The sequence below is a fragment of the Pleurodeles waltl genome, chromosome 4_2 (assembly GCF_031143425.1).
Source record: "Pleurodeles waltl isolate 20211129_DDA chromosome 4_2, aPleWal1.hap1.20221129, whole genome shotgun sequence".
NCBI lineage: Eukaryota > Metazoa > Chordata > Amphibia > Caudata > Salamandridae > Pleurodeles > Pleurodeles waltl.
The window spans coordinates 622,292,831-622,869,546 of NC_090443.1; the positions used below are offsets into that span (position 1 = coordinate 622,292,831).

The following is a 576,716-nucleotide window of genomic DNA, read 5'->3' on the forward strand; positions in this document are numbered from 1 at the left end:
CAGCGCCCACCAGAAGAAAGATATTTGGCGTGCCATCGCCAAGGACGTCCGGACCCTGGGGGTCTACCACTGACGGAGCACCCACTGCCGGAAGAGAACATTCGCCGCTGGAGCAAGAAGACGGCGAAGGTTCAGCTAGGGATGGCCTCCCAACGTGGGAGGGGTGCCCGTCGAACCATGACCCCCCTGATGTTCACGATCCTGGCGGTGGCCTACCCGGAGTTGGATGGGCGCTTGAGGGCATCACAGCAGACACAAGGGGGTTAGTACACTCTCATTCAGCTGACTTTGCGCACAGTGGAGTTGTCTGGGTGGGGGAGGAGGGCTGTGGGTTTCCCTAGGCCAGGGCGAGTTCCGTAGGCTAGGCCCCTCCGTAAGGCCTGGCCCTGTGGCCCCCCACCCCACCTCTGTGGAGTGTTAAGTACAGCTATTCATGCCCCTGTGTCATCTATGTGTGCAGATGTCGTCCATAGCCTTGTAGGCCATTTCCCAGGAATTGCACTGTAGAGCCCAAGAGCGCGGCGTAGTGCAGGGGGCTTCTGTGTCTGTCTTGTCCGCCAACGGTAGCGGTAATCCATGCACTCAACATGTCTTTATTCTGTTTCCCCCCCAATTTTTGTGGTTTCCCTGTTCTTGTGTGCATTAGCATCATCAGGCGGAGGAGCAGTGGCACCGGAGCACGAGGGAGCTGCATCCCACATGGCCATGGAGGGCCACACTACGGACTCAGAATTCACCAGTGGGACGGAGGGCGAGGGGAGCTCCACGGCAGGGACAGGAGCTGACACCAGCGACACGGACTCGTCCTCTGATGGAAGCTCCCTTGCGGTGGCGGCCACATCTGTGCCCCCCGCATCTACAGGTACAGCCGCCACCCCCCCCACCAGCACCGCCCTCCCAGCAGCCCCTCAGCCTTCGCCCCGTGCCCGCTCACCCAGGAGGCTCCACCTCAGGCCCTGCCACAGGCCCTGCCCCAGTAAACCCTGCTGCCCTCAGTGAGGAGGCCATTGACCTCCTCAGGTCACTCACTGTTGGGCAGTCTACCATTTTGAATGCCATTCAGGGTGTAGAAAGGCAGTTGCAACAAACAAATGCATTACTGGAGGGCATTCATTCTGGTCAGGCAGCCCTTCACCGAGCCTTTCAAACTCTGGCCTCAGCACTGATGGCAGCCATTGTCCCTGTGTCTAGCCTCCCCCCTCCAACTTACTCCACCCAGACCCAATCCCCTGTACCTCTGCCTATCCCAAGCACACCATCAGACCAGCCTGAACACACCTCACCACACAAGGGAAGCTCAGGCAAACATAAGCACCACACATCCCACAGGCACTCACGCAAGCATCACACACATGCAGACACACCAACATCCACTGCCTCCACTGTGTCCCCCTCCTCGTCTTCTCCCTCCTCCCTCCCAGTCTCGTCTACACACACACCTGCATGCACTACCTCTACAGCCACTACGTCCCTCACCAGCACACCCACCAGCACACCCCGCTCACTTGCAGTCACCACCCCCACTACCATTCACACGTCCCCTGTGTCCTCTCCCAATGTGTCTGTGACGCCCCCTCCCAACATACACAAACGCAGGCACACACCCACCCAACAGCCATCCACCTCACGACAGCTTCCTGTGCATGCACCTGCACCCAAAGTCACCAAACCTACACCTCCTACTACCACCACCTCTTCCTCCACTCCCAAACCCCCTCCAGCTACTCGTCCCAGTGTGTCAAAAAAACTTTTCCTGTCCAGCTTTGACCTTTTTCCCACACCTCCCCCAACCCATCCATCTCATAGGTCCCGAACTAGCACCTCAGCCACAACATCTCCAGAACCAGTGGTGCTTGTAGTCACAGGTATGTGGAGTGCACCGGCCACCAGGACAGCCAGTGTGGCATGGAGCCACAACACAGCCAGTCCCCCCCGTGAAGAATCAGAAGTTGGCCAGTGCCCGGCGGGAGAGGGGGAAGACTCCAGCCACCAAAGCCGCTCCCAGGGGTCCCGGTGGGAGTGTGGACTCAGCTGTGACACCTCCCAAGGTGGGGAAGGGCCACAAGAAACCCGGCAAGTATGGGAAGAGCAGCACGGTGGAGAAGACCGCCATCATCCCCGCTGCCCAGGAGGCCACCGACAGCCCCATCCCAGCTGCCCAGGAGGGCCCCGCCAGCCCAATCCCCGCTGCCCAGGAGGCCACCACCAGCCCCATCCCAGCTGCCCAGGAGGCCACTGCCATCCCCAACCCAGCTGCCCAGGAGGCCACTGCCAGCCCCAGCCCAGCTGCCCAGGACGGCCCCGCCAGCCCCAGCCCAGCTGCCCGGGAGGGCCCCGCAAGCCCCATCCCAGCTGCCCAGGAGGGCCCGCCAACCCCAGCCCAGCTGCCCAGAAGGGCCCCGCCAGCCCCAGCCCAGCTGCCCAATAGGGCCCCGCCAGCCCCATCCCAGCTGGGCCATTAAGGACCACCAACTCAAGCACCGCTGGGCCATGAAGGACCGCCAACTCAAGCACCGCTGAACAGGGCACCGCCAAATCAAGCACCGCTGGGCCATGAAGGACCGCCAACTCAAGCACCGCTGAACAGGGCACCGCCAACTCAAGCACCGCTGAACAGGGCATTGCCAAATCAAGCACCGCTGAACAGGGCACCGCCAACTCAAGCACCGCTGAACAGGGCACTGCCAAATCAAGCACCGCTGGGCCATGAAGGACCGCCAACTCAAGCACCGCTGGGACATGAAGGGCCGCCAACTCAAGCACCGCTGAACAGGGCACCGCCAACTCAAGCACCGCTGAACAGGGCACCGCCAAATCAAGCACAGCTGGGCCATGAAGGACCGCCAACTCAAGCACTGCTGGGCCATGAAGGACCACCAACTCAAGCACCGCTGAACAGGGCACCGCCAACTCAAGCACCGCTGAACAGGGCACCGCCAAATCAAGCACCGCTGAACAGGGCACCGCCAAATCAAGCACCGCTGAACAGGGCACCGCCAACTCAAGCACCGCTATCCCATGAGTGGTAGGGGCACTGAAGCAACTGGGACCGTCACGGGGTAAGTGATGCACTCTGGGCACCAGTCCCCCTCCAGAACCAGTGGAGACATGCATCCACTACCTCTGTCCTTCACAGGATGAAGCACTCTGGGCACCAGTACCCCTCCAGGACCAGCGGAAAGATCCATCCACTACCTCTGTCCTTCACAGGATGAAGCACTCTGGGCACCAGTCCCCCTCCAGAACCAGTGGAGACATGCATCCACTACCTCTGTCCTTCACAGGATGAAGCAGTCTGGGCACCAGTCCCCCTCCAGAACCAGTGAAGAGATCCATCCACTACCTCTGTCCTTCACAGGATGAAGCACTCTGGGCACCAGTCCCCCTCCAGAACCAGTGGAGAGATCCATCCACTACCTCTGACATTCACAGGATGAAGCACTCTGGGCACCAGTCCCCCTCCAGAACCAGTGGAGACTGTTATCCACTTGAGAGACTGTGGCTTTGCACTCTCCAGGATAATGCAGTGGGCACACCACCCACTAGAGACACTTGAGAGACTGTGGCTTGGCACTCCCCAGGATAATGCAGTGGGCAAACCACCCACTTGAGAGACTTGAGAGACTGTGGCATTGCACTCCCCAGGATAATGCAGTAGGCAAACCACCCACTGGAGACACTTGAGAGACTGTGGCTTTGCACTCTCCAGGACTGAACAGTGGGCAAGCCACCCACTGTAGAAACTTGAGAGACTGTGGCTTTGCACTCCCCAGGATTGAACAGTGGGCAAGCCACCCACTGTAGAGACTTGAGAGACTGTGGCTTTGCACTCCCCAGGATTGAACAGTGGGCAAGCCACCCACTGTAGAGACTTGAGAGACTGTGGCTTTGCACTCCCCAGGTTTGAACAGTGGGCAAGCCACCCACTGTAGAGACTTGAGAGACTGTGGCTTTGCACTCCCCAGGACTGAACAGTGGGCATTGAGCCCCCTTGTGGATCTGGCGTCGTGCACTCATCCGGCTGAGGTGCACCCCCTTCCCTTCCCCCTGAGGTGCCTGTTGTATTTCTATCTGATGCCCCTGCAGTATTCTCTCTGTTTTGATCTGGTATCGAGTGTCCACGGACTATAAATGGTGCAATACCTGGATTACTATTCTTGGTGTATATTTTGTTAATAGTGTATATATGTATATTTTTGCGTACTGGATTTTAATAGATTACAATAGTTACACTCATTTCCTTCTGTCTTTGCATTCTTCCGGGGGGGGTTGGGGGTGTAACTATAATGTATAGATATGTATTAGTGTGTGTGTTGTAGTGGGTGAGGGTGGGGGTGTTGCGTGTGTGTGTCCCTGTTTTTTGCCTCCCCCCTCCCCTGTGTCGTAGGTGCAGTACTCACCGTGGTCTTCGCCGCCGGCATTCGTGCTCCTGGTACAGGAGCAGGAAGACTATCGCAGGTAGGATTTGGAGTTCCGGTCCATGGTGTCCTCGGTCCTCGTGGAGTGTGTAAAGGTGAGCGTTTTTCCTTCGAAATTCCTGTTTCCACCGTGTTTTTATCCGCAGTGAATCCAACCCTGAAAAGGTGGCGGATTGGCCTGTCATAATAGTGTGGGCGGTACATTGTCTTCCGCCTGTCTGTTGGCGGTGACCGCCGCGCTGTTTGTTTGTACCGCCGTGGCAGTCGTAGTGTTAAAGTGGCTGTCTTTGTTGGCGGTTTCCGCCACGGTCGTAATTGCAAGTTTTTTTCCGCCGACCTGTTGGCAGTCTTACCGCCGCTTTAACACCATCCGCCAGGGTTGTAATGACCACCTCTGTGTCTTACTTGTGGGGCCAAACGTGAATCACATTATCGAAATGTATTATATTAGTTGTCAGTCGGAACTACAGGTTCACCAGAAGATGATTAAAAAAGGTCAAATTGCTAGGACACACATCAGACAGGATACCCTAAAATCGGCCTATTAATTAAATATAAGCCATTGTGACTAGCACAAAATTCAATTTGTTAGTGGGGAGTATGACATTAAGCATGATCTTTCCAGTCTAATAAAAGTTCAACTATATTTTCAATACATACAACTGAAGATTGTAAAGATCGAAATCTGCAGTTATATTTATTATAGAAAGATTCAAACAATGGCACGGTGAAAATGACAAAAAAGTATTGTTCATCATATATATTAAAGCCACTCAAATAGCGATTATAAGGTAGCAATAACACTGATCTATATCACACCAAACACATGTTTTACAGCCCTACACGGCCACTTCTTCGGGGTTGTACATAGAATAAAAGGTGGAAAAAATTTACATTTTATAACAAACAATGCCTTTCCATTAACAATGTGTACAGTTAAAAGCATTGGCTGCTGGTGTCAAGTGCAGGTATTCGGGCAGCTGGAAGGAAATGTATTCGTTTGAGGCCCAGAAAATACCTGTGGCTCGGAGAAGAGTGTTCATACTCCAGGTTAATGTGTAACTATAAATTAGTACACTCAAAAGAGTCAAGTTAAATACTCCAGTCCTCAGTTGAAAAAAACGGAATTATCAGATAACGACAACCCCTATAGTTATAGCTATTAGTTGCCTATATGCTTAGATATAACTAAGCCTACTGATATAGTCAAGGTAATAAAGTTCCAACTAAATATCGAATTTAAGTATTTTACACAAAAATCTAGCTGGGCCTCACAAACATTAGTTATGAATAGTGCTAGACAGTACACCTTTTTAAGATGGACCATCATATTTTACTAAGGCTGCAATCTACTTGGTAATCTGAAGGCACAGCATCACGCATTATCGCGGATGAGGCAAAGCGTTCAAACCACAGCAGCCAAACCAAGTCATAGAAATACGAATAGTTTGCAAACTATGAAAAATATAACTTGAAAATCAGCTCTAGCCCTGTCAGTCACATTCATTATAAATCTGATTTGTGACTCCAAGTTTATTGACGGCTCTCAACCTTAACAGCTGCCACTATTTATAGTACAATGATAATGAAACCTATTGAAACCAAAAAAGACCTATTTTTACCTGCACGGTGCATCTCTGCCTTTTCCCTGTGGGCCTGGGCAGCGCAGTGAGGTCACTTGTTGCACTGCCCTGCACCATCAGGCTTGTAAATAAGCCCTTTAATGTTTTGGGCCTTGTCACTGTAGGAACATGGTAATAATATTTATTTTACCTGTTCCACTTTTAAATACCATGCATCCTCCCTTGTGGGCTATAAAGAACATAGGGGTGACTTACTAATATATATTTTTTTTAAGTACTTACCTATCGAAAAACGTTATTTTGGATGTTGTGGGACTGTGTACTTTGGAAATATTTAATAAGAGCACCTTACAAAAAATGATTACGCTGCAGGTTTTATACTGTAACAGTCACATGATAGGCCTGTAGCCATGTTTGCACTGCCACTGCTATGGATGGCACAGTAGGTGCTGCAGTCCAGAAGTTGCATTTGACTTCCATGCCCTGGGAACACTTTCTACACCATATACTTGGGACTTACATGCAAGTAAAATATGCAAATCAGAAATAAGCTAATTTAACCATATTTGAAGAGGGAGAGCAGGCACTTTACTGCTGTTAGCAGGGGTAAATTGCACAGAGTTCTAAAGCCAGCAAAAGTAGGGTCCCGGAAAAGGCAAAATGTCTTGGGTAATCATGCAGAAAAGGTGGATTCCTAGAGGTTTGTTATGTTATGGTTCAGAGAGGACCTGGCTTGGCAGTTCAGGCTGGACTGTGCCTGGGTCTATTCTAAGGTTTCATAGTGGAAAACTATAGTACACTGGAATGCTACCCTGAGTGATTGCCAGTAGTTAGACTATTTGCAAGTATTCCTCCCATCCCTTTCTGTGTGTTTGAAATTATGCCCTAAGTGGCCAACGGTAGGTCTAGACATGGGCCTTGTGATAAATGTGACACTGGACTCAAGCTGCACCCAAATGAAAAGGCCACATAGGCCAAAACAGGTCTTGATTGGATTGTTTCCTGATTTGGATAGAATCTGGCTGGGTCAAATCTGAGGTAGCAAAAAAATACAATGGGTGAAAACGCCACCCAAGGGATTGTGCTTGTGATACTATTTGCAAGCATTATTCCCATTACAGTGTGTGTGTTTGATATCAATAAACTGAGATACATCTACATTATGATCAGCTATCTCCATGGAAGCAGAGGAAGGGGGCACTCCTTGCCATTTAAGGTTATGACCAATGGATTTAAATATCAAGGAGTTTATGTAACCACGTGCGAAAGAGATTTTTAGAAGCGTAATCTGTACAGAGCACTAAAGAACCTCCAAAGCGATGAGAAGCACTGGAAATCCCTGCTGTTGTCCCTGCTAGTGAGTATGACTCTTTAAAAATGATGGCACTCCCAATCTCTATTGCAAAATGCACCACATTGGTCATCAGAGACATTTGTTAGGAAAAATACTGAAACACTAAGAATATTGTTGCGGGATGGGGAAGTCCTAAGCATGGCGCTGTCAACACATACCAGCATTCTGCAGACACTTAAAAAGCAGAAAAGGCCTCTAAGGATTGTTTTTTGTGCAGGAATGTACATCTTTCTGTACAAAAACAATCCTACCTGCAATGCAGGCACCCTTGCACGGTGGTGCAAGGGTACATGTGCTGGTGCCAGGCAACTTACTGTGCGTCACACTGTGCACAAGGAAAGGACAGTAATGCTCAATATAATGTTAAATGTGGTGCATTCCTGCCCTCTCCCTTTTCCTCAGTGCACAGCAGCAAGGTGTCTTACTGCGTAGTAATGCATGAAGAAATGATAAATATGGCCCTTGGGTCTTTAATTTTGGATAGGAAAGTGCTAAAATTCTGCTCTGAATTCACAAGTTCTACATATCGCTGGGATGGAGGGTCAGACCCAGTAAAATTATGACAGTTCCTACAAGCCCCAATGAATTCCTACACAGAAGCGTAGCAGTTCCATCCCATTCACAGACTACCAACACTCAACTTCATATACTGCTGATGAGGCATCAGCTGCTAGTGGAGTAAGTTAGGAAAAGGAACTTATTTACTCGTCCATACACTTACTCATTCCTCCATTTATCCATCCCATAACTCGTATTCATCCGGGCATTCGTCCACTAAAACATGCCTTTATGAACTAACATTAGCTTTTCATTCACGCATTGATACAGCAAAGCACTCACTCAGCCATCCAAGTGTTTAGGCATCCTCCCACTCACCTACTTATCAATAAAATCACAGTTACAAAATTGCTGATCAGTGAAGAAGCATCTTCGCTTAACAAATTGCCAGACCTATTGCTTTTATGAATGCACTTTTTGATGTGCAAAATACTTCAATCTGTTTCCCAGGTGATGAGGATATTCAAAACATCTGCGAAGTATGCAGGAGTACTAAATATTTGTAATTCTTCTTCCCATGTAAGATATCTTCTTGAACTGAATAAATATATACTGGTACCTGTCCCTTGAACCAGAATCCATTTATCTTTAACAGCTCACATTTCAATATGTTTTACCATAAAATACCTTTGATGCTTTAGCTGTTATTACTTACGTATTCCCATGCTGTCTTTAGTAACACAATAAAACTAGACTAGACACAACAGTTTAGAATATTTCTTTTAAGCATGTCGCCTATGGAATAAACATCTCCTCAAAAAGACACCGCCAGCGGGGCGGTCATTACTACCATGTTTGTAATAAGGGCCATTGTGTGCAAAATAATATAAATAGTAACTTTAAAAAACGAAATTCCAAATGTATTGGAAGGAGGATTTCTACGCAAATTGCACAAATCTAGAACTTTTAAGGTTACCCAAATCGGCAAGATGTACCCACATTATCTGCTAGCTCTCTTTCACTTTATGTCAATTCTTACTGTACTCCTGTATTAGGATTGAAAGGGATTCAAAATAATAAATTCACACTGTGGAAATGAGAGACCATAACTTCTAATTATATAAACGATAGTACTACTTTTTATCTCAACCATGATATAACAAAAAATAAATATATCTATATGGATGCTCGACATCACATAATAACAGATTAGTTTGATACAGTGTTCCGTAGAGTGTACAGAAAAGTCAGGGGGTCTTCTCCAGAAGCAATATATGATACTAAAATAGTAGACCCAAACCAAGTATGAACCTTTAGGGGTTCACTCAATCCTGAGAGAAATGTAATAATTGCAATACAGGCACAGTTGTAAACTCACATTTTGTTTGGGCACTCAGGGGTAGCCTTCTAGACCCTGGAACAACCTCCTCCAGCATATCAGAGCTTCCTCCTCACTTCTTGAATTCCGCAAGAAGCTGTAGATGTGGCTATTCAAGTAGTCTTCTTGAAGGACGATTGAGACTGCCCGTATTCTGGCTCAGTCTCACCACAGGTCTATAATTACCCACCTGCATACCCTCATAGGTGACAAACAGCGCTCTACAAATTTACCTTACATTTCATTACATGACATTAAGGCCCTCATTACAACCCTGGCGGTAAATGACGCTTACCGCCATGCAGAAGACCGCCAACATACCGCTGCGGCCGCGGAATTCTGCTACAGCTATTACGACCCACAGCTCGGAATCCGCCATAATACAGACACCCACACAAGTCCGCCACACCAAAGGTCAGTGATAAACTGGCGATAAAAAAACCTCCACCGTCACGGCATCAGGAATACATCCACACTATCACGACCCACGAATCCACGCGGCGGTCTTTCAACCCCGATATTCCATTGGCAGTACACACCGCCGCGCTCAAAATGCACACACATTTACAAAACACAACCACATTGGACAATTTGAAATACACACACCACACCCACACACCCAATCCAATATAAAACACACACCCACATCACCCACAAACCCTTACTACCAGAATTCTGATACCACACCAGAGAGAGACACCACATAAACAACACCGGCATCCACAGACACACAACACCATCACTTACACATCACAACACACACCACCTCACACATCACCCACACCACATCAAGGCCCCTCAACGACACCCCAGGTTCTCTGAGGAGGAGGTCAGGGTCATGGTGGAGGAAATCATCTGGGTAGAGCCACAGCTATTCGGATCACAGGTGCAGCAGACCTCCATTGCAAGGAAGATGGAGCTATGGTGCAGAATCGTCGACAGGGTCAACGCAGTGGGACAGCACCCCAGAACACGGGATGACATCAGGAAGAGGTGGAATGACCTATGGGGGAAGGTGCGTTTGTGGTCTCCAGACTCCAGATTGCTGTACAGAGGACTGGCGGTGGACCCCCACCTCCTCCCCAACAACTAACAACATGGGAGGTGCAAGTCTTGGCAATACTGCATCTGGAGTGCCTCGCAGGAGTAGCAGGAGGACTGGACTCTGGTAAGTCAAAGCTTTACTATTATATCCCCCACCCTACCTGCATGCCATCACATACTCCCACCCTCACCCCCATCACTCCAACACCTCACATATGCCCCACTATCACAACCGACCCATCCCAACACCAAGCCCTGCATGCAACACCAAAGCATGTCCACTAAAGATACCCACACAGACCCCAAACCAATTATCACACAAGGACCAAGACAAGTATGCAAACACTGGAGTACAGGGTCACTCACCCATTGCATACGATGGCACACACAGATGCAATAATCATGCCTTTACACCCCTGCAGGACCCCAACTCAACGTCACCGGACAAGAGGTACCAGACATATCCAGTCCCCCCACAGAAGAGACCCACAGTGATGACAGCAGCTCTGCACAACTGGTTCAAGATGACCAGCCCGGCCCATCAGGGACCTTAGGAAAGTTGGTCCCCTGACACTAGCACAAGCCACCACAGACACTCCCCCCTCAGGAAACACCAGCACAGCACCCACCCAGCGGGCCCATCCCTCTGTCCCCAGGACATGTCAATCAGCAGTGTGTCCACCACTAGAGGAAACCCAGGCAGTGGCAGTGGGCACACAGTTCAGGGGACAGAGGCTCAGGAAAACAGGGAAACTGGGAGGACTGCAGTGCGACAGGGGGAGGACAGGTCCAGGGAACCCACTCTCCAAGACGCCCTCTCCAACATCATGGGAGCTTACCATCATTCCCAGGAGACGATGGCAACGGTACTGGCCAAGTTTCAGGAGACCCCGCGGCTACAGGAGGAACACTATCTGGGGATCAGGGAGGACCTGAAGTCCATTAACAACACCCTGGTCACCATTGCAGGGGTGCTGCAAGACCTTGTCAACACCAGGAGGGACACTGTGGCACAACAAGGGGCCCCTGACACTAGCCTGAACAATGAACATCCCTCCACCTCCGCCGGTGCTAATGGACAGGAGGCACCGCCACAGGAACACGACACCAGTACCCCACCCCCTGCAGATGGAGAACCACCCCGCAAACGGTCCCTGAGATCCAGGAACAAGACAGAGAACATTGCAGAGACCCCCGCCAGGAAATGAGACCCCCCCTCAATGTCACCCTTCTGTCCCACTTTGTCACCCTGTCCATCCTTCAACTGCCATTGCTCTACTTCCTATGCCCCTTTGGACAATGCACCTGTGAAACAAGTAGACTGGACTCTGCCATGGACATTCCTCCACCATCACCCCTGCCCATTTTACAACCCCCTCCACTTATTTGCACAGAAATAAACACACTTCAATCACAAAACAATCTGGAGTCAGTCTGTGCTTTCACAAACGTGTAATTGCAATAACCATGGAATATAGCAATGTCAATTTAATTGTTCACATACCGATGTAACACAGCTGTAGGGCTGGAGGAAATATTGCAGAGGGCACAAAGTGGGACCCACATCTGTGAAATGGAAGGGCAAAGTGACAAGTCAGGGTCCATACACTGAGTGAAAATGACAGACTTATGCTAGCTCCAATAATAGTATGAGAGGTGGGAGGCAGTGACATCTTCTTACCTGTGTCTCACTGGAAGTATTGTATGATTATGTTGTTTCTGTTGTCGATATCCTCTTCTTCTGCCTCCTCTTCTTCACTGTCCACAGGCTCCACAGCTGCCACAAGACCACCAGCTGGACCATCCTCCTGCAGAAAAGGAACCTGCCGTCGCAAAGCCAGGTTGTGCAGCATACAGCAGGCCACGATGATCTGGCACACCTTCTTTGGTGAGCAGTAGAAAGAACCACCTGTCCTATGGAGGCACCGGAACCTGGCCTTCAGGAGGCCAAAGGTGCGTTCAATCACCCTCCTAGTTCGCCCATGTGCCTCTTTGTAGTGTTCCTCTGCCCTTGTCCTGGGATTTCTCACTGGGGTCAGTAGCCATGACAGGTTGGGTTAACCAGAGTCACCTGCAAATGTCGAGGGACAACTGTTAGACACACACTAACCCATAGGGACAACCCCATACCCAGACAACTATTCACACTGTATAGGGTCCCTGTCCTCACCTATTAGCCACACACGGTGCCTCTGGAGTTGCCCCATCACATACGGGATGCTGCTATTCCTCAGAATGTAAGCGTCATGCACGGAGCCAGGAAATTTGGCATTCACATGGTAGATGTACTGGTCGTCGAAACACACCATCTACACATTCATAGAATTGTAGCTCTTCTGGTTTCTGTACACCTGTTCACTCCTGCGGGGGGTACCAAGGCCACATGTGTCCCATCAATGGCACCTATGATGTTGGGGATATGTCCCAGGGCATAGAAGTCATCTTTCACTGTGGGCAAATCCTCCACCTGAGGGAACACAATGTAGCTGTGCATGTGTTTCAGCAAGGCAAACAACAATCTGGACGACACGTTAGAGAACATTGGCTGGGACATCCCTGATGATATGGCCACTGCTGTTTGAAAGGAACCACTTGCCAGGAAATGGAGTACTGACAGGACCTGCACTAGAGGGGGGATTCCTGTGGGATGGCGAATTGCTGACATCAGATCTGGCTCCAACTGGGCACACAGTTCATGGATTGTTGCACGATCAAGTCTGTAGGTGACTATTACGTGTCTATCTTCCATTGTCGACAGGTCCACCAGCGGTCTGTATACTGGAGGATGCCGTCATCTCATCACCTGCCCTAGCAGACGTGCCCTATGGACGAGAACAGCAAGCAGAGTCAGCCAACACTGAGGTATCACAAAATGTCATTTGCACACATTTATTAATCCGCAATGTGCCTGTTAATGTGTGCATTCAAGTCCTACATTGGTGTGACGCAGTTATAATTAATGCCATGTGGCCCAATGAAATGGCGGCTGCCTGACCTGTAAGGTGGGGCAAGGGGATATGAGGTAACTGCGCTGGCATTGTACACCGTCGCGGTAGGCGGTCAAAGACCACGGAGCAATCCTGCATTGGTTAACATTGGACCCTATGGGTCTGAGGAGCCAATGACGATGTACGTCGGCGGTGACAGTACGCACCACCGCAGACGTGACCGCCATTTTCTGTCTGTTCACTCACTTGATACCTGACCTTCAACAGGAGAGGACCTACACTGCAAGTGCTGCTGTGACCTCAGTCTGGAAGCGACGATGGCTCATGTGTCTGGGGAAAGGGCCCCTGCGTTCACTTCGGAGGAGTTGGAGAAACTAGTGGATGGGGTCATCCCCCAGTAAACACAACTGTACGGTCCTCCAGACAAACAGGTGAGCACACTGTGAGCATGCTGCATGGGCAATGCCTGTTTGGAGTGGTGTGGATGGAAGATAAATGGGGTGGGGGGTCTGAGGCCTGCATGTGTGGATGGTGAGTGTATGTGCGTCAGGGCAAGGGTGAGAATGTGGGCCAATGAGTATGACGGTCCGGACGGGTAAAGATTTTCCTTTTCCCCTGTACTATTCCTCTAGGTCAGCATCCACCAGAAGAAAGCTATTTGGCATGCAATCGCCAAGGACGTCCGGACCCTGGGGGTCCACCACAGACGGAACACCCACTGCCGTAAAAGATGGGAGGACCTTCGCCGCTGGAGCAAGAAGATGGCGGAGGCCCAGCTGGGGATGGCCTCCCAACGTGAGAGGGGTGCCCGTCGCACCATGACCCCCTGATGTTCCCGATCCTGGCAGTGGTGTATCCGGAGTTGGATGGGAGCTTGAGGGCATCACAGCAGCCACAAGGGGATGAGTACTCTCTCACTCAGCTGACTCAGCGCGCATTACGAGATGTCTGGGTGGGGGAGGTGGGCAGTGGGTTCCCCTAGGCCAGGGCAATCTTGGTAGGCAAGGTCCCTTGTGAGGCAGGCTCAGTGGCACCCCAACCCCACTAGTGGTTAGTGCCATCTACACCTAGTCAGGCTCCTGTGACTTCCATGTGTGCAGCAATCGGGCTTAGGCCTTGTACCCCATGGGCATGTGATTAATCTAGGAACCATAAGTGCATGGCGTAGTGCAGGGGGCTGCTGTGTCTGTAGTGTCCGCTAACGGTAGAGATGTTGCATGCACTGAACATGTCTTTCTTCTGTCTCCCCCCCCCTTTTTGTAGTCTCCCTGTTCTTTTGTGCAATAGCATCATCAGGCGGAGGAGCACTGGCACCGGAACAGGAGGGAGCTGCATCCCACTTGGCCCTGGAGGGCGAAACAACGGAGTCTGAAGCCACCAGTGGGATGGAGGGCGAGGGGAGCTCCACGGCGGGGACAGGAGCAGACAGCAATGACAGCGACTCCTCCTCTGATGGAGGGCGAGGGCAGCTCCACGGCGGGGACAGGAGCAGACAGCAGTGACAGCGACTCCTCCTCTGATGGGAGCTCCCTTGCGGTGGCAGGCCCCTCTGTGCCCCCCGCATCAACAGGTACAGCCGCCACACCCCCACCAGCACTGCCCTCCCAGCAGCCCCTCAGAGTGTGTCCTGTGCCCGCTCACCTAGGAATAGTGGGCATCTCCTTCACCCCAATCACCTCAGTCCCTGCCCCTGTCAGCCCTGCTGCCCTCAGTGAGGAGGCTATTGACCTCCTGAGATCCCTCACTGTTGGGAAGTCTACCATTTTGAATGCCATCCAGGGTGTTGAGAGGCATTTGCAACAAACAAATTCATACCTGAAGGGCATTCATTCTGGCTAGGCAGCCCAACAGAGAGCATTTCAGGCTCCGGCCTCAGCAATGATGGCAGCCATTGTCCCTGTGTGCAGCCTCCCCCTTCCAAATTCCTCCACCCAGACCCAATCCCCTGTACCTCAGCCTATCCCAAGCACACCATCATACCAGCATGCACACACATCAACACACAAGGGTGGCTCAGGCAAACATAAGCACCACACATCCCACAGGCACTCACACAAGCATCATACCCATGCACACATACCAATATCCACTGCCTCCACTGTGTCCCCCTCCTCCACGTCTCCCTCCTCCCTCCCAGTCTCATCTCCACTCACACCTGCATGCAATACATCCTCAGCTACTACCTCCATCACCAGCACGCCCATCACCACACACCGCTCACGTGCACTCACCACCCCCACTACCATTCACACATGCCCAGTGTCCTCTCCCAGTGTGTCTGTGAGCCCTCCTCCCAAAGTACACAAACGCAGGCACACACCCACCCAACAGCCATCCACCTCACAACAGCCTCCAGCCCAGGCACCTTCCCCCAAATTCAGCAGACGTACACCTCCTACAACCACTACCTCTACCTCCACTCCCAAACCTCCTCCATCTACCCGTCCAAGTGTGTCCAAGAAACTTTTCCTGGCTAATATTGACCTCTTCCCTACACCTCCACCCCGTCCTTCCCCTAGGGCCAGGCTTTCCAAGTCCCAGCCCAGCAACTCAGCCACCACATCCCCAAGCACAGTGGTGCCAGCAACTGCAGGGTCATGGAGTGCGCCAACCATCAGGGCTGCCAGTGTGCCACATAGCGAGGACAAAGACATTCCACCACCTGCCAAGGTGAAAAAGGTGCCCACATCCCGGAGGGAGAAGCCGAAAACACCTGCCACCAAGGGGTCAGGGAAAACGAAAGGGGATAGTGGCAAGACAGCTGCGCCACCATCAAAGGTGGGGAAGGGCCAAAACATGAAGGGCAGGTCTGGAGAGGGCATGGTGGCACCAACTGAGGGACCAATGTCACACCTTCTGTCCACGTCAACCTGTACGGCGGAGAACACCGCCACCTGCACCACCAGCAGCCAGCACCGCCACCACAGACCCCGCAGCCACTACCGCTGCCACACACCCCGCAGCCAGCACCGCCGCCACAGACCCCGCAGCCAGCACCGCCATGACTGACACCGCTGCAAGCACCGCCACCACAGACCCCGCGCCAGCATCACCGCCACAGACCCCTCACCCAGCACCGCTGCGACTGACACCGCCGCAAGCACCGCCAGCGGCCCCATGACATCCTCAGACAGTGGCACCACTGCAGACATGGCTACCATCCCCAGTGGTCAGTCGTCCGAGGCTGGTGGTGAATTCTAGGACCCTGGGCAGCTTCCATGAAGCATCACTGTCATCACAGTTGTCACCTGCATATGGAATGCGAAGCCGCAGCAGTGTGGGGTATGTCTCTGCCTCCATGGCGTATCATCCTACCTGTACCTCGGCAATCTCGTGGCACACACACACAGTTGAGTGTATTGTTCCGGCCACAATGCATGTGGAGCACTCTGGCCACCAGGCCCACTCCAGAACCAGTGGAGAAAGGCATCCACTACCTTAGTCCTTGGCAGGATGAAGCACTCTGGGCACAAAGCCCCCTCCAGAAACAGTGGAGTATCTCATCCACTACCTCAGTCCTTGGCAGGATGAAGCACTCTGGGCACAAAGCCCCCTCCAGAACCAGTGGAGAAAGGCATCCACTACCTCAGTCCTTGGCAGGTTGAAGCACTCTGGGCACAAAGCCCCCTCCAGAACCAGTGGAGAAAGGCACCCACTACCTCAGTCCTTGGCAGGATGAAGCACTCTGGGCACAAAGCCCTCTCCAGAACCAGTGGAGAAAGGCATCCACTACCTCAGTCCTTGGCAGGATGAAGCACTCTGGGCACAAAGCCCCCTCAAGAACAAGTGGAGTATCTCATCCACCACCTCAATCCTTGGCAGGATGAAGCACTCTGGGCACCAAGCCCCCTCCAGAACCAGTGGAGAAAGGCATCCACTACTTCAGTCCTTGGCAGGATGAAGCACTCTGGGCACAAAGCCCCCTCCAGAACCAGTGGAGTATCTCATCCACTACCTCAGTCTTTGGCAGGATGAAGCACTCTGAGCACAAAGCCCCTTCCAGAACCAGTGGAGAAAGGCAACCACTACCCCAGTCCTTGGCAGGATGAAGCACTCTGGGTACAAAGCCCCCGCCAGAACTAGTAGAGTATCTCATCCACTACCTCAGTCCTTGGCAGGATGAAGCACTCTGGGCACAAAGCCCCCTCCAGAACCAGTGGAGAAAGGCATCCACTGCCTCAGTCCTTGGCAGGATGAAGCACTCTGGGCACAAAGCCCCCTCCAGAACCGGTGGAGACTGTTATCCGCTTGAGAGACTGTGGCTTTGCACTCCCCAGGATAAAGCAGTGGGCAAATCACCCACTGAAAAGACTTGAGAGACTGTGGCTTTGCACTCCCCAGGATAAAGCAGTGGGCAAACTACCAACTGAAAAGACTTGAGAGACTGTGGCTTTGCACGCCCCAGGACAAAGCAGTGGGCAACCCACCCACTGAAAAGACTTGAGAGACCGTGGCTTTGCACTCCCCAGGATAAAGCAGTGGGCTAACCACCCACTGAAAGGACTTGAGAGACTGTGGCTTTGCACTCCCCAGGATACATCAATGGGCATGGAACCCCCTCGTGGAGCAGTGGCGTTGTGCGTTCATCAGGCTGAGGTCCTCCCCTCCCCCTGAGGTGCCTGAATATTTTCTATGTGATGCCCCTCCAGTGGTCTCTCCGTTTGGGGTCAGGTATAATGTGTGGGCCTCACCCATGCATTTTGGGCCCAGTGGTCCACGGACAATGATTGGTGCACTATCTGGACTTGTGTAGTTGATGTACATAATTGTATATACTGGATTTTGACTAATGGATTTTTATTGATTACAATCGTTACAATCATTTCCTTTTGTCCTTGCATTCTTCCGGGGGGGGGTGGACGGGTGTATATGTAATGTTGCAGCATGTATTTGTATGTATGGTGTTGTGGGTGAGGGTGGGGGTGGGGGTGTTGCGTGTGTGTGTCACTCTCTTTTCCCTCCCCCCTCCCCTGTTTTGTAGGTACAGTACTCACTGTGGTCGTCGCCGCCGTCGTTAGAGCTCCTGATAGAGGACCAGAAAGACCATCGCCGGAAGTATTGGCAATTCGGGCTCCATGGCATCCTGGTTCCTCTTGGGGTGTGGAGAGGTGAGTGTTTTCCCTTCTGTGTACTGTTTCCGCAGTGTTTTTATTTGCGTTGGTTCCGCCCCGGAAAAGGTGGCGGATAGGCATGTTGTGATACATTGTCTCCCGTCTGTCTGTTGGCGGTGTCCGCCGCGCTGTTTGTTTGTACCGCCGTGGCGGTCGGAGTGTTAAAGTGGCTGGCTATGTTGGCAGTTTCCGCCAAGGTCGTGATCTCAGTTTTTTTTCTGCCGGCCTGTTGGCAGTATTACTGCTGCTTTAACACTTAACACCGACCGCCAGGGTTGTAATAAGGCCATAAATTACTAGAGGACCAGATATGTGGATACTTAGCCTAGATAGTCCACTGTATGGAACGTTAATTTGGTTTTAAAGTTTTTTCCAATCATGAAAAAATAATAAACTTTCTTTAAATCTATTGTTCTCCAAGTTAGTTATGCTATTATGCTTAGTGTCTTTTAGAAGAGTATCAGATGCCAGAGCTCTGGATATTTCTTCAATGCCATTTCCCCAGTAGCTGTCAATTTTACCATTACAGGTTACCATTACCATTATGAATTCACCCACCTTGTTAGTGTTTCTTTCATTTTCCTTACATCCTAAGTTGGGTGTGCAATATATGGAGGTAACAGAGACCCTAAGAACATCTGCCCGCAGCCTAAATTTCATTGAATAAGCCATTTACTCAGGTAACCACATCTCTTATAAGTAAATGTGTTAAGCAGGTGATGGCCTTTAACAGATGATGGTCTGATGCACCAAGTGGCAACATGTCTGAAGAGAAGCTATCCTTCAGGGTGGAGGACATGTTTCACATGGTGGGTCATTAAGGAAAAGAAGAAGTTATTTGGTTTCTGGGATTTCTATTACTTAATGTGCTGTTATGGGTCTTTCATGGATGGTGAACTTAATTCATCAAGAAAAGAGAATGTGGGCTGTGGACTGCCCCAATTACAGCGTGTAGTGTATTTTCTCTGTATTGTTACTTCTCGTCCAGGGAAGCAGGATTGTGGGAAATTTAGTGAAAGTTAAAAGTGCTACATAATAAACAACAAGAAGGGGGACATGAGCTTCCTGTCTTGCAACAAAATGTCATCCCTTTCGAACTCTCTGAGCCTAGCCCTACAAACTGTGATGAAGGCTGAAATTGCCATCACTGAAAGGAGTGTATCCATTAGACTAAATGCTATCTGTTAGAAATGGGGTCTTTGGTTGACAGTCAGGTTACCCCCTGTTCAAGCAAGGACCCTCACTCTAGTCAGGGTAAAAGAGAATCACCCTCAGCTAACCCCTGCTTACCCCCTTGGTAGCTTGGCAGAGCAGTAGGCTTAACTTCAGAGTGCTAGGTGTAAAGTTTGTAGCAACACACATAGTAGCTTAATGAAAACACTACAAAATGACAAAACCAGTTTAGAAAAATAGGAAATATTTATCTAAACAAAACAAGACCAAAACGACAAACCTCCGACATACACAAGTCAAGTTATAAATTTTTAAAGATTAAACTCAAAAATAGCGCTTAGAAACACAAAATGCTTTGATGAGGTGTTAACACGGCGTCGTGACGGAGTCGTTGCGAACAAGCCGACACCAGCGGCGCTGGACACAGAGTTGCGGAGACCCCCAAGGACAGTACCTTTGGTGAAGAGTGAAGACAAGTCAATGTGCGGAGTCAGGGATCGCGGCGTCTGTGCGAAAAGTTGAGTCCGCGCACTTCGAGCGGCTTCGGTCACAACGTGGTGCCGCGACTTCCAGCGGGGCTGCAGCAGCATTGGGCCTGCGAAGGTCGTCGCGTTCCAGCGAAGATCACGGAGTCGGTTGCAGGCGGCGTCACCGGATTCAGCAGCGGCGTCGGTCCGAAGTTGTCCGAAATCGATTTCCTTGAAATTTCCACCAGCTTTCCTTTCAAGGGCCCAGGGACTGGATAGGGCACCACTTGTCAGAGCAGGAGTCTCTCCAGAGACTCCAGGTGCTGGCAGAGAGAAGGCTTTGCTGTCCCTGAGACTTCAAACAACAGGAGGCAAGCTCTGAATCAAGCCCTTGGAGATTTCTTCACAAGATGGAAGGCACACAAAGTCCAGTCTTTGCCCTCTTGCTCTGGCAGAAGCAGCAACTGCAGGATAGCTCCACAAAGCACAGTCACAGGCAGGGTAGCACTTCTCCTCAGCTCTTCAGCTCTTCTCCAGGCAGAGGCTCCTCTTGTTTCCAGAAGTGTTCTAAAGTCTGTGGTTTTGGGTGCCCTTCTTATGCCCAATTTCTCCTTTGAAGTAGGCCTACTTCAAAGTAAAGTCTCTTGTGAAAGTGAAATCCTGCCTTGCCCAGGCCAGGCCCCAGACACTCACCAGGGGGTCGGAGACTGCATTGTGTGAGGACTGGCAAAGCCCTTTCAGGTGTAAGTGACCACTCCTCCCCTCCCTCCTAGCACAGATGGCTCATCAGGATATGCAGGCTACACCCCAGCTCCCTTTGTGTCACTGTCTAGTGTGAGGTGCAACCAGCCCAACTGTCAAACTGACCCAGACAGGGAATCCACAAACAGGCAGAGTCACAGAAATGGTATAAGCAAGAAAATGCTCACTTTCTAAAAGTGGCATTTTCAAACACACAATCTTAAAATCAACTTTACTAAAAGATGTATTTTTAAATTGTGAGCTCAGAGACCCCAAACTCCACATGTCCATCCGCTCCCAAAGGGAATCTACACTTTAATCAGATTTAAAGGTAGCCCCCATGTTAACCTATGAGAGGGACAGGCCTTGCAACAGTGAAAAACGAGCTTGGCAATATTTCACTGTCAGGACATATAAAACACATTACTATATGTCCTGCCTTAACCATTCACTGCACCCTGCCCTTGGGGCTACCTTAGGGGTGTCTGACATGTAAGAAAAGGGAAGGTTTAGGTACACTTGCCAAGTCGAATTTACAGTTAAAACTGCATACACAGACAATGCAGTGGCAGGTCTGAGACATGATTACAGAGCTACTTATGTAGGTGGCACAACCAGTGCTGCAGGCCCAATAGTAGCATTTGATTTACAGGCCCTGGGCACCTCTAGTGCACTGTACTAGGGACTTACTAATATATCAAATATGCCAATCATAGATAAGCCAATTACCAATACAATTTACACAGAGAGCATATGCACTTTATCAATGGATAGCAGTGGTAAAGTGCTAATAGTTAAAAAAAAAACAACAGCAACAGGTCAGAAAAAATAGGAGGCAGGAGGCAAAAAGATTGGGGATGACCCTGCATAAGCAAAAAAGTCCAACACTATCCATGTGGACAATTATTTCTTATGATAGCAGTTAAACACATTTGCCATTTTATGGGAGGGGCTGCTTTTCCTATTATTGTTCTGTAGGTGAACCAGATGCCTTCTTATTTCCGTATAACTCTAAAACCCTCCTTATGAAGGGGTGGGTCTTCCGCCTAGAACTGTAACACTGAGTGGAATACCACCACACAAAATTCCAGTAGACTGATGCCTTCAGGTTTGAAATTACTGGTCAGAAATTTCAAGACCTGGTAATCATAAGACTGAAAATTACAGAACCAAGAATTCTAGGCCCAGAAATACCAGACCTGATTTCAACAGGTGCAGATGTTCACCTGTTGAAACCATTTCAGTAGCAGTGCATGGGCTTTGCCAGGGGCATAACCTGAACACTGCTCAAACCCTACAGGACCATGGAAGTAGCATACAATGCTCCTCTCAGTGAGGGTTTGAACCCCCACCCCACTTAATTCACCCCCCTCCTACAAAGCAAGGCTGATGCAAGGAAACATGCAACCATATGCAGAGCACTGGGCCACTGGCTGTGGCCCAGGGCACATAGGCCTCACATCCGGTTTCTTCTCCTCCACACCCCTGTACAGAACAGAGAGTTAGGTCAATAGGTCAATAGCTGTGCCTTGGGCTGCGTGTCACCTTTCTCACGGCACCAGGGATCTCGGACAGCCCCAGGCTGGTGGCATTTCCCAACTGCCCTCCCAGAGGCAAGCACTGCCCCGGGTCAATGGCAGTGCCTGGGGCAGTGTGCCCGGGTTCTCCCTATAGAACACAACAGAGGGGGGACATACAGCCCTTCAAGTGCAGATATGCTCTAGCAGCACCTCCATCTAAAGAAACACAGCAGGATGTTCAAAGTAAGGGAAAGGAGAGCAGAGAGAAGATGAATCTGCACTACCGGGATGTGTTCGGGCGAAACGGCGATAAAAACAACTCACCAATTAGTGGTAAAAGTCTGCTTTAGTAGCATAGGTCTGGAACAATAACCTTGGCATTATGCCTTACAAAATTAAACCTCCTAACTAATACATGTAACATCCTAAACCCCACCCTGTAATGAACTTCCCTGTCATTAATACCCCCTTACCATTCCCACCTTGACCTGCCCAATCCAGTATCCATCTGTCCTGCTGTCCACCTTCTGTAGTTACCTTTGTCTTTTCCTCCCTTTGGGCTAGTTGTACGAAAAAATGGGTTTGCGACTCACAAAATGCCAGTCGCAAACCCGGATGCTGGATGGTGTCCCTGACACCATCTGCGAATCGGAAGGGGGTCGCAAAGACCCACCTCATTAATATTAATGAGGTGGGTCACAATTTGCCACCCCCTTCCGATTCGAAGCACTCACAGGGATGGTGGCCTGCTGGAGACAGCAGACCACCATGTCTGTGACTGCTTGTTAATAAAGCAGTTTTTTTTTGTATTGCAGCCTGTTTTCCTTAAAGGAAAACGAGTTGCAATACACACAAAAAAATGAAACATTTTTGTTTAATTTTTTCAGAGCCTTTCACAAAGGGGAAGGGGTCCCATGGGGACCCCTTCCTTTTTGCGAATGGGTTAGCACCCTTTTGAAATGGGTGCTAACTGCGAATTGCTTTGCGACCGCGTTTGCAGTCACAAAGCAGTTCTACATCGTGATGTGAATCGCAAATAGGAAGGGGAACACCCCTTCCTATTTGCGAGTCGCATTCCCATTTTGTGAGTCAGTAACCAGGTTACCGACTCGCAAAATGGGAATGGGCATCGCGATGTGCGTTTTGCATGGTGCAAACAGCGAAATTCGCTGTTTGCACCATGCAAAACGCTTTCTACATCTGGCCCCATGTTCCTTCTCCAAAATCCCTGACTTGTCATCTTTGTAATCCGTACCCTTTCCCCAAACCATGTGTGTAAAAACCTGCCTAACCAGACCTGTCTACCAGCGGCAAGTTCACAAAACAATCACTATAAATAACCATTGACCTGTCCTATTGAAGTGTCTGAAAACATAATCACAATGGAATATTCTACATACCTAATAAGATTAAAATGAGAAAATTGGGGAACCCAAAAAGACTCAAAAACCTTAACACTTACCAGGGATAAGTAATAAAAAATAAAATAACAAATAAAAGAAAAAAAAACACCCATAATAAAAGGAAGTACCCATCTGTCCTGCTGTCCACCTTTAGTAGTTATCTTTGCCTTTTCCTCCCTTTGTTCCTTCTCCAAAATCCCTGACCTGTCATCTTTGTAATCTGTACCTTCCCCCCCAAAGCATGTCTGTTAAAACCTGCCACACAGGAAAACCCGCCAGGTGTTTTCCTGCCCCACCATCAGAATTTATCTCAATCCTTATCCCACAAATTTTCACCCAGGAGAAATGCAAATCGCATCCTAAGATCCAAAAAATAATGTTCATTACCTAAAAAAGATATGTCCTGATAGCCAGTCTCCTCATGGTGTAATACTGAAATGCCTTGCGAGTAACAAATACCTTTAATTTCCCTGTTCACCTTTTTCCACTGTTTCTCAATTCCCATGAAAGATCTAGCACCACCCCAAACCCGCCTGGGTACCAGCTCAGGTCCTCATTGCAACCCTGGCGGTCTGGAGTTTGTACCGCAAACAGGCTGGCGGTACAAACTCGGGCATTACGACTGCGGTGGAAGTGTAGCGGTCTCATCGCCGGGACCGGCGGTTTCCCGACACTTTTGTCCCTGCAGATTTATTCCTCCAGGGCAGCGCTGCCCAGGGGATTACGAGTCCCCCTCCCGCCAGCCTTTTCATGGCAGTATGAACCGCCACGAAAAGGCTGGCGGAAAGGGGAGTCGCGGCCCCCTGGGTCCCCTGCACTGCCCATGCCACCGGCATGGGCAGTGCAGGGGCCCCCTGCCACGGCCCCATGGAGCTTTTCACTGTCTGCATAGCAGACAGTGAAAAGCACGACGGGTGCAACTGCACCCGTCGCACTGCCGGCTCCATTTGGAGCTGGCTCCCGTGTTGCGGCCGAGATCCCCGCTGGGCCGGTGGGTGGAAACCAGGTTTCCTCCCGCCGGCCCAGCAGGGATCTCCAAATAGACACAGCGGGAGTGCGGCCGCATTGGCAGCCGCGCAGCGGTTTCAACTTGGCGGGCAGTGCTTGCCACCCGCCAAAGTTTAAATGAGGGCCTAAATCCAGAGAATGTGTGCCCATGCCCATTCTTGCTTAATCCTCAGAAGATCCATTTTCATTGCCTTTAAGAGACCCACACCTGACAAAGCCACTAAGTCATTTTCTCCCAAATGCACCAATAGTAAATCTGGACAAAACCCTTAAGCTAATTTTTTAGAAAGAACATATATCAATTCCCCCCATCTCATGCCACTTTTCCCCACCCAGTAAACTTTTATTCTTGCCCCGTCCAATCCCAATTGCCGACCAAAATGTATGAGTACTGTAAAATTGTTGTCGCAAACCCAATTTCTTAATTGCCATCTTTAAAACTGACAATAACTGGTGTGACTGCAGATGTGAACCATTTTGATGAACAAATACAAACATGGAGTAATTCGGTAAAGTCCTGGAAAAAGAAGACCAATAATACACTGGACCCGATGGGGGGTCATCACCGTGCAAAACCACTTCATGTCCTTTATCTTGCTGATCCGTTTTGGAAGTCCGTAACCACAGATAAATGACCTCAGCCCTTAAACACACATCAGAATGCCTAAAACCCGTCTTACCTTTGACACCGAACAGTTCTGAGACTCTGAAGGCCCCATGGAAAAGCCATGACATGCGAAGTGGCATTAAAACCACTTTCCAAGATAAAAAACGAATTTCCTCTGAAACTAAAATGATATCCCTAAGCAAATGCATTGTTATCTGGCATCTCTGATCACACCTTGCACCCAACGCCTCGCCCAACCTGCCTATATCCTTCAACAAATCTCCCCTTCCATTGGATCATAACCCCCAAAACACTTACCATTGAAGGAAATACCGGAGAACTTACCTGATATGCTAACCGCAGTGAAGCCCAACTCAATTTGCTGCGCAATAAAACGGACTGCATCTTCCAATCTTTCTCTAAAAACAAAGGGCCTGCCCGAACTCTGAACTGCACCTGACTTTAAAAATTCTGCCTAAGCCTGATCATAACTTTTTTGTGTAGACAAAGCTATGGACTGCTGAATCAGCTCTAACATCCTCATATTCCAATCTCCCATAATGAACAAGGAAATGCTGTATTCTGTGCATTTGCTCCCGGTGCAAGACCACTGAATCTCTGCCACTGCGAACGAGATAGTGCATCAGCAATGTCATTATTAACATGTGGGACATACTAAGCCTTAAGCAGTAATTTAAATTTCAGAAAATTCAACAGAACCACCCTTAACAATTGCAGCACTTTCTAATCTTTAGCTTTTTGAGAAATCACTAAGTTCACCACTGCCTTATTGTCAACATTGAAAACAACAGTCCTATTGGCTAGTGTTTGTCCCCATAATGACAGAGCCACCACCAAGGGAAAGAACTCCAAAAATACAATACTATGCCTACCCTTTTTCCATGAATTTGGCCAACTCTCCACAGTCTAATGACTATACCAAAAATAAAACAAAACCATGTGAACCAGAAGCAGCTGAAAAAATTTGAACCTGCCAGAGACAATCTTCATCATTAAAAAACATAGATATACCATTAAAATCCATATCTTCAAATCCGCCTTAACACTGGCCCGAATTCGAACATGATGATTAGGTAATACTGCTTCACTAAGTGCAAAACCCAACCTCCTGCAAAAAGCCCTTCCACCTCTCACCACCCTTCAGGCACATTTTAAGTGCCCAAGTAAAATTTGCACCTGTCTCAATTCCAACTTAGGTTTCTGTACTGATTCACTTAATAATGCAATACGAGTATGCCCTTCGCCTTTGGCAAATGCACCTCCATTTTTACAGAATCCAACTCAATATCAAAAAACTCAAACAAGTTTTCAGACCTTCCGTTTTCTCTGGATCCAAAGAGACCCCCATTTCAATCATAGCATCTTGAAAAGCCTACAAAGCTCTCTGACAATTACCTGATCCAGCCGTATCCACCAGAAAGAAATCATGCAAATAGTGGGTAACATACTTGTACCCACTCCGAGACTGATAAAAGCAGTGCAAAAATGAACTGAATGCTTCAAACAATGAACATGATACTGAACAACGCATAGGCAACATCCTATCAACATAAATGGTGTTCTCAAACTGAATGCCTAACAAGGAGCTCATCCGGGTGTACTGACTGAATAACAGATTTTGCCATTTCAGCACCCTTGCCACAGCTTCTTACCAAAGCAAGTGCCTCGTCAACTGACGCATAATGAACAACAGAGTCTTCCTGAGCAATTAAATCATTAATGGAGGCCCCAAGAGGCCATGACCAATGGTGTATCAACCTAAATTCACTCTGCTGCTTCTTCAGAACCACCCGAGTGGTGAAATTGTCAAATTTGGCAATGGCCAACAATCAAATGGGCCTACAATCCTCCCCAAATCCAACTCCTCATGAAACTTAGCCCTAACCACTCCTGGTTTTTCCATAGCTGATCACAGATTTCTTGCCCATCTCCGTATTGTTGGTCCCTCATAACATAACCGAAAACCTTCCACAAAACCCCAAAACAAAGTCTTAACTTCAAATTCCTTAGGATAAAACTGCAGCCAATAATTCAATATCTGCAATCTAATAGGAGTAGGGCCCTTTACCTGCCACATGGTACATGGCACCCCTACCTCTCTCACCACCTCTGCCTTGCTTTCCTTGCCATCCCCATTGCATTCCACCTAAACATTGGTAAACGGGGTGCTTATCCCCACAACTGGAACAATAATGCCCAAACTTGCATTGCTGCCTTGTGTACATTCCATGGCTGAATGACCAGCATGCCCCGTTCTGAGGCAACTGCAATTTTGCACATTCCCCACCCCATATTGGGTGGGACAACCTTGAAGGGCATATACTGTAGAGGCAAACCACTAGTGTTATGCATAACTGACGCATTCCTAGCAGTACTGCATCCATAATTCATTATCTATCTCTCCCCATTAATTGACAGGATAAATGGCCACCCTTGCTTTAAACTCTTCATCGTACCTAAACCAACTGAAACCACCATAATCCATTTGAGCTCTTCTCACAATATCCATATACTTAAACAAAGCTATGCACCCTTCAGGAAAGCACTCACAATAAACGCTTGTATATATCAAAAAGGCCGAAGTCCAATTTTCTATGGTGGCAGGTATCTTGGGCCTACCCGCTAATTCCCATTCTTCTTCTTTTGAACTATCCTTTGCCTTCATTTCCCTATGATGTAGTTCGTAAACGTCAATAAATTCTCCTTCACAAATTCTTTCCTTCATATTTTGAGTGAGATGCGCCCCCAACGGCATCGACACTCCCATGTAAGGTAGTTTTTTGTTTTTCACACTTCCAACATTATCCTCATTGTCCGACTTGACATCTTGGACCAGACTTTTGCCTTATTGAAGCGAGGCCAACTTACCTTCATTCCCTATAATACCTAATCCTTGTTGTATTGAACTGTCCTTAACCATATTACCTTCTTCCGCCATGATCACTTGAATTCCCATGTCTTCCCTGCAGCTTTTGAACCCATTTCAGCCCGTAGCCTTTGAACCATCCCCTATTTTTCTAATCCTACCCTTCTGTTCTTACCTCTAGGTGGTGTACAGCCACGACCGTCTTCTTCATCGCCTGTCTCGGCGATTCCTCCGGACCGCCTTTTCCACAGATTCCTCAAAACACCAAAATTCCAAACCCCATTAGAGCCAAACCTTTTACAACCATCATTCTGTTCCTCCCCATACTGAACAATCGCCCCTTCTTCCGGTTCATCCTTCTCATAATCCAAAACTTCATCCTGTAATTGATAATTCCCTGCGATGAAACCAGCGCCCTGGCTGGTAGATGGCTCCTCCAATGTCATATGACACTCTGATCCAAGTGGCGCCCTCGATGTCAGGTGAGTCACTCCAGATCTCACACTCTCATCATACCGTTGTCCAAAGGGTGTCCTGACCCCCACCGTCACTGTTTGATGGCCTGCCGACTGCCCGAGCTGCAGCGATGAAGTCTGCTCCTCATACATGTCCTGTGTAAGAGCACTACCCCATTCAGACTGTGGAACATTTGCACCTGGCTGCCAAAATTCCAACCTTACTTGCACCCTACCTGCCTCTCCACCAACATATGTTTTACCATACAATATGCCTCTCATCTCTAAACCACTCTTATCATTAGAAACAATATGCTGCCCTGATCTATATAATGTTTGATTGTCAACATTCCATTGCTGTACATTGTGCAACATGGGGCTAACTAATCTTGGAATAACCAGCAGCATTCTACCTTCCTGCACCATAAAAGGCTATTTTGACAGCTGAATCTTGGAATTGGAACCTTGTTGAACAATTTGCCCTTCTTCTTCATCATCAAACACGATAATATCCGTGTCTCAATCAATCAATCAAATAATTTCTTAAGCGCACTACTCACCCAGTAGGGTCTCAAGGCGCTGGGAGGGGGGGTGCCGGTTACTGCTTGAAAAGCCATCTTTTAAGGTGCTTTCTGAAGGTTAGGAGGTCCTGGGTTTTGCGTAGGTTGGTAGGGAGGGAGTTCCTGGTCTTGGAGGTGAGGTGGGAGAAGGATCTGCTGCCGGAGGTGGTGCATTGGATGCGGGGGAGTGTAGCGAAGGCGAGGTCAGTGGAGCGGAGCAAAGCTGTAGAGTTGGTATGTGGAAGTTTACTCGTTCGTTGAGATAGGCCGGTCCAGTGTCGTGGAGGGCTTTGTGAGCGTGGAAGAGGACTTTAAAAATGATCCGTTTGTTGATGGGCAACTAGTTTAGGGATCTGAGGTGGGTAGATATGTGTTTGTGGCGAGGGAGGTCTAGGATGAGACATGCAGCTGCGTTCTGGATTCGCTGGAGTTTTCTTTGAAGCTTGGCTGTGGTCCCTGCATAGAGGGTGTTGACGTAGTCCAGTCTGCTGCTAATGAGGGCATAGGTGACTGTTCTTCTTGTTTCTAAAGGAATCCATTTGAAAGTCTTGCGTAGCATCCAAAGGGTGTTGAAGCAGGAGGATGATATGGCGTTGATTTGCTGGGTCAAGGAGAGAGATGAATCCAGTACGATGCCAAGATTGCGTGCGTGCGTGGGTGGTGGGTGTTGGGGGTGGTCCGAGGGTGGTGGGCCACCAGGAGTCATTCCATGCTGTCTTGTTGGGGACGAAGATGATGATCTCTGTTTTGTTTGAGTTCAATTTGAGGGGGCTTGCAGTCATCCATTTGGCGATGTCGAGGAGCCTGGCGTGCAGGTTAATCTTGGCGGTGGCTGTGTTCCTGGTGAGGGAGATGATGAGCTGGGTGTCGTTGACGTATGAAATGATGGTGATGCCGTGGGGGCGGAGGATGTTGGCGAGAGGAGCCATGTAGATGTTGAAGAGGGTGGGGCTGAGGAAGGAACCTTGGGGGACCCCACAGATGATCTTGGTGGCTGTAGACCAGAAAGGACGGAGGTGAACTCTTTGGGTTCTTTCGGAGAGGAAGGAGGTGAGCCAGTCCAGGCCCTTGTGGCAAATTCTGGCATCAAAAAGGCGTGCACGGAGGGTTTGGTGGCATACAGTGTCAAAATCTGCAGAGAGGTCTAGGAGGATGAGGACAACGGTCTCGCCCTTTCCGCTGTGGTCCTGATGTCGTCTGTGCAGGTGATGAGGGCGTTCTCAGTGCTGTGGTTCTTGCAGAATCCAGACTGGAAGGCGTTGAGTATGTTGTTTCCTTCTAAGAAGCGAGACAGTTGTGCGTTTACTATCTTCTCAGCGATCTTTGCTGGGAAGGGGAGAAGAGAAATGGGTCTGTAGTTTGTGAGGTCTTCTGGGTCTGCTTTGTTTTTTTTTAGAAGAGCGTTGACTTCGGCGTGCTTCCAAATGTCTGGGAAGGTTGCGGTGTTGAAGGAACTGTTGATGATGGCACGGAGCTGGGGAGCGATGATTTGGCTGGCCTTGTTGAAAATGTGATGGGGGCAAGGGTCTGTTGGGGAGCCTGAGTGAATGGAGTTCATGGTTTTGCCGATTTCTTCGTTGTTGGTGGGGGTACAGGTGTTTAGTCGGTTGGTGAGGAAGGGTGTTGTGCTGTTAGTTGTGTCGGTGGTGGTGATGGTGGGTGCTGATGATGTGAAGCTCTCGTGTATGTCTGCAATTTTGCGATGGAAGTGGTTGGAGAGGGAGTTGCAGAGGTCTTGGGAATGTGGAGGGTCGATGGTGCTGGATTTGGGTTTGGTGAGTTCTTTGACGAATGCAAAGAGTTCCTTGCTGTTGTGTGTGTTGTTCTCTATGCGTTCTTTGTAGAAGGACTATTTGGTGGTCCGAGTGAGTTGGTGGTGTTTGCGCATGGCTGTTTTGAGGGCGGAAAAGTTGCTCATTGAGGGTTCTTGCTGCCAGCCTTTCTCCATTTTTCGCCATTCTCGTTTAGAAGACTGCAGTTCTGTGGTGAACCAGGGGGCGGTCTTGACGGTGAGGGTGTTGTAGTTTGTTTTCAAAGGGGCGAGGGAGTCTGCACAGGTTTCTAGCCATTGTGTGAGGTTGTAGGCGGCAGTGTTGGGGTCGTTGGTGATGGGAGGTGGAGCTTGTGTGAGGTTGGAGATCAGGTGTTCTTTGGAGATCTTGTTCCACTTGCGGTAGGGTGTAGTGTGTTGTTGGTGGTGGGTTTCATGAAGGAGAAGTGGACGCAGTGGTGGTCAGTCCAGTGGAGTTCGGTGGTGTGAGTGAAGGTGATGTGGCTGCTGGAGGTTAAGATGGTGTCTAGTGTGTGTCCCGCTGAGTGGGTGGGTCAGGTGACCAGTTGCTTGAGGCCGAGGTTCGTGAGGTTGTCCAACAAGGCTGTGGAGTTGCAGTTGTGGGTACTTTCCGGGTGAAAGTTGAGGTCACCAAGGAGTATGTAGTCTGTGAAGGTGAGGGCTTGGGAGCTGATGGTATCGGCGATGGTGTCACAGAATGGGGGGCAGGGTCCTGGTGGTCTGTAGATGAGGGTTCCTCTAAGGGTGGTGTTGAGGTTGATGTGTATTGGAAAGTGTAGGTGTTCTGCGTTGTCTAGGGTATCATTGGTGTTGGTGGACATTTTTATGGTGTTTTCGTGTATTATGGCGATACCTCCTCCTGGTTTGTTGGTGCGATCTCTACGGGTGATTTTGTAACCTTCTGGGATGGCTATGGTGATGTTGGGTTCTGATGAGGGGTTCATCCATGTTTCAGTGAGGAAGGCGATGTCAGGAGAGTTTATGGTGAGCAGGTATCAAAGCTTGTTGGAGTGCTTGTGGACGGAGCGGGTGTTAAGGAGGATGCAGTTAAGGTGACTGCAGGGTTTGGTGTTGTTGCAGTGCTTGTTGGTGTTGCTGGTGTTGGTGTGAGTGCAGGAGAAATGGCATGAGTGGCATGTGAAAGGTCCGTGTGTGTATTTGGGGTTGGCCTGGGCGTAAGCGGGGTGCTGGCCTGGGTTGAGGGCAAGGAGTTCTGTGGAGGAGTAGTGGTGCTTTGGGGGATTGGAGAAGCGTGCGCCAGGGGGACAAGCGCTGGGCATGGTCCAGGCACGGGCGGGCGCAGATGGGCTTGCCTCTGGCGCACCTCCGGCGCGCCAATGGCGTGGCCTGGCAGCTGCCGCCATTAAGAAGGGGCGGTGGGAGGGAGGAGCAGCTGGGAGGCGGGAGGCGGGAAAGGAGAGTCCAATGGGGGCAGGAGGGGTGGGGCGGAAGGGGACACAGCGGCAGGGATTAAGGAACCGGTGAGAGCCGGGATGCAAAACGGGCACAATTGAAGCGCAAAATACGAAGCGGAGCACAGAATGGGCACAGTTAAGGTCAAAAACAGTTCTAAAAATGAAAAACTAAATACAGAAAACGAAATACAAGCTATGGAACGAAATACTAGACATGCCTACCACTAGGCACCATGGATGAGGTGCAGGCGGGTGCCTGCGGGTGGTGAAGGGCCTTAAACTTCTCTTGCAGCAGCAAACGGCGGGGTCAAGGGCACGGAGGCAGGCTTGTGGAGCCGAAGTGTACTCCTGGCCTAAAGCAGGTCAGAGGCTCACACTAGGCTACGCAGCAGCTGCCATTAAGAAGGGGAGGTGGGAGGGAGGAGCAGCTGGGAGGTGGGAGAGGAGAGTCCAATGGGGGCACGAGGGGGGCGGGGCTGCAGGGGACGCATAGGCAGGGATTAAGGAACCGGCGAGAGCCGGGAAGAAAAACAGCACATTTGAAGCACAAAAATCAAAGCGGAGCATACAATGGGCACAGTTAAGGACAAAAACTGTTCTAAAAACAAAAAACAAAATATGAAAAACTAAATACAAGCTATGGAACGAAATACTAGACACGTCTACCACTAGGCACCAGGGATGAGGCGCAGGTGGGTGCCTGCAGGTGGTGGAGGGCCTCGAATTTCTCTTGCAGCAGCAAACAGCGGGGTTAGGGGCTCAGAGGTATTCAGTGGGCGGCACCATTGAATTCAGAGGGCGGCACCATCTTGGAGGCCGGCCCTAAAGCCCTTACCTCTAACAGAGCCTTTCCGTGCTCCAAGTTTGTCTCATAGGGGAGTAGTGCTTATTTTGCTCTTCCCATTGTGATGCGCTGCGAATCATCCCTCTTGGTAACATAAACCGGTAAGCCAATATCATGCTGTATCACTTCAACAACCTCGTGCTCCGGTGATGTAATGACCTTTTGCCCCTAATGCTTTTTTGCTTACATTTCTTAGACCTAAGCTGTGGCGATGCACACACTAAAACAGCTGCAGCCACCCCTTCAGACAATGCTCTCTTTGGCCTCTTCAGACCTACCCACACCTGTTCCAGCACTACCTCCAGTAATAAATTTTACCTACCTTCATCCTGTAACATTTTTAAAGCCTGCAGAACTCTACTTTTACCTTTTACTTTTACTTACCTTTATAAGTAAACGTAGCTACATTGATCTGGGCCTACCTCCCCTCCAAATCTCTAACCATCTCTGGGTGTGGCAAAACAGCTAAAGAGGCCGCCCACACCTTGACCCTTATATATAAACTCCGATCTAACATCGACCCCTGCTGACCTTAACGATTTTCTTGATGGGGTGGATTCTACCACCAACGACTGATCAGCCCGGGGGAAGCCCTAAGTCCCCCAAAGCCCCCTTACTGAGACATAAGCCCAAAGAAATCTGGCAGAATAGGTTTAAATTGCCTACTCCATGTCAGGACTCACCAATGTTGCTGATCTGTTGCACTGTCGGGATCTTCAAAAGCACAGTATATTTGTTAAGTTGTTCACTGCAGGACGTCACAACTTTATGACAACTTAATTTCACTACTATCACAACTTTAGGATAATCGACTTTCCAATCAGTCAGTGTAAGAGCTAATCTTCACCCTGTGACTGGTAACACTACAAGTGACATGGTGTTTCCTCAGTTGTGTATTTCACTCCAAGCTTTTACTCTTTTACATTTGTAATCCTGTTTGGTTTGTCATGTTTTTATTTGACTTTCTACTCGGACCTCTTGACTCGGACCCAAAAGCCTTCAAAGTGAAAATCCCTTGCTATCTGCTAACCTGCATGGCTGATGGTATTAAACTGAAAATAGAAGAGAAGGTGTGAACAAAACCAGAACCAACAGCCTTAAAAAAGTGGGTGATTCTGTCAACATCTGGGCAGTGCGCGCTCTACGGGCGACAGGAATGCAAAAACTCAGCACTCTCAAGATAACGTAATTTATGCATTGTGCTGATATACTATTGTTTGACCTTTTGCATTGCAGAGTTTAATCCTGAAGACTTACGTTCAAGGCGCATATAAATACTGTTCATTTGCAATGTTCTGCTGCAGGCTTTCAGAGTATGTCAGGGTGTGGTCCTTTTCCAGGGCTTTCTAGAAGCTTTCCCTGCAGCATGCCTGGGTGTGGTTTGTGGGCTGAGCCAAGACTCTATATAAGGGAGCCAGCCCAGCTCCACATGCTCACTATTCAGAGGTCCCGGTGCAGAGCAGCAGCAACTTCCTGAGCTCCTGTTCCGGAGGCCTACTTTGATCTTCCAGGCCTTGCCCTTTCACTTTGTTTAGTGATCCTTGATCAGGGCGGTAAGACGGAGGACAGGCTGGGCCCCCGATCCCGTTCTCGAAAGTCTTCGAGTTCTTGGGCCTAATTTGCATGCTAATTCAATTTGGCTTTTGTGCGTCTGAATGTGCGCTTGGTGTTTCATGGCATTCATGCGGTGGCATTCGAATCGGCAAGACGTGCAATTCATTTCTTGTTCTTAATTCATGTTATTCATTGTTCGCTACAATTTCATGGCATTTACAAGGTGGCATTCGAATCGGCAAGACACACGATTTATTTCTTGTGCTTAATTCATGTTATTCATTGTTCGCTACCATTTCATGGCATTTACAAGGTGGCATTCAAATCGGCAAGACGCACAATTCATTTCTTGTGCTTAATCCATGTTATTCATCGTTCACTACCATTTCATGGCATTCACGTGGTGACATTCGAATCGGCAAGACATGTGATTCATTTGTTTTGCTTAATTCATGTTATTCATTGTCAACTACCATTTCAGGGCATTTACAAGGCGGCATTCGAATCGGCAAGACGCACGATTAATTTATTGTGCTTAATTCATGTTATTCATTGTCCGCTACCATTTCATGGCATTTACAAGGCGGCATTCGAATCGGCAAGACGTGCAATTCATTTCTTGTTCTTAATTCATGTTATTCATTGTTCGCTACAATTTCATGGCATTTACAAGGTGGCATTCGAATCGGCAAGACACACGATTTATTTCTTGTGCTTAATTCATGTTATTCATTGTTCGCTACCATTTCATGGCATTTACAAGGTGGCATTCAACTCGGCAAGATGCACAATTCATTTCTTGTGCTTAATCCATGTTATTCATTGTTCACTACCATTTCATGGCATTCACGTGGTGACATTCGAATCGGCAAGACGTGCGATTCATTTATTTTGCTTAATTCATGTTATTCATTGTCCGCTACCATTTCAGGGCATTTACAAGGCAGCATTCCAATCGGCAAGACGCACGATTAATTTCTTGTGCTTAATTCATGGTATTCATTGTCCGCTACCATTTCATAGCATTTACAAGGTGGCATTCGAATCGGCAAGACGCGCGATTCGTTTCTTGTGCTTAATCCATGCTATTCATTGTTCGCTACCATTTCATGGCATTTACAAGGCGGCATTCGAATCGACAAGACGCACAATTCATTTCTTGTGCTTAATTCATGTTATTCATAGTCCGCTACCATTTCATGGCATTTACAAGGCGGCATTCGAATCGGCAAGACGCGCAATTCATTTCTTGTGCTTAATCCCTGCTATTCATTGTTCGCTACCATTTCATGGCATTTACAAGGCGGCATTCAAATCGGCAAGATGGACGATTCATTTCTTGTGCTTAATCCCTGCTATTCATTGTTCGCTACCATTTCATGCCATTTACAAGGTGGCATTCGAATCGGCAAGACGCACAATTAATTTCTTGTGCTTAATTCATGTTATTCATTGAGCGCTACCATTTCATGGCATTCACATGGTGGCATTCGAATCGGCAAGACGCCTGATTCATTTCTTGTGCTGAATTCATGTTATTCATTGTGCAAAACTATTTCATGGCATTTACAAACTCTTGTGGGAATCCGCAATGTGCGCAATTCATGTTCCTGTATTCTAAGAAACTAAAGTGCTAGAATTCTGGATGTTATATTATATGTGCATGTTAAGGCTTTAGTAAATTTCCTACTGTTTTCCAAGGAATGTTTGGATGGCCTTTATCCTCATGTAATGAGGCAGTGTTTGTTCTGGGACATTGTTCTGGAAGATTCTTGTATTCCTAAAACAGTATGTTTCAATTCATGAAAATTCCATATGAAACATTGTACTAACCATTCTTGATTCTTTTCCAGGTACCTAGATTTATTGAGGCCTAATTAGAGTCTAGTTCTAGGCCATTCATGTTTCCTCAGTCTAGGTATTATTTCATGTTCCGAGTATCACAGAACTCTAGACTCAACAGAGTGTTATTTCATGTTCCGAGTATCACTGAACTCTAGATTCAACAGAGTGTTATTTCATGTTCTGAGTATCACTCAACTCTAGACTCAACAGTGTGTTATTTCATGTTCCGAGTATCACTGAACTCCAGACTCAACAGAGTGTTATTTCATGTTCCGAGTATCACTGAACTCCAGATTCAACAGAGTGTTATTTCATGTTCTGAGTGTCAAAGAACTCTGGACTCAATAGAGTTTTATTTCATGTTCCAAGTATCATTGAACCCTAGGTTCAGCAGAGAGTTTTTATGAATCTAAATGTTGTTTTGAATCTGATGTTGTGTTGTTTAATCTTTTGCTTCCCACAGGTTTCCTTCCCCGCTGTTCCCTTCCTAATCCCCTTTTCCCCACTTGGACTCTCTTAGACTCTGTGACATTCTAATCAGAGTATTGGAGCTGTCTTGTGGTGGACGTGTTGGGAACGTGTGCAGATCCCGAGGATCTGGAGACTCTGACAGAATAGTGAGCCCACAAATTATTATCCTCCTGGTTTGCGTGTGTTCTCAACATGGCAACACTGGACGAGCTAGTCAAGGTTATTACGCAGCTCCAAGCAAAGGTAGTGTCATCAAGGGATATAACAGCCAACTTAGCTGAGAGATTGAGTCAGTTGCAGGAAATAGTGGGAAATATTGAGCAGGGTCCTTTGGGTGCAGGTTGGCCTGGTCCTCCTCCTCAAGGTACAAGAGGTCACCCTCCAACTAACATTTCTCTCAACGTTCCCTCAGCCATTCCTCTGGCTCCTCCAGAACGGTTCTCAGGTGATCCTTTGAAAGCGCAATCCTTTCTGATGCAAGTAGAATTGCACTTTACCTGTCGACCAAGTGTTTTTTCCCTGATGCCCAATCCAGGGTGGCCTTCTTGTTATCATACCTGAATGGGGACGCAGCCACCTGGGCATTTCCTCTTATGAGTAAAGAAGGTTCCCTGCTTTACAATTGGAGACATTTTGTTTGTGAGTTTGAACGAGTATTTGATCGTAGAACTGTGACATTGTTGGCAGATCGTGAATTATTAGACTTGCGACAAGGTAACCAGGATTTAGTGTCATATTTAGCCAACTTTAATCGGCTGGTAGCCGAGACATCCTGGCCTGAAGAAAAGCAAGCGGCCTTGTTCTACAAGGGACTCAAAGAGGAGTTAAAAGATATTCTAGCTCAAATAGACCCGCAGCCTACAGACTGTCAAGACCTGATGAACCTTGTTTTGAGACTGGATCATCGTTTAGCAGAACGAAGGGGAACACTCATAAAAACTGAGAAATATTCCTGGCGTGTTCATGCTAACAGAGACTCACAAGTTCAAGAAGAGAACAATAAGAAAACAATGGAAATTGGAACCATCAGACGGTCCTTAACGACTGCAGAGAAAGACCTACGTCGGAAAAGGAGACAATGTTTGTATTGTGGCCAGGAAGGTCATTTTGTTAAAGAGTGTCCAGTAAAACCAAAGAGCAGATTGGCTGTTGCCAAAAAGGTTGAGACAAAACTAAAATCCCCAGAGTGCAAAGAAGGTTTAGTTTTGGGAGTGACCTCAGACCTTTCTCAGAAAGAGACACCACCGTTAAGAAAATCACGGTATTTGAAATTGGATCTAGAAATTCAAGTAGAAGGACACACCTACCTAAGAGAAGCTTTAGTGGCCTCAGGTGCTACTGAGAATTTCATAGACACTCAATTGGTGGAAGCATGGGGGATCCCGTGTGAGAAAAAGAAAACACCGGGGTTAGTGGAAACAGCAGATGGCAAACTCCTGACTGGAAGTCCAGTGACTCTACAGACCCTGCTCTTGTCAATAATTTGTGATGGACAAACTTATGATACTAAACGCGTCGAGTTAGCAACCTTTGATGTTATTCATGCTCCTCAGTATGGAATCATCCTTGGAATGCCCTGGTTGAGTCACCATAATCCTCAGATAGACTGGGAGGAGAGAAAAATAATATTCCAGTCATCCCTTTGTAAAAAAGATGTCTTAAAACTTTGAATGTTCTCAATCTGAAGGAATCTCCATTAGCTATAGTCGCTACCAAGGAAATGACATTGTCTTCACAAGGAGTATCATGTACTGGTGTGGAGGGGGCAAGGAAGAACGGAGAGCCCTTCTTGCGGTCCCCAGAAGCCAATAAAGCCTTTTTGATTTCAAAGGAAGTCTTTTCCAGTACTCCTATCCTGACTAATTCAGGGGCTGAAAGTTTAATTGTCACAGAAAACTGTCTCCAGACATCCACTGGTACAGATCCTCAACAAGCCCACGCAACCAAGGATGCTGAGAAAAAAGACTTCTCCACCGTCCCAGTCTTGACTCATCCTGATCTTGACCATCCAGTTACAGTAGAAACAGCTGCTCCGTATGGAACAAGTGGTGGCGTGTTATCGCACCGCAATAAAGACAGACAAAAGCATGCAGAGCATCACAGCAAGAAACACTGTGAGGGACCTCAATATAAAACAGATGATAGAATGAGGCTTTCTACACGACATATTGACTTCAAGGAAAGACATGTGTTTAGTCCCAAGTTCACCGGTCCTTACACAGTCTTTCAACAAGGCAATCCAATAACCTATGAAATGCAGCTCTCTCTGAAAAATAATGTTCCTAAGAGAGACTCGTAGGACTCCGCTTTTGACATTCATGCTCTACGATTAGTGAGGCGTTTTCATCGCCTAAAACCAGACAAACCAGGCCCTAGAGCGCGCTTGGGAGAGGGGAGTACTGTCAACATCTGGGCAATGCGCGCTCTACGGGCGACTGGAATGCAAAAACTCAGCACTCTCAAGATAACGTAATTAATGCATTGTGCTGATACACTGTTGTTTGACCTTTTGCATTGCAGAGTTTAATCCTGAAGACTTACGTTCAAGGTGCATATAAATACTGTTCATTTGCAATGTACTGCTGCAGGCTTTCAGAGTGTGTCAGGGTGTGGTCCCTTTCCAGGGCTTTCTAGAAGCTTTCCCTGCAGCATGCCTGGGTGTGGTTTGTGGGCTGGGCCAAGACTCTATATAAGGGAGCCAGCCCAGCTCCACGTGCTCACTATTCAGAGGTCCCGGTGCAGAGCAGCAGCAACTTCCTGAACTCCTGTTCCGGAGGCCTACTTTGATCTTCCAGGCCTTGCCCTTTCACTTTGTTTGGTGATCCTTGATCAGGGCGGTAAGACAGAGGTCCGGCTGGGCCCCCGATCCCGTTCTAGAAAGTCTTCGAGTTCTTGGGCCTAATTTGCATGCTAATTCAATTTTGCATTGTGAATGTGCGCTTGGTGTTTCATGGCATTCACGCTGTGGCATTCGAATCGGCAAGACGCGCAATTCATTTCTTGTGCTTAATTCATGTTATTCATTGTTCGCTACCATTTCATGGCATTTACAAGGTGGCATTCGAATCGGCAAGACACACGATTCATTTCTCGTGCTTAATTCATTCATGTTATTCATTGTTCACTACCATTTTATAGCATTTACAAGGTGGCATTCGAATCGGCAAGACGCACGATTAATTTCTTGTGCTTAATCCATGTTATTCATCGTTCGCTACCATTTCATGGCATTCACGTGGTGACATTCGAATCGGCAAGACGCACGGTTCATTTCTTGTGCTTAATTCATGTTATTCATTGTCCGCTACCATTTCATGGCATTCACGTGATGACATTCGAATAGGCAAGACGCGCGGTTCATTTCTTGTGCTTAATTCATGTTATTCATTGTCCGCTACCATTTCATGGCATTTACAAGGCGGCATTCGAATCAGCAAGACGCACAATTCATTTCTTGTGCTGAATTCATGTTATTCATTGTGCGCAACTATTTCATGGCATCTACAAACTCTTGTGGAAATCTGCAATGTGCGCAATTCATGTTCTTGTATTCTAAGAAACTAAAGTGCTAGAATTCTGGATGTTATATTCTATGTCCATGTTAAGGCTTTAGTACATTTCCTATTGTTTTCCAAAGAATGTTTGGATGGCCTTTATCCTCATGTGAAGAGGCAGTGTTTGTTCTGGGACATTGTTCTGGAAGGTTCTTGTATTCCTAGAACAGTATGTTTCAATTCATGAAAATTCCATATGAAACATTGTACTAACCATTCTTGATTCTTGTCCAGGTACCTAGATTTATTGAGGCCTAATTAGAGTCTAGTTCTAGGCCATTCATGTTTCCTCAGTCTAGGTTTATTTCACGTTCCGCGTATCACAGAACTCTAGACTCAACAGAGTGTTATTTCATGTTCCGAGTAACACTGAACTCTAGACTCAACAGTGTGTTATTTCATGTTCCGAGTATCACTGAACTCTAGATTCAACAGAGTGTTATTTCACGTTCTGAGTATCACTGAACTCTAGACTCAACAGAGTGTTATTTCACTTTCCGAGTGTCATAGAACTCCGGACTCAATAGAGTGTTATTTCATGTTCCAAGTATCATTGAACCCTAGATTCAGCAGAGAGTTTTTATGAATCTAAATGTGGTTTTGAATCTGATGTTGTGTTGTTTAATCTTTTGCTTCCCACAGGTCTCCTTCCCCGCTGATCCCTTCCTAATCCCCTTTTCCCCACTTGGACTCTCTTAGACTCTATGACATTCTAATCAGAGTATTGGAGCTGTCTTGTGGTGGACGTGTTGGGAACGTTGCCAGACCCCGAGGATCTGGAGACTCTGACAGATTCCAGTAGTGCTCTACGCATTAAGGGCCTCATTATGAACATGGTGGTCCATACCGCCATGCCGGCTGTGGCGGAAATTACCGCCACCGGCTTGGCAGTCTGGAACACCATATTATGAACAAGGGAAGACCGCCACAGGTGGCCCTCCACCACTGCCAAGCTACCGCCAACAGGCAGCCTGACAATGGCGGATTTCTTTATCAGAAATGGCCGCGCTGCCCTCCTGATAAAGAACCCTTGTTCCTCAAGCCTTACCCTGGTGGGTCCCCCACACCATGCAAAAGGCTTGCAGAAGGGGTGCTCCGGGGCCCCCCCTGGCATGGGCAGTGCAGGGGCCCCCGTGCACAGCCTTGTTGATCAGGTCACTGCCCGTTTTACGGGCAGTGATCGCATGACGGGTGCTGCTGCACCCGCCGCACTGTGGCATTGACGACGGCTCCATGTGGAGCCTTCGGCAATGTCCAGGCCCAGCATTCCGCTGGGCCGGCATGCCGAAACACTGTTTCCGCCCGCCGGCCCTGAGGAATGTTCGTTATTGGGCCGGCAGAGTCCTCAACAGGCTGTCGGTCTGTGATCAGACCCCCAGCATGAAGACGGTGGGAATTTCGTCTGTGTTCATAATGAGAGCCTAAATATTCGTCCCACGAGTTCACCAAAGTGACGAGGAAAATTTGTAGTTAAAAGGGACTGAATCTCCGCCGACGACCTTGCAACCTGAAGTGTATAGTTCTTGCGTGCAGATGTAAGCGCCACTTGTTTTTGAAACAATAAAGCCTTTAGTCTGCTCAACTTGTCAAAATTTACAACAGAAGTAGCAATATGAGGCCAAAGATCTGCTACTCGTTGAAACTGTGTTGGGGGAAAAAGGACAATCCCGCAGCACGTAACAATTTGGGAGACCGAAGCGACATAAGCTATTCCGGCTCGCATCCCACAACAGCTCTCACTGTTAAGGAGCACATAGCTGCCATTGGAGAGCACCTGGAACACAGGTCTAATCAAGAGGACTGGGACTCCCTTCAGATAACAAGCCAAATTTGCTGCAGACACATTACACGCCACGTGCAAGCACAGCTGTTTACAAACCATTGAATGACTCACAGAAGTCTCGCAATCAAGAAGGACCTCTTTCATGTCATTGAAACATTTGTACGAGAAAGGAAGCTCCCACAATTTGTGTATGTAACTATTTCCCAGCCTTTCATATCTGCCCACTGAAATGTGTTTCAAACAGGGTGTAAATTGAAGTGTTGAAATGGGCAGATTTATAACCCCATGTATTAGCCATTCAGCAGATGGTATTTCAGCCACAGTAAAAGGCAACCTTTTTTAACTTTTCAATAGTCAACATGACATATGTTGCTTCTTTTTTGCCATTATTTGTTGTTGTAGAGTTAAATTAAATGTGGAAAAAACCTTCCTTGCGCTCACGTGTTGCCAGGGAACACAACCTGCTTTCACTGTTTGTAGTGTCCAACCTAACTGCATAATGGATCTTAGCTGACTTTGTCGATGTTGCAAAAATTATACAACACTCTGTACTATATCTATTGCAGAGGATACAATATTATTTAAGGTGCAAATTCAGTTGGGCAAGGTGTTAACCCCATTATCTACAACGGCTAATGCTTTCTGTAAGTTTTCCTGATCTATTTGCCTCCATATTTCATTATATGCAGCATTTAAGAAGCATTTTCTGCGTTGTCTTCTGTGGCCTAAAAGAAAATCCTGAAATCTGTGTTATTGGACAGGAGACTTAGGTGTTCTTTGACAGCATCCAGTGAGGAGACCTTCATCCATTGCTGGTATAGTTTCCCTACACTATATGTTGTCACTATACCCGAGTGTTCTGAGGACACATAGCAAGGGTCCGGCCTATTCATTCTAAAACCCCCGGAGGAGTTAACAAAACACGTATGACACCCATTGATGTCTACAGGTCACAATAACCACCAACCAGGATGTGAAAATGATGCATTAAATGTACCATTCTGGACCCATTCATGGAATTGATTTTTGGATGCATTGACATATTTTTGCCATTTGTAAAATTTAGCAGGGGTGGGAATGCTGGGTGCATTCAGTTCTTTAATGTGTGTTTCATTTAAAAATATAATTTGAACAGGATTCATACATGCTCTAAAGCTTATCTGCCTCTTATTTGCTATGTATTTGTTCCCCACACGCTCTTTAAGTCAATTGACTTCAACCAGTACTCCTGGCCTTCTGTAGCCAATTGGGAAACAAATGAATCAGAGAAAGTTTATTTTGTATTTGTCAATAAAACATGTTGACTTTCAATTTCAGGTGATATAAAATAATATGACTTGGCATTCCTGACATTATGCCCAGAAAAATATGCAAATTTCTCAGTATACGTTTTAGAAATGCCTACTGGTGGAGTCGGGCAGTGTTCCCATTGTGTACATTTAAAAATAGTCTTTGGGGTACTTGCTCTGTGAATGAAGTAATGCCCATAGTAATTATAACAGGACATATCACCATAATTTCCTTTAAACTGGTACACATCTACATTTTCACATACTGTATAATCCTTAACATCAGACATCATAGCATCAACACTTTTCACATCCCAATCATCAGAAACTACTCCAGGTGTGACTACATCTGTCAATGAAAGTTTAAATACATATGGTATTTTAATGACCTCAGTAGGCCCGTACATATTGAATAATACTTTGTCCCAAACAATCCCATCAGGAATTGGTATGGATGTAATGTTCACTAGAGACAAGTCTCTGCAAATTTTGTGTGATGAAAAATGTGATTTAAGAACCTCATCCACCAGTTCAACTGTTGAGCGTTCAGGAAGAAAATGACCCCGCATCAGAAGAAAGAAAACTATAACAAACTCAATCCAAAGGAGAAAGGTGAGAAAGGTCAATAAGACCCATAGATAAATCCATAGACTAATTAAATAGCTAACTTGAAGTCAATGTACCAGCTTACATGCTCTTTAAAGTTCTGTTGCAGTAGAGGCAGATGAGTCAGAAGAAAAGTCATCAGCATCAATGAAGTAACCATCATCTGTACAAACAAATGCTGGATGTGTATTTTGCTCCTTATTAGCAGAAATCAATATGGAAGTGGTTGTCTTTGGAACCAATGAAAGCTCATTTTCCACCCACCCCAAGCTCGGAGAGGTATCAGCATTGCTGTTGAAGACTTGTAGGGGAACATCCTGGTCTGTAGTGGGAGGGATTTGGGCACTACTCAGTAGTCCTCTAGGTCTGCTGTGCAGGAACGGCCACATGGTGTAATTTCACATTGTCAATGGAGACAGTGCGATTTCTTTAAAGCCAGGCAGCGGTAGCAGAATCACAGTTCTGGTACCGTGTATTCCCAGGACTGGAACCGGTGCACGGTATGAAGGACTGAATTCCTTTTTCACAGCAATCTTTCCTGCACTAGATCCTCAAGTTTATGAATCCAGCCAGTGGATGTTACTGGTACATCCCTGATTCCAAGGGAGGCAGCATTGGCAGATGCATTGTCATCACGGAACTGTTATAAGTCCTGCAAGACAGCGACACGTTCATTTATGTCATAGGGTGTATCCGCCGCCTTCATGCCAGGACCATCAAGATTTGGAACATATTTTTGAGTTCCATATAGGCATTCGTATCATGTATGCCCCCTAGGGACCTTCTAGGCAGATTGTTAAGTGCTCTCTGGACTCCATATATGTGTGTGTGTAAGCCAGCTACAACCCGTGCTTAATACTCTAGCTGTTAAATGTTAAATCCCAGTTTTGCCGCTCGACGACACTATTTCCCTCGGGATGAAATGGAGACGAGTGATGCAGTTGGACTCCTAATGAAGCCATGGTGTCCCTGTAATCCCTAAAGGCAAAAGCAGGGCCCCGGTCTGAATGGGAAGCCGCAACAGCGTATGTACCGATAAAGACTCACAAATCTTTAATAACAGTTCAAGCGTCAGCCAAGTGTTGTGGCCAAACCCACAGAAATCTGGAGCATGAGTCAACAGCGACTAAAATATATTTGATTGCTCTATCTGGTGTCAGGGGACCACAATGGTCCAAGTACACATATTGTAATGGTTTGTTAGAAATTAGGAGGGGTGTCTGCGATCAGAGATTCACGGTGGACCCTTTTGTTTGCTGACAGATGTCGCAACAAAGGGCATACTGCTTGTTCTCTTTGTATAAACCTGGCTACCAATATCGTGATTGTAATATTGAAATTGTAGGGGGCAGACGCAACACCCTCATGCGCTGCTTTTACTAACGCAGGTCATAGTTCTTTATTGGGAATTATCCAAACTCCCACACCTACTATCGTTACTTGTGCATCAAACAAGCCTGCCATCCGGCAGGAATACTTAGCAGGATATGCTTTAGGAAAAGGTATGCCGTCAGCCGAAACTGCTACGGCTGCCTGTGTTTCATCATCCACTTTTAGCTTAGAACGATTTACTGCAGCAACAGAAGCCATAGCTACTGCTGATTTGGCTGCTTCATCAGCCAAAGTATTGTCTTCAACGTGTATTCCAACACGCTGATGTCCTAGTTTATGAACAACATGGATGTTAGGTAGCGTTTCCTTCAGATCCAATACTTTCCCCCTACAGAAGTCTGTGTTTGACGGTGTTTCCTTTTGAGTCTCAGAACCCATTTTGGCGCCAGTGAAGCAGATATTCATTGAACGACTGGACACAATAGCACGAATCACAGACAATCAACGTTATCTGCTCAGAATCCGTATGTTCCAGTGCCATCACCAGAGCCTTGAGCTCTGCAAGTTGTGCAGTGCAATCTTCTAGAGTCTGCTTGTAAGTATTTTGTGGATGGAACTTGCCATCATTTATGTAACCACTCACGACTGCGCAAGCAGCAGAGTATTGATGTTTTGTTCCTATTACTGGTTGGGCTGAACCATCATTATACAATATTTTAGGATATTGTTCGATAGGCAATGTGTTTGCTGGAACTGGATACTGAAGTTCATGTTGTAAGAATTGTTGGCTCTGTAATTTGGAGTCAAAAACGTAATCAACATCAGTAGCTGTCAGAAACGTTGCCCATTGGATCCAACGTGGATGTAGTGCTTTAGCGTTAGGAACGCTTGCTTTGGTAACAGCCTCTAGGGCTGGAACAGGGAGACAACAATAATGCACTTACCCTGGGCCAGAGGTCTCTCTTTAAGGACGGCCATCTGGACAATAGTGAGAATTTTCTCAGTAGGAGCAAAGGGTTGTTCAGCTGTGGAATATAAGTGTGATTTATATGCAATTGGGACGTGTCACCCTCATTGAATGTCACATAGGTGAAACCAATGGCACCAGCAATTACTCTGATGACCAAATGTTTTTTTTTTGTCCCTTGTATGCAAGTGTTTTTCTAAAGCTTTCAAAATGCGTGTGTTTGACTATCCAAAATTTACCAGTAAAATCAGGACGTATCAAGTAGTGCAATGGTTTGCTGCGTTGTGCAAAATCTGGAATGTATGTTCTGCCAAAGTTTAAAAAGCCCAACACTTACTGGAGCTTTTTTATTGCGTTTAGAGGTTGTAGTTGTGCGCATTTTTCTAAAAATTGGGGCACCAGGCTCCTCCCTCCATCCGACAATTCGTATCCTAGAAACAGGTCACTAAGGAAAGCTATTTTCATTTTTGTTAAGTTGAATTTGTAGCCGATTTCAGCAAATCCTAGAACAATGCAGGCTACCTGTTTTAAATGTTGTATGAGATTGTCGTCTGTGAGATAAATGTTATCCACATATGGCAACGCCTCAGGGTCACTGTCGTGTAAAATAGATGTTACACGAGCTGAGAACAGTCCTGGGCTGTTCTTGTACCCCTCCACTCCTGTGGGAGTCAGCAGAATATTTTCTAAGAGCCAAGGGCGCTAAAACTTGTTAGGTCCCTACTTTCTGGCGCCATGTTTTGGCAGAAAAACCCATTGGATATATCTAGGGTCTTGTATTTTCTGCACTATATTGTTCATAAGTGCTGTGCTATGTGCATTTTGAATACCAAATGTTTAGTGTGACTATTAAAATGTCTGTAGTCTAAGACTATTCTATATGAATGGTCGGGTTTAGTGATTGGAAATAATGGATTATTCATGGATGAGTCTGAGGGTTCAATAACACCCTGGTACTTGAATTGGTTGAAGATTTCCCTCACGGATGTTTTAGCATCATATTTTATAGGATATTGAGGTTGGGGTATTAAATGGTAGGAGGGACCTTTGTCACATCTTACATGATTGCAATATAACGCAGGTGCCTGTGCCAATACCCAATCAACGGCATGCATTTCAACAAGCTTTGTGGGAACAAGGGGCGAGAAAGATTTTTCAATCACATCCTCTCCATAACGGAGACTGCAGATGAATTCTGGCGGCTAATCTTTTTCACCCAGTAAAATATCGTAAATAGAGACTACGCGGTCCCAAAAGATAGCGTCAATTATACGTTCAATGTCCCCTTCTTATTGAATAGTTACTCTGTACACCCTATCAGGTTTGGAGACATTGATGCCCGCAGTCTCAGCTTGTAAGAAGTCATCAGTTGCTTTCACCTGTAGATGCTCTTGAAGATCCTGGAGACCTATTGTGACCTCTGCTGCACTGTCGAGCAGTGCCACTGCCCACTTCTTGTTCTTCAGTAAAGCCCTCTTCTAGAGTGACATGTCGAATTGTAACTGCTGCCACCTTTTTCTTTTTAAATTGGGGTTTTTGTACAGGAAGTTTCTCTTATTTTTTAACTGAAACTTCAGACGAGCGTTGTGAGTCCTTTCTCGGTTTTATGTACTCAGTTCACTGTTCTGACCGCCTACCTCTCTCACGGCGTTTTTCCGGTGAGTCCTGAAAGGAACGAGATTGGCTTGTGTCAGTATACTGATTATTAGATTATCTCTATTTCTAAAGTTATACTATTTTGTGGGGGGTACTCGTATGAGGAGATTCTCCCCTTTCTTTTTTAGGTGTTTGTTGTTTCTTATCCCAGCATTTTTTGGAACCTTCAGGCACTTGCTTGGTATTCTCTTTATTAGATCTGCCTTGAAATTGTGGTTTAATCGGTCTGGCCCCCAGACTATCTTGACCAATACTAGAATAGGTCTCTGCGATAATCTTTGGTAGCTCCCGTTCTTGATCCTGTGGAGGAACATCCGGAGCTGCATGGGCACTGCTAGTGCAACTGCTTCCCCTTCAGATTGCTTAATATGATTGAAGATACCGCAACAAAATTGGCCATTAATTTGCATCCCCAAATCCCAGGCCGGGGCAGCCCCGTATTCATCTTGAATTTGTTTTAACACCTCCGGAAGATTCGCAAGTGTTGGTGTACCGTGTGCGTTAGTATAGAGCGTGGCAAATACCATGCCCCCTGTATTACAGTTATCAACTGTGGGAACCATCCCAAATGGCAAGCACATAGTGAGAATTCTATGTTTATCCTGAGGCCCTGTATGAGGAAAAACTGCTTCCAGTGCATTTATTTTTTGAGCTAACCAAAACTGAATTTCCTCCCGCTTGGTGGGTACTTTACCCATGATCAAAGGTACAGTCGCCAGGGTTAATGCCTGGCGTGACTGCATGTTGTTGCACTGGGACAGCACGTGCTGGGTTAGTTTTTAATGTTTGCATGACAAACTGTAGCAATAATCTGTATATTGTCGTGAGCTCTGTAAGTAAGTGGCGAACCTCAGCTACCGCTAAAGTTGCTGGATCAGGGTGTGGTGTATATGTGGCCAATAAAGTCCAGGTCGGGCCATCATTGCTAGGAGGACATAACCTAACATGTAATATTGAATGTGATAGGACGCCATCAAGCCAATTGTTATGGTCTTGATAAGATAAGGGTATTTCTAAATATGAATACGCTCTGCATTGTGCAGATATGTTTGCAGGTGTATAGTGATGAAATGTATTTATGTTCCCATCTACTGCAGGAAAGGTGACCCAAGAATAAAACAAATTCTGTTCTATTGGCTGGATGTGGCTCAACAACAAATGTAACTGGACCCCCCTAGGCCGTTAGGCCATTTGTCAATAAATGTGCAGTAAGGGATGGTCGCATATTTACTGCAATTGCTACCCGTTGAGGGATCGCCATTTTAATGGTAGATGTATGTTCAGTGATAAGGACGCCTATTGGGGATAGGTCTTTTTAAGGTTCAAGCTTGAAAAACCTACAGCTCAAGACAGGTACTACCTATGTAGCTGAGGAGGAAATCCTCAATACCACAGACGTCTCCATGGATGGTATTGCGGTGTCTTTAGCCTTAAATGAGACAGAGATACTTAGGAGGATCCCAATATTAGTGCCTGACCAAACGTTGGTGGCGCCATGTCACGTAGGTTCTCATTATGCTAATGAGGTTACTGGATTTGGGAAACAGGATCACATGGATTGTGGCTACTAAGTAAAATTTCACACCACATGACACCTGTCGGCCGAATCCAGTTATAGGCTAACTAGCAGCACCTCATCTCTGACCGAGATGATTGTGGCATCCGGGCGCATGATAAGATGACTCCTCAGGGGAATCGTGGTCGATCAGATCCCATCCCTTTCTCCCAGTTAATAAAAAGTCTCATGCAGGCAAAGACAACAGAGGCAGAAACTAGTTCAATAATGATTTATTGAAGTAACCGAATCTTTAGATAAAAAGGCATGTATTGCATGACTAGGATGATAAAACACAATAAAAGCAAACGGGTGACTAAGAGTAAAACACAAGAATAATCCTACCATACTGTCACTAGGAGTGATGCATGTATTTCTCCTACCTACACTATATCTGAGCACTGCATAATAAGCCTAATCTGCCCTTCGGGTTTCCCCCTGGGGCACACCATCCCTCATACCTGGAGGAAGAAGCTTGTAGTAAAGAGAGATACCGTCCCCGTGTGGATCAGGGGTCCAGCTGTCTAGGCAAGTAGCTGCAGCAATGCAATCAGCATACAGTCGTGGTCATCTGGCTGGAATCTCCCTCTACCGTGCCTGGGGCAAGGGAGTGTTTTTGTAATAAAAATAGCTGACATTCTAAGGAAAGGTCCCCACGTATGAGTGTGTGTTTTCTGTAAATGTTGGAGACACCGCATACCACGTTTGTCAGCAACCCTATCTCACTGTAGCCTTTAAGAAAGCACAAAGTGAAATACATGTCCTATGAAGAACGTAATGCTTTCCTGGGTAAAAGTACAATGAGAGAAAGAAAATAAAACAGCACCACAAAATTGCTATCGCTTGAAAAATAAAGCAATGCTGAATAAAATGTATTAGGGTTAAAGTTCACAGGGCCACCAACGTCTTAAACATGGCTAAAATAGCTATACAACAGACTGTTATTAATTTGAATATCTAGGACTTTTAATTAATACCAGACTTAAAAGAATAAACGATGACCTAAAATCTCAACATGTTTAATGCTGCCCAACCATCATTAAAAAGTGTTGTTACCGTATAAATGTACATACATAAAATACTTTATTTGGATGTTATCACAGAACGTATGACATGCAATATAGGAATAGTGGCCACTGTTCACTACAGAATTGCCCGAATAAGTTTGGCTGTATTATTGGAACAAAACATGTTGGCTGTTTTGCTTTTGCTATTTGTTTATGGAAAATAAAGGAAAACTTTAACTGGACTCGTGTATATGACATTACTTCTACGGTGTGTTCTTCGCAATATGGGTTGATTAACTTTTCTGCATAGCTTTTCAGATGTACTAGTTATAGCTGAGTACCGGAAGGAGAAGCACTCATAAACTTCTAAAGATCTGATATGGGGTGTACTGTGCTTTGTGATGGATGTGAGTATGCATTTTGCACCAAGAAACAGAGCTAAATTCTAATGAACACAAATAGTGAGCGTGAGATCACACTTGCTAAATGTGCTTTGGGGTAAGATTTCTCCCTAACCTATTACAGGCATTTAGCGCTATGATCTCAGCACACAATGCAACCTTCCATCCAAAATGGATATAAGAATGCATTTTTGTGCTAAGAAATAGCACTAAATGCAACAGAAAGCCGCTCTCCCTCGTTAAATGTGCTCTTGGGGTAGGACTTTTTCCCATTTTAACACAGGCATTTAGCACTATTTTCTTAGCTCCAAAATGCACCCTTATGTCCAAAATGGACACAAGGATGCATTTTACACTACGAAACAGCGCTAAATGCAGCAGAACATGAATGGTGAGGGCGAGCAGCCGCATGCACTTGTTAAATGTGTTCTCACTGTAGGATTTTAACTCCAAATTACTTCTAATTACATGAGAAGTAATAGCATAGTTATCTATAATTCCGCGTCAAAGATTAACATGGAATTACTGAAATTACTCCAATTACTATTGCGTAATTAAAATGCTGTCCGCCAATAAAATTCCCACAGGCACCCCCTACCACTCTGACACCTCTTCCTTGGGGTTCCGCACTAAACAATTCCACAGCGCATAGTAATTTTAAATCCAACTTTACCTTCAATTTGGATTTTAAATTACTATTAATTTGGGTGGTTGAACCATTTTTTTAGCAATTCCCAAAGTGAACTTATACATTATAAAGTGTTAGGCTACAGTGGTAGCTAGGGTCATGCTTTCACTTTGTCGCTGTAGTGGTGGCACAATCAGTGCAGCAGCCCACTAGTGACATTTAACTTACAGACCCTGGGCACACAGAGTACCAAAGATTAAGGGTTTCTGGAGAAGTTAAATATGTCAATCGGGTACTGCCAATTGCAGATATACTTTAGGGGTCAAAACACACATACTGGGAGCTGGACATCAGCACCCCGTTGTTCATAATCAGTTTATCAGAAATAAATCTAGCAAAATGTGGGGGCAACAAATCAGGATGATCCTGCAAAAATGGTCTTTCCTCACATTACTCCAGTGCACACTTTCCTTTCAGTTCTGTGACTTGGAATCCTGGTTGTATATTGGGATAAACAAGACAGCCAATCTCAAACAAATCAAACAAAAAAGCCGATCAAGAGCAGCTCACATAACCTGGCAAAGCTGAATACTGTAATAGGTTGTGTTCCTTAAGGATTGACAATGATTTCTTCTAATCTGTGTCTTATTCAGGTTCATTCCTTTGACTTATAAAATATACGGAACGAAATCAACTCATGTGCTTAAATGCCCAAGCTCAAGCATTTATATATGGTTTTTGTGAATGTTATTTCCTCTCGCAACTGTGTGTGTGATGTGATGTGAGTCCTCTAGTTTAGTTTTTTCAGCCAGTGACTCGAGCTAAAAACGCCCCAAGCTACATGGAACAATCACTTGTACACAGTGGCTTTTTTCCAACTAATATTAGGTTTTCCTTGGTGATGTTGTGGACCATCCTATAATGTTTCTTTTTGGTACTCTGGTATTTGTAGTTCTGCTTACAAATGTGGGATGACTCAAGTAACAGAATAAAAGGACATATAAACAGGAATTAGTAAAATAATCGCACTTCTGGTGGGACACACACAAATCTCAGTTTTATCCTAAAAACAAAAGTGGAGTCTACTGCACAATTATTTCCTGGCTACTCATTGTGAGCATCTCCCATTCACTATAGATTACTTATGCTACCAATGGGCCCCATTCAACCTCTCTTGAATTTTACCCAGAGAAGGCTGGATTTTAGGACTTACAGTTCTTGCTTTTCCCATCATGAGGCTGTGCCAAAGGTGTGACTTCAGTGACCCATTGACTCTAAGTTTATGTATCAAAACCTGAGATATAGCACTAGTGCAGCTGTCAAACAACACAGTTTTGGATGTGCAGTGCACATTGATTTGATGTTTTGTGAAACCACTGGCAAAACCAATAGGCCAGCCTCCCCCATTCACCAAACATATGAACTCTGCCAATGACTGCTATCATTTCTTTCCACCAAAGGAGACTGTAAGAAATTGGGTTATTGGTTTACTGGGGTGTGAGCCCTGGTAAAGCAGCAACCACAATCCTTGTCAGAATAAGACACAAACAAAACCTAAAGTTACCTGCGCTCAACCCCGACAGCTTGGCACAGAGCAGTCAGGCTTAACTTAGAGGGAATGCTGAAAGTATCTGTGCAACACTTCAAGCAGTAACAGAGTAACAACACACCACAAAAGAAGTCCACAGCAGAGTTAGAAATATAGAGAACATTTTAATAAATAAAACAAGACCAAAACAGCATAAATCCAATTAGTAGAACTGAAGATGTTGAATTTGAAACTTTAAAGTAAAAATACTGCCAAAAACCACAAAGTGCTATCGGGGATATCTGTATGCACCAAACTGGGACAAAGTGTAGGAGGTTGGCCTGGCTTGTAGTGGGTACCAGAGATACTTACACCTTGTGCCAGGTCCAGTTATAGAAGAGGTGTTTCTAGCAGCTTAGGCTGATAGAAGGTAGCTATGGCAAAGCAGCTTAGGCTGAACTAGGAGACATGTAAAGCTCCTACTATACCACTGGTGTCATATGCACAATATCATAAGAAAACACAATACACAGAAGTACTAAAAATAAAGGTACTTTATTTTTATGACAATATGCCAAAAGTATCTCAGTGAGAACCCTCAGTATGAGGATAAGATATATACACAAGATATATGTACACAAACCAAAATTATGCAGGTAATAGCAAGAAAAGAAATGCAAGCAGTGTAAAGTTACAACAGATGGCAGGCAATAGGAGCACATAGGTATAGGGGCAACACATACTCCAAAAGTGGAATGCGAACCACGAATGGACCCCAAACCTATGTGAGCTTGTAGAGGGTCGCTGGGACTGTAAGGAAACAGTGAGGGTTAGAAAAATATCACACCCCAAGACCCTGAAAGGTAGGTGTAAAGCGCACCTACTACCCCCAGAGAGCACAGAAGTCGTGATAGGGGGATTCTGCAGGAAGAACAAACACCAGCAATGCAACAACAGTGGATTTCCGGACCTGAGTACCTGTAAGACAAGGGGACCAAGTCCAATAGTCGCGACAGTGTCAAGAGTGGGCAGGAGCCCAGGAAATGCCAGCTGAGGGTGCAAGGAAGCTGCCACCTGTTGGAAGAAGCTTGGAGTTCTGCAAGAAAGAAGAGGACTAGGAACTTCCCCTTTGGAGGATGGATGTCCCACGTCGCGATGAAGGTTGCAGAGGTGTTCCCACACAGAATGACTACAAACAAGCCTTGCTAGCTGCAAGGGTCGCGATTAGGGTTTTTGGATGCTGCTGTGGCCCAGGAGGGACCAGGATGTTGCCACTTGGATGAGGAGACAGAGGGGGCGCCCAGCAATGTAGGGAGCCCTCACAGAAGCAGGCAGCAGCCGCAGAAGTACCTGAACAGGCACTTAGAAGAAAAGTGAACCGGAGTCCACCTGAAGTCACAAAAGGGAGTCCCACGACGCCGGAGGACAACTCAGAAGGTTGTGCACTGCAGGTTAGAGTGTCGGGGACCCAGGCTTGGCTGTGCATGAAGGAAATCCTGGAAGAGTGCACAGGAGCCGGAGCAGCTGCAAATCACGCAGTACCCAGCAATGCAGTCTAGCGTGGGGAGGCAAGGACTTACCTCCACCAAACTTGGACTGAAGAGTCACTGGACTGTGGGAGCACTTGGACAGAGTTGCTGAGTTCCAGGTACCACGCTCGTCGTGCTCAGAGGGGACCCAGAGGACCGGTGATGCAGTCTTTTGTTGCCTGCGGTTGCAGGGGGAAGATTCAGTCGACCCACAGGAGATTTCTTCAGAGCTCCTGGTGCAGAGAGGAGGCAGGCTACCCCCAGAGCATGCACCACCTGGAAACAGTTGAGAAAGCCGGCAGGATGAAGCGATACAAGGTTGCTAGTAGTCGTCTTGCTACCTTGTTGCGGTTTTGCAGGCGCCCTGAGCAGTCAGCGGTCGATCCTTTGGCAGAAGGTGAAGAGGGAGATGCAGAGGAACAGTGATGAGCTCTTGCATTCGTTATCTGGTGAGATCCCCACATCAGAGACCCTAAATAGCCAGAAAAGGAGGTTTGGCTACCTAGGAAGGAGGATTGGCTACCAAGAGAGGTAAGAGCCTATCAGAAGGAGCCTCTGACGTCACCTGCTGGCACTGGCCACTCAGAGCAGTCCAGTGTGCCACAGACACCTCTGTTTCCAAGATGGCAGAGGTCTGGGACACACTGGAGGAGCTCTGGGCACCTCCCCTGGGAGGTGCAGGTCAGGGGAGTGGTCACTCCCCTTTCCTTTGTCCAGTTTTGCGCCAGAGCAGGGCTGGGGGATCCCTAAACCGGTGTAGACCGGCTTATGCAGAGGTGGGCACCATCTGTGCCCATGAAAGCATTTCCAGAGGCTGGGGGAGGCTACTCCTCCCCAGCCTTCACACCTATTTCCAAAGGTAGAGGGTGTTACACCCTCTCTCAGAGGAAATCGTTTGTTCTGCCTTCCTGGGCTAGGGCTGGAGGGCAGAAACCTGTCTGAGGGGTTGGCAGCAGCTGCAGTGGAGACCCCGAAAGGCAGTTTGTCAGTACCCGGGTTCTGTGCTAGAGACCCGGGGGATCATGGAATTGTCCCCCCAATGCCAGATGGCATTGGGGTGACAATTCCATGATCTTAGACATGTTACATGGCCATGTTCGGAGTTACCATTGTGACGCTATACATAGGTATTGACCTATGTATAGTGCACACGTGTAATGGTGTCCCCGCACTCACAAAGTCCGGGGAATTTGCCCTGAACGATGTGGGGGCACCTTGGCTAGTGCCAAGGTGCCCACACACTAAGTAACTTTGCACCCAACCTTCACCAGGTGAAGGTTAGACATATAGGTAACTTATAAGTTACTTAAGTGCAGTGGTAAATGGCTGTGAAATAACGTGGACGTTATTTCACTCAGGCTGCACTGGCATGCCTGTGTAAGAATTGTCAGAGCTCCCTATGGGTGGCAAAAGAAATGCTGCAGCCCATAGGGATCTCCTGGAACCCCAATACCCTGGGTACCTCAGTACCATATACTAGGGAACTATATGGGTGTACCAGTATGCCAATGTGAATTGGTAAATTTAGTCACTAGCCTGTTAGTGACAAATTTGGAAAGCAGACAGAGCATAACCACTGAGGTTCTGGTAAGCAGAGCCTCAGTGAGACAGTTAGGCATTACACAGGGAACACATACATATAGGCCACAAACTCATGAGCACTGGGGTCCTGGCTAGCAGGGTCCCAGTGCCACATAACAAACATACTGACAACATAGGGTTTTCACTATGAGCACTGGGCCCTGGCTAGCAGGATCCCAGGGAGACAGTGAAAACACCCTGACATTTACTCACAAACAGGCCAAAAGTGGGGGTAGCAAGGCTAGAAAGAGGCTACTTTCTCACACAAAGTCACAAGTTCAGGCCTACCACAAGCGCAGGGAGGGCACAGGGACCCAGTTAGGCCTGCTGAATCAAGTACCTTAAATCCTGGTTTTCAGAGCATCGAATGGATCTGTGCTGAAGATGCATCATGCAGCTGAGACAATGCGGCAGTTCTGAGATGCTATGAGGCTGCAATGTGAGGTCCTGTTCTGCCACTGTCGTGAAACCAATTGACAAGGCTTGCAATGTGAAGGCCGTGTCTAGTATGCTTGCACAGTTGAGGCAATGCATCGGTTCCGATGAGAAGTGAAAGCTGTGATGCAGAGTTTTGGCATCATCAACGTTGCCTTTGACAAGGGATGCGAGGAGCTGCTCCGGGGAGAGCGTTGTGCAGTGGCAGTTTCAGAGGTGTTGCATCAGTCCCAACATGCAGGTTGCTGCGGTGATGCAAATCTTTTGCAGCAGGTCCGATACACACAGTAGTGACGATGCACTGGTTCTGCTCGGGATGCACCAATCTGTAGAGGAAATATGTTGGTTCTGCTCAAGGATGTGTCGCTCAGTAGAAGAGATGCATGAGTTCCGCTGGTAATTACCATAGGCTTCCTTTCAACAGTCCAGAAATGTGGTGGCACTACTTGGCAGGGTAGACACATAGACAGCAGAGTCCAAGTGCAGAGGCAGGATGGTTAGAAGACTTATGTCCCTGAGACTTCACATCAGGAGGCCACTTTACTAGCCCTTGGAGTCACTATGGGTTCTGGATTCAAGTGATGCAAACCCAGTCCTTCTCACTGAGGCAGAGGGCAGCAGGTCAGCACACCAATACAGCAAGGTGCAGGCCAGCACACCAGCTGTCCTTTAGTGGGACAGCAATCCTTCTTCCTGGCAGAGTATCCACAGGTTCAGAAGAGTACTGAAGTGGGGGTGTTTGAAGTCCAGTTCTTGTACACAGTGGTGCCTTTGCGGTGGGGAGAGAGGTGGGGAGAGTTCAAAGGCATGCCTTTGAAGTTCATGGATGTCTTGTCCTGGCTTTAGGCTGACTACAGGGAATATACAGCCCCTTTGTGGGGGACAGGATACAGCCTAGTCAGGTGCAAGCCAGGCTGGGTCGAGCTCCCCCATATCATCCTGCCCAGGATGGTCCATCAAGAAACACCTAAGCTTCCAGTGTGTGTGGCTGTTGAACGGGAACACACGAAGTCCAGAATTTGGGGGAAAAGACTACCCTAAGGCTTGCAAGTCCAACAGAGACATTCAAGGATATTCAAGTTTATCATAATTCTCTAGTGTCCTGAGAATGAAGGGCAGTGGTGTTTGCCTGTGGCACCTCTAGAAATCACCTAGAACAGAAAAGCTTTGGCTGACTCAAGAGACCTCTAATAAAGGCCTATGCTACTGCAGGACCTTTGTCTGACTTAGGCAACAGAAAATGATGATGAATGGAATGCTGAACATTGTCAAACATTCACCCCAGTCACAGATCTGGGTTTAATCCATCTTTTTTTGCTCACCACGCCACCCCAGTTTGGACCCAGCGATATGCAAATCAATCTAGACCCTACTCCCCTTGGGAACAGTCCAGCCCAAACTGCCAGGCCAGGTTCTCCCTGGACCGGAAACAAGCGTCCTGGGCCAGTTTCGGTGTATCATCCCTCATCGGTCAGGCTGCCTTGAATCCATTGGCACAGTGAGCTTGGCACCCATGTCTAGGGACACCCTTCGCACTGAGGGCAACTATAACACAAAAGGATGTAGAACTGAATACTGAATAGTTGTTAAACATTCACCCCCAGTCACAGATATTGGTTTAATCCATCATTCTTTTGCTCATCACACCACCCTAGTTTGGACCCAACAATATGCAAATCAGTGTTGACCCTGCTCCTAGTGGGAACCGTCCAGCCTGCACTGCCAGGTCCTCCAAGGACAAAACACAAGCATCTTGTGAGTGGTTTCGGGGTATCACCTCTTATCAGCCAGGCTAGCTTGAATCCAGTGGCACAGTGAGCATGGGACCAACATCTAGGCATACCCTTTCCACTCAGGGCAACTACAGCAACACAAAAAGATCATGGATGGAATGCTGAACATTGTCAAACATTCACCCCAGTCACAAATCTGAGTTTAATCAATTGTTTAATTTGTTTGATCACCACACCACCCCAGTTTGGACCCAGCCATATGCAAATCAGTCTTGACCCTGCTCCCAGGGAACCAGTCCAGACGAGCTGCCAGGCCAGGTCCCTCCTGGACCAGAAACAAGTATCCTGGAAACAGTTTTGGGATATCACCCATCATTAGCCAGTCTAGCTTGAACCCAGTGCTACAGTGAGCATGGGACCCATATCTGCGCATCCCCTTTTTACTTAAGGCACCTATAGAAGCACAAAAAGATGAAGGACGGAATGCTGAACATTGTCAAATTATAAGCCCCAGTCACAGATCTGGGTTTAACCCATTGTCTTTCTGCCAACCCACTTTGTCTAACTTAAAGCATTTCCATTAAAGAGGTACGTGAATACAGTTGGCATTACAAAAGTGCGATGGAAGTGTTTGAAAACCCTGCGGACAATTAAATACTAAATCTAGCTGAAGGGTTTTTTGAATATTCAGTTTATATAAATCTAATTTTTTTGGCATGTGCGGAGTACAAAAACAATAATTAATGACAATGATTGTTCAATTTGAACGAGCATTGGCAAAGTCAATAAGTTTGCTTGCATTTTGAGTTATAAGCCACAACTACTTGACTAAAAAAGGCGCGACCCAATGGCTTTGCCAACGCTTGCTAAGTTTTACAGTACGATCTACAGGAGCAGGGCAGTCAGTGGGCTAATGTTAATGTAAATTACAATTGGTGGGATGATGCGGCAATATTAGCTTGGTTGTTGAACCCACCAATTACAGACTTCCCACCTCCCTTTGCAATATTCTGAGCAGGCAGCATGATATGAGCAGGATACCTGGAAGAAAGAATGTTCAGCTAAGTTACTTGGCATGTCAGGAAGCGTATGGTTGCACCCATTCCCCACTTGCATCCCTGGAATCCTTTTGACTCTCTACAGTGTTGGTGGTGACATATCTTTGATTCTGTCTTAGGATCAGTGAAGAGTGAGTCCAGTTTGCCCCATTGGACTTCCCCCTGAATGAGTGGTCACTGTGGCCTACAAGTAAAGGGTATGCGCCTGGGTGAGTGTTGAGGTTTCGCAAAGTTAGTGGAATGCTACTGAGGACATAAGGGGTGCTGCTGTGGAACTAAAACTACCTGGGTCAAGAGTCTGCCAGGGTTGGCCAAGAGGGCATGCCCACAGCCCATACAGAGAAGTTACCATTGCCAAGAGGAGGGAATAATAGTGCAGAAGTCATGCTCAAACATGCCCAATGGAGGGGAAGGAGCACTACTTGCCCTAAGATTTGGTAAGCCACCATTGCTCCTCGCATAATTGGCCGCTGGCTATCCTCCACTGTGACTAGAGGAGAGTTCATACAGTAGAATAATTAAATCAATGTGATACGGGGGTAAGGTACTATAGTTTGATGATACTGGGGTTGGCTCATGGCAATGTCTTTAACACAGGTGAATAAAATTTCCCTTCTGGGGTCAATGATTACATTTCTGGTAAATTGTTACTCAAGTGTCACACAGCAGACCTCAAAACATCACTCAATACCACGATGAAAATATGGCAATGTCATGAATGCGAAGACAGGACAATTAGCAGCCCTGGCAGTCTAAATGGCTCATAAGGGTTCTTTACACGATTACTGTTTGTTCATTTAACGTGATGATCTATACAATAAAAGTAATCCCATACGAGTATAAAACAAGAAGCAAATCGCATTTCTAGATCATGAATCCATTTACTGAATAGTTAACCCCCCTTGTACAAGTGGTGCATTATGGGGTTGAGAAATTTATGGGGTGGATAAATGCAGACATCCCAGAGTCAAATATTGAATGTGTCTGGTAAATATCTCTGATTCCAAGTTTGCACTCGCACATGGTCCATAACATGCAGAATTTGGGGCCTACCCCACCCAATTCCTCATATCTCTAATTCCGTCCATTTTCCCCAGCTAAAGAGCAAAAGGTTCAGCCTGCGTAAACGGAGCAGGAATATATGATGCACATGCAAATATTTATTGCCCCCAATATTTTCTGATATCACCCTAGATTAATGTATGTACTCTGTCTGGTTAATAGCTCCTGATCCAAGTTTTCATTCGGACAGACTACATAACATGCAGAAATGGGGCCTATCGTACCGAATTCCTCACTATCAGTAGATGCTGGGAGTAGTTTGGGGAAAATCCTTCTCCAAGTGCACATTTAGCGGCCCGAGTGGATTCTTGCATTCGCTATTCTGTTTCTGTTGCAGTTAGTGCTATTTCTTGGCACATAATAAATACAACCTGCTATTTTGGACATGAGGCACTTTGTTGCACTAAAAAACATATGCTCTAAATGCAGAAATACGGCAATTGCGTAATTCCACGTAATCTCACTGACATTTAGGTAATTTTGTATGATTACATTAAACGGAATTATGCCCATCGCTAATTATATCCCATCCGGATATTTTAACAGGACTTGAAATTCCGATCCCTACACAAAGAGATTATATGCACTGATCAGAATTTTGACTCATTTTCGAAATTGGAGCCTAAATAAACTATTTACCTGGAGCTGACAATAGCACAGTTAAAAAAGTATAGTGCACTTGTTTATTATATAACATTGGCAACATGTTGTTGTCTCAGCTGCAACATAAAATTGAAGACAGTGAAACGCGATTTAGGCACATAAACTGTAGGATAAATGACAGCCATCTTGCAGGATGTGGCAAGCCCGCAGTTTATTCAAGTATTTTACATAATTAAACATAACATCAAAAAGCATTTAGAACAACACAAGGAGACGGCAATAAAAAAAATCAGATCCAAAAATCAGTATTTGTAGCACTTTCACAATTTTTACAGGAAAAACTATAAATATAAACAAGACAATAAAAACTCATCTCAAAACCGAAAGCAGCCATCTTTAGGTAGGTCTACTGTTAAAACTTGAATGCAGCAGCCATGGTGATACTAGGGATTTGGTCTTGAGCAGTGTCTCCAGCTCAATAAAAATATTAACGTATCAAACTATCACATATTGTGATATGCTCAAATCTACTTTAATCATACAAAATGAATTACACAGAAACAAATATTAAGCAATATACCACTTTGTTCAGTAGAAACATTAGCAGAAGCTTAATGTGCTTATCATTTCTGGAAACAAATGTAAAAAGTGAAAAAAGAGTCAGAAGTCTAGTCGGTGGACTTCTTTCCCAGGCTTTCAGTAAGCCGCTATCTAAAACCATCCTTTTCAGTTGAAAACATTCCAATCCGATGCTTCTTCATTTTAGACATCAATTTTCTTGATTAAACGATGGAAGCCCAGAGAGGTAACGCCTCATGTCCAGAAAGTGCGTGAAAACGTCCCACAGATCATTTCAAGCATATTGCCTAATCTATCCAATAGGATATAAATGCTAATTTGGTTTCAGCGCGCTATACAGATATGTGCTCTATTGTAAGTTGTTGTTCCATCGTTAAGAAACCAAATCACTTCTGTATCACATCAAGACCTCGATGGGTCTGTGCATTAAGGCGAAGTGTTCTTCAAATGTTGTATCTGCAGAGGTTTCACGTGATATTCGTAGATTTTGAGAGCCGGGCCAAGTTTTAACGAAAGTCCAGTCAAGACATCATTTCTCGTCATGAGGAGCAGAGACTTACCATCGATTTCCTACAAAAGAAGGAAAGAGGCAACGTTTATTTCCACAGCAGACTGAGTCAAATATTTAGCGATCACGACAAACTGCCAACAGAGGCGCCTATTTTAACTCAAAGCACGCTTAAGTAAGGGGTAAAAATATATCCAGATTTTTCAATACAAAATGTCAGTTATGTGTGAGAGAAGAGTCAATCCTCTGTCTCGTAAGCGTGCTTTTATATTTCTTTCATATTACAAACTGTAAATGCATAATAATTCCACGTGCGAACAAAGAAACATGAATGACCAAATAACATGAAACTATATCCACACGCTACTATGTTTTATTCTTTTGGCATCAATGTATTCAGCAGTAAAAGCTATTATTTGTGGAGGCCTTAACGTTTTACCAAATTCGTGTTATCTAAATAGTTGGATTGTGCGAATAACTGCATATATATTCCACCTTGTATCTTGCTATAGTAACTAACATACCGATTAAAACAACCTGGCAACGTTTAAAGTGCCTTTTTACCTAAAGAGGAGCAGCTTTATAAACAGCTGCAACAGTTGGGTCCGAGGCTTTACATGCTACCAATGACCCTCGGGGCAGCCAGAGCAGGTGCTGAAGGACTGGGGTAATGTGCACCAGAAGAACAAGTTATTTTCGGTAAAACTCTTTCTCGTCGATACTCCCATCTAACCTCAGATTCCAAAGCTTTTGAATATTCCCTCAAGTGTCAGACTGGTTCCGGAAAAACCTTGAGCAGTACACCCATTTGCCTATAGGTGGTATCATGTGGCTCGGTAGTGATGTCGCTATGCTCTGGAGGTGAAGCACAGGCCTCCGTACAGGGGCGCTGAAGTCAGCTGCTTTCTGTGGAGCCCAGTGTCAAATTGGTTATGACCCATGTGCGGATCTGCAATTTGGAATCTTTTCAGGTGAAAGAGTCCAGGCCACAGAACAAGCAGGCATGACAGGTTGGTGAGGAATTTGCAGTTACAGAGTGTCTCTGCCAAAAAACAGTGTTTCAAAAGGTAGGTAACGCGTTGCTCTGACAGAGACGTCTAACTGCAGATACCTCACCTTTTTAAGATATTCAAGCAACAGCTTCCAGGAGGTGGGTTTGTGCCCTGGTTCAAACCAAAAAGTCCTTCACGTCTGAGCGGGCAAAGCACTCTTCTCTGCGGACCAGGCCAGGCTTTCCACACAGTAGTGGTTTCTGAATGTAAGTAGGGACGCCCACATATAAGCCTGAAAAATGTTCAGACCAGACACCTTGAAAGCCAAAGCAGTGGCAGAAGTCTCTGCTATGATAAAACAAGCCCACAAACCTTCAGGAGGCTGATTTTAAGTCAGAGTGTAGCAGATCTCAACACAGAATATGATCCTTTTCTGCACAGCTTTACATTTCTTGGATCCAGTGAATCCAACGATCATTGTAGACGTTGGCAGCCTTTTTTGATCCAGCCAGTGGATGTGAAAACTGTCGATGGTTATAGTTACCTTGGGGCACGAGTTACAGTTTCTTGATATAAGTGTAACTATAACTGCTGAATTGCTATGGTTTTGAGAGTGCAAAATCTGAACCCAACTATACCGTCCCTGTAACTTTTGTTTTTTACGTGAATTTCTGAGGGTTTTTTAGTTCTATTTCCTAACTATAATGTCCCTGTAACCTTTGTTTTTTCAGTATATATATATATATATATATATATATATATATATATACATATATATATACACACACACACACACACGCACACGCAATATATAGTTCCACTGAAATAACCAAAGGTTAAAGTAATGTTAAAGAAATTCACCAGTTACAGATATAGTTATCTCAAGTAACCATGACTCGTGCCCTAGGGTAACCATAACTCCCGCCCCCACCAAGCAGTTTTCTCATCAATAATTTCACTGCAAATGTTGCAGTGATATTATCAATGATGTCAAAGATGATCTCATAAATTATGTAATGCGTGGTAATTAGCAGTGCATGGGAAGGGCGCGAGTTATAGCTACCTTAGGGAATGAGCCATAGTTACTTGAGACAACTATAATTACAACTGATTAATTTCTGAGATTTTAAGAGTTTAAAATGTTACGTTGTTAACTGAACATTTCACCTAACTATAACTTTATTTTAACCAGTGATTTTTTCAGTGAACGTAAAATAATAATTTATTGGCATACATAAATATTACCCCCCCTCCACCCCAAACGATGTGGCCAACCTCCCTAAAGGCAGCCAACCCAATGCTGCGCAGGGCCTTCGGTCTTGCACAGCGGAAGGTTAGCCACAGGGCCAGGGTCCGCATACAGCCAACACCATGCAGCGCACAGCAGGGATTTGCTGCAACCCCCTCAAATACTGTGACCAAACCCATGCTATACAGGGCCTTCGGTCATGCATGCCAGGGGGATGGCCAAAGGCCTGGCAGTGGCTACCCCCAAAGACAGTCAACTACAATCTGCCCTGTTTAAAGGGGAGGGGGCCACCTGGTCCTAATCCCCAAGCCTTATTAGGCCCTGGGGACCCCAATCCCCAGCAACTTTTTTTTCAAAGGGGAGGGTGAGCAGCTTGGTTCCTCTCTCTGAGCCTGATCAGATCCTGCGGACCTTAATTCTCCAGGGCTGTATCTATTTTAAAGGGGAGGGGGCCATGTGGCCCCTCTCTCCTAGCCTTATGAAGCCCTGGGTACTTCATCTCCTGGGGTCTTATCTTTATTTGATCAAGGGGAGGGTGCGCACATGCCTCCCCAACCCAAGTCTCTTTAGGCCCTGGGGGCCCCAACCCTGAAACTCTTTATTTTATTTTAAAAGGAAAGGGGGCCATGCTGCCCCCTCCTCAAGCCTATTCGGCCTGGCGACCCCATCCCCCGGGACCCGCATTATTTTAAGGTGGATGTCCTGAGGCCAATCTAGGGCACCCACAATACACACATTTGGGCTGTGGGGAGGAGTCGTCGGCCCCTGTGGTCCCAGTCATCTCCCTGCATGCTGGAGGTGTCAGCATCGTTCACGCCCACAGTATGCAACATCTTTATCTGGGAAACAGATCAAAAGTCTGCTCTCAGCAGGCAGGAGCATTTTTAAAGCTCCTGCCTGCTGGGAGGCAACTTTGTATCTGCTTCTGTTTGGTGGAGCAAACACAAGTTTCCCTGTCCGTGCTGGTGCAGGCAGGGAAACTGCTGTGTCCCGGGGTTGGGCTCCCTAGGGTATAGCATGTTAGCCCGCCCAGAGGGATGGGTCCCTGGTGCCTTTACAGGCTCGGGGGGGGGGAGGTGGAATACATAGACCAATCCTATTAAAAAATACAGTATTCTGGGGTGGATGAAGCCAATGAAAATGGCCTATAGAAGTAGGCGTGCACCTCCTTCCCTGGAGGGGAGGGGGGGGCACGCGCCTCCCTCTTCGTTAAAAATAAAAGTGCATCATCCTCCCGGGCCTTGGCCCCCTTATGTCTTTTTTTTTCTTTTTTTTAGGACTCTGGACTGAGTCCTGAGTCCTAAGATCGCTGCCACCACTTTCTTCTTGATGGGGTGACAGCCAATCGGATCTCAGCAGGAGATCTGTTGGATCCGATGAGGCTCCATTTCCCTAGATCTACAGATTTTGCGCATTAATTGCTCAAAAACGACTGAATGGATTTACACCAAATTACAAGCATTGGCAAAACCATGATGTATATCAGTGTCGTAGACTGGATTTGTTGGAGTAGAGTGTCGTAGAGTGGAGCAGGGGGAGTAGAGGGTTGGAGAGTTGAGTGGAGTGGAGTAGAGTACAGTGGTTCAGTAACATAATGTCTTGAGTGCAGTGTTGTAGAGTTCAGTGTCAGAATGGAGTGTTGTAGAGTGGAATTGGGTGGAGGAGACTGAGGTAGTGGGGTGGATTGTAGTAGATTGGGGGTGGGTTGGATTGAGGGGAGTTAGGTGGATTGGAGTGGGTGGATTGGATTGGGGTGGATTAGACTGGTTTGTGGTGGGTGGATTGGATTGATAGGACTGGAGTGGGGTGGACTGGATTTGGTTGGGGTGAATTGGATTAGAGTAGGATGGTTTGGTTTGGAGTGAGGTGGATTGGACTGGAGTTGTGGTCTAATGGGGTGGGAAGGACTGGACTGGAGTGGGGTAGGATGTACTGGACTATATAGTGGGGTGGGATGAGTGGACTGGAGTGGGGCGGACTGGACAGGAATGGACTGGAGTGGGGTGAATTGGACTGGGGTGAATGGAAGGGGTGGACTGAATGGGGTGAGGTGGTATGAATTGGATTGGGGTAGAGTGGACTGGATTGGGGTGAGGTGGGGTGGTTTGGGTTTGGGTGGAGTGGATTGGAAGGGGTGGATTGTACTGAGGTGAGGTAAACTGGAGTGGGGTGAAATGGATTGGGTAGAGAGGAGTGGGGTTGAAGTGAGTGGGGTGAATTTGATTGGGGTGGATTTAATTACAGAGGGGTGGATTAGACTGGAGTGAGGTGGATTGGATTGCAGGAGGTGGATTGGATTAAGTGAGGTGGACTGGGGTGAACTCGATTGGGATGGGGTAGAGTGGGGTGGTTTGGATTAGATCAGAGTGGTGTGGATTGGATTGGATTGGATTAGAGTGGGGTTGGGTGGATTGGTCTGGGGTGAGGTAGACTAGATTAGAGTGAGGCGGAATAGAGTGGGCAGCTTGTTTTGGACTGGAGCGTTGCATATTGAAGTGGGGAAGATTGTTTTAGATTGTAGTGAGGCAGATTGTTCTGGACTGGAGTGGGGCTGGTTACAGTGGGACAGATTGTTTTGGGTTGGAGTAGGACAGATTGTTTTGGTTTGGAGTTGGGCAGATTAGTGTGGGGCAGACACTTGTAGATTGGAGTGGGGTGTATTTTGGTTGATTCAATTGGAGTGGGGGAACTTTGGAGGGGTGGAGTGGACTGGAGTGGGGTAGATTGGATTGGGGTAGATTGGACTGATGATGGGTTGATTGGACTTGAGTGGGGAGACTGTGGTGGACTGGAATGGGGGAATTGGGATGGAGTGGGTGGATTGGACTGGGGTGAATTGGATTAGGTAAGTCTGGAGTGGGGCAGACTGTTTTGGACTGGAGTGGATTGTTTTAGATTGAAGTGGGGCAGATTGTTTTGGATTGGAGAAGATTGGAGCGGGGCAGATTGTTTTAGATTGGAGAAGATTGGAGCGGGATGGACTGGACTGCAGCAGATTGTTTGGCATGAAGTGGGGAAGATTGTTTTAGACTGGAAAGGGGCAGCTTGGAGTGTGGCAGATTGATTTTTATTGGAATGGGGCAGATTGTTTTGGACTGGAGCAGATTGGAATGGGGCAGATTGTTCTGGGCTGGAGTTGGGCAGAAGAATGTGGATGATTGGAGTGGGGAAGATTGTTTTGGATTGAAGTGGGGTAGATTATTTTGGAGTGGGCAATTTGAAGTGGGGCAGACTGGAGTGGGGTTGGTTGGGAGGATTGGAGTGTGGTGGATTTGAGTGGATTGTATTGGGGTGAGTAGTGTTGATTAGGGTGGGGTGGATTGGATTATTCTGGGGTTGACTGGACTGACTCGACGGTATTGGTATGGATTGAGTGGGGAGGAGTGGAGTGGGGTGGACGGGGGAGTACTGCACGCTTATGTCTTAAGGCATTGTTTCAGAAACTACATATAAGAAAGAAACAATGTTGCTTTACAATATTTAGAACAAGAATCATCTTTTGAGAACAGCGCCCACGAGTAAAAGCAAAAGAAAACGTGAGTGCAAACTGAGAAAAGAAGGCTTGGCAATATTAAAGAAAGTTAACAATAGAGAATAAATATTTGCAATTGTGTTTGTTCTGCTGAGCATGTTTTTGCCAGCCACACGCCTTCTGTTTGCATGGCACTAAAGGTTAAAAAGAACTAAATAGTACCGCAATCCCACAGGGAGCACTGGATGGGCACTGATTACGTTTAATCAATCGGTGCTTAGTCCCTGCTACCCAGAGAGGAATGGAGGCCTACAGTGACCAATTACAAGACTGTAAAGAAGGGTGCCAGCCAAGCCAACAAATGGTAAACAAAAGGCAGGCTCCAAGCCCTAATAGTTAACTACAGTGTCTTGCAGGAGAGATGCATGCACTAGCGCATGCTCTTGCAGACTCGATCCTAAAAAGCACTTTTTCTGGACCAACATTTAGCTTTCTGCCAAATTTGGTGTGAGCATGTGTAGCAGTTTGGGCTGTAGAGGTGTCTAAAGTTTCAATGAAAAAATGAATGGGGAAAACTTGCTTTAGGACGTCCCCTTTTTCTCAGCTCCTGCTAGATGGCTCACTCTGAAACTTTGCTTGTGCAATCTAGTCCAAAAAAAGCACCTTTTTGGGGCGTTTTCTGGAGGTTCATCAAAAGAGGCCAAAGTTATAGCAACACAAAAAATGCACTTCCTATGGAAACATGATCCTAACTGTAACTACCCAGTGGTGACACTGGCACCCTCATCAAGCATTGCTAATTAGCCCACATATTATTTCAGTCCTGACATTTTCTATGACATCATTGATATCACTGCAACATTTGTAATAACATTATTTATGAGAAAACTGTGCATTGTGGGGGTCACGAGTTATAGTTACTTATTTGTGCATGTAAAATCTGAGCCTATTATGTCCCTGTAACTTTTTTTAGTGTGTATATATGGAAAATGTCACTTACCCAGTGTACATCTGTTCGTGGCATTAGTCGCTGCAGATTCACATGCTGTGCACAGTCCGTCATCTGGTGTTGGGCTCGGAGTGTTACAAGTTGTTTTTCTTCGAAGAGGTCTTTTCGAGTCACGAGACCGAGGGACTCCTCCCATTTCGACTCCATTGCGCATGGGCGTCGACTCCATCTTAGATTGTTTTGCCCGCAGAGGGTGAGGTAGGAGTTGTGTATGCTAGTAATAGTGCCCATGCAATGGAGTGAATGCGTATGTACATAATAAAGTTTTAAGTAATATATTTACAAATGTACAAATGTTTGAGATCTACTTCTAAACGGCTACAGGCTCCCGGGGAGGCGGGTGGGCGCATGTGAATCTGCAGCGACTAATGCCACGAACAGATGTACACTGGGTAAGTGACATTTTCCGTTCAATGGCATGTGTAGCTGCAGATACACATGCTGTGCATAGACTAGTAAAGCAGTTATCTCCCCAAAAGCGGTGGTTCAGCCTGTAGGAGTTGAAGTAGTTTGAAATAATGTTCTTAATTCAGCTTGACCTACTGTTGCTTGTTGTGCAGTTAGCACATCTACACAGTAATGCTTGGTAAATGTATGAGGCATAGACCATGTTGCTGCCTTACATATTTCGTTCATTGGAATATTTCCTAGAAAGGCCATGGTAGCACCTTTCTTTCTGGTTGAGTGTGCCTTTGGTGTAATAGGCAGTTCTCTTTTAGCGTTAAGATAGCAGGTTTGAATGCACTTAACTATCCATCTAGCAATGCCTTGTTTTGAAATTGGATTTCCTGTATGAGGTTTTTGAAAGGCGATAAATAGTTGTTTTGTCTTTCGAATTAGTTTTGTTCTGTCAATGTAGTACATTAGTGCTCTTTTGATGTCTAATGTATGTAGTGCTCTTTCGGCTACAGAATCTGGCTGTGGGAAGAGCACTGGTAATTCTACCGTTTGATTTAAGTGGAACGGTGAGATTACTTTTGGTAAAAATTTAGGATTGGCCCGTAGAACAACTTTATTTTTGTGTATTTGAATAAATGGTTCTTGAATGGTAAATGCTTGAATTTCACTCACTCTTCTTAGAGATGTGATGGCAATTAAAAATGCAACTTTCCACGTTAAGTATTGCATTTCACAAGAGTGCATGGGCTCAAAAGGTGGACCCATGAGTCGTGTTAGGACAATGTTGAGGTTCCATGAAGGAACTGGTGGTGTTCTTGGTGGTATAATTCTCTTTAGGCCTTCCATAAACGCCTTTATGACTGGTATCCTAAACAATGAAATTGAGTGCGTAATTTGTAGGTAAGCAGAAATTGCCGTAGGATGTATTTTAATGGAAGAGAAAGCTAGGTTAGATTTTTGCTAATGTAGTAAGTATCCTACTATTTCTTTTGCAGATGCGTGTAAAGGTTGAATTTGATTATTATGGCAGTAATAAACAAATCTTTTCCACTTATTTGCATAGCAGTGTCTAGTGGTAGGTTTTCTAGCTTGTTTTATGACCTCCATGCATTCCTGTGTGAGGTCTAAGTGCCCGAATTCTAGGATTTCAGGAGCCAAATTGCTAGATTCAACTATGCTGGATTTGGATGTCTGATCTGTTGTTTGTGTTGTGTTAACAGATCTGGTCTGTTGGGTAGTTTGACATGAGGTACTACTGAAAGGTCTAGTAGTGTTGTGTACCAAGGTTGCCTTGCCCATGTTGGTGCTATCAGTATGAGTTTGAGTTTGTTTTGACTCACCCTGTTTACTAGATATGGAAGGAGAGGGAGAGGGGGAAAAGCGTACGCAAATATCCCTGACCAGTTCATCCATAGAGCATTGCCTTGGGATTGATCTTGTGGGTACCTGGATGCGAAGTTTTGGCATTTTGAGTTTTCCTTTGTTGCAAATAGATCTATTTGAGGTGTTCCCCAAATGTTAAAGTAATTGTTTAGTATTTGGGGGTGAATTTCCCATTCGTGGGTTTGTTGGTGATCTCGAGAGAGATTGTCTGCCAACTGGTTCTGAATCCCTGGAATAAATTGTGCTATTAGGCGAATGTGGTTGTGAATCGCCCAATGCCATATTTTTTGTGTTAGGAGGCACAACTGTGTCGAGTGTGTCCCTCCTTGTTTGTTTAGATAATACATTGTTGTCATGTTGTCTGTTTTGACAAGAATGTATTTGTGGGTTATTATGGGTTGAAATGCTTTCAGCGCTACAAATACTGCTAACAGTTCTAAGTGATTTATGTGAAACTGCCTCTGATGTATGTCCCATTGTCCTTGGATGCTGTGTTGATTGAGGTGTGCTCCCCACCCTGTCATGGAAGCATCCGTCGTTATGACGTATTGTGGCACTGGGTCTTGGAAAGGCCGCCCTCGGTTTAAATTTGTACTGTTCCACCATAGAAGCGAGATGTATGTTTGGCGGTCTATCAACACCAGATCTAGAAGTTGACCCTGTGCTTGTGACCATTGTGATGCTAGGCACTGTTGTAAGGGCCGCATGTGCAATCTTGCGTTTGGGACAATGGCTATGCATGAAGACATCATGCCTAGGAGTTTCATTACCATTTTGACTTGCATCTTTTGTGTTGGATACATGGCCTGTATTACCTTGTGAAATGTTTGAACCCTTTGTGGACTTGGAGTGGCAATCCCTTTTGCTGTGTTGATTGTCGCTCCTAAGTATTGCTGTGTTTGACACAGCAAAAGGTGTGACTTCGCGTAGTTGATGGAGAAACCTAGCCTGTGAAGGGTCTGTATGACATAGTTTGTGTTCTGTGAACACTGTCTTAGAGTGTTGGTTTTGATTAACCAGTCGTCTAAGTACGGGAACACATGTATTTGCTGCCTTCTGATATGTGCAGCTACTACTGCCAGGCATTTTGTAAAAACTCTTGGCGCAGTTGTTATTCCGAATGGCAACACTTTGAATTGGCAATGTATTCCTTGGAATACGAACCTTAGGTATTTCCTGTGTGAAGGATGTATTGGTATATGGAAATACGCATCTTTTAGGTCTAATGTTGTCATGTAATCTTGCTGTTTGAGCAGTGGGATTACGTCTTGTAACGTGACCATGTGAAAGTGGTCTGATTTGATGTAGGTATTTAGTGTTCTGAGATCTAGTATTGGTCTCAGAGTTTTGTCCTTTTTGGGTATTAGAAAGTACAGTGAGTAAACTCCTGTGTTTTTTTGTAGATTTGGTACTAATTCTATTGCGTCCTTTTGTAGCAATGCTTGAACTTCTAGTCCTAGCAGATCTATATGTTGTTTTGACATATTGTGTGTTTTCGGTGGGACGTTTGGAGGGAATTGGAGAAATTCTATGCAATAACCATGCTGGATAATTGCTAAGACCCAAGTGTCTGTTGTTATTTCCTCCCAAAGTTTGTAAAATTGGCTTAGTCTTCCCCCCACAGGTTTTATGTGATGGGGTTGTGTGACTTGTGAGTCACTGTCTATTTTGAGGAGTTTTGGGGCCTTGGAATTTTCCTCGATTTCTTGGGAATTGGCCCCCTCTATATTGCCCCCGAAAACCTCCCCTTTGATATTGACCCTGGTAAGTAGGCCTTGTTTGTGAGGTTGTGGTTTCTGTGGGTTGACCTCGAAACCCTCCCCTAAAAGGTGTTTTTCGAAATGTGCCTCTGCTCTGCGGGGAGTAGAGTGCGCCCATGGCATTGGCTGTATCGGTGTCTTTTTTGAGTTTCTCAATGGCAGTGTCTACCTCCGGCCCAAACAATTGCTGTTCATTAAATGGCATATTGAGCACAGCTTGTTGGATTTCCGGCTTGAACCCTGAAGTGCGCAGCCATACGTGCCTTCGTATCGTGATTGCAGTGTTTATTGTCCTTGCAGCTGTATCTGCTGCATCCATGGAAGACCGTATCTGATTATTTGAGATACTTTGTCCCTCTTCTACCACCTGTTGCGCTCTTTTTTGGAACTCCTTGGGTAAGTGTTCGATGAAATGTTGCATTTCATCCCAATGAGCTCTGTCGTATCTTGCCAAAAGTGCTTGTGAATTGGCAATACGCCATTGATTTGCTGCTTGTGCTGCAACCCTTTTTCCCGCAGCATCAAATTTGCGGCTCTCTTTGTCTGGAGGTGGTGATTCTCCTGAGGTATGAGAGTTGGCTCTCTTACGAGCTGCCCCGACAACTACTGAGTCTGGTGTTAGTTGTGTTGTAATATAGATTGGATCTGTTGGCGGTGGCTTGTACTTTTTCTCCACCCTTGGAGTTATGGCTCTGCCTTTAACTGGATCCTGAAATATTTGTTTTGAATGTCTTAGCATTCCTGGGAGCATGGGAAGGCTTTGGTACTGGCTATGGGTGGAGGATAGGGTGTTAAACAGAAAGTCATCCTCAATTGGTTCAGAATGTAAGGTGACGTTGTGAAATTCGGCTGCCCTTGCGACCACCTGTGTGTAGGATGTACTGTCCTCAGGTGGTGACGGTTTTGTGGGATAGGAGTCTGGGCTGTTGTCAGACACTGGAGCATCGTAAAGGTCCCATGCATCGGGATCATCCTGACTCATTGTAGTATGAGCTGGTGAGTGCATCAGTGGTGGAGTTGTTGCTGGTGATGCATGTATTGATGGTGGTGGAGACGGTGGTGGGGTTGTTTTCCTTGCCACTTTTGCCTGTGGTTGCTTGTCCTTTTGTTGAAAGGCAAGTTTCCTTTTTATTTTGATTGGGGGAAGAGTGGTTATCTTCCCTGTGTCCTCATGAATATGAAGCCTTCTTTGCGTGTAGTTAGGCTCCACAGCTTGAAGCTCCTCTCCAAATCTGTGTAATTGGGAGGTTAATCATTGTTCCTCTGTATAGGAACTAGTTTTCGGCTCCGAGGCTGGATGTTTCGGAACCGAAACCTTTTCGGAAGTCTTTTTAGGCTCCGAAGAAACCTTCTTTGTTTTCGGCGTGGTGTCTCGGTGCCGAAATTCTTCGTGCCGCTGTCTCTGTGCCGAAGTTTCTCGGAGCCGCTGTCTCGGCTCCGAGGTTGCTGTGTGGCGGTATCTCGACCAGAGTCGGATGACTTCAACACCAGCATGCCCTTTTTCGGTGCCTTGGATCGGTCGCCTGGTTTTCGGGTTAAGCCATGGCCTGTTGGCGGTGGCGTCCCCTGGGCTTTTGTGGACTTCTCGTGAGTCTTGATTTTCGACGTCTTACTCACGGTTTGGGGTGTTTCTTCGGCGTCGAGTTCTTCAGAATCCGACTCGTGGATGGAGAAAGCCTCTTCTTCCTCCTCGAAACTTTCTTGACCTGTCGGCGTGGACGCCATTTGTAGTCTCCTGGCTCTTCGGTCTCTCAGCGTCTTCCTCGACCGAAACGCTCGACAGGCTTCACAAGTATCCTCCTTGTGCTCGGGGGACAAGCACAAGTTACAGACCAGATGCTGATCCGTATACGGATACTTGTTATAGCATTTTGGGCAGAAGTGGAATGGGGTCCGTTCCATCAGCCTTGAAGTCGCACGTGGCCGGGCCGACCAGGCCCCGACGGGGGATCAAAAAAACCCCGAAGGGCCACCGGAGCTCTTCAAAATTCGGTGTCGATTTGTTCTAACTAACCCAATACCGAACGCAAACAATACCGACGATTTTTTCTGAGATTCTAACTAACTTTCCGACCCGAAACACGGAGCGAAAAGGAACACGTCCGAACCCGATGGCGGAAAAAAAACAATCTAAGATGGAGTCGACGCCCATGCGCAATGGAGTCGAAATGGGAGGAGTCCCTCGGTCTCGTGACTCGAAAAGACTTCTTCGAAGAAAAACAACTTGTAACACTCTAAGCCCAACACCAGATGGCGGACTGTGCACAGCATGTGTATCTGCAGCTACACATGCCATCGAACATATATATATATATATATAGAGAGAGAGAGAGATTTGGATTAAAGGAACCAAATGATGGTCTGAATTTGGTTAAATAAATAGATTAATATAGACTAATTAAATTGAGAAGTGATATGCCTGACTATGCAAATTCAAACAAATGCTTAAACTCTCTAAATGAACATTGGTAATATTACCTATTACCTTTAATTTTCCACTAAGTTCTGTAAACTCACAGTAGCCTTTTACATGTTTCTAAAAGCAAAACAGGGCATATGTATCTATTTGTAATAATGTTTGTTTCCAAATTGGCTCTGTGTCTCTGCAACACTTCTCTTTAAATGGTGCCTCACATTACAGGAAAACCAGTCAGATAACTATGGAATCACATCTCCACAATTCATCTAGGCCTACTGAGAGCAACACTACATGCTGCAACACACTTAGTCTTAGGTCTCTAGAAATTTGGCCACATTTCCCCTGCCCTGCTAACCCTCCAATGGCTTCCCATTGAAGGGTGGGCCCAATTCAAAATCGCATGCATTCCTTCTCAGTCTCCTATCTAAAAGAGAACCTGAAAATCTCTCTAGCAAATAAGGGTTCCAGAGATGCCCATTCCCTGCGCCTGAAACACCCCCCACCCAACCACCTTCAGGCAAGAATACAACCAGTCCCTTCTCTGGCAGTGCCAATAGAATCTGCAGGGATGGGGAACTCCTTGAGGTGAACGGCAACAGGTTTTCATGTTTATTTTGTCCTTGGTACAAGTAGGCCTAACCCCCTGCAGAACAAACCCTTTGGCTGTCAGTTTACAAAAAGGAGAGCTGTCTGCAGTGGAGGTAATGTTTGTATCCATATGTTTGTGCTGTTCGAATTTGTATTTATGGGTTATTATTGCAAAGCCTTCATTATTAGGGTAAGTGCTGAAAATACATGTTTTAAGGTCACACTGCACTACTGACAGAGGTTTCAGTAAAAAACAAACAAAAAAAAGTGTGCTCGCATGCTTGAAAAGTTTAACAATATGAGGCTAAGTATAATTCTCTCAGAATGCTCTGATTAGATGTAAATGTTTGCAGAAGCTTGTAAGCAAGAGTGATGAGTCGTTGCTTTCAAAATAAAATGTTCAGAAAAAAGTGTAGAAAAAAAATGCTTTGCAACAATGACATTTTCGGGGGCCATTATGAACATGGCGGAAACAACTGCTGTGTTCATGCTGGCGGTCAAGACACTGACCGCCAGCGACTCCGGAACCCCGCCGGCCACATTATGAACATTTCTGAGAGCCAGCGGGCGGAAACATTGTTTCTGCCCACCGGCTCTCAGAAAGGCTCGGCCGGGACATGCAAAATGCATGGGCAGTGCAGGGGCCCCAAGAGGTGACCTGAGGCACCCCCTCTGCCAGCCTTTTCCTGGTGGGATATCCCGCCAGGAAAAGGTTGGCGGCAAAGACACATTATCCGCAGGGTAGCGCCGCTACCCTGGCGGATGGTGTTTCATCCCGCCGCCAGGCTGTCTGACGGTGGGAGCCTGGCAGTGGGTGACGGCTGCCGCTAGCAACCGTCACCCTGTTCATTATATGGTGGTTCGGCCTGCCATGCCGGCTGGCGGCTTCAGCCGCCACTGCCGGCATGGCGGGCCGAACCGCCAAGTTCATGTTGAGGGCCTTTAGGTGCTATTTCTTGAAGTGTCATTTAGTAAAATGTGTTGATGCATGCTAGTATTTTAAAACAAATATTCCTAATGGAAAATCAGTGTAACTATTTTCAGCAAGATTATGGGAAGCATGAAAATAAACAAGCCCTAGCAAAGCCAACCAATCGGAAATTTTTCCGAGTATTCTGGTTTCGTCAATGCGTGCCTTGTTTTGATATGGCTTTTGTAACACTTTATTGTTATGGGCAAAAAGAAACCAAAAATGGTCTCCAAAGCACACATTGCCATCAGTGGCGTAACAATGGCCCCGCAGCCCCCCTTCCAGTGGGCCCCCTCACCACAGCACTTGCCCTGAGTGAGTCTGGAAGGAGGTGGCCCTCCTTGTTCTTTGCAGAGGGGGCCCCCTCCATGCCACTGATTGCCACAGTAGTTCCTGGCACTAAACAAAACTACTTTGTGTGCCAATTTGCTCCTTGTGGAAGCAGTCACTCACAGCAAAGCCAGCAGATAGAGAGAAAAATAGAAGTTTAATGAAAAATTTAGAGGGTCATTACAACCCTGGCGGTACAAGACCGCCAGGGCTGTAATGACGGAAGCACCGCCAACAGGCTGGCGGTGCTTCACAGGTCATTACGACCGTGGCGGAAGCGCTGCGGTCGCACCACCGGGGCCGGCGGTTTCACGCCACAATGGCCTCGGCGGTAGTAATCCGCCAGGGCAGCGCTGCTAGCAGTGCTGCCCAGGGGATTACGAGTCCCCGTACCGCCAGCCTTTTCCAGGTGGTTTGAACTGTCAGGAAAAGGCTGGCAGTACGGGGAGTCGTGTGGCCCCTGGGGGCCCCTTACAGGGCCCCGTGCAGCTCTTCACTGTCTGCATAGCAGACAGTGAAAAGTGCGACGGGTGCAACTGCACCCGTCGTACGGCCGCAACACCACCGGCTCCATTTGGAGCCGGCTCCTGTGTTGCGGCCCAGCGGGGATCTCCAAATGGCCACGGCGGGGGTGCGGCTGCATTGGCGGCCGCCCGGCGGTCCGATCTTGGCAGGCGGCTGGTCGTAATGAGGGCCAAAATGTCTTTGTTAACGCCAGACCTAATTAGGGACCCAATTCTTTAAGAAAGTCACAAAAGTGCACCCATGGTATACATAGTAGATTTCATGAATTCACAAGACCTTACAGAAGTAGACCAGGAAATCGTACTCCTAGAAAATATCTGTAAACTGTATTTTGGCACGAACAAATATATATGTGTAGTTGTGCTCATGTGAAAATCTATTGAGCGTTTACAAGTTAACTTTCTCTCAAACCACTTTTTTTTTTCCAACTCTGGAAGAACTTCTAATTCTGCCACTGTCAGGGTTACATTTCCAACCTTTCTCATTATGGGAAAAGATTAGAGAAGAGCTGGTGAAAATCCTTCAAACATGCAAGTTAGTGGGTTCGCAGACTCAAAGGCATTCCAGCCCTGGAACTATTGATTACTGCGTCCTCCAGCCCCACTATGCATATCTGCAGAAAGGTAGCAAAATACGGAAACTGCTGTAGTAGGGATTGAAATTGCAAGTATTCAAGCTCTACTATAGTAGTAGCCCTGGCATAATTTGATAAGCTATTATCAGAGCTTTTACATAATGAGATTGCTGCCATAATTTGACACTGTGCTACAAGGCACCAAAGGGACAAGTAGATTTTTTTTACAGGACAAGTACATTTAAGAAGCAACCTGTCCCATGGACAAGTAGATATTTTATTAAATTCCACACCTCTGAATCTGTGACTCTCTGCCTCCCTTACTCCGCCTAGCAACCTTTAAAAAGGACCTCAAGCTCCTCCTATTTGACAGACATCCTGGTTAATTCACCCTTAACCAAACTTATTTACTTTCTCTACTGCATCCTGAGCTGCATTTAACTGTTCATGGCTTCTGCCCTATTGCTGTAATTGTGTCTTGTGATAACTTCTGTATACATACACTGATGTAAAAATCTGAGATCAACTACTATCATTGTAACCCACTATAACCCCATATATGTTTTGTGTTGTAAAGTGCTCCGATGCCTTCGGAACATTTCCAGACTAAATAAACTTGCAAAAAAAGCCAAAAATAAATAAATGCCCAAAAAAGGTGACACTTCGGGTCGTGACTTTTGTGATTAATTTTATTATAAATGTAGGAGGGTGATAAGACTAACAGCGCGTTTCGACTGGGGCCTTCATCACATTATATAACAGTCATCTATTTTGCTTGATTCTCTACAGTCTTTCGTCACAGTTTCACTCCATTACACTGTAACAAATGTATGTTATTCATCAAGTGGGTTATTGCAATAAATTCAGATCCATGAACTGAGCTAAGAATTTAACCACGGAACGCAATCTTACTCTCGAACTATGCTTAGATTTATAAATAATGCCATTTGGTGAAAACAGTTCTAATAGAATATCACACACTAAGTCATACTAATATCACATTATGTTAATTATATTGCCAATGTGCAATGACAGTACAGTCCTCAATAGTCTTATTTTTAGGCATTGGAAATAATTCATAAAAGACCCATAAGAAGACATGTATGTATGCTGTGCTTCACTAATGCCCTCTAGAGGAGTGTGAGGCTGGCACACCAAACACTGAACAATAAAAAAAAAAAAACAATGACCCTCAGGTGCACATGTAACTCATTAGTTAATTGGAAATTTCGATTTCAGCATGATGATGTACTTAGACTGCACCGGTCTTAATTTTTTTACTCTGTCTCCTGCTTGAATAGTTTATTCTGCTAAGTCAATACCCAAAAAGGTAAGCAATATGGAATTCTCTTGACACTATTTTTGGTTATGCCTAGTCATCAGATAATTCATACTCATACCGAAATTTCCAATTAACCAACTGGATATTCAGGACACAGAATAACATATGTAGTTATATTTTCTACATATTTATTAAAAATACGACTTTCCCAGTGGATTGATAAATATTAGAAATAGTGGATGAATCCTCTCTGTAGCATATCCCAAACCAAATATAGAAGAATTTCCAACTTTACACTACAATTTGCACCACCAATGAGTTCCAATATTAATGATGATGTCTGATGAACAAAATAAAACGATGGACGGAGTATTGAAAATTGTACATCTATTTTGCTTAAATATATACAGCCTTTCTTCAATGTCTCATTCCACGTTAGCTTGGTTAATGTAATTTGTTGTTCATCAGACATAAGCACCACAAAAAGATGATGGACAGAGTACTGAAACTTTTCAAACACTCACCCCCAGTCAGAGGTCTGGTTTAAACATCCATATATTCCGCCCTTTCACACTCTTGTGCTGTTCCCAAAGCTCTACCTTAGCGAGTACCTCATATCGCTTACACATGCACTAAATGGGGTCACTGAATAGCTTCAGACAAAATATCTCTGGACTTTCCTGAAAATTTGTCTCCAGTATACATTTTAGTTCTAAAATCATTCCTGGATTTCTCAAACACTGGATGGCTCATATTCTCCAAAATTAAATCATTTAAAACAGAGCTTAGTGTTTCAAGCCTTGAATTTCTGTTTGCTTCCATCAAACCTCTTGGAATCATCCTTTGACTGCCAAAGCTGTAAAAATGTTTTGTAATGCACTTTTGCAAATTATTTCACCGTCCAACCTCCCATTCTTAAATTCAAACATTTTGCAATCTAGCGTCTTCACTTAATGTGAAAATCCAAACTGCCCAATCTCTAGACTTCAGGGCTGATGTCTTATATTAGGAATCACCCCCATCAATAGATGCAGTGTTCTTCTCTCTGATTTGCTTAACTCTTCCCAATCTGTCCTTCCTGCTGAAGTCCATCTTAACAGAGTAAAAGCAAAAATCACACCACAATATTCACATTCTTATCTCTTCCTTCAATCTTAGTCTTCCCTGCCGCCGGTAGATGGATTCCCGCCCCAGCAAGCACCTGACCCCACCCCCCCTACAGTCACTGCACCCCCATACTCACATTGCACCCCCCACCCCGCATACATGCACACAGACACCCACATGCACCACGCATACACCCACTAACCTACACTTCCAGACGTGCATCCACTAACACGCATACAACCAAGTATACACAACACACACAGTCGCATTCTCACATGAGCATACACATGCATACACACACGCAGACACCACACATGACAACCCCGCCCCCTCCCCTGTCAGATGCCCAACTTACCTTGTCCAGCGTGGAGGTCGTCCGGCAGGGAATGGGAAGGGGAGCTGCTATCGCCAGCAGCACCCCGCCATCAGGACAAGCTAGGTCGTATTAATGGTCTTAATGCGGCTGGTGGGGTCCTTCAGGCAGGGCGGTGCAGATGGTAGCAATGCCAGTGCGCCACCGTCCGCCAGCATGGCTACTGCCGGATATCCACCCAAAGTGTTGCGGAAAACCAGTAGTGCCCGTGGCTTTGGCGGTCTCGCTTAGAGACCGCCAAAGTCATAATGAGGGCTATTATATCTAGCATTTAAACAAACATTACGGTCTAATATACATTTCAGATGATGCGGAACGGCAGAAAGTGGATATGCATTACATATATGAGACAGTAGCAGTGTCCGTTCAGTGTTATGTCATAGGCTGAGGTGGTTGTGTCCTGTGACCTTGCACGTCAACTCTTTGTACCCATGTTAACCAACATATAAAAAAATTTAAACAATGGTGTGTGAACGTCAGTCTATGTGTAGCGGCTAGCAGATTATAAGCTTTGGCGTGGTATGCTGATGCTGAGGGGGAGTCAGCACTCCAGAGTTCCATCACCAAGCTCTACTTTATGTGTGAGGGTTGTAAGGGTGGTGCAGTAATTCTGGTTTGCGATGCTCCTGATGGTTCTGTTGTGATCGAGGGAAGGGGCTGCCTGGCCATGAGTGTGTGGTGTGTCTGGCCAATGTGAATCATGGGAAGGCATGGTGGGGGTAATCATATAGCAGATTGTTTCTCTACCCTGGCCAGAAATGTGCCACAAGTGCTGGTAGTGAGTGCTGCATGTTGCTCAGCTAGTATTCCTGTACGCAGGTCAAATATCCAAAGCAAGGGGTGGAGCTATAGTGGATTTCCAGCACATTGCCAGTCGGCGCTTCTCTAAGAATAGTGTCATGTTAATGAGTTTATTGGTAGGCTTATGTTGTGTAGTACGGGAAGTGACTCCTAGTATGTAATGTACTTGTTCTCTGTGGAGTTGATATCCTTTTGTTGTGGAGAGGATCTCATTAATAGTCTACCAGTAGGGGATTATGTGAGGGTATATCCAAACCATGTGTATGAAATCGGCTAGAGCGACTGGCATGTCGGCCACGTGTCTGTTGCCCCCGGATATATGCGTGCCAGTTTCTTAGGAGTTAGGTAGGGTTGGTGTAGGTATTTGAATTGAGAGTATTTGAGTCTGACATTAGTGGAGACGACTTTCGGCCCAGCGAGACCTGTGTAGGGACTGTGTATCCATTGTTTGTAAGTGTTATGCTGAGGGCAGAATCCCAAAAACTCTAAGCATTTGTAGAGGTTGTTACCTGTCCATTCATAAGGAGCTGCAGATGTTGGAGACGGGCCTACGTGCACCTCCATGAGTCAGGAGCACCTGAAGCAATGCCAATGATTCTAGTTCATTGTGTTTTTTTGCCCTAAAACTGTTTCAAATAGCACATAAGTGTGGCATAAGTCAGGAAGATGCCCGATGGTATGCCGTAATCATCCACCAGGCTATCAAATGTGGTTAGTACCTGGTCTGTAAAGAGGTCCCCCTATTCTGTGAGTGTGGCCCTCTCCCAGGCAGCTGCATTCAGGCAAGTGTGCAGTTCTGAGCAACCAAGCATTGTCCACAGGGATAATCCTGGTGCATATGAGGGCAAGAGTGTTTCATGAGCGTATATGTGTGCCTGCTTTTCTTGGCGACCAGCATTAACATATTAATGTCCTCCCCAGGCAACTCTGGGCCGGTCCTTAGTAGCCATTGCAACACTCGGGTTGATGTATGTCCCCTGGGTCCACACCCTATTTCATTTCAGTTATGTGAAGCCAACCAGTGTATGGGCTATTAGAGCTGGGTGGCCGCATAACAGTATTCGTAGTTTGGAGTGCCCAGTCCCCGGACCACTCCAGTGGGGCATATAATTTGTCCCGGGCCACCTGTCATCTACCCTTTTCCCAAATGAATGCTGATAAGCAGAGATCGCATGTCAGCAAACAACTTGCGTGACAGCAGGGCTCGGATGGCCGAGAAGACTTATAACAACCCAGGAAGTACCAACATTTTGGAGATGGCGATGTTTCCCATCAACGAGAAAGGGAGGGAGGTCCAAAACTGGCGGGATGAATGCATTCCTGTCAGTGCCCTGTCATTGTTCCCTTCTTTTAGGTGCTTCTCAGACTGATAAATTCTGACGCCCAAGTACTTAATAAGAGTCAAGTGCCCATGTCAGAGGGGTGATTGGGAGCCGCTCTTGTTGTTCCTCTGACAGGGATGTGAGAAGAAATAAACAGGTTTTATCCTAATTCACCCTCAGCCCAAACGCCTTTCCAAACTGTTGCAGGAGAGCCATCAATAGGCTCAGTACCTCTGCCTTGTCGCACAAGTATATCAAGGTGTCATCGGCATATAATGATATTACATGCCATCTGCTCCCAGCCAGAATACCCCACTCTGGTGCACGTGCGTGAAGGGCACACACCAGGAGTTCCATAGCCTGTGCGAATATCAATGCCAGGTGCCCTGTTCAATGTGAAAGGGGTCTGAGATCAGATTACCTGTTTTCACTCGTGCTAAAGGAGTGTTGTAAAGCAGCGTGATCCATTTAAGAAAGTGGTAGCCTATGCCCATTTTTTTCAGTGCCTTCAGCAGGTAGTCCCCAAACTAGGGTGTTGAACGCCTTTTCTAGGTCTAGCGAAGTGACCCAGGGGTTTCCTCTGTGGTTCATGAACATGAATAAGTGTCTGAGATTCATAGAGGTATTCTTGCCTGGGTTCAACCCATTTTGGTTGGGGTGGATTATACTTTCGACTGTGGGGGTCAGTCTGTTTGTCAGTGCCCTATCTATAGCTTATAGTCTGCATTTAGCAGGAAAAGCAGGCAGTAGGACTCCATCAGTAAGGAATCTCTATCCAGTTTAAGTAGCACCACTAGCGCCTCTTCCCGCATAGAGGCAGGCAAGATCTCCCTGGCATAAGCGGAGTTGTATACCTTCAACATTTGAGGGACAAGTTGTGTTTGGTAAGTGGCATAGAAGCCGATCGGCCAGACGTCCATCTCAGGCATTTTACCACAGAGGCCAGTTGGGATGCCTCCAAGTTTGTGCACATGGCTGGATGTAAATGTGGCCAGGGGCATTATCCAAGAATGCCTCTATATGTTCGCCCTCAGTGTGTTCCGGGGTGGAGTACAGCTTGGAATAATATAAGTGAAAGGCAGAGTTCATAGACTTCCATGTGTTGAGTAGTTGCCCCATCACGGATAGCCGTGATTGGAACTCATGAAGAGTCAGAACGCAAGAGCCAGGCTAAAAGCTTACCGGCTTTATCGCCCTCCTTATGTTTCTTTGCCTGGTATTCCCCATAGTCTAATTTGCATAGCCTGTCCAATGTCGCTTTATAGTTGACATATACTTGTGCTACTGGGATGGCCACTGTCCTATTGTTTAGTAATATCTGTTCATATCGTCGCATGTCGGTCTCCAATGTCTGCAGCTGTCAGCGTAGTGATAGCCTTGTGCCATAAAATGTCTTAATCACGTGGCCACTGAGGACTATTTTGAATGCATCTCATTCTACCCCTGTGTCAGAAACCATACCCACATTGGTCTTAAAGTATGTGGTGATATGGCAAAGTATGTTATCTCGGAATACCTGATCTTGTAGGGCTGCCGCAGAAAGTCTCCATGTGGGTATACTCAGGTGCCCACAGCCCCATGTTAACCAAATTTGCAAGGGACAATGGTCAGATAGTGCACATCCAAGGTATTCTATGCCACCAAGCTTTGTTAGAGCTTCTGGGTTACAGAAGAAGAGCTCTGTTCTAGTGTGTAGGTTGTGTAGCCCGGAGTGAAAGGAGTATTTCCTAGTACTGGGATGCAGTTTAAGCCAGATGTCAGAGCTGAACATGGGTTGCCCATTGTCTCAGGTGTTGCATGAGGACTGTGGATTGGGCTCCAGCCGCCGGTGGGCATGAGAGACCTTGTTCTAAATCTGGGACACAAATGAAATCCCCTCCCAAGTAGCATGGTGCTAGTACATTTTGCAGGAGTGCCGGTGTAAGTGATTGGAAGAATGTGGCCTGGTTATAATTGGGGGCGTATAGAGAGACTACCGAGATGGGCGAGCCATCCTGGTTTCCTTCTAGCACCTCATATCTCCCTTCCAGGTCAATCCTGGAGTGCAGCACTTAAAGTGGCACTCCTGGGGCCACCCCTAGCAGAACCCCACTGATATATCTGGAGTATATATTCCCTACCAATGTGCCCTGCCAGCGACTGCACACACTTTCAAGATATGGCGGTGTAAGCTGGGCTTTCTGGAGCAATGCAACATGTATTTTATGTCTACATAACAACTGGTGAACCTAGGATTGTTTAACAAACCCTGCCAGTCCCCTAACATTCCAGGAGTATTGTGTCACTTGCATATATGAACGGTAAATCTGTGATTAGCGTGGAGCATCATGATGTGTAGGTATGGTGCTTCCACCCCGTGTCCATCTGTTCCTCTGCCCAACCCCTTCTGGTTCCCTAACGGCCACACACCTAAGCAAATACATACAATTTAAAATACTATTTGTTACATATACAACCCCCAAGTTATACCTTAGGCACAACAACAAACTCCCCTTACCAGGCTGGTGTGCCAACGGGCGTCCAGCCAATGGTACTAAATAATAAGATTATGAACCGTTCAACTTTGATTACACCAAACGTTTTAGGGAGGCGTGGCTGGGAGGCAGAAAAAGCACCTAGGGATTAATGACTTATTAACTTAGCTCTTGAGATGTTAACGTAGCCTCCACCTCCAACCACCTGCAAGACTTGGTAGAATACCTTGTGAAGTGTTCTGGAGTCCCAGGTCATAGAGGCAGCTATACACGGGTTGGGTTGCTGGAGTCACTTGAGGGCCACGGCCCAGCACCGTGTATGCCTTCGCTTGAATAGTCCCTGAGCCTTTGTCATCTATATTCTCCTGGTTGGAAAGAGGCAGGGATGGGGCTGCTACTCTCTCTTCCACTTCCGCAACCACCACGGCCTTCTCCCTCGCCGCCTGCTCTTGTGATGAGCCAATCTGCGGGTGACATCGGCAAGCTCCCTGGGGGTGCAATGGTTATGCCTCTCTCTTCTAACCATGTCCATGCCTCCTCCGGGGTACTACAAAAGGTGGTATTGTCTCCATGCATGATTTGGAGTGTAGCGAGGAACTGCAATGCATATTTGATGTTGTCATCTCTGAGGCTCCGTTTCACTGGCAAGAAGAATGACCGTTTGCATTGTACCTCTAAGAAAGAGTCAGGATAAATGTTTACCTGGGAGTTCTCCACTCACCATGGGCCCTTTGCACGAGAAACTTGTAGGATGTGTTCCCCGTCCTGGCACCATATGTGCATGTTCAATTGAAAAGTAGGTTGAATGCTTACCCTGGAGCACTGTTTCTGAGAGCGATCCTTCGAGGTATAGTTCCATGCTGGAGCCTTCAATTCGTTCTGGAAGGCTCAATATGCGCATATTATTGCAGGAGGATCTGACCTCTCAGTCATCTGCTCGTTGACTGAGGTATGTCACCTCTTTCTGTATCCCTGATGTGTGTGGTGAGGTCTGACACCAACAGCCTGAGGGATGCCAAGGTGGATTCTGTGGCTTTGACTCGTACTTTCAGTTTCTTGTGGTCTTCCCCATGTGGCCCATATTTATCTGCAGTGCATCAATCTTGGGTTCTAGTGTGGTTATGATATCCAACTGTGACTAGGATTTACTTGAACCTGCTTGAGTGCGCTGCCAATGTGGCACTCAGGGGCTCAACCTGGGTGTGCTGGTGTTCTCCCTCAGTGTTGCTTCCATGGCCCCAGGTGCTCCCATAAGTGTTCTGTCCTGTTTAATGCGACCCATCACAACAATAATCGCACAAGAGCAGGACAGAACACTGATGGGAGCACCTGGGGCCATGGAGATATGACCAGTGTAATACTGAAAGCATGAGGCACAACAATGCTGTCACAGTTATGAGAAGTGGGAGCTCTACTGTTACCAATGTCTTATTGGATGGTGCGTAGTTATTTCTATCTCTTGACTAATCAATTCCCTGCACTGTCAAAGGTTGCTCTGCAGGGGGCAAGGATAGCGAGGGGTTTGCATGTGTTATTGGGAGGGACAGGCAGCATGGGTGTTAGCTCCCCCTCACCAGCAGAGGGCTAAGTATGGTGCACCAGAGCTCCCTTTCAGGAGGCAATGAATACTTCGTAGTTCTGTAGCAGGGGTAGATCCACCTGCCCCTTCATTCCCCTTCACTGTAGGAGCGACATTAGTGAGTTAATTAGTGGGGGACATTGATTCCAGGATTCCTCTGCCTCACGCAGCTGTACACCACCACAACTGGGAGGGGTTGGGAGTCGGTGGGATGCACCAGTGCAGCGGTATTCCTTAAGTGCGGCACTCCCCTGTGTTCCAAAGGGACCTCACAAGAAGCTGTGCACACCTTTTGTTACCATGGGCTGGGTTGGACCCACGTGCCCCAGCTTTCCCCTCCACCAGGGCCTGCAATGGGATAATTGGTGCAAGGGCATCTGGCACCAATTTACCCCCAGCTACACGTGACCTAGTGTGCCCTGCTGCGGGGCAGAAGGAAGTGCGAAACGTCACTGCAGGGTTATTCTCCAAGTATGCTGTTCCCTGTGTTCCAAAGAGCCCTCATCAGAGGCGGTGTGCACTTTCTGTATCCATGGTGTGGGGGTTTGAGGGGATGGGGGTAAATTCACCTGTCTCAGCAGGCACCTTTAAAGCAGCCCCTCCAATAGTTGGTTGAATGCTGGGGTGAGCCAGTGAGAGGCATCGGTGCAGGGTATTACTTAAATATTCCTACCCCGATTTACAGCAGCAGGCATGAATCTGGTGTAGGTCTCCCGCGGCCTGTGTCAGCACATCAAGCTACCTTGTCTCCTCTGCGCCCACCTCCAACCGACACACTTGCTGGAGCAGCAGAATCGAGGCCGGTCCCCACGTGGCGAGGACGGCCCGCACCACTGCCCAATGACAAACCAGGCACCAACGGAACGCAGGACCCCACAGAGTTTCAGATGTCCTGCACAGCGGTGGGACCGTCATGCAAAGGCTGATGGAAAGAGGACTCGTAATCTTCAGGGCAGTGCTGCTTGCAGCGCTGCCCTGGTGGATTACAACCGCTGACACCGCCAGGTTGCCGACAGGTGACAACCTGGCGGTGCCTGCAGCCGGCCCGTGGCACATCTGCCACAGTCATAATAGGGTGGTCGGACCACCCTGTCTGTGGCGGTCCGACTGCCATCATCAGTGTGGCGGTTTTGAGACCGCCACACTTGTAAGGAGGGCCTTAGCTGTTTTGTTCTAGCCATGTGAGGTCATTGTGTAATCAGATGTGTAGAAAAGGAGGAAAGAGCACAGGAAGGAGTGGAGGGTGGAAATAGTTTCTGTAGGTATGCTGGACTTTTTCTAGATAATGACATGTTTTCCATTAAGCAATGTGTTTTTTAAGACTGACTTGGATTCAGTCCTGCATCTTTTAGTACTATAATTGGAGTGTGTCCGTGGCTGCTTGACATGATCAAAATTCATCATATTCAGTCACATCTTGGCAGCATGTTCACTACTTGACGGTCTTCAGAGCTGCCTTAAAATTATCTGATTTGAGACCTTTCATATGGGGCACGGTTAGTTATTTTCTAATGGTGTACTGTTTTTCCTTTAACTTCTGCTGTAGAACAACAAAGGCAAATTGCATTTTTATGTTATACATACAAGGAAAACTGTGGTGGGGCGAACAAGAGCTTTCGTCTCTTAATAACCTTATTTCCTAGGGGAAAACCGTCCTTTTAGATGTTTGTATGTCAGCTTCAAAGTCAAATAAGAATAGAGTAGTGCATTGATTGTCACTGGTATAAATGTAAACAGATAAGAATGCCACTCCATGAAGATAACAATTGTATTATATGCACCCAGATACAGGCCAAGCCAAAAACAAATGGTAGTTTTGTAGAGGTTGAAATAAGACTCAAACTATATAAACATAATTTGTAACTATAAACATATTACAAAATTTCACATTCTACCCTTGAAGTCTGCAAGCAGAGATATATATATTCAAGAATGGTACCATTTACCGGACAAATCTCCCTGCAGATTAGTCACCTTAAGCATACTCCTTTCAGGCTTCAGACTGAATTGTAAACTCTTTCTGAGCAATGAAGATCCAGCACTTATGGGAGGCGCAACACCAATCCAGGGGAGAGTCCATTCCCCAAAATGATATCACAAGGGTATATTAGAGACGCAATCATTAATTCCTATTCAATATTCAGCACCTCATTGAGGTGTGCGGCGTAGAACAGAAAGAGCTGTGACAGAGATACATACTGAATATAACGTATACATACCTTGTGATCTTATTAATCCCGGCACTAGCTCTTTGGGAAGAAGGAATGGTGGCGAGGAATCTGAAAAAAGGTTATGCATCAGCCAGAAATATAAATATCAAAGGTAGGCAACTTTCTCTTCTGATAGCTACATCTTCCTAAAGATTCCTCACATTATCAGCAAGTCCCAAATCAATACTTCCCAAGGAGGTGGTATTAAGGAGTGCAAGTTCACGAACCAAACAGAAGAGCACGGGCAAAGTTCCTATTACTGCATTTGTGAGACATGAGGCATTACTGCTTTGCAAACGTACAATGAGAACAGTGTAACTGCCTGGAAGATATCAGCAACAGGTGTGTTGCAAGAGTATGCAGAGACAACAAAGTAGCTGCCCAAAAGAAGATTGTAACAGGGATGCTTCCAGAAGGAGCAGTGGAAGAATCCATGCCCCTAGTGGAATAAGCATGAATGTTCTCTGAGGATCTTTTCTGGCATAAAAAATATTGACACAAAGATGACCTATTGCAAAACAGTGCATTTAGTCTGCCTTGCCCCCGTTAGGTCCATCAAGGCCTACAAAAAGCTCATCATCAAATCTATCCTGTTGTGTGTGTGGTTGATGCAACTATGCCAAACGCCTGTGGTCCATCTTGAGCAGAACTTCCTCTTTCTTGGTAGGTTGAAATGTAGGGAAGAAAGATGGAATAGTCTAAGCCATGTGGAATGCAGACTACTTTGGGTAAGAAGGATGTGCAGGAATGAAGAACAAACATATCTGGGTAGAAAATTGTGCATGAACCAACAGGTCTTGTACTTCTCCAACCCTGTAAACAGAGGTAATCACCACAAATAGAGCTCTTTTCAAAATAGGATTTAGAATGGAGGAACTGTGCATTGGCTAGCGATGCCAGTCAGAAATTCAGAACAAAGTTTTAATCCCACTGAAGAACAATAAATAGAGTGGAGGTGAAAGGGGTGGCAAGTAAAGCAGACCTTTCAGAAAATGTGCCATTCAAGGTGATCTATAATTGGAACAGACAGGGTCACTAAATACCCCTTTTAGGAAACTGGCTCTTTATATAATGGACCAAAATGAGGTACACTGTACAAAAGAGTCCAAGCAAACCCTAGAGGAATCACAGAGGCACAAATGACAACATAAATGCTCTCCCTTGGGGTAGGGTAGTCGAGCAGCTAGGCATATCAGAGGATTGTGCTAAGCATGTAAAGCACAAATACACAGGCAGTAAGTACGTGAGACACACACTCAATAACAAAATCAAACACTGATTTATAAAAATAACACATACTTTTATGTACATTTAGATACCAAGATCACCAGAATCAGGTGAGTACTTTTTGAGATAGGCATTTTTAGAGTTTACAAAAGTTGACAGTGCATTTGTTACTCTATGGGAGAGAAAACATACTCTGCAAACAGGTAATTCACAGCAACGTTCAGGACCAATCATCTGGACTTAAGGTGAGTACAGGGCAGGGCCCTAAGCCACACCAACAGGTCACCTCGGGCGGCACTAGGGTGACTAGGTGCAGTTCAGTGTTGGGTGCCTTGTGTAAGTATATGGGGATCGGTCCGGTCACAAAGATGCTGAAAGGGTGGACTGAGAGTCCAGTCGGGGGAACCACAGAGTGGGTTCAGTTCTTGCCATGCTCGGTGACGTAGGCATACCTGTGGTCCTGATCTCCTAGGTCTGGGGGGTCTGACTGCAGAGGTCGATCGACCGTCTGGTTTACCGTCACCGGACAGTGGAGGGGCACACAGAAACAGGCTGCAGGTGTGGACTGGGGGACCAGTCTGGCCTAACCAACAAGTGGGCCTGGGTCTCATGAGTCTGGAGGGGACACCAGTGGTTCTTTTCTCCTTGGTCCAGGGTGTCCGGGTGCAGAGGTGCAGTTGACCATCGGGTTTCCGTCACCAGAAACAGTCGCAGTGAAGGGGGGCCTGCAGAAACAGACTGCAGACACCATTGAGAAGTCCACAGAGGTCAAGGTGGGCTTCGTCTCTGGAGGCCTGGAAACCATACTGGCAACACTGGCCCACTTCAGCTTAGGCTAGGCGGCTCAGGTGCAGTGGTGCTGTCCAGGTCGGGTTTATGGTTTCTTGGGTTGCCTGCAGATGCTGGGAAGTAGCTCCTCTGCTCCAAGGGAATTCTTCTTGGAGTTTTGCAAAGCACTGGCAGCTCTCCTGGTTTCTTGGATGCTGTAGTGGCAATACAGGTCAGTTGCTCTTCAAGGGAAGGGTGCAACAGGTAGGATAGCAGGGTTGGGACCAAGTCAGTCTTGCTCCTCTGTTCTCAGATGAGCAGGCTTCTTCCACTCCTTTTTGGGTCTAGCAAAGATCTGAGGTACTTGTATCGTGGGTCCCTAAATACTCAATTTAGGGGGCTTTAAGGGGAGTGAAGTGAAGTAGCCAATGGGCTACTAACCACTTCCTTTGGGGAGTGGGCATCAACCTGTCTCAGAGTTCCTAATTCCACCACACACAAGATGGCGGAATTTCTAAGGATGTGTTCATTTCAGGCTGGTCACCCTAGAGGTTGTCTGGCAGGGGTGTTCAGCATATTCATCGGAGAAAGGCCATATATCTGCATATCAAAGGTGTTGGACATCTTTGAAGTCTCCTGCCTTGAAATGTAGATTTGCAGGTCATCCTGTTGGAGGGGTGTCTTAACAACCCTGCCAGAGCAGGCTTTGTTTCTGACCTCGAGAGGGCAGAGGCTCTCACCCTTGGGGTTCACAATCTTGTTGGTTGGTGGCAGGCTGACCAGCACTAGTCAGTGAGCCCACAAACTGTTGGTAGGCTTTTAGGGGGCATCTCTAAGGTTCCCTCTGGGTGCATATATTAATAAATCCTTTACTGGAATCAGTGAGAGTTTAGAAATAGGAGATGTTTGATACCAAACACCCCTATTTTTAGTGAAGCCATCATGTAGCTGGGGAACTCGTATTAATCAGTACATGTATTTAAAATGACTTCCCTGTTCACTTACTATGTCTAAGAATTAATAAAGACATAGCCAGGGCATATTTGCTCTTGCAGATATGTCCTCACAGGTAATATTATGCACCCTGCCTTAGGGTTGTACGGCCTGCTATAGGAGTGACTTACGGATATTACATGCAGTGTTTAGGGGACATGGCACATAGGCTGTGTGCCATGTCATGTTTTCACTATTGGAAGCACATTGTAACGCAGCCTGCAATGGCATTCTGCATGAAGTTGGTGCTGGGTTACTTAGAATGGCACAAGTTGTGCTGCAGTTCTTCAGAACCCTTTTCAGTACCCATGCCCTATGTACCAGAAGTACCATTTACTAGGGAGTTACAGAGGTGCTAAAGGGGTCTGGCCACTCAGGGATCAAGTGAACAGGTGTATTGTTTTGGGGAGGAAACACTGGCACTGGGACCTGGTTAGCAGGAACCCAGTACACTTCAAAGTTGCATCCAAAACCAGGCAGAAAGTGGGGGGTACTGCAACCAGAACCCAGCTTTCTACAGCCCTTTTCTCTAGACACCACAATGCCTTGCAGAGTGAGGTACAAAGCAAATCATAAGACAGAAAGGCAATATTTGAAGGGAGTGGTTCCTCCCAACTTGCACCACTAAATGAGCTTAGTTCAGCAGCCTGTGTAAGCAGATTTACTAGCACGTATCCTGGCTGTCAAAGATGTTCACAACCTCATCAGAAAGGAAAAGTTACTCCAATTGATACAGTTGAATCTCCCCATGTACAGCCACAGAGTCTGGGGACTGCGATGGATGACCTGACCAACCTGGTGCATGAGCAACTCTGGCCATACAAGGAAAAGAAATGGTAATGAATGCTGTCAACACTTCAGTGTGTCAGATCCTCCTCGCCCAGTCTGGGGTGATCAGAAACAGCTATGCTTGATACTCCCATACTGTCAGCATGCCTTTTGACAGAGGTGGGGCTGGCCAATTGAGTACAAAGGCCCTGAGAGCAATCAGGCTTGAATTAATCCCTCAGGAAGCCATTCAGAAAACAATATACACAAGACTAAGGACTCTTCCTATCCAGATCCATGCTAAAGAGATCCACAAATAATGGAAGCCCAACCTGGAGAAGATCACTTCCATCATTTCGGGGTGTAGCTCCCACTTGTGGTACTCCATTAAAGGTGATTTAGAGCATCCACAGTAATGTTGAGAGAGCCAGCAATGTGAGCCACTAGCTGAAAGAATCCTCATAGCTCATGCTACTTCCACAGGTGAGTAACTTCCCAACATAAGGTCCCCGACCACACACCATCCTATATTTTCATAAAAAGGACAATAGTGGTGCTGTCCTACAGAATCTGGAAGTTGCTCTCAAAGACGGAAGAAAGAAAAGCCTACAGGGCCAGGTGGACTGCCACTGCCACTCAATCACATTTATCTGCAAGTGCTGCTCCAACATTGACCAACAGTCCCAAGCAGGATAACTCACTCAGATGTGCCACCAAACCCACTGACAATGTTTCTTATCATGGTAGCCTAAGCCTGCAGATGGCTGAATGGGCAAGCCCTTAGGAGGCTGGAGGTGTTCATCCTTCAGCAGAGATGTAGATACACCAACTGGAAAATCTGAACTTGAGCCAAGGGGCTGGCTTGGTGGTGCAGCCACTGCTTCCTCAGACACCAATGCAGGGCTTTTACCCTCCACGAACAGGATGCATGAGGTTATGAAGAATAACAAGCTCAAGAGCACTGCTATTAAAATTCAAGCTTTAATCAAACACATCAGCATCATCACCTGCATGTACGTTTATTCCTCCTCTGAGGAGTGAAGGCTTTCAGAAGGGCTGCTAAGATACTGTATGATTCTGCAAAGGCGCACATTGTTTGCATATTTTTGTTGCAAAAAAGGAGTCGAGCACATGCGGCCTCTTTTTTCCATTAGGTAGCATTGGTGATAAATATATTTAAGGTAGCAATGCAGGGGCTGGGTTAGACAAATGGACTGACTGCTTAGGAAAGCTGATTAAGGGCTGATTCTGACTGCTAACCCAGTGGCAGCATAAGGCATGTGGGAAAATTGATACATGACTTGGCATATTTTAGGTTTAGTAAAATAATACAGCCATATAAGTTGTATGGCGTAAACTAATACAGCCATATAAGTTGTATGGCTGACAAGACATGGACACTTTGGCTATAAAATAGAATAACAGGTTAGGGATGTGTGATGAAATAGGACTGGGGTTTGCCTAACATTTGCTCTGATCTGCACATTATTTGCTGAGTTGTTTATAATTATGATCATTCTGAGAAACATGATTTGCAGACGAACCCTGTAAAATAAGTGGTCACATGATAGAAAAAAATCGACCACTATGGATGCATAGTGATTTAGGGTACGGGGTCAGGGCCCCATTCGTCCTCACCTGCCAGATTACCGATTCTCTTATCAGTTGTCTGACCTCTAAATTCCCTATCAAATAGATCATAATGAAACACACCTGTCAGTTCTCGAAAAATATGTATTTTCTTTTGGAACTATTTGGTGTGACCGTAATAATATTTGGGTGCATCCAACAAGGGCCAGAGGGGTAGCAAATGTGCCCTTTTGGTGAGATATCTAGTCCATTGGGCATTTGGAAAATGTAAGTATTTGTCCGTATCAGAATTGTTGACGTGAGGTGATCAGCTTATAAGTCACAGCCTCTGTGTGACCATAGTCCTTATTCTCCACAAGCAAGGCATCCAAATCAAAACAAAAAATCTCCCCAACAGGCAAATCCTTAAGCTCTGGGGAGATGCTCACAATACGGTTCATCATTAAAATATGACTGGACTTCTCTCATGCCTCACAGATGACATTCTCACATATCCACTCCTTTACCCATGCCAGTGTTCGCTCTGTGGCCAGTGTTGTTATTGACTTCAAAATTAGTACAGAAGAAGGGTCCAAACGACCAAGAGAGGGTTCCCATGACTTATTCGGCCTAAAACTGTGGGTTCACATTGTTGTCGAGCTCTTTCTCTGATACAGTCGGCTGCCTGGCCCTGCTGAAAACTTTGAACCTCCACAAAGGTTTCTAAGTGAGAATGCATCTTCGTCACCGGTATGAACCTTGCCCTTATATCTGACCTTGTCAGGTCAGGCCAGACCAAGCTGCCAACACTCCAAAGCATCTGAGCAACAGCTCCAGCTCCAAGAGTACTTTAAACAGTGGTAAAACTCTCATAGGGTCACTAATTTATCAAAAACTATAGCGGGGTTCCTTTGTGGGCTGACCCTCGCTTCGCTTAGCAGCTCTATATCCCAACTCCAGTACCATTGGTGGTGCCCCTGCCCACCCAGGGACAGCACAGGAAGAAATAAGCAAATTATTGAAGCCCAAAGTTGATCACAACCCACGACAACCCTTTGATACCGCTGCCGTGGGGAAACTGCTTTTTTGTGTAAGGGAGCCCCAGTCTCAGTCGAGATACCCATAATATTCATTTTCATTGGGGGCTGTGGGAGGAGCAGTGGTTAGGTCAGGCAGGAGACACTGCGGGCTTGTGTCTGGCGCGGGCAGAGAGGATCGGCATACTCTGAAACAGAAATCTATAGTGTAATGAAACTCTTTATGTTGGGTACTCGGGTTGAGGACTACTCGCACACCAGTGTAACATTCTATTCCTATGTGTATGCCCAAGAACTTGTGCTGCCATTCCACGTGCACACAGAGTGTACCATATGTATGGTGCGTGAGTGAACCTGATTAATGGAGACCAGTGGGGTGCATTTTGGATGCCCCAGCCTAGCCTAGCACAAGATGGATGATGACAACTGCTCACAGGTAGCAGGAGTGTATTGCCTGTATTCCTGTAGCTAGACTGACAAGGACTATGTTAATATTTGATATGTTCTTTCTCACAATTACTCTTATACACACCAGAAAAATAAATGGCTCACACACTTCCTCCACATGCCATGCACGCCATTCTGGGTATCCTTTTCTACCACATCTCAATCTTATGCCTTTCACATGCTTACCTGCGAGTTACTTAAGATGCACCATGTCTTGTTTTTAGCCAGGTTCAATTGACATGCATCTCCCTTTCCTTCAGTTGACAGCATCGACCTAAACTATGCTCTTCTGAAACACTTTTTTTTTTCTTTCTACCATTTGCCTAAATGACCATACTGGTCATGCGCCAGACGTGAAACCATGAGGAGCGCACACTACCGTTTGCCGTTACTGTTACCTATTAAAAGTTTAAAGTGGTTTTCAATTTCCACATTCCACACAGTTCAGTGAACACTGCTAAACTGATGTGCTTGCCCCTTTATGGTCTGTTTGAATACATAATAATAAGGGCTTTGTTCTAAGGCTTTGCCATTTGCTCAACAGCTTGCTTTCATAGTTGTGATTAAATATGTCGTGACCCAACCCTGGCCCACAAATACTTACTTTTAGGATTCTGTCAACTATATGTACGATATTTGCTTCATTCTAAACACCACTTTTAAAATGTAATGCTCCCAATTTTATATTTGATTTACCCGGCCATTTCTTCTAGGGCTACGTGCGCATTTACATTGACCTTATTTCTATAGTCATCATTGATTAACACATTCAGGGGGTCATTACGACCCCGGCGGTCGGTGCAATAGTGGAGGTATTACCGCCAACAGGCTGGTGGTACATACCTTTACTATGTTCTTTGAAGTGACCGTCCCTCTGCTAGAACTCTACTGGACTTTGCTGGACTCCTGCTTTGCTGTACCTGCCCTGCTGCCCTGCTTGCCTGGGGAGAGTGAGAAGGACTGGACCTGCATCTCTGCAACCCCAGAACCAAAGTGACCTCAAAGGCTTGCTGTGTTGCCTCCTGCTCTGAAGCCTCAGTGACATCAAAGACTTCACTCCATTCCACTCTGCAACAGCTTCTGAACCTACTCTTGCCAAGTGGGTCAATCCAGTCCTGGTCCCTTGGAAGTAGGTTCTGCAGCTGTTTTATATATTAATCCATGCATCACTGTCAGTGTGCTGATCACAATTGCCACATCTCTCCTCGACATCACAGCACCAACTGTGAAGCTTGGTGCTAGCACATCACCCTCAGTCCCTAAACATCACCAGCTGTGAGTCTCAATGAATATGCATACCATTCATCACAAAGGGTTCAACGCCGCATTTCTGCTCGAGGACATCACATCGACGACTGCATGGCTCGATGACAACACATCCTAGATTGTGTGGATCGGAAGCGACTCATCGCCTTCACATTATCCCCTTGGCAAAGGGTGGGTCGAAAATATGGTTTAGGTCGTGGTTGAATTTTGGCATTTATTACAAGTACATATGTGTTCACTGCAACAATAACAATGCTTCTCTTGTGTTTTTTCCTTTATTAGGGATTGTCCTGTGTATGTGGTTCAACTGTGACAAGGGAGTGACGGTTTTCTCTTGTTCTCTTTCCTTCTTTTAGAATTCTTGCCGATCTCCCACCATCATCCTCGGGGAAAGAAGAGACACTGCAGCAAGTTGTAATCCTTTATAGTAGGTACCACCACTGATACACCCATATGGTGTCACTAATCTGAGGAACAGAGTGTGAGGGTTATGCCAGTGGGAGGGGTGGATAAGCTCTCAGACACTGGGATAGTATAGTATTCATGCACAAGAACACTGTCTTCAGCAGAACACTCCCCTCTCCCCGATCTGAATGGTGTGGAGAAGAAAGAAGTAGTCTCAGACACAAGCCAGAGAAAAAACTAAAAGCTTGGAAGAAAAGGAAAAAAAAAAAAAAAAAAAACTCACGGCAGAACATAAATAAGGAAAACTGTAAGTATATCACAAAATAAACCCTCCCCGTAATATTCACTGCCAGCCCTGGTTCACTCATTTCGCGGGCCACAACTTTCCCTGAGTTGTGGCGGGGTCAGCATGTAGTCAGTAGGCAATGGTGAGGAGGGGTTTGGGACGAAAGCACCTTCACACCCCTCCGCTCCTCGCATCATTTCTTCAATGTCGGCACAACCCTACACACAAGGTACAGCAACAGTGGGACAAGGTTGGTCACCGGAGCCCTCTCGTGCTTCATTGCGGTCGGCCTGACCCTTTGGAATTACCCTAGTCTAGTACGACCAGATAGCCCTGGTTGGCACTTCAAGCTTCTAAGCACTACATATGAAGATATTCCCTAAAAGTTAATATCTTGACTTCTATCTATTGCATTTTTGTTGGTTTGATTTTGTTTTGTTCATTAAATTAAGATTTACATTTCTAACTTGGTGGATTATATTTGTTGGTGTGCTTTCATTGTTTTTCTGTTTTAAGTGTCGTACGAATACTTTACAGTTTGCCTCTTAGGTTAAGCCTGCCTTCTCTGTGCCAAGCTACCAGCGGGAGAGCACGGGTTAAGTTATAGTGTGTCTGAATTACCCTGACTAGGATTGTGGTTCCTGCTTAGTCAGGGATGCTCTGACAAACCAAAAACCAAGTTTCTAACAATACTCATCAAAAGATTTCACATGATCAACATCCAAGGACATGGGCTCAGGTCGATCTGCTCCTTCATTAAGGGAAGAACTCAAAAAGTCATACTGCCACTCTTCACATCACAGTCCAAGAACCTGATAAGCAGAGTCCCCCCAGGGATTGTTACTCAGCCTACTCTGTTCAATGGCTACATGACACCATTTGCCAATACCATCCAATCCCAATGCATCAAGATAATCTCCAATGCCGCCAACACCCAGCTCATCCTCTCCCTGACAGACAACACTAACATCACCAGAACCAACATCACCAACTGCAGGACCACGGTAGCAGAAAGGATGAGATGCAACTGCCTGAAGGTTAACTTTGACAAGATGGAAGTACTAGTCTAGTCTTCCACTTGGGACTCCACATGGTGACCAATTTCACTAGGACCAACACCTATACCCACTGACTGTGCCAGAAATCTGGGGATCACCCTGGACGACATGCTCAACATGACAGCAGAAGCCAAAGCAGTGAGCTCATCCACATCCTACTCACACTCTCAAAGATCTTTAAACGGCTGCCACAGAACACCAGACAAACTGTCATGCAGGCACTCATCATGAACAAACTTGACTAAGGCAACACACTGTATGCTGGAATCTCCAAGTAGCTCACACACTGTGCAGACCATCCAGAATGCTGCCACAAGAGTCGCCCTCAACCTTCCATGGCACTCCCACATCTCCCTTCACCTCAGATAGCTCCACGAGCTCCCCATTACCAAATGCTGCCAATTCAAACTCTTCACGCACACATACAAGACCTTGTACAACACTGGACCTACACTTCCACCAGTCAACTAGACACCTATGCTCAACCTCACTCTTGCATTTCCCAGCATTCACAAAAACAGAGCAGGAGAGCGCTCATTCTCCTTCTTTGCACCGAAAACCTGGAACAAACTCCCACAGCCCATCAGAGCCTCATCCTCACTTCTTGAGTTCGGCAAGAAGCTAGACCTGACTATTCAAATAACTATTTGGGGAATATGCGTCTACATGCCTGTTCAAGCTCCTGGATACACATAGGGGTGATCAGCAAGCTCTACAAATTGACAGAGCATTCTGGATGTCTTATCAGAAAAGCATGGCATAACAATTTCAGTTTCTGAGCCAAGCAAACCATTTGTGACTCCTTGTTCACTTAGGATAATAGCAACAATTGAGGATTTAGTGTTATGGCCACTGGCTAAGGTGAACTCTGACCCTTCAGACCTTGGTCACAGGGAGCATCTGAATAATTAGAGACACTTAATAAGTACAGATCTTGTCCTACTTCAGCTTCTGCAAAATATCCTCAATTCACCAGGTACAAGATCAGGTAATTGAGCAGGAAATTGAGAGTTCTGAAACAGATCTGTTGATAGCTTATGCGCAGATCAGTTTAACCTAAAAGTGTTTGAGACAATGCAGACAATGCATCTTAACAACTAGTGATATCACAACACTACTCACTGTGGAAACAGAAGAGGGTTGCAACTCTCTGACAACACACTGGGCTTCTAGGTCACTAGCTGTGTCCCCACTTACAGGAAAGAGAAAACGCACTATAGAAACACTTTCACAAACCATGCAAGCTGTTCAGGAGACAAAGCAGGAATCCACAGCACTTATATTCCAACGTAATATCTTCAACAGAACTAAGATTACCAAACAACCTCTGACTGTGTACCTAACCAGGAAGTCGTATAACAAAGGTGGGAGCCCAGTCACATAACGACTCATCCTTAAACCCCAACAGTTTGTTCCTTCTAAACATTTGTCTTGCTGTTGAGGTCCACCTCAAATATAATCTTTTTCACACACAGGCAAGATGGAGCTTGGAGGATGACTAATTGCAAATACAACAACATACATTTCTGCTTCCTTCAGATGTAGACACACACAGCACTTTCACTGATCCTGTGCTAAATTGTTATGAAATAAAACAGTTGTATAATTCAATCAACTGCTGGTGCAAGGCCCTCAAATATTTTTGAATTCAGTGCTTCTATAACAAGTCTTCTGAGCTACGGATCCACTTCACTGATGCCAACTGTGAGTCACAGGAGGTTCAGGAAAGGTACTGACAACACTGTCTAAAGAAATATTAGCTGCATTCTTAGCGTACAACTGTAGGAGGCTGGCTCTCTATATAGTGAACAAAAAAGATGTGCACTGTGCAGGGAGTCCACCCAACACCACTTTGGTAACCAGAGGTGAAAAGCAGACCGCCTAATGCTTTTTTTTTTTGTGGCAGTGTGGGCAGTTAGGCTTATCGTAGAGATGTGCTAAGCGTTTATCGTGCTCACAGTATCAATAAATGTAGACACATTCAAAAGAATAACTTGAGACTAGCTGGCAAAAATACTTCAGATTTTGATAACATTTTCAAGACCAAGGTCATCAAAATTGGGTAAGTACTTTTAAAGTTATGATTTTTCAAAGTTTAGTAAAAATAGTCTTTTTGTGTGTAATTACGCAGCATAGGAATCAATGCAAGTAAACTTACATATAAAATCAGGCAATAATCTCACAAGTGTCACCTTCTGTTTTTAGGTCGAGGTCACTAAGAAGTCCTGTGGGCTAGCCGCAGAAGTTCGGGTGGTTCCCGATTCAAGACGGAGGAGTGACTGAAAGTCTTGGACCTGGTGCAGAACAGAGAAAGGGACCACTTGGAAACACACTGCACAGGTGTACTTAAAGGTAAGTCAGGTTGGTCCCCTTTGAGTGTAGAGGTCACAAGGAATTAGGGACCCCAATAGCACAGGTGGTTTTAAGATGCAGGGGCCAGGGAGGGTGGGTGCAGTGCAGATAGGTCAGCAAAGGGTTGTGCATCCAGGGGTCTTTGGAACCAGGTGCAGATCACTTTGAGAGTGGATTGCAAATCAGCAAGGCCACTGCAGGGGTTGGTTCTTGAGGGTCCTGATGTCCCTCGACTGGTGCTTGCTTCTGGTCCTTGGAAAATCCGGAGTGGTGCTTTCTTCTGGGTGTCCGACGTTGGGGGTCCAATAGCCCAGGCTACTGCACGTCTCAGCCACTGTTGGTCGCAGTACCACCAAACTTTGCAGACTGGCAAGGTTTGTCCTCCAGCTCCGTTGGGTGACATTTGGAGTGCTGTGTCCGGTTCATTGGTCAGCAGGCGGTCAGTGAACTGGACTTCGCTGGTTCTTCTCTAATGGATGCAGGGAGTGATGCCTTCACTCTGGAGGCAGGTTCTTGGCAATGTTCAGAAGGTTGGAGGTCCTCTAGGGTTTCTTTGAATCTGTCCGATGTCCAGTCAACCCCTCAGGATGCAGGGAGTGATGCCTTCACTCTGGAGGCAGGTTCTTGGCAATGTTCAGAAGGTTGGAGGTCCTCTAGGGTTTCTTTGAATCTGTCCGATGTCCAGTCAACCCCTCAGCGGTGATTGTACAGTCCAGGGTGCAGCGTGTAGGGTTTGGCACCTTTTTCTTCTTGCAGCAGGACTTCTGTTCTTGAGCCTTGGGTCTTTTTTGTAGCTGGTCTTCTTGTGCCCGTCAATCTGCAGGTCTAGGGATGCCCACTAGATACTGAATTTAGTGGGTGTTTAGGGGATTACCTGGTAGTGGCCAAGGGGACACATACCTTAAGGTGGAGAAAAATGAAATGGAGTGGTCTCCTCGCCTGCCACACCTGGGTGGTGATGGGGGCTGACGGGGTACACTCCTCCTACTCTAAGTTTTTCAGCTCAAGTTGAGGGAATGACCATTTGGCGGCCATCTGCTGCTAGCAGAAGAGTCAGAGGTCAGATTTCAAAGGCAGTAAAGCCTTTAAAGCTGACCGCTGGACCTGAGTGTCTGCCTGGGGGAGAAGGTGTAACTCCTCCAACCAGGAAAAGCTTAGTTTTCTGGCTCCTGAGAGCAAAGGCTCTCACCCCAGGAATCTAGAATTGTGTCTGGTGGTGGCAAGCCAATAAAAAGCAGTCAGTAACCATACCAGGGCTGTTAGGTTTTGCAGGGGGCACCGCTAAGGTGCCCTCTGGGTAAACGTTATAATAAATTCAACACTAGCATCACTGTGGGTTTATTATTCTGGGTTGTTTGATACCAAACATACCAGTATTCAGAGAGGCCATCATGTAGCTGGGGAACTTGTAATGACCAGTGTCCAGCATGTGTACTTGCTATGGCTTCCCTGTACATTTACTATGCCTTAAGGTTTTGTAAAGACACAGTAGGGGCATATTTGCTCATGCAAACATATGCACTCACATGCATTGAAGTGCACTCTGCCTTAGGGCTTTAGGCCTGCCAGAGAGGTGACTTACCTATAGTGCATGAAGCATAAGTGGGAAAGGCACTCTTGGTGAGTGCCATTTCAAGTTTGCTGTTTTTAAATACAACTTGTCTTGCACTTGCAATGGCAGTCTGCATGAGGCTGGTGTGGGGCCTCTCAGAGTGGCACAATGGGTGCTGCAGCTCTGGGGGGGCATCTTCAGTACCCATGCCCTAGGTACCAGGGATATCATTTACTAGGACCTTACACGGGTGGGTGAAGTGCCAACACATACTACAGTGTTGATCAAAGAAATCTGGAACCTGTTTAGCAAACATCATTTTCCAGGCAATAAGCGGGAGGCTACCATGTCAAAAGAGCCCCTTTCTCACAACAACAAAGCCACTAGTCACAAAACAGTGCTATCAACTTTTGTGTTTCCAATAAGAAAAACAATTGTCTGATTGCATGTCTCCACTGACGAGATGCCATGGTGAAGAAACTGTAATATGCAAAGATGACGCTGATCAAAAGATTTCCTCAGAAAGATTTCCTGTCAGCTCCATGTCAAGACAAAAAGCCATTTATCCTCCCTAAGGGCTGATCACTAGACCAGTAATTAGTCAGAACTGACCATTCTTTATAAACGTCTATCTTAAATCAGCAAAGTTCTCTGCACACTGAAATACCAGAGGCAGTGGGGACGGATGAACTATCTTGCTTTTGGGAGTATCTCAAGGAGAGTCAATGTCAGCAAGTAGCATACAGCATATTTTGACAAGCAATCACTTGTAGTATTGTCTGATGCAAAAGTGTGCACATGTGCCTAACATGTTGCCTCAAACCTAAAGGGACACACTCTTGCCTCAGATTCACTGCACATTTTATGGTTATTGAGGCGACTTTGCTATTTGCTGTGGTCATCATTACACGTACGAAGGGCAGGTGGGGAAAAAAAAAAACCATCAGACCCATAATGTTCATAAGTTCCACAAGCCAGTCCATAAATTGGAATGATACACTTGTATGGAGAAAATCCAGCATAATGATAGTGGCTAAATAGAATAATTGTGAAAAATAATCTTAAATGCAGTGGTCGTGGTGGATGAGATTGGAGGGGCACTATGTGCCCCAACTTTTCTGATTTATGAAAAAGCGTTCCACAACTTTTTGTAAAAAGACAACTGTCCAGGGACTGTTAATTACGATATTTTATGTGCAATATTATAACCTTAGAGCCTGCCATAGTGGGCTATACCGGCCATTTAAGGCCTGCTCCAGCATTAAAGGCGTGAGCCAAAGGCGAGGGCTTTTAACAAGGGAGCGGGAGTTTAATTGCCGGTATAGCCCAGCTATGAAGGGCTCTAAGGCCATTAGGACATTCCGCCACTAGAGGGCAGAATATTCTGATAAAGCCTTAGAATCCGCCATAGCAGGCTCTACTGGCCATTAAAGGCCCGCTTCTGCGTTAACAAGGGAGATGGCCTGGAGAGCCCTCTATGGTGGGTTCTAAGGCTATTAGAGCACTGGTCCCTTTCACAACAAAAAGCCTCAACCACTTAACACGTGTGACGAGAGCAGCACGGACAGGCATAAATTGACCCACATTTCTCTGACCCAGAGCCATTCATTCTTTTTCTTTTATTATTTTTACGTGAGTTCTGTCTTTTTTTCAACTTCGAAGATTTTGTTTATTTTCCTGAAATGTAACACTGCTGTCCGCAGTGCTTTCCGTTTCAGGAAAATAAACAAAATCCTCGAAGTTGGAAAAAAAAGACAGAACTCACTATAAAATAATTAAAGAAAAAGAATGAATGACCCTGGGACAGAGAAATGTGGGTCAATCTATGCTGCAAACATACGTCAATTGCTTTGTGTTTGGAAACGGCACCAAGGCTTTTAAAAATATATAATAAAGAATACCGTTGCAGCTCAGGCTGCACACGTTGCACAACCAGTACATGCGCAACACAATATAACTGGACATGTTTCTGGCTCACTAATTTACTTTTTTGTAAAGTGAACACGCATTTTAAAAACCTTGGAAGATACATTTCTGAAATAAACATTTTCATACACATACCTTAATCTCTTGCAGACAACAGCGGCTCTTTTCACGCACTCTAACTTTAATGTGAAGAGGTGTTGCAGAGGGTATATTTCCAGGGTTCACCTGACCTTACTGGGATGACAAGCATGTGTTTTACATTGCAGCAAAGAGATTGGGTAATTTTTCAGGGCATGCGCTTCTACGAAGGGAACTGTAGGTTTTGTAAATAAAGAGACCACCCACTATGTTGATTACCGAAACAAGCTAGAAAGAGTAACGTTTTTAACAGAAATTAGGTAGGCGAGGCATGCTTCGCCGAAGAATAACGAGGCTTGTAAAGTGTCAGTTTCATTTTGAAAACATGACTAAATGACTGGAAAAATCGAAAGAAGCACGGGTAAAAGGTCTGCCTTTTTAACACATTTTAAATTTCAGCAACCAACTGGAAACATAAATTAAATGGAAATTAAATTAACATTGTAAGAATGTATTTTAATTTTGCCTTTTCTGTCCTTGTTTTCTTAAATTAGCAGTGGTACTAAAGGGGAATTAAAGCAGCTGTGGATAAGATAGCTATTTGTAATCCTGAACAATTTTTACAACACAGATCATGACAGGAAAATGTACACATACACAGACAATAAAATCAGAAACAAAAGGCAAGTATGTGCATGGCAAAACATTATTTATTATATTACTAACACCACCAGGAGCTTTATTCTACAATTAAAGTACTAAATTCATGAAACAAAAAGTTTTACATTTACACATTAAACATGCACACTAATGTGTTTGAGGAAAAACAAGCATTGCAATGCATTAAAACCATTAAAAAACATCTGAACAGTAAGTTTTCATCTCAGTAAAAATTGTACATTGCTGTTAAACGTGATGTTACAGTGTGAGAAAATATCGGAATCAATTATTATCATATTGTGATATGTGCTGCTCCCTGGTATCCTAAAGGAAGAATTGTCTTCTATTTTTACACAAGTTTGTGCTCCATTTACGTATTTGTCAGATCCACCTCTCTTGATACTGTCACCAGCATTTGCTAGTACAGTGGACCAAACAGTTCTATCTTCAGATGATGCTTTCCAGTAACTTTGCACACTGATTTTGCTTTTGTGGCCAGTGACGACCATTATCTGATGTGTTTCAAAACCATTATCTGCAAGCAATTGCACAGCTGTAGCATGCAGACAATGGTTTGTGTAAACGTGGCTTAATCCTGTTTTCCTGCTGATTTCTTTCATTAGTCCTCCAATTGTATTTTTCTCAAGAGGCTTACTGAAATACCACACAGAAGCACTTGCAGCAACCGCCACAGTAAGTTTCCTTGGTTGTGCACAAAAGCAACTGCATTCTCTGGACAATTTGGAAATATACATTTTCAAAGATTTCACAGGAGACATTGCACTGTCTGGTTGGGCATACATGTGCCCTCTGTTTTTATATCTAAGTTTCTCATTTACTTTCTTATGACCTTGTGATTTTTATTTGTTCATTAAGGGTTAACATTACATACTCTCAGTTGTTTTCATCTACTAGGAATGTGTAAGCATTTTTAGGCAACTCTCGTAATCCTCCCGGGCCACATCTTGCAAGGTGAAGATGGGTATCAAAAAAACCTTTGTACTGCAGTGAAATAGGTTTATCACAGTTCAATATACCACAGAGTTTTATCAATAACAAGTCTTCTGCTGATATAAATTATTTTCTAATACCGACGTCTTTGCCTTCTCCAAGTTTAAAAAAAAATTTAAATTGCTACTAACACATTGTTAGCGGGTGCAAACACAGCATCATGCATGATATTAACAGCTCTGCTAAAGGAAGGATTATTAATTTTTCAATTTAGTCAAGCCCTTATTTATATAAGGCTTTGATCATTATAACATTCCCCTTTAGCATTTCTTACCTCTGCATACAAATGTCTCAGAAGGCTGCAAAGTTCAGGCAGTGGTAGCATCTCAAAATCAGGTAAGTGGCAATTTTCTACCAACCAGTCTCTGAATATTTGAGTTGCCCATTTTGTTGCTGTTCTAGTCTTGGTTTCAGCCCTCTGCTTTTCAAGTATATCCAGTTCATGTGCAACAAGGTTTTGGTGGCGTTTTTTCAGACATCTCTTTTTGTACTCCAGTGATTTATTTACCCATTCATCAATGGAAATGTGTCCAAAATAAATTGAAAGAAATTTGTTGAGGCTTTTCCAAAAACTGAACATTCCATGGAGGATTTGTCATATCTACTGCTCAGCTCTTCACCTGGTTCTGACTGTTGGGTTAACTGCACTTTAAACATGACAATGGATTGCTAGTGTTAGCTTGTGGAGTTTAGAACACTCAGCTGAGAGGGCATTACCAGTAAATACAGATATCTTGAGCTTCATTGTCTTCAATGGAGCACTCAACATTCCAATGATCTAATAAATAAAACAAAGGCCTCACAGAGCCTGAGGGGATTGAAATCCCTTGGGGTCTGTGAGGCCTTTGTTCACAGCCATTGCTGTGAACAAAGAACAATGGAATGTTGGCGCTCTGGGCTTTTACCAGCCAGTAAAATCCCAGAGCACTCCATTATCTCCAATGGAGCTTGCAACATTCCAATGTTCTAATATAGCCTTAGAACCCACCGTAGCGGGCTCTACCGGCTATTAAAGGCCCACTCCCGCGTTAAAGGCCCGAGCCAAAGGCGAATGTTCTATTAAATAAAACAAATTCCTCACGGAGCCAGAGGGGATTAAAATCCCGTCGGGCGCTGTGAGGCTTTGTTCACAGCTGTTGCTGTGAACAAAGCGAACATTGGAATGTTGGCGCTGCGGGCTTTTACCGGCCAGTAAAAGCCTGCAGCACTCCATTGTTTTTAATGAAGCTGCCAACGTTCCAATGTTCTAATTTATCTTAGACCTCTTTGTGAATTTTGTAGCAGTCTATCTTATACTGTGTGTAATGCAAGTTTATGTTAATGAATTACATATTCACACAGGCTCTGACCTCGTAGCACTAAAAAACGACACAAGTCACTATTCTCCACTGCACCAACCAAGATTTAATTCTGTAGCTCTCCGGTCACACACAGGCCTCTGCAGTGCATTAATTAATAGAGGTTTCATAATGTACTATAGTGCATTTCCCACCGAGTTGCAACTATTTAAAAATGTATTTTTCAGTTAAGCTGCATGCTGTTTTATATATAGGTAGCCGACTTTGAAAGACAAAAAAACCTACAGAATATATATTTTTTTTCCCAACACCTTTGACCCCACCACACTGCATGCAGCATCACAGTTTTCGTTCTTTTTTTAATGCACTTCGGCCACTGCTTAAATGTACAGGTACCAGGAGACAGTAGATAAAAACGGAAGCAGGGTGTTGTTCACGTATTTGAATCAATACCTCTCATCGATAGTTAAACGTTTAGAACCTCATTTAGACCTTGGGGCTTGGCAAAAACAGCAGCACTCAGCCCAGTGCATATGTAGAGCTGAGTGAAAGTTGTGCAAACCTCGGCTTTGCGCTTACTTTTATCACTAGCTTCGGTCTAGTGGTAAAAGCGAGGATAAGCGTTGCAGTTGTTATACAGGTAAATATGTACTTATACCCTTTGTGATATTCACCAATCTTTTTTTTGCAGATGCAATTTCTCGTAGGGGGAAGGCAAAGTCTATGATTGAATCTCCGTCTTTTTGCGCACAATTTGAAAGATGCAAAATATCTCTGCAGTGTAACCGATAAGAATTTAAGATGTTGACATTAATATTTCAGAAGCAACATAACTGTTTGTCACTAAACACTCTGGCTCTCATTACAACCCTGGTGGTAAATGCCACTTACCGCCGTGCAGAAGACCGCCAACATACTGCTGCGGCCGCAGAATTCTGCTACAGCTATTACGACCGACAGCTCGGAATCCGCCATAATACAGACACCCGCACAAGTCCGCCACACCAAGGTCAGGGATAAACTGGCGATAAAAAAAACGCCACTGTCACACCAACAGGAATATGCCCACACTATCACGACCCACGAATCCACGCGGCGGTCTTTCAACCGCGGTATTCCATTGGCGGTACACACCACTGCGCTCAAAATACACACACATTTACAAAACACATCCACATTGGACAATTCGAAATACACACACCTGATACACATACACACACCACACCCACACACACACACCACTATAAAACACACACCCACATACCCTTACTACCAGAATTCTGATACCATGCCAGAGAGAGACACCACCATAAACAACACCAGCATCCACAGACACACAACACCATCACTTACACAACATCCATGCAACTCAAACAACACACAACACATCCCCTTACACATCACAACACACACCACCTCACACATCACCCACACCACATCATGGCACCTCAACAACACCCCAGGTTCTCTGAGGAGGAGCTCAGGGTCATGGTGGAGGAAATCGTCCGGGTAGAGCCACAGCTATTCGGATCACAGGTGCAGTACACCTCCCTTGCAAGGAAGATTGAGCTATGGCGCAGAATCGGCGACAGGGTCAACACAGTGGGACAGCACCCCAGAACACGGGATGACATCAGGAAGAGGTGGAACGACCTATGGGGGAAGGTGTGTTCCGTGGTCTCCAGACACCAGATTGCTGTACAGAGGACTGGCGGGGGACGCCCACCTTCTCCCCCACAACTAACAACATGGGAGGAGCAGGTCTTGGCAATACTGCTTCGTGAGGGCCTCGCAGGAGTAGCAGGACTGGACTCTGTTAAGTCAAAGCTTTACTATTATATCCCCCACCCTACCTGCATGCCATCACATTCTCCCACCCTCACCCCATCACTCCAACACCTCACATATGCCCCACTATCACAACCCACCCATCCCAACACCAAGCCCTGCATGCAACACCAAAGCATGGACACCCATCACCAAAGCATGCCACTACAGATGTCCACACAGACCCCAAACCAAATATCACACAAGGACAAGACAAGAATGCAAGCACTGGAGTACAGGGTCACTCACCCACTGCGCATGATGGCACACACAGATGCAATAATCATGCCTTTACACCCCTGCAGGACCCCAACCCAACATCACCGGACAGGAGGTACCAGACATATCCAGTCCCCCCACAGAAGAGACCCACAGTGATGACAGCAGCTCTGCACAACTGGATCAAGATGACCAGCCCGGCCCATCAGGGACCTCGGGACAGTCGGTTCCCCTGACACTGGCACAAGCCACCACAGACCCTCCCCCCTCAGGAAAAACCAGCACAGCACCCACCCAGTGGGCCCATCCCTCTGTACCCAGGACACGTCAATCAGCAGTGTGTCCACCACTACAGGGAACCCAGGCAAACCCACCAACCCAAGAAAATCAGGGACCTGGGGGCAGTGGCAGTGGGCACATGGTTCAGGGGACAGAGGCTCAGGAAAACAGGGAAACTGGGAGGACTGTTGTGCAACAGGTGGAGGACAGGCCCAGGGAACTCACTCTCCACGAGGCCCTCTCCAACATCATGGGAGCTTACCATCATTCACAGGAGACAATGGCAACGGTACTGGCCAAGTTTCAGGAGACCCAGCGGCTGCAGGAGGAACACTATCTGGGGATCAGGGAGGACCTGAAGTCCATTAACAACACCCTGGTCACCATTGCAGGGGTCCTACAAGACCTTGTCAGCACCAGGAGGGACACTGTGGCACAACAAGGGGCCCCTGACACTAGCCTGGACGATGAACAGCCCTCCACCTCCGCCGGCGCTAGTGGACAGGAGGCACTGCCACAGGAACACGACACTAGCACCCCACCCCCTGCAGATGAAGAACCACCCCGCAGATGGTCCCTGAGATCCAGAAAGAAGACAGAAAACATTGCCAAGACCCCAGCCAGGAAATGAGACCCCCCTGAATGTCAACCTTCTGTCCCACTTTGTCACCCTGTCCATCCTTCAACTGCCATTACTCCACTTCCTATGCCCCTTTGGACAATACACCTGTGAAACAAATAGACTGGACTCTGCCATGGACATTCCTCCACCATCACCCCTGCCCATTTTACAACCCCCTCCACTTATCTGCACAGAAATAAACATACTTTAATCACAAAACAATCTGGAGTCAGTCTGTGCTTTCACAAACGTGTAATTGCAATAACCATGGAATACAGCAATGTCAATTTAATTGTTCACATACCGATGTAACACAGCTGTAGGGCTGGAGGAAAATATAGCAGAGGGCACAAAGTGGGACCCACATCTGTGAAATGGAAAGGTGTGATGCTATTAATTGTGTTTGACCAATGACTTTGTGTTTCACCACTGCGCATATTAGTTGCTCAATGTTCACCAGTAGCACATTATATGTTTTGTTCAGTTTAGCCGCCTATTGGCTTTGGCATGGCATTAGCCATTACATTCTGTATTCTGCCTATTGGCTTTGACATTTTGTATTCAGCTCAGCTGCCTATTGGCTTTGACATGATATTAGACATTACATTTGATATTTAGGTTAGCTGCCTATTGGCTTTGACATGACATTAGACATTACATTTGATATTTAGGTTAGCTGCCTATTGGCTTTAACGTGGAGTTAGACATTGCAGTTGAGACATTAGATGTCTGTGTTTTTCCAAGCTGTGTTTTTCCACAAGATGGACCAAGCTGTTTTCTTCACACCAGACTAGACCTGATAAGAGAGAGTACATTTGGTGTTTTCCTTTCTGCTCAGCCTGGGGAATAGGAGGTCTAGGAGATCTGGCCAGTCTCCAAAGGCTTGTGTAGTTTTCCCGAGTCTGAGAGGAGGGGGCACGCTTTTGTAAGGATGACTCTGGGCTACAGTGAGTTAGATTTGAATCTGTTGACTTCAGGCTGGAGCTAGACGTCAGTTGCCAGTCTCCCGTGTGGGTAGATAATCTCTTTCTCGCAGTTGACCGGAGTCATCAACTTGCAGACCCCAGAAAGATGAAGCTGAAGATAGGTCCTACTTGCTCATCCGGTGATGAATTTTGTCTTTTATGCTTTGCTTTGAATATATTATATATTTGCTCTGTACATTGCAACTGAGAAGTACTCTGATATATTTTGTTTTCTTGCTGCGACTACTTTGTGCTTGAAATCTACTAATTTGTCTCTCAAGAACTTGTGGGTGGGGAAGAATTAACAACAATAAAGGTCTTCTTTGAACTCAGAAGTGCATTCCAGAGAGGTTCTGTAAGCTCTGATATGATATATGTAGGAAAGCAGAACAAAAGGCAAAGTGACAAGTCAGGGTCCGTACACTGAGTGAAAATGACAGACTTATGCTAGCTCCAACAATAGTATGAGATGTGGGAGGCAGTGAAATCTTCTTACCTGTGTCTCACTGGAAGTATTGCATGATTATGTTGTTTCTGTTGTCGATATCCTCTTCTTCTGCCTCCTCTTCTTCACTGTCCACAGGCTCCACAGCTGCCACAAGCCCACCAGCTGGACCATCCTCCTGCAGAAAAGGCACCTGCCGTCGCAAAGCCAGGTTGTGCAGCATACAGCAGGCCACGATGATCTGGCACACCTTCTTTGGTGAGTAGTAGAGAGAACCACCTGTCATATGGAGGCACCGGAACCTGGCCTTCAGGAGGCCGAGGGTGCGTTCAATCACCCTCCTAGTTCGCCCATGTGCCTCATTGGAGAGTTCCTCTGCCCTTGTCCTGGGATTTCTCACTGGGGTCAGTAGCCATGACAGGTTGGGGTAACCAGAGTCACCTGCAAATGTTGAGGGACAACTGTTAGACACACACTAACCCTTACGGACAACCCCAACAACTATTCACACTGTATAGGGTCCTTGTCCTCACATATTAGCCACACACGGTGCCTCTGGAGTTGCCCCATCATATAATGGATGCTGCTATTCCTCAGAATGTAAGCGTCATGCACTGAGCCAGGAAATTTGGCATTCACATGCGAGATGTACTGGTCGGCCAAACACACCATCTGCACATTCATAGAATGGTAGCTCTTCCGGTTTCTGTACACCTGTTCACTCCTGCGGGGGGTACCAAGGCCACATGTGTCCCATTAATGGCACCTATGATGTTGGGGATATGTCCCAGGGCATAGAAGTCACCTTTCACTGTGGGCAAATCCTCCACCTGAGGGAACACGATGTAGCTGCACATGTGTTTCAGCAGGGCAGACAACACTCTGGACAACACGTTAGAGAACATTGTCTGGGACATCCCTATTGCAATGGTCACTGTTGTTTGAAAGGATCCACTTGCCAGGAAATGGAGTACTGACAGGACCTGCACTAGAGGGGGGGATTCCTGTGGGATGGCGGATAGCTGACATCAGGTCTGGCTCCAACTGGGCACACAGTTACAGGATTGTTGCACGATCAAGTCTGTAGGTGACTATTGCGTGTCTCTCTTCCATTGTCGACAGGTCCACCAGCGGTCTGTACACCGGAGGATGCCGCCATCTCATCACCTGCCCCACCAGACGTGCCCTATGGACGAGAACAGCGAGCAGAGAGTCAGCCAACACTGAGGTATCACAAAATGTCATTTGCATTCATTTATTAATCCGCAATGTGCCTGTTACTGTGTGTATGCAAGGCCTACATTGGTGTGACACAGTTAAAATTAATGCCATGTGGCCCGCTGAAATGGCTGCTGCTTGACCTGTAAGGTGGGACAAGGGGATATGAGGTAACTGCGCTGGCGTTGTACACCGTCGCGGTAGGCTGTCGAAGACTGCGGCGCAATCCTGCATTGGTTAACATTGGACGCTATGGGTCCGAGGAGCCAATGACGATGTACGCCGGCGGTGACGGTACGCACCGCCGCGGATGTGACCGCCATTTTCTGTTTGTTCACTCACTTGATACCTGACCTTCAACAGGAGAGGACCTACACTGCAAGTGCTGCTGTGACCTCAGTCTGGAAGCAACGATGGCTCATGTGTCTGGGGAAAGGGCCCCTGCCTTCACTTCAGAGGAGTTGGAGAAACTAGTGGATGGGGTTCTCCCCCAGTACACACAACTATATGGTCCTCCAGACAAACAGGTGAGTACACTGTGAGCATGCTGCATGGGCAATGCTGGTTTGTAGTAGTGTGGATGGAAGATAAATGGGGGGGAAGGGACTGAGGCCTGCATGTGCGGACGATGAGTGTATGTGCGTCAGGGTAAGGGTGGTAATGTGGGCCAATGAGCATGATGATCCAGATGGGTAAAGATTTTTCTTTTCCTCTGTACTAGTCCTCTAGGTCAGCGCCCACCAGAAGAAGGCTATTTGGTGTGCCATCGCCAAGGACATCCGGACCGTGTGGGTCCACCACAGACGGAGCACCCACTGCCGTAAAAGATGGAAGGACCTTTGCCGCTGGAGCAAGAAGATGGCGGAGGCCCAGCTGGGGATGGCCTCCCAACGTGGGAGGGGTGCCCATCGCACCATGACCCCCTGATGTTCCGGATCCTGGCGGTGGCAAATCCGGAGTTGGATGGGCGCTTGAGGGCATCACAGCAGCCACAAGGGGGTGAGTGCACTCTCATTCAGCTGACTCTGCGCACGTTACGAGGTTTCTGGGTGGGGGAGGTGGGCAGTGGGTTCCCCTAGGCCCCTTGTGAGGCAGGCTCAGTGACACCCCAACCCCACTAGTGGTTAGTGTCACCTACACCTAGTCATGCTCCTATGACTTCCATGTGTGCAGCAATCGGGCTTAGGCCTTGTACCCCATGGGCATGTGATTAATCTAGGAACTATAAGTGCATGGCGTAGTGCAGAGGGCTGCTGTGTCTGTAGTGTCCGCCAACGGTAGTGGTGTTGCATTCACTGAACATGCCTTTCTACTGTCTCCCCCCACCCCCCATTTTGTGGTCTCCCTTTTCTTGTGTGCAATAGCATCATCAGGAGGGAGCTGCATCCCACTTGGCCCTGGAGGGTGAAACAACGGAGTCTGAAGCCACCAGTGGGACGAAGGGCGAGGGGAGCTCCACGGCAGGGACAGGAGCAGACAGCAGTGACAGCGACTCCTCCTCTGATGGGAGCTCCCTTGCGGTGGCAGGCCCCCCTTCTGTGCGCCCTGCATCAACAGGTACAGCCGCCACCCCCGTACCAGCACCGCCCTCCCAGCAGCCCCTCACCCAAGAGTGTGGGCATCTCCTTCGCCCCAGGCACCTCAGGCCCTGCCCCAGTCAGCCCCGCTGCCCTCAGTGAGGAGGCTATTGACCTCCGGAGATCCCTCACTGTTGGGCAGTCTACCATTCTGAATGCCATCCAGGGTGTTGAGAGGCATTTGCAACAAACAAAAGCAAACCAGAAGGACATTCATTCTGTGCAGACAGCACAACAGAGAGCATTTCAGGCTCTGGCCTCAGCACTGATGGCAGCCATTGTCCCTGTGTCTAGCCTCCCCCCTCCAACTTCCTCCACCCAGACCCAATCCCCTGTACCTCAGTCTATCCCAAGCACCCCGTCAGACTAGCATGCACACACATCAACACACAAGGGTGGCTCAGGCAAACATAAGCACCACACATCCCACAGGCACTCACACAAGCATCATACCCATGCACACATACCAACACCCACTGCCTCCACTGTGTCCCTCTCCTCCACATCTCCCTCCTCCCTCCCAGTCTCGTCTCCACTCACACCTGCATGCACTACATCCTCAGCCACTATCTCCATCACCAGCATGCCCATCACCACACACAGCTTAGGTGCACTGACCACCCCCACTACCATTCACACATCCCCAGTGTCCTCTCCCAGTGTGCCTGTGAGCCCTCCTCCCGAAGTACACAAACGCAGGCACACACCCACCCAACAGCCATCCACCTCACAACAGCCTCCAGCCCATGCAACTTCACTCAAATTCAGCATACACCTCCTAGATCCACTACCTCTACCTCCACTCCCAAACCCCATCCAGTGCGTCTAAAAAAACTTTTCCTGGCTAATATTGACCTCTTCCCTACACCCCCCCGTCCTTCCCCTAGGGCCAGGCTTTCCAGATCCCAGCCCAGCACCTCAACCACCACATCCCCAGGCACAGTGGTGCCAGCAACTGCGGGGTCATGGAGTGCGCCAACCATCAGGGCTGCCAGTGTGCCACGTAGCGAGGTCAAGGACATTCCGCCAACTGCCAAGGTGAAAAAGGTGCCCACATCCCAGAGGGAGAAGCCAAAAACACCTGCCACCAAGGGGTCAGGGAAAACGAAAGGGGATAGTGGCAAGACAGCTGCGCCACAATCAAAGGTGGGGAAGGGCCAAAAACTGAAGGGCAGGTCAGGAGAGGGCATGGTGGCACCACTGTCACACCTTCTGTCCACGTCGACTCCAACCTGTACGGCGGAGAACACCGCCACCTGTACCGCCACAGACCCCGCCGCCAGCACCGCCGCCACAGACCCCGCAGCCAGCACTGCCGCCATAGCCCCCGCCGCCACAGCCCCCGCAGCCAGCACCGCAGCCAGCACTGCCACGACTGACACCACCGCTAGCGCCGCCAGAGGCCCCTCGACATCCGCAGACAGTGGCACCACCGCAGACATGGCTACCATCCCCAGTGGTGAGTCGTCCGAGGCTGGTGGTGAGTTCCAGGACCCTGGGCAGCTTCCATGAAGCATCACTGTCATCAGAGTTGTCACCTGCATATTGAATGCGAAGCCGCAGCAGTGTGGGGGTATGTCTCTGTCTCCGTGGCGTATCATCCTACCTGTATCTCGGCAATCTCGTGGCACACACACACCCAGGCAAGTGTATTGTTCCGGCCACAATGCACGTGGAGCACTCTGGGCACAAAGCCCCCTCCAGAACCAGTGGAGAAAGGCATCCACTACCTCAGTCCTTGGCAGGATGAAGCACTCTGGGCACAAATCCCCCTCCAGAATCAGTGAAGAAAGGTATCCACTATCTCAGCCCTTGGCAGGATGAAGCACTCTGGGCACCAAGCCCCCTCCAGAACCAGTGGAGAAAGGCATCCACTACCTCAGTCCTTGGTAGGATGAAGCACTCTGGGCACAAAGCCCCCTCCAGAACCAGTGGAGTATCTCATCCACTACCTCAGTCCTTGGCAGGATGAAGTATTCTGGGCACAAAGCCCCCTCCAGAACCAGTGGAGTATCTCATCCACTACCTCGGTCCTTGGCAGGATGAAGCACTCTGGGCACAAAGCCACCTCCAGAACCAGTGGAGAAAGACATCCACTAACTCAGTCCTTGGCAGGATGAAGCACTCTGGGCACAAAGCCCCCATCAGAGCCAGTGCAGAAAGGCATCCACTACCTCAGTCCTTGGCAGGATGAAGCACTCTGGGCACACAGCCCCCTCCAGAACCAGTGGAGACTGTTATCCACTTGATAGAGTGTGGCTTTGCACTCCCCAGGATAAAGCAGTGGGCAAACCACCCACTGAAAAGACTTGAGAGACTGTGGCGTTACACTCCCCAGGATAAAGCAGTGGGCAAAACACCCACTGAGAAGACTTGAGAGACTGTGGCTTTGCACTCCCCAGGATAAAGCAGTGGGCAAACCACCCTCTGAAAAGACTTGAGACTGTGGCTTTGCACCCCCAGGATAAAGCAGTGGGCAAACCACCCACTGAAAAGACTTGAGAGACTGTGGCTTTGCACTCCCCAAGATAGATCAATGGGCATGGAGCCCCTTCGTGGAGCAGTGGCTTTGTGCGTTCATCAGCCTGAGGTGCCCCCCTCCCCCTGAGGTGCCTGTATATTTTCTATGTGATGCCCCTCCAGTGTTCTCTCCGTTTGGAGTCAGGTATCATGTGTGGGCCTCGCCCATGCATTTTGGGCCCAGTGGTCCAGGGACAATGATTGGTGCACTATCCGGACTTGTGTAGTTGGTGTACATAATTGTATATACTGGATTTTGACTTTTGACTAATGGATTTTTATTCATTACAATCATTACAATCATTTCCTTTTGTCCTTGCGTTCTTCCAGGGGAGTGGGGGCGGGGTGTATATGTATTGTTGCAGCATGTATTTGTGTGTATGTTGTTGTGGGTGGGGGTGTTGCGTGTATGTGTCACTCTCTTTTCCCTCCCCCTCCCGTGTTGTAGGTGCAGTACTCACCGTGGTCGTCGCCGCCGTCATTGGAGCTCCTGATAGAGGAGCAGGAAGACCATCTCCGGCAGTATCTGCAATTCGGGCTCCATGGCGTCCTGGTTCCTCGTGGGGTGTGGAGAGGTGAGTATTTTCCCTTCTGTGTACTGTTTACGCTGTGTTTTTATTCGCGTTGGTTCCGTACGGAAAAGGTGGCGGATCGGCGTGTTGTGATAGGGTGGGAGGTACATTGTCTCCTGCCTGTCTGTTGGCGGTGTCCGCCGCGCTGTTTGTGTGTAACACCGTGGCGGTCCGAGTGTTAAAGTGACTGACTATGTTGGCGGCTTTAACACCGACCGCCAGGGTTGTAATGAGGGCCTATGTGTTAACAGCTACAGTGCAAGTCCAATCTATACGCGTAAAAAATGAGCCAAAGCTGCTGAGTCGTTAAAAGAAATGATTTTGAAAAAATATATGGTTTCCATGACAACATTCTTGGATTTCACGCACTGATTTTTCCCTCCCAGGTAAAGACTTGTTCGGCAGCCACTCAAAGTATAATTTTTGTCATAACTTTCCATCAGATTCGGAATTGATAAATTATTTTTTTGCAAATTATATTCTATAGCATAAAAGGTTTACTAAAGCACACAAAGCATGCATGAAAAAGTGAAAGGATATGATAAAATTCTAATCATGGTCTAAATTCTCTTTGGGATGCACATTCTGCAGAATAAAGCGGCATGAATAATGCTCTGTGACATACATGTGCAGGGTGTAGTCTAAATCTGATAACTGGCACAACTATGCACTGCTGAAGTACCATGTAACTCTATTACTATATAAAATTAAACACCATGTGCACATATGTGAAAAGCCCTTTATGCCAGGCTGGAAAACACTTCTACAGTCCATTATCTCAGCTGTAAGAATGGACAGCTGAAGGGGATTGCATGTACATGTTTTATTGGCCCGATTAGGCCAACTGGTTGGTTTGCATGCCCTTGCAGGGAGGACACGCCTTAGCAGTTTGGACTACACTGGTTTTCAAAGGTTGGCGTCTTTCTGTCATGGCACACACCAGCTAAAATGATGGAATGGATTGCTATAAAGAGGATTTCCCACTGATTATGAAGTGATATCTCAAGTATACCAATCAATCACACTTTAGCTGTCTCTCTAACAGACGCAGAACACTGTCATCTCCTGGGGTGCTGTGGGCCAACAGCTGCACTGTATTGAATAAAGAATGAAACTTAGCCTAGTGCAAATGAGCAGCACCCCCCAAAAGTGACGGTTTCACAAAATGGGAAGGCATTTTTGGTATTACAGAGCAGCATGTGACATTTTCTGCAACTAGTATGCACCAGCTGCAATAAATCAATCTGAGCCAGCTGGACATTTCATATGTACTGTGTCAAATAATGTAGGCAGAAACTTGGTCTGTTCCAACAGTGGCACGCTTGAGTGCCTTGATTCTATACTGTCTTGTGAAGATCACTTCACCTTTCTCTCATTGTGTTTGGTCGCCCGTCCCTTCTAGTTTGTCCTTTGTTTCCATTAGGAGTTACATCTTTTTGCAGGCCTGAGGAAGGGCATCTATTTGCAATATCCAGGTACACCCAGGGCTTTGGGCGGGACCTGAGGACTTATAAACCAACCTAAACCGTAGCCAATGCTCTTTGTTTCCACTTCTTGTCGTTCACCCTTTCTAACAGGGACTTTTTAGTAAAGCTTCAAGTTTGATTTAAAAAAAATCCAGTTTCTTGCTTTGTAGCAGTCTATTCCAAATAAGATAGAGGGCATGCTGTTGCTTACAGTAGGTAGATACCGTGTTCGACCCGTCAGCCCTAGGGTGGTCTTTCCCCCAACATTTTGCCTTCCTTCTCCATTTTTCTGACCTCGTTTTTGCTGATATTATGATAATTTACTTATAAGTTCCTAGTAAAGCACACTAAATGTGCCAGGCCTGTAAACTGAATACTACTAATGGGCCTGCAGCACTGATTGTGCCACCCACTTAAGTAGCCTTTTAAACATGTCTCAGACCTGCCACTGCAGAACCTGTGTGTGCGGTGTAAACTGCCACTTCGACCTGCCAAAATAAACCTGTTGCCAGGCTCAAACCTTCCTTTTTCACACATATAAACCACCCCTGGTGGAGGCCCTGGAAAGCTGAGAGGGCAGAGTGCAATGTATTTAAAAAGTAGGACACTCACTTTTAAGTTTTACCCATCAAGTTCCAGTAGTGAAAAACTCTTACATTTGTTTTTCACTACTGCAATGCCTATCTCTCTCTTAGGACATCACTGCAGGTGCCTTATTACATTTTATCAGTGTAATTTCCAAATAGGAAGAAATAACTTTAAGTTTGGTGTCACTGGAATCACAATTTAAAGTTTTAACAAAGTCAGATTTCAAATTGCAATTCTGAAAATGACACTTTTAGAAAGTTGCCATTTTCCAGTCTTAGCCATTTTGTGCCTGTACCCTCTATCAACACAAAGAGATGATGGACGGAGTGCTGAAACTTTTCAACCTCTCACCCCCAGTCACAGATCAGGGTTTAATCCCTCATTCTTTTGCTCACCATGCCACCCCATGCAAAATAATTGATGGATTAAACCCAGATCTGTGACTGGAGGAGAATGTTTGATTTGGTCTACATTCCGTCCATCAACTGTTCTTTTTGCATTTGTTGCCCCAAGTGGGAAGGGTATGCCCAGACGTGGGTCCCGTGCTCACTATCCCACCAGATTCAAACTAGCCTGGCTGAAGAGGGGCGATACCCTGAAACAGGTCCCAGGAAGCTTGTTCCTGGTAGAGGGAGTACCTGGCCTGGCAGTTGGGGCTGGACTGCTCCTAGTGGGAACAGGGTCAAGACTGATTTGCATATGGCTGGGTCCAAACTGGAATGGCATGGTGAGCAAAATAATTGATGGATTAAACCCAGATCTGTGACTGAGGGAGAATGTTTGATTTGGTCTACATTCCGCACATCAACTGTTCTTTTTGCATTTGTTGCCCCAAGTGGGAAAGGTATGCCCAGACGTGGGTCCTGTGCTCACTACGCCACCAGATTCAAACTAGCCTGGCTGAAAAGGGGTGATACCCTGAAACCGGTTCCAGGATGCTTGTTCCTGGTCCAGGGAGTACCTGGCCTGGCAGTTCGGACTGGACTGTTCCTAAGGGGAACAGGGTCAAGACTGATTTGCATATGGCTGGGTCCAAACTGGAATGGCATGGTGAGCAAAATAATTGATGGATTAAAACCAGATCTGTGACTGGGGGAGAATGTTTGATTTGGTCTACATTCCGTCCATCAACTGTTCTTTTTGCATTTGTTGCCCCAAGTGGGAAAGGTATGCCCAGATTTGGCTCCCATGCTCACTATGCCACCAGATTCAAGCTAGCCTGGCTGACGAGGGGTGATACCCTGAAACCGGTCCCAGGATGCTTGTTTCTGGTCAGGGAGGAGCTGGACTGACAGGTCGGGCTGGACTGTTCCTAAGGGGAACAAGGTCAAGAGTGATTGCATATGGCTGGGTCCAAACTGGAATGACATGGTGAGCAAAGAAACTGATGGATTAAACTCAGATTTGTGACTGGGGAGAATGTTTGATTTGGTCTACAATCCGTCCATCAACTGTTCTTTTTGCATTTGTACCCTGTATCTAGTCATATGACTGGGTGAAGTTGGCAGTTGGGCTTTGTGTATTCCTCGAAGACAGGCACACACAACGGAAGCCTAGGTGTGACCTGATGGGTCATCTTGGGCAGGATCAGAGGGAGAAGCTTAACACAGCTTCACACCAAAATAGGCTGTGCGCTGTCCACACACTAAGGGCCTACCAACCCTGTACTGGCACTACAACCAGCTTAGAGCTAGGGCAGGGAATGCAAGGAATCCCTTGCACTTCAAAGCCACTCTCAGAATGTTTTCCCACCTTCCAGAACCAAGGCACCAGGGAATACACATTGGCCCTCAGAAACCACCACTTCAGTACACTTCTGCTAGGAAGAAGGACTGCTGTGCTGGTGAAAAGACTGCCACTCTGATGGACTGCTACTCTGAAGGAGCTGCTGCCTTGCTATGCAGACCTGTGGCAGGACCAGAATGTGACTCAACGGGCTATTCTGCTGACCTTATCTGAGCCTCAGGGACATAACAGACTGCCCACAGATTCTGGACCCATCCTCAACATGTTTCTGTCCCCCAGGAGGCACCTCTCAGGTCCTGGGCTCTTGGTGTGGCTCTTGAGCTCTTACATTCAAGCTTGCTTTTGGACTCTGCTTTACACATTGCCTCCAAGTTGAGCCTGACTGCTCTAAGGTAAGCTATCAGGGGTTGAGTACAGGTTTATTTGGGGTTGCTTGTGCCTTAAACTGACTAGGATTGTGGCTGCTGCTTGACTAGGGCTCACACCCCAATCAACCAGTAATCCGATTTCGAACACACCTATTTCACACACAATCCACCGCCCTAAAATGGAAACCTTAAAAGATAGTCTGAACTTCTCATGATAATGCACATTGTGAAGATCCACAAAGCAACTTTTACTGCTGCAGTAGCCAATGTTGCCAATTTGGCTTTGTTCTATAGTACTACCTTTAAGCATTGTGGTCATTCGCCAGGGGTAGTGGAAGTGATATCACATACTGTTAGAAATCGGGTTTCTGGTTGGCAGAGGTATGTCCCCTGTCCAAGCAGGAAACACAACCCTAAACAGGGTAACTCAGATAAACAACATAAATTAACCTGTGGCCACACTCTGGAAGCTTGGCAGAGCAGACAGGCTTAACTTAAGAGGAAACGTGTAAAGTATTGGTGCAACACTTCAAACAGAAACAAAGTGAAAACACCACAAAAGACCCCCACACCAGGTTAAAAAAATAGATTATATGTTTATGAATAAAACAAGACCAAAACAACAAACATCCAATAAGCAGAAGTTGAGTTATGAATTTGTGAAAGAACAGATTGAACGGTAGTGCTTAAAAGCACAAAGCGGTAACTAGGGCTATTTGGTTGTGTTAGACCAGGTCAAATCTAAAGCATGTTGGCTGCGATGGAGCAAAGGTTGGATACAGGGACCAGCCTCGGTCTGCTGAAACAGTAACTTAGTTCAGAGTTGTGTTGACATTGAAAACAAGATGCTAGGAGCAAAAGAGGAGATGCGTTGGAGTCAATTCAGAGAATGTAGACGATGCGTAGGCTCTGAGCTATGCAAAGTTGAAGATGCGCTGGAATGGAGATGATGCGTTGTGCAGTCGGTATGTGGTGCTCCCAATATTCACAGTACCAGTGATGTGCCAGCGTCGACAACGATGTAGTGTCCTCGATCTTCGCAGCAGCGTCGATGAAGATGCACCCGTTCTGATCACCGCAACAGTGTCCATGCACAGGTTATGGCAGTTGCAGCACTTAATACCCTCTTCCAGGGGTCCAGGACTAGATTGGCACCACTTGCCAGGGCAAGGCTTGCAGCAAGCAAAGTCCAGGTGCTATAGGTAATGAGTTGGAAGTCTTCTGTGTCCCTGAGACTTTATAAGAATATAAGGCAAGACAATTTGTCTTTGGAGTCACTCTGGGTTCAAGTGAGATGAGTCCAGTGCTTGCTCAGCAGGACAGAGGGCAGAAGGCAGGTGGGCAATACAGCGTAAAGCAGTTCTTCCAGAGCGACAGTCCAGAGTGGCAGGCCGTAAAGCAGCACAGCAGTCCTACCTCCTGGCAGAGAACTTCACAGGTCCAGTAGTATACTGATTTGGTAGGCTCAGAGGTCCAGTATTTACATCCAGATGTGGCTTTGAATTTGGGATGACTTCAAAGAAGGCTCTTTGAGGTACGCAGAGGTCCTTTCTTCCTGCCCTGGCTTCATGCTCACTGTGGGGGGGGGGGAGGTATACCACCCTTTGTGTGGGGCGGGAAGGACACTGCCTATTCAGGTGCAAGTGTCAGCTCCTCCCTCCCATCCTGCACAGATGAGCCATCAGGATATTGATGGCCCATAAGTCACACCAAAGCTCCTTTTCTGTGTGGGCCATCTAGAGGGAATACACAAAGCCAAGCTGTCACCCAGACCAGATGTGTATTGGAGACAGGCTGCAGGCACATGGGGCTAAGAGTAGGAAAATGTCAACTTCTAAAAGTAGCATTTTCATAATTGTAACAATAAATCCAACCTTACCATTAAAGAGGGTTTATCATTACAATTCCATAGGTAACAAACATGATAAATCCATTCCTTCTCTATTAGGGATTCCAGCTTGTTAAATGTAATAAGGAATCCCCAATGGTAACTTATAAGAGAGGTGGGCCTCAAAGTAGTGAGAGATAAATGTGGGAGTTTTTCACTACCAGGACATGTAAAACTTAAATGTATATGCCCTGCCTTCTAATTACATAGCTCCCTGCTCAATGGGGGTACCTAGGGCCTACCTTAGGGGTGACTTATGTAATGAGAAGGGAGTTTAAGGTTTGGCAAGAGGTTTTAAAACCTAAGTGGACATGGCAGTGTAACTGCACATATAGGCTATGCAATGGCAGGCCTGAGACATGTTTAAGGATTACTTGAGTGAGTGGCACAAGCAGTACTGCAGCCCCATTAGAAGCATTTAATTTACAGACCCTGGCCATATGGAGTGCACTTTACTAGGGACTTTAAGCAAATTTAATATGCCAATCGGAAATGCACCATCCAAACCATGTTTGAAGGAGAAAGCACATGCACTTTAGCACTGTTTATCAGTGGTAAAGTGCTCAAAGTTGTAAAGTCAACGAAAAGGTGGTCAGAAAAAAGAGGACGAGGAAGGCAAAAAGTTTGCGGACACCATGCAGAAAGGGCCATTTGCAACACATACCGCTTGACCTTCACTTTCACTCATCCTTCCACATATGCACATTCACACTTACATACACTCTTTCACACAAACACACTCACACACAACATGCATTTCAAAGCACTTTTCAATTGCCTCAGCTGCTTCAACTAATTGTACTCCATTTTTTATTACACTAATAGTGCCTAACATCATAATATTCACTATTAGTATAATAAAAAATTGACAAGAAACTGAGAGTGGAGTCCCAACTTATGTCCAACATGAGGATCTGCCACTGTGTTCTTGGCACGGATTTTGACACCTTTGAAGCCAGGGATAGCAAAGGCAGTAGGGGCAAGCCAGTGGTCGCGCCTGTGATCCCTGGCTACCCCTTAATGACGTCCATGACTGTTATCATTGTGTTTAAAATTGTAGTCAACAAATAGTGCATGGATGAGAACTTGAAACAGAGGCTATAAAGCATGGTTAGGGATAGTTGTTAGTGATAGTATTTATGGTCCAAAACAAAACAAGCTTCGAATAAGCTGCATTTCTCAGTATGAAACCGAATCCTGAGCCTTATGGAGACTTTCTGGAAAGGAACACATGGTTGCCTTACACACTAAAAAACAATCAAACAGACACCTTGATACACGCTGACTCAATGTGAGCAAAACAAAATAAACTCTCACTAACCATCAGTTGAAAAAAATGATTTGAAACAAACTGCAACTAATGGCTGAAATATCAGCAAATTTGCCACTAGACTTTCTTAAGTTGAGCAATTTATTAACATTAGTAGACCCAACCAGGTCAGCACAGAACATTGTTTTATTCAAGTGTAAAATATGTACTTTGGATGCAGGTTTTTATTTTCTCAAAAGGATTGCATTAAACCAGGAGAGATGGTTTATCAAATAACCTGCCCACCACAGGAATCTATTTGGCACCATTTTCAAATTCTGGCTGTTCAATCTTTTATGAATCTGAATTTGAGGAAAATAGCACACCTATTTTGTGTAACACAAAACAGTGCAAAAATCGTCAAGTGATCCCTCAGGTTTATGAACACTATAGTCATGCACCAGTTATGTGATTTTATGTTTTACCTAATTTTCATCATGTGATACAGCAAAACTGAGGAACAGTTGGTCAGTTACTTTGGGGAATAATGGATGCGATTAAGTCTGCTCTAACATAATCAATGATCATTGCACAACCGGTATACATCTCGTTCTCCAAAGCCCAGACTACCTTTCAGAGGTTAACTGTCACATGACTAACACTGCACATCTCCATTAATCTATCACTAACATGTGAATGAGTCTGAACCAGCTCTACAAACCTTTTAACAGAAAATCTCTCATATGAATGACCATACCCACAACTACTGACCTCTCAAAGGAGATCCTTTCCACAACTATTCCTCAGTCCTGCTAAGAGTACTGCAGACTTGTGAGAAACTCAGCTCTAGGTTTATGCGCCTTTCCTGATCCTGAGTACAAGATACTTATCTTTGAGTACCCCTCATGCTGAAAGATACTCTGTCTAACCACAGATTCCTCACTTTTAGAATATCCCGTCACCGGAAAGCATTCACAACACACCAATCCGAGGTGCCAGTATGCAGGTCTCTAAGTTGGGGCCTTTTAGATGGAAAAGAGACCATTACGTAGTACTAGCAGACAGGAGGGCGAGGGGGAATCTACAGTTAGAGTACCCACAAGGAAGAGTGTGACCAAAAGTAAGTGACTTCTTTTTATGACTGATACTTTATGGCTGAGTCTTTACCTTCAAGAATGGATACCAAAGCAGTATGTCCCAAGGTAGAGGGTCTATGGAATTCGATCAGGCCAAAAACTCCTGAAGGACCAAAAAGGCAAAATGCCCTTCCTGACTGACCTGGCCATTCCCACGTCATCAGCCTGACAAATATCAAGTACAGGCCAAAGCAGTGGTAGCAGCCTTGGTCCTAGTGGAATAAGCCCTCAGCCTGTGCTGCTTCTGTGTAGCAAGTCTCAATACAGAGAACTATCCACAAAGACAAAGTACTTTTCTGCACCGCCTTGTAATCTTTGCACCAGAGAACCTCACAAAAAGCTGATTGTCTACCTGACAATCTGGTGTAATCAATGTAAAAACATAAGGCTTACTTGGGGTCCAGCACTGCAAGTGGTGACTCAAAGCAAAAGACCGTTGGGAGGTGGTGGTTTTCCCAATAAAAAATGATTCATGACTTTTGGTACAAAGGAGGCTCTGGTCCTCAACACCAGCTCCTCTGGGAAAAGGGTAGTGTAAGGCAGATACACAGAGAGAGCTTGGCGTTCACTCACACGATGAAATGAAATGCATGTTTTTATAAAGCACTACTGTCATTCCAGAGGAGCATCCTGGCTATGAGCTGATGTAATCATGAAGTGGAAGTCTGTCTTTAGAGTCAGAAGGTGTAGCAAGCAGTTATAAATTGGAGTAGGCATCAGGAAAGTCAGGACCAAATTGTGATGCCACAGTGGAATGTCAAATGGTTTTGGAGGAAACACATGTGTAAAACATTTTAGAAAGCTTATCACAACAAGTGATTGTTAGAAATGGGGTCTCTAGTTGGCAGAGGTATACACCCTTGTCCAAGTAGGGACCACATTCCTATTCAGTGTAAGTCACACACAATCCAAATTATCCTGTGCCTACCCTCTGGTAGTTTGGCACCAAGCAGTCAGGCTTAACTTAGGGGGCAATGCGCAAAGTATTTGTGCAATAAATCATACAGTAACATAGTGAAAACACCGCAAAAATACAGCACACAGGTTTAGAAAAATATAAGATATTTATCTGGTTAAATTAAAGTCAAAACAATAAAGATTCAATAAGCACAAGTTGAAATATCACTTTTGCAATGTTAAGAAGAGTCTTATGTCTTAAAAATCAACAGTTCTCTGGTGTGCACAAAGTACCTGGTTTCCGTCAAAATTACACGCACGGAGACTGCAGAGGAGGAGATGCCTGGAAAAGAAGAAGGTGTGCGTCGGATTTCCCAATGCGGCACAAATGGTGTGTCGCTTCTTCCCACTTTTGCAAGGACTTTGAGTCGATTTCTGGCGTGCAGTCTTGGGTCCCCACTGCGATGCGGGGTTCCCGTGACGCCCAGGGATGATGCCTGGAAATGCTGGCCATGCGGGACGAAGTCACAGGCGTAGTGTCGATCCAGTAGATGATGAGTCAAATTTTCTGTCGCATGGCAGGCGCTGCGTCGATTCTTCACTCAGGACTTTGGGCTACGTCGTTTGGCTCGGCTGTGCGTTGATCCGGTAGGGCAGTGCGTCGAATTTCCAGCTGCAAAGCAGGTGCTGTGTCGATTTTCGCTCTTGAAGTCAGGCTGTGTCATTCCGGTTCAGCTGTGCGGCGATTTTCTTGTCACAGGGAAGCCTGTGAGACGTTCCGGCAGGGTGTGCATCGATTTTCTGTGCACAAGCAGTTTACTTCAAGAGATTAAGTCTTTTTGGCCCGAGACTTCAGAACACAGGCGGCAAGCTCAATCCAAACCCTTGGAGAGCACTTCTCAGCAAATTCAGAGGCCAGCAAGGCAGCAGGGCAACAGCAAGGCAGCAGCCCTTCTCAGCAAAGCAGTCCAGGTGAGTCATTTGGGCAACCAGACAGTTCGTCTAGACAGGTTGCAGGATCTGGTCCGGAAGTGTCTGAATTGGTAGGGTCAGGGACCCATTTTATATACCCAAAAATGCATTTGAAGTGGGGGAGACTTCAAAAAGTGGATTTGAAGTGCACAAGGTCCCCTTTCAGTACAGGTCTGTCTACCAGGGTCCCAGTAGGGGGTTAGGCAGTCCATTGTGTGAGAGCAGGCCACTAGCCTTTGAAATGTAAGTGTCAGGCCCTCCACCCTTCCAGCCAAGGAAGACCCATTCAGTATGCAGATGAGTGCATGTGTGACTGAATATCTTGTGTTTGTGGTTGTCTGGGTAAAATGCACAAGGGAGCTGACAACCAGCCCCCACAGGCGTAGATTGGAGACAGGCTGTAAGACACAGATGGATTTCAAGTGCAGAGAAATGTTCACTTTCTAAAAGTGACATTTCTATAATAGTAATATAAAATCCGACTTCACCAATAAGCAGGATTTTGTATTACCATTCTGGCCATACTAAATATGACTTGGTTACCCCTTTCTTTTCAGAATCTACCACTCAAACAGTGTATGAGGGTAGCTCTAATGTTATCCTATGAAAGTAGCAGACCTCACAGTAGTGGAAAATGAATTTAAGAGTTTTCTACTATGACATATAAAGCACACATGTACATGTCCTGCCTTTTACCTACATAGCACCCTACCCTATTGGTTACCTAGGCCTACTTTAGGGGTGACTAATATGTAGAAAAATGGGAGATTGAGGCTTGGCATGTACTTTTAAAGGCCAAGTCGAAGTGCCAGGGACTCTGCACACACAGGCCTTGCAATGGCAGGCCTGAGACATGGTTAAAAGGCTACTTACGTTGGTGACACAACCAGTGCTGCAGGCCCACTAGTAGCATTCAATCTATAGGCCCTGGGCACATGTAGTGCACTTTACTAGGGACTTACAAGTAGATCAAATATGCCAGTTGGGTATGAACCAATGTTACCATGTTTAAGGGAGAGAGCATATGCACTTTAGCACTGATAAGCAGTGCTAAATTGTGCAGAGTACTAAAATCAGCAAACAGTGTCAGAAAAGTGGAGGGAGGCAGGCAAAACGTTGGGGGACTGCCACCCTAAGGCTGTCCGGTCAAACAGTAATTTTAACGAGGACATCTGGTCCAGCAAACGCAAAAAGGGCTAACAAATAACCCCTAAAGACATCCACAACAAGTTTTTGCTGGATCAGATACAAATAAAACAATAAAATATTCAACAGTTTGGCCTGCAACAGGTATGATTGTGAGCTGCACACCAGGCCATAAAAGTTGTGCTGCCTACTCTGTGTGTTCCTTGAATTGGACACATAAGGGCCTACTCACAAAGGTAAACTTACACAAGAATAGATCCACAAATGTAAGCTTACTCTTACAGTCTGTAGTAAAGGTATTAGTTTTGGCTATTCAGTATTTGTAACTGTATATTTACTACAAAGTGTATGCTTGCGTGCCTCCACCGCCTGAAACCAAGAGATAAAGAATAATTTTCCAGTGTAAAGTTACTACTTGTACCTTTATACCTGTAGTTGAAGATGTCTGCCTTCAAGGCAGGGATCTTCCTATGGCAATTTAAAGGAAAAAGTTAAAAAAGTTTATTAAACTTTTCCAAAAATGTAATTGTAGTTTTATTTTGAACGTTAATGTAAATGAATGTAACATATTTGTTTAAAATATTGAAATAATTCTATAGCAGTATTTAATTTAAATTAAGTATATAATTAAGTTAAATATATTAAATTATTTTTTAAAGATTTAAAGAAAAAACACCTAAATGAAAATTATGTTTTATTTATTCTGTATTATACATTACTAAAAGTTATATATGGAATTAATTTAAATTAGTTTAATTATTTTTGGAAAAACGTTATATTTATACATAAATAAATAAAACCTATTAAAATAATGTAAAATAAATGACTTTTTTATTCATAGGTATGTTTTAACATTAAAATAAAAGTTTATATACATTTGAAAAGGAAAAATAAATTAATTTACTTTACCATTATTTCTTATAGGCAGTGCTTAACTTGAGCCGGTGGTTTAAAGTGCTCAGCACAGGCGGTTAATTATCAACACCGGCAATTATGACATCGCGCCATATGGTGGCACTGTTTGTGTAATTGAGAGATGGGCATAATAACAGTTATTTATTAGTTCAATGTACATTAAAACAGTTAATACATGGCACCAAACCATTCTTATAGCTTTGGGGGCCTGGAATAACTTGAATTGTCGCACTGGTAGGAAACGTGATGTGTAATAGTTGTGTTGTTACTGGTACTGACTGTACTGGCAGGGGCAATGGGTGGTGTAAGCTGCAGTGACCTCCTGGTGGGGGCCCTGGCACTTATTCTTTTACAAATTAAGCACTGCCTATAGGGTTCTATTTCAAGTCCCTGCTTCCCTTTGGGAGAGCGTTACAGTACCAATAGTTTGCCTTGTGTGGTGCTAGACTTACTCCAAGCCTGAACTGGTGTACATCTGCAACTATTTTAGAGTCTATTTTGGCTGTGGTAACAAAAGAATGGCAGTTTGTTAACAGGCACGGGCTTAGTCTTTTGTGGGTAGGTGCATATCCCTCACTATACCTCTCCCTAGTCCTCCCTTAACCCCCTTCTTACTCCTCCCTACACCCATCTCGCTTAGTTCTAAATGTTCCCTGTTTTTTAGTCGCCCCTCCCACGTTTACTACTAAAACATACCTACTTATGCAGAGATCTCCTCACATAAAAGATAGGCAGAGATCTCTGAATATAGGTCTGCGACCAGTATTTTGAAGTACTATTGTAGTAACGCTAAATGTCTTTTTAAACTCACCCTAACCAACTCTCTTACAACCCATGATGCCCTCTGATTAGACACTAGTATGATTGTGTGGCAGAGTCGGACAGAGATGTTGAAAAGTACACTAATGGTTTCCAGATATGTATTTCCACGCAACTTGCCTGCTAGTGTAACAGGGTGTTTTCTATCCACGAGTGTTTGAGAGGTAGCGCAGGACTGAAATCCACTCTGGCAATTCAATAACCAACAGCAACAATAAAAATGGTGCACAGCAGATCGATCAAAAGGGACTGGGAGGGTCCCACTAAAATAACAAAAAAATCTAACACAACAATTATTCTGTACTCGTATCACAGCAGCCTCATGGTCCTGCATAACTTAATCTTTATTTGGCCTGGCCGAAACTTAAATTATGCTGGGGTAATTTGGGTAACTTCGCAAATTTGCATTATGTGTAATCATGCCATGTTTGTAGCATAATAACATAATTAGAGAGCCGAAAGAACGAAAATGACAAGAAGGTGATCAGCTGCTCGCAACATTTGTTTTATTAGCACTAAAAGCATTATCACATCTAAAATGCCAGATGTGAGGACGCAACTCATACACAAATGCAGCGGTAAGTGCCAGATTTACATTTGATGTAATTACACATAACTCTGCATTATTTTCCTGAAATTTCATATAATTACGCGAAAGCTAATTACGCAAATTTCGTACACCCTTTACCTGTTACCAGAAGTGTTATGTCATTCAGAATGGTAGCAGATTCTATTCATGACATCGGAAAACTATTGTCAATCAATACTTCCAATGACACTAGTTAGCCAACCTTCTTAGAACAAGTTTTCCCTCAGTACTGAAACTACTTCACTTACTGTGAATGCCGATGGGCTATTGAAGTTGCACAAGATGTTCTCATGTGGTTATTCAACCAGGAAAAAAACTTAAGCGTTGCATGCAAAGCTTTGACTCGTCAAGTATGTAAATATAGGATCTCAATTTAACAACCCTCTGACTTCATGCGGCTGTCTGCATTTTTTAGCTGTTTTCGTGAGATTCAGGCGCCATCATGAAAACTGAGTAGATGGCACCAGTTTTTGCATAGTGTTAACTTTTAGGGATAATTTAAGGTTTGTTAGCACATGCTCTAATTCCATACATTTTGTTTGCCAGTATGTTATATGTTTTTTTTTTTAGTAGTAAAACAAGTTTATTAGTTAATTAAAACCATAAAACTTTTCCTTCCACGTAAACATTTAACAGAACAATTTTAGTGCAAAAAGACAATTACAGTTCTTTGGCTTAGGGTGAAATGGTAAGTAAAATTTCCTTCCACGTAAAAATTTTAAGAAAAAAACATACTAGTGCTATAAGGCATTAATAATAGGGCAACAGAACAAACTTATTGAAGGTAAGAAAAATACAACGCAAAATAAAATCTTGTGTTAAAAATGAAATGGTATATAACGTTTCCTTCCACAAAGAAATATAAAGAAAACAGTGACAGCCCAATGAGGTATTGGTAAAAATGGGACAAAGTTGGAGGAGGCCTTCTATCGATTTTATTTACCCCTACTTAAGTCTGGTTGTTGGTACCAGACTTTATTATGACTCAAGCTAAACAACCCAATGGACTACCTAGGAGCCTTCCCTTCTTTAAGATGTTCAAAGTGGGTTATAGGGATTTCGCTATCGTTTCCGCCCTCCCTGTGAGTTGGTTATTTTGAGAGGCTGTGGTTTTTAGAGTGAAAATTTCCAAAAATTGAACCAGCCTAATGTTCAATATTGTATTTCGAGGGTTAAAGGCTGCAATTAATGCTTGTCTGCATGATCTAATTGTTAAACCGTTAAATTATTTTTTTAGTAGGAGTCTCCTTTCGGCCGCCAGGGCTGGGCAAATGCAGACCACATGCATCAAGTTTTCATCTGCTAGATGACAGAGACGGCACTCCCGAGAGCCTACTTGCCGCTCCTTCTTCCATTTTGGCATGAGGTCTAAAGTAGGGACTTCACCCAGCCTAAGTCTGAGAAAGGATTGCTTTATTTTCCGTGAGTAGGAGCCAGCCATCAGTGGTGATTCTTTAAATGTTTTGTAGGAGTTAAGGATCAACCAACTATGCTCCCTTTTGGCCAATGAGATCTTATCTTCTAACAAGCTCTGTAATTTACTTGCTTTATTCACTGCTTTATTGAAAGCGGAGATGGGTAGAGACCGGTTCCATACCTCCTCTAAGCTCAAAAGATTCTTACTTTTTTCTAGATACCTTATGTAGTTGGGGTTCCCTCTTTCTAGGATAATTTCCTGCCAGACTAGATTGGCTAAAGACCCTTTTGATGCGTGGCTCAGTTTGTAGCAGCATTTAATGTATGCTAACGACTGTTTGACCAGCATAAATTCCAGTCTGACCTGGGCTGGCGATGCACGTCTGGGCAGCCGAAAAACGCGCTTATATGTTTTTATCAGAAGCTTATCCAGAAGACCTACTTCCATCCCCCTCATTATTTCGGTCCCATAGTTGATAGTTGGAAGTAGCTTTGCTCTCATTACTGCTGTTAATGGGTTCAGAGCATGACCACAGATTGAATTTGCTAGCTTGCAAAAGGCGTAAGTAAGGGCCTGCGTCTTGTTTTTTATAGCCTCTTTTTGTGGCATGTAATTACCTCTAGCATCCACCACCAATCCTAGGTATCTGTATGATGTTACTTCCTCTAGGGTTTTCCCATTCATATGCCATTTACCTTGGGTGGTTGGCCTGCGGTTTAAGGTAATTGTAGGAAGTTGGCTCTGTATGCACTATTTCAAAGTAAGGAATAGTATGCACAGAGTCCAAGGGTTCCCCTTAGAGGTAAGATAGTGGCAAAAAGAGATAATACTAATGCTCTATTTTGTGGTAGTGTGTTCGAGCAGTAGGCTTATCCAAGGAGTAGTGTTAAGCATTTGTTGTACATACACACAGGCAATAAATGAGGAACACACACTCAGAGACAAATCCAGGCCAATAGGTTTTGTTATAGAAAAATATCTTTTCTTAGTTTATTTTAAGAACCACAGGTTCAAATTCTACATGTAATATCTCATTTGAAAGGTATTGCAGGTAAGTACTTTAGGAACTTTGAATAATCACAGTAGCATATATACTTTTCACATAAAACACAAATAGCTGTTTTAAAAGTGGACACAGTGCAATTTTCACAGTTCCTGGGGGAGGTAAAGTATTGTTAGTTTTAGCAGGTAAGTAAACCACCTACGGGGTTAAGATTGGGGTCCAAGGTAGCCCACCGTTGGGGGTTCAGAGCAACCCCAAAGTCACCACACCAGCAGCTCAGGGCCGGTCAGGTGCAGAGTTCAAAGTGGTGCCCAAAACACATAGGCTTCAATGGAGAGAAGGAGGTGCCCCGGTTCCAGTCTGCCAGCAGGTAAGTACCCGCGTCTTCGGAGGGCAGACCATGGGGGTTTTGTAGGGCACCGGGGGGGACACAAGTCCACACAGAAAGTACACCCTCAGCAGCGCGGGGCGGCCGGGTGCAGTGTGCAAACACGCGTCGGGTTTGAAATGGTTTTCAATGAGAGACCAAGGGATCTCTTCAGCGGTGCAGGCAGGCAGGGGGGGGGCTCCTCGGGGTAGCCACCACCTGGGCAAGGGAGAGGGCCTCCTGGGGGTCACTCCTGCACTGAAGTTCCGATCCTTCAGGTGCTGGGGGCTGCGGGTGCAGGGTCTTTTCCAGCCGTCGGGATTTTAGAGTCAGGCAGTCGCGGTCAGGGGGAGCCTGGGGATTCCCTCTGCAGGCGTCGCTGTGGGGGTTCAGGGGGGACAACTTTGGTTACTCACAGTCTCGGAGTCGCCGGAGGGTCCTCCCTGAGGTGTTGGTTCTACACCAGTCGAGTCGGGGTCGCCGGGTGCAGTGTTGCAAGTCTCACGCTTCTTGCGGGGAGTTGCAGGGGTCTTTAAATCTGCTCCTTCGAAACAAAGTTGCAGTCTTTTTGGAGTAGGGCCGCTGTCCTCTGGAGTTTCTTGTCTTTCTTGAAGTAGGGCAGTCCTCTGAGGATTCAGAGGTCGCTGGTCCTTTGGAAAGCGTCGCTGGAGCAGGTTTCTTTGGAAGGCAGGAGACAGGCCGGTAGGACTGGGGCCAAAGCAGTTGGTGTCTTCTGTTATTCTTCTGCAGGGGTTTTTCAGCTCAGCAGTCCTCTTCTTCTTGTAGTTTCAGGAATCTAAATTCTTAGGTTCAGGGAAGCCCTTAAATACTAAATTTAAGGGTGTGTTTAGGTCTGGGGGGTTAGTAGCCAATGGCTACTAGCCCTGAGGGTGGGTACACCCTCTTTGTGCCTCCTCCCACAGGGAGGGGGTCACATTCCTATCCCTATTGGGGGAATCCTCCATCTGCAAGATGGAGGATTGCTAAAAGTTAGAGTCACTTCAGCTCAGGACACCTTAGGGGCTGTCCTGACTGGCCAGTGACTCCTCCTTGTTATTCTCATTATCTCCTCCGGCCTTGCCCCCAAAAGTGGGGCCGTGACCGGAGGGGGCGGGCAACTCCACTAGCTGGAGTGCCCTGTGGTGCTGGAACAAAGGGGGTAAGCCTTTGAGGCTCACCGCCAGGTGTTACAGCTCCTGCCTGGGGGAGGTGATAGCATCTCCACCCAGTGCAGGCTTTGTTACTGGCCTCAGAGTGACAAAGGCACTCTCCCCATGGGGCCAGCAACATGTCTCGGTTGTGGCAGGCTGCTGGAACCAGTCAGCCTACACAGATAGTCGGTTAAGGTTTCAGGGGGCACCTCTAAGGTGCCCTCTGGGGTGTATTTCACAATAAAATGTACACTGGCATCAGTGTGCATTTATTGTGCTGAGAAGTTTGATACCAAACTTCCCATTTTTCAGTGTAGCCATTATGGGGCTGTGGAGTCCGTGTTTGACAGACTAACCAGACCATATACTCGTATGGCTACCCTGCACTTACAATGTCTAAGGTTTGGCTTAGACACTGTAGGGGCACAGTACTCATGCACTGGTGCCCTCACCTATGGTATAGTGCACCCTGCCTTAGGGCTGTAAGGCCTACTAGAGGGGTGACTTATCTAAACTGCATAGGCAGTGTGAGGTTGGCATGGCACCCTGAGGGGAGTGCCATGTCGACTTACTCGTTTTGTTCTCACCAGCACACACAAGCTGGCAAGCAGTGTGTCTGTGCTGAGTGAGGGGTCCCCAGGGTGGCATAAGATATGCTGCAGCCCTTAGAGACCTTCCCTGGCATCAGGGCCCTTGGTACCAGGGGTACCAGTTACAAGGGACTTATCTGGATGCCAGGGTGTGCCAATTGTGGAATCAAAAGTACAGGTTAGGGAAAGAACACTGGTGCTGGGGCCTGGTTAGCAGGCCTCAGCACACTTTCAATTCAAAACATAGCATCAGCAAAGGCAAAAAGTCAGGGGGCAACCATGCCAAGGAGGCATTTCCTTACACAACCCCCCCCCCCCCAAACGAAAGAGGATGAGACCAACCTTTCCCAAGAGAGTCTTCATTTTCTAAGTGGAAGAACCTGGAAAGGCTATCTGCATTGGCATGGGCAGTCCCAGGTCTGTGTTCCACTATAAAGTCCATTCCCTGTAGGGAGATGGACCACCTCAACAGTTTTGGATTTTCATCTTTCATTTGCATCAGCCATCTGAGAGGTCTGTGGTCAGTCTGAACTAGGAAGTGAGTACCAAAGAGATATGGTCTCAGCTTCTTCAGGGACCAAACCACAGCAAAGGCCTCCCTCTCAATGGCACTCCAACGCTGCTCCCTGGGGAGTAACCTCCTGCTAATGAAAGCAACAGGCTGGTTAAGGCCATCATCATTTGTTTGGGACAAAACTGCCCCTATCCCATGTTCAGAGGCATCTGTCTGCACAATGAACTGCTTGGAGTAATCTGGAGCTTTTAGAACTGGTGCTGTGCACATTGCTTGTTTCAGGGTGTCAAAGGCCTGTTGGCATTCTACAGTCCAGTTTACTTTCTTGGGCATTTTCTTGGAGCTGAGTTCTGTGAGGGCTGTCACAATGGATCCATATCCCTTCACAAACCTCCTATAGTACCCAGTCAAGCCAAGGAATGCCCGGACTTGAGTCTGGGTTTTTGGAGCTGCCCAGTCCAGAATAGTCTGGATCTTAGGCTGGAGTGGCTGAACTTGGCCTCCACCTACAAGGTGTCCCAAGTAAACCACAGTTCCCTGCCCTATCTGGCATTTGGATGCCTTGATAGAGAGGCCTGCTGATTGCAGAGCCTTCAAAACCTTCTTCAGGTGGACCAGGTGATCCTGCCAGTTGGAGCTAAAGACAGCAATGTCGTCAAGATAAGCTACACTGAAGGACTCCAAGCCAGCAAGGACTTTATTCACCAACCTTTGGAAGGTGGCAGGGACATTCTTTAAACCAAAGGGCATAACAGTGAACTGATAGTGCCCATCAGGTGTGGAGAATGCTGTCTTTTCTTTTGCTCCAGGGGCCATTTTGATTTGCCAGTACCCTGCTGTTAAGTCAAAGGTACTTAAGAATTTGGTAGCCCCTAATATATCAATCAGCTCATCAGCTCTAGGAATGGGATGGGCATCTGTCTTGGTGACAGAATTAAGTCCTCTGTAGTCCACACAAAACCTTATCTCTCTCTTTCCATCTTTGGTGTGAGGTTTGGGGACTAAGACCACTGGGCTGGCCCAGGGGCTGTCAGAGTGCTCAATTACTCCCAATTCCAGCATCTTGTGGACTTCCACCTTGATGCTTTCCTTAACTTGATCAGACTGTCTGAATATTTTGTTTTTGACAGGCATGCTGTCTCCTGTGTCCGCATCATGGGTACACAGGTGTGTCTGACCAGGGGTTAGGGAAAAGAGCTCAGCAAACTGCTGCAGGACTTTCCTACAGTTAGATTGCTGTTGGCCAGAGAGGGTGTCTGAATAGATCACTCCATCTACTGAGCCATCATTAGGGTTTGATGACAGAAGATCAGGGAGAGGTTCACTCTCAGCTTCCTGATCCTCATCTGTTACCATTAACAGATTTACATCAGCCCTGTCATGGAAGAGCTTAAGGCGGTTCACATGGATCACCCTCTTGGGGCTCCTGCTTGTGCCCAGGTCCACCAGGTAGGTGACCTGACTCTTCCTCTCTACCACTGGGTAAGGGCCACTCCATTTGTCCTGAAGTGCCCTGGGAGCCACAGGCTCCAAAACCCAGACTTTCTGCCCTGGTTGAAATTCAATCAGTGCAGCCTTTTGGTCATACCAAAACTCTAGGAGCTGTTGGCTGGCCTCAAGGTTTTTACTTGCCTTTTCCATGTACTCTGCCATCCTTGAGCGAAGGCCAAGTACATAGTCCACTATGTCTTGTTTAGGCTCATGAAGAGGTCTCTCCCAGCCTTCTTTCACAAGAGCTAGTGGTCCCCTTGCAGGGTGGCCAAACAGAAGTTCAAAGGGTGAGAATCCTACTCCCTTCTGAGGCACCTCTCTGTAAGCGAAGAGCAGACATGGCAAGAGGACATCCCATCTCCTTTTGAGTTTTTCTGGGAGCCCCATGATCATGCCCTTTAATGTCTTGTTGAATCTCTCAACCAGGCCATTAGTTTGTGGATGATAGGGTGTAGTGAATTTATAAGTCACTCCACACTCATTCCACATGTGTTTCAGGTATGCTGACATGAAGTTGGTACCTCTGTCAGACACCACCTCCTTAGGGAAGCCCACTCTGGTAAAGATACCAATGAGGGCCTTGGCTACTGCAGGGGCAGTAGTCGACCTAAGGGGAATAGCTTCAGGATACCTAGTAGCATGATCCACTACTACTAGGATGTACATATTTCCTGAGGCTGTGGGAGGTTCAAGTGGACCCACTATGTCCACACCCACTCTTTCAAAGGGGACCCCCACCACTGGAAGTGGAATGAGGGGGGCCTTTGGATGTCCACCTGTCTTACCACTGGCTTGACAAGTGGTACTGGAGACACAAAACTCCTTAACTTTCTGGGACATGTTGGGCCAGTAGAAGTGGTTGACTAACCTCTCCCACGTCTTGGTTTGTCCCAAATGCCCAGCAAGGGGAATATCATGGGCTAAGGTCAGAATAAACTCTCTGAACCCCTGAGGCACTACCACTCTCCTAGTGGCACCAGGTTTGGGATCTCTTGCCTCAGTGTACAGGAATCCATCTTCCCAATAGACCCTATGTGTTCCAGTTTTCTTGCCATTGGACTCTTCAGCAGCTTGCTGCCTAAGGCCTTCAAGAGAGGGACAGGTTTCTTGTCCCTTACACAACTCTTCCCTTGAGGGTCCCCCTGGGCCCAAGAGCTCAACCTGATAAGGTTCCAGCTCCATAGGCTCAGTTCCCTCAGAGGGCAGAACTTCTTCCTGAGAAGAGAGGTTCTCTTTTTGGTGTTGTGTTGCAGTTGGTTTCCCAGCTGACTTTCCTTTTCTCTTGGTAGCCTGGGCCTTTTTTCCAGACTCCAGCTCTACTTTTTCACCCTGAGCCTTGCACTGTGCCCTCGTCTTGACACACACCAGTTCAGGGATACCCAGCATGGCTGCATGGGTTTTCAGTTCTACCTCAGCCCATGCTGAGGACTCCAGGTCATTTCCAAGCAAACAGTCTACTGGGATATTTGAGGAGACCACCACCTGTTTCAGGCCATTGACCCCTCCCCACTCTAAAGTTACCATAGCCATGGGATGTACTTTAGTCTGATTGTCAGCGTTGGTGACTGGATAAGTTTGTCCAGCCAGGTATTGACCAGGGGAAACAAGTTTCTCTGTCACCATGGTGACACTGGCACCTGTATCCCTCAGGCCTTCTACACTTGTCCCATTAATTAAGAGCTGCTGCCTGTATTTTTGCATGTTAGGAGGCCAGGCAGCCAGTGTGGCTAAATCCACCCCACCCTCAGAGACTAAGGTAGCTTCAGTGTGACACCTGATTTGCTCTGGGCACACTGTTGATCCCACTTGGAGACTGGCCATTCCAGTTTTAGCTGGAGTGGAGTTAGAAGTGGTATTTTTCTGGGGACAGGCCTTGTCTCCAGTTTGGTGTCCAGGCTGATTACAGCTACGACACCAGGCCTTTTTGGGATCAAAGTTCTTACCCTTGTACCCAAAATTGTTTTGTGAAGAGGCTCGGGCCCAACCTCCTGTGCAGGTTTTTGGGGGCCTGTAGAAGACTCTTTACTATTTTTGTTTTTGGCTGTCTCACCACCCTTCCCCTGGGGAGGTTTTGTGACCCCTTTCTTTTGGTCACCCCCTGAGGAAGTGTTGGACACCCTAGTCTTGACCCAATGGTCCGCCTTCTTTCCCAATTCTTGGGGAGAAATTGGTCCTAGGTCTACCAGATGCTGATGCAGTTTATCATTGAAACAATTACTTAATAGGTGTTCCTTCACAAATAAATTGTACAGCCCATCATAATTACTTACACCACTGCCTTGAATCCAACCATCTAGTGTTTTTACTGAGTAGTCTACAAAGTCAACCCAGGTCTGGCTCGAGGATTTTTTAGCCCCCCTGAATCTAATCCTATACTCCTCAGTGGGGAATCCAAAGCCCTCAATCAGGGTACCCTTCATGAGGTCATAAGATTCTGCATCTTTTCCAGAGAGTGTGAGGAGTCTATCCCTACACTTTCCTGTGAACATTTCCCAAAGGAGAGCACCCCAGTGAGATTTGTTCACTTTGCTGGTTACACAAGCCCTCTCAAAAGCTGTGAACCATTTGGTGATGTCATCACCATCTTCATATTTAGTTACAATCCCTTTAGGGATTTTCAACATGTCAGGAGAATCTCTGACCCTATTTAAGTTGCTGCCACCATTGATGGGTCCTAGGCCCATCTCTTGTCTTTCCCTTTCTATGGCTAGGATCTGTCTTTCCAAAGCCAATCTTTTGGCCATCCTGGCTAACTGGATGTCCTCTTCACTGGAGTTATCCTCAGTGATTTCAGAGATGTTGGTCCCTCCTGTGAGGGAAGCAGCATCTCTGACTATTATGTTTGGAGTCAGGGCTTGAGAGGCCCTGTTCTCCCTAAATAGGACTGGTAGGGGGGAATTTTCCTCCAAGTCACTATCTTCATCCTCTGTGTTGCCATCCTCAGAGGGGTTGGCCTTTTCAAACTCTGCTAAGAGCTCCTGGAGCTGTAGTTTGGAAGGTCTGGGGCCCATTGCTATTTTCTTTATCTTACAGAGTGACCTTAGCTCCCTCATCTTAAGATGGAGGTAAGGTGTGGTGTCGAGTTCCACCACATTCACATCTGTACTAGACATTATGCTTCTAAAAGTTGGAATACTTTTTAAGAATCTAAAATCTAGTTCTAGTATCTAATTCAAACTTTTACCAAACTTTTAAACTCTAAAAGAAATGCTAAACAGGATCTAACACAAGGCCCTAGCAGGTCTTTTAAGAATTTAGAAAAATAGTTCAAATTGCAAAAATCAATTTCTAATGACAATTTTTGGAATTTGTCGTGTGATCAGGTATTGGCTGAGTAGTCCAGCAAATGCAAAGTCTTGTACCCCACCGCTGATCCACCAATGTAGGAAGTTTGCTCTGTATGCACTATTTCAAAGTAAGGAATAGTATGCACAGAGTCCAAGGGTTCCCCTTAGAGGTAAGATAGTGGCAAAAAGTGATAATACTAATGCTCTATTTTGTGGTAGTGTGGTCGAGCAGTAGGCTTATCCAAGGAGTAGTGTTAAGCATTTGTTGTACATACACACAGGCAATAAATGAGGAACACACACTCAGAGACAAATCCAGGCCAATAGGTTTTGTTATAGAAAAATATATTTTCTTAGTTTATTTTAAGAACCACAGGTTCAAATTCTACATGTAATATCTCATTTGAAAGGTATTGAAGGTAAGTACTTTAGGAACTTTGAATAATCACAGTAGCATATATACTTTTCACATAAAACACAAATAGCTGTTTTAAAAGTGGACACAGTGCAATTTTCACAGTTCCTGGGGGAGGTAAAGTATTGTTAGTTTTAGCAGGTAAGTAAACCACCTACGGGGTTAAGATTGGGGTCCAAGGTAGCCCACCGTTGGGGGTTCAGAGCAACCCCAAAGTCACTACACCAGCAGCTCAGGGCCGGTCAGGTGCAGAGTTCAAAGTGGTGCCCAAAACACATAGGCTTCAATGGAGAGAAGGGGGTGCCCCGGTTCCAGTCTGCCAGCAGGTAAGTACCCGCGTCTTCGAGGGTAGACCAGGGGGGTTTTGTAGGGCACCGGGGGGGGGGACAAGTCCACACAGAAAGTACACCCTCAGCAGCGCGGGGGCGGCCGGGTGCAGTGTGCAAACATGCGTCGGGTTTTCAATGGTTTTCAATGAGAGACCAAGGGATCTCTTCAGCGGTGCAGGCAGGCAAGGGGGGGGCTCCTCGGGGTAGCCACCACCTGGGCAAGGGAGAGGGCCTCCTGGGGGTCACTCCTGCACTGAAGTTCCGATTCTTCAGGTGCTGGGGGCTGCGGGTGCAGGGTCTTTTCCAGCCGTCGGGATTTTAGAGTCAGGCAGTCGCGTCAGGGGGAGCCTGGGGATTCCCTCTGCAGGCGTTGCTGTGGGGGTTCAGGGGGGACAACTTTGGTTACTCACAGTCTCGGAGTCGCCGGACGGTCCTCCCTGAGGTGTTGGTTCTCCACCAGTCGAGTCGGGGTCGCCGGGTGCAGTGTTGCAAGTCTCACGCTTCTTGCGGGGAGTTGCAGGGGTCTTTAAATCTGCTCCTTCGAAACAAAGTTGCAGTCTTTTTGGAGCAGGGCCGCTGTCCTCGGGAGTTTCTTGTCTTTCTTGAAGTAGGGCAGTCCTCTGAGGATTCGGAGGTCGCTGGTCCTTTGGAAAGCGTCGCTGGAGCAGGTTTCTTTGGAAGGCAGGAGACAGGCCGGTAGGACTGGGGCCAAAGCAGTTGGTGTCTTCTGTTCTTCTTCTGCAGGGGTTTTTCAGCTCAGCAGTCCTCTTCTTCTTGTAGTTTCAGGAATCTAAATTCTTAGGTTCAGGGAAGCCCTTAAATACTAAATTTAAGGGCGTGTTTAGGTCTGGGGGGTTAGTAGCCAATGGCTACTAGCCCTGACGGTGGGTACACCCTCTTTGTGCCTCCTCCCACGGGGAGGGGGTCACATTCCTATCCCTATTGGGGGAATCCTCCATCTGCAAGATGGAGGATTGCTAAAAGTTAGAGTCACTTCAGCTCAGGACACCTTAGGGGCTGTCCTGACTGGCCAGTGACTCCTCCTTGTTATTCTCATTATCTCCTCCGGCCTTGCTGCCAAAAGTGGGGCCGTGACCGGAGGGGGCGGGCAACTCCACTAGCTGGAGTGCCCTGTGGTGCTGGAACAAAGGGGGTAAGCCTTTGAGGCTCACCGCCAGGTGTTACAGCTCCTGCCTGGGGGAGGTGATAGCATCTCCACCCAGTGCAGGCTTTGTTACTGGCCTCAGAGTGACAAAGGCACTCTCCCCATGGGGCCAGCAACATGTCTCGGTTGTGGCAGGCTGCTGGAACCAGTCAGCCTACACAGATAGTCGGTTAAGGTTTCAGAGGGCACCTCTAAGGTGCCCTCTGGGGTGTATTTCACAATAAAATGTACACTGGCATCAGTGTGCATTTATTGTGCTGAGAAGTTTGATACCAAACTTCCCATTTTTCCGTGTAGCCATTATGGTGCTGTGGAGTCCGTGTTTGACAGACTCCCAGACCATATACTTTTATGGCTACTCTGCACTTACAATGTCTAAGGTTTGGTTTAGACACTGTAGGGGCACAGTACTCATGCACTGGTGCCCTCACCTATGGTATAGTGCACCCTGCCTTAGGGCTGTAAGGCCTACTAGAGGGGTGACTTATCTATACTGCATAGGCAGTGTGAGGTTGGCATGGCACCCTGAGGGGAGTGCCATGTCGACTTACTCGTTTTGTTCTCACCAGCACACACAAGCTGGCAAGCAGTGTGTCTGTGCTGAGTGAGGGGTCCCCAGGGTGGCATAAGATATGCTGCAGCCCTTAGAGACCTTCCCTGGCATCAGGGCCCTTGGTACCAGGGGTACCAGTTACAAGGGACTTATCTGGATGCCAGGGTGTGCCAATTGTGGAATCAAAAGTACAGGTTAGGGAAAGAACACTGGTGCTGGGGCCTGGTTAGCAGGCCTCAGCACACTTTCAATTCAAAACATAGCATCAGCAAAGGCAAAAAGTCAGGGGGCAACCATGCCAAGGAGGCATTTCCTTACAGTAATCATTTTAGATTTTTTATGATTAATTTCTAAATCATTAGAACCTGAGTATTCTTCTAATGCCTTTAACAATTTCTGCATGCCTATTCTGGTATTACTGATTAGTAGTAGGTCATCTGCATATAGTAGGTTGGATACTTGTTGACCGCCCAGTGATGGAGAGTGGGATGAGTGACCATTTAACTTGGCGGGGAGATCTGCTATGTACAGGTTGAAGAGTGTTGGAGCCAATACACAGCCTTGCTTCACCCCGACTGTTGTTTTGACTGCCCTGGCGGTACGGAGGGGAGGGCGGCTTCTCCACAGAGGATCCTCGGGCTAGCACGCTCTTCGCGAGCCCAGTACGCATCCCTCCCCGTGCCTCACAGACTAGGGCCTTGTAAGCAGACTGGACCCCAAACATGTTATATGCAGGGCTACTGGAATCATGTGATTAGGCTGCTGCAGCATTATTTGCAGTTATGGATCTGCCCTTTTCCTTCCTATATCATCATCTGCTGCATAATCTGTAGATTTTTACCAAAAAAATGCTCAAGCTCAAATGCTTCAAAAGTTACTAAAAACGAAACAACACGTGTTGCTGCACGATGGTAGGCCCTTTGCCAAGGTTGACTGGTCACCTTATTATTGCGTATTGCTATATTTGGATGTTGAACTGGTACTAGCGAGTTGCAACCTATGCCCAGACCGTGTTGACAAGTGTAGAACAAGCATTTTCAATGCAACGGGTCTCGCATTTGTTCGAGTTAGAGCTATTAGCGTTGTAAAGCAAAAACAAACGCAGCGCGATCACGCTATGTAAAATGCAGCGCAATCGCGCTGTGTGGAAAATAAACAGATAAAGTAGTCTTCTGGACTCTAGGCTGAAAACATCGAGCCTCGCATGTTTTTAGTAGTTTACTGGTGCTGTGTAGGTGGGCTAAACACTGGAAAAGGCATGACGTATGATGCCTTTCACAAATGAAAGCAAGTGGATTTTAAAAGGCAAGCCCACGAACCAATGTAAGTGACTGACGTAGCATGGGCGTGGTTTCAAGCCCAAAGAGAGATTACAGAATGGACAGAGCACTTTGTGCTCGCCCATAAAAAAATGACAAAGTAATGAAGTGATTTTTATCATCAAACGTCCTGCGTTACGCCGCTTAACGTGTCTTTTCTTGACGCGTAATATAGTCAACGCTGCCGCATGATTTGGCCTTCCCTTTCGCATAAATGTAGACGCCTTGGTATCTGGTCACCCTGCACTAAGAGTACCTTTAACTTTAAATGCACCAGTCCTTTTTATCATGCTACATGTTATCACTGCATTTCGGGAATAATTCACATTTTTAAAAGAGAATGTAAGCGGGAAGGGCCTTAAAATGAAGAAAGATTTTAAAATAATGAAGAGTACAGGAAAAGGAGGCAACTTCTTGGAGGCTGCGGCATAACGTAAGCAATTAAAAAAACAAATGTATAGGAGTACAACGCTTACGTGAAATGATCTAAAATGCTGGATTATTACTACAAAAAATGTGAGTGGCATAATATGTCATAAATACAAAAAAAGAATCCCGTCCTTTTCCCAATTAAAAGTTATCCTTTAAACTTTAAAGGATAACTTTTAATTACTTTGCCAAAAGGGAGAAAATCCTAATGGGCGGAGAGTGACATCATGTGGCCATCCAGAAAGATTGCACATTCCTCTACCGTGGATTTCCAAAGTGGTTTATTTTAAGTACAGTGCAGCGTTTAGATGTCGCTTACTGACGATACTCTTTCAATTCAGAAATACTCCACACACAAATAAGAATGACTACATTTTTTCGCAACATATTTACCTGCTCTTGAAAAGCGCGAGCTTGTTCCTCGAATCCTGCTGCTCTGAAGTAACTGTGAACATCTGCAACTGCCCAGTCAGCCAGGTCAGGCGGCCTCCCGTTCTCTACAGAACTACAAGATACAACCCCAAAATAACATCACTTAAACGTGCACAGTCCGATCTTTATCAGCAGCGACAAAAGTTAGACCAGGATACTAATTTACACACACTGCACAACCTGCTGCCTTTTATAACAAACGTCATAACCAATCTACTACTGTGTTCGTTTACTTATTTTTCCACGAACTCACTTAAATGCTCTATAAATCCGACGTGGGGTTCGTTTTATGTTTGCGGTCAAAATTCAAGGTAAAAAGAATGGAGGTCACAGTGGTGTCCCCCTCCGGGGATCTTCGGGAATGTGACGCGTCCTGGACCGGTGGGGTCCCTATTGTTTAGTTAAGGTTTGAGGACGGGGTTGTGGTGACAGCTGGGTCCCTTGTCACCTATTTAACGTCCAATTTCGTCCAAATGTGGTCCTGGAGGTAGGCTGCAGAAATTACGCCCAAGCGCTAGGCTCAATCTTTTTGATCATCTGTTTTTTCTCTGAAATAGGCTGTTGGTATTATTAAGATATCTTTTTGTTTTGTGGAGTATAACATTTGTACCGAATTTCACTTTTTTGAGACATGAGCGCAGGCCTGCGCGAGGCCCTGAGATTATTATGCGAGGCGGGGAGGATCTCATAATGCCCAGCGTGCTTTCCCAAGCCTGGGTGGGACGGCTCGGCCAAGAAGGTCGGCTGTGAATGGAGTAGCTACTCCTGCATCGGCCTGCTCTAGGAAGCGGCAATGAATACTTACCTTGGAGCACGTCAGTCAATCTCAGGCGGGCAGAGGCAGAGCACGTATGCCCGGCCCGAGTGGATAGCGCACGGCGGCAAGGAAAGGAGGCGGACCCCGACGCGGTGATGTCGCGTGCAGCATCAACCCCCCACTTGCACAGGATGCGGTGAAGTGCACCAGGGGGCATTAGAGTGCTCATGGGGGAGGATGGAAAACACAGGTGGACTTTCCCATCGGGGACAGAAGCCTGCAAAAAACTAGAGCAACGACCCTGGCTGGGTATGAGGGTCAAACAAAGGAGGAATTGGAGGAGAGGGAGATACTGCATTGGTTGGCCCAGCAGGGTGCCAAAAAAAGACAGAGGGTGGGGGAGCAAACTAATGTTGTTCGTCCGAGTAATATATTGCAGGACAAAGTGCAAGAAAAGGTGGGGCCAGCAGTTGAGAAGGAATCAAGGACTCATTTGAGGACGACAGTGGAGAGAGACAAAAAGAAAGCTTCAGCATCGGAGAGACATGATTTACAGCCAGGTGAGAAAAAATTGTGTCATGGTTGGAGCATACAAAAAACATTAGAGTCGATTAGCGTGGATGTGGGGGTGGGGACGTCGATGGAAAAAGGAGTGGGTATGGATTCTGGTTGAGCAAAGGTAAACGGAAAAATGGGGGAAAAGACAGGAGCAAAAGATGCAAACAACAAAAAAATCGGGCCAGAGAGAAGAAAAAGGGGAAATGGGCAAAGAAAAAGGAAAGAGTACGGGGGACGATGGGGAAACATGCACAAAAGAAGGTTTAAAGAGGTTACCATAAATGAGGCTTTCAGTGCCACTGGGAGCGCATTTGTCTACAGCGACAAAAGAAAGAATTTGAAAGGGAAAGTTCATCGACGTTTAGAAATTATTACATAGAGAGCTGCAGTCCAAAGAGGGTTCCAGAGAGGAGGCATGGCAATTGGCAAAAAGACCTAGAGTACCCACAACCACTGATACCTGAACATGTGCATTTTTAGGGTCGAGCCTGCAGCATGCGCTTGCGTTTCACTAAGCGAGATGCTTTAGTTATTAAAAAGGTCTCGGAGCCCGGTCCACTTCACGTCAGTGTCTGTCATAGGTTTGTGGCCTTGCCTGTTAGAATCTGCTTGATTTCATTAGTGGAAGGCATGCATACGTCATGCCTTTTCCGGTGGATAGCCCACCTCGAGCGCATCGACCAAGTACAGAAAACATGCGAGGCTCGCTGTTTTCCGTCTGGCTCGTGGACTACTTTTTCTCTATTTTCCCAGCGCGATCTCGCTTGGCAGAAGTCGAGCGCTTTACATAATATTGACCCTGTTACACAGTTAATTGCACTTTTTCCGGTTAGTACATAAATGCACTTTTGCCGATAGGTTTCATTACCAGTGAAAAGTCGGGTTAGGAGTTTACAACGCTATCAGCTCTAACACGAACAAACGCGAGACCTGTTGCATTACAAATGCTTGTTTATGTATGTTAGTGTCTATTGCGAAAAGATTCCAGAAAGATCTGTATCCATATATAAATGCATGGATACCATGAGGTTCCCAACTTTTTGACTTCTGTGGACCCCCACATTATCATTACTGGAACCCGGGGACCCCCACTGAATCATTATTTAAATCACAGGGACCCCCCCACGGAGTCATTACTGGAAGTCAGGCACCCCGGCCTAAACATTAATGATTTGAAACACAAGACAATACACACAAAAAACAAACACAAGCATTCATCGGCACATGCACACATTTTATTTAATTTGCAAACAAATATAAATAAAAAAATAGAAAAAATGTTAATAGGAAGGATGAAAGTTTTCTTAATTCAATTGAAGCCACACATCATCCATACTATATTCTGTCTGATGCACCTGCACTGCTCTCACAAAGTAATCTGAGGATACTAATTACATTTTTAGGCTCCACTTGCAAATTTCTTGACATTTACTGTACATTTTAAAATGTTCAATTGTACATTTAGCCACTTTATTTATATACACTTTATTATTCTGTTTATATTATTTAATTTTCTAAGCAGTCACGGACCCCCTAAGGATGCTATGCGAACCCCCCCAATGTCCCCGGACCACAGGTTGGGAACCACTGCCATAAGGAAAGCACCCATGAAATCTGGGGGGATTGCATGGCTCCATTAGGATGACGAATTTAGGGCAGGGATTGTATTAAAGCCAGACAAACCTTGGTGAGAGGAAGATAATGAGCGATGGGTACAATGGATGTACCCCCAATGTCCCTGCCCACTATGCATATTGCTAGCGGGTTGGGAGTCCAAAATCAGCCCTTTCAGGCACGGACCACCCTGGGTGTGCGGGGTGCGGGGTGTGAAGAGGGGTAGGGATATCCCTCAAATCCGATGGCCTGCTGGAGTGTTAACAGGGAGTTTTGTTCCTGAAATCCCTGTAAATACAAATGTGAATGCTCCAAGTGTGGAGGGAGACATGCAGTCTTACGGAGTTTCGGGAAGCAGGCAGGTTTCAATGGCATTGGATGCAGTTGGGGAAGGGGAGCACATGTGTCTGGAAACAAGGGCTTCTACTCCAGTTAAACTGGAAGTGCTATAGCACCGGCTGTCATTTTATCCCACAGAGAGGAAGCGCTACTTTTACAATGGGGTTTTGAGACATGTTTTAGGCTTGGGTATCGAAGACCACGGGCAAGAGATTTGCGGACAATTTTAAATCGGCACAGGATCATCCGAAGGTGGTAAGACATTGGACAAAGAAGTGAACAAAGGGAGAATGGCGGGCCTTTTCACTACTGGCCATTTCTAGACTTGATGGTGTTTCCACTTGGGGTGGTCCCAAAAAAGCAGGCAGGTAAATTTAGATTGATCCATCAACTTTCTTGTCAGAAAAGCTCCTCAGTTAATGATTTCATTGCTCTGGAGGATTCCACGGTTCTGTTCGCGAGCTCAGATGTGGCGATCCGACTGATCAGGAAGGTAAGTGTGGGTGCCAAACTGGCAAAATGTGATATTAAATCTGCCGGACTTCAAGCTTCTTCCTGTCCATCCCAGTGATTTGTACGTAGACAAGGTTCTTCCCAAGGGTTGTGCCATATCTTACAGATTATTTGAGACATTCAGCTCTTTTTTAATGGTGTTTTGCATTCAGAGCAGGCCAGGAACTAGTTAGCCATTACTTGGATGACTTCTTGTTCCCTTGGGGTAAAGACGTTGAGGTGTGTTTGCAAGCATTAAACAAGTTCAAAGCCCTGGCAGAAGAGATCGGTGTACCATTAGCTCCTGACAAAACTGAGGGGCCGGATACAAGTTTGGTCTCCTGACTTCTACTTTTAGTAGTGCCTTTTCGACCTGTGGTCATCCCTTTGGAACAGTGCAGCTTATTTATTTGTATTCTAACTTTGGGAGGATGTGCACTGGACCATTTGAAACCTCCCTGTCCCTCCATTGTACTTGGGCCTTGAAGGGTAGGCAGGGCACAGGGATACAGGGGAGAGATGGTGGGGTTGAGTGTGAAGGACAGTGAATGGAAGCAAGGGTATGGTGAGGAATGAATGGGTTGATGATGGATTGGGCAACTGTTTTTATTGCTGGGAGGGAGGCTTAAGGGGGAGTTAGGATTGTTCTCTGTCTTAATGAGGCGGGGTTTTTGATTAATGTTAAATGTAAATATAGTTTAATAGTCCGCTTACTTGTCCTAATAAAGCAGACTTTTACTCTCTAACTGGTCTGGTTAATCGCACCTTTGCGACCTATGGTTACTACCTACATTAAAGATTAATGTAATTGAAGGCGTTCTGAGGGAAAGAGTGCTAAACAGAAGCAAAATGCACAAGGAGGAACAGGTACAAAAAATGTAGCGGTCCCTCTGACAGGAAGTATGAAGGAAGCCCAGAAAAGAATTAAGACTCAAACTGGCACCACACGGCTGTAGCATGCGCACCACACCCTTGGTAAAAAATAAATAAATACATAAATAAATAAAACCGCTAATGCCGGGGTCAGGCAAATGCCTCGTTGACAAAAGCTAAGACAGCAGGCGGAGTTAATGGCAGAAAACCCAGTGGTGTAAAGTTCCTGCAATGTGCGAAAGAAACCCTAGGAATGTAATGTTCTTAGTTCTAAGGGGACGGAGGAGAGGGGAGCAGGTACAAGAAGGAATCCCAAGCAGACACTGGGTTAGAGCAACTCACTTGTCCTTAGCTCAAAGACCAGTGTAGATGGCGAGTGAAGGGTAAATAAAATGATAGTCTACCTTGTGGCACACTCGTGAGAAAGTCGAAAAGCTGTGAGAGCAAATGACGGCAAAGAAAATTAACAGGACCTTTGTGCACCTGCGTGCACATGACAAGCAATGAACAATTCCCCAAAACAATTGATTTTGAAAGCGCCTAGGCACAAAGATTACTTAAAAGACAAGACCAAAACATATTGCATCATCATACAAAACAGCAGTCCCATCAGCCAGCCACAGAAAGGAGATCTGGGGAACAGTCAACCGTTGAGCAGTCTGGTGTGCCCTCCAACCTCTCCCCCAGGAGGGTGGCCATGAGCTGCCATTTTGTAGTTAGGCTATGTTTGTAGCCCAAGACAGCCCAGCATATATATGTAGATTGTTGGGCTATTGGGCAGGAAGATAGTTGGCGTTTTTCCCATTTGGTGCATCACAGATTCAGTGGTTAGGCAATAATTATAGTTGGAGGATTACTTACAGTACTGGTGGTAACGTTCGTTAGGAAGATGACTGCAGTTGACAGAAAGGTGGCCGAAGCTATGACTGCTGCACAAGGCCAGGTGCCTCAACCTTGTGAGCAATGGTATGGCGGTAGACATTGCGACCCACCGGGCAGGTCATGCATCGGTGGCCACTGTGGTGACTGCATGCTCCCCTCCGCAAAAATGTAGGACAGCGTCATCCCCTCTATATGTAAGTGTGAGGGGCCGCTCCGTGTCCAGGAGAGCGGCCCCTCAGGGCTTAGGCAGGAGCAGAGTGTCTCCATGGGGGGCAGGCCGAGCTGTCTTGCCCAAGCACGGGCCTATGGTGTGGGAGCGGTACAAGGGAGGGGCATGGCCCGGAGGGGGGCTGGAGGGGCTGTGCTAGCTCTGGCTCGTGGGCCGATCTCATGAAAGGAGAGGCTGCAATGGCTGCACAATCTCAGCACCCGCTACGTGTGCATGGGGCGGCGAGGTGGACCTATTTGAGGAGGCGTGCGGCGTCAGCAGAGCCACACGCAAGCCTACAACAGTCGGGGGAAAATATTAGCTGGGAAGCTAGCAGCGTCTCCTGCGCAGCTCCCAGCAGCTTTGAGCCCTTATGATGGGACACAGCGAGGGGAGGGGAGGAAGGTGGTTTTATTATCAGATGCAGTTGAAGGCTTTGTGGGGTGGGGGGCATTTTTGGTTTTCCACAACAAGGGGAAGAGCAGATGAACATCACATATGATTACCCCATGATAGAAAAAGAAGGGGTATGGATAGTACTTTATTTGAAACTTTTGATACTAATAGGGTCCGCGTGGAGGGATTGACGGAAAGGTCATGCAGGGATCCTTCTGACTTGGCAAGGTGATCCTGGGATGAGTTGTGGAAAGTGGTCAGGAATATGGTCTCACAGCTGGATGAATATCGGGGGGAGTCGCAGCAGAGAGGCAAGGGCATAGGTAGTTCCTGCGAGGAAGGTGAATAGGGGAAAGGGAGTGACTACGGTTTTGGAGGAGACAGGGCACAGGTTAGAAGATACAGCGCAGCTGGGGTCGGGACAGGGACAGTCAAGGGCCCCATGTCCGCGTTTTGAGGTGGCCATGTTGGAATGGTGTGGGGAGCTGGACATATGGGATTTGGAGGTCCCAGGGGAGGCGGACTGGGGCAGTGGTCACACAGCAGAGTGGGGAGTGGATGGAAATATGGCAGGGACAGCAGAAGTGGGTTCAGAAGCCTCTCTATGGCAGGGATCCATCATACCAGTCCTGTCCTCTTTCTTACAGGCACAGGTGCGGCGCAGATTTCTGGACTCTGTACAGCTGGTAGCAGCTGGTGGCCACGAGAGGATAGATCCCTGTGCGGTTCACCTGACGTCATTGTGGGATCTCTCCGAGGTAGACATAGAAGGCCCAGTACAAACTTGTCTGCACCACCAAACCGTAGGTGCCCAACGGCCTCGAGTGCTCTCATTTTGGCAGACAACCAGGAATGGTCGGCGGAACGGCCTAGTGAGGTTACTTCAGCACCCCCTGGGTGCCGCACGTCAACCTATCACTTACAGACCAAGAGCGGTTTCCAGCAGGATGCAGGTGTGGGCCATAGTTGAGCGATGTGGTGGACTCGCTAGGGGTCACAATGTTAGACGATGAAGGTCAGGTGCATGATAAGGAGACAGAAAATGATGGGGAAGGGGTCCAACTAATGTTCTGTCCAGTGTATTGCATGCAAGCATGGAGGGCCAAGTAGGATGACGGAGGCACACAGGCCACTGGCGAGGCAGCAAGCAACAGTACGGGCACCGTCCTTGGAGCCAGGTAAAGCTCAGGCTGTTGCGTTGGGTCCGGCAAGGTGTCCACAAGCGTGGACGTGAGGTGTTCCTGGGGAGAGAGGGGTGTGGCTGCATAAAGGGAAAAATGTCACTGATGTGGGAGTGGGTGCAGAAGGAACACATAAAAACAGCCGGGGAGACCAAAGTGGAGATGTGGTTAAAGGGGTAGGTAGCGGTGAAGGCATAGGTGGTACTGAATCATTTTATTTCTTATTAGGACTCAAAAGTTTAGCTTAGCCTTTGGCATGCAGGCCTGTGCCCCGTCACCTAGTGACTTTTACCCTACTTGGCTTGCTCTGTTTTATTTCATTTATTTTATTATTTCTTCTAAAGATGCCTGCCATTGTTTATAGTTTGTAAAGATGTTTTGATTTGCATTATCAGTACCATTCTGAGAAGGTGTCATTATCAGTGTCATGATCAGTGATGTGCGTAGGTATTGTTATCATGTCCCTTTCTCACTTACGTGTGATAGGAACATAATGTACACTTGTTGGGGATTGTTTATGTAATTGCTGCCACAAGTGTGCCTCCTTACCAGTTCTTTAGGAACATACCTGCTTCAGGGATCCTACATGATCTGTATAAGTACATCTCACACGGACAAGGTCATTAGAGGGGTTCCTTCCAGATGCTATCTATGCTGCACGTCACCTTGCTACGGAACTCGGCCTGACATAAAGACCTCATTTCATGGTAACAAGGGTTGGGGGCTGTAAGAAGTTGGCCTGGTGTGTGGTGGGTACCCAAGGTTTACACCTTTTACCAGCTCCAGGTATCCCCTCTTACTAAAGTGTAGGCAGTGTCTAGAAGCCAGGCTCTCTAGAGGTAGCTGTGGATGAGCAGCCAAGGCTTATCCAGGAGACATGCAAAGCTCATGCAGTACCACTGTAGTCACACAGCACTTACACACATGAAAGAAAACACTCAGTTGTACAAAAATAAACGTACTTTATTTTTGGAACACAATACCACAAAATACTAAAAGGGCAACCCTCCAATAGGAGTTAAGTAATACACTAAATATATACACTAGTAATCAGAAATGGGCATAGAAAAGGTTAGAAAAAGATGCAAATAGCAATAATCAATAGTGACCTTAGGGGGAGCACAAACCATACACTAAAAAAATGGAATGCGAACACAGGACCCCCACCTAGGTAAGTGGAATGTGTAGGGGGGAGCTGGGAGTACCAGAAGACCACAGAGGCAAGTAACACAGTACCCCCCAGCAACCAGGAAAGCAGGAGTAAATCACTGGAATTTCCACAAACCACCCAAACGGAGGAAAAAGAAGAAAAGAAGACACCCAGACAAGACTGCAAAAAAACAGTGGTGGATTCCTGAAGAAGAAGACCTGTGGAGAGAGGGGACCAAGTCCAAGAGTCACAGTGGAGTCCAGGAGGAGTAGGAGCTACTACCCACCCAGCTGTACATGCAGGAGTTGGTCGATGGTGGTGAAGAACGGATCAGCACTGCAGCCCTGGAGCCGGAGAAGAATTCCTGATGGATGCAGAAGATGTCTCACGCTAGAGTGAAGATAGCAGATGGGTGTCGGTGCAGGAATTCCACCAACAAGCCTTGGCAAAGGCAAACTTGTGGTTAGTGGAAAAGTGGTGCTGTCAGGGACCAGCAAGGCCCAGGAGGACTCCACCCAGGAGGGGGAGTCACAGGGGACCCTCCGCATCGTAGAGAGTCCACAGGAGCAGAGGCAGCACCCACAAGAGTCCCACAGGACGGGAACACAAAAGTCGTTAAAGGAGCCCACGCAGCACAACAGGAAAGGATCCCATGCCGCAGGAGAATCACGTAGAGGGCTGTGCGTCGCAGGAACGAGTGCTGGGGACTGGAGCTACATGTCGCCTGAAGATCCCTTGAAGGAGATGCAAACAAGCCTTGGCAGCTGCAAGAGATGCAGTGCACGGGAAGGCAAGGGCTTACGTTCACCAAAGCTGGACAGCTGGCAGAGAGGACCAAGAGGACTCCTCCGAACCCCCACCCCCACCCGTGATGCTGGATCCACGTAGCTCAGAATGAGAGGAGATCCACACAGCCGTTCATTGTTGCAGCAGGTGCCTGCAGATGCAGGGGTGGACTCCCTCATTCCAAGGGAGATTCCCTCTTCTTCTTGTGCAGGATGAAGAGTTGCTGTCTTCTGAGGATGCACGGCTAGGGAAATGTTGCAAACCTGGCAGGAGGTGTGGAAACAAAGTTGCAGAAGAGTATTCTTCATTGATTGCAGCGTGGTTGGTTCCTGGAGTGTCCAGACACAGGTCCAGTGGCCAGAAGTCAAAGTGGAGGTTGCAGAGGAATCCTGTTGGAGCCTTGCAAGCCCAATCTGAGGACCCTCCCAAGAGAGAGAGACCGTGAATAGCCCTGAAAGGGAGATTGGTCACCTAAACAGGTAAGCACCTATCAGAAGGGGTCTCTGAAATAGATCTGCCTGGCCTGGCCACTCATAAGCTCCCAGAGTTCCCTGCCAACCTTGGAAACAAGATGGCAGAACCAAAGGACCCTCTGGAGGAGCTCTGGAAACCATCTCTGGGGTGGTGATGGGCAGGGGAATGGTCACTCCCCTTTCCATTGTCCAGTTTCGTGCCAGAGCAGGGATTGGGGGTCCTTGAACCTTGACTGGTTTATGCACAGAGCGCACCAAATGTGCCCTTCAAAGCATACCAGTGGCTTGGGGAGGCTACCCCTCCCAAGTCAGTCACACCTATTTCCAAAGAGAGAGGGTGTTACCTCCCTCTCCCAAAGGAAATCCTTTGTTCTGCCTTCCTGGGCTTGATCAGATCAAGCAGCAGGAGGGCAGACGCCTATCTGAGGGGTGGCAGCAGCTTGGGCTGCCCGGAAAAATCTGTAAGACTGGTGGTAGCAATGCTCGGGGTCATCTAAGGAGCCCCCACAGTGCATGGAATCATACATCCAATACTTGCAATAGCATTGGGGTATGATTCTTACATGTTTGATACCAAACATGCATAGGTTTGGAGTTACCATTATGCAGCTGGACATAGGTAGTGACCTACGTCCAGTACACACGTAAAACGGCATCCCCGCACTCACAAAGTCCAGAAAAATGGGCCTGGAGTTTGTGGTGGCACCTCTGCTAATGCAGGGGTGCCCTCACACACAGGTACCTGCACCCTTCCCTCTGGGCTTAGAGGGCCTACCATAGGGGTGACTTAAAGTGATCTGGTGCAGTGACCTGTAGTGAAAATGGGTGCATGCACCTGTTTCACGGAGACTGCAATGGCAGACCCGCAGAACCCTTTGCATGGGCTCCCTATGGGTGGCAGAATAGCTGCTGTAGCCCATAGGGATCTCCTGGTACCCCAATGCCCTAGACACCTAGGTACCATATACTAGGGACTTACATGGGAGGACCCGTAAGCCAATTGTGGGCTGAAAAAGGTACAGTTACCAATTTAGAAGGGAGTCACTTGGGTCCTGGTTAGCAGAATCCCAGTGAACACAGTCAAACACACTGACAACAGGCAGAAAATGGGGGAAACCATGCCAAGAAAGAGGGTACAGTTACCTACGGGGGCACTTATCATGTACATGGTACTGGCAGCTTAGGTTTATAATAACTAGCTCTTAGAGATCAGGTTCTCTTTGCTAGGAGTTTTATATCTAATGTTTATTGTAGGATGGTGGTGGTGGGGGTTATATTCACAACTCTCATCTTCATGATTCTGCTGCTTTTACTGTTCATTATCCTAATCATTGCAGCTCATGTATTTTATTGCAGATTGCAGTCTTTTCAATAAACACATGAAAACTTTCCAGCATCTTCTTCATTGCCTGTGTGTGACTGAGCCTTGTTGCTAATGTGCGAAAAGGATAACTTTCGTTCCACCACGACTTCTCTGAGAGGAATTATCTAGAATCTGCGCGTAAGGCTGCCAGAAATCAACTTTTCCTTCTGAGTTTTGGTGAGGTACTGCTTGTGAGCTGGGAAGGTTTGGTTGACAGTTACGACTTGTTGTAGGAGTGGCTTAGTTGCCCACAAACTAAAGTGCTGTCTACCCTAAATCAGCAGTCTTGCCTCTGAGCCAGAGTCCAACTATGACATGGCGTCACCAACAATGGTGTTTTAGCACTAATTTAGGGATATCCTGAGTATCTCTGTCTCACACACAGTAGGTATCCTAAGTAAGATTATACTGAGACATCCGTGGTCTTAAGGATAATCCTCCTCAGCTGAATAAGGAGCACTTAACGAGGCTGTCGGTTGATCAAGCTTGAACCCCTAAAAGGATTTCTCACCACTTGATGTTCCATCTCTGCAACAATTATTCAACATGGCTAACGCCATAGATATTTGAGAAAATGTCAGACACGCATTAAAACAACATTTAGAAGCCCATGGCTTAACAAATGAGGGCGGGAAGTCACATTTATCATGGAAGCTCATGATGCTTACCAAATGGAAACATTCTATTCCTGGGTCATCTTTCCAGAGGAAGATGACACAACAAATACATTTCACACACATAAAATAGTGAGCATACTGCAGCTGTACCAAGCTTACCGGTAACTAGAGATGCTGCTTTCCTATCAAAAACATAAAAATTGATTCAATGGCAACCTACCACATGTAATGCAACCCGTGAGATTAAGGCCCTCATTACAACCGTGGCGGTCAGTGTTAAAGCGGCAGTCATACCGTCAACAGGCCGGCGTTAAAAAAAAAAAAGGGATCACGACCACGGCGGAAACCGCCAACACAGACAGGCACTTTAACACTCCGACCGCCATGGCGGTAGCAACAAACACCGCAACGGTCACCACCAACAGACAGGTGGAACAGAATGTACCGCCCACCCCATCACAACCCGGCAATCCGCCAGCCAGCTAGTACCAACGCCATCAAAAGAACGCCGGAAACAGTGTTTGGAAGGGAAACCACTCACCTCTTGACAGTCAACGAAGAACCAAAATGCCATGGAGACCAGTTACAGGTCCTGCCCATTCTGGTCTACCTCCTCATCTACCAGGAATACCAAAAACGGCAACGACCACAGTGAGTACTGCACCTAGTACACAGGGGGAGGGGAAAAGAGTGCACACACACGCAACACCCCCACCCCCAACACCACACACACACAAACACATGCAGCAACATTACATTTACACCCCGCAACCCACTGGAAAAGCGCAAGGACAAAAGGAATAAAGTCAAATCTGTGATATATTAGAAATAGGCAGAAATACGTAACAATTATAAAAACAGTATTTACAAAAATATACAATATGTACAGAAGGTCGTACATTGTCCTTTCCAAATGTCCATGGGCCACTGGGCCAAAAATCATGGGCCAAGCCTACACTTGACTCCTGCCTCAATACAGGTGAGTGGATGCATATCTCCACTGGTTCTGGAGGGGGCCTTGCGCCCAGTGATGCAGCACTTGGGGTGTGGCAGTTCACATTCCCTCACCTGGGTGTCTGAGGCACGAGATTTGCAGGGAACAGGTTGCATGATAGTTCATGGAGGCAGGGCTAGACTCCATCCTGTGGTGCCTAAGGCTGCAAACTGGTGGTAGTGCCGGTGCTGGTAGGGGTGCTGCCAGTGGTGGTGGTAGGCTCCAGCCCGTCTCCTGCAGCCTTGGACGGCCACCCACTGGGGCTGCTGGTAGTGGTCCTACTGTCAGAGGTGTTTGCGGCGGGGCTGCTGGCGATGCTGGCCATGGTGCAGGTGCCAGTGCTGCAGGTGGTGGAGGTAGGCTCCAGCCTTTCTCCTGCAACCTCGGACGGCTGCCCACTGGGGATGCTGCTACTGACAGTAGTAGTGGCAGCAGCGGTGCAGGTGGTGGGGCTTGCGGTGGGGCTGCTGGCGGTGCTGCCCGCGGTGCAGGTGGCGGGGCTGGCGGTTGTGCTGGTGGGCACCAGGCCTTCACCTGCAGCCTCCAACGGCTGAAGTGCCTTCCCTTGGGTTTTCTGCCCCTTCATCACATTGGCAGATGCTGTTATGACCTTGGCTCTGGCAGTCGGAGTTTTGGAGGAGGGCTTGCAGGGTGGGTCGTGCTCCTTGCCCTTGCTGCATGCTGTCCCCTTCTTTACCTTGGCAGGTGGCGGAATGGTTTGGTCCTTTGCAGGGGTTGGTGGCACACTGGTTGGCCTGACAGTTGCCCTCTTTGTGCCTATGGGAGTTGCAGGTACCACAGCGGACGCCGACTTGATGGCTGAGGTGCTGGCCTGGGTTCTAGACACCCTGGCCCGAGGGGAAGGACGGGGTGAGGTGTAGGGAACAGATCAATGTTTGCCAGGAAAATCTTTTTTGTCACACTGGGGCACGAAGAGGGAGAGGGTTTGGGAGTGGTGGAAGAGGGGGTGGTTGTAGGAGGTGTCTGTCTGCTGAGTTTGGGTGAAGGTGCATGTGCTGGATGCTGTTGTGAGGTGGATGGCTGCTGGGTGGGTGGGTGCTTGCGTCTGTGTACTTTGGGAGGAGGGGCCACAGACACACTGGGAAAGGACACCGGGGACGTGTGCATGGATGTGGGGGTGGTGACAGCCAGTGAGGGGTGAGTAGTGATGGGCGTGCTGGTGATGGAGGTAGTGGATGAGGATGTAGTGCATGCAGGTGTGAGTGGAGACGATATTGGGAGGGAGGTGGCCAACAAGGAGGAGGGGGACACAGTGGAGGCAGTGGATGTTGGTGTGTCTGCATGGGTATGGCGCTTGTATGAGTGCCTGCGGGATGGTGTGTGGTGCTTGCGTTTGCCTGAGCCACTTCTGGGTGTTGATTTGGGTGAATGCTGGTTGAAGGTGTGCTTGGGATAGGCTGGGGCTGAGGGAATTGGGAATGGGTAGAGGAAGTTGGAGGGGGGAGGCTAGAGACGGGGACAAGGGCTGCCATCAGTGCTGAGGCCAGAGCCTGAAATGCTCTCTGTTGGGCCGCCATGCCAGAGTGAATGCCCTCCAGGTATGCATTTGTTTGTTGCAAATGCCTCTCGACACCATGGATGGCATTCAGAATGGTTGGCTGCCCAACAGTGAGGGATCTCAGGAGGTCAATAGCCTCCTCACTGAGGGCAGCAGGGCTGACTGGGGTAGGGCCTGAGATGCCTGGGGCGAAGCAGATGTCCACCCTCCTGGGTGAGCGGGCATGGGAAACACGCTGAGGGGCTGTAGGGAGGGCAGTGCTGGTAGGGGGGGTGGCAGCTGTACCTGTTGTTGGGGTAGGCACAGAGGTGTCCACCACTGCCAGGGAGCTTCCATCGGAGGAGGAGTCGCTGTCTTTGGTCTCCCCTCCTGTCCCTGTCATGGTGCTCCCCTCGCCCTCAGTCCCACTCGTGCCCTCACCGTCGGTGGATTCGGCCTCCAGGCCCATGTGGGATGCAGCTCCCCCCATCGCCGGTGCCTCTGCTCCTCTGCCAGATGATGCTAATGCACATAAGGACAGGGTGACAAAACAAAAAGGGGGGAGAGACAGAGGATACACTTGGTCAATGCCAGCAACACCACTACTGTTGGCGTACACAAACAGGGAAAAGCCCTATGCACTAGGCCATGCCCAACCAGTTACTAAGAGAGTCACCAGCCCATGGGGTACATTGCCTAATTCCATCAGCTGCACACCAGAAACCCACAGGACCCTGCCCAGTAGTAGATGCTCACTAACACTATTGGGGTAGGAGTGCTTCAGAGCCTGCCCAACAAGGGACCTACCCTGCCATCTTCGCCCTGGCCTAGGGGCACCCATAGGTAACTCCTAACATGCGCAAAGTCAGGAGTCAGATTCTGTACTCACCCCTTGTAGCTACTGTGATGCCAACTCCGGATAGGCCACCGCCAGGATGCGGAACATCAGGGGGGTCATGGTGCGACAGGCATCCCTTCCTCATTGGGAGGCCAGCCCCAGTTGGGCCTCCGCCGTCTTCCTTGCCCAGCGGCGCAGGTCCTCCCACCTCTTGCGGCAGTGGGTGCTCCGTCTGTCAAAGACCCCCAGGGTATGCATCACCTTGGCGATGGCATGCCAAACACCCTTTTTCTGGTGGGCGCTGACCTGCAGGGAAAAGACAGCAGAAAAGTGAAAAAGTCAACTGTCCGGACCGTCAGACTCATGGCCCACCAGATCCCTCCCATCCCCTGACGCACATACATTGACCACCTTACATGCTGCACTCTGGCCAGGATGCCTCTGCCCCCACACCCCACATGTGGCTTACATAAACAGCACTCCATACATTCATGGCCCACGCATCATGCTCACAGTGTACTCACCTGTTTGTCTGGAGGACCGTAGAGTAACGTGTACTGGGGTAGGACCCCATTCACCAGTTTCTCCAACTCCTCCGCAGCGAGGGTATGGGCCCTTCCCCAGACACATGAGCCATAACCGGTTCCAGACACAGGTCACAGCAGCACTTGCAGTGTAGGTCCTCTCCTGTTGAAGGTCAGGTAGCAAGTGAGCCGATAGATAGAAAATGGCGGTGACATCCGTTGCGGTGCGTACTGTAACCGCCAGCGAACATCGCCATTAGCTCCTGGAACCCATAGGGCCCAATGATAACCAATGCGAAGTTGTGCGGCGGTCATCGACCGCCTACAACGACGGCGCACAACGCCAGCGCAATTACCTCATTTCCACTTGTCCCTCCTCAGAGGTCAGGCATCTGCCATTTCAGGGGGGCCCAGGGCATGGCACCTAACTGCGTCACAGCAGACATTGGCACAGAAACTGATCGTCGGATTCACATTTTGTTTCTGTAAACTAAACAAATCATCATTAGTGCAATAGATGTGGGAATATGACCCTCTGCTCACCGTTCTCTTCCATAGGCTTCAACCGCTGAGACTGAATATGAGATGGCGGCATCCTACAGTGTACAGACCCTTGGTGGACCTTGAGACAATGGAGGACAGACACATTATCATTACATACAGACTTGATCGTGCCACAATCCAAGAACTGTGTGCCCAATTGGAGCCATACCTGATGTCAGCTATCCGCCAGCCCACAGGTATCCCCACTCTAGTGCAGGTCCTGTCAGTGCTCCATTTCCTGGCAAGTGGTTCCTTCCAAACAACAGTGGCCATGGCATCAGAGATGTCTCAGCCAATGTTCTCCAACGTGCTGACCAGAGTGTTGTCTGCCCTGCTGAAACACATGCGCAGCTACATCCTGTTACCCCAGGTGGAGGATTTGGCCACAGTGAAAGATGACTTTTATGCCCTGGGTCATATCCCCAACATCATTGGTGCCACTGATGGTACACACGTGGCATTTGTCCCCCCCTTGGAGAAATGAACGCGTTTTCAGGAATAGAAAAAGCTATCACTCTATGAATGTGCAGATGGTGTGTTTGGCGGGCCAGTACATCTCCCATGTGAATGCCAAATATCCTGGCTCTGTGTATGACGCCTTTATCTTGAGGAATAGCAGCATCCCATATGTGATGGGCCAACTCCAGGGGCACCGGGTGTGGCTAATAGGTGAGTCTAAGGTCCCCACACACTATGAGTAGGTGTCTGGGTATGGGGTTGCCCCTAGGGGTTAGTGTGTGTCCAACAGTTGCCCCTCGGTATTTGCAGGTGGCTCTGGTTACCCCAGCCTCTCATGGCTACTGACCCCAGTGAGAAATGCCAGGATAAGGGCAGAGGAACGTTACAATGAGGCACATGGGTGAACAAAGAGGATTATTGAAAGGACCTTCGGCCTCCTGAAGGCCAGGTTCCGGTGCTTCCATCTGACAGGTGGCTCCCTGTACTACTCACCCAAGAAGGTGTGCCAGATCATCGTTGCATGTTGCACAACCTGGCCTTGAGACGCCAGGTGCCTTTTCTGCAGGAGGATGTGCCTGGAGATGGTCTGGTGGCAGCAGGGGAGCCTGTGGACAGTGAGGAAGAGGAGACAGAGGAAGAAGATGTTGACAACAGAAGCAATATAATTCAGCAGTACTGCCAGTGACACACAGGTAACACATTGTATGTTCACTTTACATTTCAGTTATCTGTTGGACATTGTACAAGGCAGCCTCTTACCCTATTGTCTATGGCCACTGACTGTACCCTTTGGCATCTCTATTTAAGATCTCTGTGCCCCACTCTGGCTCCTGCTATGTGTACTGCTGCCCACCAAAGGTCATTCCAAAGTATATTTCACTGTACATTTGAGTTGCAATGGTTTGATAAAGTTGTACTAATACATTTGTGAATCATCTGACAGACTCCAGATTAGTATTTGTTCCAAGGGTGTTTATTTAGGTGCTCATAAGTAGAGGGGGATGTGCAATGGGCTGGGCAGATGGTGGAGGAAAGTCCAGGGTAGAGTCCAGTCTCTTGGTATCACAGGTGCATTGTCCAATGGGGCACAGGAAGGGGAGTAATGGCAGTTCAAGGTGGACAGGGTGACAGAGTGGGACAGAAGGGTGACAATCAGGAGAGTCTTATTTCCTGGCGGGGGTCTTGGCAATGTTCTCTGGCTTCTGCCTGGATCGCAGGGACCATTTGTGGGGTGGTTCTCCTTCTGCAGGGGGTGGGTGCTGGTGGCCTGTTGTTCCTGTGGCAGGCCCTCTTGTCCACTAACGCCGGCAGAGGTGGAGGGCTGTTCTTCGGTGTGGCTAGTGTCAGGGGCCCGTTGGTGTGACACTGCCTCCCTCATGGTCTTGGCCATGTCTGCCAGCACCCCTGAAATGGTGACGAGGATGGTGTAGATGTTTGTTAGGTCATCCCTGATACCCAGGTACTGTCACTCCAGCAGCCGCTGGGTCTCCTGCAGCTTGGCCAGTATCTGGCCCATGGTCTCCTGGTAATCCTGGTAATGGTGGTATGCTCCCAGGATGTTGGAGAGTCCCTCGTGGAGAGTGGGTTCCCTGTGCCTGTCCTCCCCTTGTCGCACAGCAGTTCTCTCAGCTTCCCTGTTGTCCTGTGGTTCTGTCCCCTGAACCGTGTGCCCACTGCCACTGACCTCAGGTCTCTGATCGTCCTGTGTTTGTGGGGTTGTCTGGGGTCCCTGTAGTGATGGACATACTACTGATTGACGTGTCTTGGGGACAGAGGGATGGGCCCGCTGGGTAGGTGCTGTGCGGGTGTTTCCTGAGGCGGGAGACACTGTGGGTGTGTTTCCCTGTATGGTTGTGATTTCCCTTTCAGCTTGGCCTTGTGTGCGTGGTGATTTTGTGGGCTGGATGAGTCTCTCTAGTGGGCATGCTGTGGTGACGGGTGTCCATTCAGGTCTGTGCTGGGGGTCCATGCTTTGGTGTTGCATGCGGGGCCTGGTATTGGGAGGGGTGGGTTGTAATAGTGGGGTATATGTGAGGTGTTGGAGTGATGGGTGTGAGGGTAGGGCTAGGAGTTTGTGATGGCATGCAGGTTTGGGGTAAAGTAGTAAAGATTTGACTTACCAGAGTCCAGACCTCCTGCTACTCCTGCAAGGCCCTCAGGATGCATAACTGCCAAGACTTGCTCCTCCCATGTTGTTAGTTGTGGGGGAGGAGGTGGGGGTCCACCGCCAGTCCTATATACGGCTACCTGGTTTCTTGCAACGACAGAACGCACCTACCCCCATAGGTTGTTCTACCTCTTCCTGATGTCATCCTTAGTTCTTGGGTGCTGTCCCACGGAGTTGACCCTGTCCACGATTCTCCGCCATAGCTCCATCTTCCTAGCAATGGACGTCTGCTGCACCTGCGATCCGAATAGCTGTGGCTCTACCCGGATGATTTCCTCCACCATGACCCTTAGTAGCTCCTCTGAAAACATGGGGTGCCTTTGGGGTGCCATGGATGTGGTGTGAGTAATATGTGTGAGGATGTGTGGGGTGATGTGTGGAGTGATGTGTTGGGGTGTATCCTGTGATGTGTAAGGATTGTGTATGGGTGATGGTGTTCTGTGCTTTTGAGTGGGTGCTCCTGGCTTGTGTCTCTCTGTGTTGGCAATCTTTTTTTTTCCGTTGAAAGGGTTGTGGGTAATGTGGGTGTGTGTTTTATAGTGGTGTGGGTGTGGTGTCTGTATGTGTGTAGTTTGAATTGTCCAATGTGGTGGTGTTTTGTAAATGTGTGTGTATTTTGAGCGCAGCGGTGTGTGCCGCCAATGGTTTACCGCGATTGAAAGAAGACCGCAGTGATTTGTGGGTAATAATACTGTGGGCGCATTCCTGTTGGCGTAACGGTGTGGGTTTGGATATCGCCAGTTTATCACTGACCTTTTGGCTGGCGGACTTGTGTGGGTGTCTGTATTGTGGCAGAATTCTCAGTGTGGGTCATAATACCCGCAGCGGAATACCGCAGCGGCCACGGTATGTTGTCGGCCATCAGCATGGCAGTAGGTAGAATTTACCGCCAGGGTTGTAATGAGGGCCTAAGTCCCTTAAGCAATGATGGACCAACGTGAACTATGTTTGCCACATACACACCACATCCTCCCGTACAGGGAATGCAAATAGCTGTCGTACACGCACTTTATAATGAGCTAATACAACTTTAGAGACGACTGGGACAATCGATATGCGAACTTTGAATACTGCAACACCACGGGCTGCACCAGCTGGTCACCACTTGGCCTTTACTGATTAACCCACAAACAGTACATTCTATCATGTGCAAAGCGCCCAGGGAACGTGAGAAGATTCCGTTCTGGATAGCACAACAAACTAACCAGTCAGAAGCTGCGTTTCCCCAAACGGAAGTCCAACATATACATTGAATTCACACAATGTGCTTGCCATTCGGAATGGCTCCCTCAATGGACGTTTGCACCACACGGGGTACAGACTTTGCTGTAATTTACACTATCACACATGGTGCCCCAACAATTGTAAACTTACCGGAAGTGCTAAAACAAATAAAAAATGAACACTTGGCTGCTCCAGCTCTGGATTTGGGGATGAAACTGATGCATAACTTCTACACAGTCTCCTCAATAATACTCAGTAACATTAAAGGGGAAGCGGTAGCGTCAGCTGTACACCAGTGGCTCCGGGAGATTCCACAGTTGGAACAGGAGCATTAACTACTGAAAAGTATTTCCAAAACCTATACTAGTATAAGATGGGGGATTTTGGGAGTCAAGCCTAAAAAGCCTGCAATTCAGAGTACCACCCTTAAGGACGGTACTAAAAAAGCACAAGATAGTTCAAAAAACACTGGGATAAACAAAAAAAAAATAAGGACAGAAGAAGTCAGAGAACAGACTCTCTGCATCCGGAGAGCTCCGAAAGGAGAAATAATCTCAGAAATAGAGAAACTTTAAAGACTCCTGACATATATACTGATTCACATCCCTCACATTACTTTTAGGACACATCGGATAGATGGAGTAAGAGAGTGGGCCGGTCAGAGCAACGCACTGACTATGTGAAACAGAAAAAAAACTTACAGCCGTCTTCAGACAAACAAGAAGACAAATCCCCACAACAAAACTCACAAGTTAAAAAGAAAAAGGTGGCATCAATTTCAATAAAACATGCCAGCAAACTTTAGGACATTGTTGAGGAACCTGCTGGACCATGTGGCAGAAGTCACGATATGTCGTCAGAGTCTGAAAAGATCATCTGGATACAACAGAAACTAACAACTTACTTGTAGTCAAGTCCGCAGATGGGCGAGTTCTCTCACCCAACATGGTTTATGATTTAAATATCCAAATTGAGGGAGACATAGAGCGCACTATTAGTGTAATATGGGAAGAACTTAATTGTGATATCCTATTGGCAGAAAGAGACTGGCCACCCAAGTACGCCCATAAGCTGAAGATGTAATTTTGCCTTCTCAGATTTTGCTCCGCATGTGGTAAAAGAAGCCTATGCTGTTGACTGGGCTTTGGCGCAGGCCCCTGCGCTATAACACAACCACGTAGGGTGGGATAAGGATTCCCCCCTACCATATAATACAGATTAGGTCTACACTTCAGCCTCAGCCCCAGTATCCTGTTAAACATGAGGCTAAAGCTCCAGTGAGAGAGATTCTTACTCAACTTGAGTACCAGGGAGTAATAGAGCCATGTGTCTCTGCAATGAATAACCCGTTATTCCCTGTTGCAAAACCAGACCACTCATATAGAATAGTCTTAGATTACAGACACTTAAACAATTACACAACCACATAAGCAGTACAAAATGCACACAGCACCACACAAATTAACAACATAGTGCTTAAAAAATGCAAAACAACCGTCGATATTTCCAATTGTTTTTTTAATGCCAAAACTTAGCGCATGAATGTCGGGACCTAAGTGCATTCTCATTTGGCTCACAAAAACGTTTTTACCATTTGCCACAGGGTTATAAGAACAGCACAGGGTTGTTTTCTGCCCATGTAACATCAATATTTCACGATATTGATCCTGAGGCATTGTCCTATGTGGATGACATCTACCTCACAGATGGCAACCTCACCATGCATCTTGCAAGGGTCGATCGGATCTTTTAAGGGTTTGCAGCCCTTGGCTACAAATTACATTTTTAGAAAAGTGAAATGGACTTTCTCAGTGTTTTGTTCCTGGGATACGAGCTATCAGATGAGGGCAAGAGCCTGGCCCGCACTTTAAAAAAAAAAAAAAAGCTCAACTTCTACCACCTAATACCATTAAGTAACTTCAGTCATTACTTGGTTTCTTTAACTTTGGCAGAACTTATATTCCATATTATGCACAGCGCATCAAACCACTTTATGATTTAATTTGTCCAGAATTCTCAAGCAGGCGCTGAACAGTTGAACACACGTGCATCCTTAGGAGATTGCAGCAAGACAAGAGCAAAACACTTACACTTGTGACAACAAAACAAACTTGGTCATCAGAATAATTGCTGGTGCCATTGAGTTTACCAATGTCACCTTTATTTGGAGCGGCACAGTGCCCATAGCATACAAATCACATTTGTACTCCAATTCAGAACAAGGCTTCGCACCTACAGAAAAGATTCTGACTACTGTACAGGTGAGCGTCATTAAGGAGAGGCCACTTGCCCAAGGGAAATGCATTATTGTTGTTACCGCAGTGCCAGCCTTAGTGGCTGACACCAAAGGAAGCATTCCTAACGCTAAAGCATCACATCCACGGTGGATTCAATGAGCAACCTCCCTGACTCCTACTGATGTTGACTACATTGTTGATCAAAAACTTCAAACACAAGAGTTTCTCCAGTATGAACAGGAGTACCCCGCACCTACTAACATCTTGTCACGTGACAGATATCAAACTGTCATTTACACTGATGGTTCAGCACAACCAGCTTTAGGTACAAAACATCATCAGCTGCTTTGCGCAGCTGTGAGTGGAGTGATGAAAGATGGGGTATTCCATCCTCAACATAATGCTTTAGCGTTGTCACAACATCACCCTGATTGTGACCATCTTTTTAAGATTTAGCCTGTCCTTGATCACTTTGTAGATCAGTTTTCAGAGATCTATGTTGCAGGGAAAGAAATAGTTGTAGAGGAGTCTTTGGTCCAGTTCAAGGTCCATTTGTTAGCGAGAGGGCACGTTATGGAATTAAGATGTATATGCTGTCTGAGAGTAGTAGAGGACATGTCTATAATTTCCGTGTCTACACTGGTAGGGATTCCAGTATTCACCCCCCTGGTTGTCCGTCCACTTTTGAAGTTAGTGAGAAAATTGTGTGGGAACTTGGTAGATGACTATTTAACAAAGGTCACCATTTGTACTGGTGTGCAATTGTTCAGGGAATTGTTCAAATTGGAAACTGTTGCTTGTGGCACAGTCTGCTTCAAACCGTAAAGGCTATCCTTTTTACACTTGTGTGTAAAAAGCTTGAGAGGTGACAGTGCAGTGCCTTACATTATGATGAGATGCTAGCTGTGGAATCTGCAGACAAGAGGGATGTCTACATGCGGACTACCATCCTTGATGAGCATACCTCACCTGTGACTGTTTGGGGTCAGGTGCCTGAAGTGCATTTTAGACAACAATAAGCACATGAGTGGTGGTGACAGAGTAGATCAAAGGTTGGAACCTTACACTGCTGTTCTTAAGGCTTACGTTTGGTATAAGAAGTTGGCTATTCATGTCTTCCATTTAACAATGTTTAATGCTTTTGTGTTGTTCAAGGATTGTTCTCCTGAGTCAAAGATGGCATTTGTTAAGTTTCGGGAGTCTGTGATAGAGAGCTTTGTTGTAGTGGAACAGGCAAGAGTTCCTAAAGAAGCAGTGGGGGAGGATGTGGCTAGATTGAAAGATCACCACTTTCCAGATCACATTCTTCCCATGCCCAAAAATGACTTTCCCGCCAAGAAATGTAGGTTCTGTGCCCAAAGAGGTATCCAGAGGGAGACTCGTATGTATTGCCCCGATTGTCCTTCGAAGCCTGGGCTGTGTATGGGCGGCAAAATAATTAGTGGTAAATAACGTAAAAGTGAACTGCCTGTTCTGTATTGGTTTATATTTTTTGTTCAGTTTCACAGTTGGCATTACTGTCATGTAATTAGTTAGAGCTTTTGTGTTTGTAGTTTTGTACTTACTTATAATCAGTAAGTGTTTACTTTTTTGTTTAAAAAAAAGTGATGGCGGTGTGCACGGAGTGGCGTTAGGTTGGAGGTATGCGTGGAGTGAGTGGCGCTTGGCTGGCGGTGTAAATAGTGACTTGCTGTTGGTCACAACTACGCACTGCTAGCCAGTCCACAGACTCCTGTCAGCTGGTGTGATTGCTGTGTCAGGCATGTGGGCATATGAAAATGATGGGCCCTTGAATGGAGCTGTCTCTTGATGTGAGAGTTGTAATGTGCTGGGCCCACGGCTGGCGGCGTGAATGGTCTTGTGCATGTCACGTATGAAAGGTGTGTGAATGGCCTGTAAAGCGGTTGGTGGCTTATCGTGGTTTTACAGCTCACGAGCTGTGTCATTGGTTCTGTTTTTTGGCCTTTGTTATTAGCAGTGCATTTCATTTTTTGAAATCTCTTGTTAACAAAATTTGATCAATTTAGCCATCCCTCGCACCAAATCCAACCAGTATGTGGGTGCACTTGATGAATATATGGGTATGCAGGAATAATTGTCTTTTCTGTATTTCTCTGCCAAGGTGTACATTGTCTCAACATTGTCTCTTGCCATGAAAATTATAATGTGATGGGTCCTTGGCTAGTGATGTGAATGATCCTGTGTGTGCCATGTATGAATGGAGTGTGAACAGGGGCGGGTCCTATGTTAGAGCGGAGGAGCGTCACCCCCGCCCCCGCCAGCAGCAGAAGCTTTTAAACTTTCACAACAAGGGGATAATAAACAATGTTTATTATCCCCTCGTTGTGAATCGGGCGGGGCATCTGGGGTGAGGAGTTGTGAGGGGGAGTGCTCAGCACTCCCCCTCACTGCACGTGTATGTTTGGCCGGCCGTCTTGGGCTGGCCAAACACACATGCACGGTAGGCTCTCTCTGGTCCGCAACACAGTTGCCAGGCTGGAGAGAGCCTGCACAGACTCACAGTCTGCCTGGGAGTGCCCTGCCAGGGCGCTCCCAGCCAATCAAGACCCTGCTTTAAGCAGTATGCGAATTGGCTGCAGGGCAGGCTGGGAGCCTGTGCCTGGGTGCAGTCAGCAGGAAAGAGGAGCATTGCGTGGGACCGTGCCGAAAAGGTGTCTTTTAAACAAAACAAAAAATTTGGCTTGTTAACCCCCCACCCCCTCCTCACGTGCCGCAGCTGCCCCGCTCCTTTTGAGCGAAGCAAGCAGCGACTGAGTGTGAATAGCCTGTAAAGCAGTAGGTGCCTTGTCGTGGCTTTACAGCTCACAAGCTGTGAGTCATTGGTTCAGTTTTTGGCCTTTCAGTTATTAACAGTGCCTTTCATTTTTGTGAAATCTTTTGTTAATAAAATTTGATCTATTAAACTATCACTCACTCTCATGCCAAATCCAACCAGTATTTGCGAGGTAAAATAAAAAACAAAAAAAAAACTCTCCACTGTTATCAGGTGTCGAAGCACACTCGGGACATGCTAGGTGTCTCCGGTGGGACCCCAATGATGAAGCATGCCACCAACTAGGTTGGCGGGTGAGGGTTCTTTTTAACAAAATCTAAGGGGTTTCTTTTCACAATTTGAGTGTTTTGAACATCACAGAAATAAGAGTTGTGGTAGCGTGCTCACTTCTTGTGGATCCCCAGCCTTCCCCTCAGTCTCTCAAGTAAAATGATACCTCACTTGTGTGGGTGCACAAAGCAGAGTCAGCCTAAAAACATATTAAAATAAATTGTGCTTATCAACTGGCTGTGATAGACCCTCAACATCAACACATTCTTGGCCCTTCCCTGTCGCAGGCACTTGGGCTACCCACACAAGTGAGATCATTTTTATCAGGGGACCGAGGAGAACTCTGAGTGGTAGGAAATTTGTGCAGGAGCAGTGATCCTACACAGAAATGTGAGGAAAATTTGCTTTTTTTTCTTAGTTAAATTTAAGGTTTGCTTGGGATTCTGGGTAAAAAAAAAACGTTGGGGATCCACACAAGCCACACCTTCCTAGACTCCCCCAGGTGTCTAGTTTTCAAACATGTCTGGGTTTGGTAGGTTTCCCTAGATGACTGCCGTGCCTGTAACCAGAAATGCAGTTGCTCCCCCCCATGTAAAAACAGAGTGTTTTATAATAGATCATTTTGATGAGTCCACGTTGCGTTTTGGGGCATTTTCTATCACGGGCACTAGGCATACCCACACAAGTGAGGTACTATTTTTATCGGGGGACTTATGGGAATGCTGGGTGAAAGAAAGTTTTTGGCTACCCTCTGATTCCAGCACTTTGCAGTACCGAAATGTGAGGAAAGAATGTTTTGTTAGCCAAATGTTGAGGTTTGCAAAGGATTTCTGGTAACAGAACACAGTGAGAGCCCCACAACTCACCCCATCCAGGATTCCCTTAGGTGTCTGGTTTCCAAAAATGCATAGGTTTGGTAGGTTTCCCTAAGTGCCGGATGAGCCAGAGGCCAAAATCCACTGCTAGGCACTTTGCAAAAAACACGTCCGTTTTCATTGGAAAAATGTGATGTTGCCATATTGTGTTTTGGGGCATTTCCTGTCCCGGGAACTAGGCCTACCCACACAAGTGAGGTATCATTTTTATCGTGAGACTTGAGGGAATTCTGGGTGGAAGGAAGTTTGTGGCTCCCCTCAGATTCCAGAAATTTCCATCACCAAAATGTGAGGAAAAAGTGTTTTTTATCCACATTTTGAGGTTTGCAAAGGATTCTGGGTGACAGAACCTAGTGAGAGCCCTACTGGTCACCCCATCATGGATTCCTCTATGTGTCTAGTTTTGAAAAATGTGTGGGTTTGGTAGGTTTCCCTAAGTGCCGGCTGAGCAACAGCCTAAATCCACAGCTAGGCACTTTGAAAAAACATCAGTTTTAAATGCAAAAATATGATGTATCCATGTTGCGTTTAGGGGTGTTTCTTGTCGCAGGCACTAGGCCTACCCACACAAATGAGGTAACATTTTTATTGGGAGACTTGGGGGAACACAGAATAGAAGAACAAGTGTTATTGCCAATTGTCTTTCTCTACATTTCTGCCTTCCAAATGTAAGACAGTGTGTAAAAAATAAGCCATTTGGAGAAATGCCCTGTAATTCTCATGATAGTCTGGGGACCCCATAATTCAGAGATGTGCAAATGACCACTGCATCTAAACTCCTTATCTTGTGCCCATTCTGGAAATACATAGGTTTCCTTCTTAACTATTTTTCACTCTTTATATTTTACCAAATGAATTGTACCAGGTATACAATGAAAACCAACTTGTAAGGTGTAGCTCATTTATTGTCTCTGGGTACCTTGGGTTCTTGATGAACCTACAAGCCCTATATATCCCCGCAACCAGAAGAGTCCAGCATATGTAACAGTATTTAGTTTTCAAAAATCTGCCATACCTGGAAAAAGTTACAGTAGAAAACGTAGACTGAATTAGCTGTTTTTTTCAACTCAATTTTGATATTTTTTTATTTCAACTGCTATTTTAGCTGTTCGGGATCCACCACGGTTTCACACCCATTTCTGTCACTAACTGGACGAGGCTGAACGCACAAAAAATAGAAAAAACGAGGTATGTCCCAGTAAAATGCCTAAACTGTGTTGAAAATTTTGTTTTTCGGATTCAAGTCTGGCTGTTCCTGAAAGCTGGAGAACATGGTGATTTTAGCAAACCCTTTGTTGATGTCATTTGCAAAGGAAAAAACAGATGCTTTCTTCTGCAGCACTTTTTTCAATTTTTCCCAAAAATCCATTTTAGCTGTATTTTGGCAAATTTCTTGGTCTCCTCCAGGGGAAAATTCTGAGTACCTTTAGAATCCTCAGGAAATATGGAGAAAAGGACACAGATTTGGCATGGATAGCTTATGTGGATGAAAAGTTATGGGGGCCTAAGCGCGAACTACCCCAGATAGCCAAAAAAGGCTTGGCACAGGAGGGGGAAAAGGCTTGGCAGTGAAGGGGTTAATATTGTTGGGTCTAGATGTGTTTCTGAGTCATTCCTTCAGCTATCCACTTACTCTTTTTGAGTGTGTTTGGTGGATTTCCAGTAACTTTGGCACTGATCGGTGGAATACAGCTACTGCCATTCCTAATATGAAGTGGTTGTGCTTTCTCAGCTAAGTGGAGTGATGGAGCTACCACCAGCTCAGCTGTGTCATGATCGCATGGTACAGTTCTTTGGTGCTCCATTGCTGGAAGAAAATGTGTAAGGCTGCACGAAATCACTTTTGCTTTCTGAGTTTTGGTGAGGTACTGCTTGTGAGCTGGGAGGGTTGGGTCGACAACTGCGACTTGTAGGACTGGCTTAGTCGCCTACAAACAAAAGTTCTGTCTCCCTTAAACCAGCAGTTTCGCCTAGGAGCAAGAGTCCAACTACGACAAGGTGGGAAGTCAGAAGAAAAGGGAGAAAATAAGCGAATGAAGAGCAAAGACCACAAGATAAAGACGTTACTCTACATTTTTTAATTTTTTTATTGTAGTTTTAAACTTATCAGTAACTTTGGTATAGTGAATTCTCCAACTGTACGCCCAAACCCCCCTCCCTCCCCACATGCATTTACATTTGTATGATATGGTCCTCAGTTGACAATTCTCATTAAGTCAATCCTTAAGTTATCTCTCCGCAAAGCATTACGTTTCTGGTGTAGTGGCTGGCTCCGCTTCAGAGTCCAAGGCGGATGTGGGCGCTTCTGCAGCGGGGTTTTTTGGTGATTTCAGCTTCTCAAGTATTGAGTTCCATTGTGTGGCATTGTTTCTGGGTCTTTGCTCTTTTAGCGCTTCCTGCAACAATATTACTCCTTCTATGTCTGCCCATTTCACTAATGCATTTTGCCATCTGTTCACTTGTGGTCCTGCCGGGGTCTTCCAATTTGAGGTGATTACTCTTCTAGCAAGAATCAGGGCTAGGTCTATGAACTTGTTAGATATTTTAAGAGCTGCAGGGCGTGGAAAGTCCCCCAGCAGGGCCTTTGTCGGAATAAACCGGACGGGAGATCATATTGAGTTTGTAGTTCAGTGTAGGTGTAAAGTTTGCCTCCGCTGTCTACATCTCCCAGTTTTGTGATATTGAGAGTTATCAGTTTATTGATACCGGGAAGTGTTTGATTCCCTGAGATATGTTTCAGACAGGACAGAGGTGCCTCTGGTGCATATGGAGTTTTAGTGAGAGAGCGTTTTAAGTATTGTTCCCAGCAGTGTCTGGTCGATTCCCATTCTATTGGTAACTGTTGTTTAGGTTTCCGGGGATTCAGTAATATATCCATTATTCTATCCGTTGGGCAATTTAAGGGGAGACGTAGTTCAGCTGCGACTGGAGGATTGCTAATTAATTTTGCAATCCATTGCAGTTGCCCTGCCCAGTAATACATTTCCATGTCTGGGGCAGCTAGGCCTCCCTCAGTCGTGGGTATTTGAAGGGAGCGTAGTGCTATTCTGTGTCTGCTCGATCCCCATATGAAATTCGTAGACATGGACTCTATCTCTTTGAACATTATTTTCGGGATTATTAGTGGGATGGTTGAGAAATAGTATAGCATTCTGGGCAGTACTATCATTTTAAGTAGGGCAATTCGTCCTGTAACCGTCAGGGGTAAAGTCACCCAAAAGCCCATTTTAGCTCTAATCGCTCTGAGTGCTCCTTGTATATTCCCTTCTAGTAAGTCATCCATTTTGTGGTATATTTTTACTCCCAAGTATTTAAACGTACTTGGGGACCAGGGCAGACCCCTTGTGTTATTAGGCTCAGGGGTGTCTTTACGCATCGGGAAAATGGAGGATTTCCTCTAGTTGATCTGGAGTCTGGAGGCTGCCCCGTAATTCTCCAGCATTTTCATGGCCCCCGGTAGGTCTGTCTCTAGATTTTGTAGGAAGAGCAGCATGTCATCTGCGTATAAAGCGATGTGGTGGGTCCAATTGTTGAGTGAAATACCCTTAAAGTGCAGACTGGTTCTAGCCATTTGGTTCTACTGCTATTGCAAAAAGAAGGGGGGATAGCGAGCATCCTTGTCTGGTGCCCCTTCCAACCTGGAACGGGGCAGATATAGTATTGCCTGTCCTTACTCTTGCAGTGGGGTTGGCATAAAGTAATTTAGTCCATCTCACAAACCCCTCCCCCAATCCCAGTTTCTGCATGGTCTGATCTAGGTAGTCCCACCTTAGGCTGTCGAAGGCCTTCTCTATGTCTACCGAGATGATCGCCGCCTGTGGCAGAGTCGGGGGCAGGGAGTGGAGTATTGATATTCTGAGATGTGGTACGTTTAGGTATGAAGCCTGATTGATCTTGGTGAATCAATGATGGCATATGGGGAAGTAGTCTATTGGCAAGGATCCGGCTCAGTATTTTGTAGTCAATATTGAGCATGGAAAGAGCGCAATGTGAGCGAACATCTGTAGAGGGCCTATCAGGCTTCAGTAGGGGGATCATAATAGCTATGTTGGTTGTGACGTTACTCTACATGGGGGTCACAAAGCAGTTGGGGGCGCACTTAATGCTAGCCACAAAGGAGAGGATATGGAAAGGGGAGTACACTGAAATGCTCAAGTTCTTACATCAAGAAGTGTGCTCCAAAGAGGGGACAAAGGAGGAGGAGTACGAGCTGGTGAACCGGCCAAAAGTATCCCTAACAATAGAAAACTCAACGTCGGCATTCTTAATCTCCACCAGCGTTTACTACAAAAAATATCTGGAGTGCTGTGTAGCCATGTTTAAATATATGGATGTTATTTGGAATGCCCAACTTACAGGGGGAGGTCACGCATGGGTCAGTATGACGAGGAATTTTGAGCATGATTGGCATGGGATCCTGAGGCGTAGTGGGGGGGGAGTTAGATTCAGACAGTGGCAGCACACCATGGGGGCAGCAAAGATGAGCAAAACCATCTTCACAGCAAGCAGTTTATTAATAGTCTATCGCCTCTTTCAGGTGCGAACCACCTGGGGTGGGGGTGGATTTCAAGGCAAAAATCTAGACTGGGACAGGCAGCACTTGCTGGGACTTTAATAAAGGGATGTGCACTCAGGAATACTGTAAATTCCACCACAAGTGCTCTAAATGTGTGGGTAGGCATCCCCTTATAAACTGTTTCAGGGCTTGCCGGGGACACCTTGGACAGGAGACAAGTCAACAGCAGCAGTATGCAGCCGGACAGGGGATACATCAGCAGCAATAGTTTCCTGGCAACTGGGGGGGTGGGGGGCCAGTGATCTGGTGCAAAAGGCTCATACTCCGGTTAACCTTGATAGGTCGGAGTACTGGCTGGGTTTTTATGGGCATCAGAAGGAAGCAAAGATTCTCTGTGAAGGGTTCAGATGGGGTTTTCATTTGGGTTGCGGGTGTGGAGGTGGGCAGATAACTTGAAGTCTGCAAAAGAACACAAGTGGGTTGTTGAGGACAAACTAGGGAAGGAAACTGCTGAGAGCAGGATGGTGGGCCCCTTTCACAGTTGGCCGATGGAGGTATTGATTGTTTCTCCAATCAGGGTGATGCCCTAGTAGGAGCAGGGTCAATATCGCTTGATTCAGCACTTGTCATGGCTAGAGGTGGGGTCCGTGAATGATTTTATTGCAGAAAAGGTGGCCTCTGTATCATATTCTTCCATTGGTGTGGCCATGCCACTGATAGTGATGGCGGGCCCAGGGGCACTAATGGCAAAGTGTGATGTGGAGTCAGCTTTTCGGCTGCTTCCAGTGCATCCTGATGACTTTTAGCTCTTGGTTATACAATCTGAAGGATGCTGGTACATGGATAAGGCCTTACCTATGGGTTGCTCTATACTATGTGCCTTGTTTGAATACTTTAGTTCCTTTTTGCAGTGGCTCTTTACATGGAGGCTAGGTGGCCACAGGAGAAAAAAGAAAATATGTTAAGGCTGTTGGAATGCATGCTTGCACGTGAGAAAGTGAAAGTGAGGGCGGTACAAATACTATTAGGATATTAGGGCACCTGAACTTTGCATGTAGGGTGGTGAGGGCAGGCAGGATCTATTGCAGAAGGCAGGTGCTGGCCCTATTGGGCCTCTCATTACCTCATCATCACATACGGCTCTCGGCAGGGGTCAGGGAGGACCTTTCGATTTGATGTTTTTTCTTGCATTCCTGTAACGGGATCCCACTGGCACGGCGGGATGATTTGCACTGGTCTGTACAGATATTTTCCAATGTGGAGGGGGGGCTGGGTTTTGGCCTTTTTTGGCAAGGCAAGTGGTGAGCGGAGCCATGGCCAGAGCAGTGGGCCAACAAAGGCAGAAGTATTGCTGTCCCTTGTCGTAGCAGTGACCTTTTGGGGTGCAGATTTGGCGCACAGGAAGGTGCTATTCAGGATTGATAACATGTCCGTAGTGGAGGTGGTTAACAGGCAGTCAGCCAGGGATGCGCAGGTTCAAAAATGACTGCGCGTATTTGTTCTGGGTTGTTTGCGTCATGATACTTCTTTTAGAGCACAGCATGTGCCGGGTGTGGACAATGACACTGATGATGCTCTGTCTCGTTCACAATGTGGGAGATTCCATGGGTTGGCCAAGGATGTTGCTAAACTCCAGAGGCCCATGCCAGATTCATTATGGTTGATAGGCAGCACGGTACAACTGGTGGTAGGGTCCCTTTAAGAGTCCACATGGAGAGCATACGGTCAGTCATGGTTGGAGTTCTTGGCTTCAGGAGCGCAACGTAGGGGGGAAGGTTGGTTGCGGGCAGAGGACGTGATTTAGTTTATACTGGATTTAATTGATAAAGGCATATCTTGGGTCACAATCACAGGCAAATTGGCAGAAGTGGGGTTAATGGGAAAATTGTTGTGGGGATATGCTCCTTCCGCGGGTGAGCTGGGACGCAGGATGCTGGAAGGGTTGGCAAGAGAACTGGGGAGCCGAGGGCAGTCTAGAAAACCTTTCATGTGGCAGTTATTGTGCAGCATCTTGAGGTAGTAGCGGGGATTTGGAATTTTGCTTATTCTCGGCTTTTATGTCGTGGATGTTCTTTGGCGCTTTCCGGGTTTGGGAGTTGTTGGGAGGCAGGAGTCAAGGGGGGTGCTGTGGGAGGATGTCTCTACCTGGATGGGAGCTCCAAACAGACCAAAGAGCGCAGGGAAAGCGCAAAGTTTTGCACAGAATAGGTTACCTGGGGCAATATCCAGTGGCTTAGGGGTGCATTGGGCATCATGCAGTGAATCTAGCACTAGTTTTGTTTTCAAACACAGTTCTGGTAATAGGGTCTCCACTTTTCAGGTGCTAGCGCTATTCCGATATAATCTCTGTCCAATTGGCTTTGCATCCTGCGGATTTTGGAACGCACTCCTTCCGCACTGGTGCAGCAACAGAAGCAGGTGGATTAGGCTCGTCGCGAGAGGACATTATTCGCTTGGGATGTTGGTCCTCGGATTGCTATAGGTGCTATGTGAGGGTAATGGGGGAGGAAAGGAAAGTGTGGGCGGTCAGTCGCTTTGAAGCCCTTACTGCTGTTTTGTTTCTTTCCAGGTGTTCCGTGGCAGGTCTGTTGGTGGAAGAGGTGGCCATTTGGGTTTTGGACCATTCGTTGATCAAGTGGGTAGAAGTCCAAGATCATCAGAGAGCATTTGGGAAAAAATTGGGTCTGAATAAAAATTTGTTTCCCATCACATGGAAAGGAAAAGGGGAATTGCTTTGCAGAGACTTGGTTCAGTGCATAAATAGTATGATGGTGGGTGAGGGGCAGAAAAACCTAGCGGGCTCTCTTTTTTTGGGTGGCGGGGTTCTGAAATGTTTTTCAGGACTTCTCAGAAGTTTGGTTGATGTTGGAAATTTGTGACCAGGTCCAAAGGAGGGTAGGCAGTTACTTCAAGATTAATTTTAGGACGTTTGGTTGCTTAGGGGTTCATACATGCAGTCACAGCCTGTAGGGGTCATATTAAATTAAAATGTTGAAATGCACTACAGTTAAATGAGATAGCTGTGTGGTGGGTTTGTGGGGAGGAACCACAGCAGTGGAAGTGTCGGACATTGGTTAGTTGCTTTTCATGTTTAGCAAGGTTTAGTTTTGTAGGGTGGTTTGCCAGGAAAAAGTTTGTGATTTGCACCTGTTTCTCTTTCCCAAACAGATGTTGCTCTTCTCAACTAATATGAGAAATAAGGTAAAATGGTGCCAACGATAAGTGGATTGGTGAGCTACAGTAGCTTAGCAAGTACAGTGCTACTGGGTCTCCGGAGTGTGAGGAGTACGCTGCAGCCAAGTGCAAACGTGGCCTATTTTTCTTGCGTACATTAGGTGCCGTGCCACTGAGAACTAACCACCACCAAAAGCTAGTGACAACCAGTAAAGGACATAAGTAAGCAGAAAACACATCAGAGATATAAGGCAGTGAGCAGCTAAGAAAAAAACAAAGGTGCTTGGGCCCTCCAGCGAACAACAAACATAAAACAACCAAACAAACACAACCTGGATTTAGAAAGAGGAAGATGAACACCCAGAAGAGAAAAGATAAATCCACAGAAGAGATTTACTACGAAGATACTAAAGGAACAAAGGACTGGCAAAGAAAAGAAGGGTGGATGACACACTGTAGGAAGTTGGCTCCGTATGCACTGTTTCAAAGTAAAGAATAGTATGCACAGAGTCCAAGGGTTCCCCTTAGAGGTAAGATAGTGGCAAAAAGAGATAATACTAATGCTCTATTTTGTGGTAGTGTGGTCGAGCAGTAGGCTTATCAAAGGAGTAGTGTTAAGCATTTGTTGTACACACACAGGCAATAAATGAGGAACACACACTCAGAGACATTTCCAGGCCAATAGGTTTTTGTATAGAAAAATATTTTTTCTTAGTTTATTTTAAGAACCACAGGTTCAAGATTTACATGTAATACTTCAAATGAAAGGTATTGCAGGTAGGTACTTTAGGAACTTTGAATTAGCAAAATAGCATATACAGTTTTCACATAAATCACATATAGCTATTTTAAAACTAGACACTGTGCAATTTTCAACAGTTCCTGGGGGGAGTAAGAGTTTGTTAGTTTTTGCAGGTAAGTAAACCACCTACGGGGTTCAAGTTTGGGTCCAAGGTAGCCCACCGTTGGGGATTCAGAGCAACCCCAAAGTTACCACACCAGCCACTCAGGGCCGGTCAGGTGCAGAGGTCAAAGTGGTGCCCAAAACGCATAGGCTTCAATGGAGAAGGGGTGCCCCGGTTCCAGTCTGCCAGCAGGTAAGTACCCGTGTCTTCGGAGGGCAGACCAGGGGGGTTTTGTAGGGCACCGGGGGGGGGGCACAAGTCCACACAGAAAGTACACCCTCAGCAGCGCGAGGGGCAGCCAGGTGCAGTGTGCAAACACGAGTCGGGTTTTCAATAGGTTTCAATGGGAGACCAAGGGGTCTCTTCAGCGATGCAGGCAGGCAAGGGGGGGGCTCCTCGGGGTAGCCACCACCTGGGCAAGGGAGAGGGCCTCCTGGGGGTCACTCCTGCACTGGAGTTCGGATCCTTCAGGTCCTGGGGGCTACGGGTACAGAGTCTTTACCAGGCGTCGGGATCTGAGAAGCAGGCAGTCGCGGTCAGGGGGAGCCTCGGGATTCCCTCTGCAGGCGTCGCTGTGGGGGCTCAGGGGGGGCAACTCTGGCTACTCACGGTCTCGCAGTCGCCGGGGAGTCCTCCCTGAAGTGTTTGTTCTCCACAAGTCGAGCCGGAGGCGTCGGGTGCAGAGTGGCAAGTCTCACGCTTCCGGCGGGAAACGCACGTTGTTTTAAAGTTGCTCCTTTGTTACAAAGTTGCAGTCTTTGGTGAACAGGGCCGCTGTCCTCGGGAGTTCTTGGTCCTTCTAGATGCAGGGCAGTCCTCTGAGGCTTCAGAGGTTGCTGGTCCCTGGGGAGAGCGTCGCTGGAGCAGTGAATTTAGAAGTGGGGAGACAGGCCGGTAGAGCTGGGGCCAAAGCAGTTGGTGTCTCCATCTTCTCTGCAGGGTTTTTCAGCTTAGCAGTCCTCTTCTTCTTAGGATGCAGGAATCTGAGTTCCTTGGTTCTGGGGAGCCCCTAAATACTCAATTTAGGGGTGTGTTTAGGTCTGGGGCGTTAGTAGCCAATGGCTACTAGCCCTGAGGGTGGGTACACCCTCTTTGTGCCTCCTCCCGAGGGGAGGCGGGCACATTCCTATCCCTATTGGGGGAATCCTCCATCTGCAACATGGAGGATTTCTAAAAGTCAGAGTCACCTCAGCTCAGGACACCTTAGGGGCTGTCCTGACTGGCCAGTGACTCCTCCTTGTTTTTCTCATTATCTCCTCCGGTCTTGCCGCCAAAAGTGGGGCCGTGGCCGGAGGGGGCGGGCAACTCCACTAGCTGGAGTGTCCTGTGGTGCTGTAACAAAGGGGGTGAGCCTTTGAGGCTCACCGCCAGGTGTCACAGTTCCTGCAGGGGGAGGTGTGAAGCACCTCCACCCAGTACAGGCTTTGTAACTAGCCACAGAGTGACAAAGGCACTCTCCCCATGTGGCCAGCAACATGTCTGGTGTGTGGCAGGCTGCTAAAACCAGTGAGCCTACACGGATAGTCGGTTAAGGTTTCAGGGGGCACCTCTAAGATGCCCTCTGGGGTGTATGTTACAATAAAATGTACACTGGCATCAGTGTGCATTTATTGTGCTGAGAAGTTTGATACCAAACTTCACAGTTTTCAGTGTAGCCATTATGGTGCTGTGGAGTTTGTGCATGACAGACTCCCAGACCATATACTCTTATGGCTATCCTGCACTTACAATGTCTAAGGTTTTGCTTAGACACTGTAGGGGCACAGTGCTCATGCACTGGTGCCCTCACCTATGGTATAGTGCACCCTGCCTTAGGGCTGTAAGGCCTGTAAGGCCTGCTAGAGAGGTGACTTATCTATACTGCATAGGCAGTGTGAGGTTGGCATGGCACCCTGAGGGGAGTGCCATGTCGACTTACTCGTTTTGTCCTCACTAGCACACACAAGCTGGCAAGCAGTGTGTCTGTGCTGAGTGAGGGGTCCCCAGGGTGGCATAAGACATGCTGCAGCCCTTAGAGACCTTTCCTGGCATCAGGATCCTAGGTACAAGGGGTACCAGTTACAAGGGACTTACCTGGATGCCAGGGTGTGCCAATTGTGGAAACAAAAGTACATGTTAGGGAAAGAACACTGGTGCTGGGGCCTGGTTAGCAGGCCTCAGCACACTTTCAAATCAAAACTTAGCATCAGCAAAGGCAAAAAGTCAGGGGGTAACCATGCCAAGGAGGCATTTCCTTACACACACCCACAGAACAAAAAGCATTAACCAATGCCATTTGTCTGGCTTTTTATTAGGGGAAGTATGTAAGGAGTGTGTTAGAATGTGCATACGAGTGTGCGTGGGCATGTGTGATGCCCACAGCTGTCCTAGAAAGAAAATTATATAATGAAGAAACATTTCAATCTACAACAAGGTGAATCTCGTAGAAGGGCTCCTTCGCTAAACGCAGTGAATTAACAGAGGTAAGCTGTACCCTCACAGAAGTGTGTTGAAAAAGAGAAACCGAGACCTTTTGTTTGTATTGTAAGTACTAAAGGCTTTAGGCACACATTACGAGGGCCCAAACATTTCAATTTTCTCTGTAATGAGAGTTACCAAGCCCACTGTAATTATATATTTATAACGAACACCACTGGTGAATGGTATTCTAATTAGTGATTTCACTTGTTGCAAGCAGGGAAAGTCTCCCAATGGGAGCAATTTCCACGTTATTCCCCGAAAAGGTATAATCCCGCCCCTCTATCAGATAACAAAGAACCCCAGTAACGATAACTCCAGTATAGGGGCATTCCAATATTTATAATGAATCACTGTTACTAAGGGTTATTCAAAGTAAATTATATTATAGTGGATAATTCAGTTCAAACTTCCATCCTGTGCAACCCTCACCTCAGATAACGTGTAGTAGACATGCAAATAATTTCGTATAGTTGATGAAACACTGTGGTGAACACCTGGTACATCAAAAGAATGAATGTAATAGTATAGTAATTCAGTGCTATGGGCAGGATTGTGGAAATTAGACCACTGCCGGGTGTCATGTGCCTTACATTATTATTTCTGCTCAAAGCATACTTTTGTCTGTGTTTTTATTATACTTTACATATATTTTATAATGCACTAGTTTATTTCATTCATGCATGCTCACAGTATAACAATGCTTTCTTAAAGGGTGATAGTATCAAGTATATGTTATATATAATGATACATTTAGAGAGAAACAAAGTAGACTCAAACAAATGTGGAAGGGACTACACACATTTCTATTCACATTTCTATTCACAAATTACTTCACAAATAACAAGTCTAATTTTTTTTCATAATAATGTTGAGGTATAGTCCAAGTGAGAGCCTCTTGAGGAGAGTGAAGCTTCAGGCATTCCAGACAGAGCATCTATCTCATAACTGTGTGCAAAGTCACACACTGGGACATTTTGCTGGTGCTAGGTATATCTGCCATGTTTTGAAGGAGTACCTTGTCCACCGAACACTAAATCAAGGCCACATTCTTTTTTTTTAATTCTCAGACTTCTCAAGCGTGGCAGGAGGCTTTAGCAGACGATAGTTCCACAGGGAGGAATACATCTTTTCAGCAGCTGCGAGGTGGCACTGAACAACACTAGCAAAACGGCAAAACTAGCAAATGAGGAACTGCCTTTCTCAGGGAGTCGTGGTGCATTAAAAAATGACTAAATCCCAGTTCTTGGAGATGCTGGAAACATAACTCCTGGGCTCAGCTACAGCTCAAATTCTTCAATCTAATGATCCTAGGGTTCTGGTCTCTTGATAGCCAGGGCTCCCACAGAGTTCACTACATGCCACACCTGACTGGATAACCAGTTCTTTCTCAAAGGCAGGGTGGAGCCCTTCTACAGCCTTTAGTGTCCCTGAGACAGAATAAGGGCCACCCAACTGACCCTTGAAGAGAAATTCCAGTCCCTGAGTTCAAGTGGGTAGCAGGAGACACTTCTGGCCGTTTCAAAAATAGGATATGCAGAATTCTACCTCTTTTTGATATTTTTCCAAGTCGAGGAATGTTATTAAGTGCTTGTAGATTGGTTTCAATTTTATCCAGTGCACTCAATAATAATTTGTTACTTTCCTATGACCAATCCCTGCAGAATTGGCACTAAAACTCTTTACACGTTTTCATCGCTTCGTGTCTCAATTGTCTCTTAAATTTCCCAGAAATGTCAGTTCATAATGGATGTGGTGAGGCTCCTCGCACAGGAACTTCATGTCCCCTCCCAGTTCCAGCCATACAAAAATGAGAATACACTCCATATGCCTAATCTGAGAATAGGTTTCCCCTTACTGAGAGCAGAGACAAATGTCTAAAACAGCTTCTCTCGTGAAAGGTTTCTTCCACATAAGGCCATGAAGGGCATTTTCCCGTCAGAAAGCAAGTCTTTCCTCTGGCCCTTTGTGATACTATCTTCTCCTGTCCATTCCCAAATGGCACATCCTACGTAACTGTCCAGCAATGGCCTGTGTTCTGCCTTCCTGCCTTTAGATGTTTGTCTACGGAGTCCTGGCACAGCACGTTTTCACACCTCCTCAGTATGCTAATGACTGCCACAGAAAGAAGGGGAACCATGTCAGTATTTTAGTACTGACATGAGAAGGGGTCAACTAAGGCATATGCTCAATTTGGGATCAGTTCAGATCATTAATTAATTTACAGGCCCTGGGTACATGTAATACTATTTACTAGGGCCTTACAAGTTAATTAAATGTGGCAATTAAGTATAAGACACTTTTACCAAGTTGGATAAGTTTTCAGTATTCTGTTCAGTTATTACTGTTACCTGAGGTGAAACTCACTCTGTATCTCCAAAATTGGGTGTGTAGTCTTCAAACACACACTCTGAGCAATTGCTGACGCTGGGGCTCGTCTGGGTGTCCCTGCCCCCTTCTCTTCATGTCCCTGCTCACGGGGGAAGGCATGATGATCCAACAGGTCCAGTACTCCTGGCCTGGGGGAGTTTTTCCCATTTTCTTTTGTGTTGATTGCAGTACTCCTGCAGTACAAGTTGCTCCTTATTCCCTTTTAGGATACAAGCAGACAGGAAGGCTGCCATGACTTAGACAGACCATCAGCTTTCCAGTACAACACTGCACACCTGAGGTGATATCTGATCACCCTGAGGACACTGGCTATCAGTGAAACCAGCCCGGGATCATTCTGTAGAATAACTCAGTCCCTGGCCACTGTTGAAACTTGGAATGTGAATGAAGAAGGCAAGTATGGGTTCAACTTTTTTTTCGCGATTTCCAGAATAGGGATGTGGATCCACTATCTGAAGCCGTGAAACCCATTTGATATGGTTCCTTTTGTAATTTCCTTTTCTCACTGCAGTGCTGATAAAGTCTTTGTGTAAGGCAATGGCTTTTCCAGCAAGTATTTTAAGACCGGCTTCAAGTAGAAGTACCCATAACATGAGTATAATAAGTGTGAAGCTCTGCATCGTACTCTCATCAGCTTCATTGATGACACACTCAAAGAAAAGTCAAAAGAACCAGACCCTGGCCAGAATCATCTCTCCTTCCCTCTAATAACCGAATCTGCTGGCTCACCCACATTCCAACACCATCGAGTAAATGTCAGTGCTTGACAAGAACTAACCAGCAATTCTCTGCTTAAAAGGTTACCACTGAATTTCTCAAGGCAATCCTGTCTCCACCTCTCCGCCGTTCAGTGGCTGCCTCTGCAGCTTAGAAGTGCAGGCAATACACTTCGACAGTCTTCAACTTGTGTCATGTCAAGCCAGGATAAGTTAAAAAATAATCCTACTCGAACAGCCTCTTGCAAAAGTGCATGGAGGGCTGCTAGTATTAACCATACATACACACATACTCAATACATACACACAGGGATGAAAGCACATGGCCTGGGCATGGCACATAAGCTGAACTTCACATGTGCAGACTCTCAGTCTGAACACATAAAAAGATGTGTTGGGTACTTTGGATTTAAGAACAGTATGCGGGTCTCTCTCGTACTGTAACAATTCTGCCACTGAGTTTCTTTCAGTTGATCTGAAATGTTTGATCAGCGATATCTAACCTACCATAAGATTATGGCAAGGGGCATTAAAAAGTACCAACATCTGTTTATTTGTAGGTATTCTGGGCCAATCAGCCAATAGGCTTTGTAACTGGCACAGCAATTTTAATTTGTTTCTCTCCTCCTCTGGGGATGGTGCTGCTATTTAAAAGTCAAGGCAATCTGGTCCAGTTTGTTGAAGTTTGGGCAGCGTCAGGCTGCTTTTACCTGTAACCTCTGAAACTTGATCTGTTTGACACTCTGGGTTATCTGAAGGAATGGGAAGAACATTAATACACCCTGCGTTGGTGGAAGTTCTTTCTCATGAGGCAGCTATATTGTAGGAGGCTGGCTTGGTTTGTGGTGGGTACTTATGGTAGTTACACCTTACACCAAGTCCAGGTATCCCTTATTAGTGTAGTGTAGTCAGTGTCTAGAAGCCAGGCTCTCTAGAGGTAGCCGTAGATGAGCAGCCAAGGCTTATCTAGGAGACATGCAAAGCTCATGCAATACCACTGTAGTCACACTTAGTAATTAAACACTCAGTGTTTCAAAAATAAAGGTATTTTATTTTGATGACACAAATACCAAAAATACCAGAGGCTATACTCCCTTAGGAGGTAAGTAATACAAAAATTATATACACTAGTATGCATAAATAGGCATAAAAACTGTTAGAAAACAGTGCAATTAGTGATAATCAAAATAGAGAGAAATAGCCCTAGGGGGAGCACAAACCATATACTAAAAAAAATGGAATGGGAGAGTCGGTCCCCCACCACGGTCCCCCACGTAGGTAAGTGGGGTGTGTAGAGGGGAGCTGGGAGTACTAGGAAAGCCAAAAGGTAAGTGCCTCAACCCACCCCAGCGACCAGGAAAGCAGGAGTAAATCACTGTAAATTCCCCAGAACACCCACTTGGAAGAAAAGAAGAATAATGTAAAACCTAGAAGAGACTGCAAGACACCAACAGTGGATTTCTGGACAAGAGGACCTGTGGAAGGAGTGCAAGAAGCACAGCAGAGTCCAGGAAGGGCAGGAGCTCTTACCCAACGGTTTGAAGGTGCAAGAGGTGAGTCGACGATGAAGAAGGAGAGCCAGCACTGCAACCAAGAAGACGAACCTGAGTTCCTGGAGGGTGCAGGTGATGTCCCATGATGGAAGGAGGATTGCTGCCAGGTTTGCATCTTTGGATTCTGCCAACAAGCCTTGGCACACGCAAAACTTCCAATTGGCGGAAAGTGGAGCTGCCGGGGACCAGGTGGACTCTACCTAGAAGGGTAAATCCGAGGGGTCCTCAGCAAAACAGAGAGCCCACAGAAGCCCAGGCAGTACCCAGAGGACAGGGACATGAAAGTCACAGAAGAGGCCCACTCAGCAGTATGAAAAGGACTCCCACGCCGCTGGAGGAGCACTCAGGGAGCTGTGCATCACAGGATGGACCGCTGGGGGCTGCAGTTTCAAGATTGCTGAAGGTCTTGTGGAAAAGATGCCAACAAACTTTGGCAGCTGAAAATGATGCGGTAAATGGGGGTACTGTCCTGCGTGGGCAGGCAAGGGCATATCTCCACCCAAGTTGGACAGCTGGAAGAGAGGACCGTCGGGACCACTTCAGTGCACCATCTGTGATGCAGGATCCATGCAGCTCAGCAGGTGAGGGGATCCAAGCAGCCAGTCGTTGTTGCAGTCTGTGCCTGCAGAAGCAGGGGAGTGACTCCTCCTCTCCAAGGGAGATTCCTTCTTCCTTCTGATGCAGGCTGAAGATGGGCTGTCCCCAGAGGATGCACGACCGGGGAAATGTTGCAGTTGCTGGAAGGAGCAATGAAAACAATGTTGCAGGAAGAGCCTTGCTTCTTTGTTGCAGCTGTGAGGGTGCAGAGGAATGCTACTGATGTCTTCCAATCCGAATCTGAGGAACTACCCAAGAGAGAGGCCCTAAATAGCCCTGAAAGGGGGATTGGTCACCTAGCTGGGTGACTACCTATCAGGAGGAGGCTCAGACGTCACCTGCTGGCACTGGCCCATCAGATGCTCCCAGAGCTCCCTGCCAACCTTGAATTCAAGATGGCAAAACCCAGGGACCCTCTGGAGGAGCTCTGAGCACCACCCCTGCGGTGGTGATGGACAGGGGAGTGGTCACTCCCATTTCCTTTGTCCAGTTTCGCGCCCGAGCAGGGACTAGGGTTCCCTGAACCTGTATAGGCTGGTTTATGCACGGAGGGCAACAAATGTGCCTTTCAAAGCATTGCCAGTGGCTTAGGGAGGCTACCCCTCCCAAGCCTGTAACACCTATTTCCAAAGGGAGAGGGTGTAACACCCCTCTCCCAAATGAAATCCTTTGTTCTGCCTTCCTTGGCTTGAGCTTCTCAAGCAACAGGAGGGCAGAAACCTGTCTGGGAGGTGGCAGCAGCTTGGGCTGCCTGAAAACCCTCAGAAAGCTGTAATGGCAATACTGGGGGTCATCTAAGGAGCCCTCAGAGTGCATGGAATCATGCACTTTTTGAAGCATTGGGGTATAATTCCAACATGTTTGATACCAAACATGCCTATGTTCGGAGTTACCATTATGTAGCTGGACATAGGTATTGACCTATGTCCAGTAAACGCATAAAATGGCGTCCCTGCACTCACAAAGCCCGGGAAAATGGGCATGGAGTTCATGGGGGCACCTCTGCTAGTGCAGGGGTACCATTACACACAGGTGCTTTGCACCCTGCCCTCTGGGCTAGAAGGCTTGCCATAAGGGTGACTTATAAGTGACCAGGTGCAGTGAAAAGTGGCAGTGAAAAGGTGCTTGCATCTTTTCACGCAGGCTGCAATGGCAGTCCTACAGAACACTTTGTTTGGGCTCCCTATGGGTGGCAAAATATATGCTGTAGCCGATAGAGATCCCCAAGGCCCTGGGTACCTAGGTACCAAATACTAGGGACTTATCATGGGGCACCAGAGTGCCAATTGTGGGATGAAAATAGTTCCAGCAACCAAGTTTAAAGGAGAAAGCATAATCACTGGGGTCCTGGTTAGCAGGATCCAAGTGAACACAGTCCAACACACTGACAAACAGGCCAAAACTGGGGGCAACCAAGCTAGAAAGAGGCTACTTTCCTGCATATACTCACAGAGTGAACAGATGCTGAATAAAAGCATTGTGCATTTTGCCTTTATGTGCTCGACAGGGTTTCACTCTTGTCACTCGACACAATGATGGAATAAATGCATGAGTCATAGGAGATCAAGTTACTAAACTCTTTTGAGTATATATGTTTAGTTTGGAGATAAATTGTTGTGGTTTATTTACAAATGAAATATTTTAATTCTAGGGACTTTTTGAAATCACACCACTATTTCAAGAGGAACATTTAGACGATTGTCTATTACTTGGACAGCTCCATGCAGCATTCATTTTTCTTTGCTGTGTGGTTCAACAGTGTTAGACAGTAACTAACATCATTTTTTGGACGTTTTATGTTGCAACTATAAAAAGTGTATATTATTGCTCATTATATGCATAGGATATGTCTCATATAGTTTTCACTGTATGCAAGTCCATATTTTGTCTTAAGCATGGTATTCCCTCAAAGAAAAAAACAGAAATATTTGCCCTATATGTTCATTGCACCTCTCTCGTCTTACGGATTGCAGGCTTAAAATAGCAAAACAACTCAATGACATATCTAGGCATATGGTTCAGTAAAGAACTGAGACTCTCTCTCTGAAGGCGAACAAAACCATTAACAAGATCAGAGAATAATATCATGGTCTCTGAAACAATCAAAAATCAAAAAGAGATCACCCCAATCATTGACTTCCCAACCAGCACGCACCTTCAAGCATTCTCCCTATATCTCCCACTATGATAGGGTGGCTCATATTCTTAGATAAGATGCATTTTACTTACATCGTGCTGAAACCAGTGGAGAGTTATTCTGCTTTGGATGATCAGCTTTTAAACCTAATGTTAATTATTCCATCCAAAGGAAATGTGCACCAGCCACAAAACAGTATACTTGAACAATGGTAAAGATGTTGGTGCAGCACATTGGTACTCTGAGGACAGTCCCTTCTTGGGGAAGAAATAATAAGCAATTCTCCAATTGAAGGCGAGAGAGCACAACCCCGTTACCACTGGTTAGCAGGGAAAAGTGCACAGAGTCCTAATGCTAGCAAAAAAGGGGATCAGGAACAGAAGCCAAAAATCTGGGGGAAACACTGCAAAAGGGCCAGGGCCAGCCGTGACACTGAATAGTAGTGTCATAGTGCATTGTCCAGATTTCCAGTAAAAAAGTGATCTATAATCCAAAAAGGTGGTGGGCAACTCAAAGAGATGGCCTTTCTTAAAATAATCTTTGATGAAAAGACACACCCCAAAGGTTCAACATCACAAATGACAGTTTTTCCTGAAATGTACTCATAAAAACGTGTAGGTTTTGAGTTCCTGGCTATAGTCATCACATCAACACTGAAACATTTGAGCCATAAGAGTGGAATGGTGTTGTATTTAACTTAAAAAACTCTTTTGATGAATGGTTCCAACGGAACTCTCCCCAGGGTGACAGAAGCAGTGAGCTTAGAAAGCAGAGACCTTTTAGTTGATTGCACAAATCACAGCAAAGCTAAAATATATAATTTATATTAAATATAGAAACATTACTCCTAATCCTGAACAAAATGTTGTATATGGTAAAACTGTGTAAAACAGAATATATGTATGTATATTTTTTCAACCAAGAGGCAAGTGCTTTGAAACACACCATCTCTGTTAAGAGCCGGTCAGGTGAAAGGCCGGAAATACATCCTCTCCTATTTTTCCCAGATTACCATCCCCACACAAAGGAACAGCACCTACGCGAGCCAGTGGAGGGAACCGAATACACAACTACTTCCCAGGTGAGGGGCAGAGCACAACAGAATAAAGGAATGCTGGATATCTTCCCTCAGAAATAAGCACAGACTACCTGCAAACCAGCCCCTACAGGTACTGGTCAAAGGCTGCTACCACTTAAGGGCTAAATGAAGGAAAAATATTTGCAGCTCTGGCAGAAAATGGATTCATAGTTACATGCTGTAACAAATATCCAAATCTGAACAAAGTTCGAATCGTTAAATGGGTTAAATAAACATTAAGGAATCACTATTTCAAAGGGGCCTGATAAGGACATACCTTCCAAACATTAATTCCTGTAGATACATATTAATGTTTTACAACTGCAAAACGGTCACAAAACATTAATATTTTACCACCAATTCAAAATTGATGGTAGGCCATCGCCAAACAGGAAGGGAAAAACAGGGGACCTTTACCCATTGAGAATGCTGACAAAAACATTTTTTGGAGTAGGTAGTAGTCCACAGCCTACCCCTAAAAAAGGTTTGTTTAACTTTTCATTTTATCAAACGCTTCCTGTTTTCCTTTTTTGGGTTATGTAAAACAAAAGATTGTTTTATTTAAAATCAATCACAGACATGGCGGTCTGCTGATCCCAGCAGGCCACCACGCTTGTGACTCTAGCCAATCATACTGTGTGGCAATTTGCAACCTGCCTGTGGGAAACTGGCCCTTTGTTGCAGTGCCCAACCACTCTTTGCCTGGTTTCTGAATGCAACTTGCACTGGAGTGCACTAGGTACCAGCTACCCGGGTCCCCAGTGCCAGTGTTCTTCTCCTAAAATGGATAAAAATACTGTCACAATTGGCAGCACCTTTAGCTGCCAATATAAGTCCCTGGTAAATGGTACGTTATTACTAAGGGCATGGGGTACTAAGGGTAGGCCCCTAAGGGCAGCAGCACAGATTGTGCCACCCTCAGGGACCATGCATCCTAGTGCACACAGCACTGCCATTGCAGGCTGAGTGTCTTGGTGCAGCGCCAACATGCAAAACTGACATGGCACACAGCCTGTGTGACCTGACCACTACAAACTGCATACAAGATATGTATGCCACCCCTCTGGCAGGCCTTCCATCCCAAAGGCAGGGTGCACTATAATGCATGTGTAATCATAAGTGCATGAGCAATATGACCCTACTGAGTCTTTGCCAAACCTGGGTCATGGTAAGTGAACAGAGCAGCCATTTTAAATGTATTTGCTGGACACTGGTCAGTACGAGTTTCACAGCAACATGATGGCCACTCTGAACCCTGGGTTGTTTGGTAGCTAACAACTCGGAACAACAAACCCAAACTGATACGGTATTGGATTTATTGCAAACTGTATCCAGGGGCCACCTTAGAGGTGACCCCTGCAAAGCTAACTAACACTGGTATGGTTGCTGGTCGGTCGCAACCAGCCTGCCACCACCAGACAAGATTCTGGAACCACGGGGTGAGAGACCTTGCTCTCTGGGATCAGAAAACAAAGCCCTTCCTAGGCAGAGGTGTAACACCTCCTCCCCCAGGAATGTACACTGCCCTGCGAGCGAGCTTTGAAACTCAAATCCCAGCCCTGCTGCTAGCAGCAGATTGCTGCACCCGTTGCAAACCCCCACTTTTGATGGGAGCAACGGCGGGAAAATGCACAAAGGACAGGAGGAGCGGCCACCCCTAGCCTGCACCACCCCTATGGTGTTGCATGCGAGGTGACCCCTCCATTTCATTTTCCTTCATCTTGCATGGTAGGAAACAAGCCAATCAGAAATGGGGAAGTGACCTTTGCCCACATGGAAGTGGTCAGATAGTGGGTGTAGCAACCTTAAGGCAGATGACCCATTGGTCACTAACAGGAACTCCCCTAAACACCCATTAAATGCAGTAATTTGAGGACACCCCGAAACCTGCAGATCAGATTCCAAGAACACACGAAGGACTGCAACAAAGAAGACCCAGGGCTCAAGAACTGTATTCCTGCTGCACAAAGAAAAAGGCGCCAAACCATGCCTGCTGCACCACGGACTCGACAATCACCATTGAGCAGTTGCATGGCATGCACACCAGACAGACACTACAGAGCCCCAGAGGACCTCCACTCCTCTGAAAATCGCCAAAGATCTCCCTCCAGAGTGAAGGCATCACTCCCTGAAAGAAAGAAGCAAAAGACCAGTGAAGTCCAGTTCACTGACCGACTGCTTACCTAGGAACTGGATAAAGCACCGGATCAAATTCCACCTGACTGACCCAAAGGGCAAACCCTGCAAGTGTGCCAAGAGTGGTAGCACTGCGACCTCCAGTGGCAGTACTGGAAACGTCGGACACCCAGAAGAAAAGTCCACTCTGCACTCCCAACGGACCAGGAGCAAGGCCCAGTCGAGAGACTTCAGGACTTGTAAGACCCACCCCCCAGAGTGGCCCTGCTCACCTGCAATCCACCCTAAAAGTGACCTGTCTCCTGCTTCCAAGGGCACCTGTGCGCACATATCTTGGCTTACCTATCTGACTGGAAAACCAGCTGTGCTCTACCCCCACTCCTTGAGACCTCTACACACCAAAGGGACCCACCGGACTCACCTTGAAGTCCGCCTGTGCATTGCTTTTCCAAGTGGTCCCCCGCACTGATCCTTCACTAGCTTCAAGGGCTTTTCAGCAGCAGCTGCCGCCAAAACTTGGAGCTGGCCTAACTTCCCAGGCTGGTCCACAGGACATCTCGACAACCTCGACCTATAAACAAAAGGAGATATTGGTAAACACATTGCCTGATTTTAATGCATTTTTTTAAAGTTTTCTCCCAGTGATTCCTATGGTCATAATTACGCAAAAAAAGACTATTTTTGCTAAACTTTGAAAAATCATAAATGAAAAAGTACTGACCCGATTTTGATGATGTTAGTCTTAAGAATTTTTTAAGAATCTGAAGTATTTTTGTAAATTGGCCTCAAGTTATTCTTTTGAGTGTGTGTTCACATTTATTGATACTGTGATTACAACAAACGCTTAGCACTTCTCCAAGACTGGCCTAACTGCTCGACCAACTTACCATAAATATTAGAGCATTAGGTGGTTTAGTTTTTACCGCAGTAAACAAAGGTGGTGTTGCTTGGACTCTCTGCACGGCGCACTTCATTTTTGTACACCATATAAAGAGTCAGCCTCGTACACTGCCCCATGCAAATTAATGAAGTAGGCCGAATTGAGATCTACTATGATTCGGAATTTTGTGAAAGGGCATATCCGTACATAGGTCAATTCACAAAATTCCTTTCCATTTGCAAAAAGTCGGTGCACAATTTACCACCTCTTTTTGGGAATGGAAAATTCATACATCAGGTCCACAGTCACATGTGAGTACATCAGGTACCTTCGGCTGTTCCCTGAGCAATGTCATATTATAATTAAAATGTAATGTGCTATGAAGAAAAACATAGTAAAAGGTTGCATGAGGTAGAGTTTATGATGAACACTTATCCACCATCGTGGCATTTTATTCAAATTTTGAATAGATAAAATCATGTCCCCAAAATGAACCAAACACGTTATAGGTAGGATGAACATTTAAAGAGAAAAAGGAGAGAACAGAGTAAAAGTACCATAATAAAAATTGGTTGGGTAACTCGAAATGGGAAACTGCTGTGATGGTCTTAAGGATACAATGAGTGATGTAATAGGCAGACTGTGGATAAATGTAGGTATAGTACGAGATAATCAAAAGCATAAAATAATGATGGAAGATTATCACTGTATAGCTAGAAAGAACACTGAAGGTCTAGACGTATATTTTCCATAGAATTACTCACAAAGAGTTATATTTTCGAATGCATCTAAACTAATCCCTTTAAATATGGTACACAGATTCATATTTACTGAAAATAAAATAATAAACTTAACATTAAAAGCCAGTAACTTACATAAAACTGGAATTGCAAATAATGATTCTTTGAAAAATTGCTTTTGTTTTCCATATTAATATGTTTCAATATCTGTGGAAAACATATACCTGCAGACGAATTGGGGGAGGAGTCTGTCCATTCACTCTATGATCGCACTTACCCTCATAAAAATACACAAATAAAAATGCAATTTCATTTGTTATAAAAGAGAGGCCAATTCACAAAGGTTTTGCTATAAGTAAGCATGAGTGTCTTACTCGTAACTTCTAGGAGTGGGCTAGGTGTACTCCTGGCTTACTCCTGAAATTCAAAAGTACGTCAGGAGTAGTTCAAAAGTAAATTACAGCACAATCTTTGAGATTTGGACCTAAAGAATTTAGCTATTTATGGTCAGTGAAGGACTGGCCATTCTGCCACTCTGGAATTCGTCAAGTAGGCTACGAGCTAATAGTCTGCTTTTAGACCTGAATGTGCCTCAAGATCCAACAATGAAATCTCTAAAGGACCCCTCTATCTTCGGCCTCTTTTAAAGTGAGTGTAGGGCTGGTGTGAACTTTTTTGCCAGGGCTGATTTTGGTTTCTAGTTCAGCCTTGATTACCGTCTCCGGATTTGGCCTGCTGAGGGGAGTGAAGAGTGCTTTGTGGGAGCCTGGCAAGAGAGGAGATGGCTGCCTTGGCCCCACAGGCTTCATCACAACCTTTCTATGCCTTTAAAAAACACAAAATAACCTGTTGACTGAATGAATGTAGGCTTCTTGCATTTTAGAAATGCACGCTAGTGCTAGCAACTACAGCTCCCATCCCAGCCCCAAAAGCTTTAATGAGGACTCTCCACGAAGGAGAATAATCCTACACTCAACAGGCAACGGCTTCATCGGCCTTCTCAAAGTCCACACATTCATGCACAGTCTCATTTTAGGTAAGCTGCACTATTAAACAATGTAACAAATGTAAATCATAGATGGACAAGTTACTTACCTTCGGTAACACCATTTCTGGTAGAGTCTCTATTTAACTGCAGATTCTGCACCTTCGAAAATTTCCCAGGCGTTGGACTGGATCTGGAAAATCTTGAGCAGTACCTCTGCGTGGCGGTATATGGCATCGATAGGATCCACGTCAGTGGTGTCCATTTCAGAAGTGACATCGCAGAGGCCATCAAAGTGCCAACCCATTAGTTTCTTTCATGAACGTTTCCACGCTAGGAATAAAGCTGAGCCACGTGAAAACCAATGTACATATGTTGATCAATGTGCAGGTTGCATAATCAGAGGGCAAGTAAGGAATCTGTGGTTAGATAGAGTCTATACCAGACTTGGCATTATTGAAGGTAAGTAACTTGTCCATCTGATAAAGACTTTTAACCACAGATTCCTCAAACTAAAATAGATACCCCAGTAATATCTTTCCAGAAGTGGGTCTGCAAACTGACTAGACCAGAAAATCCTAGAGGACCAGATGGGCATAATGCATAATGCATGTCATGCTAGACCTCACTGGCAAGTTAGTACAGTTTGGGAAAGGTGTGCTTAGACACCCAGTTGCTTAACAAATGTCCAGGACACGAACCCCATGTGGTAACCCAGTAGTGGCAGCTTTGGCCCTGGTGGAATGGCACAAAGCCCTTCAGGCAGTTGGCTTTTATACCAGTGCATAGCATATTTTGATACATAGCACAATCAATCTGGAGATGGTGCTCTTTTGGTCAGCCTCACCCTTCTTTGCTCCGGCAAACCCAATTAAGAGTTGATTGTCCACCTGGTGGTCTTTAGTGCGATCAAAGTAAAAAATAAATAGCTTTTTTGGGGTCAAAGCGATGGAGCCTTCTCTCGTCCTTGGAGGGGTAAGGCAGAACATAGAAAGTAGATGGAGTGCTACTCTGGACAGCATGGAAGAGGATGACCACTTTCGGAAAGAAAGAGGCAACACATCCTGAGAACCAGCCTGTTTGAATAAAAGGTGGTCTACAGAGGGTTCACAGAAAGAGATTAAAGCTTGCTAGCCCTCCTGGTCAAGAGCATATTATTTTTTTTTTACTTTTCTTTTGTCCTCATTCACCTGGTTCAACTCCAGCTGCCAACACCGGGTCCGCCAACCCCCAGTTGTTCCGCATTCTTAACCTTTCAGGGAAGCTGTGAGTTTATTGAGCCTGGAAAGATTACAGTGACTCTTTGGCTCTAACCCGTTCCAACTCAGGTTTCCAAGACCCAGGTCTGGTGTAATCAAAGAACATTTAGGCCACTGTTTCTCTGTGGCTCTTTGGCTTGTCCGAATTCACTTCCCCTTGTATTCTACCCCTTTCCATGTGATCAAACACTACCATATACTAAATCTTCTGCAGAAGTAGCATGTGTCCATTTTTAAAATGTGCATTGTAGAATGCACTCAGATTTGGTAGGTGGTGCCTTAGATAACCATTTTCATCCATGCTCTCAAAAATAATTAATCCAAGGCTTACCTTGATATCTAACTCTGAGGATGTTGATTATTCCTAATATTGCTGTATGCTGGGGCACTCCATAAATATATGATATATCATCAGCCTTTTCCAAGCTCCACTTCATACAGGGTACAGAATCCTTTTTCTCCAGCTCTGAAATCTCTTCGGGTGTCCAAAACACTCTGTGAAGGGAGAAAAGTTGGTTCCTTCTTAAGTAGGCAGGTTTTGCCATGCTGTGAAGCGTATGCATTGATACTTGCCACAAATATTTGTTCTGTAGCCTCGTCAAGTTTCTTCCCCATATCTCCTCAGACAGTTCAATGTCACCATTCCATAATATCCAGTATCAGCTAGTACCACGGGAAGACCTCTTTCTTCCTTGAGTTTATTTGTAATAGTTGTTCTTCCAGATCGTTATTGTTTCCATCCTTAGCAGTCAGGGCTCGGGACCAGCTTTTCAATTAGAGAAACTTACAGCGGGAGATGTTGCCCCAGGCCAATCTCTGTAAGTAATCCCAGGGGAGAAGCTTGCCATCCTGTAGTAACTGGCTCCAGCTTTGTATGCCCGTCTCTCTAATCGGAGTTGCTAACTTATCCCCCGAACACTGTGGAATACCCAGAAATTCCCAAACAGGTGCAAATCCACTATAACACAGGAGTTTCATAGCCCGTCTTATCTGAGGCCAGAGAAAGGCCATCACCTGCAATCTCACTTTCTTGTAAAAGTTCATACCTCAAAACTAATACAAGAACAGAGTGTCACCCCTCCTACATTGCCAACACTTCCTTGAACAGACAGCCAATTCCGAGACATTTGTTGAGTAAACTCTTTTCTTAGCTGAAACGGACATGTATAAAGCTGAAAGTCTGTCAATGAAACCCCTCCCTTTTCATGTCTCCTACTAAGCTTCTTCCAGGAGATCTTTGCTCCCTTTGACGTCCAAATAAAAGTACTAACTTCTCCTTGCAGTTTTTCTAAACACTTTTTCTTAAAATTCTGGGAGATTGTGTTGAAAATAAAAATGAATTTTGGCAAGATACTACAGTTTTATTAAATTAGTTTACTTGTCTCTGCGAAAACCTTTTTAAAATTGGATTCTGCAATCTTGTCTAGATCCTGTGTGACTTTATTCCCAAGATATTTCATGTCCCTTTTTATTTGTAGATTCTCCACCTCTACATTCCACACCAATATTTCAGTTTTTGGAGGGTTAGCTACATAACGCGAGACATCAACAAAATCTGCTATCAAATGCTCAATGGATCACCAAAATCTGCTGACAACTGTTTAATGGCTAGGAGGGCTGTTTGTACATCAGTAGCATAGATCATCAACTCGTCAGCATAGAGACATTTTCCCCAAATGTCATATCTAAAAGGACTTATATCACTCTCCTTCCTAAGCTTACTTGCCAATAGTTCAAGTTAACTAATAGAGGGGATGTGGGACAACCTTGCCTCCTGCCCTTTGTTATTTTAAACTCTGGAGTTAGCCTGCCAATTAAATTAATTCTGGCTAACGGGTTAATTCAGATCAACTGAACTACCCTACAGAATTCATCAGGCAAGTTATAGTGTTTCAAGACTGTATTCAAGTAGGACCAGTTAACCCTGTCAAAGGCTTTAGTAGCATCCAACGTCAAGACAGCACATGGAACTTTAGGAACAGTGTCTAGATGAACTGAACCGATTAACCCATGAGTTAACTCATGTAAATATCTTTCCCTCATGAAACGTTTTTGATCCTCATCTATTAGATCTTTTGCCACCTTACTCAGCCTCTTAGCTAAAATATTAGCAAAGATTTTGCAATCATTACTCAACAGTGATATAGGTCTCTATGACTCACACAAAGTAGGATTTTTATCTGGTTTCAAGAATAGACAAACTGTAGCTTTCCCCCATCAGCATGGCAAAGGGGCCCAACTCTCTAAAATGTCCCCAAACAGCCTAGTCATAAATGGTGTAATTTATCCTTCAAACACCTTATAAAGTTAGTATCAAAGGCAGACCGGGCCTGCTGCTTTCTCTCCCTTGTTAGATTTGACTGCCTGCCACACTTCACTTTGCACAATATTCTGATCCAAGCATGCCTTCTGAGCATTCGAAAATCTATTGTCTAGCTCAACCCCTAATAATCCATTGACCTTGTAGGAAAGTGGAGTATTATGTAGTGTGAGGGTTAGTCCTGTGAGCACGTCTGGCCTTATTTGGTCTTTTATAATTTATTTATAAGGGGACATGTTAGAGGTTCGATAGACCTTTTGGCCATGCTTAGAGGAATCTCACCATAATTACCCTCAATTACTTCTGATCAAACAATTTAGGGCTCGCAAAATATAAACAATCGATTAGTCAAAATCTTAAGTCATTAAACGTCACGTACCATGACCCATGTGGACATGAATAACCACACCTTTAGTAAAAGTTTAGAAAATGTATTTCCCACCATTCTGGAATTCTGCACCAACAGTAAACTCTGTCTAGGAATTTGAAGCAAAATAAAAATTGGATATCCTCATGAAGTGGTACAGAAAAAAATGCTTGTGACAGGTCCACACTCAGCATTGCATGGGATCTAAACAGTATCTGCTGGATTTGGCACCATGGGACAACATTTAATCACAACATCATTTACTTTCCTCAGATCCTGAACAATCTGACATTTCTCACAGGGTTTCCGTTATTGCTTACACCGGGCACTTGCTATAATGTTATACTCTGGGTCTCTGGTGTCACCATGCTTCGATTGGAACCTATGTCGAATTTCCCTTGATTACTAGGAGGAGTTCTATAAGAACTCAAATCTATTAATGGACCTGTTCCATCAAATGTCGGTCTCATGGGGGTCATCATTCTTGCGTTTTCATTAAACCTATCCCTTTCTATGCTTGGGTTCAATACTTTCTGTTCGCTGCTCTCATTCTTTCTCTGGGCAAACAAGGGTATAACTGGACCTTTGGTAACCAGTACGGTCACAGCATCTGGACTTGGTTGGACATTTTGATCTCTGGGGAACATTCTTCCTGTATTCTGACTTGTCAGTGCAGACATTTATGTCTGTGATCCCGTTATGGGGCTGTATCTCGGGATCGTCTGTGTTTGTCCTGGTGACATAAAATTTGGGGTAGACTCTATCTGGATTAATGTTGGCTTCTAATAAATCTGTCTAGTGTGGGAAATCTGTTCTGTCGGCACTACAAAATTCTGGGTAAATTCTTGGTATCACAATCTGCGGCATAGGCACTTGAATAGCAGAAGTGGTAGGGACATTATGGCTAACCTGTATCTGTTTTTGCATATTTTCAGTAGACATCGGAGCTATAGGGTCTGTACTGGCCCTTGAACATGACTCATGCGCTGCATACTTTGGGAGGGGATTTCTTAATAATTGTAAAATAAACTTGTCATCATCTGAGTCCTCATCAAAGGTCAAATTCTTCCTAGACTCTGTCGATCTTTGCTCTTTGTCATCAGAAGGATAGGAATCCCTCTTCTTGGTACTTTTTCTAGCCTCGCTCTCATTCTCTTGTGTAATTGCAGGAAAGAACTTAATTCGCTGTAAAGTCTCAGTTGTACAAAACTTATTTTCACTATCCTATCTGGCCTCAGCTAAAGCATTCTCAGCCTTTCTCATTCTCCTCTCAAATTTCTGTTGCTGTTGCTGTCTGGCCACTAATGCCCAAACAGCTAATGCTTTAAACTGTGCAGGTCTTGGAGGAGGTTTCGAGTCATACAGTACTCTCCTGAAATTCTCTAAAATTCTCAAATTAAATTTCCATGGACAGGGGATGCTAAGCTCCCATCTCTCTCGGTTTCTCTGCACCACTGCTTCAGCCAAAGACATGGCGCAGCACCTTCTTCTTCGAAAACAATATAGGCAGGTGTACCTTCTGGCGGTGTAATTTCTCCTATTCAAGTTGGAATTAACGCATCTCCGCTTAGGGCACTCTTTAAAGCTTTGAAAATTTGTATCTTCTGTAATTTATGCTACTTCAATTGGATCAGGAAGTATATCTCAATCCCAAAATCCTCTTCCCCTGCCTTCTCAACCAATTACTCTTCACGGGTGTCTACCAATCCGTTTGTGACCCTTCTCACTAACCGACCTATCCCAGAGTGCCTCTAGTGACGTCACTCTCACACATACAGCAGCTGACAAAGCCTTTCTGCTTGCCCTCCTAAACTCAGATCCTCACAAAACTAAATGCAAATATTGCAAGCACTAAATAAAATCCAACACACAACTTGTCTGTTTACTACAGGTAGGTAACACTCGCTTCAGAAACCTTACTGAATTTCTACCATGGCATTTCACACTAACAGATACTCCTCCCATTTCAGTTTCCCTGATTCGCAAACAAAATTCAACCCGCAAATTCTACTCTCAACTGATCATTGGATCCTCCTGACGCACATAGGACTCACCAAATCTCAGTCGAAAACCTGTCACTCACTTTAATACACACTCTGAGTCTGTCAACCACGCCTGATTGTCCTATTAAACAGACAAATTACAACATAAACCAAGTGTCTCATACACTTTTACAATACTCCGGAGTCTTAGACCATGCAGGATCCGTATACCAACAACCATGTGGGCAATCTTTGAGTACAAAGCCCCACACACATGTGAAGTTCGACGACTTCCCTACTCACACACTTTTGGAATACACACACTCACTAAACAACTTCATTTGGAGTACGCAGACTCCCTGTCCACTCACAAACATCACAATTCACCTGCAATTTGCTTGAGCTGTGAAATCTCAAAACCTATTTCATTCAGTCTCTCAGTAGAGCACCAAGAAAATCTTCAAACAAGCATTGGCAAACTCCAAGGTTTTGGGAAAATCACGCTAGGCTCTTAGGGAGACAATCTTAATTTCTTATACCACAGCGCAAATCATCCAACTCTTTTATCAAAGCTAGATAATACCTTTCCCCTTGAGGAGATGAACCATTTGACTGTCCTACCAAATCCAGTCAAATGACAAACTGAAAAATGATGGTGTCCTCTTAAGGAGGCAAACCATCCGACTCTGCTACCAAAAACTTTGAGCGTGTCTGGCCTTATCTGGTCTTTTATAATTTACTTGTAAAGGGGCACGTTAGAGGTTCGATAGACCTTTTGACTACGCTTAGAGGAATCTCACCATCATTACCCTCAATTACTTCTGATCAAACAATTTAGGACTCGCAACATATAAACAATCCATTTGTCAAAATCTTGAGTCATTAAACGTCACGCACAATGACCCATGTGGCCATGAATAACCACACCTTTAGTAAAAGTTTAGAAAATGTATTTCCCTATATTAACAATGCTAACATCAGGTATATTTTTCTCAATACCAAATGATAAACATAAATGAATAACACTTGCTGACCAAACCTTCTAAAGAATCTTAATTTAACCAACGCATTCACAATCAAGCCTTCAAGAGTTACAGTACAAATCAATAGTAACAATTACTGCGCAATAGAAATAACATACATCTGGTCTTAGCAGGCGAACAAGGAAAACTCTCAATTAATATTATTAATCGGCATTATGACTTCTCATTAACCCTCTAATTAGAATAGCATGTTTGGACTTCATGTAAAACAATTTAGTCAAAAGTAAATGTGGAAAACATCTAGCTGTGGCCCTATCAAAACAGTGGTTGCTACCTAGGAGCAAAAGAACAAAATCTACAACCAACAACAGCATTTTGTTACACCTTTCCTCAATGGGTCGGCAAGCTGCGATTCTCTTCGTCAGTTGGACATCCGTCTGGTCAGCTTCGGTAACGGGGCAGTGAAAGGGAATGGCTCAGACACAGTGGGCTCTAAGCTATCTGAGCCATATAAATTTAGGAAGCTAAAGAATCAGTATTAGCACGGATTTACTCCACGAGAATGGTTATAAACAAAATCATCAAGAACTACTCCGCTCCTTGAACAGAATATGACAGTGCTCAAAGAATGAGAAAGATAATGCTGCACGGAACTCTCTGTAGTCAGGCTAAGTTAGAATTTCCTAAAGCATCTTCCCACCTCGTCATTGGTCAGAAACGCGTACGTTTACAGTTAATCCAAATGAAACTAACACCCAAATATAAAATATAACTAAACTGTCTTTCACACACCAATGATTGGCTCCTCTTGTCCTGTTCCCATCGTCAGGATTATCAGGTATCTTCTTTGTTGCAATCCGTACTCTAGTCAGTGCATCCATTGTTGATTCCTGAGAACAGTTCAGTTTCATGCATGAAGTTAACATTTGTATCTTTTCTAGTACAAAATGATTCTACAAGCAGTTCTCATGAGAAAGTTAAAGACATCTGCACTTTATTTGGTCAGCACAATGTGAACAATGAAGCATTCATTTTCCAGTCTAGTAATACCTTTCCCATAATTCATTAAACTCTTGCTTGACATGAGGATTTGCAACTAGGCCCAAATTTCGCCAACTTATGGCCTACACTTAATACATCAAATACATAATGTAAATCCATTTATGTGATATACTAGTACATTTTTGTCACAATAACTATTAATAATATGCATTCTCTAAAAACATCTACGTATTTTATGGCAACAACTCAAGTGGGCACATTTTCCAAGTCGCACATTATTTTTCTACGTTAGCCTAATTTTATGAAAATTCTTACTTATTAATAATCAAACTCATTAATAATTCATTCAGCTTTCACAGTCCTCACCATGTAGTACTCTCACAATACCTCAGAGCTGGTCCTTGGATTAATACTAGTAAATCCTTAGCTCAGTGCTGGTTGTGTGGCAAAGAGCTTTCAGGCTTTACTTAGAAGAACGTGTTAAGCAATTCACAACACAAACATGGGCAATAAGCAATTGACATGACTCAAAATAAATCCCACACCAATTTATAAAAATAGAGCTTATTTTTATATAAATTTAGAAATCAAAACAAACTGACCACAAAGGAGGGTGGCAGACAGGTGGGCAAACACTAGTGCACCACCTGGCTGCATGCCAGCTGTTCCTCGACAGAAGATTTGTGTTGGAGGATAGAAGGCATGTTTTTTTACACCAAACTCAACATATCTAGGCAGTACCATAATGGAGCTAGCAGCCCTGGTCAACCGGGGCTTACGTCCCATGTTATCCTAAGGATTGGCCTGCATTTATAGTGTACTTTAATGGAAAGGAAATTATAGAGACATATAAGCTTGTTCTTACATGCTTGCACCTCAAATATAATGCACCCTGCCTCCTGGGCTGTAGAGGTCTTCCTTAGGGGTATCTGACATATTCGTAAGGCAGTGCATGGGACTGTGTCACTCATGGTGAGGGTACAGTTGAACTCGAGCAGTATGCACAGCTCTGGCAGTCTGCAATTGCAGGCCTGCCATCAGTAGTTTGCCTGGGTCGTCCAGGGTTGTGCTGCCCTGGGGACCCCTTTACCACTTATGCCCTGGGTACCATTTACTAGGGGCTTACAAAAAGGTAAAGTTTTGCCAATCAGGAATTCACCCATGTTGACATGAAAATGTAGAGAGTGAACACATGCACTGGGACCTGGTTAGCAGGTCTCAGTGCACTATCAGGGTCGAATAAACAGCATCTAGGGGTTCAAATTGGGGCAAAAAGTGGGGGAAATCTGTAAACAACAGAGTTGTCTTACATACCTTGTCATCAGTGGTTACCAAGTTCTCTGTATATTGAAGTTAGAAGCTTTAAAAATGTCCAAGTGGTTTGTTAGGTGGAGTCCCATCCCCTCACTCTTTACCTCTCTCACAACATTCCTGGCTTGGTCTGTTTTAATTTTCCATGTCAGCAGTTTACCGGCATTCTACCCATATTCAAAGTGGGCTATCTTACTCGACTCCCACCTTGCTCGTATCTAGCCTCCATTAACAAAATAAGGCAGTCCCTCTGCTCTTGTAATTCTCCCTCAAGTAATACTTTCTTATTAGCAGATCAGTGCTAATCCAATAATTGTCTCGCCAGGCATTCAATTTCAGACTCTAGCCCCTCAATCTCCCTTCTTTTTGTTCTAGTCTTCAGAGATTATATACTACGTAACTTCCCCCCATTAAAAGCCTTCAAGGCACCCCAAACCACTTAAAGGAGCTCAGCCTACATTTAACTTTATAAATTCCTCCTTCTCTACCCTGAAAATGTCAGCCTTCTGATCTAACAGAAGGGTATGATCTATGGTCCACCTCCTTGACTCAAACCTGTCAGTAAATTTAATTTCTAAAATTGCAGCTACATGGTCCTACAAGTGAATTATTACATGCTTAATTTCCTGGATGCCCTCACTTATAGCCTGGTTGACTACAAAATAGTCGATCCTGGATATACTCCTATAATTTTTTTAATGGAATGTATACTCTCCATCCTTCCCGGCCATTTTTCTTCATATAGCACAGTCCCAGATGTCTCATCATGTTTATAATATATATGATTGCATTATGGGAAACGTAATAGCCCTGCTTTTGACAAACCTGTCCAGGTTATTATCCGTAATGTCATTAAAATTTCCCACCATGATGATAGGAGAGGAACGTTCTAACATATTGAAAAAGAACTTCTTTAGGAGTTCAATGTCCTCCACATTAGGGCCAGATACCCCACTAAGGTAAGCCTTCTGTCAGGCAGGTATAAGTTTGCAATTACCCATCTACCCATCTTATCTGTCACACTCTCTTTTGTAGTAGCCTCCACCAGTTTTTAAATCAGGATAGCCACCCTCTAGTGTCACAGTTTTGATCTGTACTGATCACCTACTGAACCCACTTTTGGGTACTAAACAAATCCATTATTTTCTAGTTACAGTTGTTTCCCTGTAAAATAACAATCTGAGCTGTTGAGTTCTTTAAGTATCGTATTGTTCTTGTTCATCACATTTTTGTGTGGAGCCCATTTACATTCCAGCAGAGAATTTAATTGGTACTACCTTGCCCTAACTCTAAAACCCATGTGCAACCTATTATACAATTAGACAGAACAGAACAGTGTTCTGGTAAACCATTGGTATTGGCTGAGACTCCTAAGGACTTTTTTCAATTTTTCCCTTAATGCTTCCCACCCAGTGCTCCCCACACTTTCACCCTTAGTTTTTCCTCCTCTGGAGACACCTCCCAAGCTTCCTCAGCTCCTTGAGTGCTCACTGGGATGCAACCAAAATGAAGAGAAAAAAAACAAAGCAGGTACGGACAGACTTCGGCCCAAATTATAACATAGATGGTATATAGCGCCTACCGCTGCTGTGACGCTGCCAACATACCACCACTGAAGCTACCATCCGTCCGCCATATTATGAGCACTGCATGACATCAGCCACAATAAGGGTGGAAATCCAACAGTGCTCATGGCGGTGGACGGTGGTAAGCTGGCGCTGCTACCACCAGCACCGCCACGCCAGTAGAATGCCACCAGCCGTATTATGACCAGTAATACAGCCTGGCGGTGTTCTGCTGGTGGGGCGCTGCTGCCGGAAGCAGTCCCCCTTCCAGTTCCCTGCCGGAAGACTTCCTTGACAAAGGTAAGTCGGGCTTCCGACAGGGGAGGGGGGTGTTTTGTGTGTGTGTGAGTGTGTGCATGAATGTCCGAGTGTGTGTGTGAATGCGTCTGTGTGTGTTGTGTTGTTTGTGTGGGTGTATGCGTGTGAGTGAATGCGTGTAAGAATGGTGAAGTGAGTGTGTGTCTGCATGTCAGTGTGATTGTATGTAAGAATGTGTGTGAGTATGTCTGGAAGTATGTGTGAATAAATGCATGTATGTCAGTGTGTGAATGAATGCGTGTATGTCAGTGTGTGAATGAATGTGTGTATTTTGAAATGAATGGCTGTATGCCAGGTGCATGTATGTATCTGTATGCAGGGAGGGGGGTGTGGGGCACTGTGACTTTAGTGGCGGTGGGGGGAATGTGTGCGTGTGTGGCTGTGGGGGTGGGGTCAGTTGTGTGGTGTGTGCGTGTAGGGGTGGTGAGTGAGTGGATCGGAGGGGTGTGAGTTTGGATGGAGAGGGTGGGGGGCATCAGGTGAGTGTTGGAGGCGTAGGGGAGCCGCCTACCTGTGACAAGGGAGGAATTTCCTGTCACTGGTAGGGCCTACCGCCATGGTGGGAAATCTCAACTGAGCAGTGTCACCTAGCTTGCTAAATTCTTCTGTTTCTCAAGCTCCCACTGCCTATTCAAAGTAGCTTGAGAAGCATTAGACCTGATCTGGAAAATAAACCCACTTGCTTTCAGGAACTTCTCTTTCAATGCCCTAACTAGGATCCGCTCTCTCTCATTTGCTTTGGAGGCGGACAACCAGTTTTTAATCTCAGACAAAAGAATATGCAGAATAAAATCAACTGTGTTAACAGAAGCAGTGCTGGTGGAATAGCTAGGTGAAGGGGAAGACTGTCATAACTTGTCAACACGGGCGAGCACACCAATGATTGACGATCATCACCTAACACTGATGTTGCCCAATCTACTTCCCCTACTTCCTTTGCGGGCCACCCTTCATCCCTGCCCTCTTCCATCCCCACTAAGGCCTGGTACCTGTTAGCATCAACTGGTCTTAATCTACAGTAATTTACAAATTCACCGAAGTTGGGGGATGTCTTTCGCCATCCTCTTATGTGCAGAGCCTGTCCCTTAAAAGTCTTTTCATTGAGTTCCTTAGGCTCCCCACAATCCATGGCTCCTGGGTTTACCACCAACCCCCGGAGATTGTAGATTTGGGAAGGACCTTAAAGAAAGTTCTAAGAGAGGGTGTTAATTTATTTGGTTGTCTTTTTCACGAGCCCCCCCCCCCACCCTTGGTCTTTTTAGCTCCCGGAACGTCCTTGGGCGTTGGAAATGGTGTTTAAACATTAAATTTCTGCATAGGCAGGAGAGAACCATAAGGAGTTGTCACATTTACTCACTTTCCCCTTTGCTTTTTTCCTTAATTTTGACAGGCTCCAGAAGTTTTTTCATTGTGCCTGAGGGAGGGGTTTTGTACAACTCTTTTACCATACTCCTCAAGGACTACCTATTCCTTTTAATCTGCCCTCTGCCTTCAATCAGCCCTTCAGTGTGCACCTGTGTGAGCATACCTTTATTCCTGAATAGCTCAGATGTTCCCAAGGGGTTCTAGTTCTAACTTCCTCTGCCGCCGAGTCTTCCTTGTAATTAAATATGCAGATACCAAACTCTAGGTCTTGATTGTAGAAATGTCACGCTGTGTGCGCCATCCCTCCTTTCTCTATTCTGAATGCTTGGCAGTCAGCATGCATGTGCTGCTGCTGCCTTTCCCCTAGAGGAGAATCCTTGCTGCTGCCCTACAGCCTTTCCTCATCTACATCACAGCTCTCTCCCAGCGATTGGCATCAGCTGCACCTGCCATGATTAACGGGGGAAGGAGAAGGAGACTAAACACACAACCCCCCCATTCAATACTCTAAAAACGGGGGCCCAAACACGAGTATCAGTAAGTCTGCAAGGCTATCCATTTTACTTTTGCACTGGCATCCCAATATCAAGCAATCTCGTGATCTGCTTCCTAGATGGCCACAGTTTTCTCACAGCTCCCACACCCTTACTTGGACAGTCCTGCCTGAAAAGATGTCCTGATTGTGAGGAGCTGTATAAGACAAGAATGGAGCAGCTCGAAAGGAGTATACATGACAAATGTAAGAACAAAGTTCAGAACCCATTGCAGCAGAAAGGACAAGATGGCTAACATAAAACCTTTAACAGTGTCAAAGGCTAGGCCTGGCCGGCCAAGGGAAATGAGAAGAACAAAAAGAAAACCCTCAGCTAGAGGTGCAGAAAGGGGTTCACTTGGTGTGAGGACCACAACAAACATCTACCAGAGGCAGGCATTTGGAAGATGGACATCTGGCTGCCAGAATACCATCATAGACTTCAGGAGGAAGATCGAACATTCAACTGTCTCCTTGCACAGGTTTTGGTGTAGCACCCTGCCTTGTTCCTGAGACAGTAAGTCCTTCCGAATGCACAGCCTTTGCGGAGGATCAACACTCATACAGAAGAGCTCTAGAAACAACACTCTCCAAACTCAATTCAGGGCCGCAAGGATGACTTGGGCCCCACTGATCTGAACCGTCTTGAGAACTCCGGGCATTAATGGTATCGGCAGAAAAATGCACAGGAGTCCTGAACTCAACTCGAGATGAAAGGTGTCTCCTAGCGAGAGACACCTTGGAAACTCCAAAGCACAGTAGTGATGACATTGCGAATTTTGGAAGGTACGGAATAGATTGAGTCAAGGCTTGCCCCCTTCTAGAGAAAGAGTGCATGCCACCTCTGGGTGCAAATGCTAATTGTGGTCCGCCAGGCACCACCAGCTGAGCTTGTCCCCCTCGCCATTCAAAGAGCCCACCAGGTGCTGAACAACCACAAAGATGTCCGGGCGCTCCAGCCAGGTGCAGAGGTGCAAAGCCTCTTTGTAGAGGGTCCATAAACCCTCCCCTCCCTGTTTGCTGCAATACCAATTGTGGTGGTGTTGTCCGTGTACACCTGAACCAGCCTCCCCCTGATGGATGGTAGGAAGGTTTTCAGTGCCAGGCGGATGGCTGTCAGCTTCAACAAAATGCTCTGGAGCAGAGATTCTGCTACAGGTCAATGTCCTCTGATCGATACCTCTAGCAGATGGCCAGCCCAACCCAGAAGTAAAGCATGAGTCACCACTATGCGACCTTGTTGGGGAAGGGAGAAGGGTCCGCCAATGACCCAATTGAGGTCTGTCACAGGGGCGGCTCCTCCACTAGGGCGCAAGGAGCTGCAAACCTTTTATAGAAACAACATAATAAACTCTATTTAATATGTTGTTTCTATCAAAGTGGGTGGAGCCACAGGCGTGATGTGGACGGAAGGGGGAGTGCACTGCACTCCATCCTCAGTGCGTAAGTATGTCTGTCCGGCCGTCTCGGGCCGGCCAAACATACATGCGCACAGGGCACATGCGCACTGTGTTGCCGGGCTAGAGAGAGCCTGCCCAGGCTCCCAGTCTGCCTGGGAGTGCCCTGGCTGGGCATTCCCAGCTGATCCTGACACAACTTTGAGCAGCGCCAGTATTGGCCGCAGGGCAGGCTGGGAGACTGTGCCTGCAGCTGCGACGGAGGAGCAGAGAGGATGGAGCTGCACGGCGCAGGGAAAAAGTTACATTTAATTTAATAACATTTTTTTTGTGTTCTAAGCACCCTCCCCGCCACGGGCCGCCCGACCCCTTTTCCCTCTTGCGAGCCGCAACTAGTCTGTCAGTCACAACTGCATATCTTTGCAATTTCCTCTGATATCTGTAACAGGACAGAGAGATTCTCCTGACGGTGTGCCCACTGGGACTTCAGGCCCCTCTGCAGAGCCCACATATGCCTGCGAGCATGTTTTACCAGCTGGACGCTATGAGGCTCTGCACCCTCAGAATCAGTCTCACAGTGTCATCCAGGATAGAGGCTGAAATATCAGTAGCATAGCATGAATATCCTGGACTCGCCACTCTGGAGGATAGGTCAAAAACTACACTATATCTAGAACTGTTCAGGTGAAAGGAAGCTGCTGAGAGGGAGTCAGGTGTGACTTTAACATGTTGATGGGAAATCCTAGCGAATGCTGGGGGTTTGCCGCACTCTGGAGGTGCAAGGCGACTGCCTGCTGCTTGTGCCAAGCCCACCTACAACAGCCAATCATCGATGTAGGGGAAGAGTGAAACCCCTGATGTCTGCAGATGCACTGCCACCACCACCATCATCTTGGTAAACACCCGAGGGACGCTAGTGTGACCAAGAGAGAGCACAGAAGTGTTTGTGGCTCACCGTGAGCCGCCGGTAATGTCTGTGGGCAGGCAGAACGGGGATAGGCAAATAGAGGTCCTATAAGTCCAACACTTCCAACCAGTCTCTGGGATTTATGGCAGACAGAACCTGAGTCAACATAAGCATTCTGGCCTTCTCTTTCCTCAGGAGTAATTGAGATAGCGCAGGTCTATGATAGGGTAGAGGTCTCTTTCATTCTTTGGTACCAGAAAGTAGCAGAAATAGCACCACGCTCTCTCTCTGGCACGGGCATTCTCTTGATGGCCCCCTTACCCACAAGAGCCTGCACTTCCAAGCGCAGCAGAGTGAGACGGACCTCAGTCAGCCATCCTTGAGTCGGAGGCCAAGGTTGATGGGTGTCCACGAATGGTAGGGTGTACCCCTTCTGCACAATCTGGAGCACCCACCGGTCCGATGTATTGGTGGACCACTGGGACAGGTGATGCCTGATTCTGCTGCCCACAGGGTATGTGTGTGTGTGTGCCGGACAGAGAAAGAGGCTTTGCAGCTGCAGCAGCTGGGGGTTGGGGGACTAAGCAGCTCAATGGGCATGGGTACATCATCCTCTTTGGGCTCCACAGCGTCTTCCCCGAAAGGACTGGTCTGGTTGTTGCACATGTGGGGCTGGTACTGTGTATGCCCAAAACTGTCCCTTACACACAGCAGAACGGATGAAAGGACTGTTGATGCTGTCAGATCGAAAGAGAATGATCCTAAGATGGAGCAGTGACCCGCTGTTGCGAACACTTCTTATACCAGTTTTCCTCATCGGCAGGGTCCTCCTTCAAAGTACCATACACCTCCTCCTCATTGCCCCCATAGGGGTCACAGGGTGACTCTAATGGGAGAAAGTCCAGACGTTGGAAAATCATAAAAAGTTGAAAAAAAGTTGGTCTAAAAGTAGCTGAGGTAGCTTTCAAGATCCCTGCTCTTGACGCAGAAATAAAGGAACTTATGTCAGCATACTGGGGTGGCGCTTGTATGGGCACTGCTGCATCTTTTCTGACACAGACAATGCCAACATGGAGCCGACTGATGCCACCAACCAGCGTGCAGAGGCACTGCTCAAGATTTTTCAGATCCAGTCTGAAGGCTGCGGAATATTCTTAGCTGAGGAATCTGCGGTTAGAAGTTTCCATCAGATGTACTCATTTCAAATAGTAGGGTTTAGGTCTGGTTAGAGACTGCTTTAGGTGTTGGAAGCTCATGCAATCACAAAAAAGAGTACAATAGAGCAGGATAGAGTCAGGGACTTTGGCTACTCCTCTCTTCTTATCTGCATTTTCACAGCATCTCAGCATTTAATTGGCCAGCTATGTAACTTTGCACAGGGACAAGTGCACTGTTGTATGTCAGCCTTTGTTTTGTTTTGGCTTAAAAAGTGTCTGCCCTACAAGGAATAGTGGTTAGGAAGCGTGGGACTGCTCCAGAGACCAGGAAATAGAGAGACTCTCTGGCATGACAACACAATGGTGTTAAGGGGAATATATTCAAAAGAGTTACCCCTATTGGTTTAATGAGGTATTTCTCTCTTCCAAGATGTATGCCTCATTCACTGTGATGATGTGTGGAAAACAAAATACCACAACTGTGATGAAGAACAAAGGTGTATCAAGCCATGCGTGCCAGCAGCAGAGAGGGTACAATATGTCATGATGTGCTGTTTGGTTCCTGTATCTATGATGGCTACCTGTGACACAAAGGTGCTGTGACAGTATATGATACAGAGGCTGTGAGTGGAAACTCCAGATACAGTTTCCCCAATTATTTTCTTCCATGCTCAATGTAATGGCTAGTAACATTCTTCTATGCTATCCTTTTTCATCTTATTTGCAATTATGCTAGCAGTTGGAAGCCAGGCCAGGATTGGTATGGCATTATTAATAGAAGCAGAATATGCTTCATCTTATAAAGGGAGTCCATAAATCTTATTTGTCAACAACACTCTGTAGGCACCAGCACAAAGCCATACCATGGAGCTGCCAAATCCTGGGAAGGTGGCAGTGAACTTCGTGGAGACAGGAAAAGGCATATTCCATAGTAGAATTCCATAATGGAACTTGTAATTCGTCACATTTGGGATGGAGTAATCCCCTCTGCCAAGGTCGTAATCAGGCCCTTAGTCTTTACGCTAGTTTGCTTTCATAGCAGTCTCTGCCGCAAAGGAGGCATGACTGGGACTGTCATCCTGCTAGACCCATTCCTGAGGTTCTAGCGTTCAGATCAGGTCCCAAAGCCACACATTCTCTCAAGGAGCTGGTGCTCTTCTTCTTAAACCCCCACCTTATGCGAGAGGGAAGGGAGGAACCAGCTCTAGACAGCAACAAAATGAAGCATTGTTCATCTACCCAAGAAGGGGATTAGCAGCCAGCTCATCAACAATAACGCCGTCTACAGCCCCAATTGTGGGTTCAACACAATCGAAACTGAACAGGACACTTCGCTTTTGTCACAACAGCTGGGCAACTGACGGTAGGGATTCTCATCTCGTGAGCTGGTCGACCTTTGTCCTCTCACTCTCTCAAACAATCTAGGACTCACGAAAGCATTCAAAAATAAAAAAAACAGTCTAATGTCGTGACCTACATGTGCAGAGGTCTGCTTGTAAACCTACGTACAGAAATGCCAGTGAACCACGCTCTCAATGCATACATCTGCTTCTAAGGTTTCATGTGCAGGAGCTAAAGCCAGGGGTGCTGTGCGCAACACTGCCAGTGTTCAGGGCTGCCAGTATCCAAAACAATTACAACATGCACCCAAATAAGCACATTTTGGATTTGTCAATGCTTATTTAGACTACCATTATTTTTCACTTTACTATTTAAAGCAGATATTTTACTGTATACACATTTTCCTTATGTAATTTAACATCCGCCGGTCTTAAACATGCAGGAAGTATGGCCTAGCATTTCTCTCTGGCGGTCCCTTCGGCTTGGCGTAAGATAGCTGGCTGGCCAAGGCCTGGGAAAAAATTCAGCTGGAAGTCGACGTATTAGAGGGTAAACCCTAGGGAGATATTAAAGTAACGCTGTCAGAGGACACTGCTGTTGCCTCTGCAGTTGTTCAACTGTTCAGAGAGCTGCAATGCAAAACAGAGGCCAACAAATTCAAAACTTAAATCTGCCACCTCTGAAGTCCGCAAACATTCACACTGAACAATTGAACATAAGGGATGGTACAAATAGGAACATTTGACGCTCGGTTTACTCTGATAATACACATTTATACGGCAGCAATTACATTCTAGGAAGAGTAACTATCTTCTTTTATAGCAACAGGGAGGTGAGTGGGATGGATTCAATGGTTTACTTATCTGATGTAAGTTGTGACAGACGCGCAAGTGTCAATATATTTATTTGTAAGGAAATACATCTTCTTGCATGTCACTTTCTGGGACTCGTGCTGCTGTTTTTTTGACTTTGAGAGTGCACCGGGGCCTGCAACCAGATCCCAGTGCCAGTGTTTTAACCCTTTATAAAAGTATGTTTAGATGATTATCCCCAATTGGCAAGCCCTATCTTACTTATATGTCCCTAGTATATGGTACTCAGGTATATAAGGCAGAGTGTCCACACAGGACGACAGCACTGTTTGTGCCATCCTGCACGTGCAAAGCGTGAAAGACACATCAGCCTGCCACTGCAGATTGAAAGACCAGTGTGGTACACTACTAACTCGACTTTGCCATCAACCCTAATGGCAGAGGGACCATTTCCCTTCAGTATATATATATATCAGACTCCCCTAAGGCAGGCTACCCAAGTCCTATGGCAGGGAGCAATGTACTCATAAGATAGACATATGTTTTAATATTTCTCTCCAGCTACACTTCCAAATTATTGTTTTTGCTTGGGAAGGTTATGAGTCCTATTGGCTAACACAGGGTTAAAAGGTATACACTAAAACACATCTTACTTTTGAATGGGACCACCTAACCAGACCAAGTAAGGTATCAAATTGATGGGAAAGAGGCACCTGACCTGATGGTCAGATCGGACTTAATGCCCCCTCTTAATTTTAAGCAACTTTTAGAAAGTTGCTACACTGCACTCCAGCTAGTACAGTGGCCTCACAAAGGCCATTCATTCACACTTAGACAGGTTTCTGACCACCTGGGGAGACATGTGAATGACTCAGAGGCCAGCATTAACCCGGGAATGAGGTATGACCTCTTCCCCCAGAAAGGCTGCAAAGGGTGTTGGCCCAAAAGGTGAGCTTCAAAGGTGAAGCTGTCTTCGAAGGGCTGCTGACCACAACACGCCTAAGCAGGATGCCTTTTGTTCATGCAGACATCTAGGAGACAGGGCCAAGAGGGGGGGACCCAGTGTTAGAACCAGTTTTCCCATGGGTGTGTAGCCCACTGATAGCCGCACCGGTGGGACAAAGGAAAGGTTGTGCCATCTTTGAAGGGGCAAGAATGGGACACTCTGGGATAGCCAGGTGCCACACATCACAGGAACTTCATCACTAGGTAGGTGGGGACAAGGTACCCTAGTGGCTAGTGACTGTTGGTCCTCTCGTGGCATGTTTCTGGGATAAAATGGGCACCCACCGCACCCACAACTCAGCTTACGTTTGGAGAAGAAGAAGGACTAAAGAAAGCTTGTCCTGATGACCTTTGCCTGTGCAAGGAGAGGCTGCACTGCCAAGAGGCCAGCACCTGGTTAACTTTTGGGCTAGTAAGCTGGGACCCTACCTATGGCTCCTGACTGAGAAAACTTGATTTCCCTACTTCACCAACTCCAGTGACTCAAAGGATTAGGTGGCTGTTCCCCTGGAACCTGCTACAGGGACACAAGAGCAGAAAGCGCCCAAGTTTCCCTGCCACCTGTCGCCGTGCGCCCCAACAAAGGAATCCGAGATAGCCAAAGTCTGCACCTGAGTCTTCCAGATCCAGGAGAGCTGTCAGAGACCAGATTCATTGGACTACAAGGGCAAAGCCCCCACCAAATGTTTTGCCTCCAACCTCGGTGTATCGTGTCAGTGGCACAGCCGCAGCTGTGCAACCACTGCAACAAAGAGGACTTCTTGGGTCATCAATCCCAATGACCATGTTTGCCCCACATCACCCATAGACCGAAGAACCACTACAGAGACACCTCCATCGACTATCCCACAACCAGAGCATCCTTGTAAGCATCTTTGCCTGAACCCTCTGCATCATGACCACTCCATTGTTTCCTATGGCAGTCAGATGTTAAAGTTGGAAACTTGCTTTAAAATCGCTCTCGTGGGCAAGTAACTGCGCAAAGTATCCTTTCTGGTCCCCTAGGCCTCATCATACCTGTTGGATGTAGTTGCCCAAGCCGGGACGGAATACTCCAACTAACATTTACAAATATTTCAAGAGTATTCAAACTTTGTGTTTACCACTGCTTGTTTGCGGTTCCAAAGGTATTTAAAAGTTCTAAAGTCTGTAACTTTGGAACTCTCCGGCCGATCCGTGTTGTGTCTTTTCTTTGGTGTGTGATTTTCTTAATCTGCTATATGGTGCTGTTAAATGCTTTACACTAACTTTCTTTACTGAGCCTTACTGCTCACAACCACAGCTACCAAGGGTTGAGCTAGAGGTTTAGTAAACAAGAGTTTTCTTTCCCACAGGGGTCTCTGTGAGTGTGCTCCACAATAAAACTACCAATCATGCTCATCAGTGAAACACCTACAGTCATAGGAGTAGTTGTGTTCAAAGGGAGCACAGAGAAATCTCCGCAGTCATCCAAATATCGCTACACCTTGAACGGACAGTCTGTTGAGATAGCATGAGGTCCCATTCAAGAAGCACAACTACAAATAATTATTTTATAATACAGAGGAGCCTACAATCACTGTATAAAAACCCGTCTATGTTGTCCTTTTTATAGGTCACTTGTGATGTCTCCAGTCTCCTGTAATAAAGAAATTAGTAGCTGCTCAACTGTTATAACTTATTATAGTTGAGTTCTGACATCGGAGTGCCCGTTCCCACAGCCAGTAGCCAAGGGTAAAGGCATAAATGAAGCTTCAGGGAGAGGTTATTTTTTGCAGGGAGGACAGGGAAGGGGGCGTGGATGTTGCTGCAACCAAAGCCTCATGTGGTATTACTTTGTGGAATTACTGCAGGCTAAAATCGGGTCTGGTTCTTCCAAATCCAGAAAAAAACGTGTGCTGAAAACCAACCCACTTGGTATCAGACGTAGTGGCATTCCATGAGGTAATTCTGCTCACCCAGACTTGCGGTGAGGTCCAGTGTGTGTTAATTTGCTCTATTCTTCTACATGGAACATTCTCATACATTTCTTGATACTCCATACCAGTACAGTTTGCAGAGACAAAGAAATGACAAAATGTTGTAATATTATGTAGTAAACAACTCAACTAATTTATTGGAACTTTCAGAAGATGCAGTAAGAGGCCTTTGACGATTTACTACTACTATTATTGGACAGCACTGCCAATTGGTCACATTCAGGGAGCAAAAAAGCGATGATGTAGAGGGTTGAGGAGAGATGACAGTCCACAATATATAACAACTAAAGTAGAGTATTGGGAGTTTTGAAGTGGTGTTCATGAGGGAGGCATTTCCAAAAAGATGGGTAATTTGCCGAATTTGTCAAGGGTCTTTTTGGGATGAAAATCTGGGGAAGTTTGTTACACAGGGAAAACGTGTGAGCCTGTTGGATTATATAACCACATTTTTAATGTCTAATGAGAGCATGTGTCTGCTAGGAGGAGCAAAACTAATGTCTCTTGTAGGCTGCAACAGCACCATCCCGTTATTACAACTTTAGGGTACCCAGCTTGGCAGGTCATTGTGCAGTAGGTAGGAAGTATTGAATTCAGCCTGTTACTTGATGGAAATTCCAAATAGGGTCACCAGGACAGTAGACATACAATCTGTGCACTAGAAACCTGAGACAATTCATGAAGCTTGCATCCCTGGGTGTGAAAATCTCACATTTGCAACCAAACTCTCCTATTCATATACTCTTGGCAGGATACTAAAATACTGCCCTCCAGGAGCATCTCCTCAATATTAACAGACACCGCCCAATATTGTAGCAGATCAAAGTATGTCAAGGGGAGGTTTAAATCTACAATTAGAAAATACGAAGTGCACCAATGTTTATACCTTTATTCAGGACCTCAAGGCTATTCAGCTCACCCAAAAAGTGATGTTGCCTACACACAAAAAAGGGCAATTACTCAGTCCTATCTTCTCCAACATACCGGCGCTAAGACCAGAATCTCCTCTTCCCTTGTACTGGTCGGACCACCACTTGATTCTTTTCCATCTCAAACAAGATGATGGAGCATCTGGGAGGAGTTTTGGAAAGACTTTAATTGGTATGCCATATCCTCCCTGGTGTTTGCCGTCTTTTATCATAGGCCGGCAAGATGTACTCACCTCACTGATTCTGGGCTTCAGGGTCTTTTCCTGTCTAAACAGAGCCAGCACCACTTGACGGCAACTGAGGAAAATGACTCTGATGTTGGCAGTGATAAAAAGAGAACAGAAACTGTGTGTGAATACATTTTGCTTAGCTACATACTTTGAGACCTAAGCCCCAGTTTGGTGGTCAGGGTAGAGGGGTTGGAGAAAGTGGGGTGGTGATATTTTAGGTGATAGAAAGAAGAAATGAGTAGGCAGTGTGCTACTCCTCCTACATCCTTTTTAAAATCCCTTTAACCAGTGGAACCACCACTGAAGTGTAACAAATGGAGAAAAAAAAAACTCTTTTACAATTATTCCATAGTTTGTGGGCCCAATGTGGGTAGAGAGGAAAAGTGCACTACTGCAACATTGTGTAGGAGCAGAGGGACAAGAAATCCTAGAGCATCTACCTGATCTGAGTGCTGATGAATTGAGGGGGCTAAATGAACAGGAAATAAGCATAAAGAAATTAGATAATCATATCCTTCCTCACATCAGTACAATCAGGGAGCTTTATCATTTTGAGAAGCGCTCGCAAAAGGAAGGAGGAACAGTAGAGGAATTTCCGCCTGAGTTGCGCAATTTGGCAGTCTTGTGTAAGTTTCAAGCAAAAAATGATGAATTTATCAAGGATCAATTTTAGTTGAGTTGTAGAATTGAAAGGGTATGGGAGGCACTTTGGCTAAAAGATGTGCTGACTCCGGCACAACAAGTAGAGCACATGATGAAATGTATGAGAGAAATTGAGCAAGACACCAATAGTAAGGAGAGTGTACAAATATTGGGGGATGAGAAAAATGAAATACAAATAGTTAAGGTTACTCCTACGACAAAGGACAGAAGCAGTGTATGCACTTTTGAGGGGCAATGCTACAGATGTTGGAGGTTTGGCCACATGGCGAACAGTAAGGAATGCCTGGAAATAAAAGCTGTACGCAATAAATGTGTGAGGAAAGGGCATTTCATGGCGTGTTGTAGATGTAATTGTGGTAGCAACAAACCTGAGAAACAAGGTGTGTCTGAGGGGTGCGAAGAAATTATATTGAAGATGACTGATGTAGGGTCTAGAAACCCCAAAGATGTGGTAAAGATAGAAGACCTCAAGGTTGAGGTCATGTTTGATTCATGCCCTTGACTAACAATGAGGTATTTAATAAACTGTACAAGAAACAGGTGAAGCTAAACAAATTAATATATCCCCGGGAGGGTATGGTGGTTAGTCAATAAAGATGATAGGATACTTTGTCAGATAGATCAAGTACAAAAACAGATATGCAGTATGCAAAGTTTATGTTTTATATAAAGGAGATAACATATTAGGATGGCCAGCCCCAAAAGACATAGGAGTTTATCTGAATCCTAATGCTGAACCTCAAATACTGAATGTTAACAATGATGTAGAGTCTGAAACAGATTTTAAGAAAGATTATTCTGAGGTATTCGTGGAAAAGTTAGATTGTCTCAAACAATATGTACACAAGATAAAATTGAAAGAGAAAGCAATCCCAGTGTCCGCTAAGATACGCAGTTTTCCCTTGAGTGTACAGAGCACAGTGAGAGAAGAGAAGAGTTAGAAATGTTGTGCAAGAAAGAAATAATAGAACCTGTGGAAGCAACTGAATGGTTAGCACCCACTATTGTGGCAAGAAAAGCAAATAGCAAGATCCGCCAGTATGTTGACGTTAGGGCCATCGACAAAGAGGTAGTTGTTGAGTAGTTCTCTTTGCCAAACATAACAGAGATGATGACGGCTGTAGCTGAAGCAGAATGCTTCTCAATATTAGATCTAGCATTCGCCTATTCCGGGATTCGCCTACACTCTGAGCTCATTGCTTTCATCATGCGCATGTGGGCATACAAATTTAAATGCATGCTGTTCGGTCTGGTAATGGCGGCGGAGATCTTTCAGGAAGCCATGTTTAATATACTGTCTGGAATTCCGGAGGTGTTCTGTTATCAGGATGATGTGCTGATGTTTGTGAACTCTCAGACACAACATAATTAAATACTTAGACAAGTTTTGGATAGATTCAAAGAGTATGGCCTTACGGGTAAGGAAAAACAAATGCACACTTCAATGTACTGAAATAAACTATCTTGAGCATAAGTTCACTTCTGTAACCCAAAACAGATCTGGTTAGTATCATAATGAGATTAGTGCCACCCAAAGCCAAAGATGAACTAAGATCCTTTTTGGGAATGATAAAACTTTATAGTAAATTCATAACAAACTTTGCCACTTGAATGTGGCATATGCAAAAATTCTTGACAAACAGGGTAACCTTTGAGTGGGGTGGGAAATGTGAGAGTGAATTTAAAGTTATTAATAATGCCTTGACTACTGCACCAGACTTGAAAGCGTTTGCTCCAGGAAAATAAATTATCATTACAACAGATGCCAGTTCAAAAAGGCTAGGGGCTTTACTTGTACAAGAAAGTAGAAAAGGTGAGGAAACCATAGCACATGCCTCAAGAACACTCAGGCAATTTGAGGTCACCTATTCTGTAATTGAAAGAAGATGCACTGGCAGTGTACTGGGTGCTAAACAAGTTCAAGAACTTTATTTGGGGGACTGTGTTCAAGTTAAGAACGGACCACAAGCCACTTAAGGAGGTATTTACAAAACAAGGACTGGGAGCAATTTCTAGTACAATTAAAATATGGATCATTAATCTACAAGAATACACATTTGATGTAGAATACATCCCTGGTACACCTAATGTTGCAGCAGATTGTTTGTCCCGATTGGTAGATGGCACAGAAAAGGAAGAGAAAGCCTAGTAGCCAAAGTGAAGATATAGAATTGCACAAAGAAAATGTGTATGTGATCACCAAAGGGGTAGCTGAGGAAGAAAACTGGGCAAAAAAAGTTAGAAACAGATCGCAATCCAAGTAAAGTACTAGAATTGTTAATCCAGGGGTGGGATAGTATAGAAAAGCGTGAACAGCGACTGAGGAAGTATTGGATGGATGTAGCTAGGCCCACTGACGGAAGAAAGGAATTCCCCATATATTCTATTCAAGATGGCTAGAAATCAAATTAGTCTCTGACATCAGCTGGACCTCAGTTCTAAATGTCATGGAAGGTTTTTTTACGATAGGGACTGCCCAACAACCTTTTAACTGACAATGGTGTTCAATTAAGCTCTAAAGGAAAGTTTTTCCAATGTAATGGAACATCGCACAAATGTAGTGCTCGGTATCACCCAGAAACCAATGGGATAATAGAAAGAATTAACAAACACCCATCAAGGGCTTTCGGCTGGTAAAATCAAGTGTGTTGAAAGATGAGGTTTGGAGGCAAACAAAGGTGTATCGCTAAACTCCTCATCAGTCAACAGGTATGACTTTGAGTTGTTAAAGAGCAGGAAGCCCAATTCTAGACTGATACCTCGGCGGGTGAAGTAGCACAAAGACTGGGTGAGGGCTGATGCAAGCCAACAGTGGAAGAAAAAGGATTTGGAGTTGCAGGCAACCCGCAAAGAGAGGTTTGACAAATAGCATAAGACCAAAGTTATTAAGTTTAACGTGGTGACTGTGTAAGAGTGAAAGCTGCAACTGGCAACAAACAATGGTCCAAATTTACTGAACCCATGAAAATCATAAAGCTCCTTCGCCGTGCGCATTGCATAAGAGGGAAACGACTGCAGTTCAAGTCATATCTAGTGGACGAGTGACTAGCCCCCTGAGTTTCTTAAAAGATTACCTAGTCAAATAATTCATCAAAAGTTATTACATTTTTAACTTCTCCTTGTGATTGGCAGTGTAATGTGGTACTCGTGTCTTATTTTAACTCTGTGAAGCCATGAATGGAATCCCTTACTTTACATACTTGTTTAATTTGCTTGTCTTTCTTCAAATACTTTATTCACTGTTATGTGTTTCTATGCTTTCTGGGGCGGGAATCTGGGAAAAATAACTTCTGTGAAAAAGGGAGATGTGTGGTATCCGTCCGTTACCTATGTCACATCGACAGTAATGGTTACTGGAACATTGTAGAATAGACTAGAAAAGTTGAATCTTGGGGTCAGGCAGTTCTAGAATTTTGCGTGAGGAGCCTGTGGCTCCTGAATTAACAGTTGACATGCTGTGGCTGGGGTGTATGGAATAAACCTGATGCTTCTCTTAACACTCTGGTCCACTTATGGTGTAATCCTCATATCCTGCATTGGACAGCTGTCAGAGAAGTGTGTAATCCTGGGTGGTCTGACAACTGTCCAGTGATGGACATGTACATGAACAGATCCATTAGGAACAGCTGAGAGTCTTGCTACCTATATTTTTTTGTAGTTTATTGTGCTTATATCTTGCTCTCTTGTGAGTGTGTTGTGCAGGGTGAAGGGTGCGTGGACGGTTTGTATGCCATTTCAAGTGGTGTGGTGTGTTATGTCCTGTCTGTGGTAAGCCTAACCCAGTTTTGTATCATTCATGGAACGCCACTGCGGGCCTAATACAAGTTCAGGACTACATTCTGATCCCTGTGCAACTGGTTTTTTCACAAGGATTGGATTATGGGTTTTGTGATGATTATCACAGCCTTGCAGTTATTCCCTGAAGATCTGGTTGGGCAAACTGGCCGAAATATATCAGGAAAAGGGTAAAAAAAAGGTGAAAAATGCAGAATTGTATATGTTAAATACTGATTCTCATTCTCAAGTTAAAAACTCAGAATAGGAGGTGTTTACCAGACCTGGCAAATACATCATGCCACGTTAAATACCCAACTCTCTTCTAGCCAATTTGTAATGAGGGCATATGTATGTTAGAGAATTCTTGGTGTCTATAGGTAAGTCATTCAGAGAACATCTATGGAGACGTTCTGCTGTGGTGTGTGTATCTTTGGATTTTTTATAATTATTGCTGCGTAATTCTGATGAAAATAATTCTTCCCTTGATGCCACAACTTGTTTTACAATACCAAGCTGAATTTGTCCCAGCCAGACCTACAACATACATTCTTGATAGAAAGATGCCTGTTTTCCATCAGGTTAAACCAGAATTATCATTAATAGCACTTCTGCAAGATGCTGAGAAGATATTCGTGATTAGCTTTTCCAAATAATAAAATATATGAGGTTTGTGAATTATTTGATCTCCCTTTTATACAATGCTCCAGGGCCCCATTATATTTATGAATAATTTTATTTTTTTGTAAAGTGCTTCATACTATCCAGAGTAGTCTCAGATCTCAAGGAGAGGATACAAGCAGGGAGATGACAATAGTAACACTCCAGATGATCAAGTCAGTTAACAGATCAAACTGCCTGCTGGTTGACCCTGCTTATGAAAGCTATCAGAATATATAAAGTCATGTCATTGCTCTTCAATGATGAAACAAGCAGCCGGACTAAGGCACCCGATCTGTTAAGAGCATGAGCAAGATCGCAATGTCAAACATAGTCAAGTTGCCCCATGGCTAATGAGGGGTAATAAATAAAGGGTTAATTAAAGGCGTGGATGGAGAGGTAGGTGTTCAGGGATTTCAAGAATTTCAAGAATTTAAGGAAATAGTTTCCAAGTTTCCAGAGCACAGACAGAGCATTTGACAGGGAGAATCCTTGAACATGGAGAGATCTTCCATCAAATTTCTTATTTCTGGACCCATTAAATGTTAGGTTTCTCTTTGATTGCTAAATGCCTTCATGAGAAAGCTTGAGCAAAGACAATATTGTCTTTCTCAAAAAACAAAAGGGGGATGCACTGGTATCAACTTATGACAGAGGTGATGTGGCAGCTCAAGTACTTGTGCGATATTACCCAGCTGCTCAAACACACGATTCTGCATACTGGTACATGCCATTAAGTAAGCTGCTTCATAGACAAACTGAATGTTTACAGGCAGAACCAATGTCACTGGAATCAAGCAACCCTGGAAGTCTTTTGTCTCAGGACTGTAGGAGGCTGGCCTGGTGTGGGGTGGTGTAGGAGGCTGGCCTGGCTTATAGTGGGTACCTGATGGTACTTACACCTTGTGCCAGGTCCAGTTATCCCTTATAAGTAGATTAGTAGAGTTCTAGCAGCTTAGGCTGATAAAGGTAGCTATAGCAGAGCAGTTTAGGTTGAACTAGGAGACATGCAAAGCTCCTACTATACCACTTTTGTCATATAGCACTGTATCACAAGAATCACAATACTCAGAGTTCATAAAAATAAAGGTACTTTATTTTAGTGACAATGTGCCAAAAGTATCTCAGAGGATATACTCCCTTAGGAGGTAAGTAAAATACACAAAATACACACACAAACCAAAATCAGGTAAGTAAACAGTTAGAAAAGTAGTGCCAACACTGTAGAATACAATAGGATGCAATAGGCCTAGGGGTAACACAAACCATATACTAAGAAAGTGGAATGCGAACCACTTAGGGACCCCAGGCCTAGTGTAGTGTGTAGAGGGTCACTGGGAGTGTAAGAAAACACTAAGGGTGTCCAAGATACACCACCATAAGACCCTGAAAAGTAGGAGTAAAGTTACCCTACTTCCCCAGAAACACACTAAAGTGATGATAGGAGATTCTGCAAAGACCACAACTGACTGCAAAGCACTGAAGACGGATTCCTGGACCTGAGGACCTGTAAAGGAAGTGGACCAAGTCCAAGAGTCATGAAAGTGTCCGGGGGGGGTAGGAACCGACTAACCCCCGGATAAAGGTGCAAAATGGCTGCCTCCGGGTGGAAGAAGCTGAAGATGCCAGGAACTTCTCCTTTGCACAGAAGATGTCCCACAGCATGCTGGAAGATGCAGAGCTGTTTCCACGCAGAAACACAGCAAACAAGCCTTGCTATCTGCAAAAGGTTGAAGTTGAAGAAAAAGGGTGCTGCCCGGGCCTAGGAAGTACCAGGAGGTCGCCACTTGCAAGAGGAGACAAAGGGGGCACTCAGCAACACAGGGAGCCCACGCAGAAGCAGGCAGCACCCGCAGAAGTACTTGAACACAGGTTGAAGAAAACTGAGCACATTGGTCGTCTCAACATTACAAAAGAGGGTCCCAAGAAGCCGGTGGTCAACTCAGCGAGTTGAGCAATGCAGGACGGAGTGCTGGGGACCTGGGCTGTGCTGTGCACGAAGGATTCCTTGCAAAAGTGCACAGAAGCCCTAGCAGCTGCAGTTCACGCAGTACATAGGATTACTGTCTGGAGTGGGGAGGCAAGGACTTACCTCCACCAAATTTGGACAAATAGACTGTCGGGGTCACTTGGATCCAGCGGTTGTGTTCCAGGGACCATGCTCGTCACGATGAGAGGGGACCCAGAGGACCAGTGAAGCAGAAGTTTGGTGCCTGGGTTAGCAGGGGGAAGATTCAGTCGAGCCACAGGAGATTTCTTCTTGGCTTCCAGTGCAGGGGGAAGGCAGACAGCCCCCAGAGCATGCACCACCAGGAAATAGTTGAGAAAGCTGGCAGGATTAGGCCTTACAATGCCGCTGGTAGTCTTCTTGCTACTTCGTTGCAGTTTTGCAGGTGTCCTGGAGAAGTCAGCAGTTGATCCTTGGCAAAAGTCGAAATGGGAGATGCAGAGGAACTCTGGTGAGCTCTTGCATTCGTTATCTGAAGAGAAGTCCACAGGAGGGACCTTAAATAGCCCTCAGATGAGGATTGGCCATCTAGTCAGGTAAGCACCTATCAGGACGGGTCTCTGACGTCACTTGCTGGCACTGGCCACTCAGAGGCCTCCATTGTGCCCTCACACCTCTGTATTCAAGATGGCAGAGGTATGGGACACACTGGAGGAGCTCTGGTCACCACCCCTGGGGTGGTGATGGACAGGGGAGTAGTCACTACCCTTTCCTTTGTCCAGTTTTGCGCCAGAGCAGGGGCTGGGGGATCCCTGAACCGGTGTAGACTGGCTTATGCAAGGAGGGCACCATCTGTGCACTTCAAAGCATTTCCTTAGGCTGGGGGAGGCTACTCCTCCCCAGCCCTTAACACCTATTTCTAAAGGGAGAGGGTGTAACACCCTCTCTCAGAGGAAATTCTTTGGTCTGCCTTCCTGGGACTGGGCTGCCCAGACCCCAGGAGGGCAGAAGCCTGTCTGTGGGTTGGCAGCAGCAGTAGCTGAATGAAAACCCCAGAGAGCTGGTTTGGCAGTACCCGGGGTCCATGCTGGAGCTCCGGGGATGCATGGGATTTGCACCCCAATACCAGATTTGGCATGGGGGGGGACAATTTCATGATCTTAGACATGTTACATGACCATATTCGGAGTTACCATTGTAAAGCTACATATAGGTATTGACCTATATGTAGTGCACGCGTATAATGGTTTCCACGCACTCACAAAGTCTGGGGAAATTGCCATGAACTCTGTGGGGGCACCTTGGCTAGTGCCAGGATGCCCTCACACTTAGTAACCCTGCACCTAACCTTAACCAAGTGAGAGTTAGACATATAGGTAACTTATAAGTTACTTAAGTGCAGTGTAAAATGGCTGTGAAATACCGTGGACGTTATTTCACTCAGGCTGCAGTGGCAGTCCTATGTAAGAATTGTCTGAGCTCCCTATGGGTGGCAAAAGAAATGCTGCAGCCCATAGGGATCTCCTGGAACCCCAATAGCCTGGGTAACTAGGTACCATATACTAGGGAATTATAAGGGTGTTCCAGTGTGCCAATCAGAATTGGTAAAAATGGTCACTAGCCTGCAGTGACAATTTTGAAGGCAGAGAGAGCATAAGCACAGAGGTTCTGATTAGCAGAGCCTCAGTGACACAGTTAGGCACTACACAGGGAACACACAATCAGGTCACAGCTATGAGCACTGGGGTCCTGGCTAGCAGGATCCCAGTAAGACAGGCAAAAACAAACTCACACACAAGTAAAAATGGGGATAACATGCCAGGCAAGATGGTACTTTCCTACAAGTGGACACTTACGGTGTTGGCACTTTATACCGGGTCCAGACAACCCTTATTAGTAAGTGTTACAGTGTCTAAGAAGCCAGAGCTCTCTAGTGGTAGCTGTGGTGAGCAGCCAAGACTTATCTAGGAGTGTGAAATACTTGCAATACCACAATAGTCACACAGTAACTTATCACATATGAAAGGAACCACAAAGTGTTGAAAAAATAAATATACTTTAAAGTAAGATCCATGAACTAGAATACTGTAGGCAATCTCCCCTTTCTGGAGGTAAGTACACACAAAATATGCACAGGTAAGAACTAGGAATTGGCATAAAACCATTAGAAATAGCAAGGGTGTTAGACCTGGCATTCTTGGCGTGGTCTCACCTAACGTTTTGCCTCTACTTCCCAGGTCGTTGCTTAGTGCTGGACTTTGTTTTTGCTATTTTTGTTACTCTGGGCATTTTACCATGGCTGACCAGTGCTAAAATGCAAGTGCTCCCTACATATGTGTAATTGGCTTTTCCATAATTTGGATATCTTAATTATTAGTAAGTCCCTAGTAAAGTGCACTAGAGGTGCCCAGGGCCTGTAAATTAAATGCTACTACCTGGCCTACTGGGCCTGCAGCACTGGTTGTGCCCCCCACATGAGTAGCCATGTAAACATGGCTCACACCTGCTACTGCAGTGTCAGTGTGTGCAGTTTTAAACTGCCAATGGACCGGGCATGTGTACCCACTCGCCAGACCCAAACCTACCCTTTTTATATATGTAAGGCACCCCTAAGGTAGGCCCTGGGTAGCCCCATGGGCAGGGTGCAGTGTATGTTAAAGGTGGGACATGTACTCATGTGTTTTACATGTCCTAACAGTAAAATACTGCCAAATTTGGTTTTCATTGTTGAAAGGCCTATCTCTCTCATATATGTTAACATGAGGTTTGCCTTTAAATATTCTTAAAGTGCAGTTTTGTGTTTAGAGCAGATAGAGATCTGAAGTTTGAGGTCTCTATCCTCACAATTAAAAATTACATATTTTAGTAAAGTTGGTTTTTAGATAGCTAGTTTGAAAATGCCACTTTTAGAAAGTAGGATGTTCGAGGATTCCCTGTTTAGGTCAGACTGAGAGTTGAGCTGTTTGTGCATCTCCTCTAGACAGTGACACAAAGAGAGCTGGGGTGTAGCCTGAATATCCTGACGATCCATCTGGGCTGGAGTGGAGGGAGGAGTGGTCACTTACACCTGAATGGGCTATATCTGCCCTCACACAATGCAGTCTCCAACCCCCTGGTCTGTATCTCGGGCCTGGCCTGGGCAAGGCAGGGTCCTGTAAACAATAGAGACTTTTCTTTGAAGTTGGGCAACTTCAAAGGCAGAAAGGGGTATAAGTATTGGACCCAAAACCCCAGATTTTAGATTTCATCAAGATGTGCTTCTGAAACCAAGAGGAATCTCTGCCAAGGAGAAGAACTGAAGAGAGGTGCTGCCCCTGCCTGTGACTGTGCTTTCCTGGGCTATCCTGCAGTTGCTGATTCTGCCTGTGAAAGGGGACAAAGACTGGACTTTGTGGTTGGTATATTCCTGCTTGAGAAGAATCCCCAAGGGCTTGGACTGAGCTTGCCCCCTGTTCTGGAGTCTCAGGGCCATCAAAGAATTCCTCTGCCAGCACCTGGACTCTCTGCTGAGACTCCTGCCATGCCAAGTGATGCCTAGTCGAGTCCCTGGGCCCTTGAAAGGAGAAGCTGGTGGAAAATCAAGAAGATCCAAAGAAACCGACTTTGGACGACTCCGGACTGACGCCGCTACTGAATCCCGTGACACCACCTGCAACCGAAGCCGTGGTCCTTGCTGGAATGCGACGACCCCGCAGGCCCGACGACGCTGCAACCTCGCTGAAGTCCACGACTTTGTGGGAGTTGCCACACCACGTCGAGACCGCCAGATATTGACTCTGCCGGAAGTATGTGGATCCAACCCTTCGCACTGACGCAGCCCCACCTCCACTGCTCTGCAGCAAGGACCAGATGCCTCTTCATGACACCTCCGCTCCTTTGCTCCGTAGCACCGGAACCGCTGCCGCCTTGGATCCAGTGATGCCGCGATCCCCGACCCCGTGAAGTGGCTTGTTTCCTTATTTTCACAAGGTGCTGTACCTGGGTGCCTGTGTGACTCCCTGACCAGCGCCATTTGCGTCAGATTGTTGGGTACAACTCCGTCACAACACTGTGATATCACCTAAGCAAAGCATTTGTGTTTCTAAGTGCTATTTTTGTGTTTAATATTAAAAAATTCATAACTTGACTTATGAATGTTGGATTTCCGTCGTTTGGTCTTGTTTTGTTTAGATAAATATTGGCTAGTTTACTAGATCTGTGTGGTGTCCATTTTGTAGTATTTCACTGTATTACTGTGCGTGTTGGTACAAATACTTTACACATTCTCTCTGGGTTAAGCCTTTCTGCTCGAGTCAAGCTACCAGGGGTGTTAGCGGGGTTAACCGGATGTGTATCCCCTTTGCCCTGACTAGAGTGAGAGTCCTTGCTTGGACAGGGAATAACCTGACTTCCAACCAAAGAGCCCATTTCTAACAAAGGGCCCTATGGAGGGAGCAAACCATATACTAAAATAGTGGAATGCGAGAATGGGTCCCCCACCAGATGATATGGAGTAGTTAGCCAAGGGCTGGGAGTGTATGGCACTCAAAGAGGCGAATATCTAGAAGACCCCCAGCGGCCAGGAGACCAGAGGTAGATTACCTGGTCATTCCATTGGCAAACTTGGGGACTTGGAATTCGAACAATGTAAGGACAGGACCAGGCCAGTAGAACCCAATGGTGGATTCCGGATGGAGAGAACCTGTAAAAGACAGGGACAGAGTCCAGTCCACGAGGAGTGTCCACGTGGGGCAGAACTCATTACCCAACCTTCTGTGATGAAGATCTGGGCCAACTGCAGAGTCTGGGAGCTGCAGAGGAGTCCCTGAAGTCATCCACGAGCTATCCCTTGACGGTCGCCAGAATGCAGACGGGTCAGCACCAACAAGCACAAACACATGCAAGTTGGAGCTGATGAAGATTCACAGGGCTGGAGAGGACCAGCAAGGTCCTGGGGACTCGGCCCTTGGAGGGAAGTCTGGGCTGACCCTAGGAAGACAGGAGAGCCAGCAAAATCAGGAAATCCTTTGTTTTGCCTTCCCCTGCTTGAGCTGGTCAAGCATCAGGAGGGCAGAATCCTGTCTAAAGGGCTGCAGCAGCATGGGTTGCGCGCAGACCTTGGAAGACTAGTAGGAGCAATACTTGGGGGTTCTCTAAGGAGCCCCTAGAGTCTATGGACCTATGCCACCAATACTGGCATCAGTAGTGGGGTATGATTCCGACATGTTTGATACCAAACATGCCTGGGTTCAGAGTATTATGCAGCCGGACATTAGGTAGTGACCTATGGCCAGTACATAGCTAAAATGGCTTTACCGCACTTACGAAGACCAGGGAATTGGTACCAGAATTTGTAGTGGCACCTCTGCTCTTGCAGGGGTGCCCACACACACAGGGACCTGCACATGCCCTTAGAGCTGGAAGGGCCTACCAGAGGGGTGACTTACAGTGACCTGGTGTAGTGACAGGTAGTGAATGGAAATATGCGCCTTTTCACACAGGTTGGAAACAGCAGGTCTGCAGACATAGTAGCCATGGGTGGCATAATACATGCTGCAGCCCAGGGGGGACCCTTGGTGTACCAATCCCCTGGGTACCTAAGTATCATATACTAGGGGCTTATGCCAATTGTGATGTGTGAAGAGTACCAAGGCAACCAAATTCAGAGAAGAGAGTACAATCACTGGGGTCCTGGTTAGCAGGACACCAGTGAAAACAGTCTAAGCACACTGATAACAGGCAAAAGGTGGGGGTCACCTTGGAAAAAAGAGGGACTTTCCTACAAGGGCCAAGGGCCTGATTTAGATGTTGGCGGTAAATGGTCCACCTCCACTTGTTCGACAGAAACCCCATCCTCCTGCTTGACGGTCCGCCCACCTAATTTAGATGTTAGCGGTCCCATAGACTATAACCCGCCTGAGTCCTGCAGACTCTGCCAATGATTCCCACCCGCCACAATGGCACCATAGGAAATAGTGGCTGCCGGTGGGACTCCTGCCACACTCACCACTGTGCAGATTTGGATGTGTCTTACAGTCAAATCACCCTTTTTCCCCCATTCCACTTCTGTTTTGAGCTGAACATGACTGGACAACACTCTCCATTGCTGCTGCCTCTGGACCACAGAGAAAACATGACCCCCCATAACTTGACACACAGGTACGGAACCCAAATTGACTGTGTACGTTGGGGGGTCACTGTACATTAGCTCAGACCACTGCAGACATATACATGTAACAGTAACTTTTTTAAATTACTGTGACATGTGTGTGTCGGGGACAATTATGTCAACCCGCATGGGGACACACTGGAACACAACACATAAAGCACACATACACAAATGTCATTTTGATATCAGTATTCATTGCCAAATGAACACAGGCACCACAATGACAGTACAAACACACCTGTCGAATTTGCCCATGAGTGCATATTGCAAGGAGACCTGTAACTGTCATGTCGTGCTTCAAGTTGTATGTATGAGTCAGTATGAGTATGTGTGTGTGCGCAATGCAATTGGCTGTGTGAGGTGGAGGGAACTGGAGTGGGTGATGTGGTTATGTCACAATGTGTGCCCCTTGCATATGACACTGATGTTGGTGTGTATGTTGTGTTGTGTGTTGTGCTTCTGCCTGCAACATTCAGGTTAGGGTTGCTGTATGGCAGTCATTGTTGTGATGTGTGTAGTTGTGATGTTGTGGAAGTGTGTGTGGATGAGTGTGTAGTTGTGTTGGTTGTTGTGGTTGTGTCATGTGTCGGTGCAGTGTCAATAGTGTGTGTATGTTGTGTCGATCGATGTACATCAATGTATGTTTGCGAGATGCAACTGTGTTGGAATCGCAATGGATAATAGTGTGTATGTGGTGTGTTGTGTCGTGTGATGCAGGGACACACACATGGCAAAGGTACAATGTATCCGATGCACATTGGGTCCAGCAACGGCATCCCTCAGTCAGCAAATCTCTGCCAGTACACAGTGAGCAGGACTGTAACATCTAAACACGCGGGTGGAACACCGTCGACTTGATGGTATTCTTGGGTCCGCCACTGCATCAGTTTGGTGGTGACACCGCCAAGGTCTAAATCAGGCTCTGAGTCCTTCCGTGAGATTTCTCTATGGTGGCCATCTGAACTGGGTGTTGCCCTACCCCCAACTCAGATGGAGAGGAATCCTTGGAGTATAATTTGATGCAAGTCTCTCTTTTGAGCCCCAAATTGAGGCCCTATCCCCTACTTGTTTTGCTACTCTCAGATCACTCAAGGACTCCAGAGAAACAGTCATCCACACTCTGGTTACAGTAAAACTGTATTACAGTTTATATCTAGGCCTATCGGCTTTTCTAATCCAACAGTTCCAAGTTATCCAGAATTCCACTGCACACCTCATCTTGAAAATCCCTCTGCGTGCACCAGTATCTCATAATCCTTGGCATCTTCACTGGCTCCCGATCCTTACGAGGATCTAGTTTAAAGCACTCACTTCAGTCTTTAGAGCCTTCACTCATAAAGGCCCTCTTTACCTGACGAGAAGATTTAAGTCTTACCGGCATTCCAGAGCTCGGAGATCTAGCAAAATCATGTTGCTCCAAGTTCCCCACATACATGAAGCTAGAAGCAGTGGGTCATCCTTCATTTATCTGGCCTTCAAACTGTGGAATGCATTGCTACTCAGTTTGTACTGCAGTCCCTCAGAATCAGTCTTCAGACTTAGGCCCTAATTCAAAGTTTGGCGATGATCTTACCACCACGCCGGCGGCGGTGTTTTGACCGCCGTCAGGGTGGCGGTGCAGACCGCCATATAATAAGTAAGGTGGTGAACCCAATGCAACACAGACAACTCACCGCCACCGCAGGCGAGCAGCATCCAGCGGCGGAAGCCAACTTCTGGCTGGCGGAAGCCAATGTACCGCACATCCATATTCCAAGCTACTACACTGGCAGGATATTTGGGGCGGGCTGGCCGCGACAAAAAAACTGGCGGAAAGAGAAAGTACAAAGGAGACACCCACCTCTGGGCACAGAGACACGTCCGCCATGGCAAACAAACTGCTAGTCCTCCCAGCATTGTATCTCACCATACACCTTCAGGGCCACTGACAACGACGAAGACGACAACCATAAGTACGCCTAGCACAGAATGGAGGAAATGGCAGTGATACACTCCCACACATAACACACATTCCCTGCACAGACAGCGAAGGCACACACAAAATACGTCAATGCCAAGTACCCAATACACACACAAAGCCAAGCAGATAGGTGCCAAACACACAACGCACACCAACAACACCACCAACACACCCCATAACCACATAACGACAACCAGACCACAAACACCTCAACGCAGGCATAGACATGCACATTGTGCAACACCACACATACCCACACACCATGAGCTGCCTGTAGCAATGACACACAATCAATTGCAGTGAACGCACACCCAAACAATGGCACAGGTGACATATCACATACAACCCTCAAACAAGGAAATCCATGCATGCAGTACCATACACACAGATGCACACTACACCCTATACAATCCCACAAGCAAGCAGTCAGACACATTACAACATGCCCATGGCACAACCCATCTACCCAGCACATGCAACAACACAGACACAACCCATACACAGACCTCACACTCCGTTGCACACAGATGTCACACCACCATGTAGAAGGAAACCAGGACAAGCATCTCAACTTGCCAACCACAGCAATGTGGGCCGTTGTACTGTACAACAACATATAAAAATAAACTATATACAATATGTGCCAAATGGCAAGTCCAATGTCCAGAAATGCAGTACTAATTGTCTATATATCATGGCCCCAACTTGACTCCTGACAGCAAATAGGCCTCCACTTCATAGGGGCATCAATGGGACAGGCAGGCACCTGAGGGGTGTGGTGGTGGTGGCTAGGATTTGGAAGGGGCATGTTTCAGTTTGGGTTTGGGAGGAGTGACTTTGGCACTGCGAGAGGTGGAATGTTTGCTGGGTGGAGCAGGGAAAACTCCAGAGGGGACACCCAGGGAATGGGAAGTGGAAGGGCCTGGGAGGGGCAAGGTAGCACACCCTTTACGGGGAACACAGGGTGGTGGAGGATAGGGAAGAGGTCAAGGGTGGCAAGGAAAAATTTCTTAGATACACAGGGCAGTCACTTGATTCAGGGTTGGGAGTGGAGGTGTGCATGTGTGTGGTGGGTGAATGGTGGGTGGGTGAGTGGGTGAATGTTGGGTGGGTGAGTGGGTGCATGTGCATTCATTGGGAGGAGGGGGTAGAGATGCAGGGAGATGGAATGGGAGATGTGTGAGTGAATGTTGCGGGGGTGTGTGCAAGTGAGGTGGCTGTGCTGCAGGTGGCAGAGACGGTAGTCGTGGTGAGTGCGGATGTGGTGTGTGTCTGTGATTCTGCTGTTGTGGTGATTGAGGGTATGACAGGAATGCTAGCAGGACCAGTGTGTGATAATGCAGTGCTTGCAGGTGTAAGTGGAGATGTGACTGTCAGTGAGGAGGTGGAGGGGGAAGTGTCTGTTGTTGTGTATGCAGATGTGTGTGTGTGTGTGCATGCCTGTGGGAACGTTTGTGATGCCTATGTCTGTCTTTGCACACCTTGTCAGTTGTAGTGGGTGTATGCGGGTCTGTAGGTTTGCTTCGGATGGGTGTAGGGAGAGGAGTTGTGGATTAGGAACAGGTAGCTGGAGTGGGGATGGAAGATGAAGGGACACTGGCTGCTGTTAACGAGGAGGCCAGAGCCTGAAATGATCTCTGTAATCCAGACAAGGCACAGTAAATGCCTTCCAGGAATGCACTGGACTGCTGCATCTGGGATACCAGTCCCTGGTTGGCATTTACGATGGTTGTCTGCCCTACAGAGATGGACCTCAGGAGGTCAATAGCCTCCTCACTGAGGGCAGCAGGGCTGACTGGGGCAGGGGCAGAGGTGCCTGTGGTGAAGGAGATACCGACCCTCCTGGGTGAGCGGGCACGGGCAACTGGGTAGGGTGCTACAGGGAGGGCGGTGCTGGTAAGGTTGGTGTCGGACAAGGATGGTGCTGGTGTGGTCCCAGTTGGGTCCGCCACTGTCAGGGAGTCACCACTGGAGGAGGAATCTGTATCAGATGTGGTGGTTGCTCCAGTCTCCCCCTGTGGTGCTCCCCTCACCCTCTATCCCAATGGTCCCCTCGGCTTTGCTGGTGCCAGCCTCCTGGGTCCCGTGGGCTGCTGCATCCCCACTCGCCGGTGCCCTTCGTCCTTCGCCAGATGATGCTAATGCACACATAGACAGAGGTGGAGAGAAAAGAAGGGTGGGAGAAACAGAAAGGGAGGAAATCAATCAATCAATCAATCAAATCATTTGTAAAGCGTACTACTCACCCGTGAGGGTCTCAAGGCACTGATGGGGGGCTGGTACTGATCGAACAGCATGGTCTTGACTTGTCTCCTGAAGGTAAGTAAGTCCTGTGTCTGATGTGGGTGGGTGGTAAGAGTGTTCCACGTCTTGGTGGAGAGGTGGGAGAACCATCTGCCACCAGCAGTCATTCTGTGGATGCGTGGGACGGTGACGAAGGCAAGGTCAGCTGAGCAAAGCTGTTGGGTCGAGGTGTAGAAGGAAAGCCGTCTGTTCAGGTATTCTGGACCGGTGTTGTGTAGTGCCTTGTGAGCCTGGATGAGGAGTTTGAACGTGATTCTCTTGTTGATGGGGAGCCAGTGCAGGTCTCTGAGGTGGGCTGTGATGTGGCTGTGTCGGGGAATGTCCAGGATGAGGCATGCAGAGGCGTTCTATATGCGTTGCAGTCCTTTCTGGAGCTTGACTGTGGTTCCTGCGTAGAGGGCGTTGCCGTAGTCCAGTTTGCTGCTTACGAGGGCTTGGGTCACCATCCTTCTGGTTTTAGTGGGGATCCATTTGTAAATCTTCCGAAGCATGGGGAGGGTGTTGAAGCAGGAGGAGCTGACTTGCTGGGTCATTGATAGCGATGAGTCCAGGATAAATCCTAGGTTGCGTGCATGGTCGGTGGGTGTCGGTGCAGTTCGCAGTGTGGCATGCCACCAGGAGTCATCCCATGCAGAGGGGGTGGAGGCGAGGATGAGGACCTCAGTTTTGTTAGAATTTATTTTCAGGCAGCTGTTCTTCATCCATTCGGCGATGGCCTTCATTTCTGGTGATAACACACACATTCACTTCACATACAAACAATACATAATTCAGCCCCTGCCGGGTAAACAAGGGACCATTTTGCCATCAATTACAATTGAGTCATGCAAGCGATACCCAAACTCATTAGAGATCACCTCAACCCTGCAGCTTATACACCTAAATGAAGACCACTACATGTCTATCAACTAGCTATATGACTGATCCAACCATCCAGCCCAGGAACATACGCAAACACGTCACCCATTACAGGATGAGACAAATCTGAGTTCAGAGGAACTGAGCACACAAACTAACTGACTGTATTACATGTACTCCACGCATTCCTGAGGTTCATTGATGTAGCAATCGAAGCAATTGCAATGTTCACAAAACATGCCTGTCATTACCCAAATACAGTGCCAATAGATCATCTTGTACTACTACAGTACACTGAGAGATGGAGAATGCAGCCAGTGACATTATAGCATACTTGAGTGACCCATACGTACAGGTGAATGTGTGTCACAGTACCACCACTTCTTTTCCTGCATGACTCAACATAGCTAATGTGTCACACTCCTACATGATTGGTGTGACAACCAGGACTGTACATTCCCTAAATCTCATCTGACCACATAAATCCTAAGTCCAGTGAGGGTCACAGTACACAACCATGCAGAAGTTACCTAACAGTCAACACTTAACTCCTTGTGGCGACTGTGCTGCCCTCAAGCTCCCATCCAACTCTGGGTAGGCCACCGCCAGTATGCGGGCCATTAGGGGGGTGAGGGTCCGACGGGCACCCCTCCCACGTTGGGAGGCTGTCCCCAGCTGGGCCTCTGCGGTCTTCTGGACTCAGCGTCTCAGGTCCTCCCACTGCTTCCTGCAGTGGATGCTCTGCTGGCTACGGACCCCCAGGGTCTGCACTTCCTTGGCAATGGCTCTCCATAACCATTTTTTTCTGGTGGGCGCTGACCTGCATGGGAAACATTCAGAAAATGGGGGACATGATGTAATTAATACCAATACAGCTGAAACCTTTGGTGACACACAACAAACACAGACCATGCACACTGCCAATGTACCACACATCATGTGCATGCAAAACACCTAATCAGTCATGACATGTAAAATGTGCACACATACATCATCAACCACCACCCGACATGTGGAACAAAGGATGCTGTACTGACCTGTTGCCCTAGAGCAGCGTACAACAGCCCATACAGGGGTAGGACCCCTTCCACCAGTTTATGCAGTTCTTCTGCAGTGAAGGCTGGGGCCCTATGCCCAGCAGTGCATGCTATTTTTGCTCCAAGATGCAGAACACAGCAGCACACAATGTGGAGGTCTGTCTTCCCTGAATGCCAGGAGTCAAGTGAGCTAACCTATACAAAGTGGCAGTTTCGAACGCAGCGGTCATGACCGTCACCACCCGCGGTGATCGTCATTGGTCCCAGTCTCCCATAAACATCAATGTTAACAAATGAGGTGTTGCACGGCGGTTCAGACCGACTTCCGCCGGTGTAACAACGTCATGTCCAGCTGTCCAATGGATGCCGGACAGGCAGATGCCATATTAGTCTGTAACATGACTGTCCTGGGTTCACACTGCATAATTACCTGCATGTCGTCACAAACTGATACATTATGTCACACATTGTGTATAATGACATGTAGTAAGTGTCTGGTGACATCACCACACTTGTCACTACAGTTGTCAGTATATATAACACGTGGAACACATGGAAGGTGTATGTTTACATGTCCTATACACGTCCATTGTCACAGGGATTATGTGCCATTGTCTGGTTAGGAATGGAGTGTGGAGTAATGTGTCTTCCCACAGCATGACAGCCAATTTGCATGAACAAAACTTCATGACTGTTGTATGTCATACTTAGTGCACTACATTGTGAGAGGTTCCCAGATTGTTGTTTGTGTCCCCACCCAGATAGCGCTACAATGGAGTGATGTGGAATGCATAGCTTTACCGGCCACTCGCAGATCTTGATACCATGGAAGAGTGTCACATCATCCTGACCTATCAACTGAACCGTTTATGCATCAGGGAACTGGTCGCCCAGTTGAAGCCAGACCTCCTGCCGGGTTTGAGAAACCCCCATGCCATACCTTCAACAGTGCAGGTGTTGTCAGTCCTGCATTTTCTGGCGAGTGGCTATTTTCAGGTTACAGGGGGACTGGCTGCAGGCTTGTCACAGCCCCATTTCAGTAAAGTGTTGCAGGATGTGCTGCATGCCCTAATCAAGCATGTGCACAGGTACATTAGGTTCTCACAATGTCCTGAATTGCCCCCTACAACATATTGAATGTCCAACATGTAATTGGGGCCATTGATGGGACTCACATCGCCGTAATACTTCTGAGGTCACATCTCTGTCTGCAAGCGGATTCCTATATTGCCTGCTGCCATCGTTGACACTGGATATCATTACAATTTGAATGTACTTACACACCTGCTGGAGTGTCCCACTACATCTGTCACTTCAACATTATTGTGTTGCCGACATGTGTATATATTTGCTGCTTGGAAACAGTATTGCCACTACATACAATGAAGAGACGTGCACCATGACTTATGTTAATTTGTGTTTATTAAGTGTATGCCATCACAGTCCATAAGAGTGGGACAATGGTCTAGGTGCTGATCAGAGTTGGTGGTACAGCTGTTTGTCTCATAGGTCCTGTATCCATTTGCCCGGTATGCTGTGGACTTGGATTTGCACAGCCAACAGGGTGTAACAGTGGCACTCAAGGGTGAGAGTTCAGAAGAGGGATCACTTCCTGGTGGGGGGATTGGTCCTGGCCTCAGGTCCTGCAGGATGTCTGGCTGGGCGACCTCTTTTACGGGGGGGGTCCCTCAGCTGCAGGGGTGAGGGTACTCGTGGCCTGTGGGTCCTCCTGCTGGGCTTCCATTCCAGTAACATGTGCTGATGTTGATGGCAGTGGTGTTGGCTGACGACTGGGTGGGGCCTGCTGTTGGGTGGAGGATGTCCGCAGGATATTGTTCAATTCCTTGTACTCCCCTAATATGGAGACCATGGTGGCACTGAGTGCCTGACACTGCTGCATGGCCTCCTGGTGGTATTCCCCCTGCAGCCTTTTGGGTCCTACAAGGTGGTGAATATCTGGCCCATCTTGTCCTGGGTTTGCTGGTAGGATCCGAGTACACTGGAGATGGCCTCCTGGCCAGTCGTGTCCTGTACCTGCCTCGTCCCTTGACCCACGATTGCTCTCCCACTGGCCCTTGCCCCGTGCCTGTGCCCCTGGTGCAGTGTGCCCCCTCCCACTGAAACCAGGACCGTCATTGTCTTTTGTTTGCACCACTGACTCTTGCCCCTCTCCTGTGGGCACACTGATATTTGATGTGACCTTGGGACACTGGCATGGGAAGGTGGGCTCTGCTGTGCTTTGGCTGCCACAGGGGAGGTGGTTTCCGTTGTGGGTAGGGTGAGGGTGGTGAGGGTGGACTGACCACTTATGCCTGATGAGCCACCTTCGTCGTCCATATCCAGACTTCCAGGGGAGTCCACCCCTATTGGAACTGCTTCCAGGCCTGGGCTTTCTGTCACTGGCCTCTTCTGTTGTTTTGACAGTACTTGTGAGACCTGTGGAATGAAAGGTACTGTGTCTGATGATGGTATTGTAGCAGTGACCCACATGGTTGTATGCCATCACTGACTGGATTTGCAGGGCTGTAATTGCATTGACAGTTACTAGTCCACTACTTGTGTTACCATCAGTGGAATGTTGCAATGAGCCTATTTTGGAGAACAGTTAATGTTTGTCTTGCTACTGTCATTGCCACGCACTGATGTTCATTCCTTATAATTATTGGTGATGGGGAGTGACATGGTTTAACGTGCAATTGCAGAGATGTGAAGTGGATGTAGCAGTCATGCAACGGTAGGGAGTGTTGCATTGTGGTAGTTGTGGTACTTGCTGCAGTGCACTAGGTGGGCCTGTGAGGAAATGGCCTCAGGATGGGGCTGTGGCATGCAAGGGTGGGTACTGGGTCCATGGTGGGCTTGTGCACATTAGGGGGGGGTGAGAGGGTAGTGGGGGTACATGCTATGCACGGGTACATGTTGGAAGGGGAGTGCAGTTGACTTACCAGTATCCAGTCCACTAGGTATTCCCGTCAGCCCTTATGGATGTAGAATGGCCAGGACCTTCTCCTCCCACAATGACAATTCTGGGGGAGGCGGTGGGGGCCCACCACCAGCCCTCATGATGGGGATTTGGCGCCTGGAAGCCATAGATTGTACTTTTCCCCGTAGGTCGTTCCACCTCTTCTTAATGTTCTCCTTTGTGCGTTGGTGGTTCCCCACTGCATTCACCCTGATGACTATCCTCTGGCATAAGTCGTTCTTGTCGGCTATGGATGTCTGCTGGACCTGTGCTCCAAACAGTTGCAGCTCCACAGTGACGATTTCGTCAGCCATTACCCTCAGCTCCTCGTCTGTGAATCGTGCTTTTTTTGTGGTGCCATGGTGGTTGGGTTGTGGGTGGGGGTGTATGTTGTGCAGGGATGCTTAGTGTGCTGTTTATTGGTGTGAGTTTGGGTAGTGGTATGTGCATGAGCTCTGTGGTATTTGTGTGCAGTGGTGTGTTGTGTGATGCGTGTTCAATATGATGGTGCCTGTGATATCTAGGTGCAGTGCCTCCTTTCAGTGTGCTCTTGCCTCATTCTGTCAAAGTTTCTGGTTGTAAAGGGCTCTGTGTGTGAGGGGGTGTTTTGTAGTGCTGTGGACAGGTGTGTGTATGTGTCTCAGGTGTTGGGTAAGGGTATTGTCCAATGTGGTGCAGTGTTCTGGTGATGGTGCCTTTTTTCCCCGCGGTGGCTTGGACCGCAATGGATTGCTGCCGTGTTGGGACTGCAGTGCTGATTTGTGAATCATTATTTGGCAGGGAAGTTCTCGATGTAGCGGTGCTGGTGGTTCAGCCGCCTCCTTCACGCAGTCGTTTCGGCCAATGGTGTCGTTTTTGGGGTGTATTTTGGGTGGTGTTGTGTGGGTGACTCGTAATGTCTTCACACCGCCATCACTGGCGGTCTTTCGGTGGCTGCTTGCACAGCAGTCTTCGGTAAAGACTGCCAAACTCGGAATGACCACCATTATCTCGAAACACATCTCCTCGATACCTGTCTTACGGGTGCCCAGTCTTATAGTTCCTTCCCTCACTCATGAGATTTCCACTAGCACCAGGACACCTCCTTCAAGGTAGCAGTGCGCTCTATAAATGTCATAAATTTAATTGAATGTACAAGATATGGTATGCCAGCCATATGATATGCCATTTATAGTAATCCATAAATTATAGGAGGTCCCTTAGCCCCGGATCTGATGACTGTTCTATTCAATGATACATGTTAGATCTCAAGAAGCTCCATATTCTCCTCATAGCCCTAAGAAAGTCATGTTGCTGCATCATGGTTCAATATCTCATTCCTCTTGAAATACAAGCTGCTTTTCGTCAAGGACAGCAAGCTGAAATGCATCTTCTTCGTATCCTGAATAAGGAATACTGCTGCATTCGTGTAGCTCTGTTCTGAGCAAGAGTCTTCAAGTTTCAAATTTGTCTGGTTAGATGTACAGTATGTATGTGTGTGTGTGTGTGTGTGTGTGTGTGTGTGTGTGTATATATATATATATATATATATATATATATATATATATATATATATTATTATTATTATTTTCACTTAAAAAAAAACAAAGGGTACAGGAACTTTTATAGTTAGGCTCACATTTTAAACATACCAAACCATAAAAATTCACCTGTTATAGACAGACTTATCTAAAGTAACTCATGCCCTAAAGGAAATAATAACTCGCATACCCGCCATGCACAGCTATCTGATCAATAATATTACTGCAGATGTTACAGTGTAATTATCAATGATATTATCAAAGATGTCATGAGTTCTGTAATTTGTGGGGTAATTAGCAGTGCATGGCGAGGGCACAAGTTATAGTTACTTTAGATAACTCCATAACAGGTGAATTTCTATTGTTTCGTATGTTTAAAATGTTAGCCTAACTATAACGTCCCTGTAACCTTTGTTTTTTTTGGTGAGTTTCTATGTTTATTTAATTCTATTTACTAACTATAATGCCCCTGTAACATTTGTTTTTTTTCAGTGAATTTCTATGTTTTTTTTTAACATGAAGTAATTTTCATTACTATACGTTAATCCAACCACTCTCACGCACGGCCTTCGGCTGTGCATGGCGGCAATTGGCTGCAGAGCCTAGCTTGCGGCCAGCCTTTTCGGCCAAACCCCCAACCACCCAACCCAACGCTGTGCATGGCCCTTTGGCTATGGACAGCAGGAGTTAGCCGTGGCCTGTCTTCCTTGGTGTGAGAATAGGTGTGAGAGGGTGCATCTAAGGGTGAGAGTGTCTGTCTGGGTGTGAGAGTGGGTGCATCAGTGTCTTAGTGGGTACGCCAGTTTCTGTGTGGGTCTGTGAGTGGCTGTGTGAGGGTTTCAGTGGGTCGTGAGTGGGTCTGTGAGAGTCTGTCTGGTTGTGTGAGAGTGTGTGTGTGTGTGAGTGGGCCTTTGAGTGAGTGCATAAGGGTCTGAGTGGGGCTGTGAGTGGGTGCGTAAGGTCTGAGTGGGTGTGTGAGTGAGTGAAAGAGATTGGAAAAGAGAAATTGAGAGACAGTGAGAAAGAGAGTGAGAGGGAGAGGGAGAGAGTTAGAGAGTGTTTTAGGCTTTGGTGAACGATATACTAAAAATGACATATTTCTGGACAAATTAAAAAGAAAAATGTATTTGTCAATTATAAAGAGTGAGATCACCTTTCATTATAAACCTTAAACTTTTGAAGTTGGAAACAAATTAAAGTAGGGAAATGACCACAGACACACTTGAACTAGAACACTCAACTTTCAGTGTGAGTGTCTGTGCTTTTAACCGTTACACCACAGGTGACTCCTTAGCCTCATGTTTCCAGACATACCTATGACATTCAACCACACATGTGTGAAAAAAAAGAAATGTGAATGTTCCACCACTAGGAAGGTTTATCAGTCAAAACACTAGTGAAGTAACAAACACCCTGACCCTTCAGCCTCCTGAGTGACAGCACAAGACTTTGAATATTAAGCCAGAAGGGACTATGCTCTGCTTTGCATCCAAACGTAAGTATAACATTTGTCCCAACAGTCTTGCTACTCCTATTCTCTGAAGTCATTGCATTGAGAGACCATTGCAATGACAATCTCTCTTTCTCTTTCTCTCTCTCTCCATGTTCTATCCCATTATGAGATGGAAGAGAGATGGTAACGCACACCCATTATCAGAGAAAGGGATGTTAGCAGGGAGGACAGTCCCTGGACAGAGCACACTATGTACACCCTGACAAGCGATACTAGGATTTGACCCTTCAGCCTCCTGAGTGACAGTCCCTGGACAGAGCACACTATGTACAACTGTAATACAAGATGGAGATCTCAGCGGAGAGGCCAGTCTCTTTCCACACACCCTACTACACACACCCTTCATTTGAGACAGATTTATGAGAGACGAGGCCAGTCCATGTGCACAGCCTAATACGCATACCTGTCATCTGAGAGAGCAGTCTGACAGGATAAGGTACATACCCTACTATGAGCACCCGTCATCTGAGACACAGGTCTCGCTGAAGAGGCCAGTCTCTCTCCACAGACTCTACTATACACACCCCTCATCTTCGACAGAGGTCTGGAAGGAGAGGCTAGTCCATGTACACACCTTACTACGTACACCCATTATCTGAGAGAGAGGTCTGACAGAAGAGACTAGTCCACTGTAATTAACGTAATTCTAAATATACGATCTTGCAAGTGGGTCACAAGAATCAAACCGGAAGTACAGCCTCTTCAGAGTCCACACAGAGGATTGTGTGTCCGGTTCCTGCAAACGTCTCATCAGAGCCATCATTTTTAAAAGAAAACAAATAAAGGATTACACAACCACCTTTTATTAATTACACTATCATACATTAGCATCAAATAGTAACTAAAAACATGACAACCATTTAGAATAGATGACAAGAACATTTAGAAGTTTACACAAGCTTCTTGCGTTCCTCTCACAAGAGTATTTACACCTGAAAAAAGAGATATCTGAGGGCATCTCTCGTTATCAGAGTTAGAAAAACTGAGCAAATAAATATTTTACACATTTTATAAAGAATTTTGCACTGTCAACCATGTGCTATTTTGTTATAATACAAAAATATGTTTTACTAAAATAATGACTAAACATAGCAGATATTATTATACAATCATTCTGTACACTCACAAAAATAATTAGTTTACCTAAAATAAAACCTATAAATTCATTGAAAAGTACAAAGGTTAAATTAACATTATTGTTAGTTGTAATAAAAATATCTGTTTTCATTTTTTTTTTAACGTATAAATTCAGTGAAAAAAAACAGATGGTAAAGTAACGTTATAATTAGGTGAATTTCTCAGTGACAACATTAATGTTTTGAACTACAAAAAAAACACAGAAATTCATCAGTTATTGTTAGCAGCACTAACTATAACGTGCGCCCCCACCACGCACTCTTATGATCACACTCACTGGATGATGTCATCAGTGATGTAATCAATTATGTCATCTGAGAAGTAATCAGTGATGTCATAAATGAGGTCATATAATATGTCATGAGTGATGTCAAAAGCAGTTACTATAGTATAACCTTTGTTTTTTTCAGTGAATTTCTAAGGGTTATTTTTTTTGTTTTTAATACGAAAACAGATATTTTTATTACACCTAACTATAACATTACTTTAACATTTGGTTTCCATAGTGAATATATATTTATATTAACTTTTGGTGGTTGTGACTAGGTAGTTATAGTTAGGACCTAGTTTGTATAGAAAAAGCATTTTTTATTTTGATAACTTTGGTGAAGTTTGATGGATCTTCCATAACATTTTCCAAAAAATACAACGCTCACTTCAGCATCTCACTGGAAAGTTTTGGGTGATCTGTCAAGGGGAGGAGGTAGGGGAGAGTGAAAGAAAAAAAAAGGGGGGGGGGGGGGGGCAAAACGCTTTTCCCCATGCATTTTTCCATAGGGATATTAAACAGAAATAGCAACCTGAACGGATTACACCAAATTTGGCAGAAAGGTAGCTCTTGGTCCGACAAGCAACCTTTTGTAAGTAGTTTTTGAGAAATTAAAGAAAATCCAAATTTATATATATATATAGGGACGTGAAGTCTCTGCGAACCCTCCCAGTATCGAGCTGAGACCTGATTGGCTATCAACACTTCAACAAGGAAGTGTTGGCAGCCATTATGGGACTCGGCTTCAGCAAAAATAGATTTGAAAAAAAGCTAAGGGACCAGGGTAGGGAAACCATGACCCCTTAATTCTGGTGCTGTGGGTCCAAGAGGGACCCCCCCCAGATCAAAAAAGCATTTTTACTTTTTGTAATTTTCAGGGGGAGTTGCAGCGGATCTGCTGAAAACAAAAAAAAAACATAAAACAAAAACAAAACCCAAGCACAGGCTCTCGAGATTGTTTAACTGAACTCCCCCGGGTGGGCCAGGACCCAAAGGCACTGCAATTGTGAACGCAGGGGGTCGCCCACAGCCCCGGGGATTGCCAACTCCACGGGCTAATATCTAATGAAATGCAGGGGGCCATCTGCCCCCCTGCAGCCCCTGGGACCGCCACCTCCCTGGGGCAGAATTTGTAATGAAATGCAGGGGGACGCCCAGCCCCTCACAGCCCCAGGGACCAACACCTCCTCAGGGCTACAAAAAAAGAATGAAGGGTGTCTGTTGTAGACCCCCCTGCCCCAGGGACCACCACATCCCCAGCACAAGGACCAAATGATGGCCCTAGGGACTGCCACCCACCAGGGCCGGGTCCTGCTGTGTCCCGGGGTACTCTCCTCTGGGACTTAGCTGTTTACTCTCACTTGGCAAGAGATTTGACAGCTTGTACAGGTCAGAGTAAACATTCTCCTTTCCGCAAGACACAGCTGTCAAAAATCTCCCACCTACATGTTAATATACGTGCATCGAAACAGATGAAAACATTGCTTCCACAAGCAGGGAGCTGCTATTTCAAGCAGCTCTCAGCTTGTGGAAGCAATGCCAGCTTCAGCAGGGAGTGGGGAGCCGGCTAGGACCACAGGAGCCTTCAGGCTCCCCTGCAGTCCTGTAACTCTCTCTCTCACTTCCATCCCATAACGGGATGGAAGAAAGAGAGACAGAGAGATTGTTACTGAAATGGTCACTCCATGCAATTACTTCAAAGCGACACTCTAGCAAGATGTTTGGCTAGAATGTTATACTTATGTTTTGAGGCATGACAGAACAGAGTCACTTCTGGCCTAGTTGGAAAGCTCTTGGACTATCAGTAGACTGAAGGTTCAAATCCTTTTATTTCATGGCACTGTGTCTGTTTTATTTTCCAGTGTTTTGCCTGTTAAACATTCGTAAAGATGGAACACTGAAGTCTTTTTCCACTCAAAATATTTGGGTTCAATGCCATGGCTAAGTCCGGACACCACATGATAAGGAGTCACTTTTGGCCTAGTGATTAAGGTGATTAAGGTCTCAAACCGGTACAATGAAGGAGGGGGCTACACAGACATGCGGCCAACTCCAGCTGCTCATGGCTAAAAGCCATGAGCAGCGTGGGGTTGGGGTGGTTAGGGGGGTTGGCAGCACGGTCTAGCCACAGGCTGTGCACGGCACAAAGTTGGGTGGTTATAGGGGATTGGCCAGGCCCCTGGTGATGGGGTCCACGGGGCTGAAATTGGTCCTCCCCACACTGCACATTTACTCATCGAGGTAGCACTTACTAACTAATCAATAGAAAGCGCTCCAGTTGGGTGGATATTTTGTGCAAACAATGGATTCTTTTTGGAAAAAGGAGCAGGTGAGCTTCCATTTTGGTCAGGAGGCTCATTTCACAGAAATTAAATCTCAACAGAAAGCACTTACAAATATAAACATAGCAGGTGCCCTAGTTGAAGCTCCACTTCTGGAAAAGGACAAATGATCCTAACTCCTGAGCGGGGCGAAAGTAAAGCAAGTGTGTTTACTTAACAATTCCGTACTGAAAAACTGAAATCCTTTGTGGAGGTGAATGCATCTTTCATCTACTGGAGTGCAAACAGATACTCTCACTCCCACAAAGACCCTCTCACACCCACGCTCACAACCAGACAGACACTCTCACAGCCACTCTCACACCCCGAGACACCCTCTCACGCCTATTCTCACACTCAGAGAGAGAGCCCTGTAGCCAACTCCTGCTACGCATGGCCAAAGGCTGTGCACACTGGGTTTGGGTGATCAGGGGGGTTGTTTGCAGGGACTGGTTGCAGGCCAGGCCCTGCAGCCAACCCGGCACTAGTTGGATTAACATGTAGTAATGAAAATTACTTTCCGTTAAAAAAAAAGTCCTATAAATTCACTGAAAAAAACAAAGGATACAGAGACGTTATAGTTAGGAAATAACGCGTTGGTTTGGACAAAGGAGGACTGCTGCCGGATCCCGGAATCCTGGGGGCGGGGCTGTGAGCCCTTTAAATCTGCAAGAGCGCGCCCGCTTCGCGGGTCGCGTGTTGGTTTGGACAAAGGAGGACTGCTGCCGGGTCCCGGAATCCTGGGGGCGGGGCTGTGAGCCCTTTAAATCTGAAAGAGCGCGCCCGCTTCGCGGGACGCGCCCGGGCGAAGCCCGGGTCAAGGGCAGGCCCGTCCTTTGCCCGTCAGTGTCCGGAAGAGGCTGGGCTGGGCCACCCCCCTTGGTTTTTTTATTTCTTTTCGTGTGCCTTACAAGAGTGTAGTGAGTGCCTCTTGTCTTCCCTTATTTCCTTTTCCAAGTATGGGGAAGCGTAAGGCGCGCACCAGTCCTGATTCTGCAGTAGTTAAATCTAAAAACCTAAAACTCAATAGAGTAGCACAAGTCCACTCAAACTGCGTCACAAGAGAAATCGACAACTTAATTGAGGAGGTGGAATCTATTCTTAAGGAAAAGGAGGGCAAAGCCTGCAAGAGACTGAAATCTGGGACTCTACTTCCGTTCTTAACAGCAGGCTCTAACCTTTCTATTGATGCCCAGCCTTTGAAATCTCCTGTGCATGTTTCTGCCTTATCTAGCCAGCTGGGTTTGTCTAAATCTTCATCTCCCCCTGGTTTAGTGGATAATTTGGATGCTACTTCTCTCGATCCTATTCTTAGTGGCATCCCTTGTGCCAATCGGTTTTCCATTTTGGACCAGTCTGATTTGGTGGGTGACAAACAACCTTCGATTTCCCCACCCGCTACCACTTCCTGTGACCCTCCAGGAGAAGACGTGCTAACAATAGTCTCTAGTTTAAAACGTGAAGTCGGGGAGTTAAAGGGTCTACTGTTTGAGGTTCTTAAACTTCTTTAAAAAATTGACTCATCTCCTCAGCGTACTTTGATTCCTGTGCCAACACAATCTTCTTGTCCTCTGGGCCCGGTTGCACTGCCAGTTATTTCTTCATCAATTGGGGATCTTAATAAGGGCCCCTCCAATAAGCCAACCTATGGGAAACAACTGGCTACTTCGACAGCACATTCAGCATCTTCCCTTTTTGACTTTAGACAAGTTGTGGCCCCTTCCACTCATATGTCTAATTCAAATTGTATTTATTTGTGCAATGGCCCCCCTCTTACGTCTCATATCAGAGAAGATACTTCCTCTCTTGTTAACAAGGTGTCATATTGGATCCGTTACACCAGGGGCTGTGCTTCTATTATTCATTCTGATATTGTTTTTGCTTCTCGGGTGCGTGGCTGTCCCGGTGGACGAGACACCATTAAAATTAATCTCGTTAATTCTGAACTAGTTAGGGGGCTTTTGCAGATGGAAGCCCGCAACATGTTAAGAACTGACCTTGATATACATCTTAGCGAATGTCTGCCTGCTACTGGTCATAAGATCCTGCCCGCGCATTTTTCTAGGCCCAAGGAAATTCCTTGCAATGCTCCAGTTCCTGTTGCTAAGCCTGGTTTGTTGCCTTTCCCTGTTGATGGGGCTGCTTTGGTTTACAATCCTAAATATATTGGTACTCAAGACCCTGCTTCTTTAGGGTATACATCTGATGTGGATTGACTACGCTCTTCTAATTCTTGCATACCCAGTGGTCCACTTGTATTACCTCAAAGATCTTTAATCAGTCTAGGTGATCCTATTTCAAGTGCTTCACTCTGTATCCCGATAGTAAATCCTAATTTAGTTATGGACACTGATTCTGGCACGCTTACTTATAACACTCCATCTTCTGCAGGGAATTTGTTGTCCTGGAATGTGGCAGGTATTAAGAGCAAACTGCTTGATTTGGAGTGGGGGGCTTTTGTGGAATCTTATTCTATCTGCATGTTTCAGGAAACCTGGGCAACGGATGGTGTGTATAGGCAAGGTTATCGTTCTTTTATAAAAAAGGCAATTCAATCCCCTAGAGGAAGGGCGGTCGGGGGTCTATGTATCTGGGTCAAGCTGTCTGAGATGGGTAGGGTAAAGGAAATTGCTGTTGATTCCTGTGATATTTTAGCCATAGTAATACAGCCAAGATCTGGTACCCCTGTGCTGTGTACTAATATCTATAATCGACCAGGCCCTTCTAATCAACAGTCTGATACTATCCATCGCTTGCATAATGTTTTATCAGAACTCCACTCTAAATATCGAGTCATCATTGCTGGTGATTTTAACGCCCAAATTGAACTTGGCTCAGCTTTTGCTGAATCCACTCAGGATGAGGACGTAGTGTGGAATGTTCCCCCGCTTCAATTTCATTCTACGCCACTTATTCCTTCCCCTAGGGTGTCCCAGATAACAGACCTTGCACTTACATACGGCCTCCGTTTTGGAAATGGTCGATTTCCAAACAATAACCCTGCTAGGCCCACTTTTTTTAGAGGAAACTATAGCAGTTGTTTGGATTATGTTATCTTGGATCTACGAGTTTGGCATCTCATAACTAATGTAGAGGTGGGTCTCCTCCGTACTAGCGACCATGCCCCCTTGCAAATTGCATATAACACAGCCCTGTTTGATCTACCCACTGGTTTGGTTGATCAAAATGATCTGCTGAAACTTTCCACTAATAGGCGGGTAGTAAAGTGGCCCTCGTTTTTGAAATCCAACTTATTGAATCACAAGCTTGGCGTCATGGTGTCCTGTCACCCACTTTTTGAGGACTCCATCGTATTGTCTTCCTCAGAAATTATGTCCGCCCATGCAGGTTTTTTTGCGGAACTCAAGGAGCTTTTCACTAAACCTTTTAAAACCAAATTAAAATCCTCTGCTCCTAGGTGCAAATGGTTTGACAAAGAGTGCCGGGTGGCTAAGCATCTTTTATCTGAAGCCTTAAAGTCAAAGAACCGGGATGACATTATATATGCGAGAAGGAATTATGTGTCTACTCGCACGCTATCGAAACTCAAATATGAGGAGCATTTATGGGAGTGTCTGGCGGAGGCGGCTGGTTCTCGAGATGCCAAGCTCTTTTGGACTTTGGTTTCGCGTAGTGATCTAGCCCTGTCATCTACTCCTGAATGTCATATCGATTCAGGAACTTGGTTCTCTTATTTCTGGGAATTGTATGGCTCTCGGTCGGATTTTGATGATACTCTTACAGACTACGCACTGTGCCAGCCCGAAATGCCGCCCTTTACCTTGAAAGAAACAGAGCTGGCAATTTGCGCTCAAAGATCTGGTAGGGCCCCTGGCCAAGATGGTATTCCCTCGGATCTGTACAAATCAGACCTACCTGTATGGACCCGGTACATCAATAAGGTATCGAACACTGCCATGGCAACTCAATCCTATCCGTTTTCGTGGAAGATGGCGATTATTGTTCCCGTTCATAAAAAAGGAGACAAGAGCTCCCCTGGGAATTATAGACCTATTAGTCTATTAGACAACTTGCAGATTTTTTTTTCGTACCAGTTGCTAACTAGATTAAAACACTGGATAATGAAAAATCAGGTCTTAAGCCATCTTCAGGCAGGATTTAGGGACAAGATCAGCACCATCGATCAGATCTTCCGATTTACCACCATCAAGTGGAAGACCGTAGATGCAGATAAAGGCCACTTATTTGTGGCCTTTGTTGATTGGAAATCTGCGTTTGACCTTGTCCCGCGTGCCAAGCTTTGGGAGGTCCTTAGTACCATCGGTGTTCCGGGTTCTATGATTAACATCATTAAGGATCTTTATTCTGATAACTGTGCTAAAGTTCGCTGGGGTGCTACTGGCGATCTGACTCCTGCTTTTCCAACTGCACGGGGTGTGAGGCAAGGATGCGTCTTGGCGCCCACCTTGTTTCTTTTGTTTATCAATGCTTGTTTGCCATACCTTTTAGACTGCCAAAGTGATGCCCCTAGTTTGGGCGGGCAGAAGTTTCCTTGTCTTCTGTTTGCAGATGATACTCTACTGTTATCACGTACTGCCATGGGCCTTTCAAGACTGCTATCCAGATTTCTGGAGTTTTGCACTGACCATGGGCTATCGATTAATTCAGCAAAAACAAAATACATGGTTTTTGGCGATATTAGGCACAAAATGAAGAGGCCTGTATATTTAGAAGGTGTTCCCTTGGAAAGGGTGGGTACCTTTGATTACCTAGGCATTAAAGTGGAAGATTCACATCTTTGGCATGCTCAACGCCAAAAATCTTTATCATGCCTGAAGCAGAGGGCGGGTGGCATTGTCAGATTTGCCTCTAGTTCTCCCAAATTTGCAATGTTCCCTGCCCTGGAAATATACAAAGCTCAAGCTAGGGGGGCCGCCTTATATGGAGCTGATCTCTGGGGCCACTGTAATTTGGCGAACTTGGCAAGGGCGGAAAATCAGTTTTTAAAAATGATGCTAAAGGTTCCATCGAGTACTCCATCCTTGCCCATTCGCCTGGATCTAAATCTCTTCTCAATTTCACAGATTGCTACCTTAAGGCCCCTGCTGTTTTGGATTCCGTTGTGGACAACAGATGCTCTAACCCCTTTTCGTTGTGGCATTCTTAATTTGGTGGGCCGCGATTCCACTATTAAAACTAAATGGTGTTTCTTTGTTGAACAATCTTTCTCTCAGCTTGGCTTAGGGTCCTATTGGCAGGATCCTATTTCTATTCCTAAAAATGCTGTACAGCTGTTAAAGGATGCTTTCTGGCATAACGTTCAGGTTGGCCAATTTGTTAGTTCCATCCCATTGTCTATGTCCGGCAATTTCTTACTTGTTAAATGTCATTATGAATTTGAGCCTTTTATGGACGCAAAGTTATCTCCATTTGCTCGTGCCCTTTTTATTAGGTTCAGGATCGGGTCTCTTCCTTTGTGCTGTTTAACGTACACATGGTCCAGCTCAATTAATAGATCTAAATATTGCCCGATGGGTTGTAAAAGTGAAGAAACCGTTTCACATGTTTTCTTCCACTGTCAAGCGTATCATAAACAAAGAGCACTTTGGCTCATCCCGCTTTGCAAACAATTAGGGGTTAGATCCTGTCTTCACGTTGAGAGAATTTTAAAATGCGACCCGTCCGTCCAGATAGTTTTACCAGTGGCAAGATTTCTCGAGTCAATCTGGCGGTTGAGATTAGCAATTTTAAGGAATAAAACTGTGTAGTTAATGCTTAGTTCTATCTATGTATATTTATTAAACTTGGATGTATGATTGTAGTTTTTTGTTGTATAGGATAATAGATATTGGCCCAGTTTATTATTGATTATTTATAGATCTATAGAACTGATCCCTCATTTTATGTTGTGAGAATTTTAAAATGTGATTTATCCACCCAGATAGTTCTATTAGTGGTAAAATCTTTTGTATTATTCTGACATTTGAGATTAGCAATTTTAAGGAGTAAGCCTGGGGAATTAATTTTTAGACTTATTTATATATATTTATCGAACTGGACGCGTGATTTTGGTCATTACTCTTCAGGATATAGATATTGGTGTATTATATTTTTAACCATCACTGATTCATGAAACCAGTTTCCTTGTTGAGTAGACCTTTTTTTATACTAAGTGATGCTCATCTGGCTGTTTATTCTGTTTGTTTTTTAAATTTGTCTTGTCCCTTTCAACTGTGTTTTTATTTTATTTTTTTAGTATCCTCTTGCACTTAAAAAGCTCTTTTTCTCTTTGTTGTGTATTGTACTTTAATGGTATGTTTTTTACTTACCGAAATAAAGTCAAATGATGATGATGATGAATTTAAAATAACTCAGAAATTCACTTAAAAAAACAAACGTTACAGGGAAGTTACAGTGAGGTTCACATTTTAAATGGACAAAACCATAGAAATTCAGCAGTTATATTTGGAGTTATCTCAAATAACTATAACTTGTGCCCTAAAGTAACTATAGCTTGCGCCCTCAAGATGCACTGCTAATTACCCTACTTATGACAGAACTCATGACAACTTCTATAACATCAATAAAAATATCAATGAAACACAGAAAAAAAAAATGTGCATGGGGGGGCGCGAGTTATAGTTACCTTAGGGCACGAGTTATAGTTACTTGAGGTATCGCTAACAGGGGGGTGGAATTTAATAGATCTACTTGTCCATGGGACAGGTTGCTTCATAAATCTACTTGTCCTTCTGATAACATCCTCTCTGATTATGCCAGGGCAAACACTATGGTATAGTTGAATACCATCAATTTCCTTATTTTGCTACCCTTTTGCAGATCTACATACTGGAGCTGGAGGAAGCAGTACGCAATAGTTCCAGAGTTGGAATGCCTTTGAGTCTGTGCAAAGATACTAACTTGCATGTTCTAAGGATTTTCACCACCTCTTCCCTAATCTATTCCCATACAGAGAAAGGTTGAACATTTACTCCTGAGAATGGCAGAATTAGAAGTTATTCCAGAGTTGGGGAAAACGTGGTTGGAGGGAAAGTGAACTTGTAAACGCTTAATAGACTTCACATGCGAAAATCTACACATGCATATTTGCTCATGCTAAAATACAGTTCACAAATATTTTCTAGGAGTACGATTTCCAGATCTACTTCTGTAAGTTCTTGTGAATCCATGAAAGCCATAATTCTGCACTAATGCAAAGACATATACCATGGGTGTTCTTTTGTGAGTTTAAGGTTTGGGCCCCTAATTAAGTTGGTGTTAACCAAGGCCTTTTACCTTTATTAAACATCTGTATCTATCTATCTATCTATCTATCTATCTATCTATCTATCAATCTATCTATCTATCAATCTATCTGCTTTACTGTGAGTGATAGCATTATGCTCTTTCACAAGGAGCATATTGGCAAACAAAGTAGTTTTGTTCAGTGCCAGGAACTACTGTGGCAATGTGCACTTTTAGAAACCCCAAATTGCTTTTTGCCAGTGTTTGCTACATTGGTGAGGGAATGGCAGTTCCCATAAAAATAAAGTTTTACAAAAGCTATATCAAAACACAACACGCATTGACAAAACCAAATGAATGACCACCAATATTGGATCCGTTGGCTTTGCCAATGCTTACTTATTTTCATGTTTCCCATAATCTTGGGAGGCCAGGGAGGCCAAGGCAGTGGCGGCACAAGGCGGTCTATTTGGCGTCCCTTTCATCGAGAAGTTATCCAAGATTGTGGCCACTTTCACGTCCCTTGATGAAGCCCAGTGCTCAATTAAAAAGGTCTTCCAACCATTACTTTTTGTTAGGGTCGGGCGTGGTAGAAGGAGCTCGTAGGGGGCCACCTGGCACAATTTCTCCACAACTGGGAGACCCTTACCTCGGACACTTGTGTTCTCCAAACAGTCTGTGGTTTTCAACTAGAGTTCTACGGATCTCCGGTCCAACTTTCTCGGTCATGTCCCCTAAAATTTTCACAAGAGCAGCTGCCTTGGCGGATGAGGAGGTTGAAGACTTACTCAACAAGGAGGCTACCACCCTGTCCACATTGTATCCTCAGGGCTTCCTGAACAACTTCTTTGTAGTGGACAAACAGGATGGCAGATAACGTCCGGTCATCAATCTAAAGTAATTCAATGGCTGGTTGGTCTATTGCCATTTCAAGATGGAGGGAATGTATCTGCTTCTCAACTTTCTGAGTCCAGACAAATAGATGGTGCATCTCGACCTCCAAGACTTGACAATCCTGATTTTCCACCTTATCTGAGCTTTTTACAGTTCCAGTGGAGGGGTTTAGTTTAGGAATTCAAATCCCTAGCATTCGGTCTTTCCTGGGCCCCTTGGTGCTTCACCAAGGTTCTGAAACCGGTGGTGGAGAACCCAAGGGCGAGGGGATGAGGTTTAATCATTGATCTCGACTATCTCCTCCAGATGGATCAATGCCCGTTCAGTTTGCGAGATCAACAGCAATATGCGATTTCCCTCCTGGAGAACCTAGGCTTCCTCATCAATGCCAAATTATTTCTGTTGATGCCATCCAAACAAACCACCTTCTTGCGTTTTATTATTAACTAGGTGGGAGTTTAGCTTCCCGAAAAATCAGGAAGATTTGCAGAAAACTGAAAAAGATGATCTCCAAACAATTGACTTCTTTACGCTAGGTGGCTTGGATACTGGGACTCCTACTATCCTCTATTCAGGAATTATTTCCAGCCCCTCTGCACTACAGGGCGCTGCAATGGCTCAAGGCTTTGCATTCATGCAATGGCCTTCAGTAGTCAGAGCGAGTTCCCATGACGGAGGAGGTGAAGACCAAAAGGCTTTGGTGGCTGTCCCAGATGGAGGCAGTGAATGGTTGTGCCAAATTTGGTGCTTACAGGGACCTTATCATAGAGCTGGACGCCAGTGGATCCGGTTGGGGAGCGCGCTGCAGTGACTCCTTCACTGGTGGGAAGTGGCCTGCAGATGAACAGTCCCTCCACATCAATTGCCTAGAGCTGATGGCTGGGTCATTTGGGGTTTAATGTTGGACCCAGGACAAAGTGAATTGCTGTGTATTATTGAAGATGGACAACGTGTCAGCAGTTAGCTACATAAATCATTTTTGGTGCCCCAGATCCAAAGTCCTGGCGGATCCGGCCAAGAAGTCTTGGTCTTCTTGTCTGACCAACAATACATTGTGGAGTATCTCCCGGGGACCTCCAATCAAATAGTTGACTGGTGCTCGAGGGACTGGCCTGACAAGAGCTTGTGGCAGTTAGATCCTCAAATGTTCTCCAAGTGTAATGCTCGTTGGGGCCATTCACGGTGGACCTGTTTGCCTCTTGATTAGATCACCAGACCACTCTGTACTTCAGCTGGAAGCCAGATCTACTAGCTTCAGTGACAGACGCTTTGCTACAGGATTGGTCTAAGGAGAAGGGTTATGCCTTCCCTCCATTCACCATGGTCATGAGGTTGGAGGCACAAGTATGGAGAGAGGGGGCGCAGGTAGTCATGATCAAGGTCTCAAGCATGGTTTCCAGTTCTTATGGAACTTTCTTGTGATTCTCCAATCCCTCTTGCCCACATTCCAGACATTCTCTGGAATCCCCTGGGGCGGAGTCACCCACTAGCCCTCCAAGGCCGCCTACCTCTAATGGCTTGGAGAGTTACCGGGAGAAAAAGAGAGCCCTGGGAGTTTCACAAGATGCTGAAAGATTATTGGCCCTGGCCTGGCCTGACAGGACCTCTAAGCAGTACAAATCTACATGGTCCAAGTGGGTGCATTGGTGTATTCATCATGAAGATCCTATGGGGTGCATCGTTGTCCACATCCTGGATTTTCTGGCATCCTTGGCATTTAAAAGCATGGCTTATTGCACATTGCATTTAACTCTTACCGGTCAGCTATCTCCACAGGTCGTTTCACGATTCAGGGTCTTTCGGTGGGAGAACACTCACCGGTATGCAAACATCTGAAGGGTATCTGCCTTGCTTTGCCACCAGCACCTAAATATTCCAACTTGTGGGATGTGAATGTGAATCTCTTTCAATCAATGCGGAGGAATGAATATCTTTCACGTACGTTGTCAGCAAAACTGGCAAAGCTGTTGCGCCTAATTTCTTGTCATAGGGTCTCGGCTGAATATTTCAAGATGTGTCCTTACTCCTCACGGAGCAACCTTTTATGTTTCCAGAAGAACCAAAACGGACTCCAGAGTGATATTTTAGCAGGCCTTTGATAAGGCTATGTGTAGTTCACTTCCTTAAAGTGTATGAGACTTTGACAGTGGACGTGTGTCCCCCACCACTGCTCGCTGGGTCCACTGGGTTATGCAAGAAGAAGGTACCAATATAGCGCTCTTCAGAACCCATTCAGTGAGAGGAGCTATGGCCTCAAAAGCTTTTTCTCTAGGGGATAGGCTAGAGGATCTTATTAATGCAGTCGACTGGTCCTAAGACTCTATGTTTAAGAGATATTACTTTGAACCAGTGATGGATATGGTGTCTTTGGTGGTGGATAAGCTTTAAACAAGCATAATCCTCACCTCTGGTCCTGACATAGAATGTAAAATTTCCTAGCTAACGTAACAGAAAGTTTTAATTCTATAAAGGACACGTGGCTGAGGATTATTCCAGCCTATTCATTTCATGTTTTCTCCATTCCCCACGTGAGGAAATCTTCTCTTTTACATGGTTAAGAGTGAGTATTCTGGTTTCTCTTAGGGGGTCATTCTGACCCTGGCGGTCCAGGACCGCCAGGGCCAACGACCGCGGAAGCACCGCCAACAGGCTGGTGGTGCTTCTGGGGCCATTCTGACCGTGGCGGTAAAGCCGTGGTCAGAAAAGGGAAACCGGCGGTTTCCCGCTGCCCAGGGGAATCCTCCATGGCGGCGCTGCAAGCAGCGCCGCCATGGGGATTCCGACCCCCTTCCCGCCATCCTGTTTCTGGCGGTTTTCACCGCCAGAAACAGGATGACGGGAACGGGTGTCATGGGGCACCCTAACAGGGCCCCATTAGGATTTTCAGTGTCTGCTTGGCAGACACTGAAAATCGCGACGGGTGCAACTGCACCCGTCGCACACCAGCAACTCCGCCGGCTCCATTCGGAGCCGGCTTCCTCGTTGCTGGGGCTTTCCCGCTGGGCGGGCGGGCGGCCTTTTGGCGGTCGTCCGCCAGTCCAGCGAAAAAGTCAGAATGACCGCCGCGGTCTTTTGACCGCGGTACGGTCTTCTGCCGGTTCCAGACAACAGAATGACCCCCTTAGTGTTTTATTGCACTGTGTTGTTATTGCCTTATGATTGATGATGCTTTTTTAATGGTCGTCCTCTTGTTTTTGTTGTATTGGATCGCTTTTGGAGAGAATTTATGCTGAATAAGTCCCTGTTGAATGATTTATTTAATTCTGTTTTGTTCTTCTTTTCTCCTCAGTTAACGATTCCACAAAGGGTGAGTAATGAGGATGGTGTTTTTCTGTCGCGACAAGAAAGAGGAAGTGCACAAGGAAGCGTTCATTGGTTGTTGTAGACCTTTCCCATGGAGTTATGGGAAAGGTGTTTTTTTATTTTATTTAAACACTACTGGAAATAGCAAAAATGAAAGAAATATGAGTATAACCCTCATCTTTGTATCCTTAATAGAACTGAAACTTTCTGTTACGTTATCTAGGAAATTTTACATCCCTCAGTGCATTAAGATGCAGTGTCAGGATATGAAGAAAGGGCAAAAGGGCACTTGGTGGTGGAGTAACGGCCATAAGAGACTCCCATAGCAGGTAAACCAGCGCCATGCTGTGGCCACATCTACTTTTTACCTTTTTACTCCCCAATGTATGATGATGTTGTTTTGTAGAAACTGCTGACACAGTACCATTGGTTCCTAGTATTGAGTAATATACTAATGAGTCCTTCTGTGATGTGATTATTTACAGAATATATGAAACAAAAAAACATATGTATTTGACTACTTAAAAAAAGAATAGCCATTTTACTGATTTCAATCCTGTACAGGACGTTTCATAGAGTAAGGAATGTGGCAGATCTGTTCACTAGCTACTGGAAAAGGTTTTTTACTCCTGATGTAATAGGCCCTAACCTACTATGGATTCTGAGAAACTGGACCCCCTTCTGCACTTGACTCTCAGTTGTTGCTATGGTCAGGCAGTCCAAAGCTCCCTCGCCGGGGAAGTGTGAATACAGTTCAGTGAACACAACTCATTACTCAAAGAGCGCACAGCACTGTTAATAAATCAAATTAACTACGTATTTATAATAAAAAGAGGTATTTTGTTTATAACACTACACATTCAAAGTAATGTTAAGACACACACAAACAATAACAGATTTCCTTTTGAGGATAGGCATCTCGTATTTCATTATTTCATTAGTAAATCCCTGTCCACCCACTCTTCATAATGGGGTAGAGGTTATTACCCATTCACTGGTGGCTGCATCGAGGGAATGCTCATTAGTAGGCCTTAACTCAATAGTATAGTCATAAGTGATTTGACATTGCAGTGCCCTTCGTAGTAAGTTTCCCTGGGGTCTGATAGACCCGTATCAGGTCTTACCTCCTCCAGCTTAGAGGCAGCTTGCAGAGTCTCAGCTACTGCATGACCTGCTACCATTCATACTGCTCCGGTCCTGGTGGAGGAGGTGGCTGCATTCAGGAGGCATGCAGCACCCTGCACGTGGGCTCTCTACTCTGAGCTAAAGCAGCTAGCTGCCTCATTGATTTGAGGTGCTCAGGTGCTCCTCCTGCATGATAGCTCTGTTGCTCCCGAATTAGAGGGGGTGGGTTGAACTGAATACTGATGCTCCCAGAAGGGGTTCCGGTGAAATGGCGATGCACTCACGGCATCCTCCTTTGGTCGCGGGGGCACTCTAGCACAATCCTTAATGCTTGATGGTTGATCCCTGGGTCACGCGAACCTCAGTGCTCGAGCAACAGCCCAATCTTCAGCAATCCTTAATACCATCAACCCCCTCTGGCAAACAGAATTGCCATACTGCCACCAGTCAAGACGCCAGCCTTCACCACATGGCAGTCCATACCACATCAGCCTCTACTAGGCTCTGCACAGGCCTCAGCAGTTGCACTCTGGCAATACTTTCATGGCAGCCTCTCTTAGCATATGGGGTCTGTTGGACTTTTTTTTACTTATGCAAAGTCATCCCCAATCTTTATGCCTCCTGCCTCCTATTTCTTTTTACCTTTTGCTGTTGACTTTTGAACTCTGAGCACTTTACCACTGCTAACCAGTGCTAAAGTGCATATGCTGTCTGTGTAAATTGGATTGTTGATTGGTTTATCCATGATTGGCATATTTGACTTACTAGTAAGTCCGTAGTAAAGTGCACTGGAGGTGCCAGGGCCTTAAATCAAATGCTACTAGTGGACCTGCAGCACTGGTTGTGCCACCCACATACGTAGCTCTGTAATCATGTCTCAGACCTGCCAATGCAGTGTCTGTGTGTGCAGTTTTTAACTGTAAATTCGACTTGGCAAGTGTACCCACTTGCCAGGCCTAAACCTTCCCTTTCCTTACATGTCAGACACCCCTAAGGTAGGCCCTAAGTAGCCCCCAGGGCAGGGTGCAGTGTATAGTTAAGGTAGGACATATATTAATGTGTTTTATATGTCCTGACAGTGAAATATTACTAAATTAGTTTTTCACTGTTGCAAGGCCTGTCCCTCTCAAAGGTTAACATGGGGGCTACCTTTAAATCTGATTAAAGTGTAGATTCCCTTTGGAAGCAGATGCACATGTTGAGTTTGGGGGTCTCTGAGCTCACAATTTAAAAATACATCTGGTTAGTAAAGTTGATTTTAAGATTGTCTGTTTGAAAATGCCACTTTTAGAAAGTGAGCATTTTCTTGCTTATACCATTTCTGTGACTCTGCCAGTTTTTGGATTCCCTGTCTGGGACAGTTTGGCAGTTGGGCTGGTTGCACCTCACACTAGACAGTAACACAAAGGGAGCTGGGGTGTAGTCTGCATTTCCTGATGAGCCATCTGTGCTAGGAGGGAGGGGAGGAGTGGTCACTCACACCTGAAAGGGCTGTGTCTGCCCTCACACAATGCAGTCTCCAACCCCCTGGTGAGGGTCTGGGGTCTGGTCTGGGCAAGGCAGGATTTCACATTCAAAAGAGACTTTACTATGAAGTAGACCTACTTCAAAGGAGAAATTGGGTATAAGAAGGGCATCCAAAACCACAGACTTTAGAAACCCTTCTGGAAACAAGAGGAACCTCTGCCTGGAGAAGAGCTGAGGAAGAAGAGCCGCCCTGCCTGTGACTGTGCTTTGTGGAGCTATCCTGCAGTTGCTGCTTCTGCCAGAGTAAGAGGGCAAAGACTCGACTTTGTGTGCCTTCCATCTTGAGAAGACATCTGCAAGGGCTTGATTTAGAGCATGCCTCCTGTTGTTTAAGTCTCAGGGACAGCAAAGACTTCTCTCTGCCAGCAACGGGAGTCTCTGGAGAGACTCCTACTCTGCCATGTGGTGCCCATCCAGTTCCTGGGACCCTGAAAGGAGAAGCTGCCAGCCTTAGAGAAAGAAATCCACACACAGAGCGCCGTGCGGGAAAAAGATCGACGCAACTCCGATCTGCGGCTGAAGAAACGACGCTCGCAGGAAACGCGACCGATGAATTGGCGCACTGAGCAGGAGAAATGATGTGCAGCATTGCTGACGGAGGCTGGGAGATCACAACCTGCGCTGCGGGGTTTTCGGATCCTCATGCGGCTGGATTTCCGACTCAAGTACCGATGTGTGTGGAAAAACAACGCAAGGCCTGCCCAGACCCGAGAGTGCTGACTGGATCGACATATCGCTCTCCTGCGGAGAGAAGAAACAACGCTTCCCAAACCGGCGAAAGGAGAAACGATGTACGGTCCCGCTCGCGAGTGGAATCAACGCATCGCAAGCCCTTTTTGACACGCACTCGCCCGTGCGGGGTTATTTTTGATGCGCTCAAGGTACTTTTTTCACGCTGACAGTGTTAGTGTGTGTTTGAAACTACTTAAAGACTCTTTTTGATTTTTAATGGATAACTTGACTTGTGTATTGTGGATTTTTGTTGTTTTGTTTAGATAAATATTTCCTATTTTTCTAAACTGGTGTTGTGTCATTTTGTAGTGTTTTTTTATGAAGTGACTGTGTGTGTTGGTACAAATACTTTACGCCTAGAACTCTGAGGTTAAGCCTACTGCTCTGCCAAGCTACCAAGGGGGTAAGCAGGGGTTAGCCGAGGGTGATTCTCTTTTACCCTGACTAGAGTGAGGGCCCTTGCTTGAACAGGGGTTAACCTGACTGTCAACCAAAGAACCCATTTCTAACAGGGTCATAGCAACAGGCGACATGCAGGCTCCTCTCTCCCTGCATCGCTCTCCACTCATGGCTATCTTCACAAGGGCCATCTCCTGGCATACAGTGGTCGCCAACTAGAAATTGCGCATGGGCAACAACACCATCGGTGCAGCAACTGTCCCCTCCCACCGGGAACCTACTTGGTTGGGCTCTCCACTGGACCCCACTCGCTCCTATGCCTTCCTCTCCCTCACAGGGCACAATGGTCTTGGCTAGCAGGCAGGCGCTGATAATTCAGGCTCCATGGAAGGTGGACTTGGTTTCCCTGGGTGAAGTCCCCACATGCAGCAGGGAGACTAGCAGGCCTTGGCCCCCAGTCCTGGTCACAGGCAAAAGTCTTGCAGAGCTTCCGCTCCTCACAAAGCCTATTTGGCTGCTTGGCAGATGACAATTTTTGGGGACTCAATCTTCCTCTTTATATTCCATTTACAGACAGCAAATGTGGTTTAGGGTCTGGATCTTTGACATTTTCTGTGGAGGTTTAGCTTCTTTTGAAGTGTACACTTTTCTCTCTCATGCTTCCTCAGGAAAGGCTGTCTGTCACAGCAGGAAAGACTCCAAAGCTGATAGTCGCACAACACAGGCCATGGGAATGACTAGATTTCACACCTAGATGTCAGCAATAGTGATATGTGCATCAAAAGATTAATCTCGGCTCCCACCCATACTCTTTATGATTAATTTATCAGCCATATCTCCTTCCTGAAATGTCTCAAGGCCCCTTCTTTGTGATCTATCACTGAATCAAAGAGCACTCTTTGAAGTGTATGGGGGGTGTCTCTATCTCCCTTTTCTAGTGTGTCCCACCCAGCTCACAAGAATGCAGCAATACACAAATCTTTCTGGGGGAATTCCTCTACTCCTCATGTCTTCAACTGGAGCCTGGGCTTCCTAAAATAAAAAACAGTGTCCTCCATGTAATGTACCATTACAGGCACACTTGCTCTCTGTGTATGTACATAGCACACACTGCCAGCACTGTTACCTTTATTGTATTAAGGCATCACAGATACACTTACATTCGGAACACAAATTCACTCTGTGTGCACTGTTCGGTACTGTAGGTCTTTTGTATTGTGCCTCTTGCAGGCACACATAGTGCCAGCTTCTCCAAGCATGTGCTGCAGAATACTACACCCTTCGTGTATTGTACTTCTTGCAAGCACACATACACCCAAGCACATGCTTTCACTAGCATGCACTGCACACCACTGCTCTATCCGTGTACTGTACCCTCCCCAGGCCCACATACTTTGTTCTCAGAATCATCATTTTTGTGCTGCGCATTACTCTAACTGATGTAGGCCAAGAGTAATTAGTGGAATAAAAAAAAAAATGATTGAGCCTGTGGGCCTCACTCCAGTGACACAGGTTAAAAGGGATCTGTTCCCTAATACTGACCATTCTACAGTATCCTGTCACCACCATGCTCATGCTGCTTAACTCCTGTTGAATGTGGTAACCTTCCACCACTATGAGAGTAGTCCTTTGGGCTACCCTCCTGGTCCAACAAGACTGCAAACCACGAGACAGGCCTATATCATGTCCCACACGCATGATCCGTGTTTGCCTGTGACAACAAAAATCAGCAATAGTGACCCAGCCAACAGCAGAGTTTGGCACTCAGGGTAGGGGCACACGCTCAATACCATACAGAGGACTTTTCTGTCCCAACACATGCTGAGAGCTGTTATGAATCAATAAAATCCATTATTTCTCTAAAGGAAAGAAATTTAGAGTACGGTAATTTTACCATTTCTGCATGCATCGTAATCACGTGTTGGCTATGCCTTACACGAAATAACAGAATTAACAAGTCCTAAGATACGTGATGGTTATTTGAATTGACTGTGAGTACCTAGTGGGTCTTCTGATAATGTGGAAGAAAGATATTGTTTTACAACACTAGTGATTCACTTAACAGCTGATAGAATGGCAGAATGAATTATTGTGTCAAATGAAGATAGGACCGGGTGAATAGTAGGTTAAAGATTAGAAACCCAAGGAGATAAACTCATTATTCTACTGTCCCAAGGTTGGTAAAATAAGTACCATATTGTTGAGTTAAAGTACTAATTCCCTCATTACAACCCTGGCGGTCAAAGACTGCCAAGGCTGTTTTGGAGGTTGTACCGCCAACAGGCTGGCGGTACAAACTCGTGGATTACGACCGCCGCGAAAGCGCCGTGGTTTTAATCTGCCAGGGCAGCGCTGCTTGCAGTGCTGCCCAGGGGATTACGAGTCCCCTTCCCGCCAGCCTTTTCATGGCAGTAGGAACTGCCATGGAAAGGCTGGCGGGAAGGGGAGTCGGGGGCCCCTGGGGGCCCCTGCACTGCCCATGCACTTGGCATGGGCAGTGCAGGGGACCCCAGGCACAGCCGCACACTGCTTTTCACTGTCTGCACAGGAGACAGTAAAAAAGCGCAAAGGGTGCAGCTGCACCCGTCACACAGCCGCAACACCGCCAGCTCCCATGTTGCGGCCCACATCCCCACTGGGCAGGCGGGCGGATACTCTGTTTCTGCCCGCCGGCCCAGCGGGGATGTCAGAATGGGCACGGCGGGAGTGTGGCCGCATTGGCGGCCGCACAGCGGTTACAACTTCGCCACCTGCCAATGTTGTAATGAGGGCCTATATTTCACTGCAAAATAGAAGAAAGTCAAACTGCTGTTGCTATAATTATTATTAAATCTGAAGAGTAGGATACAGTTTGGAATTCCATGGAGGTTAACTTATTATTATATCTTTCCATAGTTGTTCGAAAAAATCAATATATTGTTATTCCAAAATATAAAAAAGTATTATTTTTTGTTATAATTATGATTAAAACATTCAAAAACTAGTCCAATTAGGATTTTAAACTTTGACTCTGATTAAACTAGTATGATTGACTGTATAAATAGGGGAATACAACCTCCTTTTTGGCATATCAGTATACTTTGTCAAAATGTGCGCCTTGTTTGTGCGGAGTTTACCACCTAAATTCAAGACGAAAATGCATCGTTTAACAAGGTATTATTATAATTATATGTTACACAGCAAGTAACTGGTGCACTCTCTTTAACTTGCGAAGATTTTACTCCATTCTATAAACAGCTTATTTTAGCGTTTCTACAAACTGCTGTTTACCAAAAGCTGCTTATGTCATAACTGAATTTCCCAATAAATAAAATGATTTAATATAACATAAAGGAGAAATGCTTATTATTTCTTCCCAGAGAAGGGATTGTCCTCAGAGTACTAATGTGCTGCAGCGACATCTTTACCATTGTTCTAGTATACTGTTCTGTGGCTGGTGCACATTTCTTTTGGATGGAAAAATTAACATTACGTTTAAAAGCTGATCATCCAAAGTGGAATAACTTTCCATTGGTTCCAGCACGATGCAAGTAAAATGCCTCTTTTCTAAGAATAAGAGTGCCACCCTATTACATAAGGAGATATAGGGAGAATGTTTGAAGGAGCGTGCTGGTTGGAAGTCAATGAGTTGGCTGATCATCATTTTGATTGTTTCAGAGAACATGGTGTTAGTCAGTCTCTGATCTTGTTAATGGTTTTGCTCGCCTTGAGGGAGAGGGTCTCAGTTAGTTCTTTACCGCACCATATGCATACATATTGTATTGAGTTATTTTGCTATTTCAAGCCTGCAATCTGTAAGGTGAAAGGGGTGCAATCACACAAAGGGCAAATACTTCTGTTTTTATTTGAGGGTGTACCATATTTGAGACAAATTATGGACTCACATACAGTGAAAACTATATACGAGTCATATCCAGGCATATCAGGGCAATAATATACACTTTTTAAAGTTGCAGTAGAAAACTTCGAAACAATTATGTTAGTTACTGATCCCTGTTGGACTGCACAGCAAAGAAAAAATAATGCTGTATAGAGCTGTCCATGTAATGAACAATCTTCTGAAAGTTACGTCTGCATTCAGATTTGAAATCACACCACTCTTGAAATAGTGGTGTGATTTCAAAAAGTCCCTAGAATTAAAATATTTAATTTGTAAATCAAACACAACAAATTATCTCCACACTTTACATGTATTTTCACCGGAGTTTAGTAACTTGATCTCCTGTGACTCATGCATTTATTACATCAGTGTGTGGAGTGGCCAGAGTGAAACCCTAATGCAGCACATACAGGCAAAATGCACAATGCTTTATTTCATTGAGTTCTTATCATCTGTTCACTCCATGAGTACAGCTGTTGCATAAGAAGGAACTTCCACAAATGTAGGGTGCATTAATGGTATTCCCATTCCTTCAGGTGGCCCAGGGTATCAACCCGAACAAGTTTCAGACGTTACAGATAAAAGCAGCCAGACGCTGCTCAAGTTCAACACACTGGACCAAATCGCCCTGACAGCAGCACCATCTCCAGGGGAGAAAAGAAACAAATATAAATTGCTGTGCCACTTACAAAGCCTATTGGCTGATTGGCTCAGAATACCTACAAACCAACAGAAGTTGGTACTTTTTTTAATGCCTCTTGCCAGAACCTCAGGGCAGGTTATATATCTCTGATCAAACATTTCAGATCAACTGAAAGAAACTCAGCGGCAGAATTGTTACAGTACGAGAGAGACCGCATACTGTTCTTGAATCCAAAGTACCCAACACATCTTTTTACCTGTTCAGACTTAGAGTCCGCACATGTTAAGTTCAGCTTATGTGCCATGCCCAGACCATGTGTTTACATCCCTGTGTGTATGTATTGAGTACGTGTGTGTGTGCATGGTTAATACTAGCAGCCCTCAATGTACTTTTGCAAGTGGCTGTTCCACTACGATTAGTTTTGGATTTGTCCTGACTTGACATGACACAAGTTGAAGACTGTCGAAGTGTGTTGCCTGCACTTCTAAGCTGCAGCGGCAACCACTGAACTGCGGAGAGGTGGAGACAGGATTGCCTTGAGAAATTCAGGGGTAACCTTTTAAGCAGAGAATTGCTGGTTAGTTCTTGCCAAGCGCTGACATTCACTCAATGGTAGTGGAATGGGGTTGAGCCAGGAGATTCAGTTGTTGGAGGGAAGGAAAGATGTTTCGGGCAGGGTCTGTTTTTTTTTTTTTTTACTTCTCTGAGTAACTCATCAATGAAGGCTGATGAAAGTACGGTCCAGGGCTTCACGCTTTTTATACTCATGTTATGAGTACTTCTACTTAAAGCCGATCTAAAAATTCTTGCTGGGAAAGTCATTGACTTACACAAAGACTGTATCAGCAATGCAGTGAGAAAATGAAATTTCAAAAGGGACCATATAAAAAAGGTTCCACGACTTTTGTCAGTTTGTGTCTTCAGTCTTCTCTGCTGGGTGAATTCTGTTTTGTCCTACTCTTCTTAGGTCGACAGGAATCTGATTCTAGGGTTCAGGGGTGGCACCTATGTACCGAATTTAGGGGTGTTACAAGGAGTGCCAGGTGGTAGCCAAAGGGCTACTCACCTTTAGGGTGACTACACCCTTCCTTTGACCACTTCCTTTAGGAAGTGGCATAGCCCTCACCCTATTGGCCTAATTCCTTCTAAGATGGAGGAATTTAAAAAGTAGTGTTCACTTCAGCTTGTCCACCCTAGGGGTGAAATTGGAATGAAGTGGGCACTCCTAATTTACCTAACTTTCCTGCCAGTCCTGACGCCAAAAGTGGGCTCAGGAACTGGGGGTCTGCCTCCTCTGCCATTTTGAGAGACCCAGGTCGTATTTCAAAGGCGGCAAGTCCTTTGAAGCTCCCTGTCCTGGAATGTCCTTCGTGCGTGGGAGAGGACGTCACACATCTGCCCAGAGAAGGCCTTTGTTCTGAACCCTCAAGAGTAATGGCTCTCACTTCAGGGGACCAGAGCTCTGTCTAAAGTGACCTCACTGGTTCCGACCAGTCAGTGCCCACTCTAGAAGGTTGGTTGGTTTCAAGGGGGCATCTCTAAGGTGCGCTATGATTGCATGTATTAATAAATCCATCACTGAATTCAGCGATGGTTTCTTAATACGAGATGTTTGATACCAAACATCCCTACTGTTAGTGAAGCTATCATGTAGCTGGGGAACTCGTAATGACCAGTGTCCAGCACATGTACTTAAAATGGCTGCACTGCTCACTTACTATGCCTGAGAATCAACAAAGATGTAGCAGGGGCATATCTGCTCACACAGGTATGCCCTCACATGTAATATAACGCACCCTGCCTTTAGGGCTGGAAGGCCTGCCAGAGGGGTCATGTACATATATTGCACATAGTGTGCAGGGGACAGGGCACACAGGTTGTGTGAGAGAGAGATGTTAAGAGAACCAAGGATGTGGGGGGCGGGGCTGAGTTTTCAGGGCCTCTTCACATTTTTGTTTGTTCACATTTATTATGTAACTACAGGGAGGTGCTCCCACCGAACTCCAGTCTGGGAGGTATACAATGATCACTCCGTAAGTGAAAATATTGACGCAAATCGTAAAGCTTGCTTCCTGGGTCAATGCTTGGGGTAATGAGTGCTCTAAAAGGATGTCTTTGCATTGAGCTTGCACTAATTCCCGATTTGAGAATAGACTTTGGTCCATATTTATACTTTTTTAGCGCTGCAGTAGCGTAACTTTTTGACTCAAAAGACACACAAACTTACAAAATCTAATTATAATTTTGTAAGTTTGAGCCATTTTTGCATCAAAAAATTATGCAAATGCAGCGCTAAATAAGTATAAATATGGGCCTTTGTATGTAGTTCACGGTACTACAATGGGGCGAAGGGTACATGGGTGTAAGCAAAGGGAATAGAAACATGAGGGAGCAGGAGGCAATATATGGATGAAGTAGCCTTCACACATTTTTACATGTCTGTCTTTGTATTCACAAGTAGGTAATTCTGATTGTGTGTACTAAAAGGGGACAATTGAGCCCAAGCTCATCTGTTGATCAAAAATTAGTTGACAACAGGTAGGAAATTTCATGTTGAGGGGATCGATGGTCCTGATGAAGGCCGAATTACTCATATGGATGAAGGCAAACGGCCGAAACATGTTGACCCTAGAACAGATAATTGGGGTGAAGGGGTGATTATATCCCTATATCATCACCATTTTTCTAATCCTATTAATCCTATCCGGTGAATCCCAGAATAAAGATTAACTATGGATTCACTTGAGATAGTTTTAACAATCTTGTGTGGTGTTCTGTATGTCTGATCCCTGTTTGTCTTTTTATGTTTTTTTGTTCCCCCTCCCTTTTGGTCCATTCCTTACGTTGATCAGCGTGGGAATGTGTCAACATAGCCCTATGATGAAGCATGCCATGATTAGTGGGTGACGGCAGTTTTTCTAACATATATGCTGTGTCTCTTGTTGGTGGGGCCCATCCTTTTGGGTTTCCACTTTAATTTCTTGTCCTTCGTGTGTTGCTGCACACAAGTTGTGTGCCATGTCATGTTTTCATTTTAGATCTGTACCACGAAACGCAGCCTGCAAAGGCAGCACTGTGTGCACTTAGGTGAGAGGTTCCCTGAGGGTGGCACAATCTGTGCTGCAGCCCTCAGGTATCTTCCTTTAGTACCCCATGCCCTAGTTACCGGGGGTACCATTTACTAGGGACTTACAGTGACAACTAAAGGTTTGCCAATTGGGACACACAACTGTGCAGTTTTAGGGAAAGAGATCTAGCACTAGGGACCTTTTTAGCAGGGACCCAGGACACTTTCAGTTGAAACCAGGGAAAAGGTGGTGGGGTGACCACGTCAAAAAAGGCACTTTCCTACACATGGGTACTGCTTCTTCACCGGCAGTGGAATAGGAAGGGTTTAAGGAGGAAATAAGAACAGTGTTGTCCACTGCTACCGGGGCACGTCAAATGATCTTACGAGCATAACGAAGGCTGAGAACAGATTACAGATGTTAGATCAGGACGTAACACATAATGATGCACGGATAAAAAACAGCAAGACTGCCGCACCCAATATCCAGAGCACTTAGAATGCCTTAGATTACTGGATTATCGCGCCTACACAATAAAATGTACTCCAAGGGTGATAAAACAGGCACCTTATTGGCCTGTCAGGTAAGACCTCCATTGTCCCCAAAACCAATGTTATCGATAAATACACCAGGGCTCACAGTTAAGACACACAAATCCACTGACACATCCTATCGAGAATATTACGCACAATTATATGGACCCCCCCAGGGCCCAGTGCTCATGCCCTCTCAACAACTTTCTGGACAATATGGCACTGCCGCAAATCCGTGTGGCACAAAAGCATGCACTGAGTGACCCCCTAAAACAAGAAGAGATCCATAGTGCAATAAATGAACTCCCATGAAATAAGACTCCAAGTCTAGAGGGCCTGTCTGTTGAATTTTATGCCACATATGCCACTCGCATACTCCCACACTTAGAAACGTTGTACAATACATCATTGAGGGCTGGATCCCTCCCACCCACCGTTTCCCAAGCCCTAGTGGCCTCCCTGCTAAAACCTGGTAGGGATCCCTCAGACATGTAATCCTACAGACCGGTCTTCCTACTTTCTACTGAATACAAAATATTCCACAAGGTACTGGCTACCAGACTACTAGTCCTACTACCACATCTAATCCATACAGATCAAAACTGGTTCATACCCTGTCATAGAACATCATTAAATATTGGGCAACTATAACAGGTGATGGAGATACCCAAGCCCGCCCATCCAAATGCTGGATGTCTTTCTCTTGCTCCCCAACAAGTATTCAACCCTCTACGCAGGGACTATACGTGTGCAACACTAGAGACATTTGGCATTCCACAATCATACAAGGCGACCCTTGATCCTGCTTCAGGCAGGTCGCTCCCCTGCACCGCATGCCAGTGTTGCTGCTGCTCCAGGTTCCCTTTTGTTTTCTCTGCCCCACCGCTGCGTCCCTGCGGCCCATCCCCCCTCCCTCCACTTCAATTTCCCTTTTTCCCCCTGCTGTCCCTGCGGCCCCGCCCCCCCTCCCTCCACTTCAATTTCCCTTTTTCACGCCGCTGCGTCCCTGCGGCCCGCCCCCTGCTTGCCCATTAGCTGCCCCATCCCTCCTCCCTGATGCCCCTCCCTCCCACCTCCCCTTATATGGCAGCCACTGACACGCGCAGTGGGCGTGCTGCTGGCACGTCAAAGGCGCGCCTAAGGCAAGCCTGTCTGCGCCCATCAGCGTCCAGACCGCGCCCAGTGTCAGGACCCCTGGTCCCCACAACCACCACGGCCAGCAACGCCATTACACCGCCAGCACCCTCCGCGCACTCAACACCGGAAAAGCACACGCCTGCTCCCTGGCCTCCCCTAAGCACACCCAGGGACCCTTCACCTGCCGGAACTGCAGCCTCACCAGCCTCCAAACCGCCAAACCTCCTGCCAAGCCTGACCGCAACTACCTCCAATGCATCCTACTTAACAGCCGCTCCGCACGAAAACATGCCGTAGAACTCTAGGACCTGCTCGACACCTCCACCCCAGACGTCGCTTTCCTGACGGAGACCCGGATGAATGCCTCCTCGGCCCCAGACATCGCTATAGCCTTTCCGGATGGCTACAAGATCACCAGCAGGGATCGCACCAACGGAGTCGGAGGCGGAATTGCCATCGTCCACAAGAACACCATCAGGGTCACGACCTCTACCGACAACACCCTCAGCACTGCCGAACACCTGCACTTCCCTAACCCCAACACCACCCTCAGAGGAACCCTCATCTTCAGCCCCCCTGACCACGGCCTCAGTTTTGCGACTCCATCGCCGACCTTGTCAGCAGGCACACCCTAGCTTCCGTCGACTACGTCCTCCTCGGCGACCTGAACTTTCATCTGGAGAATAACAACGACCCCAACTCCACCACCCTAATAGACAACCTCGCCACCCTCGGACTCAGACAACTCGTCACTACCCTAACACACTCCACTGGCCACACTCTGGACCCCGTCTTCTCCGCTAGCCCCCACATCACCTTCAGCCACACCACCGAACTCCCATGGACTGACCACCGCGGCATCCACTTCACCTTCCAGAAACCCACCACGCACCACCGCACCCAACAGATCCCCCGCCGCAACTGGAGCAAAATCAGCCAAGACCAGCTGAACACCGGCCTTGCCCGAAAACCACCCACCGAACCCACCAATCCCGACCTCACAGCCTGCAACCTCTGGTGCTGGATCGCCGACTGCGCCAACTCTCTCATCCCGCTCAATAAACCTTCCAACAGAGGTGCCAACAAGAGAGCCAGCAGGTTCACCTCGGACCTTCGAGCCTCAAAGCAAACCTGCCGGAAACTGGAGAGAAAGTGGCTCCTCGAACAGACACCGAACAACCATGGCGCCTTCAAGAACGCCATCTGCAATCACCATCACCTCATCAGATCTGCCAAGAAAATCTCCTTCAAAGACCACCTGGACAGCAACGCACACAACAGCAAGGAGCTCTTCAGCATCATGAATGAACTCTCCAACCCCAGCTCCAGCACAAACGACATCCCACCTTCACAAGGCCTGTGCAACCCCCTCGCCGCCTTCTTCCACCACAAGATCACAGACATCCATGACAGCTTCAACAGCCAGACCACCCCGCCAATCACCGACTCCTCAGACTCTCCACCCACTTTCAACTACGAACCCCTGCTCAACTGGGCCAACGTGAACGAAGACGACACAATCAAAACCAGAGGCACCATCCACTCTGGATCTCCGTCAGACCCATGCCCGCACCACATCTTTAACAAAGCAAGCACCACCATCGCACCCCACCTCCGCAAAGTCATCAACATCTCCTTTGAGACTATGACCTACCCCGAGAGCTGGAAGCATGCTGAGATCAAACCCCTACTCAAGTAACCCATGTCGGACCCGATAGACCTCAAGAACGTCCATCCCATCTCCCTGCTCCCATTCCCGGCCAAGGTCATCGAAAAGATCGTCAACAGACAACTGACCCACTACTTCGAAGAAAACAACATCCTGGACCCGTCCCAGTCAGGGTTCCGCAGCAACCACAGTACTGAAACCGCCCTCATCGCCGCCACTGACGACATCAGGGCACTGCTTGATAACGGCAAAACCGCGGCCCTCATCCTCCTGGACCTCTCGGCTGCCTTCAACACCGTCTGCCACCGCATCCTACGCACACGCCTCCACAACGCAGGGATCCGGGACAAAGCTCTGGAGTGGACCACCTCCTTCCTCTCCGGCAGAACCCAGAGCGTCTGCCTCCCCCCTTTCCGCTCCGAAGCCTCCAAGATCATCTGCGGCATTTCCCCAAGGTTCGTCCCTCAGCCCTACGTCTACAACGTCTACATGGCCCCGCGGGCCTGCGTCGCCCGCCACACAACCTCAACATCATCTCCTACGCTGTCAACACCAAACTGATCCTCTCCCCCACCAAGGACCCCCTCACCCCCAAATCCAACCTCCACGAAGGAATGAAGGCCATCGCCGAAGGGATGAGGAACAGCAAACTGAAGTTGAACTCAGATAAGACGGAGGTCCTCATCCTCGGTGCCAACCCCTCAGCCTGGGACGACTCCTGGTGGCTGACTGCTCTGGGAGCAGCCCCAACACCCACTAACCACGCCCGCAACCTGGGCATCATCCTCAACTCAACACTCTCCATGACCAAGCAAGTCAGCGCCGTCTCCTCATCCTGCTTCAACACCCTCCGCATGCTCCGCAAGATCTATGGATGGATCCCCACAGATACAAGAAGAACAGTCACCCAAGCCCTCATCAGCAGCAAACTTGACTACGGAAACACCCTCTACGCAGGAGCCCCGGCCAAACTCCTCAAATGACTTGCAACGCATACAAAACACCTCCACACGCCTGATCCTCGATGCCCACTGCCACAGCCATATCACTCCCCTTCTGAGAGACCCACACTGGCTCCTCGTCAACAAAAGGATAACCTTCAAGCTCCTTACCCACGCACACAAGGCGCTCCACAACACCGGTCCAGCCTACCTCAACAGACGACTCACCTTCTACACCCCGTCCTGCCAACTCCACTCAGCCGACCTCGCCCTTGCCACCGTCCCTCGCATCTGAAGAGCGACTACCAGAGGCAGATCCTTCTCCCACCTCGCCGCCAAGACTTGGAACACCCTTCCCTTGCCCCTACAACAGACCAAAGACCTGCTGACTTTCAGGAAGCGGCTCAAAACCTAAAACCTGGCTATTTGAGCAGTAGCAGCACCCCCCCCCCGCGCCTTGAGACCCTCACGGGTGGTAGTGCGCTCTACAAATACACTGATTGATTGATAAAATGGGTGAAACTATTATACACCAATCCAACAGCGTGAACCCATACAGGCTCCTACATAGCCTCAGACTATTTGATTTACAGGGCACTAGATAGGGATGCCCTCTGTCACCACTATTCCGTGTGCTGGCAATGGAACCACTAGCAAATATGTTAGAGGGCGGAGGCCTTGGGAATCTCTCAGGGACAAAATCATCATGCAATCTATCTATATGTAGACAACCTAATAATATAGTTATGTGATCTGACGATGGATATTCTCGCACTCAAAGCTATCCTTACCCAATTTGCAGAACTCTCAGGGCTCCAAGTTAACCACAACAAATTATATATTTTTGCCATATAGGAGGACACACTGGTTGAACACCTAGACCTGGGGACGGGGACTATTTCGGTTTCTCCACATACATTTTGTTACTTAGGAGTCCAAATCTACTGATCTACTTCCGATCCCATAGAGGGTAGCTTAAACAAAACGATTGCTTTCCTCTGCTCCCAGATTCCGTTCTGGGTCACACTGCCTTTGTCGGTGGCCGGACAGATAGCGCTATCGAAGATGGCAATGCTGCCCCGTTTGTTATATCACTTTGTCAATCTCCCGGTAGTGATCCCAATGACGCATTAAAAGCAACCTAATACATTATTGATAGACCTAGTCTGGGGCACAGGTCGACGCAGGGTGAGCCTCCCCAAATTACAACTTCTCACAGATAGAGGTAGACTGGGTGCTCCAGACTTCAGGGGGTACTGTTAAGCAGGCCAATTGCAATGGCGGGCATACTGGATGGCCAGCCTTCACCTGACGGAAATAAACTACACACAGCAAGATTTGCAACTAGGTAGGATACACACACGTTTATTGCAAGAGGCGTGTCATACCCCCGACCTTCCCCTGCTTTTAAATAATTCTTTACAATATTGGAAACAAGCCTTGAAATATACGAAGGACTCATTACCTTATGCACCCAATAAACATTTATTAGGCATTCTGGATCCTCTAGGCCCGCTCACACTGACTCATATCCGACCATGGGATGCAGTAGGTATACATGTACTCGGTGACTTGTTCACAGAGAGAGTTTTGATGTCTCACCAGGACTTTACTCAAACACATGAACTACCAACATCCATCTTTCTTCTGCATGCTGGAATATCCTGATATAGTCGTAAAACCTAAGCACGTGCTGGAGATTAAGCAAAAATAAATTTGCTAGTTCAGGCAATATATGAGATGGAAACGGACAGACACCTGGCCAGGTGGTTATACAAGGGAATTAGACAGAATTCATATAAATCACTTAGGACTCTACGGACCAGGTGGAAGGAGGACATAGCCAGGGCCCTAAATGACACTGAGTGGCGTCTTATGCTACAATATTCCAGCAAAATACCATGCAACTCTTGCTTTAAATTCATACAGTTATCCTTACTGCTCAGGGCATACTATATAAACAAAACAAAACTACATAACATATTCATCACAGCATCCCCAGACTGTCCCAGATGCTGTGGCAGTACAGCAGACCTAGTACATATGCTGTGTTCTTGCCCTGCAGACTTACTCAATGGGAATTCCTACTACCCTATCTGAACTGGTGGAAGTCCCACACTGGCACACGCTCGAACATTGTATAGTAGGCTTATACCCCCACCCAAAATCTTCAAAAGCATTGTCACGCTTTGTAGATGTGGCTCTATTGTAGGCCAAGAGACAAATAACAAGACAATGGAAATCATCCATGGCGCCCACGGTAGACAACTGGCACAGGGAGGTGGATCACTGGGGACAGGTGGAGTACTTAGCACTCTACAGAGAAGGATATCAGGGACTCCACAAAAACCATATCTCTCTGCAATGGGATACCTTGCTCGCATTGTTTAAATCACAAATTGCAGAGAATACTACGGGGGGACCACGAGATAGTCTTGATGGAACAACAATCTAGAACACTGCACTATCAAAGATGCAGACTCTTCTCGGGGTTTATACACACCTGTACCTGTACAATTCACAATTTCCCCCAACACCTATAGAGTAAATCTGAAGTGGCCTGGTGGGTTCCCCCTCTTCCTTCAGTCATCCATACTTTTATATCAACATTTAGACAGGACCCCTACCCCACCCATGCTATTTGTTCCTTACTAGGACTATACGATTGGAGCAGCAAAGTTAGGGTTAGGAAGGGGGGAAGTTTAGGGGTAATCAGTATTACTACTGAATTTATTCCTGTCCGAACTGATAGGGAATTATAAGTCAATAATATTGTAACTGCTATATTGCATGTGGCTTGTAACCAAGGACAAAATGCGAATTACTCTGTTGCAAAATGTATACAAAAATATATAATGACAGTGTCATTTATATCTGTTTCATGAACACAATCTAATAAAATATGTTTAAAAAACATACATGCTGATTTACAGGTCACAAAAATCAAGAAAGCTGCTCCCTTCCCTCACAGTGAGCCTGTGCCCATGTTTAAATCTAAATATTGTGTTTGTCTGTGTAGTAACTTCTGTAGCATCTACAGAATACCTTTCCTATAGTTATTCATATTCCTCATGAGTAAAAGTGAGTGAAGTAGTGATTAAAGAACTTATTGTTTCTTAAAAGAAAACCACTGGGCTGGACATTCACTTACAGGATCTAGTATTTGACTGTTTGAGTTCAGAGTATCTACCCCCTACAATACCTTCCTCTTTGGATTAATCAACCATGCTAGTCTGGGAGTCAAGTGTGGTAGAGGCATACTTGGGTGAGTTTGCAGAACCATAATAGGGTGCAACCTACAGTACAAGATGCAAAAGTCACTACAGTTAAATCCGAAAATCCCCTTCCTGCCTCAACCATGCTAGTCTGGGAGTCAAGTGTGGTAGACGCATACTTGGTTAAGTTTGCAGAGCCATAATTAAATCCGAAAAGCCCCTTTCCGCCCTTAACCCCTTAAATCCCCTGAGTGAGCTCTGACAACTTATTTATAACAGGCCGGACTTGGTATAATCAATAATCACATCACTAATATTTTTGTAATAGGCGATCGGTGCGTGACGGGAACATGGCGGCCAGCTAGTTTCGCTGGCCGCGAGTCCCCGCCCATCTGCAGCCCACATCAAAAGCCCTCTCACCTATCCTGCACAGCTCCTCGTGGTCTCTCACGTCTTTGAAGGCCCGTCCAAGAACGCACTGGAAACGCCGGATGGGTGCCCCGTGGCCAGGGGATCCCTCTGGGTGGGTTGAAGCAGCGCAATGCCTCTTCCCCTCATCTCCACCACACTGCTTGCTGGAAGCCAGGACTATCCACCGATGCACAGGGGCGGTGGCCAGGCTACATTACCAGGGCGGCTGGGGCAGAGCCAGCACAGGTTCTCCACTGGCATTTCCCCGGCTGAAGCAGGAGCTGGGCAGAGGGCTAGAGCCCTTTACCATTAAGGATTCCTTCAGGATAAGCCAGGCCCCCGCGCGGGACAAATCTGTATGACCTCCACATGCTCATCACGGCAGCAGGGGCAGAAATTACCCTTCTCCAGGCCCAGATTTGATAAGTTGGGCCCCCTGCCAGCCACATCTAACTCTCAGGCAGACATTGGGCTTAAGAGCAGTGCGCTAATTAAGGTAAGCCCCCAATTTATTATCAATTTCTGCATCTTGTGAGGCGGGGGCACCTTTTCAAAGTAATAAACCTTACCTGTTTGAAATAATAAAGAGACTGGTGGTACTGCGAAAACTACCATTAAGAAAACTAAAATTACTCCTTCACTCAGGTCCCTCTTTAAGGTGCAAGAGCAGATTGATACCCCTACGCAACCGAGTATGTCCACCCCCCTAGCAAATATGGACACCGATACTCCGTTAGACGCACCACAGAGTTCAGCCACTTTAGAGATAAGGCAAACTATGCCAAGGGGGGACTCCACAGTATTACAGGAGGTGGAGGCAGCACGGAACAGTATAACCTATATAGACTCTTTACTCCAATCTATTTTGCAAGAGGAGAGACAGGTTTGCTTTATCTGAGGCTATTCAGGTTAAAATTCAAGGAGTCTGTGATAGTCTTGATGCTAAAATTACCAATCTGACGGAGAGATTAGGGGCTATGGAGTCCACTATTGGGGGCTTACAGACTGAGGTGGAGGCTAATAGGCAGGAGCTTTACGCTTTAAAACAAAATGAGAAAGACCTGAGAGATAAAGTAGAATCCTTGGAGAACCACTGCAGACGGACAGCCTTAGGTTCTTGAATATTCTGGAGGGAATGGAAGGAAATAATATTAAAGGCTTTATTATAGCCTTAATTAAAGAACATATTCCAATGGTTGCTGCTATTGATTTGGATTTGGAAATACAGAGGGTCCATTGGGATCCCTTTAGGAGGAACCCCAACAGAGATAAACCCAGGAAACTTTTGGTTAATTTTGCCTCTTATCGAGTGAAGGAGAAGATTCTTACAGAGGCTCTCAAAGTACAGGGCTTTAAACATAATGGTTGGTCTTTCTCAGTAAGGTCCGAACATGTCTAGGGCAACGCAAGATCGACGATGGGAGCTAGGGAAGCATGTGCAGGAGCTTAAAACCTTAGGTGCCACTTCACAACTGAGGTTTCCGGCCACCTTAAGGGTAATGTGGAGGAATAAAATGCACACCTTGAGAGATCCTCAAGCAGTTATGGCACTAATTGAACAAATAAGGAAGGAGGGTTAGCAGGCGCTAGAGTGACGGGGCTCAGGGGCAGGATGATCCACCCATTATGGATTACAGGAGGGTTCCCAAGGGGATGGCAAGGGAAAGGTAGTGTTGGGGTGTCATGCATGATTTGGTTAAATGTTCACCGGGTGGGGAGCAGATGGAAGAAAAGAGGAGAAAAGAGAAAAAAAGAGTCCTCATACTGTGATATAATTTTTGAGTTAGACAGGAGACAGCTGCCTGTATCAGGACAGGATTATGGAGTCCAATATTATATTTAATCTTAGGGTTCTAACTTGGAATGTGAATGGTCTCAGAGCGAGTGACAGGAGAAAGAGAATTTTTGAATTTTTAAGACTATCTGACAACCCGATTTTTCTCCTGCAGGAGACGCATTTAAGACATGAGGAATGGATGAATATTCTTAAGACACAAAAATGGATTTCTCAGTTTGCCTGCCCTCAACAATCTTGTAATGTGAAAGGAGCAGCAATCATTGTGAAAAATGGGACTCAAGGTAATTTGACAGATGTGAGTGCTGACCTTAGGGGGAGATGGGGGTTGGCGAATATTAAGATAGAAGGGGTTGTGTATACTTTGGTTTCCTATTATGGACCCAATGTGGATGACCCTGGTCTACTTATGGATTTATTTGCCCAATTGTCAGATAGAGCAATTAACCTGATAATAGTTGGAGGGGAGTTTAATGTTTTGCTCAATCCTACTCTAGACAGATCTACCGCTAGACCAACTGTCAACACAGTTAAAATAAGGAACTATCTCCACAATATAATTAAGAATGTTGGCTTGGTTGACCTCTGGTGAATCAGAATGGGGCAGACTAAGGAGTTTACGTTTTAGAACAAAAAATATGGCCACGCCTCCAGAATTTATTTTTTCCTGACAGATATGAGAATTCAGAATAAATTAGTAGACATTTCCCACCAGCCAGCTCACCTCTCAGATCACTCGGCAGTTCAGTTGGTCATATCCCTTACAGGTCCACGTGCATACCACATGGACATTAGATAGATCCCTTTTGGGGGAGGATAAGATCATACAATGGCTGAAAAGAGATTCTAAGGACTTCTTTAATACTAATTTAGGTTTGGCATCGATAACTACTGTATGGGAGACATATAAGGCTTTTATTCATGGGAAATTGATTAGTTATGCAGCCTATAAGACCAAGAGAATTAAAGCTATAATAGAGTCTTTAGAGGGTAACCTCAGTGAATTGCAAGCTCAGATAGATACAGCCAGGGATGCAATGACACAGGCTGACTTACCGCATCGCATTCTGAGAGCAAAAAACTCACTTGAGACCTTTTTGGAATCAATTGTGAGAAGTAAATGGGAAGTTAGTAAACTGGCGCAGTTTGAGTGCGGAGAAGGATGCTGGAGACTATTCGCTTTGAAAAACAGGTCTGATAATACCAGAAATATTATTAAAAGTATAATAATGGATGGGTCGGGTAGGCTGAGGTAAGAGCATGATATTGCAGGAGCATTTGTTAAATTATTTTCAGAACTATATAAGGAAGATACTGTGGCTCCGGTTGATGTGATCGAAAACTGGCTCAGGGAGGACACCCTCCCTAGGTTATATTCAGACAAGATTCAGGCCCTTAATCAATGTATCAAATGCGAAGAGATAGAAAATGTTATTGCTGATTTGAAAAAAGGGAATGCCTCGGGCCCAGATGGGATCCCGGCCGAATCATATAAACTTCTAAAAAAAGAGCTAGTCCCAGTTTTACCACAACTGATGAACTCGATATTTATAGAGTCTACTTCGGTTCCGCTCTCATGGAACGAAGCCATCATAACCTTGAGATTAAAACTGCAGAAAGATGCTAGGAGATGTGAGTCGTATCGGCCCATCTCATTATTAAATACTGATTATACATTTTTTTACACAAGTACTTGCCAGGAGACTAGATAAGGTGATTGGTGATCTGGTTCATAACAACCAGAAAGGTTTTGTGAAAGATCTTTATCTAAATGATTTGGTTCATGATTTGATCTCTGCAATCAACATTTCTACAGCCACTAACAAGCCCTCACCATTTTAACAATTGATGCTGCAAAAGCCTTCGACCGGGTGGGTTGGCGCTTCTTGCAGGTAGTGATGGAACATAATAACTTAGGAGACAACTTTCCTAAAACAATTAAAACCATTTATAAAACACCTCTGGCTAGGGTCCTGATTAACGTCTCCTTATCCTCTCAGTTTAAAATTGAACGAGGAACACAACAGGGATACCCCCTCTGCCCCTTCTTTTCAAGCTATATATTGAACCGTTGGCTAGGAGAATCAGATTAGACCATAGAATAATACTCTTTCAGTATCAAGGATGGATTCGGAAGGAAGCCCTGTATGCAGATGACCTATTGGTTTATACGCAGGAACCTCAGAGTTCATTCCCTGTACTTTTCGAAATGATAGCAAGGTTTGGGGAAATCTCTGGTTACCTAGTCAATACCGATAAATCTGAAGTGATGACTGGGAATGGCCCACAGGACAGTAGATTAGAGAAAAATGAAATTCGCTATCTTGGGGTAAAAGTGGTCAAAAACCTGGCAGAGATGGCCCATGTTAATTTTTAAAATCTCTTTAGGGAAACTAAAAGGCTTCTTACCAGATGGTCGCATCTTCAACTTTCGATTTTAGGTAGAACAAATTTAATAAAAATGGCGATACTCCCAAAATTTACATTAATGTTCAACACCCTCCCACTGTTTTTTAAAGCTGATTGGCTACAAAAGTTACGGGGGGAAGTAGTTAGTTTTATCTGGTCATATAAAAATCCAAGAATAGCCTGGAAAAAATTGAGGAAAAAGAAGCTGGAGGCTTCCAAAGAGTGTTCCCAAAAGCCTCAAATTTGACTTTTTACTTTAGGTCTAACTGCTTATAAAATCACGCTTGCTATGAATAATGTACTTCATTTCCATGTTCCATTTTTCAACATTAGGAACTTTGTGTATTTTCGTAACAGGGCTATGGAATATCTTGCAACCAGGGACCCTAAAAAAACATCTAAACTGTATACTTCCCACAGGAACTGCCAAAAATGTGCCTCAAAAATTCACCTTAACATAGGCAATTCAACAACAATTATGTCCCAGAGTCCAGTCATATTCTGCACAGTCAAAGGAGATCTGTATTGGACTCTTTTGAAATCTGCAGTAATAGATTTATTTTGCATGTCGAAGATTGCAGGGAACCACTCCTCCTCAGTACTCCTAATTATGTCTCTCTCCTCTCATTTATGTATAACATCCATACAATCTTCATTTAAAATATGAGTTTTAGCACCTATAATTCTCAGAGATATTGCCTTTCCTAAACACTATGCAAAAAGGCAGAAAACGTTGACATTGTCCCTCATCACATTGTTCAAGCCAAAATGACTTTGTATGTATTTAAAAAAATGAACTTACACCTCAATCCCTTACCACTCTTGAATAGTGGAAAATTACATTATGCTCCTACTTTTCTATATTTGCCTAAGTTCTAAAACCCCACACATAACCACAATCTTTAAGCCAGTTTTAGTTATATCCTCTGAGGCACCTCGAGCTTTCCACAACGTGACTTGGCCCGCTTGTTTTTAAACTTACGTTTTATGCCTTGTCGAGCTGAATCTGCCAAAAGTGTGTTGGCAGTAGAAATTTGATGTCTTTTAAAAATGTAAGGGTCCCGAACTTAGCCAAAAACCCAGAGGGTTCCTTTTACTGTGCCATATGATTGATTATCACACAACTGAATAGTTCCTCAATGATATAAGCATTTTTATGAGACTGGGACAGTTAACCAAAGATGTATTGAACACCAGGTTACTAATTCCTTTTGTATTTTTCTAAGGCATTATATTTTAACTTATGCAGGCCCTGCAACCAACTATAGATTTTACACTCAAGAACATTCTAGCAGCATATCGTCATGGTAAATTAGACGTATCACTTCAGTTTTTGATGTGTGGATGCTATAGCCATACACTTGAGTGTGCATCAATTATACTAAATATCTAGTACAATTTTTCAGTCTCTGTATACTAATATACTACATCATCACACAGGGTTGATATTGAAAATCCATTCAGTTCAGGCACTCCGCAAACTGAGGGGTCTCTCCCAATTTTCCTGACAATAGACTTTATGTAAAGAGTGAGAAGAAAGGAAATAATAAGCATCACCTGCCTGGTGCCTCACTGTACTCTATTACAGCAACAGGCCTTGCCTTTCGAAACCAGGCTTAAAGCTACTCCCTTCCTTCAAAGAATTAGGCGATCAGAAGAACTGGAATGAAACAGAATCCCAGTTCACCAGTTTAAAAGCCTGCTCTGTGTATAGCAATGAAAGAGTCATGGGGGTTGGTTATTTCGGCATAGTCAATAACCGCAATCATTCATGATACAGTTTCTGGAATCTCTCTAGAATATGGTTCAAGATTTGGATTCTCTAAACCTTCTGTCAGCAAAGAGTTAGTCAACATACTATCATGAAACAGAAAAGAGAAACGAGTGGATAGTAACCCATGCAACCCACTACATATTATGTGAGGAAGGGGCATATTCGGCAACTAACAGTCTGGCAAGACTTACACTCCAAACATCATTTTACCATCAACAGACACACTTGAGAATTTACACTAGGAGTGTATGTTATGATTTTATAATTATCAAAAACCTGTCCTAGTGCACACAATATGAATAGGGGTCATAACAAAGACTAACATGACAGTGAGAATGATAGTGGCAAACATACAGAAAAGTATAAGATTGCAATAGTATAAAGGGAATACTCTGCATGGCTCTCCAAACCCTCCCTTTCTCTCTCTAAGCTCCTCTTAGCACCAAAAGGATCCTGTGCAAGTTTCTTAGATGTCCTTGATCCCACCCACATACCTCAGTGGAACAACAGCAGCTATGGAAGGACAATTAGCCCATTTGGAGCTGGATGTGCCTTCCTTTCCTATCCTTTGGAGGAAAAGATTGCTCTCTTGCCCAATGATATTCTAAATTAGTTTATATATTTTACTTAGACTTTGTGGAGTATTATTGAAACAATCAACAAAGAAACCTGTATTCCTATTGACATACTTATGTTCTCATGAAAACATTTTTACTGTTAAGAAAAATAACTTGGAAACCAATATATTAGATTATATTGAAATGGACATTAAACAAAGTATTAAAGCAAGCTGAATTAACACAGTGCAATGAAACAATCATTAAACAATGACTACAGTGCACTTATAATGAAAAGCTAATGTATTTGAATATAAGAAATGCAATGGCCAGTGCCTAAATAGGAAAAATACACATTTCCTCCTCTGCGGTCCCTTGCGGACAATTTAGACACAAACCAGGGACTTTGTGCTTGCAAGAGACACTTATTGCTTTTAAGAACTTAAGACTCTTTTTTATCATTTTCTAAAGTGATATTTCAACGTGTACTTGATCGTTTTGACCTTATTTTATCCAGATAAATATTCTATATTTTTCTAAGCCTGTGTGGTGTATTTTTGTGGTGTTTATACTGTGTTAACGCATGATTTATTGCACAATATACTTTACACATTGCCTTCTAAGTTAACCCTAACTGCTTAGTGCCAAGCTACCAGAAAGTAGACTTTCCTTGACCAGAAAGAGAGTCCTTGCTTGGAAAGGGGGTACCCTGACTGCTAACCAAAGACCCCATTTCTAACATTGGTGATCAGCGGTGAGGATAGAACTTCTATTTATGCAGTGTACACTACCTGGCCACAGTTGAAGGTCTACTTGATTTTTATCTTTATCTGCAATTTCGTTTTCTACCTGACATTTTTAACATAATCCTCATTCAACATGTCTCTGGCTGGGTCTCAAGCAGGAGCTGAAGATTTTGACCTAGCCAAGCTGGAGACATACACTGTAACCAGCTGAAGAGGTTCTGCAAGGGGATGGGAGTACCTACCCGGGGCGCCTCCAGAAAAGAGGAATACCAAAAGGCGCTGAGGGCCTGGGCATAAGCCCATTCAGATGAGAATGGTGAGGCGGAGGAGCAAGAGGATGGCCCCTCGGAAGGCTTTTTTTGCCAGCAGTGGGGGTTGTTAACCATGGAATTGTGTCCCCTAGCAAACCAGGGAGCAGTGTCTTTAGCCATGGTCTGACCACAGAGAAAAGGAGGGAAGAAAGAGAGTTTCAACTGCAAATGGCAAAGTAAAAAATTTAAGCTGAGAGAGCTGAGGCTACATCTGGGAGAGCCTTGGCTGAAAATAAACTTTTGTTGGCTCATGAACTGAGTCTCAAGGAGCTGGATATCCCGGCTTTGCAGTCTGAGTCCAGCAGTGATGGTGGCAGTATATATGCAGGACCTGCTAGGGAAAGGAAGGTTCATATACCCAAAAATCAAGTTATGTAGTGGGAGATGACACTGATAAGTGGTTGGCTGCTTATGAAGTTGCACTAAGGGCTCATGGGGTTTCTGAAGACCAATGGGGGGCGGCCTTGTTGTGGTATGTACCAGTAGTGGGGAGGGACAAACTCCTTGCATTGGATGCGAAGGATCAAAACACATACACACCCACGGAAATTGCTTTACTTGCCAAATTTGGGCTGACACCTGAGAAATACCATCAGAGGTTCAGGGACAGCACCAAACTCTCCAAACAGAACTGGGTAGACGTTTTTGATTTCTTCAGTAAGGCACTGAATGGATGGGTGCAGGCAGTAAATTAGATGACTATTTGGGGTTATAAAAGGTGATCCTGAAAGAGCATATGTTCAGTGTTTGCTTTACAGAGTTGCACCAGCACATAGTTGACAGTAAGCTGACTGATCATAGAAAGCTTGCTGAGGAGGCGGACCGCTGAGTTAGCATCAGAGTGTCTAAGAAGGTACCTGGGGGGACACCCACAAAGGTGGTCAGGGTTCCCACCAGAAGAAAGAGGGGGAGACAAACTTAAAAATATGGATTTCTCAAAAGGCCCCTAAAACAATTCCCGGGTGGGGTGGTAACCAGTCCCCACCTGAATTTAGGAAGAAGCCAGGGTTCTTTGACAAAAAGAACGGAAATTTATCCCCAAATGCTTATAGTGCTTCAAGCATGGACACTCTAAGGGTGACTCTCAGTGTCCCAGGAGGGCACAACCCCACACTAGAGGGCATACACCTGGGTTGGCTAGTGTAGCTCTCGGGGGGAGACAGTCCCAGTTAGCTTTGGGGAGCAGATAAAGATGTCCCTAGTATCCCTGGGAGATAAGGAAATGGTGCCAAAAGCCCACATGCCGGCCAATACTTCCAAGTATAGGCAGTGGGTCACCATTGCTGGGCAAAGGGTGGAGGCTCTGCAAGACACGGGAGCCAGTATGACTACTGTCAGGGGTCAGCTGGTGTCAGCAGAGCAAGTCATCCCTAATACATTCCACCAGGTCATAGTCCCCGACAATCGTGAGAGCCACCTACCGGTAGCTCTGGTTCCCTTTGAGTGGGGGGGCGGGGTCTCTGGTACTCTAAAAGTAGTTGTGAGTCCTGCCATGCCTGTAGATTGTCTGTTAGTCAATGATCTTGAGCACACTGCCTGGAAGGAGGTAGAGCTCATATCCCACCTGGAGATGTTAGGTTTGCCTGAATGGGTCTGCATGACCACACGGTCCATGGCTGCCCGGGAAGGGAGTCACAGGCGCCTGGAGCCTGGAGCCTGGAACAATGGCCCAGACCACTGCACAGAGGAATGGCAAGGGGTATGAGAAACCGGCCCCCAGATATTCCTGCGGTGGTTGACGGAGTCCAAGAAGAGGAGGCCCTGAGCCAACTGGGGTGGATTTGACCATCCTGGGTAACCTGCCTGAGTTTGCTGGCTGGCAAGTGAAGGATGGGCCAACCAGGGAAGAATTCCACAAAGCGCAAGAGTGCCCCACTCTTGAGGGTCTGAGGCAATATGGGGGATGAAACCTTGATAAGCCTGTACAAGGCTGAGAATGTCTATGGCAGAGAAGGGTACAGCTCGTTCTTGGAAATACACCTTGTGATTTGGCCAGTCTCTAGCACGTTTTTTCAACACTGATCTAGTACAGACAGTGCTTGAATTTCACAACTTAATCGATGGGAGGGGGTTTCTAGGACTCTCCTCTTAAGTTTGTTTAAAGTATATACAGTGGGGAAGCTTTACACTGAGAGAGAAGGAACTGATCTCCGAGTGTGGACGCATTGCTCAGGGTAATCCTATTAGGTTTGTTTTCTTTTCTCTCAGTTGTCACAGGTTCCACAGCTCGACGTTGGCAGACAAAGGATGATGTTGGATTCGAGCCCCATGGTGATGCATTTTTAATTCGTAATATCTAGCTTTACAGTGTGCATGCATAAATATATGTAGTCACTATATATATGTGTATATATATATATATATATATATATATATATATATATATATATATATTCATTGCTGATGTATTGCATTTTCTTTGATTATTATTATTCCACTGCTGTGATTATTTTAAGAGTTGCACGTGTGTTGCTGCATTCACATTAAGTGCTCACGCTATTATCTTTGTGTAACCTGGGAAGTGCCTTAATAAATGCATTACTCAGTCTGAGAGTGCTGCATTCTTTGCATTCCTTTTGCTTCGTTCCCTCTCAGTCTGAAGCAAAGCAGAACACATATCTGAGGGTTTCTGAACAGGTTTCTTAGCTGACTGGCGCGGCCTCAGGAACTCCTGAGGTTTTGTGGGCGATTCTGACTGGTAGGCAGCGCCATCTTACAGGGGAAGGTCCTCTAGGTCAAGTAGCACGCAAGCCTCCTCCAATGTGCAGATACTCCTAGTTTCTTTATTCTAGACAAAGGCTAGGCAAAATGGGTGGCCCCATTCATAGCGAACCCCCTTCTCCCTGATGAATTCCATGAGGAGTCGAAGCACTCTGCGATGCTGGAGGGTGATAGCGGACAGGTCCTGGAACAGGATCCCTGCAGCTTTATCCCTGACCACCACGATTGCTTCCTTTTGCCGATATGAATGTAGGCAGGTGAGAACAACATGTGGCATTCCTGGTGACTTACAGTGGCGCCCTGCCCTGTGAGTGCGATCCAGCACTACATCCTCCTCGGCCAGTCCAGGGGATACATGCCGAAAAAGGCATTGAACGTAGCACTTCAGAATGCAAGAGTCAGCCTGCAACAGCACCCTCTTTACTCAGATATTGGAACGCCGGGACCGATTCTCCAGGTTTAGGCGTCAGGAGTTCCCTTCCATGCGCCAACCAATTCTTTTTCCCAGGAGTCTCCAGCTTGTTCCATGTCGTTGATTCTCTGGCCCAGCTCAGTGCAGTCTTTCTTTAGATCTTTTATCCCTGCTGCTATGTCCCGCTTGAAGGTGGCCAAGTCCTCCCTGCGAGTGCCCGACAGCTGTTCAAGGAAGGACCTGGTAACTGGTGCGTCATCTGATGTTCGCGGCCTGGCATCGCCTGACACAGTAGCTTCCTCTGGTGTGGGCGCCGTGACTTGGTCAGTTTTCCTAGCTGGAGGCTTCAGGAGCATGTCTTTGAGAGTGTTGTCCTTTTTGTTGCTACGGTTAGATGACATTCTGGCATGAGGGGGGGAGCCTCCACCCCCTAAAAGCCTGGCCCATGATCTGTAGTTGCGCACCTGTGTAAGCAGTGCTTCCAGAGCGCTGGCCGTTGAGTTTTCCTGGCCAGGAATTGTTTCTATAATTGCCACCCAAAGCATGCCTTTTTATCTATTGTTTGGGAACATACCTGTGTCAGGGGTCCTACAAGATCTGTATAAACACATCTCACACAGACAAGATTATCAGAGGGATTCCTACCAGATGCCATCAACGCTATCTCTGCTACAAGTCGCCTTGATGCAGACCCATCCTTGGTGTCACCACGTAGTCTGATCAAGAGACCTCATGCCAAGGTAAAGGTTAGGGGCTCGTCTCATGGACATCGTACTGGCAGATTAGGTTTAATACACCTAGCTCTCTTTAGGTTAGAGATAAGGTTCATCATGCTAGGGAATTAGGGCCTATTACACATCTATTTCGCAGCTTATGTTATTGTCCTGCTCTGCGGACCCCCTCACCCTCCCAAACAGTACGACAAGACCATCCCTCCTCCATCGCCCGCAACGCCACTGGATCAGGCTCCTCCCAAAGCGGAGACCAGACCAACCGGCCGGCATGCTTCTACTCACGGCAGGCTGAGCTCGCGAATGCCATTTTGGCTGCCGCTGTGTCCGTGCTTCGTCCTCTGGCTGCCAGGACCCTGCCCCTCAGGGTAAGATTCTCCAATAGCGGACCCTGGCTGATGCCCTCGGGCCCCGCTGTGTCAGGATGTCAGCATAGGGGCTCCCTATGTGCGACCTCCGCTCCAGATATAACTTGGGCAGTAGAGCTCCAGCAGATCGCACCTACATGGGCGCCATGTTGGATGCCCCCCGCCCCAAAACACAATTGTTTAGACTGTACAACCCCCTTATGTAAATTCAGAACCTACTTTAGGGCATGTTTTATGGGGTAATGGGACTGTTCTGGACCCAGTGATTGTTGAAAGCTGCCAAGACAATGGCTTGGAAAGAAAATGAACCACAATTTATTAGTAATAAGGTTTGGTTGCAATGGTCATACAGATCTATTTATGGTCATTTACAATATATTGACTCTAAGAGCCTTGTACAGAAGAAGGAGTTAGTGGTGAATTTTATTTTCACTCCTCTGACAGACATATATAGCCAGGTCTCTGGAAAATGGCTAAGTGAGGAGAAGATAACGCTGACTAAAGGTATCTAGTAAAGAACAAATTAATTGAATTTTAAACTATTGAGTGGTGCAAATTTTCGTAAAAAGTAATTTTATTCAAAATAGCTTCTCTACAAGGACTTCACGATTTTTTAATTAAGTATGCGTGGATCATCAAAATCAATGCTTTAGGTGCAGTATTTTAGCGAGCAGAGATTGGTGCCATATTATCTGGCACTGAACCAAATTAAGTGATTTTTGAGGGAATATGTTTACATTATTAGAAAATCAGTTGCATATTGAGAATCCTTAAAACCCATTGCTAGGGCTATTGGGCCATTGTCATTTGCCGGATTATAGGGACGATCTATTGGAAGGTGATATTCATCTCCATGTTAGTGACATGACTACTACTTCTACAAAACTGGAGCTCTAAATCTGCCCCCTGTTTTGCCGATTGGTTAAATAAAATCTGAAGAGTAAAGGAGAGAGAGAGTGGGGGTGTATTTAGCACGGGGGCAGTTTAAAGAGATTTGGTAAAATATGATGTCATGATTCAGTACAATGAATTTGCTATTTTTTCATGCTCATACTGAAAGTACTAGAATATTGAATAAGTGTGTTTTTTCTGCTTTCTGATGGAATGCCTTTTTAATTACAGTTTTTCAGCTATTATTCCTGTGCTATTAATGGACTATGAGAAGCTCTATTAATGAACTATGCGAAGCTGCTGGTGAAGGTTATGCGTGATCACTCAACTTTCCCAAAAAGATGACACCTTTTCTCTCAACAAGCCATCTGAGAACAGCAATCCAGGGGCTGGATACTGCTATTTGGCAATGGCTTACTTGTGGGTGCAGAACTAAATGTGCTTGCCCCTTTTGCAGTCATCTCACTCAGCAGCAAGAATTACGTATTGCACAAACAAATTGATTACCTTTCATTCATCCCAAAAGAAATGTTTTTGTTTCCACTGGACCACTAAATCAATTTCAAGGTTTTATGTTTTCCTATTCAGCTTACAAAGAAATTCATTAGAACAAACAACTTAACCGGCCAACTTAATTGCCATTCTAGGAGGCTTGATGGTATTCTTAGCAAGAATTCCCTCTTGTTAAAATACCAAGGCTGAAAAATGTCTGAAACACTAACACGGTATTTTTGTGTTGTTACAACTGCTACTGGAGCTATCTAAACACCTGATTCTAAAATTAAAATAATTTAATCACATGTATGCCTCTATTTGGAGATACTTTCATCTTGTTTTGTTATGCAGGAATTTAAGAAAGATAGCAGGAGTCCCCGTGGGAAGCTGTGGCACAGGTTCACAGGTATAGTCCCATGACCAAGCATTTAGAGAAATCGAAATAAAGGAGGTTACATGTCAGGATGTGTAAATGTTTAGCAAAAGTCCATTTGCATTTTAAAATTATTTTCTACATGGAAAAAATATTTCCTCCATTGGGGGGGCTTCTTAAACCCCAACCAATTCTGGGATTATTACCTTCTATTCCACCCCAGGACCACAACTTTCTAGTGCCCCTGACAGAAGTCAAATAGGACATTTGAGGTCCTAGGTGGTATCCTGGAAATAAAAAAATCAATAAAAGAAAAATAATTGGCCCTTTTTGCTGATCTCTGAATGAAACCCATTCTGCTGGCCTTCAGAAGGGTTAAAAACAAATGTATTCAACCTATTTCTAAACTTAAGGAAATATGCTGCTTTCCAGACAATTTTGATTCCATCATTACACTGATGTATCTCATAATGTACTAACTCTTTCACATCCATCATGTTCTTTCATTTTTACTGTTTATGTTTGATCCTAGTTACTTGTCAAGTGCCTTAAGTCCCTCTGCTGTATGGCACAGCTTTATAGAACTGTTAAATCAATCAATCAATCAGGATTTATATATCGTGATAATCACACGTGAGCGTATCCAGGCACTGGGTCCAACTGCTTGGTGATTCAGTCAAAGAGCCAGGTCTTGAGCCCCCTTCTGAATTACTGGAGGGAGGGTGCTGTTCTGAGGTGGATGGGGGGAAGCTGTTCCAGGATTTTGTGGTGAGGTAGGAGAAATAGTGGCTTCCACTACTGCAGCGGCGGGTGAGGGAGAGGGAGGAGGAGCACATGGGTCTGGAGGGGAGAAGGAAGATGAGGCGGTGGTTGAGGTATACTTGTCCTTGGTTGTGAAGGGCTTAGGGTTGTAGGAGTGGATCACCATTTTGAAATGGCATCTTTGTGTACGAGGAGCCAGAGGAGTTTTAAACAGATGAACAAAAATATATATATATGTAAAGATCTTCAGTTAAGAGTGAAATAAACACTAGCAAGCTTCTATGCACTGACCATTGTGCGAAGAATTGTAGGCGGCCCACAAGCCAAGAAGGCTGTGACAAGATATATTACAGATGTAGCAAGGTGAAAGATCAGTGAACACTGAACTCATCAAAGGTCATAATCCACAGCACAGATTTTAGTGCAAAACAACCAAATCAATGATTGGGGGAAGAAAAGCGTGTGATAACATTTCCAAATGGGGCACTCTGACCACGGCCTGCAAGATGCTTAGGTAAGAATACTATTGCATCGGTGTTTCTTTTCTCCTCAACATGAAAATCTTCCTACCAGTTTATGGAAGAGTGACGTTGACAGCTGTCATCCATAAGCCTGCTCATGCCTAGTGTTCAGTACCTGCCTAGATCTTGCAGCAGCAAATTAGATTATTATTGCATCTTTTACAAGTACCATTGATGCTTACCATGCTCATTCTTGTTGCTAACCTAAAGATCTTCTAATCATTTCAAAGTACCTCTTATGATGGCCCTTGTAACACGTCTGCTCCCGCCCCATGTCCTCACTCCTCTCTGTTATTCCAGTTGGTTGACATAGTTCCTAGAAATTGATCTAAAATTGTTTTTCCATTTTACACATAATTTCATAAACACAGACCGCAGAAATGATTCCCCTACAGTTTTGGTTCTAACAGATGCCTTAAACACCCATGTGTTTTGCTGTTTAGCAGGTTGTATATCAGAATATTGTTGGCGAAAATATTGATATACAAAAATATTGTGGCCAAAATATAAAGTACCAGAATATCATGAAGGTAAGTATTTAAAGGTAAGAATAGGTAACTATTCTCAGCTGCAAATCCACTGGGGCGGACTGGTATTTAAAGAGACTAATCAGGTGCCTGCAATTAGACAAGCTGAAGCCATGCCGGTCTTTTCAACAAGAAAGAAATGCCTGGAACACTTCCAGCACTGGCTGCACCTACGAGGGTGAAACACTTCTATATTTTTCTCTGCTGAAGAAAGGATTGACCTAGAAACAAGTGTCCAGAGATGATTTTATAACCAAAGGCCTGGAATAATGAAACTGCTTAAAGAAATTCACTGTGAGTTGCTGGCTTTGCTTTTTCTTCCCGTTTATATAACCTGTTGGGAGTGCGCTTTCACATGAGGACAACTTCGTTTTTGATATATATATATATATATATATATGTGTATATATATATATATATTTTTTCTCTTTAAAAACAAACGTTACAGGGACGTTATAGCTATGCTCACAATATAAACGTACAAAACCATAGCAATTCACCTGTTATAGTTACAGTTATATCAAGTAACTATAGCATGTGCCCTAAGGTGCCCTATGCAAAAATAAATGGGGAAAACATGTTTTGGGGCCCCCCTTTTTCTCGGCACCCATTTGACAGATCACCCCAAAACTTTCAATACAGAAGCTCAACTGAGCAAAGTATAAGTTTTGAAAATTTCATGAACATTAAACAAGCAGCGCCAAAGTTATAGGCAAAACAAAAAACACTCTTCCTATGGAAACTAGGTCCTAACTATAACTACCTAGTGGCGACTGCCACTAGGTAATTAATATGTATGATATATAGATATATATATATATATTATTTTTTTATATATGTATATATAGAAAGAAAAACAGCTAGATATATTCATTGGACACATATGCGGTGTTCAGTATATTTTTGTAGTCACTATTTAGGCCACAATGTTTTTTCCGCATCAATATTTTCCCCATGATATTCTTGCAATACATACCTTGTTAGCTCCCAACTTAGTTTCGCTTTCACAGTTGGGTTTTTATTAACACAACTGAGGCATGACAGCCAACAAATTCAAACACCATGAATGTAACATATGTGTGCTTAGATCCATATTTTTAAACATCCTACCTTTTTACATCCACTGGGCCGTTCTGCTTGTGGTCCATCTCCACCGAAAACATAGGGGTGGGTGACGCTTTCACCTCTGTAACTCAGCAGAAAGGAAAAAAAGAGAAAGTCAGGATATATACTTGTAAGCCCTGAGAGACAACTTTAGACCTTAGTGAAACATCATGAACAGAAATCAAGCTGCCGAGACACCGCCTGTAAGCAACACACACACACCAAATGTCTACAAAAAGGAGCATTCTTTGTACTCAAGGATACAAGTTTAAATTAAATGAAGTAAACTCGACATTCATTCTGGAAAGCTGTGCTTGCCCACAATTCCAGGTAGACTAATGTTTCCACACACTTCCTGGTACTATATTAAAGATATAAAAATAATGTCACCATCAAAGGTGTGCCGATGAGCAATCAGTTTACATAACTTTAGCTGTACACGTTTTGGAGAAAAAGTCAGCACTGCACACCAAGTATTATGGACAGCAACCAACGTGTAGTACAGTAATATTGGTGGGAGGCATAGTGTTTGTGTACTCAACTGAAAGCATAAGGTTGATTTATAACTCTGAACATACACCACTCATGAGACAGGTTATAATCTACATTTTTTATTTAAAAAGTGGAATTATTTTCTGTGACAATAAAATAAACAGTCCAACCGAAATTATTTGCGTGACTTTATTTCAATTTCGTACATAAAAGTAGAAAGAAATCAGATAACGACTACTAAACAAAATACTTCATCTTAAACTGCAAGATTGTGTCTCTATTAACATACATTGGTAGATTCGAGTTAAACAGGAACAGTCATTCAAATAAATCACTAGGCAATAACGTTTAATTTCCTACAGTTCCTAAATTGACCAGGCCACTTAACCACTCTTTTATTCTTCTAGCATAAAAACGGACCTTCAAGTCGGGATTGCGAAACTAAAAAGCATATTTTACAAAAATGCAAACAATACCCAGGGCACTGTCGGCTGTGTCAGCCTTCCCCTCCGATGTGCAAGAACGACATAAAATTAATGTGTATTTCTTACCATGAGGAACAACCAGAGAAACTGGTTCGATACTTGCAAGATGTTCTCCTTGATAAAATGCAACAGCGTTAAGAAAAGTTTGCGCATTTTATTTGGAGAACATTACAAGCAAGAACATATGCAAACACGTACAAACAACTTGTACACTTCAAACCAGCAACAGACAGCAGCTGTTTGGAACACAGTTCCCCACTTAAACGTGGACAAAATCTTCGAGTTTTGCGAAGAACTACAAATCCAAACACACACCACCATTTTATCAACATCTGACAATATTCGGAGAAAATCACATACAATGCTATCCTACTCAGTAACATTACAGTCATTTTGTCAGGCACACTACAGAGGAAAAGAAGAAAAAAACATACCTACAAAGGAACTAACACAGTGGAATGATATAAGCTTATTAAGAGCAGCAAAAAAGAAAAAGCCCCAATGTTTTCTTTGATAAAGTGGGCTGGCAGTGGAATTCAGTAAAAGAAGGTACAGTTTGACACAGTGAAATGGGATCGGGCTGGCGAGCTGCCAGGGTGACGAGGGGAACCACATCCACGCTGCACCAACAGCCTTCTGTTTCATGGCTGCCTTTTTAAAGGGCCAGCGCTGCGCTGTTGCTTTAGTTAACTACTGTGTCTCCATGACAGTGACTTGAGCCACCCATAATAGGGTTTTTATTGTGGCACGATCCGTACGGTGGCATTCTTCACTAAAAACAGGTATTCGGTAGTTTTGTGGAGCCTTCGCAAACTGCTTTCATTTTCACGGCAAGAGAGTATCCCTCGCCTACCTGTGAGAAGGGCTATATTTTAACAGTGTTGAAAAAAGAATACTTTTTGCGTGGTGCACCACCAAAGACAAATACGCCAGCAGCCCGTGCATTTAGTGGCCGTACATGTATCTTAAGTTGTTACATTGCTGAAATAAATATTATTTAAAAAGTAGTGTATTAATGAATTACATACGAAAACTAGCGAATTTTACAGCGTATAATCAATCATATCCTTAATAAATGGAGATATTTCGTCACGTGTTTTTCATTTGTACGACCACGTCTTGAGCAGTTAGCATGGATCGTGCTAATTAGAGCACAGTGGTTATATTGATTTTTCACAATGCCAAACAGTTTATGTTATGAAACCAAGGATCGCAGACGAGACATTTATTTAATCAGGTCGTTGAGTCGCCCTCAGGACGCATCATTACAGCACCGCTTGCCCCCCGGCGCAGACATCATTAGTGGGATTTCACTGAGCTGAAATGCGGGATGCTTTGACTTCTCGCACTCTCAGCTCATCACACCATCCTTGACAACAGGGAAGCCTGAAAATGGGGGCACTCGAACACGATGCAGAATAGGCGCCCAAAATATGCACATAAATGCTGTCAGACCCCAACCACAGCAAATGATGGGGCAATTCGTTCTGCACGAATACCAATTTGTAAATTCATAAAAATATATACTTGTCCTAGCTTCCACTCCAAATGAAGAGGCAAACTGCACTTACTGCATCTAGTTGCGCCATTTGAGTATTTGGACACAGACTGTACAACAACAAAAGATGTAATCGTTCAATTAAAAACAACCTACCAATTACATTCAACAACCACCAAGCTCCAGTAATCAGTTTAGAGTCAAATGGAATTAGCTTTGTAGCTGTACATTAATGCCTAAAACACACGTGTGAGCACATAATTTAGCACTAATAATTACTTAGCATTTGTTCTGAACATATAAGATGTATTAAGGTTGAAATAACAAACTAAAATGTGTTTTTCTTTTTGGCCACCATGGAGTGTGAAAACGTACGTTTGTGCTTTGAAAATAATGTACTAATGCTGTATTAAGCAGACTGTCCCTTTAAATGGTAAAATGAATGGTTGAAATAATATGAGTATTCCTTGTTTTCTGCTGGGCCTCAAGCAGATGAGGTTTCGGTGAGAAGCTGTTTATCTAACAATGTACCCACAAAAGAAACATTTAGATGTTTTTACGCCTGAGGTATAACAAACTTCTTTTGTTTAAGTCACCAGTTTGTTCTGTGCATGTATTAATGAAATGTATTCCTCTCGAGGAAATGGGGTGATACGAGAATATTTCCACATCTTTGTAACTATCGTCCGGCAACAGTGTATTTTGGAATGGGTCGAACAAAAGGGTCTACTGACAGCAGTCGCAAGCAAGTCTAAAAAGCTACAATTAGTATTGTTTGGAGTTATGTAAATGAAGAAGCATCAAATCAACGTTTTGCCAATCCTTATTGTGTCTTTTCTAATGCAGTTCCAATATCTAATGTTTTTGTGATTGGATGTTCTTTCTTCGCCTGATGCTTTTGACCAATAGAAAATATGCATGTATTTAAATACAGTGATCTGTTCACTGAGATTAGTTGGAATTACTTTACTTTCTCTATGATGCAAGCTGACCTATTCTCATGGTGAATAGTCACTTTGACATGTCATGCTTTATCAATCAGTCTACTGATGTTCTGGTACTTTATTATTTTCTGAGTTTATTATGCCTGTTCAATTACTGAACTAATGCACTGATGGTTTAGTTATCTTATAGTCCAAATGCTAAACAGTTTCCCTTACCCTGCTCTACCCTGAAGGTGACACTGCTGTCCCCCTGATGAAGATGTAGTCGCACTGCTGAAATTCTTTATGGATAGGTAATTATGTTTGATGTGCATTGTTATTTGTCTTTTGTTTTTCAGGTACCAACTGCTACTGTTTTAATACTGCTGATGGTTTTGATAGTGCCATAGTTAGATGTTTTCCAAATTAGTGTTACTAAAACCACTGCATGAATCCCAACATGCTAATGCTAATCTGAGGTTAGTGAGGGGTTTCTTTATGCCTATGAACTGATGTTAATTTGCTTGGTGAGCAAAAGTATTATATATCTCTTTCTCAAATATTGCCGCTATTAATGAGTGTTTTCCCTGTTGAGATTATCGCTCTTGTTGCCTTGTTCAAGTTAAGATTCTTTAGGCGATCTAGACGGCCTGTAATGTTTCTTTATCTTTATAATTCGATGTTGAGACTCATTTTCGTGAACTTAGCATTGTTAATATAGGGAAATAAACTTTCTAATTGACACCAATGGTGTGGTTATTCGTGGCCAAATTGGTCATGGTGTGTTCTTTACTGACTATTATTATTGAATTGTTTATTATTGATGTGTGTTACAAAACATTATAATATTAATTTAAATGAGTCAAAAGGTTCATCGACCTTAAGCAAGGCCGAATGCTTACTATTTTAACACAAAATAGGCCAAGGCCGCGCTAACAGTTTTGCTAGCAGATTTTGATGGTTAGGTCTCTTTAAATTATATCATAGGGTGTTTTGAATTGAGATTTATTGATTTTAGATTGATGCAGAACATGGGTAATATGTGTCCCTAAACACCCAAGGTGACTTTCCCCGTCCTTGGAACTTGCCTATTTTGTTAAGGAGAATTCTCAGCATTCTATTGTTGGGTTGAATGAAGTAGATTATGCGCTTGCACAGCTTTAGTTAATCGCAGGTGAACTGAGTTGTTTGTGAGGATCTAGGGAGTTTGCATACTCCAAAAAGATGTTGTAGAAGGGGTTTGCATACTCCGAAGTGTGAGATTAGGGATGTCGGCGAACCTCACATTTGTGTGGTGCTTGGTGTTCAAAAATTGTCCACGTGGATGTTGTTATACGGACCTTGTAGGTAGCTCTAAGACTCCAGAGTATATTAAAGGGGTATTGAGACACTTGGTTTCTGTTGTAATTTGTCTGTTTAGTAGGTCATCTGGGCGTGGTTGGCAAATCAAGTTTCTAAGTTGACCCAAGTATAAGGTCTTTTCGAATGAGATTTGGTGAGTCCTATGTGCATCAGGACAGACCCATTGATCAGTTGAGAGTAAAGTTTGTGGGTCGAATTTTGCTTGCTAATCTGGGGAACTGAGAACGATAGAGTAGCTGCTAGAGCAAAAGCCGTCAGTGAAAATTCATAAGGTTCCTGAAGCGATTGTGGTTTCCCTACCTGTAGAAAACAGACAAATAGTTTTTTTGGTTTTGTTAAAGTGCTTCACATAATTTCGCATTAGTTTTGAGTGTTTTTGAGTTTAGGAGGATAAGCCCCAAGACTTTGTCAGCTGCTGTGTAAGTGTGATGTCATTTTTGTGCAGCAATGGGATCGGTTGGTTAGTGAGAAGCGTCGCGCATGGATTGATGGAAAACCGTGAAGCACAATTGGTTGAGAAGGTAGGCAAAGAGGATTGTGGGATTAAAAGTCACTTCCTGATTATTGGTTTTTAAAATAAAATTGGAAAAGTTAAGTTTTTCAAAGCTTTAAAAAGTGCTTTTAGGGGAGATGAATATATTCCAGCTAGAGTAGGGGAAATTTGTCCATCAGAAGGTACTTCGGCATATATCGTAATTGAAGAGAAAGGTACTGGAGCATGCCATTGCTTAAGACATTGGTGCAGAATCACAAGAAAAGAAGGGAGCTTAGCGTTTCCTGAAAACAGAACATTTAATTACAGAGTTTTAGAGAATTTGAGACAAGTAATGTATAGTCTAAGACTTCCACCAAGACCAGCTCCAAAGCATTTGCGATCCTGGAGTTAGTGGCCAGACAACAGCAAATGTTGAAGTTTGAAAGAAAAATGAGAAAAGCAGAGAAGACACTAGTAGATGCTAGATGGGACAATGACCAGAGACAGTGGAGATTAGATACCTTACACGGTATTTGGATGTTTCCTGCAACTTCAGAAGAAAAGGAGAAGGAAGCAAAGAAAGCTTCAAGTAAATCAAAAGGGAGTTCAACTTCGGATGAAGAGCAGAATCAAAGTAGGCTAAGAGGTCTCTAATGCCTGATGAGGAATTGGACAATGATGAGTTTATTTTACAGTTGTTGAGAAATCGTCTGCCACCGTATCTGACACAAGTAGGTCCAAGTACTAGTGTAAACCCCACTGCACCGACACCAGTTGAGATGCAACAGAGTCCAGTACAGTGTAACCCTAACATAACTGAGACCTCAGTACAGGTTAATCCTAATGTGTGCCAGACCTCAGTACAGGCTAGTCCTCTAGCAAAAGTACCAATTCAGGGCAGCTTAAATCTGTCGACTGATTCTGTATAGTTGACACAACACAGTGTTCTGAGGATTTACCCCGATGTGCCTACTGTAGATGCAACAGCCAATCTAATAGTGCCAGTAGGACAGGTTTACCAGAAACCAATGTTGGTCCAGATGGAACCAACTCCATTATTAGTGTCAAATGCAGCCACAAGCCATTCTGAAATATACTCCTTTGACTACTACACAGTCAGAGATGTCTGACTACTACACAGTCAGAGATGTCTGTATAATACTCCTTTGACTACTACACAGTCAGAGATGTCTGTATTAATGAAGCAGAATACAGGGGTAGTGCAGTCTCAAAACGCAACTGCCAGACCAAATCCAGATGCTCTATCTGTACCTGTCACTATTGGTCCAATCATACCATTGTATGCACAGGTAAATGATGACACAAATGGTCAGGGAAACTTGAGCAAGAATAAAGTTGGAGGAGAACTTAATGTTAATAACAAAATTGTCTGTCCTACTCTGACTTATAATGGAACAGGGTTAGACCTGAGTCCCATTAGAGCACCTCTGAATGTTGAATCAGGGTCGCACATTGACACCAACAGAAGAGTAATGACACCCCAACTTCCGAATTTAACTGTACAACAGTTGCCGGGTACTTAGCCTAATAAGATTTCGTTACAGGGTTTGACAGCTCAGCAATTAACCAAGTGGTTAGAAAAGCTGAATTCTTCACAAGATGTCCCTAATGGAGGGAACGACAAACTGTACTAGGCTTTCATTGGAAGCAAGTGAACTTGTGAGGGAACCATGGGCGTAAATAGGTTAGAATCCTACACTGAAGCAGAGATGCGATACTTGTGTCCGAGAATCACCAAGGAGGCAGATGAAGTACACAAGCGGTTAGCATAGATAGCGGATGAACACGGGACAGACCATTAAAAATGAAACACTTAAAAAGAAGTTACAGGTTAGATTATGGGGCACAAGAAATCGAACACATAAGATCTGCAGGGATGAAAACACACCGTAGAGAGTTACTTCAGAGCATCCTGATATGGAGAGGATTAGACAAATGGGAAGACAGATGGGTGAAGAAACGAGACAAGCCAAAAGAGGTCCTGATACTTCTCCTGCAGAAGCACAGCAGAATAAGGAAGCAGTAAAAGTCTTACCAATGAGGGAGATTCCAGGAGGGAATTCTGTACATGTCCCTTGGAGCAGATGTGACATTTTGTCATTTACAAATGATTACCCCAGGTTCAGGGAGAAACCAGTAGAATAGTACCAGCAGACAGATAGGTTTGTGAAACTTGCAAAATGCCCGACGGAGGATTTAAAGACTCTTTTGGAGATAGTTGTTCCAGCAGACTTATGGATTGAATGCAAGAGGAGTGCAGATTGGCCAACAAGTGAGCCACCGAGAGATCCAGCAACAGGTGCACCGTCTCCTGAAGTTATGAAATGTTACTATGAAGACTTTGAGTTTCTGAAAGTGAAAATTTCGCCCAAAAACACTGATTGGCAGCATATAGATAGGACAGCTCAGGATTGAAATAATCAATTCATGCATACTATGAGAGGTTGCTAATAGCATTTAAACAATACAGTGGCAGAGAAACAATTGAGCCGAAAGGCATGATTCACTTTGTGTCCAGATTTGTTGAAGGACTCAGACCAGAAATTAGTTAGATGATTAAGAGCCATATGATTTGTTGGCGAGCCAAGCCGATTGGTGAAGTGCTGCAGTACACAAAATATTCTAATGAGGTGATTGAACTGAAACAGACAAAGTTGAAAGAAAAAGCAATGGTGATGCAGATAAAAGCTGCACAGAGGGATTCAAGGAAGTTTTCAGCCTCAGCAGTAGCAGGGAAACTGCATGTTTCAGAATCAAGGCAGAAGTAGAGGTCATGGTGGAATGGGAAGTATTAATCATGGTCCAGATTTGAATACAGTCATGATACAAGGAGAGCCACAAGGAAATAGATTGTTCCCTTGTCACATCTCGGGGGGAATCGGGCATTGGAAACAGGAGTGTCTGATGGTAAATCAGGGAGGTGTTGTTTAGCAAACAAATTATGTCAATTATTTTCAAAATATGAGAAGCCCAAGAATGAGCGGTCAAAATCAACATTTTCAGAATAATGTAAATCCAATGCAGGGTTTCCAACCTCTACAGCCTATGCAAAATGTCCAACCATTACAAGTACAAATGCCTTTGTTACAGCAGATGCAGCTCCAGGTGCAGATGGTGCCTGGACAACAAATTCAAATACCTAGATCCAGATACCTCAAGCCCCTATGAATCAGCAGCAGGTGATGCTTTCTCAGACGGTCACAGGTCAAGGTGTAATTTAGAGTAACAATGGTGTACAACAATTTTCATTATACAGTGAGGATGGAATAAACGATGCTTGGGTGTCTGAGAGTTCGGATGAAGAAGAATGCATGATGCAGCTTCATTAGAAGTGGATCAGAAAGGTCCTTATGTCAAGGGAAAAGTGAATGGTCACAAAGTCTCATTTTTGTTTGACACTGGAGCTACACACTTGACAGTGAGATCTGCAGATGTTCCAGACCTGCCCTTATCAGGGAAACAGGTCAGATTGTAGGAGTTGAAAATCAATATCTTACAAACCGAATGGCAGGACCAGTTTTGGTTAAAATGGTCAATTTTAAAGGTTACACAAATTTGTGGTTTGTGATTCAAGTCCTGTGTCCTTACTACGGAGGGATTTATTGTGTAAAACAAGATGTTCAATTCATGTTTAGACAAGGGCATCGAAATTCAAACAAACAGTGATGATGAGGAAGACTCATCACTTACTGTTAGCAATGAGTCAGTGTCTGAAGAATTTCCTTTGATCAGTTTTGATGAGCCAGTGAATGAGGAAGCTTCTTTGATTAGTTTCTTTCCAGTGTGAAGTGAAAGATCTCCCTGAAGATTTACAGAAAAGTGTCATGACTAAAGTTTGGGATCTTTCAGGAAAGAATATTGGGTTGATAAAAAGAGCAGAACCAGTTAGAGTCACAATCAAGTCCAATGTGGTTTTTCCTCAGACGCCACAATACCCAATGGTAAAAGATGCAATCGAGGGTGTGAAACCATTAAAAGGAGAGTTTGTGGTGATAGGTATTCTAAAAGAAGTGTTGAGCAGTCCATGTAATTCACCAATAATTGGATTGGGAAAACCTTGTCGGGAAATCCGACTTGAACAGGTTTTGAGAAAACAAAATGACATAGTAGTTAAGTGTTGCCCAGTTTTGCTAAATCCAGCTGTGATTATGTTTCAGATTGTCAATGGGTAATACATATGCAGATCAAGTCGCAAAGTTTTGTGCCTTGAATGGCATATCCTACAGAGGAGAATGGGAACTGTTACCTGAAAATAATAGAATGTATGCAAACTATGTGATGCATGTTATTGACAATTTAGAAAAATTAAAAGCTTGTGAGGATAAAGTGCCAAAAGAAGAGCAGAGGGAATGGGTCAAATTAAAATACGTCCAAAGGGCTGATGACATTTGGGTCACAGGAGAATGGAAAGCAGTGTTGCCCAACAGTCTATTGACTCAGATGGCCAGATACTATCTTGGTCTGGTCCATCTAGGAAGAGATGCAATGGTCAAGTTATTTAAACAGTTTTGGTTCACAATTTAGAAAAGTTGCTGAAACAGTTTGCCACAGAGGCGTCAGCAGATGAATGTGGGCAACGGAACAGTCGTCAATATTGGACATAATGGCATGGCTGGAGGACCATTCAGCAGAATGCAAATGGATTTCATTGAGATGCCTGTGTGTGGGATTGAAATATGTCTTGGTGATTGTATGCATTTTCAGCCAGTGAACTGAGGCTTACCCTACAAGGAGAAATGACAGTCTCACAGTACCAAAGTTACTGCTCAGGGAGTTAATTCCATGTTTTGGTTTTCCGGTCACTTTAGCATCAGATAGAGAAAGCCACTTCAACAATAGAATGATTAAATTGCTATGTTCAGCCTTAAACATTCAGCAGAAGCTTCATTGTAGCTACCACCCAGAAGCCTTAGGTCTTGTAGAACAAAAGAATGGTACTCTGAAGTCAAGATTTGCGAAAATGTGTGCATCCACAAATCTGAAATGGCAGATGCTTCTAATGTCAATGTCAATGACAAGTACCCCTGACAAGAAAACAGGATTGTCGTCCCATGAAATCCCCATGGGAAGGGCAATGAGGTTGCAGGTTGTACCTGCAAATGCTCTTGTGAACATTACAGATGATATGGTGTTAGACTACTGCAAGGGTCTAGCTGATGTGGTTCGCTCTTTCTCTCATCAGGTGGAAGCTATCACACTGCCATAGCCTAAAGATCAAGGGCACAACCTGAAGGAAGGTGATTGGGTTGTGATTCGAACGCATGTGATAAAGGTGTGCTTGGAGCCTCGGTGGAAAGGACCCTAACATGTTGTATTAATTGCTACAACAGCTGTGAGATGTGCAGGACTTCCTAATTGGATTCTTGCAATCCACACTCTGAAAGTCAATAGTCCAACGGAACAAGAAGAAAAGGTGTTGAGATTACCTCCATCTAGACGCATTCCAGGGCAAGACCGAAGAAGCAGTGAGCTGAAGACAGAACCTGAACATACTCCAGTTGACATGCCTACTCCTGTAATAGACGTGGTGGAAGAAATCCTGGAAAACGAGGATGAGACATCCTCAACACCTACAAATGAAGCAGTAAAGGAACCGGTACATAGAAAACAGGAGGAAGAACCTGTTCAGAGAACACCTGCTCAGAGGAGGGTGACCTCAGAAGCAGATGGTGTGAGAAACTAGACTGAGCAAGTGACTAACCCCAGCGAGAAAGGAGTAGAGGCGGATCCAAGCCAAACGCTTGCAGGAACATCAATGGAGAATAATTTTTGTCCAGTTCTGAAAAGAGCATTAATAGGATGATCCCTGGAAGGTGACAACTGGCCAGAAACAAAATCAAAGTCGTCTAAGAAGACAAATATGATACCAACAATTCAAGAAGAAGCTGATACCATCAGAAATGAAGATTTGAGTGATGGTGAATCGAAAGAAGGTCGAAAATTGAAAAGAAAGAGAGTTGCCAATCGAAGATACTCAGGCCCTGATTGGGCATATGTAGCTACCAAAGATTGGCAAGAAGGGTTTTTGAATTTTTGTTTTGACAGAGACATTCTGGGTCTATATTTTGGCACATGAAGAGAAATTGATGAACATTTTTTGTAAAAAGATTGCAAATTTGAAAGATAAATGAAGAGACTTTGTTGAAAATATTTTTCATAGAATTAGATAAACTGATTTTGACAAGCTGCTAAACTGATTTTTGACAAGTTGCTAAACTAAATTTGACAACTCTACAGATTTTGACAAAAAGAGTCCGGTGTGAATGAAGCTGTGAAAGTTATTTTGAAAAAAAAAAAACAAAAAAAAAAAGGAGGGATTGAAGACTGAAGATTGAAGAATTTAAATTTTTTATTTTTGTTTAGTTTTCAAGCTTTTTTTTTGCTGCATAGCTATATATATATTTTTTTGTTTTTGTTTCCACGTCTGACTTTTTACAGACTACCGGTAACCAAAACCAGAAGAACACTAGGAGCAGTTGCTATACATAAATGAGTATTAGTTTGGTGATTGTTTGTGCAGTTGTATGTTTGATATTGAAAGTAGGTGTAATTGTTTTTCATAAGAATGGAACCAACCATACCGTACCTATAGAAACTACATCTTCAGAACTAGTACCTACTTTTTCACCAAAAGAGAGAAAGGGAGAACTTTCTTCTAAGGTCTTCTAACGCTTATTGCGTGAGTATGTTGATATAATGGATGAAAGAGACTGTTATGTTTGCACACAGATTCCAGCATCTGTTGAGGAGGGAATTGCCTATCACAGTCTGCCATTAACATATGGCATAAGTTGTAGTCTTTACTACCACGGTTCTTTAACCAGGAGTAAATCCAATACTTCTATTCTAACTTCAACGTTGGGTTTTCTTTTGTACCTATCATTAGAGATCTTAATAAGACAGCTAAGGACAATAATATAGTAATAATGAAGAATTTCTTTGAACCTACTTTAACCTTCGGGACTGTATTCACCCATTGGAATATCTTAGCCTGTTTACTTTCACCCTTAGAAAAGAGTTTCTTAGATTACACAGAAGATAGAAGAAGAGCAATTAAGGCAAAGATAGATAAGGGATTAGTTTCACTTAGTCCTGGGGATGACTATGCATATACTGACATTACTAAACAAAGGAGACTAACTTTAGATGCACCACACGTAGGAAAACTTGTACATATAGGCGACAATCTAGAGATTATAAAATATTTGTGGGAACGGGTGAATGTAGGCATGTGTTTTTGTTTGAGCCTAAGTGGACATTTATGTTGAATGGTCAGGATCCATCAGTGCCTGGAATATACTATATCTGTGGGAAAAACAGATATTACCATCTTCCTAGAGGATGGTGTGGCAGATGGTATTTGGGAATAGTTTTCCCGAAAATTTACCAACTTGATGACTTGAGTAAATTTCCTGAAATGACTTAATTACAAACAAAGAGACAAAAAGGAGAATCAGGTTCTAGCGTTGTTGCTGACATATTGGGAGCAATAAATCCTTTAGTGGGAGTTGTTCTGATTTCTATCAACATTTGACAGTTGTCTACAGTTGTGGATAACATGCTGACAAGTTATTCAGGAGACATTATCCTTTTGGATGAGATGGCTGCAGTAAGAGCTATGACTCGTCAGAACTGCCTTGCTTAAGATATTCTCGTGGCAAAACAGGGCGGAGTTTGTAAATTGCTAACTCTGCGTCATTGTTGTTCCTACATACGAGACAACAGTAAAGCCACTAGAAGCTTAACAATCTAACAAAAAATTAAACTGAATTAAATGAACTAACTGAGCCCACTGTTTGGGAAAAGCTGGCAAAGAGATGACTGATGTGGAAAACTGGATTGGCAATTTGGGAAAAGGGATAATAATGAAAATTATACAAGGAGTTTCAATTATTGTGATTTGTCTAATTGGAATATGGGGAATATGCAAACTGTACAAAGTGATCAAAAGGAGAAAATTAGAGAAGAAACAGAGGAGGGCAGAACTGCAATTAGAAAGATTATATGGGAAAACTCAAAGAAGAAGAAAAATTATAAAAATGTGAGAGAAACGAAATTTTAAAATCTGTGCAAATAAATAAATAAATGTATTTGAGATGTAGGTTTGATTACATATATAGTCATCAGGGGAGGGATTGTGAGCGCAGAATTTAGCACTAATAATTATTTAGCATTTGCTTTGACCATATAAGATGTATTAACGTTGAAATAACAAATAACATAAAATGTGTTTTCCCTATTGGCCACCACCGAATGAGAAAACATGCATTTGTGCTTTGAAAAAAAATGTACTAATGCTGTATTAAGCAGCAGACTGTCCCTTTAAATGGTAAAATTAATGGTTGAAATAATATGAGTATTTCTTATTTTCTGCAGAGCCTCAAGCAGATGAGGTTTCAGTGAGAAGTGTTTATCTAACAATGTACCTACAAAAGATGTTCTCATGCCCGCTGTATAATACACTTCTTTTGTTTAAGTAACAAGTTTATTCTGTGCATGTATTAATGAAATTTATTTCTCTCGAGGAAATTGGATGATACGAAAATGTTTCCACATCTTTGTAACTATCGTCTGGCAACAGCGTATTTTGGAATTGGTCGAAAAAAAGGGTCTACTGACAGCAGACAAAAGCAAGTCTAAGAACCTACAATTCGTATCGTTTGGAGTTATGTAAATGAAGAAGCATCAAATCAATGTTTTGCCAATTCTTATTGTGTTTTTTATTAATGGATTTCTGATATCTAATGTTTCTGTGATTGGATGTTATTTCTTCAACTGATGCTTTTGACCAATAGAAAATATGCATGTATTTTAATATAATGATCTGTTCACTGAGGTTAGTTGGAATTACATTACTTTCTCTTTGATGTAAGCTGACCGATTCTCATGGTGATTTTTCACTTTGACATTTCATGCTTTACCAGTCAGTCTACTGACATCCTGGTACTTTATTATTTTCTGAGTTTATTATGCCTGTTCATATAATTAATTAATGCACTGATAGTTTTGTGATCTTATAATCCAACTTCTAAACTGTTCCCCTTACCCTTCTCTATCCTGAAGCTGACACTGCTATCCCCCTGATGAAGCTGTAGCCGCACTGCTGACATTCCTTAGAGATTGGTAATTATGTTTGATCTGTGCATTGTTATTTGTCTTTTGTTTTTCAGGTACCCACTGCTACTGTTTGAATACTACTGATTGTTTTGATAGCGTCAGAGTTAGATGTTTTCCAAATTAGTGTTAGTAAACCTTCTGCATGAATCTCAACATGCTAATGCTAATCTGAGGTTAGTGAGGCGTTTCTTTATGCCTATCAATGATGTTAATTTTCTTGCTGAGCAAATGTATTATATATCTCTTTCTCAAATATTGCTGCTATTAATGAGTGTTTTCGCTGTTGAGATTATCGTTATTTTTGCCTTGTTCAAGTTAAGATTCTTTAGGTGATACAGACATCCTGTGCTGTTTCTTTATCTTCATCATTTAATGTTGAGACTAATTTTCGTGACCTTAGCGCTGTTAATATAGGGAAATAAACCTTCTAATTGATAGCAATTGTATGGTTATTTGTGACCAAATTGGTTATGGTGCGTACTTTACTGACTCTCTATTGCTATTGATTTGTTTATTATTGATATCTGTTACAAAACCTTATAATATTAATTTAAACGAGTCAAAAGGTTCATCGACCTTAAGCAAGGCCGAGTGCTAACTATTTTCACACAAAATAGATAGGGAAAGGCCGCGCTAACATATGCCCATAACTAGGTCAAATACAAATAATATGTAACTGGTGAAATGGGATTTTCAAAGAGTCAACATGTTAAGATACACATTGAATGGACTCTGCCAAACCCTGCTGTCACTGTACTTTTTCATTCCAGGAGTAGCATCAGGGAGTTAGATCCTTGGTCCTGAAAAAAGCAAAGAGGAAGAGAGGCTTGAAACATGTTGACCTAACGGAAACAGGGGTCACTGGAACCACTAGTTTACTATGTATCTTCCTGTTTTTTTTTACCATATCACCGGAAGACGTTAATAAACCTAAAGGTGTCTTAAGTATTTTTAGACTTGCCCAAAACCCCTCCAGCTCCTATAAAGATTACTGTATGATAATAACCACCAACTACTCCAATGTCTTCCAATGGTAGTAGCATGCCCCGTTCCAGAACTTAACGCAAAGGACCCAATGTTGAAACATGTCACCAATGGGTAACCCGGGTGGGTGAGGGTTACACATTAAAAAAGTCATGTGCTTTCTTTAGCTGTAGTAGATGCGATACTTTTTCATGGAGTAGGGCTCACATTTGTTCTTTCATAAGTCAAGCAAGTAGGAGAACGGCCTCACATCACAACACTCTTACCTCCCTCCTGGTTTTTTGCGTACACCTCTGGGTAGCCACACAGGATGTGCACAAGTGATGAAGGACTTCTCCATCTAGAGATTTAGAAGCAAGGTGCAGTAAGGGATTGTTTGCAGTAGGGAAAACAGGAACTACTGCAAAAGTGGGAACTTCTACCTCATTGTTCAGAGAGGAGCCAGGATTACACCGCCCACAGGCTGATGCCAATTCTAAATGTGGAACCACATGGAACGCTCCTTAGAACACTTCCTGGACCTACTGAAGAACAAAAAAGGCCTGGAGGACTGGACTTATTTGTTGTGACCTGAGACACGCCTTAAAGGACTGAACCTGCTTCCTTTTATACCTAGGACAAAGAAGCAGACTCAAAGGTCAGTTTGCTAACCCTCTGTGGGCCATAGGGACACACACATTTGAATGAACACTTTTTCCTGAAGTGACTAGTTATCCAGTATCAACTGGTCTTCAACTGGACCATGAGGATGGCCTCTACTGGAGTCATTCCTGGTCCTTAAGTGTTGTCCCTGAGGCCCTGGTAACCTTCAAAGTGATACAGAGGATCTGTTCTAGAAAAGGTAGGAATTAAAAAAAAAATTGGACTTCCAAAACCTCCAAAGCCACTTGGGTGGAGGGGGCTATTTTTTTAGGGTGGTGGATAGGGCGTGCCTGACAACAAGGATGTAAGAATTTGTTGCACCTTCCTCAGATACAGCTTCAGGCAAGCAGATGAACCCGCTTTGTGTATCTGGCCTACACTATTTGGTCTGAAATTGTGCCTACATCCTGGTCTATTCCTGCCACAGACTATCACTGGTGCTCAGTGCTTTTTGGCACTATTTGAACCTAAAACTTTAAAAATCCATACAGTTGGTTTCCCGTATTGGATTTTTGTTGTTTTGGGTGTACTTTTGTTTATTACATTTTACTAAAATTTTCTAATTCGGTTTTGGATTTTTCTTCTTTGGTGTTTTGACTTTATTGCTGTATTTGGTACTGCATAAATGCTTTACATATCACTCTAAGTTAAGCCTATCTACTCTATGCCATAGCTATCAGGGTGCTGAGTTCCGGTTAATTTTGTGACTTTAAGACCACAGTAACAAGTTAGTGTTATTATTACTTGAGGTAGGTGAATGCCCACCTCAAGTAATCTACCTTCATATACTATGGAGTTAACTTGTTTAATCATATAAGAAAAATTGACCTTAGTGAAATGTCACACTTGTTTATTTAGTGCATGTCCTTTTCAGCATGCACATTTTTCAGAGTTGATTTATTCAGCCATTATAAAATATTAGTGTTCAGAGACATCTGCCATGTTCAAATAGAAGGCAGGCGGCACCAACTCCTATGAATTTACACGTCAAAATCATTTAGTGTAAGGTGTTTGCTGGCAAGTCTGTAGAGGCATTTATCAGAATAACAATTAAAAATTATATCTGCACACACAAAACCTCAAGATTTTGACCACGGCTGGAGTCTGAGGGTTGCCAAACAGACTTCAGCCACCATTTGCTCCATTTAATATGGCATGTCTTTTTCATTCAACAAAGCCCCTTGTTTCAGTCCAAGGCCACTGACAGTGTATGGGCAAAACGTTCAAGCTGTATTCATAAAACAAAGATCCTGATTTACAGAAACAGGATTAGCAGATTTTCCTAAAGGAAAGTCCACATAACCATCTTGACAAAATATCGCTACATAGACGACTTTCTACATGAACAAGAGGGCATAAAGGGAGGGACTAGAAATCTGTTGTTCATTGGTAAAGGGAATGGGGGCAGTCGTCACCATCCTTCTGAAATCTGAATAATAGGCTTAGGAAAGTCATCCTTTTTTTGCCCTGATCACCCTCCTTTCTTGAATGATGCTGGTGGTTACTGACTCTGAAAATGCCCTGGGCTCTGCTACCCAGGCCCAGTGCCAGAGGTCTGTCCTTAAAAGTTTGTAGTGTTTAGCATAATTTAGTTGGTCAAGACAGGTTACCTGTAAGTCCCAATAAGTCCCTAGTATATGGTAGGGCATATAGGTTTCAAGACCCCAGTGGACTTAATGAACTTAAGTGTGCACTGCTGTGGTGTCTGGTGTCATTTTTAGGCCTGTCTGGCGGGCTGGTTTTGAAATAAAACTTTAAAATCGACTTTGGAATTAAAAGTATTTCTAAAGTCTAAAATTACCATTTTATTACATATAAGTCAACCCTAAGGTTGGCTCTAGGTGCCCCAAGTGTAGGGTGATTGTTATAAAAAGTAGGGACAATATAAAATATATTTTATATGCCCTGGAAGGGAAAAACAGCCAAAGTCGTTTTTCCCGATTGTAGTGCCACTAGCTAAAATATGAAGGTTTTATTAATAAAGTCTAACTTTTGAATGGAGTTAGCTAGCAATATGATTCAAAGTATCAAACTAATAGTTACCAAAAACCCAACAACTTGCCAATGTCCAATTTATTGCAATTATTACAGAAAAGTAGTTTTAGAACTTACTATCCTGAAGTTACCTAAAACAGCCTGTTGCAGCCTCTTCCGATTGGTCAGCCATTTTACAGCCTGAGCCAAGCTGCTTCCTGAGTAGGTGTGAAGAGGCCTGGGGCTGAATACTGACATTTGGTGGGGGGTGATCACTTTCCTAGAGAAGCCAGGACAGGAAGGTGGCTGGGGAGTTGAACTGGACTTCAAATGTAGAAATAAATGTCATCGGGTTCAGGCCAGCCCTCTTTTCTTTGACCCCCAGCCAGTTGGGAGCCCCCTAATTAGATTAGGGGAGGGGCTGGAAGGGGAGTGTAGAGAAAAGTTATCCACACCTGTGGGTTGGGTTAGCAAGACTTCCACTCCAAGGAGAAATGTTCTCCATTTTGATTTTTGGATAATAACAAATTCTGGGTCAAAATTATGCCACACTTTGCAGGAAATGGTCATAACAGACGGAGGCTTCTTGGACCCCATTGGTTGAGGTGTAGCCCCTCTTGCCAGCCCAGAATAGGGAATACATATGGAAGATCTGTAGGATCTCCTCAGACCCCTGCCTGAAACATCTGGAAAGATGGACGGAGCCTAATGCAATGTCAAGGCTCTACTCTATAAAGGACTGTGCCCGTCTTAAAGACTAGGGAGTTGATTCCCTGAGCAGCAACAGGAAGAAAAGTGATGGAAGAAGCCACCTGCAACATCCACTGAAACAACCCCTTCAGCTGACTTGCTTCACCTGGATTTTCCTTGACTGACAAGGTGCATTGTGGGAGATTGAGTCCCAGACCCCAAGAGGCCAACCAGAGCTATCAAACCCTGGCCTGCTGATCTTGGACACTTTCTGACCCTCAGGAAACCTTTCAGAATAAGATCTGAAAGTTTGGGAACTTTTTGAAAAATTTTGGTAAAAAGCTTTAGAAGACCGGCATCGATGATGAGAATAAAGCTGCCGTTGTCAAACTATAAGTCAGTCTGACTGCACTGCTTTGTCCCGCTGAAAGCTCCAGAGCTTCTTTATGTCAACAATGAGGACAAAATCCTCCCAGACTCACTGAGGCATCGCATTGCAGCATCATCAAAGCTAACTCCAGATTTAAGGACTCAATCGCTCGATGTCGAGAAAAAAAGCTCCAAAAAAGGGACTAAGTGTGAAGGTAAAATCCAGACTTGGACCTATCTCTTAACCTATTCGACGCTCAATGGCGGTTGGCCTAAAACTTTGGCTTTGGCCCGGTTCACTGCGACCAGATAGTTGCAGTTGGCACTTTATGCTTTTTGGTGCTAGAATGCACATTCTTTAATGTAATCTTTGAAAATTCGTGTCTCCGGTTCCCTACACTGGAGTTTTGTCATTTTGGTATCAATTTAAAGATAACAATATGTTCTATTTTTATAAATTAGTGTTGGATTTTTATTGTGTTGTGACTTGTACTTATTAACTGTTTTGGTGATATTAAATGCTTTACACTTACCTATCTAAGCTAAGCTTTACTGCTTGTAGCCAAGCTACCAAGGGTTAAGCAAAGATTGATTTATTGAGACTTGACTGGACCTTATTAGTGGCTGTGGTACTATAACTAGCTGAAGGTGCATACCTCCACTTTCTAATAACCTATTTTCCTTCAGTGGGTGACATGCAAACTAGACAGCAACTCACAAGTGGAGACGTTGCTTGCAGAAAAAGGATGATGCAGCTACACACAGTTTTTACAGTTTTTACTTCAGGCTTTCATCATGGTGTGTGGTCCTTAAACGTACAGCTGCAACACACAGATGTATTTGGGCACTTGTCAATGAAAGTGGGAGCTGCATACAAATGAGCATACAGCAATCACTCCCCTCATCTGCTGAGATTTAATTAAAGCTAACATAATTTTGATTACAGCTACCGAGGAAAATAATGTAAAAGTTTGAGTGCTTAAAGCATAATAAATAGAACAGCCAAAATGCAATGCAAGACTACATTGATAAGGTCATTAAAGAGTTGCTTAACGGAGACTGACAACCTTAAAACAAAAAGAAAGCTAACTGGAGGCTACCTCTGAAAAATAATATTTGTTCACTACTGTAAGTCCTCCCCAGCCTGGGTACTTGTAAATGAATACACCACACAGGGAGCTTGATCTTACACATGTTTACTGCTCTTCTTGTAACCACGAACTGAACATTCTAAACATGAAGTGTAGTCACTAAACCTGAACACTTACATCACAATCTTTTGGAGTCTATCAAGAACCAGAAGGGTGCTGTCATTGCTAACTCACAAGACATTACATCTCACCCCTTGTTAAATAAAAAAATACATTACAGATATATATATATATATCCTTACATATACACACATTACAACTCCCTGCATGTCGTTGTAGAGCTCTGAGCATACGCCTAGACTATGCACTCTGACGCTGTGAAGACAGAAGAGAAGCGTCCATGACTGGCACTGGGGATGTAGGGGCATATGCAGTCAGGGGGCTCTGTACAGTCTAAATTGAACCAGTCTCACCTCTGACATCAGGAACTGCAGAATGATGAGGCAAACACCTGAAGTGCGAAGAAGCGCGCTTAATGGATTTTTCAAGACAGTGATCTGTCACTATGTGTCATTTGCTGGTCACAACTTCGAAGGGTTCAGCAACGAAGGAAGCATGGAGTCTGTATTTGCTTTGTTGTCACACCAATTCTCAACCTCCTTCATTAAAACTAATATTCTTGGCACAACGACTCTTGTCGCCATATACTTTTATCTTTTCTTTATGGCACAAGTCTGTTCAACGAAGTTCCCCATATGCTGTAGATCTGCAGTTGGTCCATTGTGGTAACTTGGTTGTCATGGCTCTCCCAGCGTGGCAGGACTTTCACCTGTCGGTGAATGAGGATTTGACCGATAAGCTCTAAGAGTAGCATGGAAAACTGACTTCAGATTAAGATTACCATGCACAAAAACAGGAAGAGGAGGTGAAATTTAAAACGAAATACCCACCCTCTGTGAAAAACCCTAAGTAGTTTTACAATTGACCTCACCCACTAAATAGTGGGATGCTTCATCATTGAGTGTGCTACAACACTCCTGCGCAGACCAGCCCTCGGAGTGGAGCATTGTATTTTGTTAGGAGTTAATACACAGATACTACAAGGGATCCTCTGTGCAGAATATCATTAAAACTACCTTAAGGTATTCATTCTCTGTTTTATTATGGCCCCAGTAGGCAGAGTTAAAAACATAACCTGGGATAAACCAGGGCGATTATTGCCCTGTCATCTGCTCCGCTGACAACATGTTTTGGCCTGTCTACCACCACTCTGGGTTGTTGGCCTTTGTCAGGACTAAGATCCCTCTACTCACACATATTGTACATCCTTAGCAATGATTCTAGTGATGTGTGGAGGTAGATTCTCATGCAGATGCAGTGACCTTACTTGACACTTTAGGTAACATAATCAGGGATTGCATGTAAAATAAATGTTACAACATCAATCAACTTCCACATGAGGGTGAAAACATTCATATTTATAACATCAAAAAACTTTAAAATTCTGGTCCCGTGCCTAATCTGTGAAGTGTCAAGATCTTGACTCTTTGTGTTGAAATACCAATATGGGGTTAAGCATCCATCACCACACGTGCAAAAAACAAAGATGGATAAAGTGGAACAAAATCCAATGGATTAAAAAGAACTCTGGAGTATCTGATCCTGGTACCTGAAGCTACTTTCTAAAACAGGGGTAGGAGCTCGGACATCGCCCTGTAGCCAAATACTGGGTAGGAACAATATACTTCAGTCACATCCCCTGTCTTTACATCTATAAATGCAAGACTGTTGATGTCAAATGATGTTCTATAGTAAACAGGCCAATTTTTGTAGGCAGATGAGGGAAGGTATGTGTATCAATTGCCCTTATGTGTAGTTAAGGTTGTGTTGTTAGCTACAAGTAGTAAATACAGCCCACTGACCCACTTAATGGGTCACTATATCAGCTTGCACAGAGTGTGGTCTCTTAAAGCAGTGTACCTAACTCAGCCTAGTAGTGCCATGAGGGGTAAATCATAACATATGAAAAACACCCGGTGTCCTCACGGACATAGTTTAGTAAAGGTGGAATAAACTGACCAAGCCATTAATGCTCAGTCACATTCTTATTTTTAAATTTCATAGAGTTTGATAGACCAAATAATAAATGTCAGATATAAGAACCTATGGCCTAACCCTACAAATATTTATGTGAATTGTAAACAAGCTGCTCCTATTTTGACTCACGAACACTAAGTGGTTTCATATCAATTATGTTTTATGTCTGCCTTCATCTGGGTATTAAGTCTCAGATCTGTTGACTGTATTGTACTGCGTTTGTTGATTCTTGTTGCTTCTAGCACTTCAGTCTCTGAGCTCAATATATAGGGAAAAGTGAGAGCGGACAGGTGAATAACTGCAAGTTGTTCTTGTTGTGAAAACAGGTTAGAGCATATGAAGTGTCATGGGAAAAGGCTATTTCTAACATGGTAATTGTGAGGTAAATGTAATAGAGTGTGTGGCACCCATGCCAGCCTAAAATGCAGCCTTGCTTGTTTTCTAACAGTCTTGTTTCAATGGTGAAGCTAATATAAAGAGTGATCAGTTGACATGTTTTTCTGAGATTCAAGGTAACAGGAAAGAGAAGATCAATTGCAATTTTCTGATGCTCTGTCAAAGGCATGGCAGCTAAAGAATTACCTTGTGACTATGAAGGGGGTAAAAGAATGGTAAACGTTCATATACTTCCCATATTTTGAAGAAATATTGTTCCCTGGCATGTGTAACAAAACAGGAGGAAACCATGAGCCAACTCCTCCTAGCTCCATAGAGAACCATGTAGAAGGTATATGAGATACTAAAGAAGAGGCGGGGTAAGACACATGGACCATTTACCAGAAGGATGCTGAAATACATACATTATTACACCTTCAGGCCTGATGACTCAACAGGGTAAGCAGAGAGATTTACATGACTTGGAATGTTAGGATAAACTTATAAAACCAAGCTGTTAAACTGTTTGATATATAATTTTGGGTCACTAGGGTAACGGGCTAGCTTTTAATAATATTTTGAATCATTCTAATGTGCATGATCTGATGACTAAAAATAATTATATAGTGTAAAACACCAACTACTGTGTGAGTGCAGTGATTAAATATTAAATAACAAACAGTTAAATTATCATTAAAATATGGATAAAACTCCAATTACTAAAAGGGAATAAAATTCCGATAGCAGATAAATACATCCTCTCCCTCACAAAACAGCATTGGGGCACACATCGATAAAACCTAAACAGCTAAGATATCAAAGCAGCCATTTATGGCCACACCCTCATTCTGGCCCTCCACATAGCTATCGGAAAGCGTGATACAGCAAAGACCAACATTGCCTAGTATCAGTCTTTAAAATACGCAGGGCAACTTGGTATTCCCCGACACCTAACAGCCACCAAACAGGGATTATTCACATTTTGCTTATCTTTAGGTATGCCTGGAAATAAAACAAGACATGCTTTTCTGTCTCCCTCTCCGCTCCACAAATGGGACACCCAACGGAACCCATTTTGGTAGCCCATTTCTCAGTAAAGGAGGCAATCTGTAATGCCTGTATATAAACTGGAAATACAGTTTTCAAGCTAAGGGTGGTTCAATTGCTCCAAGTTATAAACTTAATCTGGAGAAAATAGGTAGTTAAGCATGCCATATGAGGAAACTGCCAACATGTGGCCCTGCTTATACTGCCAAACACTTTCTTTTTAGCAAAGTCTGCCAGTTACAGGAGCTGCCTCCGGCTCAGTCCACTAGTCACCACATCCCACCTTTACTAGAGTGTCTTTAACATATCTAATCAAGGGAATACTTCCTGAATCAGGGATTCCTAAGACTTCTTTAAGGCCCTTTCAATATGAATGTACCTCAGGTGTGGCCCAAATTTGTCTCCAGTAGAGAATAGGCCTAATCCCCACCCCTCTGTGATTGGTTTAAGGCCCAGGTCAAGCCAAGGTGGCAGTAAAGGTGTGCTATCAGGGAGCCCCAGTAACTGGTGTAGGAAGTGGGTCTTAGTGACTAACAGTTTTGACATATCCTTAAACCCCCAAAGCTCAGCCCCATGAAGGGCAGCTCCCAGAGCCTGCTATTTATAAATTTGGATCACAGGAGTAATTTGGTTGGAATTAGGAGTTTTGCTGGGTTCTTAGTTCACCCCAGTGTGTTGCATCAATTTTAACCTACATTTTTCAATATGGCATTACCAATCTAAATCTTCCGTAAGGGTCAGCCCAAGATAGTAAAAAACATGCACACGATGTAAGGAGACCCCAATTAGTTTAGGATTTGGTCTAGCAAGGTGGCCTAGATTTATAACCATAAATTTAGCTTTTTTCTATGTTTATTTCTAGTCCCCTCCAACTAAAAAAAAACTCTCAAAACAATATGCAATTTTTTGTAACCATATAGGCGTTTTTGATATTAAAGAGGGTATCATCCACAAACATTAATGTAAGAATCTTGGTGATGGCAAACCAGGAAGCATCCCCATCGCAAAGATTAAAAAAATATATCAAATCAATAACCTAAAGTGAAATAAGGGTTGGGGCAAGGAAACAGCCTTGCCTTACCCTTCAATCCACAGAAAAGGGGTCTGCCAGCTAAACGGAGGGTCCACAGCACACTTGTGTAAAATTGTGGCTATGGAGTCTGATCATGAATCCAAAAGGTCAGTAGACACCCCCATAGCTGCCAAAACCTGCAATCATTTGAGTCGGGCACTAAATCAAATGCCGATCGCAGATCAGCAAAAGAAAGGTATAGGCGACCACCACCAAAGACCACCTTTTTCCAAAAGATTAACTGAAAACAGAAGACCTGCCCCTCTGTGCTGATACCCTCCATGAATCCCACCTGTAGGAGTGTCAAAATGTAATTCTCACCCATACAGGCTTACAACCGGTCAAGGAGTATGGTGTGAAGGAGTTTCATTAAGGCTTACTAGCCTGTAGTTGCATGGATCAACTGGGGAACCCTTCTTGTAGATGGGCATAATCACTGCCCGTGCCCACGTTGAAGGGGATGGTGCCCCTTCCATAACAGTATTAAATAATAACGTAAACTAGGGGCCCCAAACATCTGGCTTATTCAAATATAGATCCCCTGAGACTCCAATCAAGGTGCTTTGTTAGGAGCTAGCTTGGCAATTGCCAACTTTACTGCTTCTAATGAAACTGGTTTAGGGTTCTTTATAATAGTAGGACCAATCCATTCTTCCACAGGTTTCCCAACCAACAGGGATTGTGGTGGGGTGATGGCTTGCATCTCCTTTGAATGAGTAAAGGGAGGAAAAATGGGTAATCCAGTCTGCTGCTGGAACATCTGTTGCCACGGGGTGGGTGCTCCCCTTACATCCCGTTGAGGCTAGGTTCCAGAAAGTACACTGATCCCCATTCCTGGCTGCAGCTAGCAAATCCTCCCACCTCACTCTTTCCCAATCTTGTTTAGCTGTTTTAATGGTCATTTTGTAGAGGTTTCTCTGGGCTTTAATTTCCCCCTATTCTGCTCTTTGATTGCAAAAAAAGGAGCAAACCTAACTTCTGTGCATGCTTTATTATACCAGGAATGTGAAGCCCTCATTCCAAAAGACCTATTAGTAGCCACAAAGAATCATTCCTTTAGCCCAGTAAACAAATTATTCTGGATGGAGCAAATCTTATCACAGCCACCTCCTGATTGTGATCCCATCCTTCAATCAGGAGGTCTCAATACTGCTTGCTACTAGGGTATACATTTTCTCCAGCAGTTCCCGCCATAGTAGCCCATTTCACTCTACGCATATTGCTGGTCACTTGCAGTTTACGATCAAATTGTTCACCAGTACTAGCCTTCATGGATAGGGCAGGGAGGTCAACCTCAAGAACCAAAGCATAATGGTCAGTGTCTTGTTGTGTCACAGCGGTTAAATCAATCAAACCGGGCCAAACTCTTACATCCACTAGAATGTAATAGTTAATGTTTGTACCAGGGACACGATTGAAAGTATGCTTCCCCTCTCTATCAGACATCGTTCTTTCGTTCACAGATCGAAGGCCCTGGTTCAGAGAGTGGGCATTATTTGTAATTCCAGGGGTGTCCATTTATTTATAGGTACTAAAAGCAGCTTAGGAGTGCACCAAACATTTTCTTTTTCAATTGGGATTGCTACGGCACTGTCATCTAGAGGCTCAAACTTACAATTAAAGTCGCCACCCACAAACTTCAGGAGTCCCCCCCAGGGCTTATGTCACATGTGAATTTAGCAATTCAATAATAGGGGACTCATAATAAGCTCCACCTGGTCTAAGGCACACATTGCAAAAGTAAGCTGTTTGGCATAGGGTAGTCAATAAGACACAAAGGATATCAGGAGAGAGTACCAGAATTTCTTTGACCCCCACATGTTAACACAGTATTGACCCAGGTTGTCCATCCCCCTGAAGGTCTACCTATGCCGTTAAAAACAGCATCTTTGCAAAAATTGGCATAGCCTACATGATAATGGTCTAATAGACCAAGTTTCCTGAAATAGGCAGATAGAATAAGAGTCTATAAACTTGGCCTATTCAGGGTTATCAAGTTTAGATGCTAATCCCGCTATATTCTAAGACAAAATTTGGGCAGCAGTGATAGGATATTCTGATTGTAATTCAGCATAATTGCGCAATCCAAGATGCTCATCCCTACTAACCAAAGGGGGTGATTGAACCAAAGGTATGGGCAGAGCACAGTAATCCACCCGCCTACTCCTTTGGGTTTGGCAAAGTGACTGTCTAGTCTCATATTGAGATGACCAAGTATCAGAAAGGACGGACTCTCGTGGAGCTGGTTCCTCAAATGAACTGCCAGTAGCATTTCGTATGGCCCCCTTGCCACTTCAGTGACCTGGGGCCCCTTGCCAGGGTACCGCTTGCTACTATATCTTGTAGCTAGAGAGACCCTGGCAGACTTCACCCTTCCATCACTGGGATCTCTACCACTCTTTATGGCCTCCCTATCCCACCCGTTAGAGTCACAGGGGGTGAAAGTGCAATACATTGAGGATTATTAAATGAGTCACAATTATATTCATGACTAAAGGGATGGGTCAGATAAGGCTCCCTATTGGAGGACATAACAGATGGTTCCACCTGTGCACTTAAAGATTCTGATACCTCAGCAGCAACTGACATGTTATAATTGCGTCAGTGAATGTCTTCTGTTGTGGTTAAGGGGTCAAAGGCATTCCAAGGGGGGATGTTAAACCTTAAGGTGGAACGGAGGGTATATAGCCCCCTGTTAGACTGGGAGGGAATAGATGTAATTGATTTGTAATAAAGAGCAGAAGTGACTTTAAAAAAAAAATCTTTTTATTGCATTTTAAACAGACCAGAGGTATACAGAAGACAACAATCTTGCATTACAATGGTGATAAAGGTACATGGTTCAGTATATGGTTATTATCACACAATCCCCCTTTGTTTCTTAGTGCCAGGACCCAACCAACCAGGGGGCTCTTTTGACCACCAATATTTCTGCAGGTAGATCGTAACACCAGCCAGCCTGATTTTAGATCCAAAATGTCACTTTAATCTTTAGGATGTAAAAGTTCTTGTGGCTTCAACGGAAGACTGTCTGTACATTTTTCAAGACTAGGGTATAAGGGATACATTCCGGAGGGACTTGTGGATAAGAACTAGCAAGACGTAACACCCGGCTTTAAGAAGTCACTCTTCGGGGCTTTTGGGCCGCGTACCACATAGCTGGCCTTCGGTTGTTGCTCTTTTTCCCACTGAAGTGCAATTGAGGTGCTTTAATTTTTCCCAGTTGGACATAAATAGGATCAAGTTTACTAGTTAATAGATCTATCAGAAAAACTTTTAGATCGCCCAAGGGGTAACTGAGGCAACTCGAGTAAAAGTCAGATTCTGACAGGTCAGTTCCCAAGGTCTGTTTCAAGGAAGTAGTAGTGATGCGTGGCCTTTTTGGACTCATGCTGGCTGCCTTTTCTTTTCACTGCCTTGCTTCTAGTAAGGGTGGATGGTTCCCCTTGGTGCATAGCAGGTGAAGTCTTCAGTGGCATAGCAACGTTTGGGGCAGTGATCAAATGTGTGGCCACAGGGGTCATACCGTCGTCTATTGGATCAAGAGAAGACTTCTCTGACTGGGGCAAGAAAAGACCGTGGTAGATAGTGGGGGGAGAAGAAAGTGATAGGCGAAGTTCAGCCAGCTTAATTTCTTTAGAAATAACCCCAACAGCCATTTCAAAAACCCATCTATGTTAGTCCCGGTGCTTCCTGGGGTGGCAGTAGTGTCCCTGCATTTCCCCATGTTGATTAGAGCAGACTGGAATTAGAACTGGGCAGGGAAATCCCCTTCTCCTGCTCCTTCGTAGATGTGTTCGTAAAAAGCGAGGGAAATTTGGAAAAACAGCGATCCTAGACGAAGACAAGCAACACAAAGCAACTCCAGTGTCTCCAGTCAGCAATTACAGTATGCCTTACGCTTTACTAGTAGATGGGAACCAAGAACTGGTTAGACTGGACAAGTCCCAAGATACTAAATACTGTACACAATGGGGCATATTTACTAGGAACTGCTGCACCGGCTCCAATGCGCCAGTTTCCTTGTGTCACCCTGCACTCCATAATGTCACCATGGTAGTGCTGTATTTACAATACAGCGCACTAGGGTGCAAGTTAGGACAATAGCATCAACGTTTTTGATGCTATTGTGGCGCTTTGCTGGACTAGAGCCAAAAATGTGGGTACTAGTCCAGCACTGTACAGGGAGGCCCAAAGGCTATTGTGCTGCCCTGGTCAGGCGTTAACAAAATGACACTAGAATGGAGCAGTGAAATCTTGTAGATTTCCCAGGGCCATTTTTTGGGCCTTCCTGTAGGGGAAACACCCCCTCTTGCATACATTATACCTGGCACAGGTGTTTACAAAAATATGGTGCAGGGTGGGGGATTGGTTAGCACCAACTTAGAATAAAGAGAAATGATGCAAAGGTGGCACTAGGGGCTTGTATATATGCCCCTTTAGACCAAAGTGTTGCCATAACGCTATATGTATAACAATAAGTTAGCCACTTACCCCCATTCCCTCGCCTGTTGGCAGTGCTTCCGATGGAACAGCCCTGGCAGTCTTTGACCGCCAGGGTTGCAATGAGGGCCTATGTACTTGCAAACGGTGCAAATCACAAAAATAGGCCGCTTGCGAATGCAAAGTCCCCATTCACAATCTATGAAAGGCATGCGCAGGTCAATTTTAAGGAATCAAAAAATTAGCAATTCCCTAAAATTGTGACTCCATTTTGCAAATCGCAAATTGCGATTCGCAAATAGGTAATTGCAAAATCAATGTATGAATCAGTGGTAGTAAAACGGGGATTTTGCATGTGCAATTTACCACCAACGCAAATCAGGTTGTAATCAGGTGTAACCTATATAAAGAGGCCCAGAGTGCATCAGTCCTTGTCAACAATGACTGCACTTAACGTCATGGCAAAAAGCATGAGTATCCTGGCAGGGTTGAGGAGAGGGAGTAGGAGACAGGAACACATTTTCAGAGTGCGCATAACATTGTTTGACCAAACAGAGGAGGAGATTTATGAGAAGTATAGGCTGAATTCTGCCCTGACATTAGACCTAAAGCAGATTTGAAAAAACAATTGCAGCAACACACACACACAGAACCAATGCATTACCCACTCATGTGCAATTTTCTCTGCAGATATGGTAATTCAAATAATTGTTGTCTTTACCTTTGCTAGGGCCTGGTGTGGCTGAGGTGTCTATGTCAGTGACCCAAACAATGGCTTCAGGCTGCATAGTTGCCTCCACTATGTCCTCCAAGGGGATGGATGGTCCTCCACCAGTGCTCCTTGCCTCCATAAGCCTGGTTGCTACCCTCTTCTTTCCACATATATGTAAATTGTACCAGCGCTTGCGTATCTCCTCAATGGAACAATGTGCCACACCCACCGTGCTGATCTTTGCCTGGATGTCCATATTTTTTGCTTCTCACACTCTGGTACATGGAGTGAGTTTTTCCCAAAGATCTTGCCATGGCTCTTTACCACCTCTTCAGTGAGCACTTCCAGTTCCTGCTCACTGAACTTCAGCTCCATCTTTCTGCCTCCAGCACCCTTTGCATTCCCCTCAGTGGCCATGGTGTGTTTTGGTCCTGAGTAACTCTCCTAACTGGCTCCCTGATGCTCAGCTCAATGAGTCTGCCTTCTCCTGTGGCTCAGGCTTCTGGAAACACTATGGACTGACCCACTTCCTGGTTGTGAAGTCATCAAGCTGCTCCAAAATGCTAAAATCGCAAATTGCGATTACCAAATAGCGAATCGCTATTTTACTGAAGCGCTATTTGGTAATCGCTATTTGTGATAGCAAATTTTAGGTAATCGCAAAACATTTAACGAATCCTCTGTTACATCGCATTTAGCGATTTCCAAATAACCATTCAGTAAAAATCGCCATTTGGTAAAAGCTAATGTAGTGCTTCATACACATGGCCCTAAGCCTCTTCTAATGAGTTCAAGTATTGGCTAATTTGTTACTTATGCGCCATCGCTGAAAGGTTTTAAGCTGCTGATAATATTTATGTTTTTACTCGGCAAAGGTTTTAATTAATCATGCAGTAATAGGTAAACTTAAACTAAACTTATTACAAAATAATGTTAGTTAAAATGACCATACTTTAATCTTTATTAGAACACTGGAATGCTGAGAGCTCTATTGAAGACAATAGAGCGGTAGCAGCCTATGTAAACTGGTATACGCCAGCTGCTCTCAACATTTCAACTTTCTAGTAAATATCCTTTGCTTTTCTTTTTCCCCTGCCTTTCCAAAATACATGGAGTGGACAGGGGAAGGCACAAGGAAGAGGCTGTGCTGCTGGGAACGCCGGAACCTTCCCCCTTCCTCCTCTTGTAGCTCACAGAGTCACTGAGCCTTGGAAGGAGGGAAGGGGAATCATGCTCAGCTCCTGGTTCACCATGGTTCAGCTGAACAGAAAAAATCAGTTTAGACAAGCCCATGAAGAACCAGGGGCTGACTTCAACCTCCTTTCACAGGTAGTGCTGTGAATGTTCAACAGCTAACAGCTGATCGTCCTGCGCTGTTGAACGAAGACAGCAACAGCTGTGAAACAAAGGCTTCGGAGCCCGGGATTTCAACCCCCTCAGTCTCTGATGTCTTTGTTTTCCTAATTAGGACATTCTGTCCTCTAGGAACGGAATGTTCTAATATCCATGATCTCCTAGTAGGTGAGCAACAAGACTGCTTTTCTGATGCCCACGGCAACCTTCCAAGTCAGGAATTCAAACAAAACAGGAGACACCTCTTCATAGACTTTTGGCAGGTAAACTGTCATTCTTCCAGTGTACATATGCATCTTCAATCTTCTGCTCTAGGTAACAGTGTCTCAGCAGAACTGACCTTGGATTAAAAGTTCCATCTTTTCTAACTCTTCCCAAACCCAACAAGATCTAGCCTTCAGAGGATCAAAGTTGGACAATTGGTACCATCTGCCAGTCAGCTATGAACGAAACAGCTTTGCTCAGAGAAGGTTTTCATCAGTGTAATTTGGCTTCCTCACTTCCTGGAGGTGGTGGCATAAATGGCTGCAATTAACAATAACTTTCATGGGGCTCTTCCAAAGGCAAGGCTGCATGCACAAACTCTTTAGTTTAAAGACTTTTGACAACTTTATAAAGGTCACTTCAGCAGCATTTAAGATAAAAACACACTGCCTAATAACTTTATGTTTCTTAATTAGTTATGTGTACTACACAACTGACTTGCCTATTATTTTTATGTTTCTTAATTAGTCATACTGTGGTGGCGACTTGCACAAAAGAATAAGGAGCCGGAGAGAAGCTTTGAATTCCACTTGTTAATTTGGAAATGGAGCCGCAACATATTCAGCCTCTTGATGAATCTCGCTGGGCCCAACTGCCACTCCAGCTGAATCCAACGAACCCCTCAGGAGACCACGGCATTCCATGGAATGCACTGTCCCACATTCCATTGAATGTCACGTTCACCCACTACTACATTACTACACATACTTACTGCAAGACTGACTTTTCCACCTGTCTCCAAACTGGATTTATCCCAAATAGGTTTTAGTATAGGAAACAGTTGAAAAGGTTGTAGCCTTGTTGCAGTCTCTCATTCGTAACTTAACATGAAAGCTCATATTACCATGTTTATATTGAAGTGTGAGCACACCTTACAATTCAGATTTAAGATCTATGAAGGTGGACCTTACTTTTGCAGGCACAAGTACAGCTGACTTATATGGTGTCATTATAAATGTAAAAACTGGTTATATTCTATTTCTATCATTCCTGCCGCACCTGGAGGTCTACACATCTGTCTTTGAGCTCATGTCACAGAATTTACTTCATAAGTGATAGGGAAAAACTACCCTAGCAGACTCACATTTGGACTTTGACATTTAGGCAGCCTGGACCATTTGTGCACATTTTACAGTCTACATATTGAAATGTCTGACTTGCCAACTGAATAGCAAAATGGTTTCTATATTTCAAAAAATGGCATATGCAGTGTAGTGCTACTGTTTTGCGAATGAAATCCAGTCACAAACATTACTATTTTACCAACTACAAACATGTAGTGGTAAGCCATTCAGAAACAGGATTCCCCTTTGAGAGTGATGAAAAACAATATTTCTGTGAGTAGGCAGTGGTCTTTGGACCACTGCCAACCCTTAAAAAATGTTTGCATTATTTTTTAACTCATCCCATTTTCCTCAGCAGGCTGTGATCCCTGTGATAGCAGCAATTCCTAGTAGGTAGCAAATTGTGACCTACCATATTAATATTCATGAGGTAGCTCAATTTATGACCCACTTGGATTTCGGAACCCTCACACCAGCTAACACACAGAAGTACTTATAAAAGATATTGTTCATAAATGGACACCAGGTAACTACATTAAGTATTACTAGAGCTAGCAGCACCAAGGAAGATACTGAATGGTTTTGTACCAGCAAATGTTAAAATTCTCCCAAATTAACTAATCTAGGTTCAAATAACACGAGATAAGGTAGAGAAGTCTAGACTATACAAAGGAAAGATTTGCAACCAAAATAAAGGTAATATGAATAACTTAGAGTTCTATGTCCGAATAGTGACAGAACTAAATAAGAATTAAACCTATTATGCTCAAGATAACTATAATTAGTGGAGGTTTTTTGTTTGAAGTGTTGCGTTTTGACTGATATTTTCACATAGCTCTGTCACTTTGGCCTTTGTTTTTTACTATATATATATATATATATGGAGCATGTATATTTAGACGTGGAAAAATATGCATGTCAGGGTATGAAGACTCTCGTTATACATGTGTCCATGTACATGGAACTATGCTTCAAATTTTAGGAAAAAACCTTAATATAAGGAAAGGGGAAACATTATTAAATATAAGCTTTGTATACTTAGCCGCAACATACATGTGTATATCACACCATGTGAATAATTCTGCTTCTATGTACATATCGGTGTATGTGTAGCAGGGCTTAAGCTTGGTACTAAAACTTCACTAAGTGTCATGTGTACATATGTATATGTATGCATGCATATAAGTACATATTTAGAAGTGTATGTTTCTATACATGTATATGTCAATTTTAGTTCGTTTTAGTTATTTATTATTAAATAAATAAATATTTAAATTCCTTCAACCTTTATCCCATTCCTCAGCTTTCTGACACATCCCAAACATTTCTGACTACTATTAACTTCCTAACATTCTTTTCAAACTTACCCTTTCTTTTTATACAACTAAGAGGTGCACATGTCCACTATTCCCAATAACAACTGACAACTTGCCTTTTCTAATACACTTCCGTTGTCCTATTTTGACTTAAAACACCACTACACAGGTGAGAACTCAAGAGCGCAAAGTGCACAAACTTACTACAGCTAATCCACAAGGAAAAAAGGCAGCACATATTACTAATTTACTAACTAACTAACTTTAATCTTGGGATCGGGGGTAGCATGGAACACGCCGAAAAGCACCTCAGCGACACGTCAGGGCTAGTAAGCAGTATAAAAAATACAATATATAATACAATACATTGTAATATTGTGTTTGAAGAATACTGTAGCACATACTTCAATAATTATTTTGGTAGGTTTATGTAGTTTAGTACAGATTTAATGTTCTTAACTCCACCACTAAGTAGCTTAAAGGTATCTAGACATAACATGTTAGTGTGCTTTTATTTCACAAAATGCAGTGGCATATAAACCCAAATTTCACAGGGAACCATTAAATATGGAAAATATTTCGTGCTTCCCTGTTTGAAATTTGACTATCGTCATCTTAAAAACGACCCCTAATCCACTTTGCAATGCTTTACCATTGTTGGGTCGGTAGGATTATACTACAAATTGATCTAAATTATGAAGCAAAGTGATCTAAATTACATTGCAAACAAAGTCAAATTATGAGGCAGATTGTTTCGCATAATTATTTTCATTCATTTGAAATAGAAAACTTTTTTGGGGGAACTCTGCTAACTATGTTGCAAATGCAGTCAATCTACCACTGGACCGCCCAATTGTCCATTGTTTTATCAGAAATGTATTCATGAAAGGTGAATAAAACCTAAACATTTTAATTCCAATCAGTGACCATTCTTGGGGTCTTTTTATGGGGTCCCTGAGCATTAGTGTTTACTGGGCTGGGATAGTATTAATCAAAGCCATTTAATACTAGTGGCCAGGGGGTTAGGTTTACTGTTTGACCCAAACTTTATCACCAAAGTTTAGTCAGGGTGGTGGTGTTGGAATAAAGACTCATCACGCACCAGACATCACGTGACAACTGATAATTCACTGTCAAACCTGTACTGTAGTTTTAGGCAAAAAGAAAAGTAATTAACTTTTATGTCATACAGTAATTGACCACTGTACATAATTAAAAAAAGGGCAATTATAAAGGCACTAATGTAGAACCTTCAATATTTACAGGACAGGACAGTCTGTGGGAATGTAGGAATGGAATGGTGCTGTGGGGTAGAATGTGGGCATAGAACATCAGCAGGACCAACAGCTGGCCAGGAGCAGCAGTTGTTCAGGGAGCTAGCTGTCCCCACATCTGACAGCCTAAACTAAATTTATGGTAAGCAGAAAAGAGTTCCCCATTACACACCCACTGTGTGTGTTTCTTTTTTAACAATGGCGACAAGGATGGGATGTAGAGCGGTGTCGGCATAAGAGGTGGTCGTCGTTAATTCCGACGAAGTACAGTTACTGGTCCCCACTTCATATTGGCCGCTGCTGCAGACAGGGTTCCGCTAGTACCATTATTCTAGGTATTGTGTGCCAGTGTAGAGAATGTGCAAGGGTCAGCAGCAATTTCAAGCTTAATCGTTGCTTATAGTAATTCACCGGTGGTTTGCCTCGCGGATTCAAATTGAATATTGATTTTATTCATATGCACAAGACATCCATAAGGGTAGCATATTATACAATAAAATAACGTAATAAAAAAAAAAGAATTAACATATAAACCTTGAAAAAGAGCAGGAGAAACAATAAAACAGATCAAACATGTCAATATTAGCAGCAAACATAGGGCAACGTGGTTCTACGAGCTCTTACAGCGTGCTTTAAAAACTCCCCAATGTGCAAAAAAACGTCATCATCAGATAGCTGCAATAAAAATCTAAAAGCTAGCCTACATAATCTAACATTAAAATACTTCTTTTTTAAGAGCAGGATTAAAAACAATTTGGTGTATCTTGCATTGAACTTACAAAAGAATATGGAGTGCAACATTGATTGACGTGATATGTCATCGCAGAGGCAAGGCCTCTCATCAAGATTCTTGTTGAAGCCCAATGGGAAGCATAACAAATATTTTATTCTGTCAGATCTAAAACAAAATAATGGGGAACACACCCAGCAGCACTGTGTACACCAAAGATAGTCTATCAGGCATTGAAATTCAGTCAGATTCAAATATGCAGCAACATTAGTTTTCCCTTCCACTTCTCTTAGTTGTCTGGAGAGCTCAAAGTCACAAAGTGCTTGTTCTACCTTCTTTTTACTTAAACTGCTATAAGATGTGGGGTCTATAAAGGCAGACTGTTTTCCAATCTTACAATCAAGTCCTCCATCAAGAGAAAGGCAATCCAATATTATACTTTTGTAAAAGAAGCCTCCTCAGTCCTCCAAATTGCAAGTCACAGTAATGCAGGCAGGGCTTTTATCCGATCATCTACGTAAGAAAGCCTAAAATCTCTGTGACAAATAGGGTGTGATGAAAATATAGGGACAGAGAGGAGTTTCCTGCAAAACCTATTCTCTTCAAGCTGGATGGCCTTACATTGAATAATGCCCCACACCTCAGTCCCATACATAGCAATAGGAACACTGACACTTATTTATTTGTAACAGCAGGACAAAGGAACCACCCCCTGCTGGTAGCGGAAGGCTACACAGTGAACCTATAGCCTTGTACAATTTGGTTTTGTAATGCAGAATGTTAGGTGCCTATGGCCGTCGAGCGGAGAAGGTTACACGAAGGTACAGGAAAGTACTAGTGCTAATTAGGCAGTTAGACCCAATCGAAAGGAGTGGGAGTTGTTTACACCTAGGGCTGCATGCCATGATATGCAACTATGTAAATATGCAACTATGTAAAATCCACAAAGGCAAACACCAACTGTAGCAGTGCCGGGGGGGGGGGGTGCATGCCACGAGCACTGCGCCATCTGCATAAAAAATGAGTCTGTTGCAGTTTGCCTCAAATTTTTTATACATCGGGGATAATAGGGATGAGGATAGGGTAAAGCTCATTGATGTATAAAATAAATAATAAGGGAGCCAGCACACATTGCTGTCCCAACCCCCAATGAATCTCAATATCTCCAGAGACCTCTCCGTGTGTGTTGATGCGGACCTTCATATCTTTATGCATGAATGCAAGAAAATGCACTAAAGGTGTGTCCAATCCACATGTAATTAACATATTCCATAACTTCGACCCATTCAGACAATCGAATGCCAATGACAAATCCATAAATGTAAGATAAAGAAGACATTGTTTGGCTCCTGTGTGTTTGCCCAGAACCAAATTTAGACTAAAGCACTGTACAACCATCCACACTTTATACCTCAACCCATATTGGCATGGGTATAGAAATTACTTGGCCAAAATCCATTCTTTAATTCTATTATAAATTATTCTCCTGAGGATTTTAGCTGTTGTATCAATTATTAAAATGCGCCTATAACATCTCGGGAGTCAGCAATTCCTTTTTTTAAATATGGGAACAACATGGGAACAATTATGGAGATACTTCAGGAGTCAGGTATCCTAGTACAAGCAAGATTATTAAAAACATTAGTAAGGAGAGGTGCCCAAAAATGACAGCACTTTTTATTCAATCAATTGGGACACCATCCACGCCTGGTGCCTTACCTGCAACACTTTGGTCAGTGGCATTCTTAACTCCAGCAAGGGTCATTTGGAAACCTAACAGTTGGTTGTTATCTAGAACACAGATTTCATCCGACACAGGGGCAGCATATATTTTACCAAAAAGGCTTACTGGTAATATGACAAGTGATGGAATTCACAGACTGATTTTTACATTTCAACTCTGGACAGTAACCCAGAAACATTTGCTTTTTTTCAAATGGGAAGCCAGCACTAGTGAATCCCACTGTGACTTAATTACCTCCTGTGGGAGTTTTGCTGTAAATTTTTTGTATTGCTTGCACAAAATAGCCCCTGACACAGGATCCCTAGGTTTAGCGGCCAAGGTCAGGCACAGCGTACGGTTCCCCATTAAACTTCCAAAGGATTGGCTAGATCAAAGGGGGCAAGAAAAGAAATAAGCTCCTTACTTCTTGGGTCAGTATTAGGAAGCAGGCACAACACAACATTCAGGGCACTGGGTCTGGGCGAAAGACTCAAGTTAAAATCACCAGCCAAGCACAAATAAGCTGGATGCCCTTTCAACACTATACCATCTACCAGCTTGGTGATGTAATTAAACAGTATGGGGAACTTAGTATTCGGAATATTGGTAAAGTCATTATTATAAAAGTTCACAAGATACAAATTCAGATCATTCTTTACCATTACGGTTTGAAAACTACTATGCAGGGTCTCTAGAGAGTTAACAAATCCCCCAATTGTTGTTTTTACCCAAATGGCTAGCCCTCTGGAAACACACCCACGGCAAGAGGGAAGGGCAGGGACATTGTAGCACTGATATCTATCAACTATTGAAGGAAGTGTTTACCACATTTCCTGGAATAAGACAATATTGTAACCCCTAATACATTTCAACCTGTCAGGTATGTTAATCTTTGACTGGAGGCCGAACACATTCCAGCTAAGTATTTTCAGTGGCTCAGTCCCCAACTCTGCACAAAAAGTCTCAGGGTTAGCAGTGGGGCGACAGGGTTAGCAGTGGGACCCAAGGGTTGGCAGTGGGACCCAAGGGTTGGCAGTGGGACCCCAGGGTTAGCAGTAAACCCCTAGGGTTAGCAGTGGCCTCCCGGATTCATTGGTATGCCTTGCGCAAATGTTCAGAGGCCCTAAGAAGGAGTCGAACGTGGCCTTGTAATGAGGCAGCATGCGGCTTTGTGAGATGTGCCCTTTGAGAGGAGCTACTCGGAGTTCAGCGAGGCTGCTTTCACTGTTGCTGGGAAACAGGAGAGGAGTTGCTGTTGCCGAAGTTCAGCTCTGCGTTTATTGTTGCTGAGCAACTGAAAGTCAGGACGCGGACTAGAGGTGGCGAAAGCTATTTCTGGCATAATTGTGAAGCTGTTAGTCATGTACAACCAGTACTTAATGCATAGACACTGCAACATGTGCTCTTTTATTTGTTGCTTGGCAAGCAACAGTTAACATCAGCGCGCAGCAGTTCAGCGAGATGTGGGATGTCACGCTGCAATCAGAGCTGCTTCAAGGAAAGGCACTGCATGGCTGGTTTTCTTAAAATCAGTGCTATTTCAGTGATCAGCACATCATACTTGCATTACTTAATAGTACATTTCTTCAACTTGTGGTCAGTGCTCTTCTAGTGATTAGCACACTGTTGTTTTTTTATAATTAACGTATTCTACTGTTGATCGGAAAACCCTTGTTATCCAGTGATCAGCACACCATATTCACAATACTTAATTGTACATTTCTTCAACATTTACCCATGGCTATTCGAGTGATCAGCACACTGTCTAATTAATAGCAATTTATCTACTGTACTGGGAGCAGCCTTTTCCTGTTCATGTATAAAAATTGTTCCGGTAATCGGCACACCATGTTGTTAAGAACTTTATTTAGGAAATGTTGTAATGCTTAATGTTACATGTTGAACTAGATTTTCTGAAATTTGAACAGAATTTTCTTCAGGAAATTATAATTAACTCTTGTTTGTATTTTAGTCCCTAAACACTTTGAGTGAGTTCTTTGGGGAATAAAGCTAACATACAACCAACAGCATTTTTTCATGTGGAGCTTGGGGAACCGCCTATATAGTGGGAGTTGTGGCATGATTTATTCAAAGTTTATGTTGAAGTTTTGGAGGATGATGAATGCAAGCCTGAAAGATGGTTCTCTTTGCTAAAGCACAGATTCAGTTCTATGGGATTAGGGGAGTTTAAGAATTTACCTCTTTTAGAGGTTTTTTGGTGGATGTCTACCAATGTGAAGTTAAGCAATTGCATGAGAGGTTTGGTAAGAAGATTAATGTAAGAATGGAATTATTTAAATTGTATTCTAGAGAACAGACGGAGGAGGAAAACACTGATCAGTACATGGCTGCGTTGATGGGGTTAGCTGTGATATGCATTTGAGAGACCAATTACTGATGAAGACTGAGTCTAAGAAAACAGAGGAGAAACTATGGTCATCCGGGGAATTACCATTGAAGGCGGCAGTTGATGTTTCAAAAAGTATTAGGGTGACAGAAAAATGCATACAGGTGGTGAAGAAAGAGAACCAGAGTGATGGAGTTGTATGTATTGTTGGTAGTGAAAAAATAGTAAGGAGAAAGGAAAAAAATGGTGGTGTGATGCATGCAAGTGGACTGAATAACAAGGGTGGACTGAATAACAATCCTAAAGGGATGTTATGCTACAGCTGAAGATCCATTAATCATCTGTCTAATTCTAAAACATGTCCAACTCTAAGCAAGGTATGCACAAAGAAAGAAAAAAAGGGCATTTCAGTCTGGTATGTAAGAGTATTGAGAAGAAAGTTAATTATGTTGCTGAAGATGAGGGGGATGTTGAGTACAGTATGCAAGGTGTGGTTTGAGCATCCAGAATGAGGGTGAATGGTGAGAAGAAAGAAGTAATATTGCCCAGTTGTCTGCTGAATATTGATGGTGTGCAGGTAGAAGCTACGGTGGACCCATGTGCATGGTACACCATAATGAGTACAAAACTGTTTGAGCAGTTGTGGCCAAGAAGGGAACTGGATGCTACCAGAGTAAAACCCAGTAGTTATTTTGCCCACAGAATTCTGATGGTTTGGTGTGTTTGGGAACCAGGTAGGCAAAATGATTTTTTTAGCATAGTATACTCTTGCATGAGAAAGTTGAGCCTGTGAGTCAGAAACTGAGAGTGTGCCTTTGAATTATAGAATAAAATTGAAGGGAATTCTGTTTGATTTATACCAGAGAGATATTATTGAACGTATCAAGAGCTCGGATTGGGTATCACTGGTCGTGATTGCATTCAAATCCAATGGGGATTTAACACTGTGTGTCCACCAAAGATGTCCTAGTGAGGCCATTGGGGTGGGTACATTTTCACTACCCAATATGCAGGAATTAGTGCCATCCATTTGAGAGGCTACGGTATTTCAACTATTGATTTGGCCAACACGTGTCACCCAATGTAAACGGATTGTGGCTCAAGGCATTGCACAGCATTTATAACACCCGAAGGAATGTTTCTATACAAGAGAATGTAATTTGGTTTGGCAAGCATTTCTGCTGTCTTACAAAGGGAAATGTCTAGGATCCTATGAGGGATAGCAGGAGCGAAGGTATTTCAGGATGACATCTTGATATTTGGAAAAGACAAAAAAAGGCATGATGGGAACTTGAGAAAAGTATTACACGCCCTTATGCAAAATGTTCTAAATGTAAAAGAAAAGAAGTGTGATTTTGGGAAACAGCAAGTGGAATACCTGGGGCATGTTATATCAGAGAAAGGTTTACTTCCTAATATCAGCCATGTAGAAGCCACTGTTGAGGCTCCAGAACCCAAATTTAAGGAACAGTTGATGCCCTTTCCAGGGCTGATGGACTTTTATTCTCGATTCATGGAAAATTACGTTACCAAGGTAGAAAATCTATGATAATTATTAAAGAAAAATGTGGCATTTTGTTGGGGTCATAAACAAAGTGTCAACATCAGGACAGTGTGCGCTCTACGGGCGACGAAAATGCCAAAACCCAGCCTTTATGCAAGAGTATAATTCATGCATTGTATTTATATGCAGTATATTAACCTTTTGCATTGCAGACTTTAACCTTGAAAAACACTATTGATGATGTTTGCAATAACTGTTCATTTGCAATGTATTTCTGCAGGCTTATTGAATGTGTTAGGGTGTGGTCCCTTTATAGGCCCTTCTAGAAGCTTTCCCTGCAGCATGACTGGGTGTGGTTTGTGGGCTGGGCCAGACTCTTATATATAAGGGAGCCAGCCCAGCTCCACGTGCTCACTATTCAGAGGTCCCAGTACAGAGCAGCAGCAATTTCCTGAGCTCCTGTTCCGGAGGCCTACTTTGAAGTTCCAGGCCTGCACGGCATTATCTTGGTGATCCTAGAGCAGGGTGGTAATACGGTGGTCGGGCTGGGCCCCCGACCCCGCTCTAAAAAGACTCTTGAATTCATGGGCCTATTCTTGCTTTGACGTTAATCTTGGTGTTCAGATCTGCAAAGGTTTTGCGCAATCATTTCATGGCATTTGCATACTTTGTTCGAATCGGCTGAGCGCGCAATTCATTTCTTGCATGACAACCCTGGTGCACGGATCGGCAAAGGCTTGCGTGATCATTTCATGGCATTTACATATCCTGGTTAAAATCGGCAGTGTGCGCAATTCATTTCTTGCATGACAACCTTGGTGTTCGGATCGGCAAAGGCTTGCGCGATCATTTCATGGCATTTACATATCCTGGTTAAAATCGGCAGTGTGCGCATTTCATTTCTTCCATGACAACCTTGGTGTTCGGATCGGCAAAGGCTTGCGCGATCATTTCATGGCATTTACATATCCTGGTTAAAATCGGCAGTGTGCGCATTTCATTTCTTCCATGACAACCTTGGTGTTCGGATTGGCAAAGGCTTGCATGATCATTTCATTGCATTTACATATCCTGGTAAGAATCTGCAGTGTGGGCGATTAATTTCTTGCATGACAAACTTGGTGTTCAGATCGGCAAATGGTTGCACGATCATTTCAAGACATTTACATATTCCTGTTGGAATGGGCAGAGTGCACGATTCATTTCCCTCATGTAAAACTTGATTCCCAGATCGGAAACAGTATGTACAATCAGTTCATGGCCATACAACAAAAGAACTTTGAAGTGTAATGTTATTTATTGTGCACACATTTCTTTTTGCGAAAATGACAAAACCTAAATGTGACGTTCTAGTGCATATTAAGTTCCTAGCATTATTCCAATTGTTTCCCAGAGATGGTTTTCAGACAGCCTTTAGTCCTCATGTTAAAAAAGGCAGTGTTTGTTCTGAAGCTAAATTCTAGAAGGTTCCTGTATTTCTAGACATTTTGTGACATGTTATGAAAAGCGTTTATGAAACATTACATTAATCATCTTTGATTTTATTCCAGGTATCCAGAGTTCTTTAGGCCTAGTTAAAAATCACTCCTTAGAGTATTCATGGTTACAGTAAGACAATACTAAGAATCATAATCTAGTGACAGTCAATGTGATTTTATTCTGATGTTGTGTTGTTTAACCTTCTGCTTCCTACAGGTCTCCTGCCCAGCTGTTCCCTACCTAATCCCCTTTTCCCCACTTGGACTCTCTTAGACTCTGTGACATTCTAATCAGAGTATTGGAGCTGTCTTGTGGTGGACATGTTGGGAACGTGCGCAGACCCCGAGGAGCTGGTGACTCTGACACAAAGTGAGGAGTTTAATGCAATCAAGGACGAGGTATTTTGTGCACCACTTTTGAAATCGTATGTGATGGGGCAGATTGTATAATATCAGTGGATGTTAGTGGATACAGTGTAGGTGCAGTACCACAAAGAAAGGATGGCACTGAGTGGGTGGTTGCATATCCATCTTGTACCTTGACATAAGTAGAAATGTAATCCTCTGTAGTAGAAAAGGTTATTAGCTGCCACATGGGCTGTTGAATGGTTCAGGAAGTATGTGTGGGAGAGAAAATTTAAAATTTGTATGAACCATAAGCCTCTGGTAAACATTTTAAAGCCAGGAGGTGGACAATCCTCATGCGATGGTTAGCACGCTTAGGGTCAAAACTGAAAACGTGCTATCATGATATTGTATATTTTCAAGGCAAGGATAATTGTGTTGCTGATGGGTTGTCACGGTTACCAGTGGAAACAATCAAAGGCTATGAAATGGATAAGAGTGGACGTGATGTAGCATTCACTTATGAAGATGTAATGTGCGGCAGGGGTATAGAGGCGGAAAATGGTCTGGAATTGTCTGAAGTGAAATGGATGAGGAGAAGAAAAAAGATGTGGTATTGTTAGCTGTAAAGAATTACATTTCTAAAGGATAGTCATTGGAGTATCAATTGCAAGGCGGGGTAACTTGAAAGAAAGCTCTTCAAAGTATGTTGTTATTGTACAGGATTACCCCCATTCCGTGACTGGTAGAGTACTGTTTGGAGTGTTAAGGAGAAGAAAACCTTCTTCAAAATTAACTTGTTCTATTGTGGTTGAGGAACAAAAACGAAATAAGGCGGAGGTTGATCTCCAGATGAGGCAAAAATTGGAAAGTTATCAGATGCAGCTGAGGGAGAAGTGTAACAGCAGTAGGATGATGCCTGGTATATCTGTTGGTCAGTATATGCGTGTGAGGAAACCGGGATTCGTGAAGAATGGTGCATCTCATTGGTCTGATCCATTGAGGATTGTGAAGGTTTCTGGAGGTGCTGTCAAACGTGAGGATGGAAGAGTGTGGAATTTGCATCATTTGAGTTTGTCGAGTGGTGGTGTTACTAGGAGTGAAAAAAAATGTGGTGCGCATGATGATGTAAGTGGGTACTTGATGGAAAGAGAAAAAGCTGTATTTCAAGGATTGAACCAAGTTCCAGAGTGAGTGAAATGATGGGTTGTGGACTTCAAGAAGACTTAGAAGTACATGTGTGTCAGAGTGCGAGGGAGAAACAATTCATCTGAAGGATTTTATGATGGGATAAAGTGTTTCTTTTTTTTCATATTTACTTTGACTTTGAGAATACTCATATTAATGTTTGTTACTATAACATTTTATCATATCTACTTTGGACTCTTAGAATATTCTTATTCATACGTTTTATTGTAACATTTGTTCTCATATAATTTTATGTCTTTTCCTAAGGGGGTTATAATCATGTAAATGTATCTATGGTATTTTGGGTGGGTTTTTGTTATTTTGTTATTGGGGCGAAGGTGTGTGCAAGTGTAGGAATGGAATGGTGCTGTAAGGTAGAATGTGGGTATAACATGGGGGATTCTGGACAACGGTTAGCCAGAAGCAGTGGTTTTTCAGGGAGCTAGCTGGCACCACTCCTGACCACTTGAAGTAGCTTCATGGTAAATAAAAAGAGTTTACCGCTACACAACTGCTGTGTGCTTCTCTTTTTTAACACAGTCTTTAAGGGTACCAGAGCAAATAATTGTATTGTGCCTCGTGGTGATCATGTATTTTGTTCTGGTCACAAGAAAAATAACTAAACAGATCCCACTAGAATGCACTCACTCATCCCCTCACAATTTCAAAGTATTTTTTTTCTGCCTGGATGTTACAGTTTGCAAAGTCCTTTCACAGGTACTGCCTGTGAGCATCACTTTCAGCAGGGCTGCCTCTGACACAGTGGGGTGCGCCCTGAATGGCCCATCACTGAAGATGCCCAGCTCTAGCCAATGGAGCTCATGCTTCATGTTGGCACACCATTCGTACCTAAGTGAAAGGACCACAGAACCAGCAAAAGTTAGTCAGAGATGCGCAGATAGTTGCACAGCTTGTGGCTGCAAAGATCTTGCCACCTGGGCCTTCCTCAGGTGCAATCTCACACGCCCTGTGTTGCCTCAGTCAGCTGGTTTCTCCTACCTTTCTACCTGTCTTCTGGAATACTCTGATGTCACTGTATACCTGACTATTTCTAAAGACTTCCATCTTGTACCTCTCCAGTCTTGGGCCCTTTAAATGTCACACCAGTGATGAGATGTGTCTCTTGGGTACCCTTCAACCTCAACACGACATGTGAAAATGAGGTTTGCTTTGTTGACATGGGCTTTGAAGGGAATGCTCTATGATCAACTGAATTGGCCAGTGGGAAGACTACAGACTTAAGTGGTGTTCTCCTTGTTGCGTGTTTGGTGTAAACATTTTCCTGTTTTGAATTTACATTTTACCAATCTTTGTAAGGGAGGTCAGCAGTGTTGGAATACAGAGATTGTGATTTCCAAATTCAAGCAGTACAAAAGAGGATGTAGTAGTTCTGGAACGTAGCAATTGAGCGTTCCAAGAATACTGGAGAAGTAAGGCATTATTGTGTCCTGCAGCATTTGCCTCAATGGTTCTTATGCTGAGAGGGGGCAGTCGCATACCAACTAACATGGAAGGCATTGAGGCACAGTGCTGATCTTCATCACCCTGGGAGCCGGAAAAGGTGCACTTGTTTCTCATTCTTGGACATTTGTTATGGTACCTGCTTCTTTGTGCTCTGTGTAGTGCCATAGCCGTCTCACTCTCTCACCGCTCAGCACAGTGCTGCAGCGGGTTCACCCTTTGGCTGGACAACCGTTTGTCACAACTACTGGACAAATGCTTGGAGTGCTGGAGAATGCCCAAGCAGGAACTGTTTTTTTGTTTTGGAGCAACATTCATCAATCATTACCATAACTACTTTGTTAGACCTGACATGCCTTAGGGTGGTCACCCCTAACTTTTTGCCTGCCTCCCTCCACTTTTTGGACCCTGTTTTGCTGGCTTTTAGACTCTGCGCACTTTACCACTGCTAACCAGTGCTAAAGTGCATATGCTCTCTCCCTTTTTAAACATGGTAACTTTGGATCATACCTGATTGGACTATTTAATTTACTCATAAGTCCCTAGTAATGTGCACTATATGTGCCTAGGGCCTGTAGATTAAATGCTACTTGTGGGCCTGCAGCACCGGTTGTGCCACCCACTTAAGTAGCCTCTTTAACCTTGTCTCAGGCTTGCCATTGCAAGGCCTGTGTGTGCAGTTTCACTGCCACTTCGACTTGGCATTTAAAAGTACTTGCCAAGCCTAGAACTCCCCTTTTTCTACATATAAGTCACCCCTAATGTGTTCCCTAGGTAAACCCTAGAGCAGGGTGCTGTGTAGGTAAAAGGCAGGACATGTACCTGTGTAGTTATATGTACTGGTAGTGTAAAACTCCTAAATTCGTTTTTACACTACTGTGAGGCCTGCTCCCTTCATAGGCTAACATTGGGGCTGCCCTCATACATTGTTGAAGTGGCAGCTGCTGATCTGAAAGGAGCAGGAAGGTCATATTTAGTATGGCCAGAATGGTAATACAAAATCCTGCTGACTGGTGAAGTCGGATTTAATATTACTATTCTAGAAATGCCACTTTTAGAAAGTGAGCATTTCTTTGCACTTAAATCTTTCTGTGCCTTACAATCCACGTCTGGCTGGGCTTGGTTGACAGCTCCTTGTGCATTCACTCAGACACACCCCAAACACAGGGTACTCAGCTTCACTTGCATACATCTGCATTTTGAATGGGTCTTCCTGGGCTGGGAGGGTGGAGGGACTGCTCTCACACAAAGGACTGCCACACCCCCTACTGGGACGCTGGCAGACAGGATTGAACTGAAAGGGGACCTGGTGCACTTCTTAGCCACTCTTTGAAGTCTCCCCCACTTCAAAGGCACATTTGGGTATAAAACAGGGCCTCTGCCCTACCTCATCAGACACTTGCTGGAGAAGAAACCTGAACCAGAAACTACATCCTGCCAAGAAGAACTGCCTGGCTGCTCAAAGGACTCACCTGTCTGCTTTCTACAAAGGACTGCTGCCTTGCTGTTGGCCTGCCGCCTTGATGAACTCTTGTCTGGCTGTGAAAGTGCTCTCCAAGGGCTTGGGTAGAGCTTGCCTCCTGTTCCCTGAAGTCTCAGGACCAAAAAGACTTCTCTTTTTCACTTGGACACTTCATGCGCCAAAATTTTTGACGCACAGCTTGTTCCGCGGCGAGAAAAACGCTGCACACCGATGCTGATCGACGCAACGCCTTCGAGGCGACCGGAACTTCAACGCACGGCCTCGCAAGGACAACGCCGCCCGACTTTCAAAGGAGAAATCAACGCGACGCCTGCCGTGAGAGTGAAACTTCGACGCACAGCCCCGCAGAACGACGCGCAGACGGAAAACAAGCAGGAGAATCCACGCACAGACCCGGGACATCTGGTAATCACCGCGACCCATAGAAAGAGACTGTCCACACGCCGGAAAACGACACACGACTTCCCCGCATGAAAAATAACTACGCAAGTCCGTGTGTGCTGGGGAGAAATAGAAGCACACACTATTTTTCCACGTATCTCTTCTTCTGTGGCCCCTTTGCGGAGATTTTCCACTACAAAACAAGTACTTTGAGCTTGAAAGAGACTTTGTTTGCTTTTTAAAGACTTAAGACACTTTGGCCCTCATTCTGACCTTGGCGGTCTTTTCGCAAGACCGCTGAGTTACCGCCGCGGTGAAGACCGCCGACCGCGGCGGTGTGCCGCTGTGCGCATTCTGACCGCTGGGAGCGTTCCGCCGGAAAACCGCCAGCAGCCACACTGGCGGTCGGCGGGAAAGTGGAGACTGGTCAACCTCCACCGCCACGCCAGCAGAACACCGCCCACAGAATTACGACCCACATTTCCGTGTGGCGGTCTTCTGTTGGCGGTCTTCTGTTGGCGGTCACGTCCCTATGGCTCCCGTCGCCTCCCGGAGGACCAACGCACAAGGTAAGTTGATCGTCCGTGAGGGGAGGGGGTGGGGGGGTGTTGTGTGATGTGGGCGTGCATGGGGGTGTGCGTGTGAGTGTGTAGAGGGGGTGTGTGAGTGCGTGTATGCGGGCGGGGGGTGCTGCTGTGTCTATGGGTAATGTGTGCTGTTCGGCAGGTGCGCATGTCGGCATGTATGTGTGCGGGTATGTGTCCCCGTTGTGTATGTGTGTGTAGGGGGTGTGTATATGTGCATGTTGGGGGTGTGTGCATGTCGGGGTACATGTATGTGCATGTCGGGGTGGGGGTGGGGAGGGGGTTCGTACCACCTCTGGGGAGTGGCAGGGGGGTGGAGGGTGTGGGGGGAGGACTCGGGTGGGTAGTGGGGGGTGGGGGAGACCCCTATCAGTGCCAGGGAAGGAATTCCCTGGCCCCGATAGTGCTTACCGCCATGGTTCGCACGGCGGTTCCCGCCCGCAAGAAACCGCGGCGGTAGGCAGGGTCATAATACCCTTGGCGGTCTTGGGACGACCGCCGGGCCGGAGTGCGCAAACTCCAGCCCTGCGGTCATGACCGCCGTGGCGGTCGGAGTGGAGAAGTAGCGGTCGGTCGCGGCGGGGACCGCCGCGGTCAGAATGCCATTTTTAATACCGCCGGTCTGTTCGCGGTCCGACCGCCGTCTCTCCGCCGACCGCCAGGGTCAGAATGAGGGCCTTTATATCACTTTTCAGTGTTATCTTTACAAATTCACATTGCAACTTTATTCGTTTTGACCTACAAGTATCCTGATAAATATTATATATTTTTCTAAACACTGTGTGGTGTATTTTTGTGGTGCTATATGGTGGTATTGTATGATTTATTGCACAAATACCTTACACATTGCCTTCTAAGTTAAGCCTGACTGCTCATGCCAAGCTACCAGAGGGTGGGCACACGCTGATTTTGGATTGTGTGTGACTTACCCTGACTAGAGTGAGGGTTCTTGCTTGGACAGAGGGTAACCTGACTGCCAACCAAAAACCCAATTTCTAACATACTTTTATTCAGTTTTTCACAACGAATCCTTCTGTGCTCTGGATTCATTGCTGATTGGGCTCACTGTTTAGGTGCTGAGTGGCAGGAAATATTGGAGGACTTACCATATCTTGACTAAGGGGAAAGGCACTTGATGCCTACTAAGTTCTACAGTTTAGCACCATTCTGGAAAGATTCAATTATCGAAGGAGAACTCAGACAATGAGACTGTGGAGGAGTACATAATGGCACTTAGGAAGCTTGCTGCAACATGAAAATGTAGTGTTTTATTTGAAGTACATATTGGGGACAAATTTGTGTTGCACTGTGTAGGAGGCTGGCCTGGCTTGTAGTGGGTACCAGAGGTACTTACACCTTGTGCCAGGTCCAGTTATCCCTTATTAGTGTAGAAGAGGTGTTTCTAGCAGCTTAGGCTGATAGAAGGTAGCTATGGCAAAGCAGCTTAGGCTGAACTAGGAGACATGTAAAGCTCCTACTATACTTCTGGTGTCATATGCACAATATCATAAGAAAACACAATACACAGAAGTACTAAAAATAAAGGTACTTTATTTTTATGCAATATGCCAAACGTATCTCAGTGAGTACCCTCAGTATGAGGATAATATATATATGCACAAGATATATGTACACAAACCGAAATTATGCAGGTAATAGCAAAAAGAAGTAATGCAAGCAATGTAAAGTTACAGTAGGTTGCAATAGGAGCACATAGGTATAGGGGCTACACAAACCATATACTCCAAAAGTGGAATGCGAACCAAGAATGGACCCCAAACCTATGTGAGCTTGTAGAGGGTCGCTGGGACTGTAAAAAAACAGTGAGGGTTAGAAAAATAGCCCACCCCAAGACCCTGAAAGGTAGGTGTAAAGTGCACCTACTACCCCCAGAGAGCACAGAAGTCCTGATAGGGGGATTCTGCAGGAAGAACAAACACCAGCAATGCAACAACAGTAGATTTCCGGACCTGAGTACCTGTAAGACAAGGGGATCAAGTCCAATAGTCGCAACAGTGTCGAGAGTGGGCAGGAGCCCAGGAAATGCCAGCTGAGGGTGCAAGGAAGCTGCCACCAGTTGGAAGAAGCTTGGAGTTCTGCAAGAAAGAAGAGGACTAGGAACTTCCCCTTTGGAGGATGGATGTCCCACGTCGTGAAGAAGCTTGCAGAGGTGTTCCTATGCAGAAAGACCGCAAACAAGCCTTGCTAGCTGCAAGGGTCGCAGTTAGGGTTTTTGGATGCTGCTGTGGCCCAGGAGGGACCAGGATGTCGCCACTTGGATGAGTAGACAGTGGGGGCGTCCAGCAAGTCAGGGAGCCCTCACAGAAGCAGGCAGCACCCGCAGAAGTACCTGAACAGGCACTTAGAAGAAAAGTGAACCGGAGTCCACCCAAAGTCACAAAAGGGAGTCCCACGACGCCGGAGGACAACTCAGAAGGTTGTGCACTGCAGGTTAGAGTGTCGGGGACCCAGGCTTGGCTGTGCACGAAGGAAATCCTGGAAGAGTGCACAGGAGCCGGAGCAGCTGCAAATCACATGGTACCCAGCAATGCAGTCTAGCGTGATGAGGCAAGGACTTACCTCCACCAAACTTGCACTGAAGAGTCACTGGATTGTGGGAGTCACTTGCACAGAGTTGCTGAGTTCCAGGGACCACGCTCGTCGTGCTGAGAGGGGACCCAGAGGACCGGTGATGCAGTCTTTTGTTGCCTGCGGTTGCAGGGGGAAGATTCCGTCGACCCACAGGAGATTTCTTCAGAGCTCCTGGTGCAGAGAGCAGGCAGGCTACCCCCAGAGCATGCACCACCTGGAAACAGTCGAGAAAGCTGGCAGGATGAAGCGATACAAGGTTGCTAGTAGTCGTCTTGCTACTTTGTTGCAGTTTTGCAGGCGTCCTGAGCAGTCAGCGGTCGATCCTTTGGCAGAAGGTGAAGAGGGAGATGCAGAGGAACTCTGGGGAGCTCTTGCATTCGTTATCTGGTGAGATCATCAAAGCAGAGACCCTAAATAGCCAGAAAAGGAGGTTTGACTACCTAGGAAGAAGGATGGGCTACCAAGAGAGGTAAGAGCCTATCAGAAGGAGCCTCTGACGTCACCTGCTGGCACTGGCCACTCAGAGCAGTCCAGTGTGCCACAGACACCTCTGTTTCCAAGATGGCAGAGGTCTGGGACACACTGGAGGAGCTCTGCGCACCTCCCCTGGGAGGTGCAGGTCAGGGGAGTGGTCACTCCCCTTTCCTTTGTCCAGTTTCGTGCCAGAGCACGGCTGGGGGATCCCTGAACCGGTGTAGACTGGCTTATGCAGAGATGGGCACCATCTGTGCCCTTCAAAGCATTTCCAGAGGCTGGGGGAGGCTACCCCTCCCCAGCCTTCACACCTATTTCCAAAGGGAGAGGGTGTTACAACCTCGCTCAGAGGAAATCCTTTGTTCTGCCTTCCTGGGCCAGGGCTGCCTGGACCCCAGGAGGGCAGAAACCTGTCTGAGGGGTTGGCAGCAGCAGCAGCTGCAGTGGAGACGCCGGAAAGGCAGTTTGGCAGTACCCGGGTTCTGTGCTAGAGACCAGGGGGATCATGGAATTGTCCCCCCAATGCCAGAATGGCATTGTGGTGACAATTCCATGATCTTAGACATGTTACATGGCCATGTTCGGAGTTACCATTGTGACGCTGTACATAGGTAGTGACCTATGTACAGTGCACGTGTGTAATGGTGTCCCCGCACTCCCAAAGTCCGGGGAATTTGCCCTGAACGATGTAGGGGCACCTTGGCTAGTGCCAGGGTGCCCACACACTAAGTAACTTTGCACCCAACCTTCACCAGGTGAAGGTTAGACATATAGGTGACTTATAAGTTACTTAAGTGCAGTGGTAAATGACTGTGAAACAACGTGGACGTTATTTCACTCAGGCTGCACTGGCAGGCCTGTGTAAGAATTGTCAGAGCTCCCTATGGGTGGCAAAAGAAATGCTGCAGCCCATAAGGATCTCCTGGAACCCTAATACCCTGGGTACCTCAGTACCATATACTAGGGAATTATATGGGTGTACCAGTATGCCAATGTGAATTGGTATATTTAGTCACTAGCCTGTTAGTGACAAATTTGAAAAGCAGAGAGAGCATAACCACTGAGGTTCTGGTTAGCAGAGCCTCAGTGAGACAGTTAGGCATCACACAGCGAACACATACAGGGCACATACTTATGAGCACTGGGGCCCTGTCTGGCAGGGTCCCAGTGACACATAGACTAAAACAACATATATACAGTGAAATATGGAGGTAACATGCCAGGCAAGATGGTACTTTCCTATACACTGCAAATCAGATAAAGTCAAAGAGTGTTGGCTTTAAAATGAGCCTCCATTAAGTGATGTTACAGGCACTGCTAAACGAGGAGAACACATAATAAATTGCGTGGAGAAATTGAGAAACAAGCTGGAAAAGAAAGTTGGTGTGTGTGTAGTGGATAAAACTACTGGGGAACAGTGCTTAATTTGTAAATAAGAACGTACCGGTGCCCAAAGCCCTCCTCTTAACCACATGGCTGCTGCAATTAAATGTGGGAACAAGGTATTCTGAGGCGGCGTAATCCTGAAGCCACCTCAGGCCTCTTCAATCCATTTAAAACCACTCCCTGTTCGTTCAGCTCACTCTTGCAGCGTTCTGCTTTCTCCCATTGTGAGGCTTCTTCACTTTTCTCTTCCTTCGTCTTTCCCATGTGTGTCTTTCGCTCGCAGTACATGCTTGAGACACAAAAATAAGTGCTGGCCCTCAAAAATAAGTGCCAGTGTTCCCCACCGAAAACAACAAGCACAAATTAAGCACTGCTGGGGAAGCAACTTTACAGCTTAAAGGAAGTTGCTTCCATTGTGGCTTGTCTAGTCCAATAGCAAACTCTAAGGATTGTCTGGCTCTAAAAGCTGAGTGTAACAAGTGGGGAAAAGAGGGCATTTTTATAATGCCACATAAATAATGGTAAATTGAGGGACAGTGTTAAAGGAATGTGCAAGATGGTTATGCTACAGAAAGGTGAGAGAGACAAAGATAATCTCTCTGATTTGGTGCAGACTGAGAGAGTTCCAGTGGAAGTAACGTGAAGGCAAGGTGTATGTTTCCATTAAAGGTGACAATATTCTCTTTTAGCCCCATCAAAAGGGCTGGATTAGTCTATCTTCACCCCAGTGCGGACCAACAGATGTGTGCATGTATGAATCCAGTGGACGTTGGGTGTGATGATTTTTTAAAATATTTCTGTGTGTCTTTAATGCAAAATGGTTGTCTCAAAAGATACTTCCACGAAATCAAACTGAGACAGGGTGTAACTGCCGTAGTATTCAAGGTGAGGAGAATACTTTTAAATTTTAAAGAGACAATGAAAGATGAGCGGGAAAAACTGAGCGATAAAACAATTGTTGTACCGGCTGAAGTGGCTGGATAGCTTGTTCCCAGTGGCAACATAAGGCTTCGTTTCACTCTCAGGCAGCTCAACTGTGGAGTGCTTGTGATAAATTTCGCCTTCTAAACCTGACTGAAATTCTGTTGACTGTAGCGGATGCACGGTTGTGTACCACCTTGGACATTACATCTGCATACCATTAAAACAAAATGTAGGAAAACGTACAGCTTTTATTACCGCTATGAGTTGCTATCCGTTTCTCAGACTGCCGTAAGTGAGAAACTAAAGGATGAAGTCTGGCTGAAAACCCCTTTAACTAAGTTATACACATAGGTTTTGCAATATCAAAAGGCCTTGACTAACAAGAGACTTAAAAAACAGCCAATCCATCTGGTTCTGGCTGCTAGTCGCTTGCCTTTCCTATTGCTTGTTTTGAAATGTTTTAGTATATCTTTACTACATTTAAGACTTTTGGAAAGATACATAAAAAGAGCGGCTTGGAGAGACAGTTGGGTGGAAGGTAGTTTTAGCTGGTGTTAACGCAAATGACTTAATTAGAAATATTAATGAATGTTTATGTATTTTGAATAAACTAAATTAGAAGAAAATGATTAACGTAGAAACAATAATGTGCACATTTGAAATTGTGACCTCGAAGAATGGCCACCAGGATTCACGAATTGTACTAAATGAGTAGTTAATATACATGAAATATTGAAAACGTATTAGATTTATGTAGTGATATGTCATATTGAGAGTTATAACCTATGTCTTGCAATAATTGTAGCCCTTAACTTAGCAAGTGTCTTGGCCTAGTCTTGAAGGCCTCATGCAGAAAGCTGAATTTCTTCCCATCTGATGGAAAATGCTGACAAAATGAACTGACCATGAACTGCTCATTGTTTTAATAAAATGCTTAACAGGAGCTTCTATGAGAACTGACGGACAGGAGATAATGTCTCTAGTAATGTAACTAATAATGTGTAATGTGCATGAGATGTACTTTCCCAGGACTCGAACAATGAAGACACTGACTGGAGAAAAAGATGCAACATTTTTTATACCTGATGAGCCGGATGATGAGAATATCATAAAGCGGACCAATCAACGACATGTGAACTGTGAACTATTAGAATACATAGATTTGGAATAGTACAAGTATTGGTTAGAGTCATAACTTGTGATTAGTTGACCAATTGGAAATTGGGGGCTAGTCTGGGTCACTTCAATATAACAATGTGGCAGAGAGAAGAGAGTTCAGAGGATGCTAAGGGAGCGAGACTGCCAGATCGTAGAGGTGATTTGAGTTTCTGTCATTGGGCTCACACTCTCTGAGGGCCTTACGTGATGCTGATCGACTGATGACCTGAGGACGAAGACTGACTCTGTTGCTGGCCCATATTGAGGATAGGTAAATATGACAATGTGACTGAATTATATTTTGTGCATTTTCTTTCTAGGTACCAACTGCGCTGTCTAAATTTCTGAACTCCATGACACAATTTGACTTATTGCCTATGAATTATTTGTTGACTTATGCTAATGCTTTAGACTGTACCCTGATGCACATTTTGATTAGGTTATGTTTTTGGTGCCTTCAAATAAATTAATGCCGGATTTTGACTGAATAGAATTGAGTTGAATTAATCTCATGACTTAGTATTGTAACCAATAGGGAAATATAATTACTATAACGTATACTGAGTTGTGTTTATTCATGACTGAAAGGTCATGGTGTAATATTTATCGATTATTGATTAATGAATTGTCTAAAGGTTATTGAATTTTGTGTACTGAATATTGGGGAACATCGGCCATCTCATAGCTAGGATACTCTATGCGAATCAAAAGGTTCATCGACCTATGCGCGTCCCCTTGTGAGATTACTTAAGGACCAGGCGCGCTAACAGTTTTTGTTAGCAACTTGATGGTTAGTTTCCGTGGAGAACTAGTTATGTGGTGACTGATGGTTTTAGAGGTAGCTTGAGATAAGTCAGATATTCAGCATTATTGAGATTTGGACTTTATTTTTCGACATGGCAATTGTAGCAGAAATAACTTTCCCAGATCCTGGATCCTGCATGTAGAGTTGGGTATGTTCTCGGTGTTCTGGTGATAGTGTGATAGGTTGCGCTTGCACAGCTTATGCAAATCGCAGGTGAATTGTGACATATGTGAGGGAAAATAGGGAGTCTGCGTACTCCAGATGAAGTTTTAGTAAGAGTGTGCGTACTCCGCAGTATGAGAGTAGGGAAGTCGTCGAACTTCACATGTGTGTGGCGCTTTGTGCTCAAAAATTGTCCATGTGGTTGTTGATGTACTGACCCTGCGTGGTCTAAGACTCCAGAGTATATTGACAAATGTAGGAGACACTTGGTTATACGTTGTAATCTGTCTGGTTTAGTAGGTTGATCAGGCGTGGTCAACAAGTCGGTGTGTGAGTTAAAGTGAGTGAGAGTAATTTTCGACTGAGATTTGACGAGTCCTATGTGCACCAGGACTGACCCATCGATCAGTTAAGAGTAAAATTTGCGGGTTGAATTTTGCTTGCAAATCTGGGAGACTGAGATAGAGGAATAGCTGCATGAGCGAAAGGGCCATCAGTGAAAATCGTTGAGGGCTCTGAAGCAATTGTGTAACCTCCCTGTAGTAAACCAGCGGATTTGTTTTTGGTTATTGGATTTTGATAGTGCTCACAATAATTTGTATTAGTTTGTGTGAATTTGAGTTTAGGAGGACGAGCCGCAAGACTCTGTCAGCCGCAGTACGCACGAGTGTGATGTCATTGGAGCCGCGCTGGGATAGGTTGGTTAGTGAGAAGGGTCGCGCACGGATTGGCTGCCGTCAGTGAGAGGCAACTGGTTGAGAATGTGGGTGAAAGGAATCTTGCGAGTAAAAGTCAGAGATACATACATTAAGGTGACTGTGGGGGAGCCTACCCCACCGGAAAATTCTCCGGCTTATATTGTGATGGAGGAGCGAGGTGTTGCACCGTGTCTTTGGTTAAAGCATTGGTGCAAACTGACAGAGAAACAAGGAGCTTTAGCGTTTCCTGAGCATTGAACGTTTAATTTCAGAATTTTTGATCAGTTACAGATGGTGTTGTATGAAACAAGGCCCCTTCCGAAACTGGCACAGTTTGAGGCGTTAGCAGTTTGGGAGCTGATACCAAGAAAGCAGCAAGAAATAAAGTTCCAAAAGAGAGTCAGAAAAGTAGAAAAGTCTCTAGCAGAAGCGAGATGGGATTGGGAACAGAAGAAGTCGAGAACAGTGGCATTGCAGGATGTTAAGTTGTTTCCTGCTATCACAGAGGAAGATGAAACGGAAGGGAAAAAGGAGACTAGCAAAAGTGATAAGAGTTTGTCTGGGAGTAAGGAGGCAAAGAAGGCTTCCATAGTAGAGGAAGACTCAGATGATGAGGATCTTATTACTCAGATACTGAGGGACTGACCTCCACCATATGCGGTGCATGAGGGGGGTCCAAGTACTAGTTCTGCTCCAACTGCCCCAGCACAGGCAATGAGGACAGTGAGTACAGTACAGGTTGATAATGGACAGGTACAAGGTGCGGTGCAGAGTACTCCTAATGTGTTGACTGCTTTGGTAGTCCAGCCACAGATGCATCAACCACCGATACAGAGAATTTATCCTGAAGTGCCGATTCTTGAGACAACTTCAAACTTAGTGCTGCCTACGGAACAAGTAGTTCCAAGACCATTGTTGGTCCAGACTGAGCCGACTCCGATATTGATGCCCCAGGCACAGCCACAGGGTATGCCGAGGTTTGCACCATTGACAGGGACATTATCAGATTTGACTCCGGTAATGCATCAGAGTATGGGAGTAACTCCTTCACAGAATGCAGGAGCTAGAGCAGCCCCAGATGCAATATCGCTGCTGATTACTGTTGGTCCAGCTGTACCATTGTTTGCGCAGAAGAAAGCAATCACAGGAGAACAGGGTGAGATGTCACAGAGCCTCGTGAGGAGGGGGTGAGAGAACATGTGCAGGTAGTCTGTTCCATGGGCCAGACCTTTGATGGATCGAGGTCACTAATGGATCTCAGTCCACTAGTCACACTTCCTGATGCTGTAAATGGCCTGAGAGTAAGTCAGAGCTTAAAGCTCCTGACACCGCAACCTCCAGGTGCAGTGGTGCAGCAGGTGACATCACCAAATGCGAGTAACATTACGTTACAGGGACTGACAGCACAGCAGCTGAATGAGTGGTTAGATAGTCTGAACACTCCACAGAATATGTCTAAAAGTGAGGAGCTGATTGATCGTGTTAGGTTGAGTACAGAAATAACTGAATTAGTTTAAGGATCAATGGGGGTGAATAGGTTAGAATCCTATACGGAAGAAAGGCTGAGATACTAATGTCCGAGAATCACAAAAGAGGTGGGTAAGATACATCAGAGATTGGCAGACTTAGCAGAAAACATGATACAGAAATCGGGAAAACAAAACATTTTAAAAGGAGCTACAGGTAAGATTTTGAGGCAAAAGATTTTGAACACATGAGGTCAGCTGGAATGAAAGTGCATCTTAGAGAATTATTGCAGAGTGCTCAGATTTGGGGAGCGTTAGAAAAGTGGGAAGGCAGATAGGCAAAGAAGGAGGATAAGAGAAAATGAGATTCACAAGAAGGGTCTGAAAGTGTACAGAAAGATAAGGATCCAGTAAAAACGTTACCAATGAGGGAGATTCCAGGAGGGCAATTTGTTCATGTTCCTTTGGACAGGAGTGATATTCTGTCATTCACAAATGATTATCTACAATTGAGGGAGAAACCGGTCGAATGGTACCAGAAGACAGATAGGTTTGTGAAGCTTTCGAAATGTCTGTGGGAAGACCTGAATACTTTATTGGAGATAGTGGTTCCAGCTGATTTGTGGGTTGAATGCAAAAGAGCTGTAGACTGGCCGACAAGTGAACCAGAAAGGGATAGAACTACAGGTGCACTATCACCTAAAGTAATGAAGCATTATTATAAGGTGATTGAGTTGCTGAAGATGATAATTTACGCCTAAAAATATTGATTGGCAAAGGACTGACAGGACAGTGCAGGACGTAAAGGAGTCGATACATGCATACTATGAGAGATTGTTGAAGGCGTTCAAGGAGTACAGTGGCAAGGAAGCGATCGAGCCAAAAAGACATGTTGCATTTTGTGTTAAGGTATGTGGAAGGACTGAGACCTAAAATAGGCCAGATGATTAAGAGTCACTTGATTTGTTGGCAAGCGAAGCCGATTGATGAGGTGTTGCAGTATGCGAAATACTGAAGTGATGAAAGTTAAAGCAGAAAAAGCTGAAGGAAAAAGCGAGGTGATGCAGATTAAGGCAGCTCAAACAGGAGTACAGGGGACTTTTGTTCAACAGATATCACAGCAGCAGGGAACTGTCATGTTCCAACCTCAGAGGAGAGGTGAGGGTCGTGGAGTCAATATATATCGTGGTCCGGATCTGAGTACTGTAGTGGTTCAGAATGATGTGCAAGAGATGAAGAAGATGTTACCTGGTCACATTGGAAACGGGAGTGCGACAATGGTGCAGGAAGGTGTTGTTCAGCAAAGTGGTGATGTCAATACATTTAAAAGTGCAAGAGTACCAAAAATGAGAGGTCCTTAATCCTAATTTTCAGAATAACATGAATCAGATACAGAATTTCCAACCCACGCAGGAGGTGCAAATTCCTTGTGCACAAATGACACAGTTACAACCAGTGCAGCAGCAGGTTCCTATGGTACCTAGACAGCAAATGCAGATACCTCAAGCCCCGATGGAGCAGTAACAGATGATGCTTACTCAACAGGTTACTGGTCAGACACAAGACAGAAGTAGTGACACAGTGCACCAATTCCCATTACACAGTGAGAATGAAATAAATGGTGAATGGATGAGTGATAGCTCGGATGAGGAGCCATGTATGCTTGCGGCCTCCTTAGAGGTAGATCAGAGAGGACCCTTTGTGAAAGGGAAGGTGATGGGTCACAAGGTCTCATTTTTGGTGGACTTAGTTTCTACAGTGAGAAGTGCAGAAGTTCTGAATTTACCTCTTTCAGGAAGAAAGGTTCAGGTTGTGGGGGTAGCGAATAAGCATTTGACAAATCTGATCACAGATCCAGTACAAGTCGAGATTGGAAACTTCCAGGGGCTGCATAAGTTTGTAGTCTGTGATTCAAGTCCAGTAGCCCTACTGGGAGGAGACTTATTGTGCAAGACCAAATGTTCAGTTACTTGTTCAACTGCTGGAATAGAAAGTCAGACAAATAGTGACGATGAAGAAGAACTAACTCTAGAAACCGAGAGTGAAACTACCAATGAAGAGTACCCATTGATTGATTTTGTCCAGATGTTTACAGTAAAAGAGCTTCATTCAGATTTGCAGGGAACAAGAAGTCTCGATGAAAGTAGCACAGATAATTGGATATTTTGTGAAGCAGGGAGTCTTGAAAGAAGTGCTGAGCAGCCCATGTAATTCACTGATAATGCGTTTGAAGGAGCCTTGTGGGAAGGTGCAAATTGTACAGGATTTGAGAAAAGTAAATGACATGGTGGTCAAATGTTGTCCCATGGTGCCAAATCCAGCAGTAATAATGTTCCAGATTCCATGTGATGCAGAATGGTTCACAGTGGTTGATTTGTCACAAACTCTCTTTTCTGTGCCTCTTCATGAGGATAGTCAGTTTCTCTTTAGTTTCAAGTTCTTTGCCTTAGTCTACAGTTGGGGTAGACTCCTCAGGGGTACACAGAGTCACCATCCTTGTTTAACCAGATCCTGAAAACCTGAGTCATTGGAATTGCCGTTTCAATCGACTCTGGTACAATACATTGATGATTTGCTGATTGCATCCAAAACAAGGGACGAGTGTAAATATGACTTGATCGCCCTATTGAATAATTTGGGAAAATTTGGTCATAAAGTGTCACACCTAAAATTGCAGTACTGCCAGAAGATAGTGAAATATTTGGGTCACCAAACTGAGAAAGGGTCAAGGAGAATTTCCAGAGAAAAGATTACAATGATATTGCAGAGAAGTCCCCCGACTTCACAGAGGGATGTCAGGATGTTCATGGGAATGGTGGGTTATTGTCGTCAGTGGGTTCCAAATTTTGCTGAGATCTTAAAGCCATTGCAGAAACTGATACATAAGGATGTCACTGATCCCATAACATTAGAGTAGGAACAGATAAAAGCGTTCACTGAGTTGAGAGGGAGTTTGTGAAGAGCTCCAGCATTGGGTATGCCTGATTACACGAAACCATTCACATTGTTTTGTCATGAACGTGATGCATGTTCTTTGTCTGTTTTGACACAGGTCCATGGAGGTGCTTATTGCCTAGTAGCTTACTTTTCAGCTACCTTGGACCTAGTTGCAGCAGCCTTTACCAGGTTATTTGCGTGCAGTTGCCGCAGTTGGTCAAAGTCTTTCACAATGTGAGGGAGTAGTGATGGGATATCCCCTGACGGTAATGGTCCCTCACTCAGTTGAGATTTTACTGACAAGGACAAAAAAACTCAGTGTTTGACTGGTGCCAGACTGACAAGGTATGAGACGAGCATTTTAGGTGCTCCAAATGTAACACTGAATAGATGTACAGTGCTGAACATAGCAACTGTACTTCCAAGCAATACTATTGAAACTGAAAAAGAGGAAGACATTGAGCATGATTTTCTCGAGGTAACTGAGTTGAGTACAAAAACGAGACCTGACATCAGAGATACTCGATTGGAAGAAAATGACAATGTTCTTTGTTGATGGTTCATGTCTCAGAGGTGGTACAGGAACATAGAGAGCAGGCTATGCTGTGTGCCCAATTACAGGTACTTTAGAAGCTTCTTGGCTTTGAGAAGTAGATTCTGCACCTGTAGCAGAATTGGTTGCTCTTACTAGAGCGTGCCATGTTTCTGCTAGACCGACATTCACTATCTATACAGATCGCCAATACGGATTTGGAATTGTTCATGATTTTGGTCAATTGTGATCTCAAAGAGGTTTCCTGACCTCTACTGGTTCACTAGTGAGAAATGGCGAAAGAATAAAAGAGGTGCTCAATGCAATACAATTGCCTGAAGAAACTGCTGTGGTGAAATGTATTGCACACCTAAAGTCACAGGACTACGTGTCACTGGGAAATGGATATGCGGATCAAGTCGCAAGGTTTTACACATTGAACTGTATATCGTTCAAAGACAAGTGGGGATTGATGTCTGAAGAAGACAGTACATGTAAAAGTTTTGCATTAAAAGTAATTGACACAATGGAAGAACTGAATACTTTGCAAATCAATGTTGACAAGGAGGAAAAAAGGTCATGGCTTACGATGAAGTGTGACCAGAGACAGGATGAGTTATGGGTATCAGAAGAGGGCCAAATGGTTTTGCCTAATAGTTTGCTGTCACAAATGACAAGATACTATCATGGTCTGGCACACATTGGGAGGGATGCCATGGTTCGTTTGTTTAAAATTGATTGGTTTAACTTGAGCCACATTGGAAGAGCAGGAGGTCCATTCTGCAGAATGCAATTGGATTTTATTGAAATGCCTGCGTTTGGAGGTTTGAAATACGTGTTTGTGATTGTGTGCAGTTTTAGTCACTGGATTGAAGCATACCCTACCAGAAGGAATGATAGCCTCACAGTAGCAAAGCTGTTGCTTAGGCAGTTGATACCACGTTTCGGATTTCCGATATCTTTAAAATCAGACATGGGAACACACTTCAGTAACGAGGTGATTAAACTTTTGTGTGCAGCATTAAACATTGAGCAGAAGTTGCATTGTAGCTACCGCCCTGAACCATCAGGTCTAGTGGAGCAAAGGAATGGTACTTTGAAATCAAGAATTGCCAAGATGTGTGTAGCTACGAATCTGAGATGGCCAGATGCATTGCCTTTGGTGTTGATGTCAATGAGATATACACCTGACAGGAAGACAGGACTGTCACCCCACGAGATTCTTATGGGCAGAGCAATGAGGTTGCCAGCTGTTCCAGCCAATGCACTTGTCAATATTACAGATTATATGGTGTTGAACTACTTTAAGGGTCTGGCTGATGTGGTTCGCTCTTTCTCTCAGCAGGTGGAGGCCACCACACTTCCACCAATTCACAATCCTGGGCCTAACCTGAGAGCCGGCGACTGGGTTGCTGTCCGAAAACATGTTAAGACTTGTTTGGAGCCACGTTGGAGGGGACCTTACAAGGTGATCTTGACGACGTCAACGACAGCTGTGAAGTGTGCAGGAATCCCGAACTGGATTCAGGTGAGTCACACGAAGAAAGTGGCATGTCCACTGGATCATGAAGAAGCGTTGTTGAGAGCACCAACAACTGTGAAGCAAGTTGCTGCACCTGAACCAGAAAAGGAACAAAGAGAACTTGAAATCGAACAAGAGCTTGTGGAAGATGGTTCTATCACCTCTGTAAGAGACAAAAGTGAAGAATTACAGGAGGGTGCTGGAGAATCAATCTCGACGGATGCAGTAGGAGAGCCTAGCACAGCAGGGATTCTCCCGGAAGCAGATGATTCTGAGAAGCAAACAGAGCAAGTGCCAGACCAAGAAGGGGAAGGAATAGAGCTGGATCAAAAGTCAAGGTGATCTGACTCCTCCTGAGCCTGCTGCAGGTCTATCAAGAGAAAAACACCATAGAAAAGGAGAAAGAGACGAGTCCAATCCTGAAGAAAATATTGACAGAAGGATAAGGAAAAGGAGATAATTGGCCTGAGTCACAAGTAGAGAAAAGGAAGGAAGTGGTTGTCGACCAAACGATAGAGGAAGAAGTAGATACTGCGAGAAACGAAGAATTAAGAGAAGGAGAGTTGAGTAGTGATCGAAAGTTGAAGAGAAAGAGAACAGCAAGTCGAAGATACGCAGGTCCTGAATGGGCATACGCAACTACAAACGAATGACAACACAAGTTTATGTCTTTTTGTTTTGATAGGGAAGTTCTGAGTCAATATTTTGATGTAACCTGAAGATGATCAAGGAGCTGAACTGTTGAAACAGATTTGAAAATATCTTGACAAAAGAGACTGTCGAAAATAAATTGGAAAATACATTGACAGTCTGATTTGACCTCAAAAACAGGATGTGACAACCTGCTGATCGATTTTGACAAGGGAATAGGGTTCCTTGATGTGAAATGTCTATTTTTGATTTTTTCTGCACTTTTCTGAGTTACTTCTACTTTCTGATTCTTTACAGATCATGGCTGAGTTCAATAACCAGGTTAGAGATACTAAGCACTGTAAATATATGAGCATTGGGTTGGCAATTATGTGTGGGATTTTGTTTAGAGTGGTGATTGTGGGAATGTCTGTTCTTGATGCGAAAGGAGCCAACCATACTTCTGCTTCTGAGACTATTACACTAACGGCTTTGGAGAAGTTTAAGTTAGATGAGAAATATTTGCATGATTATACTAATGCTCAAGGAGAATTTCTTCTAACGTCTTCTATCGCTTGTTGAGTGAGTATGTTGAGACGATGGATGCAAGGGACTGTCTTGTGTGTACGCAAATTCCTTCGACAGTCGAGGAAGGAGTTACGTACCATAGTCTTCCATTAACTTACGGGATAAGTTGTAGTCTGCTACTAACAAGGTTTTATGACCAGGAATATATTCAATATCTTTACTCAAATCACGATGCAGTGTTTTGTTTGTTCCTATTATTAGGTATTTGCGTAGAGTAGCTAAGGATCATGACATAGTATTGGTTAGAGGATTCTTTGAAACTACACTAACGTTTGGGACGGCTTATGCTCATAAAAACAATCTAACATGCTTGCTTACTCCTTTAGAAAAGAGCTTCTTAGGTCATACGGATGATAGGAGAAAAGCACTAAAAGAGAAATTAGAAAAAGGCTTAGAGAAAAGTACTACAAGAAGGATTATGCTTACACTGCAATTAAAACACAAAGGAAACTAGCTTTAGATGCATTACACATATGGAAGCTTTGTATATATAGGCCAAAATCACGCACTGACCCTTTATTTGTGGGTACGAGTGAATGTAGACATGTATTTCTGTTTCAGAGTAAATGCACTTTTATGCTGAATGGTCAGGACCCTGCGATTCCAGGTGTCTACTATATTTGTGGACTTAATGCTTATTACTGTCTTCCAAGAGGATGGTATGGGACATGTTACTTGGAAATAGTGTTCCCAAAGATTTACCAGATAGAGGACTTTAAAAAGTTTCTGAAATTGACTGAATTACATTATAAGCGACAGAGGAGAGAATCCTATTCTGTGATAGTGGGAGATATATTTGGTGCGGTGATTCCTTCACTGGGGGTCATCCTGAACTCGATCAAGATACGAAAGTTGTCTACTATTGTGGATAACATGCTGACAAATTTTACAGGGACAATACTCCTGATAGATACTGAATTGGCTACGGACAGAGCTATGACCCTTCAAAATCGTCATGCTTTAGACTTCCTTCTAGCGAAAGACGGCGGAGTCTGTAAAATGATTAACTCTAGGCATTGCTGTTCGTACAATCCTAATAACAGTATGGAGATATGAGACTTAGGGCCAGATGTAGGAAGCATTTTGCATCGTGCAAACTGCGAAAATCGCAGTTTGCGCCATGCAAAATGCACATCGCGATGCTCATTCACATTTTGCGAGTCGGTACCGACTCGCAAAATGTGAATGCGACTCGCAAATAGGAAGGGGTGTCCCCTTCCTATTTGCGACTCGCACCGCGATACTAAATTGCTTTGTGACCGCGGACGCACCATTCGCGAAAGGGAAGGGGTGCCCAGGGGACCCCCTCCCCTTTGTGAATGTTGCCAGAAATGTTTTTTCAGAGCAGGCAGTGGTCCAATGGACCACTGCCTGCTCTAAAAAAACGAAACCTAATGGTTTCTTTAAGGAAAACAGGCTGCAATGCAAAAAAAAAAAAACTGCTTTATTTAAAAAGCAGTCACAGACATGGAGGTCTGCTGTCTCCAGCAGGCCACCATCCCTGTGAGTGCAGGGAATCGCTATGGGGTCGCAAAATGCGCCCCACCTCATTAATATTAATGAGGTTGGTCTTTGCGACCCCATAGCAATTCGCAGACGGTGTCTGAGACACCGTTCTGCATCCGATTTTGCGACTCGGAAATTAAATTTCTGATTCGCAAAATCGGACATCGCTACATCTGGCCCTTACTTACTAACCTGACTAACTCAAGTAGTGATTTGAAGGAATTGAAAGAACCAGGTGTTTGGGAAAAAGTTGGAAAAGGATTTGGTTCAGTGGGGAATTGGCTTAGTAATATTTGGAATGAGGTACTACTAAAAATCATACAGGGAATATTGATTGTAATTGATTGCATATTAGGAATATGGGGATTATGTAAATTGTGTCAAAAGATTAAATTGAAAAGGTCTAAAAATAATCAGAGGAGGGAAGAACGAAACAGGAAAATAATCTATAGGGAAGATTTGAGAAGAAGACAAAATGCTGAGGAAATCGAATTATGAAATGGTAGAGGGGGAAAAGTAGTGTGATGACATATTTAGTCATCAGAGGAGGGATTGTTAACGCAAACGACTTAATTAGAAATATTAAAGAATGTTTATGTATTCTGAATAAACGAAATTAGTAGAAAATGATTAATGTAAAAAAAAACATTTTTAAAAATGCGCACATTTGAAATTGTGACCCCGAAGAATGGCCACCAGGATTCACGAATTGTACTAAATGAGTGATTAATATACATGAAATATTGAAAACTTATTAGATTTATGTAGTAATATGTCATATTGAGAGTTATAACCTATGTCTTGCAATAATTGTAGGCCTTAACTTAGCGAGTGTCTTGGCCTAGTCTTGCCAGGCCTCATACAGAAAGCTGAATTTCTTAACGACTAATGGAAAATGCTGACAAAATGAACTGACCATGAACTGCTCATTGTTTCAATAAAATGCTTAACAGGAGCTTCTGTGAGAATTGACGGACATGAGATGATGTCTTCAGTAATGTAACTAATAATGTGTAACGTGCATGAGATGTACTTTTCCAGGACTCGAACAATGAAGACACTGACTGGAGAAGAAGATGCAACATTTTTGATACCTGATGAGCCAGATGATGAGAACATCGTAAAGCAGACCAATCAACGACATGTGAACTGTGAAATATTAGAATACATAGATTTGGAATAGTACAACTATTGGGTAGAGTCATAACTTGACCAAATGGAAATTGGAGGATAGTCTGGGTAACTTCAATGTAACAACATGACAGAGAGAAGAGAGTTCAGAGGATGCTAGGGGAGCGAGACTGCAAGATCGTAGAGGTGATTTGAGTTTCTGTCATTGGGCTCACACTCTCTGAGGGCCTGATGTGATTCTGATCAACTGATGACCTGAGGATGAAGACTGACTCTGTTGCTGACCCATACCGAGGATAGGTAGATATGACAATGTGACTGAATTATATTTTGTGCCTTTTCTTTCTAGGTACCAACTGCGCTGTCTAAATAGTCTTTTTAGCTAGATGTTTTTCTAAATTCTTGTTTCTAAATTGTTTTGCATGAAGCCCCACATGCTGATGCTAATCTGGGTAAGGTGAGGGTTTTTCTTTCCATGACGGTTGACAGATTACAGAGGCAAATGGATGACTGATTAAATTGCTGAACTCCATGACACAATTTGACTTATTGCCTTTGATTTATTTGTTAACTTATGCTAATGCTTTAGAATGTACTCTGATGCAAGTTTTTATAAGGTTATGTTTTTGGCACCTTCTAATAAATTAATGCCGGATTTTGATTGAATAGTATTGAGTTGAATTAGTCTCATGACTTAGTATTGTAACCAATAGGGAAATAAAATTACTAAAACGTACACTGAGTTGTGGTTATTCATGACTGAAAGGTCATTATGTGATGTTTATTGATTAATGAATTGTCTAAAGGTTATTGAATTTTGTGTATTGATTATTGGGGAACATCGGCCATACCATAGCTAGAATACTCCATGCGAATCAAAAGGTTCATCGACCTATGCGCGTCCCCTTGTAAGATTATTTATTAAAGGACTAGGCGCGCTAACACTGGTGGAGACTTTATATTTTGCCCTAGAATATGTACCTGAGTGAGAGCGAGTAGAAGGTTCTGGAAAGAAGAACTCCTGAGCAGACTTGGTCTAACCTTGGGTGCCCACAGTCAGTTTTGAAAGCCCATACAAAGTATGAGACTTTGAAATCTACAAGGGAAGATAGTGTGCATTACAGTAAAATCCAAGGGCTTTGACAAAGTTTACGAGGCAAATAGCTGTACTTCATTGAAGCAGTAAGTTTCTAAATAGATGACATATCAGAGTCTTACTGCTAAATATTTGTGAATTTAAAACATAGTGTTGAGAGTGACAGCTTACCTTTGTTGGACTCACATGATCATTAGTGAATTAATTTTGCCACAACAACTTAAAATAACGAGTAGCGGGAAATCAGATGGAAAGATGTAATTGCCCCTGGTATACCACTGGGGGAATGCTACTTTAGAGAGCAAGGATTAACTTTTTCGTCCTCTTCACACACCTACTGTTCCTTGGGAATCAATTTACAGGGCGAAAGTACCTGTAAGTGGGGACTGCCCCTATATTACAGCCTTAACTTGGAACGTCTTATAGATAAGGTACTCAAGATGAATAGTATCTTACAGTGAGACGGACCTCATGTCTACGTAGATTAAGAGAATGAAGATGATTGTACAGTACCTATAGGCTTCTAGTCTCTATATTTTTACAAGAAAATTGTGGTTTAATGTGTGGTTCAACAAAACCTTGAAGGCTATCCCAAGACCCCCATTAAGAATATGACAAGCACTGGCAAAGCCAATAAGCGTATGCCTAAAGTGCTAATGAGTGTTAATGCATACAGCATTAGAACATTAGAGTGGCACATGGCAAGGAGTCAGCACAAGCAGACCAAAAGGGCTATAGTTGCAAAGTAATCCCTTCTGCAGTTCAATGCAGGCATTTGAGGGGACGGGGAGGGATACACTCAAACAGTCAAATGCAATAGGTGAGATGAATACTCCACATGGTTGAGCCAAGACATTACAGACAAAGTCTCAGCCAATGCCTAAGAGAGGCTGGTCAACAAAAAACAACGGTGGAAAAAGATTGACCCATATCCCACTGATTAAATATGGTCAGCAATAGGTCTATTTGACAGATGTTCTGTGAAAGCCCACTCCTAAAAATAAAATGGCTACCAATGGGGGGTTGAATTCTCTTGACCTCAGGGCCTCCATGGCAACAGGCGGTTTTCATGGAGCGATATATCTGGGCGCCTTCAGCCTGTCTTGCTCATTGGCCCAGGGAGCACTGGCTCACTGGACCTGTAAGTATTTTATGAACTGACTTTTTATCTTTATTATTACTTTCTTCTTGAAACCAATCATAAGTAATATTAAAAACCTGAAGTGACTGCATTGTAACTATTCACATCAAAATCACTCAGTCATCCCTTCAGGTGAAATAATAATAAAGATATAACGAATGATGTGCTGGCCTAAAGCAAAATATAGGTGAGTATATAATGGATGGAGTACTACAATGACAAATCTAATGCAAGTGAGGCCTTGGTAAAACAGTGACATGGCAGAAAGTTACCTTCGCTGATTGCAACTCAGGTCAATCACAATACAGATGAGAACAGGGAGACAAGCTCTTATATTGTGTCCAAGAAAATCAGGAATGTTAATGGTCTAACTGGTCTGGTGACACCATGGCATTCTTACAGTGTGCTTAACAAGAACTGCTGTCCCCCACTTTAAGCATGCCACTGTGGTACTGTTCTTTTTAGCTACATAAAAAAATGGGAGTTGCTTGTGACAATCATTGCCTGCTAGCAGAAGAAGAGAAATATGGAGCTTTGGAAATGGGGGCTTGCTTTCAAACTCAACTTGAGCATCACCGTGCCTCCTAGTAACTGCTACACCAGTTTGTTGGACTGACTGGTCTGAAGAAGAATACATAAGTAAGGCATCAATAGTGTAAAAGCTAATAAGAAGGACCTGTGTGTTATGTTCTCCTAGACCCTGTGGAGCAGTCTTGTAGTCCTTGCACCCAGAACTACTGGTAAACATGTTTGTGTGGCATATTAGTTTCCTAGTGGAGGCTTTAGCATGCATACTCCAAAGTCCTCCCTTATGGCTTAATTGCCTTCGTTTCACATGCTTTCGTGTTCCTTGCCTTGCTGCATCGATTCCATGAGAACCTACCCTTTTAACTACCTTTTGTGGTGTCATGTGCCCCTGAGATGGTGCTGCCAGTTGCTGCAGGAATGTAAATTCTCTTTAGAGCATATAAATGGTGTTTGGCTGGGAGGCAACACAAAAGGATGATGGACAGAGCGCTGAAACTTTTCAAACATTCACCCCCGTCAAAGATCTGGGTTTAATCCATTGTTCTTTTGCTCACCATGCCACCCCAGTTTGGATACAGCCATATGTAAATCAGTCTTGACCCTGTTCCTAATGAGAACAGTCCAGTTTGAACTCCCAGGCCAGGTCCTCACTGGACCAAAAACATGCATCCTGGGATCAGTTTAAGGATATTACCATTCATCATCCAGGCTATCTTCATTAGCTAGCTTTATTCCAGTGAGCACAGGATCCACGCCTAGGCATACCCTTTCCACTTAGGGCGACTTAGCAACACAAAAGGATGATGGACTGAGTGCTGAAACTTTTCAAACACTCACCCCCAGTCAAGGATAATTTTATTTTGTTTTGTGATGTTGCCTTTTGCGCCCTAAGTTGCTAGGTGTTAGGCCTGACAGCCTTAGGATGATCATCCCCAACTTTTTGCCTTCCTCCCTCCACTTTTCTGACACTGTTTTTGCTGGTTTTAGGACTCTGCATACTTTACCACTGCTAATCAGTGTTAAAGTGCATATGCTTTCTCCCTTAAACATGGAACATTGGTTCTCCCCAACTGGCATATTTGATTTACTTATACGTTCCTGGTAAAGTGCACTACATGTGCCCAGGGCCTGTAAATTAAATGCTACTAGGGGGCCTCTAGCACTGATTGTGCCACCCACCTAAGTAGCCCCCTTAACATTTCCCAGGCCTGCAATTGCATCGCCACTTCGACTTGCCATTTAAAAGTACTTGCCAAGCCTTAAACTCCCCTTTTCCTAAATATAGGTCACCTCTAAGGTAGGCCCTAGGTAACCCATAAGGCAAGGTGCTATGTAGATAGAAGGCAGGACATGTAGATATTCGTTTTAAATGTGCTGGTACTGAAAAACTCCTACATTTATTATCCACTACTGTGAGACCTGCTCCGTTCAAAGACTAGCATTAGGACTGCCCTCATATTTTGTGAGTGGTAGATTCTCATCTGAAAGGGGTAAACAGGGTATATTTTGATTGGCCAGAATGGTAATGGAAAATCCTGCTTGTTGGATTTATATTACTATTTTAGAAATGCCACTTTTAGAAAGTGAGCATTTCTCTGCACTTAAAACCATCTGTGCCTTACAGCCTGTCTCCAATCAACATCTGGTCCGTGCTGGTTGACAGCTCCCTTGTGCATTTCACCCAGACAACCACAAACACAGGACACTCAGTCACACCTGCATTCATCTGCATATTGAATGGGTCCTCCTGGGCTGGAAGGATGGAGGGATGACATATTTCACATGCCAGTGGCCTGCCCTCACACAATGGACTGCTAAACCCCCTACTGGGACCCTGGCAGACAGGGCTGAACTGAAAGTGGAACTTGTGCATGCACTTCAAAACCACTCTTTGAAGTCTCCCCCACTTCGAATGCATTTTGGGTATATAAACTGGGTCTCTGACCCCACCAAACCAGACACTTCTGGACCTACACCTGCACCCTGTCTGGACTGCTTTGCTGAGAAAGACTGCTGCCCTGCTTGCCTCTGACCTTGCTGAGAAGGACTCTGCCTTCCCCAAAAGTGCTCTCCAAGGGCTTGGATTGAGCATTCCTCCTGTTTTCTGAAGTCTCAGTGCCAAAAGACTTTATCTCTTCAGGAAACTCCTTGTGTGTTCATAATCGATGCACCGCCTGCCGAGATCAACGCAAAGCCTGCACTGCAACTGAGAAATTTCAACCAGTATATCAAAACAGGAACTATGCCTGCAGCACATATTTGAATGGTTTGTTTGCATTTTTCTTGTTGAGTAGAACATGCTTAAGGAACTGGTCCCATTTTCAAATTCGAGCCGAATCAAGGGCAAAATGTTCAATATCTGATAGGCTGAAGTTTCAACATAACACGAAGGTTCCAGAGTTGGGTAGCTCTTTCAAAGCCTGCTCTCTTGCAAAGGAAATGATCTTCCAGTAACTTACAATTTTTTGTTGATTGATCCTTTCACCCACAAAGAGTCTCTACATTTCAATCAGGATACTTTAGCAACATACGCTCTAAGGAGAAGGTCTAAAGAACAGTGTCCACAAATATGCTTCTCCCTCTCACAGCCTTAATATTAGAAAATTGTGCAGCCTTATGTATGCGCCAGGTTTGCGCATTTCAAACGTAACTTCTTAAACGATCCCAATCTATCCAATTTCAGAAATATATTTTGCATAATGGCACACAAGGTGTTCATCTAGACTGATGTATAATGAGAACATTCAACACAAAAATGTATTTAAAAAAAGAACTGTTTTAACTAATTAGCAATGAATTTCACATTCAGGTAAACACTGGATAACAAATGAAAAATATGATAAAATAAATGCCCAGAGTCAGTCAATTTTAAAATATATCGCATGTTAACAACAAATTAATCACAACCTTTAACGCAAAAATGCATGTTCAGCAAAGCACCAGGAAAAGATCATCTTGGATGTTATGTAATAAGCGCAACAAAAGGAGATGTTGAGTCAGAAGTGAATACTTAAGCAACAGGTAAGGACGCAAACATCAAGTTTGAGTCAAAGTGATCAGAGCGACAGGTAAGTATTCAACAAAAAAGGCTTATAAATGGGGTAGGGACTGAAGGAGAGACATGGGCGGGCATGAGTGAAAAAGAGGCATGGTGGTGGAGGAGGGCTTCTGTTTATCTGTGGTCCTTTGGATACTATAATGTGAAATTTAACTCTGGATTATCTAAATCACTCTTAAGGCCAGGATCAGTTAATCAGCTAATGAAAATCACGGCTATTTCTTCTGCAGCTGAATTCCACTAATCAAAAGTAGCTCATGTCAATGAAAGCTGGAAAACAAAAGGTTTTCCGAGTGGTCATCGAGAGTGCTAACAATGTATCAACAGATGGTTTGAGGAGCTGCCCAAATGGTTTTCAGCCGATGACCCAGTCACATCAGCAAAGCAGCAGTCGTCTCTGCTGGCAGCACTAACATAAAGAACTGCAATCATGTGCGTGATGGGTGCAACCAGCAAGGTATTAACATTTATACCTACATGGGAAGTCATCACATCAGACAAAAACTGGGCCTTTGTGATCACAGACGCTGCAGATGGTCCACTGATCCTGGACAGTGAGTCAGGTTTAGTCACCAAAAGCCCATCTTTCTTCAATAGGAACTTAGGTGAAAATGGCTTGTGCTTCAAGGAATGGCTAGTCAACTATTATGCAAAATTCTCTGAAGAAAGTTATCAACTCACATGGAACAGAGAATGTGACAAAAAAGGAAAAAGGTGGGCTTCTGAGTACAGCAACCAAGCAGGAATACAATAAACCGTAGCCCTTCTCTGTGTCTAGCCGTAAACAAAATCAACCTATATTCTCCGGCAGAGCTCCTGCCTCAGACACGCACCAGGCTGGGAAGCAAAAGCACCAACATCAAACCATTACAAAACCCCTTAGGGTTAATGGACCTCATAGCAAACGACAACACTTTCATAAAAGTGAGTAGCTAGTTTGAGCAAAAGAGAAGATAACTAATGCACACTACTTAACGTTTTGACACCACTTTAGACTCAATTACAGAATTAAAACATTAACTAATAATTCATGGAAGTCAATTCACCCAAAGCGGTGTTAGTATCAGCCGTCCTTTTTCTATGGATGACATCACAGCCATTTGCCCATCAAAAGCCTCTTGCTACTGGGGTGCCGAGCGAAGGCCTAGTGCGCAATCTAAACACAGTAAACATGGCTCATGATGTTCCCTCTCTTTATTTTCTTGCCTCTGCCTCCAGGTTCCCTGAGATCATGAGTAACAAGGAAAGATACATAGCAAATTTGGGGCAGCAGCTGCTACCCAATTTGACGTCCATGACACCCATCTGCTTCCAGTACAGTGAGAAATCTTACATTATGTCAGTGGCTTCATGTTTGGCAAATAGTGTAGTCAATTGAACACGTTATTGCTGTACTAAAATATTTCATAACCAAAGTCAGGTGAAACTAAAAACGAAAATGAACGCAGGCTGCGGAAAAATGCTCGGATTAAAGTTTACTTGGAAAAAACCCACAGCCTCGCTCTTCCCACAAAGCTCAGGAGAGTGTCCTGTTTACACGGGCGCCTTGGAACAATCAGTTAGGTCTCTTTTCACACAACCAAAGCAGGCAGCTGTCTTTTTCAAGTAAGGGAAACGTCGTTTTTTTAAATCATGAATGTGCAGGCCCAGTGGCTGTGTGGTCACGTTATAACGAACAATTCGCAACTCTCTTCCGTACTAGCTCCAACTAGCATACAGGGGAAGGCACACGTACCGCCAGGCTTTCAGTGCACAGGAATCGCTCGGCGAGCCTCTTTAAATTCTCACCACTTGTGGTTAAAATAAAAGACGAGTGCTTCCTGTCAAGTTTATGCCTTGCAGCTTAAAAAAAGTGGAAGGACACCGTCAGCATATTTATATCGTGAATGTACGCGTAAATCGGCAACGTGTATCCAGCGTAAAGAGCTTACTTATCTGGCTATGTATAGTTGTAAGATTTGAACACGGAGAAAAATAATAAGGAAAAAAGAAAGCCGAAAAAGGCTGCTTTGCGTTTTTATTTATGTTTTTTTCTTGCAAAGCTCAGGATATAGCAGAGAGCAAAGCTAAAATAATTTTTAATAATTATCTTAATTCCACTGCAGGTCTGTGAGCAGACTGGGTGCATTTTTACACCACAGAAACGAGTGTAACCCCTCGAATGCTATCAATCTCATGTTTTTAAAAAATTCATGTAGCCTAAGTGCCATCGGTGACAGAATATGCAATGCTCCGTTAGTACCCGGAACACAGCAAGCAAACATTTGGAGAGAAAGTATTTATGAACTGCAATCGGAAACACCCATTAAAATGCTGCGCTTACTGTAGCCAGGGAACTTCACAAACAAAGGTGAAGGTTTGCTTGGGGTTTTGCATTTCTGCTTTCGATTATCTGCTGCACAGCCAGTGTAACCAACAGTCAGCCGTACATTCTATCATTACACATTTTCTCAGCTATTCGCCACCAGGAAATCGCTTTTAGGAGGGGTCCATATAAAGGCACAGACCCCTTCGCTGCAGTATTATGCAAGTCCTTAGCTTTTTATACTGTTCGTTCTATAAACATATTTCACACAAATTAAACAAAACGTTTAGGGGCTGGAACTGTAACGGCATTACGTGGGAGTATCCGATCAAACACATAATGTGTGTTGATATTTTCTCCAATCCCTGGATTCTTTTGTATTTCAATTCACTTACCTTTTTTCATGCCAGCTTTCGCTGTGAAAGGCTTTCTTCCACCCCACATGCAGAGTTCCAAATAGAATCAGGCAACTAGCCAATCAGAAAGGCAGTTGATCTCCAGGCATGCTGGGAGCTGTAGTTTATATGGAATGGGTTGACATTTATTTGATGACTATTCCTAGCAAATACGTTTTGGCTTTGTTTTCATTCTCATTCATATCTGGAAACCATCTGTTTTGTCTGTTTTAAACCAGTATTTACAAAATAATAATATCACGTAATACAAAATCAGATGCAAACCACAAAGTATTACCTTTGTTTAAAAATTAGCTACTAGTTCACCTCTTAAATTATGCGTTCAAGGTTACCCCAGCTCCAGGAGCCTAAAATCGGGTGTCTATAGTTATCTTTAAATTAAGCTATTGGGAAACAGTACCTTCTAATAATTAGGGTGTTAAATCTATTCATTTGCTTGTCCAAGTGTTAACCTATTTCAAGCCAATCTTTCGTTTAAAAAAATAAGATAACGGAAGCACGGGAGGTAAATGATATGCCCCATATCATACGATTTAAGAAGCAAGTAAGCCAAGCACATAAGCCAGGGTCTGTGGTTGCAGTTGATAACAATGCTGGTTTAGACCACATGATCTATTCACATGCGTCCGATTCTGATTGCCCCTCCCCTTTTGAGAACATACATGAAGGAGCAGTAAATGAGATTTAGAAAAGAGCTCGTTAGCCTATAAAATACATATACACCCGCAAAGTAATAATAGCCCCAGTCAGTAACACAATAGCCCTTACCTCAGTAACCAACGAACTGGCTGTTCCAATATTTGAGTAGCATGCTGATTACAAGTTTGCATCCTAGCAGGGCTCACTGAAACGTTCATCCTTCAGAGCTCAATGACACATGTGTCTGTAAATTGTTAATAAGAACACCTGTTGTCAACAGTTCTACGAATTCGCAAAAGTGAGGTAGCATGCCCCTTATGGACATACGTTAGTATTTATTGCTATTTATGGCTGCATTTGAGTTTCTTACAGTATTCCGGTCACTTTGGTGTACATATATTGTATTTGTAGACCTTGTGTACGATTAAATATTTTATATCTGTTATACAGTCATCACTTATACATCTATTTAGCAGGTTTCACCATTACTTTATTGTCACGTCCTGTGGTGTTATTAGCGTCAAAAGCTGGTTGTCATTACGTCTTTTGACACCACCGCACATGCTAGTTAATACTCACTTCTAAGAATTTTGAAAGCTCGAAAGCACTGCAGATGCGAATCCAGAGAGGTGCCCCTAGCCACTTCTTTCCAGCTCCGATTCTGATCAGTTGTCTGCTGAATATTATCCCGACGTGTTTGACTGACGTCCATCACCCCATCTAATTGGACGGTGGAAAAATATAACAAGCCTCCTCTGCCAATGTTGTGTGCCCATTTTATTTTCTTATTTGCCAAATGTGTTGCTTTTTACTGTAATTAGAGGCAGTCTTTTACCTTGTCTGTCCTCAACCTTTAACTACTACTGTTTTATATTACCATTTTTGGTGTCCTATCCGAGAGTACAGCGTTCACAAAATACCTATTACTAACAAGATAATTTAAGTGGGCTTTGGGTCAGCGTTTCAACCACTAGCTATTTTGTATCTACTCTTTCAGCCTCTTTCAGCAATTGGCTTGAGACTTGGTCAAAGTCTTATTGGCACAGACCAGTGGTGTAGTAATTTCTCTTTCAATGCTACTGATGTAGCAGAAATTTGAATACTGTCTCTCATGTCACAGTGATCATCTATACGTGACAGATTATGCATTGTGTTAAACAAAGTACTAACAGTTTGTATGTAAAGTGAAGCACTGAGATGCCATATTACTGTGCAATTCTCATAGAATATTCGATGAACCCTACGTGGTATCCAGATTAAATTACATGTTTGAAGAATTAATCCGTCATTGTATTATAGTTAGAGTCTAACTTAGTCTGCATTAAAACGATATTGAATTTCTAATGAAAAGTGTTTGAAATACATGTGGAAAAATGAAGAAATGTAGTTCTGTGCACATCAATGGAAATGTATTAACAGAGTAATTTTGTTTTATATTCTGGAAACAGTAATATTTGTGAAGATTTAATAATACTGAAATTATAGTTTGCATATTGTGTATTATTTGACTGTAGTAATGTGCTGTTTTAACTAGTTTGCATTAGCTTAAGTTAGGTCTGCTAGGCCCTGTATTCGTGATTGTGCAGAACATTTCAAGTCATCTTGCTAAAGTGTATTTTCTTCCACATTTCATTCCCATGAGAAGGTTAGGTTGGTAATAGATGCCTATTATTTTACACGCAGAGAGTAGGAGAAGATGTCCTTGAGGATGAAACATCCTGGACTGACAGTTTAAACATTTGTTGCAATCTTGCGTGGAAGAGTACAGATGGACACTGTTCTCATGACAAACCTGGGGAACCATATTGGGGTTCTGAGTTGCAGTCTCTTGATCAGGGGCAGCTCATTCGCAATGGCAAAGGAGCGTCACCCCACTGGCTAAAAGACAGCTGCTGAAAAATAAAACACTATTTTACTATTGTTTTATTATTCAGCTGCTGGGTCAGCAAGCAGGTGCAGGGTGGGATGGGGCTGGACTATGGGAGGGGGTAGGAGGAGTGGAGAAGTGCACTAGGTGATCATGTCATTTGGCCGGCCGTCTTAGGCTGGCCAAACCGACATGTGCACTTAGGTTTCTCTAACTCGGCTATGTTGCGTAGCCGGGTTGGAGAAACTGCACAGACTCCCATGCAGTTTCTGAGAGGAAGCTCAAGCCGCTCAGACCAATCCCAGTGCTGCTCTCCTGCTAGGTGATAGACCTGGCCCATTTTCTTGCATCATCCTCAAACTTTTTACCTCCTTCCTCCTATTTTTCTGACCAATTTTTTTTGGCTTTGGGACTCTGGGCACCTTACCACTGCTAACCAGTGCTAAAGTGCATACGCTGTCTGTCTGAATTGTACTGGTGATTGGTTTATCCATGAGTGGCATATTTGATTTACTAGTAAGTCTGTAGTAAAGTGCACTAGAGGTACCCAGTGCCTGTAAATCAAATGCTACTATTGGACCTGCAGCACTGATGGTGCCACCCACATGAGTAGCCGTGTAAACATGTCTCAGACCTGCCACTGCAGTGTCTGTGTGTGCAGTGTTTCACTGGCAAGTGTTTACACTTTCCAGGCCCAAACCTTTGCTTTTACTACATGTAAGGCACTCCTAAGGTAGGCCTTAAGTATCCCCATGGGCAGTGTGCAGTGTATTTAAGAGGTAGGACATGTACTGGTGTTTTACATGGCCTCATATGGAAATACTGCCAAATTTGTTTTTCACTATTGCAAGGCTTATCTCTCCCACAGGTTAACATGGGGACTGCATTTAAATGTCCTTTACGTGCAGTTTCCCATTGGGAGCAGCTAGAGATTGGAATGTTGAGGTCTCTGAACTCACAATATAAAAATACATTTTGGTAGAGTTGTTTTTTAGATTGTATGTTTAAAAATGCCACATTTAGAAAGTGGGCACTTTCTTGCTTAGCCATTCTGTGCCTCTGCCTGCCTGTGGAATCCATGTCTGGGTCAGACTGACAGTTAGGCTGTTTGTGAATTCCCTCTATACAGGACCACAACAAAGGGAGATGAGGTGTGTCCTGCATATCTTGATGAGTCTTCCTGAGCTAGGGTGGGGATGGAGAAGCTAACACCTGCACCTGAAAGGGCTGTGCCTGTCCTCACACAATGCAGTCTTCAACCCCATGGAGTGTGTAGGAGCCAGGCCTGGGAAAGACAGGATCTTGTGAACAACAGAGACTTCCCTTTGAAGTTTGCCAACTTCAAAGGCAGACATGAGTATAAGTAGTGAGCCCCAAACCCCAGATTTGTAGAACACTTCTGGATCAAGAGGAACCCCTGCCAAGGAGAAAAGCTGAAGAGCTGGAGGAGGAGTACTGCCCCCTTGATGTGTATGCTTTGCAGGTTTAAAGAAGACAAAGACTGGACTTTGCTGTGTATCCTGCTTGTGAACATTCTCCAACGGCTCAGTCTGAGCTTGCCTCCTGTTAAGAAGTCTTGGGAACATCAAAGACTTCATCTGCCAGCACCTGGGCTCTCTTGCTGAGACCCCCTGACTTGCCAAGTGGTGCCACATCCAGTCCCTAAACCCCTGGAAGGACAAGCTGGCAGAACCAGAGAGAAAATTCATGCACCGGAGCCAGGCGGCAGAAAAATCAAAGCAGTGCCTGCACCGCAGCTTAAAAATTAACGCAGCACCGGTGAAATCGCCGTATCGCCAGCTCAGCGCGGATTCATTGCTGCTGTGCTTCCAGATTTTCCATGCATTGTCCCTGGGCATCACAATCTTCAATATCACCACATGGTCCTGAGGCTGCTGGTCCGGACACCAACGCAACGCTTATGTGGCGGAGAAAGAAACAAAGTACAGCCTCACTCACAATAAGGAATCAACGCATCGCTTTTGTGTTGTTGGAGTTTTGTTGTTTTGGCCTTGTTTGATTTAGATAAATATTGGCTATTTTTCTAAACTGGTGCAGAGTCCTTTTGTGGCGTTTTCACTGTGTTACTGTGTGTGTTGGTGCAAATACTTTACACATTGCCTCTGAGATAAGTCTGACTGCTGTGCCAAGCTACCAAGGGGGTGAGCAAGGGCTATCTGAGCTGTGTATCTCCCTTACCCTGACTAGAGTGAGGGTCCCTACTTGGACAGGGTGCAAACTGACTGCCAGCTAGAGAACCCATTTCTAACTGTAGGTGTAGCATGAGAGCAGCACCAGGATTGCATGGGGAGCCTCTGCTGGTGTCCCAGGGACTGCTGGGACACCAACACTATCAGGAGAGGAACAAGGGGGTCGGTGGCAACGGCAGGAACAGGTACGTTTTTTTGAATTCTTTATTTTATCTCCCCCGTCCCCATTCCCCCCCACCCCTCCCTTTAAGATTTGAGGCAGCTGCGCATGATTGATTTCTCTTAGATGTTACCCCTTCAACATAAGGTAGACTGATGTACTGACAAATCATTTTGCCCTATGAAAAATCAATGGGCATCTGGATTTTGTTCAGAATCAAGAGGGGAATAGTCTGGAGCTGCACTTCCCAATGCGGGATCCTTTTGTCTCATCCCATATTACATGCTGAACCCCTTGGACTCCGAGAGGTAGTGTCCACTCTGCCTTTGCCCCTTTGAAATGTCTTGCTGAGACTTAGAGATTTCTCCCTAACCCACAAAAGAAGATTTGTGACCGAGCTTCTGAAAAGCTGACGGTTTCCCCTTTTTACTTTACTTTTTGCCCATCTTAGTTAGTGACGTTTTGCCCAAAATTATATTTTTCGAGGTTCCTTTTGCCCTCTTTTCTTTTTGTCTTTTTGCCCGCATGTGTTCCGCCCAACACATGTTATCTCCTAATTGGCTAATCTGCAGGGTTTTCTCTGGCCCAAACTAAGCGGAACCTTAGTGATTTGAATTACCTTAATGCTTATTAAAACTGAGCAATATGTGTTTTCTATCCATCAGATAATTTTACTGATGATCTGTATTGCCTTTGTTGAGTGTTTAGTTCTCTTAATATTAGTTTGCCTGATCTTATTTCATTGCCTTGGTCAACCCTTGGTGATACTGTACCACATTGGTCATTCTGTATAACTGAATTGGTTTGTACTGAAATTTGTTGTATGGTTTTCCACACCCTTATGCTGGGTCCAAAGATCCATTGACCTCATCTGGCATTGATTCCTGCACAGGAATAAAATGCTCCAGTAAACCTGGTAGCAGAGGAATGGCTAGCCCCACGAGGGGGGAGAACCATTTAAGTATAGTGTTAGGGGGCTAGAATTGGTCCCAAATGATTGCACAGTCAAATGATTGCCCACCCTGAATTATGTCCTATGTTCTGTTCCAAAGACTGATGAAGTTCCAGCATCTTTCCTGCGAGAGACAAATGTGTGAGTATTAATAGAGTTTCGTGCTTGCATTGCTGTTGGCTTAAAGATTGCTGTAAAGTGTGATATTGTGAAGTGTTTTGTGGAGTCGTCATACTTGAGTGATTGTGGCACTTGTTGTTTTAGTTGTTGATGGGTCTGTCATGGTCCAAGATCCTGGGATAACACACAAGTGTAGAAGACACTTGGTTGATTTATTGTCTGCAGTGAGGTGCTTGTCTTGACAGTGCCAATAGTTTCCCTTGAGTGAGTGTGGGTTGTGGTTGGTATTTAGTGAATTGTGAGGACCTTTGGAGGATCCGTATCAACTGGAGTGAGGTTTGCTGGTCAGTTTCACTCATTAGCTATTTGTGAAAGCTATAGTCGGAAGGCGTATCTCTGTACAACTTTGAAGTGTTTGAGTGCCTTTCCTGGAGTGTGCAGACAGGTTTGCATTAGGTATGTGTGAGCCATTGTGTGAGAGACAATTGCGAAGTGACTGCATTGCTGAAAGGAGTTAGTGTGACATCACTGTGTGCAGCCCTAGTATAGGTCGGTTGATGTGAAGCCGCACTGGTATTTTTGGAGAGTGCCGTGTTGCTATTGGTTGAGAACGTTGAGAGAAAAGGATTGTGGGATTGAAGCTACTTCCTGATTTAAATGAAAAGTTATTGTGATTCATTGAGTTTGATCGAAAATGAAATGAAGTACTTTAAAGTGCTAAAGAGTGCGTTAAAGGGAGATGTGTTCATACCATTCATGGTATAGAGACCCCATCCAGAGGTAATCCAGGTCATTATGTATTGTCCGAAAAAGGTTTTCATGAATGTGTGTGCCTTGAACAATGGTGCAGGATTTCTGAGAAAGAAGGTGCATTAGCATTTCCCCATTATGGAACGTTAAACCTAAGAATTCAAGACATTCTGAGGCGAGTGCTTTGTGAGATGAAACCACCGCCAAGACCGGCACAGTTTGATGCACTTAGTATTTGGAACATATAGCGTGTCAAAAAATGACAACTAAATATCTGAACAGAATGTAGAAAGCATTAAAGACAATTGCCGAGGTAAGATGGGATGAAGAGCAGAAAGGTTGGAAAGCAGACATAATGTAAGGAGTTAGAATGTGTCCAACTATTCCTAGTGAAGATAGAGAAAGCACTAAACCCAAGATTAAGAAAAACACAGAAAAAGCATAATAATGAGGATAAGAAGACAGTGACATACGAAAGTGACTAAGATGATAAGCTTATAAATCAGACGTTGTTAAATCATCCACCTCCATACCATTCAATTGAGGTAGGAGCAAGAAGTGAAGCTGCACAAAATGTAACCCCGAGTGTGCTTTCTGCTCAAGTTGCACAAACTCTGAATCAGATAATAGCAGGTACACCTGGAAATTCTGTGACACAAATTCCAAAAGCAAACCAACCAGTTCGGAGCTTTAATGCAGTTCAGCCTATACTGAGTCCTATTAGAATTAGATTGTGCCAAATTGTAATGTGAACCAGTCGTTGAAGACACCTTATGTGAATACACCTGTGCAAATTTTTATTCCAAATCAACCTGTGCAAATGTTCAGTCCATGTCAGTTAATACCAAATGTTTCGCCGTCCTAAAAAGGATAATGTTTCAGTACTGTCTTAACAGGACAGAGTGTAGGAATGACAATTCCTCAGAATCAGACAACTCATATTGGTCCAGTGGCATTGACAGTTCCGGTACCATAGGTCCCTTTGTTGATTTGAATGCTTCAGGTACGTCTGGAATCAATGTGCATTCATTAAATGGCCTGATTGTTCCTGATACCCCAGTTACATCCACTGGGGTGTCACCAATTGGTAAGCAAAGATCAGTACATTATAACATCTCAGCGATGGAGAGAACAGGCTCTCTATTAAGACTGCTAACCCCTACACAAATTGCAGACCCAACTCCAATGACAAGTCAGACAAGATTTACCCCTGATGTGAGCCTTACCTTATTTTGTGCCCAGACCAGAGGGGATCCCAAATGTTAACTGCAGTACTCCACAAGGAGGAATACCTTTTATGACGCCAGAGAATATGTCTATTTTTAATACCCGATTCAGCAGACTGTAGGTCCTTTAAGAGCAGAAGTAGCGCTGAATAATCCAGTAATATTACAAGGTTTCACTGTGTAACAATTGAGTGAATGGCTAAATAATTTGAGTCCTGAAGGTGCAACAGGTGCAACAAACTGCTATGTGAGAACACAAGAGACCCCAGAGAGAGCTACAACCTTGAATGTGCCTAAACTGAAACTGGAATTAAATGAAATGATATTAGGAACGCTTGACACAGCCCAATTGGAAACTTACACAGAAGACGAACTGCGGTTCATGTACAAAGACATTACACAATGTGCAGGACAGGCTTATGAAAGACTAGCTAAAGTAGCTGAGAAATTTGATGTGGATTTCGAGAACTCAAAGCCATTAAAGAGAAGTTACAGATTGGAGTTTAGTGCCAAAGATATTGTCAACATGAGATCCCTTGGAATGAAAACACACTTTAAGGAATTAATCACGTACATTCAGAAATAGGGTGCTTTAGATAAGTGGGAAGGTAGGTGAGCAAAGAAAAGAGATCAGAGGAAAGCAAAGCCAGATGTGGCTCTGGCAGGAGCCTATCAAGCTGAGGCAAATGTAAAAATGTTGCCCATGAGAGAAATACCAGGTGGAGGTTATGTTCATGTACCTTGGAGTATAGGAGAGAGATTCTTTCTGTCACCAATGATTACCTGAGATTGAAACAGAACCCATTGAAATTGCATAAGCAGACAGAAAGGTTTGTTAAGCTTTCAAAATGCCTATGGGAGGATTTGAATACATTGTTTGACATTGTGGTTCCAAGAGATTTGTGGACTCAATGTAAAGAAAATGTTGATTGGCCTGACCGTCAACCCCCAAGAGACCTAGTAATGGGTGGCCATCGGAAAATGTGATGAAAAAGTGTTACAAAGTGACTGATTTTTGAAAAACAAGGTGCCTCCGAAAGACACTGACTGTCAGAGGATTGACAGGATGACACAGGAATTGAAGAAGTCGATTCATGACTATTATGAGAGATTGTTGCAGGCTTTCAAACATTTCTGTGGTACAGACACAATAGAAGCTAAAGATATGGGTCATTTTATGTACAGATTTGTGCAGGGGGTGAAACCAGACATAAGTGAGCTGATTCAGCAGCATTTGGTTTGTTGACAGAACAAACTGATTGATGAGATCCTGTGGTGTGCCAAATAGTACAGCGATGAATTAAAATTGAAGCAGAAAAAGTTGAAAGAGCAGGTTATGTCATGCAATTGAAAGCTGCACTGAAAGTTAGTCAAAGCCCACAGGTAATGGTGAACACTGGTGGTATGCAAGAAGTACAACAACAGGGAAATAATGTCTTTCAACCTAAAGGTAGAGGACATGGTGTTCAGGTATATCAGACTTGTGTTGTTGATGTCCAGACTTTGAAGAGAACTAATCTGTGTCATGCGTGCAGACATTTGGGCCATTGACAAAGGCAGTGTCCCCGTAATACTGTGAATAGCCAGGTACAGAATAATGGAGTTGCTCAAGAACAAGACAATAATCATGTTAAAATTCAGAGAGTTCAAAGACCCCAAATGCAGAATGTAAATGTGTCCCAGGGACAAGAGATGCAAATACCTTAAGCCCCAATGACTCAACAGCAAATGATTGTTCAACAGCAGAATCTAAACCAAATTGCAAATTGCAAATGCAAATGTGAATCAGTTAACATCACAGTTTCCCTTAATGAATCTGAGTGATGAGGATTTTTCAAAAAATCTTCAAGCAGACAGTTCAGACGATGAGGACTGCAAGCTAGGGATATCTTTTAAGGTAAATCAACATGGTTTTATGTAAATGCTGATGTAATGGGTCTCTATGTGTCATTTCTGGTTGACACTTGGGCTAAACGCTCCAATGTCAGAACAGGAGAAGTACCGATTTTGTCCCTTTCAAGAAAGAGAATCCAAGTTGTAGGAGTTGCAAATAAATAATTGGCTAACCTTGTGGCAGAATCTATCCCTGTGAAAACAGGTTAATTTGAAGATGAGCACCAATTTATGGTCTGTAATTCAAGCCCTGTAAGTTTGCTTGGAGGCGGCATACTGTGTCTGCTAAATTGTTCCATTAGTACACATAGTACACGTCGAGGAATTGCCATACAAATAAATGACAAAGATGTGCCATGTCAAATTGTGAAGCAGTACCAGAGTGTCACATTGTACCCAACGCTAACATGTAATAATTTGCCCAAAGATTTAAAAGACACAGTGACACCTGAGGTTTGGGATTTTTCAGGAAAAGAGGTAAGAGTTATTAAAGGAGTTGAGCCTACAAAAATAACAGTGAAGCCAAATGCAAAGCCAAAAAATCCCCCCATATAACATGACACCCGAGACAATTACTGGAATTACTCCCTTGATTGATTGCCTGATTGAACTAGGTATTCTGAAGGAGATAATGGGAAGTCCATATAACTCTCCGATTCTAGGACTGCAAAAGCCCAATGGAAGTAGTGCATAGTCCAGGACCGGAGAAAAATCAATGAGATTGTTGTTTCATGCTGTCCCATGGTACTGAACTGTGCAGTGATTATATTTCAAACTGAATGGTTCACCATGATTAATTTGTGCCAAACCTTTTTTACATACCGTTGCATGGTGAAAGCTAATTCCTCTTCACTTTTAAATTCTGCAGTTTTGGCATAGTGGAGAGTTCTACAGGGGGATGCAGAGAGGCCATCCATTTTTAATCAGATCTTGAAAAAGAATCCACTTAAAATGCCCTATCGTTCAGTCTTAGTGCAGTATAATGATGACCTATTTGTGGCATCAAACATGCGAGAAGCATGCAGGAGAAACACAATTGCTCTCTTGGAACATTTTAGAGAAAATGGACATAAAGTTTCCCCAGCAAAACTGCAGTATTTCAAGAAGTAAACAAATTATTTTGGTTACCACATTGGGAAAGGTGTGCGGAAGGTGATGAAAGAAAAAGTGTCAGCACTAATGAAAATTAATCTCCCTGCCACTCAGAAAGAAGTTTAAATGTTTTTGGGAATGGTTGGCTATGGTCACTAGTGGATTCCAAACATTTCCCTATTGGCCAAGCCTTTACAGAGGATGACACACAAAGATGTGTTTGGCCCTGTACCATTGGTTGACAACTGCATACGTGCTTTCACAGAGCTGAGAAAAAGCCTATGCTGTGCCCCCGCTCTTGGAATGCATCATTATAACAACTGTTTGTCTTTGTTTTGTTGTGAGAGTGATGTATGTGCTCTCTCAGTTTTTACTCAGTTGCATGGAAATGCGAACAAGCCAGTCACATATTTTTCAACCACACTTGATCCTGTGGCCTCTGTGCTGCCTGGTTGTCTGAAGACAGTCAACACTCTGAGCATCAGCATGGAACAGTGGAAACACATTGTTATGGGTCACCCTCTGAATGTTTTTGTTCCCCACTCTGTGGAAACTTTGTTAACCCGGACCAAGACATAGTATCTCACCACTGCACGTTTGACCTGTTATGAGCAGGTCATCCTCACAGCGTCCAATGTTAATTTAAAGAGATGTACAGTTGTCAACCCTGCTACTCTGTCACCTTCCCCTGTTGAAAATGCCGGCAAATGTATGGATGAGGTTAAGCATGACTTTCTTGTTGTGACTGAATTGTGCACCAAACCAGGACCTGACATTCAAGACATTCCCCTAACTGAAAATGACTATGGGGGTCATTCTGACCCTGGCGGTCACCGACCGCCAGGGCCAAAGACCGCGGAAGCACCGCCAACAGGCTGGCGGTGCTTCCATGGGCATTCTGACCGCGGCGGTACAGCCGCAGTCAGAAACGGGAAACCGGCGGTGTACCGCCGGGTCCCGCTGTCCCAGGGAATCCTCCACGGCGGCGCTGCTTGCAGCGCCGCCATGGGGATTCCGACCCCCTTACCTCCATCCTGTTCCTGGCGGTTTTCACCGCCAGGAACAGGATGGCGGTAACGGGTGTCGTGGGGCCCCCTAACAGGGCCCCACATTGATTTTCAGTGTCTGCCAAGCAGACACTGAAAATCGCGACAGGTGCCACTGCACCCGTCGCACGCCTTCAACTCCGCCGGCTCCATTCGGAGCCGGCTTCCTCGTTGAAGGCGCTTTCCTGCTGGGCCAGCGGGCGGCCTTCCGGCGGTTGCCCGCCAGCCCAGCGGGAAAGCCAGAATGGCCGGCGCGGTCATTTGACCGCGGTGCGGTCATTCGGCGGCTCCCGCCGGGCGTGCGGTTACCGCCGCCGGCGGGAGTCGGAATGACCCCCTATGTCATGTTTGTTGATGGCTCCTGTTTAAGAGATAAAGATGGTAGGATGAGAGTTGGTAATGCAGTTTGCACAGTCTCAGGTGTGATTGTAGCCTCCTGGCTTTCAGGAGTCTTTTCTGCGTAAGTAGCTGAACTGGTTGCTTCTACTAGAGCATACTGGGGGTCATTATGACCCTGGCGGAAGGCGGAGAACCGGCGGTAAGACCGCCAACAGGCTGGCGGTCTTACTTGGTTGAATTATGACTATGGTGGTTACCGCCATGGTCATCCGCCGGTTCTCCGTTCCGCCCGCCAGGGCGGAGATGACCGCTGGGCTGGAAACCTGGGTCTCCAGCCCGGCGGCCGTCACTATACCGCCGGCGGTATTTTGACCCTGCTTACCGCCGTGGATTTCCAGAGGTTTGAATCGCCATGAAATCCATGGCGGTAAGCACTATCAGTGCCAGGGAATTACTTCCCTGGCACTGATAGGGGTCTCCTCCACCCCCCACCCCTACCCCGACTTCCTCCCCTACCCCCTCACCACCCCTGCTATCCCCCAAAGGTGGCAGGGCCCCCCTCCCCACCCCGACCCCCAACAGCACATCAACCATACCCACACGACACGCACGCAGGCACCACCTACACACTTATACTTACACACACACACGTCGACATACATGCCTACATCCACACACACAGTCAGACACGCACACCCACATTCAAACATACACGCACACATCCATACAGACATACCCACAGACATACACGCACTCATCCCCATACACTCAACACCCCGCAAGCATACACGCACTCACACACCCCCTCTACATACACACACGCACACCCCCATGCACCCACACAACACCCCCCACCCCCTCCCCTCACGGACGATCGATTTACCTGGTCCGACGATCTTCCGGGAGGGGACGGGAGCCATGGAGGCAGCTCCGCCGACACCACACCGCCAACAGAACACCGCCACGACGAATCACAGGACGTGATTCGCTGGGCGGTGTTCTGTTGGCGTGGCGGTGGAGAGCTGCCAACGGTCATAATAGGCCGAGCGGCAAACCGCCAACTCTGGCGGTCTTCCACACGGAGCTCCCTCAGCGGTCTTCAAAAAAGACCGCCGAGGTCAAAATGACCCCCACTGTGTTTCTAAACAGCTGAAAGTGACATTCTTCACTGATAGTCAGTATGGTTTTGGTGTTGTTCATGATTTTGGACAGTTGTGGTCCCGGAGAGGGTTTATGACCTTCTCTGGATCCCCTATCCACAATGGAGACAAGATTTCGAAACTGCTGAATGCATTACAGTTGCCTGCAAAAATTGCTGCTGTCAAGTGTGCCGGTCATAAAGAGTCTACTAACTATGTGATTTTCGGTAGTACATACGCTGATGAGGTGGCGAGTTATTGTCCTCTAAGCTGTACCTCCTTTAATGGAGAATGGAACAATGAAACAAATGACGAGACAAGTCAAAATTTCATGTTAACTACTGTTGATACATGGAAGGAAGCTAAGAAATTGCAGGACGAAGTGACAAAGAGGAACATCAAAGTTTGGTCAGAGCAGGATGTGTCAAGAGAAATGAGAATTATATTTGGCTTTCAAGTGATGGAAGAGCAGTATTGCCAAACAGCATGTTGTCACTCATGACTAAACACTATCATGGACAGGCACATATAAGGGGGCGTGGCCAGCGACCGATGCAGTGAGACGAGTCTCTCTGGGCACCCGCCCGGTGATCCTGCATACCTGGCAATCCTGATATGACAGAAGCCCTGCCAGCACCTGGACCCTCCCCGCTTTATGCAAGGTAGACACAAGATTGAGGCGACCTGGTGGCTGAGGGAGGGAACGAGCTCCAGGGGACATATCTGCAAGCACTGAAGCAGTTCTGGAGCTGTAAGGACGACTGGCCTTATAGCTCCAGGGGAGCATGCACCTGTGGAGCCTAAGGTCCAGGGCCCATAAGTACAAAGTTAGTGCATAGAGAAACAGCACAGACTTGCAGCAGGCACATTCCATTACATGAGGAGCATAGAAGGAGGCCTGCATGTCTATGCGCCACACTGAGCAATGAATGGGCTCCCTGGAGGGCCAAGCTAGCCTTTGCGAGGCAGACTAAGATCACAGTGGTGCACTGGAGAATCCAAGACAGGGAAGAATACTGAGGTGCGGCCTAGCAGAAGAAGGATCCATATACGGAGATGGTGAGATTTGCTATGTACACAGAAGGGCTCATGAAGCTGAGTCACCTGTGGTGCGCACAAAGGGAGGTTTAAACCAGAGTGCTCTGGTAGAACCCCACCTGAGCATAGCAATGCTCGAGATGGGGTAACTTGGAGTTTGGACCTCCTAGCTGCCATTAAAACTGTATAATAGCACCAGTCATTAGGAAAGACTGTCCCAGATGGGTTAATAATATATATAGTTGGCCAAGTAAATATGACCAAGAGCTTAGGGTGGGGCCCCTGCAGAACTTTGTGAAATTAGCTATGGTTCCCCCACCTTGGGAGACGGCGGAAAAGGAGTTGGAGACCTCAATGAGGCTGGTGGATCACAAGCAGACCATAGGAGCAGAGCTGACCAGTTGGGAGCGCGCCTGGAGAGATTTGTAAAGCCCCTAGTAAATTACCTGCTCTTCGTCGAGATCCTTCCGCCAACAGAGGGAAAGTATCGAAGAAAAACATAGAGCAGCAGGAGCAGCCGAGAGCAGTAAGGTGAACTCAGACAGGATGACGCACCAGCGAGAGAGCTCCAGCAGGACCCCATGCTGAAGGACATCCTTCAAGCTATCACAACCACTAGGGAGACGCTTGAAACTAAGATTGACGCACTGTGCGCAGACTTCAGTATTCTCAAGGACGACCATCGGCGGCTGGCCGAGAGCATAACCACGATGAAAAAGACACTGATAGAGCTCCAGCCGATGTAACATCATTGCAGGACAGATTGAGTACGATGGAGGTGAAGGTGCGCACCCTGGACCTTCATGAGGAGGACAGTGAGAATAAGTCCCGAAGGATCAATAGCCACGTCGTAGGCATGCCGGAAAGAGCAGAGGGGGAAATGAGCTATGTTACATGGAGAGATGGCTGTGAGAGGAGATAGCACCAGAGGGACTCTCCCCGTTCTACGCTTTGGAGCGGGCTTATAAGATCCCTGCTAACCAGCCACAGCCTGGGATGCCCCGAGGCCTATTGTAGCTCACTTCTTACACTTCATATATTGGCAAGGGCACAAGCAAATAATGAAATAATAGTGGACAATCATAGGGTGATGATCTTTCCAGACTTTACTAAAGCCATACAAAAGCAGAGGGCTTTGCTGAGGCAAAGGCGAGGCTGCGGCAGCTGAATATGATATTTGCTATGATATTTCCTGCCCGCCTACGGCTCTCCACATCTGAAGGGACATATATTTTTCAGATACGCCGGGAGGTATGGGACTGGCTGGATCAACCTAGGCAAGCTGGACCTGGCTGTGAACCTCCCCAGGAAGCAAGCAGAAGAAGAAGAAAAACAGAAAGGAGCGGAGCCCTAGAGGAGGCACAGCAACTGAGATGGAGGCCCAGTGGGGTCAGCAGAGGGCGGTAGATACAGTAGCAGCGAGGAGTAAGAGGAGGGGAGAAGAAACCAGCCCAACGATGAAGAAGGCAGCTAGCGAGACCACCCTATCTAGTGGGGCTAGTTCCTCAACCCACTCAGATGACGAATTAGTCAAAGTCACCCACAGAAGCGCAGATGACTTATTTTGAGGACAGCAGAGAAAGTGATGGGGGTAGTATGTTGTTTAGCATTTTTTCAGCAAAGCACCCACTATCTATAAATCTGAAGGGGGGATATCACGAAATCCCTGGCTGCTCAGCAGCAGGGTATGGCTTGTGGTTTATGCTTTGCACTGACCAGCTGTTGAGATATAAGATTTGCATGGATGAGCTAAATTGAAGGCGGATCATAGAGCAGGACTGGAGCGGGACTAATGCCAGTGGGTGGGGGAGGAGCCGGGCGGGGCACAACTTGCTGTCTGCGACTACCCTCCAAAGTTAGTTGGTGGGCACTTCCACTAATATTAAAGTAAGTCTTAGTGTTTGGATGAGGGGGCAAACTTACTTGTCCTGGGAAGGGCGGGTTATGGGGTTAGTTCTCAGTTAGGGAGTTTTGGGGAGATGGCTGTCCTAGGTTACATTACTGTAAGCATAGTAATTGAGACATGCAAATACCCTGAATTGAGCTGGGCACAACTCAATAAGAAGGGGATAGGGAGGGATAAGACTATGCATGGCAGACACCACAGCATATAAGATAGTTACTTGGAATATCAAGAGGATGCATAACATGGCTAAGAGATATAAGCTCCACTCTTATCTTCAACGAAAAGGGGTACAGATTTCCATCCTGCAGGGAACGCACCTGACAGCCAAGGAAGGGTTAGCATTGCAGTGCAGATGGCAAGGCAAACTATACACTACATACTCTGCGTACACGCAGGGACTTCTGATCTGGATCCGGGAAGGGTACCTTTTGAACATACAGGCCATGTGATAGATCCACAGGGTCGATATGTGGTTGTGACGGGCAGACTGGATGGCCGGGTATAGTACTGGGTAGTATATACGCCCCAAATGCAGATCAAATGCAATTCTTTACAGACCTATCCCGAGAACTGGCGCCCCATCTAATAGGTTCTGTGGTATCGGGGAGAGACTATAATTGTGCAGCGGACCTCACGCTGGACAAAACACACCAACCCTTTCCAGGCACCCAGACCAAGCGAGTAGCCCATTTCTCTTCCAGTTGGCAGACTGAATGGGGGATTATACTATAATGCGTACTATATCGGATCATAATCCTCTGTTGCTGTACCTTAAAAGGGGTTATCAACATCCCAAAATACTGACGTGGCAGTTGTGGCCGGAGACCCTAAAGATCTGGTATTCTGAGATGCAATTGGCTCTGCATAACCCAGTACTTTGCAGATAACATGGAAATGGCTGAATGTCCATTATCAGAATAGGATGTATTAGAAATGGTAGTAAGGGGGAGGTGCATCCCGGAAATGGTGGGAATTAGAAGGACTTTGCTTCAGGAGGTCATAGCGGCTGAGGATCTACTCTGTGAGAGTGACAGATGACACCCTGGCCACCTGGAGCTGCAACAGGGGCTCTGAACTGCAAAAGAGTCAGTGGCAGTTAAAATTGACAGGTTACATTGTTTTGATCACCGAAACTATATGATAGGGGCCCATGCTGAGAGAGACCATAGGGGCCCGCTATTGGTGTGGTTGCCAAACCCTACCAAGCAAGGATTGGTTGTAGTAGAGATTGAGGCCGAGGATGGATCGAAAAAGTACCAACTGAAAGATATAAATGCAGTATTCTATGAGTACTATGCGCAGCTCTACAAGAGGCAGATGGACCTTCCACAGACAGCAATAGGGGATTTTTTGGCTACTCTGCGACCACCACAATGGTCACCAGAGCAAGCAGAGGTCCTGGCGGCTGAAATCTCAGTATCAGAAATTAGGGCAGCAATTAAAATCATGGCCCAAAATAAGACGCCAGAAACAGATGATCTTTATGCCACATATACAGAAACCCTGGCCCCTAAGCTGGCAGATATGTTTAATAAAGCTAAGGGCATCGGCCTACTGCCACAATCTACCCGGGATGCCCTGATTGTTCCCTTGCTGAAAGCAGACAAAGTTACCAGCGATAAATGTGCTCATCGTCTGCTATCAACGTTAAATACAGACTACAAAATACTAAGCAGGGTCCTACCAACAAATGCTTCTCCTGGTCCACGCAGATCAAGTGGAATTCATTCCAGGGAGAGGCACAGCCCATAATACCCGGTGCCTCTGCACAATATTGAGGACCAGTACTTTTGATAGAGAGGCAGCTACAGTTCTAGCGGTGGACACAGAAAAAGCCTTTGACAGCCTAGAATGGCCCTTTCTATATGGCGTAATGGAGCGCTTGGGTCTTGGTGAGGCATTTATTTCCTGGACACACTTTCTCTATACAGAACTGAATGCTATAGTTTGAATGGGGAGGCAGAAATCTGCGGATTATAGAGTGGAGAGGGGCACTAGACAGGGGTGCCCCCTCTCGCCCCTATTGTTTCCCCTGGCCAGGGAGACATTAGCGTGCTGGGCCCAAATTGGAACGGCGTAACGGGGTCTAGGGGTGGCAGTATATTGCACTCTATGCAGATGAGATGCTCCTCTTCCTCTGAATTGCCCAGGTTGATTTGTTCAGGGCGAGATATGTTGGAGTAATCGGGTCACTCTCAGGACTCCAGGTTAATTGGAGCAAGTCATGTTTGTTCCTGGTGCAGGCAGGCAGGGTACCCCTGGATGAACTGGGGACTTTAATTTGGCAATCCAGATCCCTTCCATATTTGGGGGTCAGTATATACCATCAGACAGAAGATCTACTGGATGGTCATTTGAGAAAGGCCATCAGAGCCCTGAGGGCGAGCGCATCATTCTGGTCCACTCTGCTGATATCACTAGCGGGGAGAGTGACTCTTTTAAAATGGTGACGCTCCCCAGGTTGTTATATTATTTTACGACGCTACCCCTCTGGGTCCTTAAGGCATACTTTAGAGACATTGATAGAATAGTCACAAGCTTCATATGGGTTCCGGGTTGGCAGCAGGTGGCCCTGGCTACACCACAGAGACTGACAACGGAGCGAGGCCTAGCAGTCCCTGAGTTTGAAGCTTACTACTTAGCAGCTCAGTTGCAATGGTTCACACAATGGGAGGCTGGAAGGCTGGCCCCGGGCAGACCGAGCCCCCTCTTGGTTCCTGACCTCACACAATGATCAGGGCAGTACTCTGGCTCCCAGCTGCTGGTAGTACGGACGACCCTGTATTCCAAGTTCTGCAGCAGTGTTGGACGCGACACCTCTAGAAGATGCAAATGAAGACCCGAATTCTCCAGACATCCCGCTGGGATTCTTGGAGGAGCTTCCTCATTGAGGGTCTTGAAGAAATCAAGCAACATGGTGGGATGTGAGGGGCTAACACAGTGGGAACACTCTATGACAATGGGCTGCTCCTTCTGTTCAAGGAATTTAGTGCCAGATATGATTTGTCTCAAGGTCACTTTCTTCTGCATGGCGCAGTTACAGCAGCTATTAGACAACATTGGGGAGCTGACCTAGTGGAGCCCTGCCAGTCGCCTAGTTGTCAATACTTAGTAGTGGTATCGGGGACAGTTAAGGCAGTGACCTGCCTATATAGGAGATTACGAGGGGAAGAAATAGGACCTCTGGCTGGCCTAGGGGTCAGATGGGAGGCAGACTTTGGTAAACCAATCGAGGACAAGGATTGGGATAACATTCAGTACAATACAGCGAAGGCCACTAGAAATGCTTGGTTCAAGTTAATTAATTTCTACGTTTTGCATAGGGCATACCTTACATCAGGGAAATTAAACAGGATGTATCAGATAAACATGGTTAAATGCCCTCATTGTAACGTAGAAAGTGCACATTCTTTCACATGTTCTGGGAGTGCCCCAGGCTATCTGGCTTCTGGAGGGGAATTACGGAGGTGGTAAAAGAAAGGTCCAGTGTTTGGCGGACCACTGTCTGCTGAGCTGGTTCCCCCACACACCTAAGAATAAGATTACCAGCCGGTTTCAGGATTTAGCATATGTCTTTGGAAAAAGAGAAATAGCCTGAAACTGGAAGAGTCAGAGAGGTCCTTGCACAGCCACTTGGAGGACAGAATTAAATAAATGGGCGGGCTATGAATCAGAGGTTAGGCTCTGAGAGTCTAAAAGGGGGTGGAGCTTGATTGATGGGACACTAGCATGGAAGGCCTTAGCAGATGCATTAAGAGGTCCGGAGGACTGAGGAATGGAATCCCCCCTGAGTGTACTGATGCTTAAGCCCGACATTAGAATGTTTCAGGCCCCACCCAAGAATGACTTAGGGGGCCCAGTAAGGGCTTGTGGATCAAGTCTACCATCAGACATGGATTTCAAGCTGAGTGGACACCATATCCTAATAACTAGTGTCACCTAGTATGGTTACTGTAAGTAGTGATACACTTAGGACACTCAGGAGGAATGAGGTGGGGGAGTTATGAGGTTTGAATGTTGCGAAGGTTTTGAAGGGCATGACACAAAATGCTGGCTGATATTGGTTAAGGAGAACCTAGAATACTTGTACGAAACTGAGAACTGTTGGACAATTAGGGAATGTTAAGGTGCGCTAGTTATCAGACTTGGATTCTAAAAGAAAATGCAGATGGCTCTTCGGTAATGGATTAAAGATGTATCATGCATGAATGTGGTTATAAGAAAAACAAAAAAAAATGTTTAAAGAAAACGGACAGTCACATGAACAGAACCTTCAGACACACATGATTTAACCCCAGATTCAGAGTGATTGCAGAAGCTGTGTGCTACAGGTGTGACACATGCCAGCAGATGAATGTAGGAAAACATACAATAGTTACACTGAGTCACATAGGTAGGTCAGGATGACCGTTCAACAGGATGCAGCTGGATTTCATTGAACTACTAGTGTGCAATAGACTGAGATACATTTTAGACATTGTATGCATTGTTTCTCGTTGGGGTGAAGCCTTCCCGACCAGGCAAAATTACAGTCTCACAATAGCAAAGCTGTTACTTAGGGAGTTGATACCTAGGTTTGGATTCCTGACATCTCTAGATTCGGACCAAAGAACCCACTTTAAGAATGAGGTCCTGAAATAATTATGTGCATCTTTGCAAGTTAAGAAAACATTACATTGCAGCTACAGACCTGAGGCTTCTGGACTTGTCAAGCAAGTTCATGATACTCTGAAGTCTAGACTGGTGAAGGTATGTTCATCCACCACTTGAAATAGGCAGACACATTGGCTCTTGTCTTGATGAGTACACACAGTACACCCAACAGAAAGACTGGTTTGTCCCAACATGAAATCATCAAGAGGAGAGCCATGAGACTGCCAGCTGTGCCTACAAATGACAAAGGACATTACAGATGACTTGGTGCTGTATTATTGCAAAAGACAGACTGGTGTAGTGTAGTTTGTTCCTTGTCTCATTAGGTTGGGGAAGTTACAGTACAGCCTCAACAGGAGCTTTGTCATGACCTATGTCCGGGCGAATGGATAATGGTGAAGAAGCATTTGAGGAAATCCTGCTTGGAACTACATTGGGAAGGTCCCCACTAAGTGGTTTAGATAACTACCACAGCTGCGAAGTGTGCTAGTCTCCCTAACTGGATACATGCAAGTCACTTTCGCAAAGTTCCAGGTCACCCAGGTGATACAGCATCTGTTCCAAAAGGGGTCGGTTGCTGTGAGTGAGAGGGATCAGGTTAGTCAAGCTGTTGAGGCTAGACAAGTGGCTGCTACAACACAAGTACGGTCTGAGGGGGAGTCTGAGCGAGTCAACATCAATTGAATCATGCAGGCTCGGTTGCTGACGAAAGACCAGTTGCTGTAGATAAAAGAGCTGTACCAAGATACAATTGGCCAAGTGAACAAACAGTGCCAGTTGTACAAGTGCCTCCAACAATTGCTGAGGGGACTGAAGAGTCAAGTCAAAGTGAAAGTGATGCTGAGTGTCGAGTGAACAGAAGATCAAAGAGAAAAAGAGTACCAAGCTAAAAATACTCAGCACCTAAATGGACATACTTTGCCGCCAATGGCTGGGAGAAAGAGTTTACAACCTTTTGCTTTAACAATTCGAATCGAGTTCAATATTCTTGTGTTTGGGATTATGGTGGAGCTAAATTTTAAAATCTCATTGCCACTTGATGAACAAAGACATTACGTTTTGGAAGTGATTATGAGCTGTGCCTTTATTAGAGACATTTGAACTTTTATTTGAAGCCTTTCGAAAATTGGATGAACTTTCTAGAAGATCAAGGGACTTTTTGTGAATAATTTGAAATTTTGATGAGACTATGTTTGATTTGCTTTGCTCACAAATGAAAAGAACTGAAAATAGACAGTGATACACTGAAGCTGAAAAAAAAATAGCAGTGGTAGTAATAGTAACGTAGAAGCACTTCCCATAAGTCTCCAATAGTCAAGGTAAGAAAGTATGCTGTGATGCTACATGGTCAACGATGTCCTACTACCTCAAGACAACATAGTATGTATCACAAAGAATACACAACATAGAATTTACTTAAGACCACAGCACTCCAGCACAAGAATACAGAATATACTTAATAGTTTTCCAAAAGTCCAACAGTTTTTAGATCAATCTTTGAAGAAACTCCAATGAAAATCCTCTTTAGTAGTAAACTCGTGGTTTATTTACATCAATAAAAAGTCCTCCTTGACTTTGTTTATTCACATAACGTCATAGGCAAAGCTTTGCGTAGTCAATCCATACGGTAACTTGTAATCAATCCATGCAATAACAGCCAACATGTGTTTCGTCACACAGTGACTTTTTCAAGGCTGCGAAGAGATGAATGTACATACTTATTAAAGTGCAAGGTTAAAAAAGTGTAAGGACATGGCATAGCCAAAAAAGCTCTGTTGCCAAACATGAAAGGATGTCCAACACAGTGCATAGGTCAGAAAAAATGCCATATTTTCATTATTCCCGAGAAGCTAAAAACACCGCCAGGGTGAATCCCATAAATGAGTACTAAGACATACTACTTGGTAAACATGCAGTAAGTGTATGTGAGTATAGAAATAAACATAACCAAGGTGTAGACCGAAGACCCTGTGTCCAAGAAGACCCTGTGTTTGCTTTGGTGATGTAGGAGAAATGGTGGTCTGGGATTCTCTATAGGTGTTATCAGATTTAGGGGGTCATTCTGACTCCCGCGGGCGGCGGAAACCGTACCGCGGTCAAATGACCGCGGCGGTCATTCTGACTTTCCCGCTGGGCCGGCGGGCGACCGCCAGAAGGCCGCCCGCCGGCCCAGCGGGAAAGCCCCTTCAACAATGAAGCCGGCTCCGAATGGAGCCGGCGGAGTTGAAGGGGTGCGACGGGTGCAGTGGCACCCGTCGCGATTTTCAGTGTCTGCAAAGCAGACACTGAAAATCTTTATGGGGCCCTGTTAGGGGGCCCCTGCACTGCCCATGCCAGTGGCATGGGCAGTGCAGGGGCCCCCAGGGGCCCCACAACACCCGTTCCCGCCATCCTGTTCCTGGCGGTAAGAACCGCCAGGAACAGGATGGCGGGAAGGGGGTCGGAATCCCCATGGCGGCGCTGCTTGCAGCGCCGCCATGGAGGATTCCTATGGCCAGGGGAAAACCGGCGGAAAACCGCCGGTTTCCCTTTTCTGACCGCGGCTTTACCGCCGCAGTCAGAATTGGCCAGGAAGCACCGCCAGCCTGTTGGCGGTGCTTCCGCGGTCGTTGGCCCTGGCGGTCCATGACCGCCAGGGTCAGAATGACCCCCTTAGTCTCTACATTGACAATAACATCTGATAAACGTTGAGTCACCTGCTTGAAGTGCGAGGAATAATTTGCTGTTGTGGACTCTGCGGAATGACAGTTTGTGAACTCCTCAGGATTATTCCTTCTTGTGTTACTCATTCTTGACATTTTTGTATTTCTGATACTCACTGTCACTGGTAAGAGGTTGAGTATGTTGATTCCATACTGATGTGTAATAATGTCTTTTAACTTCAACATGTCACTATCTTGACTCATGGAAGTGACAATTTGTTCCAACAAAATAGCAGCTGGCGTGTTTTTTTAAATTTCATTATGAAATTTATGTAGGCTTTAGCAGTCTTACGTGGGGGTTCTATGACACTGTATGGCCACTCTTGAGAAGTAGTTGGCAGGGTTTTGATCTTTCCCTGGCTGATGCACAATTGTGTAGTTGCACACTTGTAATCGTAGACCCCATCATTCAATTCGTGGAGGCATCTTGGCTTTTAGGTTGCCAAATATAGTCAGTAATGCTTGATGATATGTAACAAGTGTGAAAGGTTTTCCGTACATGGAAATGTTCAAAAGCCCACACCACTACTAAACTTTCTTTTTCTGGTTGAGAGTATGCACGTTCAGTCTAAGACAACGTTTACTTGCATAATGCCACAATATCTCTTCGAGCATTTGGTAGTTCACTACATTGGGCAAGAATAGCACCTAACTAGACTGTGCTAACATCGACAACTTAGCTTTGGATCAAAATATGCCCTTTCAGTAGCATTTTCAATAGCTTGTTTAATTCTCTTAAAACTCTGCTTGCATTCATGTGATCAGTAAAATGGAACATTCTTTTTCATCATTTCTCTCAGTGGAGCACTCACAGTAGCAAAGTCTTGTTTATACAGTGAGCATTACCTGGCCATGCCAAGGAATGAATGCACCATGAAACCATTTTGTAGGGGATTGGTAGCTGACATCGGTTGTACCTTACCTGTGTTGGGTGTCATGCTCCCATCAGAAAAGATATGTCCAAAGAACTTTAACATTGTCTTATTGAATTCGCATTTCTCAGCATTTAGCGTTAAGTCGGCATCAACAAGTAAACGTCACACTCGCCATAAAGCTTTGTCATGTTCCTTTTGTGTAGCTTCAAAAAACAATATATCATTGATATAGTTAAAAGCATTTACAACAGGTTGTTTGATACATCTAATAACATCTTGAAAAATCTCTGCAGCTGATGACACACAAAACTTCAGTCTTTTGTATCAAAACAGACCAATGTGTGTACATATGGTTGTAATGTAACTACAATTCTCCTTTAATTCCAACTGATGATGTCTTTTGTTTAAATCAAGTGTTCGCTTGATGCATATCCATGAAGATGCGTACAGCTCCTTCACTGTCCTTTCTGAGTACTTCCGCAATGGGAGAAACCCGTGGCATGGGAACTGTAGAATATTCTATGATATCATGCTTAAGAAATTATTTAAGTTCCTTTTTAACAGCTTCTTGTGAATGAAATGCAATTCTTCTGCATCTATGAGCAACAGGTCGAACATCTTCACTGATATGCAATTGTACTTTCATAGTCTTAAGTTTTCCTAATCCATGAAATAATGAAGGAAACTGGCTCACTATTTTGTCATGAGCATTCATATTGTAATTCACTGATATCAGTCCAATATCAGCATCCGTACTGAAACTAAGTAAACAGTTACTTGATGCTGTACCTTGAAGTACATGAATGGGCACATGCACTTTTGATTTCTTGTGTTTCATCATCGCTACATATGAGCCTTTACTTTTCAGAGGTGTTGATGCAGCCCATGGGTACACTTTTTTCCTGATTGCATCAGTTGCGGTGATAAAAACAGTATATTGTATTTCTCCTCAGGCATAATATTTATTGACACACCACTGTTGATGATAAGAGGTATTGCACAACAAGTTATTCTAAGTGTAATCTTTGGACAATGTTTGAATGACTTGGGTGCTTTCACATGTCCACTTTTCTTTGACTGCTATTTCTCTTCATATGCAGCCAGTCCAACATGTGCACTTTTCTCTGACGTAAACATTGACTTGGCACAATTTCACTTGATACTAAAGAACATTTCAACAATGATTTAGATGACGAGTGACTTCGTTTGGTGTTGATTTCTCTCAACTGGTGTGGTCGCCATGCCTTGTGGGCGCGCGCCAAATATCACTTGTTGAATGTTCTGTTGGCCATTTTGTTTTCTTGCCATGAAGCACTTACTTTTTACTTTGCCTTGCAGACTATTACAAAATGGTTCTCTATACCACAGTCTTTGGTATATCTGTCCAATAGCGGGACTTTTATCTATATGAGGAAACGACAATCCACATCTGAAACATAACTTTTGTTCTTAGGAGACATCACCTTGTGTCCTTCAACTTTCGGCTTACTTTTCATGTTTATGACTGATTCACTTTGGGCACTGTGGGAAAACTGGGTTGATTGCAAAAGCCGCCTAACCTTTTGCCCCCATTTTTCACTCATGCTGGTGTTTTTCTGACTCTGATGGTGCCCTGGGCACTGCTAACCAGTTCCAGGGCCTGTGCTCTGATTAAAATGATTATGCAAATTAGGCTAATTATAATTGGCTGTGTCAACCTACCTCTAAATCCCTTGTATATGGCAGGGCATGTAGGTTTAGGGAAGCCATCATGGGTAGTGCACCCATAGATATAGGTGCACTGCTGTGGTGTCCAGTCTCATTTTAAAAGCAGGCCTGCCTTGCTTGCTAATTTTAAGTTAAAATTAACCCCAAATTCGACTTTGGAATTAAAAGTACTTCCAAAGTCCTAAACTAACTTATTTGTACATATAAGTCACCCCTAGGGTGTACCGTAGGTGCCCCCCGGGTTGGGTGCAGTGTAACAATAAGCAGGGACTTTAGAAAAGATCTTTTATAAGCCCTGGTGAGTGAAAAATAGCTAAATTTGTTTTCCCCCATTTGTAGTGAATGGGGTCCACAGGCTAAAATGGTGACTCTTTATTTTTAATTATTAAAGTTTCAAAAGGAGCTAACTATTTCAAGTTTGGTGTCAAACATATTGTTTTAATAAATTCAACAACTTGCCATTGTTGAATTTAATATAACTAACTAAGGGAAAGAGTTTTAGAACTCTACCTGAAAGTTGCCAACTTCAGCCCTGTAGTGCCTTCTCTGATTGGCCAGCCTCTGATGAGGTGTGAAGTGGTCTGAGTTGAGGACAAAGGAAGTGCCTACGGTAGGAGAAATGCCTCAGCAAGTGGTGAAACAGGATGGGGGAGAGCAGCCAAACTGTACTTCAAAGGAAGGAAGGACATTTGGTCCAGCAAGTGGACCTCCCCATGTCCTGCAAAACCAGACAGACAGATTCCCCTTGATTAGATTAGGAGAGGGCTGGAAAGGGGTTTGTTAAGGAAAACGTAGCCACACCAGTGGGTGGCTCAGCCAGACCAAACCTCTGAGATTAAATTTCTGCCATTTTGGATTTTTGAGGAATGTTGCTCCCTGGGATTGATGTTTGCCACATGTCCCAGGAAGTGGTCATCCAACAGGGTGGTGGCCTGCCTGTGATTGGACAGTTGCCCCATCCCCCCAGGAGCAAGGATAAATATGGCAGAGCTGCAGCCACACTTCAGATCCCTCCGTTCCTTACAAGGAAGAAGATGAAGAGACGAAGGACTTCCCTGCTGGACCCCTGACCTGCGCCTGGAACCTACACTCTGGAGGACTGCTCCAGCTGAACACTTGGGCTTCATCACTAAAAGGACTTTGCCTATATTCAGCTGCTTCAAGAAGGAACTCCCTATTTTCTACAGGTAGAGAATATCTGGTCAGTGTCCCCTGCATCAAGCCCTGAAGAAACTGACCCGCTGACCAGTGGCTAGTGGTCATTTTTGGATTTGAACCAGGTGCATTCTGGGAGTTGGAGTTCTAACCCTCAAGAAGCAACTGAGAGCTTCTGGACCCTTGGGGTGAGTTGTGGACTCTTAAAGGACCTTCAAAGACCTTTTGGATGAAGATCGAGAATTTTGGAGAAGTTTAGAGCAACTTTGTAAAAAACTTCCACAAGTGGACCGACCCAACGTCTTGAGTCAAGTCGGCCTACTTCGACCGTGACCCATGCTGACTTGCAGGTTCGTCCCACTGAAAAGCTCCAGAGCCCCAGACTTCCAGGATTTCACAGGGGGCTCATGGAGAGGCAATCCAACCACATTGACTCGAAACCGGCTTGCTGTGGAGGGTTATCCAAAGTCAGAGAGAAAAAGCTCCAAAAAAGTGACAAAGTCCAAACGTAAAAAGTTGACCGAGGCTTCCCGCAGTGTATCCGAAGAGGGCTCCAGAGAGGACGAATTCAATTTCAAGTTTGTCTCGGACAAAGATTTTCATCCCAAAAGAATTGTTTAAGTCCGAAGGTAAAATTCTTCACCAAGGTTTCCTGGCACACGTATCCGAAGGGGGATCCAGGGAGGTCAGATCCGACTTGCAACTTCATCCCGGTAAACAAAATCTTCAACAAAAAGATTAAGGCCCTCATTACAACATTGGCGGTAAAAGCCGCTTACTGCTGTGCAGAAGACTGCCAACACACCGCCGTGGCCGCGGAATTCCGCCACAGCTATTATGACCGACAGCACGGAATCCGCCAAAATCCAGACACCCACACAAGTCCGCCACACCAAAGGTCAATGATAAACAGGCGATAACAAAACCTCCACCGTCACGCCAACAGAAATACGCCCACACTATCACGACCCACGAATCCACGCGGCGGTCTTTCAACCGCGGTATTCCATTGGCGGTACACACCGCCTCACTCAAAATACACACACACATACAAAACACAGCCACATTGGACAATTCGAAATACACACACCTGATACACATACACACACCACTCCCACACACCCATTACAATATAAAACACACACCCACATCACCCACAAACCACTACTACCAAAAATTCCGAAAGAAGGCCAGAGAGAGACACCACCAGCAAGAACAACAGCATCCACAGGCACACACACCATCACCCACAGAACTTCCACGCACCTCACACAACACACCACTACATATCAGCACACTTATCACCACACACTCCACCCCACACATCACCTACACCACCCCATGGCACGGCAAAGACACCCCAGGTTCTTGGAGGAGGAGCTCAGGGTCATGGTGGAGGAAATCGTCCGGGTAGAGCCACAGCTATTTGGAGCACAGGTGCAGCACACTTCAATTGCAAGGAAGATGGAGCTATGGCGAAGAATAGTGGACAGGGTCAATGCAGTGGGACAGCACCAAAGAAATCGGGATGACATCAGGAAGAGGTGGAATGACTTACGGGGGAAGGTGCATTCCGCGGTCTCAAGACACCACCTGGCGGTTCAGCGGACTGGCGGCGGACCCCCACCTCCTCACCCACAACTAACAACATGGGAGAAGCAGGTCTTGCCGAGTCTGCTTCCTGAGAGCCTCGCAGGAGTAGGTGGAGGAATGGACTCTGGTAAGACAAATCTTAACTATTGCATCCCCCACCCTACCTGCATGCCAGCACATACCCCCACCTTCACCCTCACCCCCAGCACTCTAACTCCTCACAAATGTCCCAGCATCACAAACCACACATCCTAACACCAAGCCCTGCATGCAACAACAAAGCATGGACACCCATCACTAAAGCATGCCCACTGCACATACCCATACAACCCCCTAAACCATCATCACACAAGGTCCCACACAGGAATGCAAGCACTGGGGTACACGGTCACCCACCCATTGCACACCATGACACACACAGATGTAATAACCATCCTTTTATACCCCTGCAGGACCCCTACCCAACATCACCGGACAGGAGGGTCCACACATGTCCACACCACCAACAGAAGAGGCCCACAGTGATGACAGCAGCTCTGTCCAACTGGATCTAGATGACCAGCCCGGCCCATTGGGCACCTCTGGACAGTCGGTTGCCCTCACCCAGTCACAGGCCACCACAGACCTTCCCCCCTCTGGAAACACCAGCACAGCTCCCACCCAGCGGGCCCATACCTCCGTACCCAGGACACGTCAATCAGCTGTGTGTCCACCACAACAGGGAACCCAGGCTAACCCACCACCCCAACAACAACAGGGACCTGGGGCAGTGGTAGTGGGCACACGGTCCAGGGGACGGAGACCCAGGAACACAGGGGAACTGGGAGGGCTGTTGTGCGACAGGGGGTGGACAGGCCAAGGGAACCCACTCTCCACGAGGCCCTCTCCTCCATCATGGGAGCCTACCACCACTCCCAGGAGACAATGGCAACGGTACTGGCCAAGTTTCAGGAGACCCAGCGCCTGCAGGAGGAACAGTATATGGGCTTCAGGGAGGAACTCAGAACCATCAGCTCCACCCTGGGCACCATCGTAGGGGTGCTGAAGGAACTCGTCAACACCAGGAGGGACACTGTGGCACTACAAAGGGCTCCTGACACTAGGATGGACGATGAACTGCCCACCACCTCTGCCGGCGCTAGTGGACAGGACGCCCTGCTACAGGACCACCACACCAGCACCCCACCCCCTGCAGAGGGAGAACCACCCCGCAAACGGTCCCTGAGATCCAGGAACAAGACAGAGCACAATGCCAAGACCCCGCCAAGAAATGAGACCACTCTGATTGTCATCCTACTGTCCCACTTTGTCACCCTGTCCATACTTAAACTGCCCCAGCTCCACTTCCTATGCCCATATGGGCAATGCACCTGTGAGACTTATAGACTGGACTCTGCCATGGACATTCCTCCGCCATCACCCCTCACCATTTCACTACCCCCTCCAATATTGAGCACTTAAATAAACACACTTAAATCACAAAAACAATCTGGAGTCTGTCTGTGATTTCGAAATAGTGTATTAGCAATTACAGTGACAAAATGCTCTTTCAATTGTAATGTCAACATACCTATGTCACACAGCTGTAGTCCATGAGGAATCTAAGCAGATGTCACACAGTGGGACCCACATCTGTGAAATCGTAAGGGAAAGTGACAACTCAGTGACCATACACTGGGTGAAAACGACAGACAGTAGAGAGGTAGTAGTGTTAAAGAACATGTAGTAGGCAGGTCTGTACTCTTACCTGTGTCTCACTGGAAATATTGCTGGATCACTGAGTCCCTGTTGTTCATGTCTTCTTCCTCTGCTTCCTCGTCTTCACTGTCCGCAGGCTCCACAGCTGCAACAACACCGCCATCTGGACCATCCTCCTGCAGAAAAGGCACCTGTCGTCGCAAAGCCAAGTTGTGAAGCATACAGCAGGCCACGATGATCTGGCACACCTTCTTTGGTAAGTAGAATAGGGATCCACCTGTCATATGGAGGCACCAGAACCTGGCCTTCAGGAGGCTGAAGGTCCGCTCGATCACCCTCCTAGTTCGCCCATGGGCCTCATTGTAGCGTTCCTCTCCCCTTGTCCTGGGATTCCTCACTGGGGTCAGTAGCCATGACAGGTTGGGGTAACCAGAGTACCTGCAAATGGCGAGGGACAACTGTTAGACACAGACTAACCTGGAGGGATATCCCCAGACCCAGACAAACATTCCTTCTGACCAGCTTCCAGGTGCTCACCTAATAGCCACACACGGTGCCTCTGGAGTTGACCCATCACATAAGGGATGCTGCTATTCCGCAGGATGTAGGCGTCATGCACTGAGCCAGGGAACATGGCATTCACATGGGAGATGTACTGATCTGCCAAACATACCATCTGTACATTCATCGAATGATAACTCTTCCAGTTTCTGTACACCTGTTCACTCCTGTGGGGGGGGACCAAAGCCACATGTGTCCCATCAATGCCACCTATGATGTTGGGGATGTGTCCCAGGGCATACCTTTCACTGTAGGCAAATCCTCCACCTGAGGAAAAACGATGTAGCTCCGCTTGTGTTTCAGAAGGGCAGACAACACTCTTGACAATATGTTGGAAAACATAGGCTGGGACATCCCTGATGTTATGGCCACTGTTGTTTGAAATGACCCACTTGCAAGGAAATGGAGCACTGACAGCACCTGCACTTGAGGGGGGATTCCTGTGGGATGGCGGATTGCTGACATCAGGTCTGGCTCCAACTGGGTACACAGTTCCTGGCTTGTGGCACGGTCAAGCCTGTATGTGATAATCACATGTCGCTCCTCCATTGTTGACAGGTCCACCAACGGTCGGTACACCGGAGGATGCCGCCATCTTCTCACATGTCCCAGCGGACGGTGCCTATGAAGGACAACAGCGAGCACAGAGTCAAAAAACTCAGAGGTACGTACCCACAGTTTACCCAGAACACCATTCATACACAAAAGGTGGCCTGTATGTGATGTTGAGTCTAGGCCTAGGTATGTGTGACGCAGTTGAAAATGAAGCCATGTGGGCCCCTGAAATGGTGGCTGCCTGACCTGTAAAGTGGGACAATGGGATGTGAGGTAACTGTGCTGGTGTTGTACACCATCGCGGTAGGCGGTCGAAGACCACGGCACAATGCTGCATTGGTTAACATGGGACCCTATGGGTCCCAGGAGCCAATGACGATGTACGCCGGCAGTGACGGTACGCACCGCCGCGGACATGACCGCCATGGACATGACCGCCATTTTCTATCTGTTCAATCACTCGATACCTGATCTTCGACAGGAGAGGACCTACACTGCAAGTGCTGCTGTGACCTCGGTCTGGAAGAGACAATGGCTCAAGTGTTTGGGGAAAGGGCCCCTGCCTTCACATCGGAGGAGATGGAGAAACTCGTGGATGGGGTCCTCCCCCAGTACACTCTACTCTACGGTCCTCCAGACAAACAGGTAACTACACAGAGAGCATGTTGTATGGGCTATGCCTGTGTGGAGAGGGCTGTATGTAAGAAGGAAGGGGGGAGAGTGCTGCGTGCATGAAAGACGGTGAATGCATGTGCCACATGGCAAGGGTAGGGATGGGGGCCAATCAGTTTGACGGTGCAGTTGGTAATAACTTCTCTTTCTCCCCTGTACATTTCATGTAGGTCAGCGCCCACCAGAAAAAAGATATTTGGCGTGCCATCGCCAAGGACGTCCGGACCCTGGGGGTCTACCACAGACGGAGCACCCACTGCCGGAAAAGATGGGAGGACATTCGCCGCTGCAGCAAGAAGATGACAGAGGCTCAGCTCGGGGATGGCCTCCCAACGTGGGAGGGGTGCCCGTTGCACCATGACCCCCCTGATGTTCAGGATCCTGGCGTTGGCCTACCCGGAGTTGGATGGGCGCTTGAGGGCATCACAGCAGCCACAAGGGGGTGAGTACAGTCTCATTCTGCTGACTTTGCACGCATTGGAGGTGTCTGGGTGGGGGAGGTGGGCTGTAGGTTTCCCTAGGCCAGGGCGAGTTCCGTAGGCAAGGCCCCTCCGTAAGGCAGGCCATGTGTCACCCCACCCCACCTCTGTAGAGTGACAACTACACCTAGTCATGCCCCTGTGACATCTATGTGTGCAGATGGCGTCCATAGCGTTGTAGGCCATTTGCCAGGAATTGAACAGTGGAGCCCAAGAGCGCGGCGTAGTGCAGGGGGCTTCTGTGTCTGTCGTGTCCGCCAATGGTAGTGGTAATGCATGCACTGAACATGTCTTTCTTCGGTCCCCCCCCCCTTTTTGTGGTCTCCCTGTTCTTGTGTGCATTAGCATCATTGGGCGGAGGAGCAGTGGCACCGGCGCAAGAGGGAGCTGCATCCCACATGGCCCTGGAGGGCGAAACTACGGACTCGGAGTTCACCAGTGGGACGGAGGGCGAGGGGAGCTCCACGGCGGGGACAGGAGCTGACACCAGCGTCACGGACTCGTCCTCTGATGGGAGCTCCCTTGTGGTGGCGGTAACATCTGTGCCCCCTGCATCTACAGGTACAGCCGCCACCCCCCTACCAGCACCACCCTCCCAGCAGCCCCTCAGCCTTTGCCCCGTGCCCGCTCACCCAGGAGGGTGGGCATCACCTTCGCCCCAGCCACCTCAGGCCCTGCCCCAGTCACCCCTGCTGCCCTCAGTGAGGAGGCCATTTACCTCCTCAGGTCCCTCACTGTTGGGCAGTCTACCATTTTGAATGTCATCCAGGGTGTAGAAAGGCAGTTGCAACAAACAAATGCATTCCTGGAGGGCATTCATTCTGGTCAGGCGGCCCTTCAGCAAGCTTTTCAGACTCTGGCCTCAGACTGTAGGCAGCCATTGTCCCTGTGTCAAGCCTCCCCCCTCCAACTTCCTCCACTCCGACCCAATCCCCTGTACCTCAGCCTATCCCAAGCACACCTACAGACCAGCATGCAGACACGTCAACACACAAGGGAAGCTCAGGCAAACATAAACACCACACATCCCACAGGCACTCACGCAAGCATCACACACATGCAGACACACCAATATCCACTGCCTCCACTGTGTCCCCCTCCTCCTCGTCTCCCTCCTCCCTCCCAGTCTCGTCTATACTAACACCTGCATGCACTACCTCTACAGCCACTACGTCCCTCTCCAGCACACCCACCACCACACCCCGCTCTCTAGTGTGTGGTTTTCCCACTGCTTGGTCCTGGGGAGTGCAAGGCCACAGTCTCTCAAGTGGATGGCTTCCTCCACTAGTTCTGGAGAGGGCATTGTGCCTAGTGTGCTTCTTTCTGTGGAGGATGGGGTGAGTGGATGGCTTCTCCACTGCTTCTGGAGGGGGCATTGTGCCCAGTGAACTTCGTCCTGTGGAGGATGGGGTGAGTGCATGGCTTCTCCACTGCTTCTGGAGGGGGCATTGTGCCCAGTGTGCTTCTTGCTGTGGAGGATGGGGTGAGTGGATGGCTTCCCCACTGATTCTGGAAGGGGCATTGTGCTCAGTGAGCTTCTTCCTGTGGAGGATGGGGTGAGTGGAGGGCTTCTCCACTGCTGCTGGAGGGGGCATTGTGCCCAGTGAGCTTTATCCTGTGGAGGATGGAGTGAGAGGATGGCTTCTTCCACTGGTTCTGGAGGGGACATTGTGCTCAGTGAGCTTCATTCTGTGGAGGATGGGGTGAGTGGATGGCTTCTCCACTGGTTCTGGAGGGGGGCATTGTGCCCAGTGAGCTTTATCCTGTGGAGGATGGGGTGAGTGGATGGCTTCTTCCAGTAGTTCTTGAGGGGGCATTGGGCCCCCTGATGCAGATCTTGGGGCGTGCAAGGTCACAGTCTCTCACCTGGGTGTCAGACCCACAGGATTTGCAGGGGCCAGGCCGCACAACAGCCCATGGATGCAGGACTACACACTGTCTGCCGGTGGTGACGGCTGCTCAGTGGTGACAGTGGTGCTGGTGGCGGTGCTGGCAGTGGTCGGGGGAAGCTCCAGCCCTTCCCCTGCAGCCTTGGACGGCTGCCCACTGGAGCTGCTGCTGCTGGCAGTGGTGCTGGTGGCGGTGCTGGCAGTGGTGGGGGAAGACTCCAGCCCTTCCCCAGCAGCCTCGGATGGCTGAACCACCATGGTTGGTGGGGGGAGGCTCCAGCTCTTCCCCAGCAGCCTTGGACGGCTGAACCACTATGTTTGGTGGTGGGGACTCCGAGTGAGTCCCACCACCAGGCCTCCTGTCCTTCCTGCCTGCTGGTGCAGGCCCCTTGCCCTTCCTGTCAGCAGCCGGGGATTGCTCCTTGCCCTTCCCTATAGCAGCTGGGTGTGCCTCCTTGCCCTTCCTTGAAGCAGCTGGGGGTGCCTCCTTGCCCTTCCTTGTTACAGCTGGTGGTGCCTCCTTAGCCTTCCTAGCAGCACCTGGTGCAGGCACCCTTTCAGTGTGGCTGCCTGGTGCCCGGTATCCTCTCCCACCTGGAGTAGCTGTCGACACTACTGTGGCCGTGGACTGGGTGGCTGAGGTGCTCGCCTGGGTTCTGACCAGTCTGGCCCGACGTGAAGGACTGGAGGGTAGTGGTAGGAAAGAGGTCAATGGTGGAGAGGAAAAGCTTCTTATGGGCACTGGGGCGGGAAGAGGGTGAAGGTTTGGGAGTGGAGGAAGAGGAAGTCATTGCAGAAGGTGTCAGTCTGCTATGTTTGGGTGCAGGTGCATGGGCTGGATGCTGTTGTGAGGTGGATGGCTGTTGGGTGTCTGAGTGCTTGCGTTTGTGTGCTTTGGGAGGAGGGGGCACAGACACAGTGGGAGAGGACACAGGGGACATGTGCATGGATGTGGGGGTGGTGACTGCCAGTGGGGGGCGTGTAGTGATAGGCGTGATGGTGATGGTGGGAGTGTGTCAACATCAGGACAGTGCATGCTCTACTGGCGACTAAAATGCAAAAACCCAGCCTTTATGCAAGAGCATAATTCATGCATTGTGTTTATATGAAGTTTGGCAACCTTTTGCATTGCAGACTTTAACCTTGAAAAACACTATTAATGATGTTTGCAATAACTGTTCAATTGCAAGTTATTGCTGCAGACTTATTGAGTGTGTTAGGGTGTGGTTCCTTTCTAGGACCTTCTAGAATTTTCTCTGGAGCATGACTGGGTGTGGTCTGTGGGCTGGGCCAGACTCTATGTAAGGGAGGCAGCCCAGTCCACGTGCTCACTATTCAGAGGTCCCGGTACAGAGCAACAGCAATTTCCTGAGCTCCTGTTCGGAGTCCTATCTTGAAGTTCCAGGCCTGCATGGCATTATCTTGGTGATCCTAGAGCAGGGTGGTAAGACGGTGGTCGGGCTCGGTGATCATTTCATGGCATTTACATATTCATGTCGGAATCGTCTGTGTGCGCAATTCATTTCCTGCATGACAATCTTGGTGTTCGGATCGGAAAAGGTTTGCGCAATCGTTTCATGGCATTTGCATACTTTTGTTAGAATCGGCTGTGCACGCGATTCATTTCTTGCATGACAACCCTGGTGTTCGGATCGGCAAAGGCTTGCGCGATCATTTCATGGCATTTACATATTCCTGTTGGAATCGGCAGTGTGCGCGATTCATTTCTTGCATGACAACCTTGGTGTTCGGATCGGCAAAGGCTTGTGCGATCATTTCATGGCATTTACATATTCCTGTTGGAATTGGCCGTGTGCGCGATTCATTTCCTGCATGACAAACTTGGTTATTCAGATCAGCAAAGGTTTGCGCAATCATTTCATGTCATTTACATATTCCTTTTGGAATTGATAGTGTGCGTGATTCATTTGCCACATGTTAGACTTGGTGTTCAGTTCGGCAAAGGCTTGCGTAATCATTTCAAGATATTTACATATTCCTGTTGGAATCGGCAGAGTGCACGATTCATTTCCCTCATGTAAAACTTGATTCCCAGATCGGAAACAGTGTGTGCAATCATTTCATGGCCATACAAAAAACTCTGAAGTGTAATGTTATTTAATGTGCACACATTTCTTTTGTGAAGATGCCAAATCCTAAATGTGACGTTCTTGTGCATATTAAGTTCCTAGCATAATTATAATTGTTTTCCAGGGATGATTTTCAGACAGCCTTTAGTCCTCATGTTAAATAAGGCAGTGTTTGCTCTGAAGCTATATTCTAGAAGGTTCTTGTATTTCTAGACATTATGTGACATGTTATGAAAAGCTCATATGAATCATTGCATTAACCATTCTTGATTCCTTTCCGGGTACCTAGATTTCTTGAGGCCTAGTTAAAGTCTAGTGCCAGGCCATTCATGTTCTTTCAGTCTAAGTGTTATTTCATGTTCCGAGTATCACAGAACTCTAGATTCAACAGAGTGTTATTTCATGTTCCGAGTATCATAGAACTCTAGATTCAACAGAGTGTTACTTCATGTTCCAAGTATCATTGAACTCTAGACTCAACAGAGTGTTATTTCATGTTCCGAGTATCATTGAACTCTAGACTCAACAGAGTGTTATTTCATGTTCCGAGTATCATTGAACTCTAGACTCAACAGAGTGTTATTTCATGTTCCGAGTATCACTGAACTCTAGAATCAGCAGAGTGTTATTTCATGTTCGGAGTATCATTGAACCCTAGATTCAACAGAGAGTTTTTATGAACCTAAATGTGATTTTATTCTGATGTTGTGTTGTTTAACCTTTTGCTTCCTACAGGTCTCCTTCCCAGCTGTTCCCTACCTAATCCCCTTTTCCCCACTTGGACTTTCTTAGACTCTGTGACATTCTAATCAGAGTATTGGAGCTGTCTTGTGGTGGACATGTTGGGAACATGCGCAGACCCCGAGGATCAGGTAACTCTGACAGTGTGGATGCGGATGTAATGCATGCAGGTGTTAGTGTAGACATAACTGGGAGGGAGGTGGATGATGAGGGGGAGGGAGACACAGTGGAGGCAGTGGACGTTGGTATGTCTGCATCTGGATGGTGTTTGTGTGAGTGCCTGTGGGATGATGTGTGGTGCTTGTATTTGCCTGAACCATTCCTGTGTGTTGTCTTCTGTGCATGCTGGTCTGCCTGTGTGCTTGGGATAGGTTGGGGTTGAGGGGAATGGGATTGGGTAGAGGAAGTTGGAAGCGGAGGCTAGAAACAGGGACAATGGCTGCCATCAGAGAGGAGGCCAGAGCCTAAATTGATCTCTGTTGGGCCGCCATGCCAGTGTGAATGCCCTCTAGGAATGCTTTGGTCTGTTGCATTTGGGCTGCCAGCTCCTGGATGGCATTCACAATGGTTGACTGCCCAACAGAGATGGAGCGCAGGAGTTCAATAGTCTTCTCACTCAGGGCAGCAGGGCTCACTGGGCCAGGGCCTGAGGTGCCTGGGGTGAAGGAGATGCCCACTCTCCTGGGTCAGCGGGCATGGGAAACTCGCTGAGGGGCTCCTGGCAGGGCAGTGCTGGTAAGGGGGTGGCGGCTGTACCTGTACTTGGGGTGGGCACAGAGGTGTCCGCCACCACCAGGGAGCTTCCATCAGAGGAGGTATCACTGTCCGAACTGTCCACTTGAGTCTCTGCCGTGGTGCTCCCCTCGCCCTCCATCCCACTGGTGCCCTCACCGTCGGTGGATTCGCCCTCCTGGGATGCAGCTCCCTCCGTCGCCGGTGTCTCTGCTCCTTCGCCAGATGATGCTAATGCACATAAGGACATGGTGACAAAACAAAAAGGGGGGGAAGAGACAAAGGGTACACTTGGTCAATGGCGCCAACAACACCACCGTTGGTGTACACCACACACACACACAGGGAACAGTCCTACGCACTAGGCAATGCACTACCAGTCACAGTGCTAGACCCCAGCCCATGGACATGGACACCTAACAACAATTGCAGCACACCTGAGACCCACAGACCTCTGTCCAGTAGTGGATGCCTAAAAGCTGGGTTGGAGGAAGTTTACATCAGACCCTGCCCAACATGGGACCTACCCTGCAATGTCTGACCTGGCCTGGGGGAACCCACAGGCCCACATCCCCGACCTAGATACCACCCCACCAGGCGCAAGTAGTATATTGGGGTACTGTACTCACCCCCTTGTGGCTGCTGTGATGCCCCCAAGCACCCATCCAGCACCCGCTAGGCCACCGCAAGTATCCGGGCCATCAGGGGGTTCAGGGTTCGACAGGCACCCCTTCCTCGTTGGGAAACCATCCTCAGCTGGGCCTCTGCCGTCTTTCGTGCCCAGCGTCTCAGGTCCTCCCACTGTTTCCGACAGTGGGTGTTCCGCCTGCCGTAGACACCCAGGGTCCGCACATCCTTGGCGATGGCACGCCATATACCCTTTTTCTGATGGGCGATGACCTGCAGGGAAATGGACACAGGGAAAGCTATTAGTCCTACCGTCCTGCCTGTTACACTCATGGCCCACCATAGCCCTTCACATCCCCTTACACACAGACATGCCCACACATACATGCAGCATGCTGCCCAGGGCCCTTTCACCAACCCCTCCCCTACATGAGGCCTTCAAAATAGTACTCCATGCATTCATGCCCCATGCATCGTGCTCACAGTGTACTCACCTGTTGGTCTGGAGGCCCATACAGCATTCAGTACTGGGGTAGGACCCCATCCACCAGTCTCTCCAACTTCACCTTCCCCAGTGACATGAGCCATGGTCGATTCCAGACACAGGTCACAGCAGCACATGCAGTGTAGGTCCTCTCCTGTTGAAGGTCAGGTAGCAAGTGAGTGAACAGATAGAAAATGGTGGTCACGTCCGCGGGGATGCGTACCCTCACCACCGGCATACATCACCATTGGTTACTGTAACCCATAGGGCCCAATGATAACCAATGAAGAGTTGCACGGCGGTTCTCGACCGCCTCCCGCAACGACGTACAACGTCAGCAAATTTACCTCATTTCCATATGTCCCTCCATACAGGACAGGTGGACGCCATTTCAGTGGGGGGCAGGCCATGGCACCTAACCGCGTCACAGTAAACATAAGCCCCATTTGGACCTATCCAACAATATTCTGTTACAATCACAACATGTTGTGAAGTGTAGTGCTAGGAAATATGAGATACTGACCAGCTGCTCACCGTTTTGCCCCATAGATTGCAACCGCTGTGGATGAATAGGAGATGAAGACACCCCCCTGTGTAAAGACCCATGGTGGACTTGGCAACAATGGAGGACAGGCACATTATCCTCACCTATAGACTGGACAGGGCCACAATCACAGAGCTGTGTGCCCAATTGGAGCCTAACTTGATATCTGCCATCCGTCACCTCACCGGGATCCCTTCTCTTGTGCAAGTGCTATCAGTGCTCCATTTCCTGCCAACTGCCTCCTTCCAAGTGACAGTGGGCTAGGCAGCAGGAATGTCACAGTCAATGTTCTCCATAGTGCTGACCAGAGTGTTGTCTGCCCTGATTAAACACGTGCGCAGCTATATCGTTTTCCCCTAGGGGGAGGATTTGGCCACAGCGAACGCTGATTTCTATGCAATGGGACATATCCCCAACATTATTGGGGCAACTGATGGTACACATATTGCATTTGTACCCCCGTCCCCTGGAGAAATGAACAGGTGTTCCGAAATCAAAAGAGCTTTCACTCAATGAATGTGCAGATAGTGTGCCTGACGGACCAGTACATCTCCCATGTCAATGCAAAGTATCCTGGGTCTTTGCATGATGCCTTTATCTTGAGGAATAGCAGCATCCCATATGTGATGGCTCAACTCCAGAGGCACAGGGTGTGGCTAATAGGTGAGCCCTGGTTCTTAGCCAGTGTATGTTGTGGTATGGGTATGGTGTGGGCCCTAAGGGTTAGAGTGTGGCTAACAGTTGTCCCTCGATATTTGCAGGTGACTCTGGTTACCCCAACCTCTCATGACTCCTGACACCAGTGAGGAATCCCAGGATAAGGGCAGAGGAACGTTACAATGAGGCACATGGGTGAACAAGAAGAATTATAGAGAGGACATTCGGCCTCCTGAAGGCTAGGTTTCGTTGCCTCCATCTCACAGGTGGTTCCCTGTGCTACTCTCCCAAGAAGGTCTGCCAGATCATTGTGGCATGCTGTATGTTGCACAACCTTACCTTACGTCACCAGGTGCCTTTTCTGTAGGAGGATGAGGCTGGAGATGGGCGTGTGGCAGCAGTGGACCCTGAGGACAGTGAAGATGAGGAGGCAGAGGATGAGGACAACAGAAGTGCAATATTTGTCAGTACTTCCAATGACACACAGGTAAGACAGTGTTACTTGACAGTTTTGTGTTTGACATTGTCACTGGCAGGCTGATTTTCCCACATCTATGCCCACTCACTGTACCCTTTGGCATCTTTATTTGCAGATATTTGTGCCCCACTAGTGCTCTTGGGCCCATATTTATACTTTTTTAGCACTGTATTTGTGTCATTTTTCGGCGCAAAATCGGCGCAAACTAACAAAATATCATTATATATTGTAAGTTTGTGACACTTTTGCATCAAAAAATGAAGCAAATGTGGCACTAAAAAAGTATAAATATGGGCCTCGGTGTGTTGACTGCAGCCAACTACAGGTCATTCCTATGTATACATTACTGTACATTTGTATTGCAGTGTTTATACATTGTTAAACGAATACATAGTTAAATCATTTGACATACTCCATACTTGTATTTTTTTCAAAGGAAGTTTATTTAAGTGCTAATAAGTAGAGGGGGATGTGCAATGGGCTGGGTTGATGATGGAGGAAAGTCCATGATAGGGTCAAGTCTATGTGGATCACTGGTGCATTGTTCAAGGGGGCATAGGAAGGGGAGCAATGGCAATTCAAGGTGGACAGGGTGGGACACGAGGGTGACATTCAGGAGAGTCTTATTTCCTGGCAGGGGTCTTGGCAATAGTCTCAGGCTTCTGCCTGGATAAAAGGGACTATTTGCGGAATGGTTCTCCTTCTGCAGGGGGAGGGGTGCTGGTGGCCTGTTGGTCCTGTGTCAGTGGGAAGGCTCTGTGGTGGTGTGGGACTGTGCCTGGTTAACCGACTGTCCATAGGTCCCTGATGGGCCAGGTTGGTCATCCAGATGACCAGAGCTGCTGTCATCACTGTGGGCCTCTTCTGTGGGGGGACTGGAAATTGCTGGCACCTCTTCCCCGCTGACATTGGCTGGGATACCTGTGAGGATATAAATGCAGTGTTATTGTTTCTGTGTGTGACATATTGTGCATGGGTGGGTTGCCCTGTTTGTTTGTGTTTGCCCTGGCAGCTTTCACTTGTGTAATATGGTATGTGGTGGGCTAGCTGATTCTCTCTAGTGTGCATTCTTTAGTGATAGGTGTCCATGCAGGTCTGTGAGTGGAGTCCATGCATTGGTATGGAATGCAGAGCTTGGCATTGGGATGAGTGAGATGTGATAGTGGAGTGTGTGGGAAGTGGTGGAGTGATGGGAGTGAGGGTGGGTGTAAAGAAATGGCTCCCTGTTGCAGTTACCCCCCACTTTTTTCCTGATACTGATGCTGACTTGACTGAGAAGTGTGCTGGGACCCTGCTAACCAGGCCCCAGCACCAGTGTTCTTTCACCTAAAATGTACCATTGTCTCCACAATTGGCACAACCCTGGCATCCAGGTAAGTCCCTTGTAACTGGTACCCCTGGTACCAAGGGCCCTGATGCCAGGGAAGGTCTCTAAGGGCTGCAGCATGTCTTATGCCACCCTAGGGACCCCTCACTCAGCACAGACACACTGCTTGCCAGCTTGTGTGTGCTGGTGGGGAGAAAATGACTAAGTTGACATGGCACTCCCCTCAGGGTGCAATGCCAACCTCACACTGCCTGTGGCATAGGTAAGTCACCTCTCTAGCAGGCCTTACAGCCCTAAGGCAGGGTGCACTATACCACAGGTGAGGGCATAGGTGCATGAGCACTATGCCCCTACAGTGTCTAAGCAAACCCTTAGACATTGTAAGTGCAGGGTAGCCATAAGAGTATATGGTCTGGGAGTCTGTCAAAAACGAACTCCACAGCTCCATAATGGCTACACTGAATACTGGGAAGTTTGGTATCAAACTTCTCAGAATAATAAACCCACACTGATACCAGTGTTGGATTTATAAAAAAATGCACACAGAGGGCATCTTAGAGATGCCCCCTGTATTTTACCCAATTGTTCAGTGCAGGACTGACTGGTCTGTGCCAGCCTGCTGCTGAGAGACGAGTTTCTGACCCCATGTGGTGAGGGCCTTTGTGCTCTCTGAGGACAGAAACAAAAGCCTGCTCTGGGTGGAGGTGCTTCACACCTCCCCCCTGCAGGAACTGTAACACCTAGCAGTGAGCTTCAAAGGCTCAGGCTTTGTGTTACAATGTCCCAGGGCACTCCAGCTAGTGGAGATGCCCGCCCCCTGGACACAGCCCCCACTTTTGGCGGCAAGTCCAGGAGAGATAATGAGAAAAACAAGGAGGAGTCACTGGCCAGTCAGGACAGCCCCTAAGGTGTCATGAGTTGAGGTGACTCTGACTTTTAGAAATCCTCCATCTTACAGATGGAGGATTCCTCCAATAGGATTAGGGATGTGCCACCCTCCACTCAGGGAGGAGGCACAAAGAGGGTGTAGCCACCCTCAGGGCTAGTAGCCATTGGCTACTAACCCCCCAGACCTAAACACACCCCTAAATTCAGTATTTAGGGGCTCCCCAGAACCTAGGAACTCAGATTCCTGCAACCTAAGAAGAAGATGACTGCTAAGCTGAAAAACCCTGCAGAGAAGACGGAGACACCAACTGCTTTGGCCCCAGCTCTACCGGCCTGTCTCCCCACTTCTAAAGACACTGCTCCAGCGACACGTTCCCCAGGGACCAGCGACCTCTGAATCCTCAGAGGACTGCCCTGCTCTAGAAGGACCAAGAACTCCCGAGGACAGCGGCCCTGTTCACCAAAGACTGCAACTTTGAAACAAAGCAGCAACTTTGAAACAACTAGCGTTTCCCGCCGGAAGCGTGAGACTTGACACTCTTCACCCGACGCCCCCGGCTCGACTTGTGGAGAACAAACACTTCAGGGAGGACTCCCCAGCGACTGCGAGATCGTGAGTAGCCAGAGTTGCCCCCCCTTGAGCCCCCACAGCGACGCCTGCAGAGGGAATCCCGAGGCTCCCCCTGACCGCGACTGCCTGCTCCTCAGATCCCGACGCCTGGTAAAGACTCTGCACCCGCAGCCCCCAGGACCTGAAGGATCCAAACTCCAGTGCAGGAGTGACCCCCAGGAGGCCCTCTCCCTTGCCCAGGTGGTGGCTACCCTGAGGAGCCCCCCCCTTGCCTGCCTGCATCGCTGAAGAGACCCCTTGGTCTCCCATTGATTTCAATTACAAACCCGACGCTTGTTTGCACACTGCACCCGGCCGCTCCCGTGCCACTGAGGGTGTACTTTCTGTGTGGACTTGTGCCCCTCCCCGGTGCCCTACAAAACCCTCCTGGTCTGCCCTCCGAAGACGCGGGTACTTACCTGCTGGCAGACTGGAACCGGGGCACCCCCTTCTCCATTGAAGCCTATGCGTTTTGGGCACCACTTTGACCTCTGCACCTGACAGGCCCTGAGCTGCTGGTGTGGTAACTTTGGGGTTGCTCTGAACCCCCAACTGTGGGCTACCTTGGACCCAAACTTGAACCCCGTAGGTGGTTTACTTACCTGCAAAAACTAACAAACTCTTACTCCCCCTAGGAACTGTTGAAAATTGCACTGTGTCTAGTTTTAAAATAGCTATATATGATTTATGTGAAAACTGTATATGCTATTTTGCTAATTCAAAGTTCCTAAAGTACCTACCTGCAATACCTTTCATTTGAAGTATTACATGTAAATCTTAAACCTGTGGTTCTTAAAATAAACTAAGAAAATATATTTTTCTATACAAAAACCTATTGGCCTGGAATTGTGTCTGAGTGTGTGTTCCTCATTTATTGCTTGTGTATGTACAACAAATGCTTAACACTACTCCTTTGATAAGCCTACTGCTCGACCACACTACCACAAAATAGAGCATTAGTATTATCTCTTTTTGCCACTATCTTACCTCTAAGGGGAACCCTTGGACTCTGTGCATACTATTCCTTACTTTGAAATAGTGCATACAGAGCCAACTTCCCACAGTGGGGGTATGTGATGGCATGCAGGTAGGGGGGGTGAAAGTAGTAAAGAGTTGACTTACCAGAGTTCAGTCCTCCTCCTACTCCGGCCAGGCCCTCAGGATGCATGATTGCTAAGACTTGCTCCTCCCATGTTGTTAGTTGTGGGGGAGGAGGTGGGAGTCCACCGCCAGTCCTCTGTACAGCGAGCTAGTGTTTTGCTGCAATGGAACGTACCTTCCCCCGTAGGTCGTTCCAACTCTTGCTGATGTCATCCCTAGTTCTTGGGTGCTGTCCCATGGCATTGACCCTGTCCACGATCTTCCGCCATAGCTCCATCTTCCTTGCTATTGATATCTGCTGAACCTGTGCTCCAAATAGCTGTGGCTCTACCCGGATGATTTCCTCCACCATGACCCTTAGCTCCTTCTCAGAGAATCTGGGGTGTCGTTGTGGTGCATTGGGTGTTGTGTGAGTGGTGTGGGTGAGGGTGTGTAGGGTGATGTATTGGGGTGTGTGTTGTGAGGTGCGTGGGTGGTGTATAGGTGATGGTGGTGTGTGGCTCTGGTCTTGTCTGTGGTCGTGGTGTCTTCGTAGCAATTGTTTGTAGTCGTAAAGGGTTGTGGGTAGTGTGGGTGTGTGTTTTATAGTGGTGTGGGTATGGGTGCCAGGTGTGTGTTGTTTAAATTGACCATTGTAGTGTTGTTTTGTATGCATGTGTGTACTTTGATCGTGGCGGTATGTACCGTCAATGGTTTACCACCGTTGAATGTCCACTGTGGTGATTCGTGGGTCAAAATGTGGTGGATGTTGTTCTGTTGTCATAACGGTGTGGGTTTTGGGACTGCCAGTTTATCAATGACCTTTGGTGTGGCAGAGTTGTGTCTGAGGCTGAATATTGACAGATTGGTGTGTGTGTGTGTGTCATAATATGGTGAACTGATATTCGCTGTGGCGGCGGTTGTTGGCGGCAGTCAGCGTGGTGGTAAATGGGATTTACCGCCATTGTCATAATGAGTGCTATAATCTGCATCTGTCTGGGCCTGTAAAATCGCCAAAAGAGATTTCTTAAGAGGTTGTTCACCAACAGAGTCATTAGGACCTGCAGGGGAGCCATAGTAGCCTGCTTCAACCCACACGAACCCTAGCTAAACTGTAAGTTAATCATGTTCTCGAAATACGCTATGTAAAAAAACAATGTTCAGGTTTTTAGCTCCAGTGGGTCTACCAGTCACACACCATGAAAGTCTCATAAGTAGTAATGGCACTTCTCAAGTCCAGGACAGTAATAAACTTATCTCTCCCATCTAATGACATCTTGAATCCCCGGCCTGCACATCTTTTATCCCCCACTATAGCTGAGTCATTTTTTTAAATGATTTATTTATTTTTACTCTTAAATCCTCAATCTTCATTTAATTTCTCTGTATTACAATCTTAATTCTCCTTCTTTGCATCAGAATGTTTTTACCATGTAATTCAGCAAAATTGTTATGGTTTTAATCAAATGAAACAATAAATAAATATTTTACATTTAGTCTGCGGCTCGTGGCTTTCCTCTCTCTTACCATTGGTTCCTCTTCTTGGTCTACATTCTTCCTCTCCAAAGTGGGCGTTCTCTTTCACCTCGGGGCATGCCCCCTTTTGGTCCAGTGTCCTTTTTATCTCTTATCCTCCTTTCTCTCAGTCCTGTAACAAAGAGCCCCTCCTTACTGTCGGCGAACTGGTTGATGACATCACTCCTGCCCCCATCCTGATGCTCTCTTTCTCTTCAGCTTTTACTAGTGAGGATCGGGATTGCCGATGGAGCTGCACACACATTTCTAGGTAAGTGGTGGTTTATGGGCCCTCTTTACGCCTACTTATACTCACAATCATAGGACACCGCAACCATACCAGGATCACTGAAACACTGTCAATACTCCAAATGGGAATATGGAAACTCAAGAATGTGGACTGGGTCAGGGCAGATTTTAACTATCTTTGGAGCACATTTTGCCGCCCTTAGCCTCAGTAGAAACCATTCTTTTGGCCACCAATTTTGATGAAAGCAAAACAAACAGATGATGGCCGGAATGCTGAACAATGAAAACATTCACGCCCAGTCACAAAGATATGGGTTTAATCAATCTTTGTTTTACCCACCACGCCACCCCAGTTTGGACCCAACCATGTGCAAATCAGTCTTGACTATGTTTCCCATGGGAACAGTCCAGCCCGAACTGCCAGCCCAGGTTCTCCCAGGATGGGAAACAAGCATACTGGGACTGTTTTTGGGGTAACAGCCCTCATCAACCAGGCTAGCTTGAACCTAGGGGCCCAGTGAGCACGGGACCCACATCACGGCATACCCTTCCCACCTAGGGTGACAAAGGTGAAAAGAACAGATGGTAAATGGAATGCTGAACAATGCAAACATTCACCCCCACTCACAAAGATCTGGGTTTAATCCATCTTGTTTTTTGCCCACCATGCCACCCCAGTTTGGACCCAGCCATATGCAAATCAGTCTTTACTCTGCTCTCCATGGGAACAGTTCAGCCAGAACTGCCAGCCAACTTTCTCCCGGGATGGGAAACAGGCATGCTGGGATTGCTTTTGGGGTATCAGCCCTCATCAGCCAGGCTAGCTTAAACCCAATGGCGCAGTGAGCACAAGACCCACCATAAGCACTGCTTGTGACACCCACTTGTGTAGAACTTTAAACATGTCCCAGGCCTACCATTGCAGCCTGAATGCAGTGTTACACCCCTTTCCAAGCCTTAAACTCCTCTTTTATTACATATATCACCTCTACAGTAGGCTCTAGGTAGCCAATAGGGCAGGGTGCTTTGTAATTAAAAGGAGGGACATGCACTTTTAAGTTTTACATGTCTTGGAAGTAAAAAACTCCCAAATGCATTGGTCACTACTGTGAGGCCTACCCCTCTCATGGGGTATGATTGGGGATTAATTATTACATTTAATAAGCTGTCATTTCTGATTGGGATGGGTTAGATCCCTCGTGCTTAGTATGTATGGAATTGTAATGATAAATCCTATTTAATGGTAAAGACAGATTTATTGTTACAATTTTGAAAACGCCACTTTTAGAAAGTTTGCATTTTCCTGCTCTTAGCCCTGTGTGCCTGCAACCTGTCTCCAGTACATGTCTGGGGTGGGGTGACAGCTGGGCATTGTGCATTTCCCCTAGATAGCAGTATAGTATATTGCTATGAAATCAGAAAAGGGTGAGATATCAGGAAGTTATCCGTAACTGGTCTAATTTCTTAGAGACACTGGTTTAGTTGATAACATTGTTTGCAGAGTGGTTGCTTTCGCGCTTGAGCGAAGTACAGTTCAGAAAGGTTAATATTCACAATAAGCAAGTTTAAAAAGCATCCAAACCCTGTTCATGCTAGAGCGTGCCTCCTTGTTATAACATCTAATTGAGAAGGGATCCACATAGACATCCATTTTGTTTGGCACGCTATAAAATGTTTTCTCATATAATGTCATACAAACCAATTCCATCAGCTTTAGCTACACTGTAGAGTGTGACAGTGCCATTGAATTCCAGTGCAAAAGACTACATACTTTTGCAACTGTCAAAAGGATTTAGCTCCCTCTATGCCAGTATGAAGAACATCTAGTGATGCAATTGTAATTGAGGGTTGAATGGAGGGAAATAAGCTAGAGTCTTTGAAAGAATGAGATATCTCTGACCAGTAATTTGACAGAGCAATGTATGGCCATAGGATGAGTGAAATGTTCACTTAAGTCTGAGGACATCTCAAGCAAAAAAGTTCTCTGCTCATGACTGCCCTAAAGAGCGTTATTGGCATTTAATAACAAATATGAATTATTTTGTAATATCTGAATTTCAGGATTGTTTTCCATTTGTACCTTGTATTGTAAATGTTAATCTAGAAGAACAAGTCCTTAATGATGGTATAGCAATGGACAGATGCAACTACTTTTTGTGTTCCCCATTTCTGGAAATATCTGAGAATAGGTGATTCAGAAAGTGTTGTTGGGGTTGTGCCCATTTTTCTCTTTAAGCAATTTTTGAGTTGTAGGTATCTCCACTCCCAGGCCTCCCCTAGTCTTCATTCTGTGTGGAATTCCTGAAATGGACCAACCATACCGTTTGAAATAAAATGGTCTATTAAGTGTAATCCTGTAGAGGATCATGCTGCGCAACATACTCTTCTACCTCCTATTCCCAGGACTGAATTGCTCTAAAGCAGTGCTGAGGAATGTATCAGAGGAATCTATCACCATCTTCCTATATCTGTATAATGCCCCTCCATGTGTCTCGAGCTAACCATTTAATCTAATAAAGGGGCCTGAGATTACTTAACCTCAAAGGTGGTTGTTGCACCAGATGTGTCTCAGAACTATGTTTGCTATACGTTTGCCCATAAGGAATAAGGTTATACCATTTGATTTAAAAAGATTAACTGGGAAATCTACTGGACCAAGTAGTTGGACTTGATTTATGGAAGCCTGAGACTTCTTAAGTGTGGGTGGGCATATAATTAAAAGGACCTCATTTGAGTGCTATCTGCGTTCCATGTAAATGTTTTTATGGTACTATCTATACGTTGTAGTAAATGGCAAGGAATTGTCGAGGGTAGCATTCTTATGACGTAACTAAAATGAGGAGCTGTGACCATATTGATGACTTGCATTCAGCACCAAAAAAGAGTTGAAGATCTGATTATCTAAGAAAATCATTATGCACCTTCTGCATTAGTGGATTGAAGTTGGCAGATGTCATATCGGCAAACCATGTAGTATTCAAGATTCTAAAATCTTTAACATTACCTTTTAGCCACTTGAAGACACATCAGGTCACAGTACTCAGGCGGTTGTCTGAAACAGTGAAGAGCCCGTGACATTTACTGCAATGCATTTTATAAGCAGGCAATTCTGAGATGTTGTCAATCAGTGTTACTATTGATGGGCAGATGTTGCTACCTGAATAAGATGAGCAAGATATCATCGACATAAATCAGTGCTTTAGAGTGAATTTCCCTGGTGTAGGTACTCTGAATCTCCTCTGAGCATTATATGGCAATATATAGTGTTACCAATGCCAGCAAGAAAAGCAACGGGGGCAGTAGCCAGCTCTTTCGTTTTCCTCTTTAGTTGCTAAAGAGTCCTGATAGGAATCTACCACAATTCACTCGGGGTTGTGGGGATTCATATACTCACCAGATCTTGTCTATCAAAATGTTGCCCATGCAAAATTGCTCGAGTACCATGAAGAGGTACCTGCCCATGACACAGGCAAAAGCCTTCTCACTTTGAATGTAGGGGTGGGAGAGCCACTGAATTCTCGAACCAGGCTCGAGCCTGAATTATTTGTGGGAACCTCAAGCCCATAATGAGCTGAGCCTTCATGTGGCTTCTGCATGCCTGCTCCCTGTAGCCTGGAAATGGTATTACGGCCAAAGCTGACCTCTTTGCCAATGGGGAACCAGGTTTGTCTCTCAGCATCAGCTTAACATAATGTGTTTCTGGACACATCACTTATTTTCCCCGTGCCTATATGCACTACTCGTGTAATATTTGTGCTCACCTAAAGCGCTCAGCTTTGAGTCGTGGTTGTACTGTATTTAAAAAGTGCAAAAACTGAACTAAGTAGCAAAAACACACCTTAACATAAGGAAAGACAGAGACCCGTTTCCTGGCTGGTTTGTACGAAGTGAAACTAGAAAACCTGGATAAATCACTGTTTCCCAGCTTACATTGTGTGATACGAAGCAAATATTTTATTTCACAAAAACTCTTTTTTCTTTATTATCGTGTTTGAAAGCTCTTTCCAACATGCGAATTCGGAATACCTGTTGTACAAAACTATTACTTTTTTAAAGTACTTCTCAGTGCAGTGCTATAATGTGCTTGATTAATGTTAAAACTTCCACATGTTAAAGAAACACACTTTTTTGGATTTGATGACACTTTACCATATTTTATATGATGTATTTTGTATGATATACAGGGCAAATACTTTCAGGGCTCGCCCGCGCACGGGCTCTAAGATCCGAGTTAGACCCTTAGCTCGGCTGTGGCTCGTCTTTCCCTTTCAGTTTGCGGCTTGTCCACCTCTAATTGAGAGAAAGAATTATCCCCTCCTCACCAAGACCAAGTATTGCCACAGGTGATGAAAAAGCACCTTTAAAGAGTATCCCTGGGACAAAACCTAATTGTGAGTCATGAATGAGAAACGCGATTATTTTGCAATTGCTAATATTTTCGCTAGGCTCCTCATGATAACACTGCTAAAGACATCATGGGACCTCAGTCTTTTTGGGGACAAAAATCAAAGCATAATTAGTGAATGCATGAAAAGAAGCCTTGGCTTCAAATTCTTGGACGGCCACATGGAGGGTTTTATTTATCAATGGCTTATCTTTTCTAAAGAATTTACAGGGGAAGCTATCTTCTACTGAGACATATTCTTGGGGTGGTCGACACTTTTTCGACTTTGATGATAGTGCCCTCAAACAGTGCTCTTCTTTTATGTGTGAATTTAGAACAGGAAATCTCTTCTCAATCGTGTTAGTGTGTGGATATTCAGAACAATTGAATTCCCTGAAGAAGGAGGCAAATGTCTCCACTATTTCAATAGAGTTCATGTATAAGTGACCCTGATCATCCAAAATGGCTGAAATGTTCTGTGTGTGTCTCTGTTGTAAATGGACAGCAAGAAGTCATCATTTTTTCCCCCTTTGCTCATAATGTCAGCATTTTAGATGGGTTAGCACTCGATCTCAAAAAGAGTGCTTATTGCAAATTTCAATTTTTCAGATTTCCTGAGTAGGTGTTTGGAGGATTTTATAGTAACGTGAAATAAGGTCCTTTGTTCTTAGTCAAAGCGGATTCTCTTATTAGCAGGTCCTTCCACGTAGCCTTACCCGCCACCCAGAGATTGTGCAGATGATACAGAGCTGTCGTTCTCTTTCAAGAATGTTTGATATGGGATCTAAGGGCAGTCTTTTTGTCCAGCAACCTAAGGTTGGAGATGTTCAGACACCACATTTTAAGAGGTGGTATCATTCTTCCCAATTCAAAGTATAACTACCAGGGGCCTGATAGGAGATACTGCTTCCAACAATTTCACAAGTGGTTCCCATTTGGAGTATTGCACCTGAAACTAAGTAAAAGGCAATTCAAGAACAAGAACTATGGGCACAAGAAAGGAACTAATATTCCTTACTAGTGGGATGAGTCAATTTTCATATGTCGAGCAAGCTCCTGTTTAGTTCAATGTTAGTCAGAATCCCCCTTTCAATATTATTTGCCCTTAATAGTGTTCCGAATTTATCAATCACTGGGTGCTCGGCCAGATGATTAATCGGGTATGGCCAAATTCTAAAGGAAACTTTCTAATGATGTCAAGGAAAGTGATATTCTAGTAGTTAGGGGCATAAACTGGACACACTATCAGAACTTCTCTCTCTAGCTTCAATTTGATAAAGACGTATTGGTCATTGTTGTCTGTCCATATTTGAAAACTTCTGTATTCTTCTCTTGATTAAAATGGCTATTCCCCATTTTTTTGAGATGTTACAGGAGCCAGTTAATTGTCCATTTTCACTTCCAGGCGTCTGCTACCTATGAACTTACCCATCCAATCTCACTTCAGTTTGTCCATCTTGGATAGCAAGAGGTGCGACTCCTGTAATGCTTCAATGTCTGTATGCTTCGAGGATAAATATCTAAGTATCTCTTATCTTTCAATGTATTACAATAATCGATATACTTGTAAGGGTATGACCCTTTTATGTCATGTAAGGGATAGAGAGGTCATAATAATATCTTATGATTCTTGTTCAACAGGAAAGGACTGGATGCCAGGTCGGTACTAAAGAGATTCTGTTCTGATAATGAGTAAGTCTTGCAATTCTAAATGAAGAAATATAAATGGGGTCATTAAAATTTCAAGACTATTACATCAGGGAGAAGAAGTCTGCAGTGGTGTAACATGGATGTCATAGGAGAGGATGAGAAAGAAAGCTGTGCATTATATGTTATTTGTCGGTTGTCAGTGTGATAGTATACTGTATATTCACTGAACTGAAATGGGCTAGAGAGTAAGGGTTCAACAAAGCTGATATTTCTTCATCTAAGTGAGTTAATGTTCACCAGTTCTAGGAGTTGGATAAGCTGGGAAAATGAACCAAGAGTATCTGTCCAGTCTTTGGTGCAAACCTGTTTAGTGCTTGATTTTGTGAAAGCAAACTGGATCAATGAAATACTGGCTGCCAGTTCTACTCTAGGTCGACTGGTTCCAGTTCCCTTTTTAGAAATAGGTAGAAATCACAGGCGACCGAGCAGGAAAAGGGGAATGAAATGAGAGTGAAATAGGGAAGTTCATAGTCACTCTCTGGTTCAAATCATTGACGGCCTGGTGCACAGGCAGCCTAACTGTTAGTAAAAAGCAAATACTAATAACTGCAGCTCTTTGTGTTCCCTGCAATATTTAGTCTCCCTCACAAACATTATTTTCTTTACCTTTGATTCCCTCTTTCATCCTTTTAAACTTGTGAGGTTGGAATGATTGATATCGATCGTTGCGAGTCTTTTGAAAAAGAAAAATTCAAGCAAATAGTACTTTTTAAAAAGATAAGCTTTGATCATGTCAGCCGTTAACAATATTATTTTATAAAATGCTAATTGCATACCTTTCAGTTTGGCTAAATGTGGAAAAACAAATGTAATATCCTATGAACAAAAGTTTGATCACAAAGTACATTCAGTCTTCTCTATCTTCTCTATAAGAAGCCATGAAATAATTTAGTCTCCTTTGCCTGTTTTGTAGACTTAGGCTCTAAGTATTTTATTTAATCAGGTAAGTTTAACGTTTAAAGTTTGTTCAACATTTTTGGTCATATTCAGTATTTTCAGGAAAGTAAAATGCTTTCTGTGGTCTTTTTAGGGTCGAGTGCACATGCTGTCCCTGTTGTAATGGATGGGCCCGCGGAGAGGAGACTCGCTCTAGTCTCCGCGGGTACATTCGGGAGAAGGGAAGTGACGCTAGAGGACAGGATAGGCCAAAAGGTAGGTGGGGGTGGGTCTAAGGGTGGGGAAATAAAAGGCTTGTGGGGGTGGGATCAGCCTCTTTCCGCGCCGACCATCAATCGGAACGGAATTTGGCCGAGGGAGGTTTTTTCTGGGCGTGTATGTAGGGGGTAAAGGTATTTGTTACCGGCTCAGTGGGGCCATGCCGGAATATTTTCTTTTGGCGGAATTACGCTGCTATCGCTACAGCGCCATGGCAACAAGCCACGACGCTGAAGCTGTAAGGGCTGCGCATCGCATTCTTGGCGAAGCTGGCCATGCCGATCTCCTCAGGCCTGGTGTACTCAACCAGGCCTGGGTCGGCATGGTGCAGCCGAGGCACATTGCGTCGAGCCTGGTAGCGGCAGCAGTAGCCGCATGTACTTCATTGGAAGGGGGGGTGCCTAAAATAATGAAAAAATCTACGGGAGGGCGGGCGCGAGGCACGTACAGCCCTATCCATGATAATGAGGAGCTGGGGACTGGGCAGGCAGGGGAGGGTGCTTTAGAGGATGCAGAAGCAGAGAGTATGGGGGAAGAGGCCCCTGGGGACCCCCAGGAACTGTTGAATGTGGATGGGCCTAAATTGGCCATAGACCTAGGGTACCACATATTGCCTGGGCCCAGTAATGAGTGGGCCCCTTTAGACCTTTCTTGCCCCAGAGGGGGTGCAGCACAGGTTAAGGGCCCGGGCTCCCAATTAAAAGAAGGGGCAAGTGTACTGGCAAAGCGAAGGGTGGGCCCGCTAAGGCCAAGACAGGGAATGGGCAGGCCAAAAAAGTCAAAGTAGGGGTCAGGCAGGGGCTGGCAGGGCCAGGGCAAGGGGGTGGGAGCAGGCAGGGCAGTTGGGACCCGGCCGAAGCTGGGGATTTAGAGGCCAGGATCAAGGAACAGTGCCGCATTGTGGCGGAGACTGAGGAAAGGTGGGCCCAGCTGTGCAGAGACAGGGACGAGCTAGGGACATGAGGCAGGCAGTTTAAAAGGGCAGCTGAGGGTATTGAGGGGATGGGACCCCCACCTACTGGAATGGGGTCTGGTAGTTGGGTCTGGGTGCCTCAGGTAGAGGAGGGGAGGGGTCAGGAGGCTTGTGCGGCTGGAGGTCGGTTCGGCGCGGAGAGTTCCTGTGGCGCATACGGCACATTGTGCAAGGACATACAATGCCAGTGGCTGAGGCTGCCAGAAAGAAGGTGATGCCAACGGGGCGCAACACGTCCCCTGCACATTGGTATGAAGCGCTAGAGGGGTGTTCGACAGCCTTCTCTACTTTGCTGGATCGAGGTGCACGCAGAGATGGTGTGCACCATGAGAGCCAGGAAGAAGTCTCGGTGAGTACTTTACGAATGAGGGGCAGTGCTCGCAACAAGGGTGAGATGGATGAAGAGGATGTGTTTGACCTCGATCATGAGGAGGATGTGGATGAATGGGAGGACGGAGAGATTCATGAAGCGGAGGTGAGCAGTGTAAAAGGGAGGGGGCGAGGGCACAAGTGCGGTGCAACCCCTTCTTCTGCTTCTATTTTGCAGGATCCCATATCTGTTGGCAGGCCACTGGAGGTGCGGCATGGGCCGGCACGTGGTCGAGGGGCAAGGAAGGTTGCACAGCCTCTGGGGGAACAAGGCAGAGGTAAGGTGCAATGGTGGTCAGTTTGGGGGGACAGTTCTGGTTTCAGTGGGTTATGCATGCATAAGTCCATTGGGGTAGGTGATTTCTTGGTTCATGAAACAGCTACAGAAGGAGTAATGCAGGGTGGTGACACGGGGAAAGCGAAGGAGGCTCTTATAACAACAGCGACTGAAACAGGTAATCAGACGACTGGGGAGGTCACTGGGTCCGAGGACAAAGAAGGGGGACACACAAGAAGCGGCTTCCGTACATGGGTGTTTCCATGCCTTTGGGCTCACACGTAGTGGAAAAAACAAAAGTAGGATTTGGAAGCATGAATATGTGGACGTTTTTAAGCTCCTACATAGAGACATACAGGCCAGAGAGGGATCCAAGGAGGTGGAATGGGAGTTAGCGCACAGGCCGAGAGTGCCGATCACGATGGATAACTGGACGTCAGCCTTTTTGATTTTTGCCAGCATATCTTGCGAGAAGTTCCCGGACAGGGCCATAGCGCTTTTTAAGTATATGGATATTATAAGGAAAGCCCAGAAGCATTTTGGGGGTTTCGCTTGGCTGAACTATGAGGAACAATTCAGGGCTAGGGTGAGCGTCAATCCTGATAATCCCTGGGGTGACTTAGACCCAGAATTGTGGATGCAAGTGGTTTGCCTGTAGTTTACAAGCCTTTTCAGGCACGTCCCGCCCAAGGAGGGGTGGGTGTGGGCCAACGGACCCCGGTGTCCACAACAGGAGCATGTTGGAACTTTAATAAAAGCTTTTGTTCCAGACAGCCCTGCAAATTTAAACATGACTGCTCCAAGTGCGGGGGCCGTCATCCAGTCACACAATGTTTTTCCCTCTCTAGCCCAGCTGAACAATGGATAGTGTCCAAAGGGTGAGGCATGCAGGGCGTTCCTGCGCCAAAAGGCTCACACGCCAATTAGGTTGGAGACACTTCTGCCCTGGCTACATAGCTATTCCGATAGCGACACGGCTTGTAAGTTAGAGTGGGGTTTTTGGGAGGGTTTCCAGGTTGGTTACCAAGGTCCACGGCTGAGGAGATGGGCGAACAACTTGCAGTCCTCCAAGGAGATGCCATGAGTGGTGCAGGCCAAGGTGGACAAGGAGGTGTCTTTAGGCAGAATTGAGGGGCCTTATCATGATTGGCCAAGTGCGGATTTGATGATATCACCTTTGGGGGTGGTGCCTAAAAAGGCCCCCGGTTTGCCTGATTCATCATTTGTCCTGGCCGAAAGATACCTCTGTGAATGACTTTATTTCACCCGAGGACACTAGGGTGGTTTACGCATCCGTGGATGATGCCATCAAGCTGATCAGGGGATGTGGCACAAATGCAGAGTTGGCAAAGTGCGACATTCAAAAGGCCTTCCGGCTGCTGCCAATACACTCAGAAGATTTTGATCGGCTGGGTATGCAATTTGGCGGGGCAATTTATGTCGACAGGATGCTTCCTATGGGTTGCGCCATTTCATGTGCACTTTTCGAGGCTTTCACATCTTCTTACAGTGGGTTTTTGTCAAACAGAGTGGTCATGGACGTTGACACATTACTTGGATGTTTTTCTTTTTGCAGGGACAGCCTCTTCTGGAGCTTGTGGGAGGGAGCTGATGGCTGTTCAGGAGTTAGCTCAGAGTGTTGGGGTGCCTTTGGCTCCGGAAAAGACAGAAGGGCCGCAATCAGTCTTAACCTTTGGGCATAGAATTGGATGCAAACATCATGGTGGCCAGATTGCCGGTGCCTAAGGTGAAGGAGATGCTGGAATTTTTGGGCACAGTGCGGGTGCTCCGCAAGATCGATCTTCGGACAGCTCAGAAGCTGTTGGGCTACCTTAATTTCACTTGCAGGGTAGTAAGGGGAGATAGGACTTTCTGTAGGCGCTTGGGTTTAGCCATGCCAGGAGCAGTGGTGCCACACCATAGGTTTCGGTAGGTTTGAGGGAAAACATCAAGGTGTGGGAAACTTTTTTGGCAGATATTAATGGCGTGTCCATGTTTTGCTGCGAAGCCGATACGGTTTGGCAAGTACAGATTTTTTCAGATGCAGAAGGAGCCGCAGGTTTCGGGCTTTTCTGGGATGGGAGATAGTGCGCAGAAACATGGCCCTCACAAAGGCTGCAGCAGGGGAGGAGCATTGCTTTCCTTGAGTTTTTTCCACTCTTGGTGGCATTGGCAGTGTGGGGGCATGAGTTAGCCAACAGGACAGTGGTTTTTCGGGTTGACAACATGACAGTAGTTGACCTAGTTAACAGACAGAGAGCGAAGGAGCTAAGGGCTTTGCACTTCTTGCGCCAGTTTATGCTTCGCTGTCTATCATTAAATGTTATTTTCAAAGCTGTGCACATACCTAGGGTATTCAACGAGATTGCAGATTCCCTATCTCATTCACAGTGGCAACGTTTTCGCACATTGGCACCAGGAGCGGAGCGGAACAAGACTACGGTCCCGGCAAACATTTGGGAGTGGGGGGCTGTGATGATAACTGGGCTGGCGGAGATGTCCTTAGCGGAATCCACTCAGCTGAGTTACAGGCTAGCATGGTTGGATTTTCAATCCTTTGAGTCATGTCAGGAAAATTTTGGGTTACAAAGAGCTGAGGTGCTAGAGTTACGCGCATTGCGTTTTGTGCTATTTCTGATTGGGGAAGGTTTGTCGCCCGCAACCATTGGTGGCAAGTTGGCAGGGGTATCTTTTTATGGGAAACTCTTCTATGGTTTTGACCCAGCGCGTAATGATTTGTTGAGAAAAATGCTGAAAGGCTGGGGCAGGGTTAGGTCAAGTTCAGGTAGGGCAGCTAGGGAGCCCATCACCTTTGATTTATTGCTGGAACTCTTGCATGTTTTGCCAGTTTGCTGCGCTGACGAATGTGAGTTGGCTTTATTTTGTCTATGCATGGTGTGGATGTTTTTTGGGGCTTTTTGAGTGTCTGAATTGTTGGGGGTTGGGAAGGGGGTAGGTGTGAAGGTTAAGGAGGTTTGCCTGCATGGGGATGATTTGGGGATTTGGCTCAGGCGCTCTAAGACAGATCAGTTAAGGAAATGGGTATGGCTGGACAGAGGTGGTAACGCGGCTGCTTGCCCGGTGTTGGAATGGATGAATTTTCGGGGTGCGAGACATTTGGCCAGAGAAAGCAGAGTTTTTGTGCATGGGTCAGGGGCAAAGCTTACTAGTTTCCAGTTGTTGCAGGTGTTACGTATGGCCTTGAGGATCTTCACGCTCTTGAGTTTGGTACTCATTCCTTCAGGATTGGGTCAGCTACTGCTGCTGCCCATTTGGGTTGGGACTGGGCAAGGATTAAGGCAATAGGTAGATGGAAGTCTAGATGCTGCGAGCGCTACGTGAGGCCGTAGAAAGTTTTTGTTGTTTTGGATCCATACGGGCTAATCATTCTGACATATGTTGTGGGTGAGGGTTTAGATCTAGAGACCATCGTTACAGCTCTTTTTCTTTACAGGATGTGTATATGGACCACAGAAGGACAAGATGACCACATGGCTGGTCGGCCACTCTTTTATCCACTGGGCGGCGAAGTTTGCAGAAAAACAGATTTACGGACGGGCTTTAGGACTCCCTAGCAGTCAACATGAAGTTTTCTGGTAGGGTAAAAGCGGCATGAGGTGGGGAAGTCTGCTTCCGTTTATTACTTCTAGCTTGCCGAACTGGGGTTGTCCTGACTTGCTGTTGATTCTCCTGGGGGAAAATGACCTTGTGAAACTTGTCAGGGCTCACACTACTGCAACACATGCAGAGAGATCTGGAACTCCTGAAACAGAGGTTACATGGTACCTACTTGGTCTGGAATGAGTTTGTGCCTCAACAAGCATGGAGAGGGGCAGTTAAGCATGAAGCCATGGAGCGGACTCGCAAAAAGCTTAATCGGGCTATGAGGGTGTTCTGTTGGTCACATGGGATAAAAGTTTTAAAACATGAGGACATCAAGGAACAAGATGAGGCAGTTTTCAGGGCAGACGGAGTGCACTTGTCACATTTGGGGAACGCCTATTATCTGACAGATTTGAGGTTACTGGTGGGGGATTGGTGGGGGTAGAAGCTGTGGCTCCATGAGCAGGCGTAAGGCAATAAGGTTGTAGTAGTGTGCAATTTTTCTTTTGGTGGGGCAGCAAAACACCAAGTGGGTTTATGCTGGATGGCAGTAGATGGGGGAGGGTGGAGAGTCAGATGCGGGCTTGGCCACCCTTCCAGGGGAAAAAGAAGCAGGCAAAGGATCAGAGTGTGGGGGTGGCACGAAGCAAGTAGGGCATGAAAGGAAAAGGGGAGTGTCTAGGGGAGTGGAAGCGAAAAATGTGGGTTTTGAAGTGAAAAGATGAGGGAGGAAATCTTAAAGGGTGGGCTCTGTTAAAGTTGGGGTGTATACATTGAAAAGTTAAAGCATGTATTATTGTTACAATCCTGTCCTAAATAAATGACCTTTTACACTAACGCTTGGTGTTACTGAAGTATGCCCCGATCTCATGTCACGCCTGTCACTTTCATTGGTTCCTGGGCTTGCCTTCTAAAATCCATGTGCTTTCATTAGTGAAAGGCATATATAGGTCATACCTTTTTGGTGTTTAGCCCTCTTCCAACGCACACTGGCCAACTACTGAAAACTTTAGAGGCTCGATGTTTTCAGCCTGGTTTCTGCACTACTTTATCTTTTCCATGCAACGCGATGGGACCGGGTTTTACAGAGCGCGATCGCGCTCAGTTTATTGGTTTTCAATTTCAGCGTGATCACGCTGCGTTTCACATAGCGCAATTGCACTTGATTTTTTTCTTTCTATTTGTGTGGCAAGAAAAGTTCGGTTAGGAATTTAAAACGCTAATAGCTCTAACTCGAGCAAATGCGAGATCCGTTGCATTGCAAATGCTTGTTCTTCCAGTTGCTGCTTCCGAAGGACCCCTCCCTCAACTCAGTGAGGACACATACTGCGGAACTGGAGTTATGCCTAAGACCGCAGGACCTCCACCAAGACTTAAACCTCTGTTCAGGTAGCCTCTTCCAATAGTAAGCGCTTTTGTAGCTTGAGCGACTGAGCGTGTTTATATAAAGAGCCACCTTCAAGTAGACTGCTGCTCCCGCGAGAGTTCGGTGATGTCAGAGGAGTGGAGGTTCTGCTGCTCACATTCATTCCCGTGCTGAACAGGGACGCACACTGGCCACGGTTCCTCGTGCACAAAAATGTACCTCCTGTGGATGTCAGGTGCTCAAATTTATTAACATACTTTCCCAGACTTTTATTTTAGGGTGCCTCGCACTTTATCTCACGTTTCATGCTCTGAAGCCCATTAGGGCCTGGCTCACACATTGCTAAAATAAAAAGTAAAATGGGTAAAAATGAAGGAAAATGAAGGAAAATGATTTAAATGCTTTAGACTTTCTAAGAACAATAGCAGTCATATTTAAATTGCATGCTTAGAGTATACTGTGCGGCCACTTGCCCTATTGTATTCCAAATGTCTTTCGGGCTGTGGTGAGGGAGAATCTCGCTAGGTCATAGACCTCGATGTATCAAGATATTTAATCAATGGTGCTTCAGAAATGCCTGCAAAAGTAATGCCTTTTTTGCTAATTGACTTGACAGTTATGCTATAAATTGCAAATGTCTTCCCCTATCCTTTTTCAAAAGGTGCTTTTACGGAAATTCATTCTACCCCACTTGAATCATCCAGGGGCCTGACAGTGGCCAGGCTTACTCACACTGATTGCCCCTTGGTGTCATCCCAATATGGGAAGATGATAGAATCCTCATGAATCCAAAATTTACCAGACATTACTCTTTGCAATCTTTGACAGCAGATAAAATATTGATTAGCAAAACTGAAAATGTATCATACTAGTTGCAGAAAAGATACATTGTTTTATTTATATAAAAAAAAAACTAAATTGCATTCAGAAGTACCGGGATAGTGCCTTGGCACTTGTATTTAAATGCACAGAAGAGTTTGTTTGCCCCACCTTGTTTGAAATCTGGGCTATTGGAGACAAAAATGGACTTACAAAGTGAAAGTGAAAATTCTCTTGCAAAGTAGCCTTCTACTTAGAAGCAATGAAAAATGGGCCATTGGAGATCAAACACAACTGGCCTCATCTAAAAAATTCATTGTACCCTTTAGTGAAATATCATGCATTTCCAGAACTTGTGAAAAATGGAATATGACACGAGCATTGTCAAAAACAATTGATTTGGATTTAACAGGCTAATTCTAGTAGCCCCTCCTACACCAATGGTAGCTAGCCCCCTGGCTTACATGCCACAGTAGCATATTACAAAGAGACACATGGGAGCTTCCAGCAGTTGTGGATACTGTTGTGTCTTGTGAGTATGAGTAATGGAAATTTTGGGCGTCCTGAAGGACTCTGTAGCATGATGACGTAGGTGTCAGAACGTAGTGCAGTGAATGCAGGTTTATAATGTGGAGTTTGCGGTTACACACTGAAGAATAAAGGCTTGTAATACATAGCTCCATGTGTGGCATATTCATTGGCAAGTAACCAGGCTGGAGAGGATGCTGCAACTGGTGACGAGAATGGGGATAAGTAAGCCAAAGGTCGACCGTGGTCTCCTGCCAAGTTTGCCATGGTCGAAGCAAAATGCTTGTGCATGCCGCGTGTCCCTTCATTGCGGATGGTCGCACAAGTGGATTCAAAATGGAACTACAGCCAATGTAAACCATATGAAGGTAAAGAAAACTTTGCTGAGAAGTCTACACGTCAGTGGTCAAGAAACTACGAACAAGGCCATACAGAAAGGTATTGCACTATCACGCGATATAGAGCGATACAGCATACTGAGCGCTACTGCTGAAGGAGGATACAACCAGGTTTTGAAAGTGCAGCAACTAGCAACAGTAGAATACATAATAAAGCTGCGATCAAAAGTGCTGCAAGGAGAGATCAACCAGGTGTTAAAAGAGCAAAAAAGAGAGACTGAAAACACAACCCCTTAAGTACATGAAAGAGTCAACTGCTTACCTGAACTGATTAAAGAGAGTCATCATACCACTGCTCATGGTGACTCTAAGAGAAGTGCCTAGGGTTGTGCGTACTGAGGCGTCCATACCTGCAGGGATGAGAGGTCTGGCAGAAAGCCTTTTTGTCAATGGAGCCCATAAAAGATGAGCCCGAGGCTGGCATATTGCCGGGCCACGGAAGGGGCATAATTGGAACAGATCCTGATTTCTTGCAAGGGGAGCTGTAGAGAGGTCCAGTCACAGTGTCAGCCAATCCTATTAACAGTTACAATGCTGCTGCCTTCCTGAAACCATCACCAGCTTTTGATACTGCCAAAAAGCGAAATATTGGTGATAGAGGGACTGCTTGGATAGAGACATTTTATGATTTCTCAGATGGGCTGAAAGAAACCGATAACAAAAAGATTATCAAGCACCTCGGAAATCTCATGGGTGATGCTGTAAAAGATGTCATAACGAAAATGCTGCAAGCTGGTGAAATCATGTACTATCAAACCAAGGAAGCTTTGAGCTTCAAGTTCAATCCAGTGCCGAAGAACGAGAAAGAGTTGGTGAAACCATAGATACATTTGTTGAGAGACTGGATACACTCACAAAGCACTGCAGATTTAATCAATTTAATTACAAAGAAGCAATACGTCTCAGAGTTATTGATGGATGCCTGTCAGATTCATGCAGACGATGAATGCTGAGACAGAACCACCCCACAAACGTTCCCTGCGATCCAGGCAGAAGCCAGAGACTACTGCCAAGACCCCCGCCAGGAAATAAGACTCTCCTGGTTGTCCCCCTTGTGTTCCACTCAGTCACCCTGCCCACCTTGAACTTCCATTGCTCACCTTCCTGTTCCCCCTTGGACATTGCACTTGTGATACAAGTAGACTTGAACAATACCCTGCATCATCACACCATTCCATTGCACTTCCACCTTTTCTTTTTAGCACAGCAATAAACACACTTTGAAAAAATACAAATATGGAGTATGTGAAATGATTTAAGTATGTATTTGTTTAAAAAGGTTCAAACATTGCAAATGAACTGTACAGTAATGTGCACATAGGATTTTGTCATCCTGTCTTTATGTGCATTAACATCATCTGGCGGAGGAGCAGAGGCACCGGTGACGGAGGGAGCTGCATCCCACAGGAGGCAGAGTCCACCGACAGTGAGAGCACCAGTGGGACGGAGGGCGAGGGGAGCACCACGATGGATACTGGAGGGTACAGTTCGGACACAGATACCTCCTCCGATGGAAGCTCCCTAGTGGTGGTGCACACCTCTGTGCCCACCCCAAATACAGGTACAGCCACCACCCCAGTACAAGCACCACCCCTGACTCACCCCCTTGGATCTCTCCTCCTCCTCTGGCGTCCAAGAATCCAAGAAGGAGTAAAGAACAGTATCAGAGTTAAGGTCAGGGTGTCAGGAATAAGGCTGCGCGCGTTCCAGGACCCGTCCTGACCTCTGCTTCGCGTCTTTGCGGCGCGTCATGCGCGCCGCTTGTCATCCTCGCTTGCTCTAGAAGTGGTCATCAGCTTCGCCTGCCCTGTGGTAAAGCTCATGTAGCTGCAGGGTCAGGACATTGGTGGACAAGATGCACTTATCAATGCCATTCTATGAATGGACTACAACTCCCAAGTTTTTAGAAGCAGCGGCCATCTTGGAGTGTGGCAGGCCTATAAAGCCCAGCCACACCCAATCACATTGCTCACTATTGTGAAGACTTCGGTGCAGTTGGACCTTGTGGGGAGTTCCTCTAAAGAAAGCGGATTTCCTGCATGGCAGAGTGGCAGCATGTCAGAGTATCCTTGTTTCCATGGTGAATTCCAAAAACGAGTAGGTCGTACTCGTATCGGTAAGGTCTTGATGAGTCAAATCTTGAAGGGGGTTGTTTACTCCCAAAAGTAAAGCGCCCCTTAGCAAAACGAGCAAAACGCTTTAGAACAAAAGTAAAGCGCTCCTGGCATGACGATCAAATCGCTTCAGGCCAAATGAGTAAAGCGCCTTTGGCCCGACAATCAAAGCGCTTCAGGTCACACAAGTAAAGCGCCCCTTAGCACAACGAGCAAAGCGCTTCAGGCTAAACAAGTAAAGCGCCCTTGGCACGACAATCAAAGCGCTTGAGGCTAAATGAGTAAAGCCCCCTTGGCATGATAATCAAAGCGCTTCAGGCCACACAAGGAAGGCATCCTTGGCACGAAAATCAAAGCGCTTCAGGCCACACGAGTAAAGCGCCCTTGGCATGACAATCAAAGCGCTTCAGGCCACACGAGGAAAGCGCCATTGGCACGACAATCAAAGTGCTTCAGGCCCCACGAGTAAAGGGCGGGCCCTTGGCACGACAATCAAAGCGCTTCAGGCCACACGAGTAAAGCGCCCTTGGCACGACGATCAAAGCGCTTCAGACAAAATGAGTAAAGGGCCCCTTGACACAAAAAGCAAAGCGCTTCAGGCAAAACAAGTAGAAGCGCCCCTTGACGCAAAGTGCTTCAGGCAAAACAAGTAGAAGCGCCCCTGGCATAATGAGTAAAGCGCTTCATGCATTACGATCAAAGCACTTCAAGTTCAATTAGTAAAACTTTTCAGGCCTCAGTTGCAAATGTGAAAGCGCTTGAGAAAAGCAAGCTGTAGTTTCATTGTTTTTTGGGGAAGTACAATATGTCAGATACATATTTAAATCTGTGTGCATTTCTAGGCTGAGATCAAACGTTTATGTTATGAAAGCATAATTGTTACGTGGTTAATATTCAGAGTATGATCACAGTCCAAAGCTCTTGCCATCTTTAGGTACAGAGATTGCAGTTCGTTCTTGTTCCATGATTCAAAGAAGGGGCTACACCCAGTTCACAAAGGGTCTCAATCTGATATCATGGAGACGCCTTTGTTCCAGAGTCTATTGGTGAGTTTATACTGTTATGAAAGAGTATATGCATATTTGTTCTAACTGTTTTCTTTTCAGATCTCTCTCCCTGCAGTTCCCTACCCTAATTCCCTTCCCCCCGCCTGGCTTCATCAATACTCTGCGCTCTGATAGCTTTCAGAGTTGGTGACGCCGGGAGGTGGGCCTTTTGGCAGCAGCATGCAGATCCTGAGGAAAGGGTACTGTGACACAGGGTTACCTTCAAAGACAGAATTATGGTAAGTACGGTAAGTGCCAGGACAGTTACTTTATAAACTCAACATTATTCAGTAGTACAACTTTCAATTGGAGCGAGTACCTATTTTGCGCCTTGGAACCGCAGAGAACCCAAGCTGAGCTGGATAAGGTCATATCAGCGAATGAAGAGACAGAGGAGTGGAGTGAAGAGTGGTGAACACTGCCAGACTTTGCATACAAGCCCGCCACAACTCAGCTGAGTTGTGGTTTCCCAGGTGAGTGACACTGGAACATGCTCACCTGTTAAGTATATTGCTTTCCCTACGGCTTCTATTAACTTGTGCCATTTTCTTTTATTTTTGTCTTTCCTTTATCACTCTCCTTTTAGTGCCAGAGTTTTATAGGAGATAATTTTGATTTAGGGGACCAGAAAATGAGGGGAGGATTGGAGCAAGGACAAAGTATAATAATTTGCCTATATTTGAAATATGACTGAGTAATAAAGTCCTGCATGACCTCCCAGAAACTGAGTTTTTCTTTGTTTTGTTTGAACTTCAAGCAAACTGTCCTCCTCGGCTGTCGGAAAGTGGGAAGACTTGCATAACTGCATATAATCCCAAGTGTAACTACCGTAATCCATCTAGAGTTTTTTCCCCGTTTCATTTTTTACTCTTGACTGAACTTCCTGACCTACAATCTAACAAACAATTAGGCACAGAGAGAAGACAACTAAGATAATAAAACAGTATTGTGACTTCCCCAATCCCTACTTACCACCACGTTCACCTGTTCGAGTGTTGGTGGTGACCATCCAAGGGTGCTGGTGGTGACAATTCAGAGAGACCTATAGAAAGAATAAGAGAGAAAGACCTGCCTGAAAGCATACCAACAATTCCAAGTAGCTCGGGAAAGATGCCTGCAACATAAAGAGAGTGGGACTCCACTTTTATGTGATTTTGTTTTCTGTTTATATTCTCTGCGCCGTATTCAATAAAATCACCATACAAAAAAACGAAAAGTCTCCTAAATCATATTTCCACCCATCCCTCCAAAGTAGGGTTATCCATTTTTGATTGTAAGTTGTTAAGATTTGCTGTTTTGGATGAGTAGGAATGTGGTGCTAAATTTGGGTCCAAGAGGCCTCCTTGTTGAAGTTGAGAATTGAAATTATTTTCCATATTTTGCTTATTGCTTAGGAAGGTTAAAGTGCTTGCCACAAAGAGATTAAGTTTTGTTGTCTGATTTGTCGTAATCCAAGATCCCGGGGTAGATATTACCTTATATTAGGGGTTTGACTTAACTGCTAAGGTTGAGGTGTTGGATCGAAAGGTGCCATCGGCCATATCAAGATAGGGACATACTAACTATTGTTGTGAAAGTGTTCTAACTGAGATTGTTGTTTGATTAAAAACTTTCAAGCAGAGGAGTAGACCGCAGTAGTCAGGATTTCACTTTCTATGTGTGATGCCACCAGGTGGACATTATTCCCCATTTAATCTACAAGACTATTGATTTGGGATTTTTTTGAATGGTACATACAAGAGTTGTTGTTTTGTTGTTTTTGATTTTTGATATTTTGTCCATGTAAAATTTAAAGAGCTGCTGTGAGATGCAGCATGTTACTTCTTAAGGTGCTGTACTGCTAATGGTCGATTAGTGTATATGTTGTGCTGGTATTGGTCACTGGGTCATTGGGTGCTGCGCTGTGAGTGGTTGGTTTAGCGGTGTTGCATTAGGTTTGGATTTGTGTGTCATAAAATATTGTATTTGTGACTTGCCGAGAATCTGCAGTGATTTCAATTGAAGTTCTGTGTTGTAAGACTAAAGATTACATTTTTTCAAGAAATTGAGAGCTTTTTGGAGAGATGATGTAAGAATACCTGTCCATGAGGGTGAGGAGGCCCCTCCAAAGGGCACACCCACACATTATATGACAGCACAGGTTGGATCACACATGTAGCTGGATCAGACACTGGAACAAGATCACAGCGAAACAAGAGTCCTTGCAGATTCCCCCACACTAAGGCCCTCATTATGACCCTGGTTGTGAGTAAACCGCCAAATTATGACGATGGCGGTGATAACTCCTATAGACAGCCAATGTACCACACCAACCGCCAGGACGGAAACAACACTCACCATGACAGTAGCCACCTACAGCCAGGCAGAAGGCAAAGTACCGGCCACCATATTTTGACACATCAATCTGCCACGTTTTCTGGGGCGGTACCAACGCCATCAAAAGCTTGACAGAAAGGCATCACAAAAGAGAAAGGAGTCACCATCAGAGACACAGGGAAGAACAACACCGCCATGGAACCGGAACTGCAAGTCTTTCCGATGCTCTTCTACGTCATGCTACAGCTAATAAATAATCCAATTTTTATAGATATTACAGATTTGTACAAATGTACACAAAGGGCCACTGCCCAATCCAATGTACTAAGGGCCCACAAGGCCACAGGGCACAGTCCAAGGCCCAACTCAAATCCTGACTTTATCCAGATAGAACTCTGCAGGGGCATCAGTTTGCAAGTGGGCAGGCTCCTCAGGGGGATGTGGGGTGGGGGCACCTCAGCCAAATACGGGAACAAGTCCACTGGTTCTGGAGGGGGATCCATGCCCATTTCTCTGTCCTTGGGAGGGCAAGGCCACAGTCTCTCAGGTAGGTGACTTTCCCACTGGTTCTGGAGGGGGCCCCTCGTACAGCAGCCCCTGAAGGGTAGCCTACATGGCTTCCGCTTGTGGTGATGGCTGCACTGTGTCATCTGGAGGTGAGGGCTGAATGGTGGTGGCAGGTAAAGGTGCCTCCTGGGCAGCCTCTGCTGGTGGCGAGGGCTGAACTGTGGTGGCAGGTGGAAGTGCCTCCTGGGCAGCCTCTGCTGGTGGTGAGGGCTGAACTGTGGGGGCAAGTGGAGGTGCCTCCTGGGCAGTCCTTGCTGGTGGTGAGGGATGCACTTCCTTAGCTGGCGGTGGAGGCCCCGTGACCACTGGTGGGGGTGGAGGTGTCACCCTGACAGCCTCCGCTGGAGTTGAGGGCTTCTTCCCCTTCATGGCATAAGTAGTGGAATCATTACCCTTCCTGGCAGGGGTTGAAGGGCTACTTCCCTTATTGGCAAGTTGTACGTGTTCCTTAGCCTTAGCCTTCCAGGCAAGAGTCGAGGGCTTCTTCCCGTTCAAAGCAGGAGGTGCAGGCTCCTTACCTTTTCATGGCAGGAGGTGTGGGATCCTTCACCTTCTTGGCTGGTGGAGTGGGATCCTTCACTGGCTTGCTACCACGACTATGTGGTGCCACCACTGTCCGCATGGACTGTTTGGCTGAGGTGCTGGGCTAGGTCGTTGGGACCCTGCTCTTATGGTCAGGACGGAGGGATGGAAGAGGTCAAGTTGGGCAAGGAAAAGCTTGGGCAAGGGATGGTAGGGTGGGAGGAGGGAGGATGGATGGGAGTGGAGGTTATGGGAATGGTTGTAGGAAGTGTATGTCTGCTGGATTTGGGTGCAGGTGCATGGGCAGTATGCTGATGTGCTTGTGTTTGTGTCCTTTAGGAGGTCGGACAGACAGGGTGGGAGAGGACACAGGGGACACGTGCATGGATGTTGTGGAGTTGTCTGCTAGTGAGGTGTGTGTGCTGCTTGGTGTGGTGATGCTGGTGGTTGATGTTGATGCAGTGCATGCAGGTGTGAGTGTGGACGTGACTGTGAGGGAGGTGGAAGAGGAGGAGGAGGGGGAGACGGTGGAGGCAGTGGATGTGGTTGTGTCTGCAACTGTCTGGTGTTTGTGTGAGTGCTTGTGGGCTAAAGTTTTGGGCCTGTGTTTGCCTGTGCCACTCTTGGGTGTTGTCTTGTGTGAATGCTCATCTGTATGTGTGCATGGGATGGGTTGGGGTTGAGGAGGTTGGGATTGGGAAGTGGTAGTTTAAGGGGGGACGTTAGAAACAGGAATGCATTGCATTGCTGCATCTGGGATGCCAGCCCCTAGATGGCATTCACAATGGTTGATTGCCCTACAGAGATGGATCTCCGGAGGTCAATAGCCTCCTCACTCAGGGGAGCAGAGCTCACTGGGGAAGGGCCTGAGGTTCCTGGGGCAAAGGAGATTCCCACTCTCCTGGGTGAGCAGGCACGGGCTTCTCGCTGAGGGGCTACTGGGAGGGCACTGCTGGTACGAGGGTGGCAGCTGTACCTGCAGCTGGGGTGGTCACAGAGGTGTACACCACCACCAGGGAGCTTCCATCAGAGGTGTTTGAGTCTGTGTTGTCACCTCCTGTCTCTGCCGTGGTGCTCCCCTCGCCCTCCGTCCCACTGGTTCCCTCGGCATCAGTGGACTCTGCCTCCTGGGTCTTGTGGGTTGTAGCTCCCTCTGTCACAGGTGCCCCTGCTCCTCTGCCAGATTATGCTAATCACACATGGACAGGATGACAGAAGAAAAAAGGGGGAGAGAGAAAAAGGAAACACTGGGTCAATTACTGCACCAACACCACTGTTGGCATACACAGCACCGTCACATACAGGCAAGATGAGGGCCACACACCGCCAACTGCACCCCTCCTGGGAACCACAAAGCCCTGACTGAAATGGAATGCTAGCAAGCTAAGTTACCTGCATTTGCCATACACCCAGATGACTCGCGCTGCAATGTCTAGCCTGGCCTTAGGGGAACACACACACTCACATCCCGGATCCCATCCCACCTGCCAAATCTTTTAATAATGGCCACTGTAGTCACCCCCTTGTGGCTGCTGTGATTCCCTCAAGCGCCCATCCAGCTCTGGGTGGGCCACCACCAGTATGTGGGCCATCGGGGGGTCAAGTTCCGACACACACCCCTTCCTCGTTGGGAGGCCATCCTCAGCCCAGCCTGTCACACATGTGGCCCACCAATCCTGTTTCCATCACCATTGGCACACACATCGCTCAGCTTACATCATGTACACCACCACAAGACATTCCCCTTCCTATGACACGATGTTTGCACCCACATCTCCTTGCATCCTTCCCACATGCATCATGCCCAAAGTGTACTAACCTGTTCATACAGCAGTCTGTACTGGGGTAGGACCCCATCCACCAAACGCTCCAACTCCTCGGAAGTGAAGGCAGCGGCCCTTTCCCCTGTCACACGAGCCATGGTAGGTTCCAGACACAGGTCACAGCAGCACACGCAGTGTAGGTGTTCTCCTGTTGAAGGTCAGGAAACAAGTGAGAAATCAGATAGAAAATGGCAGTCACATCCGAAGCGGTGTACACCATCACCACCAGCGCAGATCCCCACTGGCCACTATACTCCATAGAGCCCCATATTATCCAATGAGGAATTGCACAGCAGTGCAAGACCGCCTTCCACCACGACGCCCAACGTCGGAGGAATTACCTCACTTCCGTCTGTCCCTACATACAGGAGAGGCGTTCATCATTTCATGAGGGAGGACAACGGTCATATCAACATTAACTGTGTCACAGCCTAGATTAGCACATACCTCGCCATTCCCACTGTCCCATTACATAAATGCACTATATGTACACTGAAGTTCTGGTTCCATTGTTCATATTGTGACAGCCTACTCACTCTTGTGTCCCTTAGATACCTACTGCTGCAGATGAATAGGAGGTGGAGACATACATGTGGACTTGGCTACACTGGAGGACAGGCACTTTATCCTCACTTATAGACTGGACAGGGCCACAATAACTGAGCTGTGTGCCCAATTGGAGCCAGACCTGATATCTGCTATCGGTCATCCCACTGGCTTCCCCCCTTGTGCAAGTGCTATCAGTGCTCCATTTCCTGGCAACAGGTTCTTTCCAAGTGACAGTGGGCTTGGCAGCAGGAATGTCACAGCCAATGTTCTCAATCCTGCTGGCAAGAGTCTTGTCTGCCCTGGTAAAACACATGTGCAGCTAAATTTCTTTCCCCCAGGTGGAAGTTTTGGTCACTGTGAAAACCGGATTCTATGCAATGGGACATATTCCCAATATTATTAGGGTGACTGATGGAACACATATTGCGTTTGTCCCACCCCACCACCTGCCAGAATGAACAGGTGTTCCGGAATCATAAGAGTTTCAACTCACTGAATGTTCAAATGGTGTGCCTGGCGGATCAGTACATCTCCCATGTCAAAGCTAAGTATCCTGGGTCTGTGCATGATGCCTTTGTTCTGAGGAATAGCAGCATCCCAAATGTGATAGCCCAACTACAGAGGCACAGGGTGTGGCTAATAGGTGCGCCTTGTTCCCCACCCACTGTATGTTAGTGTATGCCTTCAAGTGTCATCCCTATAGCATTGTGTGAGGCTAAATGTTAACCCTCAATACTTGCAGGTGACTCTGGCTACCCAAACCTTTCGTGGCTGCTGACCCCTGTGAGGAATGCCAGGACAGGGGCAGAGGAATGTTATAATGAGGCACATGGGCAAACCAGAAGGATCATTGAGAAGGCCAGGTTCAGGTGCCTCCATCTGACAGGTGGATTCCTGTGCTACTCACCCGGGAAGGTCAGCCAGATAGCAGTGGCATGCTGCATGTTGCACAACCTGGTCCTCAGACGGCATGTACCCTTTCTGCAGGAGGAAGAGACTGGAAATGTGGCAGCAGTAGACCCTGAGGACAGTGAGGATGAAGAGGCTGTGGATGAGGATGAGGACAACAGAACATCAGTTATCCGTCAATACTTCCAGTGACACACAGGTGAGACAGTGCAATTGAACATTCCTATGCATATTGGTGTATTCTGTGTGGCTGTAGCATGATGGCATTAACGTCCTTTGCATCTCAACTTTCTGTCACCTATGACTTGCCATTTTACAGTTGCTGGTGATGTAACAACTGTGTACTGATGTGCTGACTACAGCGAGCTACCGGTCCTTATTTCTATGCTCTCATAGTGTTCAGATCATTTTTACTAGATGTGACTGTTTCCATAAATGCACATTTTCAAAACACAAAATACTAGTAGTCAAATTGTGTTCAAGGGTGTTTCTTGTAGTGCTATGAAATTGAGGGAAAAGTGCAATGGAATGGGGTGATGATGGAGGAAGGTCCAGGGTATTGTTCCAGTCTGTTAGTAGCACAGGTCCAGTGTCCAAGGGGTCATAGGAAGGGGAGCATAGGCAGTTCAGAGTGGACAAGGTGACAGGGTGGAACACAAGGGGGACAATCAGGGGCGTCTCATTTCCTGGCGGTGGTCTTGGCAAGTGTCTCAAGCTTCTGTCTGGTTCGCAGGAACGTTTGCGGGGTGGTTCACCTTCTGCAGGGGGAGAGGTGCTGGTGGTCAGTGGGTCCTCTGGTGGGGCCTGCTGCCCACTAGCTGCAGCAGAGTTGGAGGACTGGCTAGTGGTAGGGTCCCGCTGCTGTGCTGTTGCCTCCTCATGATGTTGGCCATGTCTGCCAGCACACCTGCTATGGAGATCATGGTGGTGTTACTGGCCTGCAAGTTCTCCCTGTTCCCCTGATACTGTTCCTCCTACAGCCACCTGTTCTCCTGCACGTTGCCAAGGATCTGGCCCATTGTGTCCTCGGAATAGTGGTAGGCTCCCAGGATCTCGTGTGTGCCTCCTGGAGAGTCGGTTCCCTGGACCTGTCCTTCTCCTGGTGCAAAGCGGTCCTCCCAGTGCCCCTGTTGGCCTTTGCCTCTGTTCCTTGAACGGTGTGCCCACTGCCACTGACCCCAGGTCCCTGATTGTCTTGGGTATGAAGTGTGGCCTGGGGTCCCTGTACAGGTGGGCACACTGCTGATTGACGTGTCCTGGGGACAGAGGTGTGTGGACGCTGGGTGGGTGCTGTGGTGTTGGATACTGATGGGGGAGGCTCTGTGGTGGACTGTGAGTGGGATTGGGTGACCCACTGTCCAGTGGTCCCTGATGGGCCAGGTTGTTGTTCCAGATCCTCAAGTCCAGAGTTACTGTCAACACTGGGGGAATCTTCCGTTGGGGGACTAGTTTGTAGTGGCACCTCCTGCCACTGACATTGGCTCGGGCACCTGTGGGGATGTAAGTGATGTATTATGCTTCATGTCTGTGACATATTGTACATCCCTGGCTTCCCCTCTACCGTTGCTGTTACCCTGCCAACATTTGCTTGTGTATGGTGATGTATTGTGTGATTGTTAGTTTCCCTATGCTGTTCATGCTTTAGTGATGGGTGTCCATGCATTGGTATGGCAAGCAGGGCTTGGCATTGGGGTTAGTCATATGTGTAGGTGCAGTGTGTGGGATAGAATGGAGTGATGGGAGTGAGGGTGAGGGTGCTTTCTCCTCCCATGCTGTGAGCTGTGGGGGAGAAATTGGGTCCATCGCCAGTCCTCTGTATGGCGAGCTGGTGCCTTGCTGCTATGGAACGTATTTTCACCCGTAGGTTGTTCCACCTCTTCCTGATGTCGTCCCTTGTTCTTGGATGCTGTCCCACAGCATTCATCCTGTCCACGATTTTCCGCCATAGCTTGATCTTCCTTGCAATGGATATCTGCTGTACCTGTGCTCCAAACAGCTGTGGCTCTACTCTGATTATTTCCTTCACCATGACCCTTAACTCCTTATCAGTGAAACGGGGGTGCCTTTGTGGGGACATGGGTGTTGTGTGGTGTGTGTTGGTGAGAGTGTGTTGAGTAATGTGGTGGTGTGTGTGATGTGGGGTGCGTGAGGGATGTATGGGTGTAAGTGGTGTGTGTGTCTAGTTGTCTCTGTGCTGTTCCTGGTAGTAATTGCTGTTTGTAAAGGGTTGTGTGTACTGTGGGAGTGTGTTTTATAGTGCTGTGGGTATGAGTGCCAGGTGTGTGTTTTTCGTATTGACCAATATAGTGTTGTTTTGTATGTGGGTGTCCATTGTGAGCGCAGCAGTATGTACCGCCAATGGTTTACAGCCGTTAAATGTCTGCCGTGGTGATTCGTGGGTCATTTTGTTGGTGTGACCGTATGGGTGTTGGGCCCGCCACTTTATCATTGACTTTTGGACTGGCGGATTTGGGTATTTGGCTGTATTCTGTCAGATTGGTGTGTGTATCATAACATGGCGAACGGATATTTGCCACCGCGGTGGTATGCTGGCGGCCGTCACCATGGTGGTAAGGGGGATTTACCACCAATACCATAATGGGGGCCTAAGTACCTATAAATTGAGTATAATTGAGAATTTGAGGCGAGTGTTGTATAAGATGAAACCCCCACTAGGACCTGCTCACTGATAGGCTTTGAAAGCATGGGAGCATGCTGCATATGTGAAAGGTAAGTAAAAATATCAGACTTGGACAAGAAATTGGGTACGTAGTCGGGTGTAGATGAAGTTGGACACAGAGCAGCAGGAATCAAGAGAAAGTATGATTGGGAGCGTAGGAATGCGATAGCAAAGATGTTAGACCTGGCAGCCTTAGGGTGGTCATCCCCCAACTTTTTGCCGCTTCCCTCCATTTGTCTGACCCTGTATTTGCTGTTTTTTTTTGTTGGTTTTAGGACACTGCATACTCTACCACTGCTGACCAGTGCTAAAGTGCATGTGCTCTCTCCCCTAAACATGGTAACATTGGCTCCAACCCAACTGGCATATTTAATTTACCTGTAAGTCCCTAGTAATGTGCACTAGAGGTGCAAATTAAATGCTACTAGTGGGCTAGCAGCACTGATTGTGTCACCCACAAACGTGTCCCCTTAACCATGTCTTAGGCCTACCATTGCAAGGCCTGTGTGTGTAGTTCCACTGCCACTTTGACTTGACAAAACTACTTGCCATGCATTAAACTCCCCTTTTTCTACATATAAGTCACCCCTAAGGTAGGCCCTAGGTAATCCATAGGGCAGGGTGCTATGTAGGTAAAAGGCAAGACATGTACCTATGTGTTTTGATTCTCGTGGTAGTGAAAAACTCACAAATATGTTTCTCACTACTGTGAGGCCTGCTCCTCTCAGAGGTCAGCATTAGAGCTGTCCTTATATACATTTAAGTGGTAGATTCTGATCTGAAAGGAGTAGCCCGGTCATTTTTAGTATGGCCAGAATGGTAATAGAAAATCCTGCTTACTAGTGAAGTTGGGTTTAATATTACTAATTTAGAAATTTCACTTTTAGAAAGTGCGCATTTCTCTACACTTACTGCCCTCAGTGCATTACAGCCTGTCTCCAATACACATCTGGTCTGTGCTGGTTGACCACTCCCTTGTGCATTCCACCCAAATAGCCATAAAAACAGGACACTCAGGAATAACTGCATTAATCTACATACTGAATGGGTCTCCCTTGGCAGGAAGGGTGGAGGGGGTCTCTCTCTCTTACACTTCAAAGGCCAGTAACCTGCCCTCACACAAAGGACTGATAACCCCCCCACAGGGATCCTGGCAGACAGGACTGGGTTGGAAGGGGAACTTGTACACTTCAAAACCACTCTTTGAAGTTCCCCCAACTTCAAAGGCACTTTTGGGGATATATTGGGACTGTCACCCTCCAAAATTAGACACTTCTGGATCTACACATGGACTCTGTCAGAGGGACTGCCTAACTGCACATAGGACTCATCTGTATTGCTTTGCTAAAATGATTGCTGCCCTGCTGGCCCTCTGCTGAAAGGACTCTGCCTTCTCCACAAGTGATCTCCAAGGGCTTGGATTGAGCTTGCCTCCTGTTCTGAAGTCTCAGGGCCACAAAGAATTAACCAAAAAGAAGAAAATCCCTGTGCATCAATGAAACGCCTGCAGAGATTGATGTAGCTCCTGCCTCACGGCTGAAAAATCACTGGATTGCCTACTGTATCAACGCAGTGCCAGCTCCTTCGTACCAGTGCATTAAGGATTTAGAATACATCATCTCTAGGTGTTAGCAGCTTTTTTTTAAACGCTTCTCCTCAAAACCAAGGCTGTGCTACTGAAAATCAATGCATCTCCTTGTAGCATGGAAAGAAACAATTAATCGTCTGTGCTGCACCAGAAAATCCAACAAAGCGCCTTTTGTTTTGAAGCATCTCCTCCTCTCAGACCCCGTGCTTTGTTATTTTTTATGCATCCCAGGTACTGTATGCTACAAGGATACAACCACTGATTCTTAAGGATTGAGACTCATTTAAACCTTTAAAAAAAGTGATATCTTGACTAGTGCATATTGGTTTATTGTTGTTTTGGTCTTATGTTATTTAGATAAACATTATCTATTTTCCTAAACTGGTGTGGAGTACTTTTTGTGGTGTTTTCACTGTGTTACTGTATGAGTTCTTGCACAAACACTTTACACATTGCTTTCTAAGTTACGTCTGCCTGCTCTGTGTCAAGCTACTGTAGGGTGAGCGCAAGATAATTTGGATTGTGTTGTGACATATCCTGACTAGGATTGTGGTCCCTACTTGGGCAGGGTGCATACCTCTGCTAGACCCAATTTTTAACAAAAAGGAAAAGCAGAAAGAAGGAAACCTCAAGAGGGAGGCAGGAAGGAGGAGAAAAATTATGATAGTGACAGTGACTCAAGTGATGACTTTTTGTAAGATTGTTAACTTCCTGACAATTTCTGTATATTATTATCCCTCAAGCTGAAAGGAACCAACAGTCCAGGGTCACCGATGCAAGTGCACCAACTGATCAGAGTTCCCCATAGGGCGGTTCGCCTCTTGTCACTCGAGATTCATTATTGAGAGCTGCTATTACTACAACCCCTGGTGCATCTACCCACATTATAGTCTGCGGTACATCTGGTGCTGTCCGTACCCAAGATTTAGTCGTACGACGTAACAAAAGGAATTCTCCTTCTCAGTGCGCCTTGAGGTGAGGAAGGTCCTGAAAAAGACGATTCTGTGCCATTTTTGTAGCAAGGTGGGCCAATAGATGCAATAATATAGGCTGAATCCCAACCAACTGCAAAATGGTGTTCAATTGAGATCCATGAATGGAATGCTTATGCAAAATATGCAAATGCAAAGACCTACAAATGCCAATGTGCCCCAAGTCCCAATGAAGCAATAAAACATGGCTAACCTGAGGCTTAACCGAAATCCGAACTCAAAGGTTCAGCAGAGCCCCAAAAGTTTCCATTAATTCCTGTTTTTTACAATACTGAAGATCCTGGTTTTGATCAATTACAATGGTGGTGCTTGACAGCGGAGAAAGACTGCATGCTTGGTGTCGTCTTTGAGGTAGATCAGAGTGACCATATGTGGATGGAGAGGTGAATGTGTACCTGAAACATTTTTGATAGACACAAGCAGTACCTTCTATTCTATTAGAAATGTAGATGACCCAAAACTACCCCTCTTGGGAAAAGAATACAATTTGTAGGTGAAAGAAATTGGGTTTCCAGTTGAAGTTGGTGAAACCCTACTCAAGCTGCAGCCACAGTCCTTGTCAGGGGTGGCACAAGTGAACCCTAAATGAATATGTGCTCAACCCTCTGGTAGTTTAGCACAGAGAAGTTATGCTTAACTTAAAGGTAATGTATGAAGAATTTATGCAGCACTTCAACAGTAATAAAGTGAAAATACAACACAAGGAAAATCACCCATCAATTTAGAAAAAGACTAAGGTGGTCATTATGAACATGGTGGGAAAGACCGCCGATAGCCATGTCGGCGGTGAACAGAATCCCGCCGTTGGCAGCGAATGGAAACCCGCCATATAATGATTGAAAAACCCAACCCCGCCAAAAATTCCCAGACCACGACTCCCCGCCAGGACTCTGTCGGTGGGAATCCTGGCCCACCCCGCCACCGCCAAGCACACCCACATCCGCCCTCCAAATAATGATGCACAAATCACCTCGGCGGACAGTGGAGGCCATACGACCATTGGCGGCTGTGACCGCCACTGGCGGCAAGTGGACACAACAGCAACAAGTGCACACATTGGATAGGCGTATCACCCACACATCCAGAACCCCATAAAACACCCCCAGACACGCCCCACAATCCCTTGCAACGAAACCAGGACCAGAAGACGGAGAACACCAGAGCCAGACAGCGAATGCCAGCATACAGGAGATGCCATACCCCGTCCCAAGTCCTGACGCCATCCACCACACTCACCATGTCCCCCCCCAAAAATCCACGCTTCACCGAAAGGGAGCTAAAGACCATGGTGGATGAGATCCTGAAGGTGGAGCCACAAATATTCGGGTCCGAGGTGCAGCACACACCCATCGTGTGGAAATTGGAGCTGTGGCAGACCATTGTCAAGAGGGTGAATGCAGTGGGACACCATCCACGCACCAGGGACGACATCCAGAAGAGATGGAATGACCTGCTGGGGAAGGTTAGGCCGTGGCATCTAGGCACCACTTTGCAGTGCCGAAGACCAGGGGAGGACCGCCACCAACACCACCCAACGACACCGACTGGGAGGAGAAGGTCCTCACCATCCTGCACCCAGAAGGACTCGCTGGACTCACTGGAGGAATGGACTCGGGTAAGTCATCTACAATTACCGCATATACAACACATCTGCAATGCATGCACCACCCCACCCCACCCTACCCAAACCCACCTGGACCTACACCCCACCCAGCCATTACCCACCACATCCACCACCTGGCATCACCTACAACCCACTAACAGGCCCACATCACTTCCGGTGTGCACAGCCACCCATCCAGCATGTACCCACAATGGAATAATACCCCCACCACAATGCAACCCCACCACTGCCACTAAATGCAATGTCTACCTCACAAAGGCACCCTGGAAGGCCACTGAAAGTAACACCAGCCCAAAATAACCCAGTTCTGTACACCTCAAGCCTTCAAGCATATGTAACAGACATGTCTATGTCCCCCAACAGGTACCACCACCCATGCAACCCTAATGGAGGGGACAAGGAGCACAACAGCCCTCTAGGTAGACAGAGGCACATCACAAGACCTTGGCAAAGGATCCCTGGACACTGATGAGCAGGCAGGCCCCTCACACAGTCCTGGATTCTCACCATGCAGCAGCCCCACCCAGGAAACCACTGTCACCCCTAACACCCAGTCAAGACCAGCAGGCCAGGTGAGGCATACCCACACCAGTGTACCCAGGGCACAGACTGGTGGAACACAGCTACAGGGGCCACATTCTCCCACACCCAACATGCCGGAAGTCGAGGGCCCCAGTACAAGTGGAACGTCAAGACCTGTGCAGGGGACACAGGCACAGGGGGCTAGGGCAAGTTCAAGTGTACCAGTGGGTCAGGGGGTAGGGGGACAGGATGGATGCAGCAGCCCAGGGCGTTATTGCAGAGGTATTGGGGGCCTACCAACATACCCAAGACAGGTTGGCACAGATTGTGTCCACCCCGGAGCAAAGTCAGAGGATGCAGCTGGAACAACACCAACAGGCCATGGAGCAGTGGAAAGAGCACAATGCCACAATGGCCACCATTGCTGGAGCACTGCTGCAGTATGTAAAAAAACAGTCTGATACCTACACCGGACAAGAGGCCCCCACAACAGCACAGGACAACCAGCAACAGATGACCCAAGCGGCACAAACAGCACAGGAAATACCTTCCCAGGAAACCCAAGGGCCAACCATGCCACCCAAAGAAGCTCCACAGCAGGTGCCCAAACGTAGTCTGAGGCCAAGATATGGCACTGGAAACCCAGCTAAGAACAAGCCCACTTCCAACTATTGACACTGCTACTAATGCAAAGCAACCATCCCACCCATTCACCAACAACACTTAGCTGAGGACAAATTGAAGTACTGTTCTACAAAATGAACCCATCTAAGACATCCAACAGGGCTGCTACCAAGTAGGTTTTGAGGACACCTAACCCCTATGACTCTCATCACTGTATATAGCACAATTCACTCTATTCTACCAATAAAACACATTTCACACCTGTAACACTGTCCCCTGTCTTCAATGTTGAACAAAGTGGAGTATGGATGCAACTGGCAGAGAACAACTTTATTGTCAATTTGTGCTTGATGTTGTTACTGTGTGTTTAAATTTAGGCAAGGAGGGAATGCATGTATTTTTAGTCAGTACCATGCAGAAGTGGTCCATGTATTGCCTATCATGACTAATCCCCCGTATATGACAGAGCACACTGGCAGTATTAGTCAAAAGGGGGATAGAATGTCTCACTGCCACGTTGTGCAGCATGCAGCAGGACACCACTATTCTACACACCTTATCAGGCCCATAGGCCAGGGAATCCCCAGAGATATGTAGACACCGGAATCTAGCCTTCAGGAGACCTATAGTACGCTCTATGACCCTCCTAGTACATCCATGGGCCTCATTGTATTTCCTCTCTGCACCCGTCCTGGGATCCCTCACTGGTGTCAGGAGCCAACGCAAGTTTGCATAGCCAGAATCACCTAGAAAATGGTTCAATACAGAGTTGTTATTGTAATGTCCCTTAGTCAGACAGGCTGGTTTTCTGCAATGTGTCAGTTAGCGACAGGCAAACTTACCTATGATCTACCCTCTGTCCTCTTGTAGTTGTTCCATCTTCTGTGGCACACTACTGTTCCTCAACACAAATGAGTCATGGACTGCACCCGGAAACAAGGCATTCACATGGGAAATGTACTGGTCTGCAGTACACACCAATTGGATGTTCATGGAGTGACAGTTCTTCCTGTTTCTGTGCACCTGTTCACTCACTCTTGGGGGAATTATGGGTATGTGTGTGCCATCGATGGCACCTATGACATGGGGAATGTTTGCAAAGGCATAGAAGTCAGACTTGATGGCAGGGAGGTCAGTACTTTGGGGAAATCGCACATAGGATTGCAGATGTTGTACAAATGCATTTAGAAATCTTGTCAGTACCTGGCAGAACATTGGCTGTGAGAAACCAGCACCCATGCCCACTGTCACTTGAAAAGAGCCTGTGGGCGGGAAATGGAGTGTGGAGAGCACCTGCACCTCAGTTGGAATGGCATGCTGATTACGATTTCCCGGAGTTAGTGCAAGATCCAGTAATGCACAAAGGTCCTGAATAGTTGCACGTGTGAGTCTGTAAGTGATAATGATCTGACGCTCCACCATGGTCCCCATATCCACAAGTGGTCTGTACACCGATGGTGCCCTTCCTCGCCACAAGGGTTGGTACCTACGAGGGGTTACAAAAATGAGTGATGTGCACACATATATAGGCACATTTTGCAACATTCATGTACTGCATTGTTCATAGTAGTGTCTGTACAATAATTGCTACCTGACAGATGTACATGTACATCACTAGTAGGGAACTGAGTAATTCATGTGTGCTACTATACGGAATGGATAGAGGTCTAGGTGCTTCATGTGGCTAGTAGGCCCTGGATTGTGAGTAGTAGGAATTTCAAGATGTGTAGGTGATGGCAAAATGTCTGCCCACTGTAGATCTGCCCCTTCATTCTGGAAGTGACCTCATACCGCTAGCAGTTGACGTCACAGCGTATGGTGGTGTTGACCGCTGTTCGCCCCCTCATTAGCTAACATGGATGCCAATGGGGAATCCTGACATATCATGATCGCCGGCGGCGGTGACGGGGCATACCGCCGTGGAATGTACGCACGTTTGTCATCGTTTGATCACTTGACTCCCTGATCTCATGCGGACAGGTACTCCACTCTGTGTACTGCTGTGGCGGGAGGACCTGCGGCGTTGGGCGTGAAAGATTACTGAAGCCCAGCTGGGGAAGTCCTCCCAACGTGGAAGGGGTGCCCGTCGGGCACTGACCCCCCTCATGCGACAGATCCTGTCGGTGGCGTACACAGATCTGGACGGGAGTTTGAAGGCTGCACAGCAGTCAAAAGGGGGTGAGTACTCACTGACCATACTTCAGTCTGGAAGGATGACTGTGTGTGCAATAGGGCTCATGCTGCTTAGAGCAGGGAATTTGACTGGTGTCCATCTACTGTATGTTCCCCAAAGGGTGTAGGGGTGTCCCTGTCAGGTTTCACCTACCTCAGCTCCAAAAGTATTTCAGGGGATGGGTGTAGATCAGTATTCTGGTCAGTAGTCAGGGGCATGGCCATGGGCATAATGCACGGTGCTGCCTGTTAGGTGTGTGTGCTGGGTGGGTGTATGTCTGGCCATTGTGTATCAACATTCAGCTATTTACAAGTATCTCTCCTGTTTTATCTCCCCATCAATGTTCTCTTGTGTTGGTTTGGTACATCATCAACATCAGGCGAGGGAGCTGAGGCATCTGCAAGAGGGGAGGCAGCGGCCCAAGGATCCTCCAAGGCAGAGACAACGGATGCCCAGGGGACCAGTGGGTAGGAGGGCGAGGGGACTTCCACGGGGGAGGCAACTACCACAGGAGGTAGTGACTCTGAGACCTCCTCTGGTGGGGGTCCTCTGGCGGTGGCGGACCCTAGTGCACACACCTCTACCGTGAAATCTTCCGCCACCACCCATACCATCAGCGCCCTCCCTTCTGCTCCCCACTGAGTTGCCTGTGCCCGCCCACCCAGAAAGGTGGGTGTCTCCTTCGCCTCAGGCACCTCCTCCCCTGCCCCAGTCAGCCCTGCTGCCCTCACAGAGGAGGCTATTCACCTCCTGAGAACCATCTCTGTAGGGCAGACAACCATTGTCAATGCCATCCAGGGTCGGGCATCAGAGGTACAGCAGACCAATGCCTATCTGGATGGCATTCACGGTGCCGTGTCTGCCCTACAGAGATCTTTTCAGGCTCTGGCCTCCTCTCGAACAGCAGCCAGTTTCCCTGGCCATTCTGTCCCCCCTCCAACCTCCTCTACCCCTTCCAGCACCTTACTCCCTCCACCCGTCCAAAGCACACAATCAGACCCACTTACAGGCACATCAACACACAAGAAGCACACTTCAAAACAGAAGCACCACACCTCCCACCACAAGCATTCACACAGCCAAAAGACACCTGCACACACAACAACGTCCACTTCCCCCAGTGTGCCCACCTCTTCCGCCTCCCTGTCTGTCCCCTCTACAGCCACACCCTCATGCACTGCACCTTCATTCACTGTTACTGCTCCTTTTCTTGCACTCACCACAATAGCAGACAGCCATACATGCACCCCATACACCACGCCTGCACTCACCACCTGTACTGTAGTTGACACATGCAGCACACTCACCAGACTTGCAGACACCCACCCAACATACATCCACACTAGCTGTCTGTCTTCTCCCACTGTGTCCACCCTCCAACCTCCAAAGACACACAAACGCACCAAGACACCCACCCATCAGACATCCACCACACCACAGCATACTGCGCAGTCACATGCGCCCACTACACGCACACCTACACCCCATACATCAACTCCCTCTGCCTCCACTCCCACGCCCTCATCCACGCCCCCACCCCAATTGCTCCCAAAAAACCTTTCCTCTCCCATGCTGACCTCTTCCAACCCACTGGCCCACCCCGTCCTGTCCCCAAACGTACCCACCTCCTTGCCCTTTCTGCTCCTTCAACATCACAGCCCACCCCCGCCCAGCCTTCCCATTCCTGTGCCTCTTCCCCGGTGAAGAAGAAGGCCCGGTCAGAGCCTATGCCATCCAGCTCCAACCGAGCCAAACAGCCCCCACCTCCTTCAAAGGAGAAGCCCAACCCCTCCACAAGAAAGTCAAAGCCCACCCCTGTCGAAAATTCAAAACCCCCTCTCCCCCCTTCCGTGAGGTGCCTGGATCCCAATATGGTGCCCCGTTCTGTGGAGTACCCAGAGTCAGGTGTGGCCCGTTGTGGCCCAAGACAATGTACATTTTATGGACTGGCCATTGGCCCTGTTAGCACTGTTTGGCTCAGTGAGCTAATAATTAAAGTTTCTGTGTGGCCTGTGTTTGGGCTGCACGCAGTTACACCCTGGTGTTTGTTTTAAATTTTTATGGGTGTGGGGCTATTGTATGTACTATGGTCAAGTTGCAGAGGCCTTCGGTCGAGTACGTACCTCTTGGTGTGGGGTGTCTGGTGCTGCTGGGAAGGGTTGGGGGGCATTGCAGAGTGGGTGGAGTGGGTGGGTATGCAACTGTGCCCTTTCCTCCCTTGTGTCGTAGGTTGTGGTACTTACCGTCGCCGTCTTCGTCGGTGGTCTCGGTCGTGTAAGTATATGGCAAGGAGCAGGGCTGGCATGATCAGCAGCTCTCTGTCCATGGCTGCCGCTGCACGTTCTATGGAACTCCGGTGAGTGTTTCCTTATATTTAGTTCATTTCCACCTGGCTTTGTGTGGCAGTGGTTACTGCCCCGGAACTGGCGGAGGAATGGTGGTTCATAATTTGATGGGCCGGTTGGGTCTTTCTGACGGCCTGTGGGCAGACTATGCTGCCGGCGGCGGGACTCATTTCCTGGCGATGGGTCGTTCGTGGGATGCGTGTGTTGTTCGTTTGGATCATTATTTGGCGGTCCGGACCGCTCCTCTGTTGGCGGTTTCTACTGCCACAGCTGGCGTAGCAGAACAGACCGCTATGTTTATAATGAGGGCCTACATTTTAATAAATAAATCAAGACCAAAATGACAAACATCCAGTCAGAGGAACCGTAGATATACAGGTCTAAAGATGTCAGTAAATATAGCACCAAAAAGCACAGAGAGCCAACTGTGGACATCTGGTGACGCCAGACTAGGAAAAAGTCACAAGCTTAGGCCAACCATAATGGAGTGTGGTCTGGCTACTGGGACCCAGCTAGGTCCGCTGAACAAGAGTACCTTAAATCCAAGTTGCAGAGCGTTGAGTGGTCCCACGTCAAGGTTGCGTTGTGCACCCGAGGTCATGCATTAGTTCCGAGAAGTTGCAGAGCTGCGATGCGTGGCCCTGCGTTATTGTTGGGGATCCCATTAATGAGGGCTTGTGATGCAAAGTAAAGGTACACACCGCCATGGAAAGGCCGGCGGTAAGGGGACTTGGGGTGTCCCTGGGGGCCCCTGCACTGCCCATGCACTTGAATTTCGGGCAGTGAAATGCACGACGGGTGCTACTGCACCCGCTGCACATCAGCATTGCCGCCGGCTCTATTACGAGCCAGCTGCAATGTTGATGTGACATTTCCGCTGGGTCAGCAAACGGTAACACTGTTACCGCCCGCTGGCCCAGCGGAAATGTCATAATAGGGAGACAGAAATACAGCCGGCAATGGCGGTGTTCTGTCTCCCGCGGTCTCGGCGGTATTTTGAAAAGACCGCTGAGGTCGTAATGACCCCCTAAATGACAAACGTACAAAAAAGTCAACTTTATAAAAGCGCCATTTTCAAAATTGTAATTTCAAAATCTGACTTTACCATGAAGGAGGTGTTTTTTTACAATTCCAAAAGCACCAAACATTAGCAGGTTACCCTTTCCCATTTGGAAGTTATCACTTATTAGATGTATTAAGGTAACTCCACTGTTATCCAATGGGAGAGGGAGAGCTTGCAGTAATGAAAAACAAATGTAAGAGTTTTTCACTACCAGGACATGTAAAACTAAAAGGTACTTGTCCAACTTTTTAAATAGACTGCAACCTGCCCTCTTATCTGTCCAGGGCCCACCTTAGGGGTAAATTAAGCCCCCAAAGGCCGACCCACTGGTCTAGGTTTGTCAGGATGGAGAGCATGGAATCTCTGTATCGGTGAGGGGGCATGGACTTGAACTGCTAGTTCCCAGGACTGACACTCAGTGGGGTAACCCACCCAATCCACCAGGTAATGGAGTTTCTCATTTTGTCTTTTTGAAACCATGATTCGGTAAACCTCAAATTCCACATTGCCCTCCATGACAATTGTGGTGGAGGGGGTTATGTACGAGAGACAGGGTGTACAGGTTTCAAAAGGGACGTGTGAAACACCGGATGCATTTGGAGTTCTCTAGGCAGATCCAGTTTCATGGATAGATAATTAATGACCTTGGAAATCATATAAGGACTAATGTAACATGGTTGCAGTTTGCATAGCCCAATTAATCAAAGGTTCTTTGTTGCCAACCACACTTGATCACTAATTGAATAAGGTGGAGCCAGAGTATGTTGTTGATCAGCCTGGGTTTTCGTTTTTTTTCTTTATAGCTTTGTAAGCCTGTATTTCCATAGCCCACATTTTTACAGGGTATTCATGATGAGCTTTAATTGTCAGAATGGCCATTAACTCTGGAGGTACCTTCAAGGGTAAAGCTTTTAACTGATAACCAAATGAGAAATAAAACAGTGATACTTTTGTTGGTGTATGCGTGTTGTTATTATATGCAAATATGGCTAACACCAGTCCTGGGACGATAAAGAAAAGGGACGTGTGAAACACCCGAATAATTTGTAGTTCTTATGGCAGATCCAATTTCATGAATACAGGGTTAATGATCTGGGAAACAATATAAGGACCAATGTAAAATGGTTGTTGTTTGTGTGGCCCAGTTAATCATAGGTTCTTTATTGCCAACCACACTTGATCACCAATTGCATAAGGTGGAGCCAGATGATGTTGTCGATCAGCCTGGGTTTTCATTTGTTTTTTTCACAGCCTTGTAATTCTGTATTTGCCATAGCCCAGATTTTTACAGGGTTTTCATGATGAGCTTTAACTGCCTGAATGGCTATTAACTGGAGGTACCTGCAAGGGTAACCCCTTAAGTTGATAACCAAATAAGTAATATAATGGTGATACTTGTGTTGGTGTATGAGTGTTGTTATTATATGCACATTTGGCTAAGACCGTATTCCCTACTTCCCTCCCGCAATAACTCACCTATTGAGCTTAAGAGGGTAACCAAAAAACGGATCATCTGGTTAATGAATGTTTCTGCTAGTTATTTTGCAGTGGGCACCTACCTGAGAGGGAGAAGTGAGCCATTTTGGTTAGTAAATCCAAAACTACTAGAATAGTGGTAAAGTCGTTAACCTGTGGTAAGTCAGTGATATCATCCATACTGATAGAATGTCACAGAGTAGGTGGAATATCCCATGCCTGTAGTAGGTCAGCAGGTTACGAATGTGAAGCCTTTTGACGAGCAGAAGTGGAACAAGTTTGTACAAAAGGTGTGTACATCCTTGGCCATGCCCTCCCAGCAAAACCAACGCACACACTTTTGTTTTGTCTTTTCTTCCTCGCGTTGCGCAGCTAAAGGAGTAAAATGACACTAGCGTAACACTGATAGTTGTAATTCAGGAGTTGGGACATATAATTTATCTGTGTGGTAGAAAAGGTTATCTTTTATGCTGTTACTAGATCTGGCATTCACTCCTGTGGGGTTAAGGCTTGGAAATGCGATAAAAAGCCACTAACAAAGGAGTCAGGCTCACCACCTGTATTACTACATGAGTTTATAATCTTTTCATGTGGGATCATGTACGACTGCTTCTGTGGTTGGTGAATGGGCCCTTTATTGAGATGTGAGAGTGGATCTGCTTTCCTCTGTTTCTCCCCAGGGCGATACATAATCACGAAATCATATTCACTGAAGAATAGTACCCATTTCAACTGACGTGTGGTGAGTGCATGAGCAGATCTGAAAAAACGTAACTTTGTGTGGTCAGAGTAGATGTTAAAAGAATGTCGATAACCCAAAGGTAGGGTCTCCATTTCTGTCAGGCCAACTTGATTGCCAATAATTCCTGCTCTGCAGTAGTGTCGTTTTGCTCTGCAGGCAACAGTTTTTCAGAATAGACAGCAACTGGATGCATTTTACTAGACGTCACGTCTCTCTGGGACAACACCCCACCTACAGTGTATTGGGAAGCATTAGCTGTGGCAAAGTAAGGTTGGGAGGGACATGGCATGTTTTAGTATGGAAGCTGTGTTTAACTATTCCTTAAGAAAAAAAGGCATTTTCAGCGTGCCTGGACCAGGTAAAGGTAGTGACTTCACATAATAGTTTTGTGATCAGTGATACTATATCTGTAAAGCATGTGATGAATCGCCCTTAAAAATAAGTGAAACCAAATAGCATTTGAACTGCCCTAATGGATGTGGGGTTTTGCTGCTGCAGAATAGCGTCAAATCTTCTAGGAGTCCACGTGAATGCCAGAACAAAAGACAATGAACCCTAAAGAATTCTTCTCATGTAGTGTGAAAAACACTTTTGTCGAATTTGGCAAACAAATGATGCTTCCGTAGTCATTGCAGTTCCTTTTTGACATGGATTACACGCTCTTCCAGTTTGGGAAAAGATCAGGATATCATCAGTGCACACGATGATGAATAGGTCTAAAAATTATTTTAAGACCTAATAAAGAACTGGAAATCTGTCGGGGTATTACATAAGCTAGAGACATCCCACAATATTTGAATAAATCATACTTAGCACCTGTCTCCCTCCCACATCCTAATCAAGAGGTAGGACCCTATGAGATGCAATTTAGTATAGATAGTGGAACTCTTCACCTGGTCAAGAAGTACAGGAATGAGTGGTAACAGGTGTCTACTCTTTGTCGTGGCTTTCTTTAGAATTCTGTAATTGGCACAGGCCTGCAATTCTCTATTCGTTAAGAGACAAAGAACTGGTGTGATGAGACTGGCGACAAGGAATGATGAATAAATCCACAGGCCAATAATTCGTCTAAATAATCCTTTAAATATCTTGTTTCTGGTTTGGTCAGGGCATAGATATGACTTGTAGGTAATTATGCCCATAGGAGCAAGTCTATCCAACAATTAAAGCTACAATGAGGAGGCAAAACAGTGGTTTTACCTTAATCAAAGACATCACAGAATTCAGTGTACTGAGCAGGCAGAAATTTGCTTTCCTTAACATCAAAGACTGCACAAAGTAGTGAGGGTTTCCATTTGGTTGCTTCTTGGTAGCAATGTAACAAAATAAATGGATTGTGTTGTTGGAGCCAGGGGACCCCATTGATAGCACCAAATATCGGTGCATCAATTAAGTCCAAACAAATAGTTTCTGTACAGGCTTTGTCACAGATCATGATGATACCATTAGAGTGGCACACAATGAGTCCTGAGGAAAGCTAAGACCCATCTACAGCTCTAACAGCTTTGGGATGCTTTATGGGGAGGAAGGATACCACCGTAGCCCTAGCCAGGGCTAGGTCTAAGAAGTTACTCATTGATCCTGAGTCCAAGAGGATGGACCCGATTCTTTGCTGTTGGTTAGAAATCACAAGGACCCCGGTAATGGTGAAATGTTTAGGGACATGTGCCACTGTATGAGCCAGATAATGTGACATGGTGCTACAAGAGACACCCATAGGGCCTGTCCCCATTCCCCTCTAAGCGTTTTAGTTTTTCCCAAAATAACTATATGCATCTCCAGAGTTAGCCAAAGCCACTGTCTTACTTAAATCTTAGGTGTGGCAGGACATCCCGCAAAATGTCCCCCCTTCCAGCAGTACAAACATGGATTACTTTGCTGCTTCTTTACATTTTCTTCACTGGAAAGATGTTCACGGGCTCCTCCAGTCTGCATGAGCTCACTCGTGTCTAGGGGCCTTTTCTTATAGTTTTCTTTTCAATTTACAGAGACACAAGACATTTCCTTTTTAGCATTTTACCCTTTTCGTTCTCCCAGTGTGTAGTCCAATTTAACTATCAAATCAATGAAAGTGGAGCAATCCACTGGAGGGTCCACAATCTAGGAAAGGATATCTTTAACGTTATCAAGTAACATGTGACAGGAACGAGATTCTCTCTTCTCTTCTGGCCAATGAGTCTCCAAGCTAATCTGTTAAAATTAATTACGTAAAACAGTAGATTGCTCGAACCCTGTCTCAGATTCAGGAGCTAGGTATTACTCGCCCGCATTAAGGTATGTCTGGCAAATAAACTGTGCATCCTTTTTTGAACAATGGCACATTGTATTATATGGTATTGCCACCATCAACCAGCAGGGTGGCCCAGGTGGCCGCATTCCCCACTAGATAAGAGATAATATAGGCTACTTTGGCAGCATCGTCTAGGAAGGAGGCAGATCGACAAAGAAACTATAAACAACACTAGTTCATAAAGACACTGTATTTGGAACTGTCACCATTAAAACATTCAGGAACTGCTAATGGTACAAGACTTGGAGTCATGACAGTGAGATTAACGGACTGTGTACCCAAAGCACCTGGGGAAGGTGTCTCAACCGAAGAGGTGAAGCAATGACGTGAAAAAATAAACAGAAATGGTATCAGCGGTAAAAAAATTATACCACACTTCCCATCAGACTAGATAACATGTACAGGTGATTCACAGGTGCAGCCGCTATGCTGCCAAACTAGTAACCAATTATGTAAGAGAAATTTCACACAAACATAACCAAGAACAGGCCCCTGGAGCACGCCAAGTTTTTAAGTTTCGAAGTATGAGTCCATTTATTATGAAAGACACACTTCTGTGAATTCAAAAAATACCATGTGCAAACGCAGAGAGCAGCCGATACGTGTTTTGTCTATGACAACTTTTTCAACGCTGCAAAAACAACAACAAACCATCTACATGTTTTAATTTACGTAATATACCCTAGCTGAAAAAACAGCAATCATATGTGCCATGCGTGGGATATCTTGTATTAATAAACCAATTTACAAATGTTACAATCCATGTGATCAGTCACGAACATTAAAAATAGCATGCACTTGTATCACACACGAGATGCCATACCACAAGTAGGCGTAAGTTGGTTTAGATCGTTTAATACCATACCAGTCTCAACAATGACCTGGTTGTATGTATGATTATTGGGTTTAGGAACCGTTCCCGATGCCCTCCCCCAGTGATCTCTGCTAGGTTAATTCGGATTTCAAGTGCTGGTTCTCAGCTTTTAATGCTTGAGCCTCAGTTTGCATGCTGGGCAAGGCTCTAGCTAACTCATCCATGGTAGATGTAGGGGAAGCCTCTGACAGATCACTAAAAGGGGCTGACTGACTGGACTGAACAGGACTTATTCAATTCATCTTCGCTCAGACAGTATACGTTTCGTAGGCTTGGCTTTCTCTTAAGACTCCACTCACACATGAAGTCTCGGATCTGCAGGAGTGAAGTTGTAGTTAAATGTGCAGCACACAAAAGTGGAGGAGAAATTGTAATTGCTAGAAACAGCTATGCGGATGAGATAGCAAGGTACTGCGCACTTGAGCCCAGAATATTCAATAGAGGACATCCTTGTTAATCAGAGAGAGATATATAATATTTCAGCTATGGTAATGACAGTCGCAGGCACTTGCGATGTTATCGATGCACGCAACAAGAAGCCCCAGAGTGCGAGCAGGAGAAATGAGTTGGAGAAGGATGTATGAAAAATCAGGATATGATGGGACACCAGCCATACTGCATGATGTTTCTCATATCAAGGCATTTCCACAGTCCCACATACATAGGAAAATATATTAAGGTTCATCTCTTCAGAATGTACTGCTTCAATCCCAATTTATGTGTCACTGCAGAGAACCTGTGCCACAGATGTGTGACTTTCTAGCAGGCAAGAGGGCAGTTGTGACCATGAGTCACATAGGAAGATCAGGTGGTATTTGCAAGCAACTTGATTTTGTTGAAATGCCCATGTGCAACAGACTCCACTATATCCTGGTAGTAGTCTGTATCTTTCCTGTTGGGTGGAAGAGTACCAGACTAGAAGAAATGACAGCCTCACTGTGGCCAAAATGTTGTTGAGAGAATTGATTCTTAGGTTTTGTTAACTGATTTCTCTGGAGTCACATTGCAAAAATGAAATAATGAGGATGCTATGCATAGCCTTTTGAGTGGAACAAAGGTTCTAATGTAGTTACAAGGAATAAGCATATGGCATTGTCAAGCAAATCAATGGAATGCATAAATTGGAACTTGCCGAAGTATGTGTCCATATCTCTCAAGTGGCCTGATGCCTTTTGCTTGCTTCTAATGAACTCCTGATTGAAGGACTGGACTCTCGCCCCATGAGTTTTTAATGGAGAGAGCCATTAACTTTCTGCTGTCCTTGCAGCTGCACATGTGAATATAACAGAAGACATGAACCTTCACTACTGCAAAGGAATTGCTGATGTGGTGCATTCTGTCTCTCACCAGGTTGTGTTGTCCACTCTCCTTCGAAGGGAAGAACACTGTCATGACCTTAGTCCAGGAGAGTAGGTCCTGGTGAAGAAACAAGTCAGGAAATGTTGTCAGGAGCCCCACTGGCATGGCCCTTTCCATGTCATCCTTGATAAGAACACTGCATTGAAGTATGTCGGTTTCCCGAACAGGATTCATGCCTCGCACACCAAGAGATTGAGATAAGGTGGTGAAGAAGTAGTGACAACAACCACTGATTTGCAGAGTCAAACTCCAGTGCAAAACAAACAATCAGAGGGAGAAGAAAATTGTGCACAAGCATCACAAAGTCAACCTGAGAAATGTGAAGAGCCTGTGGTGAACGAGTCAAGAGTAGTCACAGTGAACCAAACAGCAGAAACTGGAATTGTATACTCTGAGCCTGAAGAAGGTGCAGGCAATTTGGTCAGAGGAAAGTAAAAGGAAGACAGGTGGCCATGAAACGGTGAGAGACTGAGAGCTGGTTCAGAAGTCCTGAGCAGGGCGAATGCGGTTCCTGCTATTCTATTGGCATGTTGGGACATTGAGAGTAAGGGGTCCAACCATACACCCAGGCTTTTAATAAGACATTTAAGGGGTGGAAGGGTGGGTACTCCTCTTAATAGGCTAGAATTAACTAAAGGCATTTTTTTTCCAAAGAACATAACCTCAGTTTTATCGTCGTTGAGCTTCAGTTTACTTCCAGACATCCAAGTAGCAACTGCTTTCAGACAGGGACCTAGTGCCGTACCCATATCTGGGTGGGTATTGGAAAAGGAGACAACCAGTTGCGTATCGTCTGCATAGGACACCAGGTTCAGTCCAAATGGCTCAACGATCCCTGCTAGTGGCCGCATGTAGACGTTAAAAAGTAGCGGACTCAGAGCCGACCCCTGAGGGACACCACAACTACTGAAAGTGCGCCTAGAGGTATATGATCTATCGAGTACCTGAAAGGACCTCCCATGTATAAATGAAAGAATCCATTCTAGTGCGACTCCGGCAATTCCACATCCCTGCAATCTGTCTTTGAGGATATTTAAATCAACTGTGTCGAATGCCGCACTCAAGTCCAAGAGGATGATCGCGGTTTCAATTCCTTTATCCATCCTCTTTCTTGCTTCTTCTGTAATGGCAATCAATGCGGTTTCTGTCCCATGTTTAGGTCTGAAACCCATCTGGGTAGGATCTATAAGCTTTTTTTCTTCCAGAAGCGTAGACAACTGAGAATGTACATGCTTCTCCGCCAGTTTCGCTATTGGTGGCAGCAGTGAAATCGGTCTATATTTACTCAGTAGCTTGGAATCCAAATTAGTTTTTTTTAGGAGAGGCTTGACAATAGCCTGTTTCCAGGAGTCTGGTACCGTGCCAGAAACGAATGAGGTGTTAATAAGTTTTGTAATTATCGGGCCTAATACTGGTGTTCCCATGGATAAAATCTGGGGAGGGGCAGGATTCAGCGGAGAGCCCAATTTCGTTGAGCTCAGTAGTTTAATAACTCTGTCCAGACTAATGGGAGTAAAGTTTGTTAGGAAAATTTCCTCCCTAGCCTCCTGGTTCATCATCCCCTGATCTTTGATTGGGGAGTTGGGGAAGGCTAGATAGATGTTCTGAATTTTACTTAAAAAGAAGCTTGCCAGATCCTCTACATGTTGATGTGGGGAGTCCCTAATTTCTGACTCCTCAATTGGATGAATAAGATCATTTAAGGCGTTAAATATCTCCTTGGGTGAATTAGCTGCTGCTTCAATTTTTCCAGAATAGTATGTCGCCTGAGTTTTTTAAATTTCTAAGTGATATTCTCGAATCATATTCTTGTAATCCCTTTTCACAGAGTCATCTTGAGTGTATCTCCATTTCCTCTCTTGCTTCCTACATTCTCTTTTCTTCTCAAGTAGGCTTGCATTGAACCAGGGAGCCGATTTCTTTCGGGGTATGTTTTTGGTAGAGGAAAGGGGTATAATCTCCTCCAGGCTATCCTCTATCCATTTATTCATGGAGTGCGTGAAATCTGTTATATCGTTTGTATTTATATTTCCTGGTCTCTTTTTCTCCAATGCATTAATAAACTCTGTGGCTTTTACTTTATGCCACTTCCTTCTACGTAGAGGGTCCCCAGTATTAATGCTCTTATAATGAGAAATGGATAGTTCTAACTCTAGAAGGAAGTGATCCGACCATGTTAGCGGACGTGAGGATAAAAATTCTAGACCTGGTACATTAGAAAAAACCAGATCAAGTGTATGTTCCCTATTATGAGTAGGCCCCTGAATTAGCTGTACTAAGTCACATGCATTCATGTCTGCTTTCAACATCTTAGTGGAAGCATTATCTACATTTTCCGCATGTAGATTAAAATCTCCCAACACTAAGAAATTTGATTTAGTATACATTAGTTGCGAGATATTTTCTGCCAGTGAGATCATAAAATCTCCCATGGGACCTGGTGGAAGGTAGATCAAAACACCAGATAGGGTGTAGTGAGGGTTCACGCTGATGGAGAAAGACATACTCTCACAATCTTTAATTAAAGTGGGTGCTGTAGTGATCTTACATGTATCTCTATAGATAACTGCAATACCACCCCCTCTGTTAGGTCTGTCAATTCTGCTAATCTTATAGCCGGTGGGGAGTGCCATCACAATATCTGGGGCAGAGCTTTCATCCAGCCAAGTTTCTGTCAGAAATAAGGCCAGAGGTTTAATTTGTTCCACCAAAAGGTGAATATCCATAATATGAGCTCCTAACAAACGACAGTTGACTAAAAAAATTGAAAGTTTGTCAGAGTCCTTAGCTTTTTGAGAGCCTGTATGCATTTGGAAAGACCAGGCACACGAAGGGCATCTATATTTGCCAATATGAGGATCTATGCTCTTAACACACAGCTTGTGAGATTTAGCATTTAAGAGGAATAGTTCTTCTTTGGAGTAGGTAATAATTACCTTCTCTGAGGAGTTTCGGACATAGTTTCTTGGCTCTTGGCTCGGTCTGGCGCGGACGGGCGCAGACGGGCTTGCCTTTGGTGCGCCCGCTGCGCGCCGCGGTCATGGTGTCTATAAATAGCTCTCTAACAATGAGAGGCTAGAGTGCTAACCCACAAAATGGTGGCGGTTTTCCGATCCGTATCGGAGGGGAGTATCCTATTTTTAGTAATGTTTTACCCCCGATAGTTTATGTGAAGGATCAGGTTGTTTAACTCAGGTCAGCCTTAATTATACCAGCACGCCTGTCTATCTGTAAAGAGAAGTCTAGGCAACTATCTAAAAAACGATTTTCGTTGAGAATAAAAACGGACGTGTACATCCACAAAAGTGCAAAGTGCATAAATTATGTCAAATTCAGTACATCAGATTCAGTATTAACATTTCACAATTTAAAACTCATACAAACAGTGTCTTGCCGATTTAGACGGTGCTGAAGTGGATCACGATGAGAGTGGAGATGCAGAAGACGTCAAACAGCCAAGACGAGTGGGAGCCTTAGACGAGAAATAAAGGATTATGTCGAAAAACCAGTAGAGGAGCGAGTGACGAGCCCCAAACAAGGAACCAAGAAAGATGGGACGAAGACGCCAGGAGGCTACCATCATCACAAACTGCCCCACCATGCTCCTGGAGCAGCGTGGCTCACTCAGGTACATGAAAGACTCTTTGGCAGATGCAGGAGGCAGGGTAGGAAACTAGCTGGGACCAAGTAGATAGCTGCACTCTGCTTCCAAAGCCTCGTTTTGGGATAGCGAATTGAGCATCGAAATAGACAGGCATTGTAACTGACTGAACTTAAGACAATGTCCAGTATACATTTGTTTTGGTGGGCATGCTGGTTTTTCTTTTCTTTTCTCTTCTGCATGTGTGATTATTGACTTTAGTGATGGTAAACTAGGGTATAAGCATAATTCCCTTCACCAAACGAATGGCTATGTACACCTGGTGATGGAAGCATGGCAAAGCTGATTATGGGTGAATATCCCCCAACTGGACACTAGTCCTATAACTGAGGTCTTCTTCTTTTGAGGGGTGCACTACAGAGCGGTGGTCCCGAAATCCCACAGAGCTAACAAGAAAGAGAAGAAGAAAATAGATGTGTGGTGCATCCAAACACCATTATACCTATTGGAAACAGTTGGGAGCACACTGCCTCACACTCCAGCATGCAGTTTGCCCCATTGCAATATAGTAAATGCAGTACAAATTCATGCTTAGTTAATTTGTAGTCTGTAATTTTCAACTTAGTGGGTGCAGCTGGTGCATATATCTCCAGAAACGTGTTTCTGGGTTTAGCCCGTCATCAGTATAGAGCAGTAGGCTTTTTTCTGGGGTAGCTGGAAATGCTGCCGCTCACTGGCATGCAGGTGCATCAACCAAAGCTCATCAGCTTGCTGGCTCAAGGGAGCCTTCTTAAGCAGGAAACAGTTGGGAGCACATAGCCTCACACTCCAGTATGCACCAACAAGGGTGAAAAACTAAAGACTGTCACTGAAGTAAGTGTTATCATGCACTGAATTCACCATAATGTATGGGGGTGAACTGAGTACCAACTTGCCTGCTTCAAATGCAGGTGATGTAATTAACCATCATTTATCTTTAACACATGCTCGAACATGAACTATATTCATTATTTTTCCTATTGTCAGTCACATTTTGAATATTATTTTTCAAATCATAATCTGTCTATAGATAATTTAACTATGATAAGGGTTTTTAGTTTTTAGAAGGGAGTTGAGTCTGTGCTTCAAATCTTGCCTTATATAAAACCTATCACACAAATTAAGCTTACTAAATTGTCTAGTTCTTATGCTTCATGTAAATTAAACACAGATAAGAAAGATGGTATTCACAAATTGAATGGGAGGGTATGGAAGGCTGAGGATCAGGAAAGGAAATAGAGAGGGGAAAATGGGAGAAAAGAGGAAGAAGCAATTAAGGATTTAAATGTGCTTCTAAAACTAAGTTCGGACTGAAAGCAAAAAGGTTCCTTTTGCACTGTAAGGGAGAGAGAGGAAGTTGCAGATCTAGAATTTCTGGGATAGAGTGATTGTAATTGAGCCTATAAGCCTAAAGAAGTTGAGGTTTTGGAAGGAAAGGAACATGTTATTAGGGGAGTTTATTATGTATGTGGAAGAAATCCTTATTTTCAACTTCCTGCAAATTGGATAGATAGCTGCTATTTAGCTGTAGTGTTTAGATGATGAGGGAATAATGACTCATGGAAGAGCAAAGCGTAGTGCTTCACAAGTAACAGGTGATCTCACGGCACAAATTTATGGGGAAAACCATGCCAAGGATGCCAGGTCTAATATGGGTCCCCCCAGCTGAAAGAGGGGAGATCTATCCAACCCCTTAGGAGTTCTTGTCACTAAGGTGGAATGACATCGAGAGACCATCAGCATAGGTTTGGTCTGTTCAAGGACGGTGTTCCACAATAAAGTCCATTCCCTGTAGGGAGATGGACCACCTCAACATTGTGGAATTCTCACCCCTCATCTGCATTAACCAGTTGACGGGTCTGTGGTCTGTCTGAACATAGGAGTTCCAAACAGGTATGGTTTCAGCTTCTTCAGTGCCTTGACCACTACAAAGGCTTCCCTCTGTATTGCACTCTACCTCTGTTCAGCTGTGAGAGAATGACCCCTATGCCATGCTCTGAGGCATCCATCTGGACAATTAATTCTTTAGAGAAGTCAAGGGCCTTGCACATGGGTGATGTGCACATTGCCTCCTTCAGGGTGTCAAAAGCATTCCGGCACACCTCTGTCCCGATCACCTGATATGGATGCTTTTTAGAAGTCAGCTCTGTGAAGGGTACAGCAATGGTGCCATACACCTTGACAAATTTCCTATAATAACTAGTGAGGCCAAAGAATACTCTCACTTCTTTCTGGGTCTTGTAGGGTTCCCAAGCCACAAAGGATTCAATCTTGGCCCAGAGGGGCTGTACTTTGCCTACCCCTATTGGTGACCCGAGTAGACCACTGAACTCTGCCCTATCTGGGACTTGCTGGCTGTGATAATGAGGCCTGGCTCTGCAGAGCCTGGAGTACTTCCTTGAGGTGGCACAGGTGGTCATTCCAGCTAGAACCAAAGACTACAATGTCATCTAGATAGGTGGCACTGAAGTTCTCCTACTCAGCTAGGACCTGGCTGACCAACAACTGGAAGGTAGCAGGGGTGTTCTTCCATCTGAAGGGCATTACCCAGAAATGGAAGTTGCCTTCTGGGGTACAGAACATAGGGGGTTATTCTGACCCCCGCCGGCGGCAGAAGCCGCCGGCCTGGCGGGAACCGCCAGAAGACCGTACCGCGGTTAAAAGACCGCGGCGGTCATTCTGACTTTCCCGCTGGGCTGGTGGGCGACCGCCAAAAGGCCGCCCGCCCACCCAGCGGGAAAGCACCAGCAACGAGGAAGCCGGCTCTGAATGGAGCCGGCGGAGTTGCTGGTGTGCGACGGGTGCAGTTGCACCCGTCGCGATTTTCAGTGTCTGCCAAGCAGACACTGAAAATCTCAATGGGGCCCTGTTAGGGGGCCCCTGCAGTGCCCATGCCAGTGGCATGGGCACAGCAGGGGCCCCCAGGGGCCCCATGACACCCGTTCCCGCCATCCTGTTCACCGCCAGAAAACAGGATGGCGGGAAGGGGGTCGGAATCCCCATGGCGGCGCTGCTTGCAGCACCGCCGTGGAGGATTCCCTGGGGCAGCGGGAAACCGCTGGTTTCCCTTTTCTGACCGCGGCCTTACCGCCGCGGTCAGAATTGCCCCAGAAGCACCGCCAGCCTGTTGGCGGTGCTTCCGCGGCACTCTGCCCTGGCGGTTTTCAACCGCCAGGGTCAGAATGACCGCCATAAACCTTTCTTTAGCCCCCTTGGTTAAGGCAATATTCCAGTACGCAGATGTTAAGTCGAATATGATGAGAAACTTGGCAAGCAGATCTATGAGCTCATCTGCTCAGGGATTGTGCGTGCGCCAGTCTTGATGATTGCATTGAGCCCTCAGCAATCCGCACAGAACATAAGTTCTGGGGTGGCACCTGGAGGGGCAACCTGAGGACCAACACCACTGGACTGGACCAAGGGTTGTTTGAGAGCTCAATACCCCTAACTCTAGCAATCTTGGAGACCTCCTACTTGAAGCTGGATCTCAATTTATCAGACAACCTGTACATTTTACATTACACAGGTGTGCTCTTCCCACGGCCAATATCATTGGCACATCATATTGTGAGTCCTGGGGTAACGTTAATAAAAAGGCAACCTGCCCCAACAACTGGTGGCAGTCTCTCAGTTGTTCTAGGGTCAGTGTAGGGGAGAGGCTAACACCCTCCACTGATCCACTGATCCATCCTGCTCCTTGGAAGAAAGGATGTTGGGGAGAGGTTCACTCTCCTCCTCCATTCCATCATCCATGGCCAGGAGCATGGTTAAGTCAGACCTCTCAAAGTGGGGTTTGAGGCGAATGATGTACAAAATGCTTAAAGGGCTTCAGTGAGTTTTTAGGTCCACTAGGTAGGTGACCTCACTCTTGCACTTTTTGACCTCGGATGGCCCAGACCAAAGGTCTTGTGGGGCCTAGAGCTCCACAGGCTCCATCACCTATGCTTTATAGCCAGGCTGAAGCTAAAGCAGAGGGGCTTTCTGGTTGTACCACTGTTTCATGACCTCCTGGCAGGATTCTAGATTCACCTTAGCTTGCTTCCAATAGTGCTTCATATGGGTAGGAGTGCCAGCATGTAGCAGACCACATCCTGGGGACCTTCCTGGGATCATGCTATCACCCCTCCTTTGCCAGATTGAGAGGTCCTCATACCAGGTGCCCATACAGAAGTCAACCACCTCCCGATATGCAAACAACAGGGATGGCATGAGGACATTCCACCTCTACTTCAAGGGCTCTAACAGGCCCATGATCATGCCTTTGAGTGTCTTGTTGAACCTGTCAACAAGCCCAAACCATGCCCCCTGTAAGGCAGGATGTTTTGTGGCCCTCTACAAATACATATGTTTCAATGTGACTGTTTAGTACATCAGTGACATTGAGGGTACAAGTCCTAAAAAAAGAAGTGGTGGGACTAACCAAGTTAGGCTGTATGTAAGTAACATCACGGTGCATGATATCACAGTGTGTGACAAATCCAGCACTTGGGACCGTGTGTGGCATCACAACCCATTACCTCACAGGAGGTGACATCACAAGAAGTGACATCAGAGTGCCACACATGTTTAGCAGGATAATCATGAGTACATTTAAGCACATTACAATATATAACAAATTTGATTTTGCGTCTGAGTTGTGCCAAAAACTTGATGCAACTCAGACGCAAAATTTGGGCTTTTAAAACCCTGCCACAAAGGAATAAGCAACAAGGAGAAACATGAAAGTGAACCTGTTCTGCTTAGTTGATTACAAAGCCTGTATTTTAAAATATCTTATGGGGTTAAGGCGCCTGCTGCAGAGATCTTTGTGCGCCCAGTAAATATTAGGGAATACTAATATTAATACTAATATTAATAATGGTAAAATAACTCTGAAGGTTATACTTGCTGGAGAGATGTGTGCTTTGTCTAGTCCCCATTTTCAATCAAAGTAGTATAGAGGGTTCGGGTGTCTCCTACAGAGCACATCATGTAACAAGCAGATGGCACATTTTTATTTTATGTAGATAAATAAGTGGGTTACTGCTTTTAACAGAAAAATCCTTTTGTTACTTTCAGTTCATAGACTGTAATTCTTCTATTATAGCACAGTGAGCTATAAAAGACATGTGGCTCCTACACTTTGTAACCCTCGCTGTCTTATGTAACATTGATTTACACATATATGATTTATTGTCAATGTATAATGTATACATGTGTTGTACTCCGATACCCTGCAGTAGGATGGGTAACAATGTCGGACCTTGCCCTTTTTGCAGGGTGATCCCCAAACTTTTGCCTTCTTCCTCCTATTATTTCTGACCAGTTTTTGTTGGCTTTAGGACTTTGGGCATTTTACCACTACTAACCAATGCGAAAGTTCATATGCTCTCTGTCTAAAATGTATTGTTGATTGGTTTCTCCGTGATTGGCATATTTGATTTTCTAGTATGTCCCTAGTATAGTGCACCAGATGTGCCTAGGGCCTGTAAATCAAATGCTACTAGCAGTCCTGCAGCAATGATTGTGCCACCCACATGAGTAGCCCTGCAAACATGTCTCATGCCTGCCTTTGCAGTGCCTGTGTGTGCAGGTTTAAACTTTCATGTTGACCTAGCAATTGCACTCACTTGCTAGGCCCAAACCTTCCCTTTTATTATCAGTAAGTCACCCCTAAGTTAAGCCAAAGGCAGCCCCATGGACAGGGTGCAGTGTATTTAAAAGGTAGGACATGTACTGGTGTGTTTTACACGTCCTGATAGTGAAATACTGCTAAATTGTTTTTTCACTATTTCAAGGCCAATGTCTCCCATAGGATAACATAGGGGTTGCCTTGAAATATCTTTTAAGTATAATTTCCCATTGGGAGCAGATGGAGATGTGGAGTTTGGTGTTTCTGAACTCAAAATTTAAAAATATATCTTTGGGTGAAGTTGGTTTTTGAATTGTGAGTTTGAAAATGCCACTATTAGAAAGTGGGTGCTTTCTCGCTGAACCATTCTGTGCCTCTGCCTGTCTGCTGAGTACACGTCTGGGTCAGGATAACATTTGGGTTGTTTGTGCATTCACTCAAGAAAGTCACACAAAGGGAGCTGAGGGGTGCCCTGCATATCCTGATGGCCCATCACCAGGCTGATGGGTCTTCCTGGGCTAGAGTGGTGGGAGGAGCTGACATTTGCACCTGAATAGGGCTGTTTCTGTCTTTACACAAAGCAGTCTCCAACCCCCTGGAGTGTGTCTGGGGCCAGGACAGGGAAAGGCAGGGTCTTATGCACTACAAACACTTCTCTTTGAATTTGCCTACTTCAAAGACAGCAATGGGTATAAATACTGGACCTCTGGCACCACATAGTTAGAACACTTCTGGACTGAGGACATTCTGCCAGGAAGAAGAGCTGGATGCTGTAGGAGGAACTGCCAATCTGCCTGTTGCTTTGTTGAGGTTGTGATGGTTGGCAGACAACTTGAAATCAGTGCACGTCCATAAACAAGTGGTAAGAGAGAAACTAAGTAAGGGAGTTCAGGTGTGATGATTGTTCCATGGAGAAGTTGATAGTATTACCTATTGGTGTGGTCCCAGAAGGAGAAAAGGGACAGTTTTGCTTGATGCAGCATCTCTCATGGCCTGAAGGATGCTCGGTCAATGATTTTATCCCAGAGGAACAGGTTTCAATGTCATATTCACCGGTGGATGTGGCCCTATCTTCAGTGGGAGAGGTCGGACAGGGAGCACTTATGTCTAAGAATGAGATCAAGTCAACTTTTCATTTGTTGCCGGTACATCCTGATGACTTTGAGCTACTGAGTATACAATTTGAGGGGCACTGGTATGTGGACAAGGCACTTCCCATGGGCGATTCCATATCCTGTGCACTGTTTGAGTGCTTTAGCACCTTACTGAAATGGTTATTTTCTTGGCAAACTGAACACAGACACATCATACATTACTGAAATGACTTTTTCTTGGTAGGTGACCCCAGCTCAGCGAAATGTCAGAGTTTGCAGATAGGATTTCAGGCAATTATATGGGAATTGTAGGTGCTACTGGCACCTGGAAAATCAGTGGGACCCAGCACGGTTTTAGCCTTCTTGTGCATTGAAATGGAGTCTGGGGAAATGGTGACTAGCCTCCCAGAGGACAAAAAAACTTTCCATGCAATTGTTGCTAGACGACATGCTGGGAAAACATAAAGTCAAGGTGAAAGAAATACAGGTGCTTCTGGGAAATCTGAACTTTGCTTGCAAAGTAGTAAGGGCATGGAGGATGTTTTGGAAGAGACTGGGTTTGTCACTGTTAGGGTAGCTGCGGCCCCACCACCATGTGCGGTTGTCGACGGAAGTGAAGGAGGAGCTGCAAATGTGGCACTTTTTTCTGGAGTCCTTTAATGGGATACCTTTGACCATGTCGCAGGAGGTGGAATGGGAAGCACATATATTTTCAGACTCTGCGTTGTGAAGGGGCTTTTGCCTATAATTGCAGGGAAGATGGCACATGAAGGAATGGCCCCTGGAGAGGAAGAGGGCGAGCACAGTGTTGCCTACTTGGAATTCTTCCCCTTAGAGGTAGTAGTGACCTTATGGGGGGGGAAGGCTTGGCTTATAAAGGGGTGCTGTTTCGGACTGACAAAATGTCAGTCATACAGGTGATAAATAGGCAGTCAGCCAGGGATCCCCAGATGTTGAGATTCCTGCAAGTTTTGTGCTGGATTGCCTACATCATAACATTGCATTTAGAGCCAGGCACATGGCAGGTGTGTTCAATGACACAGCAGATGCTTTGGCTCTTTCGCAGTGGGAGAGCTTCCACGGGCTGACCATAGAAGCGGAGCAAGTCAAGACCCAGATGCCCCAAGACTAGTGGAAAGTAAGAGCCAGAGGATGCTTCAGGTGGTGGTAAACTCACTAGCAGTTTCCACTATGAAAGTATATACCCAGTCATGGGAAGAGTTTTTGACTAGTGGAGCGCGCAGGCGACAGGAGGGATGGGCCTGGGCAGAAAATGTGGTACCATACATTTTGATGCTAATTGAATGAGGGCAGTCATAGGTGACCATATTAGGGAAGCTAGCTGGAATAGCATCCATGGGAAACAGGGATGTGGATATGCCCCAACAGCGGGGCAACTGAGCAGACAAATGTGGGACGGGTGGGCTAGGGAGGTAGGGAGGGTGTGGCCGAAAAGGAAACCAATTACATTAGAATTGTTTGGGGTAGTACTTTCAAGTTTGCCCAAGGTGTGCTAAGATTCTAAATAGACCTTACTTTTTAGCACCATGATGTCTTGGATGTTCTTCGGGCATTTAGGGTCTCAGAGCTACCATGGGGTTGAGGTCTTCTGTGAGAGGAAACACATATTAGTGTGAGCGGGAAATAGGTGTGGTTGCACAGGTCCAAAATGGATCAGAGAGGACAGGGGAAAGCAGTTTGGCTCAAGGCTTACCATCTGGAGGGTATTTGTCCAGTGCACTGGGGTTTGTCTCTGAGATCCCAGAGTTTAAGGTTGGTGTTAAAAAAAGTGATGAAAGGGATCTGAGAGAGATACAGAAGCAGTGGTCAGGTTTCCACATAGTGTTGAGAGCATTCGTGCCTAGGAGGATTTGTCATGGGGCTATCCAGCCTTCAGCAATCAAAAGGGCTAGGCGCAAACTGAATAAAGAAATGCACATGTTTTGCAGGGACAGGGGTATTGGTAGGGTAGAGCACTCAAACTTGAGGTATGAGGACTGAGTTTTTCTGTGGATGTTGGAGTGCACTAATGTTTTTCTAGGTATGGAGTTGTACTTGTTACAGATTAGATTTCTCATAGACACTGGCTAGTTTGGGGGGAGAGGCAGAAAGAGGATAGTGAGGGCCTTTTTCTGGGTGTTGGTTGGCTGTGAATTTGGTATGGTTTACAGAAGTTTAAGGTTGTTGACAGCAGCAGTCGAGGCCGAAAAGGAACGGGTAGACAAGACGACATCTGGACGAGCGAGGAAGTTGAAGGTTTGTTTGGAAGTTAAGTTAGAGTTTAATAGTTATACTATACTGGAAGGGATTTTAAAGATAGCAGTGGCACAGGTCAAATGCAGTACTGCAATATTGAAGTTTTTCAGGGGATATAATAGAGGTAAGCAACATATGTGAACTCTTTGTATAGTGAGGGTTGGCAGTTTTGTAAGGCAAAGGCCCTAGTTTGTTTGATATGATGTTCACCTATTTCAATAAATCAGACTTTTTCATACAAACTCGGTGTCAGTGCTTAGTAATGCACCCCTCTTTCCCAGTGGGGTCTTGAGGGGCAGCTGACCACCAAGACATCTCCCCCTGGGATGATTAGGGAAGTGAAGCAAGACTGCATTGGTTTTTTTGGGCCCCTTGGATTTCATAGCCCTACAGGTATATAAACTGATGTTTTCTAGGTCCAGCCACCATTTTGTCTTGGTGACACTGTGGCTGGTACTAGGCTAATACCACATTTGCCCACCTGCCCACTCCTTTCATAGTGTTTTCGTGGGGACTTGGTTCAGTTTAGCCTTTATCCCTGCTTGCTTTGTTTGTAACAGGTGAACAGAGGATAGTTGTGCAGGTTAGTTGTGCCGTTAGGGTTGTTGCTTTGAGGCAGGTGCATGAGCGGTTGGCTGTGAAGTTGGCATGGTTTACAAAAGTTTATGGTTCTTGATAGCAGCAGCCCATGCTATAAAGGAATGGGTAGACAAGATCTCACCTGTATGAGCCAGGAAGTTAAAGGTTTGCTTGTAAGTTAAGTTAGTTAGAGGTTAAAGTTAATAGTTACACCAAATTGGAAGGGGGTTTAAAGCTAGCAATGGTTTATCTTTCTCCTCATCTCTTCTTGCACCCTTTTGCCCTGCTGGATCCCTCCTCCTTTTTTCACCATGCCATACTATCCAACTAACCGGCCTTCCACTCTGGCACCACCCCACCCTGCCCATGACTCTCCTCTCCCACCTGGACCTACGTAAATGCTGCTGCTGCACAGACGTGCCATTAAGAAGGTGCTGCCTGGTCCTACCTGAACACTTACCTGTGCCTCATTCTCCGACCAGGGTATCCCTTGGAGATCACGTTCTGTGCAGCTGAGGCTACCAGACTCAGTATCCTGCTCCTTCTCTCTGCTGCTGCTCTCTCTCTCTCACTCTTCCTTTGACCCTATTTCGGCTTACCTTTGTCATGCTGACTCTTGGTTTCACACTTGCATGTAAGTCTCTTGCTAATGTTTCTTTCTTCAGCATCCTTCTCCACTGGCTTTGCTTTTTGCATCTTGCTCTGTCATCTCTTGTTTGACACGCTCTCTCATGCATCCTTCAATTGTTTTAGCACTATTTTCCTTTTTCAGACACTATCTCTTGCATTCATCAATCATTTTGCCACTGTTTTAGTTTTACCTCTTTTACATCTTGTGCCACACTTTTCTCCTCTGTTTTTGCTTCACTGTTTGTCTTCTTGAGCTCTCTCACTCTTTACCTCACCTTGCAACCTTTTGCCTAGCTGCAGCTTTTCTGTCTTCCTGCCTTTTTTCCACTGTACCACGGTCTCCCACTTTCCTGTCTCCCGCAGCTCACTCTGGCCCCAGCCAGCCCTGCCCTCCACCCCAGCTCTCTTTTCCTACCCGGACCTACCTGGTGGTGCCTGCAACACACTCTCACCTCTGCCACACCGGAGGTGAGCCAAAGGCAAGCCCGTCTGACTCTGTCAATGCCCTACCTTGCAGTCCAAGTGCTAATCTGCTTCTGATCACCACACCCTTTACTCTGGAAGATCTTCCCACCAATGCACCCGTGCCTCCTCAACCCCTCCTGAAGGTGCCTTCTCCTGTGTTCTGTCGGCTGTTTCACCTGCAAGCTGTCTCCTCCCCCACCTCATGCAACAATGCACACTCACAAACACATCACACACAACACTCCCAGATACAACACGCATCTCACAAAATCCTGCCTTCCCCTCAACACTCACTCCTTCATCTAACACGCTGTTGGTGTGTGGGATGTCCTGCCAGACCTTTCAACAGACCGAATCCATCACTCATTTCAACTCCTGTATCACCTCCTGCACTGACGTCCTGGCCAAATTCAATCCACCACCAACACCTTCAGAACAAGACCACAAGCAAGTTGGTATATGGAAGATCTCAGACTATGCAAGCACCACTGTAAGCAGCTGCAATGCCACTGGAGGCACACACATGATAACATCAATAGAAGAACCTTCAAATCAGCATTTCAACACTAGTATCAGCAAATCAAAGACACCAAGTGCTCAGCTACATACTGGAGAAGTGTGAGGATTCTGCTGTATTTAGAGGCTCCAAGGTCCTTTGACTTTCTTCTACAGGCTTTTGTGCTCTAATAGAGGCACATACCCACTCAGGGAGACCCCCATGCAGAAGTCTCAAAGTCATTGCTCAGTGGGCACTTCACTAGGACGGAATGGGGGCTCAGCTATTTTGTTGGTGCCAGTAACACCTCCCCACTCAAAGTCTACCACAGCTATGTGATGTTGTCAGGCGGCCCAATTCCTCGAGGTCTGCACGTCGCTAATCAAGGGGCTCACCTCCAGGCAACACCAACTCAGATGCCTTTATGGCGCTGAGGTTTGGAGGGGTCAGGCGGGGGGAAGTGAAAGCAGGAAGGGAACAGCCAGGAAGGAGATCTGGAAAGGAAAAGTGATTATTGCAAGAACAAAAACAACAACAGCATTAATCATATGACAAGTCAGAATATGCAATGAACAAACTCTTTAGATATGATTCATGAAATTGCGACAACAGCGAAAGTCTCCAGAACAACTTAACTCCAGTTGAATGTGCTAAAAAATCAAAGCCGCAAAGTTTCCCCAGAACTACAAGTCCTCAAGAAAGCATATGCCAGGAGCTCACAATAACTAAACACAAAACTTCCTTGACGCCTCTTGCGCACCTGAAAACCAGAAAATCACTCAACACCAAAAGTCCTTCTTTAGACTGATCGCGTTTAAGAACAACACTCGTACATCAAAAGCCACACACGAAAATATCTTGCAACACAGCATCTCCCATAGAATGTGTCAATGCAGATTTCAGCAATTGGTGAAATAACTACAATACACTGTAACCAGCATTAGTCAAAGTAATATCACAAACGTTATTAACAATAGAGCGGTCACATGGCATAATGAAGGAAGGGTTTACACTGGGAGCAGACGGCAGAGACATTAACTGCAGCTGTTACTTAGGAACTCTCCGAAGTCTGGAGCAGTAACAAAGTATCAACTGCGATCGCGGAGTTCAAGAGCCGGCGGGGAAACCCCCATCGGAAAGATCTTACCGCGTGCGAGTCCAGCCACTCGCTAGAAGAGGCTCCTGTCAAGATCTGAAGGGAAGGCAGGAGGAGACACGTGGCACTTGAGACTTCTGAGTACTCAGAATAGTAAGCGCTGGTTGCAGGGTGTGGCTGGTATTTATAGACTGGCCATACCCCAAGATGGCCGCCTCCAAGGGAAGCTGGGAAATGTAGTTCCAAGTGGTGATTATAGATGAGGGAATTGCAGCCACCATCGTCCACTCCTCTCAGGCAGATGGGCTTTGCCACAGGGGAGTAGGAGGAGCGTGGCCTGCAACAATGGAGGGAACGTAATGGGGACGCCCTTAAGGTGTGGCAGGAGCGCAGAGCGGGCACCGCCACAGGGACTGCTGCTGAAGGGATGTGTTTGAGTCCGCGCGTCTCTGGGGTCCTGACAGATGTGCTTTTGTAACATAGTCAAATTTTTACAATCTGGTGTACCTCATCAGTTATTAACAGCCCTCAGAAAACCATCTTGGTTATAAACATGGTGATGCTGGCATCTGTATCCCTCAGGGCCTGGCAGGGCTGACCTGGGAACCCAAAGCAGTCCTAGTAATTTTTTTGGACCAGCCCCCAGGTCGGGGTGGGGTGAAACTGCGAAGCACTGCTGTTTTTGTTGCTGGGGCCGATATTGCAGCACTGCTGAAAAATGACCCCCAGTAACAAAAGGAGCCCCCACCCTTCCAGCCTCCTGGGGAAATGACTGCTATGGCCAATTCTGCCCTGGGGCCCGGACTTCAACCCCATTGACTCTTGCTCACTGGCTGTATTTTTCAATATTGGTAGGCCAGTGGGCCAAGGGTTCAATTTCCTCACCGCTCATGCAGACTAAAGTGGCTACAGTGTACCTTACAACTACCAGGGACATTCTTTCACCCCAGCCATACACTTACAATGCCTTTGAGATGGTCAGCAGTGGGTGATGTCTTGGTGCATCCAGCATCTCCCCTCTTGTGCCCTGGCTGTTTAGTCATAGCACACATCAACCTTTGTATGTTCAAAAAGCTTTGCCAGGTACCCCTGCCACCCTTTTGAATAGGATGTGACTCTGGACTTGCATCTTTGAGGACTCTTTCTTTAGGAGTGTCTGTTATTTTTGTGTTTGCCCCCTTCTTTCCCCTGAAGGGGAGACTGTGCCCCTTTCTTGTGATCACCACTTTTGGACTTTTTGGGTACCCAAATGCATATCCATTCATCAGCTATCTTCTCTTGCTCTCTAGGGCTAGATAACTTAGAATCTACCAGATTTTGGTGTATCTTACAATTTGTAGGTATGTGTTATTTTACCACTGAACTGTAAAGCCCATCATAGCTATCTATCTGGTTACCTTTTAATCAGCCTTTCAGTGACTTAACAGAAGCATCCAGAGTCTACCTATGTCTGAGTTGACCCCTTGTGTGTATTTCTAAACCTCTGCCTGTATTCTTCACTGGTTAAACGAAATAGCTCGGTGAGTGACTTCTTCATATGTAGAAATGACTCTGCTGTATCATCTTCCAGTATCAGCAGCCTAACCTGCCCTACTGCTGGAACTAATTCCCACAATAATGATCCCAGTGATGGGCACCCACCCTCCTCATCCCGAGAGCCCTCTCATGAGATGCTAGTCATTTTTCTAAATCATCCCCCTCTACATACTTTGGCACCAGTTTCCATGCACAGGGCGTTTTTTTGTCTCCCTTCCTCTCCGTAAGTCTGTGAGCTAATCTCAATGTTAAGTTTCTCAAATCTGTACAGGTTCTAGGTTGAGGATCGATCTGCGCCAGAACGTCTTTCAGTTCTTCTTTTAGGCCCTGATAAAAAAGTGCTTATCTTTTCTCCTCGGGCCAGGCTGTCTCCACCACCAGTCGATTAAAATGAGACAAATAGGAGATGAGATCCTTATTACCTTGACGTAGTTCCAACAGTTCTTTGTCTGCTGACATGGTGACGGCACGTCTGTCAAAGACCTTCTCAAATTCTTCCACAAACAGACGCCAGTTATATAGTAATGGACTGTCCTGACGCACCAAAGGAACTGCCCAAGTAGCAGCGACGCCAGACAGGTAAGATATAAGAAAGGCAATTCTGGATTGTGGAACCAGAAAGGCTGCTGGGCGACATGTGAAGTGTAACTCCACCTGAGTAAGAAAAACTTGTACCTTGGAGGCATCTCCCGAAAACCTCTCAGGAGCTGCAAGGGGAATTTGCGTAGGGACATTCACAGAAATGTTGCTGGGGAGAGGAGACAAGCGTGATGGGCCGTGCCTCCTGCACCATCCACTTTAGCCTGTTGTTGTGTCACCTTCGTGACCAAGGCCGCGGTTGCATTTCTGGATTCCTGTAATTCTTTTTGTAGTTGTGTTAAGGCCTGCATTAGAGTGTCTAAGGTGGCCATCTTGACCAGCTCCCGTGCAGACCAAGAGGAATTTAAACACTGAGTGCCTTCTTCATATGTGGATATGACTCTGTTGTATCATCTTCCAGTATCAGCAGCCTAACCCTCCCTACTGCTGGAACTAATTCCCACAATAATGATCCCCAGTGATGGGCACCCACCCTCCTCATCCCGAGAGCCCTCTCAAGAGATGCTAGTCATTTTTCTATATCATCCTCCTCTACATACTTTGGCACCATACCCTTGGGCAACCTAGGGTTACAGGCAGACCCTGCAATAACTCTGTTTCTCTGTTGCTACGACTATATGCATGGGACTTCAGTCCTAGCTTGACCCTTCTCTCCTCTAGGGCCAGTCTTCTGTCTAGCAGGGCTAGTCTTCTCTCTTGGAGCTCAAGGAGACTAAGGTCCATATTTCCTAGGCCCTTGCTCTGCTATTGTGTCCCTATTTGTTGCACAATGGTAGCACAAACCAGTAATTCATATTTAAAAAGCCACGTTAAGCCACTTTGTGTGGCTCTGAATGGCCTCATAAATAGTGAGTAAGGAAAGGAAGCACAAATCGCTGCATTGCCTTACACTGCACTAAGGACGTGTTCCATGGGTATTGCTGTGGGTGTTCTCATACACCACCCATGGATTTACAAGACCTTGTAAACCTGGTGATGTTCCAAAACTTTAGGCATCCCCAGGGGAGGCGCAACGAGGAGAAATATCTCTATTTCTCCTCGTTTTTTCCTGTTTCTATGTGTGCTGCATTCTGTAGCACACATAGAAAGAGGAAACAGCCACCCAGGATTGTTTTTCTGCCTGCAAAGCAGATGGTGCAAGGTTGTCTGCGCTGGTGCTAGGCTGCCAAAACGGTGCCAGCTCAGGGGGAAAGGACAGGAATGCACTGTACTGTTTAAATACTGTGCATTACTGCCATTTGCCTTTCATGTAGGGCAGCACAGTAAGTTGACTTGCTGCACTGCCCTGGGCCAAAGTCTCATAGGTTTGGGCCTTAGTTGGGCCTCTAGATCCTTAAGCCTCCTCCCTGAAGAGAGGCTTTTCTCACTCCCAGAGGTGGGGGGCCACACTTTTGTTGCCCCCCTCTCTTTCATCATCAAAGACGTCACTGCCATCCTCTTCATCCCCACTGTCAGGTTAAATCTCTGCAAGTTGGGGTTGAGTCCTTTGAGCAGCCAGGCATGCCTTTATAATCCTGCCATTCCGTTGCAGTTCCATAATGTTTGAACAGTAGATTCACTGTGCGGTACACAAGCAAAAACTGTTCAACATCTCGTCTTTGAACGCCACACTGTCCACAATGTTGATGGCTGTCGAGTGATATTTCATGGTATCTAAAGTTCTTAATATGTCCGGACTCACAAAAATGGGATTAGTCGGTACTGTCAATCCTGGGCTGACAAAATCTGTGTACTAAGAGCCAAACCTAATTAACACTTTTTTAGGGGAGAGCGCAAAGCGCTCCGTCCATCTCCTAATCTCTCTTTAGGGGGATTTTAACCATGCCTATGTTACGTCAGTCACCTTCATTGGTTCGTGGGCTTGCCTTTTTAAAATCCGCCTGTTTTCATTTGTGAAAGGCATGCATACGTCATGCCTTTTACGGTGTTAGCCCTCCTCAAGAGCACTGGCAAACTACTGGAAACATACGAGACTCCATGTTTTCCTAATAGTTTCTGTGCTACTTTTTTCCTTTATTTTCGCGCTCATTTTTTTTTTTTCATTCAATGTGGCAATTAAAATCCGGGTAGGAGTTTACAACGCTGATAGCTCTCACACGAGCTAGTGCGAGACCCGTTGCATTGCAAATGCTTGTTCTTTTGTTTTGTTTGCAGATGTATTGGCAAAGCAGAGCTGTGCTACTAAGCTTCCAGGAAAAAAATATTTTTGAAAAGAATTGCAGTTCTTGGCATCAAAACCTGTCCATTTTGATTTAATGCAAGGGCCAATGACTTACAGCCAAGCTTTTGTTAAATGTTATGGCACAAGTGTATTTCCATTTATCATTCTATAGTTATGTTGGAGGGCAGGCCGTAGTTGAATAGGACAGAAGAGATTCACTGATCCATTTGGGGTTTTCATGTCCACTCAATTTATATATCTTCTAAATAGTCGTAGATTCTGAATGTATTCCTATTTTGTACGAAAACACTCTAGATTTACATTTTAGCTTGAATAGGTTTATTCGACAATAAGACCTGCGCAGAGTGTGCCCTCAAACCCCATTGGACATCTTCTAGTGCCTATCTTTACATACTCAATACATTGTTTTTTTCTGAAGCACTCGAGATTCATTTATATATTTAGTTGGTTAGCTTAATTTCAGTATATGTTCATAAATATACTGTATGAATTCCAAACCGTAATGTGTTAAAAACGGACACAAGCAATTTAGGCATGCACTTTAAATAATAATCTCTTTAACACGACGCATGTATAATTTTTTTTTTATTTTTTTTTTTACCCTTGATCCTGATTTTATTCTCTGTTAGTCTTCCAATCATTTTGATGTAACAATGAATGCCCATGATCACCACTGGTGTCCTGGTACTACTTGTACAACGCCCCTCACATCCGCCAGCAAAGAGGCATCCAGGACGGCAGCAGGCATAATTTGTGTCATTTTGTATTTTTCAGACCATTTATTGTTCTAGTTTTGTGTCCTATATAGTAGTGTGCGGACTTTGATTTAATCACAGGTTGGAGAGAAAATGGGGCCAATATCTGTATGTGGCCATTTATTTTAGATGTGGTGTGCTCCCCATCGTTGGCAAACACCATGTTTCTTTAGGGATTTAAATTAGAGGTGCTTTTCTGATCATTCTTTGGACTGTTTTTTGTGGCTGGGCTGCGTTTGCTCAGGAATGTTGTTGTGCACCGGCCACCTCTTTTCCACTGCAAAGTATCAAGAAGTACTGGACGCAGAGGACAGACTCGCATCAGCCATTTGGCCTGATTGAGACTTTGCTACATGCCCTAGCTTCAGGTATTGTTCTTCTCTATAATGGTATCTCTGCCAGTGTAGTTTTCACTTCTCATGTAATCTGAAGGCTTGGCTGTCCCCATATTATAGGGTCTTCCAGGTTCCACAAACATTTCTCTGTTTAACGCCTGGTTTTCAGCTGTGTTCATTTTTGTCGCTGAACCCTCTCTACTGATGTTTTAGAATAGGATTTAGTGTCAAAAAGCATGGGTGATGCATGGGTACGCCATTGTACGACCCATGTAATGCACCTTGATGCAAAGAAATGCAAAGCAGCATTTTGCGCTGCTTTGCCTTAGTTTGCTATACAAACCAACACAAATGCCAATTTGCATTGGTTTGTGAATCTCCCAAAAAGTTTAGCGTTTGTTTAGTGTTATCTTTGTAATGCTAAACTGACGCTAAGCCTTTGAGAATCTGGGCCTAAGATGGGCAAAATTCATCAGAGGTTCCGCAGATGTAGATTTTCCAAGAAACTTAAATCTCAGCTTTTTAGTCCAAAGCGCAAACAAGCATTGGTAACCATAAAGTTTGAAAACAGTTGAAAAGTTTGGAAGAGTTGTTTTTGGCTACTCCAGCCCAGACTAGTTGACCAGCTACAACAGGGGCAAGGTCAGGCAGGCCAATAAGGAATGTTTAGAAAGTCACCTGGTCACCAAAGCAGTCTCAAGTCCAGTTCCACACTTTACATCAAAACCACCATTAACGTCAAGGGAGTTGTGCTGAAGCTGAAGATAGAGGATGCTGAGGATGCCCAAAGATGCTCTGGATGCAATGTGATCGATGAAGATCTCCTTGAGGTCCACGGGTAAGGTGGAGCAACTTTGACCATAGGGGTTGGTGTCCCTTGAAGTCCTCTTTGGGCCATACCTGGGCTACAGCTTCCCAGTCACAGTAGGTCCAGTAGTTTTATTTGGTGAGGTCTAGTGTCCCTCTTGGGTGACCAATCTGTACTCTGGTGACTCTCAGAGGTCTGCAGACAAGTGTTCAACCTTTGAGTGTGTCCTCTAATATCCCAGTGTGCACTACTCTGCCAACTCTCGAGATGTCTGAACCAGTTTGGCTACCAATTACCTCTCTCGATTCCCACTGTCAGTCACTTCCTGAACAAACGGGCAGTCTTTCTCAAGTGTAATCGTCATTTGCCCACCAAAAGTGGCTTCTCTTTTGAAGCTCGCCTTTTGGGCTAAAAACCTTTGTGGCTTCCTGCAAGGGGGAGGTAACACCTCCCTCTGTGGCAGGAATATATTGTTACTAATCCTGGGAGTCATTCACACTACTCCCCAGGAGGGCAGAAGGCTGTCTGGTGCCCAGCAACTGTGAGAGGCCACCCAAAAGACTGGACAACAGAGTGGCAACTTTCTAAAAGTTGCTTTTCTTTAATAGTGACATTAACTTGGTCATCAAGCTGAGTTTAATGCCATGATTAACTTTTTTTTCTTGAAGTATCCATTTTAGTAGTCCCATTAAAGTACACGTCCCACTTAGTAATGTACTGCTCCCTGCCATAGGGCTCGATAAGCCTGCCTTACGAGAGACATATATAATGTTAAGGGAAATGGGGGCTTTGCCATTGGTTTATATGGCAAAGTCGATCGAGCTTGCTGCGGTGGCAGTCTGGGAGCCATTTTGTACTTTGTCTCACCTAGGGTGGCACAACCAGTGCTGAAGTCCTCAGTGTACACTCTAACGCGTTGTGGGTCACCGTTACCCCCTAGGTTGGACACCCTAATTTTAGCATTAGGCCCATAGTCTGTGTTTTTTTTACATTGTATGCATTTTATTTGTTTGACATTTTGTTTTAGCACAGCCAGCGTTTAGCTCATTATTTTTATATTTTAATCAGCTGTTTTTTTTCCAAGAAGACATAGTTGGTTGAGGTTCATATTTTATCAGCCATTTGTACACAATGCAGTTTGTGCCCTATTTAAGGCTGTCATGTACAGTACATGATATACTAACTCGTATTGGCAGTCCGGGAGCTTAGGAGTCGGTCCCCATTTTCTACACACATCAGTACATCAGATCTGTTCTAAGAACTCTGTATGAGTTATTATCTAAACAATACATAGATGTAAGGATGGGCAGAGGACATTCCCGTCATGGTCATCCTGGGCTGCCCACCATTCCACTGATAGCTGCGCAGATCCTGACTCTTCAGCTTCCCGAAGAGGAATGCTGTCCACATAACAGGCAGAGCCTTGCTATCACATTCAGGAGTGGGGTCGGGGTTACTCCCTTAGATCAAGACAAACAGAAGGGTTACCACCACTATGCTCTCAGACCTAGACATGGGTGTAGGAAAGAATTTCCAGACCCTCTAAAAACATACAAAATAGTTTGGTTGTTAATCTACTTTACACTGGTTGTGATGGTGATTACTGTGGTATGTTTCATTTGCCTTGTTATCACAGCTCATGCTTTTTTATGCTAGGATGCAATTGCTTCTATAAATGCATTGAAATCCAGTTTGCATCTTGTGGTCTGCCTTGACATGTGTAAGTCACTGTGTAACTGAGTGAAAGGGGTATGATCTGTTCACTATGACTTCTCTGAGGAGTCAGAGTGTCACGTTCAGATTGACACAAATCACCTTCTCCTTCTAGGGTTGGGTGAGGCACTGCAGGCAAGCCAGGAGTCAGGTCGACAGATTCCAAACAGTGTGAAGTTGACTCAGTCTCCCGCACTTCGTGGTGGTTCCGCCCTATACATGCAGTCTTTTTTTTAATTTTTATAAAGTACATGCAGTCTTAATATCATAATAGGAACCGCACAACAAACTTACATGCTCTTGGTACCATGTACCAGGAACCTACGAGTTAGTCAGCTTATGCCAACACAGGATAGGCAATTCAACATACATTTTGTAAGGGGTTAGAACACTGGCACTGAGGTTTTGTTAGCAGGTCTCAGTGCACTCTCAGAGTGCAAAAACAAGCAGCATCAGCCACAACTTTGGGGGTGATCATGCAAAAAGAGGCATTTCCTTACAGGAAGAGATTAGGGAAGAATAAAGGTTTTGGTATGTTCAGGAAGTAGGCCTAGCAAAAATATCAGAGGAAGACAAACCCTCTCTACAGGCTCTACCAGATAGGAAAGTGATCATATCAGCAATACGTCTTTCTGTCCAAATATCCTTGAGCTTCTAAGTGACCTTTTCAACAGCTTTCCAGAGACAGGTGAGAATTTCCCCATGGAGATAACGAAAGCACTGTGGTTTAGGAGCCAGACAAGACAAGACCTAGGAGCATTGAGAGGGCTCTTAGATGCTGCCTCATGGATGACTTAACTCTTCCACAAAGTGCCATACCTAACGCTAAGCAGCTAGTGGATGTAGTGTTGTATCCAGCCCGGGTACCTGCCAATAACTATGCCTCACATGGAGATGGGTGTTACACATATTATTCATCTGCATGTAACAGTGAACTCAACATTCTAAACTGCATTCACTTCACCATGCTCTACCACTTATGTCACAGTTCTGTGGAGTCCTTCAGGAGCTAAGAGGGTTCCGCCTTTCATAACTCACACAAACCTACATCTCCCTCTGTGTTAAATAAACAAAAATTACAATGTTTTACAAATTTATACACAATCATAGATCTTCAATGAGCCTTTGTGGCAGTCTGATTCCTCGTCTCGATCATTTCTTCGTAAACTGGAAACTAGCAGTAGGAGGGTCTATGATCTGCATTGGCAATGCAGGAGCAACAGCAGTCTGGGGTTTTTCAATTCTCCTTTCTGAACCAGTCTCTACTATGACATCAATATCTGACAAGTGGTGAGCCACATGTCGGAAATGCGAGGAATCTTACCTAATGGATTCCGTAGGACGTTGAGCAGTCACCATGTGTTCTTTGACATGGAATGCTCAGCATCAAATGGAGATACAGACTTAAATGTTCTTAGTTGATGGACAAATGATCAATCTCTTCTCGTGAAAACAGTGGAGTATATTTAAAAGCCTCTAGCGCCTCCTTGCGCCACATTAGCGTCATTTTTTTACGTTAATGTGGCTCAATGAGGCCAAAATGCCCATGCAATATTTACAAAGTGGAACAATGCTGGCATTGCGCTACTTTGTAACCCTTTGCACTACATTATCGCTGTGCCAGGCATAATGTATTCAAAGGGGGCGTTCCCTCATTAGGGGGGCTGAAACAATGGTGCAAAGAAATCAAAGATTTCTTTGCATAATTTTTTACGGCACTTTTAACGCCTGCTCAGAGAAGGCATTAAAAGGAGGCACATGATTCAGTACAATGGTCCCAGTGGGCTTTGCAGGATTAGTGTCAACATTTGTGGCACTTTTACGCCTGCTTAGAGCAGGCATTAAAAGGAGGCACACCACACAGAGGGCCTCAGTGGGCTCTGCAGGATTAGTGTCAACATTTTGTACGCTAATCCTGCAAAGTTTTGGACTACTGTCAAAAATGATGATGCTAGTCCTCTAACTACCACCATGGAGCACCATATTTTGAATACGGCGCACACATAGTGGTGTTAGGGGGGCACTAAGGGGTGCAAGAAAAGTTGCGCTGCATGGTGTGCAGCACCACGTTTCTTAAATATGCCCCAATGTCTTTTGGATGTTGTCGCTTGTCTGCACAGGCTTTCAGTTTCTTTTTATGAGCCAAGTCTTTGGTACGGGTTTCTTCCTCAGTACTTGATTTTGTGTTGGTCCATTGGGGTAACTTGGTCGTCATTGCTCTCCCAAATATCGAAATTGCAGGGCTTTCACCTGTGGTCAAGTGAGGAGTTGAACTGTAAGCTTGTAGGGTAGAATTCAAGGCAGTTTTAAGGTTGAGTGTTTCCAATATGGTACACTGAACAGCTTTCCTTAATGTACTCATGAAACATTCGACAAGGCCATTAGCCTGTGGTCAAAGAGATGTGATTTTCTGAAGCTTCAATTTAAGATGACTGAGAAAGTCTCTGAATCCTTGGCTGTTGAAAGGTGGGCCATTGTCAGATTTTAAGATCGCAGGAATACCCCATTTCACAAAGATGCCATCTAATCTCTTGATGACTCTCTTGAGTGATAGATGAGAGACCTTCTATAAATGGAAAACGGGAATATTCATCAACAATCACCATCAGAGGATGTCCACTGTCAAGAGGACCAAAAAAGTGAACAGCAATTCTTTCCCATGCATGCTTTGGCAACTCAGGCAACTCTGATATGCTTAAGGGGTGTTGAGTGGCTTTCGTTGAAAGACAGGCCTTCAAATCCTTTTCAACTCTTCCATCAAGATGTGGAAACTAAACTTGGAGAGCACGCTTTGTAATAACAATAACAACTCCACAATGTCCTTTATGGGCCATTTCAATTACCTGTTGTTGCAGACTCTGGAATAACAATTGTCAAACCTCTCAGGATAATGCCTTTTTGAGTCATGGACAGTCTTTGAGAATCTTGAACTTCTGATATTCGCTGTCACTGGCAAGAGGTCAAATGGGCTGGTTCCAAGACTGATGTCTAATAAAGTCTTTCAGTTTTAACATATCACTATCTTGACTCAAGGCAGTGATAATTATCTCTAACACCATGGCAGCTGGTATGTTTGATTTTACAATGAAGTTTATGTAGTCTTTAGCTGTCATGGGCACAGTATAGCCACTCTGGAGTTATAGTCGGCAGAGTTTTGATCTTTCCCTGGACAATGCACAATTGTGTAGTTGAACTCTTGTAATCGTAGACCCTGACGTTCAAAACAAGGAGGCATCTTTGCTTTTGGAGTGCCAAAGATGGTCAGCAATGCTTGATGATCTCTCACAGGCGTAAAAGGCTTTCCATATAGGAACCTGTGGAAATGTTCACAAGCCCATACCACTGCTAACTTTCTTTTCAGGATGGGAATAAGCACATTCAGTTTTGAACACATTTTTGCTTGCATATGCAACAATATGTCTTTGAGCATTTGGGTGTCTGCTGTACTGTGCAAGACTGCACCTAACTCAAATGAGCTAGAGTCAACAACAACTTCTGTATGGAGCTTTGGACCAAAAGATGCCATTTCAGTAGCATTCTCGATAGCTTGTTTGATTCTCTTAAAGTTTTGCTCGCATTCACATAACCAATGAAATGAAACATTCCTTTTCATCAAGTCTCTCAATAGAACACTCACAGTGGCAAATTCTCATATGTATCTGGAACAGTAACTGGCCATGCCAAGGAATGAACACAACATGGAAACATATTGTGGGGGACTTGCAGTAGACAACGCTTGCACTTTAATCAGGTGTCAAACACCCATCAGAAAAGATATGGCCAAAGAACTTTAGCTTTTTTTTATTGAATTCACATTTCTCAGCTTTGAAAGTTAAACCTGCATGAACCAGTAAATGACACGCTTGCTTCCGAGCTTTATCATGCTCATCTGTGCAGCTCCGAAAACTAATTTGTCATCACTATAGGTAAAAGCTTTAATGACAGGCTGCATGATGCATCAAGTGACATCTTGAAAAATCCATGGAACTGATCACACACCATAACTTAGGGCCTGATTTAGATCTTGGCAGGACTCCAGCCACCTTTACCGTTGAGCAAATTTGGGTGTACCGTACCGCCTAGCCAACTGTGGCAGTCCGACCTCCACACCTGTTTTGGCAAAGTGGAAGGAGAAGGGTCACAAAACCTACCTTTTCCATTGTTCCACTAACACTTTGGACTGACCCGACTGGACATTACCTATCATCGCTGGATCACTGGACCATGGAGAACACACAACCCTGCCGTCGCTGGACTCTAAGAGAGGGTTCCTGCATGTACTCTGCACATTGTGTGGGCACTGCAGATGAGCGCTGGACATCTGCAGAAATGTACATACCACAGGTATTTAAAAAAAATACGTCGGGTACACATTTCAGTCAGTGAGTGATGAAGACACACTGGTACAAAACACATATCACACACATACACAATTGTTATTGTAGTGTCAGTATTAATTGAGAAATGAATGCTGGCATCACACTTGTCACCATATTTATGTGTGCACTTTGCAAGTGAACCTGCACCAGTGATAGTGTGAGTCCAGTTGTGTGTGTGATTGGCGTGGCTGGTTGAGGTAGAGGGAGTTGAACTGGGTAATGTGGTTGTGTTTGTATGTGTGCCACATGCATGTGGGTCTGATGTCTTTTGTGTGTTTTGGGTTATGTGTTGTGTTGCTGTATGCAACATTCAGGTGTTTGTTGTGTGGTGGTGTGATGTGTGCAATTGTGCTTTTTTGTTAGTGTGTTTGTTTAGGTGACTATGTCATTGTGTTGATTTTTGTGGTTGTTGTATGTGTGTGTAGTATCAATGGTGTGTGAATATGTTACATCATGGATGTATGGCAATGTGTGTTTTCTGCATGTAGATGTCGAGTTGTGTTGGAATGACAATGAATAATAGTGTGCATGTTGTGCAGGAGCGCATACATGGCTAAAGTACAGTGTGTGTGTCACTCACCTCTATGCAATAGACACTGCCATTGTACAATTCCCAATGGCTTCAGTGATGGTTTCCTACCGTCAGCAATCCGCAGCCAGTACACCGCTTGCAGAGCTATTATGTCTAAATATGGCAGGCCAAACACTGTCAATTTGAGGGTGTTTCCAAGTCCGCCGCCACGGAAGATTGGCAGAAATACCACCAAAATCTAAATCAGGCCCTTAGTTTCGTTTTATTGAAATAGACCAATATGTCTACAAAAGGTTGCAATGTACTTGCAATGCTTCCCGAGTTCCAACTGATGATTTGCTTTATTTAAATCACATTTCTACGGAGTCCGTTAGGAGCCAGGAGGGTTCCACCATTCCTAACTCATGCAACACTACAGTGAGTACATGCCACAATGACATGAGAGCGCTCAAAGGCTGGAGGAATCAATGGAGAGAAGAGAACTATTTGCCGTAATCCACAGAGGAACTGTGGGCTGGCTGCCTGTAGCCCTTAATGACCAAAACAGAGCCCTATCTCTTATCCAAATGCACCTTAAAGTACCTTTTACTATAAATATTTTTTGAGTAGGGTGTATTGCCCATTTTATTAATGCAATTGTAGTTGCATTCATACTATTATTACTGAACAGACAACGGAGTATAGTTATGGTGGGATATTCTTACGTTTACTTAGTTGGAATGTAGCATGACTGGCACACAAAATCAAAGTCCTAGAGTGCAGGCCTTTAACAAAGACAAGGATATATGCTACAGTCAAGAAGCATGGGTTCTGGTAGGAAACCATATAGATGGCTTTGTATCCTACCACATGCTTCCAATTAACCCTGAGAGTGGCCACGACACTGGGGGTTAGCCATAGGAGTTTCGACTGGGATTGACGTTTCTATGCAACAATTATTGAGAGAAAAAATGGCAACAAACATTCTGCACACTAGACTATATCAGCTTACATTGCTGGGTGCTGTAATTGAATTTTAAAACTCTTATTTTGCTACACGGCAAAACAAGAAAGATGAGGCCATCCTAATAGCACTCAATGTCGTGATTTTGTCAATTAGAGATAATATTGTTGATCCAACTTCACACCACATAATAGTCTGCAGAGATTTCATACAGCTCTTTTAAAAAGAGCTCTGTTTAGTTTGAGCCAGGGTACTCCATTAATACATCTGCACCTTGAGCTTGGAGTATACTGGTTAGTCAATGTGCTCAGTATCGGCCAGATGTACGTAGATGCAATTTTGCATTTCCTAAATAGCGACTCCATAGAAATCGCTATATAGGAAATACAATATGATATGTATCAAAATACTGATTTGCTAATAGCGAGTCCTACAAAGTAGGAATCACAGTTAAGTCATCCCATGCCATTTGTTACAACCGGGCAGTTTTGTATTTCCAAAATAGTGATTTCCTATTAGGAAACTGTTATTTTGTATATGCAAAACCAAGGATGGTTATGGGCAAAAGGCCACCAGTGATGCTCCACAAAAATAGTAGTGCACATGTAGAGCATTGTGTGTGCTCTATTGCACATCTTTGGGTGCTTTTTTTAAAATTGCACATAGTTACCCTGGACTTGGAGTTGATGATAATTGCATTTTCTAAATGCCCAATTCGCATTTATGAAATGCTCTGTACAACTGAAAGGGAATTGCAAATAGGTAATACCTATTTGTGATTTCCTATTTAGAGGATCGCAAATTGCAATTTCTACTGGTTAGAAATATCAAGTTGCAATTCCCTAAAGGTCTTTGTACATCTGAAAAGCCCATTTAGCATTTCTTAATGACCCGAAATAGCAATTTGGATTGTTAGGAAATGCAAAATGGCTTTGTACATCTGGCCCTATTTGCCCCGAATTTATGCTGGCTGAAATTTTACAAAGAGACAAAAGTATATAATATAGAAGGTGGACCCATAAATTGTGGTTTGGGAATTTTTCAAAAATTTGAGGAAACAAGCCTAGAGCAGCTCTGGGATAATCCTTATACAACCAATCGATTCACAACTGCACAGATTAAGGAGAAGTACTGGCACATAAAAAATCCAAAACTACTCTAAACGTTAAATCATGGACCACTGAGGTTTAGCTAATTTATTCTTAGGCAGAACATAGGCTATTAACCTTATTAAAGCATGATCCAACTGGAAGTCTGTTGTCTTCTTTATCTCATGGTTAGAACTGGTACAGTACCCGCACATGACTATTTGTCTAGCTGGGACCTAGTGGTTCTCAGTAATAGTAGGAACTGTGATAGCACTTTTGGCTGCAGAGAAAAAGTACATTTTTGATATTTATTGCTAAAACACAATATATCTGTAACTAGAAGTTCATTAATCTCTTCAAGAGATATGGAGTCAAGGGGTATATAGACGCCTTAGCTTTTTGCTAATGGACAGATGTGGAGCAAATAATGTACGCTGTGGCCTCTTATATTTCAAAGGCATTTAAGCTATAAGAAAATGTCATCCTGAAAAAACGGTTCCTCAGTATTTTAGGCTCTACTGGACCATTAAAAAGCCGCGACTAAGAGGTTCCAGGAATAAGGAATTGTTTAATACTTGTTTTTAAATGTTTTTAGCTTGAATGTAAATTACAAGTTGTATAATGCATTTGATAAGAAATCGAATAGAAACTTGTATTTTTATGTCTGTGTTAGCCAAGACCCTATGATGTTACTAAAAATGTATGTATAAAATACTCACATAACGGGGCTTTTTGCCACCTCTCTTCATGCATTGGTCTGTTGCTTGTGCTGTTCATATTTTGCATCTGCCCACTACAGCATACAGCATGGTGTCAGCCTACTTCAGCCACTGGCTAACTTTACTTTGAGTGACTGTATTAAGCCCTTTAACAAAGAGCACATCCACACACAAGGTAGTTCCCTTTAGCACCAGTGTTGTCATGTTTACTTTATAAATACCTTAGTGTTGCCTTTTTGTTTACAGCCTGCTGTCATAGCACAGATGAGAGCACAGGGCACATTTCAGCTTTATCTGTTCCTGCCACCTGCCAGTGTTGTTGTAAATTTCTTTTTGGGTGGCCTTTGTTTATCTCACTCCTGCGTTTTCACACCATGCAAGCAGTTCAAATGAACTCTGAATACAAGCTCATAAGAGTGCTCTATTGCTGTAACCCTGTCTGTGATTCCTGTTTTCTGTCCTTCTTCCCTTCTTTGCTTCTTTCTATACTCTTTCTTTCATTTCTCTTTTTTTCCTTTGTTCCTTCTTACTTTCTATTTTATTTCTCACTTTCCTCTTTCTTTCTATCTATCTTTCTTACTTTTTCTTTCAATTTTCTTTTGTTCTTGCCTTCCTCTTTATTTCTTCCCTCTTTCTTTCCTTTTTATTTCACGTCTTCCTCCTCCTTTCTTTTTTCCTGGCCTTCTTTCTGTCTTTTCTTTCTTTTTTCTTTCCTTTCTAGCGTATTTCTTTCCTTCCTTTCTTCTTTTTTCAGTTTTTGCTTCTTACCTCTTCTCTTCTTTTTTCTTGCCTTCCTCTTTCTTTCTTGATTTCTTTCCCAAAGGCAAGAGGCTGGCAGTGAATGCCAGACTGATTATCTTTTTAAAGTCTATATTAGCCAAGATCTTTTGATTTTACTAAAAGTATCTGTACAACAAACGTACCTATTGAGATTTTCAGCCTGACTTCGTCTATTAGTCCATGGTTCTGCCATTCACAGTTTTCTTCCACTCACTCCAGCATAAATCAAGGGACAATGTGTCAGCCCGGGTCAGGCAATGGTGGACTTTATTATGAGTTACAGCTTGCTACCTTTTCACAAGCAGCACTTCAAAGCAACTCCCTTCAGTGCCAGGGAGTACTATTGCAATGTGTGCCGTTTTGAGACTAAAAAAACATTTTTTTCTTTTAGCCAGTGATTTTGTTTAGATTGATGAGGGCCAGGCAGCAACCCGAACAATAAAGTTTTGCTGAAACCAAAACAAAACAAGAATTGCCAAAAGGTTGGTGGCCAGCACCTGACCTATTTTCTTTGCCAGTGTTAGTTTCATGTGCGTCTTCCGTGCTATGATAGCTGTATGTTTTACATATTACATTTTTTAATGTTTTTTTTTTAGATGACAACAAAATAATTTTGTTTTGAAATGCAAGTAAGCTCCTCGATGTTGCAGGCGAGGATTGCAGTGATATTTAAGCTTGATAAATACCTGTACGAATGTGGTGGTGCTAATAGCGCAATATCTTTGGTAAATGTGAATGCTAAATTGTTTACCAAAATACTCGTCTCACACCTAAAAGATTTTATGCCACTAATAATACATCCTGATCAATTAGTTTTTGTACCAGGTAAAGAAGTAGGGGACAACAGAAAGAATATACTTAATCTGATTGCATAGTAAACAAAAGTGTCACATTCCTATTACTAGAGGCTTCATGTCAAGTCAAATCCATTCACCTGAAATTCCAAGACTCTGCAGAAGCTTAGATTTGCCACCAGTGGTCCCAAGAGCGGATTTTCCACACACAGGAAGGTAATAAGGGCCAGGAGATTCGGGTAGAGAGAAAAAGAGATGTGCTTTCAGTAACGTCCAGATTTTAGTGACTGGGAATGTCTGTCCCTTGCTTGAGATTTTAGAGGTTGGGAACATATGTTCCTTGCTAGAAAGTTTCTTCTGTCTGGCCGTTCAAGTTACTACCAGAAGCAGCTTGTGGCACGCAAAAGGAGCAAGGAGGCGCGTAATTGGGGGAAAAGAGAAAAAATATTTTAAAAAAAACAAAAACACTTACCTGATTCCCCGCCGCTGCTGTGCCGCACTTCAGCCTCCACTACAGGCACATGCTCCCAGCCTGCCCTGTAGCCAATCAGAATGCTGCTCTCATGCTGTTGGCAACATGAAAGCATTTGGATTGGCCAGAGCACCATGGTTTAGTGCTCCGAGGCAGACTCTGTCTGCTCTCTCCATCCCGTCATCACAGTGCTGGGTTGGAGACAGCCCAGTGCGCATGTGTGTTTGGCTGACCTGAGATGACCAGCCAAACACACATGCGCACTCAGGGGAGTGCTGTGCACTCCCCCCTCCGTCGCTATCATGGCCCAGGGCTGCCCCCCCTTTAACAATAAAACAATAACAAACATAGTTTATCATCGTTTCATTGTTAAAGGTTTGCAGCTGCTGCTGCTGGCAGAAGGTGATGCTCCTCCGCCATAGCAGAGGAGCCGCGCCTGGTTACTACTTATTTTCTGCATGAAATAAGCATACGTGTTAATTAACTTCTGTGTCCCACAAAGTGCGTCTTACTGGATTCACAATGTTTTCTTTCTCCTTTATCACATATTTTGTCTCACATGTCCTTCTCTTTGCACAGTTCTATTCTTTTACGCTTTTCTCTTTTCTTTAATTAATGAGTCCCTCCCTTTCCCTGAGAGATGTGTTCTAATTGACACTTTCCTTCAGAGATTACAAATAAGCCTTGATTAACATTCCCAGACTAGATAACAATCTTTTGTTCCTTTGTTTTCTTCTTCTTGTGACTGACCTTTGTTTATCTGTCTTCTCTATGCTATGTTACTCTAACTTCCTTCCTTTTCTTTTTGCAGATTCAAGTCAAGGAAGCACATCATCTAAAAAGGAGACTGCAGGAGAGGAGTGAGGAATTGTTCCTGAAATGTTCCCAAGATGGATTCACCTAGGTAATTAGAGAATACAAAACACACACATCTCTCTCCTGTTCACTCCATCTATGTATTCGATATTATGATTCAACACAATATACCACACTCCAGTAGTTTATTTAGACAATATATAGGTACTGATATAGCAACATTTCAAAAGAGAAACTGATATACAACAATTCCCCTCTATATAACAAATCACAGACATGAAATAACATATTTTTAGACATTCGTTTCCTCGTTGATTTAGCTAAGCGGGTTGGTTTGGGGTTTCCTAGATATTAGTTTGTCATAGTTTGATGGCAGTTTTGTAAGTATATCTAGTTTGATATTTTAGAAGGCGATTTGGTAGTGGCTGATTTCATTTTTTTGTTTTTCGTTTTGGTGTAGTTTTGCAGCCCCCCCCCCCCCGCCCACCCATGCGAATTTGCTTAGAACTGATCTATATCAGAGTCTTCACCAGGTATGACAGCCAAGTTACTGTTGTTGGAATGGGTATAGTGCACGTGGTTAATTGTGCCTGTAGATCACTTGGACATGAGGTGTAGGATAAGGGGCTCTGCTTTATCACCATTTTGGTGCCTATTGTCACAATATTGAAGTTCACACTCACCTCTATGCATGTGGAACACAGGAAGAGTTACAACAGTTCCCTCGAAAAAGGGAATAAATCTAAAGGTATATATGTTTCAATTCATATTTAGACTAATAAAACGAAGCAGTAGCTAATTTCGATACATTGCCTTGACGAAGCTAGCATACACATTTGTAACTGAATTGGATGGTGTAAACCCACCGAAACGCGCGTCGGCAACAACAAAGGCGAATTATATGGCAATGACAATGGTGAATTATCACTCGGATGAGCAATGATGTGTGGATTTCAACAATAAGAAACAGCCGGGTTGAATACTTATATACTGTTTTTCATTGCCTGAAGAACAGCTTTGTATTATGATGTGGACATGTATTCTGGATATTTATCTGTGCGCATACTAGAACTGAATTTTTCAGAATAATTTGGAGATTAATGATCACATTGATCTTAGTTCCGTATTGAATCCATGAAACATTTAGAATTCAGAGTTGGTTATTTGATCATCTTTGTTTTTTGGTATATGAAGTGTATTATAGTGAGTATATGATATTTTTCATGTGAAGTTGAATATGTGTTTGTTTATATGTATGTGATTGTTTGTTGTTCTGGTGTCTTAACCCCTTCGCTGCCAGGCCTTTTCCCCCTCCTGTGCCGAGACTTTTTTTGGCTATTTGGAGCAGTTCGCGCTTAGGCCCTCATAACTTTTTGTTCACGTAAGCTACCCACGCCAAATTTGCGTCCTTTTTTTCCAACATCCTAGGGATTCTAGAGGTACCCAGACTTTGTGGGTTCCCCAGAAGGAGGCCAAGAAATTAGCCAAAAAACAGTGAAAATTTCGTTTTTTTAAAGAAAATTGGAAAAATGGGCTGCAGAAGAAGGCTTGTGGTTTTTTCCCTGAAAAGGGCATCAACAAAGGGTTTGCGGTGATAAAATCACCAGCTTCCCAGCTTTCAGGAACAGGCAGACTTGAATCAGAAAACCCAATTTTTCAACACAATTTTGGCATTTTACTGGGACATACCCCATTTTTATGATTTTTTGTGCTTTCAGCCTCCTTCCAGTCAGTGACAGAAATGGGCATGAAACCAATGCTGGATCCCAGAAACCGCAACATTTCTGAAAAGTAGACAAAATTCTGAATTCAGCAAGGGGTAATTTGTGTAGATCCTACAAGGGTTTCCTACAGAAAATAACAACTGAAAAAGAAAAATATTGAAATTGAGGTGAAAAAAACATCAATTTTTCTCTAAGTTTTACTCTGTAATTTTTTCCTGCAATGTCAGATTTTCGAAGGCAATATACCGTTACGTCTGCTGGACTCTTCTGGTTGCGGGGATATATAGGGCTTGTAGGTTCATCAAGAACTCTAGGTACCCAGAGCCAATAAATGACCTGCACCCTGCAGTGGGTTTTCATTCTATGCCGGGTATACAGCAATTCATTTGCTGAAATATAAAGAGTAAAAAATAGCTATCAAGAAAACCTTTGTAATTTCCAAAATGGGCACAAGATAAGGTGTTGAGAAGCAGTGGTTATTTGCACATCTCTGAATTCCAGGGTGCCCATACTAGCATGTGAATTACAGGGCATTTCTCAAATAGATGTCTTTTTTACACACTGTCTTACATTTGGAAGGGAAAAATGTAGAGAAAGACAAGGGGCAATAACACTTGTTTTGCTATTCTATGTTCCCCCAAGTCTCCCGATAAAAATGATACCTCACTTGTGTGGGTAGGCCTAGCGCCCGCGACAGGATACGCCCCAAAACACAACGTGGACACATCACAGAAAACAGACCTGTTTTTAGCAAAGTGCCTACCTGTAGATTTTGGCCTGTAGCTCAGCCGCCACCTAGGGAAACCTACCAAACCTGTGCATTTCTGAAAACTAGAGACCTAGGGGAATCCAAGATGGGGTGACTTGTGTGGCTGGGACCAGGTTCTGTTACCAAGAATCCTTTGCAAACCTCAACATTTGGCTAAAAAAACACATGTTCCTCACATTTCTGTGGCAGAAAGTTCTGGAATCTGAGAGGAGCCACACATTTCCTTCCACCCAGCGTTCCCCCACGTCTCCCGATAAAAATGATACCTCACTTGTGTGGGTAGGCCTAGCGCCCGCGACAGGAAACGCCCCAAAGCGCAACGTGGACACATCACAGAAAACAGACCTGTTTTTAGCAAAGTGCCTACCTGTAGATTTTGGCCTGTAGCTCAGCCGCCACCTAGGGAAACCTACCAAACCTGTGCATTTCTGAAAACTAGAGACCTACGGGAATCCAAGATGGGGTGACTTGTGTGGCTCGGACCCGGTTCTGTTACCCAGAATCCTTTGCAAACCTCAAAATTTGGCTAAAAAAACACATGTTCCTCAAATTTCTGTGGCAGAAAGTTCTGGAATGTGAGAGGAGCCACAAATTTCCTTCCACCCAGCGTTCCCCCACATCTCCTGATAAAAATGATACCTCACTTGTGTGGGTAGGCCTAGCGCCCGTGACAGGAAACGCCCCAAAGCGCAACGTGGACACAGCCAAATTTTTGAAGGAAAACAGAGGTGTTTTTTGCAAAGTGCCTACCTGTAGATTTTGGCCTGTAGCTCATCCGCCACCTAGGGAAACCTACCAAACCTGTGCATTTCTGAAAACTAGAGACCTAGGGGAATCCAAGATGGGGTGACGTGTGTGGCTGGGACCAGGTTCTGTTACCCAGAATCCTTTGCAAACCTCAAAATTTGGCTAAAAAAACACATGTTCCTCACATTTCTGTGGCAGAAAGTTCTGGAATCTGAGAGGAGCCACAAATTTCCTTCCACCCAGCGTTCCCCCACGTCTCCTGATAAAAATGATACCTCACTTGTGTGGGTAGGCCTAGCGTCCGCGACAGGAAACGCCCCAAAGCGCAACGTGGACACAGCCAAATTTTTGAAGGAAAACAGAGGTGGTTTTTGCAAAGTGCCTACCTGTAGATTTTGGCCTGTAGCTCAGCCGCCACCTAGGGAAACCTACCAAACCTGTGCATTTCTGAAAACTAGAGACCTAGGGGAATCCAAGATGGGGTGACTTGTGTGGCTGGGACCAGGTTCTGTTACCCAGAATCCTTTGCAAACCTCAACATGTGGCTAAAAAAACACATGTTCCTCACATTTCTGTGGCAGAAAGTTCTGGAATCTGAGAGGAGCCACAAATTTCCTTCCACCCAGTGTTCCCCCACGTCTCCCGATAAAAATGATACCTCACTTGTGTGGGTAGGCCTAGCGCCCGCGACAGGAAACGCCCCAAAGCGCAACGTGGACACATCACAGAAAACAGACCTGTTTTTAGCAAAGTGCCTACCTGTGGATTTTGGCCTGTAGCTCAGCCGCCACCTAGGGAAACCTACCAAACCTGTGCATTTCTGAAAACTAGAGACCTAGGGGAATCCAAGATGGGGTGACTTGTGTGGTTGGGACCAGGTTCTGTTACCCAGAATCCTTTGCAAACCTCAAAATTTGGCTAAAAAACACATGTTCCTCACATTTCTGTGGCAGAAAGTTCTGGAATCTGAGAGGAGCCACAAATTTCCTTCCACCCAGCGTTCCCCCACGTCTCCCGATAAAAATGATACCTCACTTGTGTGGGTAGGCCTAGTGCCCACGACAGGAAACGCCCCAAAGCGCAACGTGGACACAACCAAATTTTTGAAGGGAAACAGAGGTGTTTTTTGCAAAGTGCCTACCTGTAGATTTTGGCCTGTAGCTCAGCCGCCACCTAGGGAAACCTACCAAACCTGTGCATTTCTGAAAACTAGAGACCTGGGGGAATCCAAGATGGGGTGACTTGTGTGTCTGGGATCAGGTTCTGTTACCCAGAATCCTTTGCAAACCTCAAAATGTGGCTAAAAAAACACATGTTCCTCACATTTCTGTGGCAGAAAGTTCTGGAATCTGAGAGGAGCCACAAATTTCCTTCCACCCAGCGTTCCCCCACGTCTCCCGATAAAAATTATACCTCACTTGTGTGGGTAGGCCTAGCGCCCGCGACAGGAAACGCCCCAAAGCGCAACGTGGACACATCACAGAAAATAGACCTGTTTTTAGGAAAGTGCCTACCTGTGGATTTTGGCCTGTAGCTCAGCCGCCACCTAGGGAAACCTACCAAACCTGTGCATTTCTGAAAACTAGAGACCTAGGGGAATCCAAGATGGGGTGACTTGTGTGGCTGGGACCAGGTTCTGTTACCCAGAATCCTTTGCAAACCTCAAAATTTGGCTAAAAAAACACATGTTCCTCACATTTCTGTGGCAGAAAGTTCTGGAATCTGAGAGGAGCCACAAATTTCCTTCCACCCAGCGTTCCCCCACATCTCCCGATAAAAATGATACCTCACTTGTGTGGGTAGGCCTAGCGCCCACGACAGGAAACGCCCCAAAGCGCAACGTGGACACAACCACATTTTTGAAGGAAAACAGAGGTGTTTTTTGCAAAGTGCCTACCTGTAGATTTTGGCCTGTAGCTCAGCCGCCACCTAGGGAAACCTACCAAACCTGTGCATTTCTGAAAACTAGAGACCTAGGGGAATCCAAGATGGGGTGACTTGTGTGGCTGGGACCAGGTTCTGTTACCCAGAATCCTTTGCAAACCTCAAAATGTGGCTAAAAAAACACATGTTCCTCACATTTCTGTGGCAGAAAGTTCTGGAATCTGAGAGGAGCCACAAATTTCCTTCCACCCAGCGTTCCCCCACGTCTCCCGATAAAAATGATACCTCACTTGTGTGGGTAGGCCTAGCGCCCGCAACAGGAAACGCCCCAAAGCGCAACGTGGACACATCACAGAAAACAGACCTGTTTTTAGCAAAGTGCCTACCTGTGGATTTTGGCCTGTAGCTCAGCTGCTACCTAGGGAAACCTACCAAACCTGTGCATTTCTGAAAACTAGAGACCTAGGGGAATCCAAGATGGGGTGACTTGTGTGGCTGGGACCAGGTTCTGTTACCCAGAATCCTTTGCAAACCTCAAAATTTGGCTAAAAAAACACATGTTCCTCACATTTCTGTGGCAGAAAGTTCTGGAATCTGAGAGGAGCCACAAATTTCCTTCCACCCAGCGTTCCCCCACGTCTCCCGATAAAAATGATACCTAACTTGTGTGGGTAGGCCTAGCGCCCACGATAGGAAACGCCCCAAAGCGCAACGTGGACACAACCACATTTTTGAAGGAAAACAGAGGTGTTTTTTGCAAAGTGCCTACCTGTAGATTTTGGCCTGTAGCTCAGCCGCCACCTAGGGAAACCTACCAAACCTGTGCATTTCTGAAAACTAGAGACCTAGGGGAATCCAAGATGGGGTGACTTGTGTGGCTGGGACCAGGTTCTGTTACCCAGAATCCTTTGCAAACCTCAAAATTTGGCTAAAAAAACACATGTTCCTCACATTTCTGTGGCAGAAAGTTCTGGAATCTGAGAGGAGCCACAAATTTCCTTCCACCCAGCGTTCCCCCACGTCTCCCGATAAAAATGATACCTCACTTGTGTGGGTAGGCCTAGCGCTCGCGACAGGAAATGGCCCAAAACACAACGTGGACACATCACATTTTTTCATAGAAAACAGTGCCTACGTGTGGATTTTGGCCTCTAGCTCAGCCGGCACCTGGGGAAACCTAGCAAACCAGCGCATTTTTGAAAACTAGAGACCTAGGGGAATCCAAGATGGGGTGATTTGCGGGGCTCTGACCAGGTTCTGTTACCCAGAATCCTTTGCAAACATCAAAATCTGGCCAACAAACACTTTTTCCTCTCATTTCGGTGACAGAAAGTTCTGGAATCTGAGAGGAGCCACAAATTTCCTTCCACCCAGCGTTCCCCTAAGTCTCTCCATAAAAATGGTACCTCACTTGTGTGGGTAGGCCTAGCGCCCACGAAAGGAAATGGCCCAAAACACAACGTGGATACAACATATTTTTTCACAGAAAACAGAGGTGTTTTTTGCAAAGTGCCTACATGTGGATTTTGGCCTCTAGCTCAGCCGGCCCCAGGGGGGGGGGGAAATGCCCTAAAATAAATTTGACCCCCCACCCCCCCAAACCCCCCCTGCCCAGGTGCGACCCTTGCCTACGGGGTCGCTACCCCTGCGTGACATTGGCGCCAAAAAACAAATTCCCTTTGCCTAGTGGTTTCTGCCCCCTTGGGGGCAGATTGACCTAAAATCGACCAATCTGCCCCCAAAGGGGGCAGAAATGGTCTAAATACAGTTTGCCCCCCAGGGGAGCGACCCTTGTCTGATGGGTCGCTCCCCATCTCTAAAAAAACAAACAAACTAAAAAAAAAACACTAAAAAAAATTTGCCCTGGCAACAAGAGGTTTCTGCCCCCCCTGGGGACAGATCGGCCTAATAATAGGCCGATCTGCCCCTAGGGGGGGCAGAAATGGCCTAAAATAAATTTGCCCCCCGAACACCCCTCCCGTTCCCCCCCCCCCGGAGCGACCCTTGCCTACGGGGTCGCTCCCCCTGCGTGACATTGGCGCCAAAAAACAAATCCCCGGTGCCTAGTGGTTTCTGCCCCCTTGGGGCAGATTGACCTAAAATCGACCAATCTGCCCCCAAGGGGGGCAGAAATGGTCTAAACACAATTTGCCCCCCAGGGGAGCAACCCTTGCCTGATGGGTCGCTCCCCATCTCTAAAAAAAAAACCAAACAAACAAAAAAAAAAACTTTGCTCTGGCAACAAGAGGTGTCTGCCCCCCCTGGGGGCAGATCGGCCTAATAATAGGCCGATCTGCCCCCAGGGGGGGCAGAAATGGCCTAAAATAAATTTACCCCCCGAACACCCCCCCCGTTCCCCCCCCCCGGAGCGACCATTGCCTACGGGGTCCCTCCCCCTGCGTGACATTGGCGCCAAAAAACAAATCCCGGTGCCTAGTGGTTTCTGCCCCCGTGGGGCAGATTGACCTAAAATCGACCAATCTGCCCCCAAGGGGGGCAGAAATGGTCTAAATACAATTTGCCCCCCAGGGGAGCGACCCTTGCCTGATGGGTCGCTGCCCATCTCTAAAAAAAAAAAAAAAAAAAACCCCAAAAAAAACACAAAAAAAAAATTTGCCCTGGCGCCTAGAGGTTTCTGCCCCCCCCGGGGGTAGATCGGCCTAATACCAATAGGGCGATCTGCCCCCAGGGGGGGCAGAGATGGCCTAAAATAATTTGGCCCCCCCCACCCCCCCCGGGGAGCAACCCTTGACTACAAGGTCGCTCCCCTTGTGTGACGGCGCAAAAAAAAGATCCCTGGTGCCTAGTGGTTTCTGCCCCCCTTGGGGGCAGATTGACCTAAAATCGGCCGATCTGCCCCCAAAGCGGGCAGAAATGGCCTAAATACATTTTGCCCCTCCAGGGGAGCGACCCTTGTCCAAGGGGGTCGCTCCCCATCTGTAAAACAGAAAAACAAAAAAATCCCTGGTGCCTAGTGGTTTCTGCCCCCCTTGGGGGCAGATCAGCCGAATCAAAATAGGCTGATCTACCCCCCCAGGGGGGCAGAAATGGCCTAAAATAATCCCCCCCCCCCAGGGAGCGACCCTTGCCTAAGGGGTCGCTCCCCTTGCGTGAAATTCACGCAAAAAAAAAAACTCCCTGGTGTCTAATGGTTTCTGCCCCCCTTGGGGGCAGATTGGCCTCATCAAAATAGGCCAATCTGCCCCCAAGGGGGGCAGAAATGGCCTAAATATAATTTGCCCCCTAGGGGAGCGACCCTTGCCTAAGGGGTCGCTCCCCACCTAAAAAAAAAAAGAAAACATAACAAAAAGAAAAAAAAAAAAAAAGATCCCTGGTGCCTAGAGGTTTCTGCCCCCCCTGGGGGCAGATCGGCCTAATAATAGGCCGATCTGTCCCCAGGGGGGGCAGAAAAGGCCTTCCCAAAAAAATGCCCCCCCTGGGAGCGACCCTTGCCAAAGGGGTCGCTCCCGTTGCGTGAAATTCGCGCGCAAAAACAAACTCCCTGGTGTCTAATGGTTTTGGCCTCATCAAAATAGGCCAATCTGCCCCCAAGGGGGGCAGAAATGGCCTAAATATATATTGCCCCCTAGGGGAGCGACCCTTGCCTAAGGGATCGCTCCCCACCTAAAAAAAAAAGAAATCATCACAAAAAAAAAAAAAGGTCCCTGGTGCCTAGAGGTTTCTGCCCCCCCCCGGGGGCAGATCGGCCTAATAATAGGCCAATCTGCCCCAGGGGGGGCAGAAAAGGCCTTCCTAAAAAAATGCCCCCCCGGGAGCGGCCCTTGCCCAAGGGGTCGCTCCCTTTTGCCAATTTCACTGAAAGAAAAGAAAATCCCTGGTGTCTAGTGGGGTTTCAAAAGCCGGATTGCAAGCAATCCGGCTTTTGAAACCTGTGAGAGACTTCAAAGAGAAGGAAATACATTTCCTTCCCTTTGAAGCCTCTCGGGGCCTCCCCCATGGGATTGAAAAAGAAATGCAAAAGCATTTCTTTTTCAATCGCGCTGGAAGCTCTGCTTCCAGCGCGATGGGGGAGACCCTGTGACTAATCAGCGCGCGCTGACGTCACAGGGGGGGTTGGGGGGGGTCGGGGTGGGAGGGGAAGGGCTTCCCCTTCCATCCCTGACTTGGGGGGGTGGGGGGGAACCCCACAGAGGGAGCGAGAGCGCTCCCTCTGGGCTCTGTGCACAGGACGTAATGGTTACGTCCTGGGCACAGCAGCACTGTGCCTCAGGACGTAACCATTACGTCCTGGGCACAGAAGGGGTTAATGTTATTGTGGCTTTATTCTTTGATGTTATGTATTCATATGTTTATTTATATGTTGTCTTATGATATTTCATGTCTGTGATTTGTTATATAGGGGAAATATTTGTATATCAGTTTCTCTTTTGAAATTTTGCTATATCAGTACCTATATATTGTCTAAATAAACTATTGGAGTGTGGTATATTGTGTTGAATCATAATATCGAATACATAGATGGAGTGAACAGGAGAGAGATGTGTGTGTTTTGTATTCACTGATTATTTCCCTGATACTCTCTCCTTATTTGGCCAGGGACCCTTTTTTCTTTTGAAGTTCACCTAGGTAATTAGCATGTGGGAAGCAAGGCTCTTCTCTCTCAGTGGGTCTCAAAGACAGACTAGGAATGGCCGTTTGAGTGTGGTCTTTTTGAACTGTGCAGAAGATGGCTGCTCCTCCCAAAATCTCATGAGATTATGGGTGAATGTTAAGATTCACAAACAGTGAAAGGGTCACTAATGAAAACAGATAAGACCATTATCGGAAGGAGTAAACCTAAAGCATACTCCACAGTTAGACTGGGGCATGACAGTTGTCCTCCCGAAAGGTCGATTACAGGGCAGGGTTTTGTGGGAATGAGATCATAATACATAAGCACAGGTTGAGGGGCAGCTATATGAGCTTCCAAGATTTGTTCTCAAGAGGATAACCTTTCCAATAATATACATATGGTACTTGCCATTGATTCTTTTGGAATCTAGAACTTTATTGACCATAGACCTCATACTCAGGATGTCCCTTGACTGGTATGGCAGAGGGAGGGTGGTTCCTTACAAGTCTAGGACTGAAAGGGTTTTAAAAGGAATGCAGGGTGGATCTTGTATTCATCAGGCAATTCTAAATTCATGGTCACTGGATTATTAACCATAGATATCTGGAAAGGGCCTATAAAATGTGGTTGTATTTGTCCAAGATCTGTTAGATGCAGATTTTTTGTCGTCAGCCACATCAAATCTCCCACAACAGAGGCAGGTTCTTTTTTGCTTTTGAGATCTGCCTGTGTTTTCATTGGTGGTTTATAGTTTGACAGATGTTCCTTATCTGTGGACCAAATCTGTAATAGGTTGTGATGTTCCTTAACTGCATGGACCAGGTCTGAGTCTTGTGGGATATCAATTGGGAGTCTTAAACGAAACTGTCCCAAGGCCTGATTTGCCCTCACAGTTGGGCTATCAATCTGTGGATGATAAGATGTTCAGGAATGGAGATCTATGCCCATGGATGTGATAAATCTTGGCAAAACATAGAGCTAAATTGAGGCCCAAGACTGGACACACTATCCAAGGGCACTCCACGTAACCATATGATCTGCTAAGTACAAATTGCAGCAACAAAACACAGCTTTTGGGAGCTTCTTCAACAGAATGAAGTGAGATTGTTTAGTCAACAAATGCACAACCTCAAAGTCAATATCAATATAAAAAATTACTTTAGGTTGATAGAAACCATAGAGGTAAAACATACACAAATAAGTGAAAAAGATACATTAAAAGCATAAAAATACATTCACAATACAAAACCAGACATAGCTGGGAATAGACACCATTGAGAAATACATGAGTTAAAACTACACGCAACAAGATCTTAAAGTACATGTGCAAACATATGGAGGAAAATAAATTTGCTAAGGGCAAGAATCCTTAATTTGAACCATCAGACTTCTTTGTCAAGCTTCCCAGATCTAATTCTCCAAGCCCAAAGTAAATACCTGGAGGTGACAAAAACAGTTTGTTCTATTGTGTAATATCAAAGGAACATATGGGCTTTCCAATAATCTGTAGTTTCTAAAGTCTGCAAATGGGGACAATCCAACTCCTCCTAGGAATCATGTAACCTGGGCATAAGAACAGAAAATGTTCTTCTGTCTCTTGAAGTGTCGGGTAAAAAGGGCAATTGAAAGATGATGTTGTGGCCTTTGTCCAATATGCTGTAAACAATTTAAGCAGTAGAATGCCACTTCTGACTTTAATGTACATTTTATTTGCTTGGCTGGGCCTAAGCCTATCCAGGTAAAGCTCAAAGCTCACAGCTGGGAGTACATGTATGAATGAAGAATGTATTGGTAAGACTTCCCTCTTGTTGATCATTCCATAACATGGATAGCATTTTTTTTTAAACATGTTTTCTTCACCTTATCAACTATATCTTTTCCCATTGGCATTGGGGTTTGCCATACTTCCTCCGTCTTAATGGCTATACAGAGGTATTTTATTTTCTTAAGCCAAGGTGTGAGTGCGCTTTTCTCTAATTTTGTGAGTTCAATTAAAGCATCACAGTAGCAGACCACTTCTATCAATACCTTAAGGTTTCTAGGAGAACCACTGAGTCTACCTTGCTCAATGCTAGGTCATAAAGTACAGGTATCAAAGACGTGCTTGAGGGCAAAATAAGCAATGATCTAATGAATTTACTTTCTGCTATGATGAGGGTAGAGGCATCAGCAGTGCCCCATAACTCTTCTCTATAGGTAGCCCCAGCCAGGGCAGTTGCCCTGTCCTTTCAAGGACTTTCAAGGACTGGTGGTGAAACCGTTACACTAGAAGTGGCGATTTCTTTCTTAACAACAGCTGCCAACCTATGGTGCATTATGGCTCTGCTTTTTCCTATCTGTAGAATCCAAGACAAATTCTCATCAAGCCTAATACCCAAATAATTACATATTTTGGCTTGCTGCTGGGGGCGCCTCCGCCAATATCTTACTTCTACAGGAATGATGGGGTTAATTGCCATAAATTCAGTTTTCCAGCATTAATCTTAAGATCCTTAGATGTGCAGGACCTGGTAGCCCATTGGTGTTCGAGAAAGCAGCAGCGTGACATCAGCAAACACAAGTACAGGAGTTCTGATGCCTGTGGATTTAGACGCGTCCGGATTACAGTTAGTTAGCCTATCAACTATACCATTAATATATAAGCTGAAAAGTGTGGGGGCTAGTACACATCCCTGTCTTATGCCACACTTTGTCAGGATTCTAAGTGTGAAATCACCGTCTGTCGCGTGGGCTCTCATTATCCTAAATGAGACTACTGGATTTCTAGGTAGCAGGATCGTTCACGGTGTGGGGGACTGAGTCTGACCCACTTGGATGACCTCTGTCACCCTAAATCCGGTTTTGCTCCGGCTAACTAGCAGTGCCTCATCTCTCCCAAGGGGAAGGGTTGATTTGGCAGCCGAGCGCATGACATCTTAGAATTTCTCAGGGAAGTCGTGGTCACTCAGATCCAAACCAGCTCTCTCATTTACAGTACGATCTCATATACAAATAACAAAGGCAGTTTGAGTTTTATAAATTGTTTTAATAAAACGACTGCATTTTAGATATTAAGGCGTGAGCCGCAATAACCAGAACCATACAACACAGTAGGATTGAAATAGTCACGAGGAGAGTGAAACATAAGAATAACGCTATCATGGTGTTAATAATTTCTACTCTCTCTCAGCTAGTTCTATTTCGAGCACAGCATGTTAAGCTTCTAACTTGCCTTTCAGATTCCCTGGGAAGTCATCAACCCTCATACCTGAGCAAAGGCCTGTGATCTGGTTCAGCATCTGCAACGAGGCAGTCAGCGTCTAGTTGTGGTTCCCTGGTCGGAATCTCCCTCTTGCGTGTATTGGGACAAGGAAGTGTTTTTATAACTAACATGTCAGTGTGATCACAAAATGTCCCTACGCAAGAAAGCCAAAGACTAAACTCCTACCACGTCTATCGTCAATGTACCAGACTGTATCCTTGACTAAAGCACAGAGTGAACAAGAATGTGTTATTGAGGACTCCAGTGCTGAAGTAGGCTAAACAGTGTGATATAAAAAATAAAACAAGACCGTAGAACTGGTTATTTGAAAAATAACAGTACGAAGCCGCATAAAAAGCATTTAGAGCAAAGTGCACAGAGGCTCTAAGCTGCAAGCAAAGGAATAAAATACATCTAGGGCAAAGTGCACAAAGGCCTAAAAGCCTGAAGCTAATGCGCAACAGATACATAAAACTGACCACACTACACGTCCATATGCCACCTCACCTGTGCAAAAGTCTCAGAGTGCAACATTTTCAGGATCCTTAGTAGGTCAATTAATATAAGGTTGAAAACAGTCCTCAAATTCAGAGTATCATCTTGAAGTGGAACACCTGATCCTGCGTGCTGACCTTGCTTCTGAATCCTGCGTTCCAGTATGAGAGAATATGGTGATCTGATTTCCATAACAGTAATCTTGATAGGACCTGTCAACAAAAGATTTTTTACCTGCCGTCGATCAGGCTAATTGGCCTATAGTTGGCGGGAACATCCTGCTTCCCCTTCTTGAAGATATAGACGATGGTTGCTCCACACCAAGAGGGTGGAATGTCCTTTCCTCTCAAGATGGGACTGCTCAAAGTATTTAGATATGGAACACAAATTGCAGGTTCTGACAAGTACAAATCTCCAGGGTTCCCACCCAGCCGGGGCACTTTCTCCCTCTTCATTTGGTTTAGAGCCTGGCCTGTCTGTGGCACCCCAAATTCAAGAAAATCCTCTTCATTGTTTTCATTCTTGAAATCTACTTGATCTCCTATAGACTCAACATCACAAGGCAGTGGCTCAAATTCTGCTTCCTGTATAGCTTGGAGAAATGTGTAACCCACAATTCGTGCTACAAAACAGAGTCAGGGTGGATGCCTATGGCTCGATTCCCATTGGATACTATTTTTCAGAATGTCTTCATGTTCTTATTTTGAAGAGATGCTGTGGGATCATCCCACAGTGCTACCTCTCACGATCTCCTACATTTAATCAAAGTTGCCATATAGTCTCTTCTTGCCTCTATTTTCTCTCTTTGGCCTCCATCCTTACCTGCTTTTAGTAAGACTGTTTTGGGGGACTTACATTCATCAGTGTACCAACTAGGGTGATTACCCGGCAATTGCCCCCTCTGCACTTCCTTAGTGAAATATTGTTTTAGTTGGGGGGTCATTTTGACCTTGGCGGACGGCGGAGGCCGTCCGCCAAGGTACCGCCGCTGAATGACCGCACCGCGGTCAAAAGACCGCGGCGGCCATTCAGACATTTCCTCTGGGCCAGCGGGCGCTCTCCAAAAGAGCGCCCGCCGGCCCAGAGGAAATGCCCCTGCAACGAGGACGCCGGCTCAGAATTGAGCCGGCGTAGTTGCAGGGGTGCGACGGGTGTAGTTGCACCCGTCGCGTATTTCAGTGTCTGCTTAGCAGACACTGAAATACTTTGCGGGGCCCTCTTACGGGGGCCCTTGCAGTGCCCATGCCATGGGCATGGGCACTGCAGGGGCCCCCAGGGGCCCCGCGGCACCCCCTACCGCCATCCTGTTCCTGGCGGGAGACCCGCCAGGAACAGGATGGCGGTAGGGGGTGTCAGAATCCCCATGGCTGCGGAGCGTGCTCCGCAGCCATGGAGGATTCACAAGGGCAGTGGTAAACCGGCGGGAGACCGCCGGTTTACCCTTTCTGGCCGCGGCTGAACTGCCGCGGTCAGAATGCCCTCGGGAGCACCGCCAGCCTGTTGGCGGTGCTCCCGTGGTCGGTGACCCTGGCGGTCACCGGCCGCCAGGGTCAGAATGACCCCCTTGATCTGTTAGTTCACTATGGAGGCTAACACAGTGGATCAGATATTTGTCAATTTACTCATAAGGGCCCAAGATTCCCACAAAGATTTGAGCTAAAGTTGTATAGTTTGCAGAGATTGAAGACCATTTGACATTTGTTCTTTGGTTTGTGATGGAAATGGCATTTGAAGCAATATTACGTATCAGGTGTATATTCACAAAGGGTGCAGGTTGCAATTGTGTGCAAACCGCTTAATGGTCACTGTCCATTCTAGGCACCACCTCCATGTCCATCACATAAAGCCACAGCTTACTATCAAGAAATATGTAATCTATATTACTTACAAAAATGCCTCTGTTAAAAGTGAGATGAGAGAAGGTCTTCTCGGCAGAGCAATCATTCAACAACCTCAGCCCATGTGCGGCTAGCATATCAACAGTTTGATTAGCATTTGTTTGCCTGTGGCCTAAGTCAGCGACTGTAGAAGATGCCCTCAAGTTTCGTTCTCCTCATTAGTCAAGGTAACTCTAGTTCCCCAGACTTAACCGATGTGTTGCAATCACCTGCAATTATTTTGGTCCAGTTATGGTGCAGTTGGTTAAGCATATCAGTCAACAAAACAGGTCAAAAGTATCAGACTGTTGGTTACCAGGTAGAGAATGTATACAAATGTTAAAGATGACAATCTGCCTTAACTCAGTCCAGTATGTCTTTGCAATCAATCAGTATTTGCTTGGCCTTGCCTAACATGTCTGTTTTTATCCAGATCAACAGGCCACCAGAATGTCAGTCTGCCATTGATGGTACTGTGTTGATCGAAAAAGAAATGTTCCCTTTCCTATAGATTGGGTCTGTCACCCATGTCTCATGTAGGAGCACACTGTGATGTTGGTCTATGTAAAAGCCCCACTTAGAATCTGTTAATTTAGCTTAAATCCCTGCTACACCCCAGGATAATAATCTTATAGAATCATTTACATAGGTGCTCAACCCCTGCATACAATCTAGTGAATTGCTGTGGTGAGCAGCCTCTTCAGATGGAAAGTCATCTGGGGGTAGGTGTACCTTGCCCCTATTATTCGAGGCTACACTTGCGAGAATAGTCGGGGAAGCTTTAAGTATTGGAATAAGCTTTTTCTTAGTAAGTGATGTAGTTTCATCACTATGTTTATTAAGTACTCAATCTACTTCAGTTAGGTTTGATGAGTCAGTGGAAACTTCTGGGGCTGGGTATGGACAAGGGCACAACACACTGCAGTTAGAGATGTTAGTGTCAGGTACGGGCTGTGGAGGATTAACCTTCAATCTTATTTTCAACCCCATACTGTGTCTGAATCTATGTTCAAGGGCTATGAGTCTCTCAACAACATATTGACTTACAAGCTGTAGACCAATGAAGTCATAGGTTGAATATTTGTCAGTGTAATAAAATGCATCTTATATATCATCCCTGATAATTGATCTGCAATTTCTGCTTTTGTGGAACCAATGTATAACTTTGTTAGTCACCGATTCTTGTGTTTCTTTAACACCTCTAGTGAGTTTTGGAACATTGATCATGTATATATCAAACTCCATGGTGCTGTCCATAGGGAGCCTGTTTCTTGGGTCTTTAGACATATTCCTGGAGCAAGCCAGTGTAGACGGCTGGCTTTGCAACCATAATATTAGAGGGGTGCTTCACTATTGCCTGTAAGAAGGCCCAGAACCAGGAACCCATGTCCATAAGAGATGGTGGAAAAGCCCAATCTGGCCGGCAGCTAGCATACACTTGTGGTTGGAGATTGCCTATTGCTGTGCATGGCAGTGGCCCTGTGGGAGCGATAGTTCTTAGCTTGTTGACATAGGACAATAATTTGGGGCTTCATTCTTCTCCCTGGCGTGATAGGAGTTAGGGTTCAGATCTAACAGTAAAGTGAGCTTTGGACAGTCCGCTAATACAATCTTTTAAACTTATTATCTCATCTTTTAGCCAGTTTATTTGAGACTTTGTGTCGTCCCTAGTAGATTGCTGAATGGGAATTCTATTGGGAATGGCGGGTAGCTGATTATGTTCAAGTCTCTTTTCGTCAATGGTCCCCAGAATATCTAACTTATTTTGGCATTCTGCACCCACAATGTGCCCGATTGTCTCATGCCCTTTACATGCTTAGGTCCGGGGCTGTGCTGGCTAACTGAAGGGGGTAAAGGTGAGTCATTTTGAAACCACAACACTTGTAAGAGTATTATTTCCAAAGAAAAAATAATAATATTCCCTTTACCACACTTCCAAGGCTTTTCCTTTGTCCTTTGTGACTAGGAGGTCCTCATCCTCTTCAATCAAAACGTCTATCTCATCAAGGGTACAGCTGTCAGCTGAGTGTCTTGGTTGCTTCTTTGCCCACTCCGAATCAGGTAGTTTCTCAATAGCTTTGTGCTTCACCATGATGGCAAATCTGTCTAGTCGGAGGTCACATCTATATCAAGAATACTTCAGCCAACACATTGTGTAATTAAATACAACAGCAAGCGATGGATTAGCCAGACAAAATGCATGATTACCTATACCCAGGATCAATAAGCTGTAGGAAAAATACCCTTAGGTAACCAATCAACAATAATTCATCAGAAGTACATCCATCAAGGCTAAAACTGATGCAACGTGATCTCAAACTTGTAGGAAATAGTAAATCCAACACAAATGGATAAACATGGGCAGATAGATGCACAGTACATTTTAAGAGCAAGGGGCTGAGAGGGGTGGCACAGGCGGACCTGCTTTCAGCCTGGTCTTCCCCCTGGCACATGCCCAGGCGTGTCCCATGCTGCAGGAGCTACATGTCAATTTAAAGGGCGTGGTCTGCCCTGTAGTGCGGCCCATGTTTGCGCAGCCCACCCGACAAGGGTTTGCAGGGCTTTAATAAAGTTTACCCTTCCTGTTGAGGCCGAAATGACCGCGCCCTGGCGTAACATAGCTGAGGGTTTATAGTGAAGAGTGAGAGCAGGAAAAGGGATTCAGGTAGTGGGTTATTGAGCTGAGTAAAGTACTCATTCAAACTGATTTGGGACAAGCGTCATCTCTAAGGCAGCGACCTTACGATTGGCGACGAGGGGGGGCCGCTGCCTCCAACACCACCTGACACGGCACTTACGCTCCCTGGTTGTACACACCCCATCAGAGGGAAGACGAAGATCTCTCTGGCCCTCTCATGTTGGGATTATTCGGTGCCACGCTTCTCTGTGGCTGACTGCCCTGGCCCGACACCTGTGGCACCTCCCTCCCGGCAGACCCCACAGCTTCTTTCAATGCAGCGCACTGTGCATGCTACAGCCCCACCCACACAACATCGCTGTGGAGGCACCCCCTGCTGCTCTCCTACACGGTGTGCACTGGATGGTATCGGCACGCCCTAGCGCTGATCAGCTGGCACGACCCTCGCTGCGGCTCTCTGGCATGCTGAGCGATGAGCTGCCTATTCTGAGGCCACCGAAACCAGCAAAATACAGGTGGTGAGACAGCGTGGATTTACTCATCTCAAGGCCTGGTCCTGCTGTCAGTGACCAACTAAGAACTGGGCAGCACATGCACGTTGCTCAATGAGGAAGACAAAGTAAGGGCACAGTTCATCCAGGGATGCTCCTCGTCGAAGCTTTGAGAGCGCATCCTACAGGAGCCAAACATGCGGATGAGAGACATCCTTACCCTAGGACACTCACAAGAACTGTCGAAGGCAAGAGCCGTGCACATGGAGCAGGCACCAAGTGTCCAATTAAAGAAGGAGCCTGTCAATGCGGTAACCACAGACCCACCAAAAAGGAAAGCCAAGAGACAGACTTTGCAGGTGGTACGGGAGCCCTCTACCACCCTGGCCAGTTGCCCAGCCAGAGGAAAGACTTGCAGCGCATGTGGTAAGCTGAACCATTTTGTAAAAGTATGCTGCTCCAAGCCTAAAGCCCCCACCCCCAAAAAGGCTGTCCGAGCCATAGCTACCTCTCCCACTACTGTGTCAGACAGCGACATGGACAACGATCAACAAGTAGTCCATGTTATACATGCAATCTGTCAACGGCGGCTGCCCACATGACAAGTGCTACTATGGCATCACCCCTTCTCAGCCTTAATTGACACCGGAGCTTCAATTAACTTTATGGCTGCAGTTGTGTACCATGGACTTCCAAAGCCACACTGCTGAAACCTACCAGGGCACAAGTCTACGCTTATGGGAACAGATGCCCCCTTGACATAGCCGGCATTTTCACAGCAGATGTCACCCATTAGATTACGACTAAAGTCTTTGTGTCACCTAAGGGGGCAGAATTCTTACTCAGCTGCCCCACTGCTCAATGCCTCTACCTCGTACACTTCACGTTCAGCATCCATGCCAGTGGTTTGGGGTACCTCGTCAAGAAGGTCGACTTGCTATTCCATGGCATTGGGTGCCTGAAAGGCCCACCTCTTAAGCTCTATATAGATGACTTGCTGGCTCCCGTCGCCCTCAGACATAGGCGAGTGGCTTTCCATCTGTGTCCTAAAGTGGAACGTGAGCTTCAACTGCTGGAGCGAGCTGGCATAATCGAAAGAGTGTCAGGCCCCACCCATTTGGTGTCCCCTATAGTCATCGCCATGAAATCCAAACAACCTGGTGCCGTCCGAATCTGTGTGGACATGCGTCTGCCCAATCAGGCCATCAAGAAGGAAAGACACTTAACCCCGACCATAGGTGACATAATTGGAGAGCTCTCGGGTATCTAGGTGGTTTTCCAAGATGGACCTCCGGTCGGGGTACCACCAGATTGTCTTGCACCCGGCCTCATGCCCAATCACCACCTTCTCCATGCACATGGGCCTCTGGAAGTACACCCGGCTAAACTTTGGCATCTCCAACACCGAGGTGTTCCAGCACACCACCAAGAGGTCCTGCGAGGGCTCTATGGAGTCCTCGACGTGAGCGATGACATTCTGGTGCACACTCCCACTTTGGAAGACCACTTGGCAAAATTACGAGCTGTGTTTGTGAGGCTGCAGGAGTGAGATTTGATGCTACACCGAGAGAAATGTGAGTTTCTCAAAAGGGACATTTGCTTCTTCGGGTATCGATTCTCAGAACACGGAATTTGCACGGACACGCTCAAGGTGAGAGACATCCAGGAGGCTCCAGCTTCCACGTCTGTCTCAGGGGTCAGGAGTTTTCTTGGAATGGTCACCCCTGCGAGTGCTGACCCGAGTCAATCACCCTTGGGTCTCAAACGAAGAACAAGAACGGGCTTTTGAGGACACGAAGAATGCCCTGTCTGCGGACACCACACTCCCTTTCTTTGACCCTCAACGAGAGTCGCAGTTGTCTGTGGATGCCAGCCCCACAGGATTAGGCACCATCTTAACCCAGAAACAGGACGGTGGGGACTGGGCACCCACCGCATTCGCAAGTCTGACCCTTACACCTACAGAGCAGCGGCACTCTCAGTTAGAATGGGAGGCCATTGCCATTCACTGGGGATGCCAGCACTTCCACCTCTATCTCGGCAAGGCCTTCACTGAAGTTACTGACCACAAGCCACTAATTCCACTCTTTAAAGGGTCATCATCGAAGCCACCGCCACGGATCGAAAAGTGGATACTGCAGCTGCTGGAATTTAACTTTAGCAAGCAATATTGACCAGGCACTTGAAAACCTGCAGACTTACTGTCACGTCATGCCCGCCTGGCTACACAGCAGGAAGTGAAAGACGCTTTTGAAATGGAAGAATACGTTCGGTTGGTGGTCGATCGGGCCCGACCGCTGCCACTACTGCTCACCGAAGTGGTGGAAGCCACCAACCAAGACAACTGTCTGCAGATGGCCATAGAGGCTACCAGGTCTGGCGATTGGCACCCGCTGCAAAACCCCACGACCTTTTGCACTGCCGATGCCAGAGCCCAATTGAAAGCATTTTTCAACGTCCAGCATGAGCTTTGGGGTGAGTGAAGAGAGGTGACTTTTGTCACGGTTTTCAATGGGCTTACCGTTGAAGTTGATGAGGGTTGGGGAACGACCCCGGTTCCGGCAGGTTCTGCTCTGGCCGAGGTAGGGGCGACCCCTTCCGGTAGCCACGGTGCTGTTTGACAATAGCAAGCCACTACAGTCCGTGCCCTCCAGAAGGAGTCCCAGAGGAAAAACCCCAATAGGGTAAAAAACCTCCAACAGGAACTCCCTGAAACAGAAGGAGGACACCAAGGCGTTAGAGCTGAAGATCCGAGGGTACAGGAAGAGTGGAGATGAAGACAGGTCAGGAAATACTGGATTCACAAGAAGAAACCAGCCGGAGCGTGACTACCACCAAAGGAGTGTTGCAACGCAATGAACAAGCAGCTGAATTCCCCTTATATACCCCTAGACAGGAAGTAGGAAACAGGAAGTAGAAACATCACCATATTGGATTGGGGAAAAGAGTATAATAGTGAATAAAGTACATGCGTCCAAACAAAGAGAAACAATGCATGCTGGGAAGAGAGGAAGTGGGCAGCATGCTGGGCAAGGGAAAAGGCAGGCATAAAAACACCACCATGTGCAAGTATTCGGCTTTTGCCTGTAGACACTGGTAAGTGGTGAGCAGATGTTTATATTAAGTAGTCTGAAATGTAAAGCGCGCTAAATGCGCTATGCGCGGCAGGTCTGAAACCCACTCGGGGTCTCAAGCCCTGCTGCGTCTGCCTTGAACTGAAAGAAGGGGGCGCGGCGAGTGCCACGACCCCTGACCAGGCTTGCGGCTTCGGCTTCTCTCGTGGCCTGTGTGCAAGCCGCGACTTCTCCCGCGGCCCGCACACAGGCCGTGGTATTAAACAAATGCTGCGCCGCGGCGACCCGAGCCTGCGGCCGCGGGAGCCGCAGCGTGACAGTAGGTCCCCCCCCGAGGCCCCAGGTTTGTGAGGGAAGAGTCGAAAAAAGCGAAGGACCAAAAGAGGGGCATGAACTGAAGGGGCATCCTCCCAGGAACACTCACTCATAGGGTAGCCTTTCCAATGAATAAGATATTGGAGGCGTCCATGGAAAAACTGAGAGTCACAGATTTCCTGGACCTCGTACTTGGGCACATTATCAACCAACAGAGGAGGAGAACAGGGAAATTGTCTGTGAAAAGGATCAGGAAGGTAAGGTTTAAGTTGAGAGACATGGAATACAGGGTGAATTTTCCACGTCCGGGGCAGGCGAAGACGTACAGACACTGGGTTAATCTTTTTGAGAATCAGGAAGGGACCATAAAAACGGGGTTTGAATTTGTTCTGAGTGAGTCGGAGAGGTAGGAATCTAGAGGAGAGCCAGACTTTATCATGGACCTGATATTGAGGAGCCGCACAACGTCTCCTATCTGCTATCCTTTTCATGCGGGACTTAGTGGCCACAAGGTTGGAATGGATAACACGTTGGACACCCCGTAGCTGTCGAACATAGGAGGATATGGCAGGAAGATTGGAATTATCTCTCAGGGGAGTTGGAAAGGCCTTGGGATGGAAACCGTAGGAGCCATAGAAAGGAGAGACCTTCGAGGCGCTGTGTATGGAGTTGGTATAGGAGAATTCTGCAAGCGGTAAATAGGTAGCCCAATTACTCTGCGTAGCATTGCAGAAGCTACGTAAATATTGTTCGAGGCCTTGATTGAGTCGTTCAGTCTGTCCGTTAGTTTGAGGATGGAACCTTGATGATAAGGCCACTTTGATTCCCAATGTCTTACAGAATTGATCCCAGAATCGGGAGATGTATTGAGGACCCCTATCCGATATAATGACCTGAGGTAATCCATGAAGTCGAAAGATTTCTTGTGTAAAGATTTGACCTAAATCTTTTGCCGTTGGCAACTTTCTTAAGGCCGTGAAGTGAGCCATTTTAGTGAAGGAGTCCACAGTTACCATTATTACGTGATTTCCAATTGAAGAGGGTAATGAGCACATGAAATCTGTGGAGATGGTGTGCCATGGACCTGGGGGAACTGGTAGTGGGCGAAGTAACCCTACTGGTTTAGTCCAGGGTGTCTTGGCTTGAGCACATATAGGACAGGATGATACATATTCTTCCGTATCTGTCTTGAGAGTTAGCCACCAGAAGGAGCGAAGCAGAAGTTCTTGCGTAGCTTTCATTCCTCGATGACCTGCGATGGGGGAATCATGGCACATACGTAAGGCTTCAATCTGTACTTGTTTAGTGGGTAAGAACAGGGCCTTATCATGATAGTAATACCCTTGCTCTACATGAAGTTGCGGCCGCAACTTATTCAATTCTGTGTCGTCTAGAAGGGCGTATTCAGACCTGACTTGGTCTAAAAAGGTATGTACTAAACCAATGATTTTGTTATTATCAAATAGGTTCTGAACCGGAGAATCACTGCACACAGGGTAACGTCGGGACAAGGCATCCGCCAGGATGTTCTGAGAACCAGGAATGTATGTGATATAAAAGTCATATTGGCTAAAAAAGAAGGCCCATCGAGCCTGCCGGCTATTCTGACACTGAAAGTTTCTTAGGCACTGTAGATTTCTGTGGTCTGTCCGGGCTTCGAAAGGTTCTTTCGAGCCCATCAGAAAGTGTCTCCATTCTGTGCATGCGGTCTTTAAGGCGAGTAATTCACGTTCTAGCACGGAATAGTTCCGTTCTGAGTCGGATAGGATATGGGAAAGGTAGAATACCGGGTGCTCTAAATCATCATCGTCTTGTCATTGCAGTAAGGCAGCCCCAATGGCTCTTTCGGATGCGTCTGCGACCACAATGAATTGCTTGCTGGTGTCTGGGTGCCGTAGAATAGGGGCTTGGATAAAGGCTTTCTTTGAGTCTTGAAAGGCTAACTCTGCCTCTGGTGTCCAACAAAAGCCCTTTCTTAGATCGTCTTTTTTGAGGGTTTGAGTAATATAACTGGTTCTCTGTGCAAAGTCTGCTATAAATTGTCGATAAAAATTGGCTAATCCCCAAAAACACTGAGTCTCCTTGATGGAAGAAGGAGATGGCCAATTCAATATAGCTTGCACCTTGTCTGAATCCATGGCGACTCCGGTTTGGTTAATGCAATACCCCAAGTATTTTACTTCAGTCTGATCAAACTCGCACTTTTCCGGTTTGCAAAATAGATGGTGTTGTCGGAGTCGCTCTAGAACTTGGCGAACATGCTTAGAGTGTTCCTCTGGGTGAACAGAAAAAATTAAAATATTGTCGAGATAAACCACCACTGTTTGTTGCAAAAGATCGGAAAAGATAGAATCCATAAACCTTTGGAAAATGGAAGGAGCATTGGTGAGTCCGAATGGCATTACTCGATATTCGTAATGACCAAAAGGTGTTCTAAAAGCAGTCTTCCACTCATCACCTTCTTTGATTCTTAAAAGGTGGTAGGCTCCTCTGAGATCCAGCTTGGTGAATCTTTTTGCCCCTCTGACTGCTTCTAGGATGTCCTTAATGAGGGGCAACGGGTACCGATCCTTAATAGAGATTCTGTTTAATCCTCTAAAATCAATACAGGGACACAAATCTTTAGTCTTCTTAGGAACAAAGAAGAGAGGGGCCCCTGCAGGTGAAGAGGAGGGAACAATCAACCCGCTCTGTAGGTTCTCATCAAGGTATTCCTTAAGAATCTGCTTCTCAGGTTCTGTGAGAGAGTACATCCGCCCGAAAGGAACCACTGTATTTGGTTCTAAAGGAATGGAGCAATCGTATTCTCTATGGGGTGGCAGTTCAGGCTTTTCTGGCTTCTGGAATACGTCGGCATATTCCTGATATTGCTTAGGAACTCCCTGTAGAACGTTAATAGAACATCCCACCTTAGGGGGTGCGGTTAGAAGACCTTTTGGGGACCAATAATCTCCTGCTAGGTAGCAGTGGTGCTGGCAAAAGTGAGAGGATAAAGAAATAGTTCTTGTTTCCCAGTTGATGTAAGGGTTGTGTCGTGTGAGCCATGGAATGCCCAGGATCATGACGTGGTGTGGTGATGAAATTAAATCAAATGAAAGGTTTTCTTGGTGTTTCCCGAACTGTAGGCAGAAAGTAGGGGTGGTATATTGTACGGGTCCTGAGGCCAAGAGTGACCCATCCACCGTGTGTACTTGTTCTGGTACTTCCTTAGGTAGTTGTGCTATCTGTCGTTCTTTGGCCCATGCTTCATCTAAATATTTGCCACTGGCTCGGCAGTCTAATAAAGCCAGGGTTCTTTCTTCTCGGCCATCAGTCAAGTGAAGGATAACTGGTAAAAGAAAAAGAGCAGTTCCTTCATCCCTGGAAGAACAAATGGAAGGTATTTTACGATATCCCGTCCTCGCCCTTCTCACTGAGGACGGGAGTTGGCGTTTCCCAAAGGCTTGGTTGGACGAATGGGACAGGTGCGAATTAGGTGACCAGCTGCACCACAATATAGACAAAGGGGGTGATTCTAACATTGGCGGGCGGCGGAGGCCGCCCGGCAATGTTCCCCTGTCAAAATACCGCTCCGCGGTCACAAGACCGCTGAGGGTATTTTGAGATTTGCCCTGTGCTGGCGGGCGACCGCCAAAAGGCCGCCCGCCAGCCCAGGGCAAATCTACCTTCCCACGAGGACGCCGGCTCCGAATGGAGCCGGCGTAGTGGGAAGGTGCGACGGGTGCAGTTGCACCCGTCGCGTATTTCAGTGTCTGCTTTGCAGACACTGAAATACTTTGTGGGGCCCTCTTACGGGGGCCCCTGCAGTGCCCATGCCATTGGCATGGGCACTGCAGGGGCCCCGCGGCACCCCCTACCGCCATCCTGTTCCTGGCGGGAGACCCGCCAGGAACAGGATGGCGGTAGGGGGTGTCAGAATCCCCATGGCGGCGGAGCGCGCTCCGCCGCCATGGAGGATTCTGTAGGGCAGTGGTAAACCGGCGGGAGACCGCCGGTTTACCCTTTCTGGCCGCGGCTGAACCGCCGCGGTCAGAATGCCCTTGGGAGCACCGCCAGCCTGTTGGCGGTGCTCCCGTGGTCGGTGACCCTGGCGGTCACCGGCCGCCAGGGTCAGAATGACCTCCAAAGTCCCTTTCTTCGTCTGTTTTCTCTTTCACTAGCTGATAAAGGTCCTCGAGCCGTATCAATTTGCATTGTCTCTTCTTCGGTGGCTCCCTTGGGTTCAGGACGGACTTCCTCAGTACGATGAGAGAAGGTTCGAGATGTCACTGAGTGTGATGGCAAACGACTCTTCCTTTTCACCATTCTTGGTTCATTCAAGCGATATTCTATAGTCAGAGTCTGATCCATCAATCCTTTAAGGTTTTCTATTCTAGCAGAGTGCACCAGTTCGTCCTTAATGTCCTCTCTGAGACCTCTGCGGAACAGTGTCACCAAGGTACGTTCCACCCAGGATGTTTCTGCTGCTAATTGTCTGAATCGGGTGATGTATTGTAATACATCTTGATTCCCTTGTTGGATATCACAAAGAGCTTCTTCTGCTGAAGCCTCGAGTCCAGGACGCTCAAACATCTGTTTAAAGGTAGTGACAAAGGTGGAATAATTAGACAGGCAGGGATCATTTCTTGTCACTAAAGGAGTGGCCCAAGCCAAGGCTGGCCCTGATAAGACGCTAATCAAATACCCCACCTTGGTCTTGTCTTGCACAAATTCGAGGGGCTAAAGGCAAAGTAAACCGTCAAGGCATCCAGGAATTCCCTCAATTTGTTAGGCTCCCCGGAGAAACGGGGTGTAGTGGCAGATACTGAGTGGACGTCAGTAGTCCTGGATGCAAAGGCTTGTCCATAGACGGTATTTTCAGTACGTAGCTGTTGGAGTTCTTGAGCCTGTTGTTGTATTGTCATGAGCAGGGTCTGACTGGTGGGTTCCGTATTTGCCACTGGATTATCCATGGTTCTGGACTGCAACTGGATTTTTTGGCGTTGCAATCTGTCATGGTTTTCAATGGGCTTACCGTCGAAGTTGATGAGGGTTGGGGAACGACCCCGGTTCCGGCAGGTTCTGCTCTGGCCGAGGTAGGGGCGACCCCTTCCGGTAGCCACGGTGCTGTTTGACAATAGCAAGCCACTACAGTCCGTGCCCTCCAGAAGGAGTCCCAGAGGAAAAACCCCAATAGGGTAAAAAACCTCCAACAGGAACTCCCTGAAACAGAAGGAGGACACTAAGGCGTTAGAGCTGAAGATCCGAGGGTACAGGAAGACTGCAGACGAAGACAGGTCAGGAAATACTGGATTCACAAGAAGAAACCAGCCGGAGCGTGACTACCACCAAAGGAGTGTTGCAACGCAATGAACAAGCAGCTGAATTCCCCTTATATACCCCTAGACAGGAAGTAGGAAACAGGAAGTAGAAACACCACCATCTTGGATTGGGGAAAAGAGTATAATAGTGAATAAAGTACATGCGTCCAAACAAAGAGAAACAATGCATGCTGGGAAGAGAGGAAGTGGGCACCATGCTGGGAAAGGGAAAAGGCAGGCATAAAAACACCACCATGTGCAAGTATTCGGCTTTTGCCTATAAACACTGGTAAGTGGTGAGCAGATGTTTATATTAAGTAGTCTGAAATGTAAAGCGCACTAAATGCGCTATGCGCGGAGGGTCTGAAACCCACTCGGGGTCTCAAGCCCTGCCGCGTCTGCCTTTGCGGCAGAACTGAAAGAAGGGGGCGCGGCGAGTGCCACGACCCCTGACCAGGCTTGCGGCTTCTCCCGAGGCTTGTGCGCAAGCCGCGGCTTCTCCGGCGGCCTGTGTGCAAGCCGCGACTTCTCCCGCGGCCCGCACACAGGCCGCGGTATTAAACAAATGCTGCGGCGACCCGAGCCTGCGCCCGCGGCGGGAGCCGCGGCGTGACACCTTTTGCAAGGGCTCTGCCTTGTCATAACCTCTTGCCTGACATCCCTTGTCTGTGCTGTGTCTTTGGCAAATGGAGCCCACCAGGTCATCGTTAAATCGAAGAACCAGCTCCAGTGAGGTCTGGTTCCCCGGCCTAGACCAGCAAGTGGAGGATGTAGTCAGAGGATGTGTTGTCTGCCAAGCCAGTGGACTACCAGAACCCCCGGCGACAGTCATCACAGAGGATGGCCCTACCTCCCCGTGGGAGAGGGTCAGCGCAGATTTCGGAAGCCTGCCAGATGGATCCTACATGTTAGTGGTGGCGGACGATTACTCGTGGTATCCGGAGGAAGAGCTTGTGCAGTCCACCTCAGCTGCCACCGTCATCCCAAAAATGGAAAAAATAATGGCTGCCTGGAGAAGTCTGCACCGACAACGGGCTCCCATTTAACAGCCGCGAGGGGGCTGACTTTCTAAAATCCCGAAACACCAAACACTGCCAGATCATGCCCAGGTGGCCACAGGCATATGGAGAGGTGGAATGTTTTGTTAAGACACTAACCAAGGTGATTTGTATAGCCACAGCGGAATCGCAGAACGTCAAAAGTGCCATCTTCACGTTCCTCAGGGAATAGCAGATCACGCCCCATGCCACCACCGGGGCCACCTCAAGCCAGCTTTGTTTTGATTGGACAGTGACCAACGCCATCCCACACCACCCTGTGTGGACAGCTCAACCACCGCCCCAAAGTGAGAGAGATCTTGCACCAATGACTATGCCTCCCGGAAGCAGAGGTTCCGGATAATACCCATCCAAGTGGGGGATAACGTCCTAGTAAAAGACCACCACCCAGGGGGAAAGTTCAGTTTGCCTTGGACAGTAACTGCCATCAAGGGAATGATGGGGACTGCGAGAGGGGGAGCTGAAAATGTAACCAAGAATGTGTCGGAGTTTAAACGTTTTTCATCGGCTGTCCCATCAGTGTGCAACGACGAATACTCTGCAGCACCAGAGGATCACAGTGATCAGGAAGATGCCCAATTTCAACCCGACACACCGGTAATGCAAGAGTATTCAATAGCCACAGGTGCAGCAGCAAGCAAACAGGTGCCGCCGAACTCAACACTGTCTGCACCACTGACACACCCTGTCCTGATAAGTGAGCCATGTAACACCGGGCGGAGCCCAGGGTTGCCATCTGGAAGGTCTGGAGGTGGGCGATACCACCTGAGATACAACCCCAATCCTTCCAGACGCTATGCAGACTTTGTGGCTGACTGGCGGAGGCACATGTGGAACATTCTGGTGTTGACCACCCTGTTTTGTGTCGTAAACTTTGACTAAGTTCTCTGAATAAAACATTTTGGATTTTTGTTTGTTTATTTGCAACTGGGGAGGAGTGTAGTGTTGGCCAATGTTTGGGCCAGCCCACTCTCCAAGGGATCTCAGGGCTTTAATAAGGTTTACCCCTCCTGTCGAGGCTGAAATGATCGCGTCCTGGCGTGACATAGCTGAGGGTTTATAGTGAAGAGTGAGGGCGGGAAAATGGATTCAGGCAGTGGGTTATTGAGCTGAATAAAGTATGTATGGCTAAGCATCATCTCTAAGGCAGCAACCTTATATGCCCCACCTCACAGGCAATGGAATGCTGGGTGACAAGGTGCCACCCCAGCTGTGGGCTCAGTGAACTTGCATGCCCCCGCACTGCTGGACATGAAAAACGCTTCACAGGCTGCGGACAAAGTCCTGCAAGCTGACCCCTGCACTGCAGGAGCTAAGCATCAATTGCTACTAGGATAAAGTTATTGAAAGTTCTTTTTAGCAAACTAAAATCCATACAACTTCTCATTCATAATCCTACCAGGAAAGCTTAACTCATGTCACATATATTTATTTATAACTCCCTACTGTAGTTGGGTACATTTTGCAATAACTTTATCCTAGTAGCGTAAGTATGGCTGTTGTGTTACCTATCAACATCGTTAGGGAAACAAATGGAAATAAGGTATCTAAATGTAAGAAAAAAATCGTTTGGAACTGCTAATTGATGAGAGAAGTCATGACGGCAAAATACAGTGTAAATGTAGAATGGATGTAATTTGATTTCACTTCTTTGAATTTGGGTAAGGGGTTTGGTGATTAGATGTTATTTAAGTTTAGCCAAAATGGCGTCTGTCAGGTTGACAAAGGGGGTAACGCCGAAACGCGTTCCTTTTGGTAAATTAAAATCAATTTCTTATAGCCTTCTATGCTCGTGGAGTGCCTTCTTTCCGAAAGGCGAAAGGAAAGTGTTGGAATTAAGACGCGGTGGCGTGCGTCAGCAGACTGCCACCATTGACGGTCTGGTGCAGGAAGAGAACGACAAACAAAAGTGGTTTTCTATTCACCTTTCTGCCCCCGCTGGAAATACGAACAATACGGAGACTGCGGTGCAGGCCCAGGGGGTGAGTTTACTACGGGGTCGGAGGACGCCGGGGTCGACGTCACACCAGGAGCAGGTAGGCACTGCTTCTTTTTTACTTCAACAAAGCGGAGTCAAACATTGCTTTGATAATTATATTTTATATTGAACAGTAAGCGACGCACGAGCAGGATAAGGAGGAGTATAAGGAGGAGTTTCAGTTTACACTTGCAAACTTTAAACGTTTAAAGAAAAAGATGGCTAGCAAAACTCAAAATATGTATGAAAACAGAAAATTACGAGCAGAATTAGCATTTTCCAAACTAAGCATCGGGGAAAAAAATAAATCAAGTGCAGAATGGACTGGTGGAAGATCTGATATATATGGCACACTTAAAGAATTAGAAAGATTAAAAAAAAGAGAATTAAATAAATGGTGGGAATGTGAATCTCTCAGTAGATATTTGGAAGCAGAGAGAGTCCCAAGAGGACTACAGATTTTTATTATGCCCACATATGAAGATCCCCATCTAGAGTTATTAAAGGAGTGAGCAGCCCATAATGCTTCAAGTTCTGCAGAGATGATGAAAATATTAATTAAATGTGCCCAGATAGACAGAGAAAAGTTGTTGGAAAAAAATGAAAGTATTGTCAAGGAAACTGATACCTTTGCAGACAAAAAGTTGGTTGAATCATTGAATTCTACTATGTTAAGAACGTTTAGCTAAAATAGAGGAAGAAATTATACGGAAAAAATCACGTAAATTTAATAGAGATACTATGGACTATGAGACGGGACAGATATATACATTTGGCAAAAAATGTGATTATTGGAGGAGACAGAAAGGGAATGAGTCATCAACTAAAGTTGTCAATATTGAAAGGAGGAAATCAAATGTTGATATAAGTGAAAGTTCTGACACGAATGTTGAGGAATCGACATGAATGAAAACACATACTTCATTGCAAGAAGAATTAGATTTTTTAAGGAAAGATCGAAGAACAAATCACAGACCGTAGCAGGGGGCAAGCTGACCAAGAGGAAGAGGCAGAGGCAGAAAAGATGAGGGGGGAAGAGAAATGCATACCGACGAAGGCGAGAAAATGACACGAAGCTACAAACGGTATTAATAGATGATAAGACTGTTGTAAATTTATCTGATGTTGTATTGGAAGAAGAAGATATAAAGAATTTATTTGTCTGTAGGCCTCTCTTTTTGCCAGGCCAATAATTTTGATTATGAACAAAACCATATAGATCTGTTCCTGTTTATACGTAAATTAAAGCTGTTAAAAATCCACGAAATCAAGAGAAGGAAGATACCTTCTATTGGAGAGTCAGCAGAAGAAGTGAGTGAAGCTACTGGTGATATGAGGAGTGATAATTTGCTAATAGAAGCTATCACTCTGATAAGAGAATTACGGGAACTGGAAGAGAATACAATGGGGACAATAGATGAGGAACAAGTGGTTGCAAGACTGGAGTTAGAAGGAGTACAATTAGATAAAGAAGGTTCCTCAAGTCTTAAACTTAAATCAAGAACAGTTCCAGCTCCTTGTGGGGATTTGATTGACCAGTTCTCAGACCGATGACCAAAGGATTAAAAGCGCTTAGACCCAAGGAGATGAAGAAGTCAATGGTCAATAGAAGTGGGTACTACAAGACATTGAACAAATTGGCAAATAATCCACAAATAGTAATCAGAGGTTCAGACAAAGGAGGAAACATTGTGATCTGGCAAATACAAGAATATATGGAAGAAGCTTACAAGCAATTGAATGATACGACATGTTATCAGAGGATTGACAGCAAACACGTGGAAGAAGTAAAAATTCAATTTGACATTGAATTGAAGCAATGGAGAGACAAAGGATTTATTAGTGATCAGGAATACGGATTTTTAAAGGTTGATTTTCCCAAACTCCCAGTGTTCTATTTGATACCTAAAATCCATAAAAATGCTGTCAAGCCACCAGGGAGACCTATATTCTCAATTAGAGGGAGCCTGTTTGAAGCTGTATCACAATATATTGACACATTTTTACATCCGTTAGTAAGAAATTTATCTTCATATCTGAAAGACAGTACAGATTTTTTTTAAAGGATTTTTGATGTGAGTTGGGAGAAGGAATTCTTGCTGATGACGCTAGATGTAACAGCTTTGTACACCAGTATACCACATAAATTAGGGGTCAATGCTGTTGAGTATTTCCTGAGAGTAAGACCAATCAATTTTTATCAACACAGTAAAATGATACAATGGTGTTTACAACACAATATGTTTTTCTTCAATAATGAGATTTTTGAGCAAAAATGCGGAACAGCGATGGGAACTTGCTTCGCTCCAAATTATGCCAACTTATATATGGGTTGGTGGGAGGAACAAGTATTAAACAATCCCCCCTTAGATAAATGGAATGAGCATATCATCATGTGGCTTAGATACATAGATTATATTTTTGTAATTTGGAGAGGAGATATGATTACTGCCAAGTAGTTCATTGATGAGATCAATATGAATGATTGTAATTTGAGATTCACTGGGAAAGTTCACACACAAGAAATTGAATTTTTTGATGTAAAAGTGATTATTGAAAATAACAAAATAGAAATGACAGTGTTTAGAAAACCCACTGAAGGGAATAGTATTTTACATGCTACCAGTTATCATCCCCAAACTTTGAAAGATAACATCCCCTTTGGAGAGTTATTGAGAGCGAAAAGAATTTGCAGCACAGAAAATAGCTTTGATGTTGTTCAGGATGAAATGGTGGAGAGATTGCAGAGTAGGGGATATTCAGAGGCCACACTTGATAAAGCTATCAGAAAAGTGAAATCCCAACCAAGAGACACTATACTGTTTTCCACACATCTGAGAGAAAATAAAAATATCTATAGCAAGCAGGGGAATGCAATAGTGAAAGACACAGGAACTGTGAGATTTATAACGACTTGCAACACTGACCATGTTCAAATGAGAAAATTGTCACAAAAACACTGGCACATGCTGAAAAGTGACCCCATTATAGGGGAGGAATTAACGAGTAGACCATTAGTCACCTACAGGAAAGGGACATCTATGAAAGACATATTGGTAAAGAGCGATGTGAGACAACAAAAACCCAACAATAGATAGTTTAATACCCAGGACGGTTTCTACAAATGCTCTAAATGTAAGGCATGTCGAAATGGAGAAAATATTAAAGTCATTAATAGGGGAGACAGAATAGTTCATACCATCAAAGGCAGATATAATTGCAAAAGTAACTTTGTAGTTTATATCTTAAAATGTAGTTGTCCCAAAAGGTATGTAGGGAGTACCAAACTGCAAGTGCATAAAAGAATTTTGCAACATTTGAGAGCCATCCTCAACAAAGATGATTCTTACCCTGTTGCCTGACATATACATAAGGCTCACAAGGGGAGAGTAGAAGATGTGAGTTATAGTGTAATAGATGGGATAAAGAAAGATATACGAGGAGGGGACAGAGAAAATAATTTAAGAAAATTGGAGTCCAAGTACATATTAGCTTTAGATACTAAAGAACCACATGGGTTGAATAGTAGTGAAGAGTTGTATATTCATCTTTATTGAGAGGTGTGAGTCTATTTAATTAGTAATAACCCCTGTATTGGTGATTAATGAAGTTGTACTTTACAAGAATTGGGTATGTGCAATTTTTGCAATTCTTGTAGTAAGAACATGTAAACAAATTGAGATTTTAATATATATTCATTCATAGAACATGGTAAGTCTGATGTAGATATAATGAGAAGCGGGGATATCCTCTTAGTATAGTCTCAGCGATTGTGTGCAATTTATTGTCATTTTTGGTAAAAAGTATATGTCTGTAGTGGGTAGTTACAAATTTATGTGATATGAATTAAGATTTTTTTGGTAGGATTATCAATGAGATGTTGAGTAGACTGTCAGTTTGATAGGAAAAAGTTTGAAATTATATCCTGTGTAATCTATTAACATTGTTAGGGAGACGATTCAATCAGAGATCTTTTCCGATTGTTAATGTTTTTGTTAGCAAAAAGTACCCAACTACAGTAGGGAGTTATAAATAAAAATATATGTGACATGAGTTAAGCTTTCCCGGTAGGATTCTGAATGAGAAGTTGTATGGATTTTAGTTTGCTAAAAAGAACTTGCAGTAGCGTAAGTATGGCTGTTGTGTTACCTATCAACATCGTTAGGGAAACAAATGGAAATAATGTATCTAAATGTAAGAAAAAAATCGTTTGGAACTGCTAATTGATGAGATAAGTCATGACGGCAAAATACAGTGTAAATGTTCAATGGATGTAATTTGATTTCACTTCTTTGTATTTTGGGTAAGGGGTTTGGTGATTAGATGTTATTTAAGTGTAGCCAAAATGGCGTTTGTCAGGTTGATGAAGGTGGTAATGCCAAAACGCGTTCCTGTTGGTAAATTAAAATCAATTTCTTATAGCCTTCTATGCTTGTGGAGTGCTGTCTTTCCGAAAGGCGAGAGGAAAGTGTTGGAATTAAGAAGCGGTGGTGCGCATCAGCAGACTGGCACCGTTGACGGTCTGGTGCAGGAAGAGAACACCAAACAAAAGTGGTTATATATATATATATATATATATATATATATATATATATATATATATATATATACACACACACACACACACACATACACCCACCAGTAAGTTAAATGCTGCTAGTCAGCCTGCCGCCCTTTTTGTGCCACCCACTTACGTAGGCCCTTAAAACATGTCTCAGGCCTGCCACTGAAGCCTGTGTGCAGTTTTAAACTGCCAATTCGACTTGGCAAAATAAAACTTTTGCCAAGCCTAAAAATCCCTTTTAATACACGTCACCCTTAGGGTAGGTCCTAAACAGCCCATAGGGCAGGGAGCATTGTGTTCAAAAGGATAGACATGTACTTGTGAATTTTATATATCCTGGTAGAGAAGAGCTCACAAAGTCAGTTTTCACTATTGTGAGGCCCAACTTTCCCATATGATAACAGTGTATAACCTGATTACATTTAAAAAGTGATACCTTTTGTTTGGCAAAAAGTAGAAATGTCATTTTTGGTGTCTAAAGGATTTTAATTTACAACCCTTTTTAATAGCGAAGTTAAATGAAATCAAAATTTGTAGGGACGGTGCCCCTGGAAGGGAAGAAAACACCCCACTCCCCCAAGATTCCGAATGGAAAAAACTAATCCAAAAAGTGCCCAAGGCACTCGTATGCAATAGAAAGTTAAATTGCATTTGGATTGGTTGTTTGTTTGGACTTTATATGGGAAGGCATTTTCTTAATTGCAGCTTTGAGGAAGTCGAAGCGAGGATTGTCGAATGACGAAACACGTGTTGGCTGGTCTTGGATGTTATTGAAAAGGAAAAGATACAATAAATACAAGACAACTGTTCATTTATGGAACTGTAGATTTGAACTTTTTATTGCATACGAGTGCGTTGGCCACTTTTTGTATTAGTTTTTTCCTTTCGGAATCTTGTGGGAGTGGGGTGTTTTCTTCCCTTCCAGGGGCACCGTCCATACAAATTTTGATTTCATTTAACTTGGGTGGGATATTGAAGCCCTGCAAGTGTGCCAAGTTTTGTGACATTGCACCTTCCAGTGGCCGAACCGCACCAATGACCTGGGTACTGGTCAGCTGACATTAGACACCAAGTAAACTAGCCCACCCTGGGCTGAAAGAGGACCAGGAGAAAGCCCCAGTTGAGGGACTTCAGAAACATCCTAGACCTCCCACCAGAGTGCCCCCGTTGTCCTGCAAGCAACCCTTGAAGTGACTTACCTCCAGATCCAAAGGGCATCTTTGCGCACGGCTCCTGGCTCACCAATTCACCCTGCACCCGGCCACCCTGTGCCCTGCAATGAAGGACCTGCTGTGCCCTAAGGGTCCCTCACCCCTTGTGGACTTGACACCCCAAGGAACCACCTCTGAACTTACTTGAACAGCCCTTTTCCAAGTGGTCCCCCGCAGTGGCTCTGCACCAGCTCCAGAGACATTTCCCAGCTGCTCTTGCCGGAACCGGGAGCTGTCCGAACTTCTCCATCTGATACATTGTGCCCACTGACGACCTCGACCAACCTGCAAAAGAAGAACTTAGTAAAGTAACTGTGTGATTTTATACATATTTTTAAAGGTGACTTTCCATTGATCCCTACGGTGCATAATTACGCACATACTATTTTTATTAAGCTTCAAAAATCCATATCTCCAAAAGTACTTAAATAATTTTGATAATCTTGGTCTTAAAAGGTATCTAAAAATCTCAAGTATTTTTATAAGTTATTATTGAGTTATTCCTTTGAATGTGTGTGTTGCATGATTGATACTGTGAGTACAATAAATGCTTTGCACTTCTTTAAGATTGGCCTAACTGCTCAACCAAACTAACATAAAAGTTAGAGCATTAGGTGATCTAGTTTTACCTCTTTAAACCAATATGTGGTTGCTTGGACCCCCTGCACACTGTGCCTAACTTCGCACACTACATAGAGGGCCAGCCTCCTACATTCTCTTGCTTCCATCCGATTATGGGATGGAAGAGAGAGATTATCATTGCATGGTCTCTCCATGCAATGACTTCAAAGAGTCAGACTAGCAACATGTGTGGTTCAAATGTTAAAGTTATGTTTTGATGCAGAGCAGAACAGTCATCTGTAGCCTAATGGTTAAGGTCACAGACCCTCAGACTGACAGTTGAGGGTTCTACTCAAAGTGTGTTCGTGATCATTTCCGTCCTTTAATTTCTTTTAAACTTCAAAAGTTTAAAGATCATACTGAAAGGTGATTTCACTGTTTTTAATTGACAAATATTTTTTTTTTTCCAAAGTGTCCAGAAATATCTCATTCTAAGTATATCATCCATCAAAACCTAAAAAAAACTCTCCCTCCCTTTCTCCCTCCCTTTCTCTCTCTTTCAATCTCTTTCTCCCACTCACACCCACTCAGACCCTTATGCACCCACTCACAGACCCACACACTCACGTGCCCACTCATAGACCCACTTAGACCCTTGTGGACCCACTCACAGCTGCATTCAGAAATGCATCCACTCCCAGACCCACTCAGACAATTACTCACCCACTCACAGACCCACTCAGGCTCACTGAAATTCACACACCTACTCAGAGACCCACACACTGATGAACCCACTCACAGACCCACTAAGACACTGATGCACCCAATTTCACACCCAAACACTCTCACAGCCATTCTCACACCCAGATACACCCTGGCACACCTATTCTCACTCCCAGAGAAACAGGACAGGGCCAACTCCCACTGCGCACATCCAAAGGGCTGTGTGCAGCGTGGAGTTGGGTGGTTAGATTAACGCATGGGTACTCGCAAACATTTTCCCAGGGGCCAAAAAGTTTGGTCTGTGACATGCCTGGTGGCCGCATTGATGCTAGGGCAGTGGCGGTTGGGTGGGGTGGCTGGGGGGATTGGTGGCAAGGTAGGTGTAGGAGAAGCAAATGATATACATCTAGTGGCTGAAAAAAACAATGGGAAACCAGATAATCTGGAATTAATCCCGGTTTACCCACTTTTCCAGATTGTGTGATCCTAGGAAATAGTTTACTCTCACTTTCCCTCCTTTTTCTGCCTTATCACATTTAAGATGACCTCGAAATACATGATTCATGATGTGCGCTGCACAAAACCTGCTTCTATGTTTGATTTATTAAACTATAATGTTGTTCTGTATGATAGGAACCCAGGCCACACATAAAGTGCACATACCAAGTGACTTGTCTCTTTAACTTACTATTGGTAGTGTTCTTAGGGTAAGGTAAATAATTAATGTTTCCAAATTTATGTTTGAAAACTATCACTTTTAAATGAATGCATCTCAATGCACTGATAAAATAAATTGCACTAAGGCGAAAAGGTTCTGCATGTTAACTAAATACACCTTTTTAATTTTGAAGAGACTGTCTTAGTTTTACACTTGTGCTGCAAGATATCTTTAAAAATGAAAGCATTTATGAAGTTAAGTGTAGGAGTCCCTGGTTTCTTCCTTTCATAAACACCAATTAAGTTTGAAATAAATGATTGTGTGTGTATTTAATATTTTTATTATTAGTGCGGAGTCTAGCAAAGAGCTGCCCAGTGCTCCTGTTGCCCAAGGGGCCGCATGTAAAGGTCAGAGGGAACGCATGCGGCCCGCAGGCCGTACATTGAGTATCCATGGATTAATGAATAGTAGTAAAAATTACTTTATGGTAAAAACAGAAATTCACTGAAAAAAAACAAAGGTTACAGGGACGTTATAGTTAGGAAAGAGAATAAAAAAAAGAAAACATAGAAATTCACTTAAAAAACCAAAGGTTACAGGAATGTTACAGTCAGGCTCACATTTTAAACGTCCCAAACCATAGAAATTCACCAGTTAGAGTTACCTCAAGTAACTATAACTTGTGCCCTAAGGTAACTATAACTCGCGCCCTCTGGTTTCAAAACGCTCCGAAATGTCTCAGTGTGTAGTATAATTCATTCAGCCCTCAAACCTGCATCAAAGATTTCCAATGAGAATGACTGGTATGCGCCAAGCAAAGAGAATTGTATGTAAATATATCTGCATCTACAAATATATGCAAGGGCAAACAGGTAATGAGCAATGTGAATTTGAATAACCCATCCTTTAACTCCTTGTGTGCCTTGGACGAGATGATCTCGTCCAAGGACCCGGTTCCCCGGTGCCTTGGACGAGATCACCTCATCCTGCAACCAGCCCCCGTGGGCCCCCCACCCACACCCCCTGGTCGTGGATGGAAGGGGAATCCCTTCCCCTTCCACCTCCGACCCCCCCCCCTCGGCAATCTGATGACATCAGAGCACTCACAGCGCACCGACGTCATCAAGTATTGGCGAGGACGCGTGGAAGCGATTTGCTTCCAGCGCGTCGATGGAGAGGACCCAAAACAGGTGAGTCCTTCCCTTTTTGGGGGTTTTGGGGGGAAAACAGACACAGGAGGAAAGGAAAGGGTTTTTTCTTTCCCCCTGAGCCTGTTTTGAGTGGATTCCTGCTCCACGATCGCTGACCGTGGAGCAGGCATCCCCACTAGGCACCAGGGATTCTTTTTTAATGTGATTTAGGGGAGCGACCCCTTGGGCAAAGGTCGCTCCCCTTGGGGGGCATAATTAATCCTATTTTGGCCCCCCCTAGGGGCAGATCGGGCCATTTTCGGCCGATCTGCCCCCAAGGGGTGAGGGGGGTGGTGAGGGGGGGTCTGAAAACCACTAGACACCAGGGAATTTATTTTTGTTATGTTTTTGGGCAGCGACCCCTTAGTCAAGGGTTGCTGCCCCAGGGGCAATAATTTTGTATATGTTTAGGCTCCCCTGGGGCTAGATCGGCTATGTTTTTGGCCGATCTGGCACCCGGGGGGTCAAAACCCACTAGGCGCCAGGGATTGTGTGGTGTGTGTGTTTGGGGGCACCCCTTGGGCAAGGGTCGCCCCCCCCAAAGGGGGGGAAATTCGTATTGGCCATCTCTGCCCCCCTTGGGCCTATTTTTGTAGGCCCATCCGCCCCCAAGGAGGGCAGAAACCACCTATATGCCAGGGATTTTTTTTTTGTTCCCCCTTTTTTATTTTGTGCTGGGCGTGCCCCCTTTTGCCCCCTTTGGCAAGGGTCGCCCCCTAAAGGGGGCACAGAGCTGTTGGCCATTTCTGCCCAGAATCCACATAGGCACCAGGGATCCTGTGTGCGTTTTGTGTGGGGGGGGGGCGGCGCCTTTCGCAAGGGTTGCCCCCCAAAGGGGGCACATTAGTGATGGCCATTTCTGCCCACCTTGGAGGCAGATCAGCCTATTTTTTTTAGGCCCATCTGCCCTCAAGCGAGGCAGAAGGCACCAAGATGTCAGAGATTTTTTTTTTTTGGTTCCCTTGTTTTTTTTGTGCTGGGGGCACCCTCATTAGCCTCCTTTGGCAAGGGCCGCCCCCCCAAACAGGGTACAGAGCTGTTGGCCATTTCTGCCCCACCTGGGGGCAGATCAGCCTATTTTTTTTAGGCCTATCTGCCTCCTAGTGGGGCAGAAGCCACTTACGCACCAGAGACAATTTCTAAGTTCTTGGTGGCGGGGTGTTTGTCAACTGGCGAAGTATTTGTATTTGTGATTATAACAGTTTATTTATTTTTGTTCTAGTTCAAAGCTTTTGCTTCCTTTGCTGTGGATCCTTGCGGTTTTGGCAGTAGTTGTCCTGCGGTTTGCATAGTTGCATGTTTTAGGTAAGTGAAAGCAATTTACTCCAAAGGAGTATTGTTGACATGCATGAATGACATGTTTGTAGGTGGTGTACTAAATGCAGTATTGTGTGTGAAATTGTCCTTAGATTTTAGCACAATGATGTTTGTGTTGTCATATGTCTAATTTTCTTTTTTCTTTTTTCTTTTTAGTGGGATATCATTGGTGATTGCTGTGTCTGTGCAGTATAGTTGCTGGTGAGTAGCTTTTTCAGGCAAGTGAGTGGTATAGTTTTTTAGTACATAACTCTTTGTGATAAAGCTACACTTTGTTTATTACTTATTTTAGTGCTAGTTGTTGTTGGCAATCCACTTGTTAGTGAGGATCATGGCTAGCCGCAGAGTGACTGCTCAGCAGGTTGTTGGCATGCTCTTTGAGTCGTCTTCAGACCATGATTACAAGACTGACTCTGCATCTGAGGCAGAGGAGGAAGTGAGAGATTCTGACAGTGAGTTTTCTGTCCGAGAGTGTTCTTCTGATGAGGAAGCTACTCTCAGTGCAGATGAAGGGTCTGTTTTAGAGGACATTGATGTGCCAAGAGTGCAGCAGCCTGGGGCTGAAGGGTTTCCCATTAGAAGACCTGACACCTGGATTGCCCCAAACATGGAGCAGCCACAGTTACCTGCATTTACTGGTCTCCCAGGGTGTAGAGTCAATACAGAAAACTTTTTGCCTGTCCATTTCTTTCACTTGTTTATGGACGATGTATTTTTGGAAGTGATTGTGGAGCAGACTAATTTGTATGCAGAGCAATATTTGAGGGACAACGCTGCCAGACTTAGGCCTCAGTCTAGAGCTACTCAGTAGGTTCCCACATATCTGGAAGAGATGAAAAAGTTTTTATGTTTGACTTTTTTGATGGGGTTGATCAGGAAGCGGTCACTGGCTTCTTATTGGTCTACTAGTCCCTTGATGGCAACGGCTATATTTCCTGCAACTATGACACGTAATCGCTATTTGCTTCTTCTTCGTATGCTGCATTTTGTAGACAATGCTTTAGCCTTGCCACGATATCACCCCGATTGTGACCATCTTTTTAAGATTAGGCCTGTCCTTGATCATTTTGTAGATCGGTTTTCAGAGGTCTATGTTCCAGGCCAAGAGATAAGTGTGGACTAGTCTTTGGTCCTTTTCAAGGGGCGTTTAGTTTTTAAGCAGTACATTCCTAGTAAGAGGGTACGGTATGGGACTAAATTGTATATGCTGTCAGAAAGCAGTACAGGATATGTGTATAATTTTCGGGTCTACCCTGGTAGGGATTCCAGTATTGACCTTCCTGGTTGTCCGGCAACTTTTGGAGTTAGCGAAACAATTGTGTGGGAACTTGTTAGACGACTGTTTAACAAAGGTCACCATTTGTACATAGATAATTTCTGCAGTTCAAGGAGTTGTTTAGAGTGGACACTGTTGCTTGTGGCACAATCCGTTCTAACTGTAAAAGGCTATCCAAGGGAGTGCCTTGCAGAATAATGAGCTGCTAGCTCTGAAATATTCAGACAGGAGGGATGTGTACATGCTATCTACCAACCATGATGAGAGTACTTCCCCTGTGACTGTTTGGGGTCAGGTTGCAGAAGTGCGCAAACCTGCGTGCATTTTGGACTACAATAGGCACATGGGTAGTGTTGATAGAGTAGATCAAAGGTTGGAACCTTACACTGCTCTTCGTAAGTCTTACGTATGGTATAAAAAGTTGGCCCTACATTTCTTTCATTTGGCAACTTTTAATGCTTTTATTGTGTTCAAGGATTGTTCACCTGAGTCAAGGGTGACATTTGTTAAATTTCAGGAGTCAGTGATAGAAAGCCTTATTGTGGTGGAACAGGCAAGAGTTCCTAGAGTAGAAGTGGTGGAGGATGTGGCTAGATTGAAAGATCGGCACTTTCCAGATCACATTCCTCCCACTCCCAAAAAAGACTTGCCCACAAAGAAATGTAGAGTATGTGCCCGGAGAGCAATCCGGAGGGAGAGCCGGATGTACTGCCTCGATTACCCTTCAAAGCCTGGGCTGTGTGTGCCTGGCTGTTTTAGAAGTTACCATACCAGGAAGAACTTTTGGGAAATACTGTGAGCGTAAACTGCCTATTTTATATTTTCATATGTTCAGTTTCACGGTTGGCATTACTGTCATGTATTTAGTTAGAGCTTTTGTGTTTGCAGTTTTGTACTTATTTTATAATTAGTTAGTGGTTTCTTTGTTGTTTATAAACAAACAAAAAAGTGATGGTGGTGTGCGTGGGGTGGTGCTTGGCTGGCGGTGTGCTTGGGGTGGCGCTTGGCTGACGGTGTGCGTGGGGTGGCGCTTGGCTGTCGGTGTGCTTGGGGTGGCGCTTGGCTGGCGGTGTGCTTGGGGTGGCGCTTGGCTGGCGGTGTGTGTGGGGTGGTGCTTGGCTGGCAGTGTGCGTGGGGTGGCACTTGGCTGGCGGTGTGCTTCGGGTGGCGCTTGGCTGGCGGTGTGTGTGGGGTGGCGCTTGGCTGGTGGTATGGGTGGAGCGCCGCTTGGCTGGCGGTGTGCATGGGGTGGCGCTTGCCTAGCGGTGCCAGCCAAACAGCAGTCCACACACTCATCAGCTGGTGTGATTGCTGTATCAGGCATGTGGGCGTATGAAAGTGAGGGGACCTTGACTGGCACTGTCTGTCGATGCGAGTGTTGTAATGTGCTGGGCCCGTGGCTGGCGGCGTGAATGGTCTTGTGCATGTCATGTATGAAAGGTGTTAGAATGGACTGTAAAGCGGTTGGTGCCTTGCCGTGGCTTTACAGCTCACGAGCTGTGAGTCATTGGTTCTGTTTTTTGGCCTTTCAGTTATTAACAGTGCATTTCACTTTTGTGAAATCTCTTGTTAATAAAATTTGATCTACTGAACCATCACTCACCCTCGTGCCAAATCCAACCAGTATGTATAGTAAAAATTTAAAAACCTGCTCCGCTGTAATCAGGCGTCGCAGCACACATGTGGCACGCTAGGTGTCTCAGGTGGGACCCCGATGATGAAGCATGCCACCAACTTGGCTGGTGGGTGAGGTTTTTTTTCACATAACCTAAGTGTGTTTCTTTTCACAATTTTAGTGTTTGGCACATCACACACGTATGTGGACACATCAAAATGATATATTACAAAAAAAAATCCCTCTAATTTTTTTCCACTGTGTGCGGCTGTGTGCGGTCTCTGTGCGTTGCAGCCAAGGATACGTGCGCCAAGAAATTGACCATTCACGCGCGCGCAGCGCAGAACTAACCAAGATCTTTGTCATTAGCCTTTCCATACCACTAAAGCAAAAAAGGGATATCATTGCTCCATGCAATACGGCATCAAGGCAGTTTTGTGACCTGGTTGCACACCCCAAGGACATGACCTGTTAGGGGAGCACGTATATTGCTCTAAAAGGCTTATTTAGGCTTAGAAAGTGATAACGCATATAAATTACCACAAAGTATAGGAATGGTGGAACATTTGATAACAGCACATTTTCTACTGTTCTGAAGCATTTCCTAGCTCATGAACCATTGATTTTCAAGACAAATATCACTTGCCCGCTTGTATGCTAAAGCACGCCAAATGATGTTTAAAACACTCCCCGCGGTATTTAAAAGCTGTTTTCATTGACTTCAATCCAGATTCAAATATGAGCATTATCTGCCTTAGGGGAGAACGTGTATCGCTCTAAAAGGCTTATTTCGGCTTAGAAAGTGATAACGCATATAAACTACAACAAAGTATAGGAATGGTGGAACATCTGATAACAGCACATTTTCTACTGTTCTGAAGCATTTCCTAGCTCATTAACCATTAATTTCCAAGACAAGTATCACTTGCTCGCTTGTATGCTAAAGTACGCCAAATGATGTTTAAAACACTCCCCACGGCATTTAAACGCTGTTTTCATTGACTTCAATCCAGATTCAAATATGAGCATTATCTGCCTTAGGGGAGCACGTATATCGCTCTAAAAGGCTTATTTAGGCCTAGAAAGTGATAACGCATATAAACTACCACAAAGTATAGGAATAGTGGAACATTTGATAACAGCACAACGTGCGCGCTTGCCAAAGGGGCCTGCGCGATGGGGGAAGGAAAGGTGCGCGCGCGCCTTACAGGGAACATTGATTACAAAACTACCTGTGTTTGGGGGGGAGGGGGCACCTATGTTTTTTGTCCTGGGTGCGGGCTTCATCTAGGGAAACCTACCCAACCCAGACTTTTTGTAACACTAGACACCCCAAGGAGTCCAGGGAGGTATGGCTTGCGTGGATCCCCCAACATTTTCTTACCCAGACTCCTCTGCAAACCTCAAAATCTGCTTAAAAAGGCATTTTTCCTGACTTTTCTTTGTACGATCACCACGCCAGCACAAAATTCCTACTCCCAAGCGTTCCCCTCAGTCTCCCAAGTAAAATGACACCTCACTTGTGTGGGTCCCCAAAGCAGAGTCAGCCTCAAGATGTATAAAATAAGAATATGTGCTTATCAACTCGCTGTGCTATCCCCATAATCTCTACAAATTTGTGGCCTTTTTCTGTTGCAGGCACCTGGCCCACCCACACAAGTGAGGTATCACTTTTATGGGGAGACTTGGGGGAACGCTAGGCGGAAGGAAGTTTGTGGCTCCTCTCAGATTCCAGAACTTTCTGTCACCGAAATGTGAGGAAAATGTGTTTTTTTAGCCAAATTTTGAGGTTTGCAAAGGATTCTGGGTAACAGAACCTAGTGAGAGCCCCCCAAGTCACCCCATCTTGGATTCCCCCAAGTCTCTAGTTTTCAAAAATGCACAGGTTTGGCAGGTTTCCCTAGGTGCCGGCTGAGCTAGAGGCCAAAATCTACAGGTAGGCACTTTGCAGATAACACCTCTGTTTTATGTAGAAAAATGTGATGTGTCCACGTTGTGTTTTGGGGCATTTCCTGTCGCGGGTGCTAGGCCTACCCACACAAGTGAGGTATCATTTTTATCGGGAGACTTGGGGGAACACTGGGTGGAAGGAAATTTGTGGCTCCTCTCAGATTCCAGAACTTTCTGCCCCCGAAATGTGAAGAAAACTTGTTTTTTTAGTCAAATTTTGCAGTTTGCAAAAGATTCTGGGTATCAGAACCTGGTGAGAGCCCAACAAGTCACCCCATCTTGGATTCCCCTAGATCTCTAGTTTTAAAAAATACATAGTTTGGTAGGTTTCCCTAGGTGCCGGCTGAGCTAGAGGCCAAAATCCACAGGTAGGCACTTAGCAAAAAACACCTCTGTTTTCTGTCGAAAAATGTAATGTATCCACATTGCGTTTTGGGGCATTTCCTGTTGCGGGCACTAGGCCCACCCACACAAGTGAGGTATCATTTTTATCGGGAGACTTGGGGGAACCATGGGTGGAAGGAAATTTGTGGCTCCTCTCAGATTCCAGAACTTTCTGTCACCGAAATGTGAGGAAAAAGTGTTTTTTTAGCCAAATTATGAGGTTTGCAAAGGATTCTGGGTAACAGAACCTGGTGAGAGCCCCACAAGTCACCCAATCTTGGATTCCCCTAGGTCTCTAGTTTTCAAAAATGCACAGGTTTGGTAGGTTTCCCTAGGTGCTGGCTGAGCTAGAGGCCAAAATCTACAGGTAGGCACTTTGCAAAAAACACCTCTGTTTTCTGTAGAAAAATGTGATGTGTCCTCGTTGTGTTTTGGGGCATTTCCTGTCGCAGGCGCGAGGCCTACCCACACAAGTGAGGTACCATTTGTATCGGGAGACTTGGGGGAACATAGAATAGCAAAACAAGTGTTATTGCCCCTTGTCTTCCTCTAAATTTTTTCCTTCCAAATATAAGAGAGTGTGTAAAAATGACGTCTATTTGAGAAATGCCCTGTAATTCACATGCTAGTATGCGCACCCCGGAATTCAGAGATGTGCAAATAACCACTGCTCCTCAACACCTTATCTTGTGCCCATTTTGGAAATACAAAGGTTTTCTTGATAGCTATTTTTCACTCTTTATATTTCAGCAAATGAATTGCTGTATACCCGGTATAGAATGAAAACCCACTGCAGGGTGCAGCTCATTTATTGGCTCTGGGTACCTAGGGTTCTTGATGAACCTACAAGCCCTATGTATCCCCGCTACCAAAAGGGTCCTGCAGACGTAACGGTATATTGCTTTAAAAAATCTGACATTGCAGGAAAAAGTTACAGAGTAAAACGTAGAGAAAAATTGCTGTTTTCTTTCACCTCAATTTCAATATTTTTTAATTTCAGTTGTTATTTTCAGTAGGAAACCCTTGTAGGATCTACACAAATTACTCCTGGCTGAATTCAGAATTTTGTCTACTTTTCAGAAATGTTTAGGTTTCTGGGATCCAGCATTGGTTTCACACCCATTTCTGTCACTGACTGGAAGGAGGCTGAAAGTACAAAAAAATCATAAAAATGGGGTATGTCCCAGTAAAATGCCAAAATTGTGTTGGAAAATTGGGTTTTCTGATTCAATTCTGCCTGTTCCTGAATGCTGGTAAGCTGGTGATTTTAGCACCGCAAGCCCTTTGTTGATGCCATTTTCAGGGGAAAAAAACCACAAGCCTTCTTCTGCAGCCCCTTTTTCCCATTTAAAAAAAACAAAACGAAATTTTCACTGTATTTTGGCTAATTTCTTGGCCTCCTTCAGGGAAACACACAAAGTCTGGGTACCTCTAGAATCCCTAGTATGTTGGAAAAAAAGGACGCAAATTTGGTGTGGGTAGCTTATGTGGACAAAAAGTTATGAGGGCCTAAGCGAGACCTACTCCAAATAGGCAAAAAAAGGCCTGGCATAGGAGTGGGAAAAGGCCTGGCAGCGAAGGATTTAAAACTCAAAACAAAAATAAAACAATTAACTGATATATAATATTCTTGACTGCTTCTACCCCGATCCTTAATATTCTCATAGAATTAATCTGAAAGGACCCCCTGGGGCAGCAATGTCATTTACATATATGATCACACAACAACAGGTCATTAGCTTCACCTATCCCTCATTGTATACCAAAGTGGCCCAACTACCAGTGATCATTATTGCATCACTCAACAGCTCAAATCTCCTTGTCACATATCTGTACAGTCAAATATGAACATGCAATTCTACGTCATGATTATGTCAGGAAGATGATCATTTTGGATTCTTGTTACCACTGCTTTAGTTCCCGATCACCTCCACATGGGTTAAGCTTAATGTCCTTGATACCACAGCATATCAAGCTGCTCAGATTCCCATGATGTATCTCCCAAACATGTTTAGTCATGGGATAAGTCCTGTCTTGGTTCTTGATTTCTCTGAAGTGCTGCAGAATACAGGTCTAGACTTTGCGAATAGCACTACCAACATAGTTTTTATGACGTTCACACTCAAAGACATATACAATGAATTCCGTCGCAAAAATGATTCTCTCTTTTATGAGACATGATCTTTCCTCCATTGATTCATATGTTTGTTTGTTGACACCATATCTGAAGGCCTTGCAATGCTCACATTTCTAAAAACCCAGGTTCTTAGTAGTTAGTGTTGGAAAGTGGATCATTGGTAAGGGCAGGTAGGTACCTACACTTAGCAATAGGCCACAAACCCCCTCTAGGTCCAATCAAGGACTCAGTAAATTAATCCTTGCTCAACCCTTGGTGGCCTGGCCCACGAGCAGTTAGGCTCAACTTAAGTGTGTTAGCATTTAATAACAACGAAACAGTAAATAAGTAAAACACAAACACAACACAAATCCAACACCAATTATAAAAAATAGAAAATATTTTTGTCTTACAAATGACACAAAAATGATAAAAATCCAATGTAGGGAACCGGACATATGAATTTGTAAAGATTAAATGAAAAAAATGCTTTCTAGTGGCTAAAATCAAAAGCGCCAACTGGGGACATCTGTTTGCACTCAACTGGGGCAAAGTCAAAGTTGAGGCCGACTGCCATGGAGCCTTGCTTGGATACACTGAGCAGGAGGCCTCGGTCAAAGTTTTACCTTCACACTTAGAAACATTTCTAGAGATTTTCTTCCTCGAAGTTGTGTGGTCCTCCTCAGCAAGCGGATTTTGATGCAACGTCATCGGATTGCTTTACCGCCAGCCACTGGTCAAATCCTGGAAGTCTGGAACTCCTGAGATTTCAGAGGGACGATACAGAAAAACAGAAATATGGGTCTTCTGGAAACCAGAACACAAATTCTGATGAATAACAAATTTGTTTCTTTATGAAATATAATCGAGAACATATAACTGGCATGTTTTGCAGCATGACAAACACATTAAAACAATAGTAGATCAACGTTCCCAGATAACTATTTCACAAAGCAAGATCGCTCTGTGATATCTTAACAAGAATCATGTTCATCAGCGATGCAAGAGCAAACTGGCTAACTGTGAGAAAGTCATCCTTTTTGCTCTGATCACCCCCAAACCTTTAGACTGATATTGGTGATTACTGACTGACTGTCCCCTTGGCACTGCTAACCAGTCCCAGTGCTCTGTTTAAAATGGTATACGTAAATTAGGAGAAATTATAATTGGTTCCGACAACCTACCTCTAAGTCCCTAGTACATGGTAGGGCATGTAGGTTTAGGGACCACAGTATAGTTAGTGCACCCATAGGTGCACTGCTATGGTGTCCATTGTCATTGTAAATGCAGGACTGCCTTGTTGGCTGCTATTAAGTTACAGTTAACTCCCAATTCAACTTTTGAATTAAAAGTACTTCCAAAGTCTTAAAAATTACCTTATTTTTGCATGTACGTCACCCCTAAGTTCTTCCCTAGGTGCCCCCAGGGTTGGGTGCAGTGTAACTGTAAGCAGCGGCGTTCTAAGAGATGTTTTATAAGCCCTGGTGAGGGGAAAACAGCCAAACTCCGTAGTCAATGGGCTCCATAAGCTAACATTGGGAGACTTTATTTTAAAAGTGAAGTCATATTTCGGACAGAGTGGAGCTTAACATTGCAGTAATGTCATGTATAGCAAATAGACACAACTTTGATGCTTCAGCATATTATTTCGTTTTTGAAAACATATGAGTAGTAAATTACATATGGATATTTTTCTATAAAGAGACTCATCTGTCAAAACACAATGGTGATCCAAGTGTCAGTCTAGTGAATAGAGAAAAAGTAGTGCCAAAACAAATTGAATGTAACAGAAGTGGAAAAAACAAAAATATATCCGATATATACAAAGAGAAGGTCAAGCCCATTAATTGAACTTCATGAAAATCATCAAGGAAATTTACAAATAATGTTAATGTCCAATTTTGAATTATCTGGAATAGACCATATATTAGTCTACATTTCTATCCCTATTGGAATTAATTGTCCGGGGTCTTCATCAGGACAGAGGAAATGTCAGGGAGTCACTGGACCAGAACCAATTGGTTCTTTAGTATAGTGCAGATTCCCAAAAGTCTCACCACATCCATGTTGTGTCGTCAACTGCACCAAAACATCCTGATTAAATAGACTATGATTTAATCTGGAAGTTTGGTGCCATTGACGAAGAGCTTTAGTGAGTGATGGCTACCTTTCGCTTTATAACACAGACACAACGGAGACCTTTGAAGATCTTTTCTTTAGTGACCCAGACTGGCTCTGGCCAGGACAATTGTAACAACTCTACCAAAGGTGAGCTCCAAAATACTTTGTTATGTGTAGGCCAACCAAACCCCCAAATCGTGCATTCCTTTAGTTCCCCATGTGAGTCCTATCTGCAGAAGAGCCAATGTCGGGGCACCAGCCAAGTATCCCAAAGGGAAGAGCTGGGACTTTTTCATGTTGACATAGAGGCCAGAGGTTTCTCCGAACATTTGTAGGACATTCAGAAGTATGGGAACGGAATATTCCAGGCTTCTTAGAAACACTAAGGCGTCTTCCACATATAAGATGACATCACCCACTTCAATCCCCCAGGATCTCAGTGCATGACCTGTTAACACTGCCAAAGGCTCCATGGCCAGTGCAAACAGGAGAAGTGACGGGACAGCCCTGGTGAGTGGCCCTGTGTAGATGGAATTTACTGGGCATGATTCCCCCATGTGAATTCTAGCTCACGGATCCATATAGAGCAGTTTGATCCAGGCTATATATCGCAGACCAAGCCCCATTTTTGTGAGCACTAGCCAGAGGTATTCCCAATTTACACAATCAAACACTTGTTCGATGTCTGAAAAAGCAAGGTCATAGTCGCTATTTCCCAGATGCGAAGCATGGTATGTGTGTGCCGGGGGCCTAAGATTATGCAAAGTGCTTCCCCGTAGTATGAAGCCACATTAGTCATTGTGGCTCAAGGCTGGAACATGTGGTAATAATCCACTAAGGATGCCACTAAGGATTTCTATGTCTACATTTAAAAGGAGGATCGGTCTGCAAGAGGAGGCATCCAGCTGGTGTTTTCCCAGTGTGGTGAACAGTATTACGAGGGCTTCACGCATAGTATTGGGTATACATCCCTTCTGGAGGGCTTCTTGATATACTTCCAGTAGCTTATCTACAACCCGGTCCTTGTATTTTTGATAAAATTAGACTGGGAAGCAATCACCTCCCAGTGATTTAAAAGAGTTCAATTTTTTATCGGCAGCCAGGATCTCTTCTCTAGTAATGGGTCCCTCTAATTAGGGACACATGTGAAAGGTTTGTTCTGGCTAGGAAGGCAATCCCATAGTCACCTGTGTCAACCCCCCATGGTGCATATAGTGAACTAAGGTGGGTGTGGAGGTTGTTGTTGATAGCCATCTGGGAGCTGACTAGGTTCCCCCACACTGTTCTGCAGCAACAGCCCTGGCTCCCGACCCTCCTGTTTCATTTAATGGGCTATCACTGCTCCCTCCATGTGCAACCTCTGGCGGTGTGCAGTATATGTGTATTTCCCCAGCCTGTACCAGTCATCTAATAGATCTTTACATGTTTGTCTCCATTACTCAAGTTTAGATGGTTGTGCTGGAAGTTCCTTTTCCAGCTCAGCCAAATGGGACTCCTGGAGGCCCAGGTCTAGTTCCAGTTGCATTTTTACACCATAGGAGGTCTTGAGTCATATGCCTCTGATGACTACCTTCATCGTCTCCTATTCAAGGGCCCTGCTCCCCACACTTCCCCAAGAAAGTAGTGAGATAATCACTCACTTCCGCCTTGAATGGGACATCTGTGAAGACTTCAGCCCCGAGATGCCAAAGCGTAATCGCTGGCTGGCTATGCACTTTCCCCAAGGACATCAGTAATGGGAAATGATCAGACAAATAGTGACCTCCTTCACATTTTGTGCCAGGTTAGATGTCAAAAAACAAAAATCTAGTTGGCTGTATGTCCCAGCTGTAGCTATTTAGCAGGAGTACGTTCTAGTGTGAGGTTGACGTTTCTTCCAGAGGCCCAGGATCATGTTGGCTAGCGTCATTGTCATGTTTAGTTTGATGTGAGTTTTTGGAGGTGCATGGTCAAGTAACCCCTTGAGGAAGCAGTTACAATACCCTGTGAAGAGAATTTGAGCTGGTAGGTATGGTGTTACAGCTGCTATTCTGATAGAAGACCACACAATCATGTGGGAATAAATATTTTCCAAACACATTTTACTCCCATCTAGAGTACCAAAAGGGATCACATAGGTGCCCCCTCCGGATCAATCACATCTCATGTCATTTATTGTGGAAGAGAACTCCCGGGGCTATCCATGTCATGACTCCACTGGTATATCTAGAGTATGCGGTAGCGTACAGTTGCCTCCTACATCTCTTCCAGAGACTAGAGATGCAGTTCCCCAAATATGCATTGCTAGCAAAAAGGCAAAAGAGACATGATTGCATTTTAGATAAGCATGCACTCTTCTGTGTTTCTCTAATTGGACCAGGCCCCTGACATTCCATGTCATAAACTTGAACACAGCATCCGCCATCAACATGCAGAACCCTTCAAACAACCACTTAGAACTCCAGAAGGAGTCAGCGCACAACTCTCCCCCAGGGCACCATTGACATAAATAACAGATCGTCAACACACAAGAGCAGTGAATAAGTCCCCGAACTTGTGGAACCAGTAACACAAAACTCCAACACCCTAACCCCTTGGGCAGTAGTGACATCTTGTCCTGTCCAAAACTAGGCAGGTTATAAGCTTGCATCTCCCGACCCATTCCCATACGTTTGAAGAATAATCAATACAAGTCTCAGTGTACAAAACGTCAAGCTAAGCTACAGGCCAGAGTCCAGGTTGCAGTGAGGCTTAAGAACTCAAGCAGTCCCCCTTGTGCTCTGAGCCCTTTTCCTCCCTAGTGCTCCTGCTGGCTGGCTGTAAGAACATTTCATATACAGTTAGCCCACACCAACTTACTCAATATCTTCGATCTGTAATGACTGTTAAAAACAATAAAGACATCAGTTATATGATGTCTACCACCCCCACTTAAATGATTGTGTACCTAACAGTTTCAAGGAAGTCCAGTGTGGCACGAGTCTCTCCCCTGTGACACTGCACCCATCCTTCCCGGCTCCTCTCTCAACAGAACAGTACTCAGTTTCATGAATGTCAGTTAAGAAGGACCCACAATGATACTGTCACTGCCCATGGGCTTGCTCTACCGTAAATAATTTGGAAATCCTCTGACGGAGCAGGGTACTGGTGATCCATTCTTCTAAAAAAAAAGTTCCAACAACTGATCACTTTTTCTAGAAATCCTACAAATCAAGATTATTTCTCCTGGATCTTCTCTCGGAATCTTCTATGCTTTCCTCCATGGGCACTGTGAGCTTCTGTAGCGATGACACTCTCTTGTATCTCAGTCATTCCTCATTGTTGCACACATTATCTTCTGTGACGATGAGATGGTCTGCCACTTTCCGGAGGTCCATTTGAAGGAGACTGACATCTACAGCCGAGTCAACCTTAGTAGCTAGTTCAGCGTGGGAGCCATTAATGGCCACAATCACATTGGACAGCAATGGGGTTTGGTCTAGCATGACATTGGTCTCTGAATCTTTAGGCACCCCCTCTTTAGACAGCTCACGTGTCTGCATGCCTTGTCTTTCACCATGTTTATAGCGGTGGGGTCCAGAGACCCCCAGCACCAACCCGCACTTATCTGATAGACCTCTGCACAGTATTCGGCAATCCACGATTAAGTTCCAATGTCACTATTACCCCTACAATGGCGGCAGGGGGTTTCCCCACGGCATCCAGGGGAGGCTCAGAGGCCATCCCCAGGTAACATCTTTGCCATTGTTTTATAAGGGGGGGTGCCACCACCAGGTCAGTGGGTGCCCCTCACCTCTGAAGTCCAGGAATTTGGCAGGCAGCTCAAGGCACCAGTCCGGCTCTTTGGGCCCTCTCACCACACCGTGCAGCCAATAAAATAAAGGTTTTGGGGCATCAGAAGGAAGAAAGGTTTCCTCACATGGGGCAGAGGGACATAGTTTAATGTAGTGATTGGTCCTCACCTGAGTGTCCACCCCAGACAGTGAGCCTTTGGGCTCTTCAGAGCTGCAGTGCAATCAGGCCCCCAGACGTCCACCTCTCAGTGTTGCAAATAACATGGCCCCTCTGCCTCCAGGATACCCCCAGGCAAGTAAGCAGGAAAAATTGTTGGTGAAACTTCCCTCTGCAACAAGCTGCTGAGCAGTGCAGTCCCACACGATGCCAATTAGGCCGGCAAACAGCCCTGGGCAAATGTCTCTCTCTGCCTGCTGCACCAAGCACACTGCATAACGGAGCAGCCAGCTCAGCAGAGTCTCGCTGGCTCGCCTCAGACATCATTCTGCGCCCTTTTACCAGGTCAAATTGAAGGGATCCAGGCCAATGTCTCCTGGAGGGCTGTGCCGCCCGGACGGTGCAGCCATAGCCCAGATGCTACCCCAGGACAGCCTGGTCTGCACTGCCCGTCGCACTCATCTCCAGAGCAGGTAGGCCGCAGATGTCCATGGAGCAGGTACGGACTGGTGATGACCAGAGGCCCAGTCGCTTCCTTCACACCGACGGTCAACACAATTCTCTTATCTTGGTACTGGCCGAGCCCTGTCAGTTTAGGAGCATCCTCATCCCGTGCTAGGGCTGGGCCACTGTCTGCAGGCTCAGCAGGGTCTGTCTCCAGGGTGCTTGACACTATGCAGGATAGCCAGCGCAGATGAGAGGAATCACCAAAAGCATCACTGGTGCTCGGTTCTTCAAGCAGGGATACCCCTGTTGTCACCCCACATAATGCAGGCTAAATTGGGGGGGCTCTAGGTAGAGCAGATACTGCAGGATTTCATCAGATGCCAACAGGAGCTTGATGAAAGGCAACTAGTTGTACATCTTGGATAGCCACGCCCCCAGCAAGTTGATCTGACCGGAAGTTCGATGTCAGTGGGTGGGGCTCAGCAGCAGTAGACTCTGGTTCTTTTGGTGAAAAGTGTTGAAGTGTCAAGTCTTGCAATTTTTAAAGGGGAAAGATATCACTCTAAATGCGGTCAAGGAGTTAGGGCTGTTTGGGCACAACTTAGAGGTTATGGCTTAATCTGCCAGAAAGGCCAATTCAGTTGAAACTGGTCATCTTGGCTTAGCAGAGCTTTGGCCATCTTGCAGCTATTGTTCTTCTGGAGCTAAACAGAAGTCTAGCCACCCAGACCTCAGGCAACTCTTCTATCCTGGGTAGAAGCAGGAAGCAGGTCTAGTCCTTGGTGTTTCTCTCCCCAGGTTCAACAGGAGGTGCAGTCCTTGGGTATCCGGTGGGTCCAAAGGTGACCTGAAGAGGATACTCAGGGTGCCACTTTTGATTGTGTTGTAAAATGCGGGAAACAGTTATAACATAACCAAAGGGACCTTCATTACAACAACAGAGCACAGACATAAATCAGCTGGAACATCATGCATGCTGCATACATCTAGGCATTTCAAGTGTCAATGCAGAGAGCTGGAAAGACACAGGCCTTACATTTTCTTAAGTTTGCCGGGGCAACATCTCCACTTGTATCTTTCCTTTTCTGTTTTACAGCAGTAGTCTCCTCGAACCCACATGACAGAAAAGGGGGGTTTGGATGATCAACATCTAGCAATGTCACTCTTGCCTACCAGGTAACCAATAGCAGTAAACAGTTAATGGTATTGTTAGGTCTCTAGATCTCATGACCCCCAACATCATCATTTTAGGGTTCAAGGTGGTAGGACTATGTAGTAGGTGTGCCATGGTGTTTTGAACCCACTGCCAGTAAGAACAAACCAATGGGCATGACCAAACAGTATGATAAAAATCCCCCATCAGATCTCCACAGCACACAAATTCAGCACAGAGGGATACCCCTCGAGGCTGTAGTAAATTTGGTAGAAGTAGATTAATTCTATTACTCTAAAGTTAGGTGGAATGGCAAGCATGTGTAAGGACATCTTGGCCTCCCACCAATCATCACCAGCTTCTTGCACATCCTTTCTCACTCAGATTGTAACTTCCAAAGTATGTCCAAGGTATTAACGAGGAGGCACTTGTAAAGACGGGATTTACTTTAGCATCCCAATGGGCGGAGACGTAGCTTGGCCTTGGGAGGTTTAAACTCCAGTACTGCCTCAAAATCTTTCTTATATGTAACCAGAGCATGGCGGATCTGGACAGATTTGTAAAACTGGGATCTATGTATGTCATATTCTGCCACCAAGTGGTCAAACAACACAATCTGATTTTGATCGCATAAATCTCTTAGTTTGGAGATTCCATTCAGATAGTACCCATAAACTCCAGCAAGGTGGGCTACTTGTTTCACCAATGTCTCTGCCCACAGGGGGCCTGTGATGTGAGTTTCCCAAGCCATTTTATGAGGGATGGGGTTGCACCCCAGCACTAGAAAGGAAACCCTCAAAATATGCAGCAGTGTGGCCAGGGGACATTCCCCACCATATGAGAAGCAATATCCCCTGACTCTCAAAGCTGGCAAACTCTTGCCTCCGTGAAGAGTCATGTGTGGCTCAGAAAATCCAGTCTCTGAGGTATCAACTGTGCTGCCCAGTAGTAGAGCTGAAGGTCTGCTGCTTCTAGTCCACCCTCAAATACTGGGGGGGGGGGACACATTTGGCATGCAGGAATCTAGAGAGCTTATTTGCCCACGTTAATCTCGAGATAGTAGGTCTTGAAAGAAGGTGGGGGATATAGGGGTGGTTTTGTAGCATGTATAGGAAGCAAAGGAGAGTCAGCGTTTTGCAGAGAGACACCCTGCCCTGAAGGTGAAGTGGAAGCGAGGCCCACAAGTCTAGGTCAGTGTGTGCGCATCTTAGAATAGGTACGATGTTTGTGTCCCAAGGAGTTTGCTGATCACGGGTGATGCAAATATTGAAGTTTAAGAACGGACCTTGCATGAGCCACTTCTGTGACCCGGCTGTCAATGAGGGGGTGTCAAGTGTATGTAATTGGTTTTTGCCAATTAATTGGCAATCCCAAAGCCTAACTGTATATCATCAGATTTTGTGTAGGACAAGGTAGAGGTGTCAGAGGAATCCTGAAGGTATAGAAGCATATAATCAATGTACAGCATCACTCGGTCTTCTTGGCCATTTGCTAACCTGAACCCATATAACTGCGTACCTCCTAATCTACTTGGCAGGGGTTCTATTACTCCAATGGAAAGATGAAAGTGGGGCAGTCTTCTTGTGTACCTCGTTCAATAGGGAAAGGAGATGAAAATACTCTGTTAATCCAAACTCCTGCCCTCTGGGAGTAATACAGGACATTCACCAGGGTTATGAATCATGGTCCGAAATTAGTTTGGCGCAATATCTGGAACAGGAAGGGACAGAGTCAAAAGCATTTTCGTAATCTATTTATAGCAAGGCTAATGTGTCCTGTAGGTCGACGAGCATGGGGAGTGCAATTTACAGTCTACGCAAGCAAGGTCTCATACCCATGGCAGGCATAAAGCTGTTTTGGTCCACGTAAACCAGATGGTTTGCTAAGAGCTCACACTCCACGTTCAAGAGAAAGATAGGATTTTAAGAGGTGCAACACTCCAGCGGTTTGTTGGGCTTCAGAACAGTTGAGACCATGGCACAGTGTAGGTTGTCTAGCAAGGAGCTAGAGCACCCAGCCTCATTGAAAAGGCTCCAGAAGTGTAGTACAAGGAGGGAGGAAAATATTTAAAGAACTTGGTGGGAAGGCCATTAGGCACCAGCGTTTTCCCAGAGAGGGAGGAGGAGATCAATGACTGGACCGCCTTCAAAGTCAGATTCGTCCACCTTAGCGCGTGAGAGCAAACCCATGATAAGGTGCATCGCAAACAGACAAAAAGATTCCAGTGTGTGGTGGAGGATCTACGACTGTAGAGGCCGTGATAGTAGCCCGCAAAGATCACAGCAATAGCTGTGGATTTAAATACTAAGTGGCCATCTGGAGCATGCATTGAGGGATCTACTCAGGATCTAGCCTCTTTTTGAGAGAGTCAGCAAATTATCTTGCACACCTTGTTAACCTGTTCATCTAGTTTGCCCTCTTACAGAGGAAATGTCAACCTCAGCGCCTGCTGGAAATCCTTCAGCTGCAGGTTAACCTCTTCCGCATGGGCACTAGGTAGAGTGAGTTCCAATTTAAGGATCTTCTCCAGTCTTTAAAACTATTTTCCCACATCTTTCTCCTGTACACCACTGCTGAAGCTCTCTGCCAAACCACCATATTGAAGGCCTCCCACAGGCTCACTTAGGACTCCAAGGAGGGTTGATTACTCTTAAACTAATCCCCTATGGCCTCTTTCAGGATATCCACAAATAATTCCTCCTTGAGCCACTATGTGTTGAGGTGCCAAATGTCCCCCGATCCCGAGGAGCACCTCCACTGGTGTGTGGCCCAAGAGGCCCCTCAGGAAGTTGCAAATGCTCGTAATGGCAATCAGGGAGACCATGGGCATGAAGTGGTAATCAAGTTTGGAGATGCACTTATAGGAGACTGAACAATGACTAAAGGCTCACTCCTGCAGGTGCCACTTAGGGCACTCATCCTCCGGGCCAAGTAAATCTAGACACTTACTTGGGACCTAATTAGGGCAGTCGTGGCCGCAGACGTCATTTCTATGGATTTGTCTTTTACTGCAATCACCCCCAGGGACCAGGGTGGCCATCTAGACCTGGAACGGTTGCTCTGACAGCACTTGTGACATACGTCACATATACACTACCCAGAACCCAAGGGGCTCCCTCCAGAGTACCCTCCAAGAATACATAGAGGCCTTGGTGGTCAAGATGAGATTTCATAATTATCAACTGAAAGGATCGATGTCTGAGCATTGCTACTGTCATACAGCCTCTAGTGAAGCTAGTGGAACACCATGGTGTAGCCGTGACGACCAAGAAAGGAGCATAGTGCCAAGCAAGTGGGTTTCCATCAGGAGGACTTCCAGAGCCAATCTTTCCATGTGCTGCAACACTGCTCCTCATTTGATTCTGTGCAATAGCCCGTTGATATTCTACGTCAACAGCTTGATCTGAGAGTGCACTGCAAGAGATAGACATCAAGTAGTAGATGCAGTGTGTGCATGCTGTGCTACCTATATCCGGAGAACAACAAAACAATATAAAGAAGTCAAACAGGATATCCCCCAAGTCGTACCACCATCCATCCAGAAGCATCTGTCGCCCAAACGTACACCACCATCAAATATGAACTGAATATTGAAGTTGACCTGACCTTGAATTAAATATCACGATTGTGGGGCATTGAGGATGCAGTGGTTATGTTTGAGGGGTGTTTGGAGAATGGAATTAAAAGATCTCAATAAATGGAATCTATAGGATGCCAAGTGTTGGGGATGATTAACCTCAACAGCATCTCCTTGACAGGGAGTTGATTTCATCACTGCTAGGGGTAATTGCTGCCAGAGTAAAGTGATACAATACATAGAGTGTACACATAACAGAAGTAAGGAATTTGCAGATCACTCACCTTTTGAATACATACCAAAGCAGGAACTCACAAAATGTGATGTGTTTGAGGAGTGGACTTTATACCAGATAGTCCTGCAGGACTGAGGATGAAATGGCCCTCGATGCAGACTTAGGGATTGAAAAAATAATTATTGGTGAAGAAGGCCCGCATAGCAGCCTGCCAGATGTCCAGCACTAGAGCAGCTTTCACCAGTGCCATTCTGGTGGCCCTGGCTCTTGTGGAATGGGACCGAAGACCCTCAGGAGGCTCTTTCTGGGGTAGGGGAAACATTTTTCATGTGGAGGACGATTCATCTGGACAAGGACTGCTGCTGAATGGCCTCTTTCTCCTTACCACTTGCAAAACTAACAAAAAGCTTGCCTTCCATCCAATAATCGTTTGTCCAGTCAATGTAAAGCTAAGAGTACTATTGTGGGTTAACCAGTGAAGCCTCTCCTCTTCAGAAGAATGTGGTGGAGGGGAAAGAAGTAGAGACTATTTTGGAGAGTCCCATTTTTGGCAAAAAGAAAGAATGAGTAAGCAGCACCAATCTCTCAGGAAAAAAGGTGATTATACTGACAATGTGCAGAGGTGATGGCAATAAGGAACATGGTCTCAATGGTCTACAGCAACTAAAGGCAACTGCACATAGGCTCAAAAGGCATGCACATCAAAAATGTAAGAAATAAATGAAGGTGCCACTGTGGACTTAGGAAGGGTGCAAGAGAAAACATATATAAATCAGTTAGAGAAAACGCATAACTAGTTGCAACTTAAAGGATGCTCAGTCAAATTTAAAAAGGCCAAAAGGGTAAACAAATAAACTTAAAAAAATACCCGTCTACAGTAAAACATTACTGGGCTAACAATTAAACAACAGTACGTCAGTTAACTTGCATAAAAGTAGACTGACCAGACTATATTCAAACCAACCCATGAACTTCACACCAATCTGATTAAATCAATTTGGCAGATGAGATTTTGGCCATCAAGATGACATCTACTACTTCCGCATACAGGAGGCTGCAAGCACTAAAGATCAGAATGTGTCTCCCCATGAACATTGAGGAAAACACCAGTGCATAGTAATCGTGACACTATGCACTGTGTGGTTATAAAAAGAGCTACCTGAGGCGTGCTCACTCTGCGAAGACACCATGAACCACATCCAGGACATCAATTAAGTTCCACCAGATAACGCATGCTGAGCTAGTTTTGCCGGGCATCATCAAGCCTGCCAAATGAATGGCCACCAGATGCTTTGGAGGTCAAGCCACTACCAGAGTCTTAATGCTCCATAGCACAGCACTGTGACTCCACAATGCCATCCTTTCCAGTTCCACATAGCGGCTATGTTGCCTCACAGGACCTGGATGACTTTCCTTTTGATGAATGGGAGAAAGGCCTTCTGTGTTATGCTGCAGATCTTTAAGATCTATATGGTGCCTCTGCTTCACTACAGACCAAAGGCCGCTGAGCCCAGCGATAATGCATCTACCACTACAGTGAACTCTATGTGAGGCATTGAGACAGGTCTGCTGCAGGCCAGGTTGGTATCCACTAGCCAACACTGAAGGTCTCTGGCTGCCTTGTCTGAAATATGGATGTTCTCCAAGAGGTAGCTTCATTGGTAGAGCGAGGCTAGGGGGTTGAAATGTTTGACAATTATGTCCAGGAAGGTCCCAGTGAATGGAATTATCTAGAGTGGTCGCAGATGGAATTTCAGGCTCGCTAATGGAAAACTCAAAGGGAGGTCGGTAGTTTAAGACTTAGGACCCGATTTAAATATTGCCAGTAATGGTCCTGCAGTCGGTTTTCTGTCTGAAAATCCATTCACCGCCATGACGGTCGTCGTATTTAGATGTTGGCGCTCCAATAGACTGTAACCCACCGAGTCCCGCCGACTCCACCAAGGAATCCCATCCGTCGCCGCCACCATGCCATAGGAAAGAGTGGTTGATGGCAGAACTCCAACCACACTTACCGCAGGATGTGCTAACTTCCACTTCAGACTTAGCCGATTGGAGAAGAAAGGGGGTGAAAACTCAACTTTTCTCCTGATTCCACTTCATTTTCACACTGAACATGACTGGACAGATCCCTCTGTTGCTGCTGCCATTGGAACCCAGAGAAAACACAACACCCCTCCATTGCTGAACACGAAGGCAGGCAAGCCGCATTGGCTGTGTACGTTGGCGGGTTACTGCATATGGTCACTGGTCCACTGCAGACTTATACATGTTACAGTAAGTTTTTTTAAATTACTGTGACATTCATATGTAGGGAACACAGATGGGCCAGACACAGGTAGGGACACACTGGTACACAACACATATTGGACACATACACAACTGTCATTATGGCATCAGTTTTCATTGGAAAATTAATGCTGGCACCAGAGTGACTGTGCATTCACACTTGTCAACTGTGCGGTTGTGTGCACATTGCAAGGGAACCTGTATCTGTCATGTGCTTGAGTTGTGTGTGTGAGTTAGTATATGTGTGTGTGTGTGTGCGCGCAATTGGCTGGGTGAGATGGAGGGCGGTATAGTGGGTGATATGGTTGTGTCAGTATGTGTGCCACTTGCATATGGTGTGTACATTGTGTGTTGCTGAGTGCAGAACTCGGGTGTATGTTCTTGTGTGGCGGTCGTTGTCATGATGTGTGTAGGTGTGTGTGTGGCGGGGTGCACTGCACTAGTGTGTGTATGTTGTGATGGATGTACGTGTATTGTGGTGTAATGGATAATGATGTGTATGTGGTGTGTTGTGGGTAATGCAGGGGGATGCATATATGAAGGGTAGAGAGTGTATGTGTGAGACTTACCTCTGTCAGCAAAACTGCCACTGTACACCTGCTGTCCAACTGTAACATCTAAATGCAGCCAGCAGGAACATGCCTGCTGGTCTCCGGCTTAGCCGCAATACATCTAAATACAGCAGGCAGAAGGTGGTCTTCTTGGATCCGCCGCTGACATGGCTTGGCAAAGCGAATGCCAAGATCTATATCAGGCCCTTAGGGCCAGATGTATCAAGGTTTTTTGCATTCGCAAATGGTGCGAATGCCCGTTTGCGAATGCAAAAAAGCCAGTTCAGAATGTATGAAAGAAATTCTGAACGCAATATTAAGGAATCGCTAAAATAGCGATTCCTTAAAACTGCGACCCTGTAAATAAGAAATCGCAAATAAGATTTCCTTATTTGCGATTTCTTAGCACATGTATGAAGCCATTCCTAAATGCGATTTGGGCATTTAGGAATCGCTACTTACCACCAGGTTGAACCTGGTGGTAACCATGTGCAAAATTTAAAAATGCATCTAAAATGCATTTTTAAAATGTACATGTAAAGCACACATGCCCTTTTGGCATGTGTGCACCTTACATGTCCCCCAATTATTTTTTGGGGTGCAGCAGAGAGGACCTTAGGCCCCCAGCACCCTGGGGTTTTGCATTTCCAAAATTGCGATTTCTAGTTAAGAAATTGCAATTTTGGAAATGCAAAAATTTCGCAGATATGGGCCAACAGGCCCATAGGTGCGAATGGGGACAGATTCTCTATTTGCGATTCGGTAATAGCATTTGCGATTTTTAAGAAATCGCTATTACCGAATCACAAAAATCATACATACCTTTTTGCATTTCTGAAATAGCGATTTCTTAAAAATCGCTATTTGAGAATGGCAAATCGGTTGTATGATACATCTGGCCCTTAGTGAGGTGATATCACATTTAGCAGTCAACCTCCTAGGTGTAGGAACAAGTGTTGCCTTTGGCAATAATCAACGTCTTGTGAGTGCCCTTTGAACTTACAATATTGTTGTGGAATCAATGAGCTGGCTACAAGCCCAAAGAATGGGCTGCATTAATGCTTTACTTGGAAAGCTCTAGGGTAGAATCTGCCTTTTTTCCAAAAAGCCTGAGGCCTTCAAAAAGTTAAATCTATAATGAAATTCTGCAGGTCCCCAGAAAATCTGTGGAATGCATCCATGCGTTACATTGAATCGATATACCAGTGCCCATGCCACGGGCCACACAATCTGCTATGTTCAATCGGGCTCTCAATATAGATTTAGTCATGTTCTCACCATCATGGATTGTCTGTGTAAATGTATTCCTGAATTTTTCTAAAATGCCCAGCAAGATCTCACAGGCTCAGATTCCAATGGGCATGTGTATAACACTCTAGCAGAAACACCACGTTGAGGGACATCAGTAGTAATGCGCTTCGATTCTGTTCGGTAGCGCCTCTAACTTGCTGGTAGAGGCCTGAAACAACAAGCTTTCCAAGGCCAGAAGAACAGGTTACTTGCCTTCAGTAAAACTATTTCTGGTGGATATTCCATCTAATCACAGCTTCCTTACCATTAAAATAATCCAATGCACCAGATTGGATCAAGAGATTTTTTTCAACAATGATCTCTGCGTGCTAGTAGGTGGTGGTATGTGGCTCCACAGTGACTTCCCAATGCCCAGAAGGTGAAAGAGGGGAGCCTGCATACTAACATCTCTTCACAACAATTTTAGTTCAGATGGAGAGGACTTTGACCAAATTTCAGGTGACAGTGTGCCAAGCTCTAACTTGGGATCTTATTATTATGTACAGGAGTCACTCTACATAAAGGAGAGGTGGGAGAGCAGTGAGGAATCTGCAGTTAAGAGTATCCACCACAAAGAGCATTACCAAAGCTAAGTAGCTTGTTCTTCTAGTGAATAATTCTAACTGTAGATTCCTTACCTTTAGAATAGACACTACAGCAGTACATCAATAACGTGGATGGTCTGAGGAATGAGAACAGATTAGGAAGCCTTGCAGGACTGAGCAGGTACAACAGCCCTCCCATCGGATGTGAAGATAGTACTGTTTTGTGGGCAGACAGCCACGTCACAGCCGGGAAGGCATCTAGAATGGAAGTCCCCTTACCAACACAGTTGTAGCAGTCTTGTTGCTGGTGGAATGAAGCTGTCTGACTGCTGGGGCTTCTTCCTTAGCCAAAGTTTGATAGAATTTACTCCATTGGACTATCCACTTGTTTGGCACTGTATTGCCTTTCTTTGTCCCAGGGAAACACACAAAAAGCTGTATGAGAGACTTCGCATACAGTCAAAATAGAAACTAAAAACTCTCTTAGGGAGCGAACAATGTTGGCAAGGTGATTGAGAGAACTGGAAGAGTGATACCACCTTTGGGAGGAAGGCAATCAAAATCTGCACCACCAATTTGTCCAGGAAGAAAGAAATGTAGGGAAGCTGCACCGACAGTGACATAGTTCATTCACTAGTCACACATATGTAAGGGTGAGTAACCTTAGCAAGCAACTGTGCACAGGCTCGATTGGTATTCTCATAAAGAACGCCAGTACTAGATTTAGGGTTCACTGAGGAATGATGCATGGTTTTGGAGGTGTTGTATAGCCATTTTAGTAATAGCTTTATACATGTTAGTTTAGCAAACTAGGCCTGCAGCTGTGCACTTTAACCTAGATATATTTTATTCAGCTTTATTATTTTAATAGCCACATTTGCGGTCTTGTTTTATTTCTCTCTAGCTGTTTTTTGCCTAGGTCAGCACTGCGTTCTTAAACAAGACATTTCTCTGTGCTTTTCTCAAGGTTGCAGTAAGATAGGTAAACAGGAAACATAAACATCCTTACGTAGGGACATTTTCTCAGATCAGCTGTTTTATTATAAAAAACACTTCTCTGTCCCATACACATTAGAGGGAGCTTCCAGCCATAACTGTATGCTGGCTGCTTCACTACAGTTGCTTATGTAGACTACAGGCCTCTTGCTCAGGGATGAGGGTTGATGTCTTCCCAGGGGAACCTGAAGGGCAGAACTAGAGCTTAACATGCTGTGCTCTAACATAGCCTAGGTAGGAATTATTTTAATGATTCTAGTGACAATATGGTAACTTTATTATTATGCTTTACTCTCCTTGTCACAATTTGAATCCTGTCATGCTTCATTGTCCTAGTTATTGCAGTACATGCTTTATTATCCAAGATGCAGTTGCCTCATTAAAACCTTATTGAAACATATACTGCCTGTAATTGTCCTTGTATATGTGAGACGAATGGCACTGAGAGGAACTGATGCGATCTGAGTGACCACCATTTCTCTGGAGAGTCAATTGTGTCATGCACTCGGCTGCCCTATCATCCCTGCTCTTGGGTAGAGATGAGGCACTGCTAGTTAGCCGGAGCAAAACCCGGATTAGGCCAAGAGGTGTCACCTGTAGTGGGTCCAGACTTAGTCCCCCACAGTGCAAGTGATTCTGCACCCAAATCCAATGGTCTCATTAGAATAATAGGAGCCTATGCGACACGGCGCTGCATTGGTATTGAGGATTTTCCTCCTCAGCTAAGTAGGGAGTACCTACCTAACGCTGTAGGTTGTTCAAGCTTGAACTCTAAAAGGATAATCCCCATTTGGTGTGCTTATCTCTGAACAAAAAGTTACCATTCATCATGGTGAATCGCAACAGGTAGCAATTGCAGTCAATATGCGACCACCCCTTAATGCACATCTATTGGCACATGGCCTAATGGCCCAGGGGAGTCCAGTCACATTTGTTGTTGAGGCTCATCTAGCCTATAGAACAGAATTTTTTTTGTTCTTCGGTCACATTTTCCACCAGCTGATGGGAACACAAATACATTCCATCACTCTACACCTGCAAATATAGCTGCACAATACAGAGCATATGCATATCTAGAAATACCTCTGTCTTATCAAGAACACAATAATTGGCTTGATGGCACCCTCCCCCATACAATTTTACATGTTAGGTTAGGTCCTCTAAGTAATGATGGTCCTACCTGGCCTTTATTGGTCAAATATACACCTCACCCTGCTGCAGTGAACCTAGTGGCAGCTGAAGTCCATCGCTTATATGCTGATCTGACAGCAATATAGAGGCCATTAGTACAGTTTTTCAATGCAAACATTGAATACAAACCCAGCATGTGCTGCTCCGGTGCAACCACATACAGTAACACCACGTATTAATCCTGCGACTGTACATTCGATCATGGGTAAAGTACTAGCCAAACAAGAAGAGATTCCGTTTTGGTTAGCTCAAAATATAAATGCACTGGAAGCAGTATTTCCCCATATGGGATCTCAGGATCAGCATAGATTATTAACTATGCGCTTGCCATTTGAGATGGTTCCCACAGTAGATAACTGCAACACTTATTTGCCACGCTCTATTCTACGGCACACTGACACTTTACTGGAAGTGTTAAAACAAATTCAAGCCGAATATGGGGCTGCCCCGGCCCTGGACTTGGGGATGCAACCAATGGGCAATTTTGCTACAGTGTCCTCAATTATATTAAGGAACCTTAAAGGGGAAGCAGTTGCACTAGCAGTGTGCATGCAGCTCTGGGATGTTCCTCCACAGGATCAAGAACGTGAGCTGCTAAAGATTATTGTTTAGACCTACACTAGCATTGGTTGAGATAGTCTGGGGGCCAGACCCACAAAACCACAACTTCAGGGTAAATCTAATAGAGATTTTACCAAGCAAGCCCCTGAGGGTACTAAGAAACGCTCGGATAAAAAAACAACAAACACCTAAAAAAGAAAGGGGAGAATCTCCGTATACAGAGACCCCACAGAATAGATATAATCTCAGAAATAGAGATAATATAAAAACGCCTGACAGAGATCAATATACTGATACACGCCAATCTCGTTCCTTTCAGAACTCACCGAAAAAACACAGTGAGAGGTGGGCGGTCAGAGCTAAGAACTGAGTATGAGAAACCAAGACAAGAATCACAATGCTCCACAGAACTTTCTGTTAGAAAAAGAAGAGAAACTTCCCCCAACAAAAACCCCAATTCAAAAAGAAAAAAGTGGCTCAGTTGTAGTTTGTTATGCCACTCAAGAAGAGGGCTCTATTGAAGAACAAGAAGTGGACATTAGCACTATTAGACAGCGCTCTTAATCAGTGTGTGATGTAGAAGTGTTATTCATGGTATTTGTACAGTTCATTCATGCAGAAAAAAAAACGTGCTCTTTGATTCTTGCTACAATGCAGAGATTGTTCTGTGAAGTTTTTTGGAGAGAGTTTATTGTTCAAAATACAATATGCTAATTCTGGAATGTTCATGAGAAAACCATGCATAACCTTTCTTGATTTCCAAGTACCTAGATTCTTAAGGCCTAGTTATAGTGAAGCCTTAGGCCATTCATGTTTTCAGCATAAGTGTTTATTTGAAACCAAAACTTATTGAAAGTCATTGTGATTAATCTTGCAATTGTGTTGTTTAACTCTTGCTTCCACAGGTCTCCTTCCCTGCTCTTCCCAACCCAAAACCCATTCCCCCACTTGGCCATTCTTTAACTCTGTGCTATATAACTAGTGGAGTTTGGAGCTGCCAAGAGGTGGACATGTTGGGAACATGCACAAGCCCCGAGGATCTGGTCTCCTTGACACAAATGCGTGCAATTACAACGTCCAAATACCATTAAAAAAACTCCAATCCCTATTGGGTTTCCTCAATTTTGGCAGAACTCACATTCCAGATTACGCATCACGCATAAAACCTTTATATGACTTAATACTTTATACGTCCTGACTTTTCCAGTAAATTTTGGACAGTCGAACATACACACATACTCAGAGCTTTGCAAACAGACATGCTTACAGCACAAAACTTGCACACAAGGGACAACATAAAACATCTGGTCATCAGAGTAGTTGCTGGTGCCATTGGTTTCACCTATGTAACTTTCAATGAGGGCGAGACAGTTCCAATAGCATAAAAATCAGATTTGTATTCAGCAGCAGAACAACGCTTTGCTCCCACTGAGAAAATTCTCACTGCTGTTCAGATGGCTGTCATTATTGTTGTATCTCCAGTTCCAGCCATTGAGGGTGTTACCAAAGCCAGCTTTCCAAACGATAAAGCATTACATCCATGTTGGATTCAATGGGCAACGCCTTTGACAGCCACTGATGTTGACAAAATTTTTGACCCAAAATTACAAACTCAAGACATTTTGCAATATGAACTAGAATACCCAGTTCCGGCAAATACATTGCCTATTGATCAATATCAAAGAGTCATGTAAACGGATGGCTCAGCACAACCTGCAATAGGCACAAAGCAGCAATACTCCGCTGCTTGCGCTGTCATAAGTGGCTATATGGAGGATAATACATTTTGTCCCCAGCATACATTTACGCAAACCCTAGGGGATTGCATAAATAGCAGAGCTAAAGGCTCTGGTGATAGCACTGGAACACACGGATCTAGCACAGCTAACACTGATCATCTGTGATTCATATTCCTGTGTCCACTCCTTCAATGAATACCTACATACTGGCGCCAGAATGGTTCAGAGATTCTAAAGGCAACACCATTAAACACAGACTTCTGGGGGGAAAGTAGCAGATCTGAAAGAAACGCTACTAAATGTCCATGTTATACATACACTTGGACACCAGCGCATTGGAATACACGCTGCTGGAAATACACTGGCCGATGAAGCAGCCAAATCAGCAGCAGCTATGGCTACTGCTGCTGCAGTAACTCGTTCTGGAACGAAACTGGACGATGACATATGGGCTGCTGTGAAAGCCACGGATGAAGGCACGCCCTATCAAAAAGCATTTCCTGCTAAATATTCCTACTGAATAGGAGGCTTCCTTGACGCAGAAGTAAAAATACCAGGTGTGGGAGTTTGAGTAATTCCCAATAAAGACATGAGACCAGAGTTGATTAAAGTAGCTCATGATGGGGTTGCATCTGCTTATGCTGGTGTGGCTGCTACAATATCATTGCAAGCACGTTATTGGTGGCCAGGTCTATACAAACAGACCAAGCAGTATGTCCTTTGTTGTGACATCTGCCAACAAATTAAGGATTCCACCGTCAAACGGCCAACGCAGACACCCCTCCTAATTTCCAACAAACCATTACAATGTGTGTACTTGGACCATTGTGGTCCCCTAACACTGGACAGTGCATACAAATACATTTTAGATGCTGTTGACTCTTGCTCCAGATCTCTATGAGTGTGGCCACAATGCTCGGCTGACACTCGGACTGTTATTAAAGATTTGCAAGTCTTTATCGACACACATGCAGAGGTGGCTTTCCACTGGGACCAGGACCCTGCTTTTGCCTCAGGGGCAGTCATGGATGTCATGGCTTTGTTAGGGGTCCAGCTCCATTACTCGTCTCCATTTCATCCTGAGGGAAATAGTGTCATGGAGAGACAAAACCGTGATTTAAAGCAGTCCTTAACGGCCAGAGTATTAGGTACGGGTCATAGTTGGCTTAATCACCTGTATGGAGTCCAGAGAGCACTTAATATTCTGCTTGGAAGGTCCACGGAGGGGGAGGGGGTCGTACCTCAGATGAGTGCCTGTTTGGAACTCAAATGTATGTTCCTGATCTTGATGGTCCTTGTGTGGAGGCGGCAGAAACACCTTTTGATATAAATTAATGTGTCACTGTCTTGCAGGAATTACAACAGTTCCGTGACGACAACGGTTCTGCCAGTGCTGTCCCCGCAGGAATTAAGGATGTACCAATAACATCTACCAGCTGGATTCTTAAGGTTGGGGACCTAGTACATGAAAAAGTTGCTGTGAAAAAGGAGTTTGGTCCTTCTTATTGTGCACCGGTCCCAGTCTTGAGAATACACGGTACCAGAACTGCCATTCTACCACCATTGGCTGGTGCTAAAGAAAACTGCTTTGTTTCTATCGAAAATGTGAAGTTACACCATTTGGCCGATCCTGCACAGCAGATCAAGAGGAGCAGCCAGTAGTTCCCGAATCCCTCTCACTACTGGTCAGGACGTTACTCTACAAGTTTTGAGCAGCAACGCTGACACCTTTCGGAGCTTGGGGAGGGTGGAAAATGATCTTGCATTAGTTCCACTAACATCTGTTAAACCATATAGAAATTACTGATCGTTTTGACACAACTTCTACACAGACGGATGGCGTCATTTATTGTGAACCACTGCAGGAGACCCCTACCAGTTCTCCTCCTACAAATACAGCTCCAGTTTTTGCACAAACTGCTTCTGGATACTTTGCCGACATCAACAACACCTTCTCGGACTCATTTGCCTCTTCTACATCTGAACTGCCAAAAATACAAAGCTGATAAACTGGCTTAAAACAAATTACTTTATTTTCCCATGGAACTGTCAGTGGCTTTCCTTGACTGTATTAGCTTTCCTCCTTTGGATTGGCTTTTTCATAACATTCTTTATATTAATACATGGTCATTTCCTTCGTGAAAGATCAACAGTTGAACTGGTGGATGAGGTCCTAAAACCCCATTTTTCTTCTCACAAGGTCCGCAGAGACTTGTTTTTCGTGAACATTTCCGTTAACCGATTCCTGATGGGATTGTTTGGGATAAAGTCACATTTGATATATACAGCCCCACGGAGGTCATTCAAATACCATATGTGTTTAAACTTTCAATGAATGATGTAATAATACCCGGAGTTATTTCTGAACACTGGGATGTGAACACAGTTGATTCTATGATGATTGAATTACAGTATTTTACTGTATTTGAAAGTGAGGATGTATATCAATCTAAACAGAATTATGGTGACATGTTTTGCTATAATTATTATGGACACTATTTCATTCACAGAGCAAGTAACCCAAAAAACTATTTTTAAATACACATAATGGGAACATTGTTCAACTCCACCACAAGGGAGTTCTAAAACATATTCTGTAAAAATGGCATATTTTTCTAGGCACTATGGCCCTCATTCTGACCCTGGCGGTCGGTGATAATGCGGCGGCCAACCCGCCAACAGGCCGGCGGTCCAAAATATGCAATTCTGACCCTGACGGGAACCGCCAACACAGCCCGCCGCATTAACACTCCGCCCGCCACGGCGGCACAAACAAACAGCGCGGCGGTCCCCGCCAACAGCCAGGCGGCAGACAATGTACCGCCCACCCTATCACGACCCACCAATCCGCCACCTTTTCCGGGGCGGGAGCACCGCCGATAAAAACACGGCGGAAACAGACTACGAACGGGAAAACGCTCACCTCTACGCACTCCACGCGAGATTCCGGCAGTATGGAACCCGAGTTGCAGGTCATCCCCGCACTCCTATACCTGCTCATGTACCAGGAGCACGCCCGGCGGCGCGGAAGACATCGGTGAGTACTGCACCTACGACACAGGGGAGGGAAAAGATTACCGGCACACACCCACCCACCCATACCCACTACAACACACACATCAATGCATTCCCACAGATCACTGTCACAACCCACAAACCCCCCCCCCGAAATAATGCAAAGACCAAAAGAAGAGATCATAAACGGGCAGATATATTGAAATATGGACATCAGTAATCCCAATAAATAAATAAACTATGAACAAAATATATACAGCTACTAAATGTAGTCCAACCACTGTCCGTGGACCACAGGGGTCCTGTGCAAAGGGGCAAGGCCCAGTCCCACGACAAGAACTCCACGGAGAGAACACTGCAGGGGCATCAGAAAGAAAATAGGACAGGCACCTCAGGGGGAAGGGAAGGGGGGGCACCTCAGCCACTTGAGTACACGACGCCAGATCCACGAGGGGACTCCATGACCACTGGGCCATCCTGGGGAGTGCAAAGCCACAGTCCATACAGTCCATACAGTGGGTGGCCTGCCCACTGGGCCATCCTGGGGAGTGCAAAGCCACAGTCCATACAGTCCATACAGTGGGTGGCCTGCCCACTGGGCCATCCTGGGGAGAGCAAAGCCACAGTCCATACAGTCCATACAGTGGGTGGCCTGCCCACTGGGCCATCCTGGGGAGAGCAAAGCCACAGTCCATACAGTCCATACAGTGGGTGGCCTGCCCACTGGGCCATCCTGGGGAGTGCAAAGCCACAGTCCATACAGTCCATACAGTGGGTGGCCTGCCCACTGGGCCATCCTGGGGAGAGCAAAGCCACAGTCCATACAGTCCATACAGTGGGTGGCCTGCCCACTGGGCCATCCTGGGGACAGCAAAGCCAGTCCATACAGTCCATACAGTGGGTGGCCTGCCCACTGGGCCATCCTGGGGAGTGCAAAGCCACAGTCCATACAGTCCATACAGTGGGTGGCCTGCCCACTGGGCCATCCTGGGGAGTGCAAAGCCACAGTCCAAACAGTCCATAACAGACCCCACTGCCACTGGAGGAGGCATGTTGGCCAGAGGACATCCTGCAGCCCTGCCCGAGACAGATCCTGCCCTGCCACGTCTGCCAAAGGGCCAGCGGTTCTTGCCTTGAAGGGCCCAGTTCAGCGGGTCTTGCCTTGAAGGGCCCAGTTCAGCGGTTCTTGAGACGGCGGGGCCCAGCGGAGCGGTGCTGGAGACGGCGGGGCCCAGTTCAGCGGTTCTTGAGACAGCGGGGCCCAGTTCAGCGGTTCTTGAGACGGCGGGGCCCAGCGGAGCGGTGCTTGAGACGGCGGGGCCCAGTTCAGCGGTGCTTGAGACGGCGGGGCCCAGTTCAGCGGTGCTTGAGACGGCGGGGCCCAGTTCAGCGGTGCTTGAGACGGCGGGGCCCAGTTCAGCGGTGCTTGAGACGGCGGGGCCCAGTTCAGCGGTGCTTGAGACGGCGGGGCCCAGTTCAGCGGTGCTTGAGACGGCGGGGCCCAGCGGAGCGGTGCTTGAGACGGCGGGGCCCAGTTCAGCGGTTCTTGAGACGGCGGGCCCAGTTCAGCGGTTCTTGAGACGGCGGGGCCCAGTTCAGCGGTGCTTGAGACGGCGGGGCCCAGTTCAGCGGTGCTTGAGACGGCGGGGCCCAGTTCAGCGGTGCTTGAGACGGCGGGGCCCAGTTCAGCGGTGCTTGAGACGGCGGGGCCCAGTTCAGCGGTGCTTGAGACGGCGGGGCCCAGCGGAGCGGTGCTTGAGACGGCGGGGCCCAGTTCAGCGGTTCTTGAGACGGCGGGGCCCAGTTCAGCGGTGCTTGAGACGGCGGGGCCCAGTTCAGCGGTGCTTGAGACGGCGGGGCCCAGTTCAGCGGTGCTTGAGACGGCGGGGCCCAGTTCAGCGGTTCTTGAGACGGCGGGGCCCAGTTCAGCGGTTCTTGAGACGGCGGGGCCCAGTTCAGCGGTGCTTGAGACGGCGGGGCCCAGTTCAGCGGTGCTTGAGACGGCGGGGCCCAGTTCAGCGGTTCTTGAGACGGCGGGGCCCAGCGGAGCGGTGCTGGAGACGGCGGGGCCCAGTTCAGCGGTGCTTGAGACGGCGGGGCCCAGCGGAGCGGTGCTTGAGACGGCGGGGCCCAGTTCAGCGGGGCTTGAGACGGCGGCCGGTCTATGGCCAACTGCTCATTGCCTGGTGGTGCCCTCCTGGGCAGCGGGGATGTTGCTCCTTCAATGCCCACCTGGGCTGTGGGTGGTGGGGCCCTCCTGGCCAGCTGGGCTGGGTCCTCCCTGGGCAGCGGCTATGGGGGTGGTGGGCTCCTCCTGGGCAGCAGGCCTGCAGCCTGACCTCTCCGACTTGCTGCCCTTGCCCTCCTTAGTCGGGAGTCTGTGGCCCTTTCCTCCCTTTGGAGCTGTGGCTGGTGACTGTCTCTGGGTGGTGTCCGGGGGGGGATGTAGAAGCCGGGCTCCTGCGGCGCCCCTTCCGCCTTCTGCTCCTCTTCCCAGGGGGTGGGCTGGCTGTCCCCTTGCTGCTGGGCGAAGATCCAGACATGCGGGCTGGTGGGCTCCAATACCCCTGCACCCTTGTCAAGGGGGCTGCAGGGCTGGTGGTGGCTGAGGTGCTCTTCTTACCCCGACGAGAAGGAGGGGGGGCTCAGGGTCAGGAAAGAAGTTAGCAGTGGCGAGGAAGAGTTTCTTGGGACAATGGAGAGTGGTAGGTACAGTGGGAATGGGAGTGGAGGGAGAGGATGTGGTTGTAGGTGAGTCACGTTTGCTGTCTTTGGGTGCAGGTGGGATAGGCTGTCGTGAGGTGGATGGCTGTTGGGTGGGTGGGTGGCTGCGTTTGTGTGGTGTGGAAGAGGGGGTGACAGACACAGTGGGAGAGGACACAGGGGACGTGTAAATGGCAGTGGGGGTGGTGACTGCACGTGTGCGGACTGGAGTGGAGGGTGTGCTGGTGATGGAAACACTGGCTGATGGTGAGGTGAATGGAGGTGTGAGTGTAGACGTCACAGGGAGGGAGGAGGGAGACGAGGAGGTGGGGGTCACAGAGGTGGTAGTGACTGTTGGCATGTCTGCATCGGAATGTTGCGTGTGTGAATGTCTGCGTGATCTGTGGTGCTTATGTTTGGATGAGCTTCTCTTGGGTGTTGAGGTGTGTGCAGGCTGGTCTGATGGTGTGGGTGGGACAGGCAGAGGAACAGGAGACTGGGAGGAGGGAGTTAGTAGAGGGAGGCAGGAGACAGGGACAATGGCTGCCGTCAGTGCTGAGGCCAGAGCCTCGAACGATCGCTGATGGGCAGCCTGACCCGAATGAATGCCCTCCAGGTATGCATTGCTGCGATGAACCTCCCTCTCCACCCCCTGGATGGCATTCAAAAGGGTAGTCTGCCCAACAATGAGCGTTCGGAGGAGGTCAATGACCTCCTCACTGAGGGCAGCGGGGGTAACAGGGGCAGGGCCTGAGGTGCCTGGGGCGAAGGAGATGCCCGGCTTCCTGGCAGAGCGGGCACGGGGCGAACGCTGAGGGGCTGCTGGGAGGGCGGAGATGGTGCGCTGGGTGGCGGCTGTACCTGTAATAGCGGGGGGCACGGATGGTGCCACCCCCGCAAGGGAGCTCCCTTCCGAGGACGTGTCCGTGTCGCTGCAGGGTCCAGTCGTCCCCGTTGTGGAGCTCCCCTCGCCCTCCGTCTCACTGGTCCAGTCTGACTCTGTGGCATGGCCCTCCTGGGCCATGTGAGATGCAGCTCCCTCCTGCCCCGATGCCACTTCTCCTCCGCCTGATGATGCTGATGCACACAAGCACAGAAAGACAAACAAAAAGGGGGGGGGAGAGAGAAATAAAGGGATATTGAGTACATGGATCAGTTAGCGGACATGACAGACACAGATGCCCCCTGCACTAAGTTGCGCACTTGGGGTCCGCTACGCATTCCGTGGAACATGCCCTACACGCCTAGAGTTGACAACTGCACCCATGGATGACACGGCCAAGGGATGGCTGTACTGACAAACTACTGAGGGTGGTGGCTGGGGACACAGGGGCTTACGGGGGTGCCCAGCCTACAGATATCGCCCTGGCCTAGGGGGACCCACAGCCCTCCTCCCCCACCCAGACACCTCCACTGCGCGACAACAGAGTAGATAATGCTTGTACTCACCCCCTTGTGTCTGCTGTGCTGCCCTCACGCGCCCATCCAAATCAGGGTAGGCCACCGCCAGGATCCGGAACATCAGGGGGGTCAGTTGACGGCAGGCACCCCGCCTACGTTGGGAGGCCATCCCCAGCAGAGACTCGGCGGTCTTCTTGGTCCCGCGGCGGATGTCCTCCCACCTCTTGCGGCAGTGGGTGCCCCGTCGATGGTGGACCCCCAGGGTCCGGACTTCCTTGGCGATGGCACGCCAAATCCCGATCTTCTCATGGGCGCGGACCTATGTGACACGTACAGGGAGGGAGAAATACCACGTTCAAGTTTGTCTGCATTTTCCTTGCCAGTGGCCCAACGCCCCCCATCCCCGCCAGGCCCCCGCCATGCCCCCCACCAGGCCCAACATGCCCCCCATCCCCGCCAGGCCCCCCGCCAGCCCCAACATGCCTCCCCCATCCCCGCCAGGCCCCCCGCCATGCCCCCTGCCAGGCCCAACATGCCCCCCATCCCCACCAGGCCCCCCGCCAGGCCCAACATGCCCCCCATCCCCGCCAGGCCCCCCGCCAGGCCCAACATGCCCCCCATCCCCGCCATGCCCCCCGCCAGCCCCAACATGCCCCCCCATCCCCGCCAGGCCCCCCGCCATGCCCCCCACCAGGCCCAACATGCCCCCCATCCCCGCCAGGCCCCCCGCCAGCCCCAACATGCCCCCCCATCCCCGCCAGGCCCCCCGCCAGGCCCAACATGCCCCCCATCCCCGCCAGGCCCCCCGCCATGCCCCCCACCAGCCCCAACATGCCCCCCCCATCCCCGCCAGGCCCCCCGCCATGCCCCAAACCAGGCCCAACATGCCCCCCATCCCCGCCAGGCCCCCCGCCAGCCCCAACATGCCCCCCCATCCCCGCCAGGCCCCCCGCCAGGCCCCCAAGCCAGGCCCAACGCCCCCATCCCCACCAGGCCCCCCGCCATGCCCCCCGCCATGCCCCCCACCAGGCCCAACATGCCCCCCCATCCCCGCCAGGCCCCCCGCCAGCCCCAACATGCCCCCCCATCCCCGCCAGGCCCCCCGCCAGGCCCCCAAGCCAGGCCCAACAACCCCCATCCCCGCCAGGCCCCCCGCCATGCCCCCCACCAGGCCCAACATGCCCCCCATCCCCGCCAGGCCCCCCGCCAGCCCCAACATGCCCCCCCATCCCCGCCAGGCCCCCAAGCCAGCCAGTGGCCCCAAATCCAGATTGAATTAAACTCACTTGTTGGTCTGGAGGACCGTAGAGTAGCGCATACTGGGGGAGGACCCCATCCACAAGTTTCTCCAACTCCTCTCCAGTGAAGGCAGGGGCCCTTTCCCCAGGCGCAGCAGCCATTGTCCCTTCCAGACCGAGGTCACAGCAACACTTGCAGTATAGGTCCTCTCCTGTGAAAGTTCAAGTCGCAAGTGGATAAGTAGATAGAAAATGGCGGTCACGTCCGCGGCGGTGCATACCGCGGCGGTGCGTACCGCCACCGCCGGCGCCCTTCGCCATTGGCTCCTGAAACCCATAGGCTTCAATGTTAACCAATGCGGCTTCGCGCCGCGGTCTTCGCCCGCCGCCCGCCGCCCGCCGCGGTGTGCCACGCCAGCGCATTGACCTCACATCCCATTGTCACACTTCACAGGTCAGGCAGCCGCCATTTCCAGGGCCCACATGGCTCAATTTCAACTGCGTCACACAGGCCTAGGCCTTGCATAGCCACTCAGACACGCCATTCACTGCATAGAGAATCGTTTACTGTGCTAGCTGTGAGTACGTACCTGTGGGTTGCTTGACTGTGTGCTCCATGTTGTCCTTCCTAGGCACCGTCCGCTGGGTTTGGCGAGGAGACGGATGAATCCTCCCGTGTACCGACCGCTGGTGGACCTGTCGACAATGGAAGAACGCCACATTATCCTGACCTACCGTCTTAACCGTGCCACTATACATGAACTGTGTGCCCAGCTGGAGCCCGACCTGATGTCCCCCATCTGCCAACCCACAGGGATTCCCCCTCTGGTGCAGGTCATGTCAGTACTCCATTTCTTGGCAAGTGGTTCATTTCAGACAACAGTGGGAATTGCTTCTGGGATGTCTCAGCCCATGTTTTCGAAGGTGTTATCCAGAGTGTTGTCTGCCCTGATAAAATACGTGAGGAGCTACATCATTTTCCCTGAGGTGGGCGAATTGGCTGCAGTGAAGGGTGATTTCTACACCCTTGGACATATTCCCAACGTCATTGGTGCCATTGATGGGACCCATGTGGCTTTGGTTCCCCCAAGAGACAGGGAGCAGGTGTACAGTAACAGAAAAAGTTACCATTCAATGAACATCCAGGTGGTGTGTTTGGCTGACCAGTACATCTCGCATGTAAATGCCAAATTCCCTGGGTCAGTGCATGACGCCTACATCCTGAGGAATAGCAGCATCCCTTACGTGATGGAACAGCTAGAGAGACACCGTGTATGGCTATTGGGGGACTCTGGGTACCCCAACCTGTCGTGGCTACTGACCCCAGTAAGGAATCCCCGGACCAGGGCAGAGGAACGGTACAATGAGGCCCATGGGCGTACTAGGAGGGTGATCGAACGCACCTTTGGCCTCCTAAAGGCCAGGTTTCGGTGCCTGCATATGACAGGTGGATCCCTAATGTACTCACCTAAGAAGGTGTGTCACATCATCGTGGCCTGCTGCATGCTTCACAACCTGGCTTTGCGCCGCCAGGTGCCTTTCCTGCAGGAGGATGGTCGAGACGGTGGTGTTGTGGCAGCGGTGGAACCTGAGGAGAGTGACGAGGAGGAAGACGACGGGGCTGAAACAGACAACAGGGACAGAATCATTGAACAGTACTTCCAATAGGACACAGGTAACAATTCAAAGATAATTTAGTAAATGTGAACTA

At 45.7% G+C, this 576,716-nt stretch overlaps 1 protein-coding gene across 9 annotated transcripts; it reads right to left on the reverse strand.

Annotated features, from left to right (window-relative positions):
- Window positions 1–61,569: 61,569 nt before the first annotated feature.
- Window positions 61,570–371,349, reverse strand: SAMD13 (sterile alpha motif domain containing 13). Of its 9 annotated transcripts, XR_011202910.1 has the most exons (6): window positions 297,250–297,435; window positions 295,845–295,920; window positions 146,436–146,547; window positions 105,078–105,176; window positions 89,298–89,357; window positions 62,397–62,532 (listed from the first exon to the last, which is right to left on the reverse strand). XR_011202910.1 is itself a non-coding variant. In XM_069232198.1 (5 exons), exons 3-5 carry the CDS (start codon window positions 204,641–204,643, stop codon window positions 62,389–62,391), a joined length of 345 nt encoding a protein of 114 aa, XP_069088299.1. In that variant the 5' UTR covers window positions 204,644–204,652; window positions 295,845–295,920; window positions 371,237–371,349; the 3' UTR covers window positions 61,570–62,388. The 9 variants fall into 9 exon arrangements, 7 of the variants coding, with proteins under 7 accessions (XP_069088299.1, XP_069088301.1, XP_069088300.1 ...); XM_069232198.1 differs by lacking the exons at window positions 89,298–89,357; window positions 105,078–105,176; window positions 297,250–297,435 and adding exons at window positions 204,555–204,652; window positions 371,237–371,349 and having other exon boundaries at window positions 61,570–62,532; XM_069232200.1 differs by lacking the exons at window positions 89,298–89,357; window positions 105,078–105,176; window positions 297,250–297,435 and adding exons at window positions 204,555–204,652; window positions 370,272–370,372 and having other exon boundaries at window positions 61,570–62,532.
- Between the last annotated feature and the right edge of the window lie 205,367 nt (window positions 371,350–576,716).

Excerpts from the sequence above, each read along its gene's own strand:
- SAMD13 (XM_069232195.1), bottom strand. The coding sequence starts at position 297,430 with ATGTGGTTCCCCTCGTCACCCTGGCAGCTCGCCAGCCCGATCCCATTT. Across the intron at positions 295,921-297,249 it reads CTGTGTTAGTTCCTTTGTAG|AGGTGAAAGCGTCACCCACC; the intron begins GTATGTTTTTTT and ends GCTGAGTTACAG. Across the intron at positions 62,533-146,435 it reads CTCGCGCTTTTCAAGAGCAG|GAAATCGATGGTAAGTCTCT; the intron begins GTAAATATGTTG and ends CTTCTTTTGTAG.